The sequence below is a fragment of the Nannobrachium achirus genome (assembly GCF_963921795.1).
Source record: "Nannobrachium achirus genome assembly, chromosome: 6".
Classification (NCBI taxonomy): Eukaryota; Metazoa; Chordata; class Actinopteri; order Myctophiformes; family Myctophidae; genus Nannobrachium; species Nannobrachium achirus.
In genome coordinates this window covers 12,907,043-13,347,042 of record NC_137815.1, presented here as the reverse complement: position 1 = coordinate 13,347,042, position 440,000 = coordinate 12,907,043, and the positions used below count along the sequence as shown (strand labels likewise).

The 440,000-nt window shown below is 42.8% G+C and overlaps 2 protein-coding genes and 1 long non-coding RNA gene across 3 annotated transcripts; 2 read left to right on the top strand and 1 right to left on the bottom strand.

Moving 5' to 3' along the window:
* The first annotated feature begins 120,331 nt into the window (after window positions 1-120,331).
* suclg2 (succinate-CoA ligase GDP-forming subunit beta) lies at window positions 120,332-396,707 on the top strand. The gene is made up of 11 exons (XM_080727868.1): window positions 120,332-120,421; window positions 185,484-185,625; window positions 238,503-238,602; window positions 242,140-242,230; window positions 247,558-247,710; window positions 254,332-254,421; window positions 262,238-262,334; window positions 270,466-270,627; window positions 274,076-274,218; window positions 375,230-375,350; window positions 396,469-396,707. Exons 1-11 carry the CDS (start codon window positions 120,344-120,346, stop codon window positions 396,579-396,581), a joined length of 1,290 nt encoding a protein of 429 aa, XP_080583994.1. The 5' UTR covers window positions 120,332-120,343; the 3' UTR covers window positions 396,582-396,707.
* A 294-nt stretch (window positions 396,708-397,001) lies between these two features.
* On the top strand, window positions 397,002-400,864 carry LOC308286780. Its single transcript, XR_013962118.1, has 2 exons — window positions 397,002-397,685; window positions 397,972-400,864. It is a non-coding gene; the product is annotated as an uncharacterized lncRNA (long non-coding RNA).
* A 15,740-nt stretch (window positions 400,865-416,604) lies between these two features.
* LOC308286820 (iron-sulfur cluster co-chaperone protein HscB-like) lies at window positions 416,605-417,279 on the bottom strand (the record flags this gene model as incomplete). Its single annotated transcript, XM_080727943.1, has 1 exon — window positions 416,605-417,279. One exon carries the CDS (start codon window positions 417,277-417,279, stop codon window positions 416,605-416,607), a length of 675 nt encoding a protein of 224 aa, XP_080584069.1.
* Window positions 417,280-440,000: the final 22,721 nt, after the last annotated feature.

The following is a 440,000-nucleotide window of genomic DNA, read 5'->3' as shown; positions in this document are numbered from 1 at the left end:
CGAGCTTGTAGATGCTATTTTTTTTTTTTTTATTGTGAAAATATGTACAAATCTTTGAATATATGTAGTTTTAAAGCGAACGTTTGTAACTTAAATGTTGCTTCTGGGTGGTCCCTGGAACTGAATATTTTGAGATGGGGGGTCTGTGGCCAAATACATGTCATTTTGGGGGTCCCTCACATGAAAAGTTTGAGAACCACGCACTGACATAGAAACATAGGTTTAAAAAAAAAAAAAAAAAAAAAAAAAACTCAGAAGGATTCAAAAGACACTTATAGAATCGGGTCAAAATCGGGTAAAAAATAGCAGATCTACAAACTCGCAGCTTGTATATCTGCTATTTTTCAATAGTTAAAGCATAAAATAATAATACTCAATAATGTGTACCCGTTCTGAATGTGTTAAGATAGCACTGCATAAATGCATAGGGAGAGAGAGACAACCTTGGCTATCTCTCTGCTGCAACGATAATGTGTGTACAGTACACCTACTCTCCATGTGGTTATGGATCATTATGTTGATATACAGAGTTGCATGATTCCAACACGGAGTTCTCTGTCTCAGGCCGTTCCCCTCCCTCTCCCCCGACCATGGATCATAAGTGTGCTTCTTTATTGGCCATATGCACACAAAATAATCTACCTATCAAGTAGGGGTGTAACGATATAGTAACTGAATCAAAAAATCGATTTTAATTTGCTATGATCTACTATATCGATATGCAAAATCTAGATATGGTACTGTTTTGGCTTTGTGTCGCATCGTATCGTTTCACAATGCAGATAATCGGTATCGTCGTATCGTCTCATTTTGCAATGCAAATAATCAATTATGGAAACAATTATGGAAACTAAGTATTTGTGCCTTGTATTTAGCAGTTTTAAGAGGAGAAAAAAGGTGTCTAATTACTTTTCCATTCCATATAGCTACTCTTGGTATATCGATAAATGTGTGTAATCTCTATGTTCATGTCAAGGTTTGTCCATAATGTGTTGAAATGTAATGTCTGTGTATTTGCTAGACAATCATGCAGTGTTTACTTATTTATATTCATAATAATCGATTTTTCCCTTAAAAAAACCTGCACTATTGACACGTTTTACACAATTTAATTGCTTTGCTAAATAGTTACAATGTCGATTTTAAATCATTGAATCGAATCGTAGCGTATCGCCGTGAATGAACCAATATCGTCCGTGTATCGTATCGTCAACCACGTATCGTTATGCGTATCGTAATCGTTGTTAAAATATATCGTTACACCCCTACTATCAAGCCTAACTCGACCTCCTGTGGAAACAATTTCATTGCTTTGGCAGTGGTCCAATTACTATTGAGAGAGAAGCCGAGAGTGGTAAACAAAGATTCAGCCTCCTTCGTAAGTTGCTCGGCGAGACATCCGTTTGGAAATAATAGTGTGATTTTCTTTTGAAACTGAAAGCCTTAGCAAAACAGAGGAGAAATGAAACAATGGAAAGCTTGCCTTGCTTAGTAGTGTACCAGCCGTGACATCAGAAGTGAGTAAAACTTTCAAATAAAAATATCCCTCCCTTGTTCTTTGCCACTTTTCATTTCACCGCCATTCCAGGTGCAACGGTCGTCGCGGCGCAATAAAAGTTTGAACCATTTTTAAAGGCCTGTAAATCGAATCTCGTGGATTGGACACAATGGCAAAGAGGAGAAGAAAAGGGCACAGTCATCAGCAGACTGCAAAGGTATTAGAAGATTCTCTCACAGGAAGGCTGTGGGCTTCTATCAATGTCAGCCGGCACAATGGAGCTGGATCTGCTCTGGAGTACATGCCGGCTATTTCATTGTGTCATTTTTTTTCCAAGCCCATGCTCTTATTCCACTCCGGCTAGCATCCCCAAAGAAATGAAAGCTACTCTTTCTGTGATCGCGGGCATGTCTCTCTCTCTCTGCGTGAAAGTGCAAAGAGTTCGCTGTCTCAATGGCATGCATTGCAGAATGTACAGTATGTACTCTCACAGTATGTGGACTTCTTATCGTTACATGGACATCACTGCGACCTTCGCACGAACAAAGGTGAAGATAAAGCCCAGTTTGTGATCGCTTCCACTGTCATGTGCTGTGGCTGTTTGTTTGCAATCCCCCTGGGTGACCATCGAGGAAAGCAACAGTTCAGATGCTGCAAAAACATTAGGACCGATTATACTGTAGGTCGATATGTCAGACTTATTTTCTTTACAACACAAACTCGCTATCCCTCTGGGTCACATAGTTATGCTTTCTATTGAAAAGACCATTATAGGCTAGTCAATCTAAGGTTTGACCCAAAAGAAATTGCAATAGTAATGGTTCAAGGTTTTTTATGGTCCTTAGGGTCATCCAAATAACATATTCAAAGTTATGAATTATATATTTAGTGGATCAAGGTAAATTCAGGGGGTTCAAGTTTGGGTCCATTCACTTTCTATATAGGAAAAAAAGACCCCCCAAAAAATCTTCTTTAAGTAGGATGTGAGGGGTCTAACTTCATGATCCTGAATCCATTGCAAGCATTTGTTTTGCACAAAAAACATTCGTTGGGTTAAAAACAGACACCACAAAACGGAGATGACCCCAGAAAAGTGATGACTCATCACTAATCCATAGTTTTGTGGTGTCCGTTTTTAGCCCAAGGAATGTTTTTCATGCAAAACAAATGCTTGCAATGGATTCAGAATCATGAAAAACCCCTAGTTAGACCCCTCACATGCTACTTAAATAAGATTTTTGGGCGTCTTTTTTACCTGTATAGTAAGTGAATGGACCCAATCTTGAACCCCCTGAATTCACCTTGATCCACTAAATATATAATTCACAACTTTTAATATGTTACTTGGATAACCCTAAGGATCATAAAAAACCTTGAACCATTACTATGGTTCTATGGTTGAACCATTACTACTTGGGTCAGGCCCTTTCTTAGATTGACTGGCCTAATAGGGTTATCTTAGATTGTGTGAACTGTGTTCCAAAAAGAAACAAAATCAGACCCGCGATTTTACTCATTATGGAAATGAAGCATCAACTGACGGTGAAAAGGTACACATTTATCCAAAGAAGGGTACGAAAATAATCACGCCCAGTGTGAAGTGAGCGGTGCCTTGTATGAGTTCATTTCGCGGGACGGACATACGGATGGATTGACATAAATACACACAAAGCCAGATGTAGGAGCGGGTTTCTCCAAACACAGTCATTATCACGTACACAAAGGTACAGCTCCTCCATAGCTCCAAAACCTGATCAACCCCTACAACCCTGCACCGTTCACTCAGATCAGCCAACACAGGGATGCTGACAGAACCCTCGCTAAAAACCCCAGGACAAAAATCCACTCGTCCTAGACAATTTGCCCTCCTGGCCCCCAAACTGTGGAATAAACTCCCTGTTGCACTTAGAACAACAGACTCACTCCTTAGCTTCCGCCGTGGACTGAAGTCTCACCTCTTCAGACTCCACCTAAACCCATAGCACTACGGTAACAATCCCCTTCCCACATTATCTTGCTTATTATATCGATGTATTACCTGCTTATTGTAAGTCGCGTTGTATTAAAAGCGTCTGATAAATGCCTAAACTGTAAACTGTAAACTAAACTGTTAAAAAATGTCACTCAATATCGACACAGAGTCAATAGTCTCGCTCAAAGACTTAAGTTTAGGGCCTACCTAATAAACTCCTTGATGCGGAGTAGTTTTGCTTTTGAAAAATTCGTTTGGTATATCCATCTTTTAGTCCAACTGTTAGCGACTGGCAAGACTACACTAGGCTACTCGAGCATTTTAATAGAGATTGGGGAAACAAACGGAGGGAACCAAATCAAAGCGACGCCGCTTCTTCTAGTGGTTTCCGCGCTTTAGGCGGAAACCAAACGGCCTGTTGTGAACGAACACCAGGCTTTCCCCCAGAAAGCCTGGTAGGCGAGGTTACAGCGTCACATACCTGACAGAAGAACACAGTTCTTATTTGACTGCCAAGGCCCGAGTTTCCCGAGTTATTACAGTAGTCCCAGGCTGCCACAGCCCGAGTTTCCCGAGTTGGAAGCCATTTTGGAAAAAAAAAAAAAAAACTTTTTTTTTTTTTTTACAAAACTTTTTTTTCTAAAAAAAATTCTAAAAATGCCTAAAATGTATTAGGCATGATCGCAATCGCGAAATTGCATGGTTAGCCCCATAACAAACACATCTTTCAAAATGGCAAAAATGGCTGTTTTGTCTGACTTTGAAGGCTTCTATCTCATGAATGCCTGAACGGATTTCCAAGCGGATTTTTTTGTTTGAAAGCTGTTAAAAAGTACTACACGGATGATGCATATAATGGTGCATGGGCGTGCACGATCCGTGCACTAAAAATTAATCCGTGCACTAGAAATCTAGGAACGTGGCATCCTGGTACTTGGCGGCCATCTTGAAAAGGGCATTCAATGAGTTTGACCCATGGTATTGTCAGTAGAAAAGATACTTCCGTGACCCAGGGGATAACGCAGTGACGTCTTGACTTGGATGCTCTATTTATTGTGCCCCTGTCTACAGTATGTTCAGCCAGCCGGTGCAGTTTGCATGAATCCTCGCAGGATAGGATCTCTCTGTTCCTGCAGCTCCCAGATGGGGCCGTGCAGTCTCTCTAACCCAATAAAAAAGAGAACTGAGAGGCCGCGCTGACAGTTTGGCACCGCAGAGGGCTCTGATCAAAAAAGAGCTACCGCCATTCTAATAGCCACATCTCATTGCATTATCCCGTTCAGAACGGGTACACAGTATTGGGTATCATTATTTCATGCTTTAACTATTGAAAAATAGCAGATCTACAAGCTCACAGCGCGGCACCGAGTGCCGCGCTGCGAGCTTGTAGATCTGCTATTTTTGAAAAATCGTGAAAATTTGAATTGTGACCCGATTCTATAAGTGTCTTTTGAATCCTTGTAAGATTTTTTGAAAAACCTATGTTTCTATGTCAGCAATCTGGCTTAGCCATCGTCAAAGAAAAGGTCCTTTTCACTTAACTGGAGCTCAGTTAGTCTGTTCTTGAGAGACTACTATGTCAGTGGTTCTCAAACCTTTTCATTTGAAGGACCCCCAAAATGATATTTATTTGGCCACGGTCCACGGACCCCAATCTCAAAATATTTAGTTCCAGGGACCACCCAGAAGCAAAATTTGAGTTACAAACGTTCGCTTCGAAAATACATACCGGTATATTCAACGATTTGCACACATATTCACGACTTTTTCAAAAATAGCAGATCTACAAGCTCGGTGCCGCGCTGTGAGCTTGTATATCTGCTATTTTTCACTGTTTAAAGCATTCAGTAATTCTAGGCCTAAATGGGTTATATTTCACACTGTAAATATGGCATCAGCCTGTCAAGGTAGCGTGAAATTTAGGACGCCGCGGTGGCAGCCAATTCTTTAACCCTGCCAGAGACTCTCTCTCTGTGTAAAAAGCAGGGACAGCCCTCGTAGATTTATCCTCAACCTTGCGGAGGATGTGAGAGGGGGGAATAAGTAGCAAGTTCATGAGGTTGACATGCTTTATTGGGGGCTGTTTTACAAGGCTCGCCCGCATATAAACATGCCATAGACACACTTGAAAGACATAAAACAATTTGTTGTGGATCGCAGCATCGCGGATAAATCTCCCACTCCACACACCTGGCGAGATTTAACCCATTTAGGCCGAGAATTATTGAATGCTTTCACTATTGAAAAATAGCAGATATACAACAAGCTCACAGCGCGGCACTCTGCGAGCTTGTAGATCTGCTATTTTTGAAAAAGTCGTGAAAATGTGTGCACATCTTTGAATATATGTATTTTCAAAGCGAACGTTTGTAACTCAAATTTTGCTTCTGGGTGGTCCCTGGAACTAGATATTTTGAGATGTGGGTCCGTGGCCAAATAAACATCATTTTGGGGGTCCTTCACATGAAAAGGTTTGAGAACCTGCACTGACATAGTAGTCTCTCAAGAACAGACTAACTGAGCTCCAGTTAAGTGAAAAGGACCTTTTCTTTGACGATGGCCGGCCAGATTGCTGACATAGAAACATAGGTTTTTCAAAAAAATCTTAGAACGATTCAAAAGACACTTATAATTTAGAATCGGGTCAAAATTCAAATTTTCACGATTTTTCAAAAATAGCAGATCTACAAGCTCGCAGAGTGCCGCGCTGTGAGCTTGTTGTATATCTGCTATTTTTTCAATAGTTAAAGCATAAAATAATGATACACAACATAGTGTACCCGTTCTGAATGGGTTAAAATGATTCAGTCATCAAGACCAGGACACTTGCCCTTGAGGAGTACCATTTGATTCTGTCTCGTCCTGTTTTTTTTCTTTCTGGAGCGGCGGGCACCCATCTTAGCCGGTGATGTTTTTTTTTTAAGTACCCATTGTACATTATAGCACAGCACTTGACCTTTACCTCGGTGCGGTGCACATATATTTCCCCACCCCAACACTTCTCTCTCTCTATCCTATCATCAGTTCCCATTTTTTTTTGTCCTCCTCCCCCCTTCACGCTAGAGGCTGTGCTAGCAGATACCAGGGGCATTAGTAGATAGTACCAGATAATCCCATTTCAAGCTGCATTCCGGTGAGATAGCAGACACCATGTTGAATTGTCTTCAATGGATTCAGTTCTGAAGAAAAGTGCGTCTGCTTCTCCGATAGCACCATCGACACTGTCTCCTATAGTCAGAAGATAATGGTGCTTTTTTTTTTTATCGAGTTCATTTATCGGGCAGGATTTTGTACAGAAACACTAGGCCTGGTAAAAAAAAAAGAAAGAAAAAACTTGAGCAGATCTGTGGGATCAGTCTGTAATACCACTGTTTCAAGTCCATGAAAAACCCTCCTGCACATTTCAGAGCCATGTGTGCGATTCAACAACAGAAATATCGAAACCCAGCAGTGAAGATATAATTGAATGCTACACTAAAGGAAGCCAAGAGGAAAGCATGTCTCTGATTCCATGGAGTTTGTGAGGGAGTTACAGTATGGAGAACTCATTCAGAGACGTGCAGAGAATGTTAGAGAGGCAGGGCCTGACATTTCTAAACAAGGGCGTCAATTGGGTATGGCAGGGGTATGCATAGCTCAGGGGTAGAGAAACCGTTATTAGAGAACGAAGGGTTCCCGAAGGGTTCCCAGTTCGAATCCGGGCTCCCCCTGAGTTAATGTCGAAGGGTCCTTGGGCAAGACTCTGAACCCCTAATTGCTCCCGGTGAGTAGGTTGGTGCCTTGCATGGTTTCCTCCGCCACCGGTGTATGAATGTGTTGCGTGAATGGGTGAATGTAATGCACAATCTCTGTAAAGCGCTTTGGATAGAAGCGCTATATAAATGCACCATTTACCATTTATGCAGCTGCCATACCCTGGGTCCAGGGGGGAAAATAAAAGTTACTTTTAAATATAAATCCATGAATGTCTTTGTCTATCTGTGCTGGTTATTATGTTGTTAAATAACAGTAAAATAACTACAAATGCAAAATTTTACAAAATGGTCACTTTAACAAGGTATTATGATTATATTCTCCAGACTTGTATTCTTCCCAGCTTGACAAAATGGTATATTCCCAGGTTCCGCAGGTCTGCACAGGTGCAATGCATTATTGTTAATTGTGGAACGTTTACTAACATGCTAAGTTTAGCTGCACTTGAACAAACATTCCAGGCTGCCATATCCAGCCCAAGAAACTGTAGAAACCTGTGTGAAAAACTAAAAAAAAAAAAAAAGTTTTTACAGACATTGTTAAAATAGCCGATCTACATGCTCACAACGCCTCGCAGCGCGAGGCGTTGTGAGCATGTAGATCTGCTATTTTCACAATAGAACCGTGTTATACAAAATGTAATGCCTATTTTCCATGAGGAATCCCATCTTTGCCATACCCTAGCTTTTGCTGAACTGACGCCACTGTTTCTAAAAGGGCCTTTTGTGGAAATATTGAAAATAGCAGACCTCCAAGCTTACAAGCGCCGCGGTTGTGAACTTGGAGGTCGGCTATTTTCGGTTGCGTTACACTGAACTAAGCATAATCAAGTCAAGATACAAGAGATGTGGTGTAACGGCATGGATTTCTACACAGAAAGGGCAATTCATTCAACATAAGATGCTGCATTCAAGTTCAGGAGAGTTTGGACGAGGGAATTTTTCTTGAACGCCGCCTTCAGGTATGGCATGGAAAGAGGGCATTTGCATATCTTTCACCACAGTAAAAACAGCATTCATGGTCTGGAGAGGGCACTTTTTACAGACGGATAAAAAGGGCTGGGGCTCAAGCCTGAAAATGTTTGAAACTTTTGAAAAGTTTTCTTTTCATTTCTAAAACAATCACATAATGACATGTACCAAAGTAGAAGGCCAGGTTGAAAGTCGTTAAACACCTTTGTTGAGACCCCTCCCCCCCTTCCCATAACATATAATATGGCAGACCAGGGACGTGCGGAGAATGTTAGAGAGGCAGGGGCTGACATTTCTAAAAGGGCCTTTTGGTGAAAACATTGAAAATAACAGACCGCGTCGCAGCGCGACGCGTTGTGAGCTTGGAGGTCGGCTATTTTTGATGCTTGATTTCTACACATTTCTTGATTTCACCATAAGATGCTGCATTCAAGTTCAGGAGAGTGTGGACGAGGCAATTCTCTTGAATGCTGCCTTCAGGTATGGCATGGAAAGAGGACATTTGCATTTCTTTCACCGTAGTAAAAACTGCATTCATGGTCTGGAGAGGGCACTTTTTACAGGCCCCCTTTGATGTCTACAGTATGTGTGCACGTGCCTGTGGCAGACAGCTAGTGCTGAGACAGAAGCGCGTGCAGGAGCCAAACTGATTTCATTACTCTCCGAGAGGATATGACAGGCCCAGGAAATGCCACTTTAGGAATCTCAAGGGTGCCCCGCGTGTTCTGCCGCCACGCGCCCCGCACACTTAAGCCATTCAGAACGGGTACACATTATTGTGTATCATTATTTTATGCTTTAACTATTGAAAAATAGCAGATATACAAGCTCACAGCGCGGCACCGGGTGCCGCGCTGCGAGCTTGTAGATCTGCTATTTTTGAAAAATCGTGAACATTAGAATTTTGACCCGATTCTATAAGTGTCTTTTGAATCCTTCGAAGACTTTTTGAAAAACCTATGTTTCTATGTCAGCAATCTGGCTTTAGCCATCGTCAAAGAAAAGGTCCTTTTCACTTAAATGGAGCTCAGTTGGTCTGTTCTTGAGAGACTACTATGTCAGTGGTGCTCAAACCTTTTCATGTGAAGGACCCCCAAAATGATATTTATTTGGCCACGGACCCCCATCTCAAAATGTTTAGTTCCAGGGACCACCCAGAAGCAAAATTTGAGCTACAAACGTACGCTTTGAAAATACATATAGTCAAAGATTTGCACACATTTTCACGACTTTTTCAAAAATAGCAGATCTACAAGCTCGCAGCGCGGCACTCGGTGCCGCGCTGTGAGCTTGTATATCTGCTATTTTTCACTGGTTAAAGCTTTCAATAATCCTAGGCCCTAAATTGGTTAATGGAATCCCGGTGCATCTGGTTTCCATATCACTGGAGCTGAAATGTCAGAGGAGTAATATGGACATCGCCTCCTGACACTGCAGACTTAATTAAAGATCGTGGACACGTCTCGCAGTGGACAAGAGGGAAAAAAACTCAAACTGAAAGAAAAACAAGACAAACATGAGAATGGTTTGTCGGGGACGTTTTATTTTTGATAATGTCGTTCAGGGTCCAAAATATATTTTCACAATATATATTTCTTTTTTTTAAGTCCATGTGCGTCTACAGTGCTTTACACCTCATCCCAGCTCATCCATATTTGGGAAAATATGGCCACATTTTGGCCACATTTTGTCCAACTTAAACAACCAACCAGGTCTGAGCATTTTTTTGGGGTCAAAATTTATCCCATTCATAGTCTTTTTAAGACAAAGAAGCAGCCGCACACACTGTAGCCAAAGTGCCAGTATTTATTTCGGGACGCAGAGGGAAAGTTGATCCCTCGCCAAAGCGCCAGCGCTCGCCCAGCAGTCTGCTGTCACCCAGGCGGATGTGTGCACGCGCCCGTGTGCACACGCACATGTGCGCGGCCTCACCCTTTAGGGCGAGGTCGCGTCTCGCCCTTAGGGCGTCTTATTGGTAGTCACTAGTATATTGTGTTGTTTGATTGAGCTAGAAGGGAGAAAAGGCTCACCACCTCATGACCCTGATTGATTGATTGATTGATTGATTGATTGATTGATTGATTGATTGATTGAATACTTTAATAGACAGAAATGCAAACAGCGCGAGGACAGTCATGCACTTGGTCTAAAAGGATAACCCCAAAAAGTCCTGTTGAGGTCCTATCTATGTATTCGATTCATCAACATAGCATAAAAATGACATGCACCAAAATACAATATCATCACAAATATAAACAAGACCAGGTCAACCTGGTTGTGCCAGACCCCCTGTCTGTCATCATCATTTATGACATCATGCCTTTTGTAGGCATGTCATCATCATGTCATCATCATATATACCCTTTATATAGAAAACCCGGACAGACCGACATTTGCTTATGTAGGCCTACCCATTTCATGGGTCTGGCAAACATTATGGGGGTAAGGGAGAAGTGAGCCATTGATCCAAAATGTTTAAGGGATGGGGTCAGGGTACTGCCACACTGTTGGTGGCAGTACCTTTACTGGTGCTAGACAGGAGTGTGTGGAGGGCATAGACATTAAATAAACTGTATTTGGATTGAACTAAATCGGATTGGATTTAAATTCAATCCTATAGCACGGGTAATGAATTTCCCTCTAACATATCCACCATTTGAAAGAAAGAGACACTTAATTTAGGTAATTAAATATTGCATGGATGTATATTGTATAGCATAAGACCTAATGAATACAAACCAATCACACACCTCATAAAATAGGTATGAAATGAATGAAATGTATATTCACATGGCTACAGTACTGTATGTTCCTAAGCATCACAATAGTATAAAAGGCTCACTGAAAAAAAGCATGTATTTTCCACCTCCTCAAGCCTTCGGTACACAATCCTATTCCGCGGGGCTACACCAACTCATTTGTAGGTTCATCCAAGGTTGTTTACTGTCAGCATATTAGATTTCTATTTTATAATTGTTCCATTTTGTGCAAGTGACTACTGTACCACCATGCCGTATCGGCCTCCCACACAAGCCGAAGAAAATGTTCTCTTTCAGAGCCCAAGGCCAACTGTTGCAGAATAGGTATTTTGGGTGGATGTCAGTGGACACGCATGCCGAGCCAAAGCAATGAACTTGAAAACATTGTCGGCTTGCCAAGAGATCCTAGCATTTTCGCTTTGCCCCTGAATAACCCGCCACAGAGCCCGGTGCCATGTTCGCTTTAGAAAGCAACTCTTCAAAGCATTGAACGGGGCAGCCTTTTGTGTGTACCCACTGTCCTGTCGGCCTCCTCGTTCGTGTGCGATTAGGTTTTCAGCAGCCCAAGGCCCGGTGTTAGAAGGGGCTAGTTAGCCGACTACATGCCGGACCCGCTACTGCTTTGACCAAACACCAGGAGGTTTGTGTAACCATACTGCCAGCTGGTTCCCTTGCAGGTAGATTGATATTCTTCCACCAGCCTCTCTGCTAGAGTATCGGAGCACCTTTTAGCATATGGCGGGAGACCAGGAATAGTTCTGACCTAGTTGGGAGCCTCTGTACTTCGCCACAAAACTTCTCTCTCCCTCCAGATTCTGGGTTCCATATGCACTGGGCAGTGAAGCCAAGTATTCCAACCATCGTTACACCGTAAATCTTGCTGTCATGCCCAACAAGCGCTCATTTTTCACCGGCTGTAGCTACGTCTCCACAAAATGCATTGAATCCCATATCGGAGTAGAGCAATTCTTTTGAAGCAGTTGTACTTTAATGTACTGTAGCCCGGGGGGTGTTCTTCAATCTCAACTAACAAGACAGATGTTGAGTTACTCAGGTCCGTAATCTGTAATTGAAATATAATCCTAACAATGGCAATTCTGTATTGTTTGTTCAGTAGAGCAGGGGTTCCCAAACTTTTTTGTCTCAGGGCACCCCATGAATCTTTTTATAATCCGAGGCACCCCTACATTTTCACTCCCAGCACCTTATATTTATAGCATATCGTTCGTTTTGTATTTATCATCTATAAAATGTACTAAACTAGTGAAAACAGAAGATCTACAAGCACACAACGCCTCACATCGCGATGCGTTGTGAGCTTGTAGATCGGCTATTTTCACTAGTTTTGTGCGACAGTCTTGTATGATGAAGCGGGGCAAAAGACGTACACATTTGAAACTTGGAGATACGAGGTTTCTGCCCGACAGTGACGATATCTTAGTGATTATGTTGCGAGGAAAACATTGAGATAATAGACATTTTGGTTAAAACTGACTGAAAACAACTTTGTACTTCAAGTTTAAAATGATACTAAATAATTTTTCAAGTGTCCAAATAAATTCCAAATATTATCGAATTATCTCGCGGCACCCCTGGACTACCGTCGCGGCACCCCAGGGTGCCCCGTCACCCACTTTGAAAACCCCTGCGGTAGAGACTATTGTGAAAGTGTGGCATGGATGGTGTTCTAACAAACTCTACCCCTGCGGTGTATCTGACAGTCAGATCATAATTATAATCTTTCTTAAGATGATGTTCATGGGGTATTTCTCTGGTATTTGGAGATACGGTTTTCTTAATACAAAAGCAAAATCTAGCTGTTTTTCTCACGCCGGCCAAAATATCACATTGAACTCCAACAAGCGCTTAATACTCTTGTTCATTATTTTTTGATGTGGATCGATGGACCCCCTGCCACAGATCTGCCTATTGATTGACAGACCCGGGGTTGTGCGAGCTCTGACAAACAGACATAAGTGGAAATAATCCATGCCGGGCCACATTGAGAGGTCTGTCCATTATATACATGAAGGTCAGTCAATCGATGGGCGGTATTAACCCATGTAGAACGGGTACACATTTTGTTTATCATTATTTCATGCTTTAACTATTGAAAAATAGCAGATATACAAGCTCACCTGCGAGCTTGTAGATCTGCTATTTTTGAAAAATCGTGAAAAAAAGAATTTTGACCCGATTCTATACGTGTCTTTTGAATCCTTCTAAGGTTTTTTTGAAAAACCTATGTTTCTATGTCAGCAATCTGGCTAGCCATCGTCAAAGAAAAGGTACTTTTCACTTAACTGGAGCTCAGTTAGTCTGTTCTTGAGAGACTACTATGTCAGTGGTTCTCAAACCTTTGAGAGACTACTATGTCAGTGGTTCTCAAACCTTTTCATGTGAAGGACCCCCAAAATTATATTTATTTGGCCACGGACCCCCATCTCAAAATATTTCGTTCCAGGGACCCCCCAGAAGCAAAGTTTTAGTTACAAACGTTCGCTTTGAAAATACATACTGTATATTCAAAGATTTGCACACATTTCCATGACTTTTTCAAAAATAGCTGATCTACAAGCTCGCAGCGCGGCACTCGGTGCCGCGCTGTGAGCTTGTATATCTGCTATTTTTCACTGGTTAAAGCATTCAATAATTCTAGGCCCTAAATGGGTTAAAACAAGCAACACAAGGTGATGCGTTGTCTGATCGATGTGTTAACAATCCACTGGCTGCAACTCCACAAAGTTGTGACCTTTTCAGTTAGAATCTAATCTAAAGCTTCTCCACAGATCTCTCGCTGCTCTGTTTTGTCTGCTTTTCGTTTTAAATCAATTCTCCATGTAAGCACAGATGCTCAATGTGAGATTTTGAACGAATCTGAGGCTATTAAATATCGGCCATGAGGAGCCTATAGTAACACATTCACACTGTCTTAACAGCATGGAGAAATATATGAACGCAGAGATTTAAGGAATTTAAAGAGGCGGTGCCATAGTTTTGTACTTTTCTGTTTTGTATGTGTCTATGAAGTTAACATTACTCTAATAGACCACCAGGTGTGGTTATAATGTGCAAATGTGCCTTCCCTCTGTATTTTTGGTTACTTCCTGACAGCTGAAAGCACCTGAGTCAAAAGGCCCAAATGAAAAACACTGAGTTAATGACATCATAAACTCATCCCCTCCCCTTTTACCATACACCCAACACTGTGGGTGTGGCTAACTTCAGCTGGGTTACCACCCACCTGACAACCAGGCATACTTAATGAACTGGTGGGTGTGGCCACATAAAAACATAATTTTAGCACTTTCTGAACACTTTTGAAGAAAAAAAATCTTCGTCCTAGTTTAATCATAATACCCGATCATCATGTTGTAGCACTCCAGCTTTAATAACAGGTAAACTAGTGAAAATAGCAGATCTACAAGATCACAATCCATGACACATTGCTATTTACAGCAACAATATTTGGCATAGAGGGGAAAAAGAATGTTGGCTCAGGAATGTGACAAAAACAAATAAATATCCATGAATTCAAGTGTCCATGAAATATCCCTCTAAGTACAGTTTTGAGGTATCATGGAGGGGTCTCATCAAGGGAAGTTCTTTAAGCACACTCCGAAGCAAGGAATAGTTAAAAAGCCTTTAATGACAATGGGCTATTATATATTAAAAACAATAAAAGGCCACTAAAGCCGACCGGTTTCGACACACCGTCTTCTTCAGGGCGTTTTTGAGGTATTTGTAATTTAATTGCATGTTTCCAATTTCCAATTCTCTTTTACTTCTACTCCACTACTAACATCTCAGAGACAAATATTATACTTTTACACCACTACTATTTGTAAACTTAGTTACTATGGTTTGCAGATTTTGATTATTATTACAAAATATATACAGTTACCACTTCAGGCCTATATACATTTCGGCCATTTGAAAATAGCCGATCTACGAGCCCACAATGTGTCGCGATGCAACGCATTGTGAGCTTGTAGATCTGCAATTTTTTAAAAGATTTCAATACATTTTGATACCAATACTGTAGTACGGCACTTTCACTCAAGTAAATTCTAAATTCCAGGCATTTTTTTAAGATTAGCTTTTGGGCTTTGTATGCCTTTATTGATAGGACAGTAGATTGACAGGAGATGGGGAGGGAGATGGGGACTGACACGCACGAAGGTCGTCCAGATCGGGAATCGAACCGGCAACACGATGTCAGGCATCAGAGCCTAGATGGTGTGTCTGGACCATTAGGCCAGCGGACGCCCCCCTGAATTCCAGGCTTTTACTTTTAACAGAGTATTTCTACAGTACAGTGTTGAGACTTTTACTGTAAGTACTTTTTCCACCACTAAATGGAAGTTATGACTATATTGATTGGCGAGTATGATTCCAGGAGCCTTATTACAGAGGACTGACAGACAGAGCTTCATCACATGGTGCAGTGAGGTCACTCTGACCTTGATCTTTGACCACCGGATTACAATCATTTCACCTTTAGTCCAGGTGGGCGTTGGGGCCAAACAGCAGCTGGAAAAGCATTGTTCATGGATGTGTCATCTGTCTTTTAGAAAGCTGTCCCTCAGGCAGTGTTAATATGTTTTAAGCCAAAGCTCATAGAAAGTTTTACCAGAACTGTGCTTTTAATTTGTTAAAGTATATCAGTATTATACTCTAGTAGATACTCAAGTGTTCAAAAGTACAAATTTTCTTTTTGGTATAAATGCATTGCTGTATTGAAATGTAAAATGTAGTACAGTATAGCTGCCAACATGCTGCTTCAGCACCATGGATAGCTACCACTTATGTTGTGCACCAACATGCTGTTTCAGGTAGCCTGACACTCAGCCTGAATTAACATTTCGTTTCACTTCATTATTCAGTCTGAACTCGGTTCCGCCTACGGCGTTTGCAGGGATGGGCGTTGCCAAAAAGAGGCAGTCTTCAGCGATTGGTTCACCGACCAACACATGACATAGTGTTGTTATGTGTGACTGGCTAACCAAAGAAACAGTCAGAATAGGAGCACTACGAGATAGTAATCAAACACAACATAACATGCCTGCTACTGGTGTTTCATAGCGAGATCGATACGATCGCATCTTACCGCAATTTACCGCATTTTATCGCGACGCGATGCGCGGTACGGTACGGCGGCGGCGCTGGTGTACTTGGAAACACACATGAGTTCTGGGAAACCCCCACCCACGCTGATCACAAGACGCTGATTCACGACGCTGATTCGCCGATCGGATTTTCAACCGAGGCAGGCCCTCCTCAATGAGAGCGATGCTAGACCTGAATCGCCAAATAAAAAAATTAAAGGGGTGTGGCTAGCGATTCAGGGTCTGGAACTATGCTATGTTTCAGGACCATGGATAGCTACTACTTCCGTTGTGCACCAACATGCTGTTTCAGGACCATGGATAGCTGCCACTTCTGTTTGCGCACAGACACTTAGTTTCAGCACCATGGATAGCTCCCATTCCTCCAGGTTCAACACCATGGATAGCTCCCATTCCTCCAGGTTCAACACCATGGATAGCTCCCATTCCTCCAGGTTCAACACCATGGATAGCTCCCATTCCTCCAGGTTCAACACCATGGATAGCTCCCATTCCTCCAGGTTCAACACCATGGATAGCTCCCATTCCTTCAGGTTCAACACCATGGATAGCTCCCATTCCTCCAACTGTGTTTCACAAGAGAGGAGCACCATGGACAGTGTTGTTGTTGTAAACTATACCAGGGGTCTTCAACGTTTTCAGGCCAAGGTCGGACCCCTTAGTTGAGATAGAGAGAGAGAGAGATGAAGCAGGGACCCCCACAACCTTTTCATACATTCCATATAGTTTCATTGTTTGACAGTGCAATCCTCAGTATATTTTGGATTCATGTCAAATTGTGTTTTCAGATATTTAACCACTTGAACTGTCAATATAAAATTGAACCTTTCACTATGTACTTAGTCTGCTCTGTTTCCCCTCTTTTTTCCCCTCTACGCAAACCTCTTTTCCAAAAATAGCCGATCTACAAGCTCACAACGCCCCGCGCTGTGAGACGTTGTGAGCTTGTAGATCTGCTATTGTTGACTAAAGTTCTCAGAATAATAGTGTTCACGTGGTTAATATAAAAAAGAAGAACAAAAGTTTCTATCACTCAAAGATTTGAAGGACCCCCTGTAATAACTCTGAGGACCCCCTATTGAAGACCCTGAACTATACTATATCAGCAGATCTCCTGCTGGTTACATGACTGGAGAGAGGTCTACTCTGCACTCACAGCTTCCTTTATCTTTCGGGTGTGATGAAATGGATGGAATGCATCACTTTGGCTGAAGTACTCTGACGAGAAAATGCCTGTCTGACAGGCATAGACACTTGGTGATAAAGTCATCTGGCATCATACTCAACAAACCCAGGATTATTATCTACCTGTTCTGCATAGCAATATAAAAAAACACACTCTTGTAAAGCCAAAGCAGATTAACCCTCTTAGACCCAAAAGTTAAATAGTGTTGTAGGAGTCCTAATCAGAGGAAACTGTAATATATATATTAAAAAAAAAGAATGTAAGGTTTTATAGCCATACATCATAAATCATGCTTTAATTTACATATGGGGGATATCTTTCACAATAATAACATATGTACATGTTCTAGACATTCTAATGATCACCAAAAAAGAATTACAGGCATTTTACTTGTACTTTTACATGTTTTTGTGAGGAATAGCTTCAGTGAAAAAGTGAGATGTTGTCCGTCCAGACTCTGGACTCCAGAGATCTTGAAGTTGTGTGAATGTCAGCCTCTGTGGGGGCTATTCATATCGTGGCCAATGGCATTGTAATACTAAACAATAGGATCCAATGGTGATGTTTAGGTGGTAGGGCGAGCAAAAATAAAATAATGTAAACCTTTTTTTCTTTGATAAAATACAAATGTTGTAATATTACAACAATGGGTCTTAGAGGCTTAAGGGCTGGAGTTGCTCAGCACTATTGCAAAGTGCCAATCTCTCCAATTGGGTAGCTAATGAACATTGCTCAGTGTCAAGATATTCCATTCACCTGTGTGGACCCATGCTCAATCAGATGCTCATTAAGTTCTTCCCAAGGACCCCAGGGCACCAAAGTTGAGAGAAGTGCTGCGTGTACCTGTTGTAAATGGGGCCGTAAGGATCTGGAGAGGTGAGAAGAGGACAGAAAGGTTGATGCAAACCCCAGGTGTAATGGCTAGCGGAGTGATAAGGCCCTGTTTGTTTTTCCACTTCCACTGCCTGTAAGCTAGGAATTGACTGGCACTATCTAAGCCTCTAGCGATTATCTGGCGTGCCAGAGGGGTTCACGCCGCAAAGACTAATTAGTTTCATTAAACCCGTTTAGAACGGGTACACATTATTGTGTATCATTATTTTATGCTTTAACTATTGAAAAATAGCAGATAAACAAGCTCACAGCGCGGCACCGAGTGCCGCGCTGCGAGATTGTAGATCTGCTATTTTTAAAAAATCATGAAAATTTCAATTTTGACCAGATTCTGTAAGTGTCTTTTGAATCCTTCTAAGGTTTTTTTTTTTTGAAAAACCTTTGTTTCTATGTCAGCAATCTGGCGAGCCATCGTCAAAGAAAAGGTCCTTTTCACTTAACTGGAGCTCAGTTAGTCTGTTCTTGAGAGACTACTATGTCAGTGGTTCTCACACCTTTTCATGTGAAGGACCCCCAAAATGATATGTATTTGGCCACGGACCCCCATCTCAAAATATCTAGTTCCAGGGACCACCCAGAAATTTGAGTTACAACCGTTCGCTTTGAAAATACATATATTCAAAGATTTGCACACATTTTCCACGTCTTTAAAAAGAATAGCAGATCTACAAGCTCGCAGCGCGGCACTCGGTGCCGCGCTGCGAGCTTGTATATCTGCTATTTTTCACTGGTTAAAGCATTCAATAATCCTAAGCCCTAAATGGTTTAACTTGCACTGAAGATAAAAAACAATTGCTCTCATGTAATTGAAATGCAGGTTTCCCGTCCCAGAGGTCTTCCTCGTCTCTCCCCCCCCCCCCCCCCCACCCCCCCACCCATTTTCAGTCAGTCGACATGCCGCGTCTCTGTTCTCTCCTCACCCAGCCTCATCTCTCCGTATATCTTTATCTTGCCATCACCTCTCTCTCTCGTAGCCAGTCTGCTAATTAAGCCATTTAGGGTTGGAATTATTGTATGCTTTTAACTATTGAAAAATAGCAGATATACAAGCTCACAGCGCGGCACTCGGTGCCGCGCTGCGAGCTTGTAGATCTGATATTTTTTTGAAAAATCATGATTTGTTTTGGCAAGTCTTTGAATATATCTATTTAAAAGTGAACATTTGTAACTCAAATATTTGCTTCTGGGGAGGGTCCCTGGAACAACATATTTTGAGATGGGGGTCCGCGGCCAAATACATGTGATTTTGGGGGTCTTTGACATGAAAAACTGTTGATTTAGAGGAAGGATTAGAAGTCGGGTCAAAGATCGGGTCAACGGTATTCAAAGACTTGCACACATTTTCACGATTTTTCAAAAATAGCAGATCTACAAGCTTGCAGTGCCGTGCTGTGAGCTTGTAGATCTGCTATTTTTCAATAGTTAAAGCATAAAATAGTGCTTAAAGTGGTTAAAATCGAACGCGACTCGTGCACGTTCCAGGTCCTTGAGGTTTAATTACCATACAGAGTAACACTTCATTAACTTTGCCAGCTCCCGAGAAAAGCATTCCAGTGTGTGTTTATTTTGGGGGGTGTCACACTCCATTAGATGGGATGTGAAAAACAGAAGCTGTGGTATTACCAACCACGTGCTCTAGCTTTGTATTAAAGCTAGGCTATGTGTCAATATAATTACAAAGAGATTTATTGTTTTTAGCATTCATTTTCTTTGCCTTGGCAGTCACTGGCTGACGCTATACAGTATATGGGCCCTCTTTTTTAGATGGGCTGGTGGATTGGCGTGAGGTTTGATTGATTGATTGAGTATTTTATTAGACATAAATGGAGAACAGTACAAGTATAGTCAATACAATAAAAAATGTAGTACAGTAGTAAGTACAGTTAAACACCCTGCCTAAAAGGAGCATCCCAAATAAGTCCTTTTACCGTCTTGTTTACGTCGGAAGTCCTTGGCATTCAAGTCATGGACACAACAAATAGCAAGCAAAAAAAGAAAAAATTTAAAAATCATCACGGTTATAAAAAACACTATATGTACAGGGTAGGGGAAACAAGGGGGTGGGCTAAGCTAAGGTGTGCAGCAAATGTGTGAATTAATTTACCATTTCCTGTGGCAATGTGCTTTCCCCCTCCTGCATGTGTTTGGTAATTTTGTGGGAGAAGTGCAGCAGAGAGTGCGTCATTTACAAATCAGCCATTCAGTACAATGTGGGGGTCACTTGAAGCACGACTTGTGCTGTCCACTCCCCCCCCCCCCCTCTACTTCGACTGGGTCTACCAGTATGTAGTGTGGCACGAGCGCGTCCATTGCTATTTTGGGCACACTTTAGTTGGCTGAGGCTAATCCAGATAGATGTCTTTGAAATCACACAAGCCCACTTTATGCTGGTCTATTTCAGTGGTTCTCAACCTTTTCAGGCCACGACCCCCGAAATAATCATATTTGAACTGAGGACCCCCCCCACCCTGACGAGCACTAGTTGAGGCATTACATTTTGTATAACACGGTTCTATTGTGAAAATAGCAGATCTACATGCTCGCAACGCCTCGCGCAACGCGAGGCGTTGTGAGCATGTAGATCTGCTATTTTCACAATTTCAGCCTCTAATATTTGCCAATTTGGCATTAAAAAGTCCTTAAATTGTCACTTTAGAAATGTGCAGATACCCTCTATACCAGGCCTGGAATTTCGTCATTTTAGGGGCAAGGCCACTTGGCCTTTGGTGTTGTCCATTTTTTGAGGGCACAAGGCCAAATGCCAGGGCAGGAAGGCCATCAAATAAAACAAGATTTTAGTCCATTGAAAGAATTTGTTTAATTTAAGGGTTAGGGATGATAACCTATATTCTACAGTGAAATAGATAATTGATGGTATTTACAATCTGATCCATGCTCAACCCTGCACCTCAAAGTCAATGGATTGGTTTAAAGATGGGAACTCGGGGGAATTAAGATTTCAGAATTTCAACAAAAGACACTGGTGTCTACATGACAAGAAAGTGTCTACTGTCTACATATTGACAAGAAAGAGAAAGAGGAGAAAGTAGTACAGTCATCTGGGCATTAAGGCCACTGTGGCCTCAGGTCATGTCATGGGTTTAGGGGGCACAAGGCCAAACTGAGGGGCAACGAAGGCCATGGCCTTCATGGCCTCCATGTAATTCCTGCCCTGCTCTATACACTTAAATTTTATGTTGGTTTGTTTACTGTTGAGTGAGAAAACAACGTTGCACTTTAAGTTAATCATCTGGGGACCCCCCAAAATAATTTGGCGACCCCCCTAGGGGTCCCGACCCACAGGTTGAGAACCACTGATCTATTTCACTTTGCTATGAATCTTTCTAGCCAGGAAATCTTTTTTATTGGGTTTAGGGTGTTTCATGCATTGTAACCCACATTAACGATGCTGTGCGCGGCACAATGCACAGAGAATATTGAAGATATAATATCATATTGATTTCTCCTTAATAAAAGTATGGGTTAATAAAACAAGGTGGTGAGCTAAAACAGTGGTTCTCAACTAGTGGTCCGGGGACCACCAGTGGTCCTTGAGGGGGTTCCAGGTGTGGTCCCCAGCTAAATGATGTAGAGTTGTTAACCAAATGGACCCTTATAGGTCTTAAACTCTTGAGAGCGTAAAATGAAACCAAATGGACCCTTACAACAGTTCCAATTATTATTAAACATCTGCATTACTTAATTTATCGATGTTTCTGGTTGACATTGGCACATTTCACTCAGGTTTTTTCATCTCACTCATGTCACTTTGTCTGCTGACCTCGCTCAGCAACAAAATAAAATAAACAAAGATTCAAATAAAACAATTCACAGGAAGCAAGCAGTGATCACCCCATGATGTTCACTGCAATGTAGTTTCAAATGCACTACATTGCAGGTGCTTTTTGAGAGTAAAAAAACTAAAAAAGAAGAAGAAGACATGTGTGACATGCATGATCTGGGCAGATTGCCCCAGGAAATGTGCCAATCTCAACCCAAAACAACGGTACAAGACCTCTACACAATTAGAGACTGTGGAAGAATTGTTATTTTGATCAAAGTTTGCCTCTTATCTCTTCTGTGGTACCAACATCAATACAGCATGACAATTGTGGACAAAATGTAAAAGTTTATTTAACTACATTGCAAAAGTAGCACACTTTTCAAGTAAGAGTAGCCTACTTAATGTCTGTGGAACAACAATAAACTTGCTTTCTTATCGTTTAGAACTTAGCTACTAGGTTTGACATGTAAAAAAAGAAAACTTTGGCTTTGATGCCATCTTAGAATAGATGTAGACCTATTTGACACTGCAGAAACATAATTGCCTTCCTTGATCTAATAACAGTGTGCCAACAAAGCAACACCTGGCCTCAGACAGACTCCTACTCCAGTGCACTGAACTCTCTCTCCAAAAGCTATTTATTGAATATGATGGAATATGATTAAGGATTACTGTGATTATGGTAAGCTCACATTTCATATCAGACACACCATTATTCTTTAGCCCCCCCAAAAAAAAGAAGTTTAAAAAAAATTAATCATGATTTTTTTTTATAAATTGATTCAATCGTGAGCATTGAATCGCGATTTGAATCGATTTTTTCATGGATCGTGGCATGCCTAGCTTTGAGTATACTAGACCAGTGGTTCTCAACCTGTGGGTCAGGACCCCAGGGGGGTCCCCACATTATTTTGGGGAGTCCCCAGATGATTAACTTAATGTGCAACGTTGTTTTCTCACTCAACGGTAAACAAACCAGCATAAATATTAAGTGTATAGAGAGTATCTGCACATTTATAAAGTGACAATTTAAGGACTTTTTTAATACCTCTAAACAACTTAAACATTGGTCAAATTGTCAAATATTGGAGGCAGAAATTGTGAAAATAGCAGATCTACATGCTCACAACGCCTCGCATTGCGAGGTGTTGTGAACATGTAGATCTGCTATTTTCACTAGATAGAACCGTGTTATACAATGTGTAATGCCTCAACTTAGTGCTCGTCAGGGTAGGGGGGGGGATATAGGGGTGTAACAATACATTTTAATAGCGATTCGATACATATCACGATACATGATTAACGATACGATACATGGACGATAATGGTTCATTCATGGCGATACGATACGATTCGATTCAATGATCTAAAATCGATATAGTAACTATTTAGCAAAGAAATTGAATCTATGTGAAAGGTGTGGATAGTGCAGGTTTTTAAGGGAAACATTATTATTATGGATATAAATAAGTAAACACAGTGATTATCTGCCAAATACATGGTCATTGTATATTGACAAACCTGCACCTTGACATGAACCCAGAGATTACACACATTTATCGATAGACCAGTGTAGCTATATGGAAAGGAAAAGTAATTAAATACAATGCACAAGTAGGTAATATCGATACAATCGATTCTTTGCACTGCCAATTCGATACGATACAAAATAAAACGATACGATTCGATTTTAGCTGTTTTCATTTCGATATACTTCGGTTTTTTAAGTTAAAAACGATATTTCGATACAGTTACTATATCGTTACACCCCTAGGGGGATATGATTATTTTGGGGGTCACAGCCTGAAAAGGTTGAGAACCACTGTACTAGACTATGAAAGGCAAAAGGACAGTCCATTTGGCTATTTATCCGTGTACATGGAGAGCACAAATCATGGTCTTCTTGACCACCTAATGTGCAAGTCACACCCCCTGCTGCACCTCTTCACACCTCACACCAACCCGCCCACCCCCCTGAAAGAGTTTAAAAGCCCCCGCAGAGGCTGCTCCTTACACCCAAATGGGCAAATTACCATATCCTTAGAAGTTCTCTCACTAAAGTATAGCTGAGAATTAGCATTTTAAATTAGCATTACTACCAAAAGTCCCTTTCCACACCTAATTATAAGGACAGGTGCGTAGGAAGGAATAGCAACAGTGAAAAAGGAAAGGTCCTTCTGTCTTAGAAATATTTCATTAAGAACAACGTTTCCGTCCAGCAGACTTTGTGGAAGGTTAGTTGCATATTCATTGAATATATTCGATTGTAAATATCAAAAGCTAAAATATGGTATCATGATTAAAGGTGCTGTGAGTGATATTTTTGGGATAGAACAAATACAAAGGATTTTTTTTGTTTGTTTCATTTCGACTTTCAACTTTCCCTGGTTGGAGTCGACTTGTGTAATGAAGTCGGCTGAGTTGATCTGTCGACTTTTTGGTTAATGCCCTAGCGTGCGTTCACGTGGGCGTATCTCCAAGTTTCAAATGTGTACGTCTTTCGTAAAGTAATGCTCTGTTTCATCGTACAAGGCACAAAAGTAGCACAAAAGTAGTGAAAATGTAGTGAAAACAGCAGATCTACAAGCACACAACGCCTCGCGGTGCGAGTAGATCGGCTGTTTTCACTAGTTTCAATCATTTTTAAAATGGTAAATGCAAAACGAACGGGCGCCTGGTGGCCTAGTGGACCAGGCCCATACGATATAGGCATTGCCATTTCGGCATCAATGCCTGTCGGCGTCGCCGGTTCGATTCCCGATCCGGTCAACCTTTGCCGCATGTCACTCCCTGTCTCTTCCCCATTTCCTGTCAGTCTACTGTCCTATCCAATAAAGACAAAAAGCCCCAAAAAAAAAAAAAAAAAGAAAAACGAGCGGTTTTGGACGTACAAGATTTTCACCCGACAACGACGATATACCGGTACACTACTCATGTCCAATGGAAAGCATGTCTGCACGTGTGTGCGTGTGTGCAGCACAGGCCCTCAGCCTGCCTGGTGGTGTTTCTATACAGATGTGTGAACGATTCCCATGGCTGTCCCCTCCTGCTCATCCCCTTCAAGAACTTTTCTTTGTCTTCTCCTCTTCCTGTGCTCTCATCATCGCCACTGCTTTCCATATTGCATATCTCCTCACGGGTCTCCTCTTCCCTTCGCTGCTTTACAATTCTGATGCGGCCCTCCTCACATCTCTCTCACTTTCACTCCCATCCGTCACCTCTCCTTACCTCCGCCACGCTGCTCGTTGCTTGCAGATTGGCCTCTTCTTCTTCTCCTTCCTCCTCATCTCCCCATCTCATCTCCTCCTCGCCTTCAGTGGCGTCAGTTCAGCAAAAGCTAGGGTATGGCAAAGATGGGAGTCTTCATGGAAAAGAGGCATTACATTTTGTATAACGCGGTTCTATTGTGAAAATAGCAGATCTACATGCTCACAACGCCTCGCAGCACAATGTCTGAAAAAAAACGACTTTTGTCGGTTTTTTTACACAGGTTTCTACGGTTTCTTGGGCTGGATATGGCAGCCTGGAACGGTTTTTCAAGTGCAGCTAAACTTGGCATGTTAGTAAACGTGCCACAATTAACAATAATGCATTGCACCTGTGCTGCTGACCTGCGGAACCTGGGGACAGGGCCGAGCCAAGGGTAGAGCGAACGGTGCGGTCGCTCAGGGCCCCGCACCTGCAAGGGCCCCGCACTAGGCTTGGTTAATTGATTTAGTTTTGTTTTCATATTAAATCTTCACACAAACACCGCAATCTGCAGGACGGAGACAGAGCCTGTCAACCGATTGGCTGTGATATCTCCCTGACAACCAGCAACAACCAGTGAAACGGCTGACTGTCCCTTCGGGCTATGGGATTTAATGTACCGGTATCTAGTCTTGAGACACGTACGGGATTAGCGTACGGGATCCTACATCGATTCAGCGTTCCCTTCCCTTCCCCTCCCCTTCCGTAACTTATGAGAGAGTTGAGAGAGAGAGAGAGAGAGAGAGAGAGAGAGAGAGAGCATCATATCTGCGCGAGGTAAGGCCAGGGTAATGTTCTCATCAATCCCCTCATCTAACTCATCTTCGGGCATATGCTGCACTATTGTTATTTATCATTTGAGCTTGACTGTGATACATGTGGCTACATGATTGATTGATGTTTTTGTGGGATAGAGAAGCCAGGGCTTGTAGTTACTGGACTGTCGAAATTGTAGCTACAGTACCTGATACTGTATGCTGATGGAGAAGGGGGAAAAATCAAACCAAGTTTAAAGTGAGCGGTGGTGTGTGTGTGTGTGTGTGTGTGTGTGTGTGTGTGTGTGTGTGTGTGTGTGTGTGTGTGTGTGTGTGTGTGTGTGTGTGTGTGTGTGTGTGTGTGTGTGCGTGCGTGCGTGCGTGTGTGTGTGTGTGTGTGTCCTCATAATTACTTTATCCGTTGTGGACAATAAAAGCAGCAGAATAAACATGCTACTGTTTTACCGTTTTAGAGGTAGAGTAGCTGCATAATTCCATTGCATTTATAGATGCACAGCCACTGAAAATCGTGTGTGCACACATACACGCAAACAATCACACCTGTGCTGCGGGGGGGGGGGGGGGGGGGGGGGGGGGGCTCGCACAGGACTTCGCACAGGGCCCCGCATTTCTCCCGCACGGCCCTGCCTGGGGATATACCGTTTTGTCAAGATGGGGAGAATAAGTGTGGAGAATATGATTATAATACCCAGGGTATGGCAGCTGCATACCCCTGCCATACCCAATTGACGCCCCATGCTCGCCTTCCTCCCACGGTCGGTCCACTCCTCCCCTCCCCCAGAGAGGAGGATTGATCGTGCTGATGAGCCGGGCCAAGTGAGAGAAAAGCCCGGCTGCAACCTATCGAAGCGGGCCAATCCTTCTCCCCTTCTCTCTCTCAGGGGCGTCAATTGGGTATGGCAGGGGTATGCAGCTGCCATACCCTGGGTCCAGGGGGGAGAATACAAGTTACTTCAAAATAGAAATCTGTGAAAGTCTCTTTGTCTATATCTGTGCTGGTTATGTTGTTGAATTACAGTAAAAATAACTACAAATGCAAAATTTGCAAAAGGTATTATAATTATATTCTCCACATCTTGACAGAATGGTAAATTCCCAGGTTCCGCAGGTCAGCTGCACAGGTGCAATTCATTATTGCTAACTGTGTCACTTTTATGCCAAGTTTAGCCACACTTGAACAACTGTTCCAGGCTGCCATATCCGGCCCAAGAAACCATATACATTTTGGGGGAAAAAAATAGAATGTACTTCTTAAAATAAATGTATCATGCCTGTTGCTAAGGTATGGCAACATGACTGGTGTCTTGCAAGACACCAGTCATGTTGCCATACCTTACCTTTCTCTGAACTGACGCCACTGCTCTCTCTCCGCGCTGTATTGTGCGCAATCATCTGGACTTTGAACAAGGGAGATGAGGGATGACATGTGTGGGTTTGCTTGGGTGTTGGTGTGCAATGCAGCGTACGCGCAGCCAGCGGGGCCAGCCTTCCTTCACAGAAGAGCACGGCAAGTGATTTGCCCGTGGCGCTGCGTGCGTGCCCTATAAAGATGTATTGGCGTCTCGGAGACAGGAGGGCTGTGCCCACTACCAGTGACCTTTCCGAGGCAGGGAGTGAACGCATCGAATCGAAGCGTCGCTTCTGACTGTTGATCCTTCCGTCTCGCTGTTGGCTGCACCGCTCGCAGAGGTCTCCGGCTGCATAATAGAGATTTTTAACCCGTTTAGGCCTAGGATTATTGAATGCTTTAACCAGTGAAAAATAGCAGATATACAAGCTCACATATCTGCTCACATATCTGCTGCGAGCTTGTAGATCTGCTATTTTTGAGAAATCGTGAAAATTTGAATTTTGACCCGATTCTATAAGTGTCTTTTGAATCCTTCTAAGGTTTTTTGAAAAACCTATGTTTCTATGTCAGCAATCTGGCCAGCCATCGTCAAAGAAAAGGTCCTTTTCACTTAAATGGAGCTCAGTTAGTCTGTTCTTGAGAGACTATGTCAGTGGTTCTCAAACCTTTTCATGTGAAGGACCCCCAAAATGATATTTATTTGGCCACGGACCCCCATCTCAAAATATCTGGTTCCAGGGACCACCCAGAAGCTAAATCTGAGTTACAAACGTTCGCTTTGAAAATACATATATTCAAAGATTTGCACACATTTTCCCGACTTTTTCAAAAATAGCAGATCTACAAGCTCGCAGCGCGGCACTCGGTGCCGCGCTGTGAGCTTGTATATCTGCTATTTTTCAATAGTTAAAGCAGTCAATAATTCTAGGCCTAAATGGGTTTAAGGTCTTATGTGTGTATGTTCTACCAGCGCACACTAAAGGAAAACAAAAGACCCATTATGGTGTAGTTTTGTCAACGTGCACGTTAAAAGAGCAAGAGCAGAGCAGTGTAAGGAGAGTGGCAACACTTACGTCGACTCCCATAGTAAACGTGGAAAGCCTATTTACTCTATGGTGGGAAGCTAACTTAGCCTAGCTTACGCATGCGCACACATGCACGCATGGAGCCTGTCTCATTCCTAGCTAGCCTCTGCCCCGTCCGCCCCCATTCATTTTCACTCGCTGGTAAGTAGACTAAATCAAGTCTTTTTCACCCTTTTAATAATGTTATCTACCTTAGAGAGGCCCGTGAAATGGTGAAAAAGACGTGATTTGGTCTACTTATCAGCGAATTAATGACTCGGCTATAGAATGGGGGCGGATGGGGCAGAGGCTCGCTAGGACTCCATGCGAAGCCACTTCCGGTCTGCGGCGAGTTCAAAGTGTGTCGCCACTCCATTACACTGCTCTGAGCAAGAGTAAACATACCTTGTTGATCTCTCCAATTCAGCCTTGTGTTATTTTTAACGACATATCGTTAAATATCATGAATGATTCAATAGTGCGTTGTAAACATTTATGGGCCTTCCATTGGTTATATGTTCGTAGGAATAAATTAGAAGCCGCTAACAGCTGGAAAGAGCTTCTAGTCAATCTCTCAAACCCATGGGAATGTAGCAAACATAAAAGTCATCATAATTTTTTTTTAACTTTTGACGGTTGCTCTTATTATGAACTATATTTACAAGCTGCAGGTTTCTTTCATCATCGGGGAAAAAAAAAGATGCAGCTCTTATCGAAGTACTGTGTGAGACAGGGACGTGCTGGCCATTGGGAAAAGCGGGACAACTCCCGAACGGCAGGTCCATGGCCAGCCCGCAAAGTAAATATAACTCATGTTATAGGGCCACTGGCTCTGAAATGGCCAATCTTTGAGTAACAGCAGCGCTATAGAGCCGGATCTCTCTCTATAGTGCCGAGTAGCAGCAGCCCACAGAGCCATCACATTGGCCCAACTGGCTTGTCTATCATCTGAATACCAGCCCACTACTCCCTAGCTTCCTTGACTACTCCTAGATGGTCTACACATACTACATCATTAGACTCTCTTTATAGCAGAAAAAACGCTCATCGGTTAGTATTTAGGGCCTCGCAGCACGCCCGGAAGGCGAAAAAAAGAAAATCCAATGGCCGCGCGCAATGAGGGCCTCTCCAACTCCTTTTCCCGGGCTGAATCAGGGGCCCAGCATGTCCCTGGCGTGAGAGCAGAAAGAATGACAGGCTGACAGAAACACACACACACCCTCGCTCTCGGATCCTCTTCCACCTTCCTGCATTTCCATTTCAATCGCCAGTGGGCCTCCTGAGAGGGGCCCAGTAGTCCTGATAGCCTGGGTAGGAGGAGACACGGGGCCCCCTCAATGCCAGCCCTGCTTAGCATCCCGTGGTATACGGCAACTCTCTGCTCCTCTATACTCCTCTGCTAAGACTTACACCTGTGAGTCAACACGCATCAACACAGAGTTTGCGTAGCATCCCTATTGCTCCCGTGTCCCTCGCCACATCCATCTCACCCTCTCTCGGCACCTCCCCTTCCCACACCCGACCCGCTCCATCCCACACTCACCCGCCACCTCCTTGCTGTCTTTGCCAATTTAAGCTCACTGTGATGTAACAGAGAATCTTCTCAGCCTCTTAGTGTAAACATAGTCTATCGTCACCGTCGGGCAGAAACCTCGTATCTCCAAGTTTCAAATTTGTACGTTCTTTCGCAAAGTAATGCTCTGCTTCATCGTACAAGGCCGTCGCACAAAAGTAGTGAAAATAGCAGATCTACACCGCGAGGCGTTGTGTGCTTGTAGATCGGCTGTTTTCACTAGTTTAAATCATTTTTAAAATGGTAAATGCAAAACGAGCGGTTTAGGACATACAAGGTTTTAACCCGACAATGACGCTATATTTGCCTCTCTCTCTCTCTCTCTCTCTCTCTCTCTCTCTCTCTCTCTCTCTCTCTCTCTTTCTCTCTCTCTCCCTCTCTCTCCCTCTCTCTCTCTGAACTTTGCTTTCTCTTTCTCCACAGTCATCGTCTCTAAACGAAGTGGAAAATAATTGATTGCCTGGAAACTATAAGGACGGTTTAGTTGTAGTAGAGCCATTGTCTGGCCAAAAGGCTGCCGATCCGTCACGGGTCATTTCACGCGGTCATTAAACATTACCGGCTTTTGGCCTTGAAGGAAAAGGTGCTCTTTACTTGCAGCAGCATGATCTAGCCAAGTAACCTGTTTACCACTTTAATTCCCAAGTATGGGCACGGTTTTGTTTTTGACGTTGTGAGCTTGTAGACTACCGGTATGTCTATTTTGCAAAATAATTTACAAACCTTTAGTTGCTTAGTGTGCTTAAGTGCTTATGTGTTTAAAGGGTGGCTGGAGCCCCCCTCTCAACAATAAGCCAGCCTCCATTGGACATGAGTATTGTATGTCGTCGTTGTAGGGGTGAAAACCTTGTACATCCAAAACCGTTCGTTTTGCATTTATCATTTTAAAAAATGATCTAAACTAGTGAAAACAGACGATCTACATGCACACAACGCCTCGCACCGCGAGGCGTTGTGTGCTTGTAGATCGTCTGTTTTCACTAGTTTTGCGCGACGGCCTTGTACGATGAAGCAGGGCTTTGCTTTGCAAAAGAACGTACACATTTGAAGCTTGGAGAAACGAGGTTTCCGCCTGACAACGACGATATGCTTGGCTGAGCAGCTTGGGTTGAAGCTGCTCGTGCTGCTCGTTCTGCGTGTAAGTAGGATGCACTGATGCTCAGTGACATAAATAGGTCCTGCATATTTGGCAACGCATTGCCCAGATATATTTGGATTTGTTGCAATAAAGCGCATGTATTTATGCTCGCTCTCTCTCTCTCTCTCTCTCTCTCTCTCTCTCTCTCTCTCTCTCTCTCTCTCTCTCTCTTTCTCTCATTTTCTTTTGTCAGACGCTGCCAAGTGAAATCTTTATCGTATCCCCGAGCGCAAATGAACTCTGCTGTAAATAAAGCATTTTTGTGTGTGTGTGTGTGTGTGTGGGGTACGGTTGTTTCCAAAAGGATGGTCACACATGATATCACATTAGGGCCGCTCGAATGCAGATCTGGGGGGGGGGGGGGGGGGGGTAGGCATCCAATGAAGTGATCATGTGTAGTCTTCTGGTAAAGGTAGTAGGGTTTCTCTCTCTCTCTCTCTCTCTCTCTCTCTCTCTCTCTCTCTCTCTCTCTCTCTCTCTCTCTCTCTCTCACTCCCAGGGGCGTCACAAGGGGGGGAAAAGTGGGACTGAGCTACTAGGGCCCAAGGTGGAGGGGCCTTAATTATTTTATTCTTTAGCTACTGAAAAATAGCAGATATAGATCTGCTATTTTTGAAAAGTCGTGAATATGTGTATTTTTTTAAGCGAACATTTGCAACTCAAATTTTGCTTCTGGGGGGTCCCTGGAACTAAATATTTTGAGATGGGGGTCCGTGGCCAAATACATATCATTTTGGGGGTCTTTCACATGAAAAAAGTTTGAGCACCACTGACATAGAAACATAGGTTTTTCAAAAAGCCCTAGAAGGATTTGAAATAGTCAAAGATGTACACACTATTTTCATGATTTTTCAAAAATAGTTAAAGCACACAATAATGCCTAATGCGTTCCCAGTCTAAATGGGTAAACCCTCCTCCCCATATGAAGAACATTCATGGGGGGGGGGGGCCCACAGTGAATCCTTGTACCCAGGGCCCAGGATTTGGTGTGACACCCCTGATCACTCCACTGTCAATAATGTAAGTAAGATGAAGGGTCTGTTTAGGTGAAATACAATAAAGACATCTCTGCCTCGGGGCGTACTAGCTAAGGATCAATGGCTTCCAGGCGTGTTTTCCCGTAACGTGCATGCTGCATAATATACGTAAACATCATTACACGACGGATCTGCAGTTAGTCAACAATGGTTTCTCTCCCTTGTGATTTGAGATCCGGTGATGCGTGAGCAGAACATTATGATGTCTCTCTTTGGCCACTTAAACCACTTAAAGGGGGCCTGTCACCTAAAGGGTTACTGTCACTTTAAGAATCATCTTAAAAAAACAAGTTAATATTTTTATGATGTCATTGTGGGGATGCGCAATTATAAGCCAGTCAAAGTAATTGTCTGTATAGCCTGACTGTATGACTACTTACTGTACTGGTCAGCTGTTGTTGGGGGGCGAGGGGCAGATTACACTGTGACATGAGCTTCAGACTGTTTCAGACCGTTTTCAGAGAAGCTCATGTCACAGTGTAATCTGCCCCTCAACCCCTTTAGGTGACAGTACCCCTTTAAGTCTTATTTTATATTTCGTCGCATGACATGTCGCAACTGGACACGTTGGGATTTCTTTTAGATCTGCTGTTTCCACTTTAGCCTAAACAACCACTCAGATATTGAAATGTCATGTTCTGTCCATCTCTAATTCCAAGCCATGTCAGATGCAATACCAAAATGCCCTTTGTTGGCAACGGGGCGCTGTCTTAAAATTGGAACGATACAGAGAATATTAGAGAACCACGATGAGAACCATGTAGAGTCAATTGTAATCTTCTCTGTATTGTTCCAATTTTAGCACCACTTTACCTCATGGTTCCACCTCAAATATATAGTCTCAATAGAATACAGCCTCCCAAAAAGTACCACCCTCTTCTCGAGGGGGCCCAATAGGAAATGAGCCCCCTGTGACATAGAATGGGGCCCGATTTCAAAAGAGTACCGTTCAGTCACGCCCATTCAGAAAATCACTAAAATGAAAGGCAAGGCTTAGATTTAATGAATTTGGTTATTTTGGGGGCTGGAAGAGACACTGGGAAGACCAAAAAACAAGAACAAAATGAAACATGTGAAATTCATGGTGGGGCCCCTTTAACTGGTTAAATTAATCTGGCGAGATAACTCAGCTTTCATGAAACCGATTCATGGCTGATCCTGGATAAATCAATCCAGGTTAGCTGATAAAGCCCGGCTTAATCCCCAATCTAGGTTTCGTGAAACAGGCCCCTTGGTTGAAACTGGGTATGCCCTATTCAAAACATTTTCAAAAAATAGCTGAAGATCTGCTTTCACCTACAGTAGCCTATAATGAAATGCCCAAAATAGAAATGCCAAGGATGAAGTGGTGTCTTTCTGCTAAATGTCAGAAAGACACCATCGGATCACGTATATGTCTGCTGTACGAGTGCAAGGGACGTTATCTACAGCTCGTACTGATGGCTATCACGTTGGCGTGTCTGCCGTGGACTAAATTCAATCTCGTGTCTCCCATACACACAGAAAAACACTGGGTTAAAAACAACCCAATTTGGGTTGTTTCCCAACCCAACACTGGTTAAATATTGGACCGACCCACCGCTGGGTTAATTTAACCTAACATGTTGGGTTATTCATATAACCCAATGTGTTGGGTTATTTAAAATGTATTATATTTCCTCATTATTATATATTACTATTATGTTGGTGGTTCCTGTTTTAAATTGAAATTAAACTGATAGCTGTCGATTTATTTAAATAATCACAAAGCATGGGCGAAGTGATTCAGCCTATGCTAATCTTCCCTGTTAAGTTACAATATCTACTAATTTATTGACATTGCCTAAATGAGATAATACATGGAAGAATAGCATGGTCCCAGAGGCTAAACCTTCAAGCATCCTCAAAGGTTCTGCATCTAATTTCAACTTTAGGGGGCGGGAGCTCAACCCTAACCTAGCACCCTAGCACTTTAGCTTATGGTTGAAGCTCAAATACTGACAAATCAAATTCTGACATAATGTCAGTCAGCTTGCCTTGGCAGACACTTGGATATGACACTGTGTCATATCCACACAGTGTCATTGACACATTTAGCATTTTTTGCTCCTGAAAGCTTAAAATGACACTGGAAATGCTTTACCCAGCATGCTTTGCATTGCTATGCAAATGCTTTGCATTGTTATGCAAAGCAATGGTGACCAAAACGTATTTACCCAACGTGTTGGGTAGTCCAAAATAACTCAACAAATTCTATGGAAATTACAACCCAACAGCTAATAACACCATACCCAACAGAAATAACTCAGCGAATTGGGTTATCAGAATACCCATTTGCATGAAAACAACCCAATTAAATAACCCAATAGGCTTAACCCAGCCAAAACAACCCATCATTTTTTAGTGTGTACGCGGACACTAACAATGACAAAGACGAATTCCCCTCTGGCGAAATGTGATGGCATTTAGGTTTTCGAGCGAGGCTACTTCTGACTAAGCTGCGTCCTTTGGGATTTAAATGTAGGGCTGTCTGCTTCAAGGGCACTTTTTTAATGGATAGTTTCTTTCATGGATGCAATTTTACTTTCTTTTATATCAGAAAAACCCACCAACAATTTGGCACCAAAACCGAGCTATCAAGCTCCGACACAAAGCAGGGGCTGAAAAGCAACCCAGTGTAAACATGATGATATGGCACAATCCTCCAAAACAAGTCACATAGTTTCATGCCTGGCCCAGAGCTGATGAATGTTGAGCCGGGGAAAAAATAATAAATGAAAATAAAAACTTAGCCTCAAGACTAAAATCAATATCAGAGAGTTGTGCACGGCGCATGAAGTCTGACAGACGCAGAATGCTTTAAAGAATGCCATCGCCTTGGATATGCATGATGAAATATGAAGTGCTATTCCTGCAATACCTAAACATATAATAGAATATATTTTGTATTTATAACAAAAAAAAGAGATAAATACATACAATTGCAATCTTATTTTAAAAAAGAGCTTGCATTTGCTGTTTAAACTGATGGAGGTGCTGTGTGTGATGGAGTGTCTCCCCGCGGTAGATTGACTAAATGCCTTATTTTTCCATCTTGTACTGTAGAAACCCATCTCTGCGGCACTCTACCCTCTGTGCTGCAAATTGCGTTTGCTGCAATTACGTTATTGCGTGTTATTCACAGTTTCATTTATCAAATGTGAACGTGTTGTACCGTAACCTCTCCAAACATCATTCAGTCCCTCGTAAACGGGAGAACGCTCAGCGGCGGGGAGAAACATAATGATAAAAGAAATATCAAGAAACCGCCGTAGAGGCAACAATTACCCGAGCAAACGAGTGACTTCAATGAAGATGAGTGACTCATATATGCAACGACCATGCTGTTTCGTTGTTATATTTGAGCTCTCATTATCTGCGTACTGATAACACACGAAGGAAAGCAAACACTGTAGACCAGGGTTCCCCAATAGGCGGCCCGCGGGCCATTTGCGTCCCGCGGGGGGCTACTGTCTGGCCCCCACCAACACCAGTAATAATGGTGGTATAAGAGCAGCAACAACACTAGTATATCGTCATTGTTGAGTGGAAACCTTGTATGTCCAAAACCGTTCATTTTGTATTTATCATCTAAAACATTTTACTGAACTAGTTAAAACAGCCGGTCTACAAGCACACAACGCCTCGCAATGTGCTTGTAGATCTGCTGTTTTCACTAGTTTTGTGCGATGATCTTGTATGATGAAGCAGGGCTTTGCTTTACCAAAAAACATTTGAAACTTGGAGATACAAGGTTTCTGCCCAACAGTGACGATATCTGAACTGTTGCTGGAGTAGCGGGAACGCCACCGTCGCCCCCTGCAATGTTGTGGCCCTCGGTTTGGTACCCGAGACATAATTCGGCCCTTGGGGAAAACTAATTGGGGAACCCTGCTGTAGACGCTTGTTACATTATTTTGTGGTGGTTCTCAAAGTGGGGTCCGGGGACCCTCAGGATTCCTTGAAGGGGTTCCAAATGGACCCTTACAGGTCTGTAACTCTGAGAGACCTGTAATTATGCCAAATGATATTGTGTTTGATATCATTGTTATGGTTGATGTGTCACCATACAACGAGGTACAGCTTGTAAGGATCTGCCATTCGTGGAATGAGCAACACAGCCAAACGTGTGGGTAGCGCCCCTCCAAAAATGGTCAAAATGGCCTGGCAGGCCTGCAGTACTGTTCTTTTGGTGTTCACCTTTGTTGCTTGGAGCATTGAATGATTGCACTCTCCCACAGTAATAAGCAAACGACAAAAACAACACATATTGGCCATTTTTACACTTAGTTAATGTTAAGCTCAGTGTCAGGAAAGCCCAAAACTAGAGTAAATGCCAGCAGAACAGTATTGCAAGCCACCCACACGTTTGGCTGTGTAGCTCATGCCTCAAATGCCCGATGCTTACAAGCTGTACCTCGTTGTAAAGGCGACGAATCAACGATAAAAATGATATAAAACACAATACAATTTGGTATTATTAAAGGGGAAATATAATAGACCGAAATCAACTTTCCTTTCTTTTTGTGCTGAGTTTAGTTTGAGAACCGCTGCTTAATGTATCGTGAATGGGCTATTAAATGTGATGCAAAAGGAATCCGCTGCTAAAACTACAGCTCAAAGTCGAAATAGGCCATGGCCTTGAGCATCAATCTGTTTCCATCAGCCTCCAAAGCAGAGGCGGTCGCGGACTGAAGCAATGGGATGGAAAAGCATTGGGCCTAATGTTGATGTGAGGATGAGTATGAACGAACGCTAAATGTCCATTTGTCTCTCACACTTATTCTGGAAATGTGCACTCCTTAGCATTTTGTGTTTGTGTGTGCATCTATCATGCCTAATACTGCTGAGCACTGTTGTGCTCTTCCCCGGTGCGTGTGCGTGTGCGTGTGCGTGTGTGTGTGTGTGTGTGTGTGTGTGTGTGTGTGTGTGTGTGTGTGTGTGAGATATACAGTGTGGATGTGTTGTGTACGTACACTGAATGAATGTATCACAATGTACAATCTAGGCATTTAGCTTTTCCAAAGTGACTTACTGTACCGTGTGCCTGTACAGTTTGTACGACAATGTAATATTTATTAAACAATAGGAACTATTAAATAGTGAACGAACAGGAATGTGCGTGTGTGCGAGCAGGAATGTGCGTGCGTGCGTGCGTGCGTGCGTGCGTGCGTGCGTGCGTGCGTGCGTGCGTGCCTGCGTGCGTGCGTGCGTGCGTGCGTGCGTTGCGTGCGTGGAGCTTTTGTGCAAGCATGACTGGATTATTCCTTTAATTGAGTACCTGAGATGAAAAACAGTCCATATTTTAAAAATTGGAATATAGATATCTTTTTGATTTACCAGACTGTAAACCACAAACTAGAAGTTTTCAATCTGTTAAATTATTAATGCACTCCCCCCTCTTTTTGTTGAATTAGATTTTTTAGATATATATTAGGAATTATAAGACATAGTACTCACGGAAAGTGGAAAAACTGTATATCTCCAGCAGTTTGTGGAACAACAGTATAAGTCTGTACAAGCAATATTCAGCAGATAAAGGGAGCAGATACAGTAACATTAAAACAGACAATTGAACAAAATGAGGGGGGAGTACGTTAACAATTTAACAGATTAAAAATGACTAGTTTGTGGTTTACAGTCTGGAAAATCCAAAAAATATCTATATTAGAAAACAATTGTTTTTCGGGCCGAATATCGTAGTGAATTTCGGAGCGTGTGAATAAAAAAATCAACCTCACGTTATGTCAATCACGTTTGCACACTGCCACCCGTTTCGCGCACCACTCAGTCCCTTGCTCTCTCTATCTCTCTCTCTCTCCTTGCCCTGAAAAACGCTTTTCGCAACGAAAAACGCAGCAGTGTGCAACCACCTTTAGACTGTTTTCCTCTCAGGTTCAGGTACTCAATTGTCTCAAAACTCAGTCTTTTTATTGTTGTCGGATTGAAATATTGCGACATCTGAGGCATGTTTGTGAAGCCAGCCACACAGCGTTTTATCACACAGACGATGCTGTTTGATGTGTAAATGCATATTCCAGACGTAGAAGTAGATAGACTGCTATCGACTTCTGTCTGTCTTGTCAGGCTTTGTGACTCGTCACCAATGTTGTTCTCCTTCATTCATTCATCCTCCATCTCTCCTCTGGCATCAATCAAAAACAGCTAACTGTCTGTTTTTTGCCTGCAGGCCCTTAACTCATTCTGTGCCAATGACGGCTTATGACGGTTTTTTTCCAATAGCCCTGTGTGCCAATGACGGCTTATGTTTTTGTGTTTTTTACATAGAAAAAAAAAAATAATCATTTTTTTTTTTTTTTTTTAAGATGTCAAAATGACCTGAGATCAGAGAGATGCTTTTCTCTGTTTGTGTGTTCGCTCCCTCGTTTAGCTGATTGAGAAAATGTGTGAAAATGTGTGTCCATTCTAGTGGATGGACACTTTTTTTCATTCAAACAGCTCTATCTCTGGAACCATTTGTCCGATTGACAAAATTATTTTTGCCACTGAATCACAACAACTGTGTCTGTTTCTATATTATAAAAACTAGAAGCTCGGCCGCCCTTCGGGCGGCCGAGGGTCTAGCCCTTCGGGTGGCCGAGGGTCTAGTCGGGGACCGGCCTACACAGGAACGATGTAAATAGGGAATGAATGCTCCACCCTTTAAATCAAACCCCATTATACCTGTTGTCATAGGACCCGTTTTGGCCATCTGTTTGCCTGTGTCCATTTATGCCCATCTGTGTGTGCATTTATGCCCATATATGGAGCTATCTGTGTCTGTGATATATGGACATCTCTGTATGTGTCTGGGTGTGTCCCTTTTATGCCCGTATATGGAGATCTCTGTGTCTGTCTGTGTCCATTTATGCCCATTATCCTAAAGGAGTTCGCTATAAACAATGTTGTCAGTAATGCCCTTGTCATTATCCACAATGAAAACTTTTACAGCGCTGGCTCTCTTTCCTCTAGAGAAGGCTGTGTAGAGTTGGCCATGAGCGAACACAGGTTTAGGCAAGTAGATGCCAACTCGTTCATTCTCTTGGCCCTGACCCTTATTGATTGTAACAGAGAATGCTAAGCGGATAGGGAACTGTCGTCTAATGAAGGTGAAGGGAAGCTCACCTCTGTCATAGTGAAGTATTCTTGGTAGGAAGATTGTTTCACCCCTGTTTGTGCCTACTGCAATCTCACACTCAATGACTCTGTCCATCATTTGCATTACCACCATTCTGGTGCCATTCTTGAGAGTGCGGTCAGGACCTGATTGCAGGTTTCTAAGCAGCATGACTGGTGCGCCTACTTTCAATTTGAGGTTATGATCAGGGATTCCAGAGGGTGTCAGTGAATTGAGTAATTCCACAGTCACGTAATCCTTGTGGTCGTCCTCCTGAATTGAGTCGGCTGAAAGGTAGACTCTCTCTTCTGTAGGTAAGTCAGCCAAGCATATGTTGTTGATTTCTCGGATGTCATTGTTCAGAGGAGTGTATACAGTGCCTTTGAGAAGGTTGTCTTTGTTGATACATCCATTTTGCAGGTCAGGAAAGGTGTAAGAAATCAGAGTATTCAGATCCTTAACCAAGTGTTGTGGTGGAATTCGGATTTGAACTTCTGTGTCCTCGTGAGGGAGTTTTCCGTCCCCTAAAGCAAGAAGATAGTTGGAGAAGTCCCTTTCAGCTGTTTCTGTCCTCATGTTGATGTTAAGCTTGTGGTGCTTCATGAGAGGATACAGTGGTGACATCTGGATGCATGCTGTAACTATCTGGGCTCTGCTTGCTCTTTTAATAACAGGGAGTGTCTGCCTAGGGTCTCCACCCAGAAGGACAGTTTTGCCACCCCAAGGTTGTTGTGAGTGCATGAGGTCCCTCAGTGTTCTTTCCACACACTCAACATTAAATCGGTTAACACTGAATATCTCGTCCCAGATTATCAAGTTGCTCTCTTTGATGAGCCTAGCCAGGGAGGACTCGGCGTTGATGGCACAGACAGAGTCTTCAAAAATGGGGATTGGGATCTTAAATCTTGAATGAGCTGTCCTACCACCCTCCAGGTTCTGTGCCGCTAAGCCTGTGCTGCCCACACACAGTACAATGCCATTCTCTGCGCGAATCTTAGCTGCAATTGCCTTAAAGGTAAAGGTTTTGCCATAACCTGCTGGGGAGTTTAGAATGAACTGCCGTGTGATGGTTTCTTCTTTTGGTGCATGTACTGCCTGATAGACAGCTTCGTAGAGTGCCATTTGTTCTCCATTGAGCTTAGGAGCAAGTGACTTTACAATTTGTTCTTGCTGTGTTATGTTGAATTTTTCAGATCTGAAGATTTGTGTCAGTTTTTCCTGCTCAGTTAGTGGTCTTGGCTGTGGCATATCATTGTGTTTGGATAGACTACCTCCCATTTGCGAGAGCTCGTTTTCAATTGCAAGTAGTACCTGATTGTGTATAAATGTTGTGTCTACTGCATCTGTAGGGCACCTCTGTGCAGTGGCCTCCTCATGGACAAAGTCTTCACTAAGCTGTTCAAAGAATCTTTCAAACAGATCTTTGGGCTCTGAAGGTTGACAGTAGTGGAGGATGATGGCAAAGGTTTCTCTTACTTTCCTTGAGGAAGCGTAGCTTGAGACGTCACGCATGGCGGTAATCCATTCTCCATCGTCCTGAAGCAAGCCCATGGCTAGAGCAGTGTCTTTGAAAGTGTCATAGTGGTTGCCGTTATATACCTTAAGGTCATCATAGGTCTGTGGTCCTCTGATATGTCCTAGGAGCAGTTTCAAGTAGAATCTTTCTCCTTGGAGCACTGATACATTGGACATCCTGCCTATTGTACTTGGAAGTTCTGCATCCTTGAGTTGGTGGACTCTTTTTTGCCACATGTGGTCCTTTGCATCCCATTTGTAATGTTCTGGAATCTGCATGTAAAGATATTGCCTTGCGTCAGGGTCCCTGCTGTTTAGTTGGAAGAAGGCAAGCAATGTAGTTGGTTTGGCTGCCGCTAGGGCCTCCTGTGCATAGCCTTCTCTGAAGATTATGCTCTGCTGGCCATCTGTGTGGATAGCGAGATTGGTGACAGCAGGGACTCTGTCCTGGATCTTGTATTCCATTGTTCTCCAGTGTGCATCATGAGCATCAATGGTTCTGGCATTGATGAATCTGGAGATCTCATCCCTGTCTTCAATATCGAGAGTGCCAACATCAACTCCTTTATGGACGTATTTGTACAGGTACTTGATGGTACGGAAGGAGCCAACAAATTCAACATTGATGTGGCATTTATATTTAAGTAGGACCCAAGCGTTGTAAGGAACGACCCACCTGCTGTCAAACAGAAAGTCATTCTTCTTATGGGTGTGACCGACAATGGGCCGTCTGTACTCTGGGTAGCCATGACCATCATGAGGCAGTCGTGTGTTGGCACAGAAGTTTTTAGGGAATTTCTTAGTACAGATACCATTGACCATGCAGGGGCTGTTAGGGTAGGCCGGGCCACAGGGTCCATGTAGCATGAATCGACACACCAGCTCATACAGCTCTGGCTCCTTTTGTTTGTCAGGTATGTCTGCTCTAATTATTTGATCAATGTCAGCGACAGTCAAAATCTCATGTAGGAGTAGCAGTATGTGGGCATGTTTCAGTCCTCTCATCTGTCCTTCAATAGTGTGTATTCTAGCCTTCATCTTCCCAAAGACGCCGAGCTTTGTGTCGTGGAGGAGCTCATCCAAACTCCTTTTGAAAACTTTGTTAACAATGTCTGGTCTGTCAGTGGGCTGCTGTCCTGGAAAGATGTTACTCAGTACACCTTCACTCCTTGCGTTTGACGTCATGGTAATGAAGAGGTCAAACCTTCTATATCTGGCTGCTATGGCAAGGGCATCTTGAAAGCGCTTGAATTGGTATCTGGGGCTACCAGTGTGTGAGCCTGGAAGAATTATCTGTTGACCAATCCTGGTGGCCTCAGTCTGTCCTGGCTGTGCTTGCTGTGCAGTTAGGGCATCATCCAGACCTGAATACTGGTGGGCCCTGTACTTGTCTTGTTGTTCCCTACTCCTGTAGAATTTCATCCGGCAACTTTCAATTTTGGAGTATTGATCACAGAAGTATTCTTGAGTAAGTCTCCCTGACTTCAGAAGGGTGTTGAAAGTTCTTTGTTGTAGATGGAATCTGAAGAACTCCTGAAGAGTGACTTTGCCTCTGGCTGAATTTGCATTAACCTTGAGGATGGGATTGTCGATGCTGAAGCCAGCATCTCCATATGGCAAGATCAAGGGATAGGCAGCTGGGTCATACATAGGGTGGAGTGAATTGATATGTGTAGTTTGTCTGTGATTAGGTGCATCAGCTGGAGTTCTGTACAGAACAATGTCTCGAGGTTGTGTCTGGTCTCCTGGTGCAAAAATAACAACGTCAGGGACATCAGGGTTAAGATGTTTTTTCTTAGCTCCCTGTGAGCTTTTGGACTTGAACACCATTTTCAGGTCCTGAGTTGGATTTGCATTGAACATCTCGGCTCCGGTTTTAAAGAATCTTACTAAAGGGTTAACTGTCTTTAACTCATTTTGAATGAGGGTCAGAGTGTGTTCCTTAATAAGTCCATCTCCCTTAGCCTGATGAAGGCGGTTCTTAATTTCATTGTCTTGATCAAATACAAAGATTTGTGAGAATTTGGGTTTGTTAGTGCTGTCAGGAAAGATTGCTGAGGGAGTGATGTGGTACATTTGGCCACTCATCTTAAACGGTTTAATTCCTTTTTTGAACTCCATGATTCTACCAGACACATGCTTTGAAGCCATAGAGACTAAGCCATTATACTGTCTGATGTTGTCCATAAATTGCCTGGACTGTGGTGAGGTTCTGTCAAACAGATCTTTAAGTGCAGGAGGGGGGTCCTTGAATGGCTGAAGTTGTATTTTTCCATAATTGCAACAGGCACCGAAGGTTTTATTTGCGCCAGAAGGTTTGGATGTTTCCCAGGGGAACATTTCAGCCTTGCATGAAATGCAGATGCAATCCATTGCAGGTATTTGAAAGACAACTATTTCTGTGAGTTGTTGTGGCAGTGTCCACGCTCTTCTAAAGTTTTTTACCTTTTGTGTTCTTCTTTGTGATGTATAGCGTCGTTTGTTGGTGGCGGGTGTCCAGCTGTCACTGGGGTTAGCTGTTGCCATGGTCACATCCAATGACAGGGTGTGGCTGTCTCCCGGCTGACTCTCCCGATCAGGGTTATCTGTTGTTGCTGCTGCAGCTGCAGCTGCTCGACGCGCACGATGCATTTTGGCATTGTGTGTCCTCTTGCTCAATGAGGTTTTTCTGCATGGTTCCATGCGTAGTTTTTTGGTGGGGGGTGTCCAGCTGTCACTGAGGTTTCCAGGCTGACTGTCTTGATCAGGGTTATCTGTTGCTGCATCTGCAGCTGCTCGACGCGCACGATGCATTTTGGCATTGTGTGTCCTCTTGCTCAATGAGGTTTTTCTGCGTGGTTCCATGCGTCGTTTTTTGGTGGCGGGTGTCCAGCTGTCACTGGGGTTAGCTGTTGCCATGGTCACATCCAATGACAGGGTGTGGCTGTTTCCCGGCTGACTGTCCCGATCAGGGTTATCTGTTGTTGCTGCTGTTGCAGCAGCTGCATTGAGTGTCCTCTTATGGTGGGTTCATCTATTTTATAGATGAACCCGTCATCATCTGTGTACGGTCTGATGTCATACTGAGGTCAGCACGTTGATGTTTCCATATATGGACACTCAGAGAGATTTTGTGTTGACTCATCTAGCGTATGTGATGTCAGAGCCTTTTATGAAGTGATGTCACAATGAGTCAGCGCTTGCTCCGAAACAGCCCAATGTCAGTCATCTCCGCATACGGAGATTCCAAACCTTTTGCGTTAGTTCCGGAAAACCGCATATCGGGTCGGGTCGAAGCCTAGCTAAGAACGTAGGCAAAGGTCTGAGCTATCTGCGTGCGAAATTGTGTTTCAGACACAGTGCCGGTTCCCCCTTTGATGCAAACCCCATTATACCTGTTGTCATAGTTTTATGCCCATATATGGAGATCTCTGTATCTGGTTGTCTGTGTCCCTTTATGCCCATAATGGAGATCTCTGTATCTGTCTGTGCCTTCGACTGTGTTGCAGACACAGTGCCGGTTCCCCCTTTAATGCAAACCCCATTATACCTGTTGTCATTGGACCCGTTTTGACTTTATTATGGAGATCTCTGGATCTGTCTGTCTGTTTCCCTTTCATGCCCATATATGGGGATCTATGTATCTGTTTGTATGTGTCCTTTTATGCCCATATATGGCATATATCTCTGTCGCTTTTTGTTTGTTTCTTCTTTAAGCAGAATATGCAGCCTGCATAAATCTGCATCATTCAAGTCATCATCCCAGTCCCACGCTTTGTTGCTCTTTTCTTTTTTGTAGCGGGAGAGTTCAGCTTGAGTTTTTTGGAGAACTTGTTTTTTGTTGGTCTTGTGCTGTTGATTTAGCTTGTCTTATGTTTGTCTCCCCCGTCTGCACCTCATCCAACTCAGATCTTGACTGATCCTTGTTTTCTTCAGTAAAAGCAGCACAGTTAATTAATTCTTCATCACCGATCTCATCAAAAAAACTGTCTCCTCCTCTGTCTGCTCCTCCTGTCTTCCCACCAGATGTTGACTGTTCCATCTGCTCCCCAGGAACACTGTCTCCTCCTCCGTCTGCTCCTCCTGTCTGGCCAGCAGATGTTGACTGTCCCATCTGATCCCCAGCAACAGCCTTATTAGCTTTCCATTTCGCATCCCAATCGAGTTTTGTAATTCTTTGGTTCATTTTTCTTTTTTCCTGCTCCAGTTTTTGTATATAAAGAAGGACTTGAGTCGATGTCTTGAAGGCCTGCTCCTGCAATTCCTTCCGGCTTTCCATGAACTTGCACTGATAATTTAGAAGTACCAAGTTGTTACGAATTATTTCTCCTTCACGGGGTTTAGCTTTGGTAGCTTTTCTGGAGTACTCATTTTTTTGAGAGCTGCTTATAGACTATATGCAGAGGTCTGTCAAGAGTGCTGGACTTAGCTTAGAAGCCGGCTTATATACTTTCATCTGACACGTATGCCACGTGATGTCAGAGCCCTTTATGATGTGATGTCACAATGAGTCAGCGCTTGCGCGAGAAGTCTCTGCCTGTGTCCCTTTTATGCCCATATACGGAGATATCTGTTGGGTGTCGGGTCGAGTCAGAGCGAAATTTGGAGTCTGTAGCACCAACCATGTGTTTTCAGGGCTCTCCCGCTAATTCCCCTGAACCCAACCGCTCTGAAGAGCACCCTGAACTTTGCTCACCTCGGAGTGAGAGGAAGAAAGACTATAGTTTATGCCACACTCAGAGATTTTTTGTTGACTCATCTAGTGTATGTGATGCCTTTTATGAAGTGATGTCACAATGAGTCAGCGCTTGCTCCGGAACAGCCCGATGTCAGTCATCTCCGCATACGGAGATTCCAAACCTTTCGTGCCGGATCCGAAAAACTGTGTATCGGGTCGGGTCGAGGCCTAGCTAAGATCGTAGGCAAAGGTCTGAGCTATCTGTGTGCGAAATTTGGAGTCTGTAGCACCAACCATGTGCTTTCAGGGCTCATCCATGCGATTCGGGCCAATTTGGATTCGGCGTCCATTGGCTTCAATTAGTAGTCAGGACTCCGCATATGGAGATTCCGAACCTTTCGCGTTGGTTCCGGAAAACCGCATATCGGGTCGGGTCGAGGCCTAGCTAAGATCGTAGGCAAAGGTCTGAGCTATCTGTGTGCGAAATTTGGAGTCTGTAGCACCAACCATGTGCTGTCAGGGCTCATCCATGCGATTTGGCCCAATTCGGCCTCGGCTTCAATTACTAGTCACGATGTCATTGCATAGTAAAGAAAAACATACAAAATCTCGGCACAGCTACCTTGGAGCCATTTTGGCATCTGGCACAGAATGAGTTAAGTTGTTTAAAAGGTTATGCATCTGCACTCTGACTTTCAAGCCCAGTGGCTTCTCTTGGAAATATTATAGTTCATCTGAGAAACAGTGATCCCACATACTGTACAGCTGTGACTGTGCCTTGTGTTGGGCTTAGTTGGAAGAGTACATTCTTCCTTTTCGATTATTCTACGAATCTATGTGATCCATTTACACTATAAAATGATGGGAAAATGTATGTAATTTGTTATCTGAACCCAAACATCTTCATATTGATTCTTTTTTTATATTAGTTTTTTGGGCTTTTATTCAATAGGACAGTAGACTGACAGGAAATGGGGGGAGAGAAGGGGAGTGACATACGGCAAAGGTCGTCCGGATCGGGAATCGAACCGGCGACGCCGTCAGGCATCAATGCCTATGTGCTATGCGCCTGGACCAGTAGGCCAGCGGGCGGGCGCCCCTTCATATTGATTCTTATGCTTATCCAGCAGTCAAAAACATTACTTTCCCTTTTCGAATATGGAACAAAGACAAACATTCACACTTTGGTGGAGTTGTAAATAGCACATATCAGTAATACTGTATATCAATAAGTGTATTATCAAAACCCATTTAGTGCCCCAGACATGAAAGGGTTAAATTGCACAGAGCGCCGGCATTTTCTCCCATAGGCGGCACTCTTATTTTGAAGGACCGGAAGGAGATTGTGCTGACTTTTCCTCATTTTACTTTCTTCAAGTTTCGCCCGGAACTAGTTCCGGGGCAGTGTGTAAACAAAGATGGAAGATGGATGTTATCATGCAAGTGCTATTTTAGCAAGTAAACATGCCAGCCTTGGCATCAAAAGTCTTTTTTTGGAGTAAATGAAGTCCAAAGTGTTTTCTATGGAAGCGCGGCACTGCGTGCACTTGAACGTGCGATGTAAACAAATCGCGGACTTAACCAGTGCCAGATGGATAGCCCGGACCGCAAGGTAGAGTTCTCAACGGGCCTGAAAATCAAGGCCCGGCCCTAACTGGGCCCTAACTGGGCAGGCCCGAGGACCTACCCGGCCCTACTAGTTAGCATACATTTTAGGCCCTACCCAGCCCGAAAACCTTCGGGTCAGGTCGGGTCTATAACAGAGTAATAGTAATAAAATAATAAAAAAATATATTGTCTTTTTTCATTGAGCCCGAGGCCCTACCCGGCCCTACCAATTAGCATACATTTTAGGCCCTATCCTACCCTAAATGTCGGTCGGGTTCGGGTATGGTCGGGTTCGGGCAGAATTTGAGAGCTCTACCGCAAGGTAAGCAGTGCCAGCTTTACTGTATATCGCACATATACGCGGGATCAGCACTCCAGGCATCATTTAATATTTCGTGAGTATACGCGCGATCGGCATTAGAGTGACCAAAATGTAATGTGATAGACTTTTTCTTCAGCAGTAGAATGGCAACCAAACCGTAAAATGAATCCATGATGTCAGCCTGATGAGACGGGCAACACGTGGCCACGAGACCTCACCTGTGTGCGGAGCGTAGATCCCCAGCCCCAGGACCAAGGGACACAGCTGTATGCCCAGTAATATGCGTTAAAGGATGCATGCATACGTTATTTCTTTCTGCCTTTCCCTTCCCTTTCATCTTGCGGGCTCTGTTGAAGGGAAATCATGCAGTCATATCTGCTAGCCCGTGCTATTTTCATCCCGCGTTAAAGCTGCAGTCCGGAACTTTAATTTCAATGAATAAAACATCATTTTGAACCAATCACTATGGGTATGTTCATAGAATATAACTAGCACGTCCGCAGTGGTTGGAGGAGGAGGTCTCCACACTCTTCTATTAAGACATTTAGAACGGGTACACATTATTTTGTATCATTATTTTATGCTTTAACTATTGAAAAATAGCAGATATACAAGCTCACAGTGCGGCACCGAGTGCCGCGCTGCGAGCTTGTAGATCAGCTATTTTTTTTTAAATCGTGAAAATTAGAATTTTGACTCGATTCTAGAAGTGTCTTTTGAATCCTTTTAAGGTTTTTTGAAAAACCTATGTTTCTATGTCAGCAATCTGGCCAGCCATCATCAAAGAAAAGGTGCTTTTCACTTAACTGGAGCTCAGTTAGTACTATGTCAGTGGTTCTCAAACCTTTTCATGCGAAGGACCCCCAAAATGATATGTATTTGGCCACGGACCCCCATCTCAAAATATCTAGTTCCAGGGACCACCCAGAAGCAAAATTTGAGTTACAAGCGTTCACTTTGAAAATACATTATATTCAAAGATTTGCACACATTTTCACGACTTTTTCAAAAATAGCAGATCTACAAGCTCGCAGCGCGGCACTCGGTGCCGCGCTGTGAGCTTGTATATCTGCTATTTTTCAATACTTAAAGCATTCAATAATTCTAGGCCTAAATAGGTTAAGACATTTAGACCCCCTGGTGCCAGCTAGGACGCCTACTGTTTGACAAGTGAGTGCTGCCTGAAGCCCATTCGTGCAGTAGTAGATGTCTGGTCTCTCATGCATGCAGAATGCCATGTGCTCAAATCCTGGGCGGGCCATACATTTGATAAACTTTATTTCAGACGCAAAGGTCCATTAAAACATGCATACAAAAACAGATAAACATAACAGAGATATACAGTTCCAGACTGTTTACATTCAATTAAAAAAAACATATAAACATTGCCTCCGTGTTTCCAGAAGCACAATGCATACATTGTATCACTCTAATTAATTCATTCTTTGACTCCATAAGTCTACGCATAAATGTAAACATAAAATTCCTCAGTACAGCATGAAAGGTTGGTACTAGTAGTCACAAACAGTTCACTTGCACTAGTCCATCTTGGGAGTTTCAGAAATATTCTAAAAGCATCATTATATATGCCACCTGAAGTTTCTTCATTTTTGCACTGCTACAGTATATGTGGCGGAGAGAGTCGCAGCCCCAGCCTGAAACCTCAAAAATCTAGTATCTGCCCTTGTTCCATAGGGATATACCTTTGGTGCGATGGTTAAGATATTGGACTTTCACGTGGGAGGCCTGGGTTCGAAGCCCGGGTGGGGAGGTCAGATTCACCTCCGTTACACCTCCGCCTCAAAAGTCTAGTATATGCCCCCTTTCCATAGGGATATCCCTTTGGAGTAATGGTTAAGATATTGGACTTTCATGTGGGAGACCCGGGTTCGAAGTCAGGTGGGGAGGATCGGATCACCTCCGTTACATATAGCAGCACCACAAGTGGGCTGTATATAATGGAGTGCAATATATTTTAAATAGTGCTATTTTTACATCAGCTGTACACAAGTGAAACTTTTGTGCCAGCATGTTGGCTTGTTAACTTGCTACACTGGCGCTGCACATCATCATCATCACATAGATCATCTCTAATAATGTGACCCAGGTATTTCAACTTTTTTACAACCTCTAATGCTTCACAGTTAAAGAGAAAGAGGGAAAGGTGAGCTTCTGATCGTCCTTTGTTCTAGTGATCATAACCACACTCTTTTTAGAGTTAAACTTAACTCTTTCTCAGCCACGTGGAGCCACTTAATATTAAAACCGGATTAAACCCTACTTCTTCTGTACTCAAATTAGCCAACCGGAATTTTCCCTACTAGGTCATTAAAACCGAAATAAATGATAATTATCAAAAAAAAAAAAAAAAAAAAAACGATCAGCAGCTGTCCTCCGTCTCTTCTTCAGCTGATCTAAAAGGATAATTTTCTCAACCGTCTGAACCGGAAGTGCTTCTGGTAGCTTTTCATTCTCTATAGCCAAATTCCCGTTCACTTTCATTGTAGGAGGAAGCGTTAGCATAGCATCTCTCGGTGATGTTTTCGACCAGATAAAAGTTGACATAGGGGCTTCATACGGACTGGATTACATTCGTTTACCTCGATGTGCACGGATCGTGCACGCAAAGCGCACGGGGGGGAAGACGACTCGGCCAAAATCCCCATTATATGCCAATGCAGATCGAGATACTTCTGGTGAGTTTAAACCGGGGGATCGAAAGAAGAAAAAAAAAGAACGGTGCCATCCTAGAAGGACGGGGCGTGCGCTGATGCTTATAATCATAATATTATGTCTCAGATCATAATACAATAATAGACATTTCCGGCTAGTCCACGACAAGCCATTCTAGCCAGGCTGGGAAAGTGTTAATATCAAACACCATGTCGTATTTTGAGCAGACCCTGAGTAGCTGCTGTAAGCCAGCACTGCATGGAGACGGTACAGTAAATGTTACGGAACACGGCTTTAAGAAAAAGCACCTCATTATAATTGCTCATTATCACACGGCCGCTTTCTTCCGCGGAGAACTGCATGTTTTAGCGTGTGCGCTGTATGTGCATGCACACGCGCCTGCACGCATGTGTGCACGCACACTCACTCACATTCATTATTAACTTTCAAAGCACATCTAGTGAAAGAGCGCCTATAGTACTTACAGTATGTCCAAACACCAATGCTGTAACTAATTGGGTCGTACCTGCGTACATAGTGTCTGCTGCATACATGCAAGCTGGAAACCACTCTCCATAACAGAGACGTTACTTATGTGTCAAGGATGTGCAAATCAGTGCTGCCAGACCTCTAATCCATACATTGTACGAGAACCTGTATGAAAAGCAGTCTGATTGTCACCTGCAGGGGTGTCGCACCAAATTCTGGGCCCTGGGTACAAGGATTCGTTGCATTATTACGCGTTTTTTGTGCTTCAACTATTGAAAAATAGCAGATCCATATTCTTTGAATATTTTTACCCAAATGTCTTCTAAATCCTTCAAAGGTTTTTTGACAATGTTTCTATGTCAGTGGTGCTCAAATTTTTTCATGTGAAGGACCCCCAAAATGACATGGATTTGGCCACAGACCCCCATCTCAACATATTTAGTTCCAGGGACCCGCCCAGAAGCAAAATTTTAGTTTAAAAAAATACATATATTCAAAGATTTGCACACATTTTCACAACTTTTCAAAAATAGCAGAGCTTGTATATCTGCTATTTTTCATTAGCTAAAGTATAAAATAATTAAGGCCCCTCCACCTTGGGCCCTGGTAACTCAGTCCCACTTCCCCCCCCCCTTGTGACGCCCCTGGTCACCTGTCCAAATCAGCAACAAGTTAGGGGCCCTTTGATTCCATCAATATATACTGCTATTATAATTAGAAAACTCTGCTCTGCTTCCTTCAATGGATGCCATACAGTAGAGGCTGTGTTGTTTGCTGTTGTTTCTGCTCCATGCTGCAGTTGTTTACCGCTCACACCCTATGCCACGGCAGCTGTTGCACTAGTAGATGGTATTTGTGAATTTGTGTAAAGTAAGCATGTTTGCGTGTATATGTGCTGTGTGTGGCTATAGATCAAGATATTGATCTGTGTGTGCGTGCGTGTTGCGCAAGTGTGTTTTGAGCACGTTCATGAAGTTTTTTGTTTGCTTTAGAAAACGCCCTTGGGAAATACATGGTAGGCAGGGGCGGCAGTCGCCTGTTAGGTAGTAGAGTGTCTGCATGGGAATTGGAAGGTTCCCAATCTGAGTTCCCAGAGGTTCTTTTTTTCGCCACTAGGGGGGGCGAAGAAGGTTCCAGGTTCGATCGCCACCCAGCTCCCCCTGGGTTGGCGAAGAAGTGTCCTTGAGCAAGACACTGAACCCCTAACTGCTCCTGATGAGCAGTTTAGTGCCTTGCATGGTTGCCTCTGCCATCGGTGTGTGAATGTGTCAGTGTTGATTTCGTCGACTAAAACTACGACGAAAAATGTTTGTCGACTTTTTTCACTGAAGAAAACTAAATAAAAACGAAATAAAAACTAAGCTGTGATGACTAAAACTAAGACTAAATATATTGACAATTTTAAAATAAAAACTAGACTAAAACTTTAGGGAGGGACTAGTGGAGAAGAGAGTCATTTTATGTTTGGTTGCTCTCAGGTGTTGCATGCTGAAAATAGCAGATCTACAAGCTCACAACGCGTCGCGCTAAACCAGTCATTATGATGCCATCAAGGCCTGCCAAAATACATTTCAGTTGACTAAATCAACTGTAGATTTAGTCGCCTAAAATCTTATGATATTTAGTTGACTAAAATTAGACTAAAACTAAAACTTTTCAGGTGACAAAATTATGACTAAAACTAAATGACATTTTATTCAAAAGACTATGACTAAAACTAAATCAAAAATTTCTGTCAAAAACAACACTGGAATGTGAGCAAATGGGTGAATGTAATGCACATTGTAAATGTAAAAAAAAACATTTATTTTTTATTTTTTTTACATTATGTAAATTCCCACCATAGTTCCTGTCACTGCCAACCCCTGCCGTTGGTCTGAGGAAAACCACACCTCAACCAAGCTGTACCAATCAGGGCCGCCGATATGGGGGGGGGGCAAAGGGTACTGTTGTCCCCCCTCCCGGAAAGGGGGGCCCGCCGTTGAACGGAGCAGTCTAGTTTGTGTAGGAAAGATTTGAGTGACTGTGAAAGAACTTTCTCCCAAGGTAAGATTAAGACATCATGCTTTATATGAACCCTATAACATTAAGCCTAAACGGTTCTGCCGCCGTGTTTTTTAACAGTTTTTTAAAAATAATTTCCTGTGAAAAACCCATATTTTTCGGCCTGTGCTATTTGCGGGCGAAAGACAGAGGGGGGCCCACGTGTAGGGGGGACCCAAGTCTTTGATTTTGATCCCCCTCCCAAAAATCTGTACGACGGGCCTGGTACCAATCACCAGCGCAGTGTGGCAGAGAACGCCCTTCCCACCCACAAACACGGCCAATATGTCTTTGATGAAACGCCGGAGGCACCGTGGAGGAATCAAATTCCCCCGAAATCCTATGCCCAAACATGAGATGAAAATCAACACGTAAAGGTCAGATTCAAACTTTCAGAGTTGCTGGTGCAAAAGACACGCAATCATCCCTCTTCTTCCAGGCCAATTCTATAGTCCCTGGCTGCCACCCCATCCCATCTGTTTACTTTGCCACCCAAAACATTTGTTCATTTCATTTGTGGCTTTTACAGGAACTAAATATCCCAGAGATGTTTAGCCCCCTTCGCGTATGAAGTTACCATGAGCTCATTAAAAATACATGACGCTCATCACATCTCTTGGATAACTGCTCGCTCTCTCTCTCTCTCTCTCTCTCTCTCTCTCTCTCTCTCTCTCTCTCTCTCTCTCTCTCTCTCTCTCTCTCTCTCTCTCTCCAGCAAAACTAATCTCATCAACCACATTTGCATGCAAAAACCTTTGTACCATTGTTTTGGGTTGAGATTGGCACATTTCCTGGGGCAATCTGCCCAGATCATGCATGTCACACATGTCTTCTTCTTTTTTAGTTTTTTACTCTCAAAAAGTGCCTGCAATGTAGTGCATTTGAAACTACATTGCAGTGCACATCATGGGATGATCACTGCTTGCCTCCTGTGAATTGTTTTATTTTTATTTTATTTTATTTTATTTGTATTTCGTTGCTGAGTGAGGTCAGAAACATCGGTATCTATGTATGTATCTATCTATCATCTTCATCTATATGTATTATAGGTGCTTAGATTTTTGATGTATATAGTATATTGAAATATCATTTACAGCAAACTTTCATACATTCAGTAGAAGTACATTTGTATTGAACTTCATGATATGATGCACTTTAATATTGAATGGTATATGGAACAAACTTTGATATAAATACATTTCTCAAATAAGAACTGAGCTGAGCTGAGCTGGCCAGCAGTGTTGGAGAAGTTACTTTTAAAATGTAATATCTTACAAGTTATGTCACAATATTACTTGCTGTGCCACTCACCAATAATGTTATTGGCATTAGAATGCTTTCCTTTCCTGTGCAATGGCTGACATTTTTACCATTGAGCTAATACGTATGTTGACTCTACTTTATAATTCATGAGGTCAGAAAGATTGACAGGTGCCTGTGTCAATCAACTTCAACTACTCCCTGCGAGCCACCGTTCACTGCGCTGGTTCCCCCCTTCCCCTTTGCCCCGCCTCCCCGTTCGTCCGGGGACTGCCCATAAGTCCGAAGGTTCATTAGTCCGAATTTAGTTAGGGTTACTGAGGTTAAGGTTAGGGTTAGGGTTAGAGTTAGGCATAGTATTCTTAACAAATTCGGACTAATGAACCTTCGGACTAATGAACCTTCGGACTAATGAACCTTCGGACCATGCCAGCGGAGCCAGTGTGTTGCGCTGGCCTATCTCTGGTTGAGCCAATCACAAGCTGCGGTCTCATCTCCTATGAACACAAATTGTTTCCGTAGCCACTGCCTGGACAGTCTATGGGAGCGACGCTGTGACACAGCGTCGATTGCCAGCCCGCCCAATACATATTAATGTCTTCAATGAGTTATGGCCCGCCTTTTGACCGTCAAATCACATTCCTCCCAGCGCTATGTCCTTTCTTCCTGGCCCGTTTCACAAGGAAATGCGTCACCATACGGAAGTGTAAGGAGTGGAGCACTTCCGTTGCAGTGCGACTTTAATTGAGAGCCACGGTAAAGGTTTATGTGTCATTTATACTGTATGCAGTATGTTATTAAAATGTTTCAGCTCAAAGTTTGATGTATCGTATGTCAACATTTGAGTACATTGAATTGTATTTCCTTTCTTTATTTTCCTCCTTTTCTTTTTTAACAATTTAACAATTTAGTCAGGGCAAAAGAGACCTTTTCTCACTTTGTGTGATGCACGCACATGCAGTAGGTTCTGCTTAGCTCTTCTGTCACAGAATAAGACAACTCTAAATGAACATTAAGTACCTAGAGGGAAGGACACACACGGACACACACACGTGCACATGTGCACGCGCGCGCGCGCACACACACACACACACACACACACACACACACACACACACACACACACACACACACACACGCACACACTCCGGTTTCAGTACTATTGACATCTCACATTTTCCCCTCCAGGCACCAAACTGTCTGGACACCTTAAGAAAAGCCCCTTGCAGCAGTTCAGACCGTTGCCTTACACCAACAGAGGAATCCACACCGCCCAATCAATGGGCCCGCTGGCCTAATTGTTTAAAAAGCTTTTGCCTCATCACTTCCAGGTGCAAAGCTATCGCCTCTGACATTGAATAGATGCAGATCGTCTTTACCCTGAACTGCCTTAAAGGGACATTTCACAGCTATTGTTTAGTATTACAATGCCTTTGGCCACGATATTTGCATATAAATACCCCCCACAGAGGAGCTTTATTGGCATGAGAAAACATACGTTTACATTGCCAAAGCAAGTGTCACAAATAAAATAAAAACAGTTGAAAATGGGGACATTCACACAACTTCAATATCTCTGGAGTACAGAGTCTGGACGAACAACATAGGGACAGTTTTACTGAGGTTAGGTTTAGGCATAGTTTTACTGAGGTTAGAGTTAGGGTTAGGTTTAGGCATAGTATCAGTAGCATTCACCAGGTTAGCATTCACCAGCGTGGGACTAATGCATGGGCTTCTTCCACATCCAGGTGAACTTCTTCCACATCCAGGTGAACTAAAACAAGCGCTCCTTTCCCAGTCTAACTGATTTCTCAAACTAACTAACTAACAGTAACATATCGTCACTGTCGGGCAGAAACCTTGTATCTCCAAGTTTCAAGTTTGTACGTTTTTTCATCAAGTAAAGCCCCTGCTTCATCATACAAGGCCGTTGCACAAAAGTAGTGAAAACAGCCGATCTACAAGCATACTGTGCTTGTAGATCGGCTGTTTTCACTAGTTTAAATCATTTTTTAAATGATAATGCAAAACGAACGGTTTTGGACATACAAGGTTTTCACCCGACAACGACGATATATATAACATCTGCATACAACAAAGTATTGGGCTTTTGTCTTCCTTATTCTGCACAAACTGTCCCTCAGTATACTCTCACGGAGGGTTCAGGAGCCCCCGCTGGATTGTTGGAAGATTAATAAAACAGTGGAGGTGCGGGAACCCTTTCCTTCTTTCCTTGTATATTCTCGCCATCCATAATGCATGACCCTCTATCAAGCGAAGGCCACCGCTGTGAGGGACAGGCGGGTCACACAGCGCAGCACGCCGGCCGGTCAACCCGGGTCACCATTTGCTAATCTATATTTCAGGAGTTTTCTTTAGCGAAAGCGAAGCCCGCGCGTCTGTTCTTTATGATGAGCTATAAAAGATTCCTTTTTGTTTTCCTCTATACTCTTTTTTTAACCCATTTAGGCCTAGAATTATTGAATGCTTTAGCTATTGAAAAATAGCAGATATACAAGCTCACAGCGCGGCACCGAGTGCCGCGCTGTGAGCTTGTAGATCTGCTATTTTTGAAAAAGTCGTGAAAATGTGTGAATATCTTATGTATTTTTAAAGCGAACGTTTGTAACTCAAATTTTGCTTCTGGGTGGACCCTGGAACTAAATATTTTGAGATGGGGGTCCGTGGCCAAATAAATATCATTTTGGGGGTCTTTCACATGAAAAAGTTTGAGAACCACTGACATGGTAGTCTCTCAAGAACAGACTAACTGAGCTCCAGTTAAGTGAAAAGGACCTTTTCTTTGACGATGGCTGGCCAGATTGCTGACATTGAAACATAGGTTTTTTCAAAAAATCTTAGAAGGATTCAAAAGACACTTATAGAATCGGTTCAAAATTCTAATTTTCACGATTTTTCAAAAATAGCAGATCTACAAGCTCGCAGCGCGGCACTCGGTGCCGCGCTATGAGCTTGTATATCTGCTATTTTTCAATAGTTAAAGCATAAAATAATAACACAAAATAATGTGTACCCGCTCTGAATGGGTTTAAGCTTACTTTTAAGTGCCTCATTCATCTTTTATGCCCCCCGGTGCTCCCCTTGTCTTTTGTGTGATGGCTTTGATGTTAAGCCTGCACTTTCCATACCTGAGTCCTATATATTTTTCATATCTTCCCCCGGAAACGACGCTATTTATAAGCGATATCTTCAATGCACAGTGTTTATTATCGTCAAAAGTAATATATGTGATACGACAGTCTACACATAATCACTCCCTGTGAGTGTGGTAATCAGAAGGAAATTAATCATGTAACCTTTTACACAAAACTACGCCGGATGCATGCAGATGAGGGTTGATAACAAATTCTGTCCTTTGGAGCTCAAAAGTACCAATTTCACAGCACTTGCCTCTTGGAATGGAAAGCCATTTGCTTGACACTGTAAATGATTCTTGCCCTGAAAGTTCTGATAACTTTTTAAAGACGGGCGGGGGAGGGAGGGAGGCGATCAGACTGGAAATAATACGCAAATATTGCTGCAATCGTTTCTGCCTCATTTGCTGAAAATCGAGGACTGGCACCACGGAGGCGGTCCTCGTCCTCCCCTCGTGGATCCTCCTCTCTCGGCGTTCAGGGGCTTGGATCAGGGGTGTCACATGGGGAGGGGAAAGTGGGACTGGGTTACTAGGGCCCAAGGTGGAGGGGCCTTAATTATTTTATACTTTAGCTATTGAAAAATAGCAGATATACAAGCTCACAGCGCGGCACCGAGTGCCGCGCTGCGAGCTTGTAGATCTGCTATTTTTGAAAAAGTCGTGAAAATGTGCGCAAATCTTTGAATATATATATTGTGGGGGGGTCCCTGGAACTAAATATTTTGAGATGGGGGTCCGTGGCCAAATACATATAATTTTGGGGGTCCTTCACATGAAAATGTTTGAGCACCACTGACATAGAAAACATAGATTTTCAAAAAACCTTGGAAGGATTTGAAATATTCAAAGACTTTTCAAGTAGATACATGTTCGAGTAGACATGTGTCGGCACATGTGCACTAAGACGAACAAGGAGTGTTAAGACAAGCTCGAAACATAGTGTCTGACCCCCTGCATGTATTGAACAGAGAGTACGAACTACTGCCATCTGGCAGAAGATATAGAACTCCGGAATGCCATTACAATAGATATAAGCACTCATTTGTTCCTATGTCTATTAAAATGTTAAACGATAGACTGAGTAGAGGCAATGTACGTTAGGTGTGGGTGCAGTATGTCTTTTCTTTTTCTGTTTTGGTTTTTGTAATTTGTCTTTTTCTTTTTTGTCTTAAATGTGTTTAAGTTTATGTACAATGCAGATGTGGCTCTGTCTCCAAGAAAATGTTCTCCGCATCTGAATGAAAATGAAAGCACCTCAACGCGTCTGCACGGGTGAGTCCGAACTTGCTGTGCTGTGAGCTTGTATATCTGATATTTTTGAATAGTTAAAGCACAAAATAATTCATAATAATGCGTTCCCAGTCTAAATGGGAGAAGAACATTCATGGGGGGCCCGCAGTGAATCCTTGTACCCAGGGCCCAGAATTTGGTGCGACGCCCCTGGCTTGGATGGAACCCGCCACAGCGCCAAGTAGCACCGGGTCAGGTACCGGTAGGGCGCCATTAATTAAAAGCATGTGCTGCGTGGAAGTACCTCTCCGCGAGGCGATAAAACACATTTATAGGCCTACCCTGCCCACATTCCTTTCGCTCCCTTCATCTGTATGACAAAATGCCCGCTCTGCGGTCAAGGCATAACTCTTCGCCCAGCCGACAGCTCCAGGATTATACGAGCGAGGCTGCTGGAGGGCCCGGCTGGTGAGAAAGGGGAGGGGGTGGGGGGGTGGGGCGTTAACACTTGGACGCCTCAAAGTCATCATGGCAGTCAGTCGTAGATTATGGGCAGTTTCCTAGTATACGCCATCTTGCAGTCAGGCGGCGTGTGCCGGCACGCACACACACACATACACACATACACACACACACACACACACACACACACACACACACACACACACACACACACACACACACACACACACACAAACACACACACACACACACAGATCAGTGCGGGAGAGATTATGTGCGAGCAGGACAAAGGGAGGCAGGACTAGTGATGGGACTATACCCGATATTACCGTTTATCGTGATAAAAAAACACTCACGATAATCGTATCGTGGAGATTTCATTTATCGTGATATCGTCCTCCGTCATGCACTGGGATCAATTCACCTTCTATTTGCCGAGCTGCATATCCGGTACCACTTAAACCCTCTATAATTGGTAAAAGGTACTTATAATATGCGTACTTGATACAGTCTATTTTTCACTCTCTATCAAATGTCTTTGCCAAAAAATAGCCGATCTACAAGCTCACAACGCGTCACAACGCGTCACAACGCGTCGCAACGTTGTGAGCTTGTAGATCGGCTATTTTTTGCCAAGTGTTCCACCTCAGGATAATGGATTTTGATTATCGAGATAACATCGTCCCATCCCTAGGCAGGACAGGATCGTATGCAGGCCTCAGTTCTGTCAAAGAAAGGCCACCTGGGGCGCCCGCTGGCCTGGTGGTCAAGCCGCATACCACATACTAGGCTATGATGCCTGCTGGCGTCGCTGGTTCGATTCCCGATCCGGACGACCTTTGTCATTCCCCATCTCTCTCCCCATTTCCTGTCAGCCTACTGTCCTATCAAATAAAGGCATAAAAAGCCCAAAAACATATCTTTAAAAAAAAGAAAAAAAAAAAGAAAGGCCTCCTGACGGTCCCTGTCCCTGCTACCACAGCCGAGGTGCGGTGGGGAGACGGGATGAGCCGGTGGCAACTGAGCAAGATGAGTGACTGATGGAGACATGTCTTTTCCCCGCCTCTTGCCGTCTACAGTAGCTATCTGTTTGTCATGATTCTGTCTTAAGCCCTATTGTCATACAACAGTGCTGCTTGCAGCAAAAAACAACAACTACCGTTGTTTTGGGTTGAGATTGGCACATTTCCTGTCTTCTTCTTTTTTAATTTTTTACTCTCAAAAAACGCCTGCAATGTAGTGCATTTGAAACTACATTGCAGTGCACATCATGGGGTGATCACTGCTTGCCTCCTGTGAATTGTTTCATTTTTATTTATTTTATTTTTATTTCGTTGCTGAGTGAGGTCAGCAGACAAAGTGACATGAGTGAGATGAAAAAACCTGAGTGAAATGTGCCAACGTCAACCAGAAACGTCGGTATAAATTAGGCTTTACCTTACAGTAGTTCTGATTCTGATTATCTCTGTCTGTCTCTGTTAAGATAGCATATTTTACTTAAAGGCCCGCTGACACGCCCCAAAATTATAATAGTCTGATACAGTAGGTCACGTGGTCTCTCTGAAAACGCTCTGAAATAGTCTGAAACTCATGTCACAGTGTAATCTGCCCCTCGCTCCCCAACAAACAGCTGACCAGTACAGTAAGTAGTCTAAGTACAGTCAATTAATTTGATTGGCTTATAATTGCGCATTCCCACAATGACATCATAAAAATATTAACTCACATTTTAAGATGACTTTTTAAAGTGACAGTTTCCCTTTAGGTGACAGCACCCCTTTAAGTGGCTAAATGTTTAAGTAGTTAAGCGTCAACCTGTATTCTGTATTTTTTTCTGTCAGTTCTTTCCGTTGTGTCTCTCTACCAGTCAATTATCTTTCTTGCTCTGCTTTCTCTTCCAACTCTCTCTACACAATGACATCGTCTGGCCGGTATCTCTACCTCCTCTTCTCCCAAATCCTGCTGCAGGTGGATTAACATACATTACATGTTTCACAGTGAATCTAATAAAAAAAGGAGTGAATTCAGCTCGCTTCTCAGAGAGAAAGCCCCGGCATGTGGGGCACCCCAAGGTCACCGCAGACCTGAATAGCCCGCCTTTTATTCCTTTTGGTGGCGTGCCCGTGCGCTGGCACGCCGCTCTATTCGGCGTCGCCGAGTGGCCCAGGTGTTGCCTTTAGATTACACTGTCTGCTCACACAGGCACGGAGAAAGGCCTGTAATCATGTTAGTGCTAATAAAAAGAGAGCTCTTCACCCTCTTCATACAATTACAGAGCCATTGTCAACACTCAGGGCTACTTACAGTATCCCTGAGTCGTTCTGACAAGACGGCATGGATGCCAGGGTTGACGTGCGCTATAGGGGTGAGGGACGGGACAGCAGGCCTCGGAAGAGTTGCAGACGCGACCGCGGTTTTCCCGGTAAACCTAAGCGCAACCGTGGGGGCCGATGGGCAAGGAGGGTCGCGAGCTTATGAGAAACAACTAAAATAAGACCTTAAAACCTGGCGAAAACAGTTGTGTGCATTAGCGCAAGATAACGACAAAGGAAATCATTAAATGGAAACATGCAATTAACTTCTGAAAAGCCTACAAGGCTTTAAAACCTGGCGAAAACAGTTGCGTGCATTAGCGCAAGATTAGATGAGGATAAAGGAAATCATTAAATGGAAAACATTAAATTAACTTCTGAAAAGGCTTCTAAGCCTACACTAACCTACTAGTAAAACTAGTGGAACCGCGATCTTGCCACACGTGAATAATTGTGGTTGTAAACAATAACACAGACAATATAAATCCGTATTAGTCTAGTAGTGGGAAGAAGGGGTTATCATCATCATGGCCCCAAATAACTTTTAAATATCTTGCAATTGGCGACGAGTCTCTTACGAAATCGGCAACAGTGCCTCTCAATAAATAAAGCTATTTAACCTCTAAATCATCTGCAATAATCAGTGGTGTGTTCCCCACGCCGTTCCCCACACTCCCAAGCCCCCACCGTTGCGCTTAGGTTCACCGGGAAAACTGCGGTCGCGGCACAGACGGTAGCGCTGTCGCCTCACAGCTAGAAGGTCCTGGGTTTGATTCCCGGACGCTGTGGGTATGTGTTCTCTCCTCCGCGTCACATCATCAGTGCCCACACCCTAGGTGGGGTTGGCAAAAGGGCCTTTCTGTGTGGAGTTGTTCTCCCTGTGTCTCCTAGGGTAGATACCCTCACAAAAATATGCACTGGTTGGCAGAGGGAGTGTAGCGACCAGGATTACATTAGATAATTGACACCGGGTGAAAAATGGGTTACACAATCGTGGGATAAAAACTTAAGAAAAAAGAAGGTAGTGGAATGTATTCACATGTATTACTTAAGTAAAAGTATCAATACTGCTATATAGAAATACTCTGTTACAGTGTTACAATTAAAAGTCCGGAATTCAAACTGCACTTGAGTAAAAGAATGAAAGCGTTAGCATCAAAATGTACTTAAAGTACAAAGTGGTAGTGGTTAATGTATGTTTTGTAATATTATAATGTATATCTGCAAAGTAACCAAGATGAAGTGGAGTAGAATTAAAAGTATTGGAAATTGGATATTCGAGTACAAAGTACAAATTCCTCAAAAGTGGACTTAAGTACATTACTGAAGTAAATTTACACCACTGGGAAGAGTATCAAGCTGTGTTACCCTAATGGCAAGCAGGAGATATCCTCCTCCTCACCCACAAAGCCCTTAATGGTCAGGTACTGTCTTACGTATCTTAAAGAGTACATTGAGCCTTATAACCCCGCTAGAACACTGCGCTTCACTCGTGATCAGAATCTCTAAGAGTAGAATGGGAGGTATACTGTAGACTAGAGCCTTTAGCTCTCAGATCCTCTCATGTGGAACCTTTCAACCTTCTCTCAGTTTTGGTCCAGGAGGCCAAATCGTTTCTCTACATTGAATAAGCTAAACCCTTTGCTTTCTGATAAAGCTTATTTACGGCTGCCTCACGATTGCCTGGGACTATAGACCTTATTTATGCTGCTATAGGCTTGAACTGCTGGGGGACTAGCCATGACTCGAGGATTTCCATGGATCATGGCTGTGGACTGTTAGTTGTTGTTGCTATTATTATTATACTATTCTTCTTGTCCAGCTTTATTTAATCTAGAGCAACCCCAAACCCCCTATAAAGTCCATTGAGTTCATTGGACTTTTTCTCTCACTTTTGTGATTGGACAATATAATGTACAATCAGACAGGATTGGTCAAGCTTCATGTGACATCACGATATATAATGGTAATCATCATCAGGAACAGTACACATTTTATTCAGTGCAACCACACTTGCAATTTCCAAGAATTGCACCTGTGAAACGCGTAGACCATGGATCTTCAACGTTTTCAGGCCAAGGACCCCTTAGTTGAGAGAGAGATAAAGTAGGGACCCCCACAACCTGTTCATAGATTCCATAGTTTCATTGTTTGACAGCACAATCGTCAGTGCATTTTGGATTCGTCAATTTGTGTGTTCAGATACTTAACCACTTGAACCGTCAATACTTAATAAACCTGACCTTTCACTCTGTACTTAGCCCGCTCTTTTCCCCCCTCTACACCAAAGCTCTTCTCCGGAAATAGTTTTGGCTAAAGTTCTCAGAAAATGGATGCTAGGGTTCAAGTGGTTAATATAAAAAAGGAGAAAAAAAGTTTCTATCACACAAAGATTTGGAGGACCCCCTGTAGTAACTTGTGAGGATTGAAGACCCCTGGCATAAACAGTACCCGCTGTCTGTCTGTCTGTCTATCTGTCTGTGTCTCTCTCTCTGTCTCTCTCTCTCTCCTGAACTGTTTAAGGCAGATGGCCACCCACCTAGAGCCAGGTTAAAAGGGGAATTTTTCTTTGCCACTTGTTGCCAAGTGTTTGCTAATGCTCACGGGGGAATTGTTGGGTCTCTGTATAAGAGTATGGTCTTGGCCTGCTCTTTAGGTATCTCCAGACAATTGTTGTGATTTGCACGGCACTCAATAAATCAAACGGATTGAAGATGTGTGGCAGAGATAATCATCTCGTGCCATTGACAGCAGATGTAGTTAAAATGTCAATCTCTCATCGCCACTCAGGCAGTTTGTGTTACGCGCTCAACCACCACCACCGCAACAATATGCAAAGCATGCATCATGTATACTCGCAATTGACCTTGCGGCCCGTCTCTCCATTAGGGAAATCGCTGAAACGAAATCCACACCCTGACCTCGCCATCCACGCTCTAGAAATAATTAACCTATTCAGAACGGGTACGCTGTATTGTGTATCATTATTTTATGCTTTAACTATTGAAAAATAGCAGATATACAAGCTCACAGCGCGGCACCGAGTGCCGCGTTGCAAGCGAGCTTGTAGATCTGCTATTTTTGAAAAATCGTGAAAATTCTAATTTTGACCAGATTCTATAAGTGTCTTTTGAATCCTTCTAAGATTTTTTTGAAAAGCCTATATTTCTATGTCAGCAATCTGGCCAGCCATCGTCAAAGAAAAGGTCCTTTTCACTTAACTGGAGCTCAGTTAGTCTGTTCTTGAGAGACTATTATGTCAGTGGTTCTCAAACCTTTTCATGTGGCCAAAATGATATTTATTTGGCCACGGACCCCCATCTCAAAATATCTAGTTCCAGGGACCCCCCAGAATCAAAATTTGAGTCACAAACGTTCGCTTTGAAAATACATATATTCAAAGATTTGCACACATATTTTCACGACTTTTTCAAAAATAGCAGATCTACAAGCTCGCAGCGCGGCACTCGGTGCTGCGCTGTGAGCTTGTATATCTGCTGTTTTTCACTGGTTAAAGCATTCAACAATCCTAGGCCCTAAATGGGTTAATAGTGTTGTAGGAAGTGGTGACGCACATCATTAACTTTCATCACAGTGTTTCTAAGGGTGAAAACGAAGCAATCAATGAGACATCATGCCTAATAAAATCTGACCCGGGGAAAACCATTGGTATGAATCACTCTCTCTGCCTTCGGAGAGTTTAATGTAAGAATTATTGATACCATGGCCCTGATCCCATCATGCCCGCCATTTAAAAAATGCAGTTATGTACGTGCAACGCTGATTCAGAAACAGTTGAGAGGCATGTTTGTACAAGTTATACAGTACATGAGTTTGGTGCCTCATATATTCCTGGTCAGGGGCGTCATAAGGGTGGGAGTGGGACTGAGTTACCAGGGCCCAATGCCCTTAATTATTTTATACTTTAGCTATTGATCTACAGATCTACAGATCTACAAGCGAGCTTTTAGATCTGCTATTTTGAAAACGTTTTTTTTTTTCTTTTTAATAATTTTTTATCCCACGATTTTGCAACCCATTTTCACCCAGTGCCAATTGCCTATGTAATCCTGGGCTCTGCTCTCCCTCTGCTGCGCCCGGGGAGACAACGGACTGACCTCATGCTTCCTTCAATGCATGAGTAGTCCAAGTTGTTTCTTTTCACCTGACAGGGGGGATTTCCCTGGGATGGACGTAACGCGTGGAAGGAACACGTTATTCCAACCAGTTCCTTTCCCCTCCATCAAGCGCCCTGGCTGGCCAGGGGGAGGCATTATTGAGACCAGGATTACTGCATGTTTTTGTGAGGGTATCTACCCTAGGAGACACGGGGAGAACATGCAAACTCCACACAGAATTTTGAAAAAGCTTTTTGAAAAGTCAAGAAAATGCTTTTTGAAAAGTCAAAAAAATATATGTATTTTTTAAGCGAACATTTGTAACTCAAATTTTGCTTCTGGGGGGGTCCCTGGAACTAGGGGGTCGTGGCCAAATACATATCATTTTGGGGGTCCTTCAGATGAAAAGGTTTGACCACGACTGACATAGAAACAAGGATTTGAAATATTCAAAGACTTGCACTAATTTTCAAGATTTTTAAGCTTGCAGCACGGCACTCGGTGCATGGCCACAGTGAATCCTTGTGCCCAGGGCCCAGGATTTGGTGTGACACCCCTGCTCCTGGTGATGACTCTGCAGTTGGCAACTGGAAAGTTGTCATTGAGCTTTTTGGGAACATTGACACACGGCTCAATATTTAAGTACAGTACCACAAGAAAGCCAAGCTGTGGGGCACAGACACCAATAGCTGAGCGGATAATGCGCTGACCGCATATTAATCACGATGTCCCTTGTTCCAGTCTTCTGTTTCATGTCCTCCCTCCTCTCTGTCCTTGGTTCCCCGGCTCTTTGCATATCGCAGCATGTCCTGTGTAAATAAAGCAAAAACGTCCCCAACCATCAGAGATGCCCCCCTCCCATCTTTCAAAGCCACCCTCAAAACCCAGAATAGTTTTCCCCCTTTTACTCAGACCCTAATGTAGTTTATTATTATATCGTCACTGTCGGGCAGAAACCTTGTATCTCCAAGTTTCAAATTTGTACGTTCTTTTGCAAAGCAAAGCCCTGCTTCATCATACAAGGCCGTCGCACAAAAGTAGTGAAAACAGCCGATCTACAAGCACACAACGCCTCGCGGTGCGAGGCATTGTGTGCTTGTAGATCGGCTGTTTTCACTAGTTTAAATCATTTTTAAAATGGTAAATGCAAAACGAACGGTTTTGGACATACAAGGTTTTCACCCGACAGCGACGATATGTATAATTATAATAATCACAATTTATTTATATTTATATAAAAAAAAAACTGAAAGCCATGATGCAATGTAAAGATGTAAGATTATACATTCTAGTCATATTGATCTGTAAGCCATACTGTCAGTCCGAGGTAATTAATTCAAGGATTCAATTATTAAATAGATATATACAGTACATACAGTAGCTTCACATGAATAAACAAGACTAAGAGACTATAAAGCCCCTCTTTTCAACACGTGAACCACTAAAACATGATGATCAGGTATTATGATTATACTAAGAGGAAGATTTCTTCCAAAAAAGTGTACAGAAAGTGTTAAAATTACGTTTTTATGTGGCCACACCCACCAGTTCATTAAGGGTGCATTTATGGTTTATGGTCTCTTGTTATGTCGCATACTTATCCCTTTGTTTTATCTTTGTAACTGATTTAACCATTTAAAGGAGTAGTTCACCCCCAAAATGACCTTTTTTCCATTGATTTCTCACACCATGGAGACTTGAGTTCAATAAAATGTTTTGTTTTTTGTCTGTATGTATTCCTAAAACAATAATTTGATTACGATGAATTTACCCCCATTGATTCCGGCGTGAGAATAAATTAAAAAAAAAAGAGTCTTCTTGGGGGTGAACTATTCCTTTACTGTAATCTCCATTTTGGATTGTCTTACAATGGTGTTGTATTAAAATAGCCCACTTGCAGTAGAAACTCCCAACGCGATGCGAGCTTGTGGATCTTATTTTGCTATTTTTGAAAAGGATTGAAAATTGTACAGTAGAAAGTGGTTAATAAGTGCTCGAGATTATTATTATTAATCACCCTGCTGGACCAAGGTGGTTGGAACCAATTGGTGCTTTGACCACCACAGAGACCTGTGATCCCCTTAGTGAGGGAGGCAAAATGTTTTATGGAAAATCATGTAAAACATTTGAATTGGGCATTTATTGTTAATTCACTCAAAGGTGACACAAGAGAAAAGATAATAGTCACCAAATACAGTAGGATTCATTCTGCTATCTACCCATTACATTTTGACATACATACAGTATCGTGGGTGCAAGTGGAGATTGTGGTCTGACGGCCGGACTAAACCAAAAAATGCGCGCATACGCGCGTACTGTCCGTGAAGACGCTCGCGTATGCGTAAACGCTCCAGGCTACACCAAGGAGGGAGTAGGCCTATATGTGAGGAAGACCAGATATAGTATGCGTAAACGCTCCAGGCTACACCAAGGAGGGAGTAGGCCTATATGTGAGGAAGACCAGATAGTGTACAAAACGCATACGCGTGCTTAAAAAATAGAACCAATCCTATTTTTAGGGAATGCGTGTCCGTGGTTCGCGCTATCCGTACGCCTGGTGTAGCCGGCTGAATTGATATACATTGGATCTATCCAAAACGCGCATACGCGCGCACGACCCGCATACGCACGCATACACACTGACGCGCGCAAACCGGCTTGGTGTAGCTCGGCCGTAATGGTGGCGCTAGAGGAAAGACCCATGGGGTCAGCAGGGATCATCATCAGGGCATGAAGCTGTACATACAATTCCATGGCAATCCAGCAAATATACATTTATTTTAGATAACTTGTTTGGGACTAAAGTGTTAGACCGATCAAGGTTTCCATCCGCTGCTAGCAAGGCCAAAAATACTAAACTCTTTTCTGTTGTGCAGAGAAAGAAGATAGCAGGGGCGCTACTGGTATCCCTCAAACCACCGCGGTGCTCATGAAAGGGAATACAATGAGCAAAAGACGAAAAAAATTGCCACAGAGGCACAACAAATCCAGGTCCAGGCACTCACATCACCTTCTTCAGGGTGTTACTGACACCCTGAAGAAGGCATTTGCCGAAACGCGTTGGTGTTTTTTAACCCATTTAGAACGGGACGGGTACACATTATTGTGTATCATTATTTTATGCTTTAAATATTGAAAAATAGCAGATATACAAGCTCACAGCGCGGCACCGAGTGCCGCGCTGCGAGCTTGTAGATCTGCTATTTTTGAAAAAACGCAAAAATTCGAATTTTGACCCGATTCTATAAGTGTCTTTTGAATCCTTCTAAGGTTTTTTGAAAAACCTATGTTTTTATGTCAGCAATCTGGCCAGCCATCATCAAAGAAAAGGTCCTTTTCACTAACTGGAGCTCAGTTAGTCTGTTCTTGAGAGACTACTATGTCAGTGGTTCTCAAACTTTTTCATGTGAAGGACCCTCAAAATGATATGCATTTGTCCACGGACCCCCCATCTCAAAATATTTAGTTCCGGAGACCACCCAGCAGCAAAATTTGAGTTACAAACGTTCGCTTTGAAAATACATTATATTCAAAGATTTGCACACATTTTCACGACTTTTAAAAAAATAGCAGATCTAAGCTCTAAGATCTAAGCTCGCAGCGCGGCACTCGGTGCCGTGCTGCGAGCTTGTATATCTGCTATTTTTCACTGGTTAAAGCATTCAATAATTCTAGGCCTAAATGGGTTTTAATGTTCTAGCCTGTTCACAAATAAAGGCCTTTTATTTCTAAATCCACCTGAGTGCCTGGACCTTGGATTTTTTGTGCCTCTGTGGCAAATCTTTCCCTCTTTTGCTCTTTTCTGATGTATTCTTTTTTATTTCTTCTATTCTCTTTTTCTCCGCTGTTATGTGGTTGTTTTTCCCCTGCATCCAAGGATATAGAGGGAAAGCTGTGCGACGTATGGAGCACAACACAAGCCACAAGAGATACACATCTGTGACATTTTAGCCTCTTAAATTCTTGAGATCCTGTGGCTTTGAGCTTTCTTCCACGAAGCCTGACTGTGTTGTTCAAATGCCCAGATAACAAGACGTTTATATGGGGAATTGGTTTGCAGAGGGGAAAATAAATATTTATAAAAGACAGAGATTACGCGCGGTATCAGTATTCATAAATATGCATTCAAATGTTGTAAATATTCTAAATATTGCTATAGGCCTAATACACAATTTCATAATATTTGTTATGTATTGTGTAATGCTCTATTCAATAGAGTCTAGTGTATTGAATAAAAAGCAAAAGAAGGTGTACAATATTGTTGTTGTTCTTTTATTGTTTTATGAGCGGTGCAAACAGCTCCTACATTTCACTTTGTGTTTAATGTTTAAGCACAGATCTCCATACGGAAATCCTTGCTCATACACACAAAGTGACAGACGTCACGGATTGAACGGCCCATACAAGGAGATATGCAGTGTGTCGTGTTTGACCTGCTCACTTCGCATATACCCACGACCTGCGATTTTTATGTCATAAACGTGTTTCATATTCCTCTCTGTGTCCATGACCAGAAAAGTTATCAACAAAACAGACTTTTTTAATGGATCAGGGATTTATTTAAGATGAATCACATAATTTTGTCGACTCACAATAACACAAAAGGCCTGCTGCCGTTACAGATGGCCTGCAGTCAGCACTTTATAGAAGAAGGAAACAAACTTCACATTATTACACGGATGGTGTAAGCCAGTGCTTCTCAAACTTGGGGTTGGGACTCGAAGTGGGGTCCCCAAATTATTTTGTAGGGTCCCCAGATGATTATCAACAGTTCTACTGCCAGATGTTATTATTTATTTATTGTGGCTGGTGCCAGCAAAAAGCAGCTTACCTTTGCGATGTTATAGAAAATTATCTATTGATATTTTCAAACGAATTATTTTTACAATACAATGCTCATATGTGTACTTTAGCCAAGCTGGCGGCAGAGTGCAGCCTTATGCAAAGATTGACTGTGAATTGGGCCGCTTCGCTTGCCATCCATTCAGAGCATAGAAATGCATTTTCTAGAACAGATCCACAGAAAACAGCCAGGAAGTGATTTGGGACTCCATTATTGCTAATGTGCGGTGAATTTTTGAGAGCAGCATTACGGGAGATGTTTTTACTGTACACGGCGGCGCGACCCCACATCAGCTTACAGTCATCAGACAAGGTAAAAAGAAGAGCCGTATTGGCAACGAGCTGGGTTGAAAATTGGGGCGAACGGGAACGTCCGAAGCGGTAAAAGAGTTTTTTAATGTAAAACAAAATGTCTCACTCAACGGTAAACAAACCGACATAAATGTATACAAGGTATCTGCACATTTATAAAGTGACAATTTAAGGACTTTCAAGACGAACATTGTGTAAATAGCTGATCTACATGCTCACAACGCCTTGCACTGTGAGGCGTTGTGAGCATGTAGATCAGCTATTTTCACAATATTTATCTGTGGAACCGAGTCACATTAAATGTAATACCTACAATTCCACGAGCTTGTCAGGGTGGAGGTTCCCCAGTTAAAATATGATTATTTTGGGGGTCGCGGCCTGAAAAGGTTGAGAACCACTGATGTAAGCCATATTGATCTTTTCATCAGAGAAATGGCACTGATGGATTTGCATTGGGGTCGGAGCATTAATTAGCAAGCTGCCAGCGGACCATGACACCATTCTGTAATCATGTACCAGCAAATAATTCGGAATCCAGTGGACGCAAATTGACCCGTAAGGGTGTATGAACTAGAAAAAGCGTGGTTGCCGTGGCGCGAGACACACTTGCAAATGAATTACCATTTGAAGTTTCCCCATTCAAGTCAATGGGGGAAAATGTATTCACTAATAAATAAATTAATGGCCATACTGTATATCGAGATCTGTGTGTCTCCATATTTGGGAAAAGTTAAATTTTAGCATTTTCCCATTCAAGTCGATGAAGAAAATATATTCACGACTAAAGTACATATGACAAATGGCCCAATAACCCAAAAACTGTATGAGTAGTATAGCGGGGCAAAATAAAGTTTACCCGGAAATAAAGTCGGACAAGTACTATAGTACTAAGTCAACACAGGATTTAAGGTTGCATAATGTAAATACATAGAGTACGTACATTACAGTATGTGTTGTACACCCATTGTAATTCCCCTTAGAAAAATATCGGTGACAAAGGGTGTGACAGGCTCAGGATATCTATACTGTTACCAGGCAACAATCAATATTATTTATACATTTACTGAATTCCTCAAAGCAAAATCACAAAAAAGAAGAAGCTGGCGTTGTTGAGGAGTCTTATGCTTTTATCATAATCAATCGTGATGTTAAATTGATGATAAGATAGTGACGTGCAAGGCCTTTGATGAAATATGCATATACCAGCATTGTTTGTGATATTTATGATGTGTGCCCGAAAAAGAATAGAAAGGCTTCTTTGTGCCTGCAGAAAGAAAGAAAGTAGGCTGTGAGTGCAGGGGCGTCAATTGGGTATGGCAGGGGTATGCAGCTGACATACCCTGGGTCCAGGGGGAAAATAAAAGTGCAAATAAAAAAATGCAACATTTAATAAAATGGTCACTTTAACAAGGTATTATAATTATATTCTCCACACTTGTATTCTCCCCATCTTGACAAGATGGTATATTCCCAGGTTCCGCAGGTCAGCTGCACAGGCGCAATGCATTATTGTTAATTGTGGCACGTTTACTAACATGCTAAGTTTTGGTGCACTTGAACAACCATTCGGGGCTGCCATATCCAGCCCAAGAAACCGCAGAAACCTGTGTAAAAAACTGACAAAACTAGTTTTTTGTTTTTTTTCAGACATTGTGAAAATAGCCGATCTACATGCTCACTGCGAGGCGTTGTGAGCATGTAGATCGGCTATTTTCACAATAGAACCGTGTTATACAAAATGTAATGCCTCTTTTCCATGAGGACTCCCATCTTTGCCATACCCTAGCTTTTGCTGAACTGACGCCACTGTGTGAGTGAGATTTCATTTTATCCTGTTCTGGCTCACATCATCTCTGTCTGAAACCCCATTGAAAGTAAACAGCATTGATTTTCTGATCATCTCTTTCCAATGAGCGAGCAGTCAGTCAGTCTCAACAGAAACGTGACCGGCTTTTGAAAAGATTACAGTGATGTAAAAAAAAAAAAAGAGTACATTTCGTCGTTATCGGGTGTAAACCTTGTATGTCCAAAACCGTTTGTTTTGCATTCATCCTTTTAAAAATGATTTAAACTAGTGAAAACAGACGATCTACAAGCACACAACGCCTCGCATAGGCGTTGTGTGCTTGTAGATCTGCTGTTGATCTGCTGTTGATCTGCTTGTGTGCTTGTAGATCTGCTTGCGAAAGAACGTACACATTTGAAACTTGGAGATACGAGGTTTCCACCCGATAACCACGATTTACTTAAGTACTGTACTTAAGTACAATGTTGAGGTGTTTGTACTTTACTTGAGTGTTCCCAATTTCCAGTACTTTTACTTCTACACCACAACATCTCGGATCCAAATATTGTACTTTTACTCCACTACATTTATTTGAAAACCTTAGTTAGTTACTTTGCAGATATAAATTGAAATATTATAAAACACACATAAACCACTTAAGCCCTGTTTTAAACCTTGGCTATTTGAAAATAGCTGATCTACAAGCTTGTAGATCTGCTATTTTCAAACATGTTGTACTTTTAATTTAAGTACATTTTGATGCCAATACTTTTGTACTTTTACTCAAGTACATTTTGAATTCTGGACTTTTACTTGTAACAGAGTATTTCTGAATTGCAGTATTGATACTTTTACTTATGTAAAAAATTTGAGTACTTTTTCCATCACTGTTGATCGTTAAAGAGGTGGTGGCAGGTGCCATAGTTTTATACTTTTTTCTGTTTTGTATGTGTCTATGGAGTTAACATTACTCTAATAGCCCACCGGGTGTGGTTATAATATGCAAACATGTCTTCCCTGTGTATTTTTGGTTACTCCCTGAAAGCTGAAAGCCTCTGAGTCAAAAGGCCCAGTTGAAATACACTGATATAATGACATCATATCATCATCCCCTCCCCTTTTACTATTCCACAACATCTGTGGGCGTGGCTAACTTCAGCTGGGTCACCACCCACCTGACAACCAGGCATACTTAAGGAGCAGGTGGGTGTGGTCACATAAAAAACATAATTTTAACACTTTCCGTACACATTTTTGAAAAAGATCCTCCTCCAAGTATAATCATAATACCTGGTGATTATGTTGTAGGAGGGAAAAAAATCCCGGCACCCCATCTTTAACAATGCTTTACTTTAACACATGGACTGCTCAGGTTTCTAACATTTCTAGCTGTTGCTGCTGCTGCCGTTCACTCACGTTTTATTTTGAAGAGCCTGAAGCTTTGTGCGTGTGCACGTGGGGGTCCACTGACGATTGAGGAAGATAATCCCTTTGTTTACAAAAGCTCGCGAAACTAAAATCCAAATGGGAGCCGACCATCGCGTTATAGTGTCGCCGTGAAAACAATCAGATCTCTGCTTCCCTGGCGTTCTTTTTACCTCATTCAGAGATAAAGCCCTTCTTATGTTTCAAAGTAGAATGGAAAGGAATGTAAGCAGGCTCCGCTATATCCTCTCCCCCTCTCTCTCTCCCTGCTACGGGGTGACGTAATGGACTCGGGTCATTCAGAGGGCAGGCTGCAGGCACGTACAGTTAACCCTATGTTGCCTCGTCTCTCAACGAGATAACTCCTTTTGGCTTGGTGACACCTAGTGCCTTAACTCGTCACTGAACGAGTTTGGCTCCCAAGGTGTTAAAGGAGTAGCTCACCCCCAAAATGAAAATTTTTTCTATTGATTACTCACACCATGGAGACTTGAGTTCATTAATATCTTTTGTTTTGTGTCACATTCCTAAGACAAAAAAAGTTAAAAAAGTAAATTCACCCCCATTGATTCCGGATGGGGACCCGAATGCATTTGGGAATCAATGGCGATACATTTATTGTAATCAAATTATTGTCTTAGGAATGTGACAAAAACCCAAAAATATTATTGAACTCAAGTCTCCATGGCCTGAGTAATCAATAGGAAATAAGTCATTTTGGGGGTGAACTACTCCTTTAATATTGTTCCCTGCAACAGCTTGGTACTCGACTCGATTTAGTGTCTCACAAGCATCACTCTAGTTGTCCAAACCCACTGTCACCTGTACTTGAACCCGGTGTGTGATATCGTTCAGCTGCTGTTAAGGGATTCATCTGGGATGTGTCTGGGTGCAGTGGACCTGCCGGGGCTTTGCCGGAGCGCTTTAGTGTACATTCCTTGCTTCGCGGCAGGACCTTAGTTGCTATTGCCCTGTGAGCTTCTGGCCCAGTCCCATGTGAGGTCGTTTGGAGGTGAAGCACTGGCACCTTTGGCCTCTCTCTGTACAGTCTGGGTCTATCGCCGGCAGTGCGGGGAGTTGCACGAGCGCAGGGGCGTCACAAGGGAGGGGGGAAAGTGGGACTGAGTTACTAGGGCCCAAGGTGGAGGGGCCTTAATTATTTTATAGCTATTTAGCTATTGAAAAATAGCAGATATATAAGATCTCCCATTTTTGAAAAGTCGTGAAAATGTGTAACTCAAATTTTGCTTCGGGGGGGGGTGGGGTCCCTGGAAGGAAATGGTTTGAGATGGGGGTCCGTGGCCAAATAGATATGATTTTTGGGGTCCTTCACATGAAAATATTTGAGCACCACTGACATAGAAACGGGTCCGCATCAATATGCCTACGGGCCGGTATGCCGACACTAAAACTAACCCTAACCCTAAACCTAAACCTAAACCTAAACCTAACCTCAGTAACCGTGCCGAGTAACTAACCTGCCGACGCTACTCGGAACAACGAACTGACGGAACAATGTGCGGACCCCCATAGAAACATAGGTTTAAAAAAAAAAAAACCTTAGACGGATTTGAAATATTCAGACTCATACACACATTTTCACGATTTTTCAAAAATAGCAGATCTACAAGCTCGCAGCGCGGCACATAGTTAAAGCGCAAAATGTGAGTGAATCCTTGTATACCCAGGGCCCCAGAATGTGGTGCGACACCCCTGCGCGCGGGGAGTCGCACGAGCGTATTATTCCAGCCTCACTTCTCACTCCACCGAGTCCACCACCACCACTAGAATAAGTGTCAGTCCCTTGAGTCGAGCTGTCATGGAGAGGAAATGTGCCCTGAACTATGAGCTCCGTGGCCTGGAAAGGAAGGGAAAAAAAGTGTTTCATTCCCCCCTCCAACCTCCCGCTCCTGCTGACTGACCACATCAAGCTGTGTGGAGAGAGACGGGGAGCAGGCGGTGTCGCCTTGCCAAGAGGAGAGGAGTTTTAACCCTGCAAGGCCCACTGTAGCTTTTTGGACACATTTTTATTTGATCAAAAAAAGAGTTTAAATAATTTGTTTTCCTGTTCTTTTTTCTCGTTATAATCACCATTGGATCCTATTGTTTAGTATTACAATGCCATTGGCCACGATATTTGCATAGCAATACCCCCCACAGAGGCTGACATTCCAGAGTCTGGACGAACAACATCTCTCTTTTTCACTGAAGCTATTCCTCACAAAAACATAGGTAAAATGCCTGTAATATTTTTTTTGGTGATCATTAGAATGTCTAGAACATGTACATCTGTTATTATTGTGAAAAATATCCCCAAAATGTAAATTAGAGCATTTATGATTTATGAATTATGGCTATAAAACCTTACAAAAACAGATAAAAAAAATACATTTTCCACCAGCTGATCTTTTTATTTATTTTTTGACCCGTAGAAATTAATTCGGGCCTTGCAGGGTTAATTAGAAGTTGTTTGTCTAAGAGGGTATTTATCAGATTTGGACCCGTTTCTTCTTTATTAGACACAATGGATTCTGTTCAGAGTCGAACACCCCCTGCCTCAGAAACGGGGCGAAATAAGGAGCAGAATGCCAATTACACACCTGGAGAATTCTGTGGGCGCCGATCAGTAAACATTATTAAGCCTCAAAGCCCTGGAACGCGCCAAATTCGTGTTAGATTTGAACCACTTTAACCGTTATTTTATGCTTTAGCTATTGAAAAATAGCAGATATACAAGCTCGCAGCGCGGCACTTTTTGAAAAATCACGAAAATGTGTCAAAATCTTTGACCCGATCTTTGACCCGACTTCTAAATCCTTCCCCTGAATCAGCGGTTCTCGAACTTTTTCATGTCAAGGACCCCCAAAATTACATTTATTTGGCCGCAGACCCCCATCTCAAAATATGTAGTTCCAGGCACCCCCCAGAAGCAGAGATTTGAGTTACAAAAGTTTGCTTTAAAAAATATATATTGAAAGATTTGCAGACATTTTCATGATTTTTCAACAGTATCCACCTCTTTCCGCAGGAATTTACTGGAGAATTTTTTGCACCACACTTCCGGTTAACAGCAGACATACAAGCTCACGTCGCATCGCAGATGCAGCCGTTGTGAGCTTGTAGATCACACTCGGCTCAGGCTGCGGCGCCAGAAGCTCCGTGCAACTTCTGCGCAATGCACGATGGGATGTTAGAAAGTTGTGGATATCTGCTATTTTTCAATAGTTAAAGCATTCAACAATTCTAGGCCTAAATTGGTTAAACAAAAACACTGATTAAATGTGAGGGGCCTCCCCGTGAATCTCAATGATGAGAGTACCATTTTGTTTGCGGAGTTTATTGTTTTATGATCTTTAAGTGGTGTTCAATCTTCCAAATGGGATCCGTAATTGCATCCCTCTCGCGCTTATCATTTTGACGTCGTTCCCTCGCTTCCACAATTCACCCTCTGCTTAGGACGGCTCGTCTACTTTTGAACCAATCGCGCTCGAGGATTGGGAGAAACTTTTGGAGAGCGCTAGATCAAGTTAAAGAATAAATTATGAAATCGTTTAGGAGAACAAAACAGAAGACAGATGGAGTGAGATGCTCGCTGCTACACAATTGTCTTTCAGATTAAAACCCATTCAGAACGGGTACACATTATGGTGTATCTTTATTTTATGCTTTAACTATTGAAAAATAGCAGATCTACAAGCTCACAGCGCGGCACCGAGTGCCGCGCTGCGAGCTTGTAGATCTGCTATTTTTGAAAAAATGGTGAAAATTAGAATTTTGACCGGATTCTATGAGTGTCTTTTGAAGGGTGTCGCTCTCCATTCCGACATGTCGCCACTCCTAAATTGACTTCTTATTGTCGGAGTGGCGACACTTCCATAGAGGTTAAGTTTAGGGTGAGGGTTAGAGATAGGGTTAGTGTCGGAATGGAGACATGTCGGAAAGGAGACATGTCGGAGTGGCGGGGTGTAAAAACCTATGTTTCTATGTCAGCAATCTGGCCAGCCATCGTCAAAGAAAAGGTCCTTTTCACTTAACTGGAGCTCAGTTAGTCTGTTCTTGAGAGACTACTATGTCAGTGGTTCTCAAACCTTTTTCACGTGAAGGACCCCCAAACTGATATTTATTTGCCCACGGACCCCCATCTCAAAATATCTAGTTCCAGGGACCACCCAGAAGCAAAATTTGAGTTACAAACGTTCGCTTTAAAAATACATAATATTCAAAGATTTGCACACATTTTTCACAACTTTTTCAAAAATTGCAGATCTGCAAGCTCGCAGCGCGGCACTCGGTGCCGCGCTGTGAGCTTGTATATCTGATATTTTTCAATAGTTAAAGCATTCAATAATTCTAGGCCCTAAATGGCTTAAAGATTGAAGCAAAACAGAATAAGTTTGGTAATAGCTTTCCAGGGCACATCCAGCAGCACTACACTACCTTACAGCGATACACAGCGTTCGAGATTATGAATTACGTATTACAACTGAACAGAGTTCCACTGAAAACAGATGGCTTTGTTTACACTTTATGTGTAAGTGTTTGCGCATGCTATGTATACTCCCATTCATCTGCACATATGCGTTATGTGTGCATATGTGAATTAGTGTGTGTGTGCATGTGTTTGTGCTTGTGTGTGGCTGTGCGTTCGTGCGCGCCACTCACATGCAACTGGTGCAAACCTGGGCATCTTCTCATAATGTATGTGTGCATTAGATGGTACAGCTGCACTCAGGGGCGTTGCACCAAATTCTGGGCCCTGGGTACAAGGATTCACTGCGGGGGCCCCCATGATTGTTCTTCATAGGGGGAGGGGGTTTAACCTATTTAGACTGGGAACGCATTATTATGCATTATTTTGTGCTTTAACTATTGGAAAATAGCAGATATACAAGCTCACAAGGTCAGCTGCGAGCTTGCAGATCTGCTATCTTTGAAAAAATCCTAGAGATTCTTTGAGAGTCTTTGAATATTTGAAAAAACTATGTTTCTATGTCAGTGGTGCTCAAACATTTTCATGTGAAGGACCCCTCAAAATGATATCTATTTGGCCACGGACCCCCATCTCAAAATATTTCGTTCCAGGGACCACCCAGAAGCAAAATTTGAGTTACAAATATTCGCTTAAAAGTTTGAGAATAAATGATTTAGAAGAAGGATTTAGATGACATTTATAGAATCGGGTCAAAAATATTCAAAGACTTGCACACATGTTCACAATTTTTCAAAAATAGCAGATCTACAAGCTCGCAGCGCGGCACTCGGTGCCGCGCTGTGAGCTTGTAGATCTGCTATTTTTCAACAGCTAAAGTATAAAATAATCCCAGGCCCCTCCACCTCCTTGGGCCCTATAGTAACTCAGTCCCACTTTTCCCCCCTCTTGTGAAGCCCCTATACGGTACATGCAACTGATGCAAACCTGAGCAAAACCTCTCCTCATAACGTATGTGTACAGTATCTTATATATACATTCCTCCTATTGCCGCATCCCACTTCCAAGCCCATTCACGCCCCCTTTACATCGACTTCAACTCATAGGTAGTCGTCTAGGACGTAAGGAATACCGCCCATAACGCTATCATTCGCCCCCCGTCGCCATGGTGACCGCCCTCCATTGGCTCATTCCCAGCTATGGGACCGGCAGATCCTATTTCAACCGAGGGGGGCGTAGCCACACACGCGCGCACGCACACACACACACACACACACACACACACACACACACACACACACACACACACACACACACTCTCTCTCTCTCTCTCATTATGGTTCAACTCCCTTTCTCTCTCCCCCTCTAAGCTGCAAGCAATGGCCATCAAAGTATCAAGTTACAGAGATGGGGGGAGGATGGGGGGGTGGAGAGTAGAGAGAGTAGAGAGAGAGCAACATTTGGTTACCCGTCGAATTATGTTCCACCTCTGCCTGGATCCTGCTATGCATTCACAGAGCTTTTCCCGTTAACAACGTGGCGAGGGGGCATAGACAGGAGCGCCGCTTGCGGCGCGACTTTCTAGTATGGTACAACGGCTGCATTGCTACTGCAGGAGGAAACAGGCCTATACCTGCTGTTTTCACATTCCAGGCGGAGCACAGAGCGGAGGCGAGCGGGGCAGCGTGTCAGCACGCTCGGCTTGTTCCACGGGTGACCCCCCCCCTCCTCCTCCCCCCCCGACAAGCTGCACTCTGCCCACTCATCACCTGCCTCCGGGCTTTCGTTCTTTTTCTTTTCCACAGAAACAATAGGCTCTTTCACTCTCTCACTCTGTCTCTCCCTGCCGAGCTGCGGGGCCAGTGGGTTTGGCAGCTCTCCCCTAGAAAATACCATGTATAATAAAGTATATACCTGATACGTGAAACACCTGCCGGCAATGGTTAAAAGAAATAAAGGCAGCTAGCGTTGCTGCTTGCCTGCTTCCCCACACACACTGCTGGACCTTGTAGCACAGCTCTGGTGTGTGGTCTTATGACTGGCGCGGAGTTAATTATTTAATGCAATTATCTACACGTTATCCATACATAAAACAAACACGGTTGGACCTGCATTTCATTATTTGTAGCACAGAATTTATTATGTTACAAAATGGAAATGCTTTCGACAAAGCTGAAAGTGTTGGTCATTGGATGGTTTGAACAGCACGGCAATGATGCAAAGACTGTTAACCACTTAAGCGCTATACAATTACTATTACAATTTAGGCATTTAGCAGATGCTCTTAATCAACCAACACATCAAATGCATAGAAATAGTAATCGAGGATCATAAGTAAACCAAAATGGTGCATTTATGGTAAATGGTGCATTTATATAGCGGTTTTATCCAAGGCACTTTACATAAAATTGTGCATTACATTCACACACACATTCATACACCGATGGCAGAGGAAACCATGCAAGGAACCAACCTGCTCACTGGGGGTACTTTTCCACTGGCAAAGAACCGGTTCCAGAACCAGTGCCGGTTCAACTTTCTTGGGAACCTTGGTTCGTTCTTGCGAACCGGCTTGCGTTTCCACCAGATTGAACCAGAGACAAGGATTTGGCTCTGGAACCACAAAAAACAAGGATTTTGTGGTTCCGGTTCCGAAACAACTTTTACGGTTCGGAACCAACTTTTACGGTTCGGAACCAACTCCGGTTCTCGGTGGAAAAGCACACCTCTGGTTCATCCCATAGGCGGGAGAAAGAACCTGAACCTTTGCCAGTGGAAAAGGCCCCCCAGGAGCAACTAGGGGTTCAGAGTCTTGCTCAAGGACCCTTCGACATTAACTCAGGGGAAGCCTGGATTTGAACTAGACGGTAGAACTAGGGGTAGAGACGGTTTCTCTACCCCTGAGCTATGCCGCCAAGAACCTATATCATCAGTCTAACAGTAGGAGAAAAAAAATGTAACATTGAAACTATACTATAGGATGTCATGTTCAACAATAACCTGGCATCTGTCTACATGACATGCTATCTTAATTACATTTTAGCCTTCGCATAAGACTGCAAGGTCATCAAGGCTAAGGTGGAGTCTGAAGAGGTGAGTCTTCAGATTACGGTGGAGGATTGGAGTGAGCCCGCAGTTCTAATTGCAATGGGGAGTTCGTTCCACAGTTTGGGAGCCAGAAGAGAATAGTCCGGGACATGTGTCTGTGGAGAGTTGTCCCGGATGTTTTAACGAAGGTTAGACCTCCCTGTGTTAGCTGATCTGAGTGAGCGGGACGGGTTGGAGGGTTGGATCAGACTTTGAAGATATCATATGGGGATACCGTACCTTTGGTTGCTTTGTTGGCCAACATCAGTGTTTTGTACTCTGTGTGGGCAGTAACTGGGAGCCAATGGAGGGAGTGGAGAAGGGGGGAGACATGTGAAAATGTGGGCTATAGTCAAAGAGCAAGCGTACTTCGTCGTACAACGAATAGTGAAAATATTGTACAATATGTCAGCTTGTAAATCTGCTGTTGATGATACTGTAGATGGAGGACCCAGAATTAGGGAATGCACATTTTATATTGCCTGAATTTTGGTCCTTAATTGTGTTTCTATCAATGTCATCCTATATGCCAACATGTGAATTCTCCTCCAGCTGTTCCTCGATGGCTGCACGCCTCAGATCAGGGAATGAAAGAGGAAAGAATAAGAGGATACGTGTTAAATCATACTTTATGATAATACATTCTGACCCCGCCACTGTAGGATATCGTCGTTGTCGGGCAGAAACCTTGTATCTCCAAGTTTCAAATTTGTACGTTCTTTCGCAAAATAAAGCCCTGCTTCATCATGCAAGGCTTCGCACAAAAGTAGCGAAAACAGCAGATCTATAAGCACACAGCGTTGTGTGCTTGTAGATCGGCTGTTTTCACTAGTTTAAATCCTTTTTAAAATGATAAATGCAAAACAAACGGTTTTGGACATACAAGGTTTTCACCCGACAACGACGATATACTTTATATTGATAATGAGCGATTACAATAGGGATAGTGCTGATGTCCTGTAAATGATGCGTCGTTTTCTACGATCAAATGTGTTACACCATTCAGTCATCATAAACCGAGAGAAGGGAGAATTGAACGACGCTAGCTTGGCGAGAGCCGTGAAGAAGCAAGTTCTGCTTTATAAAAACGCTCATAGCTGAACTGCAGGTTATTAAAGCCGGAAAAGAAAAAGTAGTTTTCCATGTTCTCCCGCAGAACTCCCACACAAACGCTAGAAAATTCTTTCTGTTGTCATGTCAACACAGCAATGCATCGCCTCGTCTGAGAATGGAAGAAGAGCCCGCTCAAATGTCAGCCCTTTAGTGGAACGAAAGCAAGCTGCAGGCGCCACGAAAAGAGAGAAATCTGGGAAGAAAAGAGAAAGAGCAGATAGAGAGATAGGGAAGCAGGGACGTGCTGGCCATTGGGAAAAGCGGGACAACTCCTGAACGGCCGGTTCATTCCCGGCCGGTCCAGGCCGGCCATTAGGAAAAACATTATAATAAAATGTTGGCCTTCATTCCATTTTGGGGGCTGGGCGGCCAACAAAGTAAATCGTCACTGTCGGGCAGAAACTTGTATCTCCAAGTTTCAAATTTGTAAATCTTTTCGCGAAGCAAAGCCCTGCTTCATCATACAAGGCCGTCGCACAAAAGTAGTGAAAACAGCAGATCTACAAGCACACAACGCCTCGCACCGCGATGCGTTGTGTGCTTGTAGATCGGCTGTTTTCACTAGTTTAAATCATTTTTTAAATGATAAATACAAAACAAACTGTATTGGACATACGGTACAAGATTTCCACCCGACAACAATGAAATATAACTCATGTAATTGCCCACTGGCTTGTCACTTGTCATGATCTGAAATCTACTCAAAGGCAAATCTTTGAGTAGCAGCAGTGCTATAGAGAGATCTCTCTCTATAGCGCGCAATGAGGGCCTCTCCAACTCTTTTTCCCGGGCTGAATCAGGGGCCCAGCATGTCCCTGTAGGGAAGAAACACGAGAGGAGGGAGAGGGACGGAGGGGATGGTGGCTGCACCGGCACAAAGCAACATCACAATGATAGCACCGCGCTGGAATCTAATTTAGAGGGCTAATCAGTGCGATGCTAAAGGAGAGAGCGGAGCAGAGGTGGAGTGGAACGGTGTGTCTGATGAGATTTCTGTGGGCACACATAATAGCCCGTGTTGTCTGGTCCCTGCGCTCTAGACCATCTGGACCTGAGCGCAAATCTGTAGTCACTTTAGATTTGAACCACTTTAACCGTTATTTGTATGCTTTAACTATTAAAAAATAGCAGATATACAAGCTCACAGCGCGGCACCGAGTGCCGCGCTGCGAGCTGGTACCGCTAGATCTGCTATTTTTTTTAAATCGTGAACATGTACGTGTGCAAGTCTTTGAATATTTTTGACCCGATTCTATAAGTGTCTTCTAAATCCTTCTTCTAAATCAGTGGTTCTCAAACATGTCAAGGACCCGCAAAATTACATGCGTTTGGCCGCGGACCCTCATCTCAAAATGTGTTGTTCCAGAATCCAGGGACCACCCAGAAGCAAATATTTGAGTTACAAATGTTCGCTTTTAAAAAGATATATTCAAAGAAAAAATCATGATTTTTCAAAAATAGCAGATCTACAAGCTCGCAGCGCTGTGAGCTTGTATATCTGCTATTTGTCAATAGTTAAAGCATGAAATAATTCTAGACCTAAATGGACTAGACATCAGATTCGTACGCCTGGATGTGGAAAACCTCTGGCGGGGAACCTGATGTGGTTATTTACCACAAAAGGGTCTGATGATATGAATCAGGGATTGGATTTCACAGCCATCATCTCTTTCTTCTCTTTCCTCTTTTCACTTTGTGGATTGTGTGGCTGGCTGGTTGCATCAGGAGATGACCAGGCTTGCCTCTGTATACCCGCTGTGGACCTGAAGTCAAATAAACAACATCATCTATTTCTCACATTTACCGTAGAATCCTTCACATGATTTCACCTGCTTTACCACCAAACATGGACATGCTGGGCCCCTGATTCAGCCCGGGAAAAAGAGTTGGAGAGGCCTTCATTGCGCGCTATAGAGAGAGATCTCTCTATAGCGCTGCTGCTACTCAAAGATTTGCCATTTCAGATCATGACAAGTGACAAGCCAGTGGGCCAATTACATGAGTTATATTTCGTCGTTGTCGGGTGGAAACCTTGTATGTCCAAAACCGTTTGTTTTGTATTTATCATTATATGATTTAAACTAGTGAAAACAACCGATCTACAAGCACACAACGCCTCGCACCACGAGGCGTTGTGTGCTTGTAGATCGGCTGTTTTCACTACTTTTGTGCGACGGCCTTGTATGATTAAGCAGGGCTTTGCGAAAAAAATTACACATTTGAAACTTGGAGATACAAGGTTTCTGCCCGACAGTGACGAACTGCTTTACCACCAAACCAGTGAGCTTCTGGTTTGGGGTACAGGTGGAGTGCATGTATACATAGGATATACCCATACATAAACTAAGTAAACAAAGATAGGGTGTACATTAGGGCATTAACCAAGAAGTCGACAAGTCGACCCAGTCGAATTCATTACACAAGTCGACTCCCACCAGGGAAAGTCGAAAGCCGAAAAAAAAAACTAACTAAAAACATATTTTTTCATCATTGTTTTCGCTCCATGTGTACGTGTGTACATCATTCAAACCGTAGGATTGCTTATTGTCTAGGAAAGAATGATTCTATCCGTTTCCAACTGTGTTTTCTCAGTGGAATTGAGCACAGGGTTTCAGGTTTTGTCCCCGCTTTCACACACAGTGCGATGACGTCATCAAAACAATAAAGTCGACTTCAACTCAACTTTTACTGAGTCGAGCCGACTTGCAATAATCACAAGTTGTTAATGCTCTAGTGTACATCACAAATTATCTGTCAGGATTGCTGTGTCATTTCCTGTTGAAATTAGATAGATGCTATACTATTTAGATAAATGCTGTTTGTTTACTCACAGGTTCTACAGTATCTAATTGTTATAATACAGTTTAGGTAGATAGATGCCAGGTTTGATGTCAGCCTGCTATCCTACTGTAGCTGTAGCACAATAGGCCTACCACTCTTAATTCTTCAACCATTTTTCTAGGGATCATGCCTACTCCGGCCTTGCACTGATTACAGAAAGTAGCTCTGGATAAGGGTTTTGCTGTATTTTGTTAAATTGTATATTATTATAATATTAAACACATTTTCCGTCCCTTTAGCTAATAAGAGTCCTTAGTCCCTTGTCTTTCTGTGATGTAAGATAATGTCATCTGTTTCATAGAACTGAACACAGGTGTTTTAAAGTGTCTACAAAGAGGTCCACAGTTGGGGGGAGCCGGCATTCTGTTATTGCCTTTTTCTTGCTGCCATAACTACTTTTTAAAGTTAAGTATTGCTTTTGCTTAAAGGTGCATCAAAAGGGGATGCTTATAGTTTGTTTTCCGTTTCAGGTAGAAAACTACAGAAGGGTAAACGAACAAACATGGCAGGCTGGCCTCAAAGAAGTTCACGGAGAGGCAAACGATGCTGCTGCTAATAATACAATGAAAATGTAGGAAATGGCCTGAATATCCTTTTCACATGGATTAATTACCTCTTACACATCCATTATACATTGTATTAGCTGAATTTCCAACATACAGTCAAATTAAACTAACATCAATAACAAAACCCAGTGTTTTTTACATCATTGATGTCACCGGTTCATTAACATGATTTCTAATAGAATTCTCTCCAGCAGGTCTGTGAAAGCTCGCAGTTATTTACAATCTTGCAACGGTCACGTTTTAGATACATCTGAGTCTGAATTTGAAGTGGAGCCGCTTCAAATTCACTGTACGTAATCGTAAACATGCCCATAACCTTGGAGAAGACCTCTTCGTAATGTTCTTTTAAGTACGTCCCACCTCTCTGGACTCGTGCGGCCATATTTCATGATTTTATTGGAAAGAGTGCACATTTGAGTTGATAATCGCCCCATGTATCGCGCCAGGGGCCCCATTCCTCTCTCCCTTCCTTGATTTATGCTTTACTAATAATCTCTACAGTGTGCACTTGTAGAGGGAGTGTGTGTTGCTGCTATTGGCTGACCTGGATACCAGATAGAATTATTGAAGCGCTACAGGGAATCTACGAGGCTACGAGGAAGTTGTGTGAAGGGGGCGATGCAGTGAGCACGCGTCCATTCTTAATGCCCCCTCTGCCCTGAGGGGCCCCCCTAGGGCCCCCTTAGGGTATCCTCTCTCTATTACCTCCAGATCATACTCAGTTAAAGAGAACATGCAAGCCGAGGTATGGGTTGCAGTCAGAGTAGGGGTTTCTGGATTTCTCTGCATCACACCAACCTGTTTGAAGGGACATCACACCAACCTGTTTGAAGGGACATCACACCAACCTGTTTGAAGGGACATAAGCATGTCCCTTCAAACAGGTTGGTGTGATCACTTCAGGCCAGGGACCACTTCACCTCTGGGACAACCAGATCTTATTTTATTGTTGTTTGGGACACGATCAACACAATCCTGAGTTATTTTTTTGTGTTCAATCTGTGTTTTTAGATATTTTAGTATTTCAGCATGCTACAACTGGTCATATGATGCATTTAGCATTATATGATGCAATAGATGATGCGATATCATGCTACAAAGCATCATATGACCAGTTGTATAGCATGCTGAAATACTAAAATATCTAAAAACACAGATTGAACACAAAAAATAGGATTGTGAGGATTGTGTCCCAAACAACAATAAAATAAGACCTGGTTGTCCCAGAGGTGAGGTGGTCCTTTAACAATATCCATATTATAGCTCTAATTTTACACATCCTTGTATGGTTGGCATGTAGATTTGGAATCTTGTTATTGGTAGAACTCAAATCTCATGAAACCAGCTCTTGGGTGGCACAGGGGGGAAGTTCCTGTCACCACTGCAGAGACTATGGTGGTTTTGAATCCTACAAGTTACATGGGTTAGCTGATTATCCATATATACCAGGGGTCTTTTTTCAGGCCAAGGACCCCTTAGTTGAGAGAGGTGAAGCAGGGACCCCCTCTACATGTTGTATAAAGGTGTGATACAGATTTTCATTGATTTCATAGATAGATTCATAGACTTGTTTGACAGCACTGCCATCAGTCTATGTATGTTAGATTCGTGTTAATGTGCTTTTTTCAGACTTTTAACCACTTAAATCGTTGTTACTTACTAAACTTTGCCTTTCACTTGGTCTGCTCTTTCTTTACCTCTACACCAGACCTATTTGCCGAAAATAGCCGATCTACAAGCTCTCAACTCCTTGCCTTTTGCGAGGCGTTGAGAGCTTGTAGATCTGCTATTTTTGGCCAAAGTTCTCCTCAGAATTGGGATGCGAGGGTTCAAGTTGTCAATTTAAAAGAATTAAACTGACAAATCACAACTGTTCCAGCATAGCGGAGATAATAAGTGTATGGAGCAAAATGACAAAATTACATGAGAGAAAGGGGAAATAATAGTTGGCTACTCTCTACATTTTGAGAAAAATATATACATTTTGAGGAAAATATATGAAGGTACATTTTTTTAACCAATTAACAAGCTGCTGCCTGTCAATCATATTTCCATTGAGTTGAGGTTGTTTTTCTAATCTTATTACACCCGGCTTTGATTATGGCGTTCTGTGTGTTGAGGTGGGCTGGTAGTATTTGGGCTGTCAGTGTTTTCTCGCATGGAACTTGCAAATCAGGTAGAGCATTCCAGCTGTGATGAAAGGAGGAGAGTGATTAATAATTTATGGAGTTGTAAATGTGGCCACGACAGGCTAATGGTCCGCATGGCATTATGTAATGAAACAGCATAATGATATTTAAAGAATAATTTATCACTCAAGCAGTCGTACTTTCTAGAGAGGTTGAAATATACCGCTATGACTAAACTTAAAGCGTTCATTTCACTCCAATCTTACACCAGTTTTTACCACAAAAATGTGATCTGGCTTTATGTCATCACGTCTTATATCATCAGTCGATATCTGAGATGAGCACTGGCTGGCGTGAATCACCCTCGAGTCGTGAATTTCATCCATAAACTTGGAGGTCAAGTCTTATTACCGAGGAAAGAAGTCCTCAACACACCGAGATGAAGGTAAATTAACGGGGAAGCAAAGGGGAAGTGAGAGTGTGAGAATGTGTGTGAGAGAGAGAGAGACAGAGATAGAGAGAGAGACAGAGAGAGAGAGAGAGAGAGAGAGAGAGAGACAGAGAGAGAGAGAGAGAGAGAGAGAGAGAGAGAGAGAGAGAGAGAGAGAGAGAGAGAGAGAGAGAGAGAGACAGAGAGAGAGAGAGAGAGAGAGAGAGAGGAGAGAGAGAGAGAGAGAGAGAGCAGTGTTGTTTTTGACAGCAAATTTTGATATAGTTTTAGTCATAGTCTTTTGAATAAAATGTCTTTTAGTTTTAGTCATAATTTAGTCACCGGAAATGTTTTAGTTTGAGTCTAATTTTAGTCGACTAAATATCATAAGATTTTAGGCGACTAAATCTACAGTTGATTTAGTCAACTAAAATGTATTTTGGCAGGCCTTGATGGCATCGTAATGACTGATTTTACACTTGGTTCCGTGCTGAAAATAGCCAATCTACTGCGACGCGTTGTGAGCTTGTAGATCTGCTATTTTCAGCACGCAACACCTGAGAGCAACCAAACATAAAATGACTCTCTTCTCCACTAGTCCCCTCCCTAACGTTTTAGTCTAGTTTTTATTTGGTTGACGAAATTGTCAATATATTTAGTCTTAGTTTTAGTCATCACAGCTTAGTTTTTATTTCGTTTTCGTCAGTGAAAAAAACGCAGTCGACAAACATTTTTCGTCATAGTTTGTCGGCGAAATCAACACTGAGAGAGAGAGAGAGAGCGAGACAGAGAGACAGAGAGACAGAGAGACAGAGAGAAACAACTGCCTCCTGAGGAAGAAGATGCCTTTGTTCTCATGCCACCACAGAAAAAGGCCACATCAGGGATGTTTGCAGTCTCCAGACTTAGTCACAGTGGCTCACAAACTGTCTTTACTAGTGCCCTCCCCATTAGAACGAATACCAGAAGAGTCACCGGAAAGAAACTCGCCTGGGCTGATGGTGTATGCCTTTTGAATGATAGATTGAGGTATTTATTAGAAGTTTTGGATAGGAAAAGGTACAGTTTCAACTGAAAGGAAACTCGGGTAAGGCAAGGCTTATTGTTATTTTCCATTGAGATCCTTAATATCCTTGTATACCTCTGTAAACTATGCCTAAAAACGGTTAAAGGAGCTATAGTCAACTTTTTCTTGAAAAACGGATGCTAAAATAAAAAGAATGTTTCGAAAATATTTTATAAAAGAATGGTTAGGGTTAGGTTAATGATAAAATAATCATTTTGGCCATTGTCAGGCTGACACTTTGTTTACATCCTAGTCTAACACTATCAAAGATTAGACTAGGATGTAAACATAGTGTCAGCCAAAAAGTTGACTATAGCTCCTTTAAACCTAACCTGGTTCCCAACCTTAATCTCAGTAAAACGGAGCCAAAACCCAACCCTATTCCTAATCTTAACCTAAAAACGATATGCGTAATCCTAAATGTATTTCTAACCTTAATCTTAACCTTAATCAACTGCTGAGACGCTTCACCTGCACAAAACATTCTTCCTTATATTCAGTGCTGTGTTACCTGATACTTGGGCACACGTCGTATGCTGTGAAGATTTCTTTTTAGAACGAGCAGGGGCGTCAATTGGGTATGGCAGGGGTATGCAGCTGCCATACCCTGGGTCCAGGGGGGGGGAAATAAAAGTTACGTTTAAATATAAATCCATGAATGTCTCTTTGTCTATCTGTGCAGGTTATTATGTTGTTAAATTACAGTAAAATAACTAGAAATGCAAAATGTAACAAAATGGTCACGTTAACTATTCTCCACACTTCTCCCCATCTTGACAAAATGGTATATTCCCAGGTTCCGCAGGTCAGCTGCACAGGTGCAATGCATTATTGTTAACTGTGGCACATTACTAACATGCCAAGTTTAGCTGCACTTGAACAACCGTTCCAGGCTGCCATATCCAGCCCGATAAACCGTAGAAACCTGTGTAAAAAAACAGCCAAAATTAGTATTTTTTTTTTCAGACATTGTGAAAATAGGCGATCTACATGCTCACAACGTCTCGCAGCGCGAGGCGTTGTGAGCATGTAGATCGCCTATTTTCACAATATAACTGCGTGGTACAAAATGTAATGCCTCTTATCCATGAGGACATCTTTGCCATACCCTAGCTTTTGCTGAACTGACGCCACTGAGAACGAGCATAGGCATATATGCCCTCGTGAACCGTTCAAAGTAACGTGTCTGATAGGCATTATGCACTGACATGTGCCCTGGCCACAGGAATTGACCTCAAAAGAATTCTAGAACACACCACTGCATGCTGTCACGTTCGACACGTCTTAGCTTAGAGCAGGGGTTTTCAAAGTGGGTGACGGGGCACCCTGGGGTGCCGTGACGGCAGTCCAGGGGTGCCGTGAGATAATTTTAATAATATATGGAATTTATTTGGACACTTTAGTTTTAGTATCATTTTAACTGACTGAAAACGTTATTTTCAGTCAGTTCTAACCAAAATGGCTATTATTATCTCAACATTTTCCTCGCAACATAATCACAAAAATATTGTCACTGTTGGGCAGAAACCTTGTATCTCCAAGTTTCAAATGTGTACGTCTTTTGGTAAAGCAAAGCCCTGCTTCATCATACAAGACTGTCGCACAAAACTAGTGAAAACAGCCGATCTACAAGCACACAACGCCTCGCGATGCGAGGCGTTGTGTGCTTGTAGATCTGCTGTTTTCACTAGTTTAGTCCAATTTCTAGATGATAAATAGAAAACGGTTTTGCACATACAAGGTTTCGTCGATGTGAGACTGTGTTGGGTTTCCACCCGACAACGACGATATGCTATAAATATAAGGTGCTGGGAGTGAAAATGATAATGTAGTGGTGCCTCGGATTAAAAAAATATTTATGGGGTGCCCTGAGACAAAAAAGTTTGGAACCCCTGGCTTAGATTTTCTATCAAAGCGTATCCTTCTTTTTTTCAGTTGTATGTTTCCAACCACTATTCTACTTTTTTTCTCCTATTTTCTCATGTTTGATTTTCTCACATTTGAAGCTCCCTCAGGCAGAGGCCATGTCAATAAATGATGCAGCAAGCTAGGACAATTTGTCTTTGATTTTTATTGGCGGCGGTGGCATATTGGTGATTGGTTCGCCTCTCATTATAGGCTGGTCTTGGACTTTTGCTGCGGATTATACCAGTGAAAGTTACCTTTGGTGGAGAAGAAAGATGAAGGCACTGGAGAAAACTGGAGACAATTAAAGCAGTTTGCTGGCAAATCACGTGACAACGTTTCGATGTCAATACATCTTGTCAATACATCCTCATCAGGTCATGACCTGGTGAAGATGTATTGACAATTTGACATCCAAACGTTCTCGCTCCTGAGACGTGGTGGAACCCCTTTGTTCTTACCTTGTGTGAACCTGACACTGTCTGATACTCTGCACCTTTAGAACGGGTATTGTGTATCATTATTTTATGCTTTAACTGTGAAAAATAGCAGATATACAAGCTCACAGCGCGGCACCGAGTGCCGCGCTGCGAGCTTGTAGATCTGCTATTTTTGAAAAATCGTGAAAATTAGAATTTTGACCCGATTCTTTAAGTGTCTTTTGAATCCTTCTAAGATTTTTTGAAAAAACCTGTGTTTCTATGACAGCAATCTGGCCAGCCATCGTCAAGAAAAGTTCCTTTTCACTTAAATGGAGCTCAGTTAGTCTGTTCTTGAGAGAATACTATGTCAGTGGTTCTCAAACGTTTCCATGTGAAGGACCCCCAAAATGATATGTATTGGCCACGGACCCCCATCTCAAAATATTTAGTTCCAGGGACCCCCAGAAGCAAATTTGAGTTTCAAACGTTCGCTTTGAAAAATACATACATTCAAAGATTTTGCACACATTTTCACGACTTTTTCAAAAATAGCAGATCTACAAGCTCGCAGCGCGGCACCTGGTTAAAGCATTCAATAATTCTAGGCCTAAATGGGTTAATTTACCCCCCCACCTCTTCCCCCACCTTTCCCCCTACTCTGTACGTGTAGTGTTTTATGCTAGGCCTATTGAACGTTTTTTGATGCTACTTTATATGTTGATGAATTGAATACCAATTACCTACAACGGAAACACGACCGCAAGGACTGTTTTGGGGTGTTCCTTTTAAGCAAGGTTTGACTGTACCGAACTTGTGCTGTTCTAGCATTTGTGTGTAATAAAATAATCAATCAATCAATCAATCAATCAATCAATCAATCAATCTCACGTACAACATGCCGATTCCCTCGGTTTCTCGTTCGCGCATAGCGGGGGAAGAAAAATACGGGTTTTTCACAGGAAATTATTCATTTTTTTTAATATAAAGCATGATGTCTTAATCTTACCTTGGGAGAACGTTCTTTCACAGTCACTCAAATGTTTCCTACACAAACTAGACTGCTCCCAAGTCACGTTCAACGGGGGCCCCCCCCTCCGCAGGGCCCCCCCTTTTCGGGGGGGGGGGGGGGGGGACAACAACAGTACCCTTTGTCCCCCCCTATTGGCGGCCCTACCAGGCTGCCATATCCAGCCCAAGAAGCGTAGAAACCCGGGGAAAAACTGACAAAACCTGCGGGCATGCGCATGAGGACTCCATGTCCCATCTTTGCCATACCCTAGCTTTTGCTGAACTGACGCCACTGTGTACATTCTGTATGGAATGGATACATACAGTATGTCATGTGTAAATGATGTGGATACCATACATGTACCACACATGGAGATGACATGTATCTGGTCAAGGTGCTGCTGGCAGCCAGCAAAAAAGCAATAACAAGATTGTGGTATAAAAGTAAAAGTATTTTTTTGATTTGCGCCCCTTGAGGGAAGCAGTCGCATCTCAGTTTCGGCTCTGCAGTTTTTTCCTACTTTCTCTTTTTCTTGCTTTTTTTCCTGTCTTCTTTTTTTCTTGCGGTGACTCATCACATTGGCCAAGCTGGGCATGTCTTGAGGAACTTTGTTTTATTCGTGTATATAGTAGTTTAGTATTGTTTTCGTGTTTTTTTCTGATCGGCTGGCGGAAAATTGGGGAAGGGCCTTTGTTCCTTGCGTGGAACAAAGCATACGAAACAGCGGCCTACCTTTATCCGTCTAGCCTGTCTTAAGCGTGTGGCCCTGGGTAACGCGACTGGCTCATTGCCTGGGTGTTTTTTATGGAGAACTAGTCTGTTGGTGCCGTAGCCATGGAGACGTGTACATGGACCTTGTTTGGTTGCAAGCAAACATGGCGGCGGGAGTCAGATCCAGAGTCGCGCGAAGCTCGACGCAGGAAGGAGAGGAGGCCCAGACGCACTGTCGCCGTGAAAGCCCGTAACTTGGACCGGAGGAGCCCTCGCCGTGGAGGCTCGTGACATGGATCGGAGGTGCGGTCGCTGTGGAGGTCCGGGCAGAGCTCTGGGTCCGGGTAACGGCGGCGGAGTTACGTGGGCGGAGGCGGAGGCGCCCTGGCCGTGGAAACTTGTTTCATTGACCGGGGGCGCTGACGCTGTGGTGGTCCGTGGTGTACGTGGGCCAAGACGGCGGAGGAGCCGCTGTACCGAGGCTCGGAACGGACGATTGCAACGCGCGCACAATATTAAAATATTGTTCCATCCCGTGCCATCCAAATGACTTTCCCCCATGCTTCTTGGAATTGCGGAGAGGGGCATCCATCTGCGTTTTTCTTTTTCTTTGTTGTGACTCGAGTCTCGACACTGGTCACTTCTTTTTTTTTTGCACAGACTTTTGGACACTTTTTTTTGGTTCTGCACTTTTATTTTTATTTAGGCTAAGCATTATCATTATTGTCTTGGTGCAGACGCCTATGTATAGACCTACTGTATATTTGTGTATATATATTTTTGGCACTGTGTTGATAAGTAGTTCCTAATGTTTGGATGAATGGACCATTGTAAGTTCTTTGAGTTTGCAATATGCTTAGAAAAGTCACTTAAAATTGCAATCCATTATAGAAACGTTAAGCACTACTATTCTTTTGTTGTGTTGTGTTTTTTTCTTTTTCAAACTGTTCTCGACACATATATATATATATATATATGTATATATATATATATATATATTAACTTAACTAATTGCTCTGTATGGTTGATTCTCCTGTATTGTTGTTTCTTCTTACTTGTTTGTTTTTGTCGCTCGGCTGTACACAACAGTCCTTTTTCTTTTTCTTACTGTCCTGTAACCTTAACTGCTGTGCCGCCTCTGGGTGACTTAATTTCCCCTGCCCCTTCTTTGTATATACTTACTGTTTGTTTAGACTTACTGTTTTCTCTTTTTTTTTCTCTCTCATTTTCTTCTCTTTACATATCTACTGCATAGTACTGTGTTCTATTCGTCTGTCATTCAATGTTATATGAGATACTTTAATGGTTTCCTGTTGAAATAAGCTAAGTCTTTTCAGGATCTCCTTTTAGTAGACCTTGTACCAGTGAACTGTACCGTCATGAAACTGTACCTTTTCCTATGCAAACTTCTAATAAAGCCTTCAATCAATCAATCAATCAAGTGACCCTCCAAATTGTGAGCAGTGGCTGTGCATTGTGGAGGAAATATATTTGAGAGATGTATGTACACACAAACTCAGGATACAAGAAGAACTGTTCCTTGAGAAATGGGAGAAATGGACTGAATATAAAACCCAACGAAATGACGCCACGAATATTTGAAATGGACTAAAGTGTGATTATCAAAATGATGTAATAATGTTGACCCTGTGAATGTATGTACCGGTACATGTAACGAACAGCGGCGGCTCCAGAGAATTGTGACTGGGGGGGCTATGGGGGGGCTGACTTTTTTAGAGCAGCAGGGGCAAATGAGTTTTGTCAACAAACAATAATAATGAATAATACTAATATACGACAAACGAGATCCTCTCGCTTATGGTATGGATAACTGAACAGACCAGATCATTGGCAGATGCCAGGTCCAAATATGTGGACTGTAGGTGATTAGATAGGGATTTTGTGGGGCTGAAGGTGCTTTCCAGCATAAAAAGTATGATTTCATAGTATGGTTTACATAGAAGTCAGTCAATTGTCTTTCACATATTCAAATATATTTGAATATATTTGGGGGTTTAGGGTGGGCTAAGCCTTCACCAGGGGGGCCCCTCTATATATTTTTTATATATTTATGTATGTATACATTTATGTGGATACTTTTTTCCCCCTTGCTCCCGCTGCCCGACTATATCAACGTGGGATGAATATGAATTCTTCATAACAATATCAATCTTTTCTTTTCTCCTTTTCTACCCTCCTACCCCAAAGTCACATTAGGGGCATGCACTAGTAAGTACACCCATACAGATATGTTGGAGAGGAGAAATGTAAAGAGAAACCAACTGGGATCAACTTAAGATTCTGGAGCAGACTCCTCACTCTCCATGTCCTCGTCCATCCTTCCTGGGCAACACAAAGAGCATTATGCATGAGGCCCAGAAGGTCCCGGCACACATGGCATGCTGTCACCTTGCATGTCACCGAGGTGGGGGGACACTTTTACAGCAATCAGGGACGTGCTGGCCATTGGGAAAAGGGGGACAACTCCCGAACGGCCGGTTCATTCCCGGCCGGTCCAGGCCGGCCATTAGGAAAAATAAATAAATAGAATGTCGGCCTTCGTTCCATTTTGGGGGCTGGGTGGCCAACAAAGTAAATCGTCACTGTCGGTCAGAAACCTCGTATCTCCAAGATTCAAATGTATACATTTCTTCGCAAAGCAAAGCCCTGCTTCATCATACAAGGCTGTTGCACAAAAGTAGTGAAAACAGCCGATCTACAAGCACACAACGCCTCGCGGTGCGAGGCGTTGTGTGCTTGTAGATCGGCTGTTTTCACTAGTTTAAATCATTTTTAAAATGATAAATACAAAACAAACGGTTTTGGACATACAAGAGAGATCTCTCTCTATAGCGCGCAATGAGGGCCTTTCCAACTCTTTTTCCTGGGCTGAATCAGGGGCCCAGCATGTCCCTGACAGCAACACACAGTGCTGCGTAATGCACACACACACAACACACCAAGATCGATGCGAGGCCGTTTTTTCCCTTTCATCCATTGACCACCGTTCCTGCCGGCTCGATGCCCCAGTCGGAGAGTGATTAACAACAAGATCAATTGGGTGTTGGAACATTCAGTCTCACCTAAACCCAGTGCTTCTCAAATGTTTTTTTTTTTGTTTTTTGTTTTGTCAAGGAACCTCAAATTGATGTCTTTATTTGGCCACGGACCATTGCCTGAACATGTTTAATACCAGGGACCCCCAGAAGAGAAAATGTGTGTTAAAAAAAAAAATATATATATATATATATATATATATATATATATATAGAGAGAGAGAGAGAGAGAGAGAGAGAGAGAGAGAGAGAGAGAGAGAGAGAGAGAGAGAGAGAGAGAGAGTCGCAGCCCCAGCCTGAAGCCTCAAAAGTCTAGTGTCTGCCCTTGTTCCATCCCTTTGGAGTAATGGTTAAGATATTGGACTTTCACACGGGAGACCCGGGTTCGATGCCGGGTGGGGAGGTTCGAATCACCTCCGTTACATATAATTCAAAATATTTTCAGAAAAAAAAGAAGTTGTGTGTCACTTCATGCTGTGCTGCGAGCTTGTACATCTGCAATTTTTAATAGCCATAGTATAAATGTATAAAGTGCTTACACTTATTGTGACGCTGTATTACCTAATTCAACTGGGGACCCCCTGACGCCGCCCCCCCAAGGACCCCTGGGGGTCCCCGGACCCCACTTTGGGAACCACTGACCTAAACACTATAGTATACAATGTGTCTTCATCAGCATTAAGATGACACATCTGACTCTTATGCTGATGACTAGTACGACTTCTGTTTCTGCAAACTATACCACATGATCTCATTCAATATAACACTGATATCTTTCCAAAAACGGGTTCTTTTAGTGAGTCCCCCAAGTGTGTTGGCTTTGAGGCATGTTCAAAAACTTGAGTGTAATTTTGGATGCCGATCTTAATCAGAAGCACATCTTAATCAGAAGCAGTAACACATCAGTAATCTCCAAGACTTTTAACATCTGAGGGATATAATCTAAATTTAGATTCTGAGAAATGCTGCTGCAGCCTGAGTATTAGCTAAAACCAGTCATTATGGTCCTACCTTCTGGAATTCTCTACCACTTGAATTAAGGTCTGCTACAACCTGGGGGGCCTGGGGAGAGGGAGGGAGAGAGAGCCTATTTCACCCACGCAACGACGCGGCCAAGAATAGGAACTAAAACCTGGACACGTTGATTGATCAATCAACTTTTTTCGAAGTTGCAAAAAGATATTCAGATGCCTGTCATTTCTCCTTGGAAGAATCAAAGTGCCATGATTATTATGATTTCCTTGACAGGGAAGAAGTGAGAAAAATCCCCACTGTTAAATTTAGAGAAGGGATTAAAGGAGTAGTTCACCCCAAAATGTTTTTTTTTTCTCACGCCATGGAGACTTGAATTCAATAATATTTTTTAGTATTTGTCGCATTCCTAAGACAATCATTTTATTGTCTTAATTTCATTGATTCCGGAAGGGGACCGAAATGCATTTGGGTCCCCATCCAGAATCAATGGGGGTAAATTTACTATAATATCATTTTTGTCTTAGGAATGAGACAAATACAAAGAAATATTATTGAACTCAAGTCTCCATGGCGTGAGTAATCAATAGAAAAAAAAGTCATTTTGGGGGAGAACTACTCCTTTAAGGTACGCAGTATACAGGCTCATGCCAGCTTTCCAAGCATCACGCAGGTGTGTTTTACAGATAAAGCTGGAAATCAAAAGCTGTGTGGGGAGGGAAGATAAAGATGGAGATGTACTGTATAGAGCCAGATCCCAGTGATGGTGTCCAGATAAAGAACTGATGATGAGGGAGCAGGGGCGTCACACCAAATTCTGGGCCCTGGGTACAAGCATTCACTGCGGGCCCCCCATGAATGTTCTTTATATGGGGAGGGGGTTTAACCCATTTAGACTGGGAACGCATTATCACGCATTATTTTGTGCTTTAACTATTGAAAAATAGCAAATATACAAGCTTGTAGATCTGCTATTTTTGAAAAAAGATTTGTGCAAGTCTTTCAAGTCTTTTAAACCTATGTTCCCCATGAGTACAATTTGAGTTACAAATGTTTGCTTAAAAATACATAATAGGCCTATTCAAAGATTTGCACACAAGAGTGCCGCGCTGTGAGCTTGTAGATCTGCTATTTTTCAATAGCTAAAGTATAAAATAATTAAGGCCCCCTCCACCTTGGGCCCCAGTAACTCAGTCCCACTTTTCCCCCCCCCTTGTGACGCCCCTGATGAGGGAGCCGCGTGCACGACACGTTCATATTGACAGCGACCGGCAGCACATTGAGCTCAGTCTAGATAAGACCCGTCATAGCTGTTATAACCTTTGGTTTATTTCCTTTATCATATCAATTTCCACGTATGAATTATCTTATCTTTGCCTCAGTTTCCCACATTCATCACATTTCAACGTCTTTAACAACGCTCCCCCCTCCCCAGCACGCACGCACGCACGCACATACGCACGCACGCACGCACGCACGCACGCACGCACGCACGCACGCACGCACGCACGCACGCACACAATAAACGAATCTACAAAGCCTACAACAAAGGATTCTACAAAACTGTGGCTTTCCACCGAACTAAAGAAAAAGAAAAAAGGTGGTAATAGGATGATTTGTTCCGGAATACCCAACATAAGATAATCATATATCTCTGTAATACGCACTCTATATACAGATATTCAATAAACACCATATATCCTCTTAATAGAGCTGCCAAGAAATGGGCTGTGCCATGTGATGGGTGAGCCTGTGGCCTATGGACTGAAACACACGCGTGTCACTTTAGAATTCAGCCGCGCCGCAGCCCGGGACCCGACCCGGTTCAGACAAATATTGGTTTTGTGTCAGAAAAGCCAGTTGAAAGTTGGATGTGTTAATCTTCCTGCTAATGGCCTGGCAAAGGAGGCCTCCTCCTTATTATTATTCCGGGCCAGGCCTCTCCCTCTACAGAGTGTGTCTCCACAAGGTTAATTAGTGGAGGGTCCCTGGAGGCTTTGCCCACACGATGTGGGCTTAAGATAGTGGAGGTGCCTCTACACACAGCGTTGGCAAACAAGGTTAACCCGTTTGGACCGATTTAAAAAAAAACACCTTCTGAAATCCTAACCTGAGTTTTCTGAAAAACTTTACTTTTCGTAATCATGTTGCTAAATAAATAAAATAATACATAAATCTTTTTTGTTATTATATATATTAAAAAAGGCGTTTAAAATTGTGGAAATAGCCGATCTACAAGCACACAAGGCCTCGCATCGCGAGGTGTTGTGTGCTTGAAGATCTGCTATTTTCACTACTTTTGTGCGACTTTCACAACTTTTGTGCGACTTTTCTATGATATGAAGATATATATGCTTTAATTTACGAAAATACGTACAAATTCGAAACTCGGTTTCTGCCTGACTGTGACGATTAAGGCCTGTCCATAGTATCTCCGGAACCTCCGAAATGTTCGGCGAGTTGCGACTTTCCGACGTGCAAATTTTTCGAACTCTAATTCGGTGTAACGCTTTTCCAGAAGTCGCGAGTGACGCCATTTTGTAGTCGAACCGGACCTTTCCGCCGAAAAAGTTCGGTTTCGGAAACAGCATGGACAGGCCTTTATACCATACTACGACTAAAATGTCGCGGGTGCTCCCCCAGATTGAAAGGCATAACAACGTACAACTAATAGGCTTCTCCAGGACTAAACGGTTTAATGGAACCTCAGATAGCGGCCTCCTTTGCGCTCCCCGTGTCCCCACGTGCATCCACACGGTGAGTGTTACTGTGTGCTTCAGTTATTCATCAGTCTGTGTGAGGTTGAAGGCACGTGTGGACGTCCGGGGAGTGCGAGCTGTAGGTACCACTGCCATGACATTAACCGCTGCTTATTGCGGTCACTGGCATTGTTTTAAGTAATCCTTCAGTTGGCAAAAGTGCAGAACGGCAAAACAGCCGGAGCGCCGTTTTCCAAGTCTATTACCAGATGAAGGCACGGAGGAGGTTTAATCCTCAAGTACCTGGAACGCGCCCGAGTCGCGTAAGATTTTAACCACTTTAACCGTTATTTTATGCTTTGACTATTGAAAAATAGCAGATATACAAGCTCACAGCGCGGCACCGAGTGCCGCGCCGCGAGCCTGTAGATCTGCTATTTTTGAAAAAATCTTGAAAATGTGTGCAAGTCTTTGAATATCTTTGACCCGATCTTTGACCCCGACTTCTAAATCCTTCCTCTAAATCAGTGGTTCTCAAACTTTTTCATGTCAAGGACCCCCCAAAATGACATTCTCAAAATATGTTGTTCCAGGGACCCTCCAGAAGCAGAGATTTGAAAAACATATATCGAAAAAGTTGCACACAATTTCACAAACGTTCACATTTGTAGCAGATCTACAAGCTCACAGCGTGGCACTCGGTGCCGCGCTGTGAGCTTGTATATCTGCTATTTTTCAATAGTTAAAGCATTCAATAATTCTAGGCCCTAAATGGGTTAATCTTCGAGTGTCAGTACGCAAGAACAACAAGAACTTAAAAAAAGGGAAGAAAGATACATTCAGCTACTAAGAAATGCATACAGTTTCCAGTGGAACACCATTATAGGTACAACAATACATCAGTGGGTCTTGTGCTATAACAACTTTCTTTCTGATATAGGCCACAATGTCCCATTGAGTTGATCTTTATAAGCCTCTCTGGTGTTCTCGTCAGCCTTTCCCCTGGAGATACACACTAGAAGACATGAGCCCTAAATCAAAGAAAACAACAGAGGGAACAGGGTTCCCCTCGAAAGGTCGCCGTGTCGCAAATGACTTTGCATTAACCCTGCAAGGCCCACTGTCGCTTTTTGGACACATTTTTATTTGATCAAAAAAAGAGTTTAAATTATTTGTTTTCCTGTTCTTTTTCACGTTAACATCACCATTGGATCCTATTGTTTAGTATTACAATGCCCTTGGCCACGATATTTGCATATAAATACCCCCCACAGAGGCTGACATTCCAGAGTCTGGACGAACAACATCCCACTTTTTCACTGAAGGTATTCCTCACAAAAACATAAGTAAAATGCCTGTAATATTTATTTTTTTGGTGATCATTAGAATGTCTAGAACATGTACATATGTTATTATTGTGAAAAATATCCCCAAAATGTAAATTAGAGTATGATTTATGATTCATGATTTATGCCTATAAAACCTTACAAAAACGTAAAAAAAATAAAAAATAAAAAACATTACATTTCCTTTGATTAGGACTCCTACAACACCATCTGATTTTTGTTTTTGTTTTTTTAGTTTTTAATAGAGGGTATGCGCGTGACATCATCATCAAACTCGGAAGTAATACGGGAACGCCTACTGAGTGGCAAAAAAAAACTACTTTCTGGCCTTGACAGTCCATACAGAAAAGTCCTATCTGATTGTATTAAACGACATTAAACAATGTTAAACTCACTTTGCAACTCACTTTGCCACTCGCTTTGCCACTCGATTTGCCATTCACTTTATGCATGCGCATACCCTCTATTGGCCAGTAGAAATGAATTTGGGCCTTGGAGGGTTAAGTAACACCCCGAATCGCACCCTTGAATAGAGCATGTCTCTGCACCAATCCCTGGGGGGGGGGTCCACGGTGGATCACACTGCTTCAACGCCACATGACCCTCCTCTCTCGTATGGCCCCAGACCCCCCTCCGCCCTCCCCAACTCCCACCCTCCTCCATCTCCAGCCGTATGATTTATCACCTCAATATCCCCCTCAGCACCACTCTGATTGTGTTGATGCCTCCTTTGACATTTTCCTCCCGTCCCCACCTGCATACATTTTTCATATCCCATCCTGCCAAAACAAATAGGCACCCGCCCCTCTATTATGATTAGTATAATAATACTGAATTATAGAATATGAAAACACAGGGGTGGGTATACTGTATGTCCCGGTCATGTTTACTTCTTGGGACATCGCTGGGTACTACTAGGGCATTAACGGAAAAGTCGACGAGTTGACTGGGTCGACTTCATTACACAATCGACTCCCACCAGAGAAAGTGGGGGAAAAAATCCTTTGTGTTTTTTTCTATCATTATTTTTGCTCCATTGGTGCATCTGTACAGCTTTCAAACAGTAGGATTGCTTATTGTCAAGAACGGAATATTACAGTGCTACATTACATTTGGTATAACACGGTTCTATTGTGAAAATAGCAGATCTACATGCTCACAACGCCTCGCGACGCGAGGCGTTGTGAGCATGTAGATCGGCTATTTTCACAATTTCTGCCTCTATATATTTGACAATTTGGACAATGTTTAATTTGTCATTTTAGAGGTATTAAAAACTCCTTAAATTGTCACTTTAGAAATGTGCAGATACCCTCTCTACATTTAAACTTTATGTTGGTTTGTTTACTGTTGAGTGAGAAAACAATGTTGCACATTAAGTTAACCATCTGGGGACCACGCAAAATAATTGGGGGGTCGTGTGTGATGTGATGACATCATCGAACGATAAAGTCGACTTGAACTCAACTTTTTACTGAGTAGAGTCGACTTGCAAAAATCACAAGTCGTTAATGCCCTACTGCAAGGGTCTTCAACAGGGGGTCCGGGACCCCTAGGGAGTCCTCAGAGTTACTACAGGGGGTCCTCCAAATCTTTGAGTGATATATATTTTGTATATTAACCACTTGAACCCTAGTGTCCATATTCTGAGAAATGTAGCCAAAAATAGAGAGCAGCACGAGGTATTGTGAGCTTGTAGATCTTCCATTTTTGGCTTTGGTGTATTGGGGAAAAAGAGCAGATGAAAGGTAAAGTTAAATATCTGAAAACACACATTGACATGAATCCAAAATACACTGATAATTATGTTGTCAAACAATGAAACTATTTGGAAACTATGAAAAGGGTTGTGGGGGTCCCTTTTTCATCTATTTCTCAACTAAAGGGGTCCTTGGCCTGAAAACGTTGAAGACCCCTTCCCTACTGGGTACAGCAGGCTGCCAGCTCCATCTCTATCTCTCTCCTATCTCTGGGTCCGTGTAGGGAGGCATCTCCTTCATGAAAGCAAGGGGATGAGAGGTCTCCCGCTGCTCGTCCGAGGTCACCAGCAAGGAGGTCGCTGATGTGCTGCAGGTCTGTATGAAAGGCAGGAGTGGAGGATCGGCTATAAGAGTTTTAGAGTCTGACCCGGCCGGTCCCCCTTCTTTTTTTTTTTTAAAGATTTGTTTTTGGGCTTTTTGCCTTTATTGGATAGGACAGCAGACTGACAGGAAATGGGGTAGAGACAGGGAGTGACATGCGGCAAAGGTCGCTTGGATCGGGAATCGAACCGGCGACGCCGACAGGCATTGATGCCGAAATGGCAATGCCTATATGGTATGCGCCTGGTCCACTAGGCCACCAGGCGCTCCGCCGGTCCCCCTTCTTTGGTGAGCTTGTAGATCTGCTATTTTTGAAAAATCTTGAAAGTCTTTGAATATTTCAAATCCTTCTAAGGTTTTTTGAAAAACCTATGTTTCTTTGTCAGTGGTGCACAAACCTTTTTGTGTGAAGGACCCCCAAAATGATATGTATTTGGCCACGGACCCCCCATCTCAACAAGCTCATAGAGCTTGTAGATCTGCTATTTTCAAATGTTTTTTTCTACATTTTGTTCACTGGAGAACTTGTGAAAAATGGGACATTTAAGTGCATTTTGATACCATTACTTTTGCTGAAGTACATTTTAATTCCAAACTTCTACTTTTGGCAGTGTATTTCTAAATTGCAATATTGATACTTTTACATAATAAGTAAAGAATGCACTTTTCCCACAACTGTTCATTTAGAAAGGAAGGCTCCCTGTACTGCGAACCAGATCCCATCGTTCATTTCAAAGAGCCGTTCAAAAGACTTGATTCGTTCGCGAACGTCATAATGTTTACTTTTGTGACATCGACTGGGTACAGCAGGCTGCCAGCTCCATCTCTATCTCTCTTCTATCTCTGGGTCCGTGTGGGGAGGCATATCGCCTTCATGAAAGCTAGCGGATGAGAGGTCTCCCGCTGCTCGTCCGAGGTCACCATGCAAGGAGGTCGCTGATGTGCTGCTGGTCTGTATAAGTGGAATGAAAGGCAGGAGTGGAGGATCGGCTAAGAGTTTTAGAGTCTGACCCGGCCGGTCCCCCTTTGGTGATGAAGGTGAGCACAGTATGGGCTGAGACTGAGAGGCTTGTGAGGCGACTTGGCTTCTCGCTGACTCTTTCATATGCACATCTAAGCACTTTTTCCTGCCTCGATCTGCTGGCCCCGCATGGCACTGTGCTTATTATGTATGTTTGTGTGATGTGTGAGTGTATACAGTAGGTATGTACTCATGCAGGGGTGTCGTCGCACCAAATTCTGGGCCCTGGGTACAAGGATTCACTGCGGGGCCCCCCATGAATGTTCTTCATAGGGGGAGGGGGTTTAACCCATTTAGACTGGGAATGCATTACTACGCATTATTTTGTGCTTTAACTATTGAAAAATAGCAGATATACAAGCTCAAAGCGCGGCACCGAGAGCTTGTAGATTTGCTATTTTTGAAAAAATCGTGAAAATGTGTGTAAGTCCTTGAATATTTCAAATCCTTCTAAGGTTTTTTTTTAAATGTTTCTAAATCAGTGGTGCTCAAACTTTTTCATGTGAAGGACCCCCAAAATGATATGTATTTGACCACGGACCCCCTCAAAATATTTAGTTCCAGGGACCCCCCCAGAAGCAAAATTTGAGTTACGCTTAAAAAGACATACTATATTCAAAGATTTGCACACATTTTCACGACTTTTCAAAAATAGCAGATCTACAAGCTCGCAGCGCGGCACTCGGTGCCGCGCTGCAAGCTTGTAGATCTGCTATTTTTCAATAGCTAAATAATGAAGGCCCCTCCACCTTGGGCCCTAGTAACTCAGTCCTACTTTGTCCCCCCCTTGTGACACCCTTGGTGCTGGGGTCTGTGCTACTGTATTGTTTTGGTTATTAATTCCATGCTCCCCACGGCGCAGCGTAGTCATGCTGGGTGTTATATTGAAGCCGGGAACAATGCAGGGCCTATCTGTTGAAGCTATCATTTCATAGGTCACCTTTCTATAGCGAGTTTGTCAGCATTACTATTCCGGTGTTTGCAAAAACAACAAACACAAGTTCCAGGCAGCTAAACTTCAGTTGCCCTAGCTGCAATACAGACAAAATTCACGTAGGCTATTTCTGAAAAAGATCTGCAAACTATCTCGGGCTGTACGGTTCTCATGCAATACCCACCAGGGACGTGCTGGCCATTGGGAAAAGCGGGACAACTCCCGAACGGCCGGTTCATTCCCGGCCGGTCCAGGCCGGCCATTAGGAAAAAAATTAAAATAAAATGTCGGCCTTCGTTCCATTTTGGGGGCTGGGCGGCCAACAAAGTAAATCGTCACTGTCGGTCAGAAACCTTGTATCTCCAAGTTCCAAATTTGTAAATTATTTCGCAAAGCAAAGCCCTGCTTCATCATACAAGGCCGTCGCACAAAAGTAGTGAAAACAGCAGATCTAACAGCCGATCTTGTAGATCGTCTGTTTTCACTAGTTTAAATCATTTTTAAAATGATAAATACAAAACAAACAGTTTTGGACATACAAGGTTTCCACCCAACAACGACGAAATATAACTCATGTAATTGGCCCACTGGCTTGTCACTTTGTCGCAAATCTTTGAGTAGCAGCAGCGCTATAGAGATCTCTCTCTCTATAGCGCGCAATGAGGGCCTCTCCAACTCTTTTTCCCGGGCTGAATCAGGGGCCCAGCACGTCCCTGATACCCACACAGATGTGTCTTCTTCTTCATGCGATGCATCTGCTAACTCTCGCCTGTGCACACACATTACATACAGATCAATCACCCGCTGTGGGTTCCCTTAAAGGTTGTTATCGTTGCGTCTTTGGTTTTCACACACCCTGGTTATTCTCATCCGAAGGATCCTCTAAAAAACCCACATGGGAGGAACGCCACGCGCTTGAAGACACGCGACTTCACAAGCTCCGTTTGACGGATATGTCGCCGAGCGCGGAGGCCCACTCACTATGTTATTCCAGAGCACAGTTAAGCGAAGGCCTCCCGCTGTGCGAGCCTGACAGACGTCAGAGAGGGGAGAGAGGTTTCTGAAATACGGCGCCTCCCGTCGTTGCATTGATTCCCTCTCGCCTCTCCCGCACTGAAGTTCAGAGCCGACGCCTAACCAAGGCCGCCTTCCGCGCTCTTATGCCTTGATTTACAAGTGCTAACGTGGTAACGGTGTTGCACAATGTGACGTGTTTTACGGTTATAGATCAGCTATTCTCGGCGTGCGATGCCGTCATGCGACATAGTGAATTATGGGCGTTATAGTACGTTTGTGGATTCTGAAACACTGCTTTGTGATGCTGCAGTGTGGTGTAACGATATAGTAACTGAATCGAAAAATCGATTTTAATTTGCAATGATCTACTATACTGTATATCGTTTGCAAAAGCTAAATATTGTACCGCTTTGGCTTTGTATCGTATCGTATCGTTTTAAAATACGGTAGTCGGTATCGAATCGTTTTGCAATGCAAATAATTGATTGTATGGAAACTATTTGTGCCTTGTATTTAGCAATTTTAAGAGGGAAAATGAAAAAGAGGGGTCTAATTACCTTTCCATTCCATATAGCTACTCTTGGTAGTTGGTCTATCGATAAATGTGTGTATAATCTCTGTGTTCATGTCAAGGTAGGTTTGTCCATATGTGTTGAAATATAATGTCCATGTATTTGCTAAAGAATCACAGTGTTTACTTCCATAATAGATTTTGTACACGTTTTACACAGATTTCATTTCTTTGCTAAATAGTTACTATAATCGTAACGTATCGTCATGAATGAGCCAATATCGTCCACGTATTGTTATCGTTAACCATGATATATCGTGATGCGTATCATATCGCTGTTAAAATGTATCGTTACAGGGGGCACGGTGGCGTAGTGGTTAGCGCTTCGCCTCACAGCTAGAAGGTCCTGGGTTCGATTCCCGGCGTGTTCCTCCCTCCGCATCATCAGTGCCCACACCCTAGGTGGGGTCGGCGATAGGGCCTTTCTGTGTGGAGTTTGCATGTTCTCCCTGTATCTCCTAGGGTTGATACGGTTACACCCCGCCATTCCGAAACACCGCTATTCCGAACGTTGACTTCTAACCCTAACCCTACCCCTAACCCTAACCCTAACCCTAACCCTTACCCTAACCCTAACCCTAACCCTAACTAACCCTAACCCTACCCCTACCCCTAACCCTACCCCTAACCCTAACCCTAAACCTAACCCTGCTTCGGAATAGCGGTGTTTCGGAATGGCGGACTGTTGCCGGTTGATACCCTCACAAAAACATGCAGTAATCCTGGTCTCTATAATGCCTCCCCCTGGCCAGCCGGGGCGCCTGATGGAGGGGAAAGGAACTGGTTGGAATAACGTGTTCCTTCCATGCGCTACGTCCATCCCGGGGAAATCCCCCCTGTCAGGTGAAAAGAAACAACTTGGACTACTCATGCATAGAAGGAAGCATGAGGTCAGTCCGTTGTCTCCCCAGGCGCGGCAGAGGGAGAGCAGGGCCCAGGAGTACATAGGCAATTGGCACTGGGTGAAAATGGGTTGCAAAATCGTGGGATAAAAATTCTTAAAAACAAAAAAAAACAAAAAAATGTATCGTTACACCCCTCGTTGTCAGCATGGGGTGCTAATAACCCCGTTAACAGAAAGTTATTGGGTGTCATATCAGCCCAAACTGTTATGGAGGGAACAGAGGGGACGGGTTGGCAGATGCGACATATGTGACATTGTAACATCTGTGTGGCGCGGGAAAACGATGACTAATTATGTTTGCCTTCTGTCATCTCAGAAAGACGTGCTGCTGCCGAGCACGAGACGAGGTGGGGCCTGTCCGTCACCCCGTCCCGACCCCCTCCCGATGCTCCCTACGCCTCTTTGCTTTTATTCCTCATCTCCATCTCCATCATGAGTCTTAACGTTACCGCTCTTTTCCATTTTAATTTCTCCCCCATGCTGCCGTAGGTCTGTTCTCAGGGGTGTTGTTGCACCAAATTCTGGGCCCTGGGTACAAGGATTCACTGCGGGCACCCCATGAATGTTCTTCATAAGGGGAGGCGGGTTTAACCCATTTAGATTGGGGACGCACTAGTATGCATTATTTTGTGCTTTATACTATTTAAAAGTAGCAGATATACAAGCTCACAGCGCGGCACCGAGTGCCGCGCTGCAAGCTTGTAGATCTGCTATTTTTGAAAAAATCATGATTTTCTTTGTCAGTGGCACTCAAACTTCTTCATGTGAAGGACCCCCAAAATGATATGTATTAGGCCACGGACCTCCATCTCATATTTAGTTCCAGGGACCCCCCCAGAAGCAAAACTTTGGGTTACAAATGTTCGCTTAAAAAATACTTAGGCCTATTCAAAGATTTACACACATTTTCAGGACATTTCAAAAATAGCAGATCTACAAGCTTGTATATCTGCTATTTTTCAATTGCTAAAGTGTTTGCCACAAAATAGAATCCCAAACGTTCCATATACTGCTGCCAGTCATCAGAATCTGGGTCAAACTCGGTGATTTTGCTGTAAGTTGCCATGTCTTCAAGTCGTTTTTACCTCGTCGCCAATGTAATAAAGTGAGAGGACTCGGTCTTCACTGTTTAGCAGGCTGTTTTATTCACTCATGTGTTTTCTCTGCCGGCTCTCTGCCGGCTTCTTAGACCCACATGTAAAGCAATGCAAAGTCCTAGGACCCCAGTGGTGTCTACTAGTATGCCTGACTGAAAATCCCCATTCACATTATGCAACCCAGTCGTCACGTTCTTGTGTAATGCAAAAACGTGACTGTGCTACGCTTTTCTGTGGAGACTGGGTTGCATTATAACATCCACCTTGGGCCCTAGTAACTCAGTCCCACTTTCCCCCACCTTGTGACGCCCCTGTCTGTTCTCCATGTCACTAAAGCTTCCAGATTCCCAGCCTTTCAGCCTGTTGACTCAGCAGTTATAAGCGCATTTCATTCCATCTCATTTAGTATTCGGGCGGATATAGAAAACAAAAACCTTCCCCGGGCTGCGCTAATGCCACATAAATCTGTGAGCAAATATATAATAAAAACGGAGTGTGAAACATTAGCTTTGGCTAGGATCATACAGCACTGTGTAGCAATAGGTCTGGACAGGCCTTTTCAGAACACTGGCAGGTGTGTCGTACCAAATTCTGGGCCCTGGGTACAAGGATTCACTCTGTTGTTCTGTGCTTTAACTATTGAAAAACAGCAGATATACAAGCTCACAGCGCGGCACCGAGTGCCGCGCTGCGAGCTTGTAGATCTGCTGTTTTTGAAAAATCGTCTTTGAATAAGGTTTTTTTTAATGTTTCTATGTCAGTGGTGCTCAAACTTTTTCATCTGAAGGACCCCCAAAATGATAATGTATTTGGCCACGGACCCCCATCTCAAAATATTTAGTTCCAGGGACCCCCAGCCAGAAGCAAAATTTGAGTTACAAATGTTCGCTTAAAAAATACATACTGTATATTCAAAGATTTTCATGACTTTTAAAAAATAGCAGATGTACGAGTGCCGCGCTGTGAGCTTTTATATCAGCTATTTTTCAATAGCTAAAGTATAAAATAATTCCAGGCCCCTCCACCTTGGGCCCTAGTAACTCAGTCCCACTTTTCCCCCCCTCTTGTGACGCCCCTGAATACTGGCGTGCGCATTATGTACATATATTCATAGAAGTTACACAACTCAGCCAAAAGATGTAGCAAGAAGCGAAGGTCTGCTTGCCATGTCTCTGTGCTCTCCTTACAGACTGCTGGATGGAGTACCGCGAGTGCAGTGTGAATAGAATATGCTGTACCATAATAGGTTCAATTTGCAGAAATGTGTGTAGGCCATGCCTTGGGTTGTCTGTGTTTACATGCAGTACTGTACTGTACAGTCAATGGTGAAAACAGAGGGAGAGGAGAGGAGAGGAGAGGAGAGGAGAGGAGAGGAGAGGAGAGGAGAGGAGAGGAGAGGAGAGGAGATATAATCAGTTGCATAACATGTAACCCCCTGTCTGTCTCCAGACTCCAGTCTGCAAATCACTATAGCTGTGAGACTTGTTTGCGCTATCCCAGTTGTGTATTGTATTGTAATCTGACAAAAAAAGAAGATACTGTATCAATCAATCAATCAATCAATCAATCAATCAATCAATTTCCTCTGCTGACCAGCGTTGCTGTGACTTGTACCCAAGGCCGAATAAATTGGACAGAATTTCCACCCGAACCCACAGTTGTGGTTAACAGACAGAACATGACTGAGGCCGAGATACAGAAAACAGATCAGAACAGCAGAGGGCATGGTGTTCAGCTTAGATTGTCTATTTTTGGCAAAGAGCTTTGGTGTAGAGGGGAAAAAAGAGCACACTAAGTACAGAGTGAAAGGTCAAGTTTATTAAGTATTGACGGTTCAAGTGGTTAAATATCTGAAAACACAAATTGGCATGAATCCAAAATACACAGATGATTGTGCTGTCAAACGATGAAACTACTATTATGGAATCTATGATAATGGTGTGGGGGTCCCTGCTATCTCTTTCTCAACTAAGGGGTCCTTGGCCTGAAAATGTTGAAGACCCCTGCACTATACCATGTTTCAGGGCTAATCAACCTGGGGGTCCTTGAAATGTTAAAGGTTGAGCCGTTGAGGATCATTGCGGTGGAGTCCAGACCCTGCAGGGTGGCCCAGAGTTGAGCCCTGCCGCGTCATGATGAGCCCCAGTGGGTTTGTTAGCTTAGCGCTACTTGAGTGTTGGGGAGGGGGGTCGGAGCTAACCACAAGGCCTTCTGGGAGTTGTGGTTCTCCATCTAGCATTCTGTGTACTCGTGGCTCATTGAGTGGGAAAACCGCAAAGGAGTTGCTCTGTCTCGACGTCCACACACTTCCCTCAGGAGCGCGGCGTTTAGGAGAAAAAAAAGAAAAAGGAAGGGCAACATAATTATCACACTTGCAGCAAGACGTGTAAGGCGATGGGATATGCGAAGATGAGGTTGTAGGCACTGCAGGGTGCTATCAGTAATCCTGAAACTCATATTATCTTTGCTTAAGGATTATTTAGCTGATGAAGACAGCCATTAAAGCTCCTCAATGTTCTAAGCTCATCATTATTTCATTCTCGCTGCTGGGTGAAATCAATTACTTTTGACTGAAAGATTAGGTTATACTGACACATGCCCACGCACCCTTTTTCCTCTTTTAACCCATTTAGAACAGGTACACATGTGTATCATTATTTTATGCTTTAACTATTGAAAAATAGCAGATATACAAGCTCACAGTGCGGCACCGAGTGCCGCGCTGCGAGCTTGTAGATCTGCTATTTTTGAAAAATCGTGAAAATTAGAATTTTGACCCGATTCTATAAGTGTCTTTGAATCCTTCTAAGGTTTTTTGAAAAACCTATGTTTCTATGTCAGCAATCTGGCTAGCCATCGTCAAAGAAAAGATCCTTTTCACTTAACTGGAGCTCAGTTAAGTGTGTTCTTCAGAGACTACTGTCAGTGGTTCTCAAACCTTTTCATGAGAAGGACCCCCAAAATGATATGTATTTGGCCACGGACCCCCATCTTAAAATATTTAGTTCCAGGGACCACCCAGAAGCAAAATTTGAGTTACAAACGTTCGCTTTGAAAATACATTATATTCAAGATTTGCACACATTTTCATGACTTTTTCAAAAATAGCAGATCTACAAGCTCACAGCGCGGCACTCGGTGCCGCGCTGTGAGCTTGTATATCTGCTATTATTCACTGGTTAAAGCATTCAATAATTCTAGGCATAAATGGGTTAATTTACAGTGTTTCGCCTTACCGTTTCCTTCGATATAATGATCACATTTACATTTACTATACGTACATTGTTACTGATTGCAGTAAATGTGTCTGCAAGACAAATACTCAAGTATTCAAATACTCTCTAGTCTAGTCTATCGTTCGCATAAAAGTCAGAGCTGAGTGAATATGAAAATAATGCATGAATAATTGAATATCAACCTATGTCGGTCCTTTATTATTATCATCGCATGACCACCACCTGACTCCCATCACATGTTCTGATTGTGTACAGTGAATTTTGTGGTGATTTACAGTATTACTGTTTCGTTTCTTTTCTGATGTTAGCATACATATTGATGAGGATGTGTTAAAGAGATGGTGCATGAAGAAAATAATGAAGCAGGGGCTTGGATGGGCTTGGATGTGCAGCTTATGGAGTGGAAGATGTATGAGCTGGGCAGTACTTCCAGTTTTTTAAATGATTTATAGAGACATGTCTTTTATTAATGCATTTGATTAATATATTCTTCACAAATATTTGAATCCTTTTTACTGTTTTTTTTTTCAATGATTTATTCATATATTATTTACAATTTGAACCCTTTTACTACATTTGTGTTTGTATATCCAAAGAGCCTAGCTTGACGTTCATTTTCTTGTGTCAAGCCTTTTTGTTGTTTATGGACCTTCCTGCTGATAGTCTGTACATATTATCCAAATTCCCTCTTGTCATTTGTACATAATATTATTTCTCAAGCACTATTGATAGTTGGTACATGTACCACATTACCAATAGTAGCCTGGCATTTAATATGCTTTCTAGTGTAAAATATGGCAACTGTAAGCTATAAGGCATACCAGTAATGTAGCCTACGGTAAACATAATACAAGCAGACGAATTCACAGAGCTTGCACCTTAACTCTACACGCAGCGCAACTTTACATGCAGCACTCTGTGTATTCGTCTATGATATAACAAAACAAGATACTGTACGGTACTTTAAAGAACAACAATGGTAGTGCAAATATTGCAAGATACTGTACGGTACCAGCAATCAGCCATGGCTACCGTGTACATTTCTCTTTCTCTCTGAAATGCAGCGAGCTTGCATTTCTAATGACGACAACTAGGCCTATGTAATAACTCTACTCTATTCAATAATTTACCACTAACAACAAACTATCTTCCGGTCTTAAATTCACAATAAAGTCTCTCCCATTTACCTCCCAATGCAGCACATTTTACACAGGTTATTATTACCAGGAAATGGGTGTAACTTAAAGTTAGAACTTAACAGCTGCCGCGCCAGCGATGCAGCGTGTATGTTTGTGAGAGAGACAGAGGGAGACAGATTTGCTGTGATATTATAACGCAACCTCTGACACACACAGCACTTAATATCCGAAACTAAGTCAGGATGGAATAATTAGCAAATAATAACCCAGGTGTTTAAACGAACGGGGGTGTTTATTTGAACCAGGCGTTTAATACACAAAATGGTGTCAGAGTCATACCCCAGGCGTAGGCGGTTATTTGGTGCCAGGCGGCTATTTGTCATTGGGCTATTTTGTAATACACATTATATGAATAAATTTCACTCATATATTCAATGGTGTGATAGACTGTACATTTATATATTTAGATTTATCATTATCCTGTACTGTAAACTCACTCATCACTCATTCAGTGACCCAGAGCAGTTGCCTCGTATAAGAAACTAAGTATAACAATAATTATTATCTTATTTTATTTATTTTATTATTTTTTCATTTCATTCTTACCTACAGTATCTTGGTCTCGGTCTTGACTCTCTTACTTGTACCTGTACCTCCTGTGTTTCACTTTTACTTGCCGTTGCTGCTATGAATTTCCCTCCTGGGATCAATAAAGGTTTATCTTATCTAGGATAACTCTTGCTGAGGCTTTGGCACCATAATTAATTGGATTTTGTTACGGCATTGTACCTAGAGGGATGTTCCGTGTACAGTGATTGTATGTACCGATTTTGTGTGTCCATCCATCCGCCCAGGTCTGCCTGCATTTAATCTCACAAATGTTATACTGATCAGTGCCAGATTTCAAGTGAACCCAATATTTGGGCAAACAACTGATCGACATGACATTATCAATATGACATCAGAGAGGTTTGTATTCAACAATGTCGTTACTTGCGCCAGCAGAGCGTGAAAGTACTGCGTTCGGCTGCGGATGTAGGTACTCTAGATAGGTATAGGTACCGGTAGGTAGGTAGGTAGGTAGGTGGGTAAGTAGGTAGGTAGGTAATAGGTATGTAGCGATCGTCAGGTCGCAGTTACTATCAAAACCTCCACCGGCTGTCAGTCAGTCAGTCAGTCTGTCAGTCTGTCAGTCACACGTCACACGTCACACTTTTGCCCTTCTCCTATCTCCACCACCGTTGCCCCTATCCATGCCAAAATTTGCACACACACACTCCTTGCCTGCCAAACCACTACCTTCACCCCTTAATTCTCACATGGCCCTCTTCTAGCGCCACCATCAGGCCGATTTTTTCAAACACATTTTTGGGCACTGCTCCTACAGATTTTGCCCCAAAATCACGCAAATCGGTACACAGTATGTCTACACTCATGTAATCAACATGGATCTGTCCCATATAGCGTCACCATCAGGCTGATTTTTTCGAACACATTTTTGGACACTGCTCCTACACATTTTGCCCTGAAATCACGCTGCGACCTGACGGTTGCTTATCTCCCGATTAGGGAGTCTTACTGGTAGGTCGGTAGCTGTGTGTGTTTAAGCCCATAGCCCAATCAGGTACCAGCATTTCTGGTGACGTCATCATTAACAGCCAATGAGGGACCAGCATTCCTGGTGATGCCATTGGTGATGTCACTGGCATCGCCAGTGGTGATGCCAGTGGTGAGCGCACCTCATGGCGCGCTCTGCTGGCGCACACGTAGGCCATATTATGGCCTACTTGTGCACAAGACGCAAGTTGGCACCTCGACAGAGTACAGTTCTGGTTCAAGATTATTTTACAAAATGATTTCTTTTTTTTTGCCTAAGCTGTAATCCTGGGCTCTGCTCTCTGCCAACCTGGGGAGAGCCAAGAACTGAGCTCATGCTTCCTTCAGTACATGAGGAGTGAGCAGGCCGCTTCTTATCACCTGACCGGGGGGAGTTTCCCCGGTTGGACGTAACACGTGGAAGGAACACGTTATTCCAACCAGTTCCTTTCCCCTCCATCAGGCGCCCCGGCTGGCCAGGGGGAGGCATTATTGAGACCAGGATTACTGCATGTTTTTGTGAGGGTATCATGCAAACTCCACACAGAAAGGCCCTTTTGCCAACCCCACCTAGGGTGTGATGACGCGGAGGAGAGAACACGCCCCCAGGGCCCCAGGACCTTCTAGTTATGAGGCGACAGCGCTACCGTGCCCCCCCCCCCCCCCCCTTCATGGAGAATGCACGACCAGTAGCTTAACATACAGTAGTAAGACCAGCATGACAACATGTGCCAGTAACCAGAGACGATTCACTGACTCTCGCTCTGCAGAAGGACAACATCCCAAATGAGGGAAGTTGAATAGCAAGAGAAAGGACCATTGATATTCTGACAGTCATGTCCACCCGAGTGAGAAGAAAGAAAAAAAGAGCCAGCTGTGGATGTTCATGTCAGTCAGCTTTGCTTGGGAGGGTATTATTGAATTCACAGATTTGAGTTTTGCATTCCAATTCCCACTGACATGATGACGTGAGCCGGGCAGGCAGTTTCGTGCATTTAGAAAATATTTTGTTGACGTGCCGAAATATGGTGCAAGTGCAGCACTTTTCACTCTATTTGTGCTCTTGAAAATGGTTAGGTTGGAGAAGGAGCAGCAAGCAGAGAATATGTAATTCAGGGCAGTATGGATCACTGACTTCCAAAAGCTCTCACCAAAAGGAGAGCAAATATCGAATAAACATGAGGCAAATTTTCCCTCGTTTTGACATTGTAAAAGTGTGCACACATCTACCAAAAAAAATAATAAAAGAAAACTGAATAAGAAAGGTTCATTAAAACGTGCATGTTTGTTTGAGCAGTGGTTCTCATCTTTTAGGGCAGCGACCCCCAAAATAATCAGATTTGAACTGGGGACCCCTCACCCTGCTCAAGCACTTGGAATTGTAGAGGTTTGCATTACATTTCGATCTATTCCATTGTGAAAATAGCCGATCTACATTGGCGTTGTGAACATGTAGATCTGCTATTTTCACAATCTCTGCTTCTAATCTTTGACAATTTGCCCAATGTTTGACCAGAGAAGGTCAAAGTCCTTAAATTGTCACTTTAGAAATGTGCAGATACTATACACTTACACTGTATGTTGGTCTGTTGAGTGAGAACACAATGTTAACATTTAGCTAAACATCTGGGGACCCCCCCAAAATAATTTGGGGGGTCCGACCCACAAGTTGAGAACCACTGTGTTTGAGAGAGAGAGAGAGAGAGAGAGAGAGAGAGAAAACTCACACACTCGTATTTTTGGAGAGGCCGTATTACGTGAACGTCTCTGCCCCCCACCTCCCTCCCTCCCTTCTCCAACACCCCACCCCTCCTCCTCCCTCCAACACCCCTCCCACTAACCTTGCTGACACTGATGGTTTCTAAGTGAGAGTCTTATCTCCCTCTCTTCTCCCCCTCTGTCATAATCGCTGCTCTTTATGATCGCTTTGCCCTCTCTGCCCTTTCAAGATGCGGCGTGTAATGAGGGCTCTGGAGGACCCGATGAGAGGACTATTTAGCTATTCAGACAAGATCGGTTCACCCTCCTCCCCATCCCCACACCTCCTTCACCTCCAGCCCGTTCCTCTACTCCTCTGCTATAGCAAGCACTCCTGCCCAGGCAGGGGCGTCACACCAAATTTCGGGCCCTGGGGTACAAGGATTCACTGCGGGGCCCCCCATGAATCTCTTCCTCATAGGGGGAGGAGGGGGTTTAACTCATTTAGACTGGGAACGCATTATTACACATTGTTTTGTGCTTTAACTATTGAAAAATAGCAGATATACAAGCTCGCAGCGCGGCACCGAGTGCCGCACTGCGAGCTTGTAGATCTGCTATTTTTTGAAAATAGTTATTTTTGAAAATGAGTGGTGCTCAACCTTTTTCATGTGAAGGACCCCCAAAATGATGTGTATTTGGCCACAGACCCCCATCTCAAAATATTTAGTTCCAGGGACCCACCAGAAATCAAAATTTGAGTTACAAATGTTCGCTTAAAAAACACCTAATATTCAAAGATTTCCACACATTTTCACAACTTTTCAAAAACAGCAGATCTACAAGCTCGCAGCGCGGCACTCGGTGCCGCGCTGTGAGCTTGTATATCTGCTATTTTTCAATAGTTAAAGTATAAAATAATTAATGCCCCACCTTGGGCCCGAGTAACTCAGTCCCACTTCTCCCCCCCTTGTGACGCCCCTGACTCCCCTGCTCAGTATCTCCTTCGGTGAGGAGGACAGCCGCGGCTGTTTGCCCGGCTTAAGCCTGATTTATATTTTTTACTTAGTCGTGTGATGGAGTATACACAGTATATACAGGCTACATGAGGCATTACAAGGTCAAGGAGTGGATTCAGTGGGATTGGCCCCCGAGATAGATGAGGTGGGGCGAACCCAGCTATTTTCTTAAGCCCCTTCTATATGTCTTCGTTGGTGTACCACAAATAGCAGAAATAGCAGGTCTACAAGCTCACGAGTCACTAGATGTCACTTTGTGATACGCTGTGATCTTATCTTAGATCAGTTATTTTCTCTATTTTAAATAAAATCGAATCTTGACAATAATTGTTGTCAAATGTCTCCAAAATAGAGATGCCAGATGATCTAATAACAGCTGATATGTGGAGCAGCAATGGTTTAGTGAATAAACTAAATGATTTCTTCTTATATACTGTAGGCCTTCTACTCTCCTGCCGAAAAGAAAATATTAATTATAATGCATAATCATTTGTCTATCTATGTATCTGCCTGCCTGCCTACCTGCCTGCCAGTCCGTCCGTCCTTATATGATACAGACAACTAAGCGAAGCAAATAAGCATTTAAGGGATAAGTAGGTTATTAATGTGTATGTATTTCTATTTGGTGTTGTTGCTACCAGCTATAATTTTATGTGCACGTGAAAATTCAACTTAAACTTGAACATTATTAGAATGTCAGGACAGTTTAGACCAGTGGTCCTCGAGGGTGTTCCAGGTGGTACCCACTACCCAGCTAAATGATGGAGGGCTGGTAACCAAATGGACCCTTGAGAGCGTATTTTATAAAATTGCGACCCCCGACTGCACTATAATAGGCCATTCACATCAGCTGAGTTGACCAGATGCTCCTAAAGGCCCTGCTCACAAATCTAAAGCAAAAAGGTGCCTATTAGGCGCCTTCTCTCCAACACCCTATATGGGTGTCAACTGCATCCTCCCTGGCCATTTTCGAAACCAGATTAAAGACATATTTGTTTTCCCTGGCCTTTTAAAAAACACATAATATATGTAGCTGTGTAAAATGTTTGTAAAAAGTTGTATTTGTGTAAACACTGTTTTTCGATTGTATTTTATTTGTGTAACATGCTCCTGTTTCTTCTATTGCATTTTGTATGTTGTACAGCACCAAATGTGGTGCAAATGTGGTGCAAAATCCTAATCGAACGATAACAAAGATATTCAATGTTTAAATGGTGTCTGAGAGGCTAAATCTCATCAAATGGTGGTCTGTGGCTCAAATGCTGAATGAATAATGGGCCGACCTGGCTGTCCTTGATATGAAAAAGGATGAAAACCACTGGTTTAGACTGCTAACTACTAGGATTGGTTTGAACTGCCCCGTGTTTCTCAAAGTGGATTCCATCCTCTGTGGGTTCCTTTTAGGGGGGTCTAAATTGACCCTGACAAGTCTGTACTCTGACAGTGTACACATGGAACCAAATGAACACGTTTGGTTCCAGAGTTAAGGGGAGACCTTGAAATTTGAGAGTTTGAGAAACACTGCTTTAGGAGAAGCCTTTCAGTCAGTGATATTAATTCACTCACTCACTGTAGTGAACACAGAGAGAGAGGCAGGGGAGGGAGGGGAGGCTGCGTGTGTGTGTGTGTGTGTGTGTGTGTGTGTGTGTGTGTGTGTGTGTGTGTGTGTGTGTGTCTGTCTGTGTGTGTGTGTGTGTGTGTGTGTGTGTGTGTGTGTGTGTGTGTGTGTCTGTGTGTGTGTGTGTGTGTGTGTGTGTGTGTGTGTGTGTGTGTGTGTGTGTGTGTGTGTGTGTGTGTGTGTGTGTGTGTGTGTGTCTGTGTGTGTGTGTGTGTGTGTGTGTGTGTGTGTGTGTACTCTTTGCTCACCGCCCATTAGAGCAGTGGTTCTCAACCTTTTCAGGGTGTGTGACCCCCAAAATAATCATATTTTAACTGGGGACCCTCCCACCCTGACAAGCACTAAGAGTCGAGGAATTACATTTTGTACAACCCGGTTCTATTGTGAAAATAGCAGATATACATGCTCACAACGCCTCAGATCGTCTTTTTTCACAATTTCTGCCTCTAATATTTGACAATTTGGCCAATGTTTAATTTGTCATTTAGATTAAAAAGTCCTCATATTGTCACTTTAGAAATGTGCAGATATGCTTAAACGTTATGTTGGTTTGTTTAATGTTGAGTGAGAAAACAATGTTGCACATTAAGTTAAACATCCGGGGACCCCCCAAAATAATTTGGGGACCCCCCTGGGGGTCCTGAGTCTCCCGACCCACAGGTTGAGAACCCCTGCTGTAGAAGAAATAATATCAGTCAGTAATATATTCACTCAGCCTGCAGCCAGGGGAGGGAGGGAGGCTGCATGATGTGTGTGACTGTGTGTGTACTGAGCGTTTATGAAACAGAGCTGCTACCAATACATCTAAATGCATTTTAATTAATATAGTTTAATTATACTATTTAAATTGTATTGAGAAAAAAAGAAAAAAAACAATGCTGTTATTTGCTCCAAAAGCTTTATACCCTGTAAAATGACACAATGTGACATAGCTCTGTTTAACACAATGATGTACCCCCTCCAACTGTATCTACTGAATGTTCCTTGTTGTTGTTGTTTTTATTTTATTTTTTGACGCTTGCTTTAGCAATGTAAACGTTGTATTTTCTCATGCCAATAAAGCTCCTCTGAATTGAACCGCACAATCGCCCAATCAGCTCTCGCATATCCGCCACGTGACCCCACAACGTCATTCAGTCTTCCGTGTCAACATGGCGGCATCCATGGCATCCCAGGCTGCAGTGAGAGGACTGAGGACCACAAAACACCTGTTTCTGGGCAAATTCAAGGTACTGACATCTGTTCAACCGCTGACCAGGCATGTGTTTGATCACGCGGTGCTCTGCGCTGCGTGCGGGACGTTGTCTCCGTCCCAGAGAGATGTTTACCTGCTTATGCAAGCACTGCAAGGTGGCTAAAGCTGCATGGAAAAGTTGTGCTGGAGGTCTGTTTAACTTTGACACATCAAAGTTAACGCCATGTGTCAACAGCTCGTGGTGTCATAACAGCCTCCATAGTGCGACAGTACGTTCATTAAAGTAACATATTGTCATCAGGTATAGTTATGGCACTAGTCTCTGAGTCTGAGCACAAGTTTGCTCATGAATGTACTATATAGCCTACATGTGCAACTCACTTCTTCCTCTAATCCAGGGGTCAAAGCTTTCAGGCCAAGGACCCCTTAGCTGAGAGAGAGATGAAGCAGGGACCCCCACTACATATTGTATAAATGTGTGATTTTATCGGTTTCATAGATAGATTCATAGACTTGTTTGACAGCACTGTCATCAGTCTATGTTGGATTTGTGTTTTCAGTTAACTTGACTTTTCATTCTGTACTTGGTCTGCTCTTTTTTTTTAACCTCTACACCAAACCTACTTGCCGAAAATAGCAGATCTACAAGCTCTCAACGCCTCGCAGTGCGAGGCTTGTACAACCCTCAACCAACCCTAACACATTAGGGTATTGCTTACAGTTGTATCAGTGACTCATATGCATCAACACTTTGATTTGGTTGTCACTTTGATGACTATTATTTATTTGAAAATATGCATTATACTTATTGACTTCTCTTTTGACATGACCTCAAATGTTCAAGCATGGCTGATGTAGAAAGATCTTGCTGAACTGTAATGCTGGCACCTTTAGCCTCAGTTCTGTAGTCCTTGACCTGCTCATTGCAACACCACCATACAGATAAGAAGACTATTCTGTTAAACACTAACTCCTGTACTTTGTATCCACCGTGGTGGATTTGTTTAAAAAAAGCGACCCCAGTTTATAGTGCACAACATGTCTATACAGCGTGAACAGACTGACAAGCAGTGGTGGAAAAAGTACTCACATGCTTTACTTAAGTAAAAGTATCAATATTGCATTGTAGAAGTACTCTGTTACAAGTAGAAGTCCAGAATTCAAAATGTACTTGAGTAAAAAAGTAGAAAAGTATTGGCATCAAAATGTAAAGTACTAAAAGTAAAAGTACAAACTGTTTGAAAATAGCAGATCTACTTTCAAATAGCCAAGGTATAAATACGGCTAAAGTGGTTTATGGATGTTTTAACATATTAAAATGTGTACACACACGTCTACACAGAGACAAGCTGTGACATTTCTCATGGTAAACTGCGACCTTTGGTCGCAATAATTTATATCAGCAAAGTAACTCGTAACTATAGTTTTCAAATACATTTTGTGGAGTAAAAGTACAATATCTGGATCCCAGATGTAGTGGAGTAGAGGTGAAAGTATTGGAAATCGGAAATACTCAAGTAAAGTACAAATACCTCAAAACAGTACAGTAAAAGTACTTAGTTACTTTACACCACTGCTGACAAGGTCAGGTAAGGTCTGACATTCTGAGTTTTGAGTGACGCACCCAGAAGTAAGTGTCTGTTGACATTGTAAACAAAGGCCCAGCCCTTACTATCCACAAGTTTGTGTCCCCTGATGAACCCTTGCGTGAAAGTTGGGCATCACTTCATCTCTTAGCTGTTTCTGACTGGTTGCTGTTGTTTCAGAGAGAAAGAACAAGAAGCATGTGACTGTTAAGAGTGAAAGAACAAGAAGCATGTGACTGTTAAACACAAGGGCCCAGTGTCGTATTGCCATTGAGCAAGGCACTGAACCCTTGCTTGTGCTAATGTGTGAAGCAGGGTGTTGCTGCATTCCTGCTCAGTCAACCTATAGGGCTGTCACAATTATTACATAATCGCGATTATTTTTCATAATCGTCATAATCGTTTCCATGTTAAAAAAATAGGAAAAAAGTCAAACATAGTGGAAATAGCAGATCTACAAGCTCACAACGCGTCGCATCGCGACGCGTTGTGAGCTTGTAGATCGGCTATTTCCACTATCAAAGTTATTTTTTAAGTAGTAAGTTGTCAAATATGTCAGTAATTTCTTTGTATATTTAGGTTATGTGTCATATCTACCATGTGCAACTTCAAAGCCTAAAAGCCAAACAGAAATGTAATTATCAACGACAAAAACACAATTAAATCGTTAATCGCCAATTATTTGAGTGACAATTAATCGTCATGTAAAATGTCATATCGTGACAGCCCTATCAACCTACCCTGGGTAAATAAAGGTTTAACAACTTGGCATCCCTACTTTGGGCATCATGCCATTGTTCCTGTACTGTAGGTGAAAGTAAAAAAGTTGTGAACTTAGGTGTTTTTGCTGTTTATGCGTGACACCATTGTATGAAAAAAAAAAATCCTGATTACTTTATCCTTTCAGCTTTTTGTCTTTGACCATATTTCTGTCACAAGATTAAAGGCTTGCTCGGTCAATTAATGCTGGAGGCATTGGCACATTATTGCTGCTGCATGAAGAGTGTCCACCGGAACGTACTGGAGCAAACACAGACTGTTTAAGCCAGGCAAGAGTGACAATGTTTCGATGTCAATATCTTCGACAGGTCATGACCTGAGGAAGATGTTTTGACATCGAAACATTATTGCTGCTGTCAGCCAAACATCTTTTGCTGTTATGTCCAAACTGTGATGACTGGAGTTGAACATTTCAAATCGTTTGAATGGGTTTGGTGAATTCCGTGTCTATTTTCACTGATTGGGATGTATGTGAGTGATGGCAGAGCTGCGAGTAGTGCAGAGTAGGTGGAATTATGGGATGCATGTGGCGGGTCATGTTTTAATTTTTTTATTTTAATTTAATATTTTCCTTTTATATTAATAATAGTAATAGTTTCCATTAGTTTATTAGTACTCAGTGTGGAAACTGGAAACCAGCGAAACTATACTTAATGTGGGCTACTTCATAGTTCTGTATATGCTGACTATTGTATCCAGCCTAATAGGCCGTAACTCGAATGGTGAGAAACTTCATTGTAACACAACATACACATCTGTATATCATGGCTGAGGAGTAGATTAGTAATATAACTGCCAAGACATATATATATGTTCTCCCGTTATTGCATCTGCCAGCTGTGCTGTGTATAATAGCTTAACTTAAATCAGTCCCTCTTCTTTAAATGGACCACCAGGTTGCATTTACAAATGAATAGGAAAGTTGTGCACTGTTGCCATTGTTTGCGGGTCTTTGGCAAGGTTAGGGAATATGGCTTGTGACAGGTCAATTTGTCCATTAGTACCCATGTGCAGGCCCTAAGCCCAGTAGCCCACTGATTCATCCGGGTCAGCTAGGAACAGAACAGAACACCTGTGCAGGGTTGTTGGGGAAAGTAAAGATGGGAAGTAGTGGCTGTAAGCAGAACAGTCGAGTTCTTGATTTATCCATCGGCGGTGCTCTGTAGAAAAATGGCAGACGCGTTTCAGCTGCTTTAATTCTTCTTTTTACAAAACTTCATTTTTATGTTTTGCATGCTGAGTAGGCACAGGATAAAGCATCGGCTGAGCATGCAAGGAGACGGTAGGGGAGGAAGAAAATGGCCTTGTAGAGCATCACTCAACAAAGGCTCCTTCAGATGATAAAAAGGTTAAAGCTATAACCCTGCCTTCCCTTGCCTTAAGCCTTTTAGGCCTAGGGTTATTTTATGCTTTAACTATTGAAAAATAGCAGATATACAAGCTCACAGTGCGGCCGCGCTGCGAGCTTGTAGATCTGCTATTTTTGAAAAATCATGAAAATGTGGGCAAATCTTTGAATATATGTATTTTTAAAGCGAACATTTGTAACACAGATTTTGCTTTTTTTTTGGGGGGGGGGGGGGTCCTTGAACTAAATATTTTGAGATGGGGGGGCGGGGGTCGGCAGCCAAATACATATAATTGTAGGGGTCCTGGACAAGAAAGAGTTTTGAGAACCACTGACGTAGAAACATGTGTTTTTCAAAAAACCTTAGAAGGATTTGGAAGACACTTATAGAATCGGGTGAAAATCGGGTCAAAATTCAAATGTTCACTATTTTTCAAAAATGGCATATCTACAAGCTCGCTGCGAGCTTGTAGATCTGATATTTTTTAAAGTTAAAGCATGCATACCCGGTCTAAATGCCTTAATGAGCACACTCTGTCCCAAGGAACAGAGCAGCAGAATGTAAATGCAGAGCCTGTAAATCTGTAAATCTGTAAATCTCCAGTGACATTCCAAAATATCTAATATCAAAGATCTTTTAAATGCTCAAGGTCCACGTTTTGCTGCAGCCTTATCTGAAAGAATTTGCTCTAACTCAGTGCTACCTAGGGATGGGACGATAAGCGATATTATCATTTATCGTGATAAAAAACACTCACGATAATCGTATCGTGGAGATTTAATTGATCGTGATATCGTCCTCCGTCATGCACTGGGATCAATTCACCTTTTATTTGCCGAGCTGCATTTCCGGTACCACTTCTTAAACCCTCTAGAATTGGTAAAAGGTACTTATAATATACGTACTTGATACAGTCTTTTTTTCACTCGCTATCAAATGTCTTTGCCAAAAAATAGCAGATCTACATGCTCACAACGGGTCGCAACGCGGCGCGTTGTGAGCATGTAGATCGGCTCTTTTTTGGCAAAAGTTCCGCCCCAGGATAATGGATTTTGATTATCGCGATAATATCGTAAATCGCAATTTTTCATCACAATAATCGTGATATGAAATGTTCATATCGTCCCATCCTTAGTGCTACCTCCTCCACTCAGAAGAGGCTTGGCTCCTCCCCAGAAAAAAAGTGTAAAATGTGCTAAAATAAATTAGGCGAATATCGATACATTTCGAGACCATTCCAGTTTTGTAGCATTCTCTGTTGCTTGCTTTTTTTTTTTTTTTTTCAGTCTTAATTTCTCTTGTGGCTTTAGCAGGAAGCAATAGCTCATAGGAAATCCTTATTCCCGCTAGCTGAAAGTTTCAGATGAATGGCATTGATTTTCCGGACTACTTCTCAAGCACGGCTATATCTGGCCCCTGTTGCAGTTATATCTGAGACCCTTTGACCCGAGATAGAGACAGAGAGCCCTCCTGATGTTGCAAAGTCCATGCTAAAGACGAGAGGTGGCTGACCCTCCTCATGTCCCTTAGGCTGTTGTACAGCCTGGGGAAACAATCTTTTGCACTAAATCACTGCGTGACAGTTTTCTTTTTCACTCACAGGAACGCGTTTCTATTTTACTCTTTTGCGGTTGTCATTCTTATAATAATCTTGTTTTGAATTGATTAGCAGGAAATGTAATTATTCGTGACACTGGTTGACTACATGCACATTTGTGTTACTACTAGTACAAATAACTCTTACTCCTAAACTTCAGAGATACTGTTGATTTTTTATACTCCCATTCTGTAACGTGTACTGTCCGCATGCAGAATGCAAGCGGCATTGTTCACATGCACTATTGGATGTTAAGAATACAACATTTTTGTATCCATAAGCTTTCAGGAAACGTGCAGCCACAAATGCAGAGAATGGACAGATGTATTCGTACACATATATATAATGGGGGTGTAATAGTAGTGTATATATTCATATTAACTGTACGGTACGGTATGAGGCATTTGGTTTGGTACGTACTATGCACAACAAACACAATCACAGCACACACACAAAAAAAACATCCACTCCAGTGATGTGCTCCGACTTAACTCATTGAGTGCCAATCCCGAACTAGTTCGGCTTTATTAGCGTATCGTAGAGTGCCGATCCCGAACAAGTTCGGCTTTTTTAAAAAAAAAAAAAAAAAAATTTTGAAATTTTTTTTTTTAAATTTTTGTTTTGTTTTTTGGACCCCATCAAATCTGGTGAACATGATTTCAATCGCGATTTTGCATGTTCCACCCCCATACAACCCCATCTAACATACAGGGCAGCCATTTTTGTTTACATTACATGTAAAACATAATGGCGATTATCTCAAGAATGCCTGAACGGATTTCCAATCGGATTTTTTTGTTTGAAAGCTGTGAACAAACTGCACAAATCCACTCCAATGCAATCCAGGATTGCATTGGATTTTTTAGAGCTCATTCTTCTCTGTTTTTTTCCCATGCATGAGGTGTGCAAGGTTTAATCATGGCTAAGTTGACGAAAATAAGGCTTCTAAAATGCTTGGTAGCCAATAGCTAACTTCAAGCTAACTTCATCCTCTTCCTGTACATGCACAAAGGAAAGTGTTCAGGCAAGTAGGGCTTGGGCTTGGGCTCCAGGGCTTGGGCATGCATTACCAGCATATCTCTATTATTCTCTGGTCACTGGGCGCCCTCTAGTGGTGATAGGCTGGCACTCAATGAGTTAAGGTAGCCCAAACAACATCAGGCAAGTTGCAAAGTCAGTGTGTGGTTGAGAGAGCGAGAGATAGAGAGACAGTATTTGAAGATGAGGGAGAAGAGTATTTGTTGCGTACGTGCGTTATATCCACAGACTGTTTTTATCTGGTTAAAACCAGCATATTCCCATAGAGATGATGTCATGGACCTATGGTAGTAACAAGCTAATGAAAGCAGCTTGTCCTGGCCTGAAGGTGGACTGAAATGAAGTGACCCTTTGTCAATCTCGGCTGCTCTTCGTAACTACTGTAGATAACGCATGGTTGCTGCTAAGGCTCGCCCAAGTTTAATAAATCAAAATTAAAGACATTCCTCTGGCATTTCTCATTTTCAAACGAGTCGAATCGTACCATGAATTTTGAGAACCGTTAATTTTCAATACTAGTAAGACGCCTCAGGGCGACATGTGACCTCGCCCTAAAGGGCAAATTAATTTGAATGCACAATAGCATGGTACTATGTTTACACATGAAACACAATGTTATACATGAATATACAATATATGTTGTAGCCCCTGGCCCCCACCCTACAAGGTAGGGGGTCCCTGCTCCATCTTCCCATCAGTTTGGGGGTCCCCGGCCTGAAAACGTTGAAGACCCCTGTGTAGACTACAGGCCTAGAGGGCTTAACGATTGAAGTTGTAAGACTTTCATTTTTCTGTCTTAACTTTTGTGCCCTCAGGCCCCATGACAAATTGCGCTGCCATCTTTGAGAATTGATTGCAGATTCTCATCATGATGATGGTCATTTGCATTATTGACTTCATCTCTCTCTCCCCCCTCTGATTGTCTTGTTGGAAGTGATACTGGTTGGAAAATGATGAGCATACGGCTTGCTTTAGGCTACGCTGTGGCCCTTCTAGCAGCGCCAGTCTAATAACTAGGGATAGGACGATATGAAAATATCATGTCACGATTATTGTGACCAAAGAAATTGCGATTTACGATATTATCGCGACATTTTACATCAAATAGCAAATCTACAAGCTCACAACGCGTCGCAGCGCCTTGTGAGATTGTAGATCGGCTATCTTTTAGCAAAGAGATTTAGTAGAGAGTGAAAAAAAGACTATCAAGTTCTTTATTTCCAGGTCCGTTTGACCAATTAGGCCTATAGAGGGTTTACATGGCACCAGATATATGCAGCTCGGCAAATAAAAGGTGAATTGATCCCGGTGCATGACGGAGAATAATTTCACTATAAACTTAAATCTCCACAATACGATTATTGTGAATGTTTGGCTTAAGTATTATTACCGAATATTACTTTGTACTGAGTCTCGATAGCTAGACGTATTGGAGCTCTCCACCTCCTACCAATATGTCTGGTTGTTGGCGTTAGAACTGGGTGGAAAGAATTCAGAGATCTAAATAACACTACAGCATTGCAGAACCAATGCACAGACTTTAAAGGCACTCCTTCCTTCATGTTGGCACGATATCAGGATTGTTTATCAAAGCAGCAGGTATATAGAGTTGTAGCCCTGCTACATTGAAATTGTTCACACATACCCTTTGAGTGGCAGGCACTCTCACGCATTCACTCAGATACTTGTTCATATCTTGAACTCTAGATATATCATGCACACAAACAAGCTGCGCTTTCTTTCGTTATCCTTTTGATTATGGTGGCTCCGGTCAGATGTACAGTATGTTATGTTACCTGTTTTTATTTCATGATCATTAAAGATTCAGTCTATCAATCAAACCCATCCTACCGTTCATGCCACAGACATGTATTGTATATACAGTAAAATTCTGAGCTATACAATACATTTTCAAAACTTTATTTTCATAGAAACAACGGTTTCATGGTCATGATTCACTGAGATCCTGGATGGCTTGGTTCATGTCTTAACATAATTGTTATAAATATTTTCGTGAAAGTCTGAGGAAATGAATGGGAGATTTTTTTGTGGAATCAGTAAACCACACCCACTGTGATGCTCTATAGCGGGTCTAAAGCTCAAAATGTGTCGCGCTGCCTGCAACATGTAGTGAGCTTGTAGATTTGCTATTTCTGTTGTTTGATTGATGTACACGATTTACACTTTTAATGGTCAAATTTTACACTTAAGACAAACATTTCCACAGTGCTGGGCCTGGCAAGCACACGGGTATAGTGCTCACCAAGGACTATATTTTCACATGGTTGGTATAATGAGCCATACTGTAGCTTAATTGGTGGGACCAGCTTCATCTACTGTATCTGCATCAAGGCATCTGATGATGAATATTGTATAAATACTGAATAGTTAGTGCTGTGGTTTTCAGCCTTTCTCATATCCAGGTCCATTATTTATTCAGCGGTTGAGCCACGGACCACCGTTTGATGAAATGTAGCCAAAAACATATATAGAATATTTTGTTGTCGTTGGATAATTCCACGCTGTATTGATATTTTTACTATAGGAGAGATAACAGCCAAAATAAGAAGATTCTACAATCTCTAATTGTGTAGACTTCTTGTAAATTATGTAATGCAGAGGTTAAACAATAATTCTTACTCTTGAGAGCATGAAATGTAAAGTTTTGCACTAGATATTGAGTTGATTTGCTCAATAAACCCTTGGCAAAGACATACACGTATGGTTGTATTGAACTTTGACTTGCTCACTTAAAGGTATAGGTAAGTGATTTCATTTAATTCAAATGACAAAATGGGTCTATCCTTATATGGACCAAACACTATTGCAGGGGTATTTAGCTGACAGGGAGATGAAGCAGGGACCCCCACTACATATTGTATAGAATTCTGTTCAGATTTGCATCGATTTCATCGATAGATTCATAGACTTGTTTGACAGCACTGTCATCAGTCTATGTTGGATTCGTGTCAATGTGTTTTTTCAGACATTTAACCACTTAAATCGTTGATAGTTAGTAAATTTGACCTTTCACTCCAAACCTATTTGCCAAAAATAGCCGATCTACAAGCTGCTGCGAGGCGTTGAGAGCTTGTAGATCTGCTAGTTTTGGCTAAAGTTCTCCTCAGAGTGGGGATGTGACCCTCACATCCCCACTCTGAGGAGAACTTTAGCCAAAAATAGCAGATCTACAAATTGAGTCCAGTTGTTCATTTAAAAGAATTGTCCTATTACACAAAGATTTGGAGGACCCCCTGTAGTAACTCTGAGGACCCCCTGTTGAAGACCCTTGCTCTAGTCTATAGTAACTAGTACTATCAGAACATGTCATCGACCCATTTTGTTACTTGTCGCTTACCCTACCTTTTTAACACATTGACTGCCCAAAAGGTGGCGCCAGAGCCCCAGCTAAGTGCCCAAAGCCACCTCCATAGAAGAATACAAGGCCCTGTTGCGTCAATGCATGCGTCATGACGTCACTTGGTCACATGAGCGCAGACAGGATGTTATTGTGTAACTTACTGTATGGGCCAGTGTTGATCATAGCTGTTCATTGCCGATCCAAATTTGGACATTTTGCCGCACCACGCCAAAGTTTTAGCCATAAAACAAACATCGGAGATAAAGGGCGTTAAAGATGGGGAAATGCATTCGAGTATACGGAGAAAAACGGCCGCGCGATGCTCTCAGCGTCGACTCGAAGCGACTAGCGGCTAATGGGCTACATCCAGGCGCAGCCCCAACGTAACGGTGAGATTTAAAGTTAATACTGTAAATACAGTAAACACGTCAACGCGTCGTGGGCCTCCAGAGACATCAAAGAGATTGGCGTGTAGACACCTCGTGGGCACCCGCTGTGTTAAATACTTAGAACAGGGCTGGGCAACTTTGATGATGGTGAGGGCCACTATATTTCCACCTTCCCTCCAGAGGGCCACATTTGTCATTCTAGTATTGCATTCAATAGAATCAAAAATAGCCGATCTACAAGCTTAAAAGTTTGTAGAGCTTGTAGATGGGCTATTTTTGCTTCTTTTGAATTGGAATCCTGAATTATTTTTTGTTATTTCTTAATTGGAATCCTGAAATGTAACATTTTGATTTAATTTCAAAGGCATTTAGTTATATACCTAAATACAAATACTTTGGAAATAAAAAGAAATACATTTTAATACTACTATACTAGTCATTAAGTTACTAATATAGACAGACGGAATTAAAGCAGGTCATGTTTGGAATTGTAACAGCTGAAATCAATAATATATCAGTATTCTGATATTAACCTGTGGGCCGCATTAAGTGAAGGTGGGGGCCGCATGTGGCCCCAGTGCCGCCAGTTGCCCATGTATGACTTAGAATGTCTTGGCCAATGCCTTTCGTTTACATTGGAATATTTTATTTATATTCTTTCCAGCTCCGTAATAGTAGTCACATTTAATGTACTGTACCGTACATGCAACACTATTTGAAAGGCTGGGTGTCTGCCAGTGTTCCTAACAATCGATCGGTTTACTCAGTGTTGCATGTGTTGACTTTCTCTTTTTTTTGCTGTTCTCCCCCCAGTGGTAAAGTCATGCAGAACTTCTAATCTTCACATTTCTGAATGCAATCCTTTGATGGCCACAGCACACTCTCCTTATTGCTCACACTCCTCTCTCTCTCTCTCCATCTCTCCTACCCTCTCCCCCCCCCCCCTCTCTCTCCCTCCATTGCTTCATCTTCCCTTTCTTTCTTCCTCCATTCATTTTTTTGAGGCCAGTTGCCGAGGTGATAAGGGTAACGATCGCGGGGATTCTCTCCGGTCCGTTGCACAGTATCAGAGCCTCGGCTGATTGGCAGTCAGGTATCTCCACAATGGAATCAAATCGGCTTTGACAGTGTACGTCAGCTCACACCAAGGGAATTCAATTTGCAATGATTTGTCAATAACAACGCACGGCAGATCACAATATTTCAGGACAGTTAGAGGGACACGGCATATACTCTGGAGGGGGGAAGGGGGGTTATTTATTTATTTATATTAGTTTTTTTTCCCCCCTTTTTTTTCTCTCCCCTCTCTCCATAAATCACATCTCCTGAATTCTTGTCTGCACAGCGAGATAATCCTCGGGCTGTTATTCACTGTCGCTGCGCCGCGCAGAATTTGTAAACATTTGCTAAAGTTATTTTTTTCTTTTCTTGCCTTTAACCCTCAAATACCTAGAACGCATGCGTCACTTTAACCATTATTCTACGCTTGCCGCGCTGCGAGCTTGTAGATCTGCTATTTTTGAAAAATCTTGAAAATGTGTGCATGTGCAAGTCTTTGAATATCTTTGACCCTACTTCCAAATCCTTCCTCTAAATCAGTGGTTCTCAAATCGCTATTTTTGAAAAAATCGTGAAAATGTGTGCAAGTCTTTGAGTATCTTTGACGCGATCTTTGACCCGACTTTGAAATCCTTCCTCTAAATCAGTGGTTCTCGAACTTTTTCACGTCAAGGACCCCCCAAAATTACAGGTATTTGGCCACAGACCCCATCTCAAAATATGTTGTTCCATGGACCCCCCAGAAGCAGAGATTTGAGTTACAAAAGTTTGCTTTGAAAAATACATAGTGAAAGATTTGCACAAATTTTAACGATTTTTCAAAAATAGCAGATCTACAAGCTTGCAGCGCGGCACTCGGTGCCGCGCTGTGAGCTTGTAGATCTGCTATTTTTCAATAGTTAAAGCATAACATAATAGTTAAAGTGGTTCAAATCTAACACGACTCGAGCGCATTCCAGGTTTTTGAGCGTTAAGGTGTCACCAGGCAGTCCCTGCCTGGCCCAGTCGTGCCGCAGCCCAGTATGGCAGGCAAACAGCGGAGAGAGAGAGAATGCCTCTCAATGAGACTGGGTCCTGAATATTTTACCGAGGGGGTTGGAGGGCCTGTCACCAGCAACGACTTCTGCTGCTGTAACTTCAAACGACGGGCGGTTTTTCTCCATCTGCCTCGGCGAGAGCGCATTTACATTTCCTTCCCCGCCAGGGGATATCGGAGACCCGAGTTATCTCTAACTGGATTTGAATATCACTTCGCCAAGGTTAATGGCAATTTCTGTAGCCGGGTAAGAGAGGTGTTTAGGCTTTTTCAATAATGTAAGAGGGTCATTAGGAAGAGTTGGCAGCCTCTGAAGTTGGTGTGCGATGAGTGAATGCACTCGGCTCTCAACGTGGGTTGTCTTTGGAAGAAAGGCACTCAGAAGAGGCTATGAATGAGACTCATAAAAAAACATGCGTGGGCACTTTGTTCATCGGCAGTGAACCTGGACATATCTGCTCATCTTTGTGTGGATTCCCTCCTGTCTTATCTTCCCTTTAGACTTCTGACACCTTTGAATGTTTGAATATCGTCGCTGTTGGACGGAAGCCCTGTGTCTGAAACCGTTACTTTTCAGGAAATGGATATTGGACAAATAACTTGTGTTCCATTGAAGCTAGTGCAGTGCAGTTATTATTTAGGATGTTATAAAACATTTTTCATTTGTTAAATATTAATAAACAGACAGACTTAAAGTCTGTCATAGTTTGTACTTTTTCTGGTTTTCAGGTTTTCATGTGTCTAGAAGGTTGACAGTACTTCATTAGACCCCCTGGTGTGGTTATTATGAGCAATTATGTATTCCCTTTGTATCATATAATCATCCCCTGCCCTTTTACCATTCACCCAACACTGTGGGTGTGGCTAACTTCAGCTGGGTCACCACCCACCATGACAACCAGGCATACTTAATGAACTGGTGGTTGTGGCCACATAAAAACCTTATTTTAATTCTTTCTGTACACTTCTTTGGAAAAAATCTTCCTCCTAGTATAATCATAATACCTGATAATCATGTTTAGGCACTTCTAAAATAAGATTTTAGAAGTGCTTTTTGCACGACTGTCGATGGAAGTGGGGCATTCATTTAAGAAAATACATACAAGTTGAAATACTTGAGATACGAGGTTTCTGCCCGACGGCCGCGATATGATGCCAACGCCGCCTTGCTTATTAACTATGCTAATTGGCAAAATCCCTATCTGTCGAGACACCTCAGTCAGGGTTTCCTCTGCTAAGCCTGTCTGTGGGAGATTAGACCCCAGCCTTCCTAAAGACCTGCCAATGATGCAAATCTCACTGATCTAAATCCTGAAGCCGCGCTCCGCTACTCATGCCGCTCGACTCTCTCTCTCTCTGCTCTTCACGTCTTCTAACCCCTCGTTCCCAAACCAGAAGACGTCATGTTTGCCTCTCCAAAGTCTGATTGGAGGTTTCGTAGTCAAATCCTCTTCTTCCACTCGCCCCGGGCGTGACCTTGGGTTTTTAACCCATTCAGAACGGGGTACACAGTATTGTGTATCATTATTTTATGCTTTAACTATTGAAAAACAGCAGATATACAAGCTCGCAGCGCGGCACCGAGTGCCGCGCTGCGAGCTTGTAGATCTGCTGTTTTTGAAAAATCGTGAACATTTGAATTTTGACCTGATTCTATAAGTGTCTTTTGAATCCTTCTAAGTTTTTTTTTGAAAAACCTGTTTCTATGTCAGCAATCTGGCCAGCCATCGTCAAAGAAAAGGTCCTTTTCACTCAACTGGAGCTCAGTTAGTCTGTTCTTGAGAGACTACTATGTCAGTGGTGCTCAAACCTTTACATGTGAAGGACCCCCAAAATGATATGTATTTGGCCACGGACCCCCATCTCAAAATATTTAGTTCCAGGGACCCCCCAGAAGCAAAATTTGAGTTACAAACGTTCGCTTTAAAAATACATATGTTCAAAGATTTGCACACATTTTCACGACTTTTTCAAAAATAGCAGATCTACAAGCTCGCAGCGCGGCACTCGGTGCCGCGCTGTGAGCTTGTAGATCTGCTATTTTTTTAATAGTTAAAGCATCCACGAATTCTAGGCCCTAAATGGGTTAATCGGTGCATCCTGTCCTTTGTGGACTGACTTATCCATATCTTGCTCCGTTGCACATTGGCAACTGTTGTTAGGTGATCAGTGCAACCAGGGTACAAGTATTTGGATGCAGTTGCTGTGGTAACCCCCTGGTCCACCTATTCCAGTCAAATTGTACCGTATAGGCGTGTGGAATAATACTCGCACTTAGACCTGAGTTGGTTGCCAGGTTCGACAGCACGCTGTCGCTCACGCTAGGTTTTGATTGATTGAAGACTTTATTAGAAGTTTGTATAGGAAAAGGTACAGTTTCATAAATGTTTACAATAGATATTTACAATAGAAGGGTCAGGGGGAGGGTAAGGCAAGGCTAGGTTTGTTTTTACCAGTTACGAGTGGCTGCCGCCTGTAAGTGGTTTTTCAGGGTGATTTTAAAGGATGTTAGGGATTTACACTCCTTTAAGGCCTTCGGAAAGGCGTTCCACATTTCGGTGGTATAGCAGAAGAACGAGTTTGACCCTTTGTTTGAATTTACTCTGGGTTGAACGTGATCTGTGGTGCTGCCTCTGGTGTTGTAATTGTGGACATCCTTAACGTTTTCAAGGTATTTTGTCAGGTACATGGGTATCATATAGTGGTGTAGTGTATCTTGTACACCAGGCCCACTGCAAGATGCTGTACTCTGTCATCTACTCCGAGCCACCCCACTCTTAACTCTTAAGAGTAGCGGTGAGGTGAGTACGTGAGGACAGTCTGGTTGAAACACGTCTTTCAATTACTTTCCTGCTCGCCAGCGTCACTGCACTGTACGGCAGGATGCGATTGTTAATCCAAAAAAGTAATAATCAATAGTTGCTGTAATGTTTTAATTCCCCCCAAGCTTCCAACTGGCCTGATAAGTTATTTTTTTTTATATACAGTATATAGTTTTTATCCCACGGTTTTGCAACCCATTTTCTCACCCAGTGCCAACTACCTAACCTGTAACCTCGCCTCACCAGACTTTCTGAGAGAAAGCCTGGTGATCGTTAACAACGGGCGGTTTGATCCGGTCTAGGCGAAGACAAGCCGAAGACGCGGCGTCGCTTTGTTTTGGTTCCCTCCGTTTGTTTCCCCAATCCCTATTAAAATGCTCGAGTAGCCTAGTGTAGTCTTGCCAGTCGCTACGAGTTGGAATAAAAGATGCATATTCCAAACACATTTTTCAAAAGCAAAACTACGCCGCATCAAGGAGTTTATTAGGTAGGCCCTAAAAAGTATGTCATTGAGCGCAGGGAATTATTTTGGGTTAAAACTGAATCCGGCAAATTGTAGTCCGTGGAGTACTACAATATGACGTAAAGTGGTTTCCTCTCCCGACCGGATCAAACCTCGAAAAGTTAAGTGATCCCAGACTACCTAACCTGTAGTCCTGATTTCCGCTCTCCCCCTGCCGCGCCAGGGGAATTGGGGAACACCTGGCTAGGGGGAGGTAGTATAGAAACCAGGACTACTGCATGTTTTTGTGAGGGCATCTACCCTAGGAGACACGGGGAGAACATACAAACTCCTAGAAAGGACCTTCTAGCTGTGAGGCGAAACGCTAACCACTGCTCCACCGGGCCCTAGGCCTGATAAGTTCTGTCTGAATTTGTGAGAATAGCATGCACGTTGTCCTTGCCATCTCCCTTCATCTAAATCCAGGGAGGCAGTGCCAAGGCCCGGGAACAAACGAGGAGGGACGTTCTTTGCCATCAAAACGCAAATTACTTCATTAATTAGAGGAGACTGACGGTCTGCTTTTCCAGACTAGATGCTTATCCGAATTAGCCCACTTAATGCCTCGCGATGCGTGCTAAATAACGCTGCATGGCTAGCTATAAGTGGAGATTCACTCGATGATTCACGTTGGCCCGTTTACGCAGAAAATCCACATCACTTCTGCCTCTCTGCTCTCCCCCCTCTCGACTGCGTGTCACCTCCATCGGTCGCTAAATATACAGCGTTTTCTAATTATGGTACAGCCTGATTTTTATGAGTCGCAAATAAGTAGCAAATGGCCACCTCATTAGTAAAGGAAAACATAGAAAACATTCTACTGCAATCGGCCCAGCAATGATTTTTTATTGCAGCTCCAGAGCCATTCTGATTCAGGCTCCGGGTGTGCAAGCGGACACAGATTAGCCTATTCAGAACGGGTACACATTTTGTGTATCATTATTTTATGCTTTAACTATTGAAAAATAGCAGATATACAAGCTCACAGCGCGGCACCGAGTGCCGCGCTGCGAGCTTGTAGATCTGCTATTTTTGAAAAATCGTGAAAATTTGAATTTTGACCCGATTCTATAAGTGTCTTTTGAATCCTTCTAAGGTTTTTTGAAAAACCGATGGTTCTATGTCAGCAATCTGGCTTATTAGCCATCGTCAAAGAAAAGGTCCTTTTCACTTAACTGGAGCTCAGTTAGTCTGTTTTTGAGAGACTACTATGTCAGTGGTTCTCAAACCTTTTCATGTGAAGGACCCCCAAAATGACATGTATTTGGCCACGGACCCCCATCTCAAAATATTTAGTTCCAGGGACCCCCCAGAAGCAAAATTTGAGTTACAAACGTTGGCTTTGAAAATACATATATTCAAAGATTTGCACTCATTTTCACAACTTTTTCAAAAATAGCAGATCTACAAGCTCGCAGCGCGGCACTCGGTGCCGCGCTGTGAGCTTGTATATCTGCTATTTTTCACTGGTTAAAGCATTCAATAATTCAAGGCCTAAATGGGTTAAACACCCCCCCTCCCTCCCCGTACCCTGTTAAATGCTACCCGGATGGTTGGCTAAATGGATGTGTAACAGAAGCACGAGTTCAGCACTTAAATGGGAACAAATCAATTAGGTGCAATCGGTGAACGGCCAATCTGTTAATTTCTTAAACATTTGATAATGCCCCTCAAGGAGCATTCTGCTTAATTAACTCTGCAGTCATTTGTCGTCACTAATTAGGTGGAGTCATTTTCAAAGGGGTTACGTTTCTCGACCGTGGCCAGTAATGAGAATTTTAACCCCAGCAGACATCTAGGGATACCGTCGTATTAATATGAACTGTTCAGTGAAGAAAATTAGCCCCTTGAAACCATGGTATCCACAGCTGGCTCTGCTTTGGGTTTTAACGAGTTTCGTTTTCTTTTCATACTGCACACAGTATGCGTCTTGTGTTTATTCTCATACCAGCCATTTGTCTTAAAGGGATATTCCACTTTCAACAGGGAAACAGCATAGGGCTTCTCTCCACACACACACCCATTGTAATTTCAAACTTCATTTCAGCCATGATAGATTCATTAAAAACACTCATTATGTTTTCTAGTAATTTATACTACCCTCCTAATACGTGAGCAGGCCGTGTTTTATCTATAACTTTTTTCATTTATTTGTAATAATTATTTGGGAAAATGGAAAAAAATTAAATACAAAAAAATTATTATTACAAATAAATGAAAAAAGTAATGGAAAAAAAAACGGCCTGCTCACGTATTAGGAGGGTAATATGAGTCACCAGAAAAAAAATAATGGGTGTTTTTAATGAATCTATCAGGGTTAAAATGAAGTTTGAAGTTACAATGGGTGTGTGGGGAGAGGCCCTGGGCCTGGAGGGCCTGGTAACATTTACATAAAATATCTAAATATTGAATCAAGCAAATTAAAAACTGTTCAGGGTGTTCATAAAAGCCTGATTAGACGATAAAATGACCAAAGGTTTTTCCATCTGTTTATCTTGGGATGCTGTGGTCCAGTGCAATATACAGAAGACCATTGGTTCTCAACCATTGGTTGTTACAGGGGGTTCACAGCTAAATAATCATAATGGATTTTTTAATATATATTTGTATTGTTTTTTTTACACACAACACAATACATATAATCAATCACACACATTCACTCACATTCACATTCACACACACACACACACACACACACACACACACACACACACACACACACACACACACACACACACACACACACACACACACACACACACACACACACATATACCACCTGCACATGCCCATCAAATTACATTGTTCACATCATCCTTCTCTTTTCTTTTCCTTTCCTCCTCCTGTTCTCTCTTTCTCTTTAGCCACACATCATTATTTCCTTTAGGTTCTTGTTTCCATGGCGTTCATATACGTCTCCCAGAGCCGGTCAAAGTCACTCTGTCTACCTGTCTCACTAAATCATGTTTACTAGATTTAATGGGGTCCAAAAAAAATTAGGTGCAGGTATGATATCAAACCGGCCGAATCGGTGACCGGCAGGTCACTGACATAAATACCGGTTTTATGCCAATTGTGTCTATGGCACTGCACAGCATGATGCTCTGGTCCTGTTGCAGCAGCCAGTCTACTTAGTGGCAGCCTACAGAATACAGATGGTGCTGATTACCTTTGCAATATTCCATAATCCTGTGTCAATGTCGTCTCCAAAAAGAAGGAAAAATAAAAAGCATGCGTCGCCTGCTTTCCTCCTGCCTAGTCCAGACGGTCATATTAGACTGGATATTGTCTGTGATTTTGGATATTGTACTATTGTGATTGATTTGGCATTAGTGTTCCTCTAGCTTATTGGTACTCAAATTGAAGTATGTAAGTATGCCTACTTGGCCTGAAAAAAATAGGGTATTGGAGCAACCTTATTTTCTAGTTAAAGAATCGGTATCGGAAAAAATCGGTTTTGGCAGGTCAGATCTTCATAAAACCGGGGGGTCGGTATCGTCCAAGAATTTTGCAATCGGTCCATCTCTAGTGTAGACCGCAAACTAGGCCACTGGAAAGGACGGCCTGAAAGGGAGGACCAAATGCACAAGAGGACCTTGAGAGTATTTATCATCTCAAAGCCACTATCGGACAACTAAAAGCACCCCGGTTGGAGTCCCCCTAGAAGCTTCACTTACTTCCTGTGTTCTTAACCCATTTAGGGCCTAGGATTATTTAATTCTTTAACCAGTGAAAAATAGCAGATATACAAGCTCACAGTGCCGCGCTGCGAGCTTGCAGATCTGCTATTTTTGGAAAAAGTCGTGAAAATGTGTGCAAATCTTTGAATATATGTATTTTCAAAGTGAACGTTTGTAACTCAGATTTTGCTTCTGGGTGGTCCCTGGAACTAAATATTTTGAGATGGGGGTCCGTGGCCAAATAGATATCATTTTGGGGGTCCTTTACATGAAAAGGTTTGAGAACCACTTACATAGTAGTCTCTCAAGAACAGACTAACTGAGCTCCAGTTGAATTGAAAAGGACCTTTTCTTTGACGATGGCTGGCCAGATTGCTGACGTAGAAACATAGGTTTTTCAAAAAAAACGTAGAAGGATTCAAAAGACACTTATAGAATCGGGTCAAAATTCTAATTTTCACGTTTTTTCAAAAATAGCAATCTACAAGCTCACAGCGCTGCACCGAGTGCCGCGCTGTGAGCTTGTATATCTGCTATTTTTCAATAGTTAAAGCATAAAATAATGATACACAATAATGTGTACCCGTTCTGAATGGGTTTTAAAGCAGTGTCAGCCAGGCCAGGTCAATAGAGATTTACAGCGTCCTCATGAATATGCCAGCTTACTAGGAAAAGTCAGCCTTCTTCTTCCCCCCAGGTGACAACAAGCTAGAGCAGCTGTACCTTTTTCTTTTCTACTTTTTTTTTTGTATTCCACAAAGACTCTCTTAGGAATCAATGGCGTATCGACGCGGCGCCGCGTTCCCCTAATGGAGCGGCGGTACGTCCTGCCTCTCTGAGACATGCTAATGATGATGGCCTCTTTGAGGAAGGAGGGAAGGAGTCGCAGGTCCTCTGGTGGGACCGGCGTCTCTCACTGCTTTAACGCAGTAAGACCGAGAACGCACTGTTACGCATTATCGCTTTAAACATTATTTTATGCTTTAACTGTTGAAAAATAGCAGATATACAAGCTTGCAGCGCGCGCTACGAGCTTGTATATCTGCTATTTTTGCAAAACTGATAATTTTGCAAGTCTTCGAAATGAGTGGTTCTCAAACGTTTTCATGTCAAGGTTTCCTGTGTAAATAAGCTGAAGAGCTTACTAGTATCTCCTTTTAGTTGACTTTGTACCAGTGAACTGTACCGTCATGAAACGGTACCCTTCCTGTGCAAACTTCTAATAAAGTCTTCAATCAATCAAAAAATCAATCAAGGACCCCTAGAATTATATGTAATTGGCCTCCGACCCCTATCTCAAAATATTATGTATCAGGGAATCCCAGAAGCAAATATTTGAGTTACAAATGTTCGCTTTTAAATAGATATATTGAAACACTTGCAAAAGAAATCTTGGTTTTTCAAAAATAGCAGATCTACAAGCTCGCAGCGCGGCACTCGGTGCCGCGCTGTGAGCTTGTATATCTGCTATTTTTTAATAGCTAAATGGTTTAAGTGGTTACAATCTAAAGTAACACAAATCCAGGTCTTAATGTCTTAATGCGACCCCCTTCATGCTACAGTTAATCATAAATTATAAAAAGTTAAACCTAAGCACGCAATGAAATAATTACCTCTCTGTCTCTCTCCCTCTCTCTTTCTCTCCCTCTCCCCCTCTCTCTATATAAAAATATGCTAGGTAATTACTCCATGGAGTGCTTAGGTGTAGCTTTTTTATAATTTATGTATTTCTTTTTATTTGGCTTCTGATGGATGCATGAGTGATGAAGTTGGCTGCAGACAGTGCTAGGTGTCCTATAGGGTATCGATTGCCTTGCGCAGCATCAGCCTCATCTTTCAGAGCTCCGTTTGAAACGTGTCCAACCTGCTGTGTTTTAGTCGAGGTGCTCAGGGTGCCATCAGCCTGAGGCGTGCCGTTCCTTTATTGAAATAAAATCGCCTGAGATATGCCAAAATGCACTCCTCTTGAATAGCGTTTGTTTTATCTTAGATTTAGACTCTAATCCTACTATAGGCCCTACCGTAGGGGATAGAAACGCTGAACTTATTAGGCCTTAGAAACAAAATGGACTTATGCCTCAAGATCAGTATTGTTGCTTTTTAGGTCTACAAGCTCAAGCTCACAACGCATTCTGATGCCACAAGCTTCTAGATTGGCTATTTTTCTTTTCTTTTTAAATAGGTCATAAGTACAAGGACAACTCCAAACTAAATAAATATAGGCTCATTTTACTACTTAGATTGATCCCAAATGAACATGTCCATGGGTGTCTATTTTAGGGATGGGACGATACGCGATATAAAAAACACTCACGATAATCGAATCGTGGAGATTTAATTCATCGTGACGTCGTCCTCTGTCGTGCACTGGGATCAATTCACCTTTTATTTGCTGAGCTGCATATCCGGTACCACTTAAACCCTCTAGAATTGGTGAAAGGTTCTTATAATATACGTTCATGATAGTCTTTTTTTCACTCTATCAAATGTCTTTGCCACAAAATAGTCGATCTACAAGCTCACAACGTGTCGCGTTGCGACGCATTGAGCTTGTAGATCTGCTATTTTTTTGGCTAATGTTCCGCCCCAGGATAATGGATTTTGATTATCGCGATAATATCGTAAATCGCGATTTATTTTGTCACATTAATCGTGATAAGAAATGTTCATATCGTCCCAATTGGCCCTGTCGTCCAGTTTCCCCAGCAGATCCCAGCAGCCCTCATAGAGCATATTGCTACTACATTATTTGTTGGGGTGTGTTTCATGAATGTGTTACTAGTTGTCATTTCCCATATGAGCTGCCATTGATTGAAGACTTTATTAGAAGTTTGCCACAGTCTTGCTAATCATGTTTCGGGGTGAGCGTTCGGTACAACTGCCAATCAAAGTGACTTTAATGGCCAATCACAGCGCGTCTTTTCCGGTACTTGGCAAAACACATAACAGCATAACATCTGTTTAGCTGGCTTGTGTCAGACAACCAAGGCATGTATGCGTGATTGCGTGTGTAATGACAACTAATAACAGATAACATTTTTTTGAAGGCTGTCCGATTTGAAATCTGTACGTTAGTGAGGGCTCATGCAGAGTCCTTTATGCACCCTTTCCATGAGTAGCATGGATGCAGACTTTGGCTAAGGGAATTACTCACAGTTCATAGCGACCAAAGGTCGCAGTTTAGTGTGTGAAACAGCACATGCTGACTCCGTCTGGAGTGGACGTGTACACTTTTTTTCTATGGGTTTGCCGCTCTGACATCACTGTCATGTCACACTAACATAACCACTTTTATGCCCATATATGGAGTTCCTGATCAGAGCATACGAGCGGCGTGGAGCGCGAGCGGTGCGGGGAGCGGAGCGAGCCGTTTTTTAGTTGAGCGTGAGCGAGCGACTTTATAATGGGTCTGAGCGCCGACCCTCCTCCGCTCCGAGCCGATCCTGTTGGGTCCGCGCGCCGCATGTTTCCAACAAAACAGTGGCGAGTGGAAAGCTCTCCAAGTCTCCATCAAAGCCGAGTCTCACGTTAGCGCAGCCATTTGTGTTGGGGACACACTGGCAAAGGAGAAAGTGTTTCGGACATGGTAGCAAACTACTTTTTTGACTCTGATTGACAGCCCTGCGTGGAGCGAGCGCGGAGCGAGAGATGCGAAAATGAAGTTGAGCAACGGAGCGGCCCGGTGGCCGACCAGAGCGACGAGCGAGTGGGACAAGAGCCCTTTGGAGCGCGGAGCGGCATTTGTCATCGCTCCACTCCGCCCGTGTGCTCTGTTCCTGATGTTATCAATATTAAGCTCACAGGACTTCATATGGGAATGCCCATACAGTATATGGAGGCCACATTGGCCACATACCACACTAACAGAATCCATATATGGCCAATACAGCCCATATCTGTGTGGCTGGTTCTACAGACAGGATCTCCATTTATGGGCATAAAGGGGTATGATGTCAGATGGACTTTCACATAACTGAGTAAGCATGTTTGTTCTCTCACAGCATATCTCCATATAGAGTACATGGATCTCCATATGTGGGCTTTTGGGGCGAGGTCGCTTGTCGCCCTGAGGCGTCTTACTAGTAGCGTTACCAGGGGAATGAGGGGAATTCAATAATCTGAAAACAAATTAAAACAAATAGAATAAAGTAAATATTTAATCAACAATCATAGCCTTTAGTTCGGCTACTGACTGTGAAATAAGGACAGGAAGTCGCCCTGATGAAGGCATTGTTGCCACAATGCAACACATACTACTGCATGTTTATATTCTGTTCTTGCCATGCATAAGCCAGACTATTTGAAAGGCTTTTACATTTTTCCACAAGAGTGCCTTGGTCTTTTCCCTTTTTTGCGAGGACAGGACAAGTTTTAAAAGTGATCTTTTGGTGATCTCATCTGCTGTCCCATACTTTTCTAAGCACAACTTGAGGGGAGGGCTCATTGGAATTGGGCCTCTATTCTGTCCACTTTGGTGTACCGGGTACCCTCTTACTCTACTCTCCATTCCACTTGCACTCCGACCGTCAAAGCTCATCTCTTGAACTTGAGCCTTGTTGTTCCATCCATATTTTTGCAGTTTTAAGTGCTTGGCATCACCAACCAATACGTGCAAAGAAAGGCATATTTGAATTGGGTGGTTTCTAGGGGTGGGATGATTCACTTACCATGTAAACAGTCTAAACACGGGAACATGACGCTCGGGGCTTGGTCTCTACGATCATGCATGAGTACTATGGGCTAAAAATCGCTTTGGGATACCCGGCAAATGGCTGCATTTCTTTATGACAGCGACAGCATCCTTTTATATGTCTGGACTGTTTCCTGGCATCTGTCTGGTTCTACCCGTCCACTGCGTATGAGAAACAAATGAGTCTTTCGACCTGCATTGTCAAACCTCCTAGTGTTTGAGTGACAGATCGACGTTCCAGTGAACCATTGACACTTGACTCCTTATGGGCTTAATCAGGAGGCCATTTGTAACCTTAAGCATGTAAATGAAGGCTTATGCTCCAATAAATCTCTGGAGAGCCAGTGCTAGTCTGTCAGCCAGCTCACCGCCTCGCGTCGTTCAGCTCTCTCATAGCGATAAGGACAACTGCTTTAAATTAGCCCGAGGATATTGACTCCACGTTAGGTTTAACAGAAGGGCGAATGACGAAAGCAATGCCCTGTCTTCTTGGAATGACTTTGCAAACAGCCCAAGATCAGACATCGACCTTACCGTGTGACATTGCATGTCCAGCTGCCACTACTATCAACGACAGCGAAAAAAGAGTGCACAGTTTATTTAGACCAGGAGTCTTCAACAGGGGGTCCGGGACCCCTAGGGGGTCCTCAGAGTTACTACAGGGGGTCCTCCAAAGCTTTGTTTGATAGACACATTTTTCTCTTTTTTATGTTAACCACTTGAACCCTAACGTCCATATTCTGAGAACTTTAGTCAAAAATAGCAGATCTACAAGCTCACAACACCTCGCAGCGTGAGGCGTTGTGAGCTTGTAGATCGGCTATTTTCGGCAAAGAGGTTTGGTGTAGACTAGAGAAGCAGATGAAGCAGATAAAGAAGCAGACTAAGTACAGAGTGAAAGGTTACGTTTATTAACACATTGACTGCTAAATTTAGCCTAAAACGTCTACAGGAGTCTTAAAAGGTAAGCTGAGAAGCTCGCCAACTCACCTGGGAGACGTCTGGGGACGTCTTACCTGGTTACCATGGTTACCCGGTAAGCAGAACCTACTGTAGCGGCTGGTGAACAAAAACACTACATATCCCATCATGCAACTCGGCCGCCTGCATCACGCAGCCTCCATTTTCCATTGACTCCTATTCTATGCTGAAACATAAAAACGGCTTTATCTGTGAATAAGGTGCAAATAACGCCGAGGAGGCCGAGATCCGCTCGTTTTCACGGCGACACTAAGCCGTGATGGTCGGCCGCGGTTAGGATTTTAGTTTCGCGACCGTTTGTAAACAAACAGATCACCTTCCTGGATCGTCAGTGTACACACACGTGCACACGCACGGAGCTTCCGGGGCTCTTCAGAATAAAGCGCAAGTCAGTGGTGGCACTGTACATCCTAACCACTAGATGGCGTTGGCGTCCTATGTGTTAAGTATTGACGGTTCAAGTGGTTACATATCCGGTAGGTAACACATGAATCCAAAAATACACTGATGATTGTGCCGTCAACCGATGAAACTATATGGAATCTGGAGGTCCCTGCTTCATCTCTCTCTCTCTCTCTCAGCTAAGGGGTCCTTGGCCTGTGAAAACATTGAAGACCCCTGATTTAGTCTCACAACTTAGCACATGATGGTACTTGTTGCATCGGCCGAATACCATATGGGCCATAATAGCCAAACCAGGGAGCCAGGGAGACTGGTGGGAGGGTGTGACGGTACGCTTTGTCCTTCCATGCCACTCTTCTATCGGTGAGCGTGCCACAGGGACTTGGCAACGTGATGAAGCTGCTGCCACAGCACTGGCCGACCTCCCTGTGCCTTTGCGCAGGGGAGGACAGTCACTCAGAGTCACTCTAAAGAGAGGGCGGCCGTATGGCCATCCCAACGCATGCTTTACTCAGCACATTGAGCATCCCAAGGATTCCTTTTGTTTTTTTGGGTTCCTTTTCACTTGTGAATGTCGCCACTCGCCACGTGTATTTTTGGCTAATGACTTTGGAAAGTGACTTTCCCCATAGTTTTATTAACCCATTTAGAACGGGTACACAGTATTGTGTATTATTATTTTATGCTTCAACTATTGAAAAATAGCAGATAAGCTCACAGCGCGGCACGGTACACAGTATTGTGTATTATTATTTTATGCTTCAACTATTGAAAAATAGCAGATAAGCTCACAGTGCGGCACCGAGTGCCGCGCTGCGAGCTTGTAGATCTGCTATTTTTGAAAAATCTTGAAATTTTTAATTTTGACCCGATTCTATAAGTGTCTTTTGAATCTTTCTAAGGTTTTTTGGAAAAACCTATGTTTCTATGTCAGCAATCTGGCCAGCCACCGTCAAAGAAAAGGTCCTTTTCACTTAACTGGAGCTCAGTTAGTCTGTTCTTGAGAGACTACTATGTCAGTGGTTCTCAAACCTTTTCATGTGAAGGACCCCCAAAATGATATTTATTTGGCCACGGACCCCCATCTCAAAATATCTAGTTCCAGGGACCACCCAGAAGCAAAATTTGAGTTACAAACGTTCGCTTTGAAAATACATATATTCAAAGATTTGCACACATTTTCACGACTTTTTCAAAAATAGCAGATCTACAAGCTCGCAGCGCGGCACTCGGTGCCGCGCTGTGAGCTTGTATATCTGCTGTTTTTCACTGGTTAAAGCATTCAATAATTCTAGGCCCTAAATGGCTTAACGAGTACAAGAGAAAGGTCAGAAACAGGAATATGATGTCATTTCCTTTTTTTTTTGTGCTTTCGGGGATCCTGGCTGGAAGATAGTTCTGCGATCGTGAGACCGCAATACCGTGGAGTCGTTAATCAAAAGCAATATCAAAGTCAGAGGCTGAGAAAGCGGGGGAAATTGTTTTTTAGCTGTGAGCAATTGGCCCTACCCCGACGCAGGAGAAAGAGAAACTTGGCCCCGTATCTTGAGTTCTATCGCCTTGACATTTTGTGATCAGAGGCAATTCTGCTCGCGGAATAAGTACTTAACTCACATGAATTCTGTGTTTTTGTTGTGCTGTGCAAGTTGTGTGTCAAAATTCTTACTATGCTCTTGTAAAAAAAAGAAAGCTAAGTACTTATTTGAGTAAGGGGTGTGTGGGTGTGGGTGTGTAGGCCTGTCCTCTAAAAATCGACGAGTCGACGTGTCGTTTTAAGCCCCCGGAATCGACGCCAATTGTTTGAGTCGAGCCGTCAAAAATATATTATTTTTTATCACACCGGTGCGGTATGAGAGCGCTGGACTGTCATGTTCTATTTAGTCCATACTTCCTACTGCTTGCAACTAGACTTAAAAATAAAACCAGTTCACGTGACTTGAAAGTTGCCTTGATCATATAACAAGTGGCTCTTATTTTGAAGTTAACCGCTTTGAAAGGAAATGCGTCGACGTGTTGTTATTCTAGTTGTTAAAGCTGACCAAGAAGCATCAACGCAAATCGATGCGCTTTCACTTTCACTCACTGCCACTGAGTGTGGCTCTGTGGTGGAGGACTGCGGTGGAGTAGAGGACTTCTTAAAAAGTTTTGAATTACGACAATTTGCTTGCATTGCGATGCAGCCGTGTGCTGTTCTACATCGACGCAGTGATACATTATTGTTACCTTTAGCCTACTTTGGTGTTGGTTTTCCTCCTGAAGGAACGGGGCTAAATCGTTAGCATGCTAGCGCTTTAGCCCTGTTCCTTTAGCCTTGGAGAGGCATAAAATCATTACAACCAGGCAGTTTTCAAAGCAGAGAATCCACAAATCATATGTGGTTTACAACAGCTGTTGTACCGGTACTCTATCAATGCGTCGCGGTAGCGCCTCCTCTCCAGTCATTAAAGCACAACGTAAAAAAAAAAAAGAAATTAAAGCACAACTTTTTTTTTTTTTTTTTTTTTTTTTTACACAAACGATTCGTCGACGCGTCGGATTAACCCCCGCGACTCGAGTCGACTTGATAAATCCTGCGTCGAGGACAGCCCTAGTGGGTGGGGTGCTTTTTTTAAGATTTGTTTTTGGGCTTTTATGCATTTATTGGATAGGACTGACAAGAAACAGGGGGAGAGATGGGGAGAGACATGCGGCAAAGGTCATCCGGATCGGGAATCGAACCGGCGACGCTGTCAGGCATCCAATGTGCCTATGTGGCAATGCCTATGTGGTATGCGCCTGGACCAGTAGGCCAGCGGGTGCAGCGTGGGTGCTCTTCTTATTTGAAGAGCACCCCATATCTAGGGCTGTCACAATTATTACATAATCGTCTAATCGCAATTATTTGACATAATCGCGATTATTTTTCATAATCGTCATAATCGTTTCCAAGTTGAAAAATGTTCATATATTTTGTTAAAGTAAAACATTGTGGAAATAGCCGATCTACAAGCTCACAACGTTATTTTTTTAAGTATAAAGTTGTCATATATGTCAGTAATTTCTTTGTATATTTAGGTTATGTGTCATATCTACCATGTGCAACTTCAAAGCCTAAAAGCCAAACAGAAATGTAATTGTCAACGACAAAGACACAATTAAATCGCAATTATTTGAGTGACAATTAATCGTCATGTAAAATGTCAAAATCGTGACAGCCCTACCCATATTGCATAGTTTTGGCCTCTGCAGTAAAGACTTTAATTCTGAATCTCCACTACTATCTGACTTGTTGTCTTTTTGACACAGATATATATATACAGCATTGATTGGCCGGTTGGCCTAACAATGGATAAGCCAATAGCAGCGCAATCGTCCCTCCAGGCGATTCATCCGGTGACATCAAAGTCCAAGGTAGTCGCTAGAACAGCAGCGAGAACAGCTGCTAGCAGAACTAAGCTCACACTGCTTCGGAAATCAATCATGTCACCGTTCTAAAATGAAAGACCACCCCGAAGACGTAGGATTGGTTCTGCAATGCAGTAACAACGCAAAACAACACAACAATACAATGATTGATTGTGTCATGAATTAAAGTTGGGAGACTGTCACCAGTCTCTAGTCGAGGGACAGCAAGAGCCGTTGGCCGCCGCGTCCACGTCCATGGACGCGGCCGTGGACGCGTCCATGGACGCGGCCGCGAAAAAACGGCCGTGGACGCGAGGCCGTGGACGCGGACGCAAACGGCCGGCCGTCCCGGCCGTGGACGCGGTCGTGGACGCGGCCGTGGACGCAGACGGCCGGGGACGTGGCCGTGGACGAGGCCGCGGCCGTGGACGCAAACGGCCGGCCGTGGACGCATCCATGGACGAGGCCGTGAAAAAAATGCTGAAAAAAAAAAAAAAAAAAGGTGTCTATTGTATGTGTTTTTTGATGGAGAATTCAAATATGACCTTCTTTTTTGCATAGGACAACTCTAACCTGCATCAATTGGTATTTTATTATTGCCAATTGTACCCTATCCATCTAAAAAACAAATTGGATGTCTATTGTATGTATTTTTTGATGGAGAATTCAAATATTACCTTCTTTTTTAGATGGGACAACTCTAACCTGCATCAATTGGTGCATCAACCTGCTATCTATCTATCTATCTATCTATCTATCTATCTATCTATTTATACTTCACCTTTAGTCCAGAAGAGAGTTCAGCCTCAGGAACTTGCACACATGGAACTGTGTCATGACTGTGTCATGGAGCTAAACAGAGCTAAATACTCACAATGACTCTGATGGACCAATCAGGGTGATGGTGGGGGGAGACAGAAACTGGGGGACAATAGACAGAAACTGGATAATGCTTTGTTAACTGTCCCACCTAAGTCCCTGCTAGTCTGAACAAGTTAAGGCTAACTTAGTTAGTAGTTCATTTTGCTGGCTTTTAGGGACTGTGTGTGTGTGTAGGCCCACAAATTATTATAATTGTCATTAAGTGACTCAAAGGGAGACATCTAATGGGTGTTTATTATTTTAATATGAACTGTGGGAAGATTATATATTTGTTAGTTTGCACTTACAGTGTTGTGATATTATTCCTGAAGGAAGAGGGGTATTTTCACAGTCCAGGCTTGGAACCTAAATGCTGTTTTCATTTTCTATAAATATGTATTTCTATATAAAACTCAGTTGTGTGGAGTTATTGTGTGCCTTTTCTTGTAGCTAAAGAGTCCATTTGTCCATTACTTTGTGGTTTAACATTATTTAATAGGCAAATTCATTGTTATGGTTACTTTAGAAGACTGCTTTTGCATTCATGAGTTAAAAAGAGAGCCACGCTGGAATTGGTCTAATATACAGCAAAGCAACAGTTCAATTTAACACAATGGGGAAAAAACGAAATATAGAGAATAAATAATAAATTAAATAGAGTACGTAACATACCAAAGTCTTTGTTTTCCTCCTGTTCAGCAGCGTTAAGGTTGAGAGAGTTCATCTTCCCCTGAAGTCCACAGTAAGATTTGATCAGAAATGATGGATATCCTGGAAGACTTGTGGAGACATGTCACAGACCAACTCTTCTTATACCAGAGAGCCTGGGGTGAAAACACTAACTGCTGAATGATTGGCCAATGAGAACAATAGAACCATCTCTCCACCAATCACAATGTAACATACAGTGCTCCACCCCTCACTCCTCCACCAGACATGATCCATGCAACCTTCTACAAATGAAGTGGCAACAGAATAATATGTCTATGGAAATACATAGCATTGTTACCTAAAATACATGAACCTTTCTCTATAATAATGACATATCTATCCAATGAATATATGTATGGATATACACCATGGCACATATAAGATCAATAATTTGATTATTCTATATATGACAATAAATGCTTTGTTTACTCTATAATAATACAATATTTATATACATTATGGATATAAACTATGGGAAAAGTGGACATCTCATAATATCTCTTAAATGCCCTCAAAGAGAGGATGATCATCTACCCTAGGGGGGAAGAAAGGAAGTCTAAATCTACTTATTTGTTTTTTTTAGAACAAATATTATTACTAAATGGTATGTGAATATATACTAACTTCTGAAATGTATCAATTCTATCAATCAATTTCTAACAACGCAGAGTCAAAACAATAACATATATAGAAACCACAATTATTAACAATACAGGTAGTACAATCAAAGGTTGTGCTAAACATTTATGTTAAATTAATGGCTGAAATCCTTCAGAACATGTGTAATATTCCCTGCACATGTTTTGATTTAAGTTGCTATGTAAGTTAACCTTTAAATTGATTTGACTACATAGAGTACAAAGAAGTGGTCTGGTTTCTGTATACAAGAATGTCATTCTGTACAGAACAGCCATCTGTCTTCATAGACCTGGTCAGACTTTGCATTTCAATGCCTCCTAGGTGTCGATGGGCCACCATGTGTTCACCATTTGTATCCTGGGTGATCAAATGTGGTATCTCATAATGTGTAAATGCCCTCAAAGCCTTTATAGCCTGCTCAGAGACTACAGATGAAAATGTGTTTATGGCTATACTCTGGGCCATTCACACTGATGAAAAAACTGACGTGTTGATTAAAGTGCTTTGTGCCTGATAAATAAACACATACATAAAACCCTCTAATAGGGAGAAAGAATGGAAGTCTGATCTACCTAACCCTTTGTTTTATATCCATGTTATTATAAAATTATATTATGTGGACTTCATCAATAGCACAAGTGAAGATGTTCAATGTATTTGGCACAAGGACAATTCACTGTATGGACTTTGATATCTCAAAAGGTAATGGGAGACCACTGCACAATGCTATCTCTGACTGGTAAACAAATGTAATTGCTTGTCACTTAATGACAAGCCTATTGGCTAATGTTTAATGTATTAAATCCTGTTCTAATCATGGACCTGCATGGTTCTATCTACAGCACATGTCCCTACATGTGCTCCACCATTCTCTCCTCCCCATAACAATATCAAGTCAGGCCATGCAAAAGTGTGTCAAAGCAGTCTGTAATCCCAGAGAACAGAAAGGATTATTATTATTATTTTTATGCACTTTTCATAGAGCCTGTTAATATCTGTTTTTTAAATATCTGTTTTTTTTTTGTTGCACAAAGGCCTGTGGTCAAGGACAGTGACCAGTGAGAAGTGTCTAAGACAGACCATTGTTATTTATTTTTTTTTTTTTTTTTTTTATTTTGTCAACCTTGTTCCGACATAAACTTAATTTGTGCATGAATACTCAACAGAACAAAACAACCTATATTAATGGCCTCTTATGAATGTGTCTCTCACCTAGCTATTCATGCAGAACCATTAAGATAGAGTGGACTATCAAGTCCTATAGAAACCTAATTTGCACATGATTGCTCCGAATCTGTTCACACACACACACACACACACACACACACACACACACACACACACACACACACACACACACACACACACACACACACACAGTGTCACACACCATGCCAGATCCAAACATTTTTGAAGATGGTTTCAAATAATGGCACACGCACAGCCATGTTAGACATTACTTTACAATACCTTCATAATAGATGATGAGAAACATCAGCATATCCACAAATGTTTTAATAAAGCAAGTATTATTAAGATGGCTAAACTGGTATAAATGCTTTGCATGTAGAGTATATGAGCATGTTGATTCTTGAACAATCAGTGGCTTGTGGACTTAACACACCCTTTAAATGAACACAAATGTTAGTGTAAATGAACACTTATTCAGAGTTTTCATGGTTTTACAATTATTTGTTTTGCAAGGTAATGCACAACAAAATAAAGTAACTTGTAATTTTAAGTACCAAAGCAGATTTGGGGGCAATCGTGTGCAAATTAGGTTTCTATAGTCCACTCTGTCTTAATGGTTCTGCGTGAATAGCAATTGAGAGGTGATAGGCACATTCATAGAGGTTGTATTGTTCTGAAGGAATTTGGAGTAATCATGCACAAATGAAGTTCATGGGAAATTGAGTGTGTCTCAATGAATGTCTGAATAACAAGACAGAGGTGAGAGTTACTCATTAATTATCACACACACACACACACACACACACACACACACACACACACACACACACACACACACACACACACACACACACACGTTGGAATATGAACCCAGAGGTGTGTGTAGTCCCTGTACTTGTGTGAGTGATGAATAAACCAGGAAAGGAAACCCTTCTGGGGATGTCCTTAGAGGTCAGAGTCAGCACAACACAGTGATATACAGACTTATTTAAACAAGGCAGAATTGTAACATTCACACATGGGCCTTTAATGAACATTGGCACTCTAATTGTAATATGTAAGTTTTCTTTTTTGTTAGCTTTTTTTCCCAAAGCTTTACATGGTTATGGAATCCAGCGACTCCTAACACTACAACATGTTGTACCAACATTTGCATTATGATTATCTATATCAAAGACATGTTCTGAATAGTGTGATTTGTTTTGACTTAGATAATACCAGTGTGTTTCTCTGCCATTCACTATACAAACACTGTAATTGATCTACAAAGGGTTTGGTGTGTTATCCTTTTAGCTGTATTGTAAAACTCTGCACATTTTGAAAAAAGTAAAACAAAAACAAGGTAGAAGAAGTATCAACTCCTCTTTCTTCTTTGGGATTACAGACAGCTTTGACTTTGACACACTTTTGCATGGACTGACTTGATATAGTTATGGGGAGGAGAGAATGTTTGTGCTGTAGATAGAGCCATACAGGGCCATGGTTAGAACAGGATTGCACACATTAAACATTGTTCAATAGGCGTGACATTAAGTGACATTTACATTTTGTTTACTTTCCAGTCAGAGATAGCATTGTGCAGTGGTGTCCCATTAACTTTTGAGATATCAAAGTCAAGTGAATTGTCCTTGTGCCAAATAAATTGTACATCTTTACTTGTGCTATTGATGAAGTCCACATAATATCATTTTAGTAATAACATGGTTACAAAACAAATGGTTAGGTAGATCAGACTTCCATTCTTTCTCCCTATTAGAGGGTTTTATTTATGTGTGTATTTATCTTAATAATCATTATAGTATTACTTAAGACTTAAGTAACCATAAAGCTTAGTTTGTGTCATGCAATTTATTATGTTTTAAGGATTTGTTGTGCAATCCACAACAAGTTAACTTGTCATTAGTGTCCACACTTTTCAGACACCTCTAAATTACCTTCCTGTTTGTTTTCCAATCCAGTGTTTCATCACCAGTCTGACTTCCTTGTCCTACCAGAGATGAATGGAAAAAGAAGGTTGGCTAAGCAAAAACAACACTGCTGTGATCAGTGTGGAAAACATTTCCCTAACATCTCCCAACTTAAAAGACACCAGAAAATCCACACTGGGGAGAAACCCTATGGGTGTGATCAACACTTTTCTTTAATGGCACACCTTAAAACCCACCAGAGAATTCACACTGGAGAGAAACCATATGGCTGTGATCAGTGTGGACAGCACTTCTCTGTAATGTCCAGCCTTAAAAGCCACCAGAAAATTCACACGGGGGAGAAACCCCACGGGTGTGATCTGTGTGGACAGCACTTCTCTCTAGTGGCAAACCTTGAAAGACGAAAATTCACACTGGAGAGAAACCATATGGCTGTGATCAGTGTGGGCAGCACTTCTCTGTGATGTCCAGCCACGAGAGAATCCACACAGGAGAGAAACCATATGGTTGTGATCAGTGTGGACGACACTTTTCTCAAATGTCCAATCTTAAACGCCACCAAAAAAACTCACACTGGAGAGAAACCTTATTGATGTGATCGGTGTGGTCAAATCCTCTGTCCAGCCTTAAATCACACCAGATAATTCACACTGGGGATAAAACATTTAATTGTGATATGTGTTGAAAAGCTTTTGACAATCAATCAACCAATCAAGTTCACAATGTTGTACACACTTGATTTAATCTGAGGTCAGTGTAGAAAGAGTTTTACGTATTCAGACAGAAAATATCATGACATAAACACAAAATATACATCAGATTACTGTGAATGGTATATGACAAGAGCTTTAGAAGCTGAGAAACATAACCAAGTGTAGCGTGATAGTCTTTTCAACTTCTTATTAAGATGCACTATAAACACGTTACATGTATATGAGCATGATTATTCTAGAACAACTGGAGATGATATTTTGTTGATCCTCTTTAAGTGAACGGTTCTTTTTAGTGGGTTTCTCATTATCATAGTTAAGAGTTTAAAAATAAAATCTGGTGTTTGAGCCTGTTAAATGTATGAATTCGGTCACTTTGCATATTATTTCCCTGCACCACATCTGCAGCTTTCGTTATTCTTATTATCATCCTTTTTTACACATAATTGTCTTTGTGGAAGATGTCCCACATACATTTTGAGATGCACAAGTAATGTGCAAATTAGGTTTCTATAGGACTTGATAGTCCACTCTATCTTAATGGTTCTGCATGAATAGCTAGGTGAGAGACACATTCATAAGAGGCCATTAATATAGGTTGTTTTGTTCTGTTGAGTATTCATGCACAAATTAAGTTTATGTCGGAACAAGGTTGACAAAATAAAATAAAAAATAAAATAAATAAATAACAATGGTCTGTCTTAGACACTTCTCACTGGTCACTGTCCTTGACCACAGGCCTTTGTGCAACAAAAAAAAACAGATATTTAAAAAACAGATATTAACAGGCTCTATGAAAAGTGCATAAAAATAATAATAATAATCCTTTCTGTTCTCTGGGATTACAGACTGCTTTGACACACTTTTGCATGGCCTGACTTGATATTGTTATGGGGAGGAGAGAATGGTGGAGCACATGTAGGGACATGTGCTGTAGATAGAACCATGCAGGTCCATGATTAGAACAGGATTTAATACATTAAACATTAGCCAATAGGCTTGTCATTAAGTGACAAGCAATTACATTTGTTTACCAGTCAGAGATAGCATTGTGCAGTGGTCTCCCATTACCTTTTGAGATATCAAAGTCCATACAGTGAATTGTCCTTGTGCCAAATACATTGAACATCTTCACTTGTGCTATTGATGAAGTCCACATAATATAATTTTATAATAACATGGATATAAAACAAAGGGTTAGGTAGATCAGACTTCCATTCTTTCTCCCTATTAGAGGGTTTTATGTATGTGTTTATTTATCAGGCACAAAGCACTTTAATCAACACGTCAGTTTTTTCATCAGTGTGAATGGCCCAGAGTATAGCCATAAACACATTTTCATCTGTAGTCTCTGAGCAGGCTATAAAGGCTTTGAGGGCATTTACACATTATGAGATACCACATTTGATCACCCAGGATACAAATGGTGAACACATGGTGGCCCATCGACACCTAGGAGGCATTGAAATGCAAAGTCTGACCAGGTCTATGAAGACAGATGGCTGTTCTGTACAGAATGACATTCTTGTATACAGAAACCAGACCACTTCTTTGTACTCTATGTAGTCAAATCAATTTAAAGGTTAACTTACATAGCAACTTAAATCAAAACATGTGCAGGGAATATTACACATGTTCTGAAGGATTTCAGCCATTAATTTAACATAAATGTTTAGCACAACCTTTGATTGTACTACCTGTATTGTTAATAATTGTGGTTTCTATATATGTTATTGTTTTGACTCTGCGTTGTTAGAAATTGATTGATAGAATTGATACATTTCAGAAGTTAGTATATATTCACATACCATTTAGTAATAATATTTGTTCTAAAAAAAACAAATAAGTAGATTTAGACTTCCTTTCTTCCCCCCTAGGGTAGATGATCATCCTCTCTTTGAGGGCATTTAAGAGATATTATGAGATGTCCACTTTTCCCATAGTTTATATCCATAATGTATATAAATATTGTATTATTATAGAGTAAACAAAGCATTTATTGTCATATATAGAATAATCAAATTATTGATCTTATATGTGCCATGGTGTATATCCATACATATATTGGTGCATCAACCTGCTATCTATCTATCTATCTATCTATCTATCTATCTATCTATCTATTTATACTTCACCTTTAGTCCAGAAGAGAGTTCAGCCTCAGGAACTTGCACACATGGAACTGTGTCATGACTGTGTCATGGAGCTAAACAGAGCTAAATACTCACAATGACTCTGATGGACCAATCAGGGTGATGGTGGGGGGAGACAGAAACTGGGGGACAATAGACAGAAACTGGATAATGCTTTGTTAACTGTCCCACCTAAGTCCCTGCTAGTCTGAACAAGTTAAGGCTAACTTAGTTAGTAGTTCATTTTGCTGGCTTTTAGGGACTGTGTGTGTGTGTAGGCCCACAAATTATTATAATTGTCATTAAGTGACTCAAAGGGAGACATCTAATGGGTGTTTATTATTTTAATATGAACTGTGGGAAGATTATATATTTGTTAGTTTGCACTTACAGTGTTGTGATATTATTCCTGAAGGAAGAGGGGTATTTTCACAGTCCAGGCTTGGAACCTAAATGCTGTTTTCATTTTCTATAAATATGTATTTCTATATAAAACTCAGTTGTGTGGAGTTATTGTGTGCCTTTTCTTGTAGCTAAAGAGTCCATTTGTCCATTACTTTGTGGTTTAACATTATTTAATAGGCAAATTCATTGTTATGGTTACTTTAGAAGACTGCTTTTGCATTCATGAGTTAAAAAGAGAGCCACGCTGGAATTGGTCTAATATACAGCAAAGCAACAGTTCAATTTAACACAATGGGGAAAAAACGAAATATAGAGAATAAATAATAAATTAAATAGAGTACGTAACATACCAAAGTCTTTGTTTTCCTCCTGTTCAGCAGCGTTAAGGTTGAGAGAGTTCATCTTCCCCTGAAGTCCACAGTAAGATTTGATCAGAAATGATGGATATCCTGGAAGACTTGTGGAGACATGTCACAGACCAACTCTTCTTATACCAGAGAGCCTGGGGTGAAAACACTAACTGCTGAATGATTGGCCAATGAGAACAATAGAACCATCTCTCCACCAATCACAATGTAACATACAGTGCTCCACCCCTCACTCCTCCACCAGACATGATCCATGCAACCTTCTACAAATGAAGTGGCAACAGAATAATATGTCTATGGAAATACATAGCATTGTTACCTAAAATACATGAACCTTTCTCTATAATAATGACATATCTATCCAATGAATATATGTATGGATATACACCATGGCACATATAAGATCAATAATTTGATTATTCTATATATGACAATAAATGCTTTGTTTACTCTATAATAATACAATATTTATATACATTATGGATATAAACTATGGGAAAAGTGGACATCTCATAATATCTCTTAAATGCCCTCAAAGAGAGGATGATCATCTACCCTAGGGGGGAAGAAAGGAAGTCTAAATCTACTTATTTGTTTTTTTTAGAACAAATATTATTACTAAATGGTATGTGAATATATACTAACTTCTGAAATGTATCAATTCTATCAATCAATTTCTAACAACGCAGAGTCAAAACAATAACATATATAGAAACCACAATTATTAACAATACAGGTAGTACAATCAAAGGTTGTGCTAAACATTTATGTTAAATTAATGGCTGAAATCCTTCAGAACATGTGTAATATTCCCTGCACATGTTTTGATTTAAGTTGCTATGTAAGTTAACCTTTAAATTGATTTGACTACATAGAGTACAAAGAAGTGGTCTGGTTTCTGTATACAAGAATGTCATTCTGTACAGAACAGCCATCTGTCTTCATAGACCTGGTCAGACTTTGCATTTCAATGCCTCCTAGGTGTCGATGGGCCACCATGTGTTCACCATTTGTATCCTGGGTGATCAAATGTGGTATCTCATAATGTGTAAATGCCCTCAAAGCCTTTATAGCCTGCTCAGAGACTACAGATGAAAATGTGTTTATGGCTATACTCTGGGCCATTCACACTGATGAAAAAACTGACGTGTTGATTAAAGTGCTTTGTGCCTGATAAATAAACACATACATAAAACCCTCTAATAGGGAGAAAGAATGGAAGTCTGATCTACCTAACCCTTTGTTTTATATCCATGTTATTATAAAATTATATTATGTGGACTTCATCAATAGCACAAGTGAAGATGTTCAATGTATTTGGCACAAGGACAATTCACTGTATGGACTTTGATATCTCAAAAGGTAATGGGAGACCACTGCACAATGCTATCTCTGACTGGTAAACAAATGTAATTGCTTGTCACTTAATGACAAGCCTATTGGCTAATGTTTAATGTATTAAATCCTGTTCTAATCATGGACCTGCATGGTTCTATCTACAGCACATGTCCCTACATGTGCTCCACCATTCTCTCCTCCCCATAACAATATCAAGTCAGGCCATGCAAAAGTGTGTCAAAGCAGTCTGTAATCCCAGAGAACAGAAAGGATTATTATTATTATTTTTATGCACTTTTCATAGAGCCTGTTAATATCTGTTTTTTAAATATCTGTTTTTTTTTTGTTGCACAAAGGCCTGTGGTCAAGGACAGTGACCAGTGAGAAGTGTCTAAGACAGACCATTGTTATTTATTTTTTTTTTTTTTTTTTTTATTTTGTCAACCTTGTTCCGACATAAACTTAATTTGTGCATGAATACTCAACAGAACAAAACAACCTATATTAATGGCCTCTTATGAATGTGTCTCTCACCTAGCTATTCATGCAGAACCATTAAGATAGAGTGGACTATCAAGTCCTATAGAAACCTAATTTGCACATGATTGCTCCGAATCTGTTCACACACACACACACACACACACACACACACACACACACACACACACACACACACACACACACACACACACACACACACACACACACACACAGTGTCACACACCATGCCAGATCCAAACATTTTTGAAGATGGTTTCAAATAATGGCACACGCACAGCCATGTTAGACATTACTTTACAATACCTTCATAATAGATGATGAGAAACATCAGCATATCCACAAATGTTTTAATAAAGCAAGTATTATTAAGATGGCTAAACTGGTATAAATGCTTTGCATGTAGAGTATATGAGCATGTTGATTCTTGAACAATCAGTGGCTTGTGGACTTAACACACCCTTTAAATGAACACAAATGTTAGTGTAAATGAACACTTATTCAGAGTTTTCATGGTTTTACAATTATTTGTTTTGCAAGGTAATGCACAACAAAATAAAGTAACTTGTAATTTTAAGTACCAAAGCAGATTTGGGGGCAATCGTGTGCAAATTAGGTTTCTATAGTCCACTCTGTCTTAATGGTTCTGCGTGAATAGCAATTGAGAGGTGATAGGCACATTCATAGAGGTTGTATTGTTCTGAAGGAATTTGGAGTAATCATGCACAAATGAAGTTCATGGGAAATTGAGTGTGTCTCAATGAATGTCTGAATAACAAGACAGAGGTGAGAGTTACTCATTAATTATCACACACACACACACACACACACACACACACACACACACACACACACACACACACACACACACACACACGTTGGAATATGAACCCAGAGGTGTGTGTAGTCCCTGTACTTGTGTGAGTGATGAATAAACCAGGAAAGGAAACCCTTCTGGGGATGTCCTTAGAGGTCAGAGTCAGCACAACACAGTGATATACAGACTTATTTAAACAAGGCAGAATTGTAACATTCACACATGGGCCTTTAATGAACATTGGCACTCTAATTGTAATATGTAAGTTTTCTTTTTTGTTAGCTTTTTTTCCCAAAGCTTTACATGGTTATGGAATCCAGCGACTCCTAACACTACAACATGTTGTACCAACATTTGCATTATGATTATCTATATCAAAGACATGTTCTGAATAGTGTGATTTGTTTTGACTTAGATAATACCAGTGTGTTTCTCTGCCATTCACTATACAAACACTGTAATTGATCTACAAAGGGTTTGGTGTGTTATCCTTTTAGCTGTATTGTAAAACTCTGCACATTTTGAAAAAAGTAAAACAAAAACAAGGTAGAAGAAGTATCAACTCCTCTTTCTTCTTTGGGATTACAGACAGCTTTGACTTTGACACACTTTTGCATGGACTGACTTGATATAGTTATGGGGAGGAGAGAATGTTTGTGCTGTAGATAGAGCCATACAGGGCCATGGTTAGAACAGGATTGCACACATTAAACATTGTTCAATAGGCGTGACATTAAGTGACATTTACATTTTGTTTACTTTCCAGTCAGAGATAGCATTGTGCAGTGGTGTCCCATTAACTTTTGAGATATCAAAGTCAAGTGAATTGTCCTTGTGCCAAATAAATTGTACATCTTTACTTGTGCTATTGATGAAGTCCACATAATATCATTTTAGTAATAACATGGTTACAAAACAAATGGTTAGGTAGATCAGACTTCCATTCTTTCTCCCTATTAGAGGGTTTTATTTATGTGTGTATTTATCTTAATAATCATTATAGTATTACTTAAGACTTAAGTAACCATAAAGCTTAGTTTGTGTCATGCAATTTATTATGTTTTAAGGATTTGTTGTGCAATCCACAACAAGTTAACTTGTCATTAGTGTCCACACTTTTCAGACACCTCTAAATTACCTTCCTGTTTGTTTTCCAATCCAGTGTTTCATCACCAGTCTGACTTCCTTGTCCTACCAGAGATGAATGGAAAAAGAAGGTTGGCTAAGCAAAAACAACACTGCTGTGATCAGTGTGGAAAACATTTCCCTAACATCTCCCAACTTAAAAGACACCAGAAAATCCACACTGGGGAGAAACCCTATGGGTGTGATCAACACTTTTCTTTAATGGCACACCTTAAAACCCACCAGAGAATTCACACTGGAGAGAAACCATATGGCTGTGATCAGTGTGGACAGCACTTCTCTGTAATGTCCAGCCTTAAAAGCCACCAGAAAATTCACACGGGGGAGAAACCCCACGGGTGTGATCTGTGTGGACAGCACTTCTCTCTAGTGGCAAACCTTGAAAGACGAAAATTCACACTGGAGAGAAACCATATGGCTGTGATCAGTGTGGGCAGCACTTCTCTGTGATGTCCAGCCACGAGAGAATCCACACAGGAGAGAAACCATATGGTTGTGATCAGTGTGGACGACACTTTTCTCAAATGTCCAATCTTAAACGCCACCAAAAAAACTCACACTGGAGAGAAACCTTATTGATGTGATCGGTGTGGTCAAATCCTCTGTCCAGCCTTAAATCACACCAGATAATTCACACTGGGGATAAAACATTTAATTGTGATATGTGTTGAAAAGCTTTTGACAATCAATCAACCAATCAAGTTCACAATGTTGTACACACTTGATTTAATCTGAGGTCAGTGTAGAAAGAGTTTTACGTATTCAGACAGAAAATATCATGACATAAACACAAAATATACATCAGATTACTGTGAATGGTATATGACAAGAGCTTTAGAAGCTGAGAAACATAACCAAGTGTAGCGTGATAGTCTTTTCAACTTCTTATTAAGATGCACTATAAACACGTTACATGTATATGAGCATGATTATTCTAGAACAACTGGAGATGATATTTTGTTGATCCTCTTTAAGTGAACGGTTCTTTTTAGTGGGTTTCTCATTATCATAGTTAAGAGTTTAAAAATAAAATCTGGTGTTTGAGCCTGTTAAATGTATGAATTCGGTCACTTTGCATATTATTTCCCTGCACCACATCTGCAGCTTTCGTTATTCTTATTATCATCCTTTTTTACACATAATTGTCTTTGTGGAAGATGTCCCACATACATTTTGAGATGCACAAGTCTCAACCAAAACAGACCTTTCTTATAGCAGCATTGATGAAGAGTACACTACATCTGTATTTATATGTTGTTAAATGTAAATGATGGTACAGGTTGTGCAGTCACAAATAAAGGCAAAACATCAAAGTCAATATGTCCTTTTGAACTTTTGTTTACAGTTGTGTGTGTTTGTGTGTGTGTGTGTGTGTGTGTGTGTGTGTGTGTGTGTGTGTGTGTGTGTGTGTGTGTGTGTGTGTGTGTGTGTGTGTGTGTGTGAACAGATTCGGAGCAATAATGTGCAAATTAGGTTTCTATAGGACTTGATAGTCCACTCTATCTTAATGGTTCTGCATGAATAGCTAGGTGAGAGACACATTCATAAGAGGCCATTAATATAGGTTGTTTTGTTCTGTTGAGTATTCATGCACAAATTAAGTTTATGTCGGAACAAGGTTGACAAAATAAAATAAAAAATAAAATAAATAAATAACAATGGTCTGTCTTAGACACTTCTCACTGGTCACTGTCCTTGACCACAGGCCTTTGTGCAACAAAAAAAAACAGATATTTAAAAAACAGATATTAACAGGCTCTATGAAAAGTGCATAAAAATAATAATAATAATCCTTTCTGTTCTCTGGGATTACAGACTGCTTTGACACACTTTTGCATGGCCTGACTTGATATTGTTATGGGGAGGAGAGAATGGTGGAGCACATGTAGGGACATGTGCTGTAGATAGAACCATGCAGGTCCATGATTAGAACAGGATTTAATACATTAAACATTAGCCAATAGGCTTGTCATTAAGTGACAAGCAATTACATTTGTTTACCAGTCAGAGATAGCATTGTGCAGTGGTCTCCCATTACCTTTTGAGATATCAAAGTCCATACAGTGAATTGTCCTTGTGCCAAATACATTGAACATCTTCACTTGTGCTATTGATGAAGTCCACATAATATAATTTTATAATAACATGGATATAAAACAAAGGGTTAGGTAGATCAGACTTCCATTCTTTCTCCCTATTAGAGGGTTTTATGTATGTGTTTATTTATCAGGCACAAAGCACTTTAATCAACACGTCAGTTTTTTCATCAGTGTGAATGGCCCAGAGTATAGCCATAAACACATTTTCATCTGTAGTCTCTGAGCAGGCTATAAAGGCTTTGAGGGCATTTACACATTATGAGATACCACATTTGATCACCCAGGATACAAATGGTGAACACATGGTGGCCCATCGACACCTAGGAGGCATTGAAATGCAAAGTCTGACCAGGTCTATGAAGACAGATGGCTGTTCTGTACAGAATGACATTCTTGTATACAGAAACCAGACCACTTCTTTGTACTCTATGTAGTCAAATCAATTTAAAGGTTAACTTACATAGCAACTTAAATCAAAACATGTGCAGGGAATATTACACATGTTCTGAAGGATTTCAGCCATTAATTTAACATAAATGTTTAGCACAACCTTTGATTGTACTACCTGTATTGTTAATAATTGTGGTTTCTATATATGTTATTGTTTTGACTCTGCGTTGTTAGAAATTGATTGATAGAATTGATACATTTCAGAAGTTAGTATATATTCACATACCATTTAGTAATAATATTTGTTCTAAAAAAAACAAATAAGTAGATTTAGACTTCCTTTCTTCCCCCCTAGGGTAGATGATCATCCTCTCTTTGAGGGCATTTAAGAGATATTATGAGATGTCCACTTTTCCCATAGTTTATATCCATAATGTATATAAATATTGTATTATTATAGAGTAAACAAAGCATTTATTGTCATATATAGAATAATCAAATTATTGATCTTATATGTGCCATGGTGTATATCCATACATATATTCATTGGATAGATATGTCATTATTATAGAGAAAGGTTCATGTATTTTAGGTAACAATGCTATGTATTTCCATAGACATATTATTCTGTTGCCACTTCATTTGTAGAAGGTTGCATGGATCATGTCTGGTGGAGGAGTGAGGGGTGGAGCACTGTATGTTACATTGTGATTGGTGGAGAGATGGTTCTATTGTTCTCATTGGCCAATCATTCAGCAGTTAGTGTTTTCACCCCAGGCTCTCTGGTATAAGAAGAGTTGGTCTGTGACATGTCTCCACAAGTCTTCCAGGATATCCATCATTTCTGATCAAATCTTACTGTGGACTTCAGGGGAAGATGAACTCTCTCAACCTTAACGCTGCTGAACAGGAGGAAAACAAAGACTTTGGTATGTTACGTACTCTATTTAATTTATTATTTATTCTCTATATTTCGTTTTTTCCCCATTGTGTTAAATTGAACTGTTGCTTTGCTGTATATTAGACCAATTCCAGCGTGGCTCTCTTTTTAACTCATGAATGCAAAAGCAGTCTTCTAAAGTAACCATAACAATGAATTTGCCTATTAAATAATGTTAAACCACAAAGTAATGGACAAATGGACTCTTTAGCTACAAGAAAAGGCACACAATAACTCCACACAACTGAGTTTTATATAGAAATACATATTTATAGAAAATGAAAACAGCATTTAGGTTCCAAGCCTGGACTGTGAAAATACCCCTCTTCCTTCAGGAATAATATCACAACACTGTAAGTGCAAACTAAAAAATATATAATCTTCCCACAGTTCATATTAAAATAATAAACACCCATTAGATGTCTCCCTTTGAGTCACTTAATGACAATTATAATAATTTGTGGGCCTACACACACACACAGTCCCTAAAAGCCAGCAAAATGAACTACTACCTAAGTTAGCCTTAACTTGTTCAGACTAGCAGGGACTTAGGTGGGACAGTTAACAAAGCATTATCCAGTTTCTGTCTATTGTCCCCCAGTTTCTGTCTCCCCCACCATCACCCTGATTGGTCAATCAGAGTCATTGTGAGTATTTAGCTCTGTTTAGCTCCATGACACAGTCATGACACAGTTCCATGTGTGCAAGTTCCTGAGGCTGAACTCTCTTCTGGACTAAAGGTGAAGTATAAATAGATAGATAGATAGATAGATAGATAGATAGCAGGTTGATGCACCAATTGATGCAGGTTAGAGTTGTCCCATCTAAAAAAGAAGGTAATATTTGAATTCTCCATCAAAAAATACATACAATAGACATCCAATTTGTTTTTTAGATGGATAGGGTACAATTGGCAATAATAAAATACCAATTGATGCAGGTTAGAGTTGTCCCATCCCAAAAATAAGGTAATATTTGAATTCTCCATCAAAAAATACATACAATAGACATCCAATTTGTTTTTTAGATGGATAGGGTACAATTGGCAATAATAAAATACCAATTGATGCAGGTTAGAGTTGTCCTATGCAAAAAAGAAGGTCATATTTGAATTCTCCATCAAAAAACACATACAATAGACACCTTTTTTTTTTTTTTTTGCGACATTTTTTTCGCGGCCTCGTCCATGGATGCGTCCACGGCCGGCCGTTTGCGTCCACGGCCGCGGCCTCGTCCACGGCCGCGTCCCCGGCCGTCTGCGTCCACGGCCTCGTCCACGGCCGCGTCCACGGCCGGGACGGCCGGCCGTTTGCGTCCGCGTCCACGGCCTCGCGTCCACGGCCGTTTTTTTCGCGGCCGCGTCCATGGACGCGTCCACGGCCGCGTCCATGGACGTGGACGCGGCGGCCAGCGGCTGTCTCTCTCGAGGGAAGCGCTTAGAGATTGACTTGTGAGTCTACTGGTTGAGTGATGAATGGCTTGGTTTGTTGGATCCGCAATATTAACTTTTTCATAAATTACATAATGCATTTCTTACTCCTCCTTTAACTCAAAGGGTCTTCAACAGGGGATCCGGCACCCCTAGGTGGTCCTCAGAGTTACTACAGGGGGTCCTCCAAATCTTTGTGTGATAGAAACTTTTCTCCTTTTTAATTAACCACTTGAACCCTATAGCCAGGCATTGACACTAAGGCTTGCCCACCTGCCCCCGGCAGGTAAATAAAACTTTTGGGCAGGTGAAGTTTGCTTTCAGGTTGGCCGACCGGGCAAGTGCTTTTTGAAAGGGGACCCAACCGTCTATAAACACAGCACCAGATATCTGTCTAAACACCTGAACAAGGCCAGAGCGCTCTGTCTTCTGGTCTTTTTCTAATGCAAAGTAAAAGTAAGTTTGCCTATAATGTGCTGTTTTCACTGTTCACTGTAAAAATATAAAATAGGTGTGATATGTGAAGTCATATTCAATCATAACTATGTAGGACAGGTATTTGGATAAAAATTGAGGTATGACATTTTGAAAGTGTTACATTGAACGCCAATTCAAAATCCCGTAATTTACTTTCGTTTCATTTTCTAAAGGGCAATTTACTTTTCGGGCAAGTGGGCATGACCTTTGGGCAAGTGCCTCTCAGACCTTAGTGTCAACCCCTGCTATAGCATTCAGAACTTTGGCCAAACATAGCAGATCTACAAGCGCTGCGAGGCGTTGTGAGCCTCGTCTATTTTCTGCAAAGAGGTTTGGTGTAGAGGGGAAAAAGAGCACACCAAGAACAGAGAGAAAGTTTATTAAGTATTGACGGTTGAGAGGGTTAAATATCTGAAAACACAGATTGACATGAATCCAAAATACACTGATGATTGTGCTGTCAAACGATGAAACTATATGGAATCTACTGTATGAAAAAAGGTTGTGGGGGTCCCTGCTTCATCTCTCTCTCAACTAAGGGGTCCTTGGCCTGAAAACATTGAAGACCCCTGCTTTAACTAACTGATGTTGGAGGGTCTGCAATATGTTTGATATATTGACTGAATACTCTATTAACAATATTATTAGCAGTACAGGTAGTACAGTCAAAGGTTACGCTAAAAGCAAAGCACTAGACTAGGGGCTTGTTTCCATTGTAGTCCATTGTACTCAGTTCATCAGTATTAATCAATTCAGTCCCTCATAAACCAACCTGGACTGAACTTCTTTAAGGGTGTTTTTCTCTGGTAGCGTGACACTTTGACCCAGAAATAAGGTCTTAAAATAAACAAAGAATAACTCCAATGGGCTAATTGAAGCCTGGATCTTGCTGGAGGAAATAATCTCTAGTTGGCCGAGGCCCGAGGCTGCGCCAAGCTGTGACCGCCAAAGCTATGGTGAACCAGGCGGTAGGCCGAATACAACCAACATTATGCAGACTCGGTTAATGTAAAAATCTGCATGAATATAAAAAATCAAGTACGATCTTTGTAAATGCATTCCTCTTGAGTTATTAATGTATGGTAAGGCTATGGATTACCATGGTCATTATCATCATGCCTTCATTATAATTTCATTACATTGTAAAGCCCTATCCGGCTGGGATTATTATTATAACTGGGCGCCCGGGGGATGTCTTCGTATTTAACTCTCAAATACCTGGAACGCGACCGAGTCGCGTTAGATTTTAACCACTTTAGCCATTATTTTATGCTTTAACTTTAGAAAAATAGCAGATATTTTTGAAAAATCGTGAACATGAGTGCAAGTCTTTGAATATCTTTGACCCGACTTCTAAATCCTTCCTCTAAATCATGCTGTTCTCAAACCTTTTCATGTCAAGGACCCCCCAAAATTACAGGTATTTGGCCACGGACCCCCATCTCAAAATATGTTGTTCCAGGGACCACCCAGAAGTAAATATTTGAGTTACAAATGTTTGCTTTTAAGTAGATATATTCAAAGAAATCATGATTTTTCAAAAATAGCAGATCTACAAGCTCGCAGCGCGGCACTTGGTGCCGCGCTGTGAGCTTGTATATCTGCTATTTTTCAATAGTTCAAGCAGTCAATAATCCTAGGCCCTAAATGGGTTAATGTAATGATCGGTGGTGTAGGCTAATGTATTGATTTGCTACTGTGCATGCAACATTATTTGTGATTATGAATTAGGGATGGGGCGATATGAACATTTCATATCACGATTATTGTGACCAAAGAAATCGCGATTTACGATATTATCACAATAATCAAAATCCATTATCCTGGGGCGGAACATCTGCCAAAAAATAGCAGATCTACAAGCTTACAACGCGTCACAACGTGACGCGTTGTGAGCTTGTAGATCGGCAATTTTTCGGCAAAGACATTTGATAGAGAGTGAAAAAGACTATCAAGTCCCTATGATTGGTACCTTTTACCAATTCTAGAGGGTTTAAGTGGTACCGGATATGCAACTCGGCAAATAAAAGGTGAATTGATCCCAGTGCATGACGGAGGACGATATCACGATCAATTAAATCTCAACGATACGATTATCGTGAGTGTTTTTTTATCACAATAACGATAATGTCGCTTATCGTCCCATCCCTGTTATGAATTAGAAATATTTGTGTGGTCTAATATTCTTACAATCTGGTTTGCACATTTCCTTCCTAATGGCCAAAGTAAATAAGAATTGTTAATCCTTTTGTTTTCTGGTGTAGTTTTAATGTACTGTAGTTTAAACCATGTGATAAGCTACCTTAGTGCTCTTAACAACTAATATTGCTGGGACCGCTACAGAAAATTGCAGATTAACATTTCATATCCAGGAACTCCCATTACAGACTCCAGTGCACCGACTATCCCTCTAACAAATTGCCCACAATTTTTGCACATTGGGCCCATACGCGGTCTTAGCCATTATACCTAGACTTGTTTCATTTACAGAATGAATGAAACCTGTTTCATTGCCCTGGGTTTTTCCACCTCTGTTAAAACCCGTTTAGAACGGGTACACATTATCGTGTATCATTATTTGATGCTTTAACTATTGAAAAATAGCAGATATACAAGCTCACAGCGCGGCATGCGCTGGGAGCTTGTAGATCTGCTATTTTTGAAAAATCGTGAAAATTTGAATTTTGACCCGATTCTATAAGTGTCTTTTGAATCCTTCTAAGGTTTTTTGGAAAAACCTATGTTTCTATGTCAGCAATCTGGCCAGCCATCGTAAAAGAAAAGGTCCTTTTCACTTAACTGGAGCTCAGTTAGTCTGTTCTTGAGAGACTACTATGTCAGCGGTTCTCGTGTGAAAAACCCCCAACATGATATGTATTTGGCCACGGACCCCCTTCTCAAAATATTTAGTTCCAGGGACCCCCCAGAAGCAAAATTTGAGTTACAAACGTTCGCTTTGAAAATACATATTTTCAAAGATTTGCACACATTTTCACGACTTTTTCAAAAATAGCAGATCTACAAGCTCGCAGCGCCGCACTGTGAGCTTGTATATCTGCTATTTTTCACTGGTTAAAGCATTCAATAATTCTAGGCCCTAAATGGGTTAAGTCACTGTCATTTTACTCAATTTCTTTCTCTCTCTCTCTCTCTCTCTCTCTCCCCCGCTTTCCCAACTCTCCTCTCCTCTCACTTTCCTCCCCCCCTTTGTGTTGCTCATGCCCCCTGAGAAAGATCTTGAGTGCTTTTGTGTGTTAGATGTAAAAGAGTGCATTGTGAATACTTTATCTCGTCTTGGGCCTTGCATTAGAACATCCGAGTTTGTTTGTGCTTCAGTGTTTATCCCAGTGTTGTGTGCTTTTCTGTGTGTGTGTGTGTGTGTGTGTGTGTGTGTGTGTGTGTGTGTGTGTGTGTGTGTGTGTGTGTGTGTGTGTGTGTGTGTGTGTGTGTGTGTGTGTGTGTGTGTGTGTGTGTGTGTGTGTGTGTGTGTGTGTGTGTGTGTGTGTTATGCTTAATTTATACCGTGTCGTATGATGCTTTATAAATCATGCTGTAGAACCAACTGGTGCTGTATACCGGAGCACTTTAGAGTATACTCTCCTGAGTGCTGATGAAGATAATTACTGTAGAAAGATGCTCTCAGGGGGAAACCAACCAAGCCCGCCTGCCCGACCACCCGTCTGCCCGCCTTCCTGACTGCCTGCCCGCCTTGCCTTCCCGCCTGGGGGTCCACCCTATGTTCCCCAGGTTCTATGTTCCCCACCCACCCTCCCCACAAAAAGGTTCTATATTCCCCTCTCAACCAAAAACAGGATCTACTGTATGTTCCCCCCAAAGAAATGTATGTTCCCCACTCAAATGCAGGAAATGGTGGGACATCTTTCTCAAGTGCCCACTCGTCTATGTGCCCACTCGTCCAAATGCCCACATGTCCCTATTGCCCAGATGTCCAGGTGCCCACTCGTCCGGATGCCCAGACATAACAAAAGTATGGTGTCCAGATGTCCCTAGTGCCCCCTGTCCCACTAGTATTCGTAATCTCTCCCTATTATTGGGTGTTTTGAGTTGTTATTAATAATTATAAAGGAATGTTTCCTGCATTTTTGGATAAGTGGGGAACCTATTGTAAGTTGAGCAGGGAACATAGAACCCTTTTTGTGGGGATAAGTAGGGAACATAGAACCTGGGGAACATAGGACCTTTTTTGGATAAGCGGGGAACATAGAACCTTTTTTTGGGGGGGTAAATGGGGAACATAGAACCTGGAGAACATAGAACCTGGGGAATATAGGTACGGTCCGCCTGCCTGCCTGCCCGCCTGCCTGTCTGCCTGCCTGTCTGCCTCTCTGCCGCCTTGCCTGGCTGCCAGTCGCCACTAACTGCTCTCTCCTGGGGGATGCATATATCGCACTTGCCTCATTGCTTCACTGTCATGACCCGGGCATGCAGATGACTTGGCAATCTGCTGGAATTTGACATAACCTGCTGACTAAAACATATGACTGCGGTCTGTCTACGACTCTAGAGAGGCTTCAGTGTTGTTCATCATAACGTGTCGACAGTTCACACCAGCGTGTGGCTAGGGTATACTGTTCACTTTGTGTAGTCATGCCTTCATTGCAAGTCGACTGCATTAGTCTAAAAGCCTGAAAATAATGACGGGTCATAATCAATTAGACAGTTGATTTTTTTTTCAATGTTGCTATTTTAACTCATACAGTGCCATCCGGCCACAAGGGGTGCTAGAGTGCCAGAAATTTCTCCATTGACCTTCTTTATAGCTTTCGTCGACCCTCTCCCAACTGCCTTGTGTTTTCACTCCAGTCAATGCTATGGGTGTCGAGAGGAGGAAGCTAGCTGACACGTAGCCAAAATGCTAACCCCTTTAAAAAACTTTCTCTTTGGGTCTGGGGACACAATCCGGAGAAAATCCTGTCTAAAGATGTGATTCATTATTGGAGTGGGCGGCGCGATTTGGCCGTTAGCGCGAATACAGCCCGTGGATGGCCGAGTCTAAGTCCCGGCCAAGGATGGACGTCTAGACCGGGGCTTCATTGAGGCCTCCGATAAAATAATTAATTTTATTAAATATCCCGGACATGTTCGGGATAGGCACCCTGGAATACGTCGCGCCGCCTACAATGAACATTGGGTGAACATTTGGGGGGGTCTAAACTTTATTTTAAACCATTTTCAATGGAATAAATCGTCGGAGCATCTAGCGTCTCTCGTTGGTGAGCGCTGGGCGAGCCGGGACCACCCACGTTGCTCCAAGCAGCTCGGTGTAAGTAAAATAGCAAATAAAAAATTGTTTTTGATCCCGAATATCCCGAACATGTTCGGGATAGGCACTTAAATGGTTAAGATGTTGCTATTTTCAGAGTGCAACACCCGAGTGCAACCAAACATAACATGATTTGTCTTTTCTACTGGATCTCTTCTCCACCCTAACATTTAGGTTCTAGTTTTTGACACTATGCATGAGTGTCCATGTGAGTGTTCATATGAGCTCGGAACTCCATGTATGGAGATAACTTCCGTCACAGCGGTGCGAATTGAGCGGTGCTTTCTTCGCACAGATTCGGTTTTATTGTCATGTCTTAGTTTTAGTCATTATAGCTTAGCTTTTTTTATTTTTCCGTCACTGAAAAAAGATAGTAGATGAACATTTTTCGTCATAGTTTTAGTTGACAAAATCAACACTATCAACCAGTCGTTCTAGTAAATTTTAGCAGATTATAGCCAAGTCATCTGCATGCCCGGGGTCATGACAATGAAGTCCTGTGGTGGAATTCAGATCAATCAATAATCATGAGAAAATGAGGAGACAAGACAATTATATTAGGTGGTGGTGGTGGTCAAGTTTATGTAACATGATATCATGGACAGAAGTACAGTTTAACACTCTGGACAGTGGTAAAGTAGTTCTGCCAAGAGGAATGGTCAAACACCAGAGTTATACTGTGTGGCTTCAAGGCCTCTGGAACGAGGCGTACCATAACAAGATAGGCTTTACCAAAACAATAGTTACTGAGGAATACTGAAGGCCTCTCTACTCCTAACTATCAAGTATTAGTATCATCATACAGACCTAGATATTAATATAATCAATGAATACATGATCTACTCTATAACGTCACACATAATCAATCATGATAACCTCTAATCTACGACAGTCCTATTGTACATGCTTCCCCCAGGACCGAGCGAGCAGTAAGTGTCGTCTTGCAGCCGGGCATGCGGGGCGGCAAGCTGGAAGGCGGTCAGGCGGCCTGCCTGGTCCCCCCCTGAGACCCTCTTTCTGCAGTAATTATCTTCATTTTTGAAAATGGGGAGGGGGGAAAAAAAGTAACTGAAAAATCACTGAAGTAACTGAAAATGAGGGGTGCCTCATGCATTAGAACAGTGGTTCTCAAACTTTGAAATTTGAAGGTCTCCCCTTAACTTTGACGGTGTACAAATGGTACCAAATGGACCCGTTAGGGTCCATTTGGTACCATTTGTACACTGTCAAAGTTACAGAGTTGTAAAGGTCAATTTAGGCCCCCAATAAAGGAACTGAAAAATTTAGGCCCCCAATAAAGGAACTGAAATCCACTTTGAGAACCACTGCATTAGAAGGTCAATATCAATCACCAGCAGCGGGAACATTGTGTTTCCAATGAGTCTAACATGGTTAAAATAGTCATCTAAATATTGAATCAAGCAACTGGCTAGACTTACTTTTTAGAAATTACTTTGAAACGACCCCAGAAGTGAAATAAGACATTTCTTTTTTTTACCAGCAGTGACAAAATAGAATCTCATTTTATAATGTCTACGAAAGACACGCATTCACTTCACCTTCGTTGACCTGCTGTTGCAGGGCTGAATAACAGGCTACATAATGAAGCAGCAAGCATCACTATTTCAGCTCAGTCAGGCTAGCTTACATGGACATGTTGACTTTATATTGGCCTCACTGTCTGCTCGCGGAGCACTCTTAGGCTTGCAATAAAAATGGATACTGCTCCTCGCACAGCACTGCTCAGTAAACACACACAGTAAAAGAAAGAATATATCCACAGTTTCAGACAAGCCCACACCCTCCTATACACCGGAGGCGAAAAGCCCAATAAAAAATAGGTTAGGTTGAAGAAGTATAAGAGCCAATATCTCCATGCATGCTGTTGTTTAGTCCAGTTATGCCTAGAATTATTGAATGCTTTAACTATTGAAAAAAATAGCAGATATACAAGCTCACAGCGCGGCACTCGGTGCCGCGCTGCGAGCTTGTAGATCTGCTATTTTTGAAAAGATCTTGAAAATGTGTGCAAAATTATCAATATATATTTTTCAAAGCAAACCTTTGTAACTCAAATCTCTGCTTCTGGTGGGGTCCCTGGAACAACATATTTTGTGATGGGGGGATCTGGCGGGCAAATAAATGTCATTTTGGCGGTCCTTGACATGAGAAAGTTTGAGAACCACTGATTTAGAGGAAGGATTTTAGAAGTCGGAGACCTTCACACATTTTCACGATTTTTCAAAAATAGCAGATCTACAGTGAGCTTGTAGATCTGCTATCTTTCAATAGTTAAAGCACAAAATAATGGTTAAAGTGGTTAAAATCTAACGCAACTCGGGGTGCGTTGCGTTCCCGGTCTCTGAGAGTTAGTCCAAGGTAACTGGGCGCCTGAAGGGACAACGTACGCTGACAGCCCTCTCCACTCCACCCAGTCAGCAACTTGCTCCTATTTAGGATTCTTGCACTTTTTTTTTGTTGTATTTCCTTTCCCTCCGTCACCTCCCCTATTTTTTCTTGTTCATCTTTTCTCCTTTGCGTTTTTTTTATTTCTTCTCGCTCCCTTGTTGGGGTGACAGCAGCAGAGCCGTTTCCTCCGGGTTCTGAAATGCACTTTGCGAGCAAAGGGCCCGGCTAACCTCCTTTCCTCCTCCTCCTCCTCCTCCTCTTTCTCTCCCACTGTTCCGTTCTTTGAGTTCACACCGATGCTGGCTGCCTATTTCTCTCCTACACGGTGTTTCTCGAGTTTGGCAGCAACGGAGATAAAATAACCCGTTCAGAACGGGTACGCCTTATTGTGTATTATTATTTTACGCTTTAACTATTGAAAAATAGCAGATCTACAAGCTCACAGCGCGGCACCGAGTGCCGCGCTGCGAGCTTGTAGATCTGCTATTTTTGAAAAATCGTGAAAATCAGAATTTTGACCCGATTCTATAAGTGTCTTTTTATTCCTTCTGATGTTTCTATGTCAGCAATCTGGCTGGCCATCGTCATAGGAAAGGTCCTTTTCACTTAACTGGAGCTCAGTTAGTCTGTTCTCGAGAGACTACTATGTCAGTGGTTCTCATACTTTTTCATGTGAAGGACCCCCAAAATGATATGTATTTGGCCACGGACCCCCATCTCAAAACACTTAGTTCCAGGGACCACCCAGAAGCAAAATTTGACTTACAAATGTTCGCTTTAAAAAATACATATATTCAAAGATTTGCACACGACTTTTCACGACTTTTCAAAAATAGCAGATCTACAAGCTCGCAGCGCGGCACTCGGTGCCGCGCTGTGAGCTTGTATATCTGCTATTTTTCACTGGTTAAACCATTCAATAATCCTAGGCCCTAAATGGGATAAAAACAAACACACGAAGAATAATACAAAGTTAGCGCCTCCCCGTAGACTGGCAGTGGCTGCTGGGTCACGTTCATATCGGCCTGCTGCTGGGTTTTTAGACTATTCTACAATCCTGTTCCTGACAAACAACCCAATTGCTGCAGTATTGCAATAGTTTTTGTAGGGGAACAAGATTGTTTTGTTGGGAAAAGGGGAACCTTACTGTATGTAATCAGTTTTTTTTTACCCATTTAGAACGGGTACACATTATTGTGTATCATTATTTTATGCTTTAACTATTGAAAAATAGCAGATATACAAGCTCACAGCGCGGCACCGAGTGCCGCGCTGCGAGCTTGTAGATATGCTATTTTTGAAAAATCGTGAAAATTAGAATGTTGACCCGATTCTATAATCCTTCTAAGGTTTTTTTGAAAAACCTATGTTTCTATATCAGCAATCTGGCCAGCCATCGTCAAAGAAAAGGACCTTTTCACTTAAATGGAGCTCAGTTAGTCTGTGCTTGAGAGACTACTACTGTATGTATGTCAGTGGTTCTCAAACCTTTTTTCCCCCAAACTGATATTTATTTGGCCACGGACCCCCATCTCAAAATATTTAGTTCCAGGCCAGGGACCCCCCAGAAGCAAAATTTGAGTTACAAACCTTCGCTTTAAAAATACATATATTCAAAGATTTGCACACATTTTCACACCAAGTGCCGCGCTGCAAGCTTGTAGATCTGCTGTTTTTCAATAGTTAAAGCAGTCAATAATTCTAGGCCTAAATGGGTTTTAACGTAATTGTTTTTGCACACCCGACGAGAGGCTAGCATCAGACGGTTTTCTTGAGCTGATTATCAGGCAGAAATACACACACGTTTGAAATGTTTATTTATGTCCACATAAGCAGAAGTACAAGAATGCCTCGTACAAAGGACATAAACAATGTCAGTGCAGTCAGATAATGAGGAAAACAGCCAAGTTACAAAGTGCATGTAGGGCAGAACGTTGTTACATACAATACTGTTGGCATACATGTCAAGCACAGCAGACAACAATCATGCCGGGTAAAGATAACAACGCCTCCTCCAAATGGAGCGACTTCCTATAATAGGAAATTTAAGGGGCGCGTTTCTACTACGGCGACGTGAGGCGGGACTACGGCTGTTTTGACGTAATCGCCGTAGCGGTCAAAAGCGTTAAGCAACCAGTCGTCGGCGACGGGGTCCCACCCCTTTCGCAGAACGCTTTGGTTCCCATGGCGACGCGACCACGCAGCAGGCGTTGTAGCTGCTACGTGGAAAGGTAGACTGCCGTAGTAGAGACGGCCGTGACGGTGGCAGGTTGATCTATCGAGCGCTGATCATTTCCGGTTGCCGTTGTCATCTGCCGTTGCAGTGCAAAGCTTAAATACCCTAATAGCTGATACAGAGCAGTACCTTGCTAATTGTTTGCCCCTTCTATTGGACACACGCACACACGCACGCACGCACGCACACACACTTACACTTGTAGATGGGCTGTTTTTGAAAAAATTAATAAATGCACTTGGAATGGACTTTATGACAAAAAAAAAAAAAGAAATCAGTGCTTTAGTTATTTCCAAAAGCGGGATCGGCTTTGGACCCAAACAAATCGCTCTTCTGGGGAACATTTAAACAAGGACACAGGTTCCCTCACACATGCATGCATGGCATGCACGCGTGCACACAATGTCTTACAGACTATTACACCACCAGTTGGAAGCTAGAGCACCCTCCATTGCGTCGAGGTGCCGGTGATTAGGACGTTGGGAGAAAAAAGAAAAAACAACAAACCAAAAAGAAAAAAAAATCTCGAGTCAGCGACGAAGGTCACATCCCACTTGTTTGTCTTAAGCCGGCGAGTAGTTTGAGCGTGAATAAAGGAAATGTTCCCAAAGTAGGCCAGCGCTGAGGCTTATGGGATAAAGGAGGAGAGAGACATGGGGTGTGTGTGTGTGTCTGTAGCATTCCAATCGCAGTAGACTGCAGCACAGGTGCATTTCATATATATTTTTTGCCCTGACGTCAAACCCCTCCAGACTGCGTGCTGCGACAAAGACCGATCATCAATATCGTGTTCGGTACTTGGGAGTGGCAATGCTTCTCGCACACACGCACACACAGACGGAATGGCTGAAACATATCGTCGTTGTCGGGTGAAAACCTTGTATGTCCAAAATTGTTTGTTTTGCATTTATCATTTTAAAAATGATTTAAACTAGTGAAAACAGCCGATCTACAAGCTTGTAGATCTGCTGTTTTCACTACTTTTGTGCGACGGCCTTGTATGATGAAGCAGGGCTTTGCTTTGCGAAAGAACGTACACATTTGAAACTTGGAGATACAAGGTTTCCACCCGACACCGATGCTATGAATGTTATTGCATTGCGAATTTGCCGCAGTGCTGGTGGAGGTGACCCACAAATGCCCCTGATTACCGTATTCAGTTATGCACCAAAAAAAAAAGGACCAATATCTACTGTACTGTTCTTTTCCAGAAAACAAGCCATTTTGGCTCTAATGAAGTCTCTTGGTCTTGAGTCAGAGGGGAGTTGGAATGGAAAAAAGCATTGCTAATACATTGTTGTATACCGTAGCACAGAGAGAGCGGCATGGCATGAGCGTGACTTGGTGGATTAGCGCTGGAGCGGGCCCGTTGTGCACTGGAACTGAAAGGGCCTCATGGTTGATTATGCTTTGAACAGAAAACAAAGAGAAAGCAAAACAAGCGGGACAGTTTTGGACGGGCTGAAGGTCTACTGTCATGCTATAGGCTACAGGCGATGTCCTTACTTAGCCCCAATTAACTTTACAGCCTTCAGTTGGGGGAGACTGCCTCGTTGGAGACTCGGGACCCAGATTTTTAGGATTGTGTTGAGCCCCTCTCAAGCTGGCCATGGGTTAGAGTCGAGAGGACCGGTGGTAAATGACTGCAAACATACCCTCCTCTTCCTCCCCAGGGCTCCCATTAACGGTAGTGGAAAAAGTATTCACGTTCTTTACTTAAAGGAGTAGTTCACCCCCAAAATGACTTTTTTTCTATTGATTAGTCACACCATGGAGTTCAATAATATTTTTGTTTTTTGTCGCACTCCTAAGAAAATTTGATTGGAGTAAATTTACCCCCATTGATTCCGGATGGGGACCCGAATCGATTTGGATCCCCATCCAGAACGAATGGGGATACATTTATTGTTATCACATTTTTATCTTAGGAATGCAACAAAAAACTAAAAATATTATTGAACTCAAGTCTCCATGGCGTGACTATATAAAAAATCCTTTTGGGGGTGAACTACTCCTTTAAGTAGAAGTATCAATACTGCAATGTAGACATTACAAGTAAATGTCCAGAATTCAAAATGTGCTTGAGTAAAAGTGTGAAAGTGTTGGCATCAAAATGTACTTAAATAACAAAAAGTGAAAGTACAAACATTTTTTGAAAATAGCAGATCTACAAGCTCGCAACGCGTTGCATCGCGACACGTTGTGAGCTTGTAGATCGGCTATTTTCAAATAGCCATGGTATAAAATAAGGCTAAATTGGTTCATGTATGTTTTATAATAATATTATAATTTATATATGCAAAATAACTAGTAACTAAAGTTTTAAAATAAATTTAGTGGAGTAAAAGTACAATATTTCGTTCCAAGATAGATAGATAGATAGATAGATAGATAGATACCTTTATTATCCCAAGGGGGAAATTTAGTAAAGATGTAGTGGAGTAGATGTAAATGGAAATTGCACATACTCAAGTAAAGTACAAATACCTCAAATGTGTACTTAAGTACAGTACTTAAATAAAAGTACTTAGTTACTTTACACCAATGCCCATTAACCATGAATGACGGAGACAGTGACAACACTGGAAGGCACGCGCTGGCCTTGTGGAGTCCCCCCACGCCACTGTGACTTTGAATTTGGATTTGAGGCTTTGAGTTTGAATGGCAGCCCGCTGCCCCCAGCCGAGCCTTGCTTGTATCTAGCTGTTTTCTATCATGGGGCTTTCCAAAATGTGACGTTTTGGATCAGTTACTCTTTGTTGCACTCGAAGACACTTTCATTATGCATTCATTTTCTGGCTGTTCTGTCGGGTTAGCCTCGCATCTTCTGAAATATATGCGCTCGAGTGCATGTGTGTCTACACAGTATGTGTTATTGCGACCGTTAGGTCGCAGTTACTTACACTCTTATACTATCCAAACCTCCACAAGCTGTCAGTCAGTCACGTCACACGTCACACTTTCCCCCTACTCATATCTCCGCCACCGTTGCCCCGATCCATGCCAAACTTTGCACACACACTCCTTGGCTGCCAAAGCACAACCCCTCATTTCTCACATGTCCCTCTTCTAGCTCCACCATAAGCCGATTCTTGCAAGACACATTTTTGGACACTGCTCCTACAGATTTTGCCCTAAAATCACACAAGCGGTACACAGTATGTCTAAAGTCATGTCATCAACATGGATCTGTCCCATTTCCCATATTCCCTCCTGATTGCCTACCATTGCCTTCTAAAGTTTGTGTATGCGACCTGATGGTCGCTTATCTGCTGATTTAGGGAATCTTACTGGTTCATACTGTAGGTGAATCCGGTCAACGAGGTTTAACTGGTTAAATGGATAATGCTGGCCAAAAACTGAACCTACAGCTCTATACTTTCACTGTTGCCAGCATAAAACAGTAAACGATCAACACTTTAACGTTATTGGCACAGTTAAACCCTCGTTTTACCATCCAGTATTGTAGTTGCATTAACAATGTGTTAGCTAAGCAGTTTGGTGTCCATGTAAAATATTTTATGAGTTTAGTAAATGTCCACAAACAAATGGCTCCGATCCATCAAAACTGCTTTTGTCTGTCACGCGGTTGACTGCAGAAAGTAAAGGTTCGCTACTGCAGAAATGTTGGCGTTGTTGAGATAAATAGATGTCTAGAAAGTATCCATGGTCACCCTGTAGTAAAAAAGGCTAGAAATATTCCTTTGTTGTATCTGTCGTTTGGGTTATTTATTGAAGGAAAACAATGGCAATGCTTGTTTTGCCCACAACAATCTGACCCTCAGGTGTTGTCATAAGAACAGTAAGCTCTTGCTTCATTAACTTTTAGATTTTGAGTTTTTTTGGGGGGCTTTGATTTGTTTTGGGGCTTTTATGCCTTTTATTGATAGGACAGTAGACTGACAGGAAATGGGGAAAGAGTCCGAGTGACACGCAGCGAAGGTCTTCGGGATCGGGACTCGAACCTGCGACACACTGTCAGGCATCAGAGCCTATGTGGTATGCGGCTGGACCGGTAGGCCAGTGGGCACCCAACAGTGAAATTGACATTCATAACTCCCAACTGTGGACCTGAGATAGAAAACAACTGCTGATGAGATGAGACCTGTAATTGCTACCGTAGGTCACAGTTAACTATGAAAACCGGCACATCTTGTCCGCGTATCCGGCTATCCGCGTATCTCTGTAGGTCACGCCTGGCACTGGTTCTATGGGTTTGTCGCTCTGACATCATGCTCCGACGTCACTGTGTTGTCAGGGGAACCACTCTAACAGAATGGGGTTGCCTCTCTGACATCACGCTCTGGCTTCACTTTGATGTCCCACTAACAGTATCCCTTTTATGCCCATATATGGAGTTCCCTTATGTCATCAATATTAAGCCCATATCTAACAGGACTTCATATGGGAATGCCCATATATGGAGGCCACATCAGCCACACTAACTGCTGGTTCTACACATAGGGATCTCCATGTATGGGCATAAAGTTGTATGATGTCAGATGTCATAGACATCATAGCGACAACATAACGAATAACTGAGTAAGCATGTTTGGGCTCCCACAGCATATCTCCATATACAGTACATGGATCTCCATTATGGGTACCAGGGGTCTCCATATATGGGTAACTGGTCTGATAAACATCACTGGCCAGATAGCCAAGAATTGGTGCGACCTCACCCTTTACGGCGAGGTCGCATGTCGCCCTGAGGCGTCGTACTAGTATATGAAATGATATGCATGGTGAAAAACCAGTGCTTAAGATTTACTTGCATTACATTCTGATTAAAACCAAACTTCCAGTTAACAAGACATGTGATATTGAGAACTGGTGGCGTTTCCACTTTAAGGCCAATATCCCATTGGCTTGCCAGTATTACAAAAACAGATGGCATCACACAAGACTACATAGGCCCCCAGCCAAGATATCCTCTCGTCTCTCGCACACTAATCTGCGATGGGTGACAACACTTGATACACTGTGAAAGTCCTGAGTGTTGATTTATCTCTTAGCGTGACCCTCGCGGGTCTGTTTTCACACTCGAGGGTTAAACGATCACTCTGGATCTGGCTAGGGCAGCTGTTCCCATTGGCCGTCCCTTCCACACAACATGTGGTACGGAGAGATCCAGGCTAACTGATGTAACTCAACCACAGCAGTGCAATATAGCTGAGTTAACGCTCAAAGACCTGGAACGCGCAAGTTGCGTTAGATTTGAACCACTTTAACCATTGTTTTATGCTTTAAACTATTGAAAAATAGCAGATATACAAGCTCACACCGCGGCACCGAGTGCCGCGCTGCGAGCTTGTAGATCTGCTATTTTTGAAAAAATCGTGAGAATGTGTGCAAGTCTTTGAATATCTTTGACCCGATCTTTGACCCGACTTCTAAATCCTTTCTCTATAAATCAGTCGTTCTCAAACTTTTTCATGTCAAGGACCCCCCAAAATGATTTGGCCGTAGACCCCCCATCTCAAAATATGTTGTTCCAGGGACCCCGCAGAAGCAGAGATTTGAGTTACAAAAGTTTGCTCTGAAAAATATATATTTGAAAAAATTGCACACATTTTCAAGATTTTTTAAAAATGGCAGATCTACAAGCTCGCAGCGCAGCACTCGGTGCCGCGCTGCGAGCTTGTATATCTGCTATTTTTTCAACATTTAAAGCATTCAATAACCCTATGCCTAAACGGGTTAAGTTCCTCTCTACTTAGCTCAGCAATACGACACCCAATACTTATTTTATTGCCACGTAAGGCAACCCGGGCACTCTGTTCCATTAAGTTGGAAAATACACGATTTTGAATTGTGTTATTTACGAACTCCCATCTTCACTGTGTGAGCATGTGCACGCAGCCACGCACGCACGCACACACACGACAGCACGCACACACACACACACACACTCACAAAACACACACATGCACACACAGGAGTACATGCGCACGGGGATGGCGCTGAGGGGGGAAATCTAACCTTAACGCAACCCGTGTCTCTCTGTCACATTAACCCATTTAGGGCCTAGAATTATTGAATGCTTTAACCAGTGAAACATAGCAGATCTACAAGCTCACAGCGCGGCACCGAGTGCCGTGCTGCGAGCTTGTAGATCTGCTATTTTTGAAAAAAGTTGTGAAAATGTGTGCAAATCTTTGAATATATGTATTTTCAAAGCGAACGTTTGTAACTCAAATTTTGCTTCTGGGTGGTCCCTGGAACTAAATATTTTGCGACGCAGGTCCGTGGCCGAATACATATCATTGTGGGGGTCCTTCACATGAAAAGATTTGAGAACCACTGACATAGTAGTCTCTCAAGAACAGACTAACTGAGCTCCAGTTAAATGAAAAGGACCTTTTCTTTGACGATGAACGGCCAGATTGCTGACACAGAAACATAGGTTTTTCAAAAAATCTTAGAAGCATTCAAAAGACACTTATAGAATCGGGTCAAGAAAATTCAAATCTTCACGATTTTTCAAAAATAGCAGATCTACAAGCTCGCAGCGCGGCACTCGGTGCCGCGCTGTGAGCTTGTATATCTGCTGTTTTTCAACAGTTAAAGCATAAAATAACGATACACATAATGTGTACCCCGTTCTGAACGGGTTAAAACGCCAATGTCTTTTTAATAGAGGTAACAGCTGGAGCTGACGGGGGCCCCGTGTGTGTCTGCTGACGGGGCACACAGCTCCGCGAGCAGCAGCAGCCTGGGCCTGCATGTCTGCCTGTCTCATTACAGTGGGAGAGGAGGAGGAGAGAGCCAGGGAGAGATAATACTGGGGCAGGGGTGTCGCACCAAACTCTGGGCCCTGGGTACAAGGATTCACTGCGGGGCCCCCCGTCAATGTTCTTCATAGGGGGAGGGGGCTAATGCACGCAACTGGCGAAAACAGTTGTGTGCATTAGCGCAAGATGACGATAAAGGAAATCATTAAATGGAAAACATTAAATGAACTTCTGAAAAGGCTTCTAAGCCTACACTAGCCTACTAGTAAAACTAGTGGAACCACGATCTTGCCACACGTGAATAATTGTGCTTGTAAACGATAATACAGACAATATAAATAGGGGGAGATCTGCTATTTTGTTTTTATCGTGAAAATTGTTACAAGTCTTTGAATATTTCAAATTCTTCTAAGGTTTTTGGAAAAGGTCATGTCAGTGGTGCTCAAACGTTTTCATGTGAAAGACCCCCAAAATGTCTATTTGGCCACGGACCCCCATCTCAAAATATTTAGTACCAGGGACCAACCAGAAGCAAAATTTGAGTTACAAATGTTTGCTTTAAAAATACATATATTCAAAGATTTGCACACAATTTTCATGACTAGCTCGCAGTGCTGCACTGTGAGCTTCTATATCTGCTATTTTTCAATAGCTAAAGTATAAAACAATGAAGGCCCTTCCTCCACCTTGGGCCCTGGTAACTCAGTCCCACTTTCCCCCCCCCGCTTGTGACGCCCCTGATGCTGGGAATGGAGATATGGGAGGGGGAGTAAGGGGGGGATACATGTTAGTCCATACACACACAGGCAGGTATTTGACACTGTTTTCTTCTTTGCATGTGTGTGTGTGTCCCTCGTGTTATGCCTAACGGCCTGCCACACGTGGGCCGGAAGGGAATGTCATGTCGGAGAGAGAGAAGATAATTCAACATTTTGTGTGTGATTTCCTCACAGCTGTCTCCCTACTATGGATCCCTCGAGAACTGAAATGTTTTTTTTACTATATTGCATGCGTGGGGGGGGAAAGTCTACAGTGTACAACTGTACAACTCACTAACTCACAGGTTCCCACGGTCATGACATTCCTGGAAATATTTTGAAATTAGAAAAATACTTTTCCAGTAGTGGAAAAGTTTTGGAATTGATCAAGGGTCCTGGAAGGTCCTGGAAAAAAAATAGCTATGGATTGTCTTTGGTTATTGATTTTGTTAATACCTCTGAAATGACAAATTAAACATTGGCCAAATATTAGAGGCAGAAATTGTGAAAATAGCAGATCTACATGCTCACAACACCTCGCAACGTGCTCGTCAGGGTGGGGTGGTCCCCAGTTAAAACATGATTATTTTGGGGGTCATTGAACCAGAACCATTGTCCCCCAGTTCAGATGGTGGTTCACTGGAAAAACCAAGGATTTGGTGGTTGCCGTTCCGAACCAACTTTTACGGTTCGGAACCAACTCCCGGTTCTCGGTGGAAAAACTCACCTCTGGTTCATCCCATAGGCGGGAGAAAGAACCCGAACCAGTTCTTTGCCGGTCGAAAAGCGCCCTCAGTGAAGGCAGTTCAGAACTTTTCAGGGAAACAGCTCAAATATTGGTTCTGCGCTGCGTGCGCCATGTTTTAAAAATCACATATTGGGACATGGTGTGGGATCTTTTTGTCTTTAACCCCTTGCTGTTGTGTTTTCCCCGCTGCAGTGTGCGCGGCTGAGTCCCCGGAGATGGCTCAACCTGCAGGAGTACCAGAGCAAGAAGCTGATGCAGGAGAGCGGCGTGGCCGTGCAGCGCTTCTACGTGGCCGGGACGGCGTCCGACGCCCTGGAGGCCGCAAAGAGACTCGGTCAGTTAGAGCGGACGCACACACGCACGCACGCACGCACGCACGCACGCACGCACGCACGCACACACACGCGCACACACACACACACACACACACACACACACGCATATATACATACACCATTGACTAGGGATGGGACGATAAGTGATATTATCGTGATTAAAAACACTCAAGATAATCGTATCGTGGAGATTTAATTCATCGTGATATCGTCCTCTGTCATGCACTGGGATCAATTCACCTTTTATTTGACGAGCTGATTTACCACTGTTTCAGGGTTGTGGCACTCGCCTTCGTCTTGTGCCACAACCCTGAAACGGAGGTAAATCAGCCAACAACCCACTCCCTCTCGTGGTAAATGGCTTACATAATATACGTACTTGATTTTTTTTTCACTCTCTACCAAAAAACTGCTGATCTACAAGCTCACAACGCGACACGTTGTGTGAGCTGCTATTTTTTGACAAATGTTCCACCCCAGTATAATGGATGTTAGGGATTTTTTGATTATTGCGATTTAATATCATAAATCGCGATTTCTTCGGTCACGATAATCACGATATGAAATGTTCATACCATCCCTATCATCGACATATGCAAGCTTATGTCGTTGTACTACAAGCATTGCTGCTTCCTCCCCCTGGAGGGACCAGGCCAGTAAGACAGAGCGTTTCTTTTGAAATAGGATAAGTCGGTGGTGGACAGAACATCAAAGCCACTGACTGCCCAGAGAAAATCCCTGATCACACACGGGCTAATCATTTTTTCTGCCATAGACTCTCTTCTCTCTTGCTCTCTTCTGAATTACTTGCAACGCTCGTGCTCTCATCCACAGACAGTTCTGAGATTTAACAGGGTTCCCGCGGGTCCTTAAAAAGTCTTAAATTGTCTTAAATAAAGAATCGTGAATTTAAGGTCTTAAAAAGTCTTAAATTTGACCAAATCTGACCGTAGGTATTAAATTTGAAGATGATGTTTTTAAGGCTAATGGGACAATTAAGCCATAAACATTTGTACGTATTCATTTGATTCGTTTATTTGATTTATTAATATTAGACGATGAGAGACCGCTAACAGGCTGAAGCGAGCAGCAGTCAGTGGGAAGAGGAGCTTGCGTGTTGTTCTCGGCTCCGCCCGTTGTGTCAGTACTGTGGTGATGTATGTGGATGCGGAAGAGGGTAGTTTAGTTTTTCAACAAAACAAGCGCTCCTTTGCCTAGCCTACCGTCACATCAACTGCCCTCCCTGTTATGTAGCGTAGCGCTCTCACATGACACTGTGAATGAGCACAGAGAGCATACAAGTAAACACACTTGGCGTGTAGTGGAGTTGTGCTTGTGGGCTGTGGAGTGGACTTCTTAAAAAGTTTTAGATTAAGACAATTTGCGATGCGGCCGTGCGCGATTCTGCATTGATGCGGGGATGTGACATAATCGATGTTTGTTGATTTTCCTCAACCATGAGGAATTCGCTAGCCTAGCTACATGCTAAGGCTATATTGTCCCGTTCCTTCTTCTGCCTGTGAGACAGAATGAAGCTGACAGTCATAAAGTCATTAGTCAGCCCGTTTTCAAAGAGGAGAATCCACCAATCATCTGTGATTTACAACAGCTGTTGTACCGAGCGTTTTTACGTTCTACACGCTCATCAATACACCGCGTATCCCCTCTCCTGACTTAGTCCCGTTCACTCAGTAATATAATAATTTAACTCGGTGACCAGGGTTGCCAACATTAGACAGTCAGAATTCAGGAGATTTTTGGGGGGGCATATGGAACTCTGATTTTGATAATTTTATTACACTTGCTGTACTTGCACTGGAAAAGGATGGGTACAATTTCAGCAATTAAAACGCCAGAAGTAGGTGTATAGAATTTGATTTTATAACTGAAGCAATGTAAGACCCATATGTATAGGCCTACTAATATTCACTACTTAAGTGGATATCTCACTATGATTACATGGGGGTCCGTTCTGGGGGAGGACTAGTGATCTCAGACTGTCTGAGATTAACATTGAGGGGTGGCATTCTCAGCTGTGAAATATGCCTGTCTTCTAAGACAAGTCCCTAACTTGGCTATTTGGATCTGTATCCACAAGTTTCCGCGGGAGTTTACTGGAGACTATCAGGACCAAACTTCCGGGTTTAACAGCAGACATACAAGCTCACGTCGCGTCGCAGATGCAACCCGTTGTGAGCTTGTAAATCGGCGGCGGAACCTCGGTGCAGACGCTTGCGCAATGCACTATGGGGTGTAGGAAACTCGTGGATATCATAGGCTTTATTATATTTTTATTGTATATTAATATTTTATTTTATTTTGCTGCTTGTATGTATGAGTCAGTAAATACAGCATCTTGTAGTTGTAATTCACTGCAGAAGCTGGGTTTATGGTTTCAAAAGACAATATTGTGCATCTCCAATTCTGAATAATGGTGACAGGCCACGGTGGTCTGCTGACCCACCTGCTGTCCGAATACACACACGATCCCCAAGTTGTTGTTCTCCCTCCCAGCCGTTCGCCCTGGGTGTCTATCCAGCGTAAAGATAATCGGGGGTGAAATTATTTACTATTCTGTCCCTATCGTGACATAACTCGGACTGCGCTGAGTCGGCTCATGCGACCTTGGTAACGCTCGACATGGCTACTCGCTTGCTTTAGCTCGCTCGGCAGTGTCTCACGTGGATCAAGGTCGCCTGAGATGGCGCGCCTCCGTCATCTCCACCGCCATCGCGGTGAGCGTGAGGTAGGGCGAACGGCCCGGGAGGGCGATTTGGGTCTTAAATTACATTTGTTGAGGTCTTAAAAAGGTCTTAAAAAGTCTTAAATTTTACTTTTAAAATGGTGCAGGAACCCTGGTTAACAAGGTGCAGACTGTGGTCTAACCGTGCCTTTCCTGCCTGTAAACTTGAAAAACGTACCGTATGACCTCTGTTTGTGTCCCCCTTGACACACACACACACACACACACACACACACACACACACACACACACACACACACCCACGCGCACGCAAACGTGCAGATGGCTGTAGCTAATCCCTGCTGAAGCCTTATCAAGTTTAATCGTGTCTTCTTGCCATTTGCTTGGGTGCGATATAGATAGACCGTGTTTGGCTTGTCGTGCTGTATAGCGTTCCGTGCCTGCTCACTTTTTCATCACTGCACTCAAGCAGGCTAATTTGTTTCCCACTCTCTCTCTTGTTCAGCTCCTCACGCCTTGGTTATAATGTTGTATTCTGTTAAATCATTGTCCCCCCACCCCCAACCCAAGCCCCTCACATACAGGACTGGGCATACTAGGGGTGGGCAATATGGTATTACAAATCGTTGAGATACAATGTCTCCATGACATGCCTTTTCAGAGATATCGTATGTACTGTGATACACTTAGGGAGCCTTATAAAGAATCCTATTGAATTGTTAATACAGAGATTCATTGCAGAATTCATTTAAACCTGCATTTTCGTCTAAATTAGTAGTTCTCAAACTTTTAAATGTCAAGGTCTCCCCTTAACAGTGTACAAATGAAACCAAATGGACCCGTGGCCGTAAGGGTCCTTTTAGACCTCCCAAAAGGAACCCAGAGAGTCCCTAGATCCCACATTGAGGACCACTGGTCTAAATGGTCTGTTACTCCTTTTTATTTTAGTTTGTGTTACCTTTGTAGTGGTTGTACTGTTAAGTAACTTAAAAAATAACCATAAAAGCCAACATGAAAAAGAATCGTGATAAGATTGTGTATTGTGATACAGCTTGGAAGAATATTGTGATATTGTATTTGTCCATATTGCCCACCCCTAACTGGGCAACAAAGTCTTCATTTAACACTTCTCTCCTTTTCACACACAATGCACGCAGACAGACAGACAGACCCATCCTCTTTCTCTCCCTCTCTGCTCTCACTTACCAACCGGGCACATTCACAAACTGTGTGGCACACACTGTACTGTACACACACACAGCACCCTCCAGGCTCTATATTTTATTCAGTGCCCTCTCTCTGCTACAGCCATGACTCTTGGTTGTGCATCTAGCTTTGGTTGTCGGCCAGCGTGTTGCGGTGTTGCTGACTGTTGCCGGAGTCCTGTTTTGTTCTGTTCTCACTTCTCAGTGGCCCCTGGTCCCGATGCGATGCGAAGGGAGATAATCTGAGCACTGGGCAGAGCACAGAGGATGGAGTATAATGTATTTTTCTTACAGTCCCGCCCTGGCTCGGCCTGGGGGGAAATCTGGAGAGGAAACGGAGCTCAGCAACAGAGGACAGGGACATGCTGGGCCCCTGATTCAGCCCGGGAAAAAGAGTTGGAGAGGCCCTCATTGCGCGCTATAGAGAGAGATCTCTCTCTATAGCGCTGCTGCTACTCAAAGATTTGCCATTTCAGATCATGACAAGTGACAAGCCAGTGGGCCAATTACTGTACATGAGTTACCTTTTGGGGGACTGCCCATAATTCCGAAGGTTCATTGTTCCGAAGGTTCATTAGTCCGAATTTAGTTAGGGTTACTGAGGTTAAGGTTAGGGTTAGAGTTGGGGATAGTTTTCTTAACAAATTCGGACTGCCATGGCACCCACAGTGCGAGGCGTTGTGTGCTTGTAGATCTGCTGTTTTCACTACTTTTGTGCAACGGCCTTGTATGATGAAGCAGGGCTTTGCTTTGCGAAAAGAAATTATACATTTGAAACTTGGAGATACGAGGTTTCAGTGACGATTTACTTTGTTGGCCGCCCAGCCCCCAAAATGGAACGAAGGCCAACATTTTATTTTTAATTTTTTTCCTAATGGCCGGCCTGGACCGGCCAGGAAATGAACCGGCCGTTCGGGAGTTGTCCCGCTTTTCCCAATGGCCAGCACGTCCCTGACAGAGGAGGAGGGGAAGGAGACAGAGACAGCTGGACAGAGCTATGGCCGTGGCACTTTCAGCCGTCTCGGCGGACACCCGGCTAGCTGGAGCCTTTCGGCTTGCTGTGTAATCTCCGCTTATCTCCACGGACACAAAGGGTTCTCCGCGCGCGTGCGCACATAAAAATGTGTATGTCCTTCAACTTTAGTATTCGTATCTGGTGACCACTGCTGGCTGGGAACAATGTATCAATGCTCCGTTTGCCCCGGTGCACACTCTGCGTTTTATGTGCTCAGGCGTCTGTGTCTGTGTACACGGTGCTCTTGGGCCATGTTAGGTCACAACATGAATGTGGCTGGCAGAGAGAGAGAACAGTAACCTCTTTAGTCAGGCACAGTTTAGCTGGTAAACCTACTGAGAGGGGGTGTGTGTGTGTGTGTGTGTGTGTGTGTGTGTGTGTGTGTGTTTGTGTGTGTGTGTGTGTGTGTGTGTGTGTGTGTGTGTGTGTGTGTGTGTGTGTGTGTGTGTGTGTGTGTGTGTGTGTGTGTGTGTGTGTGTGTGTGTGTGTGTGTGTGTGTGTGTGTGTGTGTGCGCGCGTGTGCGTGCGTGTGCGCGTGCGTGTGCGTGTGCGTGCCTGCCATGTCATGCAGGGTTGTTTTTGACAGCAAATTTTGATTTAGTTTTAGTCATAGTCTTTTGAATAAAATGTCATTTAGTTTTAGTCATAATTTAGTCACCTAAAAAGTTTTAGTTTTAGTCATATTCTTTTGAATAAAATGTCATTCAGTTTTAGTCATAATTGAGTCACCTGAACATTTTATTTTTAGTCTAATTTTAGTGGACTAAATATCATACGATTTTAGTCGACTAAATCTACAGTTGATTTTGTCAACTCAAACTCAAATGTATTTTGGCAGGCAGAGAACAAGAAAGACTAGGTGCTCAGGAGGTAGCAGCAAAGTTAAAAACGTGTGGTGGGTGCTACTAGGATCAGTGGGATAAAACTTGAAAAAAGAGAAGGAGGATCCGAGCACTCAAAAAATAATAAAAAGGAGGGGAACGGACGTAAAAGCAGTGTACTTTATTTCAAGACATAATAACCAGTAAGACTCGCTAATCGGGAGATAAGCGACCGTTGGTCGCTTATCTCCACAAATAGGCCAAAAGTTTGTTTTACCAATTATCAAGACATACGGGCAGTTGACAGTTTGCCATGGTTACTCATTGAAGTTGAATCTCCATATATGGAGATAACCTACGCATCACACTAAGTCTGACCTCACCAGCCCATATTTGGGCATGAGCAACTTATGTCTCCATATATGGAGATATGATGACATCACACAGTCCTCAGCCGATGATGTGGCGTGATGTCATACAATACACAAACGAGCCCTACAGTATAAAGGGGCAATTCTTGCCAGGAAAGAAGCATTTCTTCGACTCAGACCTTATCGCCAGGGTTGGCTTATAGCAGCTGTCGGTAGGATCATATATGGATTCTGTTAGTGTGGATCTCCTAACAGGGCATCATCTGGGATACAATCCCTTTTATGCCCATATATGGAGATCCCTAACAGAATCCCTTTCATGCCCATATATGGAGATCCCTAACAGAATCCCTTTTATGCCCATATATGGAGATCCCTAACAGCATCCCTTTTATGCCCTTATATGGAGATCACTAACAACTAACAGAATCCCTTTTATGCCCATATATGGAGATCCCTAACAGAATCCCTTTTATGCCCATATATGGAGATCCCTAACAGAATCCCTTTTATGCCCATATATGGAGATCCCTAACAGAATCCCTTTTATGCCCATATATGGAGATCCCTAACAGAATCCCTTGTATGCCCATATATGGAGATCCCTAACAGAATCCCTTGTATGCCCATATATGGAGATCCCTAACAGAATCCCTTTTATGCCCATATATGGAGATCCCTAACAGAATCCCTTTTATGCCCATATATTATGGAGAAATCCCTGCTCTGAGTATCTGACATCAGTGTGATGTCACCTGTTTATGCCCATATATGGAGATCCCTGCTCTGCGTATCTGGTTGCTATGGTAAACAGTTGGTTGCTAGGGTAAAAAAACATGGTTGCTATGGTAAACAGTTGGTTGCTAGGGTAAACAGTTGGTTGCTAGGGTAAAACCATGGTTGCTAAGGTGGTTGCTAACGTACACTAACAAACCAGCAACAACAGACTGTTGCCACAGCAACGTACACAAAGGTTTGTGTACACATGTGGTGTGATGTCATACTGATGCGGAGATATGAGCAGGGCAAAGGTGTGACGTGTGACGTGTGACGGACGGACGGACGGCCGGTGGAGGTTTTCATAGTAAACTGCTCCCTGACGGTCGCAATAAAAGCCGACATGTTTCGACCCTCTCGGGGTCTTCATCAGGGCATATATCAGGGCCAATTCTATTTTGGCAGGCCTTGATGACATTGTAATGGCTGATTTTACACTTGGTTGCATGCTGAAAATAGCCGATCTACAAGCTCACAACGCGTCGCGCTGCGACGCGTTGTGAGCTTGTAGATCGGCTATTTTCAGCACACAAAACCTGAGCAACCAAACATAAAATTACTCTCTTCTCCACTAGTCCCTCCCTAACGTTTTAGTCTAGTTTTTATTTTGTTGACGAAATTGTCAATATATTTAGTCTTAGTTTTAGTCATCACAGCTTAGTTTTTATTTCGTTTTTTTTTTATTCCTCAACTCTTGAGGAATTTGCTTGTCAGGGTGCCGGGGTGTGAGAACCACTGGCATACACTACCTGTCTTTGGGCATTGCGCATAGGAGTAAGCGACTTGTTATTGAGCTGAATTATTGTTATATAGTCCTGGAAATTGGGTTAAATATTCTGGAAAAGTTTTGGAAATGAATTGGTAAAAATGTGTGGGAACCCTGAACACTGCTCTCTACGAGTGAGCCGGATTTCCCGGTCACGTGACACTCCGTTGCATTTCGGGAATTGGAGTGTTCACCGCGGTTGCCTGGTACAGTAGCTGCAGATCAATTACTGTACGACGCGTCGAACGCGTCGTGGGCACACAGAGACATCATAGAGTTTGACGCGTTGGCATGTTGTGGACCTCCTATGAGTTAAGTATAAATCACCCTTAAGGGTTTTCGCTTCCATTATTGAGCATCAGCTCATTAGAACAAGGAAGAAAGGGTGTGATATGGCTCGTTGATTCCCTGTCCACTCGGATGACAACCTTTAAGGGAGAGTTAACGTTATGGGAGAGTGGTGATTTGTAACTAGCTAATGGTTTATGAATACTGAAGTCACTCGCCTGTGGCCAGGGACATGCTGGGCCCCTTATTCAGCCCGGGAAAAAGAGTTGTAGAGGCCCTCATTGCGCGCTATAGAGAGAGATCTCTCTCTATAGCGCTGCTGCTACTCAAAGATTTGCCATTTCAGATCATGACAAGTGGACAAGCCAGTGGGCCAATTACATGAGTTATAATTCGTCATTGTCGGGTGGAAACCTTGTATGTCCAAAACCATTTTAAAAATGATTTAAACTAGTGAAAACAGCCGATCTACAAGCACACAACGCCTCGTGCCTGTAGATCTGCTGTTTTCACTACTTTTGTGCGACAGCCTTGTATGATGAAGCAGGGCTTTGCTTTGCGAAAAAATGTACAAATTTGAAACTTGGAGATTCAAGGTTTCTGCCCGACCGGCCGGGAATGAACCGGCCGTTCGGGAGTTGTCACGCTTTTCCCAATGGCCAGCACGTCCCTGCCTGTGGCCTTATACTTGGGGTGAACTGAGTTTCCCCTGGTCCAGTGGGGCACCATGAGTGACTGATGCTGTCTCTCCATGATGCTGTCTCTCTGAGCTACAGTAGACACTGAAGAGTCTGTTCACAGAGTATTTGCCCCGGGGGTGAGGACAGACTAAAGAACAGAGAGGGTGATTATGAAAAGCTCCATCGGCTGTCCCTCCGTCCGTCAGTCCGTCTGTCAGTCAGTCTGTCTGTCCGTCACATCACGTCACAATTTTGCCCCTACTCTTATCTCTGCCACCGTTGCTCCTATCCATGCCAAACTTTGCACACACACTCCTTGGCTGGCAAACCACAACCTCCAGCTTCCTGATTTCTCACATGCCACTCTTCTAGCGCCACCACGAGGCCGATTCTTGCAAAACACATGCTCCTACAGATTTTGCCCTAAAATCACGCAAAGCGGAACACAGTATCTCGTTCAAGTGCAGCTAAACTTGGCATGTTAGTAAACGTGCCACAATTAACAATAATGCATTGTACCTGTGCAGCTGACCTGCGGAACCTGGGAATATACCATTCTGTCAAGATGGGGAGAATAAAAGTGTGGAGAATATAATTATAATACCTTGTTAAAGTGACCAAATTTTGCATTTGTAGTTATTTTACTGTAATTTAACAACATAATAACAAGCACAGATAGACAAAGAGACATTCATGGATTTATATTTAAAAGTAATTTTTTCCCCCCCTGGACCAAGGGTATGGGAGCTGCATACCCCTGCCATACCCAATTGACGCCCTTGTTTGGAATCGGAAAGAAACTACATAATTGTACACTAAGTGAGTATCATCAGATTTGGTATCTGTGTAGTTTGGCAATCATCCGGGCCGGTCGAGATCAGAAGTATTAGGGTTGGTCCACATAGCCTTGAACATTCTCCCATTAAAACATAAAACATTTAGAGCAGTCAATAAGACAGGGCCAGAAAATCATTCTGCACGCTGAATATCAACTCCTTCCATGAAAGATAAGGGGTCCCCGGGTACAGACTAAGTCAGTTAACCCATTTAGAACGGGCACACATTATTGTGTATCATTATTTTATGCTTTAACTATTGAAAAATGGCATGATATACAAGCTCGCAGCGCGGCACCGAGTGCCGCGCTGCAAGCTTGTATATCTGCTATTTTTGAAAAATCGTGAAAATTAGAATTTTGACCCGATTGTAAGTGTCTTTTGAATCCTTCTAAGATTTTTTTAAAAACCTGTGTTTCTATGTCAGCAATCTGGCTAGCCATCGTCAAAGAAAAGGTCCTTTTCACTTAAATGGAGCTCAGTTAGTCTGTTCTTGAGAGACTACTATGTCAGTGGTTCTCAAACCTTTTCATGTGAAGGACCCCCAAAATTATATTTATTTGGCCACGGACACCCATCTCAAAATATGTAGTTCCAGGGTCCCCCCAGAAGAAAAATTTGAGTTACAAACGTTCACTTTGAAAATATATTCAAAGATTTGCACACATTTTCATGACTTTTTCAAAAATAGCAGATCTACAAGCTCGCAGCGCGGCACTCGGTGCCGCGCTGTGAGCTTGTATATCTGCTATTTTTCACTGGTTTAAGCATTCAATAATTCTAGGCCTAAATGGGTTTTAAAAAGAGAATTCCCTTATCAATTAATGCTATGCAAAGAAATAGGAGTGTCTTCCATATGGATGGATGTAGATTCTTTCTCTGTATTTATGTATTTATGTGATGCACTGTGTCTAATGTCAATGTTTTGTGTAATGCATTTAGAGCAGCGCTGTGTACCGAAACTAAGTCCCACAGGGACAATAAAAGTCTAGTTTGTTTTATATCTATCTTGTGTGTATATCTTGCCATGCAACACACAACTTTGTAAACTAAAATAACTTTTGACGGTGATGCACAAACTGAGCGGTCGGATAAACATACAAACTCAAAACTGTAAAACTAATTGCAGTAATATCTACAAAGCAATCTAACAGTATTTGTAAGCCTTGCTGTGAAGCTAGTGGTGGTGTCTTACAGAGCTACAGTTAAATAGGTATCATCTTTGGGCTTTTGGGTTGCTTTCTGTCTCCAATGTCATCATTGGCAAAATAAAGCCTTGTACATCATCGCGACACTTGAGTTTGCTATTTCTTCCACATGACACCATTGTATGATTGTAAAATAGGGCTTAAGTTAAAGATGTATTATGTAACTTTTTGGTGAATAAAATATGTATGGTAGAGAATATAACAGTTGAGGTGGTTGTATTTGGTCACCCTGCTCTTCTATTCAGACATTTAGATCCTGTGTCTAGGTTTGACACGATCTTTGACACCATCCTGTTTCTGGCTTGACATAAAGTTCCCTCACACAAACAGCGGACAATTTTGTTTGCGTATATAGACACTCGGCCAGTCGGGTGCATTGCTGTGGATTTGAGCCCCCTAGACTCTGTGCTGGTGGACAGGTAAAGTACTTGTCCCCTGCGCCGCCCAAAGGCAATAGTGACTTTAAGCAAATGACGGCTACGGCTACGGCAGATGGCAACGGTAACCAGAAATGATCAGCGTTCGATAGATCAACCTGCCGCCATCGCAGCCATCTGTACTATGCCAGAAGCTCGCTTTCCATGTTGCGCCTAAAACGTCTGCTTTATAGACGCGTCGCCATGGGAGCCAAATCGTTCAGTAAAAGGGGTGGGACACAAACACCGACGGCTGTTTGCTTAACAACTTTGACTGCTACGGCGATTACGTCATAGCAGCCGTACTCCGCCTGGCGTTGCCGTCCTGAAAATCGTCAAGCTTAAACTGCCTAATGTCTGATAACGGCGGTGGAGATCCCAGCATTTAGTCCACTGGCAAGAACACACTTGTACAGTATAGAGATGGAACGATTGCAAAATTCTTGGCCGATACCGATCCCCCGGTTTTATGAAGGTCTGACCTGCCAAAACCGTTTCTTTCCGATACCGATTTCTTTAGCTAAGAACTAGAAAATAGGGTTGCTTCAATACCCTTTTTTTAAGGCCAAGTAGGCCTACAAGACATACTTCAATGTGAGTACCAATAAGCCAGAAGAACACTAATGCCAAATCAATCACAATAGTACAATATCCAAAATCACAGACAATATCCAGTCTAATATGACAGTCTGAACTAGGCAGGAGGAAAGCAGGTGACGCATGCTTTTTTTACCCTTCTTTTTGGAGACGACATTGACACAGGATTACGGAATATATCCTTACATTGCAGTAATCAGCACCATCTGTATTCTTTAGGCTGCCACTAAGTAGACTGGCTGCTGCTTGCTAATGTTTACTTTAGTCACAGGACCAGAGCATCATGCTGTGCAGTGCCATAGACACAATTGGCATAAAACCGGTTTTATGTCAGTGACCTGCCTGCCGATCACCGATTCGGCCGGTTTGATATAATAACTGCCGATTTTTGATATTGGCCGATACCGATGTCCATCCCTAGTAGAGAGGCCTTCAGTAGGCCTCAGTAACTGTTGTTTTGGTAAAGCCTATCTTGTTATGGTACGCTTCATCCCAGAGGCCTTGAAGCTCACACAGTATAACTCTAGTGTCTGACCATTCTTCTGGGCAGAACTACCTTACCACTGTCCAGAGTGTTAATTGTACTTCTGTCCATGATATCATGCTACGTAAACTTGACCACACCACCACCTAATATAATTGTCTTGTCTCCTCATTTTCTCATGATTATTGATTGATCTGAATTCCACCACAAGATCCCAGCATTTAGTCCACCGGCAAGAACACACTTGTATGATGACGAGGTGGTGGTGGTTACTAAAAATGTAAACTGTGGAGGTTTGAATTTTTCAGTGCATTGTCTGAGAGGCTACATTCATATCATTTTCACCCACCAATGTAACACCTCACAAAACTTCATTTAAGGATTTCCCTTAAGCAGTCCTAGGGTCTTCATGCATATGGATGAATGGATGTCTGAGACGCTCATGCTAGCGGCCTCCTCCCTTCTGAATAGCCTAAATGCCTTATCAGTAATGATATACAGCATCAGTCAATGGAAGACTGAGCTGCCGTTCCGTTCCTTCAGCGGGCGATGCTATCCCGCTCGCTGTATATGCATGCAGGGTTTTGAATGTAGCCTCCTGCTATCTCGCGCTGTGGAGATATCATGGCAACCGTTACGTTTAACCCATTTAGGGCCTAGAATTATTGAATGCTTTAACCAGTGAAAAATAGCAGATATACAAGCTCGCATTTTTGAAAAAGTCGTGAAAATGTTTGCAAATCTTTGCATATGTGTATTTTCAAAGCGAACGTTTGTAACTCAAATTTTGCTTCTGGGTGGTCCCTGGAACTAGATATTTTGAGATGGGGGTCCGTGGCCAAATACATTTAATTTTGGGGGTCCTTCACATGAAAAGGTTTGAGAACCACTGACGACATAGTAGTCTCTCAAGAACAGACTAACTGAGCTCCAGTTAAGTGAAAAGGACCTTTTCTTTGACGATGGCGAGCCATATTGCTGACACATAGAAACATAGGGTTTTTCAAAAAACCTTAGAAGGATTCAAAAGACACTTATAGAATCGGGTCAAAATTCTAATTTTCACGATTTTTCAAAAATATCAGATCTACAAGCTCACAGCGCAGCACGCGGTGCCGCGCCGTGAGCTTGTATATCTGCTATTTTTCAAAAGTTAAAGCATAAAATAATGATACACAATACTTTGTACCCGTTCTGAAGGGGTTAATGAATATAGATGCCTGTTTTCTTTTCCAACACAGAACGTGTCGCACAAAGCAATGTGCGCACGCACACACACACACACACACACACACACCTGTGCCCAGCCTGCAGCCAATGACAAGTGTGATTACATGGTCCACTTTGTGTGTCTGGCTCGTGTGACAGATGCATCTGTTGAGCAAATCTTGATGGATTCTTAGTCTGAATTCTAAATCAAAAGCGCGAGCACCCCTCCACGTCTTTTCTTCGTGTCCTGTGTGCGAGACGTCCCGTCTTCGCCCCAACAGTGATCGACGAAGCAAAGATGGAGAAAACATTGCCTTCAGATGCTTATCTCTCAACCACCACATGTTGAGCTTGTTTGACGAATGGGGAGCAACGCACGTTTCATTATTTATTTTCCCCCGAACGCGCGCCGTATATTCTGTTTCCCTGGCCCGGCTTGAAACGACACGTTTTTGTTTGTTTTTTTGCTGCGGTTTCACTTCGATTCATTTCAATGGTAACATGCCGAGGTAGGGGTTTTTCTTTGCACGTGTCATCTCGTACCAGTGAATTGGCCAATTGTGACACGGATCGGGAATGTGAATTATAAAGAAAAGAATGTTAAGACATTCTTGCAATGCATCCCCGTAGCTGCGGAAGAGGAAAAAAAAGCTGTACAAATGATAGATATTTGCTTGTCAGCCTGTCCCCCAGCCCCCCTTTGTCTCTGCAGGTTTAGACAGCATGTCGTATTGTACGGAACGCGGCACTCGTGTCATCTGAAATGAACGGTGGACAGAAATGCAATCTCTTTGCAACATAGTCATCTTATTTACTTGCCTTTTGACAACTCGTGTCGAGGCCACAAAGTGCATTCCTTTTTCCCCACCCAGTCATCTCTCTTTTCCTAGCCCCTTCCTCCTCACTCTTTCTCTGCCTGTAAGGTTTAGCTGTTTTCCTGTCCTGTTAGGTTTAGCTGTTTTCCTGTCCTGTAAGGTTTAGCTGTTTTCCTGTCCTGTAAGGTTTAGCTGTTTTCCTGTCCTGTTAGGTTTAGCTGTTTTCCTGTCCTGTAAGGTTTGGCTGTTTTCCTGTCCTGTAAGGTTTAGCTGTTTTCATGTCCTGTAAGGTTTAGCTGTTTTCCTGTCCTCGTGTTTACTTATCTTTACCCGTTGCTCCTCAATCCCACCCTCCTACTGAACTTATACTGCACAGGCCAACTACTATACTCACTCACAAACCATAGATTTGTTAAAATGTTCAGGTTCAAGTTTATTGTCACATATATCTGTAAGACGGGCCAGTCTTACTGCCACGTTCAAAACCAGCTGTATTACAATAATTCAATACCATTAACCATTTATCATTAAAGGAATATATATATATTACTGTTGTATGATTATTCTTATATAAACCCAAATGGGAAAGGGGGACCTTTGTTGCCGGACAACGCCAGTTGGATTTTAACCAACAAACCATTAAAGGTTTAACACCACTAGGCTAGACACAGGTTCGTAATATACCAGGGTAGTGAGAGCAATAAATGGGTATGAACACCCTGAGAGACTGACACCACACGTTTGTTTCAGGGGGGTACAAAAATATAAAAGTTTATTTGATCCTATACACGCGGGGTCTCTAAAATGCCCTAAAAACAAATACAAAAGAAAAACCTAAAAGGTGCCACTAGACTAAAACAATACAGATCATTTATTAACTCTCTTACTGCCAGATTATTTATTTATTTATTGGGTCTGGCGCCATCAAAAAGCGGCTTACCTTTGCAACGTTATAGTAGATTTAGAGACTTTTTTTTCTTTTCTTTTTTTTTTTCCTTATATTGCCTGGCAGGCTGCGCTTTCGCAGGCCAGCCAGCAGAGGGGGGCGTAATGCCATTAATGTGAATGTGGCCGCTTCCTCTTCCCATACAATGGGAAGACACAAATGCACACACAGCCCCAGGGCCTGAGATAATCAACACGGAAGCAAAATGGTCTCCGTTGATGTCAACGCATAATGGATTTTTAAGAACATCACTGCTCGCGATGTGATTACAGTACACGGCGGCACGACCCCTCATCAGCTTACAGTCATCAGACGAGGTAAACGAACGAGCGCCGTATTGGCCGTCCTCACTCGTTAAAATTGGGGCGAACAGGAACGTTCAAAGCAGAATAAGAGTTAATAGTTAAAATGTTTCTAGTTAAAATATTAGGTTCCACTCCACGAGTATTTCGTCAGTAGACGAATGGGGATAGCAAGGGGTGAGCAGCCAGGGAACCCCAGTAGCCGCACAGCTCAGCAGGGATAGGATTCCACAGTATACGTCCTACGTCTCACTTCTACAACAGCTCCTGAAACACACAATAGAAGGCCGCCAGCTCATCTGTTCATAGGTATAATATTGGTCGTCCTAAGAGTACGGTGCGTTAACTTCGTGTGTCGCGATGGAAAGTTACTTACACACCAGGGAAGTGGCTGCTTCCCTGTGAGTGTTGTGGACGTGCGACACACGCCGGACCGTCTCTCTCACAGGGGACCAGGTAATCGTCTCCTCCGTCCTTCTCCGTCTCTCTCACCGGCGGTTCAGGTACTCGTCTCTTCCTCACAGCGGGCCAGGCAGTCGGTTCGCCTCTCTCACCGGCGTGCCAGTCTCTCCGTACGCTGTAACTATAAGGTTCACACAATGTCTCTCTCGGTCAATGTAGCGTAGCTACTCCACTCAGCACATGAGCCTCGGCTCTTGTTCAATCCGTCCGTGCTGTTTCCCTTGCTCAGCTCAACTGAGCCACAGTGCCCCATTTCATAGTCCTGCGCCCCGCCCAGCCGCCACCCAATTGGCCAGCCGTGACGCCAACCCCTTCATTCACTTAAAGTCCCGCAGTCCATTCAGAAAAAAGAGAATATGGTTAGGGGGAAAGGAATATTGTTACAACGTAAATACCATAACGAAAATACAATGTGTTTAAATAAAAGAAACAAAAAGAAAACATCATTGTAGTTAAAGAAATAATACAAAAAATGAAAAATAACACACCTTCCTTTCATCCCTATCACATATCCATACATAAGTACAGGTACGAGTTATTATATTCACACAAAGTTATGGACATTATAGCTTAAAAAATTGCTATAATAGGGCTACTGTGGTTATACAGAATTGTATTAATTCATTTCACTCAACTTTGAATATTCTGTATAAACAGAGCGTTTTTTATGCATGGCAGACAGTGTTGCCAATGTCCACTTACTGTACAGTAAGCCACTTTGGGCTTGTTTTTCTGTAAAGTCTCTTGTAAATTGATACGTGTGCTACATTGATATGTGTAGTTGCTTATTTGGGCTTGCTTCCTAACCAGTGGTTCTCAAACATTTTCAATGTCAAGGACCCCAAAATGAAAATGTTTTTGTCCCCATCTGAACATATTTGGTGCCAGGGACCCCCATACAAGATTTGTATATCAAATGTAAAAAATACAAATATTTAAGAAAACATATTTTTTAAAATAAAAATAGCCGATCTACAACGCACATTGTGAGCTTGTAGAGTTGTTGTTTTCAAATAGTTCATAGGGTTCAAGTGGCAAATCTGGTTGCTTTTTGGGCTTGTTTTCATTGACCCTACTGCTTGTTTCTCTTGCAAAAAACTGGCAACAACACTGGTGGGGGGAGTAGTTAGCTTGATATGTCTGTCAGTGTTCGCCAAGTGATATATCAATATGGAGATGTGCACAACTGCACATGCATGTTTGAAGAGTGTACAGCACGCTATGTGCATGTCTTGCATGTGTGAGTGAGCTTGTTTCTTTTATGTTTGCTGTTATTTGAGGGCTAAGTGTGTGTGTTTACATGTGCTTGTGTGGGTGTGGTGGAAGCATGGGAACTCGCTCATCTGACAGGCAAGGCTGGCCATCAAGGGTGGATTTTCAGTGTTTTCATCTCCATGTTTGTAAGTGCTCAGAAAGCAAGTGTTGAAGCATGGATCAGTGCTGGCTGGCAGTGAATACATAAAACGCTGTATGTACTTAAACCATTTAGAACGGGTACACATTATTGTGTATCATTATTTTATGCTTTAACTATTGAAAAATAGCAGATCTACAAGCTCACAGCGCGGCACCGAGTGCCGCGCTGCGAGCTTGTAGATCTGCTATTTTTTTTTTTATCGTGAAAATTTGAATTTTGACCCGATTCTATAAGTGTCTTTTGAATCCTTCTAAGATGTCAGCAATCTGGCCAGCCATCGTCAAAGAAAGGGTCCTTTTCACTTAACTGGAGCTCAGTTAGTCTGTTCTTGAGAGACTACTATGTCAGTGGTTCTCAAACCTTTTCATGTGAAGGAACCCCAAAATGATATGTATTTGTCCACGGACCCGCATCTCAAAATATCTAGTTCCAGGGACCACCCAGAAGCAAAATTTGAGTTACAAACGTTCGCTTTGAAAATACATAATTAGTCAAAGATTTGCACACATTTTCATGACTTTTTCAAAAATAGCAGATCTACAAGCTCGCTGCGCGGCACTCGGTGCCGCGCTGTGAGCTTGTATATCTGCTATTTTTCACTGGTTAAAGCATTCAATAATTCTAGACCTAAATGGGTTAAAACACTGTAGGCCACGTTCTTTGAGCCTCCATACCTGCCAACAACAAACATGTTTGTTCGGGGGACGTCTCCCCCGCCAGAGAGACAGGTGGGCCATTTGTTTGTGTCCGTTAAGTCTCCAAAAGCCTGTTCAGTCAGAGACAGTGATGCTGGCTCGGTGATGATGTGTAAAAGAACACTTTGTGCAGGCCAAGGACATTGTTATTGTGTCTGCCTTAAAGCCATTGTTTTTTTCAATCAGCCTGTTTAGTTGGCTCTGCCATTTGGGTAGAATTGACTCCAGCGTGAAAACACAAGCCTCCAGCAACGACAGACAGCCAGCCTCTAGCCCCTCTCTGCCCATAACAACCTGTAACTCTGAATGAGTTCGCCCTTAAAAAAAAAAAAAGAAATCAATAGCAGGCCACTTTCTCCCGACACTATACTGTAGCTGTAGCTCCAAGACGAACGGCAAACTGTGCTGCTTGTTTATGCCATAACATTCCTCACCGCAGGTGAGCCTTAAGTGGCAGACGTCCTTTTTCTCCCCCTCTTCTTTTTTTAACAGACAGTTGGGGATTTAAGTCAGTCCTTGAATAAATGCCTGTCGAAGCTAAACTCACACTTGAGCAGTCACAGAGCTGAATTGATATACTCCATGACTTAACTTATTTAGTAGCTCAATAATTCAATTTGAAAAAGGAAGGAGCGTTGCTTCGCCAAATTGAGGAGGATTAATTCAGTGAGTGAAAGAGAATCCTCCAAGGAGATATGTTAAACTTGCATAATAACTGCATAATGCCGCTATGTCGCTTAACTGGCTGCTGAGCGATGGCTCTGACGCTCATGACACACATTATTCAATACTTGTCACTTATCGCTGATCGTCATCATTTCGGAGTCTTAAGGAGGCTTTCAGTGGTATGCATACCATAGGCCTGCCCGCCAGTCTCTAAGATTCAGTCCAGAAGTGGATGATCTAGCCTGAGCTCATTAAAAGAACAAGCAAACAAGATCTTGCCTTAATCTAGGTATCCTAAGCATCTTAGGTATCTTAACCAATTAAACCTATTATGTTGCCCCCTCCTTTCCCTATAAAAGCTTTTCTTCTATATGCAAAATGTCACATTTTAATGAAAAGGTAAGAAAATGTAACAATAACGATGTTGCTTCCATGTAGATTCAGGGCTATATTTTGATTGTCTTATGTACCAGCTCTTATGCCTTAACTTAAAGGCCTGTCCATACTGTCTCCGGCCACCGAACCTTTCGTTGGAGACTTCTGACTTCCTGGTGTGCAGCTTTCCGAACTCTAATTCAGAGTAATTCTTTTCAGAAGATGCGAGTGACGTCATTTTGTAGTTGAACCGAACCTTTACGACTAAAAGTTTGGTGGTCGAAGACAGTATGGACAGGCCTTTAAGTTAAGGCATAAGAGCTGGTAGCTGGTAAGACAATCAAAATAGAGTCCTCAGTCTTCATGTTATCTCTCAAAGACACATTCTGCTAACAGTAGAATCTGTCATCACCACTGCCTTAAACATGTAGTGTTGTTAGTAGTAGTACTGTAATGAACACTGAAGCACCCGGGAGGAAGTGGACTAAGAAAGGGGAGGAGCCAAACCTTTGGTATTCGTGTGACCGGTCTATGATGTCAGCTGCCTACGAGTACGTACTACCGTGATGTCAGTCGTCTAAAGTACATAATATGTCCGCACGATTTCAAGGATAACATTTAAGTATTAAAAAGTAAAACATATATTCACGATATGTGGGAAAATATTCTGGAACTGTTTTAAAAACGAATTTAAAAACGAAAAGGCCCAAATAAAAACGTTTTTAGGCCTGTTTTACCTGTTTATTGCGACCGTCACATTTAACTATGAAAACCGGCACATCTCTGTCACATGGCCTATGGGTTTGTCGCTCTGACATCATGCTCTGACATCACTGTGATGTCAGGGGAACCACTCTTAACATAATGGGTTTGCCGCTCTGTCATCACACTCTCGCTTCACTGTGATGTCAGAACAGATTCCCTTTTATGCCCATATATGGAGTTCCCTGATGTCATCAATATTAAGCCCATATATAACAGGACTTTATATGGGAATGCCCATATTTGGAGGCCACATCGGCCACATACTGCACTACCAGAATCCATATATGGCCAAGACAGATGGCCAAGACAGCCCATATCTGTGTGGCTGGTTCTACAGACAAGGATCTCCATGTATGGGCATAACAGGGTATGATGTCAGATGTCATAGACATCATAGGACTTTCACATAACGAATAACTGAGTAAGCAGGTTTGGGCTCTCACAGCATATCTCCATATACAGTACATGGATCTCCATATATGCATAACTGGTCCTATATACTCTACATCACTGGCCAGATGGCCAGGAATTGGTGCGACCTCGCCCTGAGGCGTCTTACTAGTATGCTATCATATTGACTTCAGTATGGTCCTGTCACACAACAATATATTACTGCCACCGTGGGTATTGTATACAAACAGTACCAGTACTGTACATACTAACCTCGCCTACCAGGCTTTCTGGGGGAAAGCCTGGTGTTCGTTCACAACAGGCCGTTTGGTTTCCGCCTAAAGCGCGGAAACCACTAGAAGAAGCGGCGTCGCTTTGATTTGGTTCCCCCCGTTTGTTTCCCCAATCCCTATTAAAATGCTTGAGTAGCCTAGTGTAGTCTTGCCAGTCGCTAACAGTTGGACTAAAAGTGTTTTGTATGTAGTGTCTATACCGTATGTCTTATTGTTTTAATGTTCAATATATTAACATACATATTACATACATATTCTGTACATTCTGAAAAATGTCAATAAATATATTGTTTAAAAAAAAAAAAAAAAAAAAGATGCATATACCAAACTAATTTTTCAAAAGCAAAACTACTCCGCATCAAGGAGTTTATTAGGTAGGCCCTAAAAGTATGTCCTTGAGCGCAGGGGAATATAATATTTTGGGTTAAAACTGAATCCGGTTTGATCTTTCCGGCAAATTGTAGTCCTTTGAGTACTACAACATGACATGTTGTGGTTTCCGCTCCAAACCGGTTACAAACCCGAAAAGTGAAGTGATCCCAGACTAGTACATACACACTCTGTTGGTTAACCGGCCATGTGTCTGCCTGTGTAGAGGGGCGTGGTGGATTTTCCCTGGCCGGGTGCAGAGAGAGCGTTTACACCTCCGACTGGGCCTTGGCGTGTCTGAGATCAGCTGGGGCGTACCATATGCTTCTCTCTGCCCCGGCCCAACACACCACCACCTAGCCTGTACCATCTGTCACAGAGAAACACCCAGAAACCCGCTGCGACGGGGTCTCGTCATCCATGCGTGACGTTTGTTTCTCGCTTCAGTCGCCACCCGATCCCCCCGTCGGACCGTGTTCTACATATCCCGTCGCAAAATATCCGCCATGGCCCGCCGCACTTTTTTTCAGTTTTTTTTTCATACCTAATCTCCTCGCACCTGCCCGTTGTTTTGCCAAAGCACAGGTTCCATTTATTTTCCCAAGTGGAGTTGGAAGGTGGGGTGGTGGGGGGCACATGGTTATTTGTTGTACCGCGACAAAGAGACATTTTAAGGCCGTGTTTTTGCATGCGAAATATATTTATTCCCAGACTGTAGATGTGTGTGTCTGTGTTACACCCACTGATGTCCAATGGTGGAAGAAGTACTCAGATATTTTACTTACTGTAAGTAAAAAATACTTTATTATTATTATTTTTTTACTAAATGTTTTTTATCCCACGGTTTTGCAACCCATTTTTCTCACCCGGTGACTACCTAACCTGTAGTCCTGGTTTCCGCTCTCCCCCTGCCGCGCCAGGGGACATTGGGGAGCACCCGGCTGGCTAGGGGGAGGTAGTATAGAAACCAGGACTACTGCATGTTTTTGTGTGAGGGCCTATGCCCAAGGAGACACGGGGAGAACATGCAAACTCACCACAGATAGGCCCTATCGCCAACCCCACCTAGGGTGTGGCTGCTGATGACGCGGGTGGAGGAACACGACCCAGCGCCCACAGCTTCCCCCGGCGGGAATCGAACCCAGGACCTTCGAGCTGTGAGGCGAAGTGCTAACCACTGCACCACCGTGCCCCCTAAAAAAATACTTTATTATAGAAATACTTTGTTATCAAGTAAATGTCCTGAATTCAAAATGTATAATATAATAATGTATAATAAAATTATGCCATAAGTGTTGGCATCAAAATGTACTTAAAACAAAAATAAAATGTTTTAAAATAGCAGATCTACAAACTCACAATGCGTCACAGCGAAATGCGTTGTGAGCTTGTAGATCAACTATTTTAAAATACCCTTGGTATAAAATAGGGCTAAAGTGGTTCATGTATGTTTTTTTATCATTTTTATCTGCAAAGTAACTACTAACTAGTAATCATCAAAAGTGCACATACAGTAAGTAGTGCATGCCCTGGAGTCATTTATGGGTGGGCATAGAGATGGGCCAACAAAGAAACAACAAAAATAAATCTATCACAGAACAATTTGCAATTTTATGGATTGGGAAATTACCATCCATAATTTGTGTTTTTACTTGTATTTCTAAGCTGAAACAACGGGGCACCCCTTCAGAAGCTTTGCTGAGTACATTCTATTGTGCGAGGCGGCGCGCTGTGCTGGGACCTCACAAATCAAAATGTAATTTTGGAGCCCGGTCGGTGGGTGCCCTGTATTGATATGGTGCGCAAGCTGGCACATTACTATTACTCATGCTTTAGGGCCCCCTGCCGCGCTGCCCAACGCAGCAGCGCCCGGACAATTGTTCAGCTAGAAGGCATTGAACCATTATTTGGCTAATGCCGCTCCTAAATTGCATGTTATATTAGGGCTATTCCATGCTCCATTGAGCAGAACATTTGTAAGAAAAAAAAAAGAAAATACAATGAATTATGTTTCAATTGCTCGCCCTCTGTGCGTGTCTCACTCCATTCACCTCACGGGAGAGTGTTTTTTGCAGGTCTTTCAGTCCGAGTGTATCAAAGAAACAACTGGGTTAAGGCAGCAGAAGCTTGTGATTGGCTGCGCGGAGTTGACGAAAGTCAGGGGGGCGAAGATACACCTAAACCTAACCTTAACCCTAACCCTAACCTCAGTAAAACTAACACTGGTGAATGCTAACCTGGTGAAATGCTAACCTGCCGACGAATGTTTAACCCAGTTGCTTTTTTGATACACTGAAAGACCTGCAAAAAAACACTCTCCCTTCACCTCACATTCATTCTAGTAGTTGTTACATTTCTAGCATTTTGATGCTAGTGTCGCGTAAGGGAATGGGCCATTCTCATTCAGTTCTTTTATACTGTTGGTTGTGTCTGGGTGCACTGCATGCCCATTGCACAAATGATAGAATGTTTGTTTGTTTGTTTGTTGACTTTTGGTCAATTATGCTTATCCCTAGTGCAGGGGTCTTCAACAGGGGGTCCGGGACCCCTAGGGGGTCCTCAGAGTTACTACAAGGGGGCCACCAAATACTTGTTTGATACAGTAGGATAATTATTTTAGGAGGATAATTCTTTAGATCATTCTACTTAGGATAAGTAGGATAAAACTTAAACCCTTGCATCCTTAATCTGAGGAGAACTTTAGCCAAAAATAGCAGATCTACAGCGCGAGGCGTTGAGTGCTTGTAGATCGGCTATTTTCAGCAAATAGATTTGGTGTACGTAGAGGTAAAAGAGAGCAGACCAAGTACAGAGTGAAAGTTCAAGTTTACTAAATGTCGATGATTTAAGCTGCTAAATGTCTGAATCACAAATCCAACCCGACTGATGACAGTGCTGTCAAACAAGTCGATGAAAATCTGCACGCATCTCTCTGCTTCATCCCTGCTTCATCTCTCTCTCAGTTAAAGGACAAGTTTAGTTTTTTACAACAAGGGTTCATATTTTAGATTGTAATTAAAGAATATAAAAGATGAGTGTTAAATTGATTTAATTTACTTCTTTCTATTGTTTTAGAGATTCTTATTTCAGTGGTTGGGGGCATGCGTACAAGTGGCTAAATATGTCATTTTACACAGAATAAGCCGATTCCCAAGATACAACACAACCTCTCATGGTTGGATGTGACTTATGGGGGCTAGAAGTGTTACTGTAAATAGCAATAAAGAAACTGCTGGCTTATTGTGTCTAAATATACATATTTAGCCACTTGTACCCATGCGTACGCATGCCCCACATTTTAGCACGGTAAACGCGATAAAACAATAGAACGAAGCAAATGAAAACATTTTAACACTCACTTTTTCTTTTCTCTAATTACAATCTAAAATATGAACCCTTGTTGTAAAAAAACAAATTTGTCCTTTAAGGGGTCCTTGGCCTGAAAACGTTGAAGACCCCTGCCCTAGTGTGGTTGGGGTTAACCACTGTAGCATTACTGTAGGTAACCTATGGACTGTCTTAAAGCACGTCACCTCCCCTCCCAGCTGGAGCCACCTCCAGGCTCCAACACTTGGACTTGGACACTTCAAATTGCCTTTTTAAAAACACACTTTGATCTCCCACCATCCATGGCATGAGGCTGAGGTGAAAAGTGCTTATGGTGGCAGTTCAGTAGCCAGCGGTGTTGGCTCGGCCAGATGCCCCTTATCTCTGTCTCAGTCTGAAGTGGTGGGAGATAAAGGGTGGGCCAAGTGCACCCTATATTAACTTTGTGATTTGTTTCTTAATAAATAGGATCTTTAGGATTGACTGACTGTCCACACGGTGGGGCGTTCATGAATACATTTTTTTTGTATTCGACTTCAAACACCTAAAGTAAAAATATTCCAATAGCTGAATATTCACACTGATATAATGATATAAACTCAGCACAAAAAGAAAGGAAACCATGACTTCGGTCCATTATATATCCCCTTTAATTATGCCAATGGTATTGTGTTTGATATCATTGTTATCGTTGATTTGTCACCTTTACAACAAGGCACATATTGTAAGGATCTGGCATTCTTATTATCACTTGTTTTCCACCGCGGATCACCTCTTCATTTACTCAAAGCGGACATGCAGCAGGAGTCATGTCCCCCTCCTCGTCATTTCGAGACGCCGGAGGAGGCGGTGAGATCTGCCGGGGGCATAGAATGTCCGTGTTAGGTTAGACTAGACCAGGGGTTTTCAAAGTGGGTGACGAGGCACCCTGGGGTGCCGCGACGGCAGTCCAGGGGTGCCGCGAGATCATTTGATAATATTTGGAATTTATTTGGACATATTTAGTAGGCCTATGATTTTAAACTTGAAGTACAAAGTTATTTTCAGTCAGTTCTAACCAAAATGGCCATTATCTCAACGTTTTCCTCGCAACATAATCACTAAAATATCTTCACTGTCAGGCAGAAATCTGCAAGTTTCAAATGTGAAACTTGGAGAAAGCGAAGCCCTGCTTCATCATACAAGACTGTCACACAAAAACTAGCGAAAACAGCCGATCTACAAGCACACAACGCCTCACAATGCGAGGCGTTGTGTGCTTGTAGATCTGCTGTTTTCACTAGTTTAGTACATTTTATAGATATAGATGATAAATACAAAACGAACGGTTTGGGACATACAAGGTTTCCACCCGACAACGATGATATGCTATAAATATAAGGTGCTGGGAGTGAAAATTATAATGTAGGGGTGCCTCGGATTAAAAAATATATTTATGGGGTGCCCTGAGACAAAAACGTTTGGGAACCCCTGGACTAGACAAGCATAAGCTAAAGTAGAATAAGAAACACAACATCACAGCGACAGTAAAGAGTGTACTACCAATGACCAAACTGGGTATACTCTGCAACAGGAATGAAAACTGCAGATCTACAAGCCCACAACTTAAAAAATAATGTGGCTGCTGTGGTAACACCACAGGGGTGAGTAGTACGTGTCACCCATGTTGTCTTGCGGATTGTGGGCAGCGGTAGTTTTCTGGTGTGAGTGAATTTGACTTGCGCTGGAGTGTTTGGCTCACTGAAAGAAGCTAAACGTGTGAGCTTGTAGGTGGGCTATTTTGAAGTATAAATCATGCAGGCTTCAATGTCCGGGGTGCCCAGGCTGAGACACATCTTTAGTAATGTGTTGTGAATTGCGTTTCAAACCACCAAGGAACATGAAGGAAAAGAGAGAAATCGATTCCAATCTGGACAGACCAATGGAAGTGTTTGGGCTGCTAGAGTGAACATAGCCTCGTTTGGGTCACCTACTGGTGAAGGGTACAGAGAGAGGTCTGACTCTGAAGCCACTGCTTGCCTGTATTTAAAAAAAAATAAAAGTGTTACTTAAAGGTGATACACCATGTATTTAAAAAGTATTTATGTCATATTGTTTATGTCCCAAAAACGTTTTTCAAAAGGTTTGAGGCTAAATTACCACTCCTGAATAGAGAGCCTCTCTCATTTTGAATGGCTCTCAGAGCAGTTTCAGCTGCAGTACCACCTTTGGCCTGAACTGCGCCACCCCCCCAAAATCTTCTTGAAACAAAAAAATGTTTTTGAAAAAAAAAATGTTTTTGAAAAAAAAAAACGGCCGTCGATGACGTCAGCGACCGCAGCAAATCTGGACAGCCTGTTTTGAGAACCCGTGGGATGCTTTTAACCTCCGCCTTCCCAAAACCAGAGAAAGACACAACGGTCAGAAATGGGACTTTGTGAGGTAAGAAGGTGCTAGTGGGACCCCAAAAAAAGGTTTTAAAATAGGAAAAGTGAAATTTCATGGTGTATCACCTTTAAAGCAGTGCCATGATTTATTTCCCCCCAAAACATGATTATCAGGTATTATGATTATACTAGGAGGAAGATTTATTCCAAAATAGTGTATACAGAAAGAGTTAAAATTTGGTTTTTATGTGGCCACACCCACCAGTTCATTAAGTATGCCTGGTTGTCTTGGTGGGTGGTGACCCAGCTGAAGTTAGCCACACCCACAGTGTTGGGTGAATGGTAAAAGGGGAGGGGATGATTATAATGATGTCGTTTTATCTGTGTTTTTCGATCTGCACTTTTGACCCACAAGGTGTCAGCCTCCAGAAAGAAATTGAAAATACAAAGGGAACACCAGGGGGTCTAATGAAGTACTGTCAACCTCATAGACACAACCTCTTTAAAAAATGTCTCCTTGAACTTCCAAACATCACTTCATTGTTGTTGTTCAAGTCATTGCTGATGACCAAATAAATGCCTGCCTTTTTTGTAAATGAGACTGTGAGAGGAAACTGGGAGTTTATTGTGTGGCCTCCAAATCTAAGGTCTTGAGCTCTTTATTGTATAATTAGTTCCGATCGTTGGCTTCAACTGGCTTCACCGATCTGCAATCAAGCTTAAAATAAGGGGAATTCTCTCCGAGACAGGTTCACCCTCTCTCTATTGGTGTCAGTTTTTGCCATTTCCCGTACAGTTCCAGTAAAGTAGGCTACAAGCATTTCTTTAGATGAGCTGATATATTCTCTCTTTTGTTGGAAACCCAGTGGGGTTTGATGAACTGAGATGTCCACAATCCTATGCAGTTATCACTGTTGATTTATACCAAACATCCAACGCTCTGTTCCTGTTCTCTTTCTTCTGTGATCAGACGGCTCTGTCGAGGAAAATAGACAGAAAGTACTGAACTAGCCCACTCAGAACGGGTACACATTATTGTGTATTATTATTTTATGCTTTAATTATGAAAAAATAGCAGATATACAAGCTCACAACGTGGCACCGAGTGCCGCGCTGCGAGCTTGTACATCTGCTATTTTAGAAGAATTGTGAAAATTAGAATTTTGACCCGATTCTATAAGTGTCTTTTGAATCCTTCAAAGGTTTTTTTGAAAAACCCATGTTTCTATGTCAGCAATCTGGCCAGCCATCGTCAAAGAAAAGGTCCTTTTCACTTAACTGGAGCTCACTTAGTCTGTTCTTGAGAGACTATGTCAGCGTTTCTCAAACCTTTTCATGTGAAGGACCCCCAAAATGATATTTATTTGGCCACGGACCCCCATCTCAAAATATTTAGTTCCAGGGACCCCCCAGAAGCAAAATTTGAGTTAAAAATGTTTGCTTTAAAAATACATATATTCAAAGATTTGCACATAATTTTCACATAATTTTCACAACTTTCAAAAATAGCAGATCTACAAGCTCTGTGAGCCTGTATATCTGCTATTTTTTAACAGTTAAAGCATCCAATCATTTTAGGCCCAAATGGGCTAGTTACGGGGAAGTTTTGAGATGTTGGCCGCTGTGGAAGTTGGACAGGATTACGGAGAGACAGACAGACAGACAGACAGACAGACAGACAGACAGACAGACAGACAGACAGACAGACAGACAGACAGACAGACAGACAGACAGACAGACAGACAGACAGACAGACAGACAGGGGAGGGGCAGTCTGAGGGATGAAGTGTGAGAGTGATGCAGGTAGTATTGGGTCTGAGAGGCAGAAGTGTTTTGATTGACAAGATGTTGACAGTTGGAGAAGTTCTCTCCAGAGGGCAGGCGGGAGATGATGCACAGGGTTCCCACGGTCATGAAATACCTGGAAATATTTTTAAATTAGAAAAATATTTTTCCAGTACTGGAAAAGTTTTGGAATTGATCAAGGGTCCTGGAAGGTCCTGGAAAAAATAGCTATGTCTTTGGTTATTGATTTTGAAAAAAAAAAAAAATAGCTTTGTCTTTGGTTATTGATTTTGTTAATGCCTCTGAAATGACAAATTAAACATTGGCCAAATTGTCAAATATTAGAGGCAGAAATTGTGAAAATAGACGATTTACATGCTCACATGTTGTGAGCCTGTAGATCGGCTATTTTCACAATAGAACCATGTTATACAAAATTCCTTAACTCTTAGTGCTCGTCAGGGTGCCGGGGTCACCAGTTAAAACATGATTATTTTGGAGGTCACGGCCTGAAAAGGTTGAGAACCACTGGCATACACTACCTGTCTTTGGGCATTGTGCATAGGAGTAAGCGACTCGTTATTGAGCTGAATTATTGTTATATAGTCCTGGAAATCGAGTTAAATATTCTGGAAAAGTTTTGGAAATTAATTGGTAAAGATGTGTGGGAACCCTGGATGCAGGTCACAGGGAATGTGAACGCACCTGTCTGATTGGCATGCATGTACATGTAAGCCTGTCACGATTACTACATAATCGCCTAATCACAATTATTTGAGATAATCGCTATCATTTTTGATAATCGTTTCCGTGTTCCATGCTTCAACAGTTTCCTAAAATAGCAGAAATAGCTGATTTACAAGCTTTTGTAAGCTTGTAGATCAGCTATTTTTTCTCGTAAAATAATAACCTCTTTTGTACTTATGATAGTGGTGTGGAAAAGCAGCGAGAATAGCCGTGGCGTGTTGTGATTGTAGATCAACTACTTTTGCTCTTTTTAATTATATGTCCAAAATTATTGACACCAGATTGAAAGGGGTTAGTATTTCTATTTCCATTCATAAATATTTGTCTACAAGAATAATTATTCAAAATATTAAGTGAATAAATAATAGCTAGTTCTTTTTTTCCCCCCATTTCCTGAAAAGTAATGGTTTTGGACATACAATATGCAATTTGAACCTCACATCATTTTAAGATGAAAAATGTTGTGTTGTTGTGTATTTTGCAGTTATAGTTTGATAACGTGTACTGTACTTGACTTGAATGAATGAATTGACGTCTCCCCACACATAGTAATCACAAGCTGTGCTGTTGTTTACGTGCTCAGAGTTTAAAACAAGTGCAATGCTGTTGTGTAAATGGACTGCATTTACATAGCTATTAATTGGTAATGTCAAGTCAAAACCGCTTTGTCTTTTCCATCTTGTCCACATTCGTCCACAGATTCTGCCCTTTTAGCTCCCTCCATTTCACGCCTCCTCTGTCTATATTTTCCTCCCGTTTCTTCTCTTTTCTTTCTCCATTCTCCCCTTGCTTCTTGAGTCCCCATATCTCCCACACTAGGGGTGTAACGATATAGTAACTGAATCGAAAAAACAATTTTAATTTGCAATGATCTACTATATCGTTTGCAAAAGCAAAATATCGTACCGTTTTATAATGCTGTAAGTAAGCCTTGCCAAGCCATGAGGCCCATATGACTCGGGCGAGCCATGAGGCTCATAGGGCAGGAGCCTATCTGCTGTTTCTGTATCGTGAGGCAGCTTGATGTACAAGTACACCCCCTGGACATGACGCGAGCATGTCGCAGGGACTTACCCCCAATCCAACCCTTGATGCTGAGTGCCAAGCAGGGAGGCACTGGGTCCCATTTTTTTGAGTCTTTGGTATGACCCGACCGGGGTTTGAACCCCGTTCTCCCAGTCTCAGGGCAGACACTCAAACTACTAGGCTACTGAGCTGGTGCGATTTAAAATGCTGTAATCGGTGTCGAATCCTTTCGCAAAGCAAATAATTGATTGTATGTAAACTAAATATTTGTGCCTTGTATTTGCAATTTCAGTCTAATTTTAAGAGTCTAATTACCTTCCCATACCCATCGTATCACTGTTAAATATATGGTTACAACCCCTGTCCCACACCCTTCCACTCTATCTCACCAAAGCTGCACTCTTTCTGAAGAGAAAACTCCAGCCATAGGAGCCACGCCAGTGTCCTCGTTTTCCCTTTTTTGATCAGACACCAGGGGGGGAATAAATGAGCGGAGCGAGCGAGAGTGGAAGGTACCTGTACCGCGCCGCCCCGCTCCCAGCAGGGCCCCCGCTTGATGGACGGAACAACTGTGCCAGCCACCCCTCCCTTTTTCCACTCCCCGAGGGACCGGCCTGTCACACGGAAAAAGACTGATGTTAGGCTGGGAGTTTTCCCGGCGCCCGCCGCTACCTGCTTCTGTGACACGCTTTCGAAAAGAGGAGAGAGAGAGAGAGAGAGAGAGAGAGAGAGAGAGAGAGAGAGAGAGAGAGAGAGAGAGAGAGAGAGAGAGAGAGAGAGAGAGAGAGAGAGAGAGAGAGAGAGAGAGAGAGAGAGAGAGAGAGAGAGAGAGAGAGAGAGAGAGAGAGAGAGAGAGAGCGAGAGAGCTTGCATGGTAACGGGCTGGTTTTTAAAACTCAAGGTCATTAAATCATTCAGCACGGGTACGCATTATTGCGTATTATTATTTTATGCTTTAACTATCGAAAAAACAGCAGATATACAAGCTCACAGCACGGCACCGAGTGCCGTGCTGCGAGCTGGTAGATCTGCTATGTTTTGAAAAATCGTGAACATTTGAATTTTGACCCGATTCTATAAGTGTCTTTTGAATCCTTCTAAGGTTTTTTGAAAAAAAACTATGTTTCTATGTCAGCAATCTGGCTATAGCCATCGTCAAAGAAAAGGTCCTTTTCACTTAACTGGAGCTCAGTTAGTCTGTTCTTGAGAGACTACTATGTCAGTGGTTCTCAAACCTTTTCACGTGAAGGACCCCCAAAATGATATGTATTTGGCCACGGACCCCCATCTCAAAATATGTAGTTCCAGGGACCACCCATGAAGCGAAATTTGAGTTACAAACCTTCGCTTTAAAAATACACATATTCAAAGATTTGCACACATTTTCATGATTTCTCAAAAATAGCAGATCTACAAGCTCACGCTTTGAGCTTGTATATCTGCTATTTTTCAATAGTTAAAGCATTGAATAATTCTAGGCCCTAAATGGGTTAACATGGACAGGACGGCCTCGCTGACAGGCAGCACACGGCTAGCTCGGGGCCATGGCATGAGGAGCCCACTGGAGGCAGCGTAATCACTGCTATGACATGTGCACGCACACGCACACGCACACGCACACACCACACACACACACACACACACACACACACACACACACACACACACACACACACACACACACACACGCACACACACACACAGGTGCACAGGCACCACGAGTCCGTCCTCTCCTCTCCGAGGGCTTGTTGTCATTGTGTGCATTAGCAGGCTCTAAGGTCTCTCCTCCGCCGCTCATATAAAAGCCATGCATCTGAAATTGGCTGTAAATAGGCTTTGGAGGGCAAGGCAGGCCTGTCTCTCAAAGAGCGCTGATTCCTGTAAGCCGCTTAGCGCTTACCACCTCCTCATTACGCAGCCTTAACCTATTCATGTACTAGGGGGGTAACGCGTGGAATTATTCCTCACACATTCCCTCTTCTCATATTAGCATGATGCTAATCTGCCAAGTATACATATACAGTAGGATATTATTTGCTATCATAATATTTCTTTTTTGCATAAATGGAGCCTGCCTCATTATATATTTGCCTTTGGTGTATAGGCAGAGGTGTAAAGTAACTAAGTGCATTTACTCAAGTACTGTACTTACCGGTAAGTACTAAGTACAGTTTTGAGGTATTTGTACTTTACTTGAGTATTTCCAATTTCCAGTACTTTTCCTTCTACTCCACTACATCTCGGATGCAAATATAGTACTTTTATTAGTTACTAGTTACTTAATCCACTTTATACCTATTTTATACTATAGGCTATTTGAAAATAGCCGACCTATCGCAACGCGTTGTGAGCTTGTAGATCTGCTATTCAAACCTTTTGTACTTTTACTTTTGGTACTTTAAGTACATTTTAATGCCAATACTTTCATACTTTTACTCAAGTACATTTTAAATTCTGGACTTTCACTTGTAACAGAGACTTTCTATATTGCAGTATTGACACTTTTACTTACAGTATTTTCCGGACTATAAGGCGCACCGGACTATAAGGCGCACTGTCAATGAATGGTCTATTTTTGAACTGTTTTCATATATAAGGCGCACTGGACTATAAGGCGCACATAATAGACGCTACCGTTGCGTTATGTATCCAACAGATGGAGCTTGTCAATGTCAATGAATGATCCATATATAAGGCGCACTGGACTATAAGGCGCACTGTAGTTTTTTGAGAAAATGTAAGGCTTTTAAGTGCGCCTTATAGTCCGGAAAATACGGGTAAGTATAAAATGTGAGTACTTTTTCCACCACTGTTTCTAGGTTTCTAGCTTTACAGGTAAAACAATGCAATAACTCCAGTACAGTGACAGACACACATGCCATTGGTCTTTGGTTGAGTGTTTCTTTAAGTACACATTAATACCCATCGGTGACAGGGTACAGGGACTGCTGAGCTTAGACTTTGCTACTAGAAGAACATTTTAATATCAACTGTGCATCTGTGCAGCCTCTAGAATGGACTACCTGTGATTATATCCATCTTGTATATCGTCGTTCTCGGGTGGAAACCTTGTATGTCCAAAACCGTTCGTTTTGCATTTATCATTTTAAAAATGATTTAAACTAGTGAAAACAGCCGATCTACAAGCAGACAACGCCTCGCGGTGCGAGGCGTTGTCTGCTTGTAGATCTGCTGTTTTCACTACCTTTGTGCGAAGGCCTTGTATGACGAAGCAGGGCTTTACTTTGCGAAAAAAAAAAAACATACAAATGTGAAACTTGGAGATACGAGGTTTCTGCCCGACAGCGACGATACTGAGCAGCATGCCAAAGCCAAGACATTTACCGAGAGTTGTTGAGGTCAAGAGAGAATATCCATGGTTACGGCAGATTGGCATCAGCTAGCAAGAGAGACACTCAGTATGACATTTAGAATCCTGAAGGGCTGTAAAATAGTACTGGCCAGTGGCCACTACATAATGCCTGACTTTCACCCACTTTCACCGTTGGTCCTGAGTTTTTCAGTAAAAAAAGAAAAAAGACGCTAATACACTCTGTATGTAATTACGGACTGATTATCACCAGATGATTCACGGTGGTGCAATGGTTAGCACTTCGCCTCACAGCCAGAAGGTCCTGGGTTCGTTTCCCGCCGGGGGAAGCTGTGGGCGCTGGGGGCGTGTTCCTCCACCCCGCGTCATCAGCACCCACACCCAAGGTGCGGTTGGCGATAGGGCCTATCTGTGGTGAGTTTGCATGTTCTCCCTGTGTCTCCTTGGGCATAGGCCCTCACACAAAAACATGCAGTAGTCCTGGTTTCTATACTACCTCCCCCTAGCCAGCCGGGTGCTCCCCAATGTCCCCTGGCGCGGCAGAGGGAGAGCGGAAACCAGGACTACAGGTTAGGTAGTCACCGGGTGAGAAAAATGGGTTGCAAAAATCGTGGGATAAAAAAACATAAAAAAAAATAAATAGAAAAGGTGAAGAAACCGAGGGAAAATGCTATTTTTAGTGTGTGGAGAGACAGGGGCAGCAATGACTGTAAACTACTTTACAATTAAGCGTTTATGCCGTCCTATTTTTTAAGTTCAACAGTGTGGTGGAATTCAGATCAGTCAATAATCAATGAGAACATGAGGAGACAAGACAATGTATTAGGTGGTGGTGGTCAAGTTTATGTAACATGATATCATGGACAGAAGTACGATTAACACTCAAGTCAGTGGTAAGGTAGTTCTGCCAAGAGGCACTATTCAGGGATCACAGTTATACTGTACTCAAAAGATAAGCTAAAATGATTTTACTTGTTTATAAAGCTCTAAATGGTCTGGCACCTTCGTACCTCTATGACTGCCTCCATAGATACGTTCCAAACCGCCCACTCAGGTCTTCTAGTGCTGACCTACTCGATGTGCCTACAATGACATATAAACAATATGGTGAAGCAGCTTTCTGCTTCTACGGACCGACAGCTTGGAATAAACTCCCACTACACCTAAGACAGGCAGCCTCTATGAATAGCTTTAAAGCACAGCTCAAGACCTATTTCTTTACTCTTGCTTTTAGCTGAATTTTTAAATCCCTTTGATGCTATTGACGTCCACACTGTTCTGAAATTGTTCTTCAATGTTTTATGTTTTTATTCTTATTTTTCTGCTTTATTGTATTCATGTGTATTTTTTTTTCTGTTAAGCACTTGTGCTTCATTTTCTGCTCTGTAAAGCGCTTTGAGCTGCATTTCATGTCATGAAACGTGCTATACAAAAAAAGTTTTATTATTATTATTTATTATTACCAAAACAATAGCTACTCAGTCCTAGTGAGACATCTAAACTCTAACAAACTATCCTGTATCATTCATGATGTATAATTCGAACTAATAGCGTCAGATAGAATCAATCATGATATTATTATATCTACTACACCAGTCTTAACCCATTTAGGCCTAACCTATAGAATAGGGCTAAATCAGAAATTAGCCTACAAAACAAATATGTTGCTACATACTGTACATGTACTGTAAACCCCTCCCAAACAGCAAAATGTGTTCCCGGCCTGAATGGGTAAAGTGATCCCTGACTAATACGACAAATATGCCTTAATACATTATAATTGTCCTCTATAACTACAATGTAAAATTAAAAACACCTCAATTATTTTATTTATTCTAGAAATAGCTAATCTTTCACTCAATAGGGGAAATGCCCGTCGCAAGTTGATGATGTCATAAATGTCAAGTGTGATCTATCCCTATGGAATTTATGGCATGCATGTGAAAATGAAAACAAACTTAATACTTCCTATGGTTAATATGAGCATCAAATCAATATTTCAAATGTGTTTGTGTTTTTTTGCACATGCATTCCATAAAAATGACACATGACATTTATGACATCATCAACTTGCGACAGGCATTTCCCCTACTGAGTGAAAGATTAGCTATTTCTAGAAGAAATACAATATTTAAGGTGTTTTTAATTTTACATTGTAGTTATAGAGGACAATTATAATGTATTAAGGCATATTTGTCGTATTAGTCAGGGATCACTTTAAAAACCAAACACGTTTCAAACAATCTAATAGCAATGACTGTAAGAAAGGATCAAGGTCTGGGTAGGTGAACCCCGGACCCCCCAGGCGGTGGGGGGCCTCCGGACCCCCAGGCAGTAGTGGGGGGCCTCGGGGCTCCCTGTCCCGACCGCTTTCAATGACTGACTGTGATTCACAACTGGCAGCAATGTGCGTCTGTGTAACCATCTATATTTAGCGAATATATCCCTTTATACATCAACAATTCATGCACGTATTAACAGGCAACACCAGTCCCACTTATGCAATAGGCCCGCTCAATAATTGACGATCGCTAGTGGCTGTATTCTGCTGGTGTGATCTTGCCTCGCAGGGAATTTGAAATCTGTTTTTTAGAGTTTTGTTGCCATGCATTATGCACAGACTCGACGGTCTGATCTTGTAAATCAATCGCGATGTCCAAATCATCGCCGTGTAATCAGCCTCAAAGTCGCCATCATTTGTCCGAGGCTTAAAGCGTCTCCGTGGAGACTTCCCGCCGGTTCTCGACGTCGGATGTCTTTTTAATGAGGACTTCATATATACTCTGTGGCTTTAACCCGTTCAGAACGGGTACACATTATTGTGTATCGTTATTTGATGCTTTAACTATTGAAAAATAGCAGATATACAAGCTCACAGCGCGGCACCGAGCTTGTAGATCTGCTATTTTTGAAAAATTGTGAAAATTAGAATTAGATTTTGACCCGATTCTATAAGTGTCTTTTGAATCCTTCTAAGGTTTTTTGAAAAAAAAAATATATATGTTTCTATTTCAGCAATCTGGCCAGCCATTGTCAAAGAAAAGGTCCTTTTCACTTCAACTGGAGCTCAGTTAGTCTGTTCTTGAGAGACTACTATGTCAGTGGTTCTCAAACCTTTTCATGTGAAGGACCCCCAAACTGACATGTATTTGGCCACGGACCCCCATCTCAAAATATCTAGTTCCAGGGACCACCCCAGAAGCAAAATTTGAGTTACAAACGTTCCCTTTAAAAATACACATATTCAAAGATTTGCACACATTTTCACGACTTTTTCAAAAATAGCAGATCTACGAGCTCGCAGCGCGGCACTCGGTGCCGCGCTGCGAGCTTGTATATCTGCTATTTTTCAATAGTTAAAGCATAAAATAATGATACACAATAATGTGTACCCGTTCTAAATGGGTTAAGTCTGCGGCTAGATTAAGTACATGCCTGGGAATTGCTGTCAGGTGTCAGGGCGCCTCTCTGTCACCAGCGTCGGCAGCCCGGAGGCCGTCTCAGGAACGTCATTAGAAACAACTGGCTGTGTGTCTCTGCCATGAGGTGGACCCGTCTAACGAGGTCTCAGCCGTCACGCCGGAGCTCCACTGGAGGCAGCGAGGTGTCGCCGCCATGTCCCGGACACTTAACCCTGCAAGACCCGAATTAATTTCTACAGACCAAAAAATAAATAACAAAAAATCAGCTGGTGTTGTAGGAGTCCTAATCACAGGAAAATGTAATTTAAAAAAAATCATAATGTTTTTGTAAGGTTTTATAGCCATAAATCATAAATCATAAATCATGCTCTAATTTGCATTTATATTTGTCACAATATTAACATTAATGCACGTGTTCTAGACATTCTAATTATCACGAAAAAAAAATATTACAGGTATTTTACTTATGTTTTAGTGAGGAATAGCTTCAGCTAAAAAGTGAGATGTTGTTCGTCCAGACGCTGGAATTTCGTCTTCTCTGGGAGGTGTGAATGTCAGTCTCTGTGGGGGGTATTTATATGCAAATATCGTGGCCAATGGCATTGTAATACTAAACAATAGGATTTAATGGTGATGTTAATGTGAAAAAAGAACAGGAAAACTAATTATAACATTTTTTAAAAAATGATTTAAAAAATGATGCCAAAAAGCAACGCTGGGCCTTGCAGGGTTAAGCCCAGTCAGACCGGGTACGCGAGTCTGTGTACACTTTACATTTGAACCACTTTAAACCGTTATTTTAAATGCTTTATCTATTGAGAAATAGCAGATATACAAGCCCAGTGGCACTGAGTAGATCTGCTATTTTCGAGAAGAAAAAAAACAGTCTGTGAATATTTTTTGACCCGTTTCTATAGATGTCTTCTAAATCCTTCTTCTAAATCAGTGGTTCTCAAACTTTTTCCATGTTAAATAACCCCAAAATTACATGTACTGTATTTGGCAATGGAACACTATCCCAAAATATGTTGTTCCAGGGACCACCCAGAAGCAAATATTTGAGTTACAAGTGTTATATAAAAATATATATTCCAAAATCACGATTTTTCAAAAATAGCAGATCTACAAGCTCACAGCGCGGCACTCGGTGCCGCGCTGTGAGCTTGTATATCTGCTATTTTTCAATAGTTAAAGCATTAAAAAGAATTCTAGGCCTAAATGGCTTAAGCCTGAGTTATACCTGGCTGCGTGCGGGTGTCGCACACCAAAAATAGCCAATTTGTGAGCTTGTAGATCTGCTATTTTCGGAGCACGACCCTGGCCTGATGCAACCAAGCATAAACGAGGCATTATGTGGTCTGGTAACAGCCGTCGAGGTGCCATCATTAGAGGGGCCGGCAGGGCTATAAGCAGCTACACTGTAGGCGTGGACCACAGTGTAGTGTCAGGTGTAGCAGGTCAAATGGGTCACGTCAATTTGTTTCTGACAGCGGTTTGTTGTTCAGACTCAAGCTATAGTTTTTTCTTCTACAAAGTCTGGCGTTTGGTTCTGGAAACGCCAACGGAAAGAGGATCACACAACGCTTGCTGCTTATAGCGATGTTTGTTGGTTTCAATCTCAACGTTTACGCGAACGGGCCCAAACGTGTTTCCCCCTCCATATGCTCACCGCTAGCGTCGCCCTCCTGAACGCCATTATCGGTCAAGATAGAGGGAAAGGTTCACAAGGTTTCCTTTCGCCTGGATTCCTCTTCTATCATGGCTTCAATGAGGGAACATATCGTTTTTTCTTTTTTCTTTCTGACCTTTTCAGAGAATTGGAAATAGTAAAAGTTTACAAAGAGATGAACTTGTTTTATATCAGCTTTACCACTCCAATAAAGAGGAACTATGATGTCTAAAAATGTACTCCCCCTCCATACTCTACATAGCCTATAGCTAGCCAGTGCCATACTGTAGTCCAAGTTTCGCCAATTAGTTTTCCCCAAGGGCCGAATTATGTCTAGGGTACCAAGCCGAGGGACACAACATTGCAGGGGGCGACGGTGGCGTTCCTGCTACTCCAGCGATAATTCAGATATCGTCGTTGTCGGGTGAACATCTTGTATGTCCAAAACTGTTAGTTTTGCATTTATCATTTTAAAAATGATTTAAACTAGTGAAAACAGCAGGGCTTACTTTGCGAAAGAACGTACACATTTGGAGATACAGGTTTCCACCTGACTACGACGATATACTAGTGTTGTTGCTGCTCTTGTACCACCATTATTACTGGGGTTGGTGTGGGCCAGACAGTAGCCCACCGCGGGCCGCAAATGGCCCGCGGGCCACTTATTGGGGAACCCTGCTGTAGTCCAACTTACAATAAAGTGATGCAGCTTGGTATGCCATTAGAGGAGAGGTTACAATATTGCTGTAGTGCAAGAGAAAGTAATGAGCATGTCCTGGATCATCTGTTTTGTTTTGTAATCATTAGGACCCCTCATTAGTTTGGGGTTAAAAAAGAATCGCCCTTTTTGAAAGTGGTTAACTCTTCAAATTAAGCGCATTTCACTTTGTTGAATTAATGTTCTGAGCTCTGTCGTGTGCCAGCAGCAGATGTATAGGCTGTACTCTGGCCTCCATAGGAAGATGAAGACAGATCTAGTTTGTTTACCCATTCAGAACGGGTACACAGTATTGTGTATCATTATTTTATGCTTTAACTATTGAAAAATAGCAGATATACAAGCTCACAGCGCGGCACCGAGTGCCGCGCTGCGAGCTTGTAGATCTGCTATTTTTGAAAAATCGTGAAAATTAGAATTTTGACCCGATTCTATAAGTGTCTTTTGAATCCTCCTAAGGTTTTTTGAAAAACCCTATGTTTCTATGTCAGCAATCTGGCCAGCCATCATCAAAGAAAAGGTCCTTTTCACTTGAACTGGAGATCAGTTAGTCTGTTCTTGAGACACTACTATGTCAGTGGTTCTCAAACCTTTTCATGTGAAGGACCCCCAAAATGATATGTATTTGTCCACGGGCCCCCATCTCAAAATATTTAGTTCCAGGGACCACCCAGAAGCAAAATTTGAGTTACAAACGTTCGCTTTAAAAATACAAATATTCAAATATTTGCACACATTTTCGCGACTTAAAAAAAAAAAAAGAAAATCACTGGTTAAAGCATTCAATAATTCTAGGCCTAAATGGGTTAATTGGAAGTCTATGAAGGTACTTCATAGCATGGGCCAATTAGATCATCGCAGAGAGGAGAACAGCATGGCTGACTGTTCTCTCTATTCTGAAATATCCTCTCAGGTGAATATTTGGTCTCAATACTTAATAACAATCTACAGCAGGGGTGAGCAATTATTTTTTCCATGGGGCCACATGAACAACAGAAAATATTGTGGTAGGGCCGGGCCAAAAGGCAGTGCTCCCCGCAAGATGTGCTCCCTCGCAAACTAAACACACAGCTTTACCTCCGACTTCAGTAAACAAATACTCAGAAGTCCATTTTTTGTTGAAAACCCGGCATTCGGCATCGACTTTTCTTTTTTTTAGCCACTTTAGCCATTTTTGATGGGTAAGGTAAGGCAGGTCGTCTTGACGTGTGACCAGTCTGACCACCTGCTTGTTATTGAGACAACGATCCAATGATCTCACACACACACACACACACACACACACACACACACACACACACACACACACACACACACGCACACACACACACACACGCACACACACGCACACACGCACACGTGCTGATGTATGCATCGTGTCCATATATACGTGAATAAAAAAAAATCAAAATAAAAGCAATGCAGCTTTAGTCCATGCATGAGGTAAAATTAGAAAATGTGTTTATTTTGTAATTTGCCATTAACCCTACACGGGCCTAGCCTGGCTCCAGCCAATAGACCCGCCCACTCTCTGAGTGAACTGCTTCTCTTGGTCTGGATTTGTCATATGACGCGTCTCTTTCTACCGAAACCGATCGAAACCGACCAATGAAATCAATGCAATATGGAGGAGGGGTGCGTCTAACTTTTGAAAATCAACAGAAACAGTGGAGGGAGGGGTGGCTCACCAGAGTTCTTAATTGCCTCCTTTGAACTTCAAAAGAGCTATAATTACAAGTGTCGATAGCTCGTTAGTGATTCTCTCTAATCAATGAAACATCAAAGACAATGACCTGTTTGGTGCATGTCATTGAGGGGAGGGGGAGGAGGGAATGTTTTGTGTGCAAAAGTCAAACACAACCCCTCCCACCAGATCTCTTGTGATTGGGAATTTCAAATTTTAAATCCCCTCCCCTTTTCAATCAAATAGAATGGGGACAACTTCAGACTCAAGCTCCAGCGTAGAGTCTGAAATCAGGCTAACACGGGCCGGTCAAAGTGAAACAAAGGGCCGCACAATGCCCAGGTCTGGTCTACAGTATGTCCTAATCAGTTCCCGTCTATTGTTGAATTTCTTTCTCCTTTTTCCCCCCTCTCAGGAGTGTGTTTTGCCCCAGGCATGGATTAACTCTCTCAGACCTAGGAGGTTTACTTTAATGTTGAGGTCGAAAGGTCACTTCTTTTTTTCATGTGCTCTCGTTTGTGCCGTTTATCTGTGCGAAGCCACCGTCTTCCTCCTGTCTTTGAGGTTGTGCGCGCGGCGCGCACGTGCGTGTGTGTTTTCCCTCACTCCCAAGAGTTTGATTAGCCTTCACCGTTTAGCCGCCACATTACTTTCATTACGAAACGAACACATTGGGGAAAGCCACCTTGTTCTTTTCCTACAGTCTCTCTCTCCCCTTCTCTCTCTCTCCCTCCCCCCTCTCTCTCTCTCTCTCTCTCTCTCTCTCCTCTCTCTCTCTCTCTCTCTCTCTCTCTCTCTGCACGTGCAGATTGTGGTCTTGTTCTCTCAGGGCTGCATAGGTAACCCCCCCCCCCCCCCCCCCCCCTACCCCTCAACTCCACCCCAGCTCTTCGCCTCTATGTCTTAATTAACTATCAGGCTAGTGCTAACTCTGCCACTAATCAGCCCTGGGCAGGTACTCAAAATCGGAGGGATGGCGAGGGAGAGAGAAAGAGAGGCAGAGAGAGGGGCAGTGGGAGAGAGAGAAAATGGTGTGGGTGTTGTGGGGTGGTGGGGGTGGGGGGGGGTGTGTGATTGGATGGAGTAACGTGGTAAAGTAACATCCTCCGCGCCAGCTGCAGTCATGTGTAAATAGACCGGGAGTTGATTTGCTTTCATTACCGGTGGAATGAGCTGCGCCCGGGGAAGGCCGGCTGTGTAACTGCGGTTTGCGTCTGATGAGATTGGAGATGTTGCACCATGTTAATCTGCACTCGCCGTTTTCCAGACCAAATGAAGTAACTGTACATGGAAATGCAATGTGCATGTGTGTGTGCGTGCGTGTGTGTCCGTGTAAATGGTGAATGGATTTTGCAAAGATGTGGCCGCATTCCCGTAGCTTCTGCTTCAATGGCCGGGGCGGTATTGGCTCGGTAGGTGGAGCCGCTGCCCATTTCCGGTTTGATTACTGGTGTCCTTGAGCAAGACACTGAACTCCAAACTGCTCTGAGCAGGATGGTGCTCCGTTTGGTGACCACTGCTATACATACACACAGAGATAGAAAGGAACGCCCACAAACGTCACATCCGGTTTTAGCCTGGGGGGAAACAAACAGGTCTTCCCCATAGAGTTAATATAGCATACATCGTTTGAATCACAGTTTACAGTTTAGGCATTTAGCAGGCGCTTTTAATCCAAAGCGACTTACAATAATTAGGTAATACTACATCACTATAATCCATCCATCCATCTTCAACCGCTTATCCGGAATCGGGTCGCGGGGGTAACAGTTCCAACTGAGACCTCCAGATTTCCTTGTCCCGAGCAACTTCCTCCACTCCCTCAGGGAGTATACCAAGGCGTTCCCAAGCCAGTTTGGAGATAAAATCCTTCCATCTGGTCTTTGGTCTGCCACGGGGTCTCCTCCCAGTGGGACGTGCATGGAGGACCTTCCTAGGAAGGCGCTCGGGGGGCATCCGTACTAGATGCCCGAACCACCTAAGCTGGTCAATTTGTGTTACAGTAATGCTATGGGTTTAGGTGGAGTCTAAAAAGGTGCGTCTTCAATCCACGGCAGAAGCTAGGGAGTGAGTCTGTAGTTCTAAGTGCGACAGGGAATTTATTCCACAGTTTGGGGGACAGGAGGGCAAATTGTCTAGGACGAGTGGATTTTTGTCCTGGGGTTTTCACGTTCAGAGACTTATTATTAAGATAATGAGACTACTATGAATGGCTAGCGCTAGCTGCAGGCTACCTCGCCACCTCGGATGGCCTACTCCTATCCTGCCTCCTCAAAACCTCTGCAATAAAACAGGACCCAACCTTGCTCTTTACTTTGACCGCCTATTCAGTCTACACCAAAATCTCTTTTTGCCAATCTATGAGTGTCAAAAATCTACAAGCTCGCAACACAACGTGTTTAAGCTTGTAGATTGTTGGCTAATGGTCCCCCTGGCTGGCATAGAATATAGAAGCTGGGGTTCAAGTGGTTTATAATCAGAGTCAGATTATCCTTATATCTTTGTTGCATGCGTCAAGTTACACAAGCACTATTGAGATTGGAGATCTGTTTTTCTCTCTCCATCTACTCTACTCTCTCTCTCTGTGTTACAAAAACATGTTTACATATGCAGTGTTCAATCGCCTGGTAGAGACATTATTACAAGATATGATCAATTAAACGTACAATAATATAAAAAAAAACTGCCATTAAGTCATCAGTAATGTTTTAGAACACGACGTATAGAATAGTAGTTTATCAAGGATAGTGCCGTGCGCTATAATATCATGCAGGATTTACACACAGCTTTTGCTTTGCCTGGTTAGCTCAGTCGGTAGAGCTCTCGCCTTTGAACCGCAAGGTCATGGGTTCGATTCCGGGCACCGCCAACTCAGCGTATGAGTAGCACGGCTTGGCAAGTCGTGCGGCAAGTACTGGGAGCTGATGGTAGGTGTGGCGCTCCACCTCAGCAGTCCATCTCCCAGGGGTCTAGCGCATTGTAACGGGGACAGACTCCCGCGTGTTACCGGCTGATACCGACAATAAGCCACTCCCGACCTACTTGACTTTTGCTTTAGCCCCGCATTCATTGCCATGTGTTTTAAACTTTCTTTTCTGTAGATTTGAAACGAGGATAGTCTAGGCTTTGCCTGTGCTGCGTGTGTAAATCCCTGCATGATAATACACTTCCAAACTGTTATGACGTCCTCCTGTCTCCCGTGGCCTCCTTGGAATTCACTAAAACGTGTTCCATAAACATCATTGATGAATTAATGGCTTTTGTTTTTTGATATTGTGATAAGTTTAATTGATCATGTCAATAGAAAATTTAATTGTGTGTCTCTTCACCAGGTGATTAAATCAGATAACCATGGTCTGGATGATCCGACCAGTCCTTAATAATGTAAGGACACTAATTAATCCCGATTCTGCATAATTTTCCTTTTTTGTCCATTGGCAACCATGGAATCAATGTAAGACATAGCAATTAATTGAAAAATCGCTATACTGTTAAAAACACGGATATCCCATTCAAACTAACAAGAGCAAATTATTCTTTCCCCCGCGGAGTCCCCCAGCTATGACGGGCTGATGACACTACGCCGTGTGTGATTGGGTGAATGTGACATATTGTACGTTTATAAGGGCTGGTGTCAGACTAAGTTGTGGAAAGAATATACTATCATCTCTCATTCTTACACCCTATCATCTCTCATTCTCTCATTCTCTCACGCACGCACGCACGCACGCACGCACGCACGCACGCACGCACGCACGCACACACACACACACACACACACACACACACACGCACACACGCACACACAGCACCCAATCAGCCCCGGAAATACAGTACAGGTTCAGTAATGATAGACTGTCACACTCACACTCTCAACATAGTGTGACTTTAATTAACACCTATTGTAGTTTCTCCACATGACCTTTCTAGCTCACATATTTCACGTGGTACCGCGCGCTGTACGAGTCGCCGTGAACTCGCCCAGTCGGTCGTCGTCGGCGGCGGCGTGTCCGCTGATTAGGTCCAGGCGCGTGCCGTTGCCCTTTGTTTGCCCTTGACTGAGAGCTGTGGTGAGCGCCGACATGCAAGCAGCGCTTCCTCCTGTGATTCTACACGCCGCTCCTCCTCTGCTGTCCACTCCACACGGCAGGGCTCATTAGGAACCAAACTCCTGTGTGTTAAAACCCATTTAGGGCCTAGAATTACTGAATGCTTTAGCTATTGAAAAATAGCAGATATACAAGCTCACAGCGCGGCACCGAGTGCCGCGCTGCGAGCTTGTAGATCTGCTATTTTTGAAAAAGTCGTGAAAATGTGTGCAAATCTTTGAATATATGTATTTTTAAAGCGAACGTTTGTAACTCAAATTTTGCTTCTGGGTGGTCCCTGGAACTAGATATTGTGAGATGCGGGTCCGTGGCCAAATGGATATCAGTTTGGGGGTCCTTCACATGAAAAGGTTTGAGAACCACTGACATAGTAGTCTCTCAAAAACAGACTAACTGAGCTCCAGTTGAAGTGACCTTTTCTTTGACGATGGCTAGCCAGATTGCTGACATAGAAACATAGGTTTTTCAAAATACCTTATAACGTAAAAAATTGCAGATCTACAAGCTCGCAGCGCGGCACTCGGTGCCGCGCTGTGAGCTTGTATATTTTTCAATAGTTAAAGCATAACATATTGATACACAATAATCTGTACCCGTTCTAAATGGCTTAAAAGGCCATTTACTGGCTGTCTTTTACCAGCTAATCGCCGCCATGTTCCCTGTGTTCTTTGAGTTACCTTTGTTACCTTCTCCTTGGGGCCCGGGGGCGATATGACTTCAAATCAATATCACACATTTTTCAAACTTCTGCCTCGATTACAATTGGTCAGTGATTATTATTTTGTTTAATATTGGAAAAAATAGAAGCTCTACAAACTCACAAGTCAACAAGGCCGAGATCTTCTCGCAGCCCCGTCCCATCCCGTGGCACCCGCGGTGGAACGGAGCATCATGGAGGGTTCGATATTCACCCGCGGCGGGACCGAGCATCGCGGAGGGTTCAATATTCACCCGCGGTGGAACGGAGCATTGTGGCATGTTAGATTTTAATCCGAGTTAGTTTTACTGAGGTTAGGGTTAAGGTTTGGTTTAGGTGCTACCTCCCGGCACTCTGTGTCGTCGGCAGGTTAAAATTTCACCTGCATCCCTTGAGGGGCCTTGGCCCCCCTCCATGGGGCCGCGAAAATAACTCGCCCTCCCTCTCACAAGTCAAAACATTGCAATGGCATTGTGAGCTTGTATATTGTCTAGTTTCACTATACCAACCAAAGTAGAATGCAGGACTAAATTAATGGTTAATCCAGGGGTTGGCAACCTGCTGCTCTAGGGCCACATGTGGCTCCTAGAGCCCTCTCCCGTGGCTCCCAGTTTCTTTAGTTTTTTACATTTTACATTATAATTTATTATTGTAGTAGGCATTAAGTTATACTTAGATTCTCCTATTTTAATGAAAAAAAATATTGCCTAGTACACACAACAGATAAAAATAAGAAACACAGGGCGCCCGCTGGCCTGGTGGTCAAGGCGCATACCACATACTAGGCTATGATGCCTGCTGGCGTCGCCGGTTCGATTCCCGATCCGGACGACCTTTGCCACATGTCATTCCCCATCTCTCTTCCCATTTCCTGTCAGTCTACTGTTCTATCAATAAAGGCATAAAAAGCCCAAAAACAAATCTTTAAAAAAAATAAAAATAAGAAACACATTATTGAAGGAAAAGAATGCGTGGATGTTTGTTTACTTTCACCGCCAACGTGGCTGGCTTACTGGTATACTTGATCTGCTTTGAGAAATTGACAAACGATAAAAAAAGTCATATTAAAAGACTAGAAAAAGCACAAATAAGATTATTATATATTTTTTGGGCCAACGATTTCTCTTTTGATAATAAAGGTTACCTACCCCTGTGATAATCAGACCATTTCTGCCACCATTTCTAAGCTGTGCAGCATAGCTGGTCTCACTACTACCTTCACCACTCCTACTCAGCGGCGTAGCCAGGATTTACCAACTGGCTAGATGTGAGCTTGTACATCGGCTATTTAAAAAAAGCAAACATTTAAATAATTACAGGGACATAATACATTGGGCGTCATGGAAGTGGACTTCCCAAGCAATATGGAGACTTTTTAATTTTCGAAATCGCTTCATAATTGACTAAACTATGACCAAATTAAACTATGGTGTCTTTCTTTGCTTCCTAGATAGCCGCGCATTGCCGCGCCACACCGTGCCGCACCGTGCCGCACTGTGCCGCGAATGTTTTACTTAGTTTTGGGCGGGCACAAAAACGAAATGGGTGGGCCTAGGCCTAGTCAGGCCCACCCGTGGCTACACCGCTGCCCCTACTCCTTGCATCCTCACTGTTCCACTGTCCTGCTTTTCATTCACACACATATTCTGTCTTATCACTCACATGACTGAGCCTCTTTTGGGGATTTTGGGGTGGAATGGGTTTGCTCAGGAAACTCTCAGAAATGTGCCCTTTCATGACTTTTCCTAAACATACAAGCCAAGTCTTGTTTTTTGAAGCGGTGAAAACCGCTTCCAATGAGTGGCTTTGTGTGTCCCACGCCCATATATGGTCATTTCAGTCCAGAATGAACAGGTTTTTTCAAAAAACAAAATGTGTGTTTCATGTCCATATATGGTCATCTCAGTCCAGAATGAACAGGCTTTTTCAAAAACAAAATGTATGTCACTTCATGTCCATATATGGTCAATCCAGTCCAGAATGAACAGGTTATTTCTGTCTCGTACGTCCAGAATATCAGTCCAGAATGAATAGGCTTTTTCAAAAAGCAAAATATGTGTCCCATGTCCATATATGGCCATTTCAGTTCAGAATGAATAGGTTTTATCTGTCCCGTACGTACGTACGTACGTACGTACGTACGTACGTGTGTAGTGTCCGTCCCGGTCTGATGATTGGATACATTAATTCATTCACAATATAAAAAATGTATAGATCACAGAGTTCATAACTCTAGAACACATAGAATAAAAGTTCACCGCTTCACTTCGAACCGAGGTTTGATTTTTTTCTACTGAATAAATATTTTTGGGTGCTTCCTGAGTGGTCTAATTCCATTTCTAAATCTCAAAAAAGGTCAAAATGACATATCGATATACAGTATTGCCCAGCCCTAATATACAACATACAGTACCCCTTTACATTTTTTTGTGTCTGCAGTTATTTCAACCTCTGAAAGCACAGGGTATGTTTTCGGTCTCACACAGAGGCTCGTGCTGAGTTAGGTTGCATTAGAATCCGTCATTTCACTCTTTTTCCGCATGTGATCAGCAAGTTGTCAATCTTTTTTTTTGTGTAATGCTGATGTTGCCTCATGCCACATTGTGCACTGCATAATAAGGACTTTTCCTATCAATTACTGGTGCAGCAGGCATGAACACCTGCCTTGTTCTCACCCCATTACCCTTCCCTGGCACATTACAGGCCTTTTTAATTCAGCTAATACAGCCCAGCTTGTAGAATCACGTCTTGCTTGTTTTTTAACCCATTTAGCCCGGGTACGCATTATTATGTATTATTATTTCATGCTTTAACTATTGAAAAATAGCAGATATACAAGCTCACAGAGCGGCGCTGCAAGCTTGTAGATCTGCTATTTTTTAAAACTCGTGAACATTTGAATTTTGACCCGATTTTGACCCGATTCTATAAGTGTCTTCTAAATCCTTCTAAGGTTGTTTCTACGTCAGTGGTTCTCAAACTCTTTCATGTCAAGGACCCCTAGAATTATATGTATTTGGCCGCCGACCCCCGTCTCAAAATATTTAGTTCCAGGGACCCCCCAGAAGCAAAATTTGAGTTACAAATGTTCGATTTAAAAATACATATATTCAAAGATTTGCACACATTTCCTTGACTTTTCAAAATAGAAGATATACAAGCTTGCAGCAGTGAGCTTATATATCTGCTATTTTTCAATAGTTAAAGCATTAAAGTACATCATTCTAGACCTAAATGGTTTAAGGTTGTCGTCGGTGTCGCATCGCTGGTGTCGCGGCTTCCTCCACAATCAATGTGGAGCAGAGACTCTCGGTGCTGCATTTCCTGTGTGCCATCATCATCATCCCCCCCGTGACACACACACACACACACACACACACACACACACACACACACACACACACACACACACACACACACACACACACACACAGGACACCTCCATTTCATCTCACTTTCCACTCCTTTTTAAGTATTTTTCAATGAATATATCCATTCACCTCTTAAGCCTGATACTTTGTCGTGTACGAGGAATAGCGGAAACGGCCTATCTACAAGCTCGCAATGTGTCACAATGCTTTATTTTTTTCGCTGCCAGGAAGAATATTCTCCTATTTTGGATCAAGGATGTCGCTCCTTCCAAAAAATCATGGCACAATATTATAATGGATTGTATTCCTTGTGAATACATAACATGTATGTTACACTCCAAGATAGACGCCTTTTATAAAATCTGGGACCCCTACTTAAGATTCATCGGGCCCACGCTGTCTGCTGCTGTGCTTAAAGGGTTCCCCTGTCGGCCTTGACTTCTATCTGTCGCTGTTTCACTTGTCTTGAAGTTTCTTGACTGATGTTGAACTGTGCTCAGTGAATCTAGTTCCGATCTGGGTCAGGTGCCTGCCCTCTCCATTCTGAGGGGGTCGTGGGGGGGCTGGGGACTGATTGCTTCGCTCATCATGTATACATTTTTTCATTCTACATGTTATTGCCTGAGCTTGTTATGATTATTATTCTTTTGGTTTTGTTGTTCTAGTTTGTTTGTCTCTTTTTCCTTTTCTTGTATAGTGTTGTTGTTGTTTGTCTTAATAATGTATGTTTAAAAACTTAATAAACATATTATTAAAAAAAATATATATATATTTTTAATATTTAGAATTTTGGAGAAGTGATCGCCTAATAGGCCTAATGGCATGCCCAAAACAGGCAACTCAAGGTTGATTTGTTGACATCTCTCAAAGCTCTTTGAATATTTTATCTTTGCTCTCTACCCCCCCCCCCCCCCCCTCTCTCTCTCTGTGACCTGGCCTCGTTCCTCTGTCTCTCACCGTTCTCCCCTCTCCAGAGAGAGAGAGAGGAAAGCAGTGTTGGTTTTAATCCCTGCCACCCTGCTGTCAGAGATCGTTCTCTCTGTGTCATGTCCAAAAAGCAGGCCCACAAGAGGGTTTTTTATAGCTTCCTTAGTCTGGCCTGCTCCTGTCTAGACGCTTTGCACACACCCTGCCCTGCAAGAGCCCAGTTTGAGTCTCACCGACTCAAGAGCAGACAGGTCTGCTCCTCAGGGGTGTCATCGCACCAAATGCTGGGCCCTGGGTACAAGGATTCACTGCGGGCCCCCCCCCCAGGAATGTTCTTTATAGGGGGAGAGGGTTTAACCCATTATTACGCATTATTGTGTGCTTTATCTATTGAAAAATAGCAGATATACAAGCTCTTGGTGCCGCGCTGCAAACTTGTAGATCTGCTATTTTTGAAAAATCGTGCAAATTTCTTGAATATTTCAAATTCTTCTAAGGTTTTTTTTGAAAAATCTATGTTTCTATGACAGTGGTGCTCAAACCTTTTCATGTGAAGGACCCCCAGAATGATATGTATTTGGCCCACGGACCCCCATCTCAAAATATTTAGTTCCAGGGACCCCCCAGAAGCAAAATTTGAGTTACAAATGTCCGCTTAAAAAATACATATATTCAAAGATTTTCACACATTTTCACGACTTTTCAAAAATAGCAGATCTACAAGCTCGCGGCGCGGCACTCGGTGCCGCGCTGTGAGCTTGTATATCTGCTATTTTTCAATAGCTAAAGTATAACATAATTCAGTCCCCTCCACCTTGGGCCCTAGAAACTCAGTCCCACTTCCCCCCCCCCCTTACGACACCCTGCTGCTCCTCTCTCGAGCCCAAGGACGAGGTGTCTTTCCAGGCGTTGGTGTTGCAGCACCCTTCACCTCCCCGCCCCCCAATCTCCTATCTTCCACTTCCCGTCCTGATGGCAAGCACCCGTCAATACCTCGACTCCCCCACCTAGATAATAATAACCCATTTGTGACCACTCACAGCGTTTTGAGACACCACAGGGCCATGGTCATTTTTCTACTTTTTTACATTTTTCCGAAAGTGTACAGAATTTAAGCTTTCATATGATGTATCATTCTTTGAAATTTGACAACATTTGAAGAAGATACGATCATTTGAAACTTGTTGGTCCAGGAACACCAAAGCAAAGAAAATGCCTTTGAAAGGTTTCTCTATTTTAGATGTGAAAAAAATACCTAAAAAGAACTTCTAAATCCTAACAGTTTTATGAAAAAAAAAAAAAAATGTTTCTACGTCAGTGGTTCTCAAACGTTTTCATGTCAAGTACCCCCTGGAATTATATAATTTTTTACCACTGACCCGCATCGGAAAATATTTTGTTCCAGGGACCAAGAGAAAGAGAACATTTTCACGTTTTTTTCAAAAATAGCAGATCTACAAGCTTGCAGCGCGGCACTCGGTGCCGCGCTGTGAGCTTGTAGATCTGCTGTTTTTGAATAGTTAAAGCATAGAATTATGGTTAAAGTGGTGACACAGATACTGTATGCGTTCCCGGTCTGAATGGAATAATAACCTAGACCAGACGCCATGCCTCCATCAAGTGTTCTCATCATCGCTCCATTCTTTGAATAGGAGGGAGGTTGTGGTCGGGCAAACGGAACGGACCGCCGAGTGGCCCTCCTCCCTCTTAAAAGTGGTCGCTCTCAGCGCCTGGCGAAGACGGGGAGAGCGGACGCAAGGTGCCTGCGTAATCCAGGCAAAGGTCGTACAGATCTTTCCCAACACACGCCGCTGTACCTTTTGTTTGTTTACAACTCCACCGACGACTCTGAGATTATTTAAACACTTAGCGTCGATGGATGCACTTAGCAACCTAGCTATTTCCCCCAAAAAATAGTTTGTGAGTAAGTGGTTAAGGCCAACCACGAGGGGCAACCAACAAACATGAACTCCTTGCTTTTTTTCCTGTGTTTCAGATATTCCATGCACACGAAGGACTCGAAGTATTTTCTTTTTTTTTTACGCACACTTTGCACTTTTGCACAGACAAAGTGTAACTTTGTAATTAGGCTAGTAGGACTGGAGGAAAAACACCTCTGTGTGTGTGTGTGTGTGTGTGTGTGTGTGTGTGTGTGTGCGTGCGTGCGTGCGTGCGTGTGTGCGTGCGTGTGTGTGTGCGTGCACGCGTGTGCGCGTGTGCGACTCTAATACTGCATATTGGATTTGGAGGGTCCTTGACATGGACACGTTTGAGAACGCCTGCCATGAAGTGCTGTGTCTCATCGTGTCGTCTGAGCACTCATCCGGAGTGGAATGGACTTCAGCAGCATCACTGACACCTGATTGGCTCTCACAGCCTTCTCTAAAAAAACACTGGTTCTCAACCTGTGGGTCGGGACCCCCAGGGGGGTCCCCAAATTATTTTTGGGCGCGTCCCCAGATGATTAACTTAATGTGAAATATTGTTTTCCTCACTCAACGGTGTATAGAGGGTATATGCACATTTCTAAATTGACAGTGTTAGGCCTTTTTAATACCTCTAAAATGACAAATTAAACATTGGCCAAATTGTCAATTATTAGAGGCAGACATTGTGAAAATAGCAGATCTACATGCTCTCATGTAATGCCTCAACTCAGTGCCTTGTCAGGGTAGGGGGGTCCCCACTTAAAATATGAATATTTGGGGAGTCACGGCCTGAAAAGGTTGAGAACCCTGATCTGCTTCCAGCTGGCTCTCTGATCCCTCTCTGCCTCCGTTTCTCTGTGTTTCTGACTCTTTGGCTTGTCTGTCTCCGTCTCCCAGATGTCAAGGAGATCGTGCTGAAGGCTCAGATCCTGGCCGGTGGCAGAGGGAAGGGCGTCTTCGACAGCGGCCTTAAAGGTGGAGTGCACTTAACTAAGGAGTAAGTATACGCTGGCATCTTTTTCTCCTGCCACCTCGCTCATCAAAGGTCTTTGATTGAAACACTTTTAAGTATGCCATCACTTGTACGTCCTCCCTCAGTGGTTCCCAAACCTTTCAGGTCGAGACCCGAAAGAAATTAGATCATTGCCTGGGACTAGGGATGTAACAAAACATTTTAACAGCGATACGATATGCATCACGATACATGGTTAACGATACGATACATGGACAATATAGGTTCAATCATAGTGATACGGTACGATTCAATGATTTAAAATCGATATAGTAAATATTTAGCAAAGAAATGAAATCTGTGTAAAACATGTAAAAAATCTATTATTATTGCGACCATAGGTCGCAGTTTAGTATCAAAACCTCCACCGGCCGTCCGTCGGTCGGTCACACGTCACACCTTTGCCCTGCTCATATCTCCGCATCAGTATGACATCACACCACGTGTACACAAACCTTTGTGTACGTTGCTGTGGCAACAGTCTGTTGTTGCTGGTCTGTTAGTGTACGTTAGCAACCACCTTAGCAACCATGGTTTTACCCTAGCAACCAACTGTTTACCCTAGCAACCAACTGTTTACCATAGCAACCATGTTTTTTTACCCTAGCAACCAACTGTTTACCATAGCAACCATTTTTTTACCCTAAAAAACGGTCGCTTATCTCCCGATTAGGGAGTCTTACTGGTATAAGTAAACACTGTGATTATCTAGCAAATACATGGACTTTATATTTCAACACATATGGACAAACCCACCTTGACATCAACACAGAGATTACACACATTTATCGATAGACCAAGAGTAGCTATTTGGAATGGAAAAGTAATTAGACCCCTCTTTTTCATTTTCCCTCTTAAAATTGCCAAATACACGGCACAAATACTTAGTTTGCGATATTTTGCTTTTGCAAACAATATAGTAGATCTTTGCAAATTAAAATCAACTCAATCGTTACACCCCTACCTTTGACCCAAACTAGTGAAAACATTAGTAAAGTAACATTTACATTTACTCAATTACTGTACTTACCGGTAATTACCATTGGTACTTTTACTTTACTGGAATTTTAGTTGGATGACTCATATTGCAACCAAACACATTTACTTTCTCTGCTTCTTATTTGGATGTACCGTAGTTGCCCTCAATTAAACTTTATAAGGGAGGATTTTTTTGTTTTGACAGTGCTGTGCACCCTGTGTTTTTTTATTCGCTGCTGTTGAGGTGTCCTAGTATATTGAAAATTATAGTTTTTGACAGCTACGTATATACTGTAAACCAGTGGTTCTCAACCTGTGGTACATGTACCACTGGTGGTAAAAATGCTTTAACAAACAATAATAACGTCAACACATGGCTTCAAACATTGAAGGTTTTTAAAATGAGATTGAAATCTACAGAATTTTGCAAGGCTAAGCACAAAAAAACTGCAGAACGTCCCAGAGCCTGTTCCACAAAAAACCTGTGCGTCAACTGCAGTGTTTCACCTTAAAGACAAAAAAAAAGTGATTTATGACAATTCTCCCCGACATGTATCATTGTCACCCTACTTCACCATTTCAGATGGCCGCAAAACTTTTCTCCCCCCCCCCTCAAAAGTGAGACTTTTGGCTCATATTGGTTGTCCTCAGACAGTCACGGCCAACGCGCGCAGTCACCTTGTGCTCATCTATCACAGGATGAGCCACAACCCCTGGGCTCATTTGTATTCACATTTCAGAAAGCGCTGCGACTTGGAGAGGACTTGGCCCAGGCACGCGGGCTGACTCTTCAGCAGCTGGAATAAACCTTTAAGACCTAGCCTAGGGTCCCTTCGCTTTTCGGGGTTTGATCCGGTCGGGAGCGGAAACCACTTTACGCCATGTTGTAGTCCTAGACGGACTACACTTTGCCCAGAACTATCAAACCAGTTTTAACCCAAAATAATTCCCCTGCGCTCAAGGACATACTTTTAGGGCCTACCTAACAAACACCTTGATGCGGCGTAGTTTTTCTTTTGGAAAATTAGTTTGGTATATGCATCTTATAGTCCAACTCGTAGCGACTGGCAAGACTACACTAGGCTACTGGAGCATTTTAATAGGGATCGGGGAAACAAACACGGGGAAACAAAACAAAGCGACGCCGCTTCTTCTGCTTGTGTTTTCCGCCTAGAACGGATCAACGGCCCGTTGTAAACGATCACCAGGCTTTCCCCAAGAAAGCCTGGTGACAGGTTAATTAAGACCTGAAAAATACCTTAAAAAGTCTTCCAAATCCTAATGGTTTTATGAAAAACTCATGTTTCTATATCAGTGGTGCTCAAACCTTTTAATGTCAAGGACCCCTAGAATTATATGTATTCGCATTTTTCAAAAATAGCAGATATACAAGCTCGCAGCGCGGCACTCGGTGCCGCGCTGTGAGCTTGTATATCTGCTATTTTCTTAACATTTGAAGCATAATATACCGGTTAAAGTGTTTGAAATCTAGAGTGAACACGGCTGCGTTCCGGGTCTTCATGGCATAAGGACAGGCTCATTCAAAGAGAAGTGTCAACGTATTGCAGATTCTTCCTGAAGCGGCGCCTTGTCAGAATATCTTACCAAACAGCGCCCCAAGGAGAAGTGCCATGTCTCCATTCAAATGAGAAAAACTCTTGAATAGTCCGAGCGTTTCAGGCAAACATTGTGCACTTTATGAAAGAAGCATGAAATTTGGCACACAGTTAAAACATGCCGTATGGAACATTTTTGGCTATAGGGGCATCGCAGATTTGTCTTGGGAAACTTGTGGGAGCCAATCAAAGTTGCTCTCATAGACTTTACGATAGAGTAAAATAATACAAAAAAATAAATATGCTTTAAGTAGCACGTGAGGGGTCAAACTAGGTGTTTTTCGGGATTCTGAATCCAATGCAAGCATTTGTCTTGCACGAAAAACATTCCTTTCCGAGAAACGGCCGCCACAAAACATGGAAAGGTGATGACTCATCATCACTAAACCATAGTTTTATGGGGTCCGTTTTTAGCCCAAGGAATGTTTTTCATGCAAAACAAATGTTTGCATTGGATTCAGTATCCCCAAAAACACCTAGTGTGACCCCTTACATGCTACTTAAAGCATATGTATTATTTTACTCTGTAGTAAAGTCTATGAGAGCCCAACTTTAATTGGCTCCCACAAGTTTCCCAAGACAAATCCGCAATGCCCCTATAGCCAAAAATGTTCCATATGGCATGTTCTAACTGTGAGCCAAATGTCATGCTTCTTTCATAAAGTGCACGATTACATCAAAATACTGCCCGAAACGCCTGGACTAGAAAAAGAAGAGTTTGTGCATGATGTGTGGGTTCGCTCTCTCTGTTCTGTTCTCTTGTCTTCGTAGAGGGTTTTTGCAACGCACGCTTTCATCTGTTGGTTTAGTTTCATTATTGTAAAATAATTGGATGCCATTTGAAGCCAGTAACCTCCCCCCACCCCCACCCCCACCGCCCCTTTTCCCCCTCCCTCTCCCTCCCCCTCTCTCTCTCTCCCTCCCCCAGCCCTGCAGTGGTGGGCGAGCTGGCCAATAAGATGCTGGGATTCAACCTGACCACCAAGCAGACGCCAAAAGACGGCGTGAAAGTGAAAACGGTGAGAACAAAGCGGCGACGATATACAGATACCGCTCTGATCTCTCCTCTTAATATACTTCTGCCTTTGTTTTGGGGGGTTATTTTAGCCTGCTTAATGCAGTGCCGTTAAAATTAATGACTCTGCGAGCCGGTTAGTCTTTGTTGTTTTTCTTCTTTAGTCATAGCACACATAGCTTGGTCATTGCCACTCGCTGGGCTGTGGGTATACACTACAGTATGTGTGCAATTTGGTGTCACGGTTCATAGCCATAAATAATACATGGACACTCACATCTGCAACTAACAAGCAGGAATATTATTTTTTTCTTCGCTCGCACACTTGCACGCTGCACCGCCTCAGAAATCCTAACACACAGTTCCCAGGTAATGAAGCTAGCATGTGTGTGTGTGAGTGGGGGTCTCTCTCTCCACGGGTGTCGCACCAAATTCTGGGCCCTGGGTACAAGGATTCACTGTGGGGCCCCCTGTGCTTTAACAATTGAAAAATAGCAGATATACAAGCTCACAGTGCGGCACCGAGTGCCACACTGCGAGCTTTTAGATCTGCTATTTTTGAAAAATCGTATATATTTTTTCAAATCCTTCTAAGGTTTGTTGAAATATATATATACATATATATATATATATATATATATGTTTCTATGTCAGTGGTGCTCAAACCTTTTCATGTCTATTTGGCCACGGACCCCCATCTCAAAATATTTAGTTCCAGGGACCCCTCCCCCCCCAGAAGCAACATTTGAGTTACAAATGTTGGCTTAAAAAATACATACTATTCAAAGATTTGCACACATTTTCACGACTTTTCAAAAATAGCTGTTCGACAAGCTTGCAGTGCGGCACTCAGTGCCGCGCTGTGAGCTTGTATATCTGCTAAATAGCTATAAAATAATGAAGGCCCCTCCACCTTGGCCCCCCCCCCCTTGTGACGCCCCTGACTCTCTCTCTCTCCTTGTTTCTCCCTCTCGTTCCCTTTCAAAACTCTATTCTCCCCCCTCTACTCCCCCTTCTGTCCTTCCCCTCCCTATAATGAAATATGGCCTTGAGCTCCCCATTAAAAATTTGCTTTCATCGCCGCCAGGCCCCAGCCCAGGCACGAAGCTTTCCCCACTCTGTGCCCCCCCCCCCCCCCCCCCCCACTGCAGAGCCTAGGACGAATCAGATGATTGTCACATTTCTTTATCGTTATTTGAGTATATATTTATATATATATTATTTTTTATAGAAAGAGCCCTCAGCGATGGAAGACACAGCCCAGAAGTTAGGCAAATGAACTATAACAGGGGTCTTCAACAGGGGGTCCGGGACCCCTAGGAGCTCCTCAGAGTTACTACAAGGGGTGTCCTCCAAATCTTCCAATCCTTTTCATATTAACAATTTGAACCCTAGCGTCCATATTCAGAGAACTGTTGACAAAAATAGCAGATCTACAAGCTCGTTGTGAGCATGTAGATCTGCTATTTTTGGCAGATCAGAAGAGGTTTGGTGTAGAGGGGAAAAAGAGCAGACTAAGTACAGAGTAAAAGGTCAAGTTTATTAGGTATTGACGGCTCAGGTGGTTAAATATGTGAAAACACAAATTGACATGAATCCAAAATACACTGACGATGGTGCTGTCAAACGATGAAACTATATTGTGGGTGTCCCTGCTTCATCTCTCTCTCTCAACTAAGGGGTCCTTGGCCTGAAAAATGGGGTCCTTGGCCTGAAAAATGTGTGTGTGTGTGTGTGTGTGTGTGTGTGTGTGTGTGCGCGCGAGCGTGTGTGCGCGCGAGCGTGAGGCTAGCCACTCGGCCAACTTCAGCCTCCCCACCTCAGACTGACACATCAAGAACGTCCTCTGTCTCCATGTGCAGTGGAGAGCAGGATTCTCGAGCAGGACAGACTAAGTGGTGATTGACCGGGGGTGGGATGGGGGGGAGAGGGGGGAGGGGGAGGAGGACCCACCCAACGAACGCTGGCTGGGAGAAGCGCTGTCAGACAGCGGGGGCTGTCAGATAAGAACCAGGACTCAGCTGTCAACCTGCCAGTGGAACCCTCATCTACACCCTCTCTCTCTCTCTCTCTCTTTCTGTCTCTCTCTGTCTCTCCCTCTCTCTGTCTCTCCCTCTCTCTGTCTCTCCCTCTCTCTGTCTCTCCCTCTCTCTGTCTCTCCCTCTCTCTGTCTCTCCCTCTCTCTCTCTCCCTCTCTCTGTCTCTCTCTCTCTCTCTGTCTCTCCCTCTCTCTGTCTCTCCCTCTCTCTGTCTCTCTCTCTCTCTCTCTCTCTCTGTCTCTCTCTCTCTCTCACGCTGTTGCCATACAGCGCTTCTGCATCCACTGCAGAGATCTACAGCAAGGGGTCTTCAACGCTTTCAGGCCAAGGACCCCTTAGCTGAGCTTATCACATTTTCTCATCTGTTAAAAAAGTATGTTTGCCTCACTGAGAGATGTGTTCATTTGTCTAGTATCCTGTGGTTTTGGTGAGTTGATGTTGAGCTGTTTTGAGCAACTGTCTTTGAAAATGTTATTGTAGCATAGAGAGAGAGATGAAGCAGGGACCCCCTGCTACATGTTGTATAAATGTGTGATGGAGATTCTCATCGATTTCATAGAAAGATTCATAAACTTGTTTGTCACTTAACCACTTAAAATTTTACATTTTCGATACTTAAATTTGACCGTTCACTCTGTACTTGGTCTGCTCTTTTTGACCTCTACACCAAACCTATTTGCAGAAAATAGCTGCTATTTTCGGCTAAGGTTCTCCTCGGAGTATAGGGATGCGAGGGTTCAAGTTGTTCATTTAAAATAACGATCCTAAATAATGATCCACACTGTGCCACGCAGTGCTTCTGCATCCACTGCAGAGATCTACAGATCAGAATCAGAATCAAACGTTATTGTCACATCACATTTTAACCCTATAAGTGCCTATCCCGAACAAGTTCGGCTTTATTTCAATCCAATCCAATATTTTATTTGCTATTTTACTTACCCCAAGCTGCTTGGAGCAACATGGGTGGTCCTTGCTCGTCCAGCGCTAGCCAACGAGAGACGCTAGATGGTCCGACGATTTATTCCATTGAAAATGGTTTAAAATAAAGTTTAGAGCCCCCCAAAAAAACCTCAATATATACTGTCGGCGGCGCGACATATTCCAGGGTGCCTATCCCGAACTAGTTCGGGATATTTAATAAAATGAATTATTTAATCGGAGGCCTCAACGAAGCCCCGGTCTAAACGTCCATCCATGGTCCAGGCCAACACTCGGCCATACACGGGCCGTAGTCGCGCTAACGGCCGCATCGCGCCGCCCACTCCAATAATAAATCACATCTTTAGACAGGATTTTCTCCGGATTGTGTTCCCAGACCCAAAGAAAAAGATTTTTGCGACTGAAATAGCTTTAGATCGGGCTTCTAAATGGGTTAGCATTTTGGCTACGTGTCAGCTAGCTTCCTCCTCTCGTCACCCATAGCTTTGGCTGGAGTGAAATCCCAAGGCACTTGGGACAGTGTCGACGGAAGCTAGAGCGAAGGTCTATAGAGAAATTTATGGCACTCTAGCGCCCCTTGTGGCCGGCGGCACTGTATGAGTTAAGAACATGGGTGAAACTCTTAATCGTGCAGGCCCAGCAGTGCAGTTTCGATCGAGGATAGGAGTAAAGTGCATTCAGGAAAGAAAGTGGCTCATGCAGTGCTTAATAATTAAGAGTTATATACGTGTATCTCTAAAGGAGAGTCCAATTAAAAAAACATAGATCAGGTCAGCGGGTGCATAAAAACAGATTCAGTTCAGCCTATAATAGCTCTCATTCAGCATTCTCATCGTTGCTGGATGAAAGCGCTTCCAGAGTCTCGTATTAGTCAGGGAATATTAATTGGTAAAAGGTATATAATATACGTACTTGATACAGTCTTTTTTTTCAATCTCTATCAAATGTCTTTGCCAAAAAAATAGCCGATCTAAAAGCTCACAACGCATCGCGTTGTGAGCTTATAGATCTGCTATTTTTTGGCAAATGTTCCGCCCCAGGATAATAGATTTAGATTATCGCAATAATATCGTAAATCACAATTTCTTTTCTCACAATAATCGTGATATGACATTTTCATATCGTCCTATCCCCAGTGCAATAAGTGTTTCATGAAATGAAAGGGAGGAAACACCCACACATGCTCACAAACACAAGCACTCTCCCTCCCTCTCTCTATCTTTCTCTCTCTCTGTCTCTTTTCTCCTCTCCTCTCCTCTCCTCTCCTCTCCTCTCCTCTCCTCTCCTCTCCTCTCCTCTCCTCTCCTCTCCTCTCCTCTCCTCTCCTCTCCTCTCATCCCCTCTCCTCTCCTCTCCTCTCCTCTCCTCTCCTCTCCTCTCCTCTCCTCTCCTCTCCTCTCCTCTCCTCTCCTCTCCTCTCCTCTCCTCTCCTCTCCTCTTCTTTGTCCTGTCCTCCTGACCCTGGTAACCCATCGTTTCTCTTTGCTTCCCGTCTGTCTGCGTCACCTTGCTCGCTCAACAGGGCTGTTATGTATTCTTCCTGTTTCCTAGCGATCGGGGTCATGTTGTTGTAAGCGTTCGCTGATTGGATCGGGTCCTGATTTACGTGTCCATTTGGTTTCATTTGTCGGAGTTAAGGGGAGACCTTGACATTTTTAAAGTTTGAGAACTACTGATTTAGACCAAAATGCGGGTTTAAATGGATTATGCAGTGAATCTCTGTATTAACGATTCAACAGGATTTTTTGTATAAGGCTGCCTCATTCTATCACGATATTTATCGTCGTTGTCGTGTGGAAACCTTGTATGTCCAAAACCGTTTGTTTTGCATTTATCATTTTAAAAATGATTTAAACTAGTGAAAGCAGCCGATCTACAAGCACACAACGCCTCGCACCGCGAGGCGTTGTGTGCTTGTAGATCTGCTGTTTTCACTACTTTTGTGCGATGGCCTTGTGTGATGAAGCAGGGCTTTGCTTTGCGAAAAAATGTACACATTTGAAACTTGGAGATACGAGGTTTCTGCCTGACAGTGACGATATACTTATCTCTGAAGAGGCAAATTGTGGAGACATGGTATCGTCTCAATGATATTTATCACCATATTGCCAAACCCTAATTCTGCTCCCTCTTTTTGGTGTGTGTGTGTGTGTGTGTGTGTGTGTGTGTGTCTGTGTGTGTGTGTGTGTGTGTGTGTGTGTGTGTGTGTGTGTGTGTGTGTGTGTGTGTGTGTGTGTGTGTGTGTGTGTGTGTGTGTGTGTGTGTGTGTGTGTGTGCGTGCGTGCGTGCGTGCGTGCGTGCGTGCGTGCGTGCGTGCGTGCGTGCGTGCGTGCGTGCGTGCCACATTCAGGTGATGGTGGCCGAGGCCCTGGACATCAGCAGGGAGACCTACTTCGCCATCCTGATGGACCGCGCCTGCAACGGCCCCGTCATGGTGGGCAGCCCCCAGGGGGGCGTGGACATCGAGGAGGTTGCCGCCCGCACCCCAGAACTAATCTTTAAGGTGCATTTTTTATTTTTAACCCATTTCAGAACGGGTACACATCATTGTGTATCATTATTTTATGCTTTAACTATTGAAAAATCGCAGATATACAAGCTCACAGCGCGGCACCGAGTGCCGCGCTGCGAGCTTGTAGATCTGCTATTTTTGAGAAATCGTGAAAATTAGAATTTTGACCCGATTCTATAAGTGTCTTTTGAATCCTTCTAAGACTTTTTGAAAGACCTGTGTTTCTATGTCAGCAATCTGGCTTTAGCCATCGTCAAAGAAAAGGTCCTTTTCACTTAACTGGAGCTCAGTTAGTATGTTCTTGAGAGACTACTATGTCAGTGTTTCTCAAACCTTTTCATGTGAAGGACCCCCAAAATGATATTTATTTGTTCACGGACCCGCATCTCAAAATATTTCGTTCCAGGGCCACCCCAGAAGCAAAATTTGAGTTACAAACGTTCGCTTTGAAAATACATATATTCAAAGATTTGCACACATTTTCACGACTTTTTCAAAAAAATAGCAGATCTACAAGCTCGCAGCGCGGCACCCGGTGCCGCGCTGCGAGCTTGTATATCTGCTATTTTTCACTGGTTAAAGCATTCAATAATTCTAGGCCTAAACCTGCTACGCACTGTGCGCAGGATTAGTTTCTCGTGACTCATGTTGTGTGAAATGATTGATGGCTTGTGAGAATGCAAACGCTACACGGGGGGGGGGGGGGGGGGGGGGGGGGGAGTAGCAGCGAGCATCTCACAACTCAATAAGTTACAAGCTGCAGACAGATTGGTGCTGAGGTGCTGCAGCGTTTGAGCAAGATTCACCGGCCTTGTCCACGATCGATTCCTGTTTGATTTAATGAAACATGAACATATTTGACACCCCATCCCACCTTGTTACTAAAGGCAAGTCGAGTCAAACTGCTTACAGTAGCTCCTTTATCTCTTCTGAGAATATCTCTTCTTTAAGAAGGGCTGTCACGATTATTACATAATCGTCTAATCGCAATTATTTGAGGTAATCGCAATTATTTTGCATAATCGTCATGATCGTTTCCATGTTGATAAATGTTAATATACTTTCAAAAAGTAGTGGAAATAGCCGATCTACAAGCTCGCGTTGTGAGCTTGTAGATCGGCTATTTCCACTATCAATGTTCTTTTTTAAGTATAAAGTTTTCAAATAAGTCAGTATTTTCTTTGTATATTTGAGTTGTGTCATAATTGCCATGTGCAACTTCAAAGCGTAAAAGCCAAACAGAAATGTAATTGTCAACGACAAAAACACAATTAAATCGTTAATCCTAATTATTTGAGTGACGATTAATCGTCATGTAAAATATCATGATCGTGACAGCCCTATCTTTAACAGTTTGGCTGCTCTTGGTAGCCAAACACGTTCACAGACGAGATAAGGTTTCCATGGTAACCCGCATCTCAGACGCTTGCTACGGGTGCTGGTGAAAGAAAAAACTGCATACGTCATGACGCAACGCAGCCAGAAGCAACCGAGAGCGGCCATTATCCATTGACTCCTATTCTATACTGAAACATAAAAACGGCTTTATCTCGAAATAAGGTGCAAATAACGCCGAGGAGGCCGAGATCAGCTTGTCTTCACGGCGACACTATGCCGTGATGGTCGGCCCCGGTTAGGATTTTAGTTTTCGCGACCGTTTGTAAACAAACAGATCTCCTTCCTGGATCGTCAGTGTACACCCACGTGCACACGCACGGAGCTTCCGGGGCTCTTCAAAATAAAGCGCAAGTGAATGGTGGCGTCCTGAGTGTTAAAGGAGCTATAGTCAACTTTTTCATTGTAGGGCCGACACTTTGTTTACATCCTAGTCTATAGACTAGAATGTAAACAAAGTGTCAGTCTGACAATGGCCAAAATGATTATTTTATCATTATTTCACACTTTTTGTGGTCATTTTAGAATAGAAACACATACAGTATGAAGCTTATTTTTTTATAAAATATTTTCGAAACATTATTTTTATTTTAGCATCCGTTTTTCAAGGAAAAGTTGACTATAGCTCCTTTAAGTATGTTTATAGTGTCTTTAGTTTTTCACTCCACAACAAAGTAGATATGTACTTTTTACACCATGTCCTTCAAAGCACTGGGAATTGGAATTCTAAGACATTGGAGAATATGTAGGAGATATACTGTACCTCATGTTAAATTAATTGAAGAATGGAGGAATTCTTTGTCTGCAATGACGGAACGAAATTCTCAAATTCACATGTACTTGAGTGCATTTTAATTTTCCTTTTAACACTTCTATTGCCTCTTATTTTCCTCCGTAGGCCGCCGCTATTATTTTGAAGGGCCGGGCGGGGTTGTTTTTGTTTTTTTGGATTATCACGTGACTGCAACGTTTACGTCATCCAGTCACATGACAGTGTGGGCCCAGAAAAGAAACATGGCTGTGCACTGCCGAGTGTATTTTGTACTGTAAACAGGCCACCCTTTGGATCAAAATGTCTCTTTTTGAGTAAATGAAGTCTCTTTATGGGCCTCTCAATGGATTTACTATGGCGGAGCTTCACTTCGCGTGAACGCCCAACGTGCGTTGTAAACAAGTCGCGGGATTTACCGATGCACAGTGGACCACGGAGCCGTATAGTAAGTCATAATATATTTACTGTATTTACAGTAAGATTGACGGTGAGCGTCGTCTACGGCACCATGATTTTAACCCTTTAAATGCCGGTGAGGATCGTCAACGGCAGCAGAACTGTTAAAGTCTTTTTCTAGTTAGATATCTCTACTTTTTCTAACATGATTTCGGTTACATCTCGGGAACTCTGCCATCCACTTGCCAACGATTTTTTTAAACTAAATATAAAGTTATAACTACTAAATAATACAAGTGTGAATGGCCCTTTAAGGGCATCTTAATGCAAAGCAATAAAAGAAACACACACAAAAAAATCCTTCCATACTCCTTCCCCCCTTATCATTTTCTGGCAAACTTAACAAAGCCTGCATGTGTTTGGTAATGTGCCTAACAGATGCATACTGCGTCCCATGCGACCGTTAGTTCTCAGCCACGCGGTTGAATTGCATTGTTGTAATATTTATTTATGCACACGATAGCATTTCTGACGTGCAGACACGAGCAATACCGAGGGCCACTGGAGCCTACTCCATTGTACTTTCCAATTAACCCATTCAGAACGGGTACAGGTACACATTACAGTGTATTATTATTTTATGCTTTAACTATTGAAAAATAGCAGATATACAAGCTCACAGCGCGGCACCGAGTGCCGCGCTGCGAGCTTGTAGATCTGCTATTTTTGAAAAATCGTGAAAATTAGAATTTTGACCCGATTCTATAAGTGTCTTTTGAGTCCTTCTAAGCCTTTTTGAAAAACCTATGTTTCTATGTCAGCAATCTGGCCAGCCATCGTCAAAGAAAAGGTCCTTTTCACTTAACTGGAGCTCAGTTGGTCTGTTCTTGAGAGACTACTATGTCAGTGGTTCTCAAACCTTTTCATGTGAAGGACCCCCAAAATGATATGTATTCCCGCCATCTCAAAATATCTAGTTCCAGGGACCCCCAGAAACAAAATTTGAGTTACAAATGTTCGCTTTGAAAATACATATAGTCAAAGATTTGCACACATTTTTCACTTTTTCAAAAATAGCAGATCTACAAGCTCGCAGCGAGCTTTTATATCTGCTATTTTTCACTGGTTAAAGCATTCAATAATCCTAGGCCTAAATGGGTTAATTGGATTCTATTTATAGAGTGAAATCCACAGTAATCATTTATTTCTTTATAACGGCTGTAGGTGCCAACTGAGGATAGAGCAGTTGTTATCAGCGCCACTACTAGATGGAACACACAACATGGAGCCCCTGCATGTGCATCTTATCTTTGTGGACGTTTTCCGCTGCTACAGATGTTTCTGAATTGATAGTAGAGCTCCTGCTGCTTTGAGTACACTGTTAATTAACACACTGTATACAGCACTGGTTCTCAACCTGTGGGTCGGGACCCCCACGGGGATCCACAAATTATTTTGGGGGGGTCCCCAGATGATTAACTTAATGTGCAACGTTGTTTTCTCACTCAACAGTAAACAAACCAACAAAGTTTAAGTGTATAGAGGGTATCTGCACATTTCTAAAGTGACAATTCAAGGACTTTTTAACTCATTCCCTGCCAGGCCCGATAGTCCCGAGATTATTCCAATGTCTTTCCCCGCCAGGCCCGATAGTCCCGAGAATTAAAAAAAAAAAAAAAAAGATTCAAAAAGATTTTTTTTTCAAAAAAATGTTCTGACCCCAAAAAATGGAGTAGACATGATAGCAATCGCGAAATTGCATGTTTAACCCCCATAGCAACCCCATCTTTCAAGCATGGCAGCCATTTTGGCAGCCATCTTTGTTAAACATAGTGGCTGTTATCTCATGAATGCCTGAACGGATTTCCATTCGGATTTTTTTGTTTGAAAGTTGTGAGCAATGTGGACACACGTGGTGCATTATCTAGGCATGGGTGTGCATGATCCGTGCACTATGAATTACATGGAAGTCTATGGAGACGAATGGCAGGTGGGAGTACGGAGGTATGTTAAAATGGCGGTCAATGTGTTAATACCTCTAAAATGACAAATTAAACATTGGCCAAATTGTCAAATATTAGAGGCAGAAATTGTGAACATAGCCAATCTACATGTTCACAACGCCTCGCAACGCACACAGGGACGATCGAGTGCGATGCCAGGAAGCACGCACGCACGGCTGTAGGCCATTTACTTTAATGCACAGAATCACGGGTAAACGGGCAGGCGACGGGTCAATTTTTTGACAGGCGGGGCTTGTAGATCGTCTGTTTTCACTACTTCTTAAACATTTTGTTTTCTAATGGAAATTATGGAATTTATTTGATTTTTAACAAATTGAATTTGTTTTGTTTTAATTATATATATATATATATATTGAAATTCTTTATTTAGGATTAACCCCTTGAGATGAACCATCTTGTTTTCAAGGAGCTCCTTCTACAAAATACACTTTTTTTCACATTTAGACAAGAAGTGTACAGACAATTCGATCAACATACAAAACAAACAGAACAGTAAACAAAACAGTAAACAAAACAAAACAAAATATACACAACAAACAGCCACAAAAGTACACATATAGCACATATATAATCATTTCGTTATAGATCTATTGTAGTGATGAATGAGCAAAACATGATGATTAGTTTAATTCATGAAAGAGTTTGCTTTTTTTAATGTTTTGAAATAATAATAATAATTCAAAACAAAATGTACAAAACAAAAAAATTAAGGGACCCATATAAATATGTCCGCAACCCACAAATAGATCCTGACACAGTGTTTAGGAACCAGCGCCTTATAGCCGAGAGTTGTACTTGTTGTATAATGCGGATGTTGTGGCCTGAAAATAGCCCAAAAGGTCACAGCGCGCCGCCGCTTTGTAAGCTTTTACAGTAGATTGGCAATTTTCAGTGTAGTATTAATCAGGCTTTCGCCACCACGGGGCACTGGGGCCGCCAGTGGTGCGAATTCACTAGCCAACAACATCGCGATTGCATTTCACCAGACGTAGTGTAATGCTCGCTACTTGCCATTTGCCCCCAGCGTACCACAGAGTCCATTAGCTAGTCCTCCTCTAACGTCATAACTTCCCAATACAGCTGAGTGAGCCAGAGCACTCCTCTGTTTATATGAGAGCCATCGGTACGAGGGTCCTGTAATTATAAAACCCTCGTTTCAGTACCCTCTCTCCTCCTGAGCTCTTGCTAATGTCTGGCTGCCTGCCACCACTTAATTGCTATGTCTGTGATTTAAGCCGTTTGGGCCTAGAATTATTGAATGCTTTAACTATTGAAAAATAGCAGATATACGAGCTCACAGCTCGGCACCGAGTGCCGCGCTGCGAGCTTGTAGATCTGCTATTTTCGAAAAATCGTGTTTTTTTGAAGTCTTTGAATATATCTTTATTAGAAGCTAACGTTTGTAACTCAAATATTTGCGTCTGGGTGGTCCCTGGAACAACAAATACATGTAATTTCGGGGGGTCCTTGACAAAAGGTTTTAGAACCACTGATTTAGAAGGATTTAGAAGACATTGTGTCCACCTGTTTCCGCGAGAATTTACTGTAGCATTTTCCGTGGGACAACTTCCGGTTAACAGCAGACGTACAAGCTCACGTCGCGTCGCAGATGCAGCCGCTGTGAGCTTGTAGATCACACTCGGCTGCGACGCCGGAAGCTGCCGCACACCTTCTGCGCAATGCACGACGGGACGTGGGAAAGTTGTGGATAGAACCGGGTCAAAAATATTCAAAGACTCGCACAAAATTAATGTTAACATTTTTTCAAAATAGCATATCTACAAGCTCGCAGCGCGGCACTCGGTGCCGCGCTGTGAGCTTGTATATCTGCTATTTTTTCAATAGCTTAAGCGTCAAATAATTCTAGGCCTAAATGATTTAATATGAACATCCACTTTGTGTCAAATTACAGTCTGGTGTTTCACACACCACACTCCTCCTCCTCCTGCTTTCTATGTTTTCTACAGCGCCGTCTCACTCACACTCTCCCTCTCTTCTTCCCGTGCGTTGTTGTGTCTCTTGCAGGAAGCCATTGACATATTCGAGGGTGTGCGGGACGACCAGGCACTGAAAATGGCGGCTAATTTGGGTTTCAAGGGACCTCTGGAGAGACAGGTAATGATGAGTCCACTAGGAGCCTCCCCAAACCCATTGCACCGGAGTAGGGATGGGACGATACGCGATTTCATCGTTTATCGTGATAAAAAAACACTCACGATAATCGTATTGTGGAGATTTTTAATTTATTGTGATCGTCCTCCGTCATGCACTGGGATCAATTCAGCTTTTATTAGCCGAGCTGCATATCTGGTACCACTTAAACTCTCTATAATTGGTAAAAGGTACAAATATCTTGATACAGTCTTTTTTTACACTCTCACATTCACATTCACATAAACGGCACAAGCGGTATGGATATCGCAACGCCGAGTTTTCCAGAACTATGGAGTTACTGTAAAGTGCCATTACATTAAGGCTCACCTGCCAGATGGTCTATTGTCATATTTGGCAACGAGGAGAGCGCAACCAGCATAGAGCGTGGCACGCGAATGGTGCCATTATGTGTTTAAACCTGCTGCGGCTTAGGTTTTTTTGCGTTCGAGTCCGACACGCAATGTCAATTAACAAGCCAACCAGAGAGGGCGTCGAGGCAAACAACGTCAAGGGTCTTTTCAAAGTCGTGTGTGACTTTGGGGAGTGAAGAAGACGGGCCACTGTTGGGGGTCGTTCACAAAATCACATATGGATATTATGTACTGTAGAATTGGGGTACATTTTCCAGCCATTTGTCTCTTGGCATCCCGTGGCTGATTTTGTATTCCCTTCCATGGGCATAGTGACATGAGGAATCAGATTAGCTCTGACTCGTAACGCACCCAAAGACGAGTATAAATCAACTTAAAGATTTCAGCTACCGGTGTGCAAACGGAGAACTCGCCGCCGAACGCACGTTGATTTAAAACACGATGAGCAGAAGAGAGGAAAGGAGTTGATGTGATAAGAATCTGTACATTTTGTTCTGTTCCTCTACAGTATGTTCACTGCCAGTAAATACATAAATAATACAGCTCCTGCCAGCAAAATCAGCGTTTTCCTTATAGTCAAGGGGAGATTTTTCTGCAAAAAATATCTAAAAAAATTACTTTTTATAAAAAAAGTTGATAAAAGTTGATCGGCAGGGAACCCCCTAGTTAAATTATTGATCAGGCAGTTGACCGGCAGGGACTGTGTTAAGGCAGTGGTTCTCAACCTCTGAGTCGGGGTCCCCAAATTATTTTCCCCAGATGATTAACCTAATGTGCAACATTGTTTTCTCACTCAACAGTCCAACAAACCAACATAAAGTTTAAAGTGTATAGAGGGTATAGTATTAGCCTGATTTCAGACTGCGCTGGAGCTTGAGTCTGAAGTTGTCCCTATTCTATTTGATTTAAAAGGGGAGGGGATTGTGTTTGACTTGTGTACACAAAACATTCCCCCTCCCCCTGTATGACAGGCATCAAGTTGTTGTCTTTGATGTTTCATTGATTAGAGAGAAGCACTAACGAGCTATTTACACTTGTATGGCTCAATCAATGACAAACCCCTTTGAAGTTCAAAGGGAGCCCTCCCTCCACTGTTTATGTTGATTTTCAAAAGTTAGACCCACCCCTCCTCCGTCTTGCATTGATTTCATTGGTCGCCAATGGTCGGTTTGCCAAGACACCGATAGAAAGAGACGCGTCATATGACAAAACCAGACCAAGAGAAGCAGTCCACTCAGAGAGTGGGCGGGTCTATTGGCTGGAGCCAGGCAAATACAGTATACACATTTCTAAAGTGACAATTTAAGGACTATTTAACTTTTTTGGTGCCATGATTTTTTCCCTTCAATGTCCCACGATGCCATGGTCTCCATAGACTTCCATGTAATTTATAGTGCACGGATCGTGCACGCCCATGCATAGATGATGCACCACGTGTGTGCCCACGGTTCACAGCTTTCAAACAAAAAAATCCGCTTGGAAATCCGTTCAGGCATTCATGATTTATCAGCCATTATGTTTTCTTCAGATGTAAACAAACATGGCTGCCATGTTTGAAAGAATGGGTTGGTATGGGGGTTAAACATGCAATTTCGTGATCGCGATCATGCTTAACACATTTCTGGAGGTCCAAAAAACATTTTTGAAAAAAAAATGTTTTTCTTCAAAAACGGCCCAAACTCGGGAAACTCGGGGTTGGCACAACGTTGGTACCAATACAAACTCGGGAAACTCGGGGTTGGCACCATATGTGTTAATACCTCTAAAGTGGCAAATTCAACATTGGCCAAATTGTCAAAGAAATTGTGAAAATAGCCGATCTACATGCTCACAACGCCTCGCAACGCGAGGCGTTGTGAGCATGTAGATCGGCTATTTTCACAATAGAACCGTGTTATACAAAATGTAACGCCTCAACTCTTACCCTCTGTACATTTTGTTCCGTTCCTCCATGTTAAGGCAGTTCAGTCGTCAAATCGGTACTATCGAGACATAATTCGAGCCATTCTGAAACGAGCATATTGTCTTGAAAGAGCTTTGGTATCAAAACGGGGTATGGTGTGTGTGTTGGGGGGGAGGGGGGGCTGACACAGAGAGAGAGAGACAGACAGACAGACAGTACGAGTGTGACTGCGTGTGCACGTGTGAAGAGGACTCTGCTGTGTGCATTAGAATTAGAGTAGTGTTCAAACAGGCAAACAGCTCTTACAATATTGTCTCAGACTAGCTTTCATTATCAAAGAGCAGCTGGGTTGCGGCGACAGACACATCAATCGACTTCGCTTATTCTTTGAAATTCGGATTTATGAAAATGTCAGGGAACTGGGGGTAGATATTCCATGCTTGTTAGAGTACAATAGACTGTTATCTGGCTCCATTTTTCTCTCCCTCCACATATATCTGTGTCACATATAGCTATGCCATAGGGAGCCGGCAAATAATGACTATTCTTCAAGTATTGTAACAGTTTAGACTGCGTCAGCCAGAAAACCTAAATCTATTTTGGCACGTTATGCCGTTGCAGAATCCATTGAACCGGCGCGTTATGAAAGAGACATTATTTTGTTTGGTAACCACATTACAGTAGGGTCGACAGCGCTGGGTTCTGCTGCGAATGAGCTACTGTATATTTGTCAGTAATCACACCTGGTGGAAAATGAGATGATTACATTTTCCATCTCGGCTGGTCCCTGTACAGGGACACAACGCGCTAACGCATGGGCGTGAACACAAACCACGCGTGAGTGCACGCACACACAAGCAAATATCCCCGCAAAAAATGCAACGGTGAAGGTGATTTGCCATGTTTTATCCCATTAACTCTTATACTGCTTTGAACGTTCCTGTTCGCCCCAATCCTCCAGGGACGTCTGTGCCAATACGCCCGTTCGTTCGTTTGATGTTTTTTATGGATTATGATAAAAGTCGTCCTTGCGCAACTTTTGAATGCATAATTGGTCGTCTGTGTCATTTTGAGGACAGCCGGAAACCTTTCATAAAAAAAAAAGTAAACAGACTGTCCTGGCTCCGCCTGCCCAGAGCGACTAGCTGCCAGGGGCGTCAATTGGGTATGGCAGGGGTATGCAGCTGCCATACCTTGACAGGGGGAAATAATAAAAATGTACTTTTCATCGTGCCTGTTGCTAAGGTATGGCAACATGACTGGTGTCTTCACCAGACACCAGTCATGTTGCCATACCTTAGCTTGTTCTGAACTGACGCCACTGCTAGCTGCTAGCAGCATTGAGGGACTATATTGTTTTATGCATCGGGCTGTTAGTAGAGAAAGAGAGAGAGAAACGTTGGTAAAAGCGATCATTTTGTCGGAAATCAGTTGTTTTATAGTATTAGTAGTATAGTAATTGTAGTAGGTAGTAGTATTTAGCAGTACTAGAATATTGAGATGTATTAGGCCAACTCAGCCTCAACTTGCTGGTATCATTCCGCCGAAGTGCGACCCAACCCCCCCTGACCGATAGAAATAAACTTTGTTAGAATTAGGATTACACAACCTACCCGTGTTGGTGACCCAGGACCAGCGCCCATGGTGGTGGTGGTCGTGATGATGACGATGATGATGATGATAATGATGATGAAGAAGAGAAAAAGATCACTGTAGCCATTGTTATTGAAGATAAAAAGATTGAAGAACGTAGGACGTCATCCGCTCCCGACCGGATCAAAAGCCCGAAATTGGAAGCGATCCCAGACTAAGATGGTGCCAGTCGCGAAGAACCGGGGTCCAAAAATGGATCAAGAGCCTCGTGATATTGTGGAAACCGATCCCGACGGAGCTCGACCCCCGTGTAGGATGGATCCCCCCGCCCGGGGGCTCACATCGCCGCAGCAGCAGAGACCCATGTACCGCCGCGAAAAGACGGACAAACTGGGCGATTTGGCCAATGAAGAATGGCTTCCGCGTAGAGACCCCTCGGAGAACAGAGGCCACGATTCTACTGTCCAAAGTAAGACTTCCAATCCAGTGCATGTATGTATTGTATAGTTGTATACTGTATATAGTTGTATACTGTGTGATAACAGAGCATCCGTGTGGAACTGGAAGCCTGGGATGGGGGGATGGTCAGTGGGTAACGGTTTTCCATTGCGACGTGTTGCCACTCCGACATTGGGATCCGGTCTAGAGCCCGCCTACTGCATCCGGCTATTTACACGTACACATACATGCAAGAAATGTTTCCGTATCCGGACCGGATCAGTAACTTGATCCAAGCAGTTAGGATCCACGTGCTTTGTTTGTTTTTGTCGCTACTCAGGACACACGTGGAGTTCCTATCACGCGCGTGCACGTACCGCGTGTAGTGTACGTGCACTGCACAGCCTACTAAGATTATTTGATGGGAATTTAGGATTTATTGGCTTAGTTTGTGTGTGCGTGCGTACGATGCGTGTGTGTGATCATCATCATCATCATCAGTAGCTGATGATGTAGCTTTTCAGTTCAATTCAAAGGAGCTTTATTGGCATGAGAAAACATACGTTTACATTGCCAAAGCAAGTGTTACAAATAAAAACTGTTGAAAATGGGGAACATAGTTGGAGGGAGTACAGCTTTGTGTAAACAGAGCTATGTTGCATTGTGACATTTTATATAGGTATACAGGGTATAAAGGGAATTTCACTGTGACAGTAAATGCATGGTAACTATTTACTATAACTGCATTTTATGTTATATATGAACTTATTGTAAGTCATTTGCTAAATGTCAAAATTGTAAATTGATTTGTTTAGATATAAACTATTTGATATTTTCCTGGCTATGATTTTAGATGATGAGTCGACGATGATGATGAGCCTACTTCTTCATTTCCACATCGTGGTCGTCCAAGGACAAGGATAGGTAAAGAAAAAACAAACTTTTTTCTGTAAATCAGACTTAGCACCATGCACATGCTCACATAGACATCAAAGGGGGCTTGAGCCCCTGCCCTTTTATCCATCTGTAAAAAGTGCCCTCTCCAGACCATGAATGCTGTTTTTACATAATTACTATATATATATATATATATATATATATATATATATATTTGTGTGGTAAGCAGGAAGTGCATAGAATGTTAGAGAGGCAGGGGTTGACATTTCTAAAACGGCCTTTTGATGAAAATAGTAGGCCCCCAACCTCCACGCATTCTGCTGTGACGCGTTGTGAGCTTGAAGGTGTACTATTTTTCATGTATTTTATAGTAATTATGTATTTGTATAATTTACAGATCGACCATGGGCTCGTGTACGAGTCACACAAGGATGTGTGTGTGTGTGTGTGTGTGTGTGTGTGTGTGTGTGTGTGTGTGAGAGAGAGGGCGTCACGCATTCTGCTGTGACGCGTTGTGAGCTTGAAGGTGTACTATTTTTCATGTATTTTATAGTAATTATGTATTTGTATAATTTACAGATCGACCATGGGCTCGTGTACGAGTTCAGCAGACCCGGTGGAGCCCTTCCGGAGGAGCCTGGCTGGAGTGAAACAGAATGGAGCCCCAGGCCCTGTGCAGGCTGAATGACACACACGCACGCACGCACGCACGCACGCACGCACGCACGCACGCACACACACATATACACTCTGTAGACATGTAGTGTCACAGTGAGATAAAGAGAACCCTGAAAGCTGAAGCAGGATTCAGGCTGAAGCTCATGTCACTGTGTCAATGTTCTGCACTGCTCTTACTACTGCTCTTACTTCTCTTACACACTAAAAGTGTGTAAAAAGACACTTTTTCTTGTTTTTATTTTTTTGAATTTGTTTGTAAACAACCACTGATCATAGGTGTGATGTTACTGAAGCCAACAATAAAAGGCTAAAGAGAGATTTCTGCCTGAAAATGTATTCTTCACAAAAATGCATTTTTCTCAGCTTTATGTTCTCAAAGAGCTGTTTTTAGGCCACATTCTGCAGCTTCTAGCTAATGAACAGAACAAGATAAAAGCTCGAAATCTTTTTCTGTTGCAAAGTAGACATTCTATTCTACGTTGCCATATAATTGTTGTCTTTATAGTCGAAACCAAATTTCTCCAGTAGGCCTTCAAAGATGAGCGACAATTCTGGCAGTGGATGGAGCTTTTTGTTCAATTCTGTGGCAGTAAAAGAGTTAAGACCGGGAACGCATCTTATGTGTCATGTAACCGCTTTAATAATTTTTTTAAATACTTTGGCTATTCAAAAATAGCAGATATACAAGCTCATAGCGCGGCACCGAGTGCCGCACTATGAGCTTGTATATCTGCTATTTTTGAAAAAACGTGAAAACTTGCAAATCTTTGAATATATATTCTAACATTTTTAAGTAACAAGACATCTTGGGAAGTAAAATGTTGTCAACCAATCATCAATGCCGATGATACACGAAAGATCTTTGCTTTTGGTGGTCCCTGGAACAAAACAGTTGGAGATGGGGGGTCCACGGTCAAATACATATAATTCTAGGGGGTCCTTGACATGAAAAGGATGAGCACCACTGATATATAAACCTACGTTTTCCAGAAAACTATTAGGATACATTTTTAGGAATTGTTCCGGTCTTTTTTTTTTTTTTTTACTTAAATTTGATTTTGTCACATGCGCACACATTTACACGTCAACATTCAACATCATTTTCATCATCACATTACAGTCCATTTTAGTCCTCTGTGATGTCATTCTTCCGCGTCGTGTATTCAGTCCATTTCTCCCATTTTTCAAGAAACAACTCTTCCTGTAGCCTGTGTAAATCTCTCCGTCACATACATTTCCTCCACAATGCACAGCCACTGCTCACAAGTTGGAGGGTCACTTTTATACCACAATCTTGTTATTGCTTTTTAGCTGGCTGTTAGTAGCACCTTGACCAGATACATGTCGTCTCCATATGTGTTTTCCCGGTCTCAGTGTTTTATCCCATTTAAGCCTAGAATTTTTCAATATATATTTTTCAAAGCAGACATTTGTAACTCAAATCTCTGCTTCTGGGCGGTCCCTGGAACAACATATTTTGAGATGGGGGGTCTGTGCCCAAATAAATGTAATTATGGGGGTCCTTGACATGAAAACGTTTGAGAACCACTGCTTTAGAGGAAGGACTTAGAAGTCGGGTCAAAGATCGGGTCAAAGATATTCAAAGGGTTAGTGTTAGACCTGAACACATTTTCAAGATGTTTCAAAAATAGCAGATCTACGAGCTCGCAGCGCGGCACTCGGTGCCGCGCTGCGAGCTTGTATATCTGCTATTTTTCGATAGTTAAAGCGTAAAATAATGGTTAAAGTGGTTCAAATCTAACGCGACTCGGGCGCGTTCCCGGTATTCGAGAGTTATTTAGCCCACGTGGTGGGCTGAGTGGCCTTGGCGGTAGCCGGGGCCGCTCGGAGGCTGAACAGCGGAGGTAATTACTGTCCTCTGTGGATCTCTCGGCAGGCGGCGGATCAGATTAAGAAGCTCTATGATCTGTTCCTGAAAGTCGACGCCACTCAAGTCGAAGTCAATCCCCTCGGAGAGACTCCCGAGGGACAAGGTACGCCCACCCCCACACCAACTCCCCCCCCCTACGCTTCTTTATCTAGTGCCTGTTTCAGAGAGGACGCTTATCTGCTACATGTGTGTGTTGAGTGTCTAGCTTGTCTGTACTCTTTCTACGTGTGTTTTTGTTGTGTGTGTGTGTGTGCGCGCGACATGTCTAAGTGCATTTGTGTGTCTGAGGGATACTATAGGTACTAGGGAGCCACGGTTCAGTCAGCCCACGGTTCGGTTCGGTTCGTATCTCGGTTTTTGGCTCACGGTTTCGGTACGGTTTCGGTACAGTAAAAATTGAAAATGAAAAAATAAAGAATCCAAAATGTTACGTTAATTTTAAAGATGGGGTGCAATCATTTGTTTCCCCCCTAAAACATGATAATCAGTTATTATGATTATACTAGGAGGAAGACTTTCTCCAAAAAAGTGTACAGAAAGAGTTAAAATTATGTTTTTATGTGGCCACACCCAAAAAAATGAAGACATTCGGATCATTTGGTATGGGCTGTTCGGTTCGCTACAGGGCCATTCGGTTCGGTATACCAGTTTGGTTCAGTATTGTGGCACCCCTAATAGGTACTAGGTAGTGGTACTGTGGCTGGGTTGTGTGCTTTTGTGCGTATCATTAAATGGTTTTAGACTATGCCGAACATCAGTGGAATTTAACTAAATCATTTTGGGACTAAGGGAATTTGAAAACGTTGAGGCGTACAGGTAGATTAAATCGCATGCATTCCTTTGATTGTGTTGACGCCGCGTACACACCGACCTCCCGGGAGTTATGCGAGATGAAACGCACATTGGTTTCAATTTTCCTTTTCAACATCGTCCTTGGCAGCTTCACGGATCCGAGCCGTAACAAGGACTCTTAGTCTATACATTGATTTCCTCATTCATAGCATGTTGGGGAGCCGTGGCTGAGTGGGTAGAAGAGAGATAGAGGCCGCCTGGGGAAGGGAAGGTCGCCGGTTTGACCCTGAGCAAGTCACTTAACCCCTGATAGCAACAAGCCCATGTGCTCAGGGGTGTCGCACCAAATCCTGGGCCCTGGGTACTTTTAACTATTGAAAGCGTGAACATTTGTGCAAGTCTTTGAATATTTCAAATCCTTCTATGTTTCTATGTCAGTGGTACTCAAACTTTTTCATGAGAAGGACCCCCAAAATGATATGTATTTGGCCATCTCAAAATATTTAGTTCCAGGGACCCCCCAGAAGCAAAGTTACATATAATGTTCGCTTAAAAAATACACATTTTCACGACTTGTATATCTGCTATTTTTTAAATAGCTTTTTTTTTTTTTATAATAATTTTTATCCCACAATTTTGCAACCCATTTTTCACCCAGTGCGAATTGTCTATGTAATCCTGGGCTCTGCTCTCCCTCTGCTGCGCCTGGGGAGACAACGGACTGACCTCATGCTTCCTTCATTGCATGAGTAGTCCAAGTTGTTTCTTTTCACCTGACAGGGGGGATTTCCCCGGGATGGACGTAGCGCGTGGAAGGAACACGTTATTCCAACCAGTTCCTTTCCCCTCCATCAAGCGCTCCGGCTGGCCAGGGGGAGGCATTATTGAGACCAGGATTACTGCATGTTTTTGTGAGGGTATCAACCCAAGGAGACACGGGGAGAACATGCAAACTCCACACAGAAAGGCCCTATCGCCGACCCCACCTAGGGTGTGGGCGCTGATGACGCGGAGGGAGAAACACGTATTTTTTTAAATAGCTAAAGTATAAAATAATAGCTAAATAGCTAAAGTATAAAATAATTAAGGCCCCTCCACCTTCTGCCCTAGTAACTCAGTCCCACTTCCACCCCCCTTGTGACGCCCCTGCATGTGCTCACCTGAGCAGCGGTGGCGAAGTAGTGTCGATTTAACCCTAACCCTAACCCCAAGTTAAACTTACTAGACTACCTTTGTTTCACTGATGACAACTAAATGAAAACTACAGTAAACACAAACTAACAAATACAAACTGAATGAAAATAGACGATCTACAAGCTCACAATGTGTCGCGCTCTGACACGTAGTCGAGCTTGTATGCTCAGTATGCAACCAAGTTGCATACTGAAAATGCATATACGGTATATATATATTTTTTAATCTTATATTTAGTTGACTAAAACTGGACTAAATCTAAAACATTTCGTATGACTAAAATATGACAAAAACCAAATGCAATTTTATTCAAAAGACTATTACTAAAACCAAATCAAAATTTGCTGTCAAGATCAACACTGGGGTTACAGTGAACAGTTTCCTCTCCCACAGGGGACCAGAACATACTCTCTTCTGTAGCGACTGAAGACTGGGGATGCTAAAGTTGTCTGCGGCAGCAGTCTCATCAGTTATCACTAATATACTCAACTGAATCTAAACCACGTTTCCGCTAATCAACTCAACGCATCTGGCATATAGATGACATTACCTTATTTTCTATTTCTGCAAAGGTTAAAATAATCACATTAACTGTGACATTACATAAAGGCACTTGGAAAAAACTACTTCCATTTTATTTGTCATACAATTAAAGGGATATTCCACTTCCAAAAAAACTCTGCCTTGCATGGGTCTGCCTCCCCAGGCTCAGGGCCTCTCCCCACACACACCCATTGTAACTTCAAACTCCATTTTAACCATCATACATTCATTAAAAACAACCATTATTTTTTTTCTGGTGACTCATAATACCCTCCTAATACGTGAGCAGGCCGTGTTTTTTCGATAACAATTTTCATTTATTTTTAATAATTTTGTTTTGTATTTAATGTTTCTAATTCTCCCAAAGAATTATTGAAAATAAATGAAAAAGGTTATTGAGAAAACACGGCCGTATTAGGAGGGTAGTATGAGTCACCAGAAAAAAATAATGGGTGTTTTTAATGAATCTATCATGGTTAAAATTAAGTTTGAAGTTACAATGGGTGTGTATGTGGAGAGGCCCTGAGCCTGGGGGGCAGATAACATTTATCAAATATCTAAATATTGAATGAAGTAAATTAAAAACTGTTCAGGGTGTTCATAAAAGCCTGATTAGACGTTACAATGACCAAACGTTTTTTTGAAAGTGGAATATCCCTTTAAGTATGATACTGTACTGGTCTTCTTAAGTGGTTAAATGCTGACCTTTTGCGTAATGCAGGTTCAGTTTTGTAACGTAATAATCTGCAGATTTTCATACATTTATCGTAATCTTGCACCCTGTTGAATCTCTGTGTCCATCTATTTCAATCTTCCTTGTTCAAATGAACACGAAGCACAGTACATAGTAATATGTTTAACCCATTCAGAACGGGTACACTTTATTGTGTATTATTATTTTATGCTTTAACTATTAAAAAATAGCAGATATACAAGCTCACACTGCAAGCTTGTAGATCTGCTTTTTTTTTTTTATTGTGAAAATTTGAATTTTGGCCCGATTCTATAAGTGTCTTTTGAATCCTTCTAAGTTTTTTTGAGAAACCTATGTTTCTATGTCAGCAATCTGGCCAGCCATCGTCAAAGAAAAGGTCCTTTTCACTTAACTGGAGCTCAGTTAGTTTGTTCTTGAGAGACTACTACTGTATGTCAGCGGTTCTCAAACTTTTTCATGTGAAGGACCCCCAAAATGACATGTATTTGGCCACGGACCCCCATCTCCAAATATTTAGTTACATTTTGCTTCCCAAGCAAAATTTGAGTTACAAACGTTCGCTTAAAAAATATTCAAAGATTTGCACACATTTTCACGACTTTTTCAAAAATAGCAGATCTACAAGCTCGAGCGCGGCACTCGGTGCCGCGCTGTGAGCTTGAATATCGTCTATTTTTCAATAGTTTAAGCATTCAATAATTCCATGCCTAAATGGGTTAATCTCTATGATAGAGATTGCACAGAGACTCTGCCAGACTTCCATTCCGTGTGGACCCTGTGAACGCACGTGGCATTCAACTTGGACGTAAAATGTCAATTGGCTTCGTCCAAGTAAAGATTGGAAGAACATTCTGTTCCCTGGCAAACCGGCTTATCTCTCTATTTACATAAATGTATTGGTTAGTACATTAAAACCCATTCAGAACGGGTACACATTATTGTGTATCATTATTTTATGCTTTAACTATTGAAAAATAGCAGATATACAAGCTCACAGCGCGGCACCGAGTGCCGCGCTGCAAGCTTGTAGATCTGCTATTTTTGAAAAATCTTGAAAATTAGAATATTGACCCGATTCTATAAAGTGTCTTTTGAATCCTTCTAAGATTTTTTGAAAAAACTATGTTTCTATGTCAGCAGTCTGGCCAGCCATCGTCAAAGAAAAGGTCCTTTTCACTTAAATGGAGCTCAGTTAGTCTGTCTTGAGAGAATACTATGTCAGTAGTTCTCAAACCCTTTCATGTGAAGGACCCCAAAATGATATGTATTTGGCCACGGACCCCCATCTCAAAATATCTAGTTCCAGGACCCCCCAGAAGCAAAATTTGAGTTATAAACGTTAAACGTAAAATACATATATTCAAAGATTACACATTTTCATGACTTTTCCAAAAATAGCAGATCTACAAGCTCGCAGCACGGCACTGGTTAAAGCATTCAATAATTTATAGGCCTAAATGGGTTAAACTTGCATGGAAATTAGATTTTCTTGCTCAAATGCTAAGTACGAGTGAGATTGCCTTGTCTGTGATGCTGAACAGCGGCCAAGTGTGAGCTGTTACACGCAGACACGAACATCATCGCCTCGTTGCGTCTTTGATGTCGTTTTGTCTCCCCTCAAAACCGCCTCTTGTTTCCAGGTATGCGTTATCAAAGATTGGCAAGGGAAAGGAGGACATTTTCCGTTGTTTCATAATTGCTTATGAATATTAATGAGTCGAGCGGGGCTATTCTTTTGTTGCTAACGGCGGCGACGTACTCTAAAGATACACGTCGGCGTTACCCCCGCGAGCACGGAGAGAACGCAGTGTTGTTTGAGTCTGGCTTTTTTTTTTAAACGAACTAGTCAAGTTAAAAATCTGCCCTGTTTTTGTTTTGTTTTGTTTAGAATAATTTAACCCATTTAGGCCTAGAATTATTGAATGCTTTAGCTATTGAAAATAGCAGATATACAAGCTTGCAGTGCGGCACCGAGTGCTGCTGCGCTGCGAGCTTGTAGATCTGCTATTTTTGAAAAAGTTTGTGAAAATGTGTGCAAATCTTTGATTATATGTATTTTTAAGGGGGGGGGGGGGGGGTGGGGGGGGGGGGGGGGGGGGGGGGTCCCTGGAACTAGATATTTTGAGATGGGGGGTCCGTGGCCAAATAAATATCAGTCTGGGGGTCCTTGACTAACGTTTGAGAACCACTGACATAGTAGTCTCTCAAGAACCAGACTAACTGAGCTCCAGTTGAAGTGAAAATGACTTTTTCTTTGAAGATGGCTAGACAGATTGCTGACATAGAAACATAGGTTTTTCAAAAAAACCTTAGAAGAATTCAAAAGACACTTATAGAATCGGGTAAAAATTCTAATTTTCACAAATGTTCAACAATAGCAGATCTACAAGCTCAATCTGCTGTTTTTCAATATTTAAAGCATAAAATAATATTACACTATCATGTGTACCCGTTCTAAATGGTTAATTAGTCTTGAGAGTGAAAACATTTGTCTTTGCTGTTTTTATTTGTTGTTATTGTTTGATTAAATTTGGCTGTAAGTGAATGCCTAAAACGGTATCAAATGCCAGGAGGAATTTTTTCATGTGTTGGTGCTCCCAATGTTAATTCTTACAGTCTAGAGGAGTTGCACGTGGTTGTGTATGTGTGTTTTGTAAATTGGTGTCTGTCTGCCTTGTATGCACGGTGTACATGTCTCTCTCTCTCTGATTGTATTTGTCTGGACTGTTTGTAATTCTCCGCGTCTGCCCATTTCTATGTCTGCACAGTATTTCCTGCGTCTCTAATTACACATCATTACTCTTTGCTAGCATGTGGCGTCTTGGGACATGACATTCATTGCATAATGCATTTCTGCTTGGACTTCTGCCTAGCTTTGTGTGCTGTTTTGCACCGTTTTTTTGATAGCTGAAAGGTTTGCAAACTGTCCAACGCAGCATCTTTATATTGGATTAGTTTTACATTTAAATAATTTAAGTGCATTTAAGCAAAGCGAACTGAAGTTCAATTTTTAGAGAGACACTCGTGCTTCAGACAGCTTAAAGGAACACTTATCAACGATTATCAACATTATCTCTGTTTGTTGTAGGGCTAATGTTATATCAGCAGCCAATAAAACAGAGTTATCTGTGTGTATCTGATACGCCTTAAAGTTTGTTATAAAAAAGTTTACTTACTGTAAGTGATGTCACTGGGGTAGAATCCATGAATGTGAAAACTAAAACCCTCAAAAAGAAAACTAAAATCCTTCTTGTTTTTAGCATCTTCCCTCAATTGCTGTGACCACATTGTTCTTGTTTGCTGCGTTATGGTATGGAATGGTGATCTTGACTCCAGATAATTTGAATCAGGTTTATGTAATGGTGTTTCATTTGGCCATATGGGTGTGCTGGGCCAGCACTTGCCCATGAAATGCATCATGGGATTTGTAGGAACACAAAGACAAAATTAATGTGTGTGTAACTTTTGCACCAGAACATTTTGCAAACCACAACCCATAATTTCCCTTCGGCTACGCTATCAGTCCTCTCTTTGACGGGGTGGAAGTGATGTATTTTCGTGCGCCTGCTTAAGCTTGTACCCGGTCTGTTTACATCATGTAGCCATCTAGCTAGCCCGCATGTGGAAACTAGTGATAAACTATTCCGTCCACCACAGCTTGCCTACCCAGATGGCAACGTGTGTCGATGCGCAGGCAAGGCCATTGACTGCTCGAAGTGGGCACTTGCCCGCCTGCCGGCTCACTCTGCGCACCTCACTGTTGTCAATTGATAACAATACTCACAGCGATGGGCTGGTGTGGTTTGTGACATTTTCTGGTGCAAAAGACATAGAAACAGATGACCATCAAAAATTAATTACGAATACATTGGTGTTCACAGAACTAGACATCAGCAAAGGGGTTACTTCTAACTGGACCACCTGCATGTAATTTCAAAGACAAATGTCCATGTGTGAACAAATATAGCAACATTTTGACTGTACTGTGGCTTCGTTCGCATCAAACAATTTTTTAGTTTTTGGTTTTGCATATAAGCTGGTAATAAAACGCCTGCCTGCTGTTTTCTCAGGTAGCATTAGGAGTGCGGCTGCCTTTGAAATGCATCTTCTTTTGAAGTGTAAAGGCGATGTCCATTTAGCATAATGGCTTCTTCTTTTAGAGTGACACGCGTGCCTCGGTGTGCCTGTCGCTGATTTAATCAAGACTGCCAGTATTGGTTTCATTTACTTAAACCGTTTAGGCCTAGAATTATTGAATGCTTTAACCAGTGAAAATAGCAGATATACAAGCTCACAGCGCGGCACCGAGTGCCGCGCTGCGAGCTTGTAGATCTGCTATTTTTGAAAAAAGTCGTGAAAATGTGCGCAAATCTTTGAATATATGTATTTTCAAAGCGATTGTTTGTAACTCAAATTTTGCTTCTGGGTGGAACTAAATATTTTGAGATGGGGGGGTCCGTGGCCAAATAAATATCATGTTGGGGGTCCTTCACATGAAAAGGTTTGAGAACCACTGACATAGTAGTCTCTCAAGAACAGACTAACTGAGCTCCAGTTAAGTGAAAAGGACCTTTTCTTTGACAGTGGCTGGCCAGATTGCTGACATACGTAGGTTTTTCAAAAAACCTTAGAATGATTCAAAAGACACTTATAGAACCGGGTCAAAATTCAAATTTTCACGTTTTTTTCAAAAATAACAGATCTACAAGCTCGCAGCGCGGCACTCGGTGCCGCGCTGTGAGCTTGTATATCTGCTATTTTTCAATAGTTAAAACATAAAACAATGATACACAATACTGTGTACCCGTTCTGAATGGATTAAGGTGTTTGAGCTTTTAATGAGTGTTCCTGTTTCATTCCTGAAGTTATACAGTACATTATGCACTGTTTCTTGCCCCCTTTCAATTTCATCTCTCCCTTTCTGTCCATCTTTCTCTCTTCCTTTCCCTCTGTCTTCTGCTTGTCTCTTCTTCGATCATGTCTGCTACAGTGGTTTGCTTCGACGCCAAGATCAACTTCGACGACAACGCAGAGTTCCGCCAGAAGGCGGTGTTCGCCATGGACGACGCGTCCGAGAGCGACCCCACGGAGACCGAGGCGGCCAAGTGGGACCTCAAATACATCGGACTGGACGGAAACATCGCCTGCTTTGGTGGGGAAACACAACCCGGCTTCAAAACACACAAACGCATGCACCCACGCACGCACACGCACACACTTACGCCAGGGGTCTTCAACAGGGGGTCCGGGAACCCTTAGAGTTACTACAGGAGGTCCTCCAAATCTTCCAATCCTTTTCAAATTAACAACTTGAACCTTAGTGTGCGTATTCTGAGAACTGTAGCCAAAAATAGCCGATCTACAAGCTCACAACAGCGTTGTGAGCAGAAAAAGAGGTTTGGTGTAGAGGGGAAAAAGAGCAGACTGAGTGAAAGGTCAAGTTTATTAGGTAGTGATGGCTCAAGTGGTTAAATATGTGAAAATACAATTGGACATGAATCCAAAATACACTGACGATTGTGCTGTCAAACGATGAAACTATATGGAATCTATGAACAGGTTGTGGGGGTCCCTGCTTCATCTCTCTCTCCACCAAGGGGTCCTTGGCCTGAATAGACCCCTGACTTAAGCAGTCTCTCTCTCACACATGCACGCACACAAACGCGCGCGCACACACACACACACACACACACACACACACACACTCACGCCGAGCTCGCCAATTAATTCAGCCACTGTCTACTACTCCTGGAGTGCTGGGGCATTAATGTTTTCTAAGTAGCTGAAACTCAGTCAAAAAGCGAAGGCGGTCCAAGCGAGCGCTCTTATCCAGTCCACGTTACCAGCAGCTCTCTCAGGCCTCCAGAAGGAGCGCTGCCATAACCAATGCATAATAATTAGCCATAATCCTCCCTGAAAGTCTCCAGCGAGCCGGATTGTTAGCATTCTCATTAAAGGTTCCCTCTCTTGTCATAAATCAAAGCTTTAGCGGAGGCACTAACAGGTGCTTCAGCTAGCTACCCCTGTAGCCCCATAAACACATTAGAAGTGTTGGGTTAGCACTAGCGCTGCTGCCACCCCCACCTGTCTTAAATATAATATCGCTTTTTAAACCCATTTAGGGCCTAGGATTATCGAATGCTTTAACCGGTGAAAAATAGCAGATATACGAGCTCACAGCGCGGCACCGAGTGCCGCGCTGCGAGCTTGTAGATCTGCACTTTTTTGAAAAAAGTCGTGAAAATGTGTGCAAATCTTTGAATATATGTATTTTCAAAGCAAACGTTTGTAAATCAAATTTTGCTTCATCTGGGTGGTCCCTGGAACTAAATATTTTGAGATGGGGGTCCGTGGCCAAATACATATCATTTTGGGGGTCCTTCACATGAAAATGTTTGAGAACCACTGACACAGTAGTCTCTCAAGAACAGACTAACTGAGCTCCAGTTAAGTGAAATTGACCTTTTCTTTGACGATGGCTAAGCCAGATTGCTGACATAGAAACATAGGGTTTTTCAAAAAATCTTAGAAGGATTCAAAAGACACTTATAGAATCGGGTCAAATTCAAATTTTCACGATTTTTCAAAAATATCAGATCTGCAAGCTCGCAGCGCGGCACTCGGTGCCGCGCTGCGAGCTTGTATATCTGCTATTTTTCAATAGTTAAAGCATAAAATAATGATACACAATAATGTGTACCCGTTCTAAACGGTTTAAGGCCCTGGAGATCCTTGAAAGCTCGGTAAGCTACCAACGTAGCAGCTGTTTTCTCCGCTTTGATATTGAGATCTCTTTAAGAGAGCTTCCACAAGGACCCAGCTCAGCTCCGCTAAATGGGATCACTTACTGTACAGGCCGCCGTACGACCGAATCGCCCACCTGCAACTGTAAAGGGCAGATCTTTTTTTTTTTAATTTATCCCACGATTTTGCAACCCATTTTCACCCAGTGCCAATTGCCTATGTAACCCTGGGCTCTGCTCTCCCTCTGCCGCGCCTGGGGAGACAACGGACTGACCTCATGCTTCCTTCAATGCATGAGTAGTCCAAGTTGTTTCTTTTCACCTGACGGGGGATTTCCCCGGGATGGACGTAGCACGTGGAAGGAACACGTTATTCCAACCAGTTCCTTTCCCCTCCATCAAGCGCCCCGGCTGGCCAGGGGGAGGCATTATTGAGACCAGGATTACTGCATGTTTTTGTGAGGGTATCAACCCTAGGAGACACAGGGAGAACATGCAAACTCCACACAGAAAGGCCCTATCGCCGACCTCACCAAGGGTGTGGGCGCTGATGACGCGGAGGGAGAAACACGCCCCCAGCACCCACAGTGTCCCCCGGCGGGAATCGAACCCAGGACCTTCTAGCTGTGAGGCGAAGCCACTGCGCCACCGTGCCCCCACTTTTGTTTTTTGGCTCCCATTTAACTTAGCCTTTCTAGCGCTAGGCTAAATATTTGCTAAAGCCACATAAAGAAATCATAGTGGAACTTCCATTAATCGGCATTCCCCTAGTCATTATAATTACATTCTCTGCCTCAAGATGTCAAGCTGATACTGAGGACCCGCTCTGTGCACGTGCATTTAGAGTGTGTTACACTGTATGCATTTAGCTTATTTGTTCCTCTCTAGTTGGTAATTTACTGCTTGATTTCATTGTTCGCGCTCTTACATTTATATTTGATCTTTCCCTTAGTACTGCTAATGTTCGTTTTAATTAACTGCGGGTTACCTGCGTCACTCTTTTTACTCTCAGGGGTTTTGTTTCAATCCTGGAGTCGTGCAAGGCCTTTAATAGCCATCTCTAGCTTCATTATACTGTAGTGTAGGTCATTAACAGGCTGCAATATCATTAGTAGTCCTCTTAAGTTATCAAGCAATAACAGCTTAACTGTGTCAAAAGAAAAAGTCTGGCTCTTAGCGTTTGCTTACCTGCGTATTAAAACGTTTTGACCCCTGGCCACTGTTTAACCACTGGTATTTCTAATTTCCAATACTTTTACTTCTACTCCACTACATCTCTGATCCAAATATTGTACTTTTACTCCAGTACATTTATTTGAAAACGTTAGTCACTAATTACTTTGTAGATTGATTATTATTACAAAACATACATTAAACACTTCAACACTATATCCACCTGTTTCCGCGATAATTTACTGTAGAATTATGTGTGGGACACATCTGGAGAACAGCAGACATACAAGCTCACATCGTGTCGCAGATGCAGCCGTTGTGAGCTTGTAGATCACACTCGGCTGTGACGCCGGAACTGCCGCACACCCCCTGCGCAATGCACTATGGGATGTTGGAAACTTGTAGATACATTTCGGCCATTTGAAAATAGCCAATCTACAAGCTCACATGCTATTTTCAAAAGATTTGTATACATTTGAAAACGTAGAAATGGGACGTTCTCTGTAATGAGTACTTTTACTTTTGGTACTTCAAGTACATTTTCATGCTAATACTTTTGCACTTTTACTCAAGTACATTTAGAATTCCCGACTTTTACTTGTAACGGAGTACTTCTACATTGCAGTATTGATACTTTTACTTGAGTACAACATTCAATTACTTTTCCACCACTGCTGTTAACAGTGAACGGAGCGGGGCTGGCCATGGCCACGTGTGACATCATCGACCTCCACGGTGGGAAGCCGGCTAACTTCCTGGACCTGGGGGGAGGAGTCCAGGAGAGACAGGTGTACGAGGCCTTTAAGCTCCTCACCGCCGACCCCAAGGTAAGAATCTATCCGTGTGTGTGTGTGTGTGTGTGTGTGTGTGTGTGTGTGTGTGTGCGAGAGTTGAGCGTGAGCGAGCGACTTTTATAATGGGTCTGAGCGCCTACCCTCCTCCACTCCGAGCCGATCCTGTTGGGGCTGTATGTGTCCAACAAAACAGTGGCGAGTGGACAGCTCTCCAAGTCTCCATCAAAGCCGAGGCTCACGTTACCGCAGGCATTTTGTGTTGGGAACAAAGGAGAAAGTGTTTCGGACATGGTAGCAAACTACTTTTTTGACTGATTGATGACCCTGAGCGGAGATGCGAAAATCAAGTTGAGCGACGGAGCGGCGGGGAGCGGAGCGGCCCGGTGGCCGACCAGAGTGACGAGCGAGTGGAACAAGAGCCCTCTGGAGTGCAGAGCGGCTTTTGTCACTGCTCCACTCCGCTTGTGTGCCCTGGAAGGGACACATGGGCGTGTTCAGTGACCACGGCAATGCGCCATGACACTTTGGGTGTCGGAAGTTCGTGAATAACAGTAGTCTATGAGAACCCGGGCTGCCGGCCAGTGCCGGGGCTGGACAGCTTGTAAACAAACATTATCTCTGAACGATTGCAACCTTTGTTATATAATCGCTGCAGGAATATAAAATAATATATATAACAAATTGTTTAGCAAGTGGTTGTTTTTTCGACTTGCAAACTATTTAATTGTATTGAGGTATCGAAAGAGCACAGAGTGCATTTCTGCCTTAGCTGCATAGCTGTCATCGCGAGACGTGACTGGGCCCGCTCTATTGTAATACGCCGCAGTTTCAGCTCCAGTCTTGCAACCCCAGTGTGTGACGAATCTGCAGATTGGAATTGCAGGGTAGAGAAATGACTTTGGTTGACACTTGCAGAGACGTTCTTTGAATATTGTGAACCTAAACAATGCCTAAAGCGGGCTTTTCTACTCACTCAAGTCGTTAGTAGCTTTACCATTCAGAACCACCAGCGAGCATGTCTAAAACACCATTTCCAGCATACTCGATAAGCGACTTTTTGTCACTCCGCAGCGCGCCCGCTCTACTGCCAGGCAGAGCTGCAGTATCTGCCAGGAACATTGGAAGTACGATACTTATGTCGGTGCGGTACGCTATAAAACAATCATAAAACAACCCACCAACCAGGACATGCTGGGCCCCTGATTCAGCCCGGGAAAAGGAGTTGGAGAGGCCCTCATTGCGTGCTATAGAGAGAGATCTCTCTCTATAGCGCTGCTGCTACTCAAAGATTTGCCATTTCAGATCATGACAAGTGACAAGCCAGTGGGCCAATTACTGTACATGAGTTATATTTTGTCGTTGTCGGGTGGAAACCTTTTATGTCCAAAACCGTTTTAAAAATGATTTAAACTAGTGAAAACAGCCGAGGCGTTGTGTGCTTGTAGATTTGCTGTTTTCACTACTTTTGTGCAACGGCCTTGTATGATGAAGCAGGGCTTTGCTTCGCGAAAAAAAAAATATAAATTTGAAACTTGGAGATACAAGGTTTCTGCCCGACAGTGACGATTTACTTTGTTAGCTGCCCAGTCCCCAAAATGGAACGAAGGCCGACATTTTATTTTTTTATTTTTTCCTAATGGCCGGCCTGGACCGGCCGGGAATGAACCGGCCGTTCAGGAGTTCTCCCGCTTTTCCCAATGGCCAGCACGTCCCTGCCACCAACCACAGAATACACCACATTTATATATACTTGGAGGAAAAGTAGCGAAGTAAAAACGGACTGAACTGCATATTTTAAAAAGGATGACGTTTTAGTGTTAGCATTGTGTATGCAATGATAGGACATTTCCTGCCACGATATCAGTACAGCCTGGCGGTAGTTAAACATTTTCACCCTGGCGTCCCTATTTTGGAAATGTCATAGCTTTGTTTAGTTTTTTCCGACAGCTTTGTTTGGAAGCTACAGTATGTTCGTAAATCTTTCCTCCAGGCTCAAGCATTTTCATCCGAAGTCATAGCGTTGCATTAGAATTCTAACATACTGTAACAATACATTTAGGGCAGAATTCTCCTTCATTTAGACTTGCATTTTCTAGCCGCATTTTTATTTCCAGCTTGACAACAGATTCCGCTGCTGCATGGCAAAGTTTATGGCCGATAAAGGTTTACCATCCCCTGACTAGAGGCCTTTGAGTGAAAAGGCTGCGCACGTTAGAAAATGCTGTGCACTTTAGGCTGGACAACCAAACTGCTTAAAATACTACAACACCAATAAAGCAATCAAATGTACTCTCCTGTGCCACCCAGGTGCCGTGTCATAGCAGGTCTGGCCTCCATGTCTGTCTAATTAGGAGTTTGTCAAGTTGTTTTTTTGTATACTGTAGCACATTTCAAAAACAAGGCAATTCAAAGTGCTTTGCACACAACATTAAGAGACATTGTGAGAGACGCAGCATTAAAACAGTGGGGGAAAAAATATATACCCGTAATTGCCGGACTATAAGCCGCTGCTTTTTTCCCATGTTTTGAACCCTGCGGCTTATACAACAGTGTGGCTTATATAAAGATTTTTCCAGCAAACGGTCAGTTAGTTAGTTTTACAATGGTCTTTAACAAGGATTTATATATAGATTTGTACAGCTAACAGCCACCAGGGGTGCTCTAGCGGGAAGCATGAAGGACACCTGCGGCTTATAGTCAGGTGCGGCTTATATATGTAAACATTAGTTTTTTGTTCTAAATTTAGCTGGTGCGGCTTATATTCAGGTGCGGCTTATAGTCCAGCAATTATGGTAAGGACATTTGGATCTAACACCCCAAAAAAGAAAGTAATTATTATTATATGAAATTAACCTCAGTGAAACAGAAAGGTCTTCAGCTTTGTTTTAATAGAAGTGAGAGGCGTAGCTGACCTGCGGTTTCCTTGAGAGTTTGTTTCACATATAGGGTGCATAAGAAACTAACCGTGTTTGATTCTGACCCAGGGTTCAGAATGTAAACCTTTCCCAGAGACGACCTGTTTAGGCCCTGAACCATGCAGGGCTTTATAAACCAACAGTAGTATTTTTGAAATAGTGTATTTTACTAACAGGGAGCCAGTGTAAAGATCTCAGAACCGTTATGATTTATATTCTTAGTATTAAAGGTAATCAAAATGCCGGCAGTTTGGAACTTTAGAAAGGGGGTTCAAAATGGCAGTAAATGAGTTTAATAGCCATAGCAGTGTTCTGAATCAACTGCAATCACCACATCGATTTTAATTAGGGAGATCTGTGAAGACAGTGAGACACCATTACCAGTAGATGAATGCAGGCACATGTTTCAAATCCTGCTCATTACAATCCGCTCTGTGGATTACGTTGACCACTTACAGTAAAGCCCTACACAGTATACAGTTGCACTAACTAACATTGACTGCTATGGTCACTTTGTTTTGGACACTATACTTTTTTTGATGCAATAGACTATTCATTGCTAGTTGCACTAACTAGCATTGACTGCTATGGTCACTTTGTTTTGGACACTATACTTTTTTTTTGATGCAATAGACTATTCATTGCTAGTTGCACTAACTAGCATTGACTGCTATGGTCACTTTGTTTTGGACACTATAATTTTTTTATGCAATAGACTATTCATTGCTAGTTGCACTAACTAACATTGACTGCTATGGTCACTTTGTTTTGGACACTATACTTTTTTTTGATGCAATAGACTATTCAATGCTAGTTGCACTAACTAGCATTGACTGCTATGGTCACTTTGATTTGGACACTGTACTATGTTGATAGTTGTGCTTAAGGACACTTTAGGTATATATATTTATATATTATTCGTTCACTCTCTTGATGTACCTTGCTCTTTACTGTACTCTGTTCTTGTTTCTTTCTTTCATTTGTATTTTTTCTTACTTCTCTGTAACTTTGTAAATAACCTTATACTGCTGTGCTGCCTCCGGGCAACTGATTTCCCCCCTTGGGATAATAAAGGTATCTATCTATTAGGGGGAATAGTGAAATCTACAGAATTATTTTTTATGTCAGTCACTCATAGGCCTACAGGTACAAGCTACGAAACACCGGTGGAGCCAGCACCATTGCGTCTGACCGGGGGCCACACACACCATCATGTTTTGTGGTGTTATTACAGTGTCATGTGACTGTACGGCCCTGAAAACTATTAAGTGCTCGGTAAACAATGGGATCCTGGCGACTGGGCCTCGGGGTTGATTGTGTGTTGACAGTCGGTCTCACCATTAATGTCTTCTCTGCTGTCTCTCCCGTGTTGAGGGATCAGTCTCTGGCAGCCTGTCTGCCAATGCCCTCTCCCCCCTTTTCACTGTTTTCTCTTCATTCCAACCCTCGTTTGCACAAGCTTGTTTGACTGTCTAGCTGGCATATTGACTCAAACCGACTGCACGATATTGACCAAAAACTATATATTGTGATAATCCCCAAGAATATTGTTGTATGCGATGCGAGAGTGCGGTCTAGACCAGGGGTTCCCAAACTTTTTTGTCTCAGGGCACCCGATAACTATTTTTTTTTAATCCAAGGCACCCCTACATTATAATTTTCACTCCCAGCACCTTATATTTATAGCATCGTCGTTGTCGGGTGGAAACCTTGTATGTCCAAAACCGTTTGTTTGTATTTATCATCTATATGTACTAAACTAGTGAAAACAGCGGATCTATCAAGCACATCGGCTGTTTTCACTAGTTTTGTGCGACAGTCTTATATGATGAAGCAGGGCTTTGCTTTACCAAAAGACGTACACATTTAAAACTGAGATACAAGGTTTCTGCCCGACAGTGACGATATTTTAGTGATTATGTTGGAAAACGTTGAGATAACAGCCATTTTGGTTAGAACTGACTGAAAATACATTTCAAGTTTAGAATGATACTAAATATTGTGTCCAAATAAATTCCAAATATTATCAAATTATCTGGTGGCACCCCTGGACTGCCGTCACGGCACCCCAGGGTGCCCCGTCACCCACTTTGAAAACCCCTGGTCTAGACAACACCAACTCAGGACTCCTGAGGACTTGCTGCCCTCAACACTCTCCTATCTAACATCAGGTTCTAGAGCTCTACATCAGTTGTTCTCAACCTGTGGGTCGGGACCCCCATGGGGGGTCTGCAAAATTATTTTGGCGGGTCCGCAGGTGATTAGCTTAATTCATGTGAAACATTGTTTTCTCACTCAACAGTAAACAAACAAGCATAAAGTGTACAGAGGGTATATGTACATTTCTACATTTTAAGTCCCTTTTAATTTTTATTTTATTTTTATTTAACCTTTATTTAACCAGATAAAAACACATTGAGACATGATCTCTTTTTCGAGTGTGACCTGGCCAAGAGGCAGAAATAAAAAATTACACAATCCTTGCTTACATACAAGACATCACAACAAAACATAGAACATCCATGATACACAAACAGATACCTAAGAACTCCAAAAATACAAAATGTACACTAAATACTAAACTAGTTTACAATTCACAGGTAACAGTACACGCACAGTATGCCCAATGAATGTACCCAAAGGAAGAGATCACAGAGCAAATTAATTACAGGTCTGAACAAGTGCAAGCGTTTGTAGATCTGTCTAGAATGATTCTCTTAAAACTTCTCAAAGGAATAAACACAGCCAATTTGAGTCTGGACTGAAGGTCATTCCATGACCAGGGGCCAAAAAAGGAGAGGCTTTTGTTGCCTCCCTTAGATGAAAATGCAGGTACTACACAGCGTAACCAGGCATTTGATCTGCGATTTAGCCCATTCTTGACTGGTACAAATTTGGAGGAAATGTAAAAAGGAAGCTCACCAAGTAAGGCTTTGTATACAAAATTCAACCAATGTTGTAACCTGCGAGATGTCAATGAAGACCAATCAACTGCAGCATACAACATGCAGTGATGAGTCCTGAAAGGCGAATTTGTTATGAATCTCAGAGCTGCATGATAATACCTCTAAAATAAATTAAACGTTGTCCAATATTGTCAAATATTAGCGACAGACATTGCGAAAATAGCAGATAACGCCTTGCTTGCAAGGCGTTGTGAGCATGTAGATCTGCTATTTTCACAATAGAACCGTGTTATACAAAATGTAATGCCTCCACTCTTAGTGCTTGTCAGGGTGGTGGGTGGGTGGGGGGGTGGGGGGGGGGGGGGGGTCCCCAGTTAAAATATGATTTTTGGGGGGTCGCTGCCTGAAAAGGTTGAGAACCACTTTTACTACAGTGTTTTGGCAGCTATGAAGTGCTGTGATTGGCCTCAGTGTTAATAGCAGTGGAGTGGCCTGGTCTCAGGCCCAGATTGGCCATGGGGGAGTTTGGTGACATTTCCCGTTGGCCCGGCCTTGCCGGCCTGCCTGTTGACTGATAAGGACTACAGCTGATTACAACTTCAACTAATGGGGGAAATGAAGCTCTTTATATCTATAGCCATTCGAGCTCATAGATTGGCTGGCATCAGTAGTTGATATTTAATGTGTTTGGGGCGGTGGGTTTGTTTTTGTTCTGCAACTTGTCTCCTGTGGTGAAACGATCGGTCAAAAGAATCAGCAGTCTGATTGCCTTGCTATTTACAGCACACGATTGTAAAAGAAAGAAAAATAAAATCACACCCGTGTGAACTGAGCGGTGGTTTACCCAACCAAAGTTTTTTGAAAAAAAAAAAAGTTTTTTGAAAAAAAAAAAAAAAAAAAGTTTTGGGAAAAAAAAGTTTTTTGAAAAAAAAAGTTTTTTTTGAAAAAAAAAAAGTTTTTTTTGAAAAAAAAAAGGTTTTTTGAAAAAAAAGGTTTTTTGAAAAAAAAAGTTTTTTGAAAAAAAAGGTTTTTTGAAAAAAAAAAGTTTTGGAAAAAAAAGTTTTTGAAAAAAAAAAGGTTTTGAAAAAAAAAAGATTTGGAAAAAAAAAGTTTAGAAAAAACTCGGGCGTGCTCAAACAACAGTAATAACTGCGTATTAGCTTACTGTACTTTACTGTACTGTATACTGTACCTAACTGTACTGTATACTGTACTCTACTGTACCTAACTGTACTGTACTGTACATATTCTGTGTTCTATATCTATGAATTCTATGTGTTCTGAATTGTGTGTGTGTGTGTGTGTGTGTGGGGGGGGGTGCCTGTGTGTGTGTGTGTGTGTGTGTGTGTGTGTGTGTGTGTGTGTGTGTGTGTGTGTGTGTGTGTGTGTGTGTGTGTGTGTGTATTGCAGTTGATGCTCAGGGCAGGCTAGACTCAACAGCACCTCTCTGGTCACCCAGGGTACTCAGGCTACACCAGAGGCTACATACAGACAGACACACAGAGGCTACATACAGACAGACACACATACACACACACACGGCCACGCTATGGAGACGGTGTGACCACCGCTCAAAAATACTTTACCTCGCTAGGCTTCAATCGTCGATTTGTCTAGTGCATAAACAACAGACACTGTGATGGGTAGTGTATTTCATTATCATTTATTTATTTATTTAACAGCAAGAAAATAGAAAATGTCACATGTTGAGACTTTTACAGAATACGACTTACGGTAGACTTATGTGGAAAAATGAGCTTGTTGACTGTCTAAGTCTAAACAGATACACTGTATAGAGTGCCTGGAGACTCTCACTCTATGGGTCATGAAGACCGTTGGGATCGGTACTCGAACCCGCGACACGGTATCAGGCTACACTGAGCCTACAGTAGGTGCCCTGACCGCTGTGCCAGCGGCCCAGGCCAATAGACGTTTGTTTTCAATCAAGTAATATAAGAACTGAACAAACAGCGATTCTGGTTGAGAGGCGGCTCTGGATCCTTTATGACAGGGGTCTTCAACGTTTTCAGGCCAAGGACCCCTTAGTTGAGAGAGAGAGATGAAGCAGGGACACCCACAACCTGTTCATATATTCCATATAGTTTCATTGTTTGACAGCACAATCATCAGTGTATTTTGGATTCATGTCTATTTGTGTTTTCAGATATTTAACCACTTGAACCGTCAATACTTAATAAACTTGACCTTTCACTCTGTACTTAGTCTGCTCTTTTTTCCCCTCTACACCAAACCTCTTTGCCGAAAATAGCCGATCTACAAGCTCACAACGTGAGCTTGTAGATCTGCTATATTTGGCTAAAGTTCTCAGAATATGGACGTTAGTGTTCAAGTGGTTAACATAAAAAACAAGAAAAGAAAAATGCAATCAAACTATGATTTGAAGGACCCCCTGTAGTAACTCTGAGCTGTGTGTCGGGAATCATGTGACTCACTGTCTCTAGCGAAGCACGGCCAGCATTTGTGATATTCCTTATATTTCATGACACTTGTTATCAGAGGGTGTTAGATGAAACCGCAGAGAACTGACACGGCTACTGTCTTACATAAAGGAACAATCTAGTCGTCACTGTCGGGCTAGAAACCTCATATCTCCAAATTTCAAATGTGTGTGTTTTTTCTGCAAATTAAAGCTCTGCTTCATACAAGGCTGTCGCACAAAGGTAGTCTAAACTGACGATCTACAAGCACACAACGCTGTGCTTGTAGATCGGCTGTTTTCACCTAGTTTAAATAATTTTTAAAATGATTAATGCAAAACTAAGAGTTTTGGACATACAAGGTTTCTACCCGACAACAACGTAGTGCAACACAACGTGACACTGACTGTGTGTGCCGGGCGGGCAGCAACAGCATGTGTAATGGGAGATGTAGTCATTAGATTGATCGATTGAGTTTATTTGGTGATATCACATAAAAAGTGCACAATACAGTAGCGTTTTCTCCCGGCATACAATCCTAGCATCGCCAAGGACAGGGGTGTCGCACCAAATTCTGGGCCCTGGGTACAAGGATTCACTGAGGGCCCCCCATGAATGTTCTTCATAGGGGGACGGAGCTTTAACCCATTTAGACCCGGAAAGCAATATTTTGTGCTTTAACTATTGAAAAATAGCAGATCTACAAGCTCACAGCGCGGCAACGAGTGCCGCATTGCAAGCTTGTAGATCTGCTATTTTTTGAAAAATCGTGAAAATTGCTTAGAATAGTTCAAATCCTTCTAAGGTTGCTCAAAGTGGTGCTCAAACCTTTTCATGTGAAGGACCCCCAAAATTATATGTATTTGGCCACGGACCCCCATCTCAAAATATTTAGTTCCAGGGTCCCCCCAGAAGCAAAATTTGAGTTACAAATGTTCGCTTAAAAAACACACATATTCAAAGATTTGCACACATTTTCACGACTTTTCAAAAACAGTAGATCTACAAGCTCGCAGCGCGGCACTCGGTGCCACGCTGTGAGCTTGTATATCTGCTATTTTTCAATAGCTAAAGTATAACATAATTAAAGCCCCTCCACCTTGGGCCCTAGTAACTCAGTCCCACTCCCCCCCCCCCCCCCCCCCCCTTGTGACGCCCCTGACTGAGGATAAAAACACAATAAAGCCTGCGGGCTTGTTTCCATTCTGATCCTCTTCATCAAAAAAACACTAACATAACAAAACAAAAACATCAGACAGACATACATAAATGGTAAACGGTGCATTTATATAGCGCCTTTATCCAAGGCGCTTTACAGAGATTTTGCATTACATTCACACATTCACTCACACATTCATACACCGATGGCAGAGGAAACCATGCAAGGCACCAACCTGCTCACCGGGAGCAACTAGGGTTTCAGAGTCTTGATCAAGGACTCTTCGACACTAAAACTGGTTGCACACTGCTGCGTTTTTCGTTGCGAAATGCGTTTTTCAGGGCAAGGAGAGAGAGAGAGATAGAGAGAGCAAGGGACCGAGTGGTGCGCGAAACGGGCGGCAGTGTGCAAACATGACTGACATAACGTGAGGTTGATTTTTTTATTCACGCGCTCCGAAAATCACTCCGATATTCGGCCCGAAAAACGCAGCAGTGTGCAACCAGCTTAACTCTGGGGGAGCCCGCATTCGAACCGGGGACCCCCCCTGCTCTAACGACGGTTTCTCTACCCCTGAGCCACTGCCGCAACTACATAAAAAACTAGAATCTAATAAATGTGCTGTTAATGCATTTAACCTATTTCTTTTTTTTTAACTCTAAATATGCGGTCTGCATTTAACCTTTTTTTAACCTATAAGTGTGCAGTCAATCCATTTAACCTATTTTAAATTAAAGTACAAAATAAAGTGCTCTGTACCCAGACTACCTACACTGCATTACATAGTACATCATTAAGTTCACAGAATCACAGTATCACAGTTTCATTTAAAGTGTGTGGACCGAATGGTCTGCATATTTTAGCATTTAGTAACTATTTGGGTAACTACAGTAGCTGCGGCAGGGCAAAGGGATTGTACCGGTATATGTTTTAAACCTCAGAAATGGTTTAATTTTCCTTGGATAAATGTAGTACTTAGGTTTGTCACCAATCTGACCCCAATTCAGGTGGTTCTAAATAACGATTCATCTCTCAAATATTGTCAAACTAATAGTTTTAACAATTTTGCTGCCATTTTAAACATAGCTGTACTAAGCAGCTGCCAAATTGTCCTTACCTTTTAACGTGGGCACGCGCACGCAGCGTGCACAATCTGTGCGCGACTCATCTAGTAGACGTGTAGACTCGGTGACAGCTTTCGAATAAAAAAAACTCCATTGAAATAGACATATCCGTTGCCACGCTGTATCCCTGCTTATCCGCCAGTGTTTACATGAAAAAACATTGGAAAAAGCCAGCTGTGCGCTATGGTAACACGTGGACACGTTCGCGCACATAGCAGACGATTATGTGCGCAGATCATATGCCAGGCGGGTAGAGGAATCAAACAGCTACAAAATAAAAATTAAAAAAACGCTATGCGAACGGAGCTGCGATTGGACGTCAGACCGGATATGGAAACCTAGATCCGGTCCAAACGGGAAATACGACCGGATACAGTTAGGGGGCGGGCCTAAAGTCTCCGAAGCGGCTATATACAGCGATCATACTTTTAATCGTTTAATAATGATTAAAGCTAATTAAATCTTCGGGCTCCTCGGGCATCGCAGAGTGGTACAGCGGGAAATATCCGGTTTCGACGGGGATCGCAGAGTATGAGTTAATATAGCCTACATATATAGTACACTACAGTACACCGTAGGGGAACTACCAAATAAAACCGCAGCCTTCCACGAATTGGTCACCAACCATCTCAATCAGAGCAGCTGTATAAACTACAACTGCTATCTAGTTTTCATGTATGGTCATTAATAAGGGTAGGCGAGTGCTATGGGTTTAGGTGGAGTCTGAAGAGTTGAGTCTTCAGGCCACGGCGGAAGTTAGGGAGTGAGTCTGTAGTTCTAAGTGCGACTGGGAGTTTATTCCACAGTTTGGGGGCCAGGAGGGCAAATTGTCTAGGACGAGTGGAGTTTTGTCCTGGGGTTTTTAGCGAGTGTTCTGTCAGCATCCCTAGCCTGTGTTAGAAGGAGTAGAAGTAGAATTTACCCATATTTGTGCTATGTGTTTGTATTATCAGATCGTTTTGTGCGCTCCCTCTGGTGTTGTAGCTGTGGGTGTCGCTAACTTTTTGGAGGTGTTTGGTCAGATAAGCAGGTACTGTGGGGGTTGAGGGCCGATTTGCATTGACTTTTTGAATGCCAATCCCATTTTTAGTTGTTTAACCCTGTCGTCTACATTGAGCCACCCTAGGCTAGCAAAGTGTGTGGGAGAAACGTGTGTCATGGGCCCCAGGTTAAGAAATAGACTAATCAGTCTATTTTGGGAGGTTTGGAGTTTAGTCTTTAACATACTAGTCCAGTGTATCTCAACCTTTTTTCTGCATGGGCACTACACTTTTCATGTCCCAAGAATCCATGGGCACACCAACATAATACGGGGGTGTAAATATCGTCACTGTCGGGAAGAAACCTTGTATCTACAAGTTTCAAATTTGTACGTTTCTTCGCTAAGTAAAGCCCTGCTTCATCATACAAGGCTGTCGCACAACAGTAGCGAAAACAGCAGATCTACAAGCACACAACGCCTCGCACCGCGAGGCGTTGTGTGCTTGTAGATCGGCTGTTTTCACTAGTTTAAATCATTTTTAAAATGATAAATACAATACTGGCTTTCAAGCAGTTTGAAGGGGCACACTTGGCCCCTTCTCAGGGGCACACCAAAGGCACAGTGGTGAGAAACACTGGTCTAGTCAATCCAGTGCCATTGCAACAAGTCTTGCAACTTAACTCAGTAGTTAATTGTTTCCTGTGGCCCACTGTTGTTGTTTTTTTATTGAGCAGCTGGCAGCAGTTCCAGTTTAAATGGCCTCTCTCTCTCTCTCTCTCTCTCTCTCTCCTGTATACAGTGAAGGGAACGGGTGACGCGCAGGCTTTAAACATGATGAATGTTAAAACGCCGCCATGGCTTGCCGCCCCCGGCAGGTGATGCATGGGTCCACTCCAGCATCCACTGTGTGTAAATTCTATTTGGTCTCACCTGAATTAATCAACACGTCCTGTAAGGGGACAGGCAGAGAGAGGAATTACACAAACAAACAGACAAAAAAAATAAGAAAATAGATGAATGAAAACAGGGAAAGACCTGTCACCTTCCTCCAGCAGGGGTCATCTTTAAGGGTGTTGGAAAAAAAAGATTCATGTAAAATTGAGATTCTTACGTATCAACGATTGAGATTCAATTAAGAATTTCTAAAAATCTGTTCAAAATTGTTGCACAGAATTACAACTTTCTTTCATGCACTGCCTGTATGTTCTCAATGAGATATCAGTTCAACTTGTCATATAGAAACAACATCATTTAACACAACGCCTGCCGCCATAGCCTGTCATTTTATATTGAAGAGCCCCGGAAGCCACGTGCATGTGCACGTGTGTGTAATCTGACGACTACAGGAAGGAGGTCAGTTTGTTTACAAACTGACGCGAAAACTATAATCCTAACCGGGGCCGACCATCACGATTGAGTGTAGCCACTCCAATCCCAACCACACGTCGTAGGCACAGATTAAAATTCAAATTGTGGTGTAGGCGAGCCCAATGCAACCGAGCAAAACCTTTAGATTTCCTGGACCTAGAGAGGATGGTACTTGTGACCGAAACGTTTATGTGTTTTTAACCCATTTAGGGCCTAGAATTATTGAATGCTCAACCGGTGAAAAATAGCAGATATACAAGCTCACAGCGCGGCACCGAGTTCTAATTGTCACGTTTTTTCAAAAATAGCAGATCTACAAGCTCGCAGCGCGGCACTCGGTGCCGCGCTGTGAGCTTGTATATCTGCTATTTTTCAATAGTTAAAGCATAACATAATTGCGACAGAAGGTCGCATATACTCTGAAGAACCGTGTCGCTTGAGTGTCCTTCCGTAACCTCTGTGATGTCAGTGTGATGTCAGCGAGTTGTGACATCACTTCCTGTACAGGGCAGCTACACGAAATGTGGATAACACTATATATGGAGATAGTCCAGTCCATCATGTCATATGGGACTACCGTCATAGAAAGTAGCCATTGTTAGGCCGGAGTCAATGGCTGATACGGGCGGCTGGACTTAGATCACCTATGAAAGGATGTCCATGAAAGAATGTCCATCCACCTGGAGAAAAGAAAATGTAACAAGGAGGTGGCAACGGGGCGGCCAGATAAAGTTATTAGGCCTGGATCCAACTTTAAGTCGATGTATCAAACCGGTACTCGAAACGTACTTAGAATTTAACATATTTTCTAAAGTAAATATGGGGGCGGCTGTGTTAAGAATGTTTCGTTGTCAAGCTCAACGTTAGGCATTTGGACCTATACATGGAGAAATGTAGCGAATCTGTTTGGCCTAAACATGGAGATGTGGATAACACTATATATGGAGATAGTCTAGTCCAATATGTCATATGGGACTACCGTCAGAGACAGTAGCCATTGTTAATCCGGAGTCAATGGCTGACTGTCTGTACAGGAAGTGATGTCACATGACATGACACTTTTTATGCCCATATATGAGTCCTAACATGGAGATGTGGATAACACTATATATGGAGATAGTCTAGTCCAATATGTCATATGGAACTACCGTCATAGACAGTAGCCATTGTTAGGTCGGAGTCAATGGCTGTCTGTCTGACTGTCTGTACAGGAAGTGATGTCACATGACATACTTTTTATGCCCATATATGAGTCCTTCTGTACCACATCTCCATGTTTAGGCAAACTCCACACAGAAAGGCCCTATCGCCAACCCAACCTAGGGTGTGAGCGATAGGGCCTTTCTGTGTGGAGTTTGCATGTTCTCCCCGTGTCTCCTAGGGTTGATACCCTCACAAAAACATGAACAAACTCCCCCCTGAATGACAACAACTAGAATCGTCAGAGAAACGCTGTGGTTGGCCAGATGGTCAGGAATTGGCGCAAGGTCGCATGTCACCATGAGGTCGCATTCCACCCTCAGGTGTCTTACTAGTAATACACAATAATGTGTACCCGTTCTGAATGGGTTTAATAAACCCCATGCAGAGAGGTGCTCATTTTGTGTGTGTGTGTGTGTGTGGGGATGCATTCATTCTTTGTAGTTCCCCTGTGCCATTAAACGGTTTTCCTCCCTTGTGTGCATGAAGCCAAAAGGCCGTCATTCTTCACTTCATGCTGCAGCATCTGACGGACGGCCGATGAGGAGGGTTATGAAGACGTTCCCTCCATAGCCCTGCCTACACCCAGCTGCCTAGAGCAGGGGTCTTCAACGTTTTCAGGCCAAGGACCCCTGAGTTTATTGAGAGATGAAGCAGGGACCTCCTCTACATATTGTATGAATATGTGATGCAGATTTACATCGATTTCATAGATAGATTCATAGACTTGTTTGACAACACTGTCATCAGTCTATGATGGATTTGTGTTTTTAGTACACTGCTCAAAGAAATGTTCCCTTAATTTTTTGAGCTTTCTTTGAGCAGTACTAAAGTATACTATACTCAGATACATTCAAATAAATCAAGGGAACATTTTGTTCCCTTCATTTCTTTGAGCAGTATAAATTTGACCATTCACTCTGTACTTGGACTTCGCCTCGCGTAGCCAGGCTTACTCATCTGCGAAGAGAAAAGCCTTGGTCTGCTCTTTTTTACCTCTTCACCAAACCTATTTGGTCGAAAATAGCCGATCTACAAGGAGAGGACCTCTATTTTTGGCTAAAGTTCTGCTCAGAATAGGGATGCAAGGGTTCAAGTTCTTCATTTAAAAGAATGATCCTATCACAAAGATTTGGCGGCCCCCCCTAGGGGTCCCGGACCCTCTGTTAAAGACCTTTGGCCTACAGTTTCCGGTATAGGTCTGCAGTGTGCAGTGTGCAGTAGGGGAAGCCTAGTATAATGTTGCTCTGAATCCTTGCCGGAGCCTGCCTTACATTATGAGGGGGGAAAGCCAGTAATAAGCGATACAAGACACAGCAACGTAACATCACTGGCAGGATGTGTCCTACAGTAATGATGCTATCAATTTACACTCAAAACCCAGGAGGGAAAAAACCCACAAACACCTCATTGCATCTGTCTCTCTTCTCTATTAGTCTTCCTCTCTGACTCGCTGCTGTTGCCATGTAGTGATGGGACGATAAGCGATATTATCGTGTATCGCGATAAAAAACACTCACGATAATCGTATCGTGGAGATTTCATTCATCGTGATATCGTTCTCCGTCGTGCACTGGGATCAATTCACCTGTTATTTGCAGAGCTGCATATCCAGTACCACTTTAACCATCTAGAATTGGTAAAAGGTACTTAATATGTGTACTTGATACAGTCTTTTTGTTCACACTCTATCAAATGTCTTTGCCAAAAAATAGCAGATCTACAAGCTCACAACGCATCGCGTTGTGAGCTTGTAGATCTGCTATTTTTTGGCAAATGTTCCGCCCCAGGCTAATGGATTTTGATTATCGCGATAATATCCTAAATTGCGATTTCTTTTCTCACAAGATATGAAATGTTCATATCGTCCCATCCCTATTGCCATGACGCTCTCTCTCTCTCTCTCTCTCTCTCGTTTTTTCCCTCACTCTTCCAGCTTTGATGTCTGGTTCTCATTGTAGTGAGAGCAGAGCAGAGGCGATGTGTGAGTGTATACCGTTGGCGCTGAATAGCCCAGACAGGCCTTGAGATTGACGATGACTAAGGCTCCCCGCTTGTTGTTTGCCATGATTTTATTTATTTATTCGTATTTTTTTTGCCCACGAAATAATTGAAAGGGTGCATGGCACGCAGGGATAATGGTCATGAGAAAGTATACTTTGTGTGTGTGTGTGTGTGTGTGTGTGTGTGTGTGCGTGCGTGTGTGTGTGTGTGTGTGTGTGTGTGTGTGTGTGTGTGTGTGTGTGTGTGTGTGTGTGTGTGTGTGTGTGTGTGTGTGTGTGTGTGTGTGTGTGTGTGTGTGTGTGTGTGTGTGTGTGTGTGTGACCATTGATCGATCACTATGCTACACTATCGATGGATGGGTTGAGGATCAATATAAATCTATCACTATACTATACTGTACTATACCAGTAAGACTCCCGTGACGTGACAGATAGACAGATAGACAGACTGACTGACAGCCGGTGGAGGTTTTGATAGTAACTGCGACCTGACGGTTGCAACCATACCATTCCATGCCATGCCATGCCATACCATACCATACCATACCATACCATACCATACCATCAATAGGTGTGCTGCGTTGTGGACCAAGGTAGGAAGGAACCACAAGGCTCTTATTTTTGAAGGAAGGGCGTTTAGTATGTGCGAGGTGTTCTCTGTTTATTTTTATTTATTTCCTTCAAAGCGGAGTGGAGTGGGAGAAAAGCTGGGTTTTGAATCCTGGGCCCCCCTGGCAGGAACATATTTATTCTCAGTGTTAAAATAAATAGCCCCACTTTCCTCATATCCACACAAAACAGAAGCGTTTGTTGACAGAATGGTTGAATTTATTGAGTGCCCCTCCTTCCTTCTCTCACATCACCTGTAGGCACAAGGCAAGCAGCAGCAGCAGCCAGAAAAATACCAACAGCCAAATAACCTCCTTATTGCCTTGCGCCTTGCGCCTCCCAGGACAAGGGGTTGGATGGATGTTTTTTTGCCTTATCCCTCAAAAACCTGGAACGTGCCCCGAGTCACGTTAGATTTGGGGGCAGACCTCCATTCAGAAACACCCCCATTCAGAAACATCCCCATTCATAAATACCCCCACTGAGGTTAGGGTTAAGGTTAGGTTTAGGTGACACCTCCATTTAGAATAATGGAAGTCAATCTTCTGAATGGCAATGTTTCTGAATGGAGATGTGTCACCGTTAGATTTTAACCACTTCAACCGTTATTTTATGCCTTAACTAGTGAACAATAGCAGATCTACAAGCCCACAGCGCGGCACCGAGTGCCGCGCTGCGAGCTTGTGTATCTGCTATTTTTGGAAAATCGTGAAAATAATTATGTGCAAGTCTTTGAATATCTTTGACCCGATCTTTGACCCGACTTCTAAATCCTTCCTCTAAATCAGTGGTTCTCAAACCTTTTCTTGTCAAGGACCCCCAAAATTGCAGGTATTTGGCCACGGACTCCCATCTCAAAATATGTTGTTCCAGGGACCACCCAGAAGCAAATATTTGAGTTACAAATGTTCGCTTTGAAATAGATATATTGAAAAATAGCAGATCTACAAGATCGCAGCGCAGCACTCGGTGCCGCACTGTGAGCTTGTATATCTGCTATTTTTCCAATAGTTAAAGCATTCAATAATTCTAGGTCTAAATGGGTTATTTGACGGCCATTTTGTTTCCGAAGGCTTAAGGGTGTTCTTCTAGTATTTTTTTTCCTTTCTTTTTTTCTGGCCAGCAGTGAGTTGAGTTATGGTATTTTCCTTCAGAATCCTGTGAATATAAGTCTTCTGTATGTGTGGCTGCGGTCGTGTGTTTTGTATGTGTAGTGGGCTGTGGGGGGGTAATTGTGGGGTAATTGTCACCTGTAGGCATACAGAATGTTTTCGCGCTGTTTGCACTGATGCTCTGTTTTGCGAAGCGGGCATGAGACGTTACGGAAAGAGACAATGTTTGCATGCCCTGCGCTCTTCCTCTCAGGCGTGAAAAAGACAAATTGGCGCATTAACATTAGTTCAGTCCACTGGCCCTCCTCCTCGCGGGCACAGATAAAGGTGTGTATGTATGTGTGTTCGCACACACACACACACACACACACACACACACACACACACACACACACACACACACGCACACGCAGGCGCGCGTGCGTGCGTGTTCTTCGCGTGAGTGAACAAAAGTGCAGTGCCTACTGTAGGTGTTCCATATGTACCATTCCTTAAGGCAGGTATGTTTGAGTGGTTACACTGTAGAATTTAAATCTCACCTGATCCCCTCTTGCAGCAGTGCTGTAGGCCTACATGTGTTTGTGTGTATCGGTGTGTGTGTGTGTGTGTGTGTGTGTGTGTGTGTGTGTGTGTGTGTGTGTTTTCAGTTTGTGTTTGCTTCCTCTTGCTTTAGGGATGGACAATAATTAACACTTGGGCTGCCATAGTTTTGCCATAACTATGTATCTCAGGGGTCTTCAACGTTTCCAGGCCAAGGACCCCTTAGTTGAGGTGGAGATGAAGCAGGGACCCCCATAATCTTTACATAGATTCCATATAGTTTCATTGTTTGACAGCACAATCATCAGTTTAATTTGGATTCATGTCAATTTATGTTTTCAGATATTTAACCACTTGAACCGTCAATACTTAATAAACTTGACCTTTCACTCTGTACTTAGTCTGCTCTTTTACCCCGACTACACCGAACCTCTTTGCCGAAAATAGCTGATCTACAAGCTCACAACGCCTCGCAGTGCCTACACACGCGCGCGCGCGCACACACACACACACACACACACACACACACACACACACACACACACACACACACACACACACACACACACACACACACACACACACACACACACACACACACCACCATTCCACCCAGACCCAGTAAAAGCCACTCCTAAACCCCTGCATGCTAGGGGCCACCGTCCCTCCTCTGTTCCTGAACCTGTGCTCGTGTTATCATGGGCAAAGCATTCAATGAATGGCAGCTATTGTCCAAGCCTGGGATTATAAAGGCACACCAACGTGTGCCTGCAGCCTGCTGCCTCTCTCTCTCTCTCTCTCCTGCTTTCTCTCTCTGCCTCACATCCATGGGTGTCGCACCAAATTCTGGGGCCCTGGGTTCAAGGATCCACTCACATTTTGTGCTTTAACTATTGAACAATAGCAGATCTACAAGCTCGCAGCGCGGCACCGAGTGACATGTATTTGGCCACGGACCGTCGGTCCCCCATCTCAAAATATGTAGTTCCAGGGACCCCACAGAGGCAACATTTGAGTTACAAATATTGGCTTAGAAAATACATATATTCAAAGGTTTGCAGACACATTTTCACGACTTTTCAAAAATAGCAGATCTACAAGCTCACAGCGCGGCACTCGGTGCCGCGCTGCGAGCTTGTATATCTGCTATTTTTCAATAGCTAAAGTATAACATAATTAAGGCCCCCTCTCCACCGTGGGCCCTAGTAACTCAGTCCCACTTGTCCCCCCCGTGTGACGCCCCTGCTGCCTCACATCCTCTCTCTCTCTCTCTCTCTCTCTCTCTCTCTCTCTCTCTCTCTCTCTCTCTCTCTCTCTCTCAGCTCCCAGTTGCCTTTGATCTGACTCAATCCTGTTAAGGCCAATGGTTAGGCGCTCTCTCCCTCTCCTCACGGGTGCGAGTGAAGGCTCTCAAAAGCCAGGGCTGCACCCCCCCCCCCCCCCCCCCCTCCCCCCCACCCCCATGTAGGGATGGGACGATAAGCGATATTATCGTCTATCGTGATACAAATAAAACACTCACGATAATCGTATCGTGGAGATTTAATTTATAGCGATATCGTCCTCCGTCGTGCACTGAGATCAATCCACCTTTTATTTGTCGAGCTGCATATCCGGTACCATTTAAACCCTCTATATTTGGTCAAATGTAATAATATACGTACATGATACAGTCTTTTTTTTTTCACTCTATCAAATGTCTTTGCCAAAAAATTGCCGATCTACAAGCTCACGACGCGTTGTGTTGCGACGTGTTGTGAGCTTGTAGATCTGCAATTTATTGGCAAATGTTCCGCCCCAGGATAATGGATTCTGATTATCGCGATAATATCGTAAATCGCGATTTCTTTTGTCACAATAATCGTGATATGAAATGTTCATATCGTCCCATCCCCACCCCTGTGGTGATGTCTGGGCCTACAGTGTGTCCAGTGTGGATGAAGGGAGAAAAGGGAAGATATTCAGTAGTGATGCTTGCACTTTGATCCTCTCTCTGTCTGACAGCTCAGTAAGATTACGTCAGATGTGTGGGGTGGATTGTCCTGGCTTGTACTTTAGGTTTTTTTCTTTTTCTTTTGGTGGACGACAGAGTCATTTAACCCATTTAGACTTGAGACCCATTCTAAAAATGGCTTCTAAAGCCCTAACCTAACCTTTCTGAAAAACAAAAAAATGTAAAATAAAAGATGTTGCTATTATGTACAGATCCATCTAAAAAAATTGAATATTACTGCGGAAACCTCCACTGGACTTCAAGCAACTCTGACTTCAGAAGGTTGACATTTCTCTATTATAAATCCTTGTTTTGAGTGGTCTCGTGTAATATTGTAATATTTTGAAATATGGACTTTTGATATTCATGAGCTGTATGTCATAATAAATTGAAATTTTAACAAAAAAGGTTTGGAATAATTCACTGAATATGCAATGTATCTAGAATATACTGTATGAAAGTTTGAAATAAATATATTAAAGTTTCAAGAAAATGTACTTTTATGTAATAAATATATATATTTTTAGACAGAGGTTGGCACCCGATGTGAAAGTCAATGTACTGTATAACAACGTATAGGTGGTAACAGGTCTAAATTATTTAACCACAAGGACCCTAGCATCTCATTTCTGATGTTCTGGGCAATAGGGGAACATTCAGCAAAAATAGTCAAATATTGAGCATAAATAAAATAGGGCTAACATTATGCGAAAATAGCATAAATCTACAATCTTTTAGATTGGCTATTTGACGTACAACAAAGTATACAGGGTTTAAGTGGTGAGTGATATAAGGCGGTTTTATAACCCTGCATCGTTCTGGTTTGGTTTTATAAGAAGCTCTGCCACCGCACGCAACACGGTGATGGGAAAGCACACACGCCTGGAGATACGTGTGTGCCGTGAAGTGTCACAGGCTTATACAGTATATCGTCATTATCGGGTGAAAACCTTGTATGTCCAAAACCGTTCGTTTTGCATTTATCTTTTTAAAAATGAGTCATACTAGTGAAAACAGCCGATCTACAAGCACACAACGCCTCGCGGTTGTGTGCTTGTAGATCTGCTGTTTTCACTACCTTTGTGCGACGGCCTTGTATGACGAAGCAGGGCTTTACTTTGCGAAAAAAAACATACACATTTGAAACTTGGAGATACAAGATTTCTGCCCGACAGTGCAATATACTTTATATACACGCCCTGCTGAAGGGCACTTGTTCGACGCACGCACACACACACACACACACACACACACACACACACACACACACACACATACACACACACACACACACACCAAACGCATCCAGTCGCCCCCCAACCCCTGGGGGAACCCAAACAAACCCACTATCACGAAAGTCACCCGTGACGACGCGGAGGCCCCTACGGTTCACCGTTTTGAGGGAGTGGAGGGAGGTGGGAAAAGGAATCAGCGCTCCGCCTGCAGTGGAGGACCCGTGGGAGACGCCGGTCCCCCGTGTCACGGAACGCAAACAATGAGAAGCCGTCGAGGAAGAAGAAAAAAGACGGGAGGGTAGGGAACAGAAAACCTTCTCCCAGTAATGGAGTTCATTCCCAGTGCCTGGACTGTTAAACCCATTCAGAACGGGTACACTACATTGTGTATCATTATTTTATGCTTTAACTATTGAAAAATAGCAGATATACAAGCTCACAGCGCGGCACCGAGTGCCGCGCTGCGAGCTCGTAGATCTGCTATTTTTGAAAAATCGTGAAAACTATAATTTTGACCCGATTCCATAAGTGTCTTTTCAATCCTTCTAAGATTTTTTGAAAAACCTTTGATTCTATGTCAGCAATCTGGCCATAGCCATCGCATCGTCGAAGAAAAGGTTCACTTAACTGGAGCTCAGTTAGTCTGTTCTTGAGAGACTACTATGTCAGTGGTTCTCAAACCTTTTCATGTGAAGGACCCCCAAAATTATATGTATTTGGCCACGGACCCCCATCTCAAAATATTTAGTTCCAGGGACCACCCCAGAAGCAAATTTTGAGTTACACATTTTTGCTTTGAAAATACATATATTCAAAGATTTGCACACATTTTCACAACTTTTTCAAAAAATAGCAGATCTACAAGCTCGCAGCGCGGCACTCGGTGCCGCGCTGTGAGCTTGTATATCTGCTATTTTTTCACTGGTTAAAGCATTCAATAATTCTAGAACTAAATGGGTTAAGCAGATACTAAAGGGAGAGAGGGGACTCGCCATGAAGGAGCCGCCGAGTCCGGCCCGTGCGCTGGGGGACTGCGACGCAGAGTCCAGTTCCACCAGTCACTCGGGAAGCATTGGTCATAGCAGCCAGGCTATGTGGGTACCGCAGGCCTCTGTGTGCTTTAAGACATTTAGGCCTAGGGTTATTGAATGCTTTAACTATTGACAAAGAGCAGATATACAAGCTCAAGCTTTTAGATCTGCTATTTCTTTTAAATCACAATTTCTTTTGCAAGTCTTTGAAATATATCTCTTTAAAAGCAAGCGTTTGTTTTATTTAAGATTAGTTTTTTGGGGCTTTTATGCCTTTATTGATAGGACAGTAGACTGACATGAAATGGGGGGAAAGATGGGGAGTGACACACGGTAAAGTTCGTCCGGATCAGGAATCGAACCGGCGCCACCGCCAGGCATCCATGCCTGTGTGGCAATGCCTAAGTGGTATGCGCCTGGACCAGTAGGCCAGTGGGTGCCCCTGAATATATTTCTTTTAAAAGCGAACATTTGTAACTCAAATATTTGTTTCTGGGTGGTCCCTGGAACAACATATTTTTGAGATTTATTTAATTTTGGGGGTCGTTGACATGAAAACGTTTGAGAACCACTGTTTTTAGAAGAAGGATTTAGAAGACATTTAGAAGACTTGCACAAAACGTTCACAATCTTTCAAAAATAGCAGATCTACAAGCTCGCAGCGCAGCACTCGGTGCTGCGCTGTGAGCTTGTATATCTGCTATTTTTTTAATAGTTAAATCATAAAATAATGGGTAAACTGGCTCAAATCTAAAGTGACACAGAAATGCGTTCACGGCCTAAATGCTTTAAGAGAGAAATAGCTCCTTGGATTATGTGCACCCCACCAATCCCCCCCACTCCACCCCACCCCATCAGCTCTTATGGACTGCGTACCGCGGGTCAGAGTGTACGTTTTCCATTACAAGAGCAAGGCTGCAACTCGCAAGTCATAAAATATGCTTTCCTCCTAGCAGATTTGCTTACAGCGCATTAAATTCTCTCCATAGTGAAAAGATATAGGCTTAGGGTATTGTACATCATGGGATCTGTTCTACTCCACTAGCTCTGAGATCATAGCAGCGGTGTGGGCAGCCGCCGCCGCTGCCGCTGTGCACGCTAAGCCCTTTTTGTTCTTGCGGAGAGCACTGACTCAGTTAATCCTTGACATGTAGGCTCTGTAGCCTAATCAAATGTACAGTAAAGTGTGTGTGTGTGTGTGTGTGTGTGTGTGTGTGTGTGTGTGTGTGTGTGTGTGTGTGTGTGTGTGTGTGTGTGTGTGTGTGTGTGTGTGTGTGTGTGTGTGTGTGTGTGTGTGTGTGTGTGTGTGTGTGTGCGCGCGCGCCACATGTGCGTGTGCGTGTGAGAGAGAGAGAGTATGTGTACAGTGTTCAGCTCAAAATGTCCTTTTTTCTTTCTGTGCTTTCTTACCGTCTGTGTGTGTGCGCGCGTGCGTGGGGTGTGTGTGTGCGTGCGCGTGCGTGCGTGCGCGAGAAGGCTCCAGTGCTTTCAAATCCTCAGAGATGCAAAGCAACAGTTCAGAACCCCATTGCAGCATTTGAACCAGCTTAGATACATGTAGCCATTTTGTCTTTTGCATTGGAAGCCAATGTGAAACATCGAGAAACTAGACGTTTATTGATCAGATCATGTATGGGAAGTCTCCTGCTACAGTACAGTACTTATGTTATTTAGATGGAATGCAGAGTTTATTGTTTAATTGTTATGCTTATTTATTATTAAAAAAAAAACTATCTGAGCCCTCTGCTCCTTGACTACTGAAACGGAAGCATTTATACTTCAGTTGCGCACCGGTGTTTCACCCCCGGAAATAGCAGATGCACAAGCTCACAACGTGTTGTTCTGTGATAAGTTTTCTCAGGCTTTACTCGGGCTTTACCCTGTTGTTCTTTGACAATAATATTCATGGAACACTCTCTTTGTGACTTTGGAGTCTGCTAAATACCTAAATTGTAAATTGTAGTAACATAATTAATATGAATCATTCGTCATTGTACCAGGCTTTGGTTAAATTGATCAGATTTGGCAAGTCCTACTGTGGCAGAAAAAAAATCAACAACATAAAGCTTGCCTTTGATTTATAGTTTCTCCCACGCTGCACAATGGTTTGGTCTCTCCCTGCGTAGCGCGTGAACGTGTCTGCAGGAGCAGTGCAGAGAACAGAGCAGAGATAATTGGAGTGAGGGGTGACGGAGAGGAGTTTCTAAGCTCCTTGTGTTGATGCATTGTTTCCTATCAAAACCAGACTCTGGCTCGGAGGGGAAAAAATACTGTGAGGCTTTTTCTCCCGGCGTTTTTTAGACATAGCAGCTACATGATGGGATAATGAGAGGTCTTTTTAAACCCATTTAGGCCCTAGAATTATTGAATGCTTTAACCAGTGAAAAATAGCAGATATACAAGCTCACAGCGCGGCACCGAGTGCCGCGCTGCGAGCTTGTAGATCTGCTATTTTTGGAAAAGGTCGTGAAAATGTGTGCGAATCTTTGAATATATGTGTTTTCAAAGCGAACGTTTGTAACTAAAATTTTGCTTCTCGTGGTCCCTGGAACAAAATATTTTCAGATGGGGGTCCGTGGTCAAATAAATATTATTTTGGGGGGTCCTTCACATGAAAAGGTTTGAGAACCACTGACACAGTAGTCTCTCAAGAACAGACTAACTGAGCTCCAGTTAAAGTTATACCATGTAACTTTTTTTATAAAACAAATCTTAAAATTGTCCTAACTGTTAAATCGCTAAAGTTTTAGAACCCCCACTCCGTTAATTTCAGCTTCTAAAGCCTTCTCTTTATATGTTTTCTATGAGCCGTGAGGGGGGGAGAATTTCGCGGCAAAATGACGTCATCTGCATCATGTGTATACGTTGGCCAATCATATCGCCAATCATAAACACATGGTACACTACCGGCCAATCACAGGCGCATCTTGCTGACTTCTCACTCAGGAAGTAGCTTGCCTCAACATAACAACAACATACTCGGGTGAAGGAGTGTGTTTCTCCGGAATGCCTGAACGCACAGGAACCAGGGACCCCTCTAAAGATAGATCTCGGCGAGGTGGAGGCAGACGCGGTGGCGAGAGGCCCGGTCCGCGGCGAAAAACGGCCGAAATACCGCGGACGAAATAGCTGCTATACAGCTCTGACCACTAGTTGAGCAACTTACACAGTATAGCTTTAAGTGAAAAGGACCTTTTTTTGACGATGGCCGGCCAGATTGCTGACATAGAAACGTAGGTGTGTGTCTTAGAAGGATTCAAAAGACACTTATAGAATCGGGTCAAAATTCAAATTTTCACGATTTTTCAAAAATAGCAGATCTACAAGCTCACAGCGCGGCACTCGGTGCCGCGCTGTGAGCTTGTATATCTGCTATTTTTCAATAGTTAAAGCATAAAATAATGATACACAAAATGTGTACCCGTTCTAAATGGGTTAAAGTAACAAAGACATGGCTCTGTTGAACGCTGTAATTTGCTGCCCATGGATCTATAAATTACAGCATCATAATGACTTATAATATGCAAAAGTGGCTAAAAGGCAATTATAATGGCCAACAGTGTTCTGCCTTTCACTAGCATAAAAGACCAGGGGAAAAAAACACATCAGAAAAGCAATACAGAACGTGGTCCAGTAATGGTACGCAAACATCCTCTTTTCCTTGATTTGAATAAAAGAAGCCTGTGTACGTCATTCGCTGCTGCTGAACCGACTGACTTCACTCTCTACACCAGGGGTTTTCAAAGTGGGTGACGGGGCACCCTGGGGTGCTGCGACGGCAGTCCAGGGGTGCCGCGAGATAAATTGATTGCGACCGAAGGTCACATTTACCCTGAAAAACCTTGTCGCTTGAGTGACCTTCTGTAATCCTTCTGTACAGGAAGTGATGTCAGTGTGATGTCAGCGAGTTGTGACATCACTTCCTGTACAGGGCGGCTACACAAGACTAAGAAAGACAAAAAAAAGAGAAGGATACACAAGACTAAGAAAGAAAAAAAAAGAGAAGAATAAAAAAGAAAAAAAGGTGGAGGAGGATAAAGATACCAAAAGGAGAAAGAAGAAAGGGTGGATGAGGTACAATGTGCAGTCGGCAGTCTCAGAAAAGAAAATGTAAGGAGGTGGCAACGGGGCGGCCAGATAAAGTTATTAGGCCTGGATCCGACTTCAAGTCGACGCACAGGATTCCAGAAGTGTAGCGCTTATTCGCTCTTGTATCAAACCGGTACTCGAAACGTTCTTAGAATTTTACATATTTTCTAAAGTAAATATGGGGGCGGCTGTGTTAAGAACGTTTCGTTGTCAAGCTCAACGTTGGGCATTTGGACCTATACATGGAGAAATGGAGAAAACCTGTTTGGCCTAAACATGGAGATGTGGAGAACACTATATATGGAGATAGTCCAGTCCATCATGTCATATGGGACTACCGTCATAGACAGTAGCCATTGTTAGGCCGGAGTAAATGGCTGTCTGTCTGACTGTCTGTACAGGAAGTGATGTCACATGACATACCTTTTATGCCCATATATGAGTCATTCTGTACCACATCTCCATGTTTAGGCAAACTCCACACAGAAAGGCCCTATCGCCAACCCCAACTAGGGTGTGGGCGATAGGGCCTTTCTGTGTGGAGTTTGCATGTTCTCCCCGTGTCTCCTAGGGTTGATACCCTCACAAAAACATGAACAAACTACCCCCAGAATGACAACAACTAGAATCATCAGAGAAACGCTGTGGTTGGCCAGATGGTCAAGAATTGGCGCGACATGTCACCCTGAGGTCGCATGTCACCCTCAGGTGTCTTACTAGTTATATTTGGAATTTATTTGGACACATATATTTAGTATCATTTTAAACTTGAAGAACAAAGTTATTTTCAGTCAGTTCTAATCAAAATTGCTATTATCTCAACGTGTTCCTCGCAACATAATCACTAAAATATCGTCACTGTCGGGCAGAAACCTTGTATCTCCAAGTTTCAAATGTGTACGTCTTTTGGTAAAGCAAAGCCCTGCTTCATCATACAAGACTGTCGCACAAAATTAGTGAAAACAGCCGATCTACAAGCACACAACGCCTCGCATCGGGAGGCTTTGTGTGCTTGTAGATCTGTTGTTTTCACTAGTTTAGTACATTTTATAGATGATAAATACAAAACGAATGGTTTTGGATACAAGGTTTCCACCCGACAACGACGATATGCTATAAATATAAGGTGCTGGGAGCGAAAATTGGGGGTGCCTCGGATTAAAAAAGATATTCATGGGGTGCCCTGAGACAAAAAAGTTTGGGACCCCTGCTCTACACTGACTTCCTTGGGGCGTCAACAAAATGCACCAAATCTGAAGACAATTGGTTGGACAGTTAGGCACATAGCCTGGAAACCAGACCAATCTGCAAAACAACCAAAAAAAGGTGATTGGATTGGATTTCACTCGCTCCGAAGTAGTGAGGGACCAATCAGGGCTCAGTATGCAAACATGGGGTGGGGGAAGGCTCGATATTTTTTCCTGTCATTAGTTTGACTAAGGGTTAGGTTTAGGCATAGTTTTGAGGTTAGAATATGGGTTAGGTTTAGGCATAGGGGTCAACATTCATCAGGTTAGCATTCACCAGCGTCGGCAGGTTGGCAAATTCACCAGGTTAGCATTGACCAGCGTCAAACTAATGGGACGTGGAACAAATGCTACGTCGCAATATCGACACGCTCCCATATGGGGCAGGTTTATCACCAGAGGCAATATTTTCTAATCCGCCCCTTGGAAATGCAGGTTCCACACAGACTCCTGACTAATATCTACACAAGTGGCGTTTCCATAAAGCCTCTTAATGCGCATTAAGGGTTATTCGCTTTATTTTTTTTATGGAAACACAATTCGAATAAACTTTCATTATACGCAAAAACTTTTATCCGCTTGGAGGGGGTGGATTTTGAGACTTACCAAATAAACTAAATGCGCATTTGTGAATGGAAACGGGTCAGACAATAAATGCGAATAGATTATGACGTTCTGGCTCCATATTGTCCTCCAACTTAACACTTTCCCCTGCCGCTTAACGTCCATTGTATAGCGTTATCCCACAAAAAAAAAACTGGTTGTTTGTTACACATGGAGTGACACGGACCGGCCGTGTGTAAAATCCTCCCGTTTTCACCTCCTGGAGTCAAGCCATCCGTGGCTAACCCTTCCTCATCACACAGTGTTGCGTGCCAAAAGTGGCTGATCTACAAGCTCACAGCAGCTCGCATCCGCGTCTCCGCGCCGCGCTGTGAGCTTGCAGATCGGCCACCTTCCAGAGGACGCTGAAACTTGCAGGATGAGTGTGCACTGTGCAGCGACAGCAAGTCACAGCAGTCGTTCGGAGCTCACGTCTCGGTTCGGTCTGAAAAAATCAGCCGATCAACTCATGCGACCGTCGCTAATTCGAATGACACCCGCAAATGGAAACATGCTAAGTTCGCTTTGTCTTAACACTTTTGTTGTTATCAATTAAATCTCTTTGAAGGTCCGCGATGCCATGGTCTCCATAGACTTCCATGTAATTCATAGTGCACGGATCATGCACTCCCATGCCTAGATCATGCATCATGTGTGTGCACGCTGTTCACAGCTTTCAAACAAAGAAATCCGCTTGGAAATCTGTTCAGGCATTCATGAGATATCAGCCATTATGTTTTTACATTATGTAAACAAACATGGCTGCCATGTTTGAAAGATGGGGTTGGTATGGGGGTTAAACATGCAATTTCGCGATCGCGATCATGCCTAATACATTTTTTGAGGTCCAAAAAACATTTTTGAAAAACTTTTTTTTTTAAAGGGCCCAAACTCGGGAAACTCGGGATTGGCACCAAACAGGTTAATGCAAATTTCTTCCTATTCGCTTCCTATTTTCGAATAAGCTTATGGAAACATGGCTACAGTGATATCAGTCTGGCCATGCCAGGCTAATACTCACACACAGACACACAGTGTTGCGGTATTTATAGATAGATGTACAACTTCAATAACGCTGGCAGTGGGTTGCCCCTTGTCAGGAGATTGTCTTGTCTTTTCTTTTTTTCCTCCTGTGTGCTGTTAATGAAGAGGCGCTCTGATCGCTCCTCAACGCGGCGCGGCACATTGTTTCACTTGAAGTGTCATAATTGTTACAGCGTCTCTTTGCCCTCCAGTCATCTCTAATGTCAACTGTACTGTATATCTGCTGCCGACGCAGTGATGCGTCCACGGATACCGCCCACTTTGCACACCTCGCGCCGTCGTCTTCTGCGTAGATGTTCCCCACAGATGGACCGAGTTCCGCGGGGACCCGGCGAGATGCAAATCGCAGCAGCATTTCATCTAGAGGTGTTTAATTGAGCTTTGCTGCTCCCTTTCTCGTTGTTGTTGTTTGTTGTGTTTGCTATTTTTTTTTTTTGGTTGCATTGTACATGAGTCGGTTTCAGCTCCCTCCCTGTTTAAACCATTAATAGAATGCAGAACTGCCTTAACCCATTTAGGGCCTAGAATTATTGAATGCTTTAGCCATTGAAAAATAGCAGATCTACAAGCTCACAGCGCGGCACCGAGTGCCGCGCTGCGAGCTTGTAGATCTGCTATTTTTTGAAAAAGTCGTGAAAATGTGTGAACAACTTTGAATATATGCAGTGATGTTAATAGGTTTTTAATGTAATGAGTCCCGGGACCCAAGGAGTGTCTTTCGGATGCGTCCCAGGGATATTTTATGGGTCCCACAAAAATTCAACACGTCATGTCATTTTAGACAAAGTGCATTGAATTGGTTATTATGGTTATGTTCACCGGTAATATCGGATGTTGACCACTTGGGGGCGCAGATAGAAGCTTTTACCGAGTCTTCATAATCAACAGCCACCTGTTATTTTATATACATCGATAATATATGGATCTTCTCAGTGAGATGTATCCTGTTTGTACTGTTATTGCTTCTATGGAATGGGGGAAATGCTATCTGCCGTGCTTGTGTTTGCTCTGCTGTACAGAGAACCAGTGGACTGGGTCAAAAACAGTAGATTGGGATTGCTTGTAGATCGGCTACTTTTGTTTTGAACGGTTGATCATAGAGGGACGTGCCGCCCCTCTATGGATGCGGGAGGGCAAGGCACAGGCGGCCGCGGTGGTCCGCGGCCCCGGCGGACCACCACAGGGACGGCGCCGCCACGAAAACGCTATAATCAATCAAACAGTTAGGCAGCCTAGGCTACATACATACTGTCTCAGATAGCATACATGCTAGGCTAGCTTGCTTCCTCCGTGTTGTAGTTGAGCCAATAAAGGTTATTTGACCATGTTCACCACGGCGTTAATCGTCGCTATTGTTGTAAAGACGCAATGAAGACCTGTGTGGCTTCAACACGTTGTCCAATGTCCACCACATCTATAAACTAACTATAGCGCGTGCATCCAGTTGTTATTGAATGAAGAGGATGAAGAGGACAGGGGGAGAGGAGGCGGGGTCGCTGTCTGAGCAGTGAGCAGACTCACTCAGTATACACTAACATAATAAATACAATATCATGAATTTAATGCTGTCGGAAAATACACGTGACGCCGTCAGCAAACGTTTACATTTGTAAGTTATATTTTAATTGGATACTTTTTCAGTTTCTTTTTTTATTCCAAGTTATTTTCCAATGGAGGTGATGCGTCCGTGGGACCCCAGAACACTGACGTGAATGCGTCTCTAGGCAACGTGAATGCGTCAGAGACGCGGGACGCGCACGTAATGACATCACTGTATATGTATTTTTAAAGCGAACGTGTGTAACTCAAATTTTGCTTCTGGGTGGTCCCTGGAACTAAATATTTTGAGATGGGGGTCCGTGGCCAAATAGATATCATTTTGGGGGTTCCTCACATGAAAAGGTCTCTCAAGAACAGACTAACTGAGCTCCATTTAAGTGAAAAGGACCTTTTCTTGTCAGCCAGATTGCTGACATAGAAACATAGTTTTTTTCAAAAAACCTTTGAAGGATTCAAAAGACACAGCGCGGCACTCGGTGCCGCGCTGTGAGCTTGTATATCTGCATATCTGCTTTCAATAGTTGTATATCTGTATATCTGCTTTCAATAGTTAAAGCATAAAATAACAATACGCAATAATGTGTACCCGTTCTGAATGGAATAATTAAGGCATCACGTTGTCTCTGTTTAGATTGTGTATTCAGCATGTGATGAGAGTGTGTGTAGGCTGTGATCCGGCTCCTATACCTTGTACGGTAGGTGTAGTTGCACGTGTTCAGATGGCGCCTTCTTCACCTTTCTGTTCTCGTTGCTTTTTGTGCTTATTCAGTTACTTTTTTCTCCTTCTCTTCACGCCTCGACTGAGCTGTTATTTTTCTTCATCTCAGTATGTCCTTATTAACTGCGACACGTGCTAAGACACCAGAACAGTCCCAGCTCGTGTTGATGTAACACACGAAGAGGAACGCGCGCGCGCGCACACACATGCACACCTGCAAACACGCACGCACGCACGCGATCGCAGTGTAGAACGGGGATCCCGGTGATCAAAATGGTGGGTGCATACGAGTCCTTGAAATTTAAAAGGTTAAGAATCACTGCTATAGCCGTAAGAAGCTTCTCTTATGGCGGTCTGCGGCATGTATTTTCAAAATGGGCGTCCTCGGGCTAACGTGTCATTTTGGTCGCCCTTGACATCTTTGATTGATTGAAGACTTTATTAGAAGTTTGCATAGAAAAAGGTACAGTTTCATGACATGGTACAGTTCACTGGTACAAGGTCAACTAAAAGGAGATCCTAGAAAAGACTAAGCTTATTTCCATAGGAAACCATTGAAGTATCTCATACAACATTGAATGACAGACAGATAGAACACAGTACTATGCAGTAGATATAGTAAAAAAAAGTAAAAAAAATAAATAAATAAACAGTGCAAAAAAATATATACAGTAGGTAAATACAAAGAAGGGTCAGGGGAGGCTGGGCTAGGTTTGTTGTTGCCAAAGTTTGTTATTCCCAGTTGCGAATGGCTGCCGCCTGTAAGTGTTTTGTTTTTTCAGGGCGATTTTAAAGGATGCTAGTGATCCACACTCTTTTAAGGCCTTGGGTAGGGCGTACTTTTTCATCAAAGTTTGAGAACCCCTGCATTAGACGCCCCCTAAAACTGCACTGTACTCAAACCATCCCGAACGCTCAACACAGGCAGACTGAAGAACACACATAACGCACGGCGCACGCAACACATGCCTGCGATCGCATACGAATATATCTGGTTCCTGGCCTCCTTGAGGAAGACGTCTGGAACCATAAGTAAAAGGATGGATGATGCTGTCAGGGCTCTGTCCCCTCTCTCTCTCCCTCCCCCTCCTTACCTTCGTGGAGAAGGTTAATTTGGGGAAGCAAAAGGAATGATCCGAGTGATGCACCGCCGCGCTGATGACCTGTCAGATGGTTCTGCCCTTCAGGGAGCCGATGTCTCGTCTTTGTAGCTCCCTCCCATCTGATGTGGGGGTAGGACGGCACAGCATGCCCTTAACCCATTTAGGGCCTAGAGTTATTGAATGCTTTAACTATTGAAAAATAGCAGATATACAAGCTCGCAGCGCGGCACCGAGTGCCGCACTGCGAGCTTGTAGATCTGCTATTTTTGGAGAAAAGAATATATTTTAAGTCTTTGAATATATCTTTTTAAAAGCGAAAATTTGTAACTCAAATATTTGCTTCTGGGGGGTCCCTGGGGTGCCATGGTATTGGTCCGAAGGTTCATTAGTCCGAAGGTTCATTAGTCCGAATTTGTTAAGAATACTATGCCTAACTCTAACCCTAACCCTAACTCTAAACTTAACCTCAGTAACCCCAACTAAATTCTGACTAATGAACCTTCAGACTAATGAACCTTCGGACTTATGGGAAGTCCCCGTCGCGGGAACTAAATATTTTGAGATCTGCCGAATACCTATCATTTTGGGGCGTCCTTGACATGAAAAGGTTTGAGAACCACTGATGTAGAAACATGCTTTAAAAAAAACAAAAAAAAACAGAAGGATTTAGAAGACACTGCTGGTCGAGTCGAAAATATTCAAAGACTTGCACTAATTTTCAAGATAAAAAGAATATAGCAGATTTACAAGCTCGCTGCGCTGTGAGCTCATGTGTAATAATGCGTTCCCGCACTTCCCGGACTGAAAGGGTTAAAGACTGCTGTCATGTTACACAGAGCCGTCAATAGACAGCACCATTACTTAACCATCGTGTCTGCATAAATAAATACTATGGATTATCAAATGCATTCCTCACCTCACCCTCCTCACCTCACCGCGAACATATACATGTACTGTGACCGTACATGCACACCCATATGTGCGCACACACACACATGATGCGGTCCCAGTCAGTCAGTCCCATGGGCACGGTCTGATTGAGCAGTCTCCTGTCTGCCATTCCTCATCCGTGGGAAATCAATAGAGAGGACCTGGGATTGGATCTGGGGCTAATTGAGCTCCCCTCTGTCCCGTCTCTCTTATTGCTGCCAGGGGCGTTTTGTCATCCCCAGCACCTGTGTTTGCCTCCTCCATGGGGGCCCGGGGAGCCAGACAGTGATCGGATAGGGCCTACGGTCGACAAACCCGTGACGGAACGACCTTGTGAAGTTGAGCACCGGCTCAAAGAGCTTGTGAGGGGGAAATGGCTTCTTCTTCTATTCCCATGTACTTATTCCGTTGAGATCGGGAAACGCATCTTTGTTACGTTCGGTTTTCACTTACTTTAATGATTATTTTAAGCTTTAACTATTAAAAAAATAGCAGATATACAGTACAAGCTCACAGCGCGGTACTCGGTGCCGCGCTGCGAGCTTGTAGATCTGCTATTTTTGAAAAATCTAGAAATTGAGTGCAAATCTTTAAATATATCTCTGCTGTCGGGCCGAAACCTCCTAACTCCAAAATGTTCATTTTCGGGAAAATTAGCTTAAAGGGGAAGACCACCCATTTTCAATATTGAACAATGTCATTAATATACCTTAGAGGAGTTGTGTGGAAATAGAAAAAAAATCCCCCCCTTCTGTTTTGCCTAGAACTGGAGGATTGATTTTGTGGTTTGTAAAGTACAACGGTGTAATGTCATCACATTGTGATTTGCAATTCAAACCCCAAAAGCTATCCTCCAGTTCTAGGCAACACAGAAGGGGGGAACTTTTTTTTCTATTTCCACCCAACTCCTCTAAGGTATATTAATGACATAGTTCAATATTGAAAATGGGTGGTCTTCCCCTTTAAGTAGAGTTTTTACTACTTTTCATTGGTTCAATATTATTTTAACCAAAACACAGACGTAAAGGGTGTTCAATAGCCCTCATTTATTCAAAAAGACAGTGACGATATATATATTTTTGAAGCACAATTTTGTAAATCTTTTCTTCTGGGGGTGCTCCCTGGAAAAACATATTTTGAGAATGGGGGTCGGCGGACAAATATATTTTTCTAGGGGTTCTCGACATTAAGAAGTTTGAGCACCACTGATCATAGAAAACATACGTTTTTCTGAAAACCGTTGGGATTTAGAAGACTTTTTTTCCGGTATTTTTCAGGCCTAAATGGGTTAACTGTACAGTACAGTATGTACAGGAAGCCTGCTCTTCCTTCTCCTTCCCCCTCCACGTCTGTCTGCTGACGGAGAGGATTGAATGTCGCGCTCAGAGTCGTCGCAGAGTCTTTGGAAGCGCTAATGGTTAACAGCGCCGATGGTCCCTGCGGGGCTCCTCTGGCCGTTTGAAGCCATTGTTGCCCCACATTCACTTCTTCTTTGCTTTGTAATATATAGCCAAAGACTGTACTGTAGCTCCTCAACGGAGCGCTGCGTGATCATCGTTCTATGTAATTCACATCTTGCACTTAACCTCGAGGCATGTAGTGAATACATTAATCCATTCAGAACGGGTACACAGTATTATTATTGTATGCTTTAACTATTGAAAAATAGCAGATATACAAGCTCACAGCGCGGCACCGAGTGCCGCGCTGCGAGCTTGTAGATCTGCTATTTTTGAAAAATCGTGAAAATTAGAATTTTGACCCGATTCTATAAGTGTCTTTTGAATCCTAAGGTTTTTTGAAAAAACTATGTTTCTATGTCAGCAATCGGTCCGGCCATCGTCAAAGAAAAGGTCCTTTTCACTTAACTGGAGCTCAGTTAGTCTGTTCTTGAGAGACTACTATGTCAGTGGTGCTCATACTTTTCCATGTGAAGGACACCCAAAATTATATTTATTTGGCCACGGACCCGCATCTCAAAATATCCAGTTACAGGGACCACCCAGAAGCAAAATTTGAGTTACAAACGTTCGCTTTAAAAATACATAATATTCAAAGATTTGCACACATTTTCACGACTTTCACAAAAATAGCAGATCTACAAGCTCGCAGCGCGTTGTATATCTGCTATTTTTCACTGGTTAAAGCATTCAATAATTCTAGGTCCTAAATGGGTTAAACTCCACTGCCATATTCCATTTGCACCACGTATTACTATACATAGTATTTTCCACTTGCTATTAATATTGTAGTACGGTATGGATTGGATACGGTGTTCCCATACGGTTTGTTTCCAGTTTTGCGCGGGGTATGAACGTGGTCACGGTCATGGATCGTTAACCCATTCATTATTCTTCTCTTCTTTCGTGTATCATCGTCCTTGATGATTTTATTTCACAAGATTTCTTGTTACTTATCGTGCCTCGTATCACCGGCTCATCCGCCTTGGTCGCCTTGGTTCCCCCGCCATGCGTCACCCACATGCAAACCACCAAGGACGCGCACATAATGTTAGAGAGGCAGGCGCTGAAATATCTAAAAAAGGCCTTTTGGTGGAAACATCGAAAATAGCAGACCTCCAAGGTCTGCGTTGCGACGCGTTGTGAGCTTGGAGGTCGGCTATTTTCGCGTGCTTGATAGCACACTGAACTAAGCATGATCAAGTCAACACTGGGGATGTGGCGTAACGACATGGATTTCTACACAGAGAGGGCAATTTTTTCGACATACGTTGCTGCATTCAAGTTCAGGAGAGTTTGGACAAGGCAATTCTCTTGGATGCTGCCTTCAGGTATGGCATGGACAGGGGGGCATTTGCATTTCTTTCACCATAGTAAAAACTGCATTCATGGTCTGGAGATGGCACCTTCTTTTTACAGACGGGTAAAAGGGCAGGGGCTCAAGCCCCCTTTCATGTCTATGTGTACACGTGCCTGCAAACCACCTTCTCTCCCCTCTGAATGGAGGCTTCCTCCAGGGGAGCAATCAGCTGTTAATCCCTCCTCCTTTTAAAGAGGTGGTGCCATAGTTTTGTACTTTTTCTGGTTTTCATGTGTCTAGGAGGTTGACAGTACTTCATTAGACCCCCTGGTGTGGTTGTTATGAGAAATTATGCTTTCTCTTTTTATTTGGGTTTTTAGCTGGAGGATGCCACCTGCTGGGTCAGAAGTGCCGTTCCAAAAACACCCATACTTATTACATCATAGAATTAACCCCTCCCCTAATTACCATTCACCCAACCCAGAACACACGTGGTCACCACCCACCATGACAACCACGCATACCAATAAACTGGTGGGTGTGGCCACACAAAAACATTATTTTAACTCTTTCTGTACACCTTTTTTGGAAAAATTCTTCCTCCTAGTATATAATCATAATAGTAGATAATCATGTTTTAAGAGGGGAAAATCATGGCACCTGCACTTAACTGTATAATAGAGGTGCACAGTTAATCCTACTATAACAAACAACGGCATCTTATTGCGACCGTAGGTCGCAGTTAAACTATGAACTCTGTCACATCTTGTCCGTACGTCCGTGAGTGAGTAACACCTCAATGTCTATAGCTGCTGACCTGTTGTGACATCACATCATTGTGACATCACATTCCAACCTTGTCCCTTGTATGCCCATTGTATGCCCATTATGTCTATAGCTGACCTATGACATCACATAGTTGTGACATCACATTGTAACATCACATTCCGGCCTTGTCCCTTGTATGCCCATAAATGGAGATCCATGATGTCATCAATATTGAGCCCATAGCTTGGAAGACATATTATGTGAGTCTCATGTGGTCTATAACATAAGATATTTATGATGTTTGGGAAATATTTGTCCACATTACTGGTTATAAGGCAAAACATTTGAAAAATTGCAAAAATTGCTACATCTAAAAATCCCCAAAAATGGTTACTAAATCTACGAGCTCACAACGTGACGCGATGCTCCGCGTTGTGATTTCTGCCTTTTTCGCGTGACACTGTTGTAAGAAGAAGTATAAAACAATGCTCAAGCGGTTAATCAGACTAATCTATTCAGTTGATTCGTCGATACATTTAAAAATGTATTATTCAAATGATCACAAAAGAAATCAATAGAATAATCAATCAGAAGATAATCGCTAGTTGCAGTCCCTACATCAGTCTTTCCTTTACCATCCGCCATCTTCTCCATCCGTTCGGAGTCGTGAGCGAGCGTCGCTGTCGCCGCTCGATGTGAAACATTGCTGTGGCGTCGGCGGCGGTGTGACTGTTGAACCTCCCTCATTTCACGCTTGCGTGGCGCTGATGTACACACACGGTGCGGTGCGGGGGCTTCTGTGAGGCCACCCAAACACCCGGCTGTTGATGAGATCAGCCCGGCTCTGTGAGTCATGGACTAACGCCGCAACCCTACGCCCTCTCACAGGTCCTCTGGCTGTCTGCACAGGGGCGTCACAAGGGAGGGTGGGGAAGTGGGACTGAGTTACTATAGGGCCCATGGTGGAGGGGCCTTCATTATTTTATGCTTTAACTATTGAAAAATAGCAGATATACAAGCTCACAGCGCGGCACCGAGTGCCGCGCTGCGAGCTTGTAGATCTGCTATTTTTGAAAAGTCGTGAAGATGTGTGCAAATCTTTGAATATATGTATTTTTTAAGCGAACATTTGCAACTCGAATTTTGCTTCTGGGTGGGTCCATGGAACTAAAGGGGACCCCCCATTTTGAGATGGGGGGGGGGGTCCGTGGCCAAACACATATCATTTTGGGGGTCCTTCACAAGAAAATGTTTGAGCACCACTGACATTTTCCAAAAATCTTTGAAGGATTTAGAAGACATTCATAGAATCGGGTCAAAAATATTCAAAGACTTGCACACATTTTCAAAAAATAGCAGATCTACAAGCTGTGAACTTGTAGATCTGCTATTTTTCAATAGTAAAAAAAAAAAATAACACGTAATAATGCGTTCCCAGTCTAAATGGGTTAAAACCCCCTCCTCCCCCTATGAAGAACATTCATGAGGGGCCCGCAGTGAATCCTTGTACCCAGGGCCCAGGATTTGGTGCGACACCCCTGTGTCTGCTTGGCGGAGGTGGTGGTGGAGTGGGGGGAAAACGCAGTGTTTGGAAGCTACTTTGAGAGGTTAAGCTTCCGTCAATGAAACAGGTTAATTGCGGCGGGAGCCATGGAGCGTTTGTTGCAGAAACCTACGGACCGCAAGCTAATGGGGAGCTGAAGCCTCTCAAAATATATATTTTTGGATTACCAGCCACGATATCATCCAGGGAATAACACCGTAGGAGTTGAATTGAGGGGCAGGGGTGAGGCAAAACTCTGGCACCATTTACCACATGAACCACTGTCCCTACTCAGCGGAAATAGACCATCTAACGACTTGTGATTTTTGCAAGTCTACTCGACTTGAAAAAAAAAAACAGTTGAGTTGAAGTCGACTTTATCGTTTGATGACGTCATCACATCGCACAAGACCCCCCCCCCAATTATTTTGGGGGGTCCCAAGGTGATTAACGTAATGTGCAACATTGTTTTCTCGCTCAACTGTAAACAAACCAACTTAAAGTTTAAGTGTATAGATGGTATCTTCACTTTTCTAAAGTGCCAATTTAAGGACCTTTTTAATACCTCTAAAATGACAAATTAAACATTGTCCAAATTGTCAAATATTAGAGGCAGAAATTGTGAAAATAGCCGATCTACATGCTCACAACGCCTCGGGAATGGAGTGGTTTCTTGATATTTGCGAGTTTCGGCAAAAAATACACTCCATTCACCATAAAAATTAGAAAGGCAAAACAAGGAAAGAAACCTGTGGAATAAATGCATTTGCTGGAAATTTTCTGGAAAAGAGCAGGAAATACTGAAGAGTTGCTATTTTCGTCGAAGAGATTTGGTTTTCGTCGAACGAGAAATTGGACGTTTTCCAGTGCACCGAAATAGTGATAATAGCCGGATCTACAAGCTCACAATGTGGCACGAAGTGACGTGTTGTGAGCTTGTAGATCTGCTATTTTCACTACTTTCGCTCCCGGGCAAACATACTTTACTTTTTTTTTATGTATTTATGGAAATTATTATAATTATTTATTTATTTATTTATTTATTTGTTTATTTTATTAAATACTTTTGAAAATGTATTAACACAAATGGGTGCTCTATATCACTGTTTGGGAAACGGTGATATAGAGCATCGCAGTATACACCCAAGTACATAGGGTTTAAGTGGTTAAAGGATTCACTACTGGTACAAAGGAAGAGGACACAGCAACTGCCTGCAAAAAAAAACCCACAAAAAATAAATAAAAAACACATAACGTTGCAACGCGTCACCATCACATTTCGAACACACATCTGCCAAGGTCAGGTCAACATGAACAGCACTTAGTTTTCTTCTAAATTGCTTCTGAATTGTTCCGGTGCGTTTGGTGCCCGGCACAGATGTTGTGGGTTTTTAATCCGTGCAGGAGGGAGGAAACCCCTGCTGTGGCGCTGCCAAAACTATTTCATTGTGGGTTTTTGGAAGGCAGGCTTTTCTTGCAAAAAGAATCTAAAAGGTAAAAGGCCAGTAAGTTGGGATGTTTCACGACGTTCAATATCACGGACAACTGGTCAAACAAGCTATGCGACTTCTATGGGTTGTTATGTAATTCTGGCGTAATAATCATGAGCAACACACACAGTGCTTGGAAGGTTTCATTTTATTTATTGTTGCTGTATAATATATATTTTTTTAAATTGATGTAATTTGCATCAGGCAAGGACGGATGATTTTCCACCAAAATACCCCAAAAGTTTGTTTTTGGCTGACACAATACCACCATAATCTTTGTCTGTCTCTCTCTGTCTGTGCATGTGTGTCTGTAGTTCCCGTCTTCAAACTTGTACACTTCGGTGATCATTCAAGGTCGTTCAGCTAGGCCGCTGTGTGACCGATATGCCCATATGGGCTACTGATCAGGAATATAATTATGGGAATATACAGTATGGGCTTAAAATAATAGGCATATGGAGATCCTGTTGTCCAGGACTGGCGAGCCGACCAATATGCCCATATATGGGCATTTCTTGATGACATCAGCAGAGATCTCTATATATGCGTATAAAAGGGACTGGTTGGTACAACAAGTATTGCATAACCAAGTGGGGCATGCATTCCCAACTTGCATTGATCCTGACTTGAGATAATAATAATCAAAGCATTTTTCTGGAGGGTCTAAAATCTATTACCGGTCTAGTAATATTAATAATAACAATATTAATGATTTTTATTTACTTTAAATGTCAAGTATTTCTTGTTTCTACACCATAAAGGCATTGTAACATGGGTCCCATCCTAATTTACAGTACACTTTAAGACCGAATAAGACACAATAAAGCCATAATAAGAAATAATGTGTTGGTAATTAGAACTAATATGTTGTATTAGACAGAAACAAAGACAGAATAGCAGAAAGAGCGGATACATTCTCTGGCACCGGCACCTGCCGCGGAACTACCGCGGCAGGTACCCCCGCACGACCGGTAGTTCGAACGGCAGTCGCACTGCATCGCCGGCGATACTGTAGGCCTGGCAGTTCGACCGGCAGTCCTGGCAGTAGGACCGGCGGCCGCACGGACAGGCAGGTCCCGTCGCGGTAAACTGCCGGTCCATGCGGTGGTGGCTGCCGCGGCAGTTACCAGCTATGCCGGTCCTACCTACAGTTCCGTGGCTGCCGGTCCTATCGCCGGGCGATGTAGCATGACTGATGGTCGAACTGCTGGTCGGCAGGTGCCGGTGCCAAAGAATGTATTCGCTCTTTCTGCTATTCTGTCTTTGTTTGTAATGGACAGGAGGAGAACAAGATGTGAAGAAGTGATGAAAGTCAGGGTGGTAGTACGGGCAAGAACTACTTTCACCCCTGTGAAGGAGTCTGCTAATTTAATAAGACGGCTTCTCCTTTGTTCGTGAAGGGATGCTAGCATGGCTGCTAACTGCCAGGCAGTGTCAAAGGAATGAGTAGGAGTTTGGATCAGCTCATGCTGTGTCGTACAGTACAGTATGTGTGTAGTAGTTCACAGTAGTTTGTGCTGCGTGGAAGTTTCTGTGTGCATACTTTACCTTTGCTTCTCTGTGTGTTGGTGTGATCATTCCCCTGGGGGTCTATAGAAGAGGGGTGGGCATCCTTTTGATGCATCGAATGTAGTTTTCCCTTTTTTTCAAGGCTGGAGAGATCTAAAATCACCAGCCAAGCAGAACGTGGAGACCACATGTGTTTGATCAGAATAATGCAAGCATTGAATCAAGTTAATCATTTAATATTCATGATAATATAACTTATTGAATATTAATAATAGACTTAAAACAAGTCTATAATGAAATATTAATTATGAAATCAAACATATTCATATCAATATCTTTAGCACTTGACACCCCTTGTACGTCTAAGGCGGTGGTTAATTAATTTCTATGAGTTATAGTACTTATAGTACTGCAATCTTCTTGAAATACATACAACATACAGTCTTAGCACCAGTAAGACTCCCTAATCGGGAGATAAGCGACCGTCAGGTTGCATACACAAACTTTAGAAGGTAATAGTAGCCAATCAGGAGGGAATATGGGAAATGGGACAAATCCATGTTGATGACATGACTTTAGAGATACTGTGTACCGCTTTGTGTGATTTTATGGCAAAATCTGTAGGAGCAGTGTCCAAACATGTGTTTTGCTAAAATCAGCCTGATGGTGGCTCTAGAAGAGGGCCATGTGAGAAATGAGGGGTGGAGGTTGTGATTTGCCATCCAAGGAGTTTAAAATGGACAAGGTTTAATTGTGTAATAGGGGCTTTGGGTTCATATGGTTAAAACAAAAAAGTGTGCGTCCATAAGAAATGTCTCCTTGAATGTCTCGCTGTCCTGAAATGATTTATTGCTTGGTAAGAATGTAGATATCAAAAGAGTAAAGGGTCGCACTAATGGAATATACATTTTCTTCTTTTTAATAAACCATTCAGGAGAAGGATAGACAATCGTCTCAGCCCTCTGCCTTCATCAGTGTCAAGCTAAGAATGTGGCTCTCACACTGTAGGAGGCTCAAGTCAGCGCCTTTCCTTTCACAGCCGGCTTTGCAAAAAACAAATTGTCGGGATTTCATTTAATGGTGAACTTTGATAGACAGGCCACGAAACAAGTCCATTGACATTAATTTGACAATTCTCCTGTGCTCTGCGAGACGGAAACATGGAATAATGTTTCATGTTTTTCTCTCACCGTTCACTCTCATTGCATGGCTGAAACTAGTCTCAAAATCATACTTAAGACGAACACAAACGGGGGAATGTTGGTGGAAAATCATTCGTCCTTGCCAGAAGCAAGTGCACCAAGCTGGATCATATAAAAATAAAATATTCCACTACTAAGTATAGTCAGGGAATATTATCAGAATACCTTTCAAAGCTGGGAATAAATTCCCTATAAAACAATTTCTTCACCAATGTGTTCATAAAGGTGTCTACCAACATACCTAACCAAGATTGAAATTCAACATCCCTAGGAAAATCTTTGACAGATAGGGTAATTTTCGGTCTCATTCACTTACTATACACTGTACTATAAGGGAAACAATGCGACTCCCCAAAAATCTGCTTTAAGTGGGATGTGAGGGGTCTAACTGGGTGTTTTGAATTATTCTGAAGCATTTGTTCCTTGGGCTAAAAACGGACCCCCAAAACAATGGTTTAGTGATGATTCATCACTTTTTACAGTTTTGTCGGGTCCAACACAAGGAATGTTTTTCGTGCAAAACAAATGCTTGCAATGGATTTAGAATAATTAAAAACACCTAGTTAGACCCCTCACATCCCATTTAAAGCCGATTTTTTGGGAGTCATTTTTTTTCCTTTATAGTATAGTGTATAGTAAGTGAATGAGACTGAAAATGACCCTAGACCCTAGGGATATTGAATTTCAATCTTTGTTAGATATGTTACTAGACACCTTTATGAACACATTGGTGAAGCAATCGTTTGGTAAGGAATTTATTCCCAGGTTTTATTAATATCCCCTGACTATAGACTTTTTGGGAAGGTGAAACGGCAGCTTGCTCTCAGGTATGTTTGCTCACCTCTGGTGTAGATTATATTGTCCGCTCATTGGCTTGTTGCGTGTTGGAAATAGGGTCCCCAGGGACCCCATAACTCACATTAAACCTTCTGATCTTAGTCAGACCTCTCCTGCCCTCTCGTCCGCCACCCACTGCTTTTCAGCAGGAGGTCACAGGGTCAGCCAACAGCTTGACTCCCCGGGCAACTCGCTCTGGGACGAGCCGTGTGCGTGTGTGTGATTTTTTGCAGTACAACATCTCATAATTAACAGAGAATGTTGAGGACCACACGGTGCTCTCAAAAGACCAGAAGAAAGGGAAAGGCAAAGTGATGTGCCTCTGTAACATGTGGGAATAAACCCTGTTTAGACTCTATAGCAGGGGTCTTCAACGTTTTCAGGCCAAGGAGGTCCCCTTAGTTGAGAGAGAGATGAAGCAGGGACTCCCACAACCTGTTCATAGATTCCATTTAGTTTCATTGTTTGACAGCACAATCATCAGTGTATTTTGGATTCATGTCAATGTGTGTTTTCAGATATTTAACCACTTGAACTGTCATTACCTAACTAACCCTTTACTTAGTGTGCTCTTTTCCCCTCTACACCAAACCTTTTTGCCGAAAATAGTCGATCTACAAGCTCACAATGCCTCGCAGCGCAGCAGATACCCCTCTATACACTTAAACGTTATGTTGGTTTGTTTACTGTTGAGTGAGAAAACAATGTTGTACAATAAGTTAATCATCTGGACGGACACACACACACACACACACACACACACACACACACACACACACACACACAGTTATTTTTTTATACATTTTAAAACAAATCTAAGAAATTCCATGAAAATAAAAAATGAAATATGATTAAGAAGTAGTGAAAATATTTTCACTAGTTTGGGTCCCCGGGCAAACGTCTAATTTCTCTTTTGGGTCTGGAGCTAAAAGGTTGGGAACCACTGCTCTATAGGTATAAACCTCTTTCCGTAACCACATGGGATGCAATGTCCAATTCTAACGTGACATTATACTGTACATGCTAGTCTATAGATATTCTCTGCACCAATGTCCGTGTATATTGATGCCCTTTTTCGAACACCTTTTCTGCACACTTAACACTTTGTTACTTATTACTACTTTACCTCACTTGTTGTATAAATTGTATTGCCCTTCTTGTATTACACCTCGTGTTATACATGAATGAATGAATGAATGAATGAAATCTTTATTTACGTAGTCAATTTGGCCCATCCCATATTGGATTATATGACACATTACCGGCACACAAAAAGATTTCATTACACTGACATCAACACAACAGTCCACAGTAAATGTGCATTCAGGATACACATGAACAAAATTAGAACAAACAAGACAATACTATTTCACATGTAAATGGCCCTCCTTCTCATTGACCAAGCCTTATCAAGAAATGAGGCAAAAGAATAAATATCATATTCAAAGAGTCGTTTTAGCTTCTCAGAGTCATCCAACCACACAAACTCATAATTTGGATCCACCTTATTAAAGAGGCCTTGCCTAATAGGATTGTAGAACGGGCAGTAGAAAACAAAATGTATTTCATTTTCAATTTCCTTAAGGCCCACACAGACCACATGACCTATCCTCCTCCGCTGTGCCTACAAATCTACCTGTCTCGATATGAAGACCAAGTATGCCAGCCCTGATTTGGGCACATAAAGATCGTTTCTTTTTTGGTAGGCTATACAGTACATAAGTACATACACTGGACCCGAATGGAAACAAGTCTTAGTGCTTTCTTGGACCTTTTAGGATCCTTTTGTATAGAACTGTACTTTTTGAGATGGTTTATAAAGTATTCAATCAATCACATGCCCATTATAATCCAGTATACTCCGGTGTCTGCCATCAGCATTTTTTTTCCCGGCAGTCTTGAGGACTCCCAATCCCTCCGCTGCTCTGTTTCGAGGTATTTCTAGCCGTGTATGGCACGGGTGCAACCAGTGGCGTCAGTTCAGCAAAAGCTAGGGTATGGCAAAGATGGGAGTCATCATGGAAAAGAGGCATTACATTTTGTATAACACGGTTCTATTGTGAAAATAGCCGATCTACATGCTCACAACGCCTCGCAGCGCGAGGCGTTGTGAGCATGTAGATCGGCTATTTTCACAATGTCTGAAAAAAAGAGAGTTTTGTCAGTTTTTTACACAGGTTTCTACGGTTTCTTGGGCTGGATATGGCAGCCTGGAATGGTTGTTCAAGTGCAGTTAAACTTAGCATGTTAGTAAATGTGCCACAATTAACAATAATGCATTGCACCTGTGCAGCTGACCTGCGGAACCTGGGAATATACCGTTTTGTCAAACTGGGGAGAATACAAGTGTGGAGAATATAATTATAATACCTTGTTAAAGTGACAATTTAGTTACATTTAGCATTTGTAGTTATTTTACTGTAATTTAACAACATAATAACCAGAAAAGATAGACAAAGAGACATTCATGGATTTATATTTAAAAGTAACTTTTATTTTCCCCCCTGGACCCAGAGTATGGCAGCTGCATACCCCTGCCATACCCAATTGACGCCCCTGGGTGCAACCATCACCGCTACACAGAGAGAGTTTATTGTCAGTGTAATTGGCTTCTCCCGGGGTGATTTGATGGGAGCCTCTTGTCTGATCCTGCGCGGCTCTTTACCGAACGTAATGTAAAGACGATGAGGCCCCTACACGAAGCGTTCGCCTTCATCGCATCTCTGGAGAAATCACCTCACGTCTCGTTTTTTCCGTATTCAGGGTCAGAGGAGGCAGCGTGCATCTGTCTCAACACAGACACGCGTATAATGCAGACACACATGTAATATGTTGTGGTCGGGTGAAAACCTTGTATGTCCAAAACCGATCGTTTAGCATTTTGCATCTTAAAAATGATTCAAAGTAGTGAAAACAGCCGATCTACAAGCACACAACGCCTCGCACCGCAAGGCGTTGTGTGCTTGTAGATCTGCTGTTTTCACTACTTTTGTGCGACGGCCTTGTATGATGAAGCAGGGCTTTACTTTGCGAAAGAACGTACAAATTTGAAACTTGGAGATACGAGGTTTCCACCCGACAATGACGATATGCTAAACAGCATGGAAATCGTGTTGACTTTGAAAGGAGATGTCACTGATAATGGGTCATTTATAAGTGTACCTGTACACCCAACGAGCATGTACAATCACGTGTATTTGTGTGAAGAACGAACACTTACTTTAACCCATTCAGAACGGGTGCACATTATAGAGTATTATTATTTTGTGCTTTAACTATTGAAAAATAGCAGATATACAAGCTCACAGCGCGGCACCGAGTGCCGCGCTGCGAGCTTGTCGATCTGCTATTTTTGAAAAATCGTGAAAATTAGAATTTTGACCCGATTCTATAAGTGTCTTTTGAATCCCTCTAAGGTTTTTTTGAAAAACCCTATGTTTCTATGTCAGCAATCTGGCCAGCCATCGTCAAAGAAAAGCTCCTTTTCACTTAACTGGAGCTCAGTTAGTCTGTTCTTGAGAGACTACTATGTCAGTGGTTCTCAAACCTTTTCATGTGAAGGACCCCCAAAATGACATGTATTTGGCCACGGACCCGCATCTCAAAACATTTAGTTCCAGGGACCACCCAGAAGCAAAATTTGAGTTACAAACGTTCGCTTTGAAAATACATTATATTCAAAGATTTGAACACATTTTCACGACTTTTTCAAAAAATAGCAGATCTACAAGCTCGCAGCGCGGCACTCGGTGCCGCGCTGTGAGCTTGTATATCTGCTATTTTTCACTGGTTAAAGCATTCGATAATTCTAGGCCCTAAATGGGATAAGTGTCGTCCCAATTTGCAGCCAAGGGTTCTGCTTCAGCCTCTCGGCATACACAGATGTTTCTTCTTTATTTTTTCGTCCCCTGCACTAGAGATAAGTGGCAACCATTGTGACAAATCTGTTATTGATGTGATCTGATTTGGTTCGCTGGCAATGTGTCCTGGCTGACAGGGTTTGCCACAGGTCACCTCCTGCCTCATCCAGCCCGGGGAGTGGGGGGGGGGGAGAAATGTGAAACATGCACCTCGTATCGTATTATCTCAGCCGGCATCTATACTGCTGGCAGCTCAGAGCGGAGATGGACAGGAGATTTGCTGCTAGAGAATGAGGAAGCCAAAGGATTGATATGTGCCGTGCGTAGCGCTCGCAGGGCACCTGCGCTTCCTGGAGACACACTCGGGGGAAAGTGCGTCTCGGAATACAATACAAGCGTAAAAAAGAAAACGGATTGATAGTGTAGTGATCAGGGATGGGTATCGTTCACCTTTGAAACGATACAACACCTTTTTCGATTTTTATTTCACCTTTATTTAATCAGATAAAAACACATTGAGACATGATCTCTTTTTCGAGTGTAACCTGGCCAAGAGGCAGAAATAAAAAATTATACAATCCTTGCTTACACGACATCACAACAAAAAATAGAACATCCATGATACACAAACAGATACCTAAGAACTCCAAAAATACAAAATGTACACTAAATACTAAACTAGTTTACAATTCACAGGTAACAGTACACGCACAGTATGCCCAATGAATGTACCCAAAGGAAGAGATCACAGAGCAAATTAATTACAGGTCTGAACAAGTGCAAGCGTTTGTAGATCTGTCTATACAGAGTGATTCTCTTAAAACTTCTCAAAGGAATAAACACAACCAATTTGAGTCTGGACTGAAGGTCATTCCATGACCAGGGGCCAAAAAAGGAGAGGCTTTTGTTGCCTCCCTCAGATGTAAATGCAGGTACTACACAGCGTAACCAGGCATTTGATCTGAGATTTAGCCCATTCTTGACCACTACAAATTTGGAGGAAATGTAAAAAGGAAGCTCACCGAGTAAGGCTTTGTATACAAAATTCAACCAATGTTGTAACCTGCGAGATGCCTGGGAATCGATACGATACCCTTTTCGATTATCCATTTTCGATGCTTTTTATTTAAGTTTAAAGTTGTACCATGTAACTTTTTTTATAAAACAAATCTTAAAATTGTCCTAACTGTTAAATCGCTAAAGTTTTAGAACACCCACTCCGTGAATTTCAGCCTGTAAAGCCTTCTCTATATATGTAAACTGCGATCCTTGCCGGGGACCGGATCTCGCGCCAAAATTGCGTCATCACACTACCGGCCAATCACACCGAGGGTTATACAACTGCCGGCCAATCACAGCGCATCTTGAAGTGGGGTCGCTATGGCAGCCATATTTGTTGTCGCCCGTTTGTACCATCCCTTCTCTAGGTAATTTCGCCTACCAGGCAGGGTGAAGGAGTCCGTATCTCTGGAATTACTGAACGCACAGGAACAAGGGACCCCTCAAAAGATAGATCTCAGCGAGGTGGAGGCAGACGCGGGGGTCTGAAGGTACGAAAAACGGCCGAAAGACGCGGACGCGACCGCGGTTTGCTATAGGGCTAATGACCACTAGTTGGGCATCTTACACAGTATAGCTTTAACTGCTCTACCACAGCAGGTGATGATGATGATCGCACAGTGTGGCGGAGTGGAGAGTATAGACGTTGGATAATCATCATAATAATAAACATTATAGGCTATTGTCGGCTATTTTCCACAGTAACGAGTGTAGCCTACTAAAGCAGTCATTAAACTCTCAGTAGCCCAACTGTTACAGATGCGACCGGCCAGGGGTGCCTTCCAGAGTATCAAAACGAGGTATCGTTCGTTTTTACGTGAACCGATACCCGATAGTATCGACGTCGTGCGATCGATACCATTAAAAGTATCGCAGACGATACCCATCCCTAGTAGTGATGTGTCTTTATTGCAAGCAGGGGTCTTCAACGTTTTCAGCCCAAGGACCCCTTAGCTGAGAGAGATGGAGCAGGGACCCCCACAACCTTTTCATAGATTCCATATAGTTTCATCGTTTGACAGCACAATCATCTGTGTATTTTGCATTCATGTCAATTAGTGTTTTCAGATATTTAACCACTTGAACCGTCAATAATTAATAAACTTGACCTTTCACTCTGTACTTAGTCTGCTCTTTTTCCCATCTACACCAAAGCTCTTTGCCGAAAATAGGCGATCTACAAGCTCTCACAGCGAGAGGCGTTGTGAGCTTGTAGATCTGCTATTTTTGGCTCAAGTTCTCAGAATATTAACGCTAGGGTTCAAGTGGTTAATATAAAAAAGGAGAAAAAAAAGTTTCTATCACACAAAGATTTGGAGGACCCCCTGTAGTAACTCTGAGGACCCCCTAGGGGTTCCGGACCCCCTGTTGAAGACCCATGGTATAGAGAATAGGAGAATCAGGCTTTAGATATACCTTGACGTCTAAAGTGTTTTGGTTTAAAGGGCGTGGGAGAAAACTTTGATGGTATGTCTTCTTTCTAATGCATTTTGTTTTTTTGCAAATGCACATGCAGGAAATGGGATATTTCTTTCATGTTGTTTATATTCAGTTACAAACATGGTAAATAGATACCTAGGAGCGGTAAAAATAGAAACACTAATGACCTACACGTCGTCGTTGTCGGGTGGAAACCTCGTATCTCCAGTCCCAAGTTTCAAATTGGCAAATTGGTACGTTCTTTCGCAAAGTAAAGCCCTGCTTCATCGTACAAGGCTGTCGCACAAAAGTAGTGAAAACAGCCGATCTACATGCAGTGTGCATGTAGATCGGCTGTTTTCACTAGTTTAAATCATGATAAATGCAAAACGAACGGTTTTGGACATACCCGGCAACGACGATATGGTTGCTCTTGGATGCATAAGTTAACAGTTATTCAGATGCAAATGATTTTGGGTAAAACAAAACAAGGATTTCATCAGAGCCTTTATTGGGGTAACTACTGTTGTTGTCCACATACCGTACTGCAGGCCAAGGACCCTTTAGTTGAGAGATGAAGCAGGGACCCCCACAACCTTTTCATAGATTCTATATACAGTACAGTAGTTTCATTGTTTGACAGCACAATCATCAGTGTATTTTGGATTCATGTCAATTTGTGTTTTCAGGTATTTAACCACTTGAACAGTCAATACTAAATAAACTTGACCTTTCACTCTGTACTTAATCTGCTCTTTTTTCCCCCTCTACACAAAACCTCTTAGCCAAAAAGAGCCGATCTACAAGCTCACAACGCCTTGCGCTGCGAGGCGTTGAGCGCTTGTAGATATGCTATTTTTGGCCAAAGTTCTCAGATTATGGACACTAGGGTTCAAGTGGTTGTAATGTAAAAAAAAGAGAAAAAAAAAGGTTTCTATCACACAAATATTTGGAGGACCCCAACTCTGAGGACCCCCTACGGGTCCCGGACCCCCTGTTGAAGACCCCTGCCATTGTAGACACTTAAAGGAGACCTGGGTTTGTTCTTCTGTTTTGAACCCATAGTGCAGAGGTCTTCAACAGGGGGTCCTCAGAGTTACTACAGGAGGTCCGCCAAATCTTTGTGTGATCATGTTTGATCACTTGAACCCTAGCATCCCTATTCTTAGGGGAACATTAGCCAAAAAAATAGCAGATCTACAAGCTCACAACGCCTTGCGCTGCGAGGCGTTGTGAGCTTGTAGATCAGCTATTTGTTTGGCACAGAGGTTTGGTTTAGAGGGAAAAGAGCAGACTAGCAGGTATTGACAGTTCAAGTGGTTAACTATAAATACACATTAATCCAACCTACACAGATGATAGTGCTGTCAAGTCAAAACAGTTTAAGAAATAATCCATGTACATTATACTTATACGATATGTAATGGGGGTCCCTGCTTCATCTCTCTCAGAGCTAAGGGGTCCTTGGCCTGAAAACGTTGCCATAGTGGAACCTCTTTAGCTCGCTTTTCCTCTTCATTTTCAACTTAATTTGACTTGATTAAGGAGAGAGCCTTAAACTTTCCGTGACGGACACGGGGAGCTTCAGTGCTCACATCGGGCATCCTGATTTAAAAAGTGTTTTTCAGGCCAACTCACTGCACAGTTAGCCCTTGATTTAAAACCCATTCAGAACGGGTACACATTATTGTGTATCATTATTGTATGCTTTAACTATTGAAAAATAGCAGATATACAAGCTCACAGCGCGGCACCGAGTGCCGCGCTGCGAGCTTGTAGATCTGCTATTTTTGAAAAATCGTGAAAATTAGAATTTTGACCCGATTCTATAAGTGTTTTTTGAATCCTTCTAAGGTTTTTTTGAAAAACCTATGTTTCTATGTCAGCAATCTGGCCAGCCATCGTCAAAGAAAAGGTCCTTTTCACTTAACTGGAGCTCAGTTAGTCTGTTCTAGAGAGACTACTATGTCAGTGCTTCTCAAACCTTTTCATGTGAAGGACCCCCAAAATTATATGTATTTGGCCACGGACCCCCATCTCAAAATATCTAGTTCCAGGGACCACCGAGAAGCAAAATTTGAGTTACAAATGTTCGCTTTGAAAATACATATATTCAAAGATTTGCACACATTTTCACGACTTTTTCAAAAAATAGCAGATCTACAAGCTCGCACCGCGGCACTCGGTGCCGCGCTGTGAGCTTGTATATCTGCTATTTTTCACTGGTTAAAGCATTCAATAATTCTAGGCCTAAATGGGTTAAAAAGTGTTTTACAGGCCAACTCACTGCACAGTTAGCCCTTGATTTAAAGCCGTCCCTCGGCTGCCGTAAAACAGACTTAACTCACACTTCACTCTATAGTGGATTTGTAGTGAGCCAGGCCCGTCGTACCGATTTTTTGGTTTTTCGCCCGCGCACAGTGCGGGCCGAAAAATATGGGTTTTTCCGCAGGAAATTATTCATTTTTAAAGTAAAAAAAAAAACTGTCATAACAGTTTTACACTGCGGCAGAACCGTTTAGGCTTAATATAATAGGGTTTATATAAAGCATGATGTCTTAATCTTACCTTGGGAGAAAGTTCTTTCACAGTTACTCAAATCTTTCCTACACAAACTAGAGTACCGTTCAATGCCCCCCCCCCCACCCCCCCCCCCCCCCCGCCCCACACCCCCCCCCCCCCCTTTCCTAGAGGGGGGACTACAGTACCCTTTGCCCCCCCCCCCCCCCATCGGCGGCCCTGAGTGTGCACAAACCTGTACTGTACATACTCGTTCATCTTTCTTGTGTGTGTGTGTGAGGAGATTACTAAACATGGCGTAGTATTAATCAACAAAGCCTAATTATTATTACAAAATCAAACCAATAATCAAGCATTGTAATAATTATGATTTATTGATGCAATACTTTTCACTCAATCACATTTTATGTAAATGTACTCTACCAGTGATGTTCCTAGTGCATTTGATCAGACTTTTCTAATGTAGTTAATACTAGATTTCCACATGGGTAATGTTCCACACCACCAGATAATATTTATATGTATTAACATGGTGATTAAGACAATTAAGTAGGATACACATTTAAAATTGCTATTCCCACTTTCCAATAGTAAGGGGAACATAAGAAAATCTGCAAAGTAAATCGTTACCAAGAAATGTCTTCACCAATGTGTTTCTAAAGGTGTGTAATAATATGTACTAAAAGGTTGAAATTCAACTCAAATCTCTTATAAAATCCCCTTACTACAATGACTTTCCAATTCTTAACTCGCAAAGAACACATCCACCGATTTCACAAATCGGTTAAATAGCCCAGCGGCCAAGAGCATCGACCTTGAGGTCGAAACTCTCTTTTTGAGCAATCATATCTTCTTCATGAGGGTCTCTCCCCATGTGACTATGATCGTTGATGACCGCCCGCACCTCTATATAGGCAATGTCGTGCAGCAGCGTCGGCGTCGGTGCCTGCAGCTCCGTCGCCCCTGGCTTACAGTGTGCATATTCCTCGTTGGTTTTGCCTAGTCTCTCCACCTCCGCCAAGAACTCCTTGCTGGCGGCTTCGGCGTCGCAGTTGAGCGAGAAAAGATACCTCAACCCGCGGTGCTGCCGTCTGCGTCTCGCGGCGCCACCCTCGCCTTCGACGTAGCCGAACTTGTCTCGGAACACGGACGTCTCGATCGACCGTACCTCCTCTAAGCTGGCGAGGCGGACGAGGTGGAGACGCAGGTGGTCGGCGAACTGTCCGGCTAGGATAGCGTTGACGGCCTCCAAGTCGGTGAACTTCTCCTTTCTGTCCCGGTCCAACCTCAAGTTGTGCAGCGTGCGGTAGAATCTCTCCGTCTCCTCTCTCATCCTCTCGGCGTTGTTGGCGATGTGCGGAACCAGTCTCAGATAGTCGCTGACCACGGGGACCATCACGTGATAGCGTCCTCCGAGCTCCTTTTTGAAGAGGCCGCGGACGGGCCCCGTTTCTGGCACCCACTGCCCCCTCGCCTGCTTGGCTAACCCATATAGGCCTAGGATTATTGGATGCTTTAACCAGTGAAAAATAGCAGATACACAAGCTCACAGCAAGCTTGTAGATCTGCTATTTTTTGAAAAAGTCGCGAAAATGTGTGCGAATCTTTGAATACTATGTATTTTCAAAGCGAACGTCTGGAACTAAAATTTTGCTTCTGGGGGGGTCCCTGGAACTAGATATTTTGAGATGGGGGTCCGTGGCCAAATACATATCATTTTGGGGGTCCTTCACATGAAAAGGTTTGAGAACCACTGACACAGTAGTCTCTCAAGAACAGACTAACTGAGCTCCAGTTAAAGTGAAAAGGACCTTTTCTTTGACGATGGCCAGCCAGATTGCTGACATAGAAACATAAGGTTTTTCAAAAAATCTTAGGATTCAAAAGACACTTATAGAATCGGGTCAAAATTCAAAATGTTCACGATTTTTCAAAAATAGCAGATCTACAAGCTCGAGCTTGTATATCTGCTATTTTTCAATAGCTAAAGCATAAAACAACGATACGCAATAACGGGTTACCCGTTCTGAATGGGCTAAAGTGTCGAACAGCACCGCCAGAGACAGGGCCACCACTCCGACGCCGCCCATGGTGACGTTGCCCTCCCGGCCGAAGGTGGCTCTCAGGCGCCTCGTGAAGGCGTCTCGCTGCTCCGGGGCCAGCGCGGCCTGCACGGACGCGTAGTGCTCCCGCAGGTGCGCGGAGGAGTTGACGGACAGCAGCCGGTTGAAGTGAGGGTGCGGGGTGTAGTCCGGGAAGGGACAGATGTCGCGGGCTAAGGTGAGCAGGTTGGCTTGGGCGGCTAAAGGGCAGGCCATGTTCCCCCCTCGAAGACTCACTCACAGGTGCTTCGACAGAGCAAAACCACTGTAAGAATAAAAGAGGAGAATAGTAGAGTTGTCTGGAACAGGAGTCTTTTTCACCTTCAGGCTTGTCTACTCTGAGGAAATCCCCTGTGGGGCAGGATGACTTTATGACGGTAGTGCAGTAATGATTAGCCAGTCGTTCATTAATCATTATAGTGCCTGGGTTTGGTGCTTTTTTACAAAGCAGTGTTTGCACATTCAGAAACTGTTTACACGTAATTGCATCATTCCCCGGCAATTTCAAGACAAACACTCTAGTCCCTAGACATCAGATCAGATATTTGTGCTGTGCAAGTGTGCATGTATCCTTTGGACTCTAAAGTTACCTCCTAGTCTAAACTATTAGGGAAAAGGTAGACTCTACAGATCTGTTGTTTCAACTCTTCAATATGTACTGCTCTTTACTGAAAATGTCCCCTTTTTCATTATATGAAAATATCAAAAACAGCTGATCTACAAGCTCAATGTTCTGCAAATCCCCTGGAAATCTACTGTCTTGCCAATGGCAGGACGTGTGATGTTTTGAAATGCCACATCTGTACCTTTAGATCAGGGGTCTTCAACAGGGGGTCCGGGACCAACGCCTCGCGCTGCGAGGCGTTGTAAGCTTGTAGATCGGCTATTTTTGGCAAAGATGTTTGTAGAGGGAAAAGAAGAGCAGACTAAGTATTCGAAGGTTCAAGTGGTTAAATGTCTGAAAATACACATTACTCCAACATGACGACAAGTCTATTAACATAACACAACTATATACAATATGTAGTGGGGGTCCCTGTTTCATCTATCTCTCAGCTAAGGAGTCCTTGGCCTGAAAACGTTGAAGACCCCTGCTTTAGATAATGCGTGCGAGGTTTAATGTTGATTCCTAAAAGCAAAGATTAACTTTGATCAACCAGGTTATGTAAACTCCACCATGGCTAGACTCTCGGTCAGGGCACTGGGTTAGACACACATTGCCATCTGCTGTTGAGTTGTTGTGGACACTGTCTGTTTAAACATGCTCCACTGAAGTTACATTCTGTATCAAAGAAGTGTATGATCTGGGCATTTCTCTGCAACGGCTAATATACCTAATGTATATACTTTGCCTGTAGTTGAATACGGGGGTTCAGAGAGAGAGAGAGAGAGAGAGAGAGAGATCTGAAAATGAATGAACTGTCATGGGAAGAGAAGGGAGTGAACGAGAGTGTGAGAAGAGTTGAGGGAGGAATGCAAGCGGTATGAAACAGGGTCTGAGCAGGAGCGCTTCCTCTGTATGCCTTCCTTAGCTGTGGGTGCTCAGCTAACATATAGTCAAAAATAATAATCTACAGTAATTGGAAATGGAAAAAAGCAGCACTCACAATAAACAGGTCTCAAGGTAACCATTTTTAATCAGACGCGCTTAGGCCATAGAGTATATATAATATAGAGCAGATAGCCCCTCCCCCAGCTATTCATTCAATGCAAGTTGCGCAGTGGCGCTTTGAAGCACCCAGAAGAAGCAGAATCCAGGTGCATTACAAATACAACATTTTAAAAACATGCCCAGTCACTGTACAGCACCTGAGAGGCTCCTCTTTACTGAGACCAAGTTTAAAATCAGAATTGAATACACAGAGAACGTGAAGAAGCAACTGAATTTCAATGGTAGTGGATGGAGAAAAAGGACACAGCTACCAATGGGTGCAAAGAGGGGCGGGACTTGACAAAGGGTGAATTGCTCTGATGAGGGCCTTAGTGCCGAAACACGCCAGATCTTAATCCTCTGCCTCCGCGTTTCACGTCAGATTTGGAATCTGACCACTTTCATTATTGTAGTATGATGATGACACGGTCGGGCATTGTGCTAAAAAGCTGACAATGAGATGAGAGAAGTATGAAGTGAAGAGGGGGATGGGGGAGGTGTATTGAAAGGGTTAGATGGAGGGGGGAAAACCTGGGAGGGGGCTGCAGCGGTGATTACACTGTCCATCAGGTCGCGGGACGGCCGGCTTCAGCCCACAGGATTGATGCTTGACAGAATAATTAGAAAACTGTCTCGGCCTGTAATCACTGGAGCTCATCTTGCCAAATAACGCTCCCATTCGCTCACTCCTACACTCGCGCACACATGCACACACACCCACCCACACACACACACGCACACACACGCAGAGGCCGGTCTCGGTCATCCATGGCTGAGTGCTATATGGGACAGTGTGTTGATAGAGTGGTAAAGTGGGAGTGTTCCTGTTTACTCTGGTGGAACTGAAAGGGTTTATGTGCGGGGGTCTGGGGTGGGGGGACCACATTGAATGTGGCACTTCAGTTGCAGGCTCACAGACAGGGGCGTCACAAGGGGGTGGGGGGAAGTGGGACTGAGTTACTAGGGCCCAAGGTGGAGGGGCCCTAGAAACGTTAGCTATTGAAAAATAGCACAAAAAAATGCTAAAAAGCAGATATACAAGCTCACAGTGCAGCACCGAGTGCCGTGCCGCGAGCTTGTAGATCTGCTATTTTTTTTTTAAGTAGTGGAACTAACTATTTTGAGATGGGGGTCCGTGGCCAAATACATTTTGGGGGTCCTTCACATGAAAAAGTTTGAGCACCACTGAGGTTTTGCGGCACTCGGTGCCGCACTGTGAGCTTAACATGAGCTTAACATTCATGGGGGGCCCCGCAGTGAATCCTTGTACCCTGGGCCCAGAATTTGGTGTGACGCCCCTGCTCACAGATGACAGCAGGTGTGGTGGAGCGGGCCGCTGGTGATTTCTAAGGTGATGCAGGTGCAGTTTATGGTGCGGAAGAAATTAAGGAAAAGTGGACCTTTGCTAGTGTGGTGGTGGGCCTGAGAGATATGAATAACAATGAGCTCATTTAGACTTTGACTGACTGCCCATGTGTGCACACGTGTGCATGTGTGAGCAGTGTGACTGGGCTGCCTCAGTTGTCAAAGTTGGAGTTGTTGGGTGTCAAGCCACATGGGAGACAGACAGCCACTCAAAATGTTGAATTCCGTCCACAATCCCAACACGGAACATTGAAAAAGAAGGCTTATTAACACCGAGCTTGTATAGACACGCACTTAACAAACCCACAACTTGAATCGGTTGGAATTGTATTAGACGATCCTAGAATTGAGTTTTTTTCTGCCTGCGTGTTCAATATTCCTTTGACGAGGAAGACGAGGATCAATTTTGTTAGCAGTTTGTTTGTGCAATGGGTTACGTTACTTGACTTAAAAAGGTATGTTTGTGTCTGCCCCCTGCACTCCTGCCCAAATGAAGCCGACACTCACAGGAAGTTCTTTGGAACTGGACATGTACCCAGCTTTTGATAACAATTCCATAAAGACATGAAGTCATCTCCCAGAAGAAACAATTTTTACCAGTCTTTGTCCTGGTCCTTAAAATGTGTATTAACATGTTAAAACTGAGCCATGGCAGATTTTTATCTCTCTGTGTTCTGTTGCATTTTGACCTGTAGGTGTCGTAGTTCAGGCACTTTCCTGTTAATCGTCACCTCTTTTGGAAGGCGACAACCCTTTACAAGTGGTAAATGGTAAAAACTGTGAATTGGAACGATACAAACACAGTGGAAATAATGGAATAATGTGACCACTGGTGGAGTCTCCTACAGTACCTTCATGCAGTGATAGCTGAGTGGTTAGTGTCCATACCTAGGACTCCAGAGGTCGCAGGTACGATTCCCCGCTGCTGCTATCACTGCTCCCCTCCCCCGCGCTCTTTGTGGTCAGCACTGGGTTTAGCTGGTTTAAGATGAAAACTGAATTTCCCTTGTGGGATGACGTAGGAAAATTCTTCTCTTCTGAAGGTTCATGATTTTCATGAATCCTTCATGGGGTGTGTTATTGATTTAAAATCAGTACTTTTCGGGGGGTTGAACTAGCTACTTTAGGTCCTTTAGGTTAAATAGTTATTCCTGGTAGTAGAGTCTGTACATGCATGCTAGAGTGAAGCTCTAGCACTTGTTCAGAAGGGGTCGGGCACCTCTAGAGTAACACAGCGAAGGTAGCGGAGCGGGACCGTACCTATGTTCCCCAGGTGCTATGTTCCCCACTTTCTTACCACCTAAACCTACCCATAACCCTAACCTTAAAGGTGATACACCATGCATTTAAAAAGTATTTATGTCATATTGTTTATGTCCCAAAAACGTTTTTCAAAAGGTGTGAGGCTAAATTACCACTCCTGAATAGAGAGCCTCTCTCATTTTTGAATGGCTCTCAGAGCATTTCAGCTGCAGTACCACCTTTGGCCTGAAAATGTTTTTGATTTTTTTTTTTTTTTTTTTTTAAAGATTAAAAAAAAAAAAAAAAAATGTATTTTGATTTTTATGATTTTTATGATGACGTCACAATCGGCAGATGACGTCACAATCGGCAGCAAATCTGGACAGCCTGTTTTGAGAACCCGTGGGATGCTTTCAACCTCCACCTTCCCAAAACCAGAGAAAGACACAACGGTCTGAAATGGGACTTTGTGAGGATAGAAGGTGCTAGTGGGACCCCAAAAAAGGTTTTAAAATAGGAAAAGTGAATTTTCATGGTGTATCACCTTTAAATAGTTATTCCTGGTAGTGAGTCTGTACATGCATGCTAGAGTGAAGCTCTAGCACTTGTTCAGAAGGGGTCGGGCACCTCTAGAGTAACACAGCGAAGGTAGCGGAGCGAGACCGCACCTATGTTCCCCAGGTTCTATGTTCCCCACTTTCTTACCACCTAGCCCTACCCCTAACCCTAACCATAACCTCACTAAACTAAGGCTGTGAGGTGGGGAACATAGAGCGGGGAACATAGAACCTGGGGAACATAGGGTGGACACCAGCGGAACAGTTACATTACCAAAGGTCAGATCTTCATTAAGACCAGAGCCCTAAGGATGCTCCCAGGGGTCAGAGGGCACCATTCATCCACCCTCCATGTGCTTCCGGCCATACAACGAGACCTTCCAGATGAGACTTCCATCGATCAGGAATCCACCTTAGAGCCACTACTACCTCTCTCCTCCCAGGGCCGTATCGGCTGCTCTGATCCCTCTAATACCCACACAAGCCCTTAAGCCATTTAGGCCTAGAATGGCCACCGAGTGCCGCGCTGCAAGCTTGTAGATCTGCTATTTTTGAAAAATCATGATTTCTTTTTGCAAGTTTGAATATATCTATTTAAGCGAACATTTGTAACTCAAATATTTGCTTTGAGATGGGGGTCCACGGCCAAATACCTGTAATTTTGGGGGTCCTTGACATGAAAATATCTATTTAAAAGCAAACATTTGTAACTCAAATATTTGCTTCTGGGTGGTCCCTGGAACAACATATTTTGAGATGGGGATCCGTGGCCAAATACCTGTAATTTTGGGGGTCCTTGACATGAAAATATCTATTTAAAAGCGAACATTTTTAACTCAAATTTTGCTTCTGGGTGGTCCCTGGACCTAAATATTTTGAGATGGGGGTCCGTGGCCAAATACATATCATTTTGGGGGGTCCTTCACATGAAAAAGTTTGAGAACCACTGACATAGTAGTCTCTCAAGAACAGACTAACTGGGCTCCATTTAAGTGAAAAGGACCTTTTTTTTGACGATGGCTGGCCAGATTGCTGACATTGAAACATAGGTTTTTCAAAAAACCTTAGAAGGATTCAAAAGACACTTATAGAATGGAGTCAAAAATTCAAACGTTCACGATTTTTCAAAAATAGCAGATCTACAAGCTCGCAGCGCGGCACTCGGTGCCGCGCTGTGAGCTTGTATATCTGCTATTTTTCAACAGTTAAAGCACAAAATAACGATACGCAATAACGTGTACCCGTTCTGAATCGGTTAATGGCTAATTGATATGCTGCTCCGCTTCCCCCAGAGCCTCATCAAAAAGTCTGCAGGTCTTGAAATGTCAACCCAGGAGCGATTGGTCATTCCTGCCCGCCTGGAAAGAAAGACAGGCTTTTTCCTAGCGGCGCTCATGAAAGATTCTCCCCTCATCTCCATTTTAGAAGAGGCCAGGGAGGCCTCCTCTTGTTTCTCATTTGGAGACGTGCAGACATGGGATAGAAGTCATAGAAACAGCTCCCAAGCGCAGGGTCGGCGTGTGTGTGTGTGTGTGTGTGTGTGTGTGTGTGTGTGTGTGTGTGTGTGTGTGTGTGTGTGTGTGTGTGTGTGTGTGTGTGTGTGTGTGTGTGTGTGTGTGTGTGTGTGTGTGTGTGTGTGTGTGTGTGTGTGTGTGTGTGTGTGTGTGTGTGTGTGTGTGTGTGTGTGTGTGACTGTGACTGTGTGTGTGTGACTGTGTGTGTGTGTGTGTGTGCATGTGCGTGTGCGTGTGTGTGTGTGTGTGTGTGTGTGTGTGTGTGTGTGTGTGTATGCAGGGTCGTCACACCAAATTCTGGGCCCCGGGTGCAAGGATTCACTGCGGGCCCCCCGTGAATGTTCTTCATAGGGGGAGGGGGTTTAACCCGTTTAGACTGGGAGCGCATTGTAACGCATTATTTTGTGCTTTAACTATTGAAAAATAGCAGATATACAAGCTCACAGCTGTAGATTTGCCATTTTTGAAGAAACAAAATCTTCTAAATCCTTCTAATGTTTTTATGCCGTGGTGCTCAAACTTTTTCATGTGAAGGACCCCAAAATGATATGTATTTGGCCACGGACCCCCTTCTCAAAATATTTAGTTCCAGGGACCCCCCCAAAAATAGCAGATATACAAGAGCTTGTATATCTGCTATTTTTCAATAGCTAAAGTATAAAATAATTAGGGCCCCTCCAACTAAGTCCCACTTTCCCCCCCTTTTTGACGCCCCTGTGTGTGTGTGTGTGTGGGGGGGGGGGGGAGGGGAGGCTTCTAACGTAAACCAATCAGTGTATGTATCCGTATCAGGCGTTTTTTGAAAATTAGATCCTGATTGGGCCCATCTGTTTTGCCTGCGTTCACACTGTTCCTGGCAGTCTATCGCCCGCTTACCCAGAACCCCACCAGGACCCGGGGGATTGGCAAAATGGGAACGGAGAGGCAGAGGGACACGCGAGGAACGCAATATGTCTATTCCATCAATTTCTAAATTACTCATTTAGCAGTAGCCGAGTGGCATCGAAAAGTAGTCATTGCCTTTCAATAACTGCCGCGATTCGGTCATCGAGGGGGATGAATAACAAATTAGCGGGGCCCTCTGTGAAAAGAGAGGGGGGGGCTCTATATATAGAAAGCATGGGAAGGGGAGCCAATCGGGGAGGGCGCTGTATCAAAATAACCTCCCATTTATCAGGATTACTGCGCTCCGGTGTTGGGGCCGCGGCTAAATTGCCTCCTTGGATAAATAGCCAGGAATTACGCAGTTCATATTCTTCTCCCCTGTCCTTTTTATCTCGGTGGTTCTCAACCTTTACAGCCCGCGACCCCCAAAATAATAATTTTATTTAGCTGGGGACCCAAGAGTTGATGGATTAAATTTTGTATAACACGGTTCTTTGTGAAAATAACGAGGCGTTGTGTGAGCATGTAGATCGGCTATTTTCACAATTTCTGCCTCTAATATTTGACCATTTTTGCCATTGTTTAATTTGTCATATCTGAGGTATTAAAAGTCCTTAAATTGTCACTCTATACCAGGGGTTTTCAACGTGGGTGATTGGGCACCCTGGGGTGCCGTGACGGCAGTCCAGTGGTGCCGCGAGATAATTTGATAATTTGATTTGACCCCAGCCAACCCAACCCTCACCCCATAACCGAAGTGTAAATTGTACCCACAGCCTGTCGTACTCGTGTCAGTCCCTTCTGTGTTTTTACTGCGTGTAACATGTACTGTATATGTCCAGGTGCAATATGTTTACCATGCTGCGCGCCCATGGAAAAATGCTCCAGTCATTTATCTTCTGGCCGCGAGGCAACGTACTGTATGTGTGGCTGACATCATGCAGTGAAATCTCTGTCTCCCGACGTGCTACTACAGCATCTCTGCTATCGTGCGCTGGTATAATTGCCTGCCGTTGGCTTCTTTCACAGCTCTGGAGGTGCATTCACATGTTAAGCTGTCTGTTACCATGAGACTCTTAACGGTTTGCTGCAGAAATCATCCGTAGGTAGGACTGGTCATCCCAAGGCTTTGGCGCGTTAACTGTCAAAATGGATGTCAAAAGGAGCATTTATTGTGTACGTTTGAACAGTGCAAAATGGTAATATTGTGATTTTTTTTGTTTGTGTTGTTGGGTTATTATTATTATTGTAAACAATAAATGATACATTTATGTTAACCACATTGACCCTGACGTCCCTATTCTGGGCTGAACATTTGGCAAAAATAGCAAATCTACAAGCTCACAATGCGCCACAGCGCGATATGTTGAGATCTTGTAGATTGGTTCTTTTTGGCTGTAGTTGATATAGAGTTGTTAAAGGTGGGGGGGGGGGGGGTGGGTATGTGCCAAGTAAAGCATTAAGTAGAGTACTGCAAGTAAATGTTACTTAGTTCATCAGGATCGGGCTTCTCAAAAAGAAAGAAAGAAAAGGAAAAGAAAACAAGAAAAGGAAAACAAGTTACTTTTTGCCAGCGTACTGTACATCTATTCCCTGAGGGCAGGAGACAGAGCAAACAGAGGCCCTCAGAGTAAAAGAGAGGGTATTGAAAGGGATATTCCACTTTCAACAGGGAGCAGTGGTAGGGCCTCTCTCCACATACAAACCCATTGTAACTTCAAACTCCATTTTAACCATGATAGATTCATTAAAAACACCCATTATTTTTTCTGGAGACTCATTTTACCTTCCTAATACGTGAGCAGGCCGTGTTTTTCCGATAACTTTTTTCATTTATTTTTAATAATTATTTGGAGAAATGGAAAAAATGAATTACAAAAAAAAATATTATTAAAAATAAATGAAGAATGTTATCGAAAAAACACGGCCTGCTCACATATTAGGAGGGTAGTATGAGTCACCAGAAAAATAATGGGTGTTTTTAATGAATCTATCATGGTTAAAATGAAGTTTGAAGTTACAATGGGTGTGTGTGGGGAGAGGCCCTGGGCCTGGAGGGCCTGGTAACATTTACATCAAATATCTAAATATTCAATCAAGCTAATTAAAAACTGTTCAGGGTGTTCATAAAAGCCTGATTAGATGATAAAATTACCAAAGGTTTTTTTGAAAGTGAAATACCCCTTGAAGTCAAGAGAGCGATGCAGAGCCAGACGCAGAAGGGTGGAGAGAGGGGTAGGGGTTAAAAATAAATAAAAGAAGGAAATGGGAGAAAAGGTGAAGGGAAACGGCGCGGTCCCCGGCTGCTATTGAAGGCTGGAGGATTGGGCCCTGGCAAAGGAGGATAACGGGGGAAATAATTATCCGGCCTGCTGAAGCGTGACAGCTCTCTCTCTCTCTCCCGCTCTGTCTCGGCCCGCGCGGTAAGACAGTCCCCAGCGTTATGTCACAGAGGGGTCGTGTCACCAATGGGGATGCGCGGCGGTGACAGACAGCAGGCATCTGAAGTTATGCTCGGTGCCAAAAAAAGCCCTGGCGACTGTCATATCTCCCCCTCTCCGCCTCCGTTTGATGCACGGTGTAGATGAGGATCCGTCCGGGGTGAAGAGAGACACGACGGAATCCCTGAAAAATACACCCGTCTGCGGCTTTTGTGTCAATTCTCATTTTCCTCGACACGCAGTCTACATCAGACGGGACAATCTGAGGATTAACACACGGGTGACTAACAGGTCATTTTGACCGATTTTGAGATCGCAAAGTGCAATAACTCTCCCTGTGAAGGTCTCCGAAATGTCCCCTTCCATGACTTTTCCTAAATACTCAAGACATATGTTCTAGTTTTTCCCCCTTCTGAAACGTTTCCTAAGTATGAAATAATATACCATTATACCACTCTGACTGTTAGTTATCGGTCATAAAGACAGGTCTCACCCATTCCTCCCCCTCCCAGAAGCAAAGAGAGAATTTCACACCTTTTGCGCTCCCCATTTGAGAGGTCAATTGAAATGCTAATTCACATTTGGAAGATAATAGAACCCCCGCTGGCAGCATGGGAGGAGGTGTTAACTCATTCTGTGCCACCTTTTCACCACTAGAGGGCGCCCAATGGCCATAGAATGCTACATAGACAAGTGCTGGTATATGCACAAGCCCTGTGCAGCCATGACTCGCCTGAACACTTTCCTTTGTTCATGTACAGGAACAGGATGAAGTTAGCTTGAAGTTAGCTATTGACTACCAAGCATTTTAGAAGCCCTATTTTCGGCGATTTAGCCATGATTAAACCTTGCACACCTCATGGATATGCATGGAACAGAGAAAATGAGCTCTAAAGATCCTGGATTGCATTGGAGTGGATGGTAAATATCGGCGGCGCGACGCCGTTTTTTTTTACAAAAAATGTAAAAAAAAGAAAAGAAAAAAAGCCGAACTAGTTCGGGATCGGCACCCTGATAAGGACAAATAAAGCCGAACTAGTTCGGAATTGGCACAGTAAGAGTTAAAGGGAGAGAATTTACCTGTCAATTTGACTGATAAATGCAGTCAGAGTGGAAGTGATTTTTTTTCCAGTCACCCAAGTGTTAACTGATCTGGTTGCCTTGAACACGATGAATATCATCACTGTCTTCAGAACAGCTGAGAGCACGTTAGGCAAAATCTCCTCTCACATAATTAGGGGTGGATATTGGCAATACGTATCACGATACCTGGGTCACGTTGCAATAGTATCACAATATATTGTGAATCTTAGAGATATGATACTCGTATCGTCATTCGCAGCCGTTTTCTCGAGAGAGACCTCACTCACTGAACCGTGGGAAGGGGAAGTAGATACTATAGTACAGCGACATCTAGAGGCAGTGGAGTGTCAGGACCGGACTTCTACCATTGGTTCCTATGCAAGGGAACATATTTTATTTTCCTCAAAGTATTGCGATACTACGGCCTGAAGTATCGATACAGTATTGGCAAATAAACAATCGCGATGTATTGCCATATTGATTATATTGCTTACCCCTACAAATATGACACTACTTGCAGTCTTGGTCGACATATTGCCTATCTGACTACCTTCCAGTCACAAACTCCAATAGGACACAACCACAGTCCAGCAGCCCTCATAGCTAATATTATGTACGTCGCACGGGCGATCTGACCGACTGATAAGCCCATATATGGAGATCTCAGATTCTCAAGAGACTCTACTAGGTTTTTTATTTTAAAGCAATCGCTGGATGGATTGTTATGAAGAATAATTAATTCTATGATTTTTCAAAGGTTGGTGAAGAATCGCTGGTTAGCGATGTTTTAACTCTGACGGTTTCTACATGAATGTTGGTATCCTTATCGTTTTTCTTTTTAATTCAGATAGACAGTAGTGGATATGATCTACAAGCTCACACAACGTATCGTGACATGTAAGAGCTTGTAGAATGGCTATTTTTGCCATTCAACGAGGTATAGGGCCTGACTGCTTAACAACTTGGGGGCCAAACTCATTCAGTAACGAGATACGGCCACTGGAGGTCGCTGTGCCTAAACTCAGTTGTCTCGTCTCTCAACGTGACAAAGGGTTAACTTTGTTACATGCAACTGCATCCGTCCTGTACCCTGTGGGAGACGCTGGTGCATACGTCATAACATGACGCGCACAGAAGCGAAATGGTGCGTCTAGGCTGCATTGACATCCTATTCTATGCTGAAACATAAAAACAGTTTATCTCTGAATAAGGTGCAAAGAACGCCAGGGAAGCAGAGATCTGCTTGTTTTCACGGCGACACTATAACGCGATGGTCGGCCGCGGTTTGGATTTTAGTTTTGCGAGCGTTTGTAAACAAATGGTTTATCTTCCTCAATCGTCAGTGGACACTCACGTGCACATGCACGAAGCTTCCGAGGCTCTTCAAAATAAAGCGTAAGTGAACGGCGGCACCAGCAACAGCTAAAAATGTTAGAAACCTTGGCTTCCGTTGTGTTAAGAAAATGTCTAGTATTTTTCCCTTTTTTTTTGTGTTTTTATTTTTTTTTAACAAACGGAACCTTGCTCACACCCTAACAAGTGGAGCAATTTAAAAACCGAGAGCCACAACGTGAAGCCGGCTCGGTAACCCCACGGCACCTTGCCAGAGATTACTTCAGGTCTTTGGAGACCTCGTCAGCCCCGACTCACATGGCTGGCCAAAAGGTCCTCCTGTCAATATGAATGCTCGCTCTCCCTCTCTCTCGCTCACTCATTCCATCTCTGTCGGTCGCAAACCTCATATATGTCCACTGTCAAGGCACTGTTACTTTCAAATTAGAAAATTCAGTTATTTTGAATACGTTTGCGTGACACTAGGGCATTCATTTAGGGAAAAAAAACAAAAAAAAACAGAGATGAGAGGTTTCTGGCCCGACTGCAACTCATTTGCTAAACAAGCCATAGAAAGGAAAGCATTCAAAGCAGAAAGGAGGGGGGGGGGGGGTAATAGTGTGGGAGGACGAAGGTGAGCAGTGAAGGAGAGCTTGGAAGGAGAGATGAAAGCAGCCAGAGTCCACCTGAATAGTGAATAGCTTGTGTGGAGACGTTGATTTTCAAGGCTGCCTTGCGGTGGCGTTTTATTCTCTACTGTCCGTCTGTCCGTCCTTCCCGCTTAGTGCTTCCTACTGTAAACGACCATCAGACTTGTCCCCGTCCCCTTACTACCCATCCTGCACATGTATTGATAAGTTGTGCTTTTTTTTAGATATTTTAGTATTTCAGCATGCAACAACTGGTCATATGATGCAAAATGCATCATTGTTGTTGCATGCTGAAATATTAAAATATCTAAAAACACAGATTGAACACAAAAAATAACTTAGGATTGTGTTGATCGTGTCCCAAACAATGATAAAATAAGATCTGGTTGTCCCAGAGGTGAAGTGGGCCTTTAAGTATTGCTATTTGTGTTGTGATCTGACACTTATGAGCGTTGACTGTTTTGTTTTTTGTTTTTTTGTTTTTTTTTACACTTTATGTATTTAGTATTTACAGTATATTCTTCTTTTTATTGTGCCTTGCTCTTTTTACTGTACACAACAGTACTTTTTTTTTTTTTTTTCATACTTCTCCGTAACTTTGTAAACCTTAAACTGCTGTGCTGCCTCCGGGCGACTGATTTTCCTCCCTTGGGATAATAAAGGTATCTGTCTATCACCGATATCATCCATCTTTTTACGGTTCGGCAAGGTGAAGTGCAGCTGAGGAAATTGCACATCATTTCAACATACTGTATAGTCAGAGCCCTTAGGGATTTTCTCGTGCTAATCAGTCTAAAAGCGCCACATTTTGCACAGATGTAGCCCAGGGCATGCTCTAATGATTTAGCTAGAGTCGGTGACCTTTGGGGTCGCCACAGCAGCCAAATCAAGTTGGGCTCCCATTGACTTTCTACACAGGAGGAAAATACCCAGAAAAACATGTTTTTTTCTGGGTATTTAAGTAGGATGTGAGGGGTCTAACTAGGGGTTTGTCATGATGCTGAATCCATTGCATTGTTTTGCATAAAAAAAACATTCCTTGGGCGTGAGCATGTAGATCTGCTATTTTCACAATTTCTGCCTCTATAATATTTGACAATTCTGCCTGTAATATTTCTCAACCCACAGGTTGAGAACCACTGATCTATGATGTATCTATGACGTTTATGAGGTTTCAGACCGGTAAGCTAATGGGACGCGCTCGATGCCGGGGACGCACCATAACGCTCATGGGTGGCAAAACTCACACCGGAAGTTGGATGAAATACATGGGAGTGAATGGAGCCGGTTGGTCCAGCTCATGAACAAACACTATTTATGAACTGTTGAGACCTTTGTCATATAATCTGTTCAGGAATATAAAAGAAGACATATCACAGGTTGTTTTCTAATCACTTGTTTTTCGAAGTACACGCTACATAATCTCATTGAGGCACCTAAACAGCGGTAGGTCTCGGAGGTATCGCGAGATTTGGTTTCCAGACAGGAAAAGGTGGAGTCTCGCGATACTAGCTAGTTCAGAAACATAATTTGTGCTCTTTAGATAACTCTATACAATTATACAGCGTACACATCGAAAAGCAACACAGCAGAAAACAATGTGTGACAGGCCTATGTCTTCTTTTATTTTCCTCGGCCCGAGAATTTTCTAAAGGTCTCAATCATTCAGAAATAGTGTTATAAGCTGTTCAACCAGCTCTCCTAGACGCCAATGTTATTTCCCAGAGTTCCCAGCGGCGACAAATCTGCCAGCTGGAATTGCGTCGATAAAGAAAATGACGTCGGCGCCTTAAATTTGTGTTTCCTTGGTTTCAGACTGAGAGAAAAAATGGTCTGCGACCCCAAAATGGCTTCCGACCCACCGCTTGGGAACTCTCTTCACATTCAATCGGACTTTTTCACCATTTCTCAGACGTTTGAATGCAGAGAGTATCCACAGGGTATCCACGGAGTATCCACGGGGTATCCTGTTTCCGTGCACTTTGATGTACGCATGCGCCGATATCTGTCGCCTTGAATATTATATTCCCCTCACGGGAATCGAACCCAAGCCGTGGGTTTGTTGCATCCGTGCTCTACTGACTGAGCTAATGAACGGATGATGTGACTCCTTTTTTGTGCATTTATCTTTGACGTGGATAGTGGGGTAGACGTGGATAGTGAGGGACTGAATCTTTACTATTCTGTCCATAACGGCACATATCTCGGTAACGCGGCTGAGTGGGATTGGTCGCCGTTCCCACCATCGGCGCCATCGGGTCATCGGCGCCCAATACCGCGCCGCTCCGTCGGGGTCTGTGGCGTGGAGCATTACACCGGGGAACAGAGAATCTATGGCCTCTAGTTCGATGCTGGGATTCAGCGCAGGTTTTATTATCGTGTACCTCTGAGGTTGACCACTAGATGTCGACATTTTACTACTAATATATCTGCATTGGTGAGATACTTGGATACCCAGTATCCAGTATCCATGGATACCTCTGCATTGAAGCGTCTGAAAGCACGTGAATATTTCGCATTAAGTGCGTTGATATCATTCGAAACAGGTGGCATTAAGCTATCCATGGTGAATAATAGGGTGTTTTATATGTGTTGTTCTCCTGCTAATACAGACTTCCCTACAAAAACAACCTTTGATAAGAACTTGACAAAATGCCCAGTTCCTCCGTGTCACCTTTCTTACCGCGCGCGCGTGTGTGTGTGTGTGCGTGTGCGTGTGCATGTGCATGTGTGTGTGCGCGCATGCGTGCGTGCGTGCGTATTGTGGTGACCGTGTGTGGGAGTGAATGTGTGCTTTGCCCCCCCCCCTGAGGGCCTGGTGAGAGTTCAGTAGCTGACTTTGGAAGCCCCCACTGTAGTGTACTCTCCAGCGCACTCTGAAGTGTACTTCACCTCTCTCTGTCACTCAGAGCGCAGTGTTTTTCAAACGCTGCCCAGCGTTTGAAGAGGCTTTTAAAACACCGGTTTCTGACATCGGGCGGGCTGCGCGCCTGGCTTGCATGCACGATGTTCACCCGTCATGTCCGCGAGCCTGAGGCCGGTTCTACAAATGCCTTCTAAATAATTTGTTCTCGTGCCATGGACTCCCAAATTGATGTGTATTTGGCCACGGATCACCTATCTGAAAAGGTTTTGTGCCAAGAGGCAGGGACCTCCCCTGCCATTCGTGTTAAAAAATGTCAAAAATAATTCAAATATTCCATGAATTAAATACTGAGGGCTTTCAACGTAAAAAAGACCGTAACAGGTCTTATTTGAGAAGTTCCTTTTAGGCAGGGTGTTTTAACTCATTTGTAGCCAATCCCGAGAATACTCGTGAAAAATACTCGAGTATCATATGCTGCCGATCCCGAGTATACTCGTGAAAAGTACTCTATTACTGTAACGGCGGTTCTCCTACCCTGTAGCTGCGCGGAAGGTCCTGGCACAATCGCCCTCGCCGATTCATCATCATCACGGATCCACGTGCACAAAATAGTAATCCCATAACATTGAGGCAGACGGGGAATCTCATCTTTAATGTCCATTATCTCCAAACAACACTTTCAAAGGGGAGGATGGCAGTAGATTCTCGCTAATAAAACACATGTTGAAAAGCAACGATCCGCCATTACACAACGGCATGTTGACGACGAGCGATTCCGGTGAATGACGTGATGACGTCAAACCGGAAGTGTTTACGCAATCGACTTCTGGCCTTCAAAATAAGAGACTGGCCGCTTATGGAGAAAGTGAGAGGCACGCTGGACATTTTAATCCGTTAATTTCAGGAGCACAAAATGAGTTAACTGTACCTGGACTTGTACTGCATTTCATTTGTATTGACTATACGTGTACTGTTCACCATTTTTGTCTAATAAAACAATCAATTAATCAATACTTCTGCTTACCTCTAGGTATCAAAATGGCCACAGACTCACGCATGCGTGTGTGCGCGACATGCATGCATGCATGCACGTTCATGCACGGGCGAGCACACCCACTAACTACCATAGGCCTTACATTCAACAATGGCAGACAGATAGTCAAGCATATTATTCATCCCCAGAGGCTGTCGTGTCAGGGCTGACAGGCAGACATAAATATTCCTCAACCCCTCCACCAAGGGGTTAATGGCTGTCCATCAACCAGCGATGAGACAAGCTGTACAGTAGAGGCAGGGACGTGCTGGTCATTGGGAAAAGCGGGACAACTCCCGAACGGCCGGTTCATTCATAGGAAAAAATTAAACTGTTTGCACAAAAGTAGTGAAAACTGCCGATCTACAAGCACACAACGCCTCGCACCGCGAGGCGTTGTGTGCTTGTAGATCTGCTGTTTTCACTAGTTTAAATCATTTTTTAAATGATAAATGCAAAACAAACGGTTTTGGACATACAAGGTTTCCACCCGACAACGACGAAATATAATGTAATTGGCCCACTGGCTTGTCACTTGTCATGATCTGAAATGGCAAATCTTTGAGTAGCAGCAGTAGTATAGAGAGAGATCTCTCTCTACAGCGTGCAATGAGGGCCTCTCCAACTCTTTTTCCCGGGCTGAATCAGGGGCCCAGCACGTCCCTGCACCCATCCCTGGAACAGCAAGGTCAGATGGAGATCTTTTCCAGTTGTAGCAGAGTATCCCCTCCCCTGAAGCCAAGATGTCTAATATCTCCCCTGGCCAGGAGGCATTCACCTTTAGGCTTTAAGGTGACCACACACATTAGTGTCGTTTTCCACATGGTTAAGTGTCTTGGTGTCTTTTTCGGTGAGACAGGGCAGAGGAAGGGCGTCTGCGAGCCGATACGCAGCGTCGTAGGTAGGGATGGGACGATATGAAAATGTCATATCACGAGTATTGTGAGAAAAGAAATCGCGATTTACGATATTGTCGCGATAATCAAAATCCATTATCCTGGGGCGGAACATTTGCCAAAAAATAACGGATCTACAAGCTCACAACGCATCACAAAGTGACTATCAACTACCAACTATGTTGGTACAGCGTGGCTGCTGCTGCTACTACCACACGTTACTGTATATCATGGGTCTTCAACAGGGGGTCTGCGACTCCTAGGGGGTCCTCCAAATCATTGAGTGATAGAAACTTTTTTCTCCTTTTTCATGTTAACCACTTGAACCTTGAAGTCCATATTCAGAGAACTTTAGCCGAAAATAGCAGATCTACATGCTCACAACGCCTCGCGCTGCAAGGCGTTGTGAGCTTGTGGATCGGCTATTTTCTGCAAAGAGCTTTGGTGTAGAGGGGGAAAAGAGCACACTAAGTACAGAGTGAAAGATCTAGTTTATTAAGTATTGGTGGTTCAAGTGGTTAAATATCTGAAAACACAAACTGACATGAATCCAAAATACACAGATGATTGTGCAATCAAACAAAGAAACTATATGGAATCTATGAAAAGGTGGTGGGGGTCCCTGCTTCATCTCTCTCTCAACTAAGGGGTCCTTGGCCTGAAAACGTTGAAGACCCCTGGTATATACAGTATACCAGCTACCAACATGGGCAAATACAGGGACGGTCATTGTTTGTGCGTTAATACAAACTGCTACCTTTAACGAAAACGATAAACACTGCGGAAATGTTATAGGTTTCAAGGGAAGCCTTAAATCACGGGGAATCAAGCACTATCTGCTAGCTAGCCTATTGTGTCGACAGTTTGGTGAAAAATAGCTGGATTCAATTCAATATGCACTGTATGTCTAATATGTTCCATTGTACGAAAGCATAAAATATCGCTTTAGAGGTTAATTCAGTGTGGAACTTTATGTAAAAAACTGCGTGTGAAAACTTCACCGTGGTTCGGTGCCTCGCTGTGCGTCGCGCTCTACTCTTCCCAAGAGCGAGACTTATTTAATTCAATTCAAGGAATGCATAATAGTTCAGGAATGGCATACATAATCACCTCAGAGACCGGCCACAACAAACCGACACACGAATACAAAAAAAAAGCGCCACCGCTCTCTGCTTTGTTCCTAATGCCGCGCGGCCAATCAAAATTAATGTATTCTAATGCATGCACACAGAAGGTCAATTATACAAATGATTCCAGTTCAGATTTCACCTGATCCACTGAGCCAACGAGCCATCCAAAGGGCAGCTGGGTGTGCTTTGCAAGGCAAATCATCTCCCCAAACTACTTTCTTTTTTTCCCCCCTCCTTTTTCTGAGGGGGTGAGGGGCGGTTCAACCCATAGCTATTTGCATACTTAAATGCACAGGCTATCCCACACACCTTTGGTGAAGTGAAGTTACTTATTGGGGTAAACAACAAAACGATTCAACCTTGTGCACAACACAACGCGGCCCGGGGTGGCATGGATTTTTAGTTATTGCGGTAATAAGTCACTGTTTACCGACGGTATGGCGGTATCTCAATAATTGTCTTTTAAAAGACAAAGAAAGCGGCCGCACACACTGTAGCCAAAGTGCCAATATTTAGTTTGGGTCTAGGGAAACCATCGTCTCGGTAGCAAACTGCCTTTCTTCATGGTATAGGGCAGGGGTTTTCAAAGTGGGTGACGGGGCACCCTGGGGTGCCGTGACGGCAGTCCAGGGGTGCCACGAGATAATTTGATAATATTTGGAATTTATTTGGACACTTGAAAAAATATTTAGTATCGTTTTAAACTTAAGTACAAAGTTATTTTCAGTCAGTTCTAACCAAAATGGCTATTATCTCAACGTTTTCCTCACAACATAATCTCTAAAATATGCTATAAATATAAGGTGCTGGGAGTGAAAATTATGAATATCACTGTCAGGCAAAAACCTTGTATCTCCAAGTTTCAAAAAGCCCTACTTCATCATACATAAGTGTCACACAATAGCAGATCTACTTATAGATCGGCTATTTTCACTATTTTAAAATAATAACACAAAAAGAGAAGGTTTTGGACATACAAGGTTTCCACCCGACAACAACGATATAATGTAGGGGTACCTCGGATGAAAAAAATATATTCATGGGGTGCCCTGAGACAAAAAAGTTTGGGAACCCCTGGTATAGGGTATCGCGATATCTCCCCAAAAAAATAGTTTTGAATGGAAAAAGAAATACATTTTACATAAAAACATATAAAAAAATAATCGCTGTATAATCGCGGTCATGAACTTGTCACGCGGTAGGCATTACACAACCGCGGTATGGTGGTATAGCGGTTATTGCACCCAGCCCTACAACATACGATACAAAGGTTCGACTTGGTAACCGGATACATAATGGCAAAGCCTGGACGTATCTCCGCTGTAACCTGACATGTTTAATCAGAGCGCTGCGCTCCCAGCTCCGATAACGGATCAACGGCACAAGATTTAGGCCGACACATTTCCCATCGCAACGCAAGGATGGTCATGTTGGTCAGTACGCCCAACACTGGTCCTAAACAGTGTTGGATGGAAACTACCGGTTAGATAGATAGACCTTTATTGATCCTGGATCCAGCAGTTGCCAATGGCAATACAGCAGAAAGAAACACAGTATTAATTAACAGGAAGAGAAAAAAACAACATATAACAATATCAATAAAACAGGAACAGTATCCATACAGTATACAGTAACAGTGCTGAATTGTCATGAAAATGGGCGCAGCGACGGATGCAGACAAACCATCATGGCTGGATGGCCATAGGCTTTTTGGTGCGCTTGCATTCTCCCGGGATGCAACCTACTGATTTCAGTCACCCATGGCTGATCTAGGATGTCCTCTTGACCAATCCATCGTAATTTGCACATGTATATTGACCACTGGCATGTGCAGGGAGTGAGGAAGCCGATGTGTCGCTTTTCCCCAAAATTTAAGCTGTTTACTTATTTGCATGGGTATGGGATCTGTAGCCTTGGTCAAGGTCCCATATACTGTAGCTATTGCCGTGAAATCATGTTTCATATACAACTTTATCTGATCCTTATCCAATAGGTGCAAGCATGTTGCATTGTAACAATAGTCCGGTAAATATAAGGCAGAGGTTGGACAAAATTGTATTATTTCGTTTTTCAACAGATTCTGTCAGGAAATTAGGTCTACTAGCCAGGATAAAACATCTACCATGATCTGCTCACTGCAAATACCCACAGTGGCCAAATCAAGTTGGGCTCCCATCGACTTTCTATACAGGAGGAAAATACCCAGAAAAGAAATCTGCTTTAAGTAGGATGTGAGGGGTTTAACTAGGGGTTTGTCATGATGCTGAATCCATTGCAAGCATTTGTTTTGCACAAAAAACATTCATTGGCCCCAGAAAACGCCCACAAAAGGTGATGACTCATCACTTTTCATTACTAAACCATCATGTTCTGTGGCCATTTTTAGACCTAATTTCCTGTCAGAATCAGTTGAAAAACTAAATAATAACATTTTGTCCAACCTGAGTGTATTTTTCCCCTAGATTTACTTGACTACAAACGAAGGATGGACATATCTATGGTTGTTGTTGAACATACTGGATAGGCTTGAACAACCATTTTCGGCGTTATTCCAAGCTAAATAAACTCAATGAATGAGTTCGCTAGCTTCACTTCAGCCAACAGCAGCATGTTATGCTATGTTATGTCGTAAGGTGGTGTTGTGCATCGAAAATAGCCGATCTACAAGCTCACAATGTGTCTGGGCTTGTAGATCTGCGATTTTCAAACATTTTGTACTTTTACTTTTGGTACTTTAAGTACAGAGTATTTCTAGATTACAGTATTGAAACTTTTACTCAAGTAAAACATTTGAGTACTTTTTCCACCACTGCTCAATATACATGTACAGTAAGTAGCTGGAGAAGATCATTAGCATTAGCATCAGAAACCTTGTATATCTGTTTTTTTATGTTTGCATTGTGAGGTCGTTGATCTGCTGGTGTTTAGACATTACATTTCTTAGGGTTCCCACGGTCATGAAATTCCTGGAAATATTTTGAAATTAGAAAAATATTTTTCCAGTACTGGAAAAGTTTTGGAATTTATCAAGGGTCCTGGAAGGCCCTGGAAAAAAATATATCTATGCATTGTCTTTGGTTATTGATTTTGTTAATACCTCTGAAATGATTTGAAGGGCCAAATTGTCAAATATTAGAGGCAGAAATTGTGAAAATAGCCGATCTACATGCTCACAACACCTCGCAACGCGAGGCGTTGTGAGCATGTAGATCGGCTATTTTCACAATAGAACAGTGTTCTATTCCTCAACTCTTAGTGCTCGTCAGGATGCAGAGTCCCCAGTTAAAATATGATTATTTCGGCGGTCACAGCCTGAAAAGGTTGAGAACCACTGGCATACACTACCTGTCTTTGGGCATTGCGCATAGGAGCAAGCAACCTGTTATTGAGCTGAATTATTGTTATATAGTCCTGGAAATTGGGTTAAATATTCAGGAAAAGTTTTGGAAATTAACTGCTAAAAATGTGTGGGAAGTTCTGGGAACCCTGATGTCTATACACCAGCAGATAAACGACCTTTATAAATATTTAACCAATGAAAAGTATTAACACGCTCTTATGACTAAACTAGAAATACTGTTCCTACGAAACAGTGTGGGCTCGCTCCAAGCTCTTATACTTGTAACACCATGTATAGGCACAAAGATCTACCCGTTGGCTCATTGGCACCTCAATTGCAAGTGAAGCTCAACCAATACTCCAGCTAACACCACTCCCAGATGTTTTCTGCCAATTTCCAGTCACACCTCATTGGCTAAGGGCCCTGCCTTTGTACTGTCGGGGCGGAACTTGATAGATAAATAAATAATGAAGATAACATAGTGTTCTCGCCTTTCAGCCGAGCCCACAATAATAACAGCCTTGGATCCATTGGATCACAGGTTTTTTCTTTTTTTTTTTTCATGTCCTGAAAAGTAACGTTTTTGGACATACTAGGGTTTCTAACTGACGGCGGCGATATGAAAATCTTCACTACATAGCTGTTTGATGTGCACAGTACCTCTCGCATGCGATTACACCGTTCCTTTTCTGACACGCAGTCCTAATCGAGCGTGATTTGGCGCTGTGTACAATTTCAAGGAAAGAAGGCTTTTTTAAAGCAAGCCGCACGTCTGTTGTCTTCTTTGAACTCCAGAAGCTCTGTTCTGGGAAAAGAAAATATTTCTGGATCTCAGACTCTTGTCTTGCTTAGTTTTGCTTGTTTAGTTACTAGGGTCTGTAGAGACTAGGCTGTCTGTTTATTTGAGTACAATCTTTAGAGTGTATTTTGCTTGTATTTGTATACATGGTCAGTATTTTCTTTTTAACAATTAACTCTCCTACTGCCAGATTATTTATTTATTTATTGGGTCTGGTGCCATCAAAAAGCGGCTTACCTTTGCGACGTTATAGTAGATAGACAGACAGACATTTATTTATTTATTTTTATTTTTTTGGGTTGTGCAATAGTGCACTTTGGTCTGCCAGGCAGCAGAGGGCGGCGTCATGCGAGAATGAATGTGAATTTGCCTGTTATGTGTTGAAGAAGAAGAAGACCAGTCACTGGCCACAGAGCCTTACAGCCAGAGGAAATCAACAAGGAAGTGAATTGTTCTCCGTTGATGTTAACGCATAATGGATTTTTTACACCATCACCGCGGAAAATGTGTTTACAGTAGACGGCCGCGCGACCCCTCATCAGCTTACAGTCATCAGACGAACGAACCGAACGAGCGCCGTATTGGCGGAGAGGTCTTGCGAATTGGGGCGAACGTGAACGTTCAAAGCGTGGTAAGAGTTAATTGTTACATTATTTGTAAAATAAAGGAATCGCTGATGCAGCATGGCAAATTAGGTCTTCTGTCTCCATATGGCATGGGTTTGACCCGGCCTAATCTGTCCCTTACGTCTCAAAGTGTTGCACTTACCTGACGTACAAAGGGATAAGTGGTGCACATGTTTGTAGTTTCACACATGCAAGCCCCGCGAGTGGAACAGGGGTAAAGTTCTGGCCCACCACCACCACAGAGACCAGGGACGTGCAGAGAATGTTAGAGAGGCAGGGGCTAAAATGTCCAAAAGGGCCTTTTGGTGGACTTATCAAAAATAGCCGACCTCCAAGCTCACAACGCGCCGTTGTCGATGCGTGATACCACGCTGAACTAATAGCGTAATCAAGTCAATACTGGAGATGTAATGGCATGGAATTCGGGTATGTCATGGAAAGGAGGCATTTGCAATTCTTTCACCATAGTAAAAACTGCGTTCATGGTCTGGAGAGGGCACTTTTTACAGACGGATAAAAGGGCATGGGCTCCAGCCCCCTTTGATGTCTCTGTGTGCACGTGCCTGACAGAGACTAGGGGGAGTGAATCCTCCCAAGAAACATCTGGCTTGGTGGAGTTGGTGGCGTGTTCCTGCACATAAGCTTTCATCAGTGGTTGCCAAACCTTTTAGCTCAGGACGCAAAGGAAAAATGCCCGGGACCCAAAATAGAGAAAATAGCAGATCTACAAGCTTGTAGATCTTCACTGCTTCTGCTTGGAAATAGAGGGTATGCGCATGCATAAAGTGAATGGCAAATCGACTGGCAAAGTGACTTTAACGTTGTTTAATGCATTCAGATAGGACTTTTCTGTTTGGATGTATGGGCTGTCAAGGCCAGAATTTAGTTTTTTGCCACTCAGTAGGCGTTCCTGCATAACTTATGGGTATAATGAGGATGTCACGCACATACCTTCCATTGTTTTGTATTGACAAAAAAAAAACTAAAAGACTTTTGAAGTAATGTATACTGTATATATTTTAATGTAGAAACAAAAGAAAGGGACATATTTATTCTATTAAAATTGGTCCGTGACCCAAACAAGGGTATTAACCCACTGTTGGGGATACAGTGCATTACATTGCCATGTGAAAAGAAGCAGATTGGCGATGTCAGGTTTTAACTCTCCTCAAGAAGACACGTAGGGGTCTGCGCAGTCTGTGCCAGATGCCAAAATGGCTCCAAGGTAGCGGTGCCAGGATTTTGTATGTTTTTCTTTACTATGCAATGAAAAAAAAAAATTGGTTCCAGAGATAGAGCTGTTTGAATGAAAAAAAGTGTCCATCCACTAGAATGGACACACATGAACACACATTTTCTCAATCAGCTAAACGAGGGAGCGAACACACAAACAGAGAAAAGCATCTCTCTGATCTCAGGTCATTTTGACATCTTTAAAAAAAAAAAAATGTTTCTTTTTTTTTTTTTTTTCTATGTAAAAAAACACAAAAAACGTCATAAACCGTCATTGGCACACAGGGCTATTGGAAAAAAAACGTCAAAACCGTCATGTGGCACAGAATGAGTTAACAGGGAGAAAAATCAGGAATTGGCACAACTAAATTGGGAGGAAAAAAGACTTGTAATGAATGCATTGAATAGCCGCAAAAAGCCACGGCTTTGAGTAAGAACCGAGGATGAGCCTGAGAGTATCTCCACCACCACATTATCCCCATCAGGTTGCCTAGGACGTTGGCGCCAGAGATTGAAACACAACGTTCACTTCTTTTCTCCTCTCTACCAGTATGCGGCCACTGCTGCCATCCCAGGACGGGAGATTAGGGTTTTGTGCAGGCAGGTCTGTCTTGGTTGTGGAAGTGGTTGTGTGTTAACCTCTGGCCCGGGACAGCGCTCCCAGGCTCCTGGAGGGGCATCGAGGAATAACCCATTTAGGGCCTAGAATGATTGAATGCTTTAACCAGTGAAAAATAGCAGATCTACAAGCTCACAGCGCGGCACCGAGTGCCGCGCTGCGAGCTTGTAGATCTGCTATTTTTGAAAAAGTCGTAAAAATGTGTGCAAATCTTTGACTGTATGTATTTTCAAAGCGAACGTTTGTAACTCAAATTCTGCTTCTGGGGGGTCCCTGGAACTACATATTTTGAGATGGGGGTCCGTGGCCAAATGAATATCATTTTGGGGGTCCTTCACATGAAAAGGTTTGAGAACCACTGACATAGTAGTCTCTCAAGAACAGACTAACTGAGCTCCAGTTAAGTGAAAAGGACCTTTTCTTTGACGGTGGCTGGCCAGATTGCTGACATAGACATAGGTTTTTCAAAAAAAAAACTTAGGATTCAGAAGACACTTATAGAATCGGGTCAAAATTCAAATTCGCACGATTTAAAAAAAAATAGCATATACAAGCTCGCAGCGCGGCACTCGGTGCCACGCTGTGAGCTTGTATATCTGTGCTATTTTTCAATAGTTAAAGCATAATATAATGATACACAATAATGTGTACCCGTTCTAAATGGGATAAACAAGGCCTGCCACAGCGGGGCGGTGGCAGGACCGACTGTTTCCAGCCGATAACGCAGAACAATGCTCTCCTAATAGGCCACAGAGAGACAGACGCATGCCCATCTCCAACCCTGCCTTTTTTTCCTTTCGCCTGTCTGTTTGCTTCTAACAAAGACCACAAGATATCTCTCTCTCTCTCTCTCTCTCTCTCTCTCTCTCTCTCTCTGCTTCTGTCTCTCCCTCTGTTTCTCTCTCTCTCCCCTTCTCTCTCCTGCAGACAGATTAGTGGCGCTTAATCCATTTAGAACGGGTGCACATTATTATTTTATGCTTTAACTATTGAAAAAATAGCAGATAATATACAAGCTCACAGCGTGGCACCGAGTGCCGCACTGCAAGCTTGTAGATCTGCTATTTTTTTTTAAATCGTGAAAATTTGAATTTTTAACCGCTTTCTATAAGTGTCTTTTGAATCCTTCTAAGGTTTTTTGAAACACCTATGTTTCTATGTCAGCAATCTGGCTATAGCCATCGTCAAAGAAAAGGTCCTTTTCACTTAACTGGAGCTCAGTTGGTCTGTTCTTGAGAGACTACTATGTCAGTGGTTCTCAAAACTTTTCATGTGAAGGACCCCCAAAATGATATGTATTTGGCCACGGACCCGCATCTCAAAATATCTAGTTCCAGGGACCCCCCAGAAGCAAAATTTGAGTTACAAACGTTCGCTTTGAAAATACATATATTCAAAGTTTTGAACATATTTTCACGACTTTTTTCAAAAATAGCAGATCTACAAGCTCGCAGCGCTGTGAGCTTGTATATCTGCTATTTTCCCACTGGTTAAAGCATTCAATAATTCTAGGCCTAAATGGGTTTTAACAGGAGTATGGGCACAAAAAAAAGAATGTGCGCCCGAGTGATAATTTGTCAGCGCGCACAAAACGCACTACGGGGGGCCGCGGAAATGCAATGCCTCTAGATTCCCCGCTGGGCTAAGAAACTCTGAAGAAAAGTATATATTTATTTTCTGTTCCTTTTTCTTACCTTTGTAATAGTCCATGCAGGGAATGCTAAGTCTTCTCTACCTCCTGCGTGGTTTTTGGGCTAACATGTGAAGGTGTTCTGTGTATTGAACAGGGTTCCCACGGTCATGAAATTCCTGGAAATATTTTGAAATTAGAACAATATTTTTCCAGTACTGGAAAAGTTTTGGAATTTATCAAAGGTCCTGGAAGGTTCTGGAAAAGATAGCTATGCATTGTCTTTGGTTATTGATTTTGCTAATACCTCTGAAATTACAAATTAAACATGGGCCAAATTGTCAAATATTAGAGGCAGAAATTGTGAAAATAGCCGATCTACATGCTCACAACGCCTCGCAACGCGAGGAGTTGTGAGCATGTAGATCGGCTATTTTCACAATAGAACAGTGTTATACAAAATTCCTCAACTCTTAGTGCTCGTCAGGGTGCCGGAGTTCCCAGTTAAAATATGATTATTTTGTGGGTCACAGCCTGAAAAGGTTGAGAACCACTGGCAAACACTACCTGTCTTTGGGCATTGCACATAGGAGAAAGCGACCTGTTATTGAGCTGAATTATTGTTATATAGTCCTGGAAATTGGGTTAAATATTCAGGAAAAGTTTTGGAAATGAATTGGTAAAAGTTTGTGGGAACCCTGATGGAAGTCCAGGTCATGATTTTGCCGAGGTGTTGCAAAGTTGAATAGTCAGAGTAGAGCCCGACCGATGCCATATTTTTTGACCGATGCCGATGTTTGCCGATGGTGAGCGCTAGACCACCGATTGCCGATGTTTTAACCGATGTTTTGTAATAATATAAAATAATAATAAATAGCCTACATTTCAAAAACGTCTTACCTTCAAAAGCTTTTTTTTCCCCTTTTTTTTACCAATGGTCCAGGGACCACCAGTGGTCCTTGAGGGGTTTCCAGGTGGTCCCCAGCAAAATGATGGAGATTTGGTAACCAAATGGACCCTTTATAAGATCTTTAACTCATGAGTATACAATGAACGCCAATGGATCCTTACGGGCAACGACAATATATTCCAAGTTTTGGGTCCGAGTGGCTAAATGTCAACAAATAGTGGTCTTATATTACTTATAAATACGGCCGATACATCGGAGAGATAATGACCGATGTCCGATAACCAACATCGGGGTCCAAAAACAACCGATATATCGGTTTGACCGATATATCGGTCGGGCTCTCAAGTCAGACTTAACTCGTTACTGTAACAAAAACCAACCCGCCAGTTTCTGTCAAACACGAGGGCTAAATGCTTTTCATACACTGCTGTTTTTCATTTCTCTCTCATTCCTCGGGGGAATTGTGCCAACGCGGCAAACGTTGGCATGTCAAACAGTCTGGGCTAAAGGAATTCTCTCGTCTCCAATGCATTTAAGCCATTCAAAACGGGTACACTTTACAGTGTATCATTATTTTATGCTTTAACTATTGAAAAATAGCAGATATACAAGCTCACAGCGCGGCACCGAGTGCCGCGCTGCGAGCTTGTAGATCTGCTATTTTTTGAAAAATCGTGAAAATTAGAATTTTGACCTGATTCTATAAGTGTCTTTTGAATCCTTCTAAGATTTTTTGGAAAAAACCTATGTTTCTATGTCAGCAATCTGGCCAGCCATCGTCAAAGAAAAGGTCCTTTTCACTTAACTGGAGCTCAGTTAGTCTGTTCTTGAGAGACTACTATGTCAGTGGTTCTCAAACCTTTTCATGTGAAGGACCCCCAAACTGATATTTATTTGGCCACGGACCCCCATCTCAAAATATTTAGTTCCAGGGACCACCCAGAAGCAAAATTTGAGTTACAACCGTTCGCTTTGAAAATACATATATTCAAAGATTCGCACACATTTTCACGACTTTTACAAAAATAGTAGAGCTATATAGTAGATCTACAAGCTCACAGCGTGGCACTCGGTGCCGCGCTGTGAGCTTGTATATCTGCTATTTTTCACTGGTTAAAGCATTCAATAATGCTAGGCCTGAATGGGTTAAGCGAGGTGTATAACAGCGACCAGAAAAGCCTCTCTCCTGTGAAAGCCCCTTGTTTGAGTTTGACGTAAAAGAGCATTGACAAGGGGTAGCCGTCGTTGCCAGCCACTGTGATCTGGTTCCGTTTGGAAATTTGAATAATTTCACTGGGGGCCCGGCTAGAAAGCGCCGCGGCTGACACTCCTTGAAAGAACACACAAAAGACCCCTCTAAAATAGAGAGAGAGAGCTGGCACATTTATCCAATTTAGGCCTAGAATTATTGAATGCTTTAACTATTGAAAAATAGCAGATATACAAGCTCACAGCGCGGCACCAAGTGCCAAAGAATCGTGAAAATGTGTGTAAATCTTTCAATATATCTTTTTCAAAGCAAACTTTTGTAACTCAAATCTCCGCTTCTGGGGGGTCCCGGGAACAACACATTTTGCTAAATAAATGTACAAATTGTGGGGGTCCTTGACATGAAAAAGTTTGAGAACCACTGATTTAGAGGAAGGATTTAGAAGTCGGGGTCAAAGATATTCAAAGACTTGCACACATTTTCACAATTTTTTCAAAAATAGCAGATATACAAGCTCGCAGCGCGGCACGTGAGCTTGTATATCTGCTATTTTCAATAGTTAGTAGTTCAAAATGATGGTTAAAGTGGTTAAAATCTAACGCGACTCGGGCGCGTTGCAGGTCTTTGAGGGTTATACCTGATGCCTTTATGCTGCTGCTGTGATGAAAGACATCCGCCAGCCACCACCACTGCCAACGGGGAAGTTTACCTGGAATGAATGCCTTCAAGGAGAGGGGCTCTACTTAGGTGAGGGAGAGGGGCTCTACTTAGGAGCTCTACAAGGAGATGGGCTCTACTTAGCTCCATGGCGCTAGCTAGAACTGTAGCGAAAAGGCGTGATGTTCAGCTTGTTCACAGCAATTGTGAATGTGGTATAATTTCCCCAAATTCCTTCTTGGTATTTTGTGAAAAAAACACACATTATTATTGCAATACGCTGTGTGCACTTTAAAAAGCTTCTGAAATTGTCTTTTAATTGACTATATCAGTTGTTTGCATGCGGTCATTTCCAAGTACAGATAACCACTTTCAACCCAATCTAATGTCTATCTTGTAGATGCTTTAGTAAATAGAAACAGAGCAGAGCGATGGCACGTGTTATAGAGGCCATTTTGCATGGATATGTCTACAGTCATAGACTTGCGTTTCTGTTTCATCGGTACACGTTTAGAACATTGGTTCTCAACCTTTTCAGGCCGTAACCCCCGAAATAATCATATTTTAACTGGGGACCCCCCACCCTGACGAGCACAAAGAGTTGAGGCATTCTGTATAGCATGGTTCTATTGTGAAAATAGCAGATCTACATGCTCACAATGCCTCCCGTTGCGAGGCGTTGTGAGCATGTAGATCTGCTATTTTCACAATTTCTTCCTCTAATATTTGACAATTTGTGGTATTAAAAAGTCCTTAAATTGTCACATTAGAAATGTGCAGATACCCTCTATACACTTAAACTGTATGTTGGTCTGCTTACTGTTGAGTGAGAAAACAACGTTGCACATTAATAATTTGGGGACCCCCCCCCCCCCTGGGGGTCCCGGACCCCCTGTTGAGAACCACCGGTCTAGGATGTGTTTCCAGACGTGCTGCAGCAGCAGAGCCTGTATCATTGTAGGTATTCTCTCTTGATTGAAGAGGGCAGCAAACCAAGGTGATTGACCCCAGCTTTGACTTCTTCTCCACACCCATTCGTCAGGGTGGCATCCGCGGGCTGCGGGCCAGGAAGCAAGGCGGCGTCTCGGGACCGCCTCTGCCAGGAATCTGCCTCACAGCCAACGCAGTGCAGGCACAAAATGGCCGACATGCCTGACCTAGGTATACGCTGTATCAGGGACGTGCAGAGAATGTTAGAGAGGCAGGGGCTTACATTTCTAAAAGAGCCTTTTGGTGAAAATATCGAAAATAGCAGACCTCCAAGCTCACAGCTGCAACGCGTTGTGAGCTTGGAGGTCGGCTATTTTCGGTGCTTTAGACGACACTGAACTAAGCATAATCAAGTGCTTCCTGGAGATGTGACGTACGGCATGGATTTCTACACAGAGAGGGCAAGTCTTTCAACATAAGATGCTGCATTCAAGCTCAGGAGAGTTTGGACAAGGCAATTCTCTTGAACGCTGCCTTCAGGTATGGCATGGAAAGAGGGGGCATTTGCATTTCTTTCACCATAGTGAAAACTGCATTCATGGTCTGGAGAGGGCACTTGTTACAGACGGGTAATAGGGCAGGGGCTCAAGCCCCCTTTGTTGTCTATGTGTGCACGTGCATGCGCTGTATACCTTTAGTGCAGGACATAGAAATGTTGTCTCCTGTTTCATGTTGTGTCCTATATTTTACAATCACATGTCTCAGTCCATGCTAGCCTGCTAATTCACAATGAATCCGTCTCGTTTGTAGTAACGAACACACGATTTGGGATCAGCGCGCGTAATTCTAAATCTCCTCACATCAGAGGTCAAAGCGCTTTTTTTCTGCCCTCCATTCTCTGCAGTCTGCAGAAGGAAAATACCTTCTTTTTAAAAATCCAAACACAAGCAATCATACAGGAAGGGCCAGAACATTTCCAGCAGCAAAGTGCAAGGCGGCTGTTACATCCATATTTCTATAAACTGCATTTACTTGTGTGCCAGTCGGCATAAATCATGTCCTGTGTATCATTAATATACATGGCTGTCAATAGGTGACGCATGAATGGAAGAAATATGGTGCTTCTCAATAGGGACCCGAGTTGGAAAAAAAATGGAATGCTGATGGAGAGAGAATATAGTGTGTTCTCCACAGAGGCCGAAGCATCTAAATCTCTACTGCCCCCCAGTGGGGAGTGGACGGTATAGCTGGTGCCATCAGTGTGGTGTAGTATTTGTGGTGTTGGGTGGGTGTTGTTTACGCACCGCAGACAAACACAGGAAAATGTGTCATTCTTTCCCCTAGAGCTGCCCTGTGCTGCATGTGGTAAAAGCCCTCCTGTTTATGTGAAGGATATTTTGTAAGCGCCTCATCTTCCAAACGTGTTCAATAATGTTGAAATAATGGGTATCAACATGGTTAACGTTGACAAACGGTATTTTATCACACCGTGTTTGGTGTCTTATCATCTTGGTGTTTGGTGATTTGCTGCTACTCTTAATAATTTTGGCACTCTATCATGCACACACACACACTCACACGTCGTGCACCAATGAATCTCTTGCAGCTATCTTGATATGTGTCTCTCTAATGCCAACACAAACACACATTCACCTTTTCTCTCTTTCACACGCTCACTCTTTCTCTCTCACACGCACACGCGCACATGCGCACGCATGCACCCACACCTACCACCTCAGGCTTTGGGAAGACATCCATGCACACACACACACACATACACACTAGGGATATGACAATAAGCAATATTATCGTTTATCGTGATAAAAAAAACACTCAGGATAATCGTATCGTGGAAATTTAATTTATCGTGATATCGTCCTCCGTCATGCACTGGGATGAATTCACCTTTTATTTGCCGAGCTGCATACACCATTTAAACCCTCTAGAATTGATAAAAGGTAGGCCTACTTATAATACACGTACTTGATACAGTCTATTTTTCAGTCTCTGTCAAATGTCTTTGCCAAAAAAATTGACGATCTACAAGCTCACAACGCGTTGCGTTGCGACGCGTTGTGAGCTTGTAGATCGGCTATTTTTTGTCAAATGTTCCACCCCAGGATAATGGATTTTGATTAACATGATAATATTGTAAATCGCGATTTATTTTGTCCCAATAATCGTGATATGACATTTTCATATCGTCCCAGGTCTAATACACACATATCGTTGCTGTCAGGAAGAAACCTCATATGTCCATATATCAACGTTTTGTAAATGAATGTTCTACTTGGTCATACTACTGAGAAGTATAGACTATCTACAAACTTAGATCCTAGCTTGTAGATCGGGTATTTTTAAACAGTTTGAATGTGAAAGAGGTTACTTTTGTCTGTGTTTTGTTCAAATAAATAATATAACTAATAAAGTATAATAACTACACTTGGATGCTTTGGAACACAAGTTCTTTATTTTTTCCTCTTTCCCTGAAAAGTTAAAGGAGTAGGTCACCCCCAAAATGACCTTTGTTCTATTGATTACTAGAATAGACTTGAGTTCAATAATATATTTTTTTTGTTTTTTGTCGCATTCCTAAAACAAAAAATTGATTATAGTAAATTTGCCCCCATTGATTCCGGAGGGGTACCCAAATGTACCCACATTTTTTTTGTTTATTCAACTCTCAATGGGGTGAGTAATCAATAGAAAAAAAAGTTATGTTGGGGGTGAACTACTCCTTTAAGTACAACATGTGTACTTTTGTTGACCCTTACACTCAGACACTCTGAGCATGTGTTTGACAAGGCTGGCATTAGATTGATTGAGTATGTTTTCACACGTCTGTCTTCTCTTCCTTGCCAGCAACCCAGCGTCTGTCTCTGATACACAACACAGACGTGTGTGTGTGTGTGTGTGTGTGTGTGTGTGTGTGTGTGTGTGTGTGTGTGTGTGTGTGTGTGTGTGTGTGTGTGTGTGTGTGTGTGTGTGTGTGTGTGTGTGTGTGTGTGTGAGAAATAATGTCCTTTACAAATTTAGAGTTTGGCATTTAGCAGACGCTCTTACCGCAAGCAAGGTAAACGCATGCATACACATTTCTGTGTGCATGTGTGCGTTAGTTCGAGCGAATACATTTTCAATTCTGCAGCCCCTCAATGCATTTTTGTTTGCACAAATCTATGGCGCAAAATGGCACACTTGCACATTGTGTGTGTGTGTGTGTGTGTGTGTGTGTGTGTGTGTGTGTGTGTGTGTGTGTGTGTGTGTGTGTGTGTGTGTGTGTGTGTGTGTGTGTGTGTGTGTGTGTGTGTGTGTGTGTGTGTGTGTGTGTGCCTGGGTGACATGGGTGGGTTTGTGTGGATACGGCTGGAAGCCACCGGTGCCCACATGGGCGTCTCTTCGTCACGCCGGTAGCGTATGTGTCGTGCATATGCAGTGTGTGTATGTAATGAATAGAGTAGCGTCAGCACTAGCAGCAGTGTGGCATCAGTCCACCGTGACAGTGATGAACAGTCTTGGCACCTCGCAGCCTCGCCTTCTCTCCTTGGAGACTGACAGCTGCTCCGTATTAATGGCGACACACACACAAAGACTGGTACACAGGCGTTCTCCCACTAACACACACAAACACACACACTCAGACGCGAATAACTTTTGTTATCCTGCCACCAAGAGAGAATGCTTTCCTCATATTGTTGGTGTCGGGCAGAACCCTTGTATGGTAACATGTCCTTAGGTCGAACACCCTTTGGTCCGACCACCAAAACCTAACCTTAACCCTAACCCTAACCTCAGTAAAACTATGCCTAAACCTAAACCTAACCTCAGTAAGCGTGACCAGGGTGAGTAGCTACCCTGCAGACGGTGTTCGACCCAACAGGAGTTCGACCTATGGGGCAGTCCCCCCTTGGATCTCCATATTTCCTCTTTTTAAAGATTTTTCTTTTTTTTTCTTGGGGGGGGGGGGGGGGGGGCTTTTACGCCTTTATTGATAGGACAGTAGACCGGCGACGCCACTAGGCATCCATGCCTATGTGGCAATGCCTAAGCGGTATGTGCCTGCACCAGTAGGCCATGCAGCGGGCGCCCATACTTTTTTTTAAAAGAATAACCCATTTACATTTTTAGTCCTTTACTTTTTCTTACAAAAGTAGTGAAAATAGCCAATCTACAATCTTACAACATGTTGCGATGTGAAGTTTTGAAGATGTTAACCTGTAATGACATGGCCAAAATAGGACACCAGGTTGAAAGTATAGTTATAGTAGGGGTGCCCGCTGGCCTACCGGTCCAGGCGCATACCACATGGGCTCAGTGTAGCCTGACAGCGAGTCTATGGTTCGAGTCCCGATACACACTACCTTTGCTGCGTGTCACTCCCCATCTCTCATCCCCCTTTCCTGTCAGTCTACTGTCCTATCAATAAAGGCATAAAAGCCCAAAAACTATCTTAACCCATTTAGAACGGGTACACATTATTGTGTATTATTATGTTATGCTTTAACTATTGAAAAATAGCAGATCTACAAGCTCACAGCGCGGCACCCAGTGCCGCGCTGCGAGCTTGTAGATCTGCTATTTTTGAAAAATCACAAAAAATTGAATTTTGACCCGATTCTATAAGTGTCTTTTGAATCCTTCTAAGATTTTTTGAAAAACCCTATGTTTCTATGTCAGCAATCTGGCCAGCCATCGTCAAAGAAAAGGTCCTTTTCAATTAACTGGAAGCTCAGTTAGTCTGTTATTGAGAGACTACTATGTCAGTGGTTCTCAAACCTTTTCATGTGAAGGACCCCCCAAAATGATATGTATTTGGCCACGGACCCCCATCTCAAAACATTTAGTTCCATGGACCCCCCCCAGGAGCAAAATTTGAGTTACAAACGTTCGCTTTGAAAATACATATATTCAAAGTGGGTTAAATAAAAAAATAAAAAAAGGAAAGTAGTTAAAGTATCCGTTTTTTGGGTATTATCAATGCTAAGGAAGTCGCACTGCTGATCCTTATCTTGCCGATATGTCTGAGAGTGGGCTTTGTCAGAGTAGCCATCGTATCCATCTGTCTGTGTCCCATATATGGAGATCTCTGTCTGCATCTGTCAGTCCTTGCCCCCCTTATGCCCATACCGATGCTACGTTTGAGCTTTAGAGTCTTCAGGCTTTACTGCTCTTTTCCACAGTAGTCCGAGCGTTTCAGGCAAACATCGTGCACTTTATGAAAGAAGCATGAAATTTGGCACACAGTTAGAACATGCCATATGGAACATTTTTGGCTATAGGGGCATCGCAGATTTGTCTTGGGAAACTTGTGGGAGCCAATCAAAGTTGCTCTCATAGACTTTACTATAGAGTCAAATAATACAAAAATTAAATATGCTTCAAGTAGCATGTGAGGGGTCAAACTAGGTGTTTTTTGGGATTCTGAATCCAATGCAAGCATTTGTTTTGCACGAAAAACATTCCTTTCCGAGAAAATGGCCGCCAAAAACCTTGAAAAGTGATGACTCATCACTAAACCATAGTTATATGGGGTCCGTTTTTAGCCCAAGGAATGTTTTTCCTGCAAAACAAATGCTTGCATTGGATTCAGAATCCCAAAAAACACCTAGTTTGACCCCCCACATGCTACTAAAGCATATGTATTTTTTGTATTATTGTACTGTATAGTAAAGTCTATGAGAGCCCAACTTTGATTGGCTCCCACAAGTTTCCAAAGACAAATCTGCAATGCCCCTATAGCCAAAAACGTTCCGTATGGCATGTTCTAACTGTGTGCCAAATTTCATGCTTCTTTCATAAAGTGCACGATTACATCAAAATACTGCCCGAAACGCCTGGACTACAGGTTTCTTTCCCTGTTTTGCCTTTCTAGTTGTTATGGAGAATGGAGCGTATGTTTGCAGAAACCTGCCAATGGCAAGAAACCACTCCAATCCCTTTGGAAAGCAGAATCCACCTTCTTAGGTAGATTTAAACTTTGAAGTCAGAGAAGGTCATAATAATAGCAAAAATGTTCTGCAACTCCACTGGAAATCGACAGTATTGACAATAGCAGGATGTGTGACGTTTCAAATAGTCCAGGCGTTTCGGGCAGTATTTTGATGGAATCGTGCACTTTATGAAAGAAGCATGAAATTTGGCACACAGTTAGAACATGCCATATGGAACATTTTTGGCTATAGGGGCATCGCAGATTTGTCTTGGGAAACTTGTGGGAGCCTATGGGTTGGTCGGATTAACGATTCTGGACACCATATATCCGAATGACTCGAGAGCCGGCACCACACTCCCTCCAGCGAAGTCGATCCGTCCCGTATACACATGTCCATAGGTTATACCAGTAAGACTCCCTAATCGGGAGATAAGCGACCGTTGGTCGCTTATCTCCACAAATAGGCCAAAAGTTTGTTTTACCAATTATCAAGACATACGGGCAGTTGACAGTTTGCCATGGTTACTCATTGAAGTTGAATCTCCATATATGGAGATAACCTACGCATCACACTAAGTCTGACCTCACCAGCCCATATTTGGGCATGAGCAACTTATGTCTCCATATATGGAGATATGATGACATCACACAGTCCTCAGCCGATGATGTGGCGTGATGTCATACAATACACAAACGAGCCCTACAGTATAAAGGGGCAATTCTTGCCAGGAAAGAAGCATTTCTTCGACTCAGACCTTATTGCCAGGGTTGGCTTATAGCAGCTGTCGGTAGGACCATATATGGATTCTGTTAGTGTGGATCTCCTAACAGGGCATCATCTGGGATACAATCCCTTTTATGCCCATATATGGAGATCCCTAACAGAATCCCTTTCATGCCCATATATGGAGATCCCTAACAGAATCCCTTTTATGCCCATATATGGAGATCCCTAACAGCATCCCTTGTATGCCCATATATGGAGATCACTAACAGCTAACAGAATCCCTTTTATGCCCATATATGGAGATCCCTAACAGAATCCCTTTTATGCCCATATATGGAGATCCCTAACAGAATCCCTTTTATGCCCATATATGGAGATCCCTAACAGAATCCCTTTTATGCCCATATATGAAGATCCCTAACAGAATCCCTTGTATGCCCATATATGGAGATCCCTAACAGAATCCCTTTTATGCCCATATATGGAGATCCCTAACAGAATCCCTTTTATGCCCATATATTATGGAGAAATCCCTGCTCTGAGTATCTGACATCAGTGTGATGTCACCTGTTTATGCCCAACCATAAAAGAAACCATGGTAGCAACCATGGTTGCTAAGGTGGTTGCTAACGTACACTAACAGACCAGCAACAACAGACTGTTGCCACAGCAACGTACACAAAGGTTTGTGTACACGTGGTGTGATGTCATACTGATGCGGAGATATGAGCAGGGCAAAGGTGTGACGTGTGACCGACGGACGGACGGACGGACGGACGGCCGGTGGAGGTTTTCATAGTAAACTGCTCCCTGACGGTCGCAATAACGTATACCAGTAAGACTCCCTAATCGGGAGATAAGCGACCGTTGGTCGCTTATCTCCACAAATAGGCCAAAAGTTTGTTTTACCAATTATCAAGACATACGGGCAGTTGACAGTTTGCCATGGTTACTCATTGAAGTTGAATCTCCATATATGGAGATAACCTACGCATCACACTAAGTCTGACCTCACCAGCCCATATTTGGGCATGAGCAACTTATGTCTCCATATATGGAGATATGATGACATCACACAGTCCTCAGTCGATGATGTGGCGTGATGTCATACAATACACAAACGAGCCCTACAGTATAAAGGGGCAATTCTTGCCAGGAAAGAAGCATTTCTTCGACTCAGACCTTATCGCCAGGGTTGGCTTATAGCAGCTGTCGGTAGGACCATATATGGATTCTGTTAGTGTGGATCTCCTAACAGGGCATCATCTGGGATACAATCCCTTTTATGCCCATATATGGAGATCCCTAACAGAATCCCTTTCATGCCCATATATGGAGATCCCTAACAGAATCCCTTTTATGCCCATATATGGAGATCCCTAACAGCATCCCTTTTATGCCCATATATGGAGATCACTAACAGCTAACAGAATCCCTTTTATGCCCATATATGGAGATCCCTAACAGAATCCCTTTTATGCCCATATATGGAGATCCCTAACAGAATCCCTTTTATGCCCATATATGGAGATCCCTAACAGAATCCCTTGTATGCCCATATATGGAGATCCCTAACAGAATCCCTTTTATGCCCATATATGGAGATCCCTAACAGAATCCCTTTTATGCCCATATATTATGGAGAAATCCCTGCTCTGAGTATCTGACATCAGTGTGATGTCACCTGTTTATGCCCATATATGGAGATCCCTGCTCTGCGTATCTGGTTGCTATGGTAAACAGTTGGTTGCTAGGGTAAAAAAACATGGTTGCTATGGTAAACAGTTGGTTGCTAGGGTAAACAGTTTGTTGCTAGGGTAAAACCATGGTTGCTAAGGTGGTTGCTAACGTACACTAACAGACCAGCAACAACAGACTGTTGCCACAGCAACGTACACAAAGGTTTGTGTACACATGTGGTGTGATGTCATACTGATGCGGAGATATGAGCAGGGCAAAGGTGTGACGTGTGACGTGTGACGGACGGACGGACGGACGGACGGCCGGTGGAGGTTTTCATAGTAAACTGCTCCCTGACGGTCGCAATGAGCAATGAGCGGTTGAATCTGTGGCCCTGGACAACCGGGTCTCCATATATGTCTATATTGGGTTTGTTTATGACTAGTAAGATGCCTCAGGGCGACATTTAGGACCAGTTACCCATATATGGAGATCCATGTACTGTATATAGTACATCCCTTTTATGCCCATACATGGATATCCCTGTTTGAACCAGTCACACAGATATCGGCATTCCAGTCCTGTTAGATATGGGCTTAATATTGATGACATCAGGGATCTCCATATATGGGCATGAAATGGATTCTGTTAGAGTGGTTCCCATGACATCACAACATACAATATTGTTATGCCCATACATGGAGATCCCTATCTGAACCAGCCACACAGATATGGCCCATGTCTTGGCCATCTGGCCAGTGATATACAGTATATCGATGACATCGGGGATCTTCATATATGGGCATAAAAGGGATTCTGGGGAATACCCATATATGGACTTTTACATAGGTGATGTCACCCTGCTACTTTTAGTCCAGTCATTATATGAAAAAACCTAAAACAAATTGCAATAGTAGCAAACTCAACTGATTCTGTATCCTCATTATGTCCTTAGTGAGGGAAAAAAAGTCCCAAGGAATCCCATCGGGGCAAAGTTTTGAAAACGACCTACCTACCTTCGCAGGGGTCCTCAAATACAAATCTTGAAGGTCCAGAAATATTTTTTTGAAACAGGTCCGGGTCCGGAAAAAAAAGGCGAAGGCGAAATAAGGCGGATACATTAATACAGTATGTACTGTATGTATGTATGTTTATTATAATCATTAGAATTGTTTATTTTAATTATTATTATTATTATTTGGAACTTTGGAAATCTCAGTTGGAACTGTTACCCCTGCTACCCGATGCTGGATAAGCGGTTGAAGATGGATGGATGGATAAATGGATAATTATTTATGCATGTAGAGTAGGCTACATTATTTACATTTATTGTGTAGCAATAAAACACTGGCTTATAGTTTAATTATTGGAAACTAAAGAGCATAAATGCAATATTAGGCTTGTCGTTCAGAATGGAAAATAAAGTGAAACTTAGCGTGAGGGGGAGAGGATTACTTGACATTCAGTTGACACACGTACTGCACAAGCCAGACTTCTGCTGATTGCCTATGTCAAATGGCCAGTCAAATCAGGGTCAACGAGTCATAGTTATTAACCTAACACAGCCTAGGATAGCTGGCAATAATATGCGACGACACATCACATTGTTAAAGACGCATGATCACGCATCGCGAGTTTCGCGACCATTTCTCGTCTAATGCAAGCAGTTGGAGCCTTACATCGTGGATATTAATGTGTTGCTGTTGTCCTCTCCAATTGAACAGCCAAAGGTAGAAGATCTCTAAGTTATTAATCCAGTGGGAGCAATGGTTTCCAAGAGGTTTTAGCAACTTTTTCAGGCAGCGAGCGGCATGAGTGTGTGGAGAGGGGAGGGGAGGGGGGAGCAGCATGGAGAGCAGACTGCTTCGGAGGGAAGGAAAACCTTTGATCTACAACCCCACAGCACGTTGCACCCGCAACGCTTTGTGGGCTTGCAAATTGGCGTAGGGGACGTGGTGTGTCTTGTGAGCCTGTGTATGTGTTTGAGCTAATGAGCACAAGTCATACACACCCACGCACACACAAACACAAATCACACACAGTCAGTCCGATCGTCAGATACAACTGTGCGGAGATTTCTCAGAAATGTGCCGCGGTCCGGACGGAGGTGCGCCTGGGTCCGGACATGGACCGCGGTCCGCCTATTGAGGACCCCTGCACTACACTATAAAGGAAAATATGACTCCCAAAAATCTGCTTTAAGTGGGATGTGAGGGGTCAAACTAGGGGGTTTTAATTATTCTGAATCCATTGCAAGCATTTGTTTTGCATGAAAAACATTCCTTGGGCTAAAAATGGACCCCAAAAGACTGTGAAAATTGATGACTCATCACTAAACCATCATTTTGAGGGGCCATTTATTGCCCAAGGAATGTTTTTCGTGCAAAATAAATGCTTGCAATGGATTCAGAATAATTAAAAACCCCTAGTTTGACCCCTCACATCCCACTTAAAGCAGATTTTTTTTGGGAGTAATTTTTTTCCTTTATAGTGTAGTGTATAGTAAGTGAAGGTAGGTAGGTCGTTTTCAAAACTTTCCCCCGATGGGATTCCTTGGGACTTTTTTTCTCTCACTAAGGACATATTGAGGATACAAAATCAGTTGAGTTTGCTACTATTGCAATTTGTTTTAGGTTTAGCCTCATTTTGGCCTAAAATTACTGGACTATTTTGATACTCGAGAATTTGAATCCTGAACATGAACCTTTCTGGACATACGCGGTTTCCACCCAACGGAGACAATATGGTCGTTCCACGGAAGCAATCAGCCATGTAACACACCAAAAAAAGTGCTTTATCCTCGTTTTTCCATGGTGTTGATTACATCCCTGCGTATAACGTACTTCCTCGGCTCAGACCGAACAGCTTGTACGATTACTTTATGGTGGCGACGAGCACTTTAAGCTACTCTTCCCACATCTGTCTGTTCTGTACGTCGTGTCTCCCTCGCTCCCGTCACGTCACGCTGTGATGTTGAGACGGGAGGAGGATGGGTTTGGACGCGACACAAGAGGACAACGCCACCGATGTCACTCTGATAGTGATCCCAGTCCTTGATGTTGTCTCCCTGTAAACACTGTTGCCACACTATCAACACATACACACACACACACTCACACACACACACACACACACACACACACACACACACACACACACACACACACACACACACACACACACACACGCTAACCAGGCATGTACGCACAGGGGCGTCACAAGGGAGGGGGGGGAGTGGGACTGAGTTACTAGGGCCCAAGGTGGAGGGTGGCTTAATTATTTTATACTTTAGCTATTGAAAAATAGCAGATATACAAGCTCACAGCGCGGCACCGAGTGCCGCGCTGCGAGCTTGTAGATCTGCTATTTTTGAAAAGTCGTGAAAATGTGTGCAAATCTTTGAATATATGTATTTTTCAAGCGAATGTTTGTAACTAAAATTTTGCTTTTGGGAGAGTCCCTGGGACAAAATATTTTGAGATGGGGGTCCGTGGCCAAATACATATCATTTTGGGGGTCCTTCACATGAAAAGGTTTGATCACCAGAGAAACAGAAACATACTGTAGGTTTTTCAAAAACCTTCAAAGATTAAAAAAAAAAATTAGCAGATCTACAAGCTCGCAGCGCGGCACTCGCTGCCGCGCTGTGAGCTTGTATATCTGCTATTTTTCAATAGCTTTAAAGCACAAAATGTGAGTGAATCCTTGTACCCAGGGCCCCAGAATTTAGGGTGACACCCCTGTGTACGCAAACACAAGTGCACTCAAAACAACACACACACACGGCGCTCATCCAGATCGGTACTGACAGATTAGCTGAGATTATAAACAAACAGAGGATTAACCTATTTATAACGGGTACACATTATTGTGTATCATTATTTTATGCTTTAACTATTGAAAAATAGCAGATATACAAGCTCACAGCGCGGCACCGAGTGCCGCGCTGCGAGCTTGTAGATCTGCTATTTTTGAAAAATCGTGAAAATTTGAATTTTGACCCGATTCTAAAAGTGTCTTTTGAATCCTTCTAAGGTTTTTTGAAAACCCTATGTTTCTATGTCAGCAATCTGGCCAGCCATCGTCAAAGAAAAGGTCCTTTTCGCTTAACTGGAGCTCAGTTAGTCTGTTCTTGAGAGACTACTATGTCAGTGGTTCTCAAACCTTTTCATGTGAAGGACCCCCAAAATGATATTTATTTGACCACAGACCCCCATCTCAAAGTATTTAGTTCCAGGGACCAACCAGAAGCAAAATGTGAGTTACAAACGTTCACTTTGAAAATACATAATATTCAAAGATTTGCACACATTTTCACGACTTTTTCAAAAATAGCAGATCTACAAGCTCGCAGCGCGGCACTCGGTGCCGCGCTGTGAGCTTGTATATCTGCTATTTTTCACTGGTTAAATCAGTCAATAATTCTAGGCCTGAATGGATTAATCCTGTGTGCTCTCAGCTGCGCTAGCCAGGGTAATTACCAACAGACTAGATTGTTAGTGTAATCACCTCGGCGGCGGCTTGCCTGCGCGCTTTACAGGAAGCACCTTCATGCTCCTCTTGGCACAGACAGTGTTGAAGATCCCTTTGGCTGATGAATAAAGACGACTCCAGATGTTGTTTAAAAGCTGCGATAATACATAACTTCCACCACGTCCCACCCGGGGGATTCGAACCCAGGTTGGAACCTGCAGTGTTCTTACTGCTGAGCCAGTAGAGGAAGACTGTTCAGTTAGAGGATGATCTGCGTTTTGAGCTTCATGCAATAGTGGTCCTACCACCAGTTGTGGATATAAATGAGACTGATTTGCACGAAATTACCATTTTATTATCATTTTTAGGCCCCAGACTAATTTCTTTAAAAATCTTGAAAATGTGTGCAAATCTTTGAATATATGTATCCCTGGAACTAAATATTTTGAGATGGGGGTCCGTGGCCAAATACATATTAATTTTGGGGGTCCTTATTACTAATTTTGTGCCTGGACATGAAAGGGTTAAGTTGCACAGCGTGCCGGCATTTTCTTCCATAGGGATCCACTCTTATTTTGAAGGACCGGAAGGAGATTGCGCTGACTGTTCCTCACTTGACGATGTTCAAGATTCACCCGTTACTAGTTCCGATTCAGAGGGTAAACAAAGATCTAAGATGGATACCTTCATGCTTGTGCTATTTTCGCGAGTAAACATGCCAGCCTTGGCATCAAAGGTTTTTTTTTTTTTCGAGTAAATGAGGTGGAAAGATTTCATTATCCATTGTTTTCTATGGGACGGCGGCACTTTGTGTGCACGTGGACTTGCGATGGAAACCAATCGCGGAGTTCACCAGTGCCACAGGGATAGCTGGACCGAAGCTTTACTGTATATACAGTATATTTCGCGAGTCATCCCACGATCGGCATTAGATGAGTTAACATGAAAAAGTTTGAGCACCACTGACATGGAAACATAGGTTTTTCAGAAACCAGTTAGTATTTAGGAGACATTCATAGAATTGTGTCAAAATATTCAAAGACTTGCTCAAATTTCGTAGATTGACGTCAATGGCGGTCAGTGTGTTAACATAAAAACATTTTGAAATCTTTTGTTGATTGATGGTGACAGCACATTGCTGGTTTTGGATGCTGATTCTAATTCTCCTACGTCTTCTCTCGACTGAGGAGCAACGACTTGGACAAACATGTTGTTTTCTCGCGCATGCACACCTGGTGAATGCACGCTAGACCTTGAAGCCATATCAAAAGGCTGTAATTGAATTGGAATTCTATGAATATATTATAGGAATTCAGAATATACCCTAGGTTTGAGGGTCACGCTAATTGAAGCATGCAATGATGATAAGGTCACATCTGTTCCTGCTATAGTAAACCGTCTGTCGGGTGGAAACCTTGTACTGCAGGGGTATTTTCAGGCCAAGGACCCCTTAGTTGAGAGAGAGAGATGAAGCAGGGACCCCCACAATCTTTTCAGAGATTCCATATAGTCATTGTTTGACAATCACAATCATCAGTGTATTTTGGATTCATGTCAATTTGTGTTATGTTTAACCACTTGAACCGTCATTACCTAATAAACTTGACCTTTCACTCTGTACTTAGTCTGCTCCTTTTACCCCTCTAGTAGAGGGGTAAAGAGGGCCTCTACACCAAACCTCTTTGCCGAAAATAGCCAATCTACAACGCCTCGCGCTGCGAGGCGCTGTGAGCTTGTAGATCTGCTATTTTTGGCTAAAGTTCTCAGAATATGGACGCTAGGGTTCAAGTGGTTAATATCAAAAAGGAGGAAAAAACTGCTTCTATCACACAAAGATTTGGAGGACCCCCTGTATTAACTCTGAGGACCCCCTGTTGAAGACCCTTGTTGTGCTGTATGTCCAGAACTGTTACTTTTCAGGATTCAAATTAAAAAATGACAAAAAGCATCACATCTTCAAGCTCAAAAGGTTCGCTTCGCACCGCGTTTCGAGCTTGCAGATCTGCTACTTTTGTTGCTTTTGTGTGCCACTGTAGTACGATCCAAATAGGACGTTAATTTACGAAAAAACACAAAGGTTTGAAACATATGGAGATGAGCGTTTTCTGCCCCACGGAAACTAAACTCTGATGACAACGTCATCTGCCTACAACAGGGGTCTTTTATACATATTGTATAAAATTGTGCAGCAGATTTTCACAGATTTCATAGATGGGTTCATAGACTTGTTTGACAGCACTGTCATCAGTCTATGTTGGATTTATGTTCATGAGTTTTTTCAGACATTTAACCACTCTACACCAAACCTATTTGCCAAAAATAGCCGATCTACAAGCTCTCAACGACTCGCTGCATGAGGCGTTGAGAGCTTGTAGATATGCTATGTTTTGGCTAAAGTTCTCCTCAGAATAGGGATGTGAGGGTTAAAGTTGTTCATTTACAATAATGATCCTATCACACAAAGATTTTGGCGGCCCCCCTGTAGTAAGTCTGAGGACCCCTAGGGGTCCCGGACCCCCTGTTGAAGACCACTGGCCTACAACGCAGTGCAGAGGGGTCCGCTGTGTGTCCTATGTGTACCTTTGTCCTCTGGTCATTGAGGGGACCTCTGTGTGTCATGTGTCCTATCCTCATCGAGCTCCTCTGGTCTGTCCTCAGGTGGAGGCCATCCTGGTCAACATCTTCGGAGGCATCGTCAACTGCGCCATCATCGCCAACGGCATCACCAAGGCCTGTCGCGAGCTGGAGCTCAAGGTGCCGCTGGTGGTCCGGTTGGAAGGTGAGTGAAATGGCGCTGTGTTTTTTTGATTCATTGATTGATTGGAATTGTAATGGCCGGTAGAAAAGGGCTTGTTTTAAACATGAACTTTTATGTTAAAGTTATTAGGAGATAAATGCACTTTTGTGAATCTCATAACACTGGCTCTATAAGGAAGCGGGACTTCCTGGTCACGTGATCTCCCATTGCATTCTGGGAATTGGAGTGTTTCTCTTCAGCAGCGACAGTAAGCTACAGTTTAATATAAAACAATAACCAACGTGTCAAGCGCGTCGTCGGCACAGGGAGACATCAAAGAGCTTGACGCGTGGGCGCATCCAATGTGTTGATTAACAATGTTTGTTAAAAGTTAGTCCATTCAAAGCTCACCAAAGCTACTTTTGCTACTACCAAAGTGTTTAAAGGTGTTAAACTAAGCCCAATTATATTTTAAGATCAGCCATTCTTTTAGGTTAGCTGACACACACACACACACACAAAAAAAAGCCAATAAAAAAAAGCCAATACATTTTCAGTGAAATCCTCAGTGTTACTGTAACTCCAGGAGTGTATAAATCAAACCAAAATGGACCCTTTGGTCAGTGCAGTGTACTACATCTAATCTCATAATACTTGACCAAACATTGAGAGCAGAATTTGCTGAGGACACATTAACCTTAACGAGGCTCTCAGCACTCCAGTCCCACCCCCCAAAAAAGGAAATGCCTTAATTAAATTGCACATGTGAGTGCTGTAGTACAGTATTTAACCCTTTAAGGCCTAGAATTAGGCTACTTTAGCTATTGAAAAATAGCAGATTTACAAGCTCACGCTGTGAGCTCCGAGCTTGTAGATCTGCTATTTTTGAACAATCGTGAAAATGTGTGCAAATCTTTGAATAGAGAGCAAACATTTGTAACTAAAGATTTGCTTCTGGAGGTCTCTGGAACGAAATATTTTGAGATGGGGGTCCGCGGCCGAATACATATCATTTTGGGGGTCCTTGTAATGTTTGAGAACCACTGACATAGTTTTTCAAAAAAACAAAAACTTTGAAGGATTTAGAAGACACTCATAGAATCGGGTCAAAAATATTTAAAGACTTGCACACATTTTCCCGATTTTTCAAAAAAATAGCAGATCTACAAGCTCGCAGCGCGGCACTCGGTGCCGCGCTGTGAGCTTGTATATCTGCTATTTTTTTTTATAGTTAAAGCATAAAATAATGCGTTCCCGACTACCCGGTCTATATGCTTATTTAGGCCTAGGATTATTGACTGCTTTAACTATTGAAAAATAACAGATATACAAGCTCGCAGCGCTGCGAGCTTGTAGATCTGCTATTTTTGAAAAAATGTGAAAATTTGAATTTTGACCCAATTCTATAAGTGTCTTTTGAATCATTCTAAGGTTTTTTTTAAAACCTGTGTTTCTATGTCAGCAATCTGGCCAGCCATCGTCAAAGAAAAGGTCCTTTTCACTTAAATGGAGCTCAGTTAGCCTGTTCTTGAGAGACTACTATGTCAGTGGTTCTCAAACCTTTTCATGTAAAGGACCCCCAAAAATATATTTATTTGGCCAAGGACCCCCATTCAACATATTTGTTCCAGGGACCCCCCAGAAGCAAAATTTGAGTTACAAACGTTCGCTTTGAAAATACACATATTCAAAGATTTGCACACATTTTTACGACTTTTTCAAAAATAGCAGATCTACAAGCTCGCACCGCGGCACTGGTTAAAGCATTCAATAATTCTAGGCCTAAATGGGTTAAAGCAGCACGTACTGTACCTGTCCAGTTTTTAAGGCCTTTGGAAGGGACTGTGTTATTAGCGCAGCTGGTCCCCGCGGCCGCTCTGTCTTCATCGCGGCCCTCTGCGTCCCAGTAAGAACAGAACAGGAGGGCATTTCTCACACATGTCACGTTCCTCGGCGGCCATCGTTAGCGCCAGCCAGCATAACAATGCCGACAGAGCTGATTGCCTCACCTCTCACCTGTGTATGCTAATAAAGCTGACTCTACTCTGTGCTCTTAGGATGTGTGTGTGTGTGTGTGTGTGTGTGTGTGTGTGTGTGTGTGTGTGTGTGTGTGTGTGTGTGTGTGTGTGTGTGTGTGTGTGTGTGTGTGTGTGTGTGTGTGTGTGTGTGTGTGTGTGTGTGTGTGTGTGTGTGTGTGTGTGTGTGTGTGTGTGTGTGTGTGTTCGGTGCACCGTTGACTCCCCCCGGGCCAGCTGGTGGTTAGGTTAATTGTCAGGAGCCTGCTGAGTGGCGTGTCCTGAGAAGGGAGCAGAGGAACGTCTGTGTATTAGCCTCACAACGCTTCACGCGCGCACACACGCACGCACACACACACACACGCGCGCACGTACGGTTTGTAGGTCAGGCTGTGGAGGCTGTAGTGTGTTTATAATAGCACTGACATAATAGCAGTGGCAAAACTGAGCTACCAGTTGCTCTCGTACTACATGGTGAATGTCTGAATTCAGAATCAAGATTGATTGATTTGAAAAATGTATTAGAAGTTTGCATAGGAAAAGGTACAGTTTCATGACGGTACAGTTCACTGGTACAAGGTCAACTAAAAGGATACTTTGACTTATTTAAATTGAGATCCTTTAATAACTCATATAACATTGTATGACAGACAGATAAAACACTGTACTATGAAGAGAAAATGTGAGAAACAGTCGTAAAAAACACGATGCAAAAATAAATGGTATTTACAATAGAAAGGTCAGGGGGAGGTAAGGATACGTTTACTGTTACCGGTTACAAGTAGCAACCGCCTGTAAGTGGCTTTTCAGAGCGGTTTTAAAGGAAGGTAGGGATTTACACTCCTTTAAGGCCTTCGGTAGGGCGTTCCACATTTTAGCGGTATAGCAGGAGAATGAATTTGACCCTTTGAATCGAATCTGGGTTGAACATGATCTGTGGCGCTGCCTCTGGTTTAATTGTGGACATCCTTGATGTTTAGGAAGTATTTTGTCAGGTACATGGGTATCTTAACCCATTTGTAGCCGATCCCGAGAATACTCGTGAAAAATACTCGAGTACTCGGAGTGCCGATCCCGAGTATACTCGCGCTATGTACTGTATATACAGTAAAGGTCGCAATCTTACCGTACGGTCCGTTGGAAAGTGCCTGCACGATTGGACTCGCCGATTCATCATCATCACGGATCCATGTGCACAAAATAGTAATCCCTTAACATGGTAGCCGACGGTCTATCTCATCTTTAATGTCCATTTTCTCCAAAAAACACTTTTGAAGCCAAGGATGGCATTAGATTCTCGCTATTATAACACAAGCTGAAAGGCAACGATCGGCCTTTTACTGCAACCGCATGGGATGATGACCACTTCCGGTGAATGACGTCATGACGTCAAACAGGAAATGTTTGCGCAATGGACTTCTGGCCTTCAAAATAAGAGACTGGCCGCGGACGGAGCAGGCGAAAGGCGCGCTGGACATTTAACCTGTTCATGTCTGGAGCACTAAATGGGTTAATGGTGTAGTGTATCTTGTACACCAGTCAAAATGCAAAATGCAGTACTTTGTCATCTACTCTAAGCCACCCCACGCTTGAAAAGTAATTAGCGGTGAGGTGAGCCCGAAAAGGAAGGTTAAGCAGGACCCTAATTAGTTTGTATTGGGCTGTTTGGAGCCTTGTTTTAACGGTTAATACGGTTCCGCATCTAACCAACGGGCACTCCAACATTACTTCTGAGACTCTTTTTTTTTCTGTTTCCTCCAGCCCTGGAGTACACAGCAACATTCTCTGTGTCAATTCATCCATTTGTAACTCTGAGACTTTACACATTTTTTAAAACTTAACACAGACAATTTTACCGTGTAGTAATGAAGACAGCCTGCTAATTGGTCTGCGACACACTTCCTCTGAACATCGCCCCGGTTCCAACGCTCTACTCCGATAGGCTGAGGCCCGGAGAGAAGGTTACGGCCGGTGAGTGCCCTGACCCGTTTCTCCTGGTCCAGGTCTAATCCAGGCCTTAGCAGCAGGTCATTGCACCCGGGGGGTTCAGACTCCAGACTGCTGCAGAATCAATCAGCTAAGCAAGCCAAACTGACCACGGGGCACGGGGAATGGCCCCGGGATCAGAACGGATTAGCCGGCACACTTTTTAATTGGGAAGGCTTTTATTTATTTTTTTGTACTTAAAGGAGGCCCTGGTTGATTAGTCTTGGGAGAGAGCTGTGTGTTCCTGTGTGCAGACGGAGGCTGTGGAAAGTCGATTTTAGGAGTCTGAATGCCGGCGGTTGTGTTAAATGGTGACTGGCGCTGTGTGTTGTTACAGATTGTAATTGCAACACTTACAATTACAATTACTGTTACAGTTACAGTTTAGGCCAGGGGTCTTCAACAGGGGGTCTGGGACCCCTAGGGGGTCCCCAGAGTTACTACAGGGGGTCCTCCAAATCTTTGAATGATAGAAACCTTTTTTTCTCCTTTTTTATATTAACCACTTGAACCCTAGCGTCCATTCTGATAACTTTAGCCAAAAATAGCAGATCTACGCCTCGCGCTGCGAGGCGTTGTGAGCTTGTAAATCGGCTATTTTCGGCACATATGTTTGGTGTAGAGGGGGAAAAGAAGCAGACTAAGTACAGAGTGAAATGTCAAGTTATGTATTGACGATTCAAGACGTTAAATACGTATCTGAACACAAATTAACATGAATCCAAAATACACTGATGATTGTGCTGTCAAACAATGAAACTATATGGAATCTATGAACAGGTTGTGGGGGTCCCTGCTTCATCTCTCTCTCAACTAAGGGGTCCTTGTACTGAAAACGTTGAAGACCCCTGGTTTAGGCATTTAGCAGATGCTCTTGTGTTCAGAAAGAGTGACTTACAATAAGCAAGGTAATCACATACTGTACATAGAATGCAGAAGAGGAACCTAGTGTCAGTCTAAACCACGGGTCTTCAACAGAGGGTCCTCAGTGTTACTACAGGGGGTCCTCCAAATCTTTGAGTGTCCATATTCTGAGAGCTTTAGCCAAAAATAGCAGATCTACAAGCTGAACCGAGCATCTGTTTAAGTGTGAACGCATGAGCATATGAGTGACAATGTTGTCACTCATGTTGATTTATCACAAATCCGTGTTTGCTTGCTCAAACACTGCGTCAAACGGTCACACACGATATGACCACGCTTGGCACATGGTTTTGCATGTATGCTCAGGCGTGTGTACACAAACACACACACACACACACACACACACACACACACACACACAAACACTGCGTCTCAAATGAGGAATGCATTTAAAAAGGTGGTGCCATAGTTTTGTACTTTTTTACTGTTTTGTATGTGTCTATGGAGTTAACATCTATCTATAAATGCGAGAAGTCTCTGCGTGTGTGTCTGTCTGTCTGTCTGTCTGTGTGTGTGTCTGTAATCCGCGTATCTCGAGAACCGTTCGTCCCACTGGCTTCAGATTCGGCACGCGCGTTCCCCGCCGCGGCACGGAGTGCAGTGCCGGGTCTCGACCCGACCCGACGCGCGGTTTTCCCGAACCGGCGCGAAACGTTCGGAATCTCCTTATGCGGGGTTGATTGTTGACATCAGGCTGTTCCGGAGGAAATCGGCGAAAGCTCTGACTCATTGTGACATCACTTCATAAAAGGCTCTGACATCACGTACGCCACATGAGTCAACAAAAAATCTCTGAATATCTCCATATATAGCATATATGGGCATAAAATGGACGCAGAATCACAAAGATCTCCATATACGGGCATAAAGGGACACAGACAGACAAAAAAATCTCTGAATATCTCCATATATAGCATATATGGGCATAAAATGGACGCAGAATCACAAAGATCTCCATATACGGGCATAAAGGGACACAGACAGACGGATACAGAGATCTCCATAAATGGGCATAAAATGGACGCAAATGGCATATATGGGCATAAAATTTACGCAGAATCACAAAGATCTCCATATACGGGCATAAAGGGACACAGACAGACAGATACAGAGATCTCCATATATGGGCATGAAATGGACGCAAATAGACAGATATCTCCATATATGGGCATATGGGCATAAAATGGACCCAGAACTTTATCTGCAGTGATCTCCATATATGGACATAAAATGGACGCTGACAGACAGACAGATAACAGATATCTCCATATATGGGCATAAATGGACACAGGCAAACAGATGGTCAAAACGGGTCCTATGACAACAGGTATAATGGGGTTTGCATTAAAGGGCGGGGCATTCATTCCCTATTTACATCGTTCCCGAGTTGGCCAGGTCGCCGACTAGACGCTGCAGCTTCTAGTTATTCTAATAGACAACCAGGTGGGGTAATAATGTGCAGATTTGTCTTCCCCGTGTATTTGTGTTTACTTCCTGAAAGCTGAACGCCTCTTCAAAAGGTCCAGTCAAAAAACACAGATTAAATGACATCATAAACTCATCCCCTCCCCCTTTACCATTCACCCAACACTGTGGGTGTGGCTAACTTCAACTGGGTCACCACCCACCATGACAACCAGGCATACCTAATGAACTGGTCGGTGTGGCCACATAAAAACAAAATTGTAACTCTTTCTGTACACTTTTTTTTTAAATATTCTTCCTCCTAGTATAATCATATACCTGATCATCATGTTTTAGAGGAGAAAGAAATCATGGCACTGCATCTTTAAAGAGGGCCTCTCACCTAAAGGGTTACTGTCACTTTAAGAATCATCTTGGGAATGCACAATTATAAGCCAATCAAATTAATTGTCTGTATAGCCTGACGGTATGACTACTTACTGTACTGTTTAGCTGTTGTTGGGGGGCGAGGGGCAGATTACACTGTGACATGAGCTTCTCTGAAAACGGTCTGAAACAGTCTAAAGCTCATGTCACAGTGTCTGCCCCTCAACCCCTTTAGGTGACAGTACCCCTTTAAGGACCTGAATAACATTTTGCAAGTACAGAGATAACTATGCAACTACTGCCCCCTTTGGCCAGAGTGTGAATAAAGATGTACACATCAGTGTGGCTGCCCTGCCTGCCACTATAGAGCAAAGTGCCCTTAAATAGATCTGCGTCTGGAGAGAAGGGTGGCTGCGTTCCATAGCCTATTGATTTGCGAGGCCCATTCCACCACTGTCTGTCAAGTAGCGGGCAGCAGTTTTTCTTCCCCTCCCTCCCACCCTTTAAGGACAATTTGGTCGTTCTCCCTGGTAATTAAGGTAAAGGACAGTGGATCCTGCAGAAGAGGTGAGATGGCTCCCTCAGCCCTGACAAGGTCTTTATGGCTTAAATAGAGTCATGTACTTCAGAGACAGACAGACACACACACACACACAGACACACACACACACACACACACACACACACACACACACACACACACACACACACACACACACACACACACACCTGTACGGAGGAGTTCAGCTCGCTTCAACCAGTTAAAGGCAGAAGGGTTCGGTGCTCAAGAGGGACGACTTGAATCAGAAAGAAAAGTACCTGTGGACTTAAAGGAAGTGACTCAGTCACCCCTGTACAATGACAAATATGTGCAGACCAGTTGAGTGCTCCAGTATTGTATTCAGGTAGTCTTTTTCTGAAATAACCATGTATTTACACACACATACCTGTGAGTACATGCCTCTCAGACAGTGGCATGCACTCTATGCAGAAGACGTGCATCGCATACCTTCGCTCTGCCACTTTTTATCATCAGCCTCTTCTTACCAAGCTTTGACACATTAGTTGTAAATGTTTCACGCACGGCTACTAATACCACTTTTTGCCACTTTATTTCTTGGCTTTCAGCAAAGAAAACAAACAACCGATATTGGTCTAATGCCAGATGATTATAATAGAGTATATTTCAAGGCCCACTCTAACATCATTTGGTAGGTAATGAACTAACCAAAACCCAATCTCACTTAAATCTCCAGAGGTATTTGAGTCTTTGATTGTGGTGTAGTGCAGTGGTTCTCAACCTGTGGGTCGGGACCCCCAGGGGGGTCCCCAAATTATTTTGGGGGGTCCCCAGATGATTAACTTAATGTGCAACATTGTTTTCTCTATCAACAGTAAACAAACCAACAAAGTTTAAGTGTATAGAGGGTATCTGCACATTTCTAAAGTGACAATTTAAGGACTTTATAATACTTCTAAAATGACAAATTAAACATTGGCTAAATTGTCAAATATTAGAAGCAGAAATTGTGAAAATAGAAGATCTACATGATCACAACGCCTCGCGTTGTGAGCATGTAGATCTGCTATTTTCACAATAGAACCGTGTTATACAAAATGTAATGCCTCAACTCTTAGTGCTCGTCAGGGTCGGGGGGTCCCCAGTCAAAATATGATTATTTTGGGGGTCGCGGCCTTAAAAGGTTGAGGACCACTGGTGTAGTGTAGGGGGAATGGGTCAGGATTAAGAAAAGCTTTATTCCACAGACTTTTAATATGGCATAGTGTGTGAAGTCACTCTGGATAAGAGTGTAGGCTAAATGCTTAAAATGTAATTGAAGTATGTATTTACGTACAGACACATCTTATGGGCTTAAATGTTAAGCTTGTCCCTGTCTCTAACACACATTGGGAGGTGGGTGTGTGTTTGTGTGCGCGCGTTCGCTATTTGATCGGAGTGTACATTAACCACTTTCAACTTGGCATCCAAATGTTGTCATGGCAATAAAATAAATGAAAACTGTCGTAAGTGAACAGTGCTATTTTTGAGTTAATTTCATTAAGCGTCCCGGGAAGCTTGGCCAGTGTGACCCTGAGCGTACATACGGACAAAGCCAGGGGCACCACTCAAAAATATAGAAAATAGACGATCTACACGCTCACAACGGGACGCGATGTGACACGTTGTGAGCTTGTAGATCTCCACTCCATGTATCCTAAACCCAGGACACAATGTCCTCACCACTTCCCAGCTCCTCAGAGCAGAAGATTACCCTATGGAAGGATGGCTAGCTCACCCACACCACTAGACGTCTGGAGCTCCTGATTTTAGCCATTTTGGCAAGCAAGTAGATCAGGGGTCTTCGACAGGGGGTCCTCAGAGTTACCACAGGGGGCCACCAAATCTTTGTGTGATAGGGTCATTCTTTTAAAATGAACAACTTGAACCCTCGCATCCCATTTCTGAGGAGAACTTTAGCCAAAAACAGCAGATCGTAGATCGCAGCTTGTAGATCGGCTATTTTCGGCAAATAGGTTCGGTTTAGAGGTAAAAAAGTACAAAGTGAAAGGTCAAGTTTAGTAAGTAACGATGATTTACAGGAGTAGTTCACCCCCAAAATGACTTTTTTTCTATTGATTACTCATGCCATGGAGACTTGAGTTCAATGATATTTTTTGTTTTTTGTCGTATTCCTAAGACAAAAAATGTATTATTGTGAATGTACCCCCATTGATTCTGGATGGGGACCCGAATGAATTTGGGTCCCCATCCAGAATCAATGAGGGTAAATGTATTGTAATCAAATTACTGTCTTAGGAATGTGACAAAAAAACAAAAAATAAGTCTCCATGGCATGAGTAATCAACATAAAAAAATACATTTTGGGGGTTTAAGTGGTCAAAAGTCTGGAAAAAAACTCATGAATCCAACATAGACTGATGAAAGTGCTGTCAAACAAGTTTATGAATCTATATGAAATCAATGAAAATCTGTATCACACATTTATAAACATGTAGAGGGGGTCCCTGCTTCATCTCTCTCTCTCAGCTAAGGGGTCCTTGGCCTGAAAACGTTGAAGACCCCTGAAGTAGATAATAGATGGCGGTTGGAATGGATTTTTGGCCAGAAATAAAGTCTGTGGTTAACACAGGCTTAAGAGATTGTCACGTTTTGTTCTATGACATAAAATGCATTAGTTACTTTACCTCTTTTCTGTTCCCTGCCAGCAAATCACTTACCTTTGAGATTTTATAGAATAATATCCATCCGTCCATTAAAACAAATATTCAGGTCTCAACAGTGACGGTAATTAAAGCTCTGTTCCATTTAGTGTAGCACAGCCTCCAGTGAACCAACGTGCACAAAATAACAGCTCTGACTGTGTTTGCTCTACTATTTGATACAGTAGGATTCCCTCATTAACACATCGGGTGCCCAGAATTAATCGACGTTTAATTTGCTGGTGCCCATGGCAACCCGCCATTTTACCTACCTTCGAAGTACTGGCGAGAAAAGTAATCTGAGTAAATGTAATCCAAGTATGTCCTGTTTATTTCGCGAAAATCTTTTCTTTCAGTCAGGACCGTTTTTTATCAATTCTAAGCCACAGTGTTTGTGTTACGGCCGGTAGAAGAGGCTGCCGTTTTGAGAAAAAAAAGAAAAAAGGAAGAGAATCCGGAGAAAACAGCATTTTTGTGCAGCCGCTAAACAGGAAGTCAACGAGACACACAGCACGTCCGGGTGACGTAATTTCGCGCTGCATGTTGGGAAATGGAGTTTGTTTCATCACCGCGGTAGAAGTGCAGTAGCTACAGTTACAGTATAGTTTACTGTACAACGCGTCGAACGCGTCGTGGGCACACGTAAACATCAAAGAGATTGGCGCGTGGGCACCACGTGGGCACCCGATGTGTTAAATCTCAATTCAGGCATTAGCTGTACTCTGAATCACTGATTGGAAGAAATACTCTTTTTTTGTTACTTAAAAGTATGAATACCACAATGTACAAAAATGTACATCAAATATCTAAATATTGAATCAAGCTAATTAAAAACTGTTCAGGCTGTTCATAAAAGCCTGATTACACGATAAAATTACCAAAAGTTTTTTTGAAAGTGAAATATCCCTTTGTGTTCTTTCTTTTTTTTCAGACATTTAAACACTTAAATGGTTTTATTAACCTCTACGCCAAACCTTTTTGCCAAAAATAGCCGATCTACAAGCTCTCAACTCCTCGCGCTGCGAGGAGTTGAGAGCTTGTAGATCTGCTATTTCTGGCTAAAGTTCTCCTCAGAATAGGGATGTGAGGGTTCAAGTTGTTCATTTGAAATAATTATCCTATCACAAAGATTTGGCGGACCCCCTGTTGTAACTCTGGGGACCCCCTGTTGAAGACCCCTGCTTTAGATTTCCCATCCTCCTCTATCTGAAGTGTTCAGTGGAAAGCATAATATGCATGGATGGACTCCCCCTTCTTACAGATATCATTTTGGAGGTCCTTGACATGGACTTGTTTGAGAGCCACTGGTCTAGGCTGTGATGTGAATAGAGCAATGGCAGCACCTAGTGGCTGCTGTGTGAACAGCTCTCACACACACACACACACACACACACACACACACACACACACACATGCACACGCACGCACGCACACACACACACACACACACACACACACACACACACACACACACACACACACACACACACACACACACGCATATGCATATGCACACGCACACTCACACTCACCCAGCCTCACACACCTAGCTGCATCCAATCCATGGCAGGCAGCCAGTGTGAGACTGTTGCTGAGAGAAAAGCCATCAGTGCCCCCTATCTGCTCACAGTGGAACTGCACCCAGCCTGTCTGCACACAAGTAGTCTCTCAAGAACAGCCTCAGAGAACGCTACGCTACTGAGTCTGTCACACACCAAACTCACGGAAGGGATTTTGGGCGGTACCCAAGTCTGGTGACAGGCAGCGCTTTTGACCAATCAAACATAGTGGGCGGTATCTAATGTGTGCGTTGACTATGCATTCCCCCTCACGGGTGGAAACAAACCATCTTTCAACTGTACATATTCTTTGTGCAGCTAAATAAATCCCTCTGTAGTCTATATATACAAGCGAATTGCTCCATTTAAACATTCATTGACCCACCCGGTTTTCCACACAATGTATGGGTTTCACATTGCCACTATTTGCACAATCAAAGAATGCTTTTGGAAATCGTTGTGCATAACAATAGAATTAAATGGAAGGAAGAATGGCCTACATTACAATAACGAACTACATTTGTTAGTCTACACAGTAAAGTGCAGCAATATGCCTATATGAATTTAGATTTTAGTGTATTATTATTAGTATAGAGTAAATGTAAACGTTGCAACTTCTAGTCTAAAAGACTCGTGTATTAAATTATTATATTATAAAACATACATTAATCAACTAGCCCTATTTTATTCCTAGACAGGCTATTTAAAAATAGCTGATCTACAAGCTCACAACAACGTCGCATTGTGGTTACATTCTGCACAATGGGTACTTTGAGTACTACTTTCTGCTTTTGCAATACTTTTATACTTTTACTCAAGGGCTACATTTTGAATACAAGACTTGTGCATGATACTTAAGTAAAGAATGCGAGTACTTTTCCCACTACATTGCCTAAGCACGCCAGTATTAGTAAAAGCACACATCACAGATAGATTTATAGAGTAATATAAGGCAACTGTAAATGTTTAAAAAGACGACCTGAAAAGTGAAAACCTGACGGCCGTATGCTAACACGCTAGCTTACTGCAGTTAGCCAGCCGGGAGAAAGCCTGGTAGGCGAGGTTAAAGCAGTTATACATTATCATAACATCCCATATTGATTTAAAACATCAATCCACTGTATTGCAACACACCATGACATCCGAGGCTATATAAACGTTTGCTTATTGTGGGTAAATTAGTTGTATCTTGGTCACTGGTCTGCAGCAGATCCATCATTCATATAAATAAGTGAACCATTTCAATCTAAATGGGTTTCATATTGAAAGTGGCATTCTTTGATTTCACAAGCCATTGTTGACAGTTTGACACATTCCAACACAGCTTATTTAAATGCAGATTGCTTGTATGCTAATAGAGTCACAACTTCTCATTAGCTTTTCAGTCCATCATCATTCATGTAAGCTTTATAATTAGCTTCATACTAACATTAACATTAAATATTAACAGTACCATAGGCATACACATTAAGCAACATTATCTGTGCATAGAACGATACATTTGTTAATCAAACCAAATGTTTATTATACAGATAATCATACACATTGTAAACGTAGTATACAGTAGGCCTACATAAATGCAACATAACTTTAGGGTTTATTCTATAAACAATACGGCTAACCATCATCAAATAAAAGGGAAAAAATAGTCTGTTATTGAGAGATTATTCTATAAATAAAAACGAACTGTTTCATAGCATAACATCATCTTTTGTGAGACAGGACAAGATATTGAAATAGCGTACAATCTACACTTTATAGAGTAATATAAGGCAACTGTAAATGTTTAAAAAGACGAGCTGAAAACATGACGGCCGTATGCTAACACGCTAGCTTACTGCAGTTAGCCAGCCGGGAGAAAGCCTGGTAGGCGAGGTTAAAGCAGTTATACATCATCATCATATATCATAACATCCCATATTGATTTAAAACATCAATCCACTGTATTGCAACACACCATGACATCCGAGGCTATATAAACGTTTGCTTATTGTGGGTAAATTCGTTGTGTCTTGGTCACTGGTCTGCAGCAGATAATCAGCAGATCATCCAGCTTCATTCAGCGCAGCATATGGGGTAAAAACGATGGGGTCCTTGTTCCTTCTCTCTGGGAAAGCAGGATAACGGGATCCAGGCGGCCAAACATGCCAAACATCTCGCCGTCGTCGCCGATCTATCAAGTACTTAAAACAAATGGGCTGAAGAGGTTTTAATTGTTCAATATTGTGTAACTGAGAAACACTTGTAAGCACGCTAGAAAACAGTTCCTCGTCCACAGTAGCATCTATGTTGCGTCGTCGTTGTTGTGGTTGTCTGTTGTGTTCCGTGTGTAGAGTAGCAGTTCCGCTATAGTAGTTTCGGGAGGGAACCAAACCAAGGGGCGGACCAGGCTTCAAAGCGGAACTAGTTTTAAAATTCGTTCTCAACCGGGGAATTCCATGTATCCCCGCCCCTTTCTATGTTGGTCCCAGAGTCAAAGGAAGAGAGGCCGACCGATAGGTGTCGCCCTTTCTTCTTTGACGATGGGTTCCCAGATTGGCACACAAGTGAGGCACATAGTATGCATGCATGCACTCACGCACACACACACACACACACACACACACACACACACACACACACACACACACACACACACACAGGTTTGTATTACTATACTTGTAGGGACGTCAATATCTTAGGACGACAATTTTATGAATGCCATTCTTGATTTTAAACCTAATGCCAACCAGATTGTTTTTCCTTAAAATTGTAAACCTTTTCTGTGTAAAATAAAACAAATAAATACACTTTTTTCAAGGACCAGTGAAAAGGTCCTCACAATGTCTATTTCTTGCATTCTGCTACTTGTGGGGACATTGGTCCGTATACAGTAGTAACACGCACGCACACACACACACACACACACACACACACACACACACAAGATGCAAACTCTCACGGTGCACCACTCAGAGGTAAAACAATGCCCACCGATAAAACAATGCCCCCCCCCCCCCACACACACACACACACACACACACACACTATATACACTCTGCTGCTGCTGCTGCTCATGAATATTAATGAAGTTTACAAAATAGATTTGTAAAAGTGCATTTATTTTCTCCCGTTGCGCCATATGCAGTTTCCATACAGTAGGTGTATTTGTTTTTAAAAACACACACAATCTCTTGCATTATGTATTTGCAGTGGGGGGGGGGGGGCATGGTGGTGCTTAAACTGTGTAGCAATATCTCCTCCACGGTTTAAAGGAGTAGTTCACCCCCAAAATGACTTTTTTTTCTATTGATTAGTCACGCCATGGAGACTTGAGTTCAATAATATTTTTTTGTATTTGTCGCATTCCTAAGACAAATAAAAAATTATACCCCCATTGATTCTGAATGAGGAACCAAATGCATGGGCCTGGATGGGGACCCAAATGCCTTTGTCTGACTTAAATGCATTTGGGTCCCAATCCAGGGCCTTCTTTGAAAAAAAAAAAAAAAAAAAATCATTTTGGGGGTGAACTACTCCTTTAAGTTTTTATTTGTTATGTTTTATAGTCTCTTTTAGCAGTGTTTCCCTTATACGGAGATGATTTGTCAAACCCAATGAAGTTGATAGGTCAGCCTATTGAACCTAAGATCCACACACACACGCACGCACGCACGCACTCGCACACACACACACACACACACACACACACACACACACACACACGCACTCGCACGCACACACACACACACACACACACACACACACACTGAATGAAAGCGTTGCCCTTTGAGAATATGGATTTGTCCGGGGATGGGGAGGGGGGGGGGGGAGAAGGCGGGAGAATATCGTCGTTGTCGGGCCGAAACCTCGCATCTCCAAGTTTCACATTTGTACGTTCTTTCGCAAAGCAAAGCCCTGCTTCATAGTACAAGGCCGTCGCACAAAAGTAGTGAAAACAGCCGATCCGCGAGGCATTGTGTGCTTGTAGATCGGCTGTTTTCACTAGTTTAAATCGTTTTTTAAAACGATAAATTCCAAGCGGACGGTTTTGGACATACAAGGTTTCCACCCGACAGCGACGAGGAAATGCTATGCCGTGTGATTAGAAAATGACTGTGGACACTCTATCCCCTGTTTATATATCAGAACAAGGACTCTTCCTCCCCCTATTCTAATTAATTCATTTAGACCTAGAATTATTTAATGCTTTAGCTATTGAAGAACTGCAGATATACAAGCTCACAGCGAGCTTCTATATCTGATATTTTTGAAAGATCATGAATTCTTTGAATATAGTCTTTGAAAATATCTATTTAAAATCGAACATTTGTAACTCAAATTTTTGCTTTTGGGTGGTCCCTGGAACAACATGAACAACATGGTGGTCTGTGGCCAAACATTTTGAGCACCACTGACATAGAAAGGTATGTTTTTTTCAGAAAACCTTAGAAGTATTTAGAAGACACTTATAGTCGGGGATCCACATGCCCTAAAGCTCAAGGAATAGGGTTGAACCTGTGATGTTCTGCCGCACTTTTTATTTCTGTTTTATCTATCAGTTTGGTCATTAAGGTCCACAGAATGAGAGGCCTGCTCTGCCGGAAACATCGCGAAAAAAAGTTATGTCCATTTGTATATTCACTGTCCCATTGACTCCACTACACAGGAAAGAAATATATTAAAAATAAGAAAACGTATGCTTTAAGTAGCATGTGAGAGGTCAAACTGGAGGGTTTTCATGATTCTGAATCCATTGCAAGCATTTGTTTTGCACAAAAAACATTCCTTGGCCTAGAAAATGAACCAACAAAAGGGTGAAAAGTGATGAGTCATCACTTTTCACAGTCATCACAGTGATGAGACATCACTTTTCACACTTTTGTTGGTTCATTTTCTAGCCCAAGGAATGTTTTTTGTGCAAAACAAATGCTTGCAATGGATTCAGAATCATGAAAACCCTCCAGTTTGACCCCTCACATGCTACTTAAAGCAGACTTTTTCTTATTTTCTTATTTTTTAATAATGTGTAGTGGAGTCAATGGGACAGTGAATATACAAATGTCCATAACTATTTTTCACGATGTTTCCGGCAGAGCAGGCCTCTCATTCTGTGGACCTTAATGACCAAACTAATAGATAAAACAGAAATAAAAAGTGCGGCAGAACATTCACAGGTCCTCTCCCATTTTGAGGGACTGGATCCCCGGCTATTATAGAATCGGGTCAAAATATTCAAAGACACTGCAAAAAATGTATTTAAAAAAATAGCAGATCTACAAGAGCGGCACTCGGTGCCGCGCTGTGAGCTTGTATATCTGCTATTTTTTTTTATAGTTAAAGCATAAAATGATACGTAAATAATGCGTAGCCGGTCTAAATGGATTAATTACATCGCAGGATTGATTGTTTGCAGCGTGGGCCCCCCCCCCCTCCTAGAAATGTGTTTGGAATGATTTATCCGACTGGACAAAAACGATGAAATATTAGGCGCTAAGTGGCAGTGGTAATAGAATTCCTCATGAAAGGTCCTATTGATTAGGGTGAATTGGCATATCATGCAGTCTTAATTACACGCCGGGCCAGGAGAGGTAAGGTCGAGTCTTTAAGCATGTGCACGTACACAACATGCACACGCAATGAGAAGTCACCGGTACACCTAGACTAGAGTGTTGGGTTGCTGTCGTGTAGAAACCTTGTGCAGTATGGCCAAGAATGTCACTTTTTTTTAACAATATATTTATTAGATTTTCTTTTTTCACAGACATTTCAATATGTGTTACGATTGTTACATTCTTTTTTTATATACATAAGACAACATATACATAATACAACATACAATGACATGACAAAATACAAAACCACAAAAAGAAAAAAAACAACAACAGCACTACTCCCCCCCCCCCCCTGTTCTGACATTAAGTGCCCCAAGTTACAGTCTTTAATATTGAATAAAACGTCCCCATATCTCCTGAAACACCTCTTGTTTGTCCTTCAAAATATATGTGATTTTTTTCCAGAGGTAGTCAAAGACACAATTCTCTGAACCATTGAGAAACACTTGGTTTGCCCAGACTTTTCCATGATAATGCTATTATTCTTTTAGCCTGTAAAAGACAGATATCAATAAACTTAATTTCACTCGATAGATAGAGGCCAAGCAGAAAGAATTTGGGTTCTTGTATTATTTCAATTGATAAAATCTTCTGAATTTCCTGCCCGACCTCCCTCCAAAACTAAGACTGTCACTTTTGAGTAAAGTAAAAAAAAAAAGACCATCCAATTTCTAGATGAGACCCAGACAGACGAAATAAAAAAGATTATAACTCTCGCAAATCAAGAATTCCATAAATATATGAAACGTGTAAAAGTTGCACTGCACCCCAAAGACGATGACAAAACTCATTGAAAGCAATGGAAATCCTGCACAATTTATGGTTGACGGTTGGCTCTGGTGGACATGGTGCTGCAATTTTGTACGGCAGGGGTCTTCAACAGGGGGTCCGGGACCCCTAGGGGGTCCTTAAAGTTACTACAAGGGGTCCTCCAAATCATTGAGTGATAGAAACTTTTTTTTTCTCCTTTTTTATATTAACCACATGAACCCTAGCGTCCATATTCTGAGAACTTTAGCCAAAAAACGTTCAGCAAAGAGCTTTGGTGTAGAGGAGGAAAAGAGCAGACTAAGTACAGAGTGAAATGTCAAGATTATTAAATATTGACGGTTCAAGTGGTTAAATATCTGAAAACACAAATTGACATGAATCCAAAATACACTGAGGATCGTTGCTGTCAAACCATGAAACTATATTAAGGGGATTTTATAAGATATTTGACCAATCTGCGAAGTAAATCGTTACCAAGAAATTTCTTCACCAACGGAATGTTTTTCGTGCAAAACAAATGCTTGCAATGGATTCAGCATCATGAAAAACCCCTAGTTTGACCCCTCACATACTACTTAAAGCATATTTATTTTTTGTATTTTTTTCCTGTATAGTAAATTTATGTGACACAAACACAAATATTTTTTTTATGAGGTTTCCCCCGGGAGTTGAATTTCAACCTTTTAGTACATATTATTACACACCTTTAGAAACACATTGGTGAAGAAATGTAATGGTAACGATTTACTTTTTTCTTATGTTCCCCTTACTATATGTAATCTATGGAAAGTTTGTGGGGGTCCCTGCTTCATCTCTCTCTCTCAACTAAGGGGTCCTTGGCCTGAAAACGTTGAAGAACCCTGCCGTACAATGTACGGCATAGAAGCCAGTTCTTTACCCATCGTATCTGGCACACATCTCTGCAATTATCTCCGCGATGTGATTATTCGACGCGGGCAACAAGCAGTAAATTGCCATTTCGCCCCAAAAGCTCACATTTTTGTGATAAAGCGGTAGCAGGCTGTCTGGAGCATCTGTGTTGTGCTCACCGCTCTCACCTGTGCAATGAGAGGATCAGTCAGCAGCACGGAAACAGCTGGCTGTTGATGTTCTGGAGCTTTCTGCTTCATTTGATCCCCTCTCTCTAACAATCACTCCCAGGGACCTGCAGAGAATGTTAGAGAGGATGGGAATGACATTTCTGAAAAGGGCCTTTGGTGAAAATATCGAAAATAGCAGACCTCCAAGCTCACAGTGAGCTTGGAGGTCTGCTATTTTCGATACTTGATATCACACTAAACTAAGCATAATAAAGTTAATCACTCTTCTCTCATTCTCCGTCTCGAGACCGTTTCATCCTCCCGTTCTGTGTTGATTTCGACAGCAAATTTTGAATTGGTTTTAGTCATCTGAAATGCTCCAGTTTTAGTCTAGTTTTAGTCGACTAGAAATCATAAGATTTTACTCGACTAAATCTACAGTTGATTTTGTCGACTAAAATGTATTTTGGCAGACCTTGGTGGCGTCTTAATGGCTGACTTTACACTTGTTTCCAGGCTGAAAATAGCCGATCTACGAGCTCACAATGCGTCGCAGCACGGCACGTTATGAGCTTGTAGATCTGCTATTTTCAGAGTGCAACACTCGAGAGCAACGAAACATAAAATAACTTGTCTTTTAGTTATAGTGGATCTCTTTTCCACTCTACTAGTCCCTACTCCCTAACATTTTAGTCTAGTTTGTATTCGTTGATGAAATTGACCATAGATTTAGTCTTAGTTTTAGTCCTCATAGCTTAGTTTTTATTTCGTTTTTTATTTTGCTTTTTTTAGTTTTCGCCAGTGGAAAAAGGTTGTCGACCAACATTTTTTGTCATAGTTTTAGTCCGTGAAAAAACAACACCGATCCCGCCACGTGCTGAAAACCGGGAAGCAACTCCTGTGTGTCGGAGGATAAATTCACACTCTCTCTCTCTCTCTCTCTCTCTCTCTCTCTCTCTCTCTCTCTCTCTCTCTCTCTCTCTCTCTCTCTCTGTCACCCTTCCGTTGCCGTGACCCCTGCCCCTGTGTTGTGACAGCTTTGTCAGGGCTGCTTTTTGCCCGTGCAGTCCACTGGTCTGGGAGGCAGCACGCCAGTCTGCTGTCTGTCTGTCAGTCCACTGGGAGGCAGCCAGCCTCTGTGTGTGTGTGTGTGTGTGTGTGTGTGTGTGTGTGTGTGTGTGTGTGTGTGTGTGTGTGTGTGTGTGTGTGTGTGTGTGTGTGTGTGTGTGTGTGTGTGTGTGTGTGTGTGTGTGTGTGTGTGTGTGTGTGTGTGTGTGTGTGGAAAAGTCCCAGGGCTCTCTCTTTCTCTCCATACCTCTCTCTCTCTCGTTCGTTCATTCTGTCTATGCTTGGTTGCAGCTCTATCAGCAGCTGCTTCCCCTGACCTCGCAGCAACCAGCGGAACCTCCCCCCCCACCGCATGCACACACACACACACACACACACACACACACACACACACACACACACACACACACACACACACACAGACATGCACATTCTGCACACAACACTAACCTGTTACATTGTCCTTCACAGAGAAAACGCTGCTTTCGGATCAGTGACTGAATTTGCTGCCACTCACCCATAACTCTATCCATCTGTCTGTTTGTGTTTCTGTGTGTGTGCGTTTGTGTGTGCGTGAGTTGATCCTTCCTTTGTCTGTACTAGCAGCTACTTGTCCTCAGCTGTGGGTTGGCCGTGGTTGAAATATTCCAATATTTGTATGTTTGCCGTCAGCCGTGTGGATTTTGTCGACTAAAACTATGAGGAAAAATGTTAATCGATTTCTTTCTTTTCTTCTTTTTACTTCTTACTGTACTGTTTATTTTAAAATAGTCATGTTATGTTTGGTTGATAATATGTTAACCTGTCTGGTGCCAACCCCGAGTTTTCAATTCTTTTTTTCAATAAATGTTTTTTGGACCTCAAAAAATGTATTAGGCATGATCGCGATCGCGAAATTGCATGTTTAACCCCCATACCAACCCCATCTTTCAAACATGGCAGCCATATTTGTTTACATTTGAAGAAAACATAATGGCTGCTATCTCATGAATTATGCAATGAACCGTGCACTATGAATTACATGGAAGTCTATGGAGACCATGGCAACTTGGACCTTCAAAGAGATTTAATTGATAGCAACATAAGTGTTAATATCACAATAATCGTGATATAACATTTTCATATGGTCCCATCCCTACTGAAAACTAAATGACATGTTGTTCTAAAGACTGACTAAACCTGTGCTGCAGGGACCAACGTGCAGGAGGCCAAGCGGATCCTGTCAGAGAGCGGCCTGCCCATCACCTCCGCCGACGACCTGGACGACGCCGCCAAGAAGGCCGTGGCCGCCATCACCAAGTGATAGACCCTCCCTTCAGCCAATCACAGAGGAGCCCAGAACCACACAACCAGCAGAAACTTCAGACACCAACAATCCTTCATCCATCCATCCCTTCACCACCACAGCCCCTGGGAGACCCTTAACTCTAACAGCATACAAATGGAACCAAATGGACCCTGACGGGTCCATTTGGTTCCATTTGTATGCTGTCAGAGTTACAGACTTGCATGGGTCAATTTAGACCCCTAAAGGAACCCACAGAGTCCCTGGAATCCACTGTAAACTCCTCAGTGTTCATTTAAAGGGGAAGACCACCCATTTTCAATATTGAACTATGTCATTAATATACCTTAGAGGAGTTGTGTGGAAATGGAAAAAAAGTTCCCCCTCTTCTGTGTTGCCTAGAACTGGAAGATTGATTTTGGGGTTTGTATTGTAAAGTACAATGTGTGATGTCATCAAGTTGTACTTTACAATACAAACCCCAAAATCAATCCTCCAGTTCTAGGCAACACAGAAGAGGGGGAACTTTTTTCCTATTTCCACACAACTCCTCTAAGGTATACTAATGACATAGTTCAATATTGAAAATGGGTGGTCTTCCCATTTAAGTCAGACAGCTATATCTTCATCCATGCCTTACCCTTTATCCCTAAACTTCTTTGCCTTTTTTACAAATTTTAAATACATTTTAAAATGCTTCAAATTGTAGATCAAATTGTAGATCAGCTATTTGAAATATTCAAAAATGTTTATCAAAATAGTAAAAAATGGCAAAAAGGTTTAGGGATAAGGGGTGAGGCATGGGTGAAATGGAGCCCAGAGAGTGCACAAATGGAACCAAATGGACCCGTAAGCGTCCATTGTACCGTAAAAGGCCTGTCCATGCTTTGACCGAAGCCGCCCTTTTCGGTCAAACGGTCCGGTTCGACTACAAAATGACGTCACTTGTGACTTCTGAAAAGCATTAGACCGAATGAGAGTTCGGTAATTTGCACGTCGGAAAGTCCAACTCACCGAACATTTTTTCGGAGATACTATTACAGGCCATTTTAGAGTTACAGACCCGTACAGCTCCTTTTGGTTTCATTCGTACATAGTCTTACAAGACCTGGATTTGGCTCTGTTTGTACCGTTGTTTCCTGTTGAGATTGGCACATTTCATGGGCAAGCTGCCCAGGTCACACATGTCACACGTGTCTTCTTATTTTTTCACTCTCAAAAAACGCCTGTAGTGCATTTGAAACTACATTGCAGTGCACATCATGGGGTGATCACGGCTTGCCTCCTGTGAATTGTTTTATTTTCATTTTTGTTTATTTTCTGTTTATTTTGTTGCTGAGTGAGGTCAGCAGACAAAGTGAGGTGAGTGAGATGAAAAAACCTGGGTGAAATGTGCCAATCTCAACAGGAAAGAACTGTAGATTCTCAGAGTTAAATGACTCTGCAGACTTCACAGTGTGTCCTATACAACCCCTCTCAGTCAGTTAATTACCCAGCTTTACTTTAACTTAAAGAGGTCACACATGGACAGGTACTGGGTCTCTCTGAGTTAAACTAACGCTCAGGGTTTGACTGCACACACTTTGAGTTCTGGGTTAACCTCAGATCTTTCGGCATGGCAGGTTTGGGCCGGCACACCACAGGGCTCCGTACCAAGCCCACTCTCTATCCCAGTGATGTTACTGTTAACATAACTCCTGCCATAACTGATAATTCTGCTTGTCCTATGATTACTTCATATTCAAGGTGATGTATTTTTGGGTTGTTAAAGGGGGTGTTAGTGATATGTTTTGGTTAAAATAAGTGTGTTAAATAGCTCTGTATTGTATAATAGCTCTCCATTGCTTTGTAGAGTGTTAACTTTGTTCAGTAACGGGTCTCTCCCCTCTCGTCAGTTCTTCAGTAAACTGAAAATGCATTTTCAGATCAAGATACCAATCTCATCCAATCAAGAGCGAGAAGTCATGCAGGATGCAGTCCTGTGAAATCGGAAGTGATAAAACAGAAACATTTGCAGATCTTTGTGCAGTTCTCGCTCCTCATTGGATGAAATCTGTATCCCAGCTGAACATTTATTTTCTGTTTATTAAAGTGCAGGAGAGATAGACTGAAGAAACTCTATAGCATTGGCAACTACAGAATCAGAACGTAGAACTTTAACTTAACAAAACACTTTGTTTTAACTCATAAATATCACTTGTTGCACCTTTAACATGTCCCCTGCCATAATAGATTTTTATTCTCTTTTATACCAGTGTTCTCTAATGATTACGTCCATATTAATCACATTAATTCATTCGGCAGATCTATAGATCGGTTGTTTTATATTCACACGGCGTGACAGAAATCACACAATCACGTACGCTGCCATCTTAAAGCTGTTGTTTTTGTTTTGTCGGTGCGCTGAGATTTACCCGGAGGCCTGCGGCAACTCTCGTTGTTCAAGCATTCCATTTTACAAGGCGAGAGATTTGCCGCGGCTAATTATGGCTTGTGTGTGTTGACTATTAATTAATGGGTCCATTTCCACGTTCCCTCAAACGTGTATTAATAGCTTGACTGACGGCACAAAGGAAGCACACACACGCGCGTGAGAGCCCTTTTCCCCAAGGCATCCGTGTGAAATCATTAGATTAGCGCTTAGCCGAGCTAATGACGGCGCGGTGTCGAGTTTACGACGTACATGTGTTGATGGAGAAACACCATGTGAATGTGTTCTGAGTTCAGCTCATACTGACGACACACGAGGGGCAACTCTGTGTTGCCTCTATCGCTGTCCATGCCTTATGTTACTACTGTAGTGCATTGCCATTTAATCACTTAACCACATTAACCCTGGTGTCCCGATTTTCGGTGAAAATCACCATTAAAAAATCACACCCAATGTGAAGTGAGCGGTGGTCGTGCTTGCATAACGTCTTCAGAGTAGGATTTGAGTCTAGATGTAAAGGCTATGCTACACACACACGTTTTGCTATGGCAAAACGCTGAGGAAAAAGGCTACAGACACGCACAGCCAGTTCTCAACGTCTCAAGCCCATATCAGATTCTGAGGTGAAGAGCTATCACCTCAACTTTTAGGTGATAAGCTATCACCTAAAAATGTGATGGCCATCATAGTCACAGACTCACGGTGAAGTCCTATATCGCCACGCCTCTGTGCCTCTAAAACCAGGGGGCACACTGATTGGTCTAGATCGACCAATCAGTGAACGGGGTGATGGGGAGATGTCTGAAGGTAAAAACAGAGGAGAGATGTCTAGGTCCGCGGTGATAACCCATCACCGTGGACTACACTATAATGATAGGGCCATCACAGTGTGACGTGAGCTTGTATGTAGACATTATTTTTGCTATTTAACACGCAACAAAGTATTAGCCTTTTTTGGTTGGCTAGATCAAGTGTAGTAGGCCTATCTGTTCTTATCAGATACATCTCATGACCTTATATGGTGTTTTTAGCCTCAGGGGTTTTGGAACATCGACCCACTGTTACAATGATGGAGCGCTTTTAGATAAAGGCACTGTATACTGTAAATGCACCGTTTAACATGTAAGTGGTTCAACCATGATTTAAGGCTGTGGTTCTCAAACTTTGAAATTTGATGGTCTCCCCTTAACTTTGGCGGTTCCATTTCCGGTTCCATTTGTACACTGTCAAAGTTACAGACTTGTAAGGGTCAATTTAGACCCCCATAACGGAACCTAGAGAGTCCCTGAAATCCACTTTGAGAACCACTGTTTTAAGGCATTCAACATTTTACAAAACGGCATAAATGGCAGATCTACAAGTCCACAATCTATCACATCAAATTGTGGACTTGCATATGAGCCTATGTGGATCTGCTGTTGAAAATGTTCGACGCTTTCTGCCTTGAATGACAACATGCAGCTTTAAAATAGGGACACCAAGTTGTCAGTGGTTCAAACTACTCATCCTCTATGTCTGTACATCTGATACAAGATGTATGAAGTTTCCATCAATATCAGGCTCTGTGAATCGTTCACTTACTGTGTGTGTGAAGTAGTGCTTCTTCTCTGTGGAACTTTGTGCCTATTATTTCAACTAGCCCTTACCCGTTCAAAGATATGAGCTCCGAAATGATGTGCAGTGTGTGGATTATGGGATGTGCACTGTGCACACAGTATATGAGGGATGGAAAGTAACTTTAACTGGTGCTTGCATGCTAATATGTAGGAGCATCAATGTAAGAAATACCCGTTCCATTTAACGGCTACAGAGATACTGTGTACCGATCTGCATGATTTTGGACAACATCTGTAACAGGGCCAGAACCAACCCCCCCCCCCCCCGCCCGCCCGCCCGCCTGCCCGCCTGCACACACACACACACACTCCCCCCCCCCCCCCCCGTGTGTGTGTGTGTGTGTGTGTGTGTGTGTGTGTGTGTGTGTGTGTGTTTGTGTGTGATTGTGCATGGCCTGAACAACAGCGCCCCTCCCTTAACATGTGTGGTCACAAAAGGTACTGTAGGCTAAATAGATATAGATACACCATAAAAATGCAATTATACAGCATACGATTTGTGAAAGTGACAAACGGGCTTCACAGTTATGTCAGGTGTGTTCATATGCTGATGGTGATGCGATTTCAGATCAATTGCTCCAGCCACTGAGGAGAAACGCGGTTTCAGACAGACAGACACTCAGACAGACAGACAGACATTCGGAAAATTATATGTTAGATGAAGGAAAAAGAAAAACACCACTTGCCAATGCCTGGAGACTGAAGAACACTTTCATACAGATCTGTTTAAACATTTAAACTCCAAAACATGTGTTATTATAATTACGTTTTGTAATCATGAAATGTAATATGGATTGCATTATGTTGGATACAGTGTATCAGCTGTGTAAATAATGTGTGAGATTAAAATAAATGTCAATTATTTCAACAATAGCTTAATGTGATTCAGATTCCTTTATTTGTGTAATACACATTGGATTTAGTTTTGGCATATTACATGTTTGCGTTCAATAAATTTTTTTCACATATAACAAACAAACAAACACAAAACGACAACAACAGCATTAGTTTAATACTAATGCGACTTTTATACTCTAATAAACAAAAGTAAGCAATGTGAAAAGCGATATAAACTCAAAAGTGCAGTCTTGCCATTGGCTTTTTGTGGGGAGAGTTCATTTGCAGAATAAAATCGTTTCTGTTGGGTAGAAACCTCATATAAAACTGTTACTTTTCAGGATTCAAAAAGGCATCAAAAGCAGCAGATCTACAAGCTCAAAATGCGTCGCTTTGCATCACGTTTCAAGCTTGCAGATCTGCTACTTTTGATGCTTTTGTGTGACGCTGTAATATGATCAAGTAGGGCGTTAACCCATTTAGGGTTAGAATTATTTTATACTTTAGCTATTGAAAAATAGCAGATATACAAGCTCGCAGTGCAAAAATCTTTTTTTTTTCTTTTTTTCTTTTTAAAAGTGAGCATTTGTAATTCAAATATTTGCTTCTGGGTGGTGCCTGGAACAACATATTTTGAGATCGGGGGTCCGTGGCCAAATGCATGTCTTTTTGGGGGTCCTTGACATGAAAAAGTTTGAGAACCACTGATTTAGAAGACATTTAAAGAATCAGGTCAAAAATATTCAAAAATAGCAGATATAAAAGCTCGCTGTGAGCTTGTATATCTGCTATTTTTGCATAAAATAATGGTTAGTGGTTCAAATCTAACGGTGACACAGATTTGCGTTCAGGTTTAAATCGCTTAATTTACAAAGAAAAAACTACAATAAAGTAAAAATATGGGGATATGAGGTTTCCCTCCAAGGGCAACAAATGAGAGAGAGAGAGAGCAGATGTGCGGCACTTCAGTGTGTGTGTGCTCCTGTGAGCCCCGCAGTGCAGCGCCCTATCGACTTGTTATCCCAGCAGTGGAACAATGCCGTCAGGCCCCCCGGATAACCTTTTTCCAACAGATGCCGATTCCAGCCTAATGAATGTCTGCACCGCGGCTGTTCCCTGGGCCCGAGCTGCCATTAACTCTGATAAGTTAGTGTGGAGAATGAGATGCTTTATCGATACACGGGTGTTTGGAAATGTATTTACAACTATCTGGGATATTCTCTTATAGTTTGGAAAGAAAGGCCCTTCGGCGATCCTGTAACGATGTAATGTATTATGCCAGATTACAGACAGACTCGGTCTTGAACGACCGATCGATTCGCGAGTCTTTCGCGGATAAGTCCATTAATTAATACGGGTAGCCCGATGTCATTTATGTTGGACAAACGCAGTCCCGTTGGATCTTTGATTAGAAGGGCCAGTAAACGGTATGTGTTCATTAAAATCTGAGTAAATAAATGTAACCTGGAGGTTGTTGGCCCATTTGTTTCAAAGTGTCAAATTGACAAAGGAACATGACAGGATTGAACTAAAATATTTTTTAAAAACTGACTAGCCAGTGGTTGGCTAGTCTCTAAAACAGGGGTTTTCAAACTTTTCAGGCCAAGGACCCCTTAGCTGAGAGAGAGAAATGAAGAAGGGACCCCCAGATTCTATATAGTTTCATCGTTTGACAGCACAATCATCTGTGTATTTTGGAGTCATGTCAATTGGTGTTTTCAGATATTTAACCACTTGAACCGTCAATACTTAATAAACTTGACCTTTCACTCTGTACTTAGTCTGCTCTTTTTCCCCTTTACACCAAACCTATTTGCCGAAAATAGCAGATCTACAAGCTTGTGAGCTATTTTTGTGAGCTATTTTTATTCCTTCTAGTTCTCCGAATATGGACGCTAGGGGAGGACCCCCTCTAGTAACTCTGAGGACCCCCCCTGTCGAAGACCCCTGCTCTAAAATGTTTTTTTTCCCTTTTTTTTATATAATGCAAAAACATATTTTTCAATCATCCCACTAGTTCCTGCATACACTGTTGATTTGCCCTCAACATGTAAAAACACAAGCGCGCTCATGCGTGTGCTCACCCGCGTGCAAACCCACAAACGTCAACTCGTCACGCAACCTTCGTCGGTTTTCTTTTTTAATGAAACTCAAGTGGACGCGGTCCCCGGGGGAGAGGGCCAGGAGGAGTGACTGTCCTACACGAGGCCTGTATAGTGTTGTGAGGAGTAGCAGCAGAGAGCAGGGACGTGCTGGCCATTGGGAAAAGCGGGACAACTCCCGAACGGCCGTTTCATTCCTGGCCGGTCCAGGCCGACCATTAGGAAAAATATAAAGATGAAATGTCGGCCTTCGTTCCATTTTGGGGGCTGGGCGGCCAACAAAATAAATCGTCACTGTCGGGCAGAAACCTTGTATCTCCAAGTTTCAAATGTATAAATGTTTTTGCAAAGCAAAGCCCTGCTTCATCATACAAGGCCGTTGCACAAAAGTAGTGAAAACAGCAGATCTACAAGGATCGGCTGTTTTCACTAGTTTAAATCATTTTTAAATTGATAAATACAAAACAAACGGTTTTGGACATACAAGGTTTTCACCCGACAACGACGAAATATAACTCATGTACAGTAATTGGCCCACTGGCTTGTCACTTGTCATGATCTGAAATGGCAAATCTTTGAGTAGCAGCAGCGCTATAGAGAGAGATCTCTCTATAGCGCGCAATGAGGGCCTCTCCAACTCTTTTTCCCGGGCTGAATCAGGGGCCCAGCATGTCCCTGAGAGAGAGAGTAGAGAGACACACTGACAGTGTGATGGATTATCTGTCAGGAGATCTGAGAGGATGCCCAGAGACGTGCGGGATCGACTGCCATCTCCATGAAACACACGTTCAACACACGGAAAGCAGATCCACTCCCTCACTCACTCACAGTCACCGCGGAGGAACACTCAGAAACTCCATTACTTTCTCTGTCCGTCCACATCTCAACCTCACACCGCCATGTCCCTCTCACACACACCCAGAACATGTGTCGTTGGTTGGGTAAAGAGTACTGATTTCACCGCGGCTTTGAGTAAAATGGTGTCACCCGCCCTTGGCTTAGGACGCAGTAGAGCGTGGTGTCACTCATGAGAAATTACATCAAAAACCAGTAAGACTCCCTAATCGGGAGTTTCGCATACACAAACGTTGGAATGGAAGGCAATGGTAGCCAATCAGGAGGGAATATGAGAAATGGGACAGATCCATGCTGATGACATGACTTTAGAGATACTGTGTACCGCTTTGTGTGATTTTAGGAGCAGTGTCCAAAAATGTGTTTTTCAAGAATCGGCCTCATGCTGGCACTAGAAATGAGGGGTGGGGTTGTGGTTTGGCAGCCAATGAGTGTGTGTGTGTGTGTGCAAAGTTTGGCATGGATATGGGCAACGGTGGCGGAGATAATGAGTAGGGGAAAAGTGTGACGTGACGGTACTGACTGACAGACAGACAGACTGACAGCCGGTGGAGGTTTTGATAGTAACTGCGACCTGACAGTTGCAACAAGCGTCTGTGAGCTTGTATATCTGCTATTTTTCAATAGTTAAAGCACAAAATAATGCGTAATAATGCATTCCCAGTCTAAATGGGTTAAACTCCCTCCCCCTATGAAGAACATTCATGGGGGCCCCGCAGTGAATCCTTGTACCCAGGGCCCAGAATTTGGTGCGACACCGCTGACCAAGGTTGCACTTTGTGCTTTGTTACTAAACAAATCTATGTGTCTGCCTTGGACATCAGCGCTGAAAGTGTGCCCGTTGTGGACACCAACAGAGTGTCACAAGTCGCCAGATTAAGTACGATATACCATTCAATAGGATTTTACCTCTGAGTGCCCTATCATGCCAAGGCAGCCCGGCCATATAGAAATGAACTCGAGGGTTCAATAATTGCCTTATTTCACGCTCTTCAGAAAAATATCCCCGCTGACGTATTGGACAGAGAAATTTAAGGCTTGTTAGAGCGTGCTTCTTGGAACGGCGAGATTGTTTAACCCATTCAGAACGGGTACACATTATTGCGTATCATTATTTTATGCTTTAACTATTAAAAAATAGCAGATATACAAGCTCACAGCGCAAGCTTGTAGATCAGCTATTTTTGAAAAATCGTGAAAATTCGAATTTTGACCCGATTCTATAAGTGTCTTTTGAATCCTTCTAAGGTTTTTGGAAAAACCTATGTTTCTATGTCAGCAATCTGGCCAGCCATCGTCAAAGAAAAGGTCCTTTTCACTTAACTGGAGCTCAGTTAGTCTGTTCTTGAGAGACTACTATGTCAGTGTTTCTCAAACCTTTTCATGTGAAGGACCCCCAAAATGATATGTATTTGGCCACGGACCCGCATCTCAAAATATCTCGTTCCAGGGAACCCCAGAAGCAAAATTTGAGTTACAAACGTTCGCTTTAAAAATACATATATTCAAAGATTTGCACACATTTTCACGACTTTTTCAAAAATAGCCGATCTACAAGCTTGCAGCGCGGCACTCGGTGCCGCGCTGTGAGCTTGTATATCTGCTATTTTTCACTGGTTAAAGCATTCAATAATTCTAGGCCTAAATGGGTTTTAATTCAGAATGGAGCTATAGAGGTCACCACCAAAAATGCACGCTGATTTACCGGGCAGAATTAGTGCCGCTCGCCTCATATAAATATAGATGAGCTCTCTGGAGGTCAGCCCGGAGACTTAAATATCATTTAACTGGACTAATACCTCAGGAGGGGAAAGAAGTGTGCCTTTTTTAAACTCTCAAAGACCGGGAACGCGCCCGAGTCGCGTTAGATTTTAACCACTTTAACCGTTATTTTATGCCTTCACGATTGAAAAATAGCAGATCTACAAGCTCACAGCGCGGCACCGAGTGCAGCGCTGCGAGCTTGTAGATCTGCTATTTTTTTGAATATCTTTGACCCGATCTTTGACCCGGCTTCTAAATCCTTCCTCTAAATCAGTGGTTCTCAAACTTTTTCATGTCAAGGACCCCCAAAATTGCACTTATTTGGCCACAGACCCCCATCTCAAAATATGTTGTTCCAGGGACGAAGCATTGATTGAGTTACAAAAGTTTTCGAGTTCACGATAAAAAAAAAAAGCAGATCTACAAGCTCGCAGCGCGGGACTCGGTGCCGCGCTGTGAGCTTTACTATCTTTCAATAGTTAAAGCATTCAGTAATTCTAGGCCCTAAATGGGTTAAGGCCCTTTGGGCAGATTGCTCCTTTAATTAAACTGAATTATTATGCCCGGGGAGTGTTATTTTTCACCTTTTGGTGGCTCACTTTATTTGTCTCTGTAATTGTCCCTTTCCCGAAAGCTATACTGTTTTCTTTTTTTTATGTTTTTTTTTTACGCGGCTCAGAATTGATGTCAAAGCCGTAATTGCCACTTTATGAAGCTGCCTTTTGTGCTTAGCCGCGGCGGCGGCGGAAAAAACGGCGCTGGTGAAAAAGCGTTTTCTCTCAGACAACAGGGTCATGGCCATCTCTCAGGAGCTATTGGATATTTATTGAGTAATTTGGAGGAAACAACCACTAACATATTAGTTCATAAAAAGGCAGCGGTGCTATGAATATGAATCCTCAACAGCTATTGTGCTTCATCTCGCAGAGACGAGGGCTGTTTAGTATTTAGTGCCGCAGTCTTCCTCGGCTGTGTCTTACTACTATCAACATGGAAGATAGATATTAATGGCAATGCCCCCGTGTGCGTGTGCGTGTGCGTGTGTGTGTGTGTGCGTGCGTGCGTGCGTGCGTGCGTGCGTGCGTGCTCTCAAACACAATAAAAACAAACACAAGGCAAGAATATCAGTCAAAGAAAGTGCTAAGTACAGAAAGTTACTGCACAATGCACCTGCAGTCACTTTTCACTATTAGGTTTAGCATTAGACATTTAGAGGTTAGGTTTAGGGGCCAGCATCGTGAACTTGTGAGCTTGTAGATCTGCTATTTTTCTGCTCGAGGCTTACAGTTAAAACATGTTTAATGACATTCCATAGATGGCATACAGTTAAAGAAAAGATCATGAAATCGTTGTCCTAAAATCTTATGGTCCTCCGAAGTTTCTAATACAAACGCGTGTGTGTGCCTGCGTGCGCGTGCAGTGTCATGCATGCGTGGGGGATATGTTGTGGGACAGCATGTGAGCAGTGTCAGCATATGGCTAAACCATGCGTGCAGATACCTGTGTCTATACATGCTGCTGGGTCTGTGGCAGCACGCAGAGGAGAGCTGTGGGACGTTTGGAACGCCTGATTCATGGTACTTATACCATGTCGCTCTCTGAAAATAAGATACATCTACATACTGTATGAATATAAAGACTTTGAGATTCTAAAACACAACAACATAATTATACTTGTACTGTACAAGTCATGTACTGTGAATATGGGCCCTACTTCTCACTCTCTGTCATATCGTCTCTGTCGGTCAAAACAGTTACTTTTCAGGATTCAAATTCAAACATAGCAACAGTAGCAGATCTAAAATCTCAAAACCGACAAAACGGGTGCTTTTTTTAAAAACACACAAAAGCAAAAACTCAAAGTTATGGCGATAACAGGTTTGTCAGAGCGTGATGTCAGAGTGTGAGAATCGGTGTGAAGTCAGAGCGGCAAACCCACAGACCGTAAAAAAGTGCTCACTGACGCGTCGTTTCTCATAGTCTCATAGCCACCTTTGGTTGCAACTAAATGCAATTGTATTCAAAAGACTATGACTAAAAGTAAATCAAGATTTGATATCAAAATTAACACTGCAGCGTTCAACCTCACCGACTCATCAAACCATAAACATATGCTGCTTTTATGACAGCCTTTATGGAAGAGAACCAAACACACTCTGGGAAAACTGAATGAAAATGTCAGAGCATGGAGGGGTAGGTGTTGGAGGCAGGTTGCATTGTGACTTGACAGCACCGGTGTGTGTGCAGAGAGGAGGGACCTCACTTGTGGCCTTGGCTTCTGCATGGTCCGAAAAATCCATTTCCCTCCTCACCACACACACACGCATGCACACACACGCGCACACACACACGCACACACGCACACGCACACGTACACACGCACACGCGCGCACACAGGTGTCAGCTTTTCTGTAATTGAAGGACTTAGAATCGATCTAAATTGCCTTGTCTGGCTCTTAACAAGAAACTGAGGGGAAGAAAAGAGAATGGCTGCTTTAAAAAGAAAGTTGCAATAAAGAGACACACTTCTTGAATCTGGACATATCTTTACAATGACCCCCCCCCCCCCCCCCCCCCTCTTCTTTCCCTCCTCGCTTCTTTCACTATAATCAATATAATTCTCTTGCCAGCTTTTTATGTGATGTGTCTTTTATGCTGGTCTCACAATGTTTTCTAAAAGAATGTATCAACCATAAGAGCCAGAGAGACATGGGTCCGTACAACGTCCAGGGGTCTTCAACGTTTTCAGGCCAAGGACCCCTTAGTTGAGAGAGAGATGAAGCAGGGACCCCCACAACCTTTTAATAGATTCCATATAGTTTCATTGTTTGACAGCACGATCATCAGTGTATTTTGGATTCATGTCAATTTGTGTTTTCAGATATTTAACCACTTGAACCGTCAATACTTAACTTGACATGTACTTATTCTGCTCTTTTTCCCCTCTACACCAAACGTCTTTGCCGATCTGCTTGTAGATCTGCTATTTTTGGCTGACGTTCCACAGTCAGTAGTGCTGTCGCCTCACAGCTAGAAGGTCCTGGGTTCGATTTCCGCTGGGGGCGCTGGGGGCGTGTTCTCTCCTCCACGTCATCAGTGCCCATACCCTATAGGTGGAGTTGGGAAAAGGGCCTTTATATGTGGGGTTTGCATGTTCTCCCCATGTCCCCTAGGGTAGGTACCCTCACAGAAAACATGCCCTAATCCTGGTCTCTATACTGCCTCCCCCTGGCCAGCTGGGGCGCCTGATGGAGGGGCGAAGGAACTGGTTGGAATAACGTGTTCCTTCCATGTCCAAACCGGTGAAATCCCCCCTGTCAGGTGAAAAGAGGCAGCTTGGAGGGAAGCATGAGGTCAGTCTGTTGCTCTCCCCAGGTTGGCAGAGGGGGTGTAGTGCCCAGGATTACATAGTATTGACACTGGGTGAAATAAATGGGTTACAAAAAAAATGCCTGCAGCTAAAAATTGACGATCTACAAGCTCAACGCTTTACATCACCACGCCGTTGTACGCTTGTAGATCTACCATTTTCTCAACACAGTATTAGGAAGGCCAGGTTGAAAGCTGTTAAGCGGCAAAGGCAAACAAGAGAGAATGAAAGAGAGAGGTGTGTGAAGTTCATCTCTTTTCAAATATTTGTATTTTTGTGTCCCGTTTTTAGCAGGTAAACTTTTTTTGTTTGTTTTTTTGCGAGGCACCTGTGATCCCATAATCGTCAGTGCGCCACCAGGAGACCAGGCTTCAATATGGGGTGGAATCCACCCCTAGGAAGACGGTAATTAAAATCTCGTTTGGTGTGACCCGACAGCAGCGGAGAGGCAACAGAATGCAGCCTTAAGCAATTTAGAACGGGTACACATTATGGTGTATCATTATTTTATGCTTTAACTATTGAAAAATAGCAGATATACAAGCTCACTGCCGCGCTGCGAGCTTGTAGATCTGCTATTTTTGAAAAATCGTGAAAATTTGAATTTTGACCCGATTCTATAACTGTCTTTTGAATCCTTCTAAGATTTTTAGAAAAACCTGTGTTTCTATGTCAGCAATCTGGCCGGCCATCGTCAAAGAAAAGTCCTTTTCACTTAACTGGAGCTCAGTTAGTCTGTTCTTGAGAGACTACTGTCAGTGGTTCTCAAACCTTTTCATGTGAAGGACCCCCAAAATGATATGTATTTGGTCACGGACCAGCATCTCAAAATATCTAGTTCCAGGGACCACCCAGAAGCAAAATTTGAGTTACAAAGATTTGCACACATTTTCACGACTTTAAAAAAAATAGCAGATCTACAAGCTCGCAGCGCGGCACTCGGTGCCACGCTGTGAGCTTGTATATCTGCTATTTTTCACTGGTTAAAGCATTCAATAATTCTAGGCCCTAAATGGGTTAAATTGCTTGATAATTAGGCGACCGGAGCTCTCCCGGTGAAGTGCTGCTCGGCAGGTGTTCCAACGACGTGCAGAGAGACTCCGTCATGGACCGCCACAGTTCAGCACTCTGCAGATGACAGGTGAGTCACTCTGAAAGGTGAGAGGCGACACAATGCCAAGTATATCGCTGCTGTCTGACAGAAACCTCTTATCTCCTTATTTTTAATTTTGGTGTATTTTCGTAGCAGGGGCTTGATGACACTACAGGAAAGCATCAACAGTAGCAGATCCGCAAGCTTGAAACGTGTCGCTTTGCATTTTGAGCTTGTGGATCTGTGACTTTTCTTTTGAATTTGAATCCTGAAAAGTAACCGTTTCCACTCGACAAGGCATGTAACGATTCACTCAACTGATTCAAACCAGTAATCCGGAGATAAGCGACCGTCAGGTCGGTAACCTCATGGTGGCGCTAGAAGAGGGGCATGTGAGCAATGAGGGCGGAGGTTGTGGTTTGCCAGCCAATGAGTGTGTGTGCAAAGTTTGGCATGGATAGGGGTGACGGAGATACTGTAAGAGTATATAGGGCCGAAATTGTGACTTGACGTGATGGACAGATTGACTGATGGAGGGACTGACTGACAGCCGGTGGAGGTTTTCATAGTAACTTGCAACCTGACGGTCGCAATCACGATACTAGGGCCACAAAATGATTTTCCAGAGAAAAATCTCTTACACAATTCCAGTATTTTATTTATTTTACAATACATCTGTTTTCTCTTATCCTCTTTTCAATACAGTGGCAAATGACTGAAAACCTTTTCTTGTCTTGTAATTTTGTATTAAATCAAATTAAATTGTCACCAGTTTGAATCGTTTTACGATAAATCGTTACATGACTAAGAGATGATATAATATTTGGTTATACTTCATAGTTGACTGTATTCTTCTAGACAAGGAGTTCTCCACATTGATACGCATTTGACCTCCATTTGAAAAAAGAAAAATGTGCCAGAGACTTCCAGGTTTCACCTTGGAAGTGTACTTCACATTTAAAAGTAAAATAACATACTGTATACTCACAGCAATGACTTAATGACATGCCAACGTTCAGGAGTGATGCCAGTCAGTGTGTACGAGTGTACGAGACTACGAGTGTGTGTGTGCATGCGCGTGTGCTTGTGCTTACGTGTGTGTTTCATGTCCAGTGTTTGGACTAGGGGAGACTATGTTTCAGGGTGAAGGTGACTTTGAACAGTTAATAGCGATAACCGTGGGCTGTCGCTGCCTCTTTTCCCTCCCATTCCCTCCTCATATGGTAGGTGTGTGAATATATGAGACCGCGTGTCGAGTACCATCGCCGTCAAATCAGTCTGTCTGCAGCGTGCGCTCTGGCTGTGTGTGTGTGTGTGTGTGTGTGTGTGTGTGTGTGTGTGTGTGTGTGTGTGTGTGTGTATGTGTGTGTACGTGTATGTGTGGGAGTGTGCATGTCAAGCGGCCAAGAAAAGTGGCCCGTCACCTGTGATTTTGCCAATGTGATAATAAAGCAAAACAGTAATGGGTAGATGAAGCACATGCGTGCAACCGTACACACACACACACACACACACACACACACACACACACACACACACACACACACACACACACACACACACACACACAGAGTAAACAATGTGATGAAGTTTGGCATGTGCGGCCGTGCAGTTCTCCCCCGTGGCTTAAGATGTTTTGATGTTGTGGCTTTGAGCAATCAGCCTGTGTGTGTGTGTAGATGTTTTTGTGTTTGTTTGTGTGAACATGATGTGACAGAGGGAACGTGGAGATCAAACGCTTGTGTCTGTGCGTGTGTGTGTGTGTGTGTGTGTGTGTGTGTGTGTGTCAATGGAAAGACATGAACTGTGTGTGCAGTGGAGGATGTCTTGGTGTGTTTGCATCCCGGGGCTAGCTGTGAAGTCGCCTGTCTAAAAAGTGTAAACTCATTTTAAACTGTGTTTATTTTAATCATGGCTGCAACAATTAGCATGAACCAAATAACTTTAGACAATCTGATGACTAATCATAACTTTGTGTTTCAACCGTTGTTGCGGTTTTGCTGAGCGTGCGTTCTCCAGTCCGGTGCCTCGTGAGTGTTGAGCATTTTGCACACATGCATGTTGGAAGCTGCTGACTGAGTATACATACCATGTTCTAGGGTTGTTGTTGGCCACCGAGAGGCTCTGTTGGAACTGATTCAACGTTAATGCCTTGCTCAAGGCCATATGTTTGCTGGAACTCAACTTTAAAAAGTCTAGAATAACACAGTACATTAACACTAGCCTGTTTGTCATTGTCAGATGAATAGTGCTACTGTCCCCTTAGACCCCATAAGATGATTTTCTTTGCACACCCAAGCAGGGGCGTCTCCAGAGCCGGTGCTAGAGGGGACTTTAGCCCCCCTGGTGAAGAAGTAGCACCGCCTAAACTGAAGTGACCCGACCCCAGGAAATGAGGGAGGGGTCTGAAAATTTGAACCCCAACATTTTCAGATAGTTTGGTCCCTAAAGAAGCCAAAACAGCAAACTAATCAATAATAGAAACAAAAAAACTATGGAAAATTGGGGATATATAGCCGAATAGGGCCAAAACTCATGTGACCCGCCCCCAGGAAATGAGGGAGGGGTCTGAAAATTTGAACCCCAACATTTTCAGATAGTTTGGTCCCTAAAGAAGCCAAAACAGCAAACTAATCAATAATAGAAACAAAAAAACTATGGAAAATTGGGGATATATAGCCGAATAGGGCCAAAACTCATGTGACCCGCCCCCAGGAAATGAGGGAGGGGTCTGAAAATTTGAACCCCGTCATTTTCTGATGGTTTGGACCCTATAGAACCAAGATCTGCAAAAAAAAATCAATTTAGCACAAAAATCCTACAGGAGCTGTTTTTTGGACACAGCGTACCACACTATTAATACTAGGGAACTGCCTCTGAATCAAATGATAGCAACTTGACGAGGACAGCAGATCGCCTCTGTGGAAACCTCATACAGTATGTCCAACACTGATATCTTTCAGGACTCAAATTCACAAATAGCGTCAAACAAAGGCATCAAAAGTAGCAGATCTGCAAGAGAACACTGTTTCGAGCTTGCAGTTGTTGTTTTTTTGCCGTTTTTATGTTTTAGAATTTGAATCCTGAAAAGTAATAGTTTTGGCCCCGACAGAGACGAGTTATGAATGAATGACCTGGTGCAAAGGTTATTGCTCGGACAAAGAAGAACTGATTATCTTCTAAATGCCATAAAGGGGGTGTGGCAGTGGGCGTGGCGTCTCACAAAAACAGCACATAACTTCTCAATAGAGTACACCGCAATACAATGACAGACAGCGTCATCACGGGCCCATGAAGAGCTGATTAAATGGTCACACCGGATCATTATCAACCTCAGTGAGGCCATCAGTGTCATAGAGCCTTGGTTTTCAACAGGGGGAACTATAGCCAAAAATAGCAGATCGGCTATTGTCAGCAAAGAGGTTTGATGTAGAGGGGAAAAAGAGCAGACTAGGTACAGAGTGAAAGGTCAAGTTTATTAACAATTGACGGTTCAAATAAATATCTGAAAACACAAATTGACATGAATCCAAAATAATTGTGCTGTCAAACGATGAAACTATATGGAATCTATGAACAGGTTATGCGGGGGTCCCTGCTTCATCTCTCTCTCAACCAAGGGGTCCTTGGCCTAAAAACGTTGAAGACCCCTGTCATAGAGTTAATATAGGATGAGTGTTTATAAAGGGTATGGCACCAGCAGCACTTGCAACAGCGCCTTTGTAGACAAACTGCCACCTTGGCAGAGGTCTGAGCACATTCCCTTGCTTTATTTATGTTTTCTTTAGCAATTACGGTCAAATAAATGTCGACGGGCCTTTGAAATAACCTCGTTTAATCACACAGAATATGATTAGAAATGACAAAGCCCTGCCCCGCCCCACCCAGCCAGCCAAAGGACTACAGTTATTTTGTGTTCCAACTTGTGCCTCTCGCCCTCCAGCCTAAGACATTCTATCACGCACGCACGCACGCACGCACGCACGCACGCACGCACGCACGCACACACACGCACACACGCACGCACACACACACAGGAAAAAATCTCCGTTAAAAGGTATCATCTCATGCAAAAGCAGTAATGTGATACATGAACGCCCCCTTGTCTGTGGACTCTGCATACATAGGCAGAACGTCCAGAGCCCTCAAAAAGTGAATGTCAGAAGTCTCAGAACACATGTATCTAGCTATCAGACTCCGTCCTAATGAAGCGTTGTGGCCTCTCTAAGCCAGTGGTGGAAAAAGTACGAAAACGTACAAATCTCATTGATTCCGGATGGGGACCCAAATGCATTTGGGTCCCCATCTGGAATCAATGGGGGGTAAATTTACTATAATCAAATTGGAAAAAGGAATGTGACAAATTGAACTCAAGTTTCCATGGCATGAGAAATCAATAGAACAAAAAGTCTTTTGGGGGGTGAACTACTCCTTTAAATAAAAGTATCAATAATGCAATGCAGAAACACTCTGTTACAAGTAGAAGTCCGGAATTTAAAATGTACTTGCGTAAAAGTACAACAAGTATTGGAATAAAAATGTACTTAAAGTACAAAAGTAGAAAGTAGAATGTAGAATGTCCCATTTCACAAGTCTTCAAAATGTATATTATAAAATGCATATATTTGAAAATAGCAGATCTACAAGCTCACAATGTATACGCATCGTGAGCTTTTAGATCGGATATTTTCAAAATGTTAATATATAAATATGTAGTGTGTTGTCTCAATAGCTGAATTCCAATCCGAAGGGTTTGCACTTTGAAGTGCGCATTTGAAGGGCTATGACGTCACTGGTCACAGATCTACAAGCTCACAATGCGTCGCAACGCAACGCATTGTGAGCTTGTAGATTGCTATTTGGCGCGGCCCAGTGACGTCATAGCCCTTCAAATGCGCACTTCAAAGTGTGAACCCTTCGGATTGGAATTCAGCTAATGTGTCATCATGGCATCAGGCGCAAACAAATCAGTCAGGTCCATATATGGGCCCAAAAGGGGGCATGCCCCTATATCGGCATATACTGATAGCATCAGGGATCTCCATATATGGGCATAAAAAGGACAAGGACAGACAGATACAGAGATCTTCATGATGGGCATAAGAGAGTTAAGGACTGAGGTAGAGATCTCCATATATAGGCATATCAGTGGAATCGGTGGTGTGTCCCAAAACATCAAAACAATTTGCACCCGTCAACATAGAAATGTGAAAGTCGCATGGCATGCCATGTCACGTTTTTAGACAGATTGTCTAAAAAACATTAACATTGAAATGCAAAAGACAGATGAGCCAAATTTTATATAAAGAGGAGGAAGTCTTATGCCTCATTCACACTACAGATATATAGTTGAACGTTTTGCTTGGTAATTCAATGTAATCTCAATGGAAACCAGCTTTAAAGGCTGGGCATGTCGGCTGTCCTTGGAATCCAGCCTTTAAAGCTGGTTTCCATTGAGATTACATTGAATTACCAAGCAAAACGTTCAACTATATATCTGTAGTGTGAATGAGGCATTACTGCCTAAAATGCTGGCACTGGAGTTCAGTACTCGTACTACATTATTATTTAACTTGTAGATGCACTTTAACAATCATGAATGGAATTGTATTTATTACTAGATCTTTTTAAATATAGGTTGTGGTTTGCCAGCCAAGGAGTATGTGTGCAAAGTTTGGCATGGATAGTGGCAACGATGCCGGATATACTGTAAGAGTAGGGCCAAAAGTGTGACGTGATGTGACGTGACAGACAGACAGACTGACTGACGGAGGGACTGACAGACAGCCGGTTGAGGTTTTCATAGTAACTTTCAACCCAACGGTCGCAATCACGATACTAGGGTCACATACTTACATCACTTACTTACATCACAGACTGTCTACATCAAGTCAGAGATCCACGTCGGAGCGCACGCCGCTATCTGACCTAATCCTGTTAAGAGCCGGGAAGCCTTGAAAGGTGCTACATGGGCTACACAAGCTTTGAAAGTTTCTCCTTGACTTTCTCTTCAACATTTGCGAAGTATTTCATTTGAACCAGCAGCGCTTTAGCAGCTTGAAGCTCTCCTTTACGCAGGGCCGCATCTATTCGCTCCGTCAAGTCTTTCAGTTTCACTTTGGTGCTTTGGCCAATTCTGCTGGCTTCCTGTGGACTCTGGGCTTCGTTCAGAGCTTCATTGATCTCCATCAGCTCCAGTAGAAAGTGAGCGTCAGCCCCAGAGTCTGTCCCCTCCTCTATACGCATGCCTTCCAGCTCCAGCATGTACAGGCCTCGACTCAGAGGCTCCAACAGAGTCCTGTACGCTTTGTTCACCAGGGCAGACTGGCCCTCCGAATACGCTTGTTCTCTCGCGGCTTTCTGGCTGAAGTTGTCGGGATGCAGAGACTGCTGGAGTTGTAGGTATCTTTTCCGAAGCCTTTTTGTGTCCAGTGTGAAGGTCTGGTCACATTCCATGATCTCGAAGTACGAGGCCCTTTCGCTGGGGGGCTGCACTACTTTGCAAGACACGCAGAAGAAGGCAGGCGTTTCCTTCAGAGGCCGTTTGCATTTCCAACAGTTTAGCTTGACTTGGGCCGAACAGTAAGCCCTTAATGAATTAAAACGAGTCTGGTACGTCGCCTCTCTCTCCTTGAACAGTCTGGACATATCGTGGCCGCTGTGCTTCGTCTTCTCAGCCCTACAGGCGACAGACTGGAACTGTGTTGCCGAAGCAGAAGCCTTAACAAATAAGCAGCGTCTGTTTGGCGTTATCAGCCGGTTTGAACGCTGTAAACCATGACGTGCACAAACAACCATCAGACTGTGCACTGACAACATTGTTACAATCGGTGTTGTGGACAATACCTCATATGTCCGTGAGCATGAACCATGGATGTGGAACGATGAATGTTATCCCAAGCATCATTTTGAATTGATGGTTCTTTGTTAATGATCAGGTAGCGTGATATGCTCCACACATGCTACTGATCCAGCTATTGCCACTCACCAAGTTATGGCCTACAGCTGACCCATTTCACACAATGACAAGGACACACAAATCGGCGTTGTTAGGTAACAGTTTCTGTTGTGTCAATGAATGTTTGTGATGTCCACGTCAACCCAACCTCGACGTTGCCAATTTTAGGGAAGATATTCAAAGGGTCTTCAAAAGAGCGGTGCTAACTACAGTGCTAACCGCTGCTACATCTGGCTTTGTGTGAACTGTATGTCCGTCCGTCCATCCGTATGTCCGGACGTTAGCTCATAAAATAACTCCGCTGTACTGAGGCCATGGTTCTCAGCAGGGAACCGATGGATTGTGCAGTCCAAGTAGGGAATGAGACTTTACCCCAGGTGAATGAGTTTAAGTATCTCGGGGTCTTGTTCACAAGTGAGAGAAAGGGGAAGACGGAGAAGGAGATCAGCCGGAGAATCGGAGCAGCAGGAGCGCTTTTGCAGTCGCTAAATCGCACTGTGGTGAAGAAAAAAGTGTTGAGCCGTAAGGCAAAGCTCTCTGTCTACCGAGCAATCTTCGTTCCCACTCTCACCTATGTGGTCATGAAGTGTGGGTCATGACCGAAAGTATAAGGTCTCCGGCCGAAATGAGTTTTCTCAGAAGGGTGGCTGGTATCTCCCTTAGAGATAGGGTGAGAAGTTCAATCACCCGAGAGAGACTTGGAGTAGAACCGCTGCTCCTTCACTTGGAAAGGAGTCAGCTTAGGTGGTTCGGGCATCTAGTACGGATGCCCCCCGAGCGCCTTCCTAGGAAGGTCCTCGATGCACGTCCCACTGGGAGGAGACCCCGTGGCAGACTAAAGACCAGGTGGAAGGATTATATCTCCAAACTGGCCTGGGAACACCTCTGTATACTCCCAGAGGGAGTGGAGGAAGTTGCTCAGGATAAGGAAATCTGGAGGTCTCATTTGGAACTGTTACCCCCGCGACCCGATTCCGGATAAGCGATGGAAGATTTGGATGGATGGATGGATGTAAGGCACCGCTCACAGTTTTTTCTCGCTCGGTGAGATTTCTTTATGTAACTTATTCCAATTTTGTGAAGCACTTTGTAACTTCTGTTTATTAGCACTTAAAATAACGTGTTCGTAGGTGCAGGCCCTTTTTTTTAATCCGAGGCTGTTTCGCCTGCTGTCGGATTTTAACACTTTTCTTTGTGTGTGTGTGTGTGCGCGCGCGCACGAGCGTTTGCATGTGTTTGTGCATGTGTGCGTGTGCATCGTGTGATAGAGTGAGTCAGCTGGAGCAGTGGGAGATCAACTCTGCTAGATGAGCATGTTATTACCTACATTCATGGGATGTTTCAAATGCGGCTCTTTGTAAAATTCTCCATTACACGGGTCAACAGAGGGCAATGGGAGAAGAATAAGTACCCATACCTCCTTCAAAGGCCTATAGCCTCTGTTCCCTCCATACACACACGTACACACGTACTCATACGTACGTACACACACTCTCGGGGACACTCGCTGTCAGCCGATCTGATTGCCTGTTAGGAAGTCTGGCCCACCAATTCAAGCGATACTTTTTCTTTTTTTTTTTAAATCCTGTGTTTCTTCTCTTCTCATTGCCAGGAACTATTTGGTTGGCCATGTCAAATATGGGGGATATTAATGAATATACAATGACAGCCCTTTAGAGGGGGGCCAGCCGCTATCCCGCCTCGGCGAATTTACCCAACGCTCCCTTCCCCCGTACGACGCGGGGGGAAAAAAGAGGAGCTACAGTATGAAAACAAATAGGAGCGGGTCACCATCTCATCTCCTCCCCGAGATTAAAAACTCATCTTTCAAAGCAGCGTGCCGTTATTGGGGCTGATTCCCAGGGCTCCGCATGCAAATGGAGACGTGATTAGGCGCAGGGGTGGCGCGTGTGTGTGCGCGAGTGCGCGCGTGTGTGTGTGTGTGTGTGTGCGCGCGTGCGTGTGTGTGAGAAGGACACTGTGTCCCTTTGTCCAATTACCTCTGCCTGGATAACAGAAAGAGAGAGAGAGAGCTAGTCTTGTAGGAAACACTCATTAAGGGATGGAGTTGTGTGTTAGTGTGTGTGTGTGTGTGTGTGTGTGTGTGTGTGTGTGTGTGTGTGTGTGTGTGCGTGTGCGTGTGCGTGTGTGTGTGTGTGCGTGCGCGCGCGCATCTTCATTAACCACAAAGACCACACTATACGCAGTACCAGCTTATCGCTGTTGTCGGCTGGAAACCTTGTATGTTGTCCAAAACCGTTCGTTTTGTATTCGTCATTTTAAGTATTATTTAAACTAGTGAAAATAGTGCTGTTTTCACTAGTTTTGTCTATGATGAAGTCTTGTATGATGAAGCAAGGATGTACTCTACGAAAACAACGTGCACATTTGAAACTTGTAGATACGAGGTTTCTGCCCGACAGTGACGATATACTTACGTTATATTGTTGCTGTCGGGCAGAAACCTTTTTACTTTCAAAAACTAATTCCCTACTTCTTCATATTACAGTGTAACACAAAGTGGAATCCCAGACCTTCCATAGTTAAATGTTTTAGGCTAACATTAACATACAAATGAATACTTCAGAACTACTAGGTGACATCAAGACCCAATATAGTAACATTTTGAGGCTGACAGAAAATAATGCATACGCGAAGGGGCACCTCCGGATGTAGAGGTTCTGTGCAGTCGTCGGGTGCGTAGCGTTGTTCCGACACGCATTACTCCAACGTTGCGTTCTTCTGACTTTGCCCAATACCAACCCTATCTCTAACATCTAACCCTAACCGCACACATAGCCATGTAGTTTCAGAATCCTCTGGCAGCTGTCTAGTCCTCTGTGTCAGAACTCATTGCTTCCATGTTCAAGTCCCAGGCTGCCCATGTTGAGGCTAACATAGAAAAGAACACTTCCAAAACAGTGCAGTGGTCTAGTTCTCAGTTTCTGAACACTGACATTCCTTGTTTGAGATCCCAGGCTGCCCATAGTTAAATTATGAGGCTCACATAGAAAAGAATACTTCAAAGAAAGTGTGATAGCATCAATGTGTGATAGTAATAGTGGTCTAATGCTCCAAGCCGTAAGCACAGTTGTTCGGGGGGCTGACTGTAGTTAAATGCAGGAGTACTTAGAAGTGATGGCTAACATACAAAAGTACTAAGAGGCAGGTGTTGAGGGCCCGAAGGTGCCTTGGCACAATGATGAGGTTCGCTCTGCTACAGACCCATGTCATGAAGGTACTGGAGGACCACTGTGGTCAGTATCATGGTCAGTATCAGGGTCAATATCATGTCAGTGTCATGTCAGTATCATGGTCAGTATCATGTCAATATCATGTCAGTATCATGTCAGTATCATGTCAGTATCATGTCAGTATCATGTCAGTATCATGGTCAGTATCATGTCAGTATCATGTCAGTATCATGTCAGTATCATGTCAGTATCATGGTCAGTATCATGGTCAGTATCATGTCAGTATCATGTCAGAATCATGTCAGTATCATGTCAGTATCATGGTCAGTATCATGGTCAGTATCATGACAGTATCATGACAGTATCATGGTCAGTATCATGGTCAGTATCATGACAGTATCATGGTCAGTATCATGACAGTATCATGTCAGTATCATGGTCAGTATCATGACAGTATCATGGTCAGTATCATGGTCAGTATCATGTCAGTATCATGTCAGTATCATGGTCAGTATCATATCATGTTCAGTATCATGTCAATATCATGGTCAATATCATGTCAGTATCATGTCAGTATCATGGTCAGTATCATGGTCAGTATCATGTCAGTATCATGGTCAATATCATGTCAGTATCATGTCAGTATCATGGTCAGTATCATGGTCAGTATCATGTCAGTATCATGTCAGTATCATGTCAGTATCATGTCAGTATCATGTCAGTATCATGACAGTATCATGACAGTATCATGTCAATATCATGTCAGTATCATGACAGTATCATGGTCAGTATCATGGTCAGTATCATGTCAGTATCATGTCAGTATCATGGTCAGTATCATATCATGTTCAGTATCATGTCAATATCATGGTCAATATCATGTCAGTATCATGTCAGTATCATGGTCAGTATCATGGTCAGTATCATGTCAGTATCATGGTCAATATCATGTCAGTATCATGTCAGTATCATGGTCAGTATCATGGTCAGTATCATGTCAGTATCATGTCAGTATCATGTCAGTATCATGTCAGTATCATGGTCAGTATCATGTCAGTATCATGGTCAGTATCATGTCAGTATCATGTCAGTATCATGGTCAATATCATGTCAGTATCATGGTCAGTATCATGTCAGTATCATGGTCAGTATCATGTCAGTATCGCGTCCCCTAAAAAAAAAACTTTGTCATCTTGTCACTGAACCTAACACTGTTTAATCATTAAATATGACGGTAGATGAATCTTTAAATGTTCCCCTAGGGCCACATGTAGCCCCATATGAGAAACACCGCTATAAAAGATACAGATTACATTACTACCATTCTGCTTTTCTCTAGAGTGCACAGGAAAATGGCTCCTACATATTCCCCCGTAAGGCATTAATACATTAGTAGAGCCCTAATGTTTAATCAAAGGATGGCACATTAATGTATGCACGCCACATTAATGTTGATAAGTGTTCGGTTCATGCAGGGCATCAATAGATCGTCGAATATGAGCTCTGCGATCAAAAAAAGAAGGCGCGTATCTCTCTGAAACAGAAACACGCGTCCCTACATTCGCGTGTGTGACGCAATATGGGATTGAACTTCAACTTGAATGATTTCGCAGTCATTAAAGCGAGGTGCCTGATGTTGTTTTAATGAAGGCCGCGGTGGCAGAGCAAGAGGCCAACACCGCTATATGAAAAGCAGTTGGCCGTTGGCTGCGTTTGTTTCCTCGTTAACCTTAAATTATTCAAGCTAATACAGTTTAGCTCTTTTAGGCTTGAACGCAAATCTGTGTCATTTTAGACCTGAACCACTTAAAAAAAAAACACTTATTAAAAAATAGCAGATATACAAGCTCACAGCGTGGCACCGAGTGCCGTGCTGTGAGCTTGTCCATGCATTTCCATGCATTTCTGCTTATCTTTTCCTTCTGATTCCAGACGAATTTTCTCACCATAATGAGCAGCAAGGTCATCTCTCTGCATCATAAACACATCCACGGGTATTTGGTATTGATGTGTGTGCAACGTGTGTGGGTGCATGTGTGTGGATGCGTGTGTGTGTGTGTGTGTGTGTGTGTGTGTGTGTGTGTGTGTGTGTGTGTGTGTGTGTGTGTGTGTGTGTGTGTGTGTGTGTGTGTGTGTGTGTGTGTGTGTGTGTGTGTGTATTTTATCACACTTGTGGAGGCCTAATGTTCCCCACAAGTATAGTCGAATTTGAGAAATAGGCATTTAGAGAAAAACAATTGTTTTATGATCAGAAACAAGGCCTCCGATTAAAGGAAAAGATTCAGGGAGGGGGGTTAGGGTTAGAATAAGACATTTAGAGGTGTTGTGTGCCGGTGTCATGCACCAAAGTATAGCCTCTGTTTATAGCCTATTCTATAGCCTCTGCTGGCTTGGCTTTAGGGTTAAAGGGATATTTCACTTGAAAAAAGAAAACCCCCTTTTGGTCATTTTATCGTCTACTCAGGCTTTTTTGAGCACCCTGGACAGATTTTAATTCGCTTCATTCAGTATTTAGATATTTAATATTCATTTTATTAGACACGTCCCCTTCCATTACAAACCCATTGTAACTTCAGACTTCATGTTAACCATGATAGATTGATCGAAAACACCCATCCTTGGTTCTGCTGACTCATGCTTCCCTCTAATACGTGAGGGGGCTGTGTTTTTTCATTCCCTTTTTTTTTTTTTTCATTTCCAATAGAATGATTAAAAGTAAATAAAAAATGTAATTGTAAAAACACTACCCCTCACGTATTAGGACACCAGTAGGTTTGTATAGGAAGGGGGCATGTCTGATAATGAATATCAAATATCCAAATACTGAATCAAACAACTTAAAAACTGTCTCGGGTGATCCCAAAAGCCTGATTAGAAGATAAAATGACATCGAATTAGTTTGAAAGTGAAATATCCCTTTATGTTGTAAAAATGGCATTCAAAACAATCCTCGTTGTCGTATAGCAGTATAGTCTGCGTGCGTGCGTCTGTGCATGGGTGCGTGCGCGCATCTGTCCGTGCATGTGCCTGCGCGCATGTGCGTGCATGCATCTGTCCGTGTGTGTGCCTGCACAAGCGTGTGTGCATCTGTCCGTGCGTGTGTCTGCATGTGCGCGTGTTCCTACGCACGCGTGCGTGCGTGCACGGCCTGCACATGTTCATCGACCTGTGTCATCAAGTCACACAGCTGTCACCGAGGTCAGTGTAAACAGACTCCCATCTGCCCCACACTTCTCCCCCACGAGACTACACTTATACCTGTGCCGATATTAGTCGATGCCCCCACTGTGTCCTGGGGGGAGGGGGGGGTATAGCTTTTAATAAGGTATGTATATTTATATGATCTCTCTCCTATCTCTCTCTCTTTGTCGATGGCCCCATCACGGATCGATACGGAGATTAGTATTTCACACCGAATCGGATGACACCCCTCAGGGCTGCCGAGCGTGGCCGAGCCGCGGCCAGCAGGACATTTTGAAGGGAAGTTTGTATTACAGAGGAATATTTATATATATGGACTGTGTTGACTGAATATGATGAGGGCTACTGCTATATTAGGCCATTTAGGCCGGAACGCGAATCTGGGTCACTTTACCGGTATATTCGAACCACTTTAACCATTGTTTTATGGTTTAACTATTGAAAAATAGCAGATATACAAGCTCACAGCGTGGCACCGAGTGCCACGCTTAGAGCTTGTATATCTGGTATTTAAAAAAAAGTATTTGAATATTTTTGACCCAATTATATAAATCCTTCTTCTAAATCAGTGGTTCTCAAACTTTTTCATGTCATGGACTCCCAAAATTACATGTATTTGGCCGCGGACCCCCATCTCAAAACATGTTGTTCCAGGGACCACCCAGAAGCAAATATTTGAGTTACAAATGTTCGCTTTTAAAAAGATATATTCAAAATCAAGATTTTTCTAAAATAGAAGATCTACAAGCTCGCAGCGCGGCACTCGGTGCCGCGCTGTGAGCTTGTATATCGGCTATTTTTCAATAGTTAAAGCATTCAATAATTATTGGCCTAAATGGCTTAGATGAAGAATGGCAGCTGCGGAGCGGATAACTATTGACCCTGAGGCGGCTCGGGATCATAGTTTATTTATGAGGACGTCATGGTTTTGGAGTCACCTGCTCCTTCTCTGTCTGTCTGTGGCTGAACTTAATGGACGAGGGGGTCGGGAGGGGAATGCAGAATCCCAGCTTTGATTGCCGATTTTTCCTTTTGACATTTTACCCACATGGAAGCCGCAAATGCATGAAAATGGTTCATGAGAAATGTGATGCCTATTTCTCGACGAATAAAAGAAGAAGTCACTATACTGACCGCATGAAATGAAAACGCACAGTGGGATGTTAAAAACGTCATATTTCTTTCCCAGATTGAACGTATTCCACTCTGTGGTGGTCAGAATATCCAAGTAGAAGAGCTGTTACGTGACTTCAATGATACTCAGGTAGAAGTACCTGCACTCTGTCGAGGTGCCAACTTGCGTCTTGTGCACAAGTAGGCCATGTATGGCCTACTTGTGCGCCAGCAGAGCTCACCATGAGGTGCGCTCACCACTGGCATCACCACTGGCATCACCAGGAATGCTGGTCCCTCATTGGCTGTTAATGATGGCGTTGCCAGAAATGCTGGTCCCTGATTGGGCTACGGGCTTAAACAAAGAAGGACACCGACATACATACGCAGCCGAACGCAGTACTCGTGCGCTCTGTTACAAAACACACTAACCACTTCAGCCCTATACAGTATTATATTTCGGCCATTTGAAAATACAGATCTACAAGCTCACATTGAGCATGTAGATTGGCTGTTTTCAAAATATATCCATTTTGAACTTGTGAAATGGGTCTCTGCACAATGAGTACTTTTACTGTTGGTACATTTTCATACCAATTTATTTGTACTTTTTCTCAACTTTTACTCGATTTATATTACAACATAGGTTATCGTATATTTATAACAGATCTTGATATATTGATTGCAGTATTGATACTAGTACTTTTTTCCACCACTGCCTACCTGTGATTGTATCCCAGCTCCCTCCGTTACCATGCTGTTGTTGGTTGTGAGTAATTTCTCCGGCGCTCTCAGCAAAGACGGGGACATTTCAGAGGAGGTCTCTCTCTCTCTCTCTCTCTCTCAGCTCTCTCTCTCTCTCTCTCTCTCTCTCTCTCTCTCTCTCTCTCTCTCTCTCTCAAGCAGGGAAACAGCTGTCAGTTAGTGATCCTGGTGGAGCAGCTAAACAGTGGTACTGAGCTGGGACAATCCCTCCTGTCTGGCTGCATGCGTCCTGCACCTGCATCTACTGACCTTCACACAGCCAGCAGCCCCGATGCCAAGGACTTCTACTACTGATAAGTTCCACTGAAGAGTTGAAACTGAAGAGAGAGAGGGCTGGGGGTGGATGTGTGTGTGTGTGTGTGTGGGGCGGCAGTGGCTCAGGGGTAGAGAAACCGTCATTAGAATGCGGAGGTTTCCTGAAGTGTTCCCAGTTTGATTCCGGGCTCCCCCAGAGTTGGTGTGGAAGAGTCCTTGAGCAAGACTAGTTGCTCCCGGTGAGCAGGTTGGTGCCTTGCATTGGTTTCCTCCTCCATCGGTGTATGAATGTGTGTGTGAATGGGTGAATTTAATGAATGTGTGTGTGAATGGGTGAATGTAATGAATGTGTGTGTGAATGGGTGAATGTAATGCACAATCTATCTACGAAAAGCGCCTTGGATAAAGGCGCTATATTTAAATGCACAGTTTTGTGTGTGTGAGAAAGGGCTGAAACCTCTTATCTCAATATTTTATCTTTTTGTGTATTTTTGTAAATTAGCGCTCTACTTGATCACACCACATCGTCACACAAAAGTATGAAAAGTAGCAGATCTACAAGCTCAAAGCACGGCGCGAATTTCGTACGCCACTATGAATCAGGGACGCGCAGAGAATGTTATGGAGGCAGGGGCTGAAATTTCTAAAAGGGCCTGTTGGTGGAAATATCAAAAATAGCAGACCTCCAAGCTCACAACGCGTCGCAGCAGAAAAATGTGGCTTCATCAGCGAGGTGCTGGGCCAATGCTCCGATGTGGTCATTTATTTCAGTACCGCTACTTGCAGTATAGTCCAATTTTGGCCAGGCGTTTTTGCGCACCTCCTCTACCCTGTGCTGCAGTCCGGCGCATTAAAGGGGAGCACACACATGCGCAGCGCAGCTTCGTGTTGCGGTATCGACGCACGTTAAGTGCCGCGGCTGCGCGCGTCTGACGCCGCCGGTGTGGGTTAGTTCATTGAAAATAATGGGGCTGTATGTTTTGGCGCGCCGCTTCCGCGCCGCTTCCGCGCCGCTTTCCGCGCCGCCTCCGCGTTCGGTGTGTGTTCCCCTTAAGCCAGGCCTGCCAAACCTTGTAGTGAACAGAAACACAGAGTGGGAGTGGGAAATAAAAGATATTTTTTTCTGCTGTCGGATAGAGACCTAGTATCTCCATATTAGATTGTTTGTTAGATTGATTTTTAAATTAATGTCATACTTGATCATGCAAGAGCGTCACACAAGCGCATATATTTTATTTTCTTAAAATGTTTTTAAAATAACAAATTTAAAAAGTTACCGTTGTGGACATACATGGTTTCCACCCGACGGCAGCGATTACACTCTCAGCGGTTTCTGCAAGTCAACAAACCAGCTCTGTTTGCCTGCAATTAAATAGCCGATTTAATCAAGCAAAAATCATCAAGCAAGTCTTAATTGAACGCAAAACAGAAAGTGTGTGTGAGAGGTTATACTGTAGTTTGTGCAAAGCATATCAGAATACAGTATAGGCCGCACACACACACACACACACACACACACACACACACACACACACACACACACACACACACACATCAGGCCCCCATGCCCCCATCCTCCCTAACGCCTCGGCAGCAAAGCAGATGACATATCATCAAATATTTATAATAAACAATCTCTGAACAGCGTAATTAGAGGCAGGGTTTAATGTCGGGCCCTAATCCTCCGGGCTCCCGTTTCGCCGGTCGCCCTCGGTGTGCGTTATGGGAGCCCGCGCTGCGGCGTTCCAACATCCGAGCAGACAGCCAATGACGTGCACCCCCCCCCCCCCCCCCCCCTACTTTCCTAGTCTCTCGCATCTCCGTCCTGGGTAGACAAAACGGTCGTTTCCTCTCTTACTCCAATAACTGAAGATCTCCAGATGAATCCACCCCTACTCCACCACTACTCCCAGATATACTGTATGCCAGGGGTCTTCAACGTTTTCAGGCCAAGGACCCCTTAGCTGAGAGGGAGATGAAGCAGGGACCCCCACTACATTGTATGAAATGTGTGTTGTAGATTTTGTTCATTTTTTTTACGGCCCCCTTGTTCTAACTCTGAGGACCCCCTAGGGGTCCCGGACCCCCTGTTGAAGACTCCTGCTGTATTGCATATAGCCGCTGCACTGGAATCAATGGTGGAAAGTAATACGTTAAGTATAACCAAATACCTGTACCCAAGTACTGTAAACAAAGTACATTTTAAGGAACTTTGACTTAACTTGTGTTGCGTCCCCATAGAGAACAAAGTGATGCAACATAAAGTGGGAGTGAAACTATTTGACAACATTTTATTATTTAACAAAATCATATGACACACAACACAACAGAGAAATAAACATGTTTTTTCCATTTAGTTCCTTTTTTGAGCGGTGGTCACAACGCTCCTATACGTGGCCGTGTGTGTGGGTCTGTCTGTCTGTCTGTCTGTCTGTCTGTCTGTCTGTATGCGTGTCTGTCTGTATGGTGTATGTAGCCTGTATGTAGTACCTTTTGTGACCACACATGTTAAGGGAGGGGCGCTGTTGTTCAGGCCAGGCCAGGCCAGACACCCACCCACCCACACACACACACACACACACACACACACACAATATATATATATTTGTTTTGCTGTTGCGCAGCCTCCACGACCACCGCTCAGTTCACACGGGTGTGATTTTTTACTGTGCGCACGCACGCACGCACGCACGCACGCACGCACGCACATACTGTATATGCCCAGACAAACTCCAGCTCTCTCTGTCTCTGTGGCATACAGGCACATTTCCACCGAACGGCTCACGGAAGCAGTGTGGCTTTACACGTTATTGCAGTTATTAATTACTTCCCCATTACTTGAACAAATACGCTACATTGAGTGCCTAATTTCCCCGCTAAGTTGAAGCAGATGGATATGGCTTTTAGCTGGCCTGTACTCTGCACCTGGGCCCAGGGGTGTCACACCAAATTCTGGGCCCTGGGTACAAGAATTCACCTTGGGGCCCCTGTGTTTGGACAATTGAAAAATAGCAGATATACAAGCTCACAGCGCGGCACCGAGTGCCGCGCTGCGAGCTTGTAGATCTGCTATTTTTTTTTAATTCGTGAAAATCTTTGAATATTTCAAATCCTTTCATGTTTCTGTCAGTGGTGCTCAAACATTTTCACGTGTATTTGGCCACGGACCCCCATCTCAAAATATCTAGTTCCAGGGACCCCCCCCCCCCCCCCCCCCCCAGAAGCAGAATTTGAGTTACAAATGTTGGCTTAAAAAATACATATATTCAAAGATTTGCACACATTTTCACGACTTTTCAAAAATAGCAGATCTACAAGCTCGCAGCGCGGCACTCCATCGCGGCACCCCATCTCAAAATATCTAGTTCCAGGGACCCCCCAGAAGCAAAATCTGAGTTACAAATATTGGCTTAAAAAATACATATATTCAAAGATTTGCACACATTTTCACGACTTTTTCAAAAATAGCAGATCTACAAGCTCGCAGCGCGGCACTCGGTGCCGCGCTGCGAGCTTGTATATCGGCTATTTTTCAATAGCTAAATAGCTATAAAATAATTAAGGGCCCCCCACCTTGGGCCTTAGTAACTCAGTCCCACTTCCCCGCCCCTTGTGACGCCCCTGCCTGGACCCAACAGAGAGGAATGTAAATGTAATAGAGCTGTATGCCTGGGCAGCTTTAGCACCTGTAGCACGGCTGCAGCACATTAGCTAATTAGTGAACCGGACAGCAGGACATCAGCATTTGTATGTTTGTCATGAGTCTCTGCGTGTGAAAGTTTTGCCGGCGTTATTAATCACGGGGGAAAAGTTTCAGAGATCCTGCTTTTTTTCATGCGCAGTTTAGTGCAAGTTGTATTTTGTGCAATACATGATGAGTGATGCAGAAAAAACATGGTGTTTTTTGAGAGAATGATGAATGCTCAATCCTTCTAAAGGAACGTTCACAACAAGCACTAGGCCTATAGCCTGTAACTGTAATGATGACTTGAAAGATAACTGCGACCGTCAGGTCGCAAGTTACCATGAAAAGCTCCACCGGCTGTCTCTCTGTCCGTCACGTCACACTTTTGCCCTACTCTTATCTCCGGCACCATTGCCCCTATCCATGCCAAACTTTGCACACGCACTCCTTGGATGGCAACTCCCCTCATTTCTCACATGGCCCTCTTCTAGCACCACCATCAGGCTGATTTTTGCTAAACACATTTTTGGACACTGCTCTTACAGATTTTGGCCTAAAATCACGCAAAGCGTTACACAGTATCTCTAAAGTCATGTCATCAACATGGATCTGTCCCATTTCCCATATTCCCTCCTGATTGGCTACCATTGCCTTCTAAAGTTTGTGTATGCGACCTGACGGTTGCTTATCTCCCGATTTAGGGAGTCTTACTGCCTGGTAGTTAAAAAAAATCGTCCTAACTCAAGTGTGTGTGTGTGTGCGTGTGTGTGTGTGTGTGTGTGTGTGTGTGTGTGTGTGTGTGTGTGTGTGTGTGTGTGCGCGTGTGCGTGTGCGTGTGTGCGCGCGTGCGTGCGTGCGTGCGTATGCGTGTGTGTACGTGTATGTGTATGCGTACACGCATGTATAGAGCCAAACTCTTCAGTCAGTCAGTCACAACTAAAAACCGTGATGGGAAATCTCTCTCCCTCCCTATAATTAAGATGCATGAATAATTCAAGTGGCGGCGTGGCGCTAATTAGCATTCCATCAGTCCTCTGAGGCGATGACGGCCCGTCGAGGTGCGCCGCGGCGAGTTAGCGTCCCCGCCAGGACGAGGACGGCTGGAGTGAAGGCGCGCAGACACCTCGAGATGTGCCTGATGGAGTGTCCTATCTCTTACAGCGGAGAACATGACACGCTAAGGGTTTATTCTACATCGTATAATCAGCAACAGCACGGAGCCATTTATATGTGAGAATATGATAGGAAAATCACTAATTTCGGGGCTGGGCAGGCAGGCAATGACATTAGAGAGTTGAGGATGACATTTTACTCAGCGAATACCTAATCTCTCATGACAGCATCTTTTTCTATTTGCATAGAAAAAGATTTTGTTCCCAGATTGGTGGATATACCTAACTTTGAGCGAGAACTAATGTTTGTTTTCTTGTGTGTGTGTGTGTGTGTGTGTGTGTGTGTGTGTGTGTGTGTGTGTGTGTGTGTGTTTTCTGTTGTTTAGTTTGAGGCCGCCGTGGGTTCGGTAAAGCAGGGGCGTCACAAGGGGGGGGACTTAATTATTTTATACTTTAGCTACTGAAAAATAGCAGATATACAAGCTCACAGCGCGGCACCGAGTGCCACGCTGCGAGCTTGTATATCTGCCATTTTTGAAAAGTCCTAAAAATGTGCGCAAATCTTTGAGTATTATGTATTTTTTAAGCGAACATTTGTAACTCAAATTTTGCTTCTGGGGGGTCCCTGGAACTAAATATTTTGAGATGGGCATCCGTGGCCAAATACATATAGTTTTGGGGGTCCTTCACATGAAAAAGTTTGAGCACCACTGACATAGAAACAGAATGATTTGAAATATTCAAAGACTTGCACACATTTTCAAGATTTTTAAAAAATAGCAGATATATATCTGCTATTTTTCAATAGTTAAAGTACTCAGGGCCCAGAATTTGGTGTGACTGTTTTCTTTTGTGTTTTTTTTTTAGTTTAGTTTGAGGCCGCCGTGGGTTCAGTAATGCGTTCAGCGCGCCCACTGCTATTAGTGTATGATTTAGCGTGTTATGGCCTCATAGTTATTGCCTCTCTCTCGGCGGTGCTGTTTAGAGTTAGTAAAAGCAATAAGGAGGCCATGCCATGGGAATTAACCCGTCTCCATGAATCACTATGCTTAATGGTGTTTCCAGCTACAATTACACGCGGTGCGAAATAAAAATGTTTAACACTGCAGCCCGGAACACCATCTGTCTGCGGTTGATGTCTGACTACAGTTTTCATAGGTCACAATCTATATCTATTGTTAATTAGCATAATGTTGTTGCGACCGTAGGTCGCATTTACTACCAAAACCTCCACAGGCTGTCCGTGGGTCAGTCAGTGAGTCAGTCACACTTTTTCCCTGCTCATATCTCCGCAACCGTTGACCCGGAGCCCCAGGGACCTGGGGGTCCCTGGGGGACCCCCAGATGTAAAAAATGACCAAATGTGGTCACACGTCACACGTCACACTTTTTCCCTGCTCATATCTCCGCAACCGTTGACCCGATCCATGCCAGATTTTGCACACACACTCCTTGCCTGCCAAACTACAACCTCCAAGGACCCCCGGAGCCCCAGGGACCCCCAGGTCCCTGGGGGACCCCCAGATGTAAAAAATGACCAAATGTGCAAAAATGACCAAATGACCACCCCAACGGGGCTGCTCACGGGGAATTCCCGGGGACCACCGACTCCTGGTGCTCCAGAACGGTTGCAAAAGTGGTGGCGCCCCCAGTGGAAGACCCCCTGCCACTGCAGCGCACATAAAATGCCGTAACTCGGGCTAGGAGCGTCCGGGAGAGCCGGGGCCGGTACCTATTCGTCCGCCAAGGCAACGCGGAGACCCCACCCCTCATTTCTCACATGGCCCTATTCTAGCGCCACCTTCAGGCCGATTTTTACAACACATTTTTGGACACTGCTCCTACAGTTTTTGCCCGAAAATCACAAATATCACTACACAGCATGTCTACACTCATGTCATCAACATGGATCAGGAAGATTTTGGAAAAACACATTTTTGCCCTATTTGTGGAGATAAGCCACCTACGGTCGCTTATCTCCCGATTAGGGAGTCTTACTGGTGTTAAAGTCTCTTTAATCACCGCTTACAGTAAATCCTATACACTTTGTTTTATGTCAAGTAGCAGAAAGAGATAGTCTAGATGGACAGGGGGGGCCGTGCGGCGTGCACATAGGGTGGATTTTTTCCTGTATAGTAAGTGAATGGGGTAGGTGCAAGAAATCATTCAAAATTAACCCCATGAGAACATATTTCAGCTTGGTACCTGGCAGAATCTTAAAATATACCCTTCAAGGATTAAGAAAAAACAGGTGGTGAAAAAAAAAACACCCTATGCGTGCGGACCCCCCTGTCCATCTAGAGTCTAGATTCTAGACTAAGATAGCTGATCTACAAGCTCACAGCGCTACTTCTTGCCAGATGTTCGCCTATTTTGGAGTATGACACGAGCTGATATACTCTGCACCTTAATCTAATACAGTGGTTCTCAACCTTTTCAGGGCGTGACCCCCAATCATATTTGAACTGGGGACTCACCCTGACAAGAACTTGGAATTGTAGGAGTTGGCATTACATTTAGTTTGACTCGATCTGTTCCATTGTGAAAATAGCAGATCTACATGCTCTACAACGCCTCGCAAAGGGAGGCGTTGTGAGCATGTACATCTGCTATTTTCACAATTTCTGCCTGTAATATTTGACAATTTGACCAATGTTTTACCAGAGTAGAGGTACCAAAAAGGTCTTTAAAGTCCTTAAATTGACACTTTAGAAATGTGCAGATACCGTGTATGTTGGTCTGTTTACTGTTGAGTGAGAAAACAATGTTAACATTTAGCTAAACATCTGGGGACCCCCCAACATAATTTGACCCACAGGTTGAGAACCACTGATCTCTTCTTGCACCTTAATGTCTTTATTATGAACAGTGTACCACCTGCTATGCTCACGCATGTCTAAACCTCATGGATTGATGTATGCTATGCGTGTAAATATGTAGATACTCTTTGGTTTCCATTCTTTCTTTTTCTTTTCTTGTCCCACAAACTCTACTCCTTGATGCAGAGTAGTTTTGCTTTTGAAAAAATTGTTTGGTATATGCATCTTTTAGTCCAACTCGTAGCAACTGGCAAGACTACACTAAGCTACTCGAGCATTTTAATAGGGATTGGGGAAACAAACGGGGGGAACCAAATCAAAGCGACGCCGCTTCTTCTAGTAGTGGAAACCAAACGGCCTGTTGTGAACGAACACCAGGCTTTCCCCCAGAAAGCCTGGTGAGGCAAGGTTACTGGTGGCCCTACACCAGGGTTCTCCAATTAGTTTTCCCCAAGGGCCGAATTATGTCTAGGGTACCAAGCCGAGGGCCACAACATTGCAGGGGGCGACGGTGGCGTTCCCGCTACTCCAGGGACAATTCAGATATTGTCGTTGTCGGGTGAAAATCTTGTATGTCCAAAACCGTTCGTTTTGCATTTATCATTTTAAAAATGATTTAAACTAGTGAAAACAGCAGATCTACAAGTACACAACGCCTCGCACCTACTGCGAAAGAACGTACAAATTTGGAGATACGAGATTTCCACCCGACAACGACGATACACTAGTGTTGTTGCTGCTCTTTACCACCATTATTACTGGGCTTGGTGTGGGCCAGACAGTAGCCCCGCAAATGGCCCGCTGGCCACCTATTGGGGAACCCTGCCCTACACTGTGCAAGCGAGCGAGCGCGTGCGTGCCTGCGTATGTGCGTGGAGCCCCGGGGGGAGGCAGGCCAGGCATGGCATCGCGGCTGAGGTTTTGGCGGTGCCTTTGTGCAGGGTTTAACCTTGGCTCGGGGGCTAAACACACTGGGAATGTTCCTCGAGGACCTTCAGCGTTTCATACACTGCTCTGCTCCTCTGGGAGCCTCCGCCACAAACACAACTATTGATCCACTGTCAGAGCCTCCCTCACACTCCTCTTCCTCCTCCCGCCTCTCCTCTCCTCTCCTCTCTCTTCTCTTCTCTTAGCTCCCTGGGTATGACAAGCTACAGATGGCAGATTGGATTCCATTGGGTGTGTACGTGTGTGCAGCGCGTGTGATATAAGAGTGAGGTTAATAAAACAGGAACAAAAAGATAGATAGATAGTGTGTGTGCGTGTGCGTGTGCGTGTGCGTGTGCGTGTGGGTGGGTGACGTGACGTAACGTTTTCGCTGTCCTCGGTGTCAAACATGTATAAATAAAAAATATATTTGTCAAAAACCTTCTGAATATTGTGCAGGACATTAAGCTTTATGTGAACTTACTCAAGATTAAAACATTTCATTCCTCATTTCTTCAGAATTTTCAACCAAACATGGCAAAACTCATATGGTGTGACTGTCCTGGCCTTGTATCTCAAAGTGGGAACTTGAATAAAACTAAGAAAAAGAATTGCTAAAAATCATTTGAAAATGAATTTAGGCAAAAAAAAAATGTCTATTTGTGAGCCTATATCTTTTCAAAGTCAAAGCATAATGTTTTCAGTCATTTCTGATCAAAAACATTTTGTCCCCCAAACCAAAATCATTTGGTGTGACACTAGTTTGGACAAATTAAACAGGCAATTATTTGGACACCTATTGGCTAGAGAGGTCCTTCTTCTGTAAGGCTATTCAGCACTCCCAGCACAACTGCAAGACAGGTGTCTGAGGTGAGTTATGATTTTAACATTTTCATGAAATGCCAACTTGTTGAAACTTTGACAAACTCACCACTTTGGATGTCTGTTGGTGTGACACCTTTTCATTAAAAAAAGCTTAAGTTATTTGAAGTTTTGGTCATATTTCCATGTAGATCTAGGTTGCTTTGTTATAGCTAGCATGCTGTTAGCATGCTAATGTGTACATAGTAGCCTCAAGGTAAACCTAAATACAGAAAACGTAATATGGTGTGACACTTAATCATAATGGTGTGACATGTCTGCTTGTCACGCCATATGACTTGATTGTCACACCATATGATTTATACTGTATTTAACTACAGATATAACAATAAATAACAAAGTTCCATGTTTCTTTTGTACATTTAAACATTTGTTTTAAACATTTTTACATAAAATGTAATTTAGATTCATTCAGTGATACTTCAAATTCATCAGACAGAGCAGAAACCCCTTCACAGAAACCTTAACATATTGTTTCAATCTAAACAATATTTTCTCTTTGTCTTAAACTATACATTCCATTTTCTTTTGTCAGCTGGAAAATGACAAGTGCTGAGAGAACGAGAAAGTACAGGGAGAAACTAAACAATGACCCAGCAAGGAGAGAGGAGCCAAAGGGGCGAGACTGCATTTTCTACGAAGAGCAGGAGGTTGTCTGTGGCATAGCAGAACCGCAACAAGGCAGCTCACCAAATACGACTGGCTGATGTACAATACAGTCTAAATGTATAATCTAATCTGATCTAATACTTTTGTACTTTCACTCACTGGACTGGACAGTGGACAGTGTTAAGGTAGGACCCGAGACAAAACTAGCGAAAATAGCTGATCTACAAGCTCTCAACACGTTGTGCTGCGAGAGCTTGTAGATCAGCTATTTTCGGAGTTGCGCAACCCAGCACTCTTTAGCTAGTGGAGATGTGGTGTAATGTCACGATTCCTAATTACATTTGTTCAACACAAAATGCTGTGTTCAAGTTCAGGAGACTTCGGAAAAAAGCAATTTACCTGAATGCTGAGTTCTGTTTCCACTAATTGGTGTTAATAAAATGTTGCCTTGGCTCCAAGTGTGGCTATGCGCCTTATTGTCTCTTTAGGATCCTTCTGCCGTGGGCCGGCAGAAGACTTAGGTGTGCGTAGCATTCCTGTGCACATCCTCATCATCCATCTACTACTACAATTCTTTCTTATCCCATGTTAAAGCCCTACAATAATATCCTGTTCAGAAATATTAAGGCCATGTTATCCTGGGTAATTGTTTAATCAATCAGTAAAGTTCAGTACTCACTAATAGGTAGGTTAAAACACAGTTTGCTTTGACACATGAAGATATGATCATACGGTGTGACACTAAATCATTTGGTGTGACATTCCAAATAGTGAAAAATCATACCTTTATTAATGATTAAACCAAAAAAATGTTTATGGATTACATAGAGAATATTATCAGGAAGAGTCACAAATATTTGTGTAATTTTAGAGAAAGTTTTGACAGAATACATTTAAAATATGTTGTAAGATCATGAACATGGGCCTCACACAGAGTGTCGATTATGAAAAAAATATACAGATATAATTAATTTTCAAAAAACTATAGTGGATCACTGGTTAGTTATGATAAAGGACTTTGATAAAGTGAGTAACTTAAGAAAGATGTACTCCATTTTCATTTTATGAACAATTATTTTCATGTCACACCATATGACGATTTTAGGCACAAGTACAACAAACTGCTGAATAAAGTCTGATTCCAATAAAATATCTAAAAACAAAATGTATTTCCATAAGGTTGAGAGTGAGTAGAACAAAAGTAAATAACTTTTATGCCTGCAATTTAAAGTTTGCGTGTGTGTGTGTGTGTGTGTGTGTGTGTGTGTGTGTGTGTGTGTGTGTGTGTGTTTGTTAATTTTGTTTAACGGATCACCAGCTGACGCCTTAACGACATCTAGTCTTCCTGGGGTCCAAGACATTAAAGGTCCTACACCATGCATTTAAAAATAATTTATATAACACTATTTGTGTCCCAAAAACGTTTTTGAAAAGGTTTGAGGCTAAATTACCACTCCTGAATACAGAGCCCCTGTCATTTCTGCCTGGCTTTCAGAGCATTTTCAGCTGCAGTACCACCTTGTCCTGAGTGGGAGGACTGCGCTATTGAGCCAGTTTTGGCCCCACACTCCTCCCCACCTCCTGCTCAGCAGGCCTGCCCACCCCTCCCCAACCCTCTCCCAGCTCCTCCTGCCTCCTTCTCAGGCCTGCCCACCCCTCCCCAACCCTCTCCCAGCTCCTCCTGCCTCCTTCTCAGGCCTTGTGACATCACAAATCTGACATTTCACAATCAGGACCGTTCTGAGACATGCTAACATAGATCTGCCCATAAACTGAGAAAGACACAATGGTCAGAAATAGGACTTTGTGAGGATAGAAGTTGCTGGTGGGACACCAATAAAATACATAAAAATTGGAAAAATGAAAATTCATGGTGTAGTCCCTTTAAAATACATTAGCACAAATACATAAAATATCACAACGTATTACAATAAAATACATAAACAGCAAAAATACATTTTACAAAAGTACCACCTAAAAATGAAATACCAACATGTATAGAACAAATTTAAAAAGTTAGGTAATTTATTATGTTTTAAGTATGCAAAAGAAGTGTGTGTGTGTGTGTGTGTGTGTGTGTGTGTGTGGGCGGGCGTGCGTGCGTCAGAGAGAGAGAGTCACAATGACAGATAAATAAAAGCAGGAACAAAAAACAGGAAGGAATCAAAATGATGAACATAGGTACGTGCGTGTGCGTGCGTGCGCACAGTGCACCGCACGGTGCACGCTAAACAATACCCTCCAAAGTGGTCATAGAGCTCATGATGTGGTATTATGAGTATTGATGTGTTTTTGGTGTCCTGCATATCCTGTGGGCTTGGGGCTTATGCATTATGTTTCTGTCTATGTATCTATTTATATCTGTTCATAGAGACCCTGCTATGGATCGGGTGGGGTATGATGACGTCCCATTTAGCCTCCGTTCGATGGGATATTTGCAGGTAAATTGATTGTTAGTAGTATTATATTAAGCCCGGGGTTCTTCCAGTTGCACGGGGCCACCACACATTCATTCATGTCATGTAGTGGAAGTTTATACCCACCCCGAAGTGCACGCGCCCTGCCGTCTTCAAGTCTTAACTCTAAATTATGCCAGACGTGTCTTCCGATATCGATATGTGAAAACCTCATCTGCATGGGACTTTAAAACGGAGTATCGTTGGTAGTTCATTCGGGCGCGGAAGGCGAGCCGGTCCCACGCTCTCTCATACACCCTCTTGTCACATACGGCCAAGGTCCTAATGATTCCATCGGCCTGTTTAACCGCGTAAACCCCTTTAAATCTGTATTGTGGGGAAGGCTTTGGCAGAAAATAGTGGATCGACAAGCTTACGATTAAGCAAGTTGCTGGCTCCTGATGAATCATGGCTATAAAACATTTGATTATGTGTAAAGGAAAACATATTTAAAGGACTACTTTTTTTTTTTTAGGGTTTACAACAAGATTAGTTTCAGTGATATTTGGACTAACCCTCTACATTATTGCAAAGTGTCATGAAAATTTTACTTTGCATGTTTGTTAGAGGCAGAAGAACAATTTTCATAAAACTGCAATATTCATTGAATTATAAAAAATATATATATGTTTATTTTTATTTTATTTTTTAAACACTCAAATTACCCTTTACATATTGGTCAAAAGTCAGAGTGGCAAAGTTGTTTGGCATGAGGAGACACATATGTATCTATAAACGTTTCATGGCTGTAGGTCAAACAGGGCATGAGCTATACCTGTTTAAAGTTTGCACTTTCAAAGGCTTGCTACAGCGCCACCCTTTGGCCAATGGTTGCGAGTTTAGTGTTTTCGCCATTTGGCATAGCCCTCTACCATATAAGGTCGTAAAAAGCTACTGCATGGTTGCGAAAAGTGTCGGAAGAAAAAAAATGTCAATTTCAAAGTAGCTTTGCCCTTTCAGAGCTTGGCCACTAAAAAGCAGATAAGCTAAACCATCTTGACGCAGTCAACCAAGAGTGTACGTACTTTATATATATTGGTTAATATATGTAAGACCTAAGAATGTTGACTGTTTAATGTGATCAACAGGAACTAGCTGGTTGACAGTGACGTGCATGAGATAGAGGTATTAACCACGTCACAACCTAAAAACACTTTAAACTTCACGTCTGACGCTGAGAAACAACTGCTGTGTGTTGTTAACAACAGTACTGTACCTCTGTTCCTCAATATGGAGGAACACTGACTGTACTGCAATTATTTCATTTATTTATCTTATTAATCCCAATTCTATTCAATTCAGGTCTGTAACTCTGAGAGTGTACAAATGGAACCACATGGACCCGTAAGGGAGTTAAATACTGTAAATACTCTACAGAGGATTCTAAAGTGTA

Excerpts from the sequence above, each read along its gene's own strand:
- suclg2 (XM_080727868.1), top strand. The coding sequence starts at position 120,344 with ATGGCGGCATCCATGGCATCCCAGGCTGCAGTGAGAGGACTGAGGACC. Across the intron at positions 185,626-238,502 it reads GGAGGCCGCAAAGAGACTCG|ATGTCAAGGAGATCGTGCTG; the intron begins GTCAGTTAGAGC and ends TCCGTCTCCCAG. Across the intron at positions 247,711-254,331 it reads CCCCAGAACTAATCTTTAAG|GAAGCCATTGACATATTCGA; the intron begins GTGCATTTTTTA and ends TGTCTCTTGCAG.